Genomic DNA, 492187 nt, shown 5'->3' on the forward strand with positions numbered 1-492187 from the left:
TGGTGATACACCTCTGAAGATGCCAGTCACACCTGCTGGCGAAACGTCAGGAACTACAATGCCAAGACCACGGCTATACAGCCCAGAAAATCCACAATGACCATAGTTCTCCGGCCATGAAAGCCTTTGACAATACAACAATACTTCAAGTTTTTACTGTGTCAATGTTCAAAAATGCATTTATCATGAAGTAAATATTAAATATTTCAAATATATAGCTTAACAACATTCCTATTACAAAGGACAACTCTCTCCCATTCTGTGTATTCAAAGGAAACAGGATATACTCTCCGAATCAATAAATCAGGTAAGTCCAATATTCAGTCCTTACAACCATATAACAGTTCACATGTCTTTTTCTTCTTTTTATGTCCACAGGTGATTCCAATCAGAGATCCTCCAACAAAAGTAGCCCAAGCTGGGGGCCGGCTGCAATGCCAGATTTCATCTCCCGACTTCCTCAGGGGCAAACAAAGGATCACCGTGTTAAGACCTGTTTCTTCCCATTTTTATTTTCATTCCTCAATATGTTCGGAGGTTGACGCAGGTCAGTCAGAGAGTTATCCTTTGTAATAGGAATATTGTTAAGCTATATATTTGAAATATTTAATATTTACTTCATGATAAATGCATAAGATTTTTGAACATTGACACAGTAAAAACTTGGAGTATTGTTCTTTGCCTTATCATTCCCGGGTGGTTTTCCACTTTTGTTCAGTCTCCAGGTGGTAGCTGGAGATCTCCCAGAATTACAACTGATCTCTAGGCAACAGAGATCAGCTCCCTACTATCTGGCCCTACTTTTCAAGGAGGAGGAACCTACTTTTTGTGGTGGTGGTGGCAGCGGGTATTTGCAGGTGCACCAAGCTGCAGCCACTGGCCTGGCCCTCATCAGAAATGGGGGCTGGATGGGCGAGGTGGGTGTTCGATCTGGACCTTCACTTCACCTTTGCTCGCCTCCCTAGGAGGGATGCCTGCTCTCTGATGGGGGGGGGGGGTGCCTATTGGCAGCAGCAGGGATCGCTGCCTCCCCATTGGCTGCGCTGCTGCTTGCGCCTTGCCTGGATGTTAAAGGAGGGGTGTGGCCATTGGCTGGTTTGATCGGGGTTGTCAGGGGAACAGTGAGTGGGTGGGTGCTCCTGGAAGCAGCCATACCTCAATTTCTCATGCTCAGGCACCGGCGGGACTCTCCTGCAGAAGTCCATAGGGAGTCATGTAGCGGTCCCCCATTTACGCCAACACATGAGCGCCGACGCTGTCTTGGGGGTTAGGATTGCGCTCTTAAACAAAACATAATCAAAAGCAGTAGTCTATTCTGATTCAAATGCACAAGATTAAAGCTAAACAAATCCTTAAAATTATACGAAAGGTAGAATTCTTCAATTAAACCTTTCTAAAGAAGCACATGGTAAAATACTTATGGGGAAAAATTAATCGTGTATTCCTATCTAATTGTCTAATCTTAAAAACTGCAGATTGATGATGGCTTGGAACAAAACTTTCTGTCAGTGAAAATTATAGCTCACTAGCTTGATACCTGTGCTTTGCTACAGTATTTAACTACTTTAAATCCAGTTATAATACTTATGGGTATGTAACATTTTTTGTTTTAGTTGGTGTTGTAGTATAATAGCATATTACCCAAGCTTCACAAAGGTGTTTGAATAAAGTGAAGCATGTTGAGGGGATGAGGTGTGCAATGTTGTGAGCCTCAATCAGTCCGCATATGCAAATGACCTTGAAAGGCTGGCCCAATCAAGGAAGAGTGGCTGAGCTGGCAGAGGGCGGGGATGCAAGCAGGCAGCAGCCTGTCAGCCACATAGGGAAGCTGTATCCCTTTGGGAAAACATGTTTTACTCCATTTTTCCCCCTTAGAGGGCAAATTTCTTAAAATCTCTTCTTAGTGGCTGTTTACATCATGAAAAGAATATTTTCCCCAAATCTCATGTTTCTAGGCCCGGGGGTTTGGGCTGGGCATTGATGATTCAGTCAGGAGGATACTTATATATATATACACACACTAGCTTTATGCCCATGCTTCGCTATGGTATTTAACTACTTTAAATCCAGTAATAATATTTATGGGTATGTAACATTTTTTGGTTTGTGGGCGGGGAAGGGTTGAGTTGGTTTTGTAGTATAATAGCATAGTACCCAAGCTTCACAAAAGTGTTTGAATAAAGCAAAGTGTGTCTATGCTGAAAACTGATGAAGTGAATTTCTAAATGTAACATTTATTGAAGAGATTTTAAAAGGAAAAGATTGTAGTGCAATAAATAAAGTGAAAAATACGTACAGCTTTTTTTTTCTACTGAAGCACCTCTTTGTAGACCTCATTGGTGGTTCCCCTCAGCTTTCGAGCCCCCACTTTGAGGAGAAGCTTGTGGGCTGGGAAGCCAGGAGGGTTGAGCATGGCCGATTCCAGATGGGCATAAATAGAGCGAGTGCTTTCGCTTTTTCAGCGACCTCACTCGTAAAAACCCGCAATTTCCCGTCCCGGCTTACCTGCAGTCCATGGCGCTCGGTTGCGCTCTATAAGCAGACGGTGTGAACGCGGTATTGCAGGTTTGCACACTTCTGGACGCTTCGTTGCCGCGGAGAGGCCCTCCCCTTTCCCTTCTTTTTTTGCCGGCCGGCCGGCAACAATATTCCCTTAATTTTTTTTTTAAAACCGGGCGCCATTTGCACAGTTGCACATTTGTGCACATCAAACTGTGCAAATGTGCACAAACGCACAAATGCACAAAAGCGCACAAACGTCGACGCTGCGTATTCGCGTACCTGCACGTTTGCGCATTTGCGCAAAACACGTAAAAAAATTTTTTAAAAGAAACCCCGAAATGCGAACCAATGAAGGCCCCCGACGTCAACCGTGACGGGGAGGAAACAACCAATCCCGGGTACCTCAGTTGGCCGTGCGAACATCCGGAAGCGGGACGGCATGGCATGCTGCGAGACAAAGCGGATGGAGACGAAAGTGAACGCGTGGCCAGTAAGCAATTATTTCCGCAGAAAAACCGCAATTTCTGGCCATCTGGAATCGGCCCATGTTGAGGAACTCCACAGGGTAGCGTACCACATCATCCATTTGCACCACTGAGTCCACAGATCTGTATTTGATTTCTGCCCCTTCAAGGGAGTTGTGTTTCATTAATGATGGCAGCCTTGTTGTTCTTGGGGGTCAGAATGGCCCGCTTGCACAGCCAGTCCATAGACTTCTCTGTGATAGTGAGGATATCAGGGAATGTCATGGCTGTTAGGTCTGCTACGGTCATCACTACTGTGCCCAGGCCTGTAGGGATGGTCACGTTTCACTTGGACTCGAGACTTGCTGGTACTTGGCCACTGCTGCTCAGTGCACCACAGGAGTACGATGTGTATATTTCTTTGCTGCATCTCAAAGTTGCTTCCTCCTTTTAGCATCGGTATATCTTACACAACGTTCGCCAGGAGGCTTCTTGGGGGCAGTAAGAGGTGATGGCTGCAAGAAGTGTGAGGCAGAGTTGGACTGAGAGAAGGGTGGTTTGGTAGGCACATCAGCAGGTTCATGTGAGAGGTTCACATTGAAATGGCCCCTAGAAAGGTCATGCACCATCTCCCCGTGAACATTTAAAAACTCAGCTGCCATACTGACTTTCATATAAAATCCCTTTTCAGGGAGTCATTGAATGTGTCCGGAGGTACTGCATGTGTCCTACATACTGTTTAGAATGTTGGGATGATGACCAATCAGGGCCGCATATGCAAATGATCTCAGGGAGGCTGAGTTGGCAGTTGGGGGGGGAGCAGCCTGCCAGCCACACGGAGAAGCAGTATCCCTATGGGGAAACATATTTTACCCCTTTTTACCCCCTTAGTGGGTGAATTTCTTAAAACCCATTCTTAGTGAGCCTCTACATCACAAAAGGAACGTTCTCCCCAAATTTCACGTGTCTAGGTCCAGGGGTTTGGGCTGGGCATTGATGAGTCAGTCAGCACACTTGTCTTTTTATCGATGAGTCAGTCAGCACACTTGTCTTTATATACCCCTCCACTGTACCCCATGCTATTCCCACAGGGTTTCTTCACAGAAGGTTTCCTGGAGATGCAGGAAGCTGTAGTATGAAAAGAAAGTAACCAAGATCCATTCCACAAGTGGAAATTTTTTTGATCTAACCCAATGTTATTTTAATTGTGCATTAAATTAAAATACACTACAGGATTTATCACACAGATAACTTCCCCATATGCCCACTCAGTTCTGTGGATTAATAATCTATAATTAATCATAAAACTACCCAATGCACAGAAGAGTGTGCAAATCCTTTATGGTCCTCCAAAGTCTAATTCTCATTTGATTGGTTGAGAGAGAACAAAAGTGGTAAATTAATTGGTAAAGAAATTACACAAAAGACTATCATTTCAAGGTGCTGCTGTATTGTATAATATTCAGCATAATAAGGGAACAATTTTTCGTATAAGAAGGCCATAGCAAAAAAAATAAAATAAAGATGAAGTGTGTTAAATTCTGATAAAAACTTTCCGGCTATTGAATTAAAATATCACTTTTAAAATAAACAGTTCTATTTAGAACAGGAGGATTTAAGTTCAGTTGCACCTTAGAGACCAACAACATTTTCAGGATATAAGCTTTTGAAGAGTCAAAGCCTTCTTCAGATACCTAGAAGAGCATTCAATGTAGCACTGCTAGTGCTGACCTAAAACAAAGAACTGTCAAAAAATATCAAGAAGATTCATTGGAAATTACAAAAGATTTATATTCGACATAAAGCAAAGGTTAACCGCACTGATCAAGTACCATTTATCTTAATATCCATGCAAGCTGTATCGATTAACAAATCTGGCCTATGAGCCTTCTATGAAAATCCCTAGCTGATGCAATATTTGAACATTTAAAACAAAGATACATGGATGAAATGTTACAGGCAGATTGTGGCAGAAAGGACAAGTGGGACAAAAGATAAAATATATCATCTAGGATAGATTTGAATCTTCAGAAGGAGACTCTTTTTTTCTGAAGCTGCAGAGGCTTTGAACTCTCTTAATTCTCAGGAATTTAATTTCTCAGCTGGGCTTAAAATGCAGCTGTAGCTTCATCTATGCATTTACATAGCATCACACAGGATATAGTCCTAAACAGCGAATTCACCCAGATACTTTTTTTGTATATTTCTTTTCAGTTGTTTTGATTGGAAATCTTTAGAAGCATAACATATTTCACACTGACTGATGGCAACCTGCTAATCTGTTTTGAGGGTGTGTTTGTCTTTTTCCAAATGGTTAGAGGCTGACTGAGAGGAATACAGCTCAACGATCAAAGAATGGCAGCAGGGGCGGAGGGCGGGGCGGAGGAGGAACTCTTCCTAGAATCAATAAGGATAGTGGCCCAGTTCAGAGGCTTAGCTGGATCTGTGTGGGACTACCATGGGATCAGAACATGGAGTTGTAGCTTGCATTATGCAGAGCCTCCAAATCAGTTAGTGTTGTGCACATGGTCACCACAACTTATTCAATCATTTTTCAAGTTGCCATTATTATGCAAATCATGCTGTGGGATCCTGGTTGAGTTGTGACAGTCCTATACAGTCTCAAAGGCAATTTGCACATGGGCTGCTGAGAGTCTGAACAAGGCTACATGGATTAGCAGCTGGAGACAGGTAAAATGCTGCTCTGTGATGCACAGTATACAGCGGCAGCATTTCTTGTTTGCTTGCTCTGGTTGTACTTCATCCTACTAGCATTTTATAGGGGCCTAGGCTTGGAAGAATCTAGAGACGACGATGTTGTGCTAGTTCAATTGAGACACAACTTTAATGCTACTGCAATTCTAATTTGAAGTACAAAATAATTTTACTTTCTGATATTATAAATAAGGCTGTGTTTGGCTTAAAGTTCTCCAATAATCAAAAGGATGAATTCTATCTAAATCAGAACTTCATGATAGGTGCACAATTTTACTCAAATAGATTAATATGAGCTCTGGTATTTTTTAAAAAGCCTATTTTAAGTGATATACTTTACTGTATCTGTCTATACTATACTATAGCAATATATTTGTCTACATTTTCAGCTGCAATAAATTATATATAATATGTAGATTCTATTTCATATTAACTTCGCATAGGTGATAAATCTGTTAGAAATATAAACTAGGATCCATTTATATAGGACATATAACAACTATGTAGGAAAAATTACTAAATCATTCCATGTTTATAGTATGTGTTAAGAATTCTAAGGAAAAAATCAATTGAAACAAGTGCTTGCTACAAAACATATACATGGCCTTTGCTATTTTTTTTATTTAAAAAAGTTACCTTCATGATCCCAAGTGTCTAATCACTTGTATTTTTAAAAATGGAACCAGCTTCATATTTAATTACAAAACATTTACCTGCTTCTCTCTCTCTTTTTGGGGTGGGGGGTGGGATTTGGACAAAAATACATCCAGGAAATAAAGGAAGTGCTACCATCCAATTATTATGAAATGTTCAAAAATTAAGCAATGCTTAACATAGCTGCAGTCTAATAATGCTGCAAGTTATAGCAAGGGAAAGGGTCCATGCCCTTACCAAGTTAAGTTTCCAAGAGAGCCTCATGTGCATAGATCCAGCTTGTCACCTAGGGACCATATTCTTAGCTAGATGAGGAATGGCACCTGCAGATGGGCACTTCCTACATGGTTCCCTCACTGATCCAGTTGAAAGAACTGTGCGTACAGGGCTCTCATACAGCTTCAGATATTCTGTGCTGAATGCACACGACTGTTGGATTTGGGGCTGTTTTAAATATCCATTTTCTCAGGAAAAGATAAAATATGAAGAAACAGACAACTGATCAAGTTGCATAAAACTTGCAATGTGATTGTGAAAATATTCAGTATCAGTGGCCATCAGTACCAACATACATTAGCTTCACATTTATTACATGAGCAAATGAATCCTTTCTCATAGTCACCATTGTTTCATAGGATGTAATTTTAATTTTAAACATTTGAGAATTTCATAGAGACAGACTTCTAATTGTCAACAAATGGGAAGTCTGTAGCTCAGCAGTACAGCATCTGCTTGGCATAAGGAAGGTCCGAGGTTCAATCCCCAGCATTTCTGGTTAAAAGGACCAGATAGGTGATGTGAAAGACCTCTGCCCAAGATTCTGGAGAGCCACTGCCAGACTGAGTAGACAGGACTGACATTGATGGATCAACGGTCTGATTCAGTATAAAGCAGCTTCATGTTTTCCTGAGTTTAGAAATGGTTTGATACCCTTTGCACAGACCGCAGAGCTTTGTTTAGGAGAAGTTCTGACTTCTTGGTTATTGTTGGATAGAAGACTTATCTCAATATGTTCCTCCCAAACTATTAATTACTTCTAAAAATAAGACTTGTTTGCTGCTTCAGATACATCGGATACTATCGCTATTGTTTGTGGAATTCTATTTTTTAATCCATTATTTGCATTCTGTAAAAGCTAACTAATGTGAAATAATAACACAATTGTGTAACTTAATATTTAGCTAATGACGGTCTGGAAATAAAACAAAGCAAAATTAGTAACAGAATTCTATAGCTTGTTAGTTCCACATTTCTTTGAAAAGAGTTATCCAGGCATTTTTTCTATGATACATTTTTTTCTGTGCATAGTATAGATACTAAATTCCCGTTCAAGAAATATTTTTATGTTTTTCATTGCAAACATTAAACTTCAGTAGTCTCTTAACTTTGTGTAACTGAAGTCACGAGAGAGAGAGAGAGAGAGAGAGAGAGAGAGAGAGAGAGAGAGAGAGAGAGAGCTGGAAGGAGTGAGGTCAAGGGAGATGAAGCACAGGAGAAAGAGCAAGCCTGGAGGAGGCAAGGAGGGCGGAGGCTTTGGAAAGCTGGAAGTAAAAGGAGGCAGCCAGGACTCTGTCAGGTTGAGCAGGCCTGAGACTGGACTGAGAGGGAGTGAGGGTGATGTATACCACCCCTCCTTCCACAGAGCGAGAACCTGCACGGTCCCTGACTGATTCCCAGAATTGAGGTCAGGCCTGCTGGTGCCCGATATAGCTACGCCCAGGGCAGAACCTGACAGCAGTAATTTTTAATCAAGTAGGGTGGGAAGGTTCTGAGGAGGTTTAAAGAAAGAACTTTACTTTTTGTTATGAAGATTTTCCAGATACTTTTTTTCATTCAAAGGGAAAAGAGAACTTGGGAGAACATGAAGGTGACTTCATTGAAAAAGACCAGAAATTGCTGACAGGGAGAGACAGAGAAGGACCATTACTATTCTGTTTGTATGCACCCTCATGTAACCAGAAATCATTTGCTTATTTAAATACTTCACTATATTACATATCATTACAAACAGAAAAATTAAAAATTAAATCCAACTTCTTATTACACAAGGGAGCATTACAACCTTGTATTTTATACCCAAAGTAATGTGGGCCATACTCCTGGAAGCTCTACCATATTAAAGTAGAAGATGTGAACAGATTCTAACATTTTGACTATCTAAGAACAGTACGTCAGAATCAGAAGGGCAGTCAATATGTTCCCATATAATACAAACAATTCTATATGCACTCCGAAAAGAAGTCCAGGATGAACTAAATTATGGGAATTTATGTACAAAATATTAATTAGGAATATGCATGTCAATGCATTATGCATTATTTCTAAATTAGGTCATTTTCTCTAAAAGATTATATAATCACTCTTTCCAAAAATTTAATATGGTAGTAAACACTGAACACAATGCATCTCATGCTGTAAGCTTCCATTTTGTCTACAGGTACTTTTTACCAAATCCTATCAAAATGTAGATATTCTAAAATTTTAATTTTATGAACAATTTAAATAATGTTGCAGTTGTATAGCCTGATTTTCAGTGAAATATCAACACTGTTCATTAATTTTAAATACCCAGAGACCAACGTACACACAACATTTCTGTTTCAAGATCTTATACATTTGATCGTAGTTAAACCTCCTTATACCAATTAGTTTGTCTTGTTTCATTCCAATTAAGTAAATATAGCTTATTTTAATTTCCTTTCACTGCCCAGATAGAGAAGATCTCATTCTGTTTTGTCATTGTGCCACCATACTTGACTTTCTCTGCACTTTGCCGCTAAAGATTTGCAAACCAGAAATTATCTACACATTTAGTACCATTGTCATTTCCTAGTGCAGAGAATAATACTGTAAAGTGTGCTATTGTGCATATTTAAAGCAGGCTGTAAACTTTAAGGAATGAAAAAAAATTGAGGAATGTGTACACAGGCCACTGTTGCATAGGAAATAATATTCAGGTGAAGCCTGTTTTGAAGATTTTTCTTCTTCAATCATATTTAAGTCATGTCGCCCATGGTTTACATATATATTCTCCATGGTCTTTACAAAAGCATTCTTACACCTCATTGTGAGTAGAATGGATCCTTTCCTGAAAAAAAATATGATACCGACAGTCATGGAAAATTTCCTGGAGCCTGGCTCGCAACTCAGTTAAGCAGGAGCATTTGCATCTAAATGATTTATCTGCTAAACCATAAATTAAGCTTCAATGGCAACTTGCTAGTAATAAGACAGTGCCACAAACTTGCTTATTACTGAGAAAAGCTGTGCAAAGTTGTGGTAGGAAAGGCCACATTCAGAAGGGGCCTCCCATTTCCTGGCCCAATTAAGTGCTTTGCAAGGCAGACAGAAAAGGGGCAAGGGCACCGGAACAGCAGCACCAAAGGCAAATGATGCAGTGGCTCTTTGGCTGCGATGCTCCCCCCAAAGGACTCTTTCCCATTCAGCAGTGCAAGAACCTGTGCTGCATGAATTTCCGGGTCCCCACCTCTGTGCAGCAAAAAAGGGGAAAGGCTGCTGCTTCCATGTTGCTCTCTCTCTCAACCTAGGCCTGGATCAGAATTTATGCCTGTCCTCCAAGAAGAGACAGTTGATATAAAAGAATTGTACAGTAGCATGAAGTCTCAGCAGAAAATCTGTGCATTGGATTTTTACTTTATATTTTGGCAATCCTAGTTTATATAAAACAAATATAGCAAGAGTATTCTCAGAAGCATGGTATCCTCCTTTGAGAAAAGCACAGTGTTTCATTAAAACAAAAAGATTGCAAAGACTGGAGTGGCTTCCTTGGGTGGTTCATTAACAGCCACCTGTGGCATCCCAAACAAGTTCTTCATTCTATGTTTCTGTATTTGGTGAACAGATTGTACAGCACTCTCAAGGTCGACTTCAAATCACAATTTACGATGTCTATAGGAGACAGAAAGAAAAGAGAGCTCTTAAATTATATACAATGAGCAAAGAGCCAAAATGTGGAAGGAGCAACAGCAAACCTTTACGTAAAATGGCATAATTTACAGCACAATCCTATGCAGTTACACTCTTTTAAGCTCACTGACTTGGGAGTAACTACATTTAGGATTGCGCTGCCAAATGCATTTGACTTAAGTGGTATCTGAATAGAACTGCTTAGGATTCTTCTCTGAGACCATGTTGGTGTATGCTTATCAAGAGCATACATCCTTCTGCTTGGGAAGAAACCTTATTGCCTGATGGCAACTGGACAGCATAGAATAGGTCTTCTTGACACAATGCTGGCCCTGGGCCTTTGACACTGTACAACCATAGGAAAATGCATTAATCCTAGGAATTATTAGGAGTTTTATGTAAGTGAAAATTTCAGGCACAAGAATATACAGAAGTCTCTCAGTAGCTTCCAGGTCAGTAGTCCTCTTTCTCTTTTTTCAAATTTGAAACTCAGCAACAGTAACCTGAAATATGAGTCCCAGTTTTAACTCTTTTCTCTACACAATCATTTCTAGGCTTCTGTCTCCCCACTCCACTTTTTCACTCTGTTCTCCCTTCCTTATCCTTCTCCAAAAAAAAAAAACCTAAACAAAATGAAATAGCCACAATCACGGGCTACTTTTCTGTGGTAAATGCTATGGTGATGCTTTTCTCTTGGATTTCATGAACAACATTCCCAGAATATGATGCACACTCTAAAGCTGTGAAAGGGAAAATTTTGGTTTCCTAGCAAGAACAGAACCTGACTGCCATTTCTAGAGAATTGCAGATATCCTATTTAATGTTTCTTTTACATTGCTCAATACTATTATATGACTAGATAACCATTTTAAAAATTCATTCATCAAAACTCCAGTCATAGCAAGTACAGAATTTGAAAGCTATTTTGCAAGTCACATTTATATATCCAAGAGCCTTTTTAGTCTCTCATGTTTGGTGGAAATTTTAACCATGGGCATTTTGCCTGATGTAACAACATATAAAACAGATGTGTTTTTTCCCATTCATGGTGAACAGGAAGTTTCATATTAAGCTTTTCAATAATTGCACATGAAATGTCTTATACATACAAACACATAAATGAATGCTGAAATGTCTGTGTGATTTATGATTCATGCTGGGAAAAAGATGGCCATCTCTTTGAGTAATAAATTCCTGAAAAACTAAAATGCCATAATAATATTAACTATCCACAAGGGATGTGGGATCACAGGAATACTACATTTCCATTTTGGCTCAACTTTTCCTTTTCTATCTCCATTCCCCACTCACTTTGTTTGAGGCCATGTGCTAATCTACCTTAGCAGGGTGATATAGAACAGTTCCTTCCAACCAGCATTGTCAATCTGTGCTTCAAATATATCTCAGTACACTCACAATATTTTCAGTTTAAAAGAATCCCATTATATCTGCCCTTGAAAATGTCTGTCTGTCAACATGTGTGTTTCTAGGAAAGTATATGTAATGCTCAGATCAGTTCCTGTGAAACTAGAGATTCTTGCTTAATGTTAGTAGCTGTGTTTAATCCTAATTTTGATTAGTTTGTTAGCAATTCTATCACATGAAAGATGTATCAGGATACCTTCTGGCCTTGGTTTTGGTTTTTCCAACCCTCCATCTTGCATTAGCTCAAATGCAAAGGACACATTAAGAACCTGGTGATTTAATTAAGAGAAAGTAATCATTCACATTTTTATGCTACTGTATAGACCCTATAGTGATGCTCATTATTAGCCAAGGATATTTTTTACAGAAATTACTGGTTTGTATAAACTGTAAAAATTGCATATACGTTTGCATAAATATATAGCTAAAGAACACCCATGTGTAACATTTAACTCGAACACAAACATTTATAAGTAGTTACGGTAAACATACATATTATCACAATAGACAAGTGAGTTTTCTCCCTTATCAAAGGAGTTACAGTAAGAAAATTTAAGTTAACTGCTAAATTGTATTTTATGCAAATGAACTTATAGAAGTTATAGGATTTTCCATGTAGCATTAGGAGATATTTTATCTAGAAGTTTATTGTAAGTGGATTCTTTATTGTTATAGCTAGTTTCCCTATCAGGTAAACAAGTAAATCGTTTGTTAATATAATCGTTTAATTTTTTTAATCATCCATGAGTTAAATTAATATGAAGTTTTACAAACTAGGAACTCAGATGACAAACAGTGACTGACAGTACAATCCTAAGAAGAGTTACTCCAGTTACTCTAAGCCTATTGAAATCAATGGCTTAGACTGGAGAAACTCTTCTTAGCACTGCACTTTAAGTAAATCATATATGAGAGTAAGGCTATGAGCTCTGTCTGATGATCTGCTTACAGTACACTACACTGGCTATCTGCTTGAAATGACACTCACTCTAAACTTCTCACAGTACCACACTTGTTTACACAGCTGCTTTAATTAGGGACATAGCTGAAGCTTTGAAAGGAAATTTCTGCTGAGGGTGTTTTTTTTTTCCTGAGGGGTTACCTCAGACAGGGCTATATTAACCCACGGCCGGTCCCTAGGCTTTCAGGTATTTCAAGCCCCCTCCAGCACTTCAGTCTTTCACTCCACTATAGCTGACAGCCTGACAGCCTGGCACAGTAGGTACTAGACTGCAGTACATAGCCCTATATCCATTTTGAGGGTCTCCTGAAGAATTCTATTCACAATTTAAAAAATATTTTTATGTTGCAAGAAGAACTCCTCAGGAAAGCACATTTTAGGGGTGTAATTGTTCAATACTGTAGTATTTTGAAGTGAATAAAATTTTTATTTTTTATTAAAATATATAATTTATGGATAATTGCTTTAATATAAGATAATTTGTTTCACTTCAATAAGAAAACAGTTAATTATCTTGTTAATAGAAGTTAGATAAAAGACTCAATTAATTGTAATTTATGTGGGGGTGTGCCTCAGCAAAAAAAATTGACGGACCCCTAGTCCTTGTGGAGGCCCGAGGCTTCAGCCTAGTCAGCCTTATGAATAATACAGCCCTGACCTCAGAACAAATACATTCTTATGTATAAGAACATTCAGAGTTCTTAACTCAGAGTTTGCAGAAAAATTCTTTTAGGTCCTATCGGACTCAAACCTTGTTCATCTACCGTAGACCAAAATGTCTACTTACCAGAAAAAATCAGTAAGTTAAAAAATTATTAGGAGGGGGAAGAACCCTAATACATTAAAAGTGAGCTCTGTGTATATTCAGACACTGTAAGGAAAACTCTGTTAGCATAGTCCAACTCTGTTAGCATTTTAAGTTGTTGCGGCAAACCAAATTGACACTGAATAATGGTGTCAGCCAATAGTACCACAAGAAGAAGGAAAGGGTAGGGAGATAACAAGGAAGGAAAAGAGAGATGGAGACAGTGGACAGAAGGGAGTGGAAATTGAGCAAGCAACAGCAGTAATATAGGAGAGGGGAAACAGGGATAGAGAGGGGGTGCAGGGCCAGTGCGGAGGTAGAATTTTCCTTTCCTAAGAGTAGACATGGGCACAAACCAGAAAAAAAAGCCGAACCATGTGGTTCGTGGTTCATTCAGTTTCACGGAACATGAACCACGAACTTTGCCAAACTTGAGCCGGTTTACGAACTGGTTTGAGGGAGCCCAGAACGGTCCCCTTCATGCTCACAGCCAAACAAAATGAGACGAATTATAAGAGATCATATGAGTGTCTAGAATCATGTCTGTTCCTTTCTGCCCATGTCCATTTTACTCCTGATGAACACGTGTCCTTTAGCTCCAGTCCGTGCACAAGTTGGGTAACTGGTGTAGTCGCGGTTGCAAGTGTCTAGTCATAATCAGTGAGTCGCCATTGCAGAGCGTCGATTTTGAGCAGTTTCTGCTTCCCTCTCCCCTCTTTCTGCCCTTAGATCCAGCTTATACTCAAACAGTTTTGCCTTTAATTTGGATAGGTGTGACATTTTGCAAGAAAAATCTACCAAATTTGCAGGGGACCTAGTCCTCACTGTCCTCTAAAGACCTGCCCCCAAGTTTCAAAGAGATTGAACCCCAGGAAAGGCATGATCCATGGGTCCCCCCTTCCTGTCATTTTCTCTTCACAGTAGTAAAAACTGGAGTGTCTGCCGGCAGCTACTTTGAGGGGCTACAAACTGACCTTCCCAATGTTCAAAACCCACCAAATTTGCAGGGGAGCTAGTTCTCACTGTCCTCTAAAGACCCCCCAAGTTTCAGAGAGATTGACCCCCGGAAAGGCATGATCCATGGGTCCCCCCTTCCTGTCATTTTCTCTTCACAGTAGTAAAAACTGGAGTATCTGCTGGCAACTACTTTGAGGGGCTGGCCCTTTTCCTGGCTGGATGGGCCAGAATGGGAGCTCTCTAGTTGGCAGCAACAGCTGCCAATCAAGCGTGGAGGCCTCACCAATAGAAACTATATACTCCCATCCAACAGCTCAAATTAGAATTAACAGAGCTATTTCTAATAGAATCTCTATTCAAAGAGGCACAAGACAGGGGTGTCCATTATCCCCTATTTTATTTGCCCTCTCTATTGATCCTCTAGCAGAAAAAATTAGAGACAATATTGATATTAAAGGAATAACAACAGCCCTAAATAATTTCAAATTAAGTCTATTTGCTGATGACCTGCTTATTTACCTAACAGACCCAATCAATTCATTAAAACCACTCCAAAAACATTAGAAGAATTTAGCCAGATTTCAGGTTTAACAGTTAATTATACCAAATCTCAGCTACTACCATTATATATGCAAACCAATACATCTAATTGGATCAAAAAGAACTGTAAGTATCAATGGTCGTCTGACCACATAACTTACCTAGGTATCAATATCCCCACTAATCTGAAACATTTGCTGAAATTCAATCATACTGTTGCTTTTAATAAAATCAAAGAAAACAGACAAATGGAACAAACTTAACCCCTCATGGTTTGAAAGATACAATATTATTAAAACTTCTGTACTACCTAAACTACTGGTTTTTTTCGTGCAATCCCATTATTGATCCCTCAAAAAATAATTAAAAATTGGCAGAGTATATGGGAAGATAACCTAGGATAACCTTTAATAGCCTCAGATTAAAATATACGAACGGGGGATTCAATTATCCAGATTTGAATACTTATCAAATCTCAATTAGGTTATTAAATATTGTACAAATTTTAAAATTTGCATACTCCTCAAATTGGATTAAATCTATAAACCCCAACAAAGAATTACCAATAATTCAAAGCTCAATTTGGAATGGTAAAGAAAATCAATTATCAGAAGTCATAACTAATCCTTTCTATTCTGCCATGCTGACAATCTGGAATCAATATAAGAAAAAGATTTTGCCCAACATCTCAAGATACTCTTTTTTTCTAGGTCAAAATTGGTTCCTGCCTGGGCAATCCAAATCTTTTGCAAAAATTTGGCTACAAAATGATTTGACCCGGCTAATTGATATTTCCTCTACTAAAGGTATACTAGACAAGTCGGAATTAGAACAAAAGCTACAGCACAAACTACAATGGTTTACATATTTTCAATTAGCACACATGATGACTCAAATTAAAATAACACAAATTATCAATACGCCTCAGACAGATTTTGAAATTATTTTGAGCCAAACCAATTTTAATCAAAAAGGACTAATATCTAAACTGTATAAAGTTCTCCTGAATACATTTGAAATTAAACCTTTAAAATGCCAGCAGAACTGGCAGTTGGACTGCAATACTGAAATTACTGTAGATCAATGGAAAACAATTTGGTCTTCCAATATATTGCAATCCCATATTATTCCAGTTAAAATTCAATCCTACAAAATTCTCCACCGTTGTTATTTAACCCCCAAAAAACTTTCATTAATTTATCCAAAGCGTTCTCCACTTCGTTGGAAAGGGTGTGGTGGAATTGGTACCTTTGCACACTGCTGGTGGGCCTGCCCTTACGTCGAGAAATTTTGGAAGGGAATTCTTCAAAGTATACAAGAGATCACAGGATATTTAACTCCTCTAGATCCAAAATTAATTTTTTTAAATCAATGGGAGACCACAAACATCCCTAATATAAGGAAAGAGTTAATCTGCAATTTTTTGATGGCAGCCAAGTCATTATTAGCATCCCACTGGAATTCTCCTAAAATTCGCACTGTTGATAATTGGTTAGTTAAATTATGGGACTATTACACTCAGGACAAGATCTCAGAACTTATTAGTCAAACACAACTTTGCCCAAAAGAAACTAACTTTGTAACTAAATGGTTCCCATTTTTTGAATTCTTAATTGTTAACGACATACTTCCTCCTAAACATTTGTCATCTTTTTTTTACTAATTACCCTAAATAATGTAAAGTTACTTAGCAATATAAGTTAAGTAACTATTCAGTACTATTGATACTATATCACATTTCAGTTCCTATGTGAAAGGTGTTTTATGTTTGTATGTTGACCTGTTACATGTTGTTGTACTGAACTGTTAATTAAAATAAAGTTTGTTAAAAAATTTTTTTTTAAAAAAAGCGTGGAGGCCTCAGATTGGGGGCAACAAAAAGACTGCCACCGTTGCTTGGACGATGGATTGAACAGTGCCAAAGTGTCTAGCTTCCCGAACTGGCAACAGAACGGTAGGAAAAAGTAGTTTGTTTTGTAAAAACGCGGCCCCACAGAACGTGTGTTTCTTTGACTATGAACCAGCCGTTCCGTCCAGAATTTTGTTCCGTGGTTCATTTCATGCCCATCTCTACCTAAGAGTCCTCATGGCTTGTTATATATAATGTGTCTCTACTATATGCATTAAGAATAGCAGTATGGATTCCAGGTACAGAATTACCTTTTGTTCAAAACTATCGGGAGTCAAGAAAAAGCTGTGTAGAGGCACAAAATAACCTTCAAGAAGACCCATCAGGAGCACCAGGTACACTCCATCTGCAAACTTTAACATAAGATAATTGTCTCAGAATAGTCTTGCAAATGATATCTCATTGTTCTCTCCTAAGATCAAATTCTGAACAAACAATACTAGGCTGTGGCATACATATAGAGAGCCAGAATGGGATAGTGGTTAGAGTGTTGGATTAGGATCTGCAAGCCAACTTCTGCCATGGAAGCTTGCTGGATGACCTTGGGCCAGTCACTCATGCTCAGTCCAACCTATCTCACAAGGTTGTTGTGAGGATAAAATGGAGAAGACAGTGATGTAAGACTCTCACTGGAGAGAAAGGTAGGATATAAAGTAAGTAAATAATCCACTAACAGTAGCAAAGTTTGAAGTGCAAATAAATATGTTTACAGCTGAGGTTTCCAAACAAAGAATAATAATGACTGAATTTATACAACGTAGGATTCTGTTTTGTGTTCACAACTTACTATCACCTTTGTAACCACCCTAGAAAGAGTTGGAAGCCATCATATACCTGGAGATTAAACTGATTGACCATTTGCAAGATATATTAATAGGCCATAACAATTATTGGGTTGGATCCAGAAGTCTGTCAATGGAAGATGCTGAAGGTTGCAGATCTTCCCATATTCCCCTCCCCCTAGAAGTCCTTTCCAACCCTGGGAAAGTTTATTTCACTGACAGAAGAGGGAGGCAAGACCAATTTCATTCCCTTCTCCTTTTCCACTGCAGCCTTACAACTCATATGGCTATGACTGCATGTGAGTCCTCTGACTCCTGGAGTCCTGGTATAAACTTTCCAGAGTATATTTTGAGGGTTGGGATTTCCAAGTACATCTCAAGCCAGAATTCTTTAATCAGGAAAACAAAACCAGCCGCACAAAGAAATACTTCATGGGGTAATCCTTCTCAATATCTTATTTCCTTCTTCTAAACTCACACAAAAGACTTGATATTCCCAGAACGGGAACTCTGTACCTGTTGAGGCTTTTCTCCTACCCCTACAAAGACCAGCCTTTGTGACTTGTTACATGGTGCCAGCAGTGATGTTTTGTTTAAGTAACAGTTTAACAGAAAGATTAAATGGGTTTATAAATGCAGTGGGGCTAGTATACTGCGCACCCTGCCCAGTTTCCAATGTTTAAGGACCTAACTAGATGAGATGGAGGAAGTGGGTATACCACTTCCTTTTTTTAAAACACAGCAGAGGGGTTGGAAAATTACTGGAGTGTTTCAAAGACAGTCTCAGAACTTCTGTTGGCACCATGATGAAGAGATAAAGATGCCTCCCTTCCCTCTGCACTATCTTCCCCCTGAGGCTAATCATGGAACTGTCACTCATCAATCTGGCCCTTAAAGAAAAAACTATGCTGTTCCCATTTCTGTTATCCCTCTACATAGTCCTACCTGGGTTTCCAGCTCTGTAACTTCCAAATTCAGCTTGTTCAGGTGTTTATTCACAAAAGTTATGAGGGTCTGAAAAATAAAAACATGGCTTTTTAAATCAAAACATTTAAACTTAAAAAAAAAGAACATATGAAAAGTACACACACTAACCATATTTCAACATTTTAAAAATGTGTTAAAATAGTCTATTTGCTGTCTTACCAAAGAGGAAAATCCTGTAAAATATATTACAAACATTAAACAAATAATAAACACACTGCTGAGAAATGGTCACTATAAAAAATCTGAATTGTTATTGCTGCGGCAATATAATTAATAAAATAGCATAGATAAAATGATGGAGATATAAATTAATATAGGCTGATTGATATTTGAGGGAGGCTGTATGGCAAAAAAAAAAAACTTCTTTGTGTCCAGGGCTGAAGAAGAGATAATGCTGAAGAAAACAACATTCATATTGCTAGGGGAAAATATTTTATAATTTATAATCTGATATATAAGCACCAACAGTATGTGAAAGAGACAAGTGCTCCTCTCTCTCTCTCTCTCTCTCTCTCTCTCTCTCTCTTCCTCGTCCTTATGGTAAATATTCTCCTTTCCCCCCTAAAGATTCTAGTTAGCTGAAGGGAAGGTTTGCTGCTGTGACATGCGTTCCCACAGCATGTACTGTTCTAACTGCTTTAAGGAAGATAAATTCTTGCACTAGATGCAATGCATTTACCACATGCTTTGTACAAATAACAGGAACTTCCTAAGCCTTTCCTTGTCTTATTAATGCACATATTATTCAAAGAATACATAATTCTGTTTTTAGTTACTTAAACTTTACTGATAAAACCTACAAGGCTCCTAGGCTGCTGTTCTGACCCCTCAGCACTCTGATATGGAGCTGTGTTTCCAACACTTTGTACAAGTCAGATAAAATCTTTGCTGTTGTTGCTGCCTCTGTTGGATCGGAGAGGTGTTATAAAATCTGGCTCCTGCAGTGACCAGTTGGGTGGTGTGGGGGTTCTCAGTATCAAGATGGAACATGGAATATAAACCACTGAAATTAAGATAGTTTGATCTGTTTCCAGTCTAGATTTTAAAATCTATACTTATGAGCCAACAATAAATACACATTAGGCAAGATCATAAACACCAGCATTGATCCATGTGAAATTCCTTTGCAACTTCACAGTTTTTGTTTTAGCTGTTCTTTAGTGTAATTTTATGTTATTTAAATGTAGTACTTCAGAAACAAAAATCAGTCCAACCTTTTTCACAACATTGAGTTTATCCGGAGCATGATCGAATAAGGTGTCAAATGCGTCCCGTTCTGAAACAAAATGGATAAAACCTGTTGGATAATGTAAGTACTAAGAGCAGTCCTACAATACTGACATTGTTCATTGCACATTATTTTAATTTAGACAACATTTCTGCTGCCCTCCAGGAACCTGCCTGAGGTGGCTTACAAAATGAAACATGATAAAAACAAACCATTAAAAGATATTAATTAAAACCTGGCATTAGGGGAAAAAAACCCAGCCCAGCATAAAAAACATACACAATAAAAACAGATAACAGACAGCTTAAAATAAATGTTCAGACTAAAATAGCATTACCAAAATCAAGCCCCTAATTAAGGAGTCTCGGTGAACAGAAATGCTTTTGCTTGTTACCTAAAAGAAAGCAACGTAGCCTTCAGGTGACCCTCAAGGGGTAGTGCATTCCACAAACAAGGTGCCATTCCCAACAAAGCCCTGTCTCTGGTTGCCACCTGCCTCACCTCCAAAGCTGGAGGCACAGAGAGCAGGGCAGTTCTTAACCGGTGGAACGGACAATACGGGAGGAGGAGGTTTTTCAAGTACTCTGGCTCCCAGCCATTAAGTGTGTTAAAGTTAAAAACCAGCACTTCAAACAAATGGGCAGACTCAGCACTGCTCTCTCAGCACAGGGGCGATATGATTCCTGTATTCTGCCCCTGACAATAGCCTGGGTGCTCCATCTTGGATGAGCTGAAGTGCTGGAGTTTCTGGATCACTTTCAAAGGCAGCCCTATGTAAAACACACCACAGTAATCTCACCTGGATGTAATCAGAGCACGGATCACCAGGGCCAGATTGTGCTTTTTGAGGCAAAGCTGACAAAAGGCATTAAGTGCCACAGAGATCTGGGCCTTTAACTTGCCAGGATCCAGCAGTACTCCCAAGCTATGAACTTGTTAATTCAGAGGGAGTGCAATTCCCTGTAGTTCAGATTGATTGAGTAGCTTTGTCCCTGACCAGCAGCACCTTAGTCTGGATTAAGCTTCAGTTTATTGCCCCTCATTCACCCTTACTGTCTCCAGGCACCAGTTTAGGATTTCCACAGACCCACCTGACACAGCTGTTAAGGTGAAGTATAGCTGGGTGTCATCTGCATATTGGTGGCACATTATTTCTAATTTGCTGATAATCTCTTCTAGCAGATTTTAAACAGCGTGGAGGATAAGATAAAACCTTGAGGGACCCCAAGGGCCAAGCAGCAGCTCCCCAGTGTCATCTTCCGGAATCTGCCAGTCAAGTAAGAGCGGAAGCATGGCATCCCTCTCCCAACACAACCAGCATCTCCAGAAGAATATCATGGTCAATGGTACTGAACACCACAAACAGGTCCAGGAGAATCAACAGGGACACACTCCCTCTGACACTCTCTGAGCAATGTTCATCTGGCAAAGTGATGAAACATGTAATGATTCTTTCAGTTGCGCACTATAGTGCTTGTTCCCTATTACTGCACTGTGGCCATGAACAGCCAACATTTATTGAAGTGCACTGTAAGGACTGTGATTCAGATTCTGAAGAGTTCGCTATATACTACAACAGCTAGCAATACCACAATAGATAAAAATCCAATATAACTGAAGCAAGATTCTGCAAGCAGTGGCCATTTCATATGAAGGTCTCCATCTAAATCATCAGGTATCTTTTGGCAATTAAATCAGCCTATATGTTTGCCAATAGTAGGCCCCTCATATATGTTGGACCAAAAAGTAAGAACTGCAGGGCATTGTGCTTTTCATTGGCTTTGGAGAACACACAGGAGATCCACTTCACAGAGCTTTCCACTTCATTGAATGGAACACGGCAGCTATACATGCAAGGAGATTAATGAATGGGAGGCAGATGTGCAAAGTTTTAGCAAGTGGACCATATATTCAAGAAAAAAGCACAAGCATAGATGGATGGAAAGCTCTTTCTTTGGATCACAAACTTTAGCACTAATGTTTACATGTTAAACAAGACAACTATGAATCGGAATTAAGCTCAAGGGAGCAACTACAGCAGAATTAAATGAGATATACTTTGGAAACCTCTGGAAACCGCTCTGAATCAAAAGAGACTTACCATGCCGTCCTGACAATGCCCTGTAGAAAAAGAAATAATGCAATTATCTGTATATAAACTTGCACAGTAATTTAATATATTTCTTCATGTGTGGATACAAAACCATATGTATACATATATAAATAATATAAATGTGCATAAATATGCACAAACATGCACATAGTTATTATATATGCACAGAGTCATTATATATGCTTTATGTTCATACCAGCTGAACACCCTTACATAGCATTATCTCTATGTAAGCATTAAACTAACTGTGACTGTAAGATCAAAATTTCCCTCTGCCAAGCCCAATTAAGAAGAAAAGGCAAGGATTCAAATATTCCTGCTTTCATTTTTTTTTCTAAAACAAAAAATGTTTGGAAATAAGATAATATATTTCTCAGATATTTTAGTTTGAGATTATTTTTCAAATTGAAATGTACTAAAAGCTGACATTTGGGCTGTGAAAAAGGTGCCCTGAAAATCAAAATGATAAACCTGAATATACATTTTCTGATCAAATATAGAAATTCTGTTTATGACACCCTTCGCCTGCTCTGGGTTCATATAACTTTTAGCGAAGCATATTTGGAGTTCTTTTATCAGCCTGCTCTTAGAATACCAAATAATGAAGACTTAATGCTGGCAAACACTTGGATTTTGAAGATACAACAGAGAAGCTGACAACATACTCAGTGTTACCAGTAATTTCCTCTTGTATTTGTCGGGACTGGAGGATCCCATCACGTTTCTGGAAAAGAGATATTTATTTATTCATAGTTTCATCTTTTTAAGCTGATATGGCTGCTTGTAGCCTGAAGAATGTTTTATGAATAATATTTTAGGCTGTTCAATGTTTGTTGTATGCTATGTTTAATGCTCTGGCTTGTGTTTAATTACTTGACCGGTTTTGTTGCTCTGTTTTTACTTGTTAGATGACCCAGCCTAGCTTGAGCTCTTCAGATCTTGAAAGCTAAGCTGGGTTGACCCCAGTTAGTACTTGGATGGGATATCACCAAGGAAATCCAGAATTGCTACACCAAGGCAAGCAATGACAAACCACCTCTGTTAATCTCTTGCCTTGAAAACATTTGGAGTTGTGTCAAGAAATTCACTTTGTTTCTTGTTTAAATAAATTATTTTGAATTAAGCCCTTTGGCTGTTACACACTTAAGTTTATAGCCTCTACTTTTATGACCCCCTTTTTGATATCAGAGGAACAAAGACTAAAGCCAAAAGGCACCTTTTAAAGATACACTGACCCACAGTGAGTCAGAACAAATTAGCCAATCAAAGGTCTGAGCTGCGAGGCCAGTTCTGCACTTTCTAGGCTCAGAGATGCAAGGAAGAAACTCATTTTTTAATCACAAGAAAATGCCAGAGTGCCAGAGCTGAACTCCCCAAGGCCCCAGCTTTGAGAACTTCACACTTTCAGAGACAAGCTCCTATCTTATCAGTCTGAAAGCCAACAGTACCATCTGGCCTCAGTCTTCAAAACACCACTAAGAAGCAGAAATGTCCTTTTGGGGAATCCTGGCAGGAGCAGCCCTCCCTTCTTCTACCAGTTGCCATGTTGGCTGTGACTTAATGGCACTTTAGTTATGCACACATTTGAGGCTGTTTAATGTTTGTTCTATGCTGTGTGTAATGTTTATTTTTAATAGTTTTTTTTTGGTTTTGTTGCATTGTTTTATTTGTTAGCTGCCTCAAGCAGATCCTAGGGGAGGAGACATACACATTTTCTAAATAAATAAATTATATATTTCAAATTATGAAAATTAACTCCAAAAGTAATTACATAAGAAACATGAACACAAAAAGATTTTTGGAAAGAATTGTATAGTTTCTACTTCTGGATAATCAAAAAGGCTTTGCCTAAACACCTCTCCAGTGTAATAAGATTGGCATGAAATGTAGCATGACAATACAATGGTTATGGAGCCTGTTGCCCTGTGACCTGTATCTGCAAACCATGACAGAAAAAAAGTCTAAACTGATCTATGTTGAATGAAACACACTGGCATATCTTTAAAATAATTTGATGATTATGTCTGACATGAAAAAATAACTCGGGTAGAGGATATGCATTGCCTGAAACCTACATTGTATCTTTTCAGTCCCCACCCCATTTATCCTAAGTTAATTCATTCCAAGATGGCAGCCCTCTTAGAATACAAGTCCAATTCAATCTATATTCAATAGGTGTTGGATCAGTTTCTTAATACAAAGTATTCCTTTCACATATATGTTAATGCTCTATAGAAGGTGAGCTGATTAAGGTGGCAAATAGAAATGGCAACAGAGAGTGCCGGAAAAGACAAGGTAGAAAAAGGAATTTAGACATCATCTTAAATTGGGCTCTAAAGGTGGAATAGTCTGGAGGCCATCAAGGCATGGATTACAGCAGCAAACAGTTTCCATGTGTTTCTAGTGTTGTTCAAACTATGTTGTTCTACTGGTAGTTCAATCTCATATTCGGTAACTACTCAAAAAGACAATCAAATCCACCTCTGTAGAAGTGTTGTTTGAATATGGAATGCACAAATGGAATTTTAAGTGGTTACAAATGGGTACTTTTCCTTAGTACTTGAATGCCACATTCTTATGTTGCAATTCTGTTAGTGTTCAATTTAGAGATAAGCTTGTACTTCTCATGTATTTATAGCACTGATGGGAGAAAACCAAAATGTTTGGCTTATGGTACTCAGTGCAGAATCATTCTAGATTTTTAATGCAATCTTAATAGCCTGGAAGTTAAATATTTGATTTAAAGGACATCTACCCAAAGTTTCCTTGTCATTATATCTTAGCAACATATTTCCACTCATGCATAGTTCAAAGAAGCTGAAAAAGTTGTATTTAAGTTAGGCAGTATAGCACAGGGCCACCAAATAACTACTAAACAATGAAGGGCTCAAAAATATAGGCAGGAGAAAGAGAGAAGGAAGCTGGGAGGAAAGGAAAGATAAACAGGACACAAACAATGTGAAACTCAGCAAGAATCAAAATAAAAAGAATAAAGGTCAAAAGTTTAGGGAACCACCTCAACAGCGTAGAATGACTGGCAAATATTTCCCAAACTTATGGAAGAGTCTAAATTTAGGATCAGATTAGATTACAATGTAAAACTGAAAAGCATGTTTACTGAACTTGTGTTCAATGAACAATATTTATTTATTCAGCATAAAGCATAGTCTGAATATTTCAAACTGGAAGAGGCGGTACAGGAAGAACACCAGAAATGTGAACAAGATTAACTTTACATTTACAATCCAAGCTAAAATAGCATTTGATATTAAGTGTTAATATCACCATCTAGCTGCTATGACATCAGTAATGTGCCTAGCATCAAGGAAAATTTGGTTCCCTTGACTGATTGCAGAAAAGTTAGTCAGAACATGTGCATACATGTTAACTGGGTAACTTTTCATGTAGGTGGGGTTTCAGAGAGCACCCCATCTTACTAGATATTGGGAAATGGTTGTCACAGGGAAGGCAGTTGTCTCCTCTCAGTCAAGTCCACTGCAAACAACAGCCTGCTTATGAGTAAAAGCCTGCTCACAACCAAGGTAATGAAGGCCGAGACAGAACATGGCTGGAGACCATATATTAACAGGTAAGATGAAGGCTGAGGAGGAATACAGCTTTCCCTGAAGAAAGGGGGAGATAGAGTGTGTCTCCCAGGAGTCTTGACAGATGAGGGAGAACAGTGGGAATCACCCCATTCCCTCTAATTGAGGCTAAATGGCCCAAACCCTCCCCTCCCCCGCGTCCATTTCTGTCAGTGTTTCTATTTCAAAAAATGCACAGAAATTCCAACAAGTCATGGATTTCATCTTTCATACCTGGACCACAACAACTTGAATGGACACATGATCCGGCAGTCTGATCGGGGCACGGAAATATTGTGATAAAGCAACCAAAAGATGCAGTATTGCAACTAGACTTTTAGCATGGACAGCTGAAACAAATTGAGAACTCAAGTTACATAACTAAAACCAATATTTATTTTTGCATGTAGTGTCCCCATCCTTGGCTATGCAAGATATTTTATTCTTTGCTGTTCCTAGAGACTGCTGAAAGAGTACGCATTTTCCTTTAAATGTCTGTCCTTCCTGATATAATTCAACTGGTGCTACGAAAGCAGCTCAATCAACAATATTCCTCAGGTTAGGTTTTGCTGCTTGTTTGGATTCCATTGGCTTGAAGATGGAAATCTAAGATTGATGCAAAAGGCATATTTTATTATGCAGTGCTATTAAGTGCAGTCTGTTCTCCCTCTGTGCTATTCTATTATCCTCTCTATTCTAGTGTCGATTTATGAACTATCAGAAGGATATTTTTGTATTCATAACATGCACTTAATTCATTTTTAAGTGTCACAATGTCTACAGGAAGACGAATGAGCCCATTTAGCCTGTACCCTTGAGCAATAACTTACTAAACTGAGTGACTCAAACATTCCTCATGAACTTGTTAAGCGTTCTTGTTGCTGTAAGCTTATTCACAGCAGGTTTCCAATGCTTAGTTAATGCTAACAAGACTGCAAAGTATCAAAAAACTTACTGTAGGAAATCTTTAATCCAGTATCAAGTTCCTAGCTTCAAAAGAAAAAAAATGCATCTGCATCTAGTTTTTTTCTTATTCTAATTCTTATTCTGATGGCTGTGACCACTGAATTTAGACATTGTTTAAATCATTAACATTAATTTTTCATGTTTTTATTTCAGTTTTTTCAAAGTCTATGTATTGTTACACTACCAAAGCGTAGGACTGCCAGCTCTCTGGAGCATTGTGGGGAGCAGAAACATCTAGGGGAGTCACTTCCTGTTTTGGAACAGAAAATAATATTCACAACACTTTAGGAATTTTCAGAACTCTACAGTAGGGACCAGAGATTTTTCAAAGTCCTAGGGCATCATGACATCACTTCCTATTTTGAAACAGGAAGTGAAATCATGATGCTCTAGGAATTTCAAAAATTTCTCCCATAGAGATTTGAAAATTCCTAGAGCATCATGATTTCACTTCCTGTTCAGGAAATGACATCTAGGCATCAACACGATTTCTTCCTGCCATTTCCTCCTGTCACTCCATTGAGTAGGGGCAAGGATGGGAAGCATTGTCGGGAGGTCCCCCACTAGAACCAGATAGGTTGCAACCCTATCAAAGCAGCAAAAGAACCAAGGAGATATCCTTTTCCTGCTGTAACAAATTTTTATGTAGAGGTCCCTCTGCAATCCATAAATATGCAACAATTCTGCTTTAAAAAAATTTCCATACTATATCTATTTGCATAAATGCTTAATTCAAATCATATAACAGGACGGTACATTACATACACGTAATCTAGCAAGCTTTGGTCTCATTAACTGCGCATTCATTTCAACTGAATGGTATCTCAGTGAAATATAGTGGGCTAGAGAGTTGGACTTGGACCAAAGAGCCCTAGGCTCCAACCTCTTCTCAGTCAACAGTTACCTTTGAGGCTCTGGGCAAATCTCAGCCTAATATTGCAATACTAAATATTCACTTCAGCAGGCTTAGAAGGATTTAGGAGGGTTTAGGATGGCACTGTATATCATTTTGCAGCATTATTGTAGCCAGAAAATTGAGTATCTCTAAATACATTGCCCTCAGCTCTCTGGACCTTTTTCTTATCCATAGTTCCTCTAAGGTCAAATCCACATTCACCCATTACCCGCATGTTTATCGGATATCTTCTGTTTGCCTCCAATCCGCGATTTTTCCCTCTTTGTTCACATTCCTGCTTCCAATCCGTCTTTCTCGCGCGTCCCTCCGGTCACACGGCCGCTTGAAAACTGCTTTTTTGGGTGGGACCTTTTTTTCCCGCCCATTTTTTTTTATTTTTTTGAGCGCACTTTTCCGTTATTTCGATCTTGCCTTATAAAGAAACATCATTGAAGATAATGATGCCTCTCTTTCCCCCACTGACAGCACTGATGGCTCTCTCCCGTTTCTTTTTTGGAAATTTGGAAGCATGTGGGAAGCTTTCGTGGGCATTTCCTATGCAGGACAGTTCAGTGCCTGAATTTTACTGAAGTTTCACTTGCTTGGAGTGTCATTATTTCAATATTTCGTAATTTCGATATTACAGTAATATAAAATTAAATAAATAAAAAACAGTTAAAAAGGAAGTTTCGCGAGTCCGTTCTGAGGATGGATTCACCCCAAAATGATTTTTCAAACTACCAGATTTGATTCAGAAACAGCATAATCAATAAATCCAATGCTATGAAGTCAAAAACAGTCTTTTGCAGACTACGGAGCACTTGCAAGTTGAATCAGCCAATAGGAACTCTCGGAACGGCCGGAGAGACAGGAAGGGGGGTGGTTTTTAAAAAAACTGCGTAAATTGTGCATTGGCCCGTTCACGGCCACTGTCAAACTCCCGTTGAAAACCTGTGACCACATATTCGGGAGAAATGCGAATGAAATGCATCTGTTTAATGAGGTAATGTGACCGGCACTCGGGATTGTGTGGGGAATGCGGGGAACATGCGACTTAGAATGAGTAATGTGAATTTGCCTTAAGTCTCATTAGGAGCAGCAACACATTACATCTGAGTGGAAAATTCTTAGCATGTGCATAAAAGCCTTTGTAAAATATTATGTATACAACAGAAACTTAAACATTCAGCTTTAAAAAAAAATTAGTATATTATAGTATATACATAGACAATAGCAGTGACTGCTAACTGTAATATTTGCAGGATTATAATTTGGCACAAACAAACTTCTTGTTGTATACTGGAATGCACACCTAAGCTAACATGAAGTATTTGTGAAATCTTCTTCAACTAATTTACATTCAGTATTTTACATAATGTAATAGATTTACTACAATAAGATAACTTTTAATATCATCTGTTAGATTTCCATTATAAAATACACAACTCACAGTCAACATTCCACTTGATGCTCCTTGGAGGAAGTTTAAGGGTTTCATTGATCTTTTCAAGTACTGTCTGCAGTTTCTGTTTCTGAGCTATTTCTGACTGCGTGACTTCAGCAACATTGAGTTTCTCACTCTCAAGCTTCTCTGAAGTGATAATGGAAGAAAAAAAATGACTACACAACTCCACATACCAAGTGCAATGTGAAGACATTCTGTTCCACATACCATAATGGATTTTTTTACATATAACTAGTCTAAAGTTTCATATTAACTATTGACAATTTTTCCGGTAGGCTTAGGTACAGCCATTTATTTTTCCATGACAAATCTGTATTCTCATAGGTAAACACAAGGATAGCAAATAAGCTTTTCTATTTAGTTCACCAAAAAGGATGCAAAGTATAATAAAACAACAATAACCCCACGTTATACCATCTAGAGTACATCAGTTATGCAAAGACTATAGTTTCCAGAACGAACATCTTAAATCCAGATATCCTCAATAAAAATGCATTACAATATAAAATAGTCAGCTTCATAAACCTTTAAAAAACTTAGCATGCATAAATAGGAGTGCAATACAAACATGGGAAAAGCTGTTGCAAGAATTTTTGTGATATCATAAAAAATAAGGCATCTACAAGTATATTGGTAAAAGTGGAGGTTTTGGAATCTCACATTTATTTCTTTACTACTATGTGCCTGTATTAAATGAATAGTTGAGACCGTGGAGTTGAACAATACTACTGAGAGGAGTCCCATGGATAAAAGAAGCAAAACAACAGTGTATGGGATGAACAGATAATGGGAAAGATTTGTCCAGCTAGGAGCTGTGTACGTGTGCTTTTCCCCTTACCAAAGAGTTTCTGCAGTACTTGACCATCATACAAGTCCTCAGCCAGGTCTTTCACAATGATGCGTTCTCCTACCAATACATCATTAATCCAATCAATTAACACCTGTGTGAGAGACACAGATTTAGCAATACTGCACAGATTTAGCAATATTGCAGTTGTACAATTATAATCACAAAGGCTACTGGAAACAATAGTAAATTCTCAGAAAAACAGATCACCAAAAGAGCAATGAATCAAAAAGCTATAGATACAAATTAAACTAAATTAGAGAAAGCATACAAACCACAGGGATTAAGATGTAAGAATGAGATCTTGTGTACATATTACAGAAGAGCAAATTAGTTCTACCTACGGGCAGTTGCTATTCACTTCCACATTATACTAGAGGCATTCCTCTCTTGCTTACTTAATGAATGCTACTCGCAACCAATTTAAAAAAGGCTTGCAGCTACCTAGAAGCAAATATGCCAGTTACATGCAGAAATGAAGGAGTAAAATGTAATAACTGTAATCCAGAGCACAGCTAAAAACACTTAATTCTCACTGAACTCAGTAGAGCTTAAGTGCAAATTAATTGTGAGCTGAATCAAAGGCTTAACTGATACTATACAGAGGTGCTTTGAAATGTACCTTATACATGATCTTAGTGAATGTTAATTTTTGAATGACATGCATGTTTACAAACATACTGGAAATCAGGAAGCTATGCACACGACCATTTTTTGTGACTAGCCTTCAGAAAAGACCATAGTAGGAAATGACACGACCATTTTTTGTGAATAGCCTTCAGAAAAAACCATAGTAGGAAATGACCTTGGCAAGTGACAAGATTGCTCCTAGGCGTCCTCTCTCAGGTCTAAGAAGTTTATTGAGAGGTTTACTTGGTTTACTGAGGGACTTCAGACAATGAAAAGAAAGGGAGATGGCTAGAATGACAGTGGAGAAGGATTCGGGAAGAATACAACACAGCATGGGATAGAACTTATTTTAAAGCCTACTCCATGGGACCAAAAAAACCCCAGTATTCTCCACCAGCACTGCATCTGCACAGTGTAGACCTGTGGAATTTTTCTTGGTGGTAAGGGACCTAGTGGGTTCTGGCCTATAGGAGGAAGTAGACTGCAGCCTGCTGCTATTGTTTTGCTTAACAACAATAAAATCTCTCACATACGTTCCAATTTGGACTCTACAGGATTGGATGGTCCCAGGGTGCAAACTTGTCCAGTTGTATGGCATAACATTCAGCTTGTTCAGTCTGAGGGTGTGGATAAGATTCTTGAAATTCTAAGACCCACCACCTGCTTGTATGACCCTTGTTCCTCCTGACTGCTTAAATCTGCTGGCAAACTGGGACTGAGAGATTGTAAATGCTTCCCTGAAAGATGGGATGATCACCCCTGCCTTGAAGTGGGCAGTGGTGCATCCACTCCTAAAGATACTTACTCTGGACCCAGGAGAATTGAATAACTACTGCTCAGTCTCAAATGTACCATTCTTGGGCAAGGTAATTAAAGGAGTGGTGGCTGGGTAAGTTCAGGGATTCCTGAATGGATTGTTTGGTTTCAAGCCTGGTTATGGGACTGAAATGGCCTTGGTCACCCTAGTGGATGACCTGTGCCAGGAGATGGATAGGGAAAGTGTTATCCTGTTAATTCTCCTGGACTACTCAATGGCTTTCAATACCATCAGTCATAATATCCTTCTAGACCATCTTTCAGGATTGGGACTGGGAGGCACCATTTTGTGGTACTTTTAGTCCTACCTTGAAAATAGGTATCAGAGCGTGGTGCCAAGGGACTGTATTGCATCTCCTTGACTACTGGGGTTTTGCAAGGTTTCATCTTATCCCCCATGCATTTTAACAACTATGTGACACTGCTGGAAGAGGTCATCTGGAGATTTGGACTGAGGTAACACCAATATGTAGACACTTAGCTGTGTTTCACACTTCCAGCAGATTCCAGGGAGACTGTAGAAACCTTGAAATAGTGCATGGAGGCAGTTTTGGGATGGATGAGGGCTAAACCTGAAGCTTAATCCCAGCAAAATGGACATGCTACTTGTGGGAGAAAAGTCTGATCTAGGAACTGGGATATCTCCTTTTATGGATGAGGTTGCACTCCCCTTAAAGGAATATGTTTGTAGGTTAGGGAGGGTGCTATTGGATTTGAGCCTCCTGTTTGATGAACAGATGGCAGTGATGGTCAAAGCCCCTTTTACCAGCTTCACCTGGTGAGCTAGCTGTGGTTATTCTTGTGTAGGAAAGATCTTGCCATTGTAATGTATGCCCTGGTAAAATCTAGATTAGATTGCTGCAGTGTGCTCTATGTGGGGCTGCCCCTGAAGACAATCTGAACGCTACAGTTGGTACAGAATACTCTGGCCAGAACTCTTGACTGGATGGATGGTAGGGACCATATCAGTACAGTCTTATTCCATTTACACTGGCTCCCATTTGCTTCTGGGCTAATTCAAGGTGCTGATATTGACCTTATGTGGCTTGCAGCCAGCATTTGTGAAGGACTGCCTATTCCCATATGAACCCACCCAACTACTCCAGTCATCTTTAGAAGCCTTGCTTTGGATGAGGCTACACAGGTGGGAACCTGAGAAACAACCTTCTTGGTTGAGGCATTGAAACTCAAACTCCTTCTCCAGAGAGATTCACCTTTTCCCTCTAGCACTGTCTTCTACCTGCAGATGAGGACTTTTTTGTTTTTCTTTGGCATTTCCTTACTGTTACTAGCCTTGCTGTCTGTTTTTTAAAAATATTCATATTTTGTGTTTATATTATGTTTTATTTAATTGTTTTGCACACACACACACATATGTATGCGTATGTGTATGTACGTACGTATTTTAAATGTTTTTTAATGTTTGAAATGTTTTATTGTTTTAATGCTCACCACCTTGGGGACCATCAATTGGGTGGAAAAGCAGCATAGAAATGTTTTAAATAAATAAATAGTTCTTTTGGGGATTAGAATTTATCTAATTTAATAATATTGTTGGCAGAATAATTAAATTAAGGAGAAAAAACCTATTATTTCCACAAGACTAGTATTATCTAATTTTTCTTTATATTTCAAAAGGTATTAACAGTAGATTCATTCAAACTGATACAAACCCATACATACCCTAGAAATTTTATCCCAGCATGCAAGCTTTCTTCCCACCAATACTGACTATAGTGAACATCTATAGCGGTTAGGCCTATAACTTGATTAGAAGACTATCTTATATAGCCTGATATAGCAAAAGCAAAATGCCGCAACACAAACACTGAAGTGTCCTTAATCATGTGAGGAAGTGGAACAGATAAAATTACCCCCCTCCCTCTGTCAAATCTTGAAGAATATGCAACCCAGCTTGGAATAAAGGTGGATGAGAATTTGGCAGGGCTTACTCAAATTTCAGCAAATTCCTTACAAATGAGCCAATGATGCATAGGTTAAGAGGTTTCCAAAGAGATAAGCTTTTTGGGGAGGGGGGGAGTCTTCTTTGAGGAAGTTAGGAAGGAGTCTGAATTAGAGGTGAGCACGAACAGCAATACGAACAAAAAAAAAAGCCATGAACAGCCCAATCTGCTGTTTGCGAGCAAACTGTTTGTGAGGCCTTGTTCCGGGCGAACATGTGTTCGTTCCAAGCCCTCTTCATGCCGTTCATCAGCCGTTCATCAAGCCAGACAGTCTGGTGCCTTTCAATTAATTCCCTTGGCAACATAGGCATGGACTGTCTGAACTCTGTCTGAACTTCTTCTGGCTTTCCTTCTGGCTTGTAACCCCTCACAGTAGCTTCCAGCAGACAGTCCAGTTTTTACCACTGTGAAGAGAACATGACATGAAAGGGGGAGACCCATGGATCATGCCTTTCCAGGGGTGCAATCTCTCTGAAACTTGGGGGGGTCTTCAAAGGACAGTGAGGACTATGTCCCCTGTAAATTTGGTGGGTGTTGGACATTGGGAAGTTTAGTTTGTAACCCCTCAAATTAGCTTCCAGCAGACAGACCAGTTTTTGCCACTTTGAAGAGAAAATAACATGACTCTCCTTTCCCTGGCTCAAGTTCAGCTAAGTCCCAAGGAGGCCGTTCTGGCTCCCACGAACTTCCAACTATGAACATGTTCATGAACCTGTCATATCCTTCAATGTGCATGAATCACTGTTCATGGACGGCAACGAACAACGAACATCGTGTTTGGGTTTTTCCCCCTGTTTGTGCCCATCTCTAGTCTGAATCCTGTCCATTGGCCTTATACTGCTTGCTCCTTCCCCTTGTCCCTAAAGGTCAAACCTGAAGTAGCACAAGGAAAACATTGCATTTATTATATTTTATTACAAAAAAGTTTGAAGTCCTTTTATAATTACCTTCATCAGCTCCTGTAGTTTTGGATCATTTCTGGAATTGGGATCAATCATTGTTCGCACTTCATTTTCCTCTTTAGAAAATGTTGGAAAAAACAAGAGAAATGCATATTACCAAAAATATGTATCTGGTGTATTATTTTACTTCAACAATCTAGGTTAAGGCAAAAATATTCCCCTTACCTAGCATAGTATCTTCAGGATCTAGTTCAAAAGGAATTGGGCTTAGCGGTAAGTTAATGGCATTTATTCCTTCTTCTTGTAGCTCAGACACTAAGAGGGGGAAAAAAAGATGAGTTTAGCAAAATTATATCTTCAATTGGAAATAATAATGTACATTTAAAGCTTTACTTCTGCCTTTAATCTCAGCTGCAAAATAATATAATCAAGCGTGAAAAATATATGCCGATTATAGATTGCAGCTCATGTGTAATGCAACTCTGGATGTCCTTGGTGAGCATAGCACCTGGGTTGTGCACTTATTCATAAGCTGACAAAGGTCCTTCAAAATTTTGTTATGGTGTTCACCACTGGCAAAAACACATGTAATTGCTGCTAGTTCTGCCATCCCAGTTTGTGCACTCTTCAAGACTACTAGACTAAGGAGGTTCCTGGTTTGGCTCCCTTTCTTTCCAGGTATGAGAGAAGAGAGTACATCAGCTCTCAAGAAGATGGCCTATGAAACATACTTTCAAACCCATTTTCTCTGTCACAGATGGAACAGTGCAATGCATTACAACTAGGGTTCTTGAGTCTAGTCAACACACAGCTGGAGACCATGGCTTCTGTGCCCAGCCTACAGGCCTTCAGGTGCATCTGGTTAGCCAGTGCATCAAACAGGATGCTAGACAAAATGGACTATAGGTCTGATCCAACAGAGCTGCTCCTATAGTTTTATCTATTACAATTTTTTAAAAATGTAAACCTCTCATGTTTTCCAAATCTATACTCAAAGAGTGGATAAAGTAAGATTATAAGCATTTATAGCAATAATTCATGTTTTTCTAAATATGAGCACTAAGAAAAAGTGGCGTGACTAGACACATCATGATACACATTCTCTTTGAAACACCACCAAGTATTTAAGGCACGTCCATCCATAGCAAATGTTTATGAGGCAGCTTACAATAATCGATACAGCAGAACACGAATGAAATCTGCAGCCTGGTTCTGTATGTAGCCTATTTAATTGTCTTGTTTGTATAAACATAAACCTTTAGTACAGGCTGGAATTGTGAAACGTGTGAGTGTCAAAATGTATAAATCTACAGAAGAAATTCCAAAGAGTTCTGTGCAGAAATCGCTACTTTAAAAAAACCTGAAACCATCACAGAAGACATAACATAATGTATAATTTTGGTATTTCTAGAGCTTCTTTTGGAGCAAAAGGCAATGTCCCCTGCTTACTTAGGATGGGGACTTTGCAATTATATGTCGCTAGCACAGATTATATGCAAAGTATATATTTGGGGATGGGGGTGGTCCAATAACTACTAATCTACTTGGATTTGGCATGTTCTGCATCCAAGAGGGGGCTACCATTCTGTCCAATACTGACAATAGGTCACAACTGCTGCAACTGAGGTCTCTTTTAAAGAGTGACCAGGTATCATCATTCTCAGGAGGGATATCTGGACACAGCCTAAACAGAAAACTGAGAAGCGGAACATGAGTGTTTCACTGCTAATCTAACTGGATTGTAATCTATTTATTTGTTTGAATTTATATTCTATGTGGACTACATGGTATATTAAAACCTATCGTAAGAGAAGAGAAAACAGCCTTCTATCCAAGGGTTATTACCAAAAAGAAATGAACTGCCCAGGGATAACAATGCAATAATTACTACAAAATCAATATATGTCTTTAAAGTGCAAACATGCTGAAAGTGCCAAGCTTATAAAATGTAGTAATGTAATACAATCAGATTCGTCCTATATCCTCTATAAAGTAAAACACTCAATCAATCAGTATCCATACATAAATATCACTGAACAATCATTAAATACATATCACTAAATAAATATCACCGGACCAATCAACAAACGTCCTATGAGGTTAACACATCCAACCAGTGAAAGTTCATTCAATATGGGGCATGTTTCCTTTAAAAGACAGAGAAGTGAAGAAGGTAAGTATGCCTGGATGACTTTTCTGTTTTTTCTATTTCTATAGGTGTGCGCCCTCCAGATGAACGGCTCTTCACCTGAAGAAGTCACAAGGATTTAATGTCAGATCGTCACCCATTAAACCAATGCGGTGGTGAGACTGTAACTGCTTATTGGGCTTGATCATTCATTGAATAATATATTAGCATTTGAAGAAGTTTGGTTCGAAATGGGAAAGTACCAATATGCTGGCAAAACTCATTGGCTTTTTGTTACTATGAATTCCGGCTTTTCATTACATTGAATCCTGTGACTTCTCCGGATGAAGATCCATTCATTCTCTATAGAAATAGAGAAAACAAAATAAGTCATCCAGGCATTTACTGCAACATGAAATATACTTACCTTCTTCACTTTTCTGTCTCTTAACGGAAACATGTCCCATGTCCCACTTTTGCTGATTGGTCCTGTGATATTTATTCAGTGATATGTATTTACTTGAGCGTTCAGTGATATTTACTTATTGATCAAGTGTTGTACTTTATAGAGGATATAGGACGAATCTGATTGTATTACATTACTACATCTTATAAGCTTGGCACTTTCAACATGTTTGCACTTTAAAGAAATATATTGATTTTGTAGTAATTATTGCATTGTTCTTACTATCTCTGGGCAGTTTGTTCCTTTTTGATAATAGCCATGTAGTGGAGCCCCTTTTGTGTTCTGTATAGTTCTATCCAAGGGTAACATGCTCCCCAATTCATCATATAATTAAATTAATCATTCAAAAGTACCTCTCATGAATTATATTTGATAACACCGACTCAAAGGCAGAAAAATTATATATATATAATTTTATATATATAAACACGTGAAGAACATGTGTCAAATCTATACGATAGGATATAGTGGGCAACATACTGTACTTTAATAATAATACATACAGCTCCACTATGAGTCTCTCTACATGAGATGCTAGGGTGAGTGTCCTTTAAGTGTCAGGAGATGCAATGTTGGCCGGGATGTGTAGTTTTGAAAGACAGAGCTGGTGGAAATCGCTCTGGAAGGGACGGATTCTATCACAGCCCTCTGCTGCCTCTGGCGTGCCAGACTGTCTCCTCCTCCAGGGCTTTTACCCTGCTGTTCTTGCTGCTTAAAACTTTGAATTAACCAAGCCTTGATAGGGCAAAGGCTCTGGAAGGGGAGAAGCCAGAGGCAGTGGCGGGCTGTGAGAGAATCCATCCCCTACAGAGCAACCTCTGCTGGCTCTGTCATTTAAAATTACACTTCCTGGCTAACATTGCTTCATTTAACACATGAAGAACATGTGTCAAAAGTATTATATAGAGCGACTATAAGACACTAGAAACTGATGAGTAAGCCTGGAGACACAAATACCCACAAGATTAAAATTGGCTTAATTCCTTTAATATATACAAACCAGAAGCTTCATCCTACAATTTCTAGACTTTTTCTTTTTGTATTTATATTTCCCAAGATCAGTGTTTTAATTTTTTTTTAACACGGAGGAATCAAAACTAATTTCCTCGATAAGTAGTTATTGCACTTTCAATTTTTTCATGTTTGGTAAAAAAAAAACACTGTAGGTCTGCCATGGAGCCCTTGTATATTTCAGAGGATATGGGGCAGAATATACATTCTGTAGCACACACTTCCCATAATGCACTAGTGAGACCTATCTGGTTTCTCGCTCCCTGGATCCCTCTAGAAACTCTAGCTTTATAATACTCTAGAATTTGGAGAAAGCCATGTTAAGACACCTCCCACTTTATTTTTAGACCCAGATAAGAGGTGCCAAAAGACTAGGGGGTGAAGCAGTCTTGATCAGACTCAGTCTCAAAAAAATAAATGTGAACTAAAATTGACAGAATGCAAATCAAAGTTTTCAGGTACTCTTCACAGGAAGGGTCATCTTAAAGTCAAACATTCTAACTAGCTAAAGACATTTCAGGTTATGGCCACATAAAGAATGGCCAGTGTTGTAAGAGAGGAAAACAAATATTACAGAAGTCACATCAAAGACAGAAATCTAGTCTCCTTGAGTTAATCATGATAGCTAAACTCACCTGAGGCATATCACATCTGTAAGAAAAATCCAGTCACTATTGTTTGAGTTAATCATAATATTAGGACTATGTCACAGTCAGCTTTTGATGCCCAAGTAGCTCCTGCAGGTGCCAGGCTGCACATGGTTGAAATCAACAGCAGCCCGTACGTGGGCTTTCTCTGTGGTGGCCCCTATCCTGTGGAATGACCTGCCTGAGAAGGTCAGAAGAGCTCCCACTCTCCTGGCTTTCCACAAACGATGCAAAACCGAACTATTCAAAAAGGCTTTTAACTCAAATTGGAGGGCTGTATTATAGGGATGGGGTCTCAGATGCTTTGCTAATAAGTTAGGGACCGTAGACTTCATCACTCTATTGCCTTATATATGATCTGTTGCTTTAAATAGGTACTCATATGTACAACCTGTGCTCCATGTTGTCTAATGTCAGTCCAAGAAATGATTATGTTCTGTTTCAGTATTTTTTCTACACTATATTGGATTCTGGCTAATGCTATATCTTTTAAACTTGTGTCTGTTTACCCTATGGCATTGTTTGTGGAAATGTCCTTGATATTGTATTGAAATGTATGTGATACTGATTGTACTAATCTCATACTGTGTAATCTGCCTTGAGACTCAGGGCTAAGCTACACATGACGAATGACACTTGAACGGCAAGTGTATTTCTCCCTGTTCACTTGCCCTCCACTCAATCCACTTGCCGTTCAAGTGTCATTCGTCATGTGTAGCTTGGCCCTTAGTGAGAAAGGCGGACTTTAAATGACATAAATAAACAAACAAATAAATTTAATTGAAGCCTGAAACTAGCAGATAAGATCATTTACTTTGACCCCAAGAACTATTACAGGACGCATCCCACCCAAAGGCTGAAAATTAGATATATAAGATCTGAGATTTAAATGTATTAGATTTGTATTTATTTAAAACATTTCTGCCTTTTCACCCAAGTCTGGGTCCCTGAAGTGGCAAACAACAACAACAAAAATCAGCCATTAAAAAGCATTTTATATAAACACATAGAAACACACAAGCAAGTTATATTTTTCCATCCAAGCCCACCTCCAGCACTAAGGAAACAAAATGCACTCTTCAGGACTGGTAGGTATGATATGATTTCTCCCTTTTCTTAATCTCCACTTCTTTCTCTCACTATGGACCATATTCCTCACACTCTTCCCTCCCCACCCCCATTGCTTTAACATGGCTCCTGGTTCCTGCTATGGAGCCTCCCATTGTCTCTCTCAAGGCTCCACTCCAGAATCCCTGGTTCTCTGGCTCCTGCCAGCTCCCACCATTTCCTCATGTCTCCAGCATAACTCTCTTATATCCCCAAGCTTCCCCCTTGCAATGTTTCATTTTCTTTCCTTCTCTCATCTAGTCCTTCTTCCCATGTTCTTCAAAGATATGCACACGTCCACCCAACTCTTTCTTGGACTAGCTAGCCATGACATGAGATGTGACTGAGTATCTTAATTCTAAAATCAAAGAGTTTAATAACTGTGTGATTAGGACTTGTTGAAGTAGATATTTTAAGTATTTTAATTTGACTTGCCAAATACTTTGATTGCCAAGTACCCTTTACATTTCCTTTCTGAATTGTCTGAACGCTATCCATTTCTAGTTAATAAAAGTTAACCTTTTTTAGAACAATCATCTCATTATATTATAGAGAAGATGCCATATCAGTCTTCAATCCAAGTATACAAAGATCCAGATTCCCAAAGTCCCAGAGTTTGAGGTGCATGTGTGCATGGCCACATACGTGTTCCTTGGTAACAGGTTTATCATCTTGTAAAAATGCAACACATCATGATTTCATGTGGCCACATGCATCTGGAAAAGAACAAAAGAGGCCTTTAAAGAATGCTTCTCCCCAGTCACTGTTGCAGTCTGATTATGCTACACAGGCATCAGTGGCAGGTTCAAGACAAGACACGACACACCAAGCTTCAGTACAAATGGTGTATTATACAATTTACAGGTGGATACATTACAGATATATTACGTTGGCTGACAAAGTGCTCCGCCAGCAACCCGCAGAGCTGGAGCTCTTCACAATACAAGACTCTGCATCCTTATATATTACTTAGTAGCCTATCCCCACACAGTGCTGACTCACTGTGCCAGCCCAGGTGTCCTTGACATTTACAGAGAAGTACATCACCTGGCTGGTGTCGCATGATAGCTACCTGTCATCACTCTGTTACTACTGATGACACAGATCAGTCACTGCTAGCTGCCTCATCTCATTGTTTACTTTATTATCATGACAGTCACTGACTTTCTCACTTGAGGAACCCTTGAGGAAGTATGAAGAACCCAAGGGCTCCCCCAACACCACCACTGGAAAACTACTGGCTAGAAAAAGCATTTCAAATCTCATTTAATATGCAAAATGCTATGGAATTTTAATCCAAAACAGAACATTCTCATAGCAACACAATCTCTGAATTATCTATTCACTGAGTGCTGCCTCCGTATTTTGTCAAAAAAAGAAAAAAGCCTTATAGTCTTAAAGCCCGTCATGTTGTTCAAAGGATGCTTAAATCTTTCTAACTTGAAAAGAACTTAAGTCATCTGAGACTGAAATACACAATTCCATTAGAATGTCTGCATGCATGGAACATGTATGACTGCATCAGCATCTACATAAAATCTTGTTCCGCAGATGTTCTAAACTGGATAAACACAGTTCTTCAGGGCCATTCAAGCCCATAACATGATTTGGTGGGCAATGGAAACTCTAATACCCATTTAATTAACTAATGCCCAGTACTCTGGGGTCGAGGGAGGTATGGCAGTGGGACGTGGGGCTGGAAGGGAAGGCCACGGAGACATGATAGGGCTTGGTGTCCTTCCAACCTGCATCCCATCCCAAGGCATGCTGGTAGTGGGGCTAGAAGATACAGCCTCCCTCTGGCACTGGTGTTGGGCAATGCCAGGTCCATCAATAATAAGACCAAAACATTGCAGGATTTTATTGCAGTGGAGGGAGTTGACCTGGCATGTGTGACTGAGACCTGGGTTAGGGAAGGCGAAACAGTCGCTTGAAAGAACTGCCCCTCCCCCCAGGTTTCTCAGTCCTTCACCAGGCCCGGACGGATGGCCGGGGGGGAGGGATGGCAATACTTATTCGAAAGTCTTTCTCCTTCAGGACACTCCCCACTCCTAAGATCACTGGCATTGATTGTGTTGGTCTGGCGTGGGATGCTGCGGAGAGTTTGGCTATCTACTTGGTGTATTGGCCACCTAGCGCACCAGTAGCTACCCTGTCGAGCTTGTTAGAGGTGGTATCGGGTTGGGCGTTGGAGCATCCTAGGCTGTTGGCCTTGGGTGATTTCAATGTCCATGTCAATGATGCCACCTCTTCCCAGGCTGCAGACCGGGTGTCTTCCATGGCAGCACTGGGACTCTCCCAATTTGTTTCAGCTCGTACACATCAAGCGGGCCACATGCTGGATCTGATCTTTGGGGCGGGGATTCAGGTGGACCTGGATGCTATTAAAGCAGTGCCGTGGTTGGACCACCATGTCCTGAGGGCTTGTCTGGGTATGCCACCTCCTTCTTGCATATGCAGCAAGCTAATTTTTGCTTGCCCGTGGAGACTAATGGATCCAATTGGTTTCCAGAATGCTCTGCAGGAGCCGATGCCCCCTGGCAGTTTGTTAGATGAGCTGGTGGGGGATTGGCTGTCTCTCAAAAGCCGTCGACGAAATCGCTCCCTGTCACCCTCTCTGTCCCCGTGTCAGACTGGCTCCCTGGTACACGGAGGAGCTACGTCAGATGAAGCAGGAACTGAGACGGCTAGAGCGAGTGTGGCGGCAGAATTGGGGCGAAGAGGTCAGAACATCTTATAGAGCGTTTATGAAGGCCTATGAGGTGGCTGTGAAGGTGACGAAGAAGGAGTACTTCGCTGCCTCCATAGCATCTGCAAGCTCACGCCCGGCAAAATTGTTTCGTGTAGTTCGCTCCTTGGTCTCCCTTTCACAGGGGGACTGCCAAATTAGAAATTGGGCCATCAGCTGTGAGGCTTTGGGGAGCTTTTTTGCAGACAAAATCTTGTCTCTCCACTGTGCCACGATTGATACAGTAAGGGAACTGGAGACCCCTTGGCCATCTTCTGGTCCGACTTTGGATCACTTCAGCCTGGTCACCCAGGAGGAAGTGAACAGGATCCTGCGTCTGGTCAGGCCCACTACGTGCTCCCTGGACTCCTGCCCATCGTGGCTGGTGAAAGCCAGTGGCGACGCGTTGGGGGCCCAATTAGAGGATATTATGAATTCATCATTGAGCTCTGGGGTTTTCCCCAGTGCGTTGAAGGAAGCCGTAGTGAGGCCTCTTCTGAAAAAACCATCCTTGGACCCCACTGACCCATCCAGTTACCGCCCAGTATTGAACCACCCCATTTCTGAGAAAGGTGATTGAGCGGGCAGTAGTTGAACGGTTGCAGATTTTCCTGGAAGAGACCTCTGTCCTGGACCCATACCAGTCCGGTTTCTGTCCGGGCCATGGGACGGAGACAGTATTGGTCGCCCTCATGGATGACCTCCGTAGGCACCTAGATCATGGCAGGTCAGTGCTGCTGATTTTGTTAGACCTTTCAGCGCCTCGCTGACATGGGGATTCGAGGGACGGCCTTGCACTGGCTTGTTTCTTTTCTCCACGGTCAGGGACAGAAGGTGGTGCTGGGGGAGAAGTTGTCCACATGCCAGCCTTTGGTGTGTGGTGTCCTTCAGGGGGCAATACTCTCTCCCCTGTTGTTCAAACTTTATATGCGCCCCTCTTGCCCAGCTGGTGCAGAGGTTTGGACTGGGTTGTCATCAATATGCGGATGACACCCAGTTGTATCTGCTGATGGACGATCGACCTGACTCTGCCCCTGATGCCCTGTTGAGAGCTTTGGAGGCCATGTCTGAATGAGTGGCAGAGCAGGCTGAAGTTGAATCCCGTGAAGACGGAGGGCCTGTACTTGGGCTGTGGGCTGTCGGAGGAGGGGATCCATCTCCTAGCCTTTGGAGGGGGCACCACTTGTGTCTGTACCATTGGTCAGGAGTTTGGGCGTGATCCTGGATTCCTCCTTATCTATGGAAGCCCAGATTGCGATGGTTGCCCGGGCTGCTTTTTTCCATCTTTGGCAGGCCAGGTGGCTAGCCCCCTATCTCTCAGCCCAGGACCTAACAACAGTGATCCATGCAATGGTCACCTCCAGGTTGGATTACTGTAACTTGCTCTACGCAGGGCTGCCCTTGCAGAATGCTGCTGCACGTGTTTTGACGGGTGTTCCTTATAGGACACATATTACACCAATTCTGCAGCAGCTCCAGTGGCTCCCCATAGAATTCCGGATTCGGTTCAAGGTGCTGTTTTTTTACCTATAAAGCCCTAAACAGACTGGGATCAGCATACCTAAGGGATCGCCTCTCCCCATATGTGCCCCAGAGAATGCTCCAATCAGCTGGAAAACATCTGCTGGTGGTCCCTGGCCCCAGGGAGGCTCGGTTGGCCTCAACCAGGGTCAGGGCCTTTTCGGCCCTGGCCCCAACCTGGTGGAACTCTCTGTCTGAGGACACCCGAGCCCATCAGGATCTTCTATCATTTCAGCGGGCCACCAGGCACATGGTTGAGGCCAGCATGAGATCCTCACTGAGCCTCCCACCAGCCTCCCACTAAGTGTGGGGTTATACAGTGTCCACCAGCCAGCTGCCCAACATATGGGTACAGCACGGGGCTATGTAGTGCCCATTCATTAGCTGACCCATGTATGGGTTGCAGTGCATTATCTTTCTGCTTCCCTCCCCCTGTATGCTGATGGGCAGGAATTTGGAATTGACCCCATCTTGGGACAGTTATTATCTGTTTGTTGATTTTATGATGAACTGTTGTTTTATGAATTGTTTTTAATATTTGTATTATATTTTTATAACTGCTGTACCTCGCCCTGAGCCCACTTGTGGGAAGGGCGGGTTAGAAATGTAATAAATAACAACAACAACAACAACAACAACAACAACTCCTTCACACACTATGTTCAGCCAGAAGGCATTATGAGTTTTTCTTTTGCAATGTTTCAGTCCGAGCCAGTATGGCATAATGGTCACAGTGTCAGACTAGGATCTGTGAGACCCACATTCAAATCCCCACTCTGCCATGGAATTTTGTTGGGCAACTTTGGGTCTGTCACATACTCTCAGTCTAACCTGCCTCATAGGGTTGTTGTTAGGATAAAATGGAGAAGAGGGAAACAGTGACATCACTTCGGATTTCCAATTAGAAGAAAGGCAGGGTGTAAATAAAGTAAATAAATAAGTCTCATACATAATGAGCAGTTTTGCAATGGAGAATGAAAGAAAAAAGAATAATCCTTCCAGAGGTCCATGCCTTATTCCTCTGATTCCTCAGAATTGTCTTGAACGCAACTCTTTAGTGCTTATTTCTTTAAAACCACAAAGAATTGCATGATACCCCTCCCTACAATACAAAAGCCTTTTTGAATAATTCAGTTTCACATTATTTGTGGAAAGCTAGGAGAGTAGGGGCTCTCCTGACCTCCTCAGACAGGCTGTTCCACAGGGTAAGGGCCACCACAGAAAAAGACCCAACGCTGAGACACCAGGCTAAGATGCAGCCACCCCCTTCAGGAACCAATGGTCACATCAGCAGAAGGGAATTGACTGTTCTAATGGTGATGGGAGTGGAGGAATTCTTGAAGGCTAGCTATTGGGCAGCAGCAGTAGTTGAAGGTGACACTGGTGGAAGATCTTTCACAGACAATGGCAGTGTCACTTAAGCTAACCCTGGTTAGTACTGCACAGAAGGTGTCAATGGTAAATCACTTCTGCTAATCTCTTACCTTGAAAATCCTATGATGAGACAATCCAAAATGAAAGATGATATAGTGTTGGAAGACAGGATCCCCAGGTCAGATGGCACTCAATTGGCTACTGGAGAAGAGCCAAGGACAAGTACAAACAGCACTGTTATTAATGATGGGACTGGATTAAAGCTGAAAGGACATTGTGACAGATTGCACATTTTAAATAAACCTAGAAGGGCTGTACATACACAGCTGCAGGACTGTTAAGAGTTAATCCCTCACAGAATCAGATAGCTTTGATTGACAGGCTACCCCAAAGGACCTGATTGGGTAACATAACTGGAAAGAGGAGGGTCTGTTTTCAGTCCTACCAGAGAGGAATCGAATGTGAAGAGTTGAGAGATGGAATCCTAACGGAGAGCAGTTTTAACATCAGTAGGAGAACTGAGGAAAGTTGGCAAGGAGGTTTGACAAGTAGGTGCAGACTCTCAAGCGGGCCACAGAAGGGGGATAGAACTTCTAAGGAGAAGAGATTTTTCCCTACCTAGTCAAACAGGGAGGTAGCTCTGGAGAGTGAAGAGATCCCTGGTTGGGTGTGGTTGGAAACTGCCTGTGGAGGCCTTCAGATTCCTAACTCCAGAAGAGAAAGATAACACTAAGAGAAAGTATACTAGAGTGCTTGGGGAAAAAACAAGGGAACCAAAACATGGAAATATATGCATTTAATTATCTGTCAACAGTATAAGAACTGAAGTCTGCACATGTTCTGATTTTACCTCAGAGAGAGAGAATGTTGAATTACCTCAGAAATTTTCAAACCCTTGATTTCACCTGACTTTTCCCCTCTAAACTAGTTAGTTATTTGTGGAATTTTAAAAATGCCTCTGGCATCATTTCTGTTGTTTATGGACATGGGATCATCACAGACATCCAGTGGAATAGATGGAAAAGGAATGCCCAAAGCTGTGCAACACACATAATAGGAACATAGAAGATGAGAAGAATGAAGCCAGGTAAGCTAGAAATTGTAAAACAAGAAATGTTGCAATCTTGACTGTGAGTGAACTAATGTGGACCAATTCAGGACATTATCAGACAAAAAGCCACAAAGTGCTTTATTGCGGAAATGACAAACTCAAAAGAAACTGTGTTTTTCTAATAGTGGAGCAAGACATAGTATAAGCAGTCAAGATACAACACAAAGTTTGATCGATTAATATCAATCAGACTTCATGGAAGGCCTAACATCACCATCATTCAAGTTCATGCCCCAACTACAGAAGCTGAGAAGGAAGAAATCGAAAACTTGTACGGAAATGTCCAAGAAGAAATTGATCATATACCATGATGATAATCACAGGTGACTGGAATGCACAAGTGGGAGACAAAGAAGATTCTCTCTCTCTCTCTCTCTCTCTCTCTCTCTCTCTCTCTCTCTCTCTCTCTCTCTCTCTGACCTATAAGTCTTAAGTAGTGTTCTTCAAATATAACTAAAATTTGAGGAAGAAAGGAAGAATTCAGGCCATAGAAGGTTAGTATGTAAACTGAAAAAGGCTAATTTCTTATAGCTGCCTGAATTCTCATGGCCTGAACTAAAAATCTGGCTAAAATGAGTAAATTTTCCACTCTTGAGTCTGTTAGCAGTTTAGGAACGAAAATATCGAGCGTAGACTCTTAGTGTAATGTCAAGGGTTTGATCCATTTCTGTCTCTCCTTGTTGTACACAATGCAGAATCAAACACTGTTGGAAAATTTGGACTAGGATCCCAAATTAAACAGGAAAGTGACTCATAGAATGTTGTGAAGCCCACAACCTGTTCATTGATAACATGTGCTTCAGGCAATCAGAAAGACAACTGTTTGCCGGGCAGTGTCGGGGGGGGGGGAGTGGCAAGGGGGCAAGGTGACAGAACACATCAGATAACCATGGTGGGATTGAAAGAGGCCACAACATTATTAATTTTACAGCCTGTGGAGCACTGGTGCTCCATAGAGCACTGATCTTAGGATCTGATGACCTGCCTGCCAGGCGATAACCCCCTGCTCCCTCAGACCCCTGCTGAGGGTGGGGGGGGGAGACAATGGGATGACAGTTAGTGGGATACCATGTGTGGACAGACCTGACAGCCCCTGAGCTGGGCATGCACCTGCCATGCCTCACTCCCTAAGGGGATCCCTATAATAGGGAAACTGAAATTGCAGGCCCTGTTTCCCCAAAATGGATCCATGCCCAGTGCCCAAACTGCCATAAAAGCCACAAAACAGCTTCTGTCAAAGCTCCTGAATCTGCAACCAACCCAGTAAGCCATCCCCGGTGTTCTGCATCCAAATGGCCTGTCCCCAGCTGGATAGGTCACCCCATCAGGCTGAAACAAGGCCTCTACTCTGAAGGAAATGTCTGGCTGAGGAATCACCAAACCACCCTGAGCCTCAACGAACTGTCGCACAGTCTTGGCCACCTTCTTCCTGGTCCAGTTGATGGAGTCCCACATCACCATTGCCTTGGCCATCCCTATCAAGCTGGATGCCCACAGCCCCAATCAGCATGCCAGGAGCAGCACTGTTATCCACCAAAGAGTTTCAAAGTGCTCCTCTGAAGGAGATCCACTTGACGACGATCGTCCTAGTCCACCAAAGCACCCATCCAACTCTGTGTTAATACATGGAGGCCAGTCCAATGTTCACTACTCTGCCCATGGGCCAGGCCAGGTTTTCACCAAAAGATAAAATCAGGGAGAGCCTCAGCCCTGGTGAACACAAGACCCCCATGCTCCCCCTGTCCCACCTAAGGCCTGGAGGCTAGACCCACAGCAATGATAGCCGCCCCATTCCTAGCAAGCTGGCAAAATACTGCTGAGTGAGGGGGCATGAAGGGTCTCTGGGCCGGCCCCCATTGGCACACCGTGAACCTTCCTGAAGAAAAATTCCTTCCTGACCCCGAAGTGACCATTGGCATTACCCTAAGCACATAAGAAAGGACCATAAGAGCCTAGCCCCAGCTAAACTCCCACAGGGCCTCTTCCTTGTGGCTCAGGGCTTGCAAACCAGAAAAATGCATCAAAACCATAGCTGGATGTCTCATCAGAAGTGCACCAGAAGCCCCCAAACTTTATAGCCTGTTCTCCCGACTGCAGACCAAGATCCCAAGCCAAGACTGCTGTACAATCTGAAGCACACTTTCCTGGGAATAAGCCTTGCTGAATAGGCCCAAGAAGACCTCTGAGTGGTCTATCCCAGGCTTTGTTTCCAAATGTTGGTCCAGACTCCCAACCTGTAGGCAGGACAGCTTGCTGTTCCATCCAATTCCAATGAAAGAAGGAATTTTGGATTGACAGGAATTTCGAAATCCTCAAATAAGCAGCATCGAAAGGAAAGGCTGTTAGCCCAGCTCCCATAATTTAAGCCATGATTTACATATGAATGCCCCAAAATGAAATCGTATGCATGAAGTATCCCACTGGCCACAGGAGAAAAAGGGGGATGGATGCCCAATGCCCTGCATCTGAGCATCCAAAGCAGGCCATGTGACAATGTGGAGGGGTGGGGCTAGAGCTCCCTATTAAGTGCTGGCAATGGACCTGAGAGGGAACCTTGCCTCTCTGTTCTGATTGGCTGGCCTGGGATTTGAACTGAGGTGGCACAGAACAACCTGCAGGCTGCAGGGAACCTCACTGCCTGTCCCTGGGAACATGGTGGCCACCATGCTCCTTGCCTTCCTCTCCCCCCTGCAGCCCGCAACTGGCTTCCCCAGGTAAGTCTGGGGGTCAGTGTATAAGTGGAAATCACCAGGTGACCAATACAGGAACCAAGCAGATTACCTACACGCATGGAAGCAGAAGCTGGAGAAGCTCTATCCTCTCTGCTAAAAGAAGACCAGGAGATACAGATTGGGATACAGATCATGAGTTGCTAATATCAAAAATTAGAAAAAAGCTGAGGACAAACACTGAAAGAATCATAGTGCCAAAATACAATCTAAATAATATCCTGAAGAATTTAAACACCATGTAAAGAACAGATTTGCAATACAAAGTTTAACTGATTGTGAACCGGAAGAACTATGAGCTGAAACCAGAGATATTATCAAGGAAGAATGTGCAAAGACTGTTCCTGTAGCCAAAAGAAACGAGAAGTCTAAATGGATGACATAGGAAACTCTTAAAATTGCTAAAGACAGACGAGAAGCGAAAGTAAAAGGTGACAGAAATAGTCAGAATTCTAAATGCAGCTTTTCAGCAACTTGCACGCAGAGACAAAGAAATCTATTATAATAATCAGTGCAAAGAAATAGAAGAGAACAACAAAAAAAAGGAGGAACAAGAGATCTGCTCCACAAGATCTGGGTAATCAAAGGGAAATTCAAATCACAGCTCAGCATAGTGAAATATTAACACAGAAATTCAGTATCTGATCAGGGCAAAATAAAGATAGAAATAATACACTGAAGAACTATACAGAAAAGATGGAAGGATGACAAATACCTTCACAGAAGAATATTTTGACGAAGAACCAGAAATCTTAGAAAGTGAAGTAAAAACTGCACTCAAAGCAACTGGGAGAAACGAAGCACCTGGAGTAGATAGAATACGAATAGAGCTATTTCAAGCTACAGAAACTGAGTCCATCAAAATTTTTAACAAGAGTCTGTCAGCAAATATGAAAGACAAAACAATGGGCCACAGACTGGCCGCAAATGCTCAGTCTACATTCCAATTGCAAGAAAAGGGATGCCAAAGAGTGCAGCAACTATCAGATTATTGTGTTAATTTCCTATGCAAGCAAAGTGATGCTCAAAATTCTCTAGCAAAGACTCTTGCCATATATGGAATGAAAAATGTCAGATGTTCAAGCTGGATACAGAAAACAAAGAGGCACTAGAGATCATACTGCAAATTTACAATGGCTAATGGAACATACCATGGAATTTGAGAAGAAAATCAGCCTATATTTTATAGATTACGGCAAAACTTTTGACTGTGTGGATCATGAAAAGCTATGAATAGTGTTAAAAGAAAGGGGGGTGCCACAAGATCTGATGCACAACCTGTACTCTGGACAAGAGACTATGGTAAAGGCAGAATATGGAGAAACAGAATGGTTTCCAATTGGCAAATAAGTGAGTTCTAGATCAACTCAAGCCTTAATTTTCCATAGAAAGTAAAATGACAAAACTGAGGCTATCATACTTTCATCACATCATGAGAAGACAAGACTCTCTGGAAAAGTCAATAATGCTAGGAAAAGTGGAAGGCAGTAGGAAAAAAGGAAGACCTAAAACAAGATGGCTTGATTCAATAAAAGAAGCCACGGACTCCAGTTTGCAAGAGCTGAACAAGTCTGTTAACAATAGGACTTTGGGGTGGGGGGGTCATTCATGGGGTTATCTATAGATCAGAAGTAACTTGATGGCACATAGCACATACAAGCTTTTACTATGTAGCTGTGATATAAATCCATACGTGCATACACTAAGCCTTATTTCATTTATTACAGCTGCATTACTTAGGGTAATATCTCCTATCAATGCTTGACAGCGGCACCAAAACAATAGGCTCATGCACTGATGAGACACAAGTCTACATTTTGAGTCAAGCAATGAAGTGAGAAAGCTAACAGTTAAATGTTAAAATGTGTGATTTGATATTAAATATTGACTTCATCAAACCTCATAAACATATATTCGCAACTGAACAGATGGTATTTTATGGGGGAGGGGGGAAATCGGTGGAAGCAGTATCTTGAAAACATAAACCTTACATTGTTAAGTGATAACTATCCATTTGTTCTCAAAGACCTCATAAATGCCCAACAAAATAAAATAAAATTGAACAAGGATATGTTTACAATTGAAAATGTTTTTCAAGAAACCATCTGTAGCAGATCACCATCCCTCATCCATTAACTGCTGACTCCAAGCCAATCACTTGTAAAAGAGAATACACAAACATGCATCACTTCAATATTAATACATTAGTATACATTCTCCAGAAAGCTCCCATTTTCTTTGGCAGCCTCATTTGTTAAATAAAACATAACAGAAATAGGAAGAAGAGTGAAAATCACAATCTAATTGTCTTTTGCATAATACAAATTACAGGCCCAGTATTTTGAACTTCTGAACTGTCTAAAGTTTTTCAGTAGAGTTTATTCACTGGCATCTGGCTAACTCATCATCTTTCCTCACTTTTTGTTAAATAGAGCCAATAAATATTATGCCATTGATCAAAGAGGACAAGGACCAAATAATACGCACAGTATTCAGTAATTCTGTGGCAAGATTTCATAGGGACAAAGTCTCAGTCACCTGTTATAACAGTTTTTCTGCACCCGCTGTTCACTCTTGTTTAGATAAAAAAGCAGAAAGGATCCAAAATGACATGGACCATAACAACCTTACACCAATTACTGTATCCAATCCACAAAGTGCATTTAATGACAGGCAGGTGTGTCAGAATGTCAGTTCTCAAGACAAAGCTACGCCATGTTCTCCTGTTATAATCTGTAGTTATTTAGTTCTCTCCCTCCAGGCCCAGGTGCTGCCCAGGCCGCCTATATCCATAAGAATTCTTATCAGCCCGGCCGACCTTGATGTCCTCGCCTTCCCAGGCCTTCTAGACAGGACTAAGGGGGGAGGCTGAGAAGGGGTGTTTGAAGTGTTGTTACTTTCATTTTATGTGTCATCCTTGGATCATGGACCCCTGTATCCTGAGCATAATCCTCCAATAAACCTTTTGAAACTAACAGACCGTGTGCTTCTTGCAGAAGGGGGGAGACGAACTCTAGATAACTGGGATTCCATAGTCTGACAAGATGGATCTTCTGATGTGCTCAACAAAATGGAGATTCACAGGTTGGACATGGACATCAGAATATCTAAAAAAATCATCAATGGACAGAAACTACTAATTGTAAAGGTGATTGCTGTTATAAGCTAAGCATCCCTTTTGTAAAATACAAGCTACGTTGGCAGATTTTAAACAGACAGTTGTTAGCAGTGACAACATAAAATTTCAAACACTAAAAGGGCATGAAAAAAGTGTAGTGATTGAGATTGGATGGCAAAAATACATACACCAAATGGAGTGCCCTTCACTAGGAACAAAGAGGCCTTTCCCCTGGTTAAGTCCTTTTCTATGAAATTGTGGAAACTGCTTACTATAAAGATGATTGAAGGCATCTATAGAACTTGCTCTTGAGGGAAATCCATTGAATTTTCATTCTTAGCTTCTTTAGAAGAACAGTAAAACCTTTTTTCTGCCAAGTATTTTAAGCTATCGGTTTTCTGTTTATTGTGTTACTGATTATTGTTTAATTTTTTTTATCATGCCATTTTAAGAACTGCAAATCCCAGGTATAAAAATTGAAATAATAAATATTTGAATTAATTGAAATAATAAATAAATTGTTGTGTAATTATTAGTGGCTTGCATACATCTTAAAAACAAACAAATGAGATGGTGGAGAGGAGGTAATTAGCAGCTTCAATGAATCTTCTGTCTCCATGGAATAATTCCAGAGAATAAGAATAGCATCTGAAGATATTTTGACTAAAATAGATATTTTGATTAAAAGAATTACGTTACTTAGTTGAAATTTCCTAAAATTCTTAATACTTCACTGACTTTTCTATAAAGGGGTGTGTGTGCAAGCAAGCATTTTCATGTAAGAGAGATACTAATCTTACTTGTAAAAAGTCCACTGTGTCCAAGACATTAATTCACAACTTTCTGAAGAAGATGGCCCAGTTTTATTAGTCTAACTATCTTGGGTAGAATTCCACAGCAGATGGTCATACAAGAGAAACAGGAGCAGGTTTTGTTTGTTTTGCACATGCAGCTAACCACTTTTTCAAGGAGACAACATGGAAACAGAGTCCTGACCTCTTTTCTCCTCTGCTCTTTTTCTTGCTGAAAAAGCTCCTTGTAACCCGACTGGAGTGGGGCAGGGAAAGGTTCCCATATATTTTTCCTCAATAGGTGTAAAAGCAATTGAAAGCAAAAGTTTCAGAAGAGAAAAATGCAAGGGCAAGAAAGCCCCCTCTCACTCACTTAGACACACACAGCAGCAAAGCCTGGAGGACTTGCCGTGTGGGTGAGAAATTTTGGATTTCCTCCAACCCACCCACATGAAAGTCATTTTACCTGCCCCATCCCCAGGGCAACCATTTTGGCGTGCCATGGGAGGAAGGCTTTGGGGTGTTTTAAAAAAAATCAGCTATATTGGTATAATGTTATAACTATGTGTCTATGAGTTTCTCTGAATTCCCAGCTTTCATATTTTAAAAAGTCTTCAGCCCAATGTTTCCCAACTAGGGCTCAATGGAACTCTAGGGTTCCACAGGACATTGTTAGGGGTTCCATGAGAAATAAGCAAACCTTAATGTCACAGTGAAAGTAAACCTTATATTGACTTTGGACATAAAGTTCATTTTGATGTTTAAGTACATTTTGATTTGATATTTTGTTATTTGAGGCGGAAAAAAGGGCAGGAAAAATGCTTCACTTTTTTTTATAATGTAAGCTGGGGTGTGTGTGTGTGTTTGTATGTATGTATATACAGCAGTGCTTTACAAATAAATTTTCTTTACAGTAATTTAGCAGTAACTGAATTGCACTTTCTATCATCAACTTTTGTGGTCTATAAATATTTTTATACATAGGAGCTGCTTGGCATTTGAAAAATTAATTCAGGGGTTCCTCCATGGAAAAAAGGTTGGGAAACAGTGCTAGAGACATTTTTTGAAAAAATGAAAGCTGGGAATTCAGAGAACCTGATTCACATATTGTTCAAACATTATAATAATATTTAACTGTTAGAAGCAGGGCTCATTTCGAGGGGGAACGCACAGGAACACAGTTCCAGCAGTTCTCCAAAGAGGTCTCATGTCAGGTGGCCCCGCCCACCTGACTTCCAGCCATTGTGGGCCCGTTTCGGCCTGGATTGGGGCCGAAACAGCCTGGATTATATCAGTGCTGGGCGGGTGGACCCTCCCCTGCCTAGCACTGACCCAATCCGGGCCATTTCAGCCCCAAACCAGGCCCCAAAGGGCCCCAAATGGCCACTTTCAGTCATTTAGGGCCCCTTTTTGCCATTTTGAGCCCAATTTCGGCCCTGAATGGCCAGGATTGGGTCCAAAACAGCCAGGATAGGTGATGTCAGGGGGTGTGGCATATGCAAATCAGTTATGCTAATGACATACTTCTGGCAATGTCAAGGGGCGGGGCATATGCTAATGAGTTCCTCTAGCTCTTTTTCTATGAAATGACCCCTGGTTAAAAGAAATGAAAAGGCTCTGGTAGCATGTGGGACAGCCACTGCCAGGAGACCAGGGTAGTGAAAATGTGGGGAAACCTGCCATGAGGAAGCCCTGTTGTCATTGCACTGTATTAGCAACTGCAGCAACAATGCAGAAACTGGTCCTGTGTGTAAAACACCTCTGAGTCTCTGAATTAAAGAGTTTACTTCACTGGGCTGAATATCTGTTTTTATCTGTATTTTATCTGTTTTTATAACTGATTTTAAGCTGCATTTTAAACAATGTTGTACCTCGCCCTGAGCCCGCTTGTGGGAAGGGCGAGTTAAAAATAAAATAATAAATAATAATAAATAATAAATAATAATAATGTTTTGTCGTCTTTGTTCTCTGAATTTCTTACCAACCAAAAACACATTTACAGTATTTTCTAGGGGGGGGGGCTAAAAATTGGTACTTAGAATTATTCAGAATCCCCATGTGAATTTCTCTTTTAAATGTAACCCCCCAAACTTGAAATAGTGACACGATACCAAATCTCGTTTCTTCTTCTTTAAAAAAAAACTTCTACCCTATTGTATTTCTTCCTTTCTTTCTTTCTTTCAGGACATAAACACAATGTTATCCCCAAAGTCAGCCTGCTATCATTGACCTATGTTGCACAAGGACTGGAAATATCTTGTTCCAAATTCCTACTTTGGGAATGTTCCCCAGATGACCTTGGGCCAGTCTCTGTCTTTCAGCCTAAATTAACCTACAGTGTTATTGCAAAGATAACAGGGAAGAAGGAAAAACCATATATGCAGCCCTCTTCTATTTGGAGGAATGGCAGAAAAAGAATGTGACAGATATTTTCTTTTTCTTGGGAGCCATAGTTTCTGAGCCCCGTCCCTCCCCATTGTATTATATACAACAGAATGAGCATTGGAAAGAGAGCTCGGCATTATTTATTCCATTAAAATCAAAAGGTGTAAGCATAGCTAATCCCATTCTGGTCTGGACTAGGTCTTAACATGTACTTCAACATTTAGTTTTAAAGAAATTCAAAGAAATCAAGGGTATTAGTTAGAACTGTCTTGGTAAAAAATCTCATGCGCACCATAAGTGACAAATTCATAGTAACAATATCAAGGAGGTCCCCTATTTTAAATGCCTAGTGGTTTAGGTTTGATCAAAGATCAACTTGGTCAATGCAAGTTGTTCATGTTAAAAGACTGGCTACATCAACAGCAAATATTTGTCACCTCTTTTTATTTATCTGAGGCTCAATATATTCCAGCAGCCATTAAAGTCTTCAATACCAAGGTAGCCACACAAAGTTTATGGGGCGGGTACTTGGACTGATATAATAGGGGAATTCTTTGATTCAATTCTCCTTAAATCCCTACATTCCATCTCTAGAATTCTGAATTGTGAGGTGGGGCTGCCCCTCTGATCTGAACTGGGACAATCATCTTTTGAAACTCAGGCTTGGATGAATACTTTCCCCCTTACAGTTAAAATCATACACTCTAACATCCAAGAGGGCTACCTTAGCTTGATTAGAGAGGACTTTTTTGTTTCCCTTTGGGATAAACTTGTAGAGTTACAACATCAGCTTCTTCATCTTTCCTTAGACTTCTTCCCTTCAGACACCAGACAGGAAGTTATGAGTAAGATTAAGAACCGTTTATTTAGGTATGATTATAACAGCATGTTTTGTAGAGCACTATGTGTTTGCTCTACTCAATTTCTTGATATTCTTCCATCAGGTTAGCTTCCTGACTATTGTTCCTCGATATGTTCCTTTATGTTGGCATATCTAAATACCTAACCAGCTAGAGTTTTGCAAGGGAGGTATCATAGGGTCCCATACTCTGACAGAGTATGCCATTGCGGTGTAGGTAGTGTAGACACTTTATATCATGTGACTTTTGAAAGCAGCTATTTTTCTGAGGCTAGAACTCTTAATATTTCCTTTGCTCCAAAATACAGATTACATGGAGGCATTAACTCTTTTATTAGAAGATAATAGTAGTTCCATCACTCTTCAGTTGCAAAATTTTACGCACTTATGATTGATTTTCGCAGCTATTTAAATGTGGACTAGTTTTTATATTTTAGCAGTCAGCTTAAAACTAATAAGCTAAGAAGCAGTATGAGGCACAGAAAGAGAACAGAACTGTCTCATGATTTTTAAACCACTAGGCAAAATATGAAGAAAATATCTCCCAATGCATGCATCATAAATGTTTTCCACCTTCTATTTATTATACAGAAATCATATTGTGTGTGGTGTATGTGCCATCCAGTCACAATCGACTTATGGGGACCCCAGCAAGAGACTGTTCAAGGCAAGTGTGAAACAGAGGCAGTTTGCTACTGCCTTCCCCTGCAGAGCCTTCTTTGGTTGTTGCCCATCCAAGTACTGATCTTGCTTAGCTTCCAAGATCTGACAAGACTGGGCTATACCATGCCACCTTCCCTCCCTTTTAGAAATCATGACACCGAAAAAGAAAGGTATTGTAAAAACTAGGCAGGATAAGTAGTTTAGGGAGAATACACATTCTTTTGCAAGGCTATAAAAGATTTATGGTTAAATATCTGCCTATTTTAAAGTCAATTCAATATTTGAAGTTCAGCCAGTCGCTCTTCCTCCCTGGAATGTGTTCAACCACCAGCTCTCTGGCTTCCCAACTCCTTTCTCCATTTGTTATGAGACCCCTTTTTCCAAGTTTCCCTTTGCTTCTGTTACCTCTCAGCCTTGTCCACTCCCACTCCCAATTCCCCCAACCCCCTGCATTCGACATGAAGCCTTCACTTCTGATTATTCTGAAGAGAGATGTTGCTTGCTGTTGTGATTTCTTCATCTATTCTGATCCCTGGAGCTTTTGACCCTGAGATACTCTACTTCTTTGTGCTTGGTTTCCACTTTCCCCAAATACCTGTCTCTTCCCCTCACCTCCCCTTTTTTGGGATAGGAACTCTTCCTTATGCCCAGAACCCCATGACACAGTCCATTTTAGTAACCAGTTCCTGCAAAGAAGCTACACTGACTGTCAGAATTCCATCAGCAGTTCAAAATTCATGAATTTACAGAAATTTAGGAAAAGGGGTAGGTGTGGTTCAAAAAAAAGGGGGTAGGTGTGGTTCAAAAAAAAAACAAACATCCTCAGACCTAACTAACACTTAAGCTACAATACTACTTCCATGTGTACAAGTCACTACTATTAGCTTCAGTGGAATTTAAGCTCATTTAACTGGATATTGAATGATAACCATAGTTCTTTAATGTGTTATGGTGTAGTACTTTTACTTTTCAATATCCACAATATTATGATATTGAATAAGTCCAATTTATAAATGTTTTCCATGTCCTCACACAGCAGGTAATATGTTACAAAAATACTTAAACCATTTCCAACTGAGGAGTGCTATTTTAACAAGTATCATAACTTAATGCTATGAATGCCAATGTTAAACGTCTGAAGAACACATGAAATAATTTATAATAAACACTTTTGAACACAATTAAATACTTTCTCCAGCACTCATATCTGGAAACCAATCAAACTTAAAAAAAAATTATTTAAAAAAAGCTATAACAATAGAAAGTGCTTAGGAACTTGTAGAGGCACCACATTTAAAGTTAGTTTAAACTAACAGAAAGATACATTCGAAGTATGTAACAGCACAGCTAAATTCTATAATAGCTCTCATTTCCTCTGCTTAATTGCATATACCAGACTTTAGTAGAAACCAATCAAACTTGTCCACAACACAGGGAAACAAAACAACTCATAATATTATCGAGGAAGGTTGTTTCAAGTCACTGATCAAGTAAAGATGTAAATTTCATACTACTAAAGAGAGTTTTTGCTGCAGAACAAATATATAATAGTTTTGACTAAAGACTTTTGGATAGGTTGTGGAAAGTCAGACTCAAATACAGTTTGTGTTATTTTTCAGTTCAATTATTGTTGATCTGAACTCACTAAAAATATTCAGTGAAAAAACAATCAAGCCTTTAGCACACTAGCTGAAGTTACTGATCTTAGCATTACCAATCATCACAACGCAACAGAGAAAAATGCAACTTAAAAACTATATTACCCATATGAAAACTAAAATATTAGCAAATAATCAGGAACATCATTACTGAAACACCAAAATGCAAAGGAGAGATGATTATGCAAGTGACATGAATCACAATTTAGCAAGGGCTGCAACAATTCCTTACCTTTGGGGCACAATGCTCCACATCCCATTGTATGCTGTCCAACCCCTCATTTTATCAGTACAGGGAGAACTGGCTAAAATATCCCAATTTTAAATCTGTGCTTTCTGCTGCTGACCTGTGCTGTATTAAGCTTTCAAGTCTGTTTCTCAACAGAATGCTCAATGCACATTGTAACTCTTAGCTCGATGCATCGTAGTGCAACTGACTGACTGCCTATATAATTTAATATGATGCCACATGAGACTCATAGACCATCTGCAAAACAAACTAAGTTTGCCATTCCCCATCATGGTAAATTTCATTCTGGAAAGCCTAATGTTTCTGAGATGCACATAGCAACCTTGCTTATCCAGTCGGCTTACAGAATTTGCATTTTATGATGGTCCAAAATAGTTGCTGCAGCAAGAATGGAGATGGGCCCAGACTCCTTGTAAAGTAGATACTGAGGAAGTGGTGAGGGGCAGTGGAACAAACTCCCCATTCCATTAAACTACCTTTTCACTGACAGATCAATATCTGACAAGAGTAGAACTACTACAGTACAGCAGTTACATCCCTCACTTCCTGATCTCCTACCCCCTCCTAAGTCCATTATTTTCTGTACAAACCAGGCACACCCAAATTCCTGTTTCTGGGTGCTGACCACAGCACACCAGACCCCCCTAGGCAGTAGGAAGGTGCCTGTTCATTTAATTTGTGAGACTTTCCAGTCTCCGGGTTCCCTTAAGCCTCCGGGAGCTTAAGGCTTGACTGGGCTGTTTGTTACATTTTACTTATTCCCATTTATTTTCTCTACCTCTTAGAACTTCACACTCATTCTGCTAATGTGGTCCCACATTTGAAAATATAAACCCTGAAAGCAAAATGCAGCAAATTTGCACTCAAGCTACTCGCATCACACTTGGAATCTTCTGTCTGTCCCTCCTCCTTGAAGGGTGGCTGCCACTGAAAAGCTCAGCTATGTAGGTGTCCTTATGGGAAGACAGAATCTAGCTTACTAATGGGTGTATGCAGGGTTGGAGATAAAATTTAAGAGGTGTTGCCTTGAAATGGCAACCTATAGGACAGGTTATTGCTTCTGTGTGTTACTCAAAGGTGGTTATTCAAAGCAGCAGTAGGGATTGATGCTGACCAACGTTACCAGGACATCCCACCAGCCCACCCCTTTTCTTCCAGTCCCAAATAAACCTTTGAAGTAGCTTACTAACAGGACACAAGAAGAGAAAGATGGAAGGGAATAACAAAGAGACAGTTCATCTCTCTAGTTCATGTTTCTCCACTTTTCCCATGCTCCCTTGGTGCAGGTAATGGATCTCAGGTCTTTACAAGGTTTTTATGTGAAAGTTTATGCTGTTTAGAGAATCTCATGGCTATCTAAAGCAGAACTGCCTACAGTATCCTGATATCTAAATAGGGAAAGATTGTGAGAAAAGAGCAGATGACAGTTATTTCCCATACCAAGCCTTCTTTGGGGGGTGGGGGCTGATAACTCTTATTTTGGAGAGTTGTGTAGCACTGTTCATCTATTGCAAAACAGAAATACTCTCCTGCAGTAGATCTTGGGTTGCTGTGGTCAAATGGCTGAAAGCAAATAAATTGAAACTGAACCCAGACAAGACATAAGTGATGCTCACTGAGAAGGCAAAGATCTTGAAGGACAATGTAGTCCCAACTTTTGTTAATGTTCATCTGACCTTTGCTGGCTTGGAACTGAGCCTAGGGGTCATGCTGGATCCAGCACTACTGCTGGAGAAGCAAATTATGGCAGCTGCAAAAAATGTTTTCTACAAACTTGGTGTAGCCTAGAAGATGGCCCTCTACCTCACCACAGCCAATCTGGCTACCTGGATCCATGCCATGATAACATCGAGACTTGACTAATGACACTGTACAAAGGTCTCCCCTCTAACTTACAGAGACTCCAGTTGTTGCACAATGCTTCAGTTGCACCTCTGTTATTATCAGGAACAAGCAGGAGCATGAGTATTACTCTCATTCTGTGATCACTCTATTGGCTGCCTACTAGCTACCAAGTTCAATTCAAGGTACTGCATACCATGTATAATGCTCTTCATGGCCTTGGTCCATCACATCTATGGGGCCACCTCTCTCCCCTCACAGCAGCTTTGCTCATCTGAACAGGACCTTCTACAGATGCAACCTTACACATGGGCAAAATCCACAGCTGTCTGTCCACATGCATTCTCTGTGGTGCCCCCCATCTTATGAAACAGCCTACTTGAACAGGTCAGGGAAGCTCCCACTTCCCTGACTTTCCACAAGCTATGCAAAACTGAACGATTCAAGAGGGCTTTTTACTGTAAGAAAGTGGATTCAAAGAGATGCATCAGTAAAGAGGTAGGGACTATAGACTTTACTAGTATGTCCTGTTGCTGTAAGTACAACGCTACTAGGTAGTTTCTATGTTGTTTAATATGTCAGTCTTAGAATTGCTTATGCTCTGTTTCAGCGTAGAAAGATGTGACTAAAGCATACAGGAATACTTCAACAATTGGAACTGCTATGGATTTTTTTTTTTTTAAAAAACACTGGCTTCAAGGTACTAATGAGGGAAAAGGGGGGGATATCAACTTAGAATTCTGAAGTCATACAAAGATTGTGCCCACTGAACAAATCAAACTGGAAATTTGATTAATTGTATATATTTATTTACCTTGACCTTGATGGCCCAGGCTAGCCCAATCTTGTCAGATAGTGGAAGCTAAGCAGGGTCAGCCGTGGTTAGTATGTGGATGGAAGACAAATGTCCAAGGTCACTACACAGAGACAGGCAATGACAAACCACCTCTGTTTGTCTCTTGCCTTGAAAATGAAAAGCCTGCAAGGTTCTTGTAAATTGGCTAAGGTTTGTTTGTTTGTTTATTATATTAGATTTTTAGTCCGCCCTCCCCACCGAGTGAGTTTGATAGCACCTTATGCTCACAGATGCATTTTAGATTATTTATACTCTGCATCTTCAGAACTTGCTCAGCAGCTAATAACAACAATAAAAATACAGATTTAAATATATAAATACATACACACCGTGTTGCTACAGGGCCACTGCTTGCTGGCTGCATTAAACTGGACAACTGGTCCTCTGCAATGATGACACCTTACTATGCCCCTAACTTATTTTCAAAATCAAGTTACTGCACTCTAAAATTCAGTTGTACAAAGTTCCAATTCCCTGTTGTATTTGGAATGTTATCCAGAATGAAGGGCAATTTACAGCATTGGGTTCATCATGCTAATAGAAAATAGAAACACTATTTTCATTTAAAATTCAGGTATAATTCTGCTACAATATACATGAAGAGCTATTACCTGCACCTTTACTTCAATATAAAAACAGAGGAGCTGTTATGTGTGCTCTGTGGTGCTAAGGAAATGGGCATTCAAAAATGAAAGCTTTTCACTGAAGTGTTTATGGAGCCAAGCAGATAAACATTTTTTTAAAAGCTACAAGAACTTACAATTTTGGTTGTCAAATTGTTGATTTACAATTTTAATTGTCAAATTGTTGATTTACAGTAGACTATCATATTCCTAACAGCAGCTTTCATCTCCAGTGCTGATTTCAGTGCTGTTAAGGTCTCCGTCAAAAGAGAAAATCATCTAGCCTTGCCCCCATATTAAAAGAGACAATGGAACCCCCATCTCAAAACCTCTCAAAATTAGGCCATGGCCAGTGTATGCATGGAAGGTCCTTCCCTTTCCGGCTTTCTCCACCTTCACTGCTGAATGTGGCATGGGCAGATATTTGCCAGGGCCCTGTTATGAAGTATATATGGTGCTTCTCTTTTTCCTGAGTTTCCTCAGTTTCCCCCTCCCATCAGCTGAAAAGTAGCCAGCATTTAAAAGGGGGAAACCGGAAGCACACACCCCTATTCTGCAGACCTTCTGCTGCCCCAGAAGGGACGTTTTCATGAACCGAATGAACTGGTTTGCAAACTGGGGCAAGTTTGTGGTCGCCAATCAGTCAGCCACTCAAAGGATTGCTTGCCCTTCTAGAAGTGTCTAGGGAATCAAAACCTTAAATTTATTCAGGAATTTGCCTATTCACAAAAGCACTTGCAAACAGCAGTGGCAGGGATGGTTTTCATTCTTGTTTTTTAAGGCAAAATAATGTACTGCCTTTATGAACTTTATAGCACTACCATTTGTGGCTTTTCTGTGTCTCAAAAGCACTTTTAAAATGCTGCAACTGTCTTTCTGAGTGCCCTTTCCCTCCAATTATCTCTTCAGCCAGAAAGGCTGAGGATGGATGATGAAGACAGTAAAGAAAAAGAAAGCAAAGCACTACTTAAAAAAAACATTTATTTGTTTAGAATATTTTATATGCCACTTTTCTCCTCACACATAGGACCTAAAGAGGCTTACAAACTTAGTCATAAACCATCTTAAACAATGTAATGTTTCAAAATCCAAATAAATCAAGTCATCCATTACTGATATCACTACTATTATAAACGTTCAATTGACATCACTTAATATCAAAAACTTGTTTCATCAATTGCAAACCAACCTCAAGAGCATCATTTGATTTTGGGGGAAGATACTGTATCCTCAAAATACACCTACTGAAAAGAATGAGAAAACTGGCAGCACTCTACAGGCCAAGGAGGTAGCAGCTTCTCCCTTCCAAGTGCCAGGTAGCAGGACTTTGTACCATCTTTAAGCACAGGATGGAGCTCTGCAGGTGAAGTTAGGAGCAGGCAATCTGCAATCAAAGTAGCAGCCTCTCCATTTCGCCCCTGCTTTGTGCTATGTAGCAGCTGAGATTTCTTTTTAAAAATTGAAGTCAGATTAGCTTCTTATTACTACACAAAAGCTTTTCCAAACCAAGCAGCCAAAGATTGTCAGTGATGTTCAGTCTGATTATATTCATACTTACTCAGAAGTCAGTCAGCTGAGTTGAATGGGGTTAGTCCCTTGTAACAGGACACAGGGCTACAGCCATGAACATACGAAACACACCACTGGTCCATCTTGCCCAACATAGTCGATTCTGACTGTCAGTGGACCTGAGGGTCTTGGACAGGCAGTACCTGAACACAGCATATGTACAGTAAGCTATACTCCCTCTCCTTATCTGAGAAAACTGTGTCTGAACAATTGGACTCTGCTCTATGAAGTTTTGCCACCAAAATGTGGTGTCAAACATTCAGTGGTCAGGAAAAAATCACAGCAGTGGAAAGGGATGCAGGTGAACTACACCTCCAGCATGTAAGAGTAGTAAAAGACTGCCCCGCATTTATAAGAAACTCAAAAACATGTACACGTGTGTACACTTTGTGGTACAAAGACCCACATATAAGAAGTTATGGATTGTCTCAAATTTATTAATGAGGAAAATATGTTGTATGATATCTGACCTTGTAAAATTATGTATTTGATTTTTTAAAAAAAAAACTTGTATCTAATTTCTGTTGGGGTGTTTTGGATTTGTGGCTGTTTTCCATCAGTTTCTCAGCTCTCCCCAACACTTCTGGCTCCTATATTAGTTTCCTGATGTTGCATTCTGTGCTGGGTACCCGTCTTTCTGCCTTATCTTTGAGAGATCATAGACTCCAGGTCTCAGGTGTATGGATGCAGAAGTGCTTTCTATCTCTATGGGACCCTCAGTTGTTCCCAGCACGTGCCTTTCTGTACTGTTGTAAGAATATAGAATATCCAGCCTCACTGGATTAGACTACTGGTCCATCAAACCTAACACCCTGTTTCACAAGGCAGCCAACAAGTTGTCCTGGAAAGCCAACAAGCAGGATGCAGAGGCCAAGGCATTTCGATGATGTTGCCTCCTACCACTAGTATCCACACCTCTGAATGATGAGGGTCCTTTCAATCCCCACAGCTAATTGCCACTGCTGGAACTATCTTCCATGCATCTGTATGATTCCTTTTAAAATCTGTCTAAGCTGGTTGCCATCACTACGTGTACTGGCAGAAAATTCCACAATTTAATTACTTGTTGAATAAAGAAGTGTATCTTTTTGTCCATCCTGAATCTATCAGCCATCAACTTCATTGGTTGTCCCCAAGTGCTAGTATTATGGGAGAGAGATAAAAAAAGTTCTCTCTGTCCATGCTTATGCATTTATCTCTCCCCCTCCCCGAGCCATCTTTTTCCTAAACTGAAAACCCCTATACTCAATGGCCTTTCCTCATAGGAAAGATGCTCCAACCCGTTAACCATGGGCTGCAACCTCCTTGCACTTTCTTCAGCTTGACAATAAATATCCTTTTTGAGATGCAATCACCAAAACCGCATACAATATTCAAAATTGGGCTGCAATGTAGATCTACACAGGAACATTACAATACTGCCCCGTTTTATTTTCAGTTCCTTTTCTAATCATCCCCAGAATGGAGTTTGCCTTTTTCCACTGCCACTCATTGCCAACATTTTAATTGGCTTTCCCAACCTCAATATCTCTTTCCCTGTCAGTCTCTGTCCAATCTGAATTTATTTAAAGTTAGGACTCTGCAAAACTGTAGAATGTGCTGCTTCAATAGCACTCTCATTATCTTTCCACACAAGAACATCCAATATCAAAAGTGGTGCAGGAAATTTGTGTCTCCTACCACTTTCAGTTATCCTCAGTCCAAATCCAATTATGATGGGCTGTGTAATAGATGTGCTACACCAAACAAAGTAATGATAATAGTGCAACATAGGTAGGAGAGCTATGTACTAACATGCAAAGAGAACAGTTAGATTGGGAATTTCAGATTTCACAAACTTATTCTGATCTATAACATGTGGGAGAATAGTTAGGTGGGTAGCCGTATTGGTCTGCAGTAGAACATAAGGATCTTAGTCCAATGGCACCACAGAGACTGACAAGATTTTCAGAGTTACTTTCGAGAGTTAGAGCTCTTTCAGACATGTGGGAGAATGTGGAGAAAATGAGATTCTGGAATGGAATGTACTATTTCAAACTGCAGGTTGGTGATTCCAATTTTAAACATCCTGCCATGTAAAACAGGATATTCTGCCTGGAAACAGAACAACTAAAACAGCAGAGAGAAGAGATCTAACCCATCAATATGGCTGTTATACTTGTTTTCTATTTGCAAGGCAGTTAAAATAAGGATGCATTCACAAAGAGAGATTCCTCTATTTGTAATCAGAAGCAGTACAGTGCACCCTGTCTCATTCTGCTGTGTGAGTAGCCTAAAATAAACACTATGAGATAGGAAGGGAAATTGTATAAACATATCCAAACTCATCAGTCTAGCCTTGCTTGTCACATAAAAATTTGCAAGGTAATATCTCTTTTTCTGATATGTAATATTATTCTGTTATTGTTTTCAGGTTAAAAGTTATCACACTACCTTTCTCCCAGCCCCCCCCCCCCACCAAAGTCCACAACATTACTTAAAGCCTTACGTTTTCATGTGTTATTAAGGGTTACTTTCTTACTGTACACTTTTCAGTTTAACAAAAAGTTTTGCAAAAAGTCATGGGAATTCTCTTTTTGGTGTTTTGTTTACCGGTTCAAGAAACAATTTACAGGCAACATCATACTAACAGTTTAATTTGTGAAAATGGAGAAATACCATATCTGCCACATAACACATTTACAGTGCCATCCTAAGCTGAGTGATACCCATCTAAGCCCACTGATGTCAAATGACTTAGAATAGTCCAAGTTTGCTTAGGACTGCCCAGTTAGTCACATAACAAATAAATACAGAAATAGCACTGGAATGGTTGGTTAAAAGGTTTTTGTTCACAGAAGAGGAAATTTAATTAGACTGTGTAATGCCAATTACTGTCATTTCTAATTATATTATGGCTTCCTAGAAATAATGCAGATGCAGTATTCTAAAGTTACCTGCATGTTTGATGCTAATAGGATAAAATTATCTAGGCCCTGAGAAAATCCAGACAATAGTAGAAGAAAATGTTTCTTAAAAAACAACAACACCTGGCTATGTGTGTCACCAATTTAATTACCAATAGATCTTCAGTGTGCAGTCATTACAAGAGAAATAACATGCTTACAATTGTATATATCATCATAACTTTATTTTTCAAAGTAGCAAGATTATTTTTGAAGCATGTGGGCAAATTTTGTCTTCATGGAAACCACCAGACCCAATCCAGATGTTCAATAATCTGTTCTACTAGTTTGGTTTCAGTAGCAAGAAGAAATTCAAGGGAAATCTCACCCACCACAATCACTTTTCCCCCTCTTACTTCTAAGGCTGCAGAAGTGTTGCTGATCACAATTAAAGGCAAATCACAATTAAAGAATAAACTAAGAGTATGGTGATAGTGCTATTCAAAAACCTGTTATAGAGAACAACTTATTTCTATTAGGCTAAACAAGCCATACCTAGAACTGAGACTTTGGCTCCTTTTTCTATTTAGCTACCACTAAGGATTCGTTTAATGAGGAGGAAATCCTAAACTAGTCTTTTCAGAAGTGTCACTTTATTCAATGGGGCTTACTCCTAGGAAGATGTCCTTAAGGACTGCAGTGCAAGTGTGCTAAAAGTTCTCTACAAGCCCTGTAGTTCTGGTACCCAAGTAACATGGACAAAAGTTTTTGAAAAGAGATGACCATGTTTGACTAGGCAGCAGTGTTAAATGTAACTTGCCTGGAAGCAGACTGTGCCCAACAAATGATTATAATGGATGAGGAAAAAAGTGTATTTTACAATATAATTTTAAAGAGAGAAACAAAGAGAAATGACTTGACTAGACAGACAGAAAGGAAGGAAGATGGGGTAGGAAGTAAAGTATATCTTCCGCAGGTACTTTTCTGTAGTACAACTTCTTATTACCAATATATCTAAATTCTCAACATAGCCCCATCATACTTAAATCTGGAGACACGGACCATGAACAAATAAGCCACATCTTTCTACAAACCTAAGAAAAGCCCCAGGTTTGCTGAAAATCACTATTTGATAGCAGCCACCACATGAAAGCTAGCGTAGTGCAGTAGAAACAGAGTCCGCCTAGGACAGGGTTACCCAATACTTCTTTTGGTGCTTGCCAAGCATTTGAAAAAGTGGGTGGGACCATTGTATGGCAAATCTTGTTATTGGCTGCCCTCATTCAAGTGAAAGGGTTGTCTATCGGAAGATCAGGAGGACTGGTAAGCACTTGAGCTTTCCTTAATCAGTATGTGGTTCTATTTCCCCTTCAGACTTCTTCCCAGGAAGTGCGAGGAGGGAGGTTTTTGTGGCATAATACAGGCAAGTAGACAACATCAGGCAGTATACTCAACAAGAGGTTTTATTCTTTTGTTACAGGCCCTGTTTCACTTTCTTCTCCATCTTTCTCCTTTCCTTCCTCCTCTCTCAGGTCTAGAGCGCCTAGTCTGCCTAGCAGCAGGCCATGGTCTCCCTAATAGGACAAGCTTCCTAATTTTAACAGTGTTAACTTGCAAAGCAGCTATTAAAACATAACAAAGGTATTCTGTTCAAGGTCTTCGTCCTGTGGCAGACATTTTGGGGTGACACTCACCAACCCTCTCAAAATTCCAAGAAGCTAAAAAAGGTGGGGACCCCTGGCCAAAATCTAGGACACCCGAATTCAAATCCCTACTCTGCTGTGATTGTGTAACCTTGGCCAGGCATTAACTCTCAGTATAACTTACCTCACAGGGATGTGATGAGGATAAAATGGAGGAATATAATCTGTTTTGGGTCCCCATGGAGAAGAAAGGCAGGGTATAAACAAATTAAATAATAAATAAGGCTGAAGACTAAGGGGGCCAGGAGGGTTAGTGAGTGGGAGAGAAGGTTGAGGCTGCCAGGAGAAAGGAAAGATGACATAACATAGGATAAAGGGTTCCCAGCTTGCAGTCATATTATTATTTCACAGAAAGGAACAAAAAAGAAAGAGCAATGCCATTCCACAGAAGATTAAATTGCAATCTGTGAGGCATTTTCAACCGGTAAATGGTAATCACTGGATTTATGTCTGCTTGGCCTAAAGGCCACATTTACATACCTTGCCAGATATCTAAAGTTAGATAAAACATTGTTCACCTAATTTCAGCATTTGGTGATGACATAGGTTTTTTATTTTAATTTATTAATAAAAATTGTACAATGTGGTGTCAACATTAATACTTGCTCAATACAAAAACTGACAATAACAACATAAGCAACCTGTACAGCCTACATGATGACAGAATACAAGCAACTCTACCACTTGCATTTATAAAAATTGTTACAAGGCTTTCAATAACATCTACTGAAGTCTCATCTTTATAGAAGGCTGCATTTCAGATTGCACATATTGTTGAGAGTCTGAAATACCATTTGGTTGGTGTTAGTTACTCAGTTAGCTTTTTACTGTAACTCTTTCTTTGTTGTCTTCTGCCTGTTCAGCAAAGAACCCCCCAAGTTTCAAGCAAATTGAACAAAGGGTGTTTGAATTCTATGGCCCCTGAAGAAACCCAGGCTTTCTACTTTCAGAGGAGAAAAACCCTCTCTCCACCCAACAGAGGGAATGAAAACAGCAGCTCTCTGCAGAAAGAAATGCCATTATCCAGAAAATCAGCAGAATCAAAGGGAACCAGGAACTCATGCTACATGTCTGGTAAGCACTGGAACTAGGGGTGTGTGTGGACTTTTCAGAGAGAGGTTTTTGTGATTCCCGAGCAGCCTAGATTAGTGTCACCATTACGGCATATTACACAGTATCCCTGAAAAGTGTTATTTTCGTGTTTTTTCTGGCTCGGGAATTTCATTATGCATACCCTATAAGACAGCATACAGTGCAGCAATCTTGCTTCAGTTTTGGCTGTATTTGCAATCTTACATGTAAAAAACTAAGGTATTTAAATTCCATAAATATGCCAATTAATAGAATTTTATAACTAGATACGTTATACATTATGCATTCATGTTGTCAAAGCAACAAATTAGGTTCAGGTTTGATAGAATTAGAGATATTTCAATTATTATATTTGTAATATAATGGGCATCTGTCTTTCCTAGTACATTCTTCAACTGTTTGGGGAAAAATATTTATAGAGGTGCAATCTGATTATGAAACCCATTTCTGTTTCATGAAAATTCTAGTAAGAGAGCTATATACATTCCATCTCTAGTGCAATTTTAAAGGAGGAGAAGAAAAAAACCTTATTTGATATATTTGATATATTGCATTTTTAATTTAAAAAGCCCATTTGTGCAATGCAGCAGGCTGTTTAATCTCATATTTATGACTGTTAAACCTTTTTTTAAATTGCATTTGTTACTTTTTTACAAAGTACTCTTCCATATAAGACACAAAAATGTTTTTTTTAAAAAACAGTACAATATAATAAAATAACTACTACATAATAAAACTTCAAAAGTTACCTTCCACCAACGCACAAAGGAGATTTTCTAATAGAAGAAAGCCTTCAAGTGCTGGCAGAAACTGGCAAGGGTAGGGGCCAGAGGAATACAAGAGACTTCCATAAAGTGGATACCATAACAAAAGTGGCTGCTTCTCACTCATAGAATGAAAAATGGCAGAGAGCAGCGCCTCTCCAGTAGCTCTAAAATGGACCTTAAAGGATATATAGGAAAAGGTGTTTCTTTAAGTATGAAAAGCCAAGACCATTTAGGACTCAGTAAAGTAAACCAATGACCCTCTGAATTGAACTCTGAAACTTAATAGCCGTCAGCATTACTGAGATAAAACTGATACAATGTACTTTGTTCTTTGTGTCTTCCGCTCTCACCCGGAAAAAGCAGTAATGGTGATAGTCTGATTGTGTCGCAGTAGTCCAAAGAAGGTTATCAGTGAATGAATGATTATTGCAAGAACACTTAAGTGGCTGGTTTGCAGCCATCTCTTCTAGAATCATGGTTAGAAAAATGGACTTCTTGGCCAGAACTATCACTGAATGGTTTCAGGAGGAAAACCATACTGATATGAAGGCAAAGTGTTGCTCAGGAGGAGACAGCTTGGCTTAGATTTAATAAACTAGGTGCAAGACCTTGGGCAATTGATGGACACTTCTTTTCTTGACATCAGCTACCCATCTACAAAATGGAAATAGTGACCTATTTCACAGTGGCATTGTAAGAGACACAAAAATTGCAAAGTACTATGTAAAACTGTAAGACAGTGTTATACAAATAATAAAGTAAAACCATTAATATGTAACTTCACACTGAAATGCTTGTAGATGTGTTTGGTTTGTCCTTGTCTCATTTTCTTCCCAAGGAAGTGGTTTTACAATAAATCCTTGGTCTATGGTTTATCCTGTTATCAATGTAGTTTCCATGCAAACAAGTATGTTCAGGTGAGTGGGAAGTTCACTGGACACTATTTTTAGCAGCTGAAGAAAGAGCATATAAAAACTAAGGTTTTTCACCTTTAGAAGCTTCAGCCACTCAATGGATTTATGATGTTGGCTTTCTACTCCCAGGATTTATACAAGTTGGAACAGCTGCACTCGGTGGCAGAAGCACCTGAATGCAAATGCAACCATGTCATCATTGAAACTACAAAAGAGAAGGAGCTGCCAGAAATAGATACAATACGACAGCAGCCACTACTAGGAGTAAGGAAATGAGGAACAGAAAGAAGAGTGATAGGAAACAATTACTTTTAAAGAATAAAACATGTAGCTTTTCACTTGCAGTTCTCCCTTGCCATGTAAAAAACTCTGTATTCGCAATCAAGATTTGACCCAACCCAAGAAACAACACATTTTAATTTAAACATGCCTTTGAAGATACAGCCCAAATTTAATAACATATGACTAAAAGCAAGCTACGTTCTAACCATAATTAATTTGGCACTATTCTAGCTTCTGATATTAATCAAAGCAATATTCAGAGTGAGTTTGTGCACTCTTGTTACACAGCACTTTTTTAAAAAAATCATAAATAACAACAATTTAATTATTGTTTGAAATTAATATACTTTCTTTTCCTACCTGTTTTAAAAGCCGGGGACCACAAATAGGCATGTTAAATAAATTACATGCTGTTTAATACTTGATTAGATGTATGTGTTAAATGTAGTGAAATGTAGTGTACAGTTAAATGTATTGAAATGAAATAAGAGTAGGATATTTGGTTTAAGAAAATCAGAGCTTTAGTTGCTCAGAGATTTCAAAGTAAATAGGTAACACGAGAGATTTCTCAGAATGCCGCCTCACATTTCTGTATTTGTTTTTATCTGTGGGATCAAGTGCGTTAGAGAGGGAGGCCTGGTAAGCATTGCCTCAGCCGTCATTCCTGGCTACGTACATCTGTGGTCAATTTTCCACACTTTCTTCCATAAAAGGAAAACGAGGCACAGTACTTGAAACAGGATAATCTAAACAATATGAACAATGTTACTGTTAAAGACCATCTGGCTCATCAAGAAGAGCTCTGGATTTTTAACTCTTTGAGGTAAAATATGAATATCAGGCAGTAGGCTTTTTGCTGCTTGAAATCTACTTTAAAACTACAGGTTCAGAGCACACAAGGAATGCTATTTCATTTTTATATTCCTTATGCGGTGCTTACTGTTATCAGAACTGGGGTTATCATAAACATACAGCATGTTCTGAAAATGGCCTCAAGGCTCCTTTACAGGAAGCCCCTGTCACTTTGATCTCCTACAGTTAGGTCATTGTGGGTTTTCAAAATATTTTGCACTGGCTTCTAATAAAGCTGTGGCCTTAATTCACACACACACCCTTAGTGACCAGAAAGCACTTCTACATACGTTCTACATACGTTCAAGCTCACCAATTAAAACCTAACAGCAGGCATTCTTCGTGCTGCAAAAAACCATTCCAGAGGTTCCTCCAGCTTCTGGGAGAGGCTTTTTCAAGAGACGCACTAGAAAGAGAAGAAAATCTCCTTGCTCAAGCATAGGCAGCCTAGTGCTACTCTGCATCCAAGTCTATAACAGTTTTACAGAGAAAGATTCTTAGATAATATGCAAGAATAAGTCCTGATGAAGAGGACTTCATTTGCATGGATCATTTGATGTATCAGAAGCTGTGAACATAAATCAGATATAAGGAACATGGATGTTGTCTAGCCACATGACATTGCTTTCAATGGGTGCATATTCTGGGATAGTTACTCATGTGTATAAGCTTGATTAGAGCTGGAGGCTGCACATTACTTATAAACATTTCAAGTGCTGGGCCATAAACATTCTCATTAGCAAGGTGGAGGAAGCCTTAAAGCCTTTTTAACACCATGGATTTCATATACTTATCTCTTTTCCAATGAAAACTCTGAGGCTTGCAGCCGAACTCTTAAAATTTGTACTCAAAAGAAAATCCTACTGACTTCAGAAAGACTTGTATTAAGTGTCTTTTAGGAGGGCTAAAAGTTCTTTATGTTTTACTTTATTAACCACATTTTTTCACACTCTTTCTCCAAGCAGCTCAGTGCAGCATACATCAGTCTCCTGGCCTCCATTTTACCTTCACAACTCTGTGAGATAAGTTAGGCTAGAGAATGTTAATAGTCCAAGATCATCCATAAGGCTTTGGGATATACGTAGCACAGGACTTTAACCCCTGGCACTGAGCTCCTGGTGCACAATATACAAATATAGTAAACAAAACCCAGACTTACTTACTTGTGGATCTTTTCGCTCCTGTCCAAATAGTGAAAGAACAAAGAACAATATAAACCGCTTTGAGCAACTTGCTAAATAAAGGAAAAGTTTGAGTGTCTTTTAGAAGCCTGTTCATCAGTTTCAAAAAAATTTGAACAGCTTCAAAAAGCTTTTGACAAGGCTCCTTATGATGTTCTGATGGGTAAACTGGTGAACTGCGGACTGGACTCTAGTATGGTTAGATGAATAGGGAGCTCTCTGGATAACCGCACCCAAAGAGTAGTTGTCAGTGGCATCACGTCTGATTGGAGGGAGGTGTCTAGTGGAGTGCCACAAGGCTCAATCCAGGACTGAATGCTTTTCAATATTTATATAAATGATCTGGACAAAGATGTGAAGGGATTACTCATTAAATTTGCAGATGACAGCAAACTTGAAAACAGGGATAAAATTCAACTAGATCTGAACACACTGGAAAAGTGGGCAGATTTGAATAAGATGCGAGTTAACATGGGTAAGTGTCAGGTTCTTCATCTAGGTAACAAAAATGCAAAGTGTGCCTACTGGATGAGGGATAAACTTCTGGGTAGCAATGTGTGTAAACAAGATCTTGGGACACAGGTGGACAGGAAGCTAAATATGAGCAGTCAGCGTGACACAGCAGCAAACAAGGCAAATACAATCTTGGAGTGTATTAACAAAAGTATAACATACACATCACAGGATGTTATTATCCCACTATATAACATGTTGGTCAGGCCCCACCTGGAGTACTGTATGCAGTTCTGGAGGCCTCACTTCAAAAAGGATGTGGACAAATTGGAACAGGTACGGAGGAGAGCAACCAGGATGATCAGGGGCCTGGAGACCAAGCCCTATGAGAAAAGACTGGGAATGTCCAGTTTGGAGAAAAGGAGGTTGAGGGGAGCCATGATTGCTCTCTTAAAGTATTTCAAAGGTTGTCAGAGGAGGGAAGGGAGCTGTTTCTGTTGGCAGAAACAGAGGACAAGACTTGAAACAATGAGCTTAAACTACAGGAGGGAAGATAACAGCTGGATGTTAGGAAAAACTTCACATTAAGAGTAATTGAGCAGCGGAATTGGTTGCCTAGGAATGTGGTGGGTTCCCTTTCATTGGCAATATTCAAGGAGCAGCTGGATGAATACTTGCTGGGGATGCTTTAGGCGGTTTCTGCATTGGGAAGGAAGTTGGACTAGATTGTCTGTAAGACCTCTCCCAACTCTATGATTCTATGTTTGGGTTGACTTTGAGGGCAGACAGAACCGCAGCAATAAAAAGGTAATATTTTAGTATCAGGCTGGTTTCTTGTGATAAGCTATAGGCCCTTACAAGGAAATTTAATCTTAAAATTAACTGTCTAATTCTAAGAGGATTTTGTGTTGGATCCTGTGCAATTGGAAAGCATTTCTGCTTGCACAGTGCATGGTTGTTAGATTTATGCACAATCTACCACTTAATATGCAGGTCCCCACATCCCATGTTATTCCAAAAGAACCATTGTTCTTTGAAAAGGTGGGCTGGAGAAGGGGGGAAGGAGATCTATTCCTCAAGTGGCTCTTTGATTTAGTGTAACATTAGTTTTGAATGTTCTGTCACAAGCTGCAAACCTTTGAGAAGGAACTGGTCTAAACAGTGGGCTTCAATGTTGTGTGCATATTTTTATTGCTGTGATGCTGTTTTTCTGTTTTGCTTGTTTCTTTGGTATTGTTCCATTCGCTTTGTGAATTGCCCTTAGTCCTTATAAAATCAGCATATATGTAACATAAATATTGTAATATTTTACAGATAGTTCTAAAATGCAGCACTTTTATAGAAGTATAAGTTAAAAACAAAAAAAACAGGAAGTTGAATAAATGATACTAATTCAGGAAGCAACATGACCATATAAACTGATTTGCTTTCAAATCACCTCACCTTACAGTAGCAACTTTTTGAGAGAGAAAGAGAAGGCACTTATAAAAACAAACATCCGCAATCTTCAAGGTATACACTTAACTTTAATATTGTAAGGAAAGAGTTAATATTATCTTCACAGCTGCAGCTGTGCAAACTTTGGCTGGCTAGCTTGATGAAGCAGCAGAATTTTTCTCTAAAGGTGCCCCCTTCACACAAAATTTATAATTACTTTGTTAAACAAAAAATATGAAGCCTACTTCAACAACTTCCGAGTTTTTCTTTTGTATTTCTTTCTAAAAGTAAATTTTCAGATGGAAATAAAGCAACAGTTAAACTGGAGTTCACATCTTCTTTAAACATAAGCAACAACAGCACAAAGGAGTTTTTCATATTCATTAGGTTGCTGACTTTAGTTCCCTTTTGCTACATTAAACAGAAACATTGCTGTATCTTATTTCCAAGGTAGAATACATATGCTACCATGCCCTCATCCAGCTCCATCTTTTCAGAAACCTGCAGTGCTAAACCTCTGATATTCTCTCCGGTTACAATAAATGTATTTTATTTTCTTTGAAATTATTCTGCACATAAGTTACCTAAAAACATATTGCTGAAAATGTACTACATTCTGGGGTTTTCCAAAAAAACTTGTTACAGACACACATGCAACTGGGAGTCTGTTTGGTGTAGTGGTTAAGAGTGCAGAACTCTAATCTGGAGACCTGGGTTTGATTCCCCGCTCCTCTGCTTGAAGCCAGTTGGGTGACCTTGGGTCAGTCACAGCTTCTAGGAGTTCTCTCAGCCCCACCCTCCACACAGGGTGTTTGTTGTGAGGATAAAAATAACATGTTTTGTAAACCCCTCTGAGTGGGAATTAAGTTGTTCAGAAGGGCGGTATATAAATCAAATGTTATTATTGTATTGTCGAAGGCTTTCACAGCTGGAGAACGATGGTTGTTGTGGATTTTCTGGGCTGTATAGCCGTGGTCTTGGCATTGTAGTTCCTGACGTTTCGCCAGCAGCTGTGACTGGCATCTTCAGAGGTGTAGCACCAAAAGACAGAGATCTCTCACTGTCACACTGTGACACTGAGACATACTGTGACACTGAGAGATCTCTGTCTTTTGGTGCTACACCTCTGAAGATGCCAGTCACAGCTGCTGGCGAAACGTCAGGAACTACAATGCCAAGACTACGGCTATACAGCCCGGAAAATTCACAATAACCAAATGTTGTTATTATTATTATTAACATTTCCTTCAATAGTTCCATTTAGTACATGTTAAATTATCAACAGGAGAAAAACATTATGACTTACATTAATAATATGCCAGATATAAGACGGCCAGAAAATTAATATTTGCATTTTGAATCTTAGGCTAATTTCATTGCAGCATCTAAATTATGGACCTATGCCAGAATTAAGATTTTGCAATATACTGTCAGTTTATGTTGCCCAGAAATTAGAATTTCATCTGGCAAGTCTTAAAGATTTCCTGTAATTAAGCTTTACTGCTAACAGAATGTAGCATCGTTGCACAATGTTTTTCTAATGCAGGGCCAGTTTACATGCATCAATTCCATTCAAAGATATTACTTGAATGCAGGGCTGCGAACGCCCAAAGGGACCTGGAGTTCTTCCAGAATTAAAAATGATCTCTGGACTACAGAGAATCAGTTCCCCTGGAGAAAATGGCAGCTTTGGAGATCAGACTCTATAGCATCATATTTCTGCTGAACTCCTCTCCCCAAGGATGACCCTAAATCTTCAGGAATTTCCTAGCCAGCAGTTGGCAACCACATGTAGGCCTACTCATATAATGCATAATGAGATCCAATGTGTAGTTATTAGCCTGTTGGCCTAGCATCTAGGCAACCAAAGTTCAAAAAGGTGGTACCAGCAAAGAACAGTGCAGAAACAGGGTGTCTAGATGCCAACTCCACACACTCCTCAGTTGTCGCTTTCACAGCAGACGTGGCTTTTCCCACCTCCATATGGAACTAGCCTATGTTGATTTTGTTTGGATTTTTTCCCTTTTTATTTTATTACAATTTTTGTAATAAGGAGAACACACACACACAATGCCCCAAGATCAAATCAAACCGAACAAGTTATTGTATTTCTACATTAACTGGATTACTAACAATGTAGATATTTCAGGGGCTTCCTAGGAGTCCACAGTGGAAAGTCCAGCAAGTCTTTCGTCGTTGAAGGACCACTTCTCTAAAATCCATCAGTCACATGGCACAGATTCATTACAAAACAAGCATGGAGGCTTACATTTTCAAAAAGCAGTAGAATAATCACAAAAATCTCATAAAACTTAGAGGCAGATCCTAGTTGAAACCTAAACTAACATTTCTAGAAGTAAACAAAGGGTTTGACTGCCTAAGTAAAATAAAATGTAAAATTCAGACAACTATCAGAGTAATAATAGCTGTCTTCCCTCTTCCCCTTCCCTGGAGGCAGATTTTCATCTATATACTTCCAACCATACTTCACAAATCAGTGCAAAGAGAATTCTTAACATCTATATTGTTTGTACTGACAAAGAACTTTAAAGTAACTTAAATTAAAATCAGCCCTCCAACTGTAGTTAAATCTGAACTGCTTGCACAAGGGGCTCCCCCCCCCCGAAGCTGGTGCTATGCATTTCTGTTGCTCTGTATTTTTAAAATTACATAAAAAGTCCTTCTGCACTTGACATGAAATAAATATGCTTGAAGAAGGAAGTGTGAAGGATTATCATCATTTCAGCAATGTGATTGCTTAAATTAATCCTATTCCTCAGTGGAGCCAAGTTCAAAAAAGGAGAATCAGGCTTTTAAGAAATGAAATCCCCTCAAAATGAAAACTACACATTTAAACTTACTCTCTTTGGCAAATGGCAATGAAATAATACATTGAATGGTTCCCTTTCGAAAGTGTACAGTCATCTGAGTTTCACACACCTAAAATCCAATGAAGTAAAGGGGAAGAAGGAATTATCCTTAAGTAGAGAATGAGTAGGGAAGGAGTGGGAAAAATGTTGCAAACTCTGTATCTGACTGGCTGCAGATTTTGGCATTCATTATTTAAGTTCAGTGCATATTATCCAACCTTGGAGCGTACTACTGACTCATCCTCTTTAATTTCCTATTTCCTGTAAAGGGATCCATTAGTTTTTGGCAAGATTCAAGCCATACAATACTGCTTCAAAAGGGCAATACTTAAACTTGATTTTTGCAATTATTCCCATGGCACAACTTTAATCGGGACAATATTTGTAGATACAGCTTATGTTCTTGGCTACCTCTACACACTGAAATTATCCAACGTACCAGAACTGAAGGTAGAATTTGTCTCAGCACTTCCTTGAACATTCTTCTCAATTTATACAAATCTACTAGAATTTCAGATGTGTAATTCAGAGCCCACAGTCAATTAATTTTCTCATTAGTTTTATTCTATTTTTGCTAATATTGGCCATTAGCCAATTAAAATCCACCCTCTGTACTGAAGCCAAATAAGGGTAAACATTGATTTTACAATGACAATGGCTGGAATTTACCTTATTTACTAGTTATTAACTGATATTATTATCATCAGTTATTATTAACTGATGTATGAAACCCATCTCTGGGTCCATGAATATATATTCCACCTCTTGGTCCACGAGCTAATCAAAGATCCATAGAATATTTCCAGCAGCACATGAACAAGGATAAAAGTTTGTTAACAAGTAGTACCCACTAGGCTTCAGGTTTCCAATTCTTCCTCAGAATTGTTCATTAGGGCATACTGATTAGTGTGTGCGTGCGTGCGTGCACGTACACACACGTGCAATTGAGACAGCCACAATGTAAACCGCAAGAAGTAATTCACAGGATGAAATGACACAAATAATGGCCAAGCTGGGTTAAAACTAGGTGCCAACATTAACCATCTCTCTTGTCTTTGGTACTGGGTTTGTTTGATTTTTTTAAGGCACTCTGCATCATATCCTGCACCAACCTTACAGTTTGCCCAGCAACCAAAACAATAGTTCCTTTGTATTACTGCGGCAACACATGAACATGTCTAGTGCAGTATCTGTCTTCTTTCATACACATCTGCAGAAACATAGGACTGCATAAGCTTAATACAAACTTCTCATGATTAGTGCATGAGAAAATATTAGAATCGTGTGCAGCTCCAACTGGAAGCACCTTTTCCATGTAATCATTTCCAGACAGGACAATCTTTAGATGCACCACAGTAGTACAGTATCCAATCCCTAAGGATGGTCTTATGCAACTAACCATTATCTATTTCTTTAAGAGTCTTGGGGATATGGTAGTGGTGGTAGGGAATCTAACACAAATATTAAAATCGGCAGATGCTTTGCCAAATAGGTAGTGCTTATTAGTTTCAGTGTTTTCATAGTTTTAGGTGGGATACTGATCTATGACTGGGTGGGGTTCTTCATCCATTTCTCCCTACTTGAGAATATAATAAGTTGGGAACATAATGGGTGGAATATTTCCACTGATGGAAGAAGGGTATAATTTAAACTGATTTCCCCTTCCTGTGGCAGACCTTTGACTTCTGCTTCATGCTATGGGAACACAGCATTTCAGGCTGCAACAAGAAGGAAGAGGCAAAAAAGTCACACTCCACTGATAGAATCCCTTCCATCAGTGGCAATTTCTGGTGGATTCTAGCCAATCTGCAGCCATGACTACAGGTTTATTTTTCAAGCAAGAGATAAAGGCAACTTATCTTGATAAAATCAACTTCTGCCTTCATTTTAGTCAACTGTAGGTTAGCCTAATTTGCTAGTGCCCTTGCTGTCTTTACATTCTGAAAAGTGTACCAATATTTAATCTGTAGCACTAGTTCCTTTGACAAAATGGCAGACTGTCTTTTTTTTCCTTGCAAACCTTCATACAAATATAAGACCATCCAGATGGAAGCTGACTAATTAAAATTAAGTTAACATTAAGTGCCAACTCCAACCCACAGTTTCTATTCGGCACTTCCAGATCTACTATTTGGTCAAAAGCCAATCCATTTTTATTACTTTTATTTTCTTCATTAATTATGAAAACAGCAAAATGTTTTTGAAGTCATATTTTAATGTTTCCCTACAACAAAATGTTAGCAAATACTAAGAAGGAAGACAAAGACCATATTTGGCAGATTCACTCCATGGCATCGCCATCAGTGGTTGGAGAGTATCATAACCAGCATGTATGCTGCAATGGTACACAAATTAGTTTTACTAATAAAAATAGAGCAAGTTGCTGTGTATTCTATCAAATCTAACTTCTTATATGACATGCAAGCTAAGGCAAGTGCCCAGAGTACAAGAAGTCTCAGGTACCAGGTCACTATGGGGCCTAGACATTTTATTGTGGTGCCTCTTATTTTCAGCATTGATTTTATTATACTGTCTCTCAGTGATCCCCAAGAGTAGTATACATTTATCTTTTCACATCAGAATACGCTTTGCTGTATGACACAGAAATACATGTGCATTAAGTTCTTGTTATTGCTTGTTTATATGTTAACTTTATACCATTCAGTGGTGGTAGTAGGGTTGCCAGGTCTCCCTAGCTCCCTAGCGGGAGATATGGGACCTGACTCCTACCTTTTACTTTTACCCGTCACATCCATGCACAGAGCATGTGTACTCCCAGCTTGTGCGATGATGCCACTTCCAAGAAGTGACACCATCGTGTGGGTCACAGGCCACCCTAGGAGCACTGCCATGCTCCCCAGAGGGCTGAATCAGGCCACTGTGGAGCGTAGCAGCACTCCTGTGCTATGAAGCAGCCTGATTTGGCCCAAAATGGGCCTGAATCTGGGCCGAACTGGGCCGCTGAGGCATGTAGGAGCATGCCATTCTGCCTGGGGGTGCACCCTGGGAGGCGCATTCCCCTTGCCAGCCGGGTAAGCGGGGGCAGGGGTGGAGGGTGGGAGCAGGGGATCCCCTGCCCCCAGTGGGGGACTGGCATCCCTAGGTGGTAAGTGAATTCATTTCTTAACCAGTTGCTTTCTAGACTGGCTCCAGTAAATATTCAATTAAATAGAACTTTTTAAAGCAATAATGATGAGAAACTAGGGAGAATTTAGGTTAGGGTTAGATGTTGTCATTTGTTGCAGTCATAATAAACATGGTTGCCCTATATTTATTTCTATACTTCAACAATTTTGTCATAGCATTAATAAAATTAAGAACAACTATGAAGAGTTTAGGATTAGGTTTTGTGATAAGCAACAATGAAAAAATATGGTAATTAAAATACAAACCCCTAAAAGGCTGGAAACTGAGTCTGACCCCTACATTTTTGGACTGCCTCTTACAAAGAAAATTTGTCACAATATTTTACATATTTTATGAATCATGAATGAATTTTCTCTTAAACTAAATGTTTTTTATTATAGAATTATATACTGTACAACACTTTATAAATTCATTCTAAGTTACTTAACTGCAAGAGGATTTTGTATGAACAGTTGTAAGGTTCAAATGCCTTCCTACGGCTTAATGTTTGCTCTTCTTTATAATTAACTTCCAAAACTGAGAAAACATTGAAACAAAATGCATATATAGTGAATTACAAAAACATCTGTAGAACATGGGGGGTCTACATGTTTTTTCATCAAGAAAGATGTTTTGCATTTCCAAAGATTTCCAAATAAAAAAGCATAACAATGTTTTTTTTTAAAAGTTATTCTCCAGTATGACAAATTTTTGGTCAGTTCCTATGAAGGCTGTTCTGCCTCCAGTTCACCCAATCTTTCATTATGTGCTGGTTACTAGAGCCACCTTGTGCTCTATGGAGCACCTGCAGTTTGTAAATTTTGAACTAGATAATCTGCCCCAGGACAGAACATATCAGCAGCCAAGATTGGACAAGTGTTTAGCTACCGTCAGAAACCTTAAATATTCTGAATAATAATAGCTTTAAGAAGTTATTAAAGGTTATTTAATTCAATCAGTGCTAGCAGGATTTTAAAAAATAATCTAAGCCATTATATGCCTTTTAAAAAAAAGATGTAGAGTAGGAAATTTCCATGAACTATGAGACTCGTGAAAACTGCAAGTACAATGGAGGGCAGATTCAACTAAAATGTGATCTTCATAAACTGACATACTAGAATAGAGGACCTGGTGGTATGACATCTCAAATCACGGCACCCAAAGCATGGAAATAAACCTTTCTAGCAATTATATGTATTGCCAATGACTAAGTATGGAAGGAATGACTTGTAATATTTTTAGAATATGAAGTTAATTGCTGCACTATGTGGTCAAGCAGTGGTTCTCCCATTATGTTATTCTCTTCTGCTTTGGATCATTACATCCTAAGATCTATGAGGTTCTTTTTCTTTCACTAGAATTTTCTAATGGGAGATCAAAGGAAAATCAAATAATCAATAATCCATGATCATTCAGGATTTGTGAGTATGTCACTGACCCTCCGCTGGATCAGATGTTTTAATCAGTGATTAGACTAATAGCATTAATCATATAACTGGTGCACTGATAGATATGGGGTATAGACACTGTGACCTAACAGCACCTAGCCTAATTCAGTTTATACTAGTTGAAAAGGCACATGATATTGAGTTTTGTCTTGCATTAGTGGATTTAAAAAACATTTCCATTGTAGATTTATGCAAGGAAAGCAGCATGGTTATTAGGGATGCCAGACCTCCGGCGGGGATGGGGGATCCCCTACCCCTCACACCCTGTCCCCACTTACCTGGCCAGCAGGGGGGTGCACCTTCTGTGCTTGTTCCCCTGCAGTGCTGCGCACTCCCATGAGCAGCAGCCGCTGTGGATCGGGCCCGTTTTGGGCAGCTGTGGAGCACAGGAGCACTCCTGCACTCCGCAGCGCCTCAAAATGGGCCCAATGCGCACCCAAACGGGGCCGTTTCAGGTGCTGCAGAGTGCAGGTGCATTCCTGCACGCCGCAGCGGTTCAAAACAGGCCCGATGTGTGCCCAAACAGACCTGTTTCAGACTCTGTGGAACACAAGAGCACTCCTGCACTCTGCAGCGGCTCAAAACAGGCCCGATCATTGCCCAAACAAGCTCGTTTCGGGTGCTACGGAACACAGGAGCACTTCTGCGCTCCACAGTGCCTCAAAACGGGCCCAATGCGTGCACAAACAGGCCTGTTTCAGGCACTGCAGAGTGCAGCAGCGCTCCGCAGCACCCAAAATGGGCACATTTGGGCATGGATGGGGCCTGTTTTGAGCAGCTGTGAAGCAGAACGGCCACGGGGTAATGTCACAAGTGATGTCATTGTGCTTGTGGGAGTGCGCACACGCGCTTTGCATGCACACACCTCCCATCCTCGCAGGTTAGTGTCAGGCCCCAATTCCCCCTGGGAGGTTGAGGGGGCCTGGCTACTCTAATGGTTATGAAGGTATAAATTTGCTGTGGGAGTAACTCCATCATTGCAGGGGGACAAACACGGATAAGAACATAAGAAAAGCCTGCTAGATGGACCATCAGACCATCTAGATCAGCATACTGTTTCACACAGTGGCCAATCAGCTGCCATGTTCACAGGAAAGGTGTTCCATCCCCCTAATCATTTGTACTCATTCCAGCTCTTCAATATCCTTTTTGAGATACAGAGTAAGTCAATGGGACTTACTTCTGAGTATACATATTTAGGATTGTACTGTGAATTACTAACAAGAAGACCTATCAGCAAGATTATTCCCCGCTTCAATACATGCTGATCAATATGTTCATAGGGATACAGACAGCACAATGTTCACTGACCAGGTGAACCTTTTCCCGAAGAGAGGCTTTTAAATGTAGTGTCCTCATTCCTTGCCTTTGGAATGAATTTCTGGCAGAATTTACACGAAGACACATTATGGCCTTCACCCAAACACAGCAAACTCAATTCATGCTTGTCTGTTCGTGTCATCTTCATATGGCACCTCACACATTTCTTAAATGATACCTTTTGAGACATCTACCTATAAAGATCACGAAACAAGCAAAGGAAAAAGACCAGAATTTTCACAGAACAGCTAGCCAACTCTCCTCTCTGTGAAGCAGCAAAGAGAAAATTGAGGGAGGGAGGGGTGCTCCATCTGCTGGTGGCGTGGCCACTGGGCGGGAAACAGTCATCCATGTGCTGGTGGAGGGGGAGCCCCCAGAGTTTAGAAGCTAGAGAATTCCTTTGAGCAGCAGGCCTGTGCATGTGCAGTCCCAATGTGGAATTGCACAGAAGAATGAAGATGAACATGTACTTGTTAGTAGATCAACATTTTCACATTTAAGTTCTTTAAGAACCCTCTGGGTACAGCCACCTGGATCTGCAGACTTGCACGTTTTCAGTTTGCCTATAGCTGCCCTAGAATGCTAACGCTTGTCTCCTCAATCTGACTCACTTCTTCAGACACCCTTCCTAAAAACAGCAGCTCTGGCATTGTTCTGTGTCCTACATTTTCCAGAGTAAAAACATATGCACAGAATGCATTTAATTTTTCTGCCATCTTCCTTAAGCAATCTTTCTATTCCTTTTTATTTATGTCATTTATTTATGTCATTTATATTCCCTTTCTTACTGAGACTCAAGGCGGATTACATAGTGTGAGATTAGTACAATCAGTTGCAAGGACAAGGGCAGGCATTTCCATAGGGTCAAGAACATTTCCATAAACAATGTCATAGGGTAAATGAATATAAGTTTACAAAGACATAGTATTAGCAAGGATCCAATATGGGGTTGAAGAACTGCTGAAACAAAACATAATCAATTCTAGGACTTACATTAAACAACATGAAGCACATGTAGCATATAGGAGTACATATTTAAAGCAACAGATAATATGTAAGGCAACATAATGGTGAAATCTATGGTTCCTAACTCATTAGCGAAACATCTGGGACCCCTTTCCTACAATATTGCCCTCTTAGCTGAGAAAAAGGCCTTTTTGAATAATTCCATTTTGCATTGTTTGCAGAAAGCCAGGAGGATGGGGGCTCTCCTGACCTCCTCAGGCATCCAAAGGCCCAACCATGTCCCCAGCCAGTTTCATACTCCTGATACATATGAAGAAATGCTTATTGTTTTCTTACTGTTTTTGGCTATCCACTTCTCAAATTCTCATTTTGCTCATCTTATTGTAAACTTCCATTTGTTTTGCTGAACCTCTGCTCCTTTCTTTTCACACTGATTGAGGGGAAAATACACTTTTTGAAAGAACCCTTTTTATCTTTTATGGCTTACTTGACTTGTTGTTAACCATGCAGGCATCCTTTTAGACTTGGTTGCCTTCTTCCAGATTTGAGGTATGCATTTTTATCTGGGCCTCAATAAGTGTAGTTTTAAATAGTTTGCATCCTGGAGAGATCTGACTCTCTTAATTCTCCTTTTTAACCTCCTCCTGAATAGTCTCCTCATTTTAGCAAAGATCCTTCTTTTGAACTCAAAAGTGATTGTTGTGGACTTCAGAGGAAACATTCTGTTGACATAAATGCTGAACTTAATAGCATTGTGGTCACAGTTCCCCACTAATACAACACCATTTATATCTTGCACCAGGTCTCAAGCCCTGTTAAAAACCCAGTTCAGAGTTCCTATGCCTCTAGTTGGCTCTGAAACCAACTGGTCCAGTGCACAGTCATTTATGTTTTTCTAGAAAGTTTGTTTCTACAGCATGACTTGAGCACATATTTGCCCAGTTAATGCATGTGTAGTTGAAATCACCTAGTATTACAATATTTTCCCATTTGGTCACTTCTATAATTTCCTTCTCTGTCTCAAGATCTGGTTTTGACTGGGGGCAATACTACACCCCCATTTATAAGCAACCCTTGGAGTCCAGTATCTCCGCATATAACAACTCCATAGAAGAGCTTCTTCCTCCATCTTTTTGCAGCTTGTTGGATATTTAGAGCAACACTGCCCTCAACACGTCTCTCTCTGTCCTGTAGAGTTTATATGGACTGATGTCACAACTGTTATGGAGAAGGAGTAGAACCTAACCAGTACGCTAACCTTCCCTACAGTCATGGCACAATGTTACCACCGACAGAGATCAATTAAAGCACTGACACCAAATTCAGTGGAAAGTCAATGCCACCCACAACCCCATTTTATCTACACAACCACAACAGAGCACAGATTTGTAGCAAATCACAGCATACCACCACAACCACCTAAATTCCAGATAGGAAATATACATCTCAAATAAGAGAAAATACAGCATTGTATGGGTTTTAAAAAACTTTTCTACAAGGAATGTGTCAGATATCAACTACACGTTATTGACATTATACCAGCATTAGCAGCTCCTATACACTAGGGTCACAGGATGGCTCTGTTCTTCACTCAACAGAAATGCAAAAATCAAAATAGTATGACTTCTTCTTTGTGCAGTAGATTTACTGGTGAAGATTACTGAGTAGGTGTCAAAAGTTGTAATACAATCATCCAACCCAGTAATTTTGTGGAACTTCAAAGTAAGTACAAAGATGGACTCTTGTTGGCTCAAAACCATATAATTCCATAAGAACCATACCTCTAGCTAATGTAACTACCTGATCAGCTGTTAATTAGCTACTCCTGTGCCTTTAAAATTTAAAGGGCTATTATTTTCTATGGGAATAGACCTGGAGGCCAGGTCTTCCCACAAAAAATAATGGTGGAACAAGACTGCCAATCAGCACTGGAGTCCATGACACTGCTCACTAAACTGTTTGACTCAGTTCTGCTAAACTACAGGGAAAGTAAGAGGATATCAAACAATCCTTATCAACATACAAAGAGCTGGTTTGACAAGGACTGTAGGAAGGCCAAAAACCAAGTTAAGCAGAACTATAAGCTCTTCAGACACAGCAATACAACTATCACAAGACATTCATTGATACGAGTCAGAAGGAAATATAAAACCATACTGAAGCAGAAAAAATGCCAGTCTACGAAATCTCAATGGGACAAGATAATCGCAGCTGCCGAAGGGAAAGTCAATGTATCTCTATAGCACCTAATTACACCAGTACTGAAGCCACGATGCAACACAGCAACCCCATACCATCAACTACTTGGGAGAAACATTTTAAAAATCTCTATAAGAAACATAACCTCAAACCAGAATTGGACTTTGAAATCAAACTCAAGCAAGTTCCAAAATGGGAACCTGTTACTTGTTGCAAGGTAGCTGAATTGATCAAACCTTTGAAAACAGGGAAGTCCCTGGCCTTGATGCATTCCCTGCCGAGCTTCTGAAGACAGCCTCCAAGTGGTGGGCTCAAGTGCTTGCTCCTCTATTCACATTGGTAAACTTGAATGGAATTATACCAGACACCTGGAAAACATCACTGATTACACCCATCTACAAAAAAGGTGATAAAACTGATCCAAGCAATTATCAACCGATCAGCCTCCTGGCAGTAATTGGCAAACTGTATGCATCTCTTTTACAAAAAAAAAATGCTGGATTGGATAAAGAGGAGGTACTGGGGGACGAACAAGCTGGCTTTAGAAAGGACCACTCTTGCATGGACCACTGCTTTACGCTTGCCTCACTGGTAAGTAAATATGCACTATACGCACCTGGTTCCCTATATACAGCATTTATTGACCTAAGGGCTGCCTTTGATTCCATGTCCCACACAAGACTATGGAACAAACTAAACGCTGCACATCTACCCAAGAGATTGTTAAAGTTCATAATGAACCTCTACTCCAAAAATGTATTACACATCGAACTAAATAAACTAGAATCTATATCAAGCTAAATACCTATCCAAAGAGGCATACACCAGGGCTGTGTTCTTGCACCTCATCTATTAAACCTATATTTAAATGACTTTGTTCCAAACTTGCAAGCCATCTCCATGCTTGGGCAATTACCCAGTGCCCACCTTACTATATGCTGATGACCTTGTCTTGCTCTCAAGAACCCAAGTTGGTCTGAAGCGAGCTATTAAAGCATTTATTGCCTATTGCAACAATGAACTCTTAGAGATAAATGAAGACAAATCCAAAATCATGGTGTTCTCAAAGTCAACAAAATGATTAAACAACAAATGGAAAATCGGTGCATACGAATTACAACAGGTCAACGAATTCAGATATCTAGGTGTCGTTTTCCAGTCGAATTTATCCTGGTCCAAGCATATTCAACATCTTACACAGAAAATCAGCTTAGCTCTATTGGCTTTAAGGAAATTCTTTTTTATTCAAGGAGCTCAATACTTACCAGCACATTTGAAGGCATACATGGCTCTCATAATACGACGCATACTATACGGTTCTCCGATCTATTTCCTGGGCCCTATAGAATAACTTGACAAGCTACAGTTAACCATCTTCCTGAAAATACTTGCTCTACCACCATGTATAATCTCCACAGTCATATGACAAACTGGGCCTTCCAAAAATCTCAACTCTAATCTGGAAGGCCATAGTTAATTTCAAATACAGACTGCAAAACTCCAAAGATCTTCCAGTCTTCAATAAATCAGCAGCCCAAGAGCGCTGTAGCTCAAGGTGAAACAAAACTGTGGACACGGAAATGACCAAATTAGGTTCATGAGAACCAAGAGGTTTAACTGGGAAAAGACAAGAACTACTTATAGAGAAGCTGCTAAAGCTGGATTGGGACTCCCTTCTAAAAGATGCGGCACAAAAATGCTCCCTGCTCTATGTGGGAATTAAATATTCTACCCAGTTCAACCAGCCTCATTACCTCAGTATGCTAGTAGTCCCAAAACTGAGGCGGTCATACATGTTTGCATGTTGCATTGCATTGCCAACAGCCCAGATGAAGCGCTGCTTCCTCAAGATACCATCAAATCAATGCTTCTGCAACTTCCCTTTGGCTGAAGTTGACGCGCTATCCCATATTTTCTTTCACTATCCAAAGCATGAACTAGCTAGAAAGAGATTCTTTAAATAATGGCTACTGAGGCATTCAAACATCTCTGACGCCTCACAATTAAGACTATTACTGAGTAGCCTTTGCAAAAACTGCATTGTAGATGTGGCAACCTTTTCTTTAACCATTATTTTTAATTCTTAAACTTTGTTAAGAAGGTATGGCCTATGGGCTGTTAAGCTGAATAAACTGAAACTGAACTGTACCTTTAGAATTTAAAGGGCTATTATTTTCTATGGAAATAGACCTGGAGGCCAGGTCTTTCCACAGAAAATAATGGCTCTTCAAATTTAAAGGGAGGGAGGGAGACTCCACCTGACTTCCTCTCTTCCCCACTTGGCTCCAAAACACTCCCCAACCCCAACACACTCCCCAAATTCCAGGAGATAAATTTTCATTACTCCTGGAATTTAGGAAATCCTAGAATTTGGGAAAACTCCAGATATCCCTGAGCTGACCCAAAAGAACTATTTTCCATTTTATTTTGGCTCGGGTATAACTGGGTGTACACTCCTAGTGAGAACTCTTATAGGAATATGTAAGGAGGAAGAGTGCACACTAGCAGAGCAGTCTAGTTGGCCCAGAGGAACATTTGACTCAGATCAAAGCAAGAAGAACAGTTTATGTTCTGGAAACAGCACCGATTGCCATTAGCCCTTGTGGTAGCAAAGACTCTCCTTTAAACAGAAGGCAAAATCCCTTCCCCCAACTTGTTGTGACTGAAGATAGTTTCTCTCTCCCTCCCCATCCCCATATGAATTATGAGGATTAAGCCAGAAGCATTGTGCCGGTTGACTATCCCCCCTCCTTACTTTACCACCAATAACCAATCATTGGTTTCAAATATTGTCCTTTATGTTTTTCTTTTCAAAAAAATCACTTGATAGGGAAGTCTTAGCCCTATTAGCTCACCCTGCTCATGAGCCTATTAACCTTGTCTTCCCTGTTTCCTACATCTCCACCTTCTACACAGTGAATAGTTTTCATTTCACCTCATGGAGAAAACGGCTTGAATACCCAAAGAAAGTTCTAAATTGCTTTGAAGTTTTTCCACAATATAGGTTCAAAGGCTCTCATCTTCCACACAAACATTGCAATACTTTCCCAGGCATCTTGATTAGAGTTGTCTGTCAAAGCAATAGGCAGCTTGTTGATCATACATAACCCTGCTTGTAGGTGAGTCTATGTACAGATTTTAAATTGAGATCATGCCATTTAGGGTTCAACAATCCTCAGCATGTTAACAGATGTGTTAAGTTTGCTGAGGTTCACACATAGCCCAATGAATTTAACACAGCCAAAGAAATTACAAGGCCTTGCAAAGCTTAGTATTAATGATGATAATGCCTGTGATTCTGATCACAAATGCCAGACTGTGTTCAGCGGATAAATAATAATTGCTGGCTTTGTGAAGCATTCAAGCTATGCTGCTCATTCATTAGTCTATCTGCCTAAAGTTTTTGTGACACTTCTCAGCTCTTATATGGGGTCTTTTTTGTGACTTTGAACCAACATTCTCTTCAGACATTGGACCTTTATATCAGCAAAAGTCTTCTTTTCTTCCAAAGGTTTTCTGAAACTGAAAGCACCATTTTCTTTCTCTACTATGAACACTACCAGGAGAAAAAAGTCCATATCATACATCTTTAATCAGGAAAACTAACTTCATATTGCTATGTGACAAGACTAGACATGGGCACGAATCAAAATATGAATCAAATTTCATGACGAATCAGGCCGATTCGTATATTGCGAAAACACATTTTGTGGGGCCACGTTTTTCACAAAATCCACGACTTTGGGGGCCGATTTGATTCATGAATGTTTCATGATGCCAGACAGGCTGGCACTGATCCATTGATTCCCTAGGCAACATAGACCCAGAATGTTTGCAGACCTTTTGTTGCCATGGAAACCTCAATCTTAGCTCACATAACCTTGATAGGCAGCTCTCCCTGCCAACCTGAGAGCTCCCACTCTGTTCTATGAGAGCAACAAACCGGGGGGATATGGGCCTTCTGTAGCCATGGGAACACCAATCTCATCCCTCCAAACCCTGTTAGGCAGGTCTGTCTGCCAACCAGAGAGCTCCTGTTCTGCTCTATGTGAGCGTTTCTTATATAAAGCACAGCTCTGTGCCTCCTGCTTTCAATTCCAGTAGAGGGAGGAGCTGTTGCTGGGATTTGGAGTGAGAGAGAGTGGATTTGGGAGCTTTTGGCTGGATTTGCTGCTGCTTCAAAAGAGACTCTTATTTTCTGCTCTTGTCCTTGCTGGGAAGGTTGTTGGGTAAAGGTGCCTTTGAAGTCTCCCTGCGAGTATGGCATCTCTGGGTATGAACGGGGCCGTTGTAGGGCCCCAGGATCTGACGAATCACAAACCTAACAAATTGTTTTGTGAAATGGGACAATTCCATGGAAGTTCGTGGAATGCAATGAACCACAAAACTCAGGATTCGTTTCTTCCCTATTTCGTGCCCAACTCTAAACAAGGCTCTTATAAGAATGATTGTGTAAAGCTGATTAAATTCATTGAATATATTCAAGAAACAATTAAATGATGCATCAGTGATGACATTGTATTAGAAAAGAAGTGGAGTCCTAGATTCAAATTTCTACTTGTTTCAGTTGGTAGCCTTGAACTAGTTACTCTCTCCGCCTAGCCTACTTCACAGGCTTGTTGGGAGGATTAAAAGTGTGAAGTAAATGAGAGTCATGTACGCTCCCTTAAACTTCAAGAAAGAAGTGTGGGACAAATAATTAACATAGGTTCGTTTTACTTTTGTGGCATGTTGAAATCCTGAAAGACGACCATCACCACCTTTCCTACCTCACCATTAAGAACAAAATGGAAAGGCATTTGGAAGATGCCCAGGATAAGTTAAGTTAGAACAAGTTAAGTTGGATAAATTAGAAATAGTACTACAGCCAGTCAGCTGGAAGGGCTCAAAAGTGAGACTGAAGAAGATGTGCAAGATTCAGCAGGTTCCATATTGGCCTTTCTCTACAAAGGGAACAAGCTCCAACTCAACAAATGCAACACAGGTGAGCTATGTAGCTCTTGGAGGACATTGTCACTGGCCTATCCATGCTAGTTATCTTAGGCATCTTATTAGGAAAGATTTAGAGTTACTTCCTTCACAATGGTCTGAACTGATGTGTGTGCCATGCTCCCTGTAACATGTTTTAATCCCAACTACTGGCGTTCTTCTACTTTTTCTCATTTTCCACAAGCAGTTATTTATAAGCTAGATTTTATTTTCTTTAATTTTTGAAAACTTTATTATAAAATTGTGCTGTGTGTTATTCTCATGACCAGTACACATATCTGCTGGTTGCAAAAGAAATTGTAGCCAGAACCATACAGCTAGAAGATATGGGATGCTCTGCCGACACCAGTGTAGTTTCTACTGATGGATTTTCATCACTGGAGTGCTTTCCTTTTACATGTGTAAGTGCTTTCGTGGCTGGGATAAATCGGAAACCAGATTCAGATCTCATCTCAGCCAAGAATATAAATGTCAGGTCCAATATATATCTTAACTATACTGACTCCATTTTCTAATGCTTTTAGTGTTTAAGTATTTTCTCCTCAGGTGCACCAGTTCCCAAGCAGCATTCCCACCAGAGGAGACTGTTTTGTCTAACACCGTTCCACCAGGCATTGGCCTTGAAGGAGAGCAGCTTCCCAGGACTGAAAGATGTTGTTTTGAGAACTGTGGGGGGAGGCTGTTCCAGATGGGTATTGTTACTCTGTATCCTATGCTTGCTCTTCATTGGTAACAATGATCATGTACCATCCTGAGTCTCCTATTCAGGACAGTGGACTATAATGGATCTTTTCTGCAATAAAGCTTCCTTTGCCAGACATTGGACTTATTCTTGCTTCTAAAGGGAATCTTGCAGAGAGTACCTTATTTAGCCACAGTCTGACATTTTGTTACCAATCATGCCTGAGTCGGGCCCAGCGGAATCCAAGGTTGTCCCGGACAGGGATCCTTTGTTTGATCCGTATGCGTCTCCCGACAATCAACCGGTGCAAACCCAAGACTCCCAGGAGCTGGGAGCAACCGGGAACGGAACCGGAGCCTCCATTTATACCCTGCCTCTCATCGACTTCAGTACTCGGAACGAGACCGACAGCAACCTCGGGGCAAGGCCGAAAGCAACCGCTCTCCCCTTGATCTCGGTACCCACCCCGTCGGAGTGGGGAGCCAGACCCCGAGAAACCAGAGAGCGCCGGGCAGGTGGACTCCATCCACGAGTCTCGATGGACGGGCGCCGAAGCCTAGAAACCGTCCCGGAACTAGATAGCAGCCAACCATGGCGATATTGGAACAGGACGTTTGAGCAGATGGAGGGGGACACGTCTCGCCGAGGCGCCCTGAGTTGGGATTATTCCGAACTTGCCCCGTGGAAGGAGCCAACGGAAGTCCCTGAACAAAGTTGGGAGCAGATACGAGGTCGCACCTATGCGGTAGATACCAGCATCTCGGCCGTGACGGGTATGGCCAAGGGAATTCTAGCCGCGAGGTCGCGAATAGTCCAAGGGGACCCTCCTCCGTGGGGCCCTTTCTCCCCGGTGAGTACAGCGAATGAAGGTTCCCTGAGCGAACAGCCAGGGCCAAGTCGTATACAACAATTAGAAGCTAAGCTGATGGATATGGAAGAAAGTTTGGCTCACGCCATTCATTTAATTTCCTCAATGGGGGCAGGGGAAAGACTGTCTCCCGAAGAGATGGCGATACAGATAGCTACCCTTCAAAGTGTCATCTCCTATCCGATGGAGGAAGTTCAGCAGCGGTCGTCGCCTACCGGCGAGGGGGGCACCTATCCTGGCGAATCGGGAGAACAACCCAAGGAACTTCCCACTCAGCGAGAAACTCCACCGAGAAGGGACCACCCGGTTGTGCCATCCGGTGAGACTCCCATCGAACCTCCTATCACGGGAGGGGATGTGCCGCCAGACGAGACCCCCGTTGAGAGGCCTACGGAAGGGGAGGAAAAGCCAAGTGATACACCGGTGATACCCCCCCATACTTCCCCTAAAACGGTCCGGCCGGACCAAGCGGGAGCACCCGTGGCTCCATCAGGGGAGGGAGCCCCTGGTCAACCGCGTGAAACTGTTCCCGTCGGGCAACCTCCGGGAGATGGTCTACCAGCGCCAAAAGGCCAGCCGACGCTTCCCAGAACAACAACGCATGGAGGGGCAAGCCCGCGCGGCCTTCCACCCATTCGGCCTTCGCCGCTGCGGCCCCTTCCGCTTCGACCACAACTAACCCCGCCGCTGCAGCCGATACGTTTGCCACTGGAACAGCCCGTAAGACCACCTCCGAACCAACCGATGGGGCCTACACCACTACGACCCCACCAACCCACCCCTCAGCGGCCGATTATTACTCCGCCGCACCGACCTCAACCGCTACGGCCAGCACCTCCGGCATTGCCACCAGCCCAGCCGAGAGCACCACCGCCAGCCCAGCCGAGAGCACCACCGCCAGCACAACCGGGTCCCCCCATACCTCAAGTGCCATTGATGCTTCCGGCGGACTTCTACCCAGCACCGGCTCCGAGGCAAGACCTCCCAATGGGTTGGGTGAAACTGGACGCCACTTTTGATGGGGATCCCTCCAAACTGGGCTTTTTTCTAGTGCAAGTCGTGCAATTCTTCAACCGGTGGGGACACCTCTTCGGCAGCGAGGCCAGCCAAATTGAACATCTCGGCTCCCGCTTACAAGGGAAAGCAGCGGACTGGTACGTAGGACTATATAATATCGGGGCCCCAGAACTCGATACTCTCCAGGGGTTGGTAGATGCTATTAGAGCACAATATGAAGACCCCTTAGAGGAAACCAGGGCCCGAACAGAATTGCAAGCCATTAAGCAGGGCAGCATGGCAGCGAGAGACTATATCACGAAATTCCGACAATTGGCTGCCAAGTGCCCCAGGTGTGAGGAGTCCACAAAAATTATTCTGTTCAAACAAGGACTTAATCCGAGACTTTTGGACAGAGCCCTCATGCAAGACAATCCCCCTACGCTGTTAGGTTGGATTCAACTTGTTTGCGAAGTGGAGAATCGCATTTTAGAAGTCCGTTTGGTTGAGCAACAACAACAAACGGGACAAAGAAAACCATTGACCTTACAGAAGGGAGCTCGGGGAGCTGGCTACGCCACCCGTGGAGCGAGAGATGCTAGATGGCAACAAGGGCTGTGTTTGCAATGCGGACAGGCTGGTCACTTTGCAGCACAATGCCCCTACCGGCCTGTGCAAAGACCTCCGCTCCAATTACGGCGTCCAACCCTTGCTCCGTTCCCTACGCTCCAACGCCCGACTCCAGCTCCACGAGCAAACAGAGGCCGCGGCGCTTCCCAAAGGCCAGCCTCAGAAAGAGGGCTGGAAGCGGAAGAAGTTATGGAATACGATCCCGCTTCCCCATCTGCAGAAGTCAATCCAGAAAGTCCCCAGTCGGGAAACGAGATGGATCTGTCGTAAAAGGGCCCAAACGACAGATCCGCCCCAAGCCCGTCCCTGCACGGAACCGGCCACCTGGGTCCATTTTATTCATGCCAGTGACTTTAATCAACCCAGAGAGAAAAATGCACATTCGGGTGCAAGCTCTTATTGACTCGGGTTGCTCAAGAGATATCATAGCCCCAGCTCTAGTCCATGGACTAGTCTTACCAACTCGGGAATTACAAAATCCAGTAATTTTTGAACAAATGGATGGTACCAACATGAATCCGGTCACAACTGAAACCATCCCGGTGATCACGGGCATGGGACAACATTGGGAAAAGAGGTCCTTTGTCATCAGCTCTACTGCCAAGTACCCGTTAATTCTAGGCAGCAAATGGCTATGTGATCACAATCCCTACATAGACTGGACTCAAGGATGTATTACCTTCAATCATGCCAACTGTAAACTTCACCGTTGGAATCAAAACTGGGGCGAGGACCCAACTTACAAAGAAAAGGCCCTCCTCACCCAAGAAGAAGTCAACCAAATACCCGAACCGTACTGGCCTTTCCTAAATGCTTTCTCGGAGGAGGAAGCTGATACTCTACCCCCGCACCGACGAACGGACTGTGCGGTGGAAATTTTACCCGGAGCCTCATTGCCTAAAGGACGACTCTATCCCATGAGTCTCCATGAACGTGAAGAGCTCCGGAAATTCATCGACACCAACCTCCAACGAGGGTTCATCCGCCCAGCCTCTAGCTCCCACGCCGCTCCAGTTCTCTTCGTGAAAAAGAAGGACGGGGGACTCAGACTGTGCACGGATTTCCGAGGACTAAATGCAGTGTCCACCAACAACGCCTATCCTATACCGCTCATCCGAGACCTTCTCAACGTCGTGGCCCAAGGTAAGATCTTTACGAAATTAGATCTAAAAGATGCTTACTTCCACGTTCGTATCAAGGCAGGGGATGAGTGGAAAACCGCGTTTAATACGCCCCTCGGACAATATGAATACTTAGTTATGCCTTTTGGATTGACGGGAGCCCCGTCTGTATTCATGTCCATGATAAACGAAGTTTTACATGAATTTTTGTACAAAGGGGTGGTGGTGTACCTTGATGATGTTTTAATTTATTCTGATACCGAGGAAGAGCATGTTCAAATGGTACAAAAGGTCCTGGCCACCTTGATGAAGAATAAACTGCCCATCAAATTGTCCAAATGTGAATTCCATAAAACCGAACTCACTTACCTTGGGTATTGTATCTCACAAGAGGGGTTGAAAATGGATCCAGCCAAAATACAGGCGATCCAGGATTGGCAAACACCCACCACCCGCAAAGAACTGCAATCCTTCCTGGGTTTTGCCAACTTCTATAGAGACTTCATAGCAAATTTCGCCCAAATCACACTCCCCTTAACAGAATTGCTGAAAACCAAAGATAAAGGGGACCAAGCCAAAAAGCCCTCTGCTAAACTACAATGGACCCCCGATTGCCAAACGGCCTTCGAATGCCTTAAAAAGCAATTTGTAACGGAACCCATCCTCTCCCACCCCAACGAACAGTCCCCCTTCATAGTACAGGTCGACGCCAGCGATACGGCGATAGGGGGGGTTTTGCTGCAGAAGGGGGAGGATGGGAAATTGCGGCCTTGTGCATTCTTGTCTAGAAAGTTCTCAGAGGCAGAAAGGAATTGGAATGTGTGGGAGAAGGAGGCCTTTGCAGTGAAAGCAGCTCTCACAAACTGGAGGCATTGGCTGGAGGGGGCGAGATACCCTTTTGAGGTCTGGACAGATCATAAGAATTTGGAGGCCCTCCGAAGCCCACGCAGACTGAATGCCAAGCAATTGCGGTGGGCGGAATTCTTTTCCAAGTTCAACTTCACCCTCAATTATCTCCCGGGCAAAACTAACTTTTTAGCGGACGCCCTGTCGCGCATGCCCCAGCATAAGAGCAAACGGGCGGAGACTATCGACACGGTCTTCTCACCTAAGCAACTTGGGGGCGTGGTGACTACTCGCAGCCGTGCTAAGCAGCCCCTCCCGGCCGACCAAGAATGGAAATCGAAACTTAAAACTGAAGTGGAGAAGGAGGGGGATAAAGCTCCGCGAAACAAACTAACCCAATCCCCACAGGGGGATTGGCTAGCTGGGAGCAAGTTTTATGTCCCGGACAGCCTTAAGCTGGAAGTCTTGCGGCGCTGTCATGATGCTCCCACTGCTGGACATTATGGGTATCTGAAAACTTTACACCTAGTTCAAAGACAATTCTGGTGGCCGGGCATGCGCAAAGACATTTCCCAATACGTTAGTTCCTGCCCTGTTTGCCTCAGCGCAAAGACCAGGAAAGGGAAACCTCCGGGTCTCCTGCAACCATTAGAAACGCCGAACCGGCCCTGGGAAGTAATCTCCATGGACTTTATCACTGATCTACCTCTTTCAAAAGGACATAATTGTATTTTAGTTGTGGTAGATCTGTTCTCCAAACAAGCCCATTTTATCCCCTGTACTGCTATACCCTCCGCTCGAAAACTAGCGGATCTGTTTCTAAAACACATCGTAAAATTACATTCTTTTCCGTCCAAGGTGATCTCGGATCGCGGCGGACAGTTCGTTGCCAACTTCTGGCGGGAGCTTTTGAAAATGTTGAATATTGAACAAGGTATCAGTTCAAGCCACCACCCACAAACCGACGGGCAATCCGAAAAAACAAACCAAATATTAGAACAGTTCCTTCGTTGCTACATCAATTTCCAACAAGATAACTGGGTGGACCTTCTCCCTCTAGCCGAATTCTCCTATAACAACAGTGTACACGCTTCAACGGGAGAAGCCCCCTTCAAAATTGTATATGGGACTCACTTCAATCCCTTCCCATTGGACGCACCCCCTCTCCATTCCTCCAAATTACCAGATGTATCCTCATGGTGGAGGGAGGCGGTGCAGCAATGGACTATCATTAAGAGACACCTCGAAAAAGCCAAACTGGATTACAAAAAGTACGCAGATCGCCATCGTGTGGCCGAATGGGAATTACAACCAGGAGACCATGTGTATATTTCCACAAAGAACCTAAAGCTAGCTCAGACAAGCCGCAAACTCGCTCTGAAATTCTTAGGACCTTTTCCTGTGCGCAAAGTAATAAACAAAGTGACTGTTGCTGTAACATTGCCCAAGAACCTTCGCCATGTGCATGATACGTTCCATGTCAGCCTTTTGAAGAAAGCTCCCACCGACAACAAATGGCATATCAAAGCTCCACCCATTCCAACTTTAATTGACGACCAAATACACTATGAGGTACAACAAATTTTGGACTCTAAAATCAAGAGAAATCAGCTTTTTTACCTCATTAGATGGAAGGACTTTGATTCTGGTTACGATGAATGGGTGAACTCTGCACATGTTCATGCTCCTAGATTAACCAAAGCTTTTCATACTCGCTACCCATATAAACCAGGGGGGGATCTATTTTAAGGGGGGCAGAAATGTCAGGTCCAATATATATCTTAACTATACTGACTCCATTTTCTAATGCTTTTAGTGTTTAAGTATTTTCTCCTCAGGTGCACCAGTTCCCAAGCAGCATTCCCACCAGAGGAGACTGTTTTGTCTAACACCGTTCCACCAGGCATTGGCCTTGAAGGAGAGCAGCTTCCCAGGACTGAAAGATGTTGTTTTGAGAACTGTGGGGGGAGGCTGTTCCAGATGGGTATTGTTACTCTGTATCCTATGCTTGCTCTTCATTGGTAACAATGATCATGTACCATCCTGAGTCTCCTATTCAGGACAGTGGACTATAATGGATCTTTTCTGCAATAAAGCTTCCTTTGCCAGACATTGGACTTATTCTTGCTTCTAAAGGGAATCTTGCAGAGAGTACCTTATTTAGCCACAGTCTGACAATAATTTGGTAAGCTTAGATAACCTGCTACTTTTATTCAAAATATAATCGACTAGCAACACAGGTATCTTACTTTCTTTGTAGAATACTAAAGCTAGAGAGTTTGCGATACAAGCTTTGGAGGGTCTTTCTTCAAAATTTAAATATAATTTTAAAAAATGATATTAATTTAGGCAGCAGAGTACTCTTTATGCGCAATATTGAGAGCCAGCATGACACAGTGGTTAGAGAGTTGGAATAGGATCTGGGAGACCCAGGTTCGAATCACTACACTGCCGCTGAAGCTTGCTAGGTGATCCTTGGCCAGTCACTTTCTCTCAGACTAACCTAGTTCACAGAGTTATTGCAAGAATAAAAGGGAGGAGGGGGAAATGATAATGTAAGCCACTTGCTTTGAGTCACCACTGGGGAGAAAAGCTATACACGGATACACATACACATCTCCTTCAGTTTGTTCTATACTTTTCTAGTGAACTTTAAAGAATCAATATTGCATGTTAAATGAGCATGACAAAATAATTTCTTTCTTAAAAGAGAAAGACCATGTTTTTTACATCAGGCACTTAGCCCATTTAATCCGTAACTAAATTATGAAACTCAGTTCTAAGGAAAGTTTACCAACTAATCCTTAAGCAGGTTTTTCTTCTTAAAAAAAGAATATGAACAAAATAGTTCAAGCAACAAACTCCCACAAATAAACATTATTGAGACATTAAGAGGGATTAAACGCAGTCTCACTCAAAAACTGATCAGTCTATGCCAAAGACTGGGAATCAAAAGCTAGGCAAAGAAATATATGCTACAATTTTACTGCCTATAAAGGAAGCTTATGCATCTCCCAAGCATCTTAATCTTGGAGGCAGTATATTTGTGTCTGTCAGATTCAATAAACCTCCCCTTCAAAGCAAACCTACTCCCGTGCCCGGTAACTATCACTCCGCAGCCAATATTGGCAAGACAGGCAAAGAGGACAAAGGGATATTTCTCAAGGGAGCCCTTTAGGGCAGTCAGAAAAAAAGGTAGATTTGCATAGCCGTTTTTTCCAGCTACAAGGCAATTGTGTTTATTATCCATTGTGCGAATTACATCGAAGCAGACCTTTTGACAGAAGCATGCCTCTGTAGAGCCCAGCACCTACTAGAACCCATAAAATGTCATTTCACAATGAACAAATCACGGATGAGAGGAAATTAGCAGAAATCTAACATAGGTACAGTCTACAGATCTTGCATCTACATCAAGGAATTCTTGAAGATCAGTGAATTATACTGGGCAAAAAAAGTAGTTAAAGAATGATTATTTTTCTTAGAGCAGCAAACTTCCTTCCAGGGAAGGACCTACAAGTTCCTAAAGGAGGCATCTCATTTCCCCCTCCCCTAGTATTTCCTCTTTTCTTTTCCTGAAAGCCCCCATAGCCTTTGCCAATTTCCTGCTTCCTTCTCTCCTTCCCATCCACCTCCAATCTAACCTTTATCTACTCCCCCAACCACCCACATCCAATTTTCCTTTATTCTATCACCCTAGCAGCCTGACCCAAGAAAATTCTTTCTGGTTAATACCGTGCCAGCTGCCAGCTTGCAATGTAACTGGACTGTTACATAGTGACAGCCAGGTTGGATCCAGTTGTACAGTGGCAAACCGCGAGGACTGGCAGGGGACACTTCATTTTCCCCTGTACCCTCTATTCACTCTATCTCCTCTTTCCTTGCTCCTGGCTGCCCCCACATTCCGGTGTATCATATATGGTGTAGTGGTTAAGAACGGCGGGATTCTAATCCGGAGAACTGGGTTTGATTCCCCACTCCTCCACTTGAAGCCAGCTGGGCAACCTTGGGTCAGTCACAGCTTCTGGGAGCTCTCTCAGCCCCACCCACCTCACAGGGTGATTATTGTTGTGGGGATAATAACAACATACTTTGTAAACCACTCTAAGTGGGCATTAAATTGTCCTGAAGGGTGGTATATAAATCGAATGTTGTTGTTGTCGTCCCCCCAGAGTGAGCTTCCAGGGGACTTGAATCTGATTTTCCCAGAGTTTAATCTGAAACTCTAACCACTGCACCACATTGGCTATTACAGGGTGGCTGCTGTTGAACAGCAGTAAGCAGCTGTGCCTGGGCAAATCAGGTAAGTGACACAGTTGCAGCCACCCCTGGCCCCATTGACGCCTCCCTCAATGGCCAAAGAGCCCTGGAAAGGGTCCTGATCCCTTCCCCTGCCTTTTACTAACAGAAATCATGCCCAGAATACTGGCTGAACTGTTATGGTTGCCTAGCAACAGTCACTGAGGTCACCTGGTTAAAGCTACAGGTGTTCCTTTTATCATTTTTGGGTTTTTATTTAATCCTTAAAGTATTTTTTTTAGATTTCAGATTTTTCTGCAAACCTGGAGGAGTTTTCAAGTTTGTAGGATGATCTGTCTTGCCCATTTATGGCTCGTGTCCAGATTTAGATATCTACAGTTATGGCCACTTGACTATCAGTATATAAGATTAAATAGATATATTATTATATGCTAATAGTGTATCTTCTCCTACCTCTTCTTCTCTTTCTGGCAACACTACAAGTAGCATAAGTAAGCCAAGATAGAGAGTATGTTTACTTGCTTAAGAACTACCCCCTTGGTACGAGAAAGATGGTAAATTGTAGCAAGCAGTGAAATAAGCATAGATTCAACACACACACACACCGCACATTATTCACCATTGCTATAACAGCAACCACCACCCCCTTTCAACAGCTGCTGTTTAGGAAATTTGATCAAGCCATTCAAAAATATAAACACCACTATAAATTGTAGCAAGCTCTTGCCATGGCTGATACTGACGCAAAGCTCTCCCTTAACCATGTATTCTGGGATGACTCATTTGCCCTTGACTTATTACAATCTAGCTTCAAGTCTGCATTTAAAACTCAAACAGCACTGGTTGCTGTGATCATTCCCTGAAGATGGATAGTGGCAATGCCCCTCTGTGAACTCTGCTGGACTTGTCAGCTGCATTTGACCCTGAGGACCATCAAATATTATCAGGACATCTTGAAAAGGAAGTGTGAGTTACAGGGAGACTGCAATGAAGAAATCAGAAGACTGAGACTTGGAAAAGCAGCTCAGAGGGAGCTAGAAAAGATCCTTAAAGATAAAAATGTCTCTCTGGGGACCAAGATCAAGATAATCCACACTATGGTATTCCCTATGTATAGATGTGAAAATTGTACAGTGATAAAGCAGACAGGAAGAAAATTGATTCATTTGAAATGTGGTGCTGGAGGAGTTTTGCAGACACCATGAATGGCCAAAAAGACAAACAAGTGGGTATTTGATCAAATCAAGCCTGAATTCACCCTAGAAGGTAAAATGACAGAACTGAGGCTATCGTACTTTGGTCACTTCATGAGAAGACAAGATTCTCTGGAAAAGCCAATTATGCTAGGAAAAGTGGAAGGCAGTAGGAAAAGAGGAAGACCTAAAATGGGATGGCCTGGCTCAATAAAAGATGCCATGTTCTCCAGCTGGCAGAATCTGAACAAGTCTGTTAATGATAGGGCGTTTTGGAGATATTTCATTCACAGGGTAGCCATTGGTCGGAGGCGACTTGATGGCACATAAGACACACAGCCATACCAATTCATGATTTCATAATTTATTTATAGTCTGCTTTTCTTACCAAAACTCATGGCAGATTCACAATATAACCTTTAGACTAGATTACAATTTAGAAACCTTAATTGGCATACAAACACAGAGGGCTATCCACAGATACTAAAACTCATATGGCAATATTAACAGTGTGCTTAGAGCGGTGAACAAAGTCAGTGTTATTATCATCCCCACAACGAAGCTGGAGGAGCTGAGAGGAGTGGCTTACCCAGGGCCACCTGATGAGCTTATGGCAGTAGTTTCAAACCACTGGTTTGAGTGCTGGCTCATGACTCAACCACTATGCTACAGCAGCTACTATGCTTACTAATATGCTTCTCACGGGCAGACTGGGAAGTTAAAATGGTCCAGGAGCAAGCCAAGATTGGTGGATCCTGCAGCAAAACAAGTCAGTACTGCAGAGTCACACAGCAGTGCCAACACTGGACATCACCTTACCCACTGCCCCTTCCTACAAAATGTCAGTGGTATGGAAGGCGCCAATTGACCTGACATTAATCATCATTGCCTCTGAAGGTACAATACAAATGGTTCCTGAGGCAATGGCTGATGTACTGGGTCTTGACTCTGTTCTCTCCTAGCCATCACTTGCCTTCTAGGGAAACAGCCCACTGTGAACTTTTCCACAAGTTAAACACAGTCCACCTAGTGCTTCGGGCTCAATTCAAGGCACTGGTGCACCTCTAAAGATCTTCATGACATGAAATCTGTGCATACGGATTACCCATATGAATCTTACTTTGTCCCAACAATTTGTTCTCATATTGTCATCACTGAACTTTGACATGTATCACAGCTGCCTGCTCAATGCTTTACCGTTATGTCTGTCCTCAGAAATAGGTTTCCAGAAGGTCCTCCTCGGGCTTTTTGGAGGGTGTATAAAGCTGCATTATTCAAAAGAGCCATTTGTTGAGGGTTGGTTTTTAATTATTTGAAAGCTGTAAGGTCCATGTACATTCTGTCGAATATTTGAAAGACTGTATGGCAAACTACACACAAGCCTGGTTTTATGTACTGCAAAGTTGCCTGGGTGACAATGGAAGAATGAGACAGAGTTCTTAAGTAAATCAGTAAATAAATGGTTACGGGCAGGATTGTGCACATCCTATCCAGAGCAAATTGTCTTAATCACAGTTAAGGAATATACTGGCATCAGTAAAAGCTAACCAGATTCCTTATTACATTTCTTTGTTAAACTTCAAACTTAGTTTCAAGTTGTGGGTAAGCAGGCAACATGATTATCCTTAAGAACAGTTTACGTTCATGGCACTGAATAACGGGATGGGGAGGGGGATGTTGCAGCAAGGGAGGGAATGCTCCTTAGGCTAGCTCCTGATTTTTTAATACTGCTGATCGCTTAGCCATGATTTCAAGCAGGAAGTGACTATTTATACAGATGAGGTCTATTTGCACTCTCAACCTGTAGTACCTATCCCAAAATGTGTAGTTAAACTGCATATTCCAAACAACCACATTATTTTGAACTGGATCAAGTGAGCAGAGTGCCATGCTGAATTGTATGATGAATTGTGTGACACCAAACTATACTTAATAAAACTTGCCCTAGAAATACAAAATCTCTCTGTAAAGGCATGCAGCTGCCTGCTTTTGATTTATATAGTTGCAGACATGCCAAATACTATCCACAAATTAAATGAAAATAACAAAGAGAGAAGTAACTCCAATAAATTGGTGGGGGACCACTATAAATAAATATACAGATAGCACCAACAGTATCTTTTCCTTGTAGTTTAGACTTTCCATAGATCTTCCCCAACTAGGTATTCTGAACTGTTACCTAAGCTTGCAGGTGTGATTAAAAAGATCCAAAAAGCAATCAACAGCATCTTGTGTTCCAAATTGGAACTTTCAATCCTGATTCTATTTACTTTGAAGAAAATCCTATTCATTTCAATCAATTTAGTTCCAAGCAAGCATGAATGAGGCCTTGGCATGCACCATAACCTCCAAATGATAGAAAACACTGAACATGAAATTTTAAGTCTTATTTCGGCCAAATATGGAATTCATTCAAACAATAAGACTTTCATCTATATTCACAATAACAGAATAATGAATTGTACTTAAATAATTTAAGCAACATGTTCCTTATAATGGACTGACATGACCAAGTCCTTGTATAATAATGCTGCATATTATTATGAAAGCCAATGCAGTGGCCAATGTCTTGGACTAGAATCTAGGAAACCCTGGTTCAAATCCCTTCTCTGCTATGGAAGCTTGCTTGGGTGACTTCGGGCAAGTCACAAAACACATTCAGCCTAACCTACCTCACAGGGTTGTTGTGAGGATAAAATGGAGTTGAGCAGAACTATATAAGGTTCTTTGTGTCCCCATTGAGGAGAAAGGCAAGGTAGAAACTAATAATAATAATTAGTTATAAAATAATTAAGTCTAATTCTAGAGTGGTACAATTCTAATTCTAGAGTGGTACATTCAGTGAACAAGCCTAAGTTGCTGATTTTATCATTCTCCCTGATAACACTGACAGCTACATCAAATAAGAAACCCTATTTATTTAGCCTCCTGATTATCTGATATTTTTACAATCTACAAGCCATTTAAGCACAGCATCATATTATCTAGCAAAACTAGGTTCACTTCTTGGTTCCATCGAGCTTTTTCGAATGACAGTGACAAGATAACACAAGACTTTTAAAAATAAGAAAAACTTGAGTCACAAAAGCAAGAGCAAGATTTATTCTTCTGTGCACCATCAAAACCAAATAAGCCAAGAAGAAGAGTGGCTAAATTACTTAAATTGAAGTCATATCAATTGGGAAACTGACCGAGACATACACTGTACCATAATTGCACTCCATCAAATTCATGGGTCCAGACTGTCTGTTTTCTATCTGCTCCTACACCAATTTAAGCAATTTTGAACTTTGCTCTCCCTTGGTGAGGGTTTCAGAGATTTATTAGAATGTCAGGGTCCAATTGTTAAGATTCTGTAAGACAGGTTATTACAAGGTGTGGATTTTTGATGTTCATCACTCAATAACAGGAACACTGAATAAGCACAATCACTGGGGCTTTACTCACCCTGGAAACCCATAATATAAGATAATGAGACTCTCCAGTAAGAGAGAAGGGGCAGCAGGGTTTGTTCATGTTTCCCACTGCTTAAAAATGTCTCACAGAAAATGGTTCTAATCGCTTTGCTTTTAAAACACTGTATTTCTAACTATGAGAAATCACCATTGTTAATATCATAGACTTTGTATCCCTCTAGAAAAAGAAGACTGAACATCAGATGAACTGACTCAATAAAGGAAACCAGTCTTTCGTTTGCAAGATATGTGCAAGGCTGTCAATAATAGGATGTTTTGGAAGTCATAGGGTCTCCATCATTTGTAAGCGACTTGGCACGTAACACATTAAAACATTACCTGTGCTAATATCATATGATGAATGAGTAATGAAACCTTTTTATACTTCTCACTCCAGTCACACTGGCACTATTGCCCTAGAATATAAAGATGTTCATATAAAAATATTTCGGGGATGATCAGTAGGCTTTTGAGCTGGTTTAATTATCTTCTACTGTTTTAGACAAATGAACGCTGATAACATAAGTCATTCTTAAGTTTAGCAGAACATGCCAACTTTTGAAAATATTCAGCTAAGACACACAAATGTGCTGTACTGAGCACCAGCTGAATACCAGCTATGGAACATGAAGCAGCTGGCAGCCAAAGCATCAACAGCTTTAGTGTAAAGCACAGCCCATATCAGACTGTGTTTCTGGTACTACCCAATTTAAGCATCACTCCAAAAGCAAGTAGAAATGCCCAGAAAAAAATATTGTGGGAGCAATGCTAAGTAGGTCTAGCCAGAAGAAAGTCTCATTTTATTCAATGAGGCTTACTCCCAGGAATGTATTCTTAGGATTGCAAGCTGTGTGGCACTCAATGGCAGCTGGCACAGCACCTTTCAGAAACTCTCCAGTTTTCAAACTGTGTCACAAGGCATACTATATACTGGTCTTATTGCAAATTAAAACAGTTTTGTGCAGTTCCAGACAGTTCAAGAACGATTAACTGAGATATAGTCAGTTATGGGATTATTTTGCAATGGAAAAATTGTCTGATCATATCACCCAGTCTGAATCTGACTACTATAAATCACAATTTATAGAACAATGATTTCTATCAGATAATGACTCAATGATACCTGCAATCCCAAATAGGGAATATTATTATTTATTATCATCCTATTAATGAGACACTAAAAATAAAATTTATTGACTCCAAATCTCATGTTGCAGTAAACTTGTACAAAATATGTGAGATATGTAAAGACTTTTCAATTCACTTGCTTAAATGTAATCTCCCACATCACTTCAGATACAAATTTTGTTACTATGAATGTGTTGGTTCATTGTTAAACTGCTTAAGAGTTGTATTTGTAATTTAAAAATATTGAATAAAAATTATAAATTTGAAGAATGATTAAATAGGGAGAGTTTAGGTTTTATCAGACCTCATTTTTTAAATTAAATATCAAGTAAATACAGTGTTGATAATAGCTTACTTTCAGCTGCATCTTGAGCAAATTGTCTTTCCTCTTAAGACTCTTTTGATCCATGCTTCAGTAACTTCAAGACTAGACTATTGTAATGTACTCTACTTTGGGCACCCCTTGAAGAATATCCAGAAGCTAAAAGTGGCACAAATACAGCGGCTCCTTTTCCAACTACAGCCTGGAGGTGTGATTATGTTACTACAATTTTAGGACTCTTCTACTAGTTACCTATATGCTTACAGATCCAATTCCTATTCGAAATTGAAAGCTTTAAATAATCCGGGGATCCCTTAACTGAAGGAATACGTCTCCCTGTACGAACCTCATATTCTCAAAGATCTCCCTCTGTTGTCCTCCATCAGGTTTATTATACCAGCCACAGCCCATGAGTAATTTTTGGCACTGATTCCAGCCCTTTAGAATGACTTTCCCAAAAAGGCAACAATATTTTCACGTATATTGTAACAATTTTTCTTTCACACTAAGTATGCATTTATTCAGCTCATACAGATACATTTGCATTATAGGTACAGCACAAACAGGCCAGAAAGATAAAGTTCACAGATATCATCATAAAAAGGGCTGAATCCTACAACAAATGTTTAAGTTCCAACAAGCATCCTGTTTTTTGGTGCATGGCCAAGATACCTTGCAATTTTCCAGCCCCAATAACGCAATTGCTAAATAAGCAAGTGTTTTGAATGTTCTAAGTAACTTCATAGAACGTCTCAACATTTTAAGTGCCTTTACAGTTGATCAATTTAACCTTTTGAGATATCTTCCACTCTTCAAGACAAAACATGTTTTCCCAGCATCCCAACCAGCCAGTTTACTCAAGGGAGAGCAGCTTTTTAAAAATGGTGTGACAAACGTCTTCCGAGAAACAAACTGGTTCCACTGCAGGGAAAAAAGTTAGTTCCCCGTATAACATCTTATCCCTTACAAGTTGCCAAAAGATATTTAAAAAGGTCGCTAAAGTCTGACACCGACCTAGCCACTGCTATGCATAAACACAGACGCTTCCCAAGAGAATGTTGTACTCTGGCCAAAAACACTACCCATCCCTCTTCTCCGCCCTCATTTTAGAGAGCACGCTCAAACACTGGATTTCCATTCTGGGAACAAACTCCTTCCCGGCAGGCAATGCACCAGAGGCCACTTACAAGAAGGCCCCCCGAAGAAAACCTGGAGCGTTGCCAGCCAGCCAGCCCCCGCTCAGAAGGGCCTGCAGAGCAGGCGAGACCGAACACGGCCGGGGGGGAGGGGGGACACTTCCTGCCGCGATCAGTCGAAAGAGCCCAGCCCCGCTCGGAATCTGCTCCGGGCTACAACATTTTTCCCCAGCAACGCGTTCCTCGGAACAGGGCGGCCAGCCAGCCGGGACACACCCAGCCCAAGGGGTCTGGCAGGCCGGATCGCCCGAGGCCATCTCGGTCCCCTCCTGCGCCAAGGGAAAGGGCAGCGAACGGCGCCATCGCCACCCCCTCTCATGCCCCTCCCCTCCCTTTTAAAGGCGCCGCGCAAGAACAAGGGTGGCGACTCTACGCCCTTTTCTTCCTTCTTTCTTTCGCCACCTTTTTACCTTCTTTCGCTTTCTTCCTCCTGGCCAGAGTGCCTCCGAGCTTGCCCAAGAAGGAGTCGTCTTTCTTTCGGGAGGGGGGCGACTTCGGGGTTGGAGACTTGGGAGCAGAAGGCGACTTCTGAGGAGAGGTGGCCATGCTGATGGTCCCACAAGGTGCCTGGGCGTAAGCGAGGAGACGGCTTCAGGGAGCCCGCTCTAGTCGGTCAGAGGCGGCCGGTCCTAGTTCTCGACGGAAGCGGAATTATCCCAAGCATTCGTGGCTGTTCTCCCTCACCCTCTCCCCGCTTCCTTCCTCCTTCCCGCCCTCTCCGGTACACCCGAAGAAGGGTTTTCTCTCCCTCGCACACACGTAGTCGGAGCAGCGGCTGCAGTTGCTGTACTGCGCTCTTCCCCTTTCCGCCCTCGCCAATCCAGGCCCGAAATAGTCACTTCGGTTGCAAAAGTATGGAACTGTCAACTCGTGCAGTCTGAGCCTAGGCGTGCCTACTCGGAAGGAAATCTCACAGTGTTCAATGATGCTTACACCTCAGTAAAAATCCGTGCTTATTCAGTCAAAAGGAAGAGCTCAGGGGTCTGTCTGATTTTGCAGAAGGACCCTGCTGAACCCCCTCAGACTTATTTCGGAGTGAATGTGCATTAGATCAAATGGTAGGGCGACTGCAAGAAAAAGACTTGCGGTGTTCTTGGAATTCAATAAAAGGTTCCAGACTTGACAGCACGTTGGAGAGAGACTGGTTTTTTCAACTGATGGATTATAGAAACAGGCAGTTCTCAAATAACTTACATTACAGAAACCACGGAAGAGGTTTTTGGGGGTGGGTGGGGAAAATGCTCCACTTGGAAGCCACAGCATATGAGTAGTCTACATAGATGCATACAGCACGGGAAAATTCCCTTTTGCAGCCTGTACAGTTGCAGCAGAATGGAATGAGACTTGGATTTTAATCTGGCAGATCATTACTTGACCTTGCAAAGGCCTTCATTTTTTCTTTGCCTTTTGTCCATCTCCTGCCACCACAGCTGCAGATCATTTTTAAAATTACTCCTTACAAATCACAATCAGTTTTTTATTCCTTGTCAATAAAGATCAATACATCTTAAATAATATTCTATACCAAGCTTTAGAGACGAACCAAGCAATATGGATTAAATTTCATTCCATAAAATAAGCAGAAATAAAGTCACTGTTTCAATATAAAAATCATATATATTCATGAGGATCCGTTTAAAATCATCTGGATCCAACTTTTACCCATTCCCAATAGAATACTTAAACTACTTAAATTATAGTGTTATATTTAATATATTCATTACTGTCATCTGAAAATGTATGGGACCATACGAGGCATGATAGCACTGCAACAGATCCCCAGGTATAAACAAATCATACAAAAAAGGGTGCATTTTTAAACTGCAAAAGAGGCATAGTAAGGCAATAGTAAGGATTTTTATAGTCTCTCCCGCTTACCTGCTTTTCCTCAATAAAGCTCTGAAAGTGCTTTAAAGAGCCAGCTGAAGAGAAAGCAAGTGCTGCTATGTTTCTGCCTGCTGGGGACTAGTGCAATATATACTTGATTTATTACGTTATTCACAACAAAGGGACTGGGGCAATATTTGCTAGATTAATTATTTATTGTACAATATATTTATGAATTGGGGGATAAATGGCAATAAGCACTAGCACTTTATCGGTATGATACTACATAGGTTATATATGCTATAGGCAATAATACAATAATGATTGTATTATTGATTAATGTGGTTTGCTGGTCGCCATATTCTAGTATGACATATATGACATATACAAGATAGAGAATCTTTGCTTTGATATATAAATATCAAATATCAGTGGTGACGGTAGCTAGTGCTCCGCCCTATATTGCGCGTTTTCAGAGGCATGTGAACTTATGATAGCACCACATAGACGAAAAAGTCAAGCAATTTGAGTGGGAATGTGAACGCCGCCTAGTAATAGCAGGATCATTGTGTGAAAAAACAGTAAAGTAAGCGCATCTGGGAATGGCCTAGGCTGGTACAGGCTAAGGCCAGGTACCACCTTGCTGCTGTTCCTCCTTGCATGATAAAGCCAAGTGCCATTGTACCCATTCTTCTCCTTGCTGGCCAAACTGAGCCCAAGCTGGCACAGGGAAAGCTGGGTACTGCTATGTTCTTCACAGATCACACCATGTAGAAGCTGGCTGAAGAGAGCCTAGTAATGCTGTGGTCAGTCTCCTTGTAGGGTGAAGCTGGTTGTTACCTTGTCCGTACTCTTTCTTGCTGGTCAAGCTGCACACAGAATGAAGCTGAGCATTGTTATGCTGGTGTTCATCCTTGCAGGCCAAGTTATATGCTGCTGTGGCCATACCATTTCTCACAGGGCAAAGCTAGATGCCATCGTGGTCATCATCTTCTTTGCTAGCTGCTCCAGACTTAGGCTGGTGCAGGGTGAAGCTGGGTACTGCCTTGCCTCAGCTCCTCTTTGAAAGATGAAGCTGGGCATCTCAGCACTGTTCCTCTTACTGACCACACCAAGGCCAGACTGGCACAGGTCTAAGCTCAGCACCATAGTGCTCCTCAGGACTTTTTTTGAGCCAGAACGCCCTGGAAAGGTGTTCCGGCAGCTCTTTAAAATGTCACGTATTTTGGGCCCGGATTGGGGCCAAAACAGCTTGGATCGTGCCACTGCTGGGTGGGGGATGGTTGCCCCCAGGGCTTTTTTTCAGTGGGAACGTGGTGGAACGGAGTTCCGACACCTCTTGAAAATGGTCACATGGCCGGTGGCCCCATCCCCTGATCTCCAGACAGAGGGGAGTTTAGATTGCCCTCCATGCTGCTGAGTGGCGCAGAGTGCAATCTAAACTCCCCTCTGTCTGGAGATCAGGGGGCGGGGCCACTAGCCAAGTAACCTTTTTCGCTGAGGGCAATTTAAACTTTAAAAAACTCCCCCCTTGTTCCAGCTGACCCAAAGTGATGTCATTGTGTGGTCCTGAGTTCCACCACCTCTTTTCCCAGAAAAAAAGCCCTGGCTCCCCCACCCGGTACCGTCCCAATCCTGACAGTTTTGGCCCCAATTCAGGCTGTTTGGGGCCCTAAATAGGCCCAAAATGGCCAAAATGGTGCTGAAACAGCCTGGATTGGGGCTGAAATGGCCAGGGTGAGGCCAGTGCCAGGCCGGGGAGGGTTCCTCTGCCAAGCAGTGACCCGAACCAGGCCTTTTCGGCCTCAGTGTGGTCTATTTTGGCGCCATTTTGGCCGTTTGGGGCCCATTTGGGGTCGAGCTAGATTGGGCCGGGTAGGGGAGGGTACAGTCCTGATCCTGGCCAGTTCGGTGTCTTGCCCATTTCGGGCCCATTTAGGGCCCCAAATGGCCAGGATCAGGGCCAAAATGGCCTGGATTGGGGCTGAAACTGCCAGGATCAGGCTGGTGCTGGGCGGGGGATCAGGCCAGCATTGGGCCCCATTCTAGGCTGATCCAGGCCACTTTTGGCCCATTTTGGCCCAATTTGGGCCTAGAACAGCCTGGATATGGCCCTAAACGGCCAGGTTTGGGCTACTGCCCTGTGGGGGAGTGCTCTCCCGTGTGGCAACAGCCTGTTCCAGGCTGATCCGGGCCATTTTGGGCCCATTTCGTCCAGTGGCAGAGCAGTCTATTCTGGGCTGAATCAGACCCCCTCATGGAGCACAGGAGCGCTCCCAGGGCGGCCATGCCTGTTTGATGACATCACTTCCTAGAAGTGATCGTCACGCATGTGAGGTGCACCACCTCCTCTCAGGAGTTGCCCTGGGTGAGAGTTCCCCCACCTCTTTCCCCAGAAAAAAAGCCCTGGTGCTCCTCACACTATGCATTGTGCTCTTTGCTGAACCCACCATTGCAGTGGGCTGGATTCAGGAGCAGCTCAATGGGATTTTCCCAGTAAACTAAATGGCCTATCTGTGCTTTGGCTGTAAAAAACCCAACACTTTCCCACCATGCCATGTTCTATGTAATTGGGGACGAGTCATATTAAAACCTGAATTTGCAAACATCACATCTAGGTGGTGAACTTCAGGATTCATACAATCAAACAATTGCAAAGTAGGGCATGGAAAATGTCCTTGCATCTATGGTGCCCCCCTCCTTTTGACTTAAACAACTTAAATGGCACTAGAGGCATTTTAAATTCAAAAATAACAAAATATTTTATTTAACATAGATGGGAAAGATCAGGTGAAATCAGGGTTTAAAAACGCTGAGGTAACTCAATGTAGATAACTCTGAGGTAAAATCAGTATATGCACAGTCGTAAGGTCTAATGTTTCAGTCTAATGAGAGTTTCTTAAGCTCTTCATAGTTACTTAAATCATTATGTTGAGAGGCTTTTGTTCCAGTTTTCCAAATCACTCTAGTACACTTTCTTTGAGTAGTCTCTTACTCTTCTTTGGTTTTCAGAAGACTGGTACCTCCTTTCCAGTACATAAACCCCCTTCTCTTGAAACATGAATACTCGTCTTGAGTTTTTAACTAACCCTTAAGAGGTCCTAAGGCAGTTTCTAACCACACCAGACCAAGGGTCTCTTCATTTTTCAAAGCTAACTCCATGTTTGGGTATGGAAATTCTCCTCTCACTAGATGTGCTATCCCCTTTCCTTGGCCCAAATGGTAATCTGCACCTACTTTCCAAATTTCCTTGCCAAATTTCCCCCAGTTCTCCTGGCTGTGTTAAACTGCTCTCAGTCTGGGCTGAATCTCAAACCTGTCAGTACTCAGAGAACGGAAATGGCGCGGCGTGGTCAGGTCTGCTGAGTGAGAGTGCCGGGCCTTGATTTCTGCCTCTTTTTTGAGGCTCAGTGATCTGAGTCTCTAAGCCCCCCCCTGGAGAGGGGAGCGAAGGTGGAGCGCAGCAGGGGGCTACTGGTTGAAACGGCGGTTTTGACTGGCAACCCCCCCCAGCCAGCTCGTTTGGCAAAGAAGAGGCAAGAGAGCCTTCTGGCTCGTTTAGCTGGGAACTTCAAACAGCAACAACAGCGCAAAGTGAAACTGACAAGCACCAAAAGAGCAGAGACCTGCGGCAGCGATTCTATTTGATGTGTTTCCCTCTGATGGGTGACATCGAACTATTTTCCAAACTGATTAAAGCGGCTTCTAGCTTGTAGGAAATTTAAACCTCCCCCTCTTCCCCTCTCTTTCCTCTTTCGACCTCTACATGGCTGAAGACGGGGGAGGGAGGAAACTAACATTTGAAGACCCAAACTTCCATAAAGGACACCCTTCCTAGTAAATTTCACAGGTGGTGAGAAAGAAAGATTGGGTTTATATTAATCTAATTATGTGATTGATTTTTATGACTTTACCTTAAAAAAAAGCGGTTTGATTTATAAAAGAGAGAGACTGCTGGATTATTGGAATACTGAAATTGGCTAAGGGTTTTTTCCCCCTTTTTGTTTTTTGGATTTTTGGGATTTACCCTGTCTCCTGACACCTTTCCTCCCATGGCTTAGTTTCATATCCTGGTTTTTATTTTAAGACCTTTTTCCTGTACTGGAATATTTTTGTTTTTTGTTTTCCTTTTTCTATCTCCCTTTAATTTTTAAAGTTTTCTGGCTTTAACATTGAAGTGCCCTGGATGGAATATAGAGCTGAAAACTGAGAAGTGGTCCCAGCCTCTTAGTAGAATACAAATTGCTTGCTTGGTTTTTGAATTCTTCAAAATGGAATACAATGTGATTTGAACTGCGTAGTGGCTTTGTCTCCTTCTACAGTAATAAGAAGAGGAAGATTTTCAAGGCAACAACTTCCGGTCGGCTGAATGGAAGAATGTTATTCTTTTGGCCCATAAGAATATGTAAACAGTGGGTGGATTGTTGAGGATAGCTGGGCAGGAAAGTTTTGAAAATAATTTGTAAATATTTGGGAACATTGTGGTTGATTGATATAAAATAATCTGCTGATGGTTTAAGTTGGTAGAATAAAAGGAGGACGACAGGCTGGTTTTTGAAGACTAGGGTGACTGAGCTCTGAAGGGGGGAAAAACAGATAGGTGAAAATACTTGCTCAAAATACTTGTTCAAAATGGGTCCAACACCTTCCCCTGGGGCCTCTAAAACTGTGACATCAGCTATAGCCTCGACCTCTATACCTCCACAGCCATCAACCCAAACAATACAAACAAGCCTGGCCCAAATACTGGAACAAATAAAGACACTGAATGAGAAATCTGAGGGGTTCCAGGCGGAGATGAGAGAAGCAAAGAAAGAAACAACTGAACTAACTAGTAGGGTACAAAAAATAGAGGAAAAGACCCTGCAAACCAAAGATAAGGTTGAGAATGTAACAAAAAGCCAAAGAGATGGAAGCCAAATTAATAAATCTACAGATGGAGAAGGCAGCCTTGATACTCCGATTACAGAATGTGCAAGATGAAGGAGAAAATACATTAATCTTCATAATTGAACTACTTGCCGTAGTATTAAATACCCAGCCAGAAGAATTGGAATCAGAGATTGACATAGCATATAGGGTAAATTCAGCATATGAGAAGAAAAATAAAAATACCCAGGGAAATCCATGTAAAATTTGTGAGACGCCGAGTTAGAGATGAAGTTCTTAAAGCAACATGAGAAAATCCACTGAAATACCAAGAAGAAGAGGTGACTGTGCTAAGAGACACTCTATGGGAAGTGAGAATGAAAAGACAAGAATATAGATTCCTGGCAGATCTGCTACGCAAAAATGATATACAATATAGATGGTTGATACCAGAGGGAGTCCTCTTTTACTTTAATGGCCAAGGGTTCAACATTAACTCGATACATAAGGCACAAGCATTTCTCCAAAAAAAGTTACTGATGGGACAGGAGTTGGAAGAAAATAATGAAGAAGAAAAAGATGCAGATTCATTGGCAGAATCAGAAAAAGAAGATGGAGAAAAAGGAGGAGTGAAGACCAGAAAGCAAACGAAGGAAGAAAAGAAACAAAGCAGTAAGAGAGACAAACAATAACAGCCAGTAAATCTTCGGAAATATTCTCAGCGAATGTTAATGGATTGAATCCCCTCCAGAAAAGAAGAAAAACATTTGCATATTTAGGAAAATTCAAGGCAGAGATATGTCTTCAAGAAACACATATTAGAGATAAAGAAAGAAGACTATTGAACTGTAAGAAATTGGGATCCCCATTTATTGCAGCAGATAAAGTAAAAAAAAAGAGGACTAGTAACATATATACAGGAAAGATTGAACCCAAAACTAGTATATGCTTGTGATCAAGGAAGAATATTAATTCATGCTCATGAAAATATTAAAGCAAAATTGAAGATAAAAATACTCCAACATAAACTTAATTTGATGCTGACGGAAGAGATGGAGAAAAAAATTAAATATGCAAAATTAAACTATTTTGAAAATGCAAACAAACCTACAAGATGGCTGGCCTACAAATTAAGAAGAGAAAATCTCAAAAGGCATATAATGTTCCTGAGAGATGAAAAAGGAGAAGAGAAGATGCTTCAGGAAGAAACAGAGGAATACAAAAAGAAGATTAAGGAACTCCTGGACCCCTCCACCTACAAAAAACTAAAACAAGATCCCACCTGCAAAAACACCAGGCTAACAAATGCGCTGATCAAGAATTCCTCACTACATCCCGACACACACAGAAAACTATGCAAGACAGAAGCACAGCCACCTAGACTATATGGACTCCCTAAAATACATAAGGATTCAGTCCCACTCCGACCCATTGTGAGTGCCATTGGTTCACCGACATATGAATTAGCTAGACATCTGGCCAATCTCCTGCAGGATCACATCGGGAAAATCTCGTCTTACATCAAAGATTCAGCAGATTTCATCAACAAAATCACTTCTCTGAAACTCAATCCACAAGACATACTTGTCAGTTTTGATGTTGTATCCCTGTTTACCAAGGTTCCAGTAAAAGACACTATTGCACTGATTAATCAGATTTTCCCAGAGGATGTAACAGCCTTATTCCATCATTGTCTGACAACCAGTTACTTCCAATGGGATAACGAATTCTATGAACAGATGGATGGGGTGGCCATGGGGAGCCCTCTCAGCCCAGTTATAGCAAACTTCTACGTGGAACATTTTGAAAAAACAGCTCTAGAATCAGCACCCCACAAACCTAGTGTATGGTTTCGGTTTGTGGATGATACATTTATCATTTGGAGCCATGGGGAGGAAGAATTGATGGGGTTTTTGAATCATCTCAACAACATCCACCTGAACATACAATTCACAATGGAGAAAGAAATCAAGGGAAAACTCCCATTCCTGGATACCTTGGTCATCCGCAAAGCAAACTTTCAGTTAGGTCACAAGGTCTACAGGAAACCAACTCACACTGATTGGTACTTACACAAAAACTCCAATCACCACCCCCGACAGAAAAGAGGCATAACGAAAACATTAGTGGATCGTGCAAGACGGATATGTGAGCCGCACTTTCTCAATGAGGAAATTAATCATCTAAACCACGCACTTCAGGCAAATGGCTACTCCAGAAATGAAATCCAAAGAGCAATCAAACCCAGGATGAATCAAACAACCAAGGAAAAACAGTCTCCTACAGGAAAAGTGTTGCCATATATCAAAGGAATTACTGATCAGATGGGAAAGCTTATGAAAAAGCATAACCTTCAAGCAGTATTCAGACCCACCCGAGAAATACAACAGATGCTACGATCAGCAAAAGACAGTAGAGACCCCCTCACCTCTGCAGGAGTATACCATATACCCTGCAGCTGTGGACAAGTGTACATCGGGACCACAAAGCGTAGCATCCAGACAAGAATAAAAGAACATGAAAGACACTGCAGACTTGGACAACCTGAAAAATCAGCAGTGGCTGAACATAGCCTAACACAAACAGGGCACAGTATCTTATTCCAGGACACCAAAATACTGGACAACACTTCCAACTACTTTGTCAGACTGCACAGGGAAGCCATTGAAATTCACAAGCATAAGCAAAACTTCAACAGGAAAGAAGAAACCTTAAGAATGAACAGAGCATGGTTTCCAGTTCTGAAAAACACCAGGCTAACAAAACACTCTACACCCGACAATAGCCCTGCAGAGAAGATTAGCACATCAAGCACCAATCCATATGCAAAAGAACCTCCTCAGGATACAGTGAAGCCTCCCGCCATTAGCATTCCACACCCTGGGAAACTCTTACAGGATGACTCAGCTCAACCCCACCCCTCCTGAGTAGACATAAATGACCTGCCAACACCTTTTCCACACTGTGACACTGAGAGATCTCTGTCTTTTGGTGCTACACCTCTGAAGATGCCAGCCACAGCTGCTGGCGAAACGTCAGGAACTACAATGCCAAGACCATGGCAATACAGCCCGGAAAACCCACAACAACCTTCGTTCTCCGGCCGTGAAAGCCTTCTACAATACAAAGTAGTGGAACTTTTCTATAAGAGGCTTTATGCGAAAATGAATGTACAACCAGAACAACAAGAAAGCTATTTGAAAAAAAATGGAACTCAAGAAACTTGATGAAGAGCAGAGGAAAATATTAAATGATCCAAGTACCATGAATGAAATATCACAGGCATTTAAAAAGCAAAATAAGGGGAAATCACCAGGACCAGATGGTATTCCAGCCGAATATTATCAATGCTTTGAACAGATTTTAGCGCTCCCATTTAAATGCTTGATAGAAAAAATATGGGATACAGAATCCTTACCAGAAACTTGGAAAGAAGCTACGATCTCAATACCAAAAGACAGAGCGGATTTGAAAGAAATTAAAAACTATAGACCAATCTCATTGTTGAATGTGGATTACAAAATTTTTGCTTCCATACTTTCATGGAGAATAAGAAAAATTATGGACCAGAGGATTCATCATGACCAAGCTGGTTTTTTAATGGGAAGACAGACTATTCATAATATAAGGAAAATATTAAACATTTTGGAATACTATGAGGCACATCCTGAAAAACAATTAGCTCCAATGTTCCTAGATGCGGAGAAAGCTTTCAATAATCTCAATTGGCAGTTCATGTTTAAACAACTTGGAGAGATGCAATGTGGGGAAAATTTCCTCAAAATAATTCAAAAAGTCTATGATAAGCAGAAAACTAGAATATTAGTAAATGGGCAATTAACAGAGCCAATAGAAATTGAGAAAGGAACCAGACAAGGCTGCCCATTATCCCCTCTTTTGTTCATATTAACACTGGAAGTACTTATGGAAAAGATCCGAAACACAGATGAAATCAGAGGAGCCAAAATTAGGAAGCAAGAATATAAAGTGCAAGCATTTGCCAATGACTTAGTATTTATTCTAGAGGATCCTTTAACATCAATACAGAAGCTCCTGCAAGAAATTGAGGAATATGGTGCCGTGGCTGGGTTAAAAATAAATATTCAAAAGACAAAGCTGATTACAAAAAACATTCAAAAGCAACAAATGGAAGAACTAGCTCAAAAATCACAAATTGCGACCAACAAGAAGATAAAATATTTAGGAAACTGGATGACTAATAGATGTAGCTCTCTCTATGAAGACAATTATATGGTCTTAATGAAAGCAATTAAAAAAGATTTGGAAAGATGGAAGGACTTACAGATATTATTTTTGCGAAGAATTGCAGCGGTAAAGATGAATATCCTTCTAAGAGTCCTATTTTTGTTTCAATCTATACCAATAGGGGTTCCTCAAGTATTTTTTAAAGGACTGAATCAGACAGTACAATCCTTTATATGGCAGAATAAAAGACCACAAATCAAACTGAAAGCTTTACAAGATACAAAGGAAAGAGCTGGCCTTTCCTTACCAGACTGGTCGTTATATTACAAAGCTTGAGCAATGACTTGGTTGAGAGAATGGATCACCTCGGAAAATGAAAGACTTTTAAATTTGGAAGGACATGACTTAATGATGGGCTGGCATGGATTTTTGTGGTACAAAAAATGGGAACATCATAAATACTTTCAAAATCATTGGATAAGGAAAGCATTAGTGTCTGTCTGGGAAAGAATAAGATATACCTTTTATGAGAAAATTCCATTATGAGTATCCCGAGTTGAAGCATTTACACAACCTACTTTGAAAAAAGTGGGGAAGATGCCCATTTAGAAGATGTTACTGAAATCAGGTGGTCTATTAAAAAATAAAAAAGGAATGGCAGATCTAGATATAGAATTGGGCTGGTGGGACCAGGCACAATTGGAATCTAGATAGAAAAAAGATAAGACAATGGGTTTCTATGAAACAGAAGAGAACACTGATATGTTAATGTGTGGTACCAATGTTAAAATGATAAAGAAAATATATGGTGAGTTGTTAAATGTAAAACTACAGGGGGAAGAAGTCAAAGACAATATGATACAATGGGCAGAAAATGTGGGGCATACAATTGATTTGAAGCAATGGTCGCAAATGTGGAAAGAAAATTTAAGGATGACAAAATCTGCTTCTTTAAAAGAAAATATTTACAAAATGTTTTATAGATGGCACTTGACTCCTATTAAGATAGCTAAAATGTCTCTAAATATGCCAAACAAATGTTGGAAATGTGAAACTAAGGTCGGTACATATTATCATATGTGGTGGACATGTAAAAAAGCAGTGAAGTTCTGGAAGATGACTCATAGAATGATCCAGCAGATTCTCAAAATTCCTATACCACTGAACCCTTTTTCTATTAAATCATATAACAGCTCTGGTGAATAAAAAAAACATTTTATTCTGAATATAATTACAACAGCCAGAATTTTATATGCGAGACTTTGGAAAACGACAGATATCCCAAAACAAGAAAATCTGATTGAAAGAATACTCGACACAGCAGAAATTGATAAATTATCCAGTTTATTTAAAGATATAGTATGATACATGATGATATTTGGGACCCTTTTATGATTGGATGCAAAAGAACTTAATTCCGAGTTAAGCCGAAGACCTTTACGGACAGTGCTAAAAATGAATGGAAAAATTGCAATAATAAGCTGACCTATGGATTACAAAAAGATAATAAGAAAATATATCTGACTGAACGGTGCAATGTATTTGAATTATGTAACTTGTATTTCCTTCCCCCATCTTATTCTGTATTTCCCTAGCCATTAATAATAAAATAAAATAAAATTTTAAAAAACCTGTCAGTACTCGACTTCTCTCAGCTAGGGCTGAAATCAGACTCTTTTCTCCTCAGCATTTCTCTGTTCATCTCATGCTACCCAATCAGCTGCAGCCAGGGTTTTTGGTGCCCGCAGCCAGCCAGCCAGCCGCCCCCCGCGCACGCATGCACACGCACCAGCCTGCATGATGACATCACGTGTGATGTCATCACGTGTGCGCACGTGCTGCTGGCCCAATCGCTGTGGCGGGCGGCTGGGACGGTGCGCGGGTGGCCTCCAAGCTCTCCCGCTCGGTTGCCCTGCACCGCTGCAGATGCCTGCCCGCGGCTGCTGCACCCGGCCGGGGGCGTGTGCTGGTGGTGACATGGGGCAGGAGGGCTAGGAGGCTGCAGCTCCGTGGCGCGCATTCCTGCCCCCAGCGCCTCCTCCAGCGCTCCCTCCAGCACCCCACGCCCTGAGGTAACCGCCTACCTGGCCTCAATGGGCGCACCGGCCCTGTGTAACCCAATCAGATTCTTTGGAGTAGTCTGTCACTCAAGGCTCTTTGTTTCTGTGAAGAATTAACTCTTCACAGTCCTTCAGCTATTTCTACAGCACTTTTAAGCTTTTAAAAAGATCAGTCTGTCACAGCTTCGAAGAGTCTTTAAAAAAAACTTGAGATGATTGATTTAATATTGTTAACCTATTAATATCAATCAATCTGATAGTTTCCATTGGTGTCAGTGGTAACACATTGCCAACTATAATTTTTTTTTGGTTTTATCCAAGTAATACCAAATTCTTAATGTTCAGACCTTCACACAAAGGATCCTTTCAACCAAATTTCAAACAGGTAGGTGAAAGCATCTTCATTTTACATCCAACTCAAATTCTCCTTTGCAAAATAGTCACAAAGAAACATGAGGATACTGGTATGTGCCCTTCTTTTCCAAAGCAATAGAAGGGTGTCTGGGTTTTTTTTTTTAAAGCATGAACATGGGTGTAGGAAAATAAATTTTGACTGCATCCCTATACTTTTCACTGCTTTTAGCACTTATCTCCCAGCCTAGCTTGTTAGCAGTCAGACCCTCTCCCCACTCTGCATAGGGCAGTTTATAAATATGGAGTATCGTAAACTCCTTGCAATGAATCCTAGACACTGCATGGCCCCAGGCAGAGAAGATGCCAGCTGGCCTGGAGACTGGAAAGTTACCAAGCCATAAGTCATAGGGGGAATGACTGACTGATGGCCCCCACACCCTGGAGAGCAGCAGAGATAACAAGGCTTCCTGAGAGACATCTCCCTGCCTAATCACATCAACACCTTCCTCCACCTTTCCTCTCTCACTTATCTAATCAAGGCTATTCAACACATCTGATAGCCTTCCTGTCCCATACCTACCAAGTCATCAAGCAATATTTTTACCCATAGAGCCTATAGTATAGTGGAGACCATCCCAGATAGACACATCAGGCTTTTCCCACATTATTGTCCTACCTACAGACAAGCATTAAGCCATTGTTTTGGGACAAAGACATCAGTTTTACCGCAAGGTATGTTTACTCTATAACTGGGCTGCCCAGCCATGACCTCAGCGTGTGTGTTCTGGGATCCATCCATGCACCCTCAAGTTCACTTGAGCCTTCTCCTCATGAAACACTGGTTGTTTTGCTGCTGCTCCCATGGACCCTCCTCTTCAGGAATGGTAATTATTGATCACCCTGTCCCAACTTATTCTCTCCCATTTTCCTCACTGTTTCCTTAGCTAGCTCTCTGTGTATGCTGTGCATGTTTTCTGTATGCTTGCCTTTTATTTCTCTGTTAAGAAAAAAACCTTTTCTGTTGAACATCTGCCTGATTTATTTGAGAGTTCTCTAAGGGAACAATCCCAGTATACCTAGGTAGCAATTCCTAGTTACCTACTTTTGCTGGATCTCCTTTAACGCTAATTCCCCAAACAAAGTAAGGAGACCTCCTATTTGGATAACAAGCTGATTTCTATTCTGAGAGCATTGTAGAGAGAACAAGTCCAAATAAGGTACATAAGAGTATAGGAAGTGGCTCCTCTCCCACATGCTACAGCTTTGTTTAAAGGTTTACATCTCAACAAATGATGAACTAAGTACAAATTATACCATTTAGTGTGCAATGCACATTGGGTAGATAACACTGGTTGTGAGGCCTGCTCTTAACAAAAGTAGTGGAAATGGGATCCTCACTTGGCAATAAAAGATAAGTACAATAAAGCATTCATCATATCACTGTAAACCTACAGACCTTAATTCATTCTAAAGGTTGAAAACCAAAAACAAATAAGATGGGAAGATAAAAGTCTATTTTTAAAATGCTGCAGTAGAATGTTTGTAAAACCAATGCTTGTCCTTCATACTACATGTTCAAAAGCAATAGAGAATAAAAGAGAACATATGGAATGATATCAAGAGCAATCCATAAAGGAGCTCTCATATGAAGAGGTATCTCTATCTTTTTATCATTAAAAAGATGTACATAAGAGGAGCCATTGGAAACTATATAAGGAGGCATAATATAAAAAGGATTTTTTTATAACTGAAAGGTAAGCAGATGTTCAACAAAACTGAAAAAGGAGCAAATTGAAAACATTGCATGTTGAAACAAAATATATCATAAATTTAGCAAAATAAAGGTAATCTAGAATATAAATATGGTTATAAATCTTGCACATAACTCTTTGTGAAATAGAACATATTCTATCATTATTCTCTAACTCTGAAATCCAGTTATATGATTTGCTATTGTCTATTCCATTGTTCTTTAATTTATGTAGCCCAGTTTTATTATGCATTGTTCATTAATATAGTATACGTTTTGTATTTTATAACTCTGCAGTCCATTGTTTATCTGTGGGAAAGGTGGACAAAAACGAAATAAATAAATTCTAGTGTTTTAGGAAGAATAGATTTTTTTGAAGTAGTTTCTTTCCAAATAGGAAATCTTAAGGAATATTCTCTAACTAAATCCAGTAAGATTTGAATCCAGTGGCACGTCAGAGACTAACAAGATTTTCAGGATATAAGCTTCTGAAAGTCAGAGCTCCCTTTTTATGATACATAAGAATATGGGTTCTGACGAGCAGGGGTGTCAAACTCATTTGTTATGAGAGCCGGATCTGACCGGATTTGCCAGGCTGGGCCATGTGTACCATAAAATTTAAAGCCAGGTACCGGAGATATAAACTTTATAAAGGACACAGGCAAACCCAATTAATGACATTAGTTTTTACTCAAAATACAAACATGATTAAAAATTAACACTCTTACAGTATTTCCTTTATTTAACAGTTGTTGATAACTGGCACCTCTTGCTCTGAAGTACTTCATCAAAATCTGGAATTAAAGTCTGAGCTGTAGCAATTTTGAATATGCTGTTCAGATGTGACTCTGTAAGCTAAGAACGTACTTTTGATTTACTGACATTCATTACAAAAAAGAGCTGTTCAGAGACATATGTTGTCCCAAACATAGACACAATTTTAGAAGCAAAAGCCTTAAGTTGGGGGAAATTTTGACTCAAAAATTGTTAAATTTGCTAATGCCAACTTCAGAAAGATTATCCTTGAACACAGCATTACTCCAGAGATCAATTCTATCTGGAAGCCATTCATTATCTTTTAATTCAGGGACAGCCTTCCCTTTCTTATCCATAAATACCTATATTTCACTTTGTAGTTCACAGAAGCATTTCAGTACAGCTCCATTACTTAACCATTGCACTTCAGTATGATATAGTACTACACGTCTGATCATGCTTTCCTCTAGAAGACTGTTAAATTGCCAATAGTTGAGACCTCTGGCTCAAATAAAAATTAAGTTTTTATGACCATGCTCATCACATTATCCATCTTCAGTGTTTTACTGCACAGAGTTTCCTAGTGCAAAATGCAATAAAAATTGAAAAACTGATGATGTTGGTTTGCAGCAACCAATTTCCCCCTGAATTTTGTATCAACTCCAGCTTTTCTCATCACCATCCATGGTCCTCCATCTGTGGCCAGATTCACCACTTTTGCCCATTTAGCATCTATTTTATCTAAAGCTCCTACCATGATGTTGAAGATGTCATCATCACCTGTGGTGGTGTGGCCCTTTTCACACAGTTTAAACCTCAAGTTATGAGGTTTTGCCCCAATCGCAATGGCTTCAGCATTGTGTCTGTAGGAACGCATTAGCATAACTCATTAGCATATGCCACATCCCTTGCCATCACCAGAAGTGTGTCATTGGCATAACTGATTTGCATATGCCAAACCCCCTGATATCACTGGGGGGAGGCTTTATCTCCCTCCAGAGTTCCCTTTTTCTCCCTCCGGAGGAATACAGATATGTACTCCTAGGGCCCTTCTGGAAGATGACAATCAACAGATAACCATCAAAAGATATCAGTAACAATCAAAAGAGGACAATCAAAAAATAACCTCAGTGGAAAAAAGACACTAGACAGTGTAGTACACACTAAAGAACAACCCTGTCCTTGCAGTGGCAAAGATCAAACTGAGGGAGATGTCCCTTCAATGGGCTTAGACTGCAGTAACTCTTTTTAAAATTGCACTGTAAGTCACTTAACTATATAATCCTCTCTAAGTGGCCACCTTGTACACTTGCTAGGCCAGCACAGAGCTTTCTAACACTGTTCAGACCATCTCCTGGGCAACTCAAGAAGGAAAATGGCATGCTAGGCAGATAACTGAAGCAGTAGAGCTGAGCCTCAGATGAAATGAATTCGAGATGTGTGGATATTTGTTTTCATGACCTGTGGATTGATTTTTCTCTCTCTCTCTCTACCACCCCCACTCTCTCTCCCCCTCCAGTCCACATACACACACTCTCTCTCTCTCTCTCTCTCTCTCTCTCTCCCACCCCACTCATTCTCTCTCTCCCTCCAGTCCACACACACCCTCTGTCTCTCTTTACCACCCCCACTCTCTCTCTCTCTCTCTCTCTCTCTCTCTCTCTCTTTCTCCCTCCAGTTCACACACTCTCTCTCTCTCACTCAGGAGTCACGAATGAAAATAAAGCAAACGAATCAAAGCAGCTTACCCTCCTTTAGAAATCCAGCCCCAGCAGGCCGGCTTGCACTCACTCACTCTCTCTCTCTCTCTCTCTCTCTCTCTCTCTCTCTCTCTCTCTCTCTCCGGTCACGAATGAAAATAAAGCAAATGAAATCAAAGCAGCTTACCCTCCTTTGGAGAGCCAGAGCCAGAGCCAGCCTCAGCCCCAGCAGCCTAGCTGCTGCCTCCGCTGCCCAGGGGCAGCAAGACACATGTCCTGACTGACTCATCAACTCCCAGCCCAAACCCCTGGACCTAGAAACGTGAAATTTGGGGAGAACGTTCCTTTTGTGATATAGAGACTCACTAAGAAGAGATTTGAAGAAATTCGCTGCCTAAGGGAGTAAAAAGTGGTAAAATGTGTTTTCCCATAGGGATACAGCTTCCCTGTGCGGCTGGCCCGCTTCTCCTCCCGCCATCCCCGGCCAACTACCAACTCAGCCACTCTTCCCTGAGGTCATTTGCATATGTGGCCTGATTGGTCATCACCCCAACATTCTAAGGAGCACACAGTTGCTGTTGGGAGTCACTGAATGTGTCCTGAGGTAAAAATACACCTCCCAGTCTTCCCCTCTAGGGTTGCCAATCTCCCTGTGGGGCCTGGCTTTCCTGTGTGGATGGGAGGCTGATGTGTCAGCTGCGGAACTCTGTGTTGTTAGGTAAAAATCAGGTAAGGGAAACTGCAGACAGTTGAAGAAAGACAGTACAAGACTCCTGAAAAGGGATTTTATATAAAAGTCAGTATGGCAACTGAGTTTTTAAATGTTCATGAGGGCATGGTGCACGACCTTTCTAGGGGCCATTTCAATGCCAACTTCTCACATGAACCTGCCAAAGTGTGTTTTCTCATAAGGATGAATATTTGTCAGAGATGCTTTAGGCTGATCCTGCACTGGGCAGGGGGTTGGACTAGATGGTCTGTATGGCCCCTTCCAACTCTATGATTCTATGATTCTATGAAGTGCCCACCACACCACCCCTCCCTCAGTCCAACACCTCACACCTCTTGCAGCCATCACCTCTTACTGCCCCCAAGAAGCCTCCTGGTAGACATTGTGCAAGATATACTGATGCTAAAAGGAAGAAGCAACTTAGAGATGCGGCAAAGAAATATGCACATCGTACTCCTGCGGTGCACTGAGCAGCAGTGGCCAAATACCAGCAAGTCCCGAATCCAAGGGAAAGGTGACCATCACTGCAGGTCCGGACACAGTGATGACCTTAGCAGACCTAACAGCCACAATATACCCTGATATCGCCACTATCATGGAGAAGTCCATGGACTGGCTGTGCAAGCATGCCATTCTGACCCCCAAGAACGACAAGGTTGCCATCATTAATGAAACACAACTTAACTCCCTTGAATGGGCAGAAATGGAGTACAGATCTGTGGACTAAGTGGTGCAAATGGATGATGCAGTCCACTACCCCATGGAGTTCCTCAACATGCTCAACCCTCCTGGCTTCCTAGCCCACAAGCTTCTCCTAACAGTGTAGGCTCCAGTAATGCAGCTCCGGAACCTCAACCCACCCAAACTCTGCAATGGCACCAGACTGCGAGTGAAAGCCCTCCACAGGAACGTTATCGATGCAATATTGTTCACCGGCAATGCTCGGGGGAAGTAGGTGTTCATACCATGTATATCACTCATACCATCAGAGAACTCCTTCGAATTCAAAAGACTGCAGTTCCCCCTCAAGGCCTGCTTTGCTATAACAATCAACACGTTCCAGGGCCAGACACTGAAGGTGGCAGGAATTGACTTGAGGGAGGACTGCTTCTCACATGGGCAGTTCTATGTGGCCTGCTGCAGAGTGGATCACCCAGCAGCCTGGTGATCTTAGCACCTGAGGAAAAACCACCAATGTGGTCTACAAAGAGGTCCTTCAGTAGAAAAAAAAAGGTTGTACGTATTTTTCACTTTTTCTTGCACTACAATCTTTCCTTTTAAAATCTTTTCAATAAATGTTACATTTCAAAATTCACTTCATCAGTTTTCAGCATCAACACTCTTTGCTTTATTCAAACATCTTTGTGAAGCTCAGGTACTATGCTATTATACTACAAAACCAACTTTAAAAAAACGCACAAACCAAAAAATGTTACATACCCATAAGTATTACAACTGGATTTAAAGTAGTTAAATACCGTAGCAAAGCATAGGCATCAAGCTAGTGTGTGTATGTGTGTGAATGATTGAATTGTTGCTCTGTTGAGTATTTGCTTTTGAACACATTAAACCCTGCCACAAGCACTGGCAATGTACTCAAATCCCACCTATTTCTTTGGTCTTCTTAAGAACCGCAACAATTTTGAAATGCCACATCATAATGCTGCAACGTTACTGTCCTTCATTAAACCCAAAGAAAAGAAATGATGGAAACAGCAGTCAGGGAGCTGAGGAGGATGGGTGTGGTTATTTCCACATTGATCAATCAGCTCCCACAGAAAAGGAGAGGGAGGGAGAAGAGAGGAGTATAAAGTTTACACTGACATTAATTGCACCAGCCATGATTCGGCAGCGGCTTCAAAATAACATTGCGTTATGTCCACAAGGGGAAAAATCGGGGATACCACGAGCAAATATCAGTTCTGCATCCCATGAACTACCTTGGAAGTGTGAAACTCCAGGAAACAGGAGAAGCAGAACGGATACTGAAACACTTTAAAGTCTCAGTGTGAAGAGGACCTGTCTTTCATTGGAACTGTTTCTACAAATTCTTCTGTAACATGCATCTTTTCTTCAACTCCATAGCTAAATCAGTAACGTCTCTGCTTTCATCTCTTGCAACTGAAAATGCAATAAAGGACTTAGTTCCCTGTTAAAATTCTCAGATAAATCACAAATTCTCATTGCAACTGTGTTTCTTGAAAGACTTGTATTTGCAAAAGCCCGCTGCTGATCTGGGCATCAGATCAGTACCTGGCATATACCCTGCTTGACATTTACATGGCAGCCTGTGGTATCCTGAATAACTACTCAGATAACACAGTGACAGTAGGAAGACTGACATTTTTGTGCGGCAGTATGCTTGTGCTGTTTTTTTAAAAAATTATTTTTTAATAAATTTTTATTGGGTGAGTTAGTACATAAGTCATTTCATACATAATCTATTATCCCCCATATTCTAATTTCCCCACCCACTCCTCCCCCTTTTTCTTTGTAGACTTCCAACAGTTTTCCAGCCCCTTATCTAATTATATCTACTATATACTATTATATTATTTAAAGTAAAATGTTATTTCTTAATACCATTCTCTTATCTTAAACTCACAAATATATATTCCCTCCGTAAAGATCACTTTACCCCCCCCTTTAAAAATTCTCCAGTATACATAATTTCCCTTTGACATCCCACTTCTTTTCCAAATACAATTTAAATTTCCCCCAGTTAATAAAGAATTATTCAGACTCTTGCTCTCTCATTTTCTTTGTCAGCTTGTCCATCTCAGTCATATACAGCAATTTTTGGATCCAATTTTCTATTGTCGGTATTTCTTGAGTCTTCCATAATTGTGCATATACCATCCTTGCCACCGCTAAATATTTTCCAGGCTTGTTGGCTCCTTCAAAAGTCTTTTGTCTTAATCTTTTCAACTCCCATTCCAGCTCTTTGTTTTCCATTGCTTTTATTTGTTCTTGTAAAATTTTTATCTCCTGTTGCAGTTTCTTTTTCCCTGGTCTTTTCCTTAATTGTTGTTCTTTTTGATTTATCTTTTCTTGTATCTCCTTTAATTTCAGTTCTTTATTTTTCTTATCTCTAATATTTAAGTCAATCAATACTCCCCGGATAACTGCTTTGTATGCATCCCATACCTTCTGGATTGGCACACCTTGGTCCACGTTAAACTGAATAAAATATTTGGTCTCTTTTTGAAGAACATCCAGATTAATTCTGTTTTGAAGAAGTATGCTTGTGCTGTTTGCAGTATTTATATTCACAATGTTCCAGAAAGATTAGCATATGTTTCATAAGTGTTTTTTTGCTTTAGTGGGCTTTTATTTCGTTTCCCAAGCTGGTAATGCAAATGGAAAATCTAGATAAAAACATACATTTCATTTGAAATGTTTATCTTACACTGATTCTGAAGTGTGATTGAAAGTGCTGAGTGCTAATTTTTAAAACACCGTAACTTGTCACTTTTGCTTGTTGCAATCATGTTAAATGTCTCCTGTCCAAAGATCTCTTCAACACCTACTGCATATGCTGTACTGAACCAGCAAGGCCCCTGGTCAAAGAATTTACTTCTAATGTACTTGTAGCCACTTATATTTCCTAAGGTTATTATAACTAATTAATTAAGATGTATCTCCCCTGAAAGATTTAATCTGCACCTTAATATGTCCTTTACTTCTGCTGTCCACCTTGCCCACATACTGATTAGTGCTTGAGTAGGATCCAAATTGCACCCAGCCTTTGTATTTTCTATGCGAGAATAGCTATTGTGTCTTCATCCCAGCAACCTTTGAGCTACCTCAGATTTTTTTTGCACCATGAACAGCTTAATATAATTAAGCCTGCATAGCATTTCCTCTGGTCTATCTGCATACTTCAGCAACCTACAGAGAGGCTTTTCTCTCCCCAACCTCTTCTGTTTAACATCCAGCCTAAGGAAGAATTCTGGAGATCCTGAAAACTCACACACTTGCTAATATGTGATATTGTGAGTTTATCCTAATAAGAAGGTATCAGGCTTGTGTAACTCTGCAGAACCCTGGCTACATAGATCCCTCTCCTAGCTCTTGTAGGGCACAGTCTTTGGACTGTTGGGCTGTGTGATTTGGGGTGATCCAAAGATTGTTTTGGGGTGCAGAGGGCTTGTATCTATCCCAGTTCCTTATTCATAGCTATTCTCAATACAAGCTTCTGGGAGGCAGCCCAAATAGGAGGTCTTAGCTCCAGAACCAGTGTTTGGATCGACGCCAGCGCATGTCTTCTTGTAGAGGTACAGTCTCTCGACTGCTGGGCTGTGTGATTTGGGGTGATCCAAAGTTTTTTTTTCTGGTGCAGCTACACCCCCTTTCTACTTATTGATTTGTTCTAGGGGCACCGTACTTTGAAGCTGTTATCTATAAGAGGACCCAGTATAGGTCCACTTAGAGGGCAGAGTCCACTGAATATGGAGGTATATAATATGTGTTCCTACAGTCTTTATTCTGAAGTGCAGAGCTTTTCAATTTCCCCCAAATATATGTTTGGCTTTGCAAATAAGGAACTAGGAACTGTGACTAAGGAACTGGGAACGTACTTTACCTTCGTTCCAACTGGAGAATTGCCTGGGGGGGCGGGTTCAAGTCAATAAATGCCAGCACCGCGTGGCTTGGCAAGTAATCATGAAATTGATTTAAAAAGAGAACACTTAAAATATGATAAGTGTTCAAATTAACAAACATTTATCATAACATTCGATTTTGATTTATATACCACCCTTCAGGGAAACATAACACAGAGTGGTTTACAAAGCATGTTATTATTATTCCCACAACAATCACCGTGTGAGGTGGGTGGGAGAGCTCCTAGAAGTTGTGACTGACCCAAGGTCACCCAGCTGGCTTCAAGTGGAGGAGTGGGGAATCAACCCCGGTTCTCTAGATTAGAGTCCTGCTGTTCTTAACCACTACACCAAACTCGCATAAACCCAACAACTTTACAACTAAGTATAATTTACAATTGATATGAACATAACATTTGCCGACACAGGATCTTCAGTGGCCTTGAAAAAGGGCACTCTGAACAAAGACAAGCCCTAACACATGTTGACCAGATACAAAGGGAATGGCAAGTCCAAAATGTTCACTTATAGAAGTACAGGGCTGCTTCCTCTCCTTCCTCTTCAATGTTTCTTGCTCTTGAGGCTTCCTGTGTCTGGCTTAAACCTGCAAAGAAATCAGCAGTTCCCTCAGTCAAGCTCTAGGCCTTCCCTTGCCTGCTGCATGCCAGACTGACTCTGAGGGAAAGAGTTTTAAACAACATCTAACAGTTTGATAAAGCCCTTATTTATAATATCTCCTAAAAGGGAAATTTTAAAATTTAATTTCTCCCTTGGTTGGGCCCATCATATACCTGCAAAGAAATCAGCAGTTCCCTCAATCAAGCTCTAGGCCAGTGATGGCGAACCTTTTTGAGCCCGAGTGCCCAAACTGCAACACAAAACCAACTTATTTATTTGAAAGTGCCAACACTGCAATTAAACCTGAATACTGAGGTTTTAGTTAAGAAAAAACAACTTATACAGTTGTCCAAACTAATTAACATCTCTCTCTTTCTCTCTCTCTCTCTCACTCACTCAGGAATCACGAATGAAAATAAAGCAAGTGAAATCAAAGCAGCTTGCCCTCCTTTACACCAGCACCCCGGCTTGCAGGCAGGCAGTCTCTCACTCACTCACTCAGGAGCTATGAATGAAAATAAAGCACGTGAAATCAAAGCAGTTTGCCCTTCTTTACACCAGTAGCCCAGCTTGCAGTCAGTCAGTCAGACAGTCAGTCTGTCTCTCACTCACTCACTCACTCGTCATAAATGAAAGTAAAGCAAGTTAAATTAAAGCAGTTTGCCCTTCTTTACACCAGCAGCCCGGCTTGTAAGCACTTTCTGTCACTCTCACTCTCACTCACTCAGGAGCCATGAATGAAAATAAAGCAAGTGAAATCAAAGCAGTTTGCCCTTCTTTACACCAGCAGCCTGGCTTGCAGTCAGTCAGTCAGTCAGTGTCTCTCACTCATTCACTCAGGAGTCACGAATGAAAGTAAAGCAAGTTAAATCAAAGCAGCTTGCTCTCCTTTAGAAAGCCAGCCCCAGCAGCCCGGCTGCTGCCTCCGCTTCCTGCTGCTAAAGAGACGGGCAGCAGGGAGGCAGCGTTGAGGAAAAGGAATCACGTGGGCAGGGCCAAAACCCATGTGATCTCTGTTCAGAACTACCGGGACACCATTCCAGGCATTCCCCCTCCAAATGAGCCCTGGACCTAGCGATCCAGCGACTTGGTTCACGTGCCCACAGAGAGGGCTCTGGGTGCCAGCTGTGGCACGCATGTCATAGGTTCACCATCGCTGCTCTAGGCCTTCCCTAGCCTGCATCAGGCCAGACTGACTGAGGGGGTGGAGCTCTTGCAGCCAGTAATACAGGGGCAACATTACCAACTGCCCATACTCTGTGACCTTTTACTCTCTAGGCTCTAATTCTAACCTTTTAATAAAAATTTTAAAAATTAAGAGAAAATGGTACGGTTTACAGAAGCATTTGAGAACGGTGTCTTTAAAGGATTAATCAACCATCAAAACAACAACAGAAAAGCGTCCCCTTTCTTCTCTTTCTCTCTCTTTCTCACCAATGCTTCTTTCATGCCTGTGAAAGTTCGTTGGGACAGGGGTGGAGGAGAGCTGCCTAGTAAGTGTTCCAGAGGAGGGCTAGCTGACTGACTGACACTGGAGGTGGTAGACAAAGCAAGACAGAACTATATCGCTTTATTTCAAAAGGCAGAACTCCCCGAAGCCCCACTTGGGAGGCTTGGATGCATGTGGGCTCGGAGTAGAGCTCTCCAGACAGTACAGAGAACTTGAGGCTAGCTTTCACAGGAGATGTGTGGTGCACTCAAAGTTGTTGCTTGATGCTTCTTCCCGTTGAACTTTTGCTCAGGTGCTGCAAGATGCATGGCCAACTAAGTCATGCTGAAGACTTGAGCTGCCACTGGTGAAATATGTTGGAATATAGGTTGCAAGGTCTGACATTCAGTCATTATGGGGTTAATGTTTTTACCCAGTGTGCTATTGTTTGCATTGACCTGGAAGGGAAATCTGGCAGAGAGCCAATAGCCTAATCTAACTCAAAGCCCAGGAAACTAAGATGTGTTTATTGGTCATTTGATCAGGTGACTTTCTTTTCTAGGATCAAGAAGAAGGTAGCCATAACTGACGTGGTATCTCAGTCAAAGTTTGTGCTTTGTAGTGTCAAGATGTAGCTGATAAATTTCTTTGTTTTGTAGCAACCCCGTGCACCTTTTTTCTTTAGAAGTAAACTTTTCTTAAAAGCATATAAAGTGTCTAACTCTCTATAGATTCAAGATCCATTGCAACTAAGGTTGCCAGCTCCAAGTTGGAAAATTCCTGGAGATTTGGGGGGTGAAGCCTGGAGAAAGTGGGGTTTGGGGAGGGAAAAGATCTTGGCATGGCATAATTCCATAGAATCCCCCCCCCAAAAGTAGCCATTTTCTCCAGGTGAACTGATCTCTGTGGCCTGGAGACCAGTTGTAATTCCTGGAGATCTCCAGCTACTACCTGGAGGCTGGCAACTCTAACTGCAACTCTGAATTTAAACTATTTTAACCCTTTCCCCAACAGAATAAACCTCTCTGCTATTGTTAATGGAGCCCAGTGGTTCTTCCTTCTTCTGCTGCCCCTGGACAGGCTAGCAAAGGAGTCCCCACAGCCGGGAGTGGCTGGCTGACTGTGCAGGGGATAGCTGCCTGGAGGTGGTTGCTGCGAGTGAGGCTGCAGAGGCGAGGCCCAGCTACCTTTTCCCTTCTCTTCAGTGCTCTGTGCTGGGCTGGAGATGGCGCTCTCTTCCTCTTTTTCCTGCACATGGCAGTGTTTTCTTGGAACACTTTTTCAGAGCTGGGGAGCCAGGAGCCTCGGCCAGCAAGCTCTGAGCTGGTGTGCCCTACTCACACCCCAGAGTAGCTTCCAGTGTCCTGCTTTTTTTGCCAGTTGCTGGATGAGAGCCCTGGACATGTTGGCTGTGGCCCGCAGGCTATATGTTTGACATCCTTACTCTATAGTGTTCTATAGAGTGCTCTGATTTGTGAAAACTCATATCCTGAAAACCTTTAAGGTGCCACTGGACTAAAATCCTGCTGTTCTACCCATGTAGAAATCTAGCCATGTTAGTCTGCAGTAGAAAAATAGCAAAGAGTCCAGTAGCACCTTTAAGACTAACCAACTTTGTTGTAGTATAAGCTTTCGAGAGCCATGGCTCTCTTTGTCAGATGCATCTAACGAAGAGAGCTGTGGCTCTCAAAAGCTTATGCTACAATAAAGTTGGTTAGTCTTAAAGGTGCTATTGGACTCTTTACTATAAATCCAGAGAGTTAGCCATGCCTAAATTCATTTGAAATCATTTTCCTGGATCCAGGAATCCACACAACCAGTTCCATATGCCCAATGGAATCTTGTTTCTCAAAAGCTGCCCGTTAGTATATCTAATATCTTTTGAAACTGAAGTAAGTGTCGAAACCAGTTTGAAATATGAATAGAGGACTGATGTTCAAAGAGATGGGAAAGCAGAGCTAGAGCGTGCCTAAGTAGCTCATTGGATGCTGGACCCTGCTTGGAACTATCTCATCCCATTGATTTCAGTAAGACTTGGGAGCAGTTAACTGCAGCCAATGGACCCATTACTTCCTTAGGCAAAGTCTGAGGACTGTAAGTTTCTAAATAGAAATTTCTCTATGCTAAAGTTTCCTAGCCTTCCAATAGTGCCGTCAAGTTGCAGTTGACTAATGGGTGACCCCATAGGGTTTTCAAGGTAAGAAACATTCAGAAGTTGTTTGCCATTGCTTGGTCTGTGTAGCACCTCTGGTCTTCCTTGGTGATCTCTCATCCAAGTACGAACCAGGGCAGCCCCTGCTTAGCTTCCTAGATCTGATGAGATTGGGCCAGCCTGGGCCTTCTTAGCCCTCACCAGGACTAGCATTCTCAGGGTATTTTGGAGGTCCAGTGTACTGGATCCAGTAAACATCTAATATTAGGAGGAGGATTTTAAGATGATTTTATCCCTGTGTGTGCATTCTGGGGTTCTTTAACATGAGTATGTATACTGATCAGAACTTTAAAAGTGAACTAATATTTATTCTTCAAAAAATCCCTTCACATAGTATTGGTTTTAGAATAGTTAAGATACAAAGATTAGATTCCATAACATTGTTTCATTGCATAATAATTGTATCAAATAGAGAAGAGATTCTCATGAAGTTAAGCTCATTCACAGACTGGCACATGGATTGTGTGTGTTAACACACTCAAGTGTGTTAACATACCAGAATGGTTAAATACGCACACTGGGTGAAATAACTCATTTTCCATAATGTTTCAATTATTTATTAAAATTACATTCCAGCTAAAATAATTGATTCTGAAACCTGAGCACAGCGGTGATATTATACAAGGCCAAGGCTGTGCAATGTCAACCATTTACTAGGGTTCCAAATGTTTCTTTGTTCCATTCAGAGAAAAGCAGAGACAGGGGAGGGGAGGACTTAGAAACAGCAAGTGGAAAAATGATTGAGCACTCCAACATTTCTCAGTTCCAAATCCCACTACCCTCCCCTTCAGAAGCCACTTTTTGAGTCTGTTACCCACATTTGCTTGTAATGTATGAAGCCCAAAATATATATTTTTTAAATTCCTAGAAGGTCTGGCATTTATACAGAAGCCCAACTGTGTACTTGGAGCATCATGTGTGCAAGGAATGCTCTGTTTGCTGCCAGAGCACACCCCTTCCCCCCAAAAAGAGCGCCTGGTGCATTGGACATCCATGGAATTTCAGTTTATGGCTGCAGTATTTACTGTATCAGTTAATCTAACCTTTTCATCTAGCATTCTGAAGGAACAATAAGCATCTTCTGTGAATTGAAAGCAAATTCCATCACCACCAACGGTTAATACAATCTGAACAGACTACATTTAGGAAAATGAAGTACAAAATAATTCTTAGAAACACCTACCTGCGGATGCTGACTACCCAATGCTGGGGACCTGGAGGCTATACAGCTTGAGGGAACACCACTGAAAGGGTAGTGAGGACGTGAGTTTGGGTGGTTTGGGGGCCTGAATAAAGGCTGAAAGATCTGACTCCTTTATGATCAAACTCCTTTATGAAGGAGTTTGGGTGGTTTGGGGGCCTGAATAAGGCTGAAAGATCTGAGCAGATCAAATGCTCCCGAGTCTGCCCAAGTGAGTGGCTCTCACAGGGGCTGCTGAATATCAAAGGCCTACTTATGTGGGCTGAGTAATCAGTTGCAATTACAATCTGGGATGACCTGAATGACTTCAAGAGATGCTGGATACCATTGGTGGCCACTAGAGGCCACTGGAGTCATTTGGAGTTAATTAGAACCTCCAGAGGTTATCAGGATTGGTCGGGACTCTGCCCTCAGCAGACTCTGCTAAGGGCAGAGGATTGATGCAGTTGCCAGGATTAGCTGGACTGTATGTCATCTAAAGAAGACCTGGTGCCAGGCAGCCGTCTCTCCCAGATTGTTATGGACCTTGAACGTATATAGGGTCATTGTGGATCTATATGTATCCTGATTAATATTTATAGTTGTCTCTGTGTTGCTTATTCATTATAGCTACACTAGTGGCCAAAATTGTGGAAACCTTTTGGGAAAAGTGTATTTTTGAGGTTTGATGGCTCATAACACCACTTTTTCTTGGAGTAATACCATAAAATTATATATCAATGGAAAGATAATTTAATCAAGAATGTAATGCAATAACTTTTATGAAGGAAATTTTTTTAGAACAGTAGTTATAAAGAAGAAAATTGAAACACATAGAAAAAATGAGTTATACAACAATTCTCACCATGTCAGTTAATACTTAGTTGGGTAACCTTTTGCTTTAATTACGGCCTTACAATGCCTTCCCATGGAGTGAACCAAGTTTTTTAGTTCTGCAGCTGTTATAATGTGAAACCACGATTGAGTTATTGCTTCTATTAATTGCAGTTTATTGCTGGGTTGCTTCTCACTAACCAGTTTCTTTAGTCGGCCCCATAGATTTTCGATGGAGTTAAGGTCTGGGCTATTCCCAGGCCATTCCAACAGTGGAATATGATTATCTCGAAACCACTTTTTGCACACAGCAGCAACATGACATGGAGCTGAATCTTGTTGAAATATAAATGCTTCATTATCTTGGAAAAGATCATGTGTGGAAGGCTTCAGTTTGGGCTCAAGTATTTCATTTATGTATTTTTGGGCATTTATATTGCCATTTATCACACAAATTCTGCTCACACCTTTTGATGTCATACAACCCCATATCATAACACTAACTGGTTGTTTCACGGTAGGTGTAATGCAATCAGGATGCAAATCTTCTCCAATTCTTCTTCTCACATGTTTTATGCCATCACTACCAAACAGGGAGATTTTGGTCTCATCATTCCAAATAACACTGTCCCATTGTTCCGCTGTCCAGTTAACATGGGTTTTAGCCCAGTTTAATCTTTTCAACCTTTATTTGAGAGATAACAATGGTTTTTTTTGTGGAATTCTAGCATTAAGACCAAATTCCTCTAGTCTGCGCCGAACAGTCCCTGCACTCAACTTCACATTGAATTGCGCCATTTCGTTCTGTGTGATTTTCGTTCTGTATGATTGCGCCATTTCGTTCTGTATGATTTTCTTCTGTCACCTAGGCTCAGTCTCTCAATTCTTCTATCATCCCTTGCTTGTGTGCACCTTTTCCTGCCTCTACCAGTCCGGTTTTGTAGTGACTGAGTTGCCTTATACCTCTTCAAAAATTTAGAAATGCCACCTTTGATTAAGTTTCCACCAATTTTTCATCTAATTTCTTCATAACTGTAGCCTTCTTCACTTAATAGTACTATTTTACATCGCTTTCTGGGTGACTAGTCAACTCTTTGTGCCATTTCTTTAATTTTATTATGTTTTACAAGCTCACTAAATTAAAGAACACAAAACAAACCTACCAACTTGATAGCAATCACATAACACACTGACAAATGACCTCCTCTCAGCTCCAATACATGACATCAATAGCTGAATCCTACTGTGACCTGATTGGCTCTTTGCCAAAACAAGATGACACCTGATTGGCTCTCTAAAGACTCATGCTCATTGGCTACATTCAAATGAAGGAAAGCTACTTCATATCAACCTAAGCAAGTTGTGCTTCCTTTTCCTGGCTATTTGGCTATAACATTTGATAGAATACAGATAATTGAACAAACTTTGTTGCATTACATTTTTGATTAAATTATCTTTCCATTGATATATAATTGTATGGTATTACTCCCCAAAAAGTGGTGTTATGAGCCATCAAACCTCAAAAATGCACTTTTCCCAAAAGGTGTCCACAATTTTGGCCGCTAGTGTACCTATTGTTATTCCTATGTACTGGACTGGACTGTGCCCCTGCCTTTATTATATGTTTCGTATTTGATCAATGGGATGGTCATCTGTCCTATGGGGAGTGACCATTGATTGTCCACTGATTAGCTGGTTACTAGTGGCACAGATTAGGTTGGATTTCCCAGAGCCGTATAATGCTCTGAGTTATTGTTGGGTTGTGCATTGTTAGTTTTCTTATTGGAGCTTGCAGCAATGTTCTGGGGGACAGGCAGAGCAGAATGCAGTGGCCACTGGCAGAGGGGCCAAAATGGAGTCAGGGATCCCAGTGTTCTGGGGACATGGGAGGTATGATGGTGGGGCACGATATTATAAAGGAAGGACATGGAGTGCAGTGAATAATATGGACCTGGTATGCGTGACCAAGACCTGGGTGGGGGAGGGTGAGACAGTTGCCCTGAAGGAACTGACCCCCCTCAGGTTTTTCATTAGCCCCGGTGGCCAGGAGGAAGGAGTAGCAATACTTATCCAAGAGTCTTTTCTCTTTCAGGTTGCTCCCTGCTCCAAAGATTGCTGGCCTTGATTGTGTGGACCTGACATAGGGTGCTGAAGAGAGTCTGGCTATCTGTCTGGTGTACTGCCTGCCTAGCACACAAGCAGCTACCCTGTTGCACCCATTGGAAGCAGTAACTGAAAAGCCTTGGAATTCTCCAGGCTCTTGGTCTTGGGGGACTTCAATGTCCATGTTGATGATGTCGCCTCAGTACAGGCTGCGGACCTGGTGTCATCCATGGCAGCATTGGGACTCTCTAAGTTTGTATTGGCCCTCATGCATCAAGCCACATGTTGGTTCTAATCTTTGTGATGGGGGCTTATGTGGACCTAGACATGATTGAAGCAATGCCGTGGTTGGACCACTTTGCCTGGGTATACCATACCTCCCCCACCCCCTGCATAGGCAGCAAGCTGATTTATGTTGGCCCATGGAGATTAATGCATCCAATTGGTTTCTAGATTGTTCTGTGGGATCCAATACCCCTGGTGGATCGTTGGATGAGCTGGTAGAGGACTGACATGTCCATCTCTCTAAAGCCATTGACGAAATGGCCCCCACCTCAGTCGCCCACTGCATTCCTGCACACCAGCCTGGCTCCCTGGTATACAGGGGATGGATGAAGCGGGAACTAAGATAGCTAAAGTGAGTGTGGCAATCAGTTCAAGACCAAGTGACAGGAACATCTTATAGGATGCTTATTAAAGTCTATGAGATGGTGGTGAAAGTGACTTGGGCTTGGGAGTTAGCCATTCTTTGAAACCTATAACTGCTTCCATTGCATCTGCAAGCTCATGCCTGGCACAATTATTTCGAACAGTTCGGTCCTTGGTCTCTCACAGAGAGAGCATCAAATTGTTAATTTGGCTATTAGTTATGAGGCTTTTGGGAGCTGTTTTGCAGGTAAAGTCTTGTCCCTTCACCGTGACCTGCGGCCCACATTGACACAGTAAAGGAACTGGAGACCTTTTGGCTGTCTTCTCGGCCTGTTTTAGATCAGTTGACTCACCCAGGATGAGGTTGACAAGGTCTTGTAGGCGGTGAGGCCCATCATTTGTTTTTGGGCCTCACCGACTTGTCCAACTACTACCCAGTATTGAACTTCCCGTTCCTGGGTAAGGTGATTGAGAAGGTGGTGGCAGAATAACTACAGATATTCCTGGAAGACGCCTCAATCCTGAATCCATTCCAGTCCGGTGTCAGGTGTCTAGTGCCACCTGTCATGTTCAGACTGAGTCCTGCCTGTGACTGTGATTGTGGTTTAAAGATTCCCGTGCTTCATGTTATGACTCAGTTGCTTGAACTGTCAAAAGCTGTTAACCTTGCTTTGAGGACCTGTGATGGGAAAGTATGCGAGGAGAGTGTTTACTCTTGGTGTTCTGTCTACTTCTTTGAACCTCTCGCCGTAGCCTGGGAGAGGCTGTGGCTTGACTTTGAGAACCCCACCCATCCTTCCTGTTCTTTGCCTGCCTGCCTGTGTTCCCAATGCCTGCTAGATGACATTAGATTCAGGGGCAGGGGCTTGGGAGTTAGCCATTCTTTGAAACCTATAACTGCTTGATGTTTTCATATAACCATTATTCCTGACAAAGATGGCATAAGTGCATGATACTGGCAACTTATCAATAAAAAACTTTTACTCCGGCAGTGAAGTTACTTGAGAGTTGCTTGGCAGATCCTTACATCTGGCTTCCAACCAGGCCATGAGATGGAGATGGCACTGGTTACCCTGACAGATGACCTCCATAGGCACTTGGATCGGGGCAGGTCAGCGCTGCTGTTGTTAATAGATCTTACAGCAGTGTTCAACACAGTTGACTAGGAGTTGTTGACCCACCACCTCGCCGATGGGGGGATATGTGGGTCTGTCTTGCAGTGGCTGATCTCTTCTCCATGGTTTGGGACAGAGGGTGGCACTGGGGGGGCAGACATTACCACACTACTCATTGGTATGCAGCATCCCTGAGGGGGCGATACTCTCCCCTAAGCTATTTCACATTTATATGCGCCCTCTCGCCCAACTGGCTCAGAGTTGTAGTTTGGAATGTCATCAATATGCAGATGACACCCAGTTATATCTACTGTTAGATGGTCAACCGGATGCTACCCCAGACATTTTGGCCAAGACCTGGGAGCTGTGACTGAAGCTGAATCCCATAAAGACAGAGGTCCTGTATTTGGGCTGTGGGCCAATGAGTTTGGGAATTCAGCTCCCATTCTTGGATGGGGCACCATTGGCACCTATGCTGATAGTGAGGAGCATGGGCGCGGTCCTGGGCGCGGCCCTTTCAATGGAAACCCAGGTCAGGGCAGTAGCCAGATCAGCATTTTTCTATTTTTGCCAGACCAAGCACCTTATTCCCTATCTCGCATCCCATGATTTAGCTACAGAGATTCAGGCAACGGTCATCTCTAGATTAGATTACTGCAGCTTGCTGTATGCAGAGCCGCCCTTGAGACTGATCCAGAAAGTACAACTGGTCCAGAATGCAGCGGCACAGACCCTCACCGGAACTTGGGTTAGGCTGCATATAAGACCTATTCTGTGTCCACTGCTCTGGCTTCCAGTCAAGTTCTGGGTCAAGTTCAAGGTGCTGATTATGATGTTTAAAGCCCTTAGCGGACTGGGACCAACATACCCGCAGGACCATCTCTTGCCATGTTCCCCAGAGGGCACTTTGTTCTGCTGACAAACACCTTCTGGTGGTCCCTGGCCCCAGGGACATTCTCCTAGCCTTGAAGATGGAGCTCAGCCTGATGGAACTCGCTTTCCGTTGAAACTAGAGCCCAGCAGAACTCATTACAGTTCTTTAGGGTATGTAAGACGGAGATGTTCCACCAGGCTTATGGCTGTGACTGAAGCTTGGCAAAATGACTGCCCCGCTCCCCGGCTGTGATCTGTGGTACACCTGTTATTAACATCACATATCATCTGCCTGCCCTACCCCATAACATCTCATGTGATGGGATATATTGTGAACACTGATAGCCATCTTGGGTAACCTGTTTTAACTTGATAATGTGACTGTTTTTACTTCTATGTATTGTATTTTAAATTGTGTTATTGTTACTGTAGTGTTGTAATGAGCCCTGAGCCCGCTTGCAGGGAGGATGGTTAAAAAAATAAAATAAATTAAATTAAAAATTAAAATTAAACTATAGACTCAGATCCCTTCCTATGGGTTGTACTGATGACTTTGAACCCCTACCACCCACATGTAACAGCAAGAAATGAACAGGAACTCCCTTTTTTCTTCTTTGAGTGGTAATAGATGGTAAAGTCTGAGCAATTTGGATTTTTGCTGCCTCTTGTCCTTTCAGTAGTCACATTATGGTGTAAATGTGACCAAATTCTTTCGGCAAACTTACAAGTATTTCAGAGTGCTATCCCCCCCCCCTGAATAATACTAAGAACTCATTCATGCTGTGTGTGGCACAATACACACAGAGAAAAAATGGATCTTTAAATACAAATGAAGAACTCATATACAGTATATCTCACTTTTTAAATTTATAATATGATCACGTTTTATATATGCTAAAGCAGTTTTCTGTAAACATTAATTATAAATCTTCAGTTAATAACCAAGGCAGAAAAGTATATTTGAAGGAAAATATATGCTTATAAGTTGCCATTCCATGTAAATAATACACAATAATACATATATAAATACCGTAAAATGGAATACAGTGTTTTCCCTCTTCCCGTTCAGGAGCATTTCCATATACCATGACAGCAGAAATTAATAATGGCACTTAAGTAAACATGCTATTAGCTTTATCTGTATTTTACAAAGGTAGGCTATGCATTATTTGTAAAAGAGTCCTGCTTTTTCTCCTGTTTTTCAGTCAGGCATTGGGGTATTAACAGGCAGAAACAGCATTTAAGCAACATTCACTGTTAATTGTTAAATCTCTCAATTAAACAGAAATAATCCCTCTTGTTTTTTGAGTCCCTTGCTGTGAACTTTAGTCCAACAATCATCTACAATAAGCAATGAACTATCAAATTAAGCATAGTTCATAAGCAATGAACTATGCAATTTGGGAATTAGTTCTTGCATCAAGCTACAATCTTGCAAACAGGCTAGTCTAAAATATCAGTGGTTTCAATGGGAGATTATAATGCATTAGCGTTCAAGAAAGCAGCCCTGGTGTAGCTGTGTAAAAGTATTAATATAGAACATATTTGTGCATTTTCTTTTAACAGTATATGGTTTAGTTATGTCTTGCTAGCAAATACTGATGTTGTATAAAAATTTGGCTAATTGTGCTGTGGTTTATGCCACGGTTCTGGTTTATACATAAAACTGACAGTTACATGGTGTGAGATATGAGAATACATCCTAAAAAGATACATTAGTCCATGTTTTTCTCTGCATATTTTGCAGAAGGTTCACCTGATCCCTGTAGATTTTGTTAAGGATAATCTTTTTAATATTACATTACAGTTCAACAAGTTGCCAGTATTTCCACTACATTAAATTTTCAATCTATATGTACAATGCCCTCAACCTTGTAAACACACCTGGTAAATTACTTCTGCTTTACACTGCACTGACACATCTTCCACAGTTTATTTACAAATGGATATATATCACAAACCCGTTTTTTCCACTATGAGAACTAGCGTTGAAAGTTAACTCATTGATATACTGAAGATATTTATTGTAAAAATCTGAATACATGGACTTGTATGAATACATGGATCTTAAAAAAATAAAAAATATACATGACACATTCACAAATATATAAAGATGGATAGGAAATGCTGTGATATAAAGAAGAACTAAAGCATGTAGGGTTTTTTTGAGAACTTTCACAATTAAAATTCCAGAAGGGAGGGACACAATTAACATTTCCAGTGTAATTTCCATAGTATATCAGATAAGCACAAACAGAACTCTCTCTCTCTCTCTCTCTCTAAGAGTATCCCAACTTTTATAACTCTTAATGGGAACACTACTCTTTCCTCTTACAATTGCAGTATATCATTCCTTGCAAATACAGCACATATCTACAATAAGATTCTAAACATAATCTTGCATTGTTGATGTTCACAATGTTGAAAGAGCAAGGATTTGTCTAGAATTACTTCTTGTCTGGCTGAATTGGCATCCTATGGACAACACAGACTTTTCTAAGTGCTGGTCTTCATCATCTTCCACTATTCTCTGTTCCTCTAAGGAAGATATAAGCTTATCTCTTTCTTCAGCCACTTTCATCATCTCATCAAATGTTTCATACTCATCACTCAGATCCTTTTCAATATTTGAACTATCTGTCACATATTTAAAAGAAAAATTATGCAAGTTAGTCTTCTAATTTCAGTAAATGATGATGGCATATAGTACAGGAGTCCATTTTTTAAAATAAAAAATGAAGTGGGTGGTTAAAACAACCTCCACCTTCTTACTACAGTTTTCCTCTTTGTATCCTCTGCCCTAAAGCACTTTGTCTCCCAGGTAAGCCATTTATGTTACAGAGCCTTGGAAAAACACAGAGACAGATTGCACAGAGGTAAATCATGGGTGAGAAAAAGGTTTAGTCCTTCCCTCTCACAAACCCTGTATGCTCGATAAATAGGACTCCCAACCCTACTTTACTTTGGAAAGATCTGGTTTAAAAACACACAGATCTGCTGCTATTTCTAATTCAGTCCTCTGCCAAACAAAAGCAGGGGTCCAGCACATCCCAAAGCCTTGATATTTGCAAGGAAATATACCTCTGCCCCTAATAACTGTACCAAACTCCTGTACATAGTTCCATTAGCTTAAAATTTTGGTTTTCAGGAGCAGGAAGGGGGATAGGGAGAGAGGCATGTAGACAGCTGTGCCATTCTTTGAATTTGGCCAGACTAAATAGCAGCATGTTAAGAATATATATCACAGCACTGATTCGACAAGGAAATTAATCATCTGTCATTCACCTCATGTTTCAGTATATATAGTTGCAGTAAAGTCACAGCTGACTTATGCCAAACCTATGGGGTTTTCAAGGCAAGAGATGTTCACAGGGGGTTTGCCATTTTCTGCCTCTGTGTAACGACCCCTAGGCTTCCTTGGTGTATTTCCAAGTACTAGCCAAGTCATATAGTGAAAATATCTACACATGGCTATGTTTGCCTTAATAGCCATTAATCTCTACATTACTATTTGAACATTAATCTTGTTAAGAAGAGATTTGTGGTATATTCATTTCCATTCATTTCATTACTTTTTAATAGAGAAAACAGCACAAGCTAGTCCCAAAAGCTCCATCTTCTGGCTATTCAGAAGAAATTAACACTGGCAGTTTTGGATTTTGAATTTGGGAGGGACTACTTCTCTCGTTCAAGACCGTTGTTGTAATCCCCCGGCCAAGGTACCACCCAATCCTCCAGTGAAGTTGGTTAGTTTGACACCTTTCCATGTTCATCCCTCCAACTCATATTCCCAAACTGTTCTAAAATCCACCCAAATATGTAAAAGATAGTGACTAAGTAAAATGACCGTACATGTACTAATTTTATTCTTTTTTTTAATCGTTTTTTTTTTAGTGTGAGTATACTTGCTTGGATTGGTTTTTGATTCTGTGTTTCTCTTGTTAATGAAAAACACATTTCTGCCAGTAATTTCTGTTTTTCACTTAATCAGGATAAAATTCTCAGGGGCTATATGCCCCCTGCCAAATTTAGGCAGATAGGGGAAAGTCTGCTTTTGCTGAGAACTAATGTTCTTGCTTGAATGACAGGCACAGAGAAGCATAAATTGGCATGAATGAGTTTTTCTTCTTTCCCAAGATCGGGTGGGGGGAGACACACACAAGAACGGAGCACGTAAAAATGGTAAGTGGAACTTTTTCTCCTTTGCTGTCCTTCCCACGGCTCAGAGAACTGAAACCAAACAATGTGCCAGAATAACAATAAGATCTGAACATTTCCATTGTTAACAAGTGTTGGAAATTACTGTAGCAGGATTAGTTATATCAACTATATTAATAAGTGAGTATAGTTCGAGTCACATCTTGATTAACTTTCACCAAGCTTTCATCAATTGCTTTGTAAACCAGAGGGAATATAAAAACGCTTGTATCCTAATACTCTGCTCTGCAAAGTTTGAAGCTTTTGCTCCTACCTAAGGAACCTTCCTCCAACTTATGGCTCTTACCCTGAAGACTGGAAAAGCCACTTAAATCAGAGGAAGGCTGTTTAGGCTGAAGGAAGGCTTCAGATTTTGCTGAGTGAAATGGTAGGACGCAGACCAGTATTTGGATCCTCTAGTGAATATGGGATTGCACATGGCAGTATTCTCTTGTATCTCTTATATCCAATTGACTTGCATACACAACTATATGTCCATCACAGAATATAACTCAATTAATTCAATATTTACTTACCATTACTGGCCATTTTTTCTCTCAGTTTCTGTTTGAGTCGGCTTTGGTGATCCTCTAATTCCAGCTCTTTGGCTCTGGGAATAAGAATAATAAAGGCGATGACAACCAACTAATCCTCTATAGTTCTACTAAACATATAAAAGTGGCAAGCTTAAGACTCTTGCCCTTTTCCAGAGAGATTAATGGTTAGGCAAATTAAGACCAAGTCTAATTAATTCCTCTGTTTCTACAATAAAAGAATAACAATATTTGATTTTGTAGGACTTCAGAAAAGGTGATAGTATATACAAATAACTACCTATCACTGAAAAGAAGAGATGCTTTGCATGTTGTGTGTTGACAGAACCAATGTACTGCAGTATATGCAGCACTTAACACAGACAAAGCTCAGTCTCTGAAACTTATTTGGTGGTTAGTTATCCTATCCTATCACACAGGATTGTTGTGAAGATAAAGTGAGTTATCTTTATATATGCTGGACTTTTATATATATAATATATAAAAGCAAACACAAGCACAAAGTTGTATTCAACATGTACACACAACAGTGATCCAACAACCTTGATCCATTTATGATAATATAATGTGCATCTTAAATGTAATATGTGAAGCAATCCACAGAAATAACAAAATGTTATTCTTTTTTTTCTTTTTTTTCTTTTTTTATTTTTTAATTACTAGAACTACAAAACTACAAAAAGGAAAAAGTGGGAACAGGGAGAAGGGGAAGAAACAACACATAACAACACAAACACTACATCTACAAGTAATGCATTCCCTTCATACTAGAATTATTTAACATTAGAACTTTGTAAAATGCTGTTAGATTGGTAGATCTTATAAAATACAAACTACAATCAGGGTTAGGTCTTCTTCCCCCCTCTGGGTCTCAGTTGCAATTCTCTCTGAACAGCTACAGTCACTGTGCTCGTTCCCTCCTCCCCTCCCCCTTCAGGCTTGAAATCCTCTTCTTCTTGCTGAAAATCTTGGTGTTTACACACAAAGTCCCTTAGCTGATCTTCTGATGTTATCTTGTGAGCTTGATCTTTATAGCTAAACCAAATACCTTCCGGAAATAACCATTTGTACTTTATTTCACGTTTCCTCAGAAGAGCTGCAAACCTTTTATATTTAAATCTTCTTTTCCGAGCTAAAAATGGAACGTCCTTCAATATCTTGACTTTATTGCCCAGAAAGTCCAAGTCCGCATTGTATGAATTATATAGGATGGTGTCCTGGATCTTCTTAGATGAAAAGTCAATAATAATCTCGCGAGGCAGCTGACGCTTCATTGCATATTTTGAAGAAGCCCGGCGGACTTCCAAAGTGGCGCTTTTTAACTCTTCTTTAGTTGCCTTCGCGGGTATCGCCAAAAGTTCCGACACCAGATCCTTTAAATTCCCATTTTCCTCCTCCTTCACATTCTGGAGACGCAATATTGTCTGAGCACAATCCACTTGCAACCCAATCAGTTGGTTCTCCAACAGCTTTAGGTCTTTGTTTGTTGCCCTCATGAGTGCTGAGTTTTCCTGAGCAGACTTTCCTGCCCCCCCCCCGCTGCTTCCTTAATGGTTTTCACTTCACTCTCAATTAAGCCAACCCTTTGATCAGTTTCGTTTAACTTGTCAACAAAGGGCTTTATGGCTTCGACGACCGACCGCTTTACTAGCTCCTCCAGAGACTCTCCTTTCCCTTGCAAAGCAGCCGAGATAGATTTGCCCATAGCGGGGCTCTGCTTATTAGTCGCCATCTTAGGAGGGGGAATCTGCCAGCCAAGTTTCGATACTCAGTGAGGGGGAAGAAATCCGAGCCTTCTTAGCTTCAAATCCCACCAATCCTTTGCATACGCTTGTAGTAACAGAAGGGATTTGCTACTTACAGGTTTTCACCTTAGATCTGCTTTTTGCCGTTCTCCATGGCCCGGCAGCACGCGAAGTGCTGCGCAAGTCTGCCAGCCTCCATAGGAGCAAACGGGCAATTTACCCCCCCGCATCGATTTCGGGGGGTTCTTCCCATCGCACTCCAGACCCTGACACCCTCACTGGGAGTCTTGGGGGCTAACCTTTGCAGGTCAGCCGCCCGGTCAGGCTGCTCGGGCGCTTCCTCCCGGACCTGCGGAGAGGAGCGTCTGACATGGCCGAGAAAACGAAACCGAATCCAACAAAATGTTATTCTTGATGCTGTCCAAATTATCTGCCTTGTCTCCTTTTAAAAATTCCCGATTCTCTGGAGTGAGACAGCACTTTATTAGTGAACACAGTTTAGCACCTGAACATTTGAGTTTGGCAACAAAACACTTCCTACTTTCTACATCATTCCTGTTCTGCTGCTTTGGGGGCCTCCTGATGATATATACAACATGTGTACATTAAATGCATGATTAGAAATAGTAGGGCAGTTGCATCAATGGCAAAACTTCACTGATTAGAGAAAAGACATTAGTTACATTTTTGACTGAATGGAAACCATTTATAGACTTTTTATGTGAAATACATAATAAGGACTTGATGACATCCAGATTTATGGAGTAAGCATCATGATAGAAAAAAGACGGCTTAGAATAAGTGAGACTTTTAAAATGATGTATATTTGTTGCGGAGAAAATCGGAACTCAATTTGTAGTTTAGTTTTAGGTTTTTTTTCTTTTACTTGTTTATGTATTTGTTAGTGTGTCTTTTTTTAGAATGTTGTGTTTTTTATCTTCTATGTTTATTGTCTATAGCTTTTATTTTATTGTTTATAGTCTAAATAAAGAAAAATTCTTCTTATTTAAAAAAAGAAATAGTAGGACAAAATAAGCAAACCAATAATTTTTATGGTCCAACTTTTGTTGTGAAGAGCGTACTCTTTCATTCTGAGGTTTTTTCTTCTGAAGATCAAACACTACTCTTTTCACAAATAAACATAATTTATGATCCCATGATTGAAAAGAAATACTTCATAATCTCTATGCAAGAAATTGCTAACAACTTAATGAAATAAGTTTCAGGTAAGTATCCATGTAGGTCTGTGATAAAACAGCAGAATTTGAGTCCAGTTTAATTATTACATTAACTTACTGCTTTTCCTCCAAAGAGCTGAAAGCAACATATAGAAGGCTCTCTGGTGGATACTCGTTCAAGTGTTTATGAACTCATTGCACTAGTCAACAAGTGAAATGTTCTCTATGCCAGCTCCAAATCTATAGAACTAGTTCTTTAAAGACCTTGCAATGAAGCTGAAGTATACATATTTACAGACCTTTTACCTCCACCTTTTTACATCTGTACATATTCCTATCTCCTCATTTTGAAACAAATTCCAAATGGTTTGTTTGGGTATATATGTAGAGGAGATCTGTTTTTTAATAAGATGCTCATCTGGCACTTTTACCAATTTGTCTTCCTGTGAATTAAGTGTCTAAAAATTTATTAGGATTTATCACAAGAGAATATATATATCATATGAATTACAGTGCTCATAATAACCTTAGATCACCAGAAAAGTATGTTCAAAACAGATTGCTGCTTTTGGGTGCATTTATTGTAAAACATCTTCCAGCTACAAATGACAATAAGATAAGAAAAAGCAGCTCTTGCGCTATCTGTGCTAATGGTGATATGCTATGCAAGGCATAATGCAGCAATTTAGTTCAATAATGATATCTGCATGCATCAGGAAAAAAAGTTCTCCGGATGGATCAGGAGAATATTCTGCCCGTCTCTAACGTTTTCCATCACTAATGGCAAACTGTGAGTTCTTACTTACCTGATCAAGAGTTCAAATTCATTGCGCATTAATTTATTCTTCTCCAATACCAGCTCAAACCATTCATGCAACAGCTGAGTTTCATCTTGTGTGCCTGAATCTGTTTAAGGTATCAAAACACAAATTTACAAGATTGGGTTTTCAGGATAACAGTGAAATATCTACAAAGTGGTATTATATGGAGCCTGAAGGGTTTGTGTGTAATGGGGTTGCTTATGTAGGTGGCAAACACTACTATTAAAGTAGCTGGATTGTAGTAATCAAAAATATATATATTAAAAAGTTAAGGTCTGTGTTTCATAAACAGCCACTATCAGGTTTCCTTATTTCTTTTAAAGGATATAGAGCATTGGACTATAAACCTGCTTCCTAATTTCAAGGATCCTCAGGCACTCCTCTAAGCCAGCACCTTAAACTAGAGATGCTTAAGATCAGATCTGTGTGCATACTTTCCAAGCTACACATCTTATATTCTCCTGCCGTAAATCAGGAGAGAAATGCAGAAGAAGTTGAACATAATGTTGTACTATGTTCACATAGTGGACATTTGTAGCTGTTTAGTGCTAATCTGGATCTCAGAGTGCAAGAGAAGCAGTGTCAATCAATCCTTTTGTTAATCCTCCTGCTGCAGCAGGTAACACAAGCACAGGGACAGATTTCCAGAAGTCCATTCTTTCCATGGTGAGAAAATTAGCACTACATCCTATGGCCTTTATCCTTGAATCACTTTGTTACTTCATTATTAGTCTGTGGGTCAAATTTTGACTTCCATAAGTATTCAATGACTAGTAACCTTACAGCATAAGAAAGTTAGAGGTCTACCAGGAACCTTTGCTTAAGAGATGAAAACAAGGTCCCATTTGTTACAGCATCTTGTTTCCAAAAATGGCCCAACCAAATGTGTCTCTAGTTGCTTCTGACTCATTTATCATATAGTATCAGCACAGGTAATGTGTTATATACCAAGTTGCTTTTGACTTATTGAGACCCTATGAATTAATCACCCCTAAAATGTTCCGCTATTGACAGCCTTGCCTATGTCTGGCAAATTCATCTCATGTTGGAAATGTTTAAACATTGTAATCCTGGGTGTGAGTGAACTAAAAGAGAGTGGATTAGGACATTTTCAGTCAGAAAATTACAAAGTGTTTTACTCTGGAAATGTGTCATAGATCCAGAGGAGTTAGCCATGTTAGTCTGTAGTAGCAAAGTCCAGTAACACCTTTAAGACTAACCAACTTTACTGTAGCATAAGCTTTCGAGAATCACAGTTCTCTTCAATCTGATGAGAACTTGTGTTACAAGAAGCCTTGATGGATAACTGATGAAACTCTTAAAATTGCTAAAGATATACGAGAAGCCAATGCAAAAGATAACAGAAACAGTAAAGTTGGTTAGTCTTAAAGGTGCTACTGGACTTTTTTCGACTCTGGAAATGACAAACTCAGAAGAAACAGGGCTGCTCAAGACATGAAGCAAAACATAGCACAAGTAATCAGGGACTGTGATACAAAATTTGACTAATATCAATCAGACTTCATGGAAAACCTACCAACAAAAATATCATTCAGATTTACGCCCGAGCTACAGATGCTGAAGAAGAAGAAATTGAGAGCCTTTACACAAGTATCCAGGAAGAAACTGATCACACATCTCAAACAAGATGTGCTAATAATCATAGGTGACTGGAATGCTGAAGTAGGAAACAAAGCAAATTCAAATATTGTCAGAAAATTTGGACTAGGATTATAAAATAAAATAGAGTGACTTAGAGAATTTTGTGCAACCATAAGCTTTAGGCAAACACATGCTTCAGTCAACTGAATAGATTATTATATATGTGGACATCACTAGATGGCCAATACAGAAATCAAAAAGATTATATAATTGGAAGCAGAAGACAGAGAAGGTCTATTCTGTCTGCTAAAACAAGACCACAAGCTGATTGTGGTACAGGCCATGAATTGTTAATATCAAAAATTAGAATAAAGCTGAAGAAAAACACACAAACAATTATAGCATCAAAATATAATCTTAATCACATTTCTGAATATTGTAAAGACCATGTAAAGAAGAAGTATGCATTACTAAGTTCAACTGAACATGAACAGAAAGAACTGTGGGTTGAAACTAGAGATATTACTAAGGAACAGTGCACAAAGACTATTCTTGTAGCCTTGAAGGATAACTGATGAAACTCTTAAAATTGCTAAAGATATACGAGAAGCCAATGCAAAAGATAACAGAAACAGAATAAGAATTCTTAATGCATTTTTTCAGTAACTTGTAGAGTCCAGGAGAACTATTATAGCCAGAGCAAAGAAAGAGAAGAGAACAAGAAAAAAAAGGGAAGAACAAGAGATCTATTCCACAAGATCCAGGAAATTAAAGGGATGCTGAAATATTAACATGTTAATGTTAATATTAACATTAAATATTAACATAAAAATACATTATCTGATCAGGACAAAATAAAGATGGAAACAATATACTGAAGAACGATACACAAAAGCTGAAAGGATGACAGATTCCCTCAAACAAGAATCTTTTGACGAAGAACCTACAATTTTAGGAGGTGAAATCTGCACTCAAAGCAATTGGAAGAAACAGGAGTAGATGGGATATCAACTTATCTATTTCAAGCTTTGAAACTGAGTCCATCAAAATCTTAACAAGAATACACCAACGAATATGGAAAACAAAACAATGGCCCACAGACTGGAAGTGCTCAATCTACATTTCAATTCTGAAAAAAAGGGATGTCAAAGAGTGCAGCAACTAGTGGACCATCACGTTAATTTCCCATGAAGCAAAAAGATGCTCGAAATTCTACAACAAAGGCTTTTACCATATATGGAATGAGAAATGCCAGATGTTCATGCTAGATTCAGAAAAAGAAGAGGCATGAGAGATCACATTGCAAATTTACAATGGCTAATGGAGCGTACCAGGGAACATCTGATTGTTTTGATGTACAACGTGTACTCTGAACAAGAGGCTACTGTCAGGACAGAATATGTGAAAACAGAATGGTTTCCAATTGGTAAAATTGTCAGACAAGGATGTATAGTCTCTCCCTATCTGATCAATCTATATGCAGAACATATCATAAAGAAAGCTGAATCAGATTTAGAAGGAAATGGAATGAAAATTGGTGGCAGGAACATTTACAATTTGAGATATGCAGATGACACCACGTTACTGACAGAAAACAGTGAAGAATTACTGATGAAGGATAAAAGGAAAAGTGCCACAGCAGGATTGCATCTGAACATCAAGGAGGCAAAAGGAATGACTACTGAGGAATTACACAATTTTAAAGTTGACAATGAAAAATTTGAAATTGTTCAAAATTTTCTATTCCTTAGCTCAATCATCAACCAAAAGGGAGACTGCAACCAAGGAATCAGAAGAATATTGAGACTTGGAAGAATAGCCATGGGGGAACTAGAAAAGATCCTTAAGGATAAGGATGTCTTTCTGAGGACCAACATCAAGATAATCCACACTATGGTATTCCCTATTACTTTATATGGTTGTGAAAGTTGGACAGTGAAGAAAGCTGACTGGAAGAAAATTGATTCATTTGAAATGTGGTGCTGGAGGAGAGTTTTGTGGATACCATGGATAGCCCGAAGACAAGTGAGTGATTTCTAGATCAAATTAAGCCTGAATTTTCCCTAGAAGCTAGAAATGACAAAACTGAGGCTATCATACTTTGGTTACATCATGAGAAGACAAGACTCCTTGGAAAATGAATAATTCTAGGAAAAGTTGAAGGCAGTAGGACAAGAGGAAGACCAAAATGACATGACTGAACTCAGTAAAGGAACCACATCCTCTGGTTTGCAAGATCGGAGCAAGTCTGTTAATGATAGCATGTTCTGGAGGTCTTTCATTCATAGAGTCACCATAAGTTGGAAGTGACTTGACGGCACATAATATACAAATGATTCCTCTACCCCCATCACCATTCAAACCATCAATTCTTTTCTGCTCATGTTGATTCCTGAAGGGGATGGACGCGTCTCAGTCTGGAGTCTCAGCTTTGACCACTCCACCCTGAGTGACTCTGCTAAGTGATCAGACTCTCAACAGAGTCTAAGCTCCTGATGGAATTGCTTTAAGCTTCATTGACATACTCAAATTCCCTCATCATGTTAAGGTGTGCACCCAAAAGCAGGATATAAAGTCAACAGCTCTCCCCGCTCTGGTTGTCCCCAGTAGCTGGTCTTCAGGTATCTGCTGCCTCTGACCTTGGAGAATCCATTAAGACACACAGCATGTATGCAGACTGTAATAGCATTTTACTTGTTATACGCATAAACACCCAGCTGTACTAGCTTGCCAGTTGAGTGCTCACTAATTGTCCTCTGCTGCCATGCCCAAATGTAGAAGGTATTAGATATGTGGGTTCTGCAATAAGGTGACATAGCATTGGAAGCAGTACTTCTTTTTATTAGGCAGACATCTTGCAGCTTGCAGACATGTTGCAACCCTCTAGAGGTTTAACATGTAACAAACATAACAGAAGAGATGAAGAAACATACGGTGAGGGCCACTATTACACTTCCTTTGGAATTCTCAGTTGCTCCATTAGGAACCTATGGATTACAAAATATTACAAAGGACCAAAGAATGAGCTGGGAACACCTAACGTTGCAACACTGTTGAAGGGGTAATGAGTGTGGCCCTAATCACTGCCCAAGTAAAGGACCACTGGAGTCCCACCTAAGCTGCTTAGTACAAGAAATTAAATAGTTTAACATGAGTATAATATATAAAGCAAACATTCCCGAAATAAAAGATTAAATACCTAGCCAGTAATCATGCTCAGCCTGGTCTGTTCTTTAATAATAGCCACCATTATTCACAGGACTGAGATTATTTCTGATTCTTCTAATGCATAAATCGTTGTTGTTCCACTTGCAAGATCATCAAAGCCTCATTTGCTTGTCTGCCTTTGTAGCACTTTGTTTCACCCCCACATATGTTCTCTTTTTATTCAGTAGCTACTGGACTGAATAGCTCCCACTAACAAAAGACCCTTTCATTCTGCATTCACACAATTATTAGAGGGGAGTTGCATTAATGTCACTGAAGACTAGTGCTTGCAAGCCTGCCTCTAAATTTGGTTATTCACAACCTTTGCAGCTCGATATTATTGCTTAACTGTGATGTTTTTCTAATTACCTTAATAATACCTATTAAATCACTTGAACTCCATAAGCACAACCCTACTTAAATACAGCTTAACATAATGAGAAATGGTAATTCATTAAGTAATAATGCACATTTTTCAAAAAGGATGAATGAATTAGAATGGTATCAGCAGGAATTCTGCATTAACAACATTAATATTGTTATAAGCACCCCCCCCCCAAATTAATAGTTTTCATGAGTGGTTTGCAGAGCTGGAAAAGGATTTTGCATGTGACACTTATGGTGGAGGAGAAATCAGAACACCTTTCAGAACACCTGCATCTATAGCTGGCCAGCAATCAATCAAAAGACAAGAAAAATTTAACCTTATAAGATAAATTACACTACTAAGGATAGTAGGGAGAAAGGAGCTTCTCTCCTTCAAGATGCAGCAAACAGGTAAATGGATAACAATTTGGTAGGTTTTATTTGAAATTCATACCAGATATTCTGTTGGCAAAACAGATTATGTTGGATCCCAGCAATTTCAGGCAGAGGTCTACCCATGCAACTGATCTTTCTTAGCTCCTGCTTTCTGCTACAACCTCCTGTTTCTGCTGGAAAACTACTCTCAAGAGTCAAACAACACTCAGAATTGTACAGATTTGTATGGGATGCTGCAGCCCAAGGAAGACATCCATGAAAATCATGCATCCTGCTCTCAAGTGTCTTCTTGCATACAGGGGAGGTAGGTAGGGTTTTTTTAAAGTCCTCTGAATTTTGGATGCCTAAGGCCAATTTAGACATACTACATTAAACATGCAACACTTTCAGCCCTCATCCTCGTTGACTTTCCATGTGGCAAGCATATTATAATCCTAGCGCTCCACCCCCTATACGTAAGAAGCAATGCAAAATCTAGGAACCACTTTCTGGAATCAGCAGCTTGGAATGGAACCATCATAACATGTTGTTCCCAATTTTCAACCTGTATGGAAGGGTAGTATAATAATTGGTACTGAATGCACTCAGAACTCTAGGAGAAGCAACAGGATCACTGTTTCTTGCATAAATCATCCAGCAGAGCAACCAAGGCAGTTTCAGTTCCAAAGCCAGGAAGGAAACCAGACCTATCAGGATAATCTCTACTTTATCCTCAAATATCTGGAGATAGGCAGTCTCCTACTTGAGAGTGTTCGCCAAGAAGGGGAGATTTGTGAACATCTGATACCTGGAAATATAATTTGGTCAAGAGAGAATGTTTTAAGGAGAGTTGTAAACCACCTAAATCTCATATGCTGCTGGCCTTCCTGCTGTGGCCTGTTTGGCCTGCCCTGCTCTGCTGCTTCAATCTTGTCCTGCCTTGTCATATCCCACGACATTTGGGTTTCGGAGTGTACTGTTTGTAAAACTACGAATGCCACATCTTGGATACTATGGTTTTAAATTTTGTATTGTGGTTGCTTCTATTTTATCCCTATTTGTTGTGCATTTTTATGCTATATCTTTTATTGTGCTATTGCTGATGTTGTTGTAATCCACGCTGAGCCTGCTTGCAGGGAGAGTAGGCAGTAAGTCCAATAAATTAAACTAAATTAATATTTTCTAGTATGCCAACTACAGTCTTCAGGTTGCCACTGTTTTCCTTCTGTTTAAGCTATCTTGCCTGGTTCCACCAGACTCTGTGCATTTTCTATCGTAGTTTGCATCCCAAGAAAGGGGTTCTGTGAAGAGGGGAGCAGGATGCTGTGTTTCAAAATGTTAAGGAGGCACTGGAAGCCTAAGTTAATTGCTAGGGCTTTTCATGGGTGTATTGCAGCAAACATGGGGGGGGGGGGCTATTTTTACTGTATTTTAACTGTTTTAGATTTCTAACCAGCGTTGAGCCATGGCTAAAGGTGGGCTATAAATATTTTAACAAATGATAAAAAAGGTGACCAGAGCCGCTTCCCCTTTCAAATATTAGTCCCTCCCAGCCTCCCTCATCTTCTTGACAGGTTGTTATTAGCCATGACAGACAAGGGAGTAAGAAGTTCTGTAGTTGTACTACAGATAATGTGGCATTCAAATCAAAGTCAAGCAGAGAGTCATAGTGCATTAATAGAGCATGTTCTTTGTATGCAGAAGTCCCAGATCCAATTCTTGGCATCTCTTATTAAAGGATCTTCAGTAGAAGATGTTGGGAAATACCTTTATCTTCCTGAGATACTGAGGATCCACATGAACTTTACGGTGAGGGCCAATTCACAAAAGAAAATCTGTGCTGGCATAGAATCAATTTAAAGGCAGAATAATAACTTAAGGATCTTTCTCTGTTTATGTTTTGAATGCATGATAATTATTGGGTACTTTTTACTATACCTACTTACCTGCTGAAATTTAGTCTGGCCAGTCTGAAGTGATTAAAAAACACATTTAGGTCAAAGTGCATCAGCCATTTTGATCTGCACTATGCCTTCGAGGAAGCGAAAAGGGCCTTCTAAGGGCAAGCAGCCTACCAAGAGGCCCACTGCTAAGTGGGTGGCACCCACCTTCTCACCTGCAGATGATGATGAGGCTGCCCTCAGCTGGCAGGAAATTTTAGATCTTCTGGCTGCCTTGGAGCAGGCCAGGGGTGCCCGTCTGGCCACAAGGCCGGGGCTAAGAAACAGAGGTCAGCTAGTCTGATCTCTAATTTAGTGTTCCAGCAGGAAGTATTAACCCGTCTTTCTGCTCTCAAGGGGCCATCTGGCCCTGCAGGGGGCAAAGGGAGCAGTGGATTTCCACCAGCAGAAGGTGTGGCTGTGGAAGCGGATCCTTTAGTGGCAGACCAGAGTTGGTCATTGAAAACTGGGCTGGTTGAGTTGGCCGTGCATCCAGTCGCGTCTGACCCAGTTGAGGGAGTTGGTAAGTCCAGCATGCCACAACATGAGGCAAGGCCTTGCATGACCTTGGGGACCTTGTGCTCAGCCGACTGCCCCTGTCCCCACAAGCCAAGTACAATCACTCTACATGCGTGCAGGCCCATCCCAGGCTCTGGCCACAACACCAGCAAGATTCTCCTGGGGTCAGCCGGCCTGGTTTGGGCAATATGGAGGGCAGGCTTGTGCGCTACCCACACAGGCAGCAGCAGGCCCATTCACTTGGTATGGTGGGGAAGGGTAGCCCTTCATCAGACAGACCACTCCATCTATAGTTATCCTGGTTCCTCTTGGAACCTCAGCAGGGACCAATTGCTTATGGCTCAATACCTTTCATGGCCTTGCCATTTGGGGACTTGGCATCCCTTAGGGGACCATTTGACCCCAGCCACTAGGGACAAGAGTCTGCAGAGGGAGTATGTCAGCATCTTCACCTTGTCTTCAGGGAACTGGAGAAGGAGTAGGAAGACCTCGATGATAGGTAAAAGGAGAGGCTAAAGCACAGGAAAGCTGATTGGCTGATTGGCTGCCAGGAATGCTGATCTACACTGGGGTGTTGGGTTGTGCACAGCCGTGGCGGGCAGCCATGGTGGGCAGCCCTGCTTTTTCAATATATTGATATAATCTATAAGGGTTACACTGGCTTCACCGGTGCTGCATGGTTGCAGTACAACAAAGAGTTCCGTATGAAGGCTGCTCTTAATCCAAGCCTGCCCTGGGACCAGATTCACCAGCAGCTTTGGCTGCAGGTGATGTCCCCATGTGAAACTTAACCCATGTGATCATTTGGACAGCAGTCACCTGGTTCAACGGCTTCCATCCATTTCTGGTACCTGCACCCCCGCAGGGCAATTGGTTCAACCCTGTCTGCTTTGCTGGGAGTTCAGCTCTCAGGGGGTCTGTTCCAGAAAGATGTGCAGGTTTAAGCATGAATGCCCAATCTGTGGTGGCCCCGGGTAGCCAAAGGGGAATGGTAAGCATAGGGGTGGGGGAGCCTCCCAGCAGCCTGCTTATAATGGGACCCAGACCCATAAGGCTGAAGGTACATATGCATATGCTGCTAGTGTCATATATGCTTCCTGCATATCTGCCATGAATGTATGTTATATCTGACTCTGGTCTCTGAGAGTATGGGAAGTTCTTTATTGCTATAATACCAGTAGGTTATCTTGCAAGTGTTTATTTTCTCTTTCTTGCTCCACTGAGCCAGTGTCCTTGACTGCCAGTTGAAACTGGCTCAGGATGTAGCCTTCTTGAGAACTAAAGATTAGTTCATCTTTCTCACTGTCTAGTCTAAAACAATGTCTCACATCCTCTCGCCCCCCCCCCCCGGGCTAATGGTTCTTTTCCCAATGGCGGGAATATTACCTATAGCTAACACTGCTGACCCTATCTATGTCACTTCTGCCAATTTCACTGTCTGAGCACCTTGTACTGAATGGATCTCTAATAAAGTTACTTCAACTGGAACACCTGTGTGTTAACTGTGGAGAACTTGGGGATCTAACTGCCAGGGACTGCCAGGTAGCTTACCCCAGGTGTCATGATGCCTTGTTTTTGTTGGAAAGTTTTCAATTTGGGTTTAGAATTCTGTTCCAGGGCCCCGAGGCCCCCTTCGTATCTGCAAACTTGCATTCAGTCATCGGCATGGAAGGGGCAGTTCAGGACAAGATAGGCAAGGAATGTGCTGAAGGTAGGGTGTTGGGCCCCTTTGCTGCCCCTCCAGTGCCCTGTTTGTGTGTCTTGCCTTTGGGAGTGGAGCTAAAAAGGCAGCAGGTGAATTCTATCTTATTCACCACCTTTCTAACCCAAGGGGCAGGAGTTCAGTAAATGATGCCATTCCCAAGCACATGTGCTCTGTGCACTATATGTCCTTTGACCAGGCTGTCAAGGTCGTGAGGCACTGTGGAGTCAGCACTGAAATGGGCAAATGTTATCTCAAGTCAGCATTTTGCCATCTCCCTGTTCATCCTGAGGATTTTAAGCTGCTCGGTTTTTCATTCGAGGGCCAATTCTACATGGACAGGGTGCTCCCAATGGGGTGCTCAGTTTCATGTGCAGCCTCAGAGCATTCCAGCTCTCCTCGAGTGGGCCTTGCAGTACCAGCTTCACTGACTGGACACAGTCCACTATTTGGATAACTTTCTTTTTGTGGAACCTGTAGGTTTGGGCCAATGAACCCTTCTTCTGACCTAAGCAGAGGCTTGGCCCTGGCAATGGCAGGATGGACTTGGGAAAAATGAATGGGCCATTAGGGGGGATTAGGGTCTGTCAGGGTTATCTGGTATGCTTCATGGCTACCACCTGTGAGGGTAGACTGCCAGCTGGGATCCCCTGTACAAGTCCTTCACTCAGGTTCCATGGCTTGTGGTAATTGGAGCTTTAATGGGGGAACAATTTGCCTGGCCAGCCGGGTCCCAGCCCTGTGCATGGATGACTTGCACCCAGGGCCATCCAGGTGTGTCTGCCTCTTTATTTCGATTGGGGAGGGGGAAATTATTGGTTTCTTTTTACTGTATCTAATTACCTGCTGAAAGTTAGTCTGGCCAGTCTGAAGCAATTAAATAATACATTTGCTGTGTTACAGCTCAACGAAACTTCAAATTTGTGCACACCAGCTTCTAGAAGAATAATTTCTTCCACTCAACTGCCCATAACACTTAACACATTTTAATTATACAATTAGGTTCTGTGGAATTTTTTTAAATGAAGCAATTTCCTAATTTCTAGTTTCTTCAGGAAAACAGAAATCTTCCTATGAAGAAACATGAAATAATGTCCTATGTCTTATTTACCTGATTCGCCTCGCAGTTCTCTCTCTAGCTGAATGCCAAACACTTCCAGGGCTCGTTGCTTCTCCTCTACTTCCTCCAGTTGCCGCTGGATAGCCTGACAAATACCAAAATACTTAATTTTTTTCTGTGCAAAAAGGAGTTCCTATGGACATATGAAGCTGCCACATAATAAATCAGACCAATGGTCTACCTAGGTACTGTTTACTCTGACAGACAGCAGCTCTCCAAGGTCACATGCCTTTTCCTCAGACCTGCTACCAAAAATACATTTAACTGTAGACATTGGAAATTTAATCTGGGATTTAGCTCAGTGGTAAATTGCAACCTTAACATGCACTAAGACCATGATCATCTATCAAATTTCATGGTGGCATAGAGATTTAAACATTGGGGTTGAGGGGTTTCTCAGATCTTGGTCCAACACTAAACACTGTCCAACACTAGCTCTCATGGTTGTTTTTAGTTCCATTAAACTATAACATTTCCAGTAGCCAAAAGAATTGTCTGAAAATGTTCTGAGTGACATAGACTAAAAATTAAAATATATGACTGTACAGAGGAACACAAAGAGAGACGAGAACCATTGGGTTTTTTATGGGCTCTAGGCAGCAATCTCTCCTCTTCCTATAAGGAGCAGCTACTAACTACCTTCTACAAAGCCAACTGTTTCATAAGAACTATCACTTGAGTACCTGTGCTTTATGGAGTCTTTTTAGCTGTTCTTGTTTAAAAAGTTGCTTTGTTTTCTTTTCCAACTTTCTGTTTCTTTTTAGTGGCTTTTTTGCCTATAACAAAGACAAAGCAAAAAAGGTAATCAATACTTTGTACTTAGCCACAGATGTTCATAGACTTTTCTTTTAATGTGGATGTTAAGTAGTTTTATGACTGAGTTGGTAAGGCACATTCTAAGCCATTTGCCCTCATCAATAGAGACCTCGCTAGGCATTAGCAGTTAGTCAATGAAAGCAACAACAATGTTCAATCAATGAGGATGAAACCACACATCTATAAACCTAAAGCAAACTATCTTGGTGATTAAAAAGTCCACATCATAATGATTGTCACTCATGTCTTGACCTACTTATTGAATCTGCCAAAATGCTAAAACTATCCCTTGTGGCTGATTAGAAATAATGTATTTTGATGATAAACACAGCTAGAGTTGGAATTTTTCATTTTGATCTAGAGTTACGGGAGATATCTCACCATGCATGGAACACTTCACCCAGAAGAAGATACAGACTGACCAGGTGCCCAGAAAAAAGACAGGTGCTTAAAGAGGGGGGGGGGAGTAGCTAGAATATGAATGTTCTAATCAGTATCTCATAGTATGTGTTCTGAAATTACTATGCATTGTGAAGAAAGGAATGAAAAAAAACCGGATGAAGCATGAAGATCTTCTGAGCTGGAAGTTGAAGTTTATTTACACTGGAAAAGCTAGATTCCTTAACACTCCATAGTGTTTCCCAAAACACTATGGGGGACCTCTTTAAACATCTTCCATATACAGCTGCACAATATCATGTCTTATATACTATACCACAGGAGACTAATTTCCAAATACATAAAAATATAAGGGAAAGATTAAATCAAAGCCTTAAATAAATATGAAGTAGGAGTAGTACTGCTCTTTGTAGGGAAATAGTTCCCAAACTTGTTCAGATTCAAGGCCCTTTTAGAATTTTGAGAAATGGATGCCACCACAAAATGGGGGCTCTCTGCTATTTGCTTTTCTTTGGGGGTGTGGATAATCTACCATTTAAATATATTTGAGTTTATATTGGTGGAAAGATGTGTTGAATTTTCCCCACTTTCCTCCCCATACCTATTTTTAAAATAAAGTTCAATTAAATGAAATTGGGGAGGGGGTGTTGAAATTTGTAAATTTTTAACCCTCCCAAGGAAAAAAACCTAACTAAACTAACTTGCAATTGGGGTCAAAAATACCCAAACCTCCAGAAAAAGGAATGGAAACCTGATAGCTCTCTCAATCATGACATTAACTACTAAAAAAATCAGGCCTCAAGAATAACTTTCTTCAGCAATGCAGGACAAAGAAGAGTAAAACTTGAAATCAGGGGGGTCAAAAATACCTCCCATTGAAAACATCAAATCCTCACAGAAATGTAAATGGGGTAAAATTGACCCCCACCACTTTTAAAGCACAAGGCACAGTTTATTTTAAAGAAAGCAATCATTTTAACTGTTATAATACTGAAACTGCCACCATGTGTGAGTCACCCGCCATCTGGTGACAGCTGCTGCCTCCATGTGTGAGTTGCCCTCATGGGACAAACTCAAAGGGTTGGTATTGGAGATCAGTTATCCTTAGTGTGGGAATTATCATAAACTTATCCCCCATGTAATTCAACCTTTATGTCAAGCTTTAGGAAAACTCATTTGTAGCCATGGGAATTGGATGCCATCAATATGCAGATGACACCCAACTCTGTATCTTGTTATCCAAATCCCCTGGTGATGCAGTGGAGATACTGAGTTGCCGCTTGACAGCTGTTGTTAATAGGCTGAAAGCAAACAATTTGAAATTAAACCCAAACAAGATGGAAGTGATGCAGGTTGGTAAAGCAGAGATCTTGAAGGACAATTTCCACACTAAGGATAGCTGGTCTTCAATAGCAACCCTTTGATGTCATCCCATGAGGAACAATTGGACTAGTTTATAGTCCAAGGCACATTCCCTGATACCTACTTGTGCCTCCAAATGCCCCAGCAGGACAGCATAGTCTATTGTGTCTTCCTGGTGCTTCCAATCTTTGATGGAGTTCAGTTGACCCTGGCTGATTCAGTTAAGAGCCTAAGGGTTATTCTAAACCAGCACCACTGCTAGAGAAGCAAGTAAATGCAGCTACAAAAAAAGGCCTTCTCACAACTCAGACTAACCTGGAACATGGCCCCCTACCTTGACATGGCCAATATGGCCACTTGGATTCATGTCAAAGTAACATGAAGGTTAGACTACTGTGATGCACTCTACATAGGTCTCCCCTCAAAGTCCACTTGGAGACTCCAGCTGGTGCAGAAAGTCTCAGGAGCTAGATGGGAGCATAAATATCACTTCCATGTTTCAATCACTCCATTGGTTTCCTATCAGTTACCGGGCTCAATTCAAGGTCATGACTATCACATTCAAACACTTTATGGTGCTTTTTGCAAACTTTGCAAAAATGAAATTATTCAGGAGGGCTTTCTACCCAGATTATAGGACTGTCGTAAGAAGTAGCTTGTAAGAAGTGGCTCAGAGAGATGCATTGGTAGGCGCAGGGACTATATGCTACTCTGTTGGGCGCTATCTGCTGCACCATCTGGGGAGTTTCCACGTTGCTAAACATGGTATGTAAATTAGTTATGCATTGTTTTAGAACAATTACATCTCTGTGTTTAGCATTATGCTTTTTTTCAAACTTTTCTCCTTCCATACCCTATTATATCTCCTACACTGGATGTCTGAACTGCTGTTCATTATTATACTTTGCTCAATGAATGTCCTAGCTGTTGATTATATTGTATTTTCACTTGCACTGCATAATCAGCCTTGGATCTCAGTGAGAAAGGCAGACTATAAATATTATTGTTAATAAAAACAACCACAACAGCCTTAATGAATACAATCACAGTCCTTTAGATAATACATACATACAATAAATATACGACATCCCCCTTCTTTGGTGTGGTTGATACAACCCAAATACTACAAAAATGTAGAGTCAGATGTTGCTAGCACTTGATTCACCATTGGGGTTCACCTTTACCGCTAATCCATCACATAGTCCTTAAATCTGGCAGGCAACCTGACCACACACCTGCTCTTTGTTTCTACATCCTCAGCCAGGTAGGGGGAGTCAACAGGCGCTGGGAACACGTTTGAAGTGCTATGATCCTCTTCTCCAAGCAGGTCTAGAACATCAACCAAGATTTGTTATGTGCTGGTATGATCAGGCACAGCAGCAGAGTCTGGAGATGCAGAGGAACAAGCTTTTCTCAAATGTCTCTTATTCCTCTGATACACATTTCCATTTGGTGTTTCAACAGTATAAGAATGTGGTTCAGTCCTCTTTCTTGTAACTGATGCTGGTGTCCATCTCATATGTGTCCGCATCTGCACACTCTCCCCTTCTTGCAGGGGTGGAAGGGATATGGCCCATTTGTCATAGTAGGCCTTTTGTCAACACTGAATTGCCTCCAACTTCTGCAGAACTGCTGACAGCAGTCTGGGTGTTAAAGCTGCTGATGTAGCCAGTAGAATGCCACGCAAAAGCTTTCCCATAAGGAGCTGCGGGGGAGGGGGGTACTCTAGATATGAAAAAGGCATGTTCCTCAAGCTGAGTAAGACCACATGAAGATTGGACCCATCTAATAAAGCTTTTTTGAACATGTGTTTGATGGTTTAAACCATGCATTCAGCCTGACCTGGGGATAGCCAGGACTGGAAAGAGTAACAGAGATACCCCATTCAGATGCAAATTGTTTCACCACTGAATTGGCAAATGAGACATGGTCACAAATGAGCTCTTTAGGACTATCATGACGAATGAACAATGCTTTCATCTTGGCCACAAACATGTCAGCTGTCTGGTCAGGAAGCAGTAGAACCTTGGGGAATTTGGAATAATAATCAATAACTACAAGGGTAGTATTGGCCATTGAGGTAAAAAAATTCCTGATATGGTGCAAAATGTTCAATCTGTTGCTCTATGTGAGCATTCATGTTAGGCCAATACAGAATTTGACGAGCACAAGCATTCGAACTCTGCATACCTTGATGGGGAGAGTGAAGCAGAGCCAGCTTGTGAGACCGTGCACCTTGGAGGAATCAATATTTTAGGGCCAATCATGAGTAAGTCATTTTTTATCCTGATTTGATCCCTAAGAGGCCAATAAGTTCTAAGATCTGATTTAACTTTTTTTCACCTACATGGCTGTCAGTGAAGATGCAGGGCTCTGAGAACCTGTAATTCGTGGTCAATCCTTGTGTGATCTTGCATCTTTAGCAAGGAATCACTAAGTGGTTCACTACCTGCCAAACTGAAAATTACTTTGTCCTCATAAATGGGATCAGGTGTAGAGTGCAGAGGGAGTGTAGTAGCTCTGGAAAGGGTGTCTGCCACCAACATGTCTTCACCCTTGGTGTAAGCAATATGGATGTCATATTTTTGGAGCTGTATCAGCATCCTTTGTAGCTGAGCAGGAGCCTTTCCAATAGGCTTGGCAAAAATTGCTTCTAGGGGTGTGTGGTCTGACTGGACTATCTCTTGGGTGTGAAATACATACTGGTGGAATTTAGTCATGGCACAAAGAATGACTAGAAATTCCTTTTCAATTGCGCGTTTCGCTCAGCCTGTGCCAGTGCTCTTGAAGCATAAGCAATAGGTTGCTTCTGTTGAAATAGGCATGTTCCCAAACCATCTTTAGACGCATCTGCTTGTACCTCCAATTGTTCTTTTGGATCAAAGTATCGGAGTACTGGGGCAGTCTTCATGATAGCTTGTTTGAAACTGTTTAAGGCTTCCTGCTGTTCAGGTCCGCATAGTTTCTCAGCAGGGCTCGCGGAGGTGCAGTCAGACTTGATTCATTTGGTATATGTTGGACCAGGTATTGTATAGTACCTAAGAGTCTCTGAAGGCCTTTCTTGTCCACGGGGGGGGGGGGGGGCAATTTGTTGATAGCTTCCATTTTGTCGTCATCTAGTCGGATGCCATCTTTGGAAAACACATGGCCATATACTTGACCTCTTCTACCAGCAACTGTATCTTATCCTTGCTGAACTTTATACCCTTTTGTTGTGCTCTCTGAATGTCATGCTTCAAAATGGTGTCTATCATACCTGTTCAGTTTGAGAAGTGGCTTTCCAATCTCATCTAATACTTTCTTTCCGACCAGTTATGCTAGTAAAAATCTTAGGCACATATTATATCAGTGGTAGGGGATAGGAATATGGAGATGACACAGGGGTTGCAAAGTTAACTTGGGCCTTTCAGTCCTAAGTCAACCCTGATCAGCACCATAGTGGCCAAGTTTGCAGACGACACAAAATTATCCAGGATAGTAAAAACCAAAGCTGACTTATGATGAGCTCCAGGAGGATCTCCATAAATTGAGTGATTGGGCAACAATGTGGCAAATGAAGTTCACTGTAGGTAAATGTAAGGTGATGCATACCGGAACAAAAATGCCAACTTCAAGTATATGCTAATGGCATGTGAACTTGCTGGAAATGAGAGGGAAAGAAACCATGGGGTTGAAGTAGATAGATGAATGAAAGTTCAACCCACTGTGCTGCAGCAGTGACAAAGGCAAACTCTATGCTGGGAATTATTGGGAAAGGGATTGAAAAGAAAACCACCAAAATAATAATGCCTCTGTATAGAGTTATGCTACAGCCTCATTCGGAACAGTGTATGTAGTTCTGGTCACCATCTCAAAAAGGACATTGCAGAGCTAGAATAAGTACAGAAGAGGGCAACCAAGATGATGATTAAGGTATTGGAGCACCTTTCCTATGAGACTGAAGAGTCGTTTCAGTTTAAAAAAGAGACAACTAGGGTGTGGGGTGTATAACAGAGTTTTATAAAATTATGCACAGGGTGCAGAGAGTAGACAGAGAACTTTTTCACTTCCAAATACTAGAACCCAAGGGCATCCCAGTGAAGCGGATGGGCAATAGATTCAGGGCAGACAAAAGAAAATACTTCTTTATACAACAAGTAATTAAAATGTGGAATTTGCTGTCAGAAGATGTGACAGCCTCAGGCATAGACAGCTTTAAGGAGGGATTAGCCAGATTCATGGAGGACAGGTCTATCAGTGGCTACTAGCCATGGAGACTAAATGGAATCTCCATACTTAGAACCAGTAAACCTCTGAATACCAATGACAGGAGGTAATGCCAGGGGAAAGGTGTATGTTTATCATCTAGTTCCCTATAACAACAACATTCCATTTAAATATCACCCTTCAGAACAACTTAAAGTGCCGATGTTACAGCTGACTCACAGTGATTCCATGGGATTTTCAAGGCAAGAGATGGACAAAAGGGGTTTTGTGATTGCCTACTTCGGCACAGGGCTGCTGAGAGAGGGGGACTGTCGGGAAAAAATTCTAGAGTCAGCCTGAGAACCCTGAGCTGGGCTCTCTGACAGCCAACACAGCACAATTTAGCTTCCCTGCAGTGCCTCTGTTCTCCTCTGCCCTTTGTACTGCTGCTGGAGCACCATGATTACACATACACAAGTGGGAGGCAGATGTGGGGGGTGGGTTGGCCCCCATCTTGTGCCTGCATAGCCAGCCAGCCTCATGGACTGAGCTGCATGCTGGGAAGGCAGCATGTGCCCCACAGACGCCTTCTCCCTCATACGACGATCAGCTGGTTGTTGTCATCCTCCTTGCATCTGTCTTACGAAAAGCTCACGTTTTGCTGCTTCTTCCCTACTCCATTTCTTCATCTGTGTTGAGAGGCTTCTCTACCCCCAAAATGGGATTGTCATTTGGTGAATGAGCTCCTAACTGGAGGAAGTGGAGGAGGTGGGTGGCCCCACAGAAGAATATGAATGATGCAGGGGGATGGGCTGTGAAACCTTATAAAAAAGTTCCCAGGTCGTTGCTCAGAATGAGCATCAGGACTCAGGTAATACAGACTGGTGTTTTAAAAGCAGTGGGAGTTCCAAATAGGATTGCATGCCAACTGACCTGGCAAGAGGCTTGGTTTGCTCCTCTGCCTTTAATGGAAACATGAACTATAGAAATCAGCAACTGGAACAGAGCAGATGCTGCTTACCAGCTCATTCCTGCAATTCAAGCTGTTGCAAAAGGTACAGTAGAAGCCAAAGAGAAAAAAAGTTGATAACTCCTAGCTTTAGGTCAGGATAATTGCAAAAGGTTTTGGAAGGAAAAGCTGGTGCTGGTTAAAGTAGCTAGAAAGCTACTTTAGTTACTGCTGGTTGTAGGTGCAGGAGGACAGCACCATCTGGGGACTCTGATCACTTGTCTCTTCCCCATGGAGGATAAAGTGGACTTTTTACATGTTCCCTATTTTCTTTCCCCGTTAAGCACTTTTACATCTTGTGTCTCACTATATTCAATGGGGCCTATTGCCAGTGGTAACTTGTGTCTTATGTACATTTAATTTATAGTGCATGACAGTGTTCTAGCTAGATCCATTGTTTGGGGAGTCTTACTGATTCTGATTGCTTATTGTTTTCTGTGAGTACACACTGTAATTTCTTCTGTTGTTCAGCTAGGTCAGTAGGCACCAAGGAACCACCTGCTGGGTGGGAAATGCCAGGACTCACTCTCTGTTTTAGAGAAGAGATGCTTTTGGAGAAGAAAGTGGTTGCTAAACAACACATCTGTGGGTACCATGATGCCCATGGGTTCCACTTGAAAAAACCAATATACCCATTAGCTCTAATAAACTTCTCCCTTCTTTTCCTAAGCAAGACAGTGAGATAAAGAGAGTGAGAGTCTGCAAAACAGATTGAGAGAAAGTAAGAAAGAATAGGGCTCAAAAGAATGGATCACTAGCACCAGCACCTTATTGCAGAGTGTCCTGTTTAAATAAATTAAGTAAAACCTGTTCTTTAATAATCCTATCCCTTTTTCTTTAATGTTCCTTACCTAATAAACAATTATTATTCTATTCATGGTAACAGCTAGCCAATGATACTTGGTTTTGATCAGGGTCATATGGGGGGGGGGGTCTGATGGAATCTTTGCCTGAGGGCCTGTGGTGGATCTTGGCAACCGTCCCTCTGCATAGCAACCCTGGACTACCTTAGTGGTCTTCTATCCAAGTACTAACCAGGTCCAACCCTACTTAATATCTGACATTTGATGAGATCAGGCTATCCTGGGCCATCCAGTTGTAGGGAACTGGACCGTACAACTACAGTTATGTTCCATTTTGTTCCTAATACTCTACTTGAAAATATATCAGTAATAGGAATTAGATACTTGTTTGGATAGACACAAAACAAAACTAGCAAGGGTGGGGGGGGAATCAGTATTTCTCAAACAAATAATTTTGTTTTCTTATTAGTTTTGTCAGTGGGAGATAGATGGCAATAACTGTGAGCCAGCAGACATTAGTCACAGATAAAGACTTGAATACAGCCTGCTGAGACAAGTGCATTCATTACTGAACTCAAACATTTTAGACTTCGCTTTCATTCATGTAACATTCATGTGCATTGTACATTATGCATGCCATTTCCCCCAAAACATTAAAATTATAATCAGTTAGAAAACTGTCAATCAATAAGTGCCGTACCTTCATATTTTGGCTTCTGCTTTATGCACAGAAAAATTTCTATAATCATTAGATTGCCTAACATGCAGCAAGGTTTTTTAAAACGACAGTATTTGTGTTCCAGTCCTAAACATACTTATATAGTATGCTGGTCAGTGATGACCTACCCTCTAGTTTTACTCATAAGCAGGAATTCATAAGATTTAATTATAAACATATGCCAAGATTCTGTGGTATTGTTGGCCTTGGTAGCAAATAAAGATTCAGCTTCCCAAGACTACCTGTGTTTATTCTATTTTTTATAAAAGGAGCATTTGCGGCATTAGCAGCTCTGGATATGCTTGCTTTAGCCCCTTCTATCAGATGAGGCATGGGGCTGGACAAGTTTGGAGCCAGGGTGGATTTGCTCAATAAAGGCAGCCATGGTACACTGCCTAACACAACCCTCCCATTTAAATATGTTAGCATATTTTAATAAATTACAAAGTAGATCAGCCATTTAAAATAAACTGGTTAAATCTGCACTGTCTCATGTCCTTATTTGGGGGGTGACTGGGAAAGCAACTTCTAAGCCTTTATTATAATGAAGATATCTTTGAAAAGAAGACAGGTAACGCCTTGTGAAATATTAGAAGCCATAGGGGGGCTGAACAAGATTTGACGTAGGACTCGAGTGTCCTTCTAAAAACAAGACATTGTACGAGACAGAAAAAAATGACAAAATAAACTATACAAATTGAAACAGGTTATGGGATACAGCTGGGTGGAAGATTGGAAGGATTTGAAAGTATAATTCCCATACTGCATACTACAGATATAAAAAGTGTAAAGCAGAAAGGTCCTGGGACAATGAGGAGTAATCTCTAAAATGCTTGCCCTCTTCCTGGAAAAAAGTCAGCTAATGCACAACCACCTAAAAGTTAATATTAGAGGTGTGCAATTTGGTATTCCTGAGCTGAATATATCCCCCCCAAATACCTAGTATTATTGGATATATCTGGATACATGCATCTTATTTGGATGTATTCAGACAAACCAGTAATTACATTCCAAAATAATCCAGATATATTCAGGAATATCTGGGAATCTCATTTTAAAGGTTGCAGCACCTTCTTCCCCCTGCCCCCCACCCTTTGCAAGCTTACCAGGCAACAAGAGGAGGAGGGAGGGAGGCAGCATTACTGTGTGTCTGTGTCAGTGTTGCTTGCTTGCCATTTGCCATTGCCAACGTCTGGCTGCTGCTTTGGTATTACTGGCTTGCTAGGATGGATACTGGGAGACTTTGACATTGGTTCTGTTGGGCTTGCATTGGCCCTGGGCTCTGTCAGGCATCTGTGAATGACATTGGTTCTCTTGGGCTTCTAACAGTGCTCCATGCTTCTGTTTGGTTCTGCTGAATTTCTCTGGTTTAACACTGGTTCTGTTGGGCTTTGTTGGTTCTGTTGCCTTGGGAATCTTTTGATCGGTGGCTGCTACTGTGTGTTTGGCTAATGCTTCCTGTATCCTGGAGAAAGCTTTGGATTTTTTCCCCACATAGGAAACAATGGAGAGTTGCTGAGTGCAGCTTGTTCAGGGGCCTGTAGAACTGGACCTTTTGGTCCAACTCACAAAACTTGGGAGGGTCTTTAGTGGACAGGAAAAACTAGGTTTCCTGCAATCTTGGAATGGCCTTTCGAGTCTCTCTGAAAAATTTTCCTATCGGGAATAATGGAGCAGAATATATTTGGAATTCCAAATAAAACCTGAATCTGAATATTATATTGGTATTTTTAACCCAAATATTGGGAATACCGAATATATATGCTATATATGTATTCCAGATTCCCACATCTAAAAAATATGGATTTTTTAAAGCATCCAGTTCTAGTTAATATGCATTAACTAACAGTGCTGATATGAATTTCTTGATGCTGCATATTTGTCATGTTTCAGCTTGCTATGCCGATATCCCTAAATCTGGTGAGCATAAATTTCATACTTATGCTTACACTTATTGTGCAAGTTGAGCACACTGCTAATATGTTCCATAAAAAAGTAGGGAAGTGAGACAGGAAAGATCTTACCTGGTGATTTTCTCAAGTCTGGAAAGAGTGGCATTATTAATGCATTATTTCCATCAACAGGATTATATATTGCTACTGCACTGAAGAGTACGGTGTTCCATTCTACCTGCATTTTGCCCATTAGTACTTTTTCTTCCTTCCTTCCTTCCTTTTTTAAGGAAAAGGAGTTTCTCTATAGAGAAAGAACTTCATAATTGTTTAGAGATATACTTAGGTGCCAGAATTTTTGTTGATAAAAGAAGGCAGAAACCTTAAATACCAACCATTTCAAAAATATTTCTTTTTTTGAAAATTTACACTACTTCGCTGTATTTTCAAATACTTTTCCTCCTCCTCGCTAATCTTTTTGCTTTCATTTTGCTTTGGGAAAGAACAAGGGAACTTAAGGTGCTTCAGACAGCAAAGAGGGGAAAAGGTGGATTGAACATTTGAGAGTTAGAGAAAACAAATACTGAAGTGAAAAAGTAAAAGTGGGGGCAAAAAACTTTCTACCAAAAAAGTTTCTAGCAAGGAAATGACAGTAACTACAAAAAGATGAAACTGTTCTCATGGACAACTTGTACCAAGCAATCCTAAACTAGACCCTTATAAGCCCACTGACTTAATTTCTTTAGAAGGGTGTGACTTGTTTAGAATTACACTGTTGAAGCTTTGCTTTGTATGCTAGTAGATCAGAAAAAATAGTTTGCTGATGCTATATTGCATGCTAGAGAATCTATAACTTAATCTGCTGAACCTCTACATTTCCTCAAAGACAGAGGAGCCACACTAGTAAAAAAGCTGGTAATCCTAGGAGGTGATTGGTGGAGTGAGACATATATGTCACAACTCCCCCCCACACACACACACACACTTTTTTCCCTCTGCTCTCCTCGCTAGCTATAGTTCTTCAGTTAGGACACACTGGTGAGGGGTCTGAAGGAAATATGTGATCATTAGTACTTGTTCAGTAGAAGATCAAGCTATCAGAAATACTCTACTTAAAACTTATTAATAGATTGCAGGAAAATATACTTGTTAGTTTAAGACCAAAACATCAAACTCATAAAATGTAGCCCAAATCCAAAGCATTTTGAGATATTAAAAAGGTTACCTTGCATGGTAATGAGGGCTTGTGTTCTAATTCGCTATCAGAGGATGAAGAATGACAGCCGGTTACTTGTTTTCTGACAGGAAGACAGTCAGAGCCTAAAATGGAAACAAAAAGCTCAATGAGGCAGACCTTATTTTCTCTGGTGCTTTGATCTTCCCCATAGGCCTTTACGCTGCACCTGCCCTTGGCTTTCCAGGACTATATCTAACAACTGGCTGATCACATTAATTAAATCCTTGGCCACTGTTCAAGCCAATTCTCTGACTACCCCCACATTGCAAACATATCAAGTTTTAGGTACAGATCAGTTAATTCCTGTTTCCTATTCATGATGCCTCGGCTTGCTATCAAAACTCAAATCTGTTACTAAAATTCATATCTGAAGTTTGCTGTGTTATCTAAATGGTTGTCTAAGGCTCACCATGCAGCATAATTGAATGCATGAAGTCTGAGATATCTCTTAAACAAATTACCCTTATGAGTCTTGTAGCATCTGGCACCCATTTTTACATTGTGACATCTGCTCAGTGTAAAAAAACTGGCGTCAGAATGTCTGGTCATATATATATAAAAATCACAAATATAATCAAAAGCAAATGGCCTTTCTGAAGTTTTTATCACACAGCTTCATGCAGCATAAATATTTCATTAATTAGGTCTAAACCAACATCATATATTTTGCTCTCTCTCAGGATTATCACACCATGGAAGAGTAAATGTGCGTGCACACGCTCTCTCTCAATATCCAGCCTCTGATGCATTCTTCCACTCACTCTCTCTGAAATTTAAACAAGGTCTATGGGAGAAATTGTAAGCAAGAGTCTTGTTCTGGCACCCCAAAGGTTAATAAAATTTTATTCAAGCATACGTTTTCATGGACTAGCCACGTCCTCAGATGCAATGAATGAATCTTTAAGGATCTTTCTTAGTCTTTAAGGTCCCACACAAAACTCCTATTTTTGGTACATCACACCAACAGATATCCCTCTCAGAGAAGTGGTCCTTCAGAAATTCAAGCTGATTTGTTTTTATTTTTAGAATTTGGGGGGCAGTTTGTCAAACATATGTTTTTAAAAGTCATTAAACATCTGTGCTTGTTCTCCTCAATTTGTTTGCCTCATTTGTCTTCTCTCTAAGACAACAGAACAGAATAGGGAGATCTGCAGAGATACTTGACTTGCTGCAGGATTGATGATGAACATCCAGACTGGGCTGTGCTCAGGCAGTGAGTGGCATGTACATAAAATGGTCAAGAATTTCATGCTTTAGGAGCTAGTCACTTGTTTTGCCTAACCATGGTGTGAATACAAAATTTTACTGGGGACAATCATAACATCACATTCAACAAGTATATTTCTCTCCCTGGACCCCCTCCAAATTTATATTTTTTTATATGCTTTGAGACACAAGGACCAGAAGATGATACTGGCTAGTGTCTGTTCATTCTACCAGGCAGCATTTATGCAGAGGGGAGATTGAAAAGCATTTGAACTAGACATGGGCACGATTGGAATTATGGACTGAAAATTGCCCCGATTTTGGCGTTTGTGCCATCAGGACCGGGCTGATCGGTTCCGTCCACGGCTCCAGGTTCAGCGCTTGGGTGGGGTGCTCTATCGGGTCTCAATCGGATCGATCGGTTTACGTTCGGGATTGCAGTCTGCAGACAGTCTGGCACCAGCCATCTGTTCCTGAGGGAACAGAGCCCCATGGAAACGGAGCCTGGGGAATGCCGGAGCTGTTTGCCCTCCTTCTGTCACCCTGGAAACACGAATGGAAGCCCAGCTTTCCTTGATCAGCAGGGCTTCCTTCCAACCACGAAGCAGCCAGAAAAGCGCGTGCCCATCTCGTCCATTTGGGAGAAGAGAGGGGAGGGCAGGGGAAGGGGGTGTTCTTCTGTAGCCATGGGCACTCGAATCTCATCACTGCAAAGCCTGAGAGGCAGCTCTTACGGCCAAACACAGCCCTCCTGCGTAGCAGACCCAGGCTTTATAAATTGCCATGTGCTGTGCAACAAAGTTTCACTTTCCGCTCGCGGGTGGAGTGGGACAGAGGCGAGCTCTCGCTTGCCGCTTTTGGAGAGAGAAAGCGCAAGAGAGAGAGAGAGGGAGCTTTAGCTTTGCGCTTCAGCGGATAGGGAATTAGGGAATAGGGAGCTATCTCCTCTGGTTCCCCCCCCCCATGACAGTACCGGCACACTCCTGTGGGGACAGACCCCCCCGCCCCCTGAGGGGAGGTGGCTCGTCGCTGCCTCCACGGGCCTGCAGGGCCCGGCGGCCACCATCCTCCTCACCCACTATTCCTTTAGTGCTGGAAACCGCGGGGCGCCCTCCTGCGTCGGCCTTCCCGATTCCCGATTCTGTATCGGAAACGGGACTTGAGCAGTGAGGTTCAGGTACCTGGGTTCGGCGCCGCCGCAAAATCACGATCAGCTAAATTGGGATTATTTTTTGGATCGTGCCCATGTCTAATTTGAACAGCTTAGTTGGGAACTACAGATGGAATGGTCATACAAACTCTGATCTGCCCAGGATTCCATATTAGAAAATATAATTGTTCATCCAGACTTACAGACAATAGGAAATACTAAGGTGCACCAAGTTTTAAAGGGTTTGTGGGACACTTTTTGCCAACCCATTATGCCCACAATTCAGTAGGAAGGAGTATGTGTATCCAGGAGGAAGGATACACATAAATTTTCTTCAGATTTTAGTAATATAAGATTCTGCTCAGATTTTTATATCACATCATGTGTTCAGAGTCATTTAAAAACTGATAATAATTTTCATTGATTTGAATAGGAAAAATATCTTCATCTATAACTTGCACAGCATCCACTTGCAGTTAAATAATCAGAGACTGTATCCCTCTCTCAAGAAAGCATCTATCCCAAACTATGGGCAGAAACAGACAACAGAAGGCACAATATATTTCCAGTTCTCATTCCACCCCCCCCCCATCTAGTTGTATTGAACTTTTCGGGGAGTGTGGGCCTCACCTAATGAATCATCCCTGCCAAACTACCAACAGATAATTTACAGGACATTAAAATTGTCTTTCGTAAGTGGAGATGTAGGGACAAATATTTTCCCAATCATTTACTTTCATTACCCGGATTCTGATGGAAGTGCAGAGCAGAGGGATCCATTTTTAAAAGAGAAAGTACAAGAGGTGTTAAATCCTAAATACGTACATGAACTCTGCTGGCATTAGATTCTCTCATGGCAGCATGTTTTTCTTGGATTGGCTACTTTCAAAGAACATACTTCCTGTAACCAAGCCTATGCTTATGCTACAGTAAAGATGGTTAGTCTTAAAGGTGCTACTAGACTCTTTGCCATTATCCCCATATTTGGCTCTCTATTTTAGAGAGAACATATTTTCTCTCTTAAAAAAAAAAGCTGACAATTATTATTTTTTTTGTAGCCACTTTGGTGTAGTGGTTAAGAGCAGCGGGACTCTAATCTGGAGAACCAGGTTTGATTCCCTACTCCTCCGCTTGAAGCCAGCTGGGTGACCTTGGGTCAGTCACAGCTCTCTTTGAGCTCTCTCAGCCCCACCCACCTCACAGGGTGTTTGTTGTGGGGATAATAGTAACATACTTTGTAAACCACTCTGAGTGGATGTTAAGTCATCCTGAAGGGCGCTATATAAATCGAATGTTGTTGTTACTATTATTATAAATTGTTTGCTGAGTCTGAGAGGCCATTGTTGAAGTATCAGATTAAACCCATTATGTGGCCCTACTCATAAACATGATTGACATCTCTGAAGCTGCAAAATTGTGAACGATATGTGTTCTTGCTATAGAGGGCTGATGGTGACATTTGGAGGAGTCTACAAGGCTCCTGCTTTTGCCAGCCTTGCACATAGTGCAGTAGGCCCCGCGCTTGCCTGCTCTCTAAATATTAGATCAAAAAGTGTTTTTAGATCATGCAACCACAAATAGAGGATAGCCATCTCTGTCTCTCTCACACACATTCCAACCCATGAGCCTACTGGGCTGACTTCAAGGTCAGCCAGACTCAGTTGTTCAAGTGTGCAGTGCTCTCATACTGCCAGTGAAGCTAAGCTACAAACTACATAACCAAGAATGTCCATTTTTGTAACTGAGAGAAACCAGCTTGGACAACCCCTTTGTGATGCATTGCTGATCCAAGACTGCTGGGAATCCCACATGTACCAAGTGCTGTAGAGCTAGACCAGACGATGTACAGACAACTGTGAGGCTTACTGCCATCACTCAGTTCCCACTGGATATTTCTGTGGCCAGCTGGCTATACAAGTCAGTAGCACTGCTGCAATTGTGAACAGGTGAATAATGAATGTCTTCTTGTTATGAGCTACAACACAATAGATATGAGAAATTCCAAACCAAATTCTGTTTTGTAAAAAAAACAGATAAATTTGCATATTACAACTTTTTGAAATTTGTCATAACCAACTTCACTTTTATTCCTTTAAAAATAGGTATTTGAATTGGGTATGCAAATATTTATTGGTGATCAACAAAACCAAAAAAGCATATTTAAAGAGCTACTTACTTCCAATAGTATCCTAATAGGAATGTCAGCAAAATCAGAATCCTCTTTCCTCTAGACAGAACAATGGCCCTCAAACTTAATTTATTTATTTATTTATATTATTTATCGTCTTTCTCACTGAGACTCAAGGTGGATTACACAGTATAAGTCAATAAAATCATTGACTGGGACGTTCAATAAACCGTACAACCAATTTGGAAATAAGCAGGAAACTAGTACAGAGTTGGAAATGTTGAAATAAATTTGTATGACATAGATTGGTATGGCAAATTAACAACATGCCAGTATAGTGTAATGGTAACAACTTTCTGAAGTGGGACCTGCTTCTGAACTTGCTGTACTTTGGGGCCGTGTGCAAAACAGCCACTTTCCCCTGGCCAACAGAAAACACAGTAATCTCACATCAATTAACACTGAACACGTTCATATTTTATTTTCTCTATTTCGTATTTATGAACATACTATTACAGAGAAGCAGGCCGTATTTCATGCCTGTCCTGCACCTCATGCAGAAGCAAACCTGAATTTGCCATCAGGCTTTGCATAGCCTCCTCTTCCCCCAGTTTCTTGCAAAGAAACTGAAGCTGTGAGAGAAAGGCTAATGAGCTTCATGAGGGAGGTCCTAGTCTAACACTTTAACTACTATACTACACAGGCACCACCTAATAGTAGCAGTCTAGTCCATCATAGCTCTGTCCACACCTTGTGTTACATTGTGCTGCTGCCATGAGGATTAAAAGGACGAGTTGGAGGACAGTGCCCTAGTATTGTAACTATTTATTGCAGCTTCTTGCAGCACCAGTGAGCAAATGCGTGTAGAACTATGTTAGCATTTTAGACCTTGATTAGACAATAGACGCCTACCTTAACTTGGCAGAAATGTGGAGCACGGAGGACAGGAGCACACAATACAGTTGTGATGGATGGGGATGTCACTGTAAATGGCTTCTTGGTGAGTTATTCTTAATTGTGATACGCAAAGCTGCATGGACCTTTGCTATTGCATCAGAGTCTGTATCCTTCTACTGTTTAACCAACAGGAATAGTAAGCAGTGGTCTCATGCTGCTGTGTGGGAACACTGCCAGGGCAGTTTAATATGTGCAGTTACTGTGGTTCTACATAATCATCTCCTTTTTACCACTTGCCTAAGTTATTTATTTAGAAAATTTATATGTTGTCTCTCCAAAGACTTTTCGCTACTGATAATCTCTGAACGTATACGTAAAGTTATCCTTAAGAATCAAGTACCACCTCTGCTGAATCTCTGCAAAAGTACCTGCATAAGCCCTTTTAAGGAATGTGGAGGTGGTGGTGGTTCTCCTTGAACATCTATATGTCAGGAGAAATGCAACGTATTTACCCTTCAGAGCTTCACCTGTTGAGTTTATTCTTATCAATCAACTTTTAAAGATGGAAAAACTCAGCAGAAACCTAATGTCATTTCAAGATGCAACAATTCTCAGGGCCTAACTGTATCTATGCATATTATAAGGGATATACAGTCATACCAAGCTACTAGAAGTAATCTCAGAAATTTCTTTAGAGGAATAGATTTGAACAATTGATTTAATTCTTTTTATTTATATTTTCTACCTATTGTTATCCAAAAGGGGCAGGGGGGTACTTCATGAAAACAATCAATGAACCATATTAATAACTATGTTGCAATGAACGAACAAGGAAAAATACCATATTGTTTGCTCCTCTCTTTTCCTCTCAAAACTTTTTACTACCTATGTTTAAGTCTCCAAGGGAAAACACACTAGAATGATCAGCTGTTACAAAGGCTTCAGATGACTGAAGAAATTAATCCTAAGAGAGATACAAGACTGTACAAGACCTGAGTCAAAACAAATTTCTTCATGATTTAAAAAAAAGATGAAAGCAACAATCCTAGAAACTTGTTTCTTAAATGAAATATATCACAAACAGGAAAAAGAGCAGGGTTTTTTTTAAAAGGAGTTGTCTTTCCTTTGATTTACAGTCATATAGCAGTGCTGAGGAAACCTTAATACATGTCTTACTATGCTGCTATATTTTTCTTTGCAACTCAGTTGTCTATGAACAGCAGTGGAAATATATTTTGGAAAACGAGTTCAGACATACAAACAAGACCTCTATCCTGTATTCTCTCCACCCACCTGTGCACCTGCCCCAGTGTAGTGCCATGGCTGTGGCATAACCCAGAAGCCCCTTTTTTATACACAAAACATCTTGCTGTATTTTACATTGTTGACATTTTATTCTGCACAATGGAGGGAATTTTAATATTTATTGATACTTTGTTGTGTTAGATTTTATTCCCATTTTTATAAGTCACTTGGGGTTCTTGTAAATTAAGTAAATGTTTTTAGTACACCTCTGCCTGAGGTTCAAGTTGAAGCCTATACACATTTCTGCCTTCAATACTCTTATGAATCAGAAATCATACCTCCAGGATTCCTAGTAGTCTTGTAGGCCTCAGGCATTTAATTTACCTAGGAAGTTCGATTAGGACTAATTTAGGAAGAAAAAGCAAGAAGAGCTTGTGATCTTGCTTGTTTCCTGCTTTGCTAATGAATACATAGCATACTAAAGTTGCTCACGAAGCAGACAAACAGATGTTGAGGGTATGAAAACCCACATGGGTAAGACTTTCATCATCACAGTTAAGACATGCCACAGTTACCTTGTAGAAGGCAGGATATATCTAATAGTTTGGAAATAACATCCAGTGCAAATGATTGTGGATTTAGGCCAAACCAGCTAAATTTTAAGGAAAGAAATGCCAAAGCACATAGCAAGTATTGCATTTGGGTTGAATCCAGGAAGATTTCCACAGACAAAGTGAGGGTGATTTTCATCCATTCACACACACCCCAACAGAACACTTCAGACACTCCCCCCCCCCATTGGTGCTCCTGGGGAACACCAGAAGCAGTATTTCAGTGGGCATTTTGGGCAACAAGAGACAAGGGAATTGGACTGCACAGATAGAAATTGCTTCCATCTGCTGAAATCCTCTATGGGACCCAACCCATAATCTCGTTTCTAAACACCCATAACAAGTTTGAATAGATAAAAGTCAATACATTTCAAAATGGCACTACAATAGCTTCTAAAAAGTTCATTTTGCTTACCTACATATCCTCCACCGCAAGGATGATTTATTATTTCCTCAGTACTGGAATGCAGAGGGGACCTTAACAAAGGATTTTTATCTTCATCACCCCTCATTTTACTAAAGAGGTTCAAGAGATTGTTCCTCTGTACAGCACTATCTAAAATAGTATCAGAACTTTTGTTCTTGAGTTTCAGAGATGAATGAAGTTTGTTCTTTTGGTTACGGTGACTTAAGTCATCCCTGGTAGACTTCCAGAGATTCTCTTTAAGAGTAAATCTCTGTAAAAGTTTCGGCACATCATCTATGTCAGTATGGGAAGAATATTCAAATGTACCAAGATTTTCACTTGGGCTGGTATGCACACTGTAAACAGGAAAAGATGTGTCATCATACGAATATTCTTCTTTTGGACTTCTGGAAAAATCAGAACTATTTGAACTACCAATTTCAAGTGCTTTTCCTGGAGCATGCAACTCACTGGGCTCTTGCATCTGGGTTTCATGTCCCCCTTGATTTTGGTCATTTCTTATAGTATAAGGGAAGCTGAAAAATATGTTTTCTGAAGGAAATTTGGCATTTTTCTCTTGGCTCCTTTTCAGTCCTTCTGAGGGAGATCTAAGAGGTTCTATGATGGATCTCTTTATGGCGCTTGCAATTATCCTCAATGGTGATTTAGACTGGCTAGTGATATGTCCTTTGGGACACTTATCAGCATTCTTTGCAAGTTTGTATTCTGGTGACATAGTTGGCAAATAGGTCTCTGAGAGTCTGGGATGTCTGTAACAACTGGATGGTATTGGATTCTCTTCTAGAATTCCTTGGCCTTGCTGTTCTGTTTTTCTTCCATCATTCAAACCATGTAGTCTGGACTGTTGTTCCATCGAAAATGTGAGTTTCCTCATTATTTTGTTTTTAGCTTTGTTTAAATGCTGGTCTTTAGAGGATATTGAAGCTGTTTTATCTAGTTTTTCAAGATTTACAGAAGAAGTATCTGAGCATTTCACAAACAATCCCAAGGTCCTACTATCTCTGTACATTGTCTGGTTTTTTAAACATTGGTCCCCTATATTGCAACTCTCGGCTTCATGCATCTTGTTAATGGGTACTGATGTCTTGAGGCCATGATGGAAAGATTTACTACGTGCCAGTGGGCTGCTCTTAGTGCTGTTGTGAAATGAATGATGAAGAACATAGACAGGGATTTCTTCAGCTACCTCTGTGGCTTTTCCTTTTCTTTGAAATACTCGGCTGTGGAGTTTGAAATGTCCTGTTGTAAATTCTGGAATTTTGCTGGAAGATATAAGCTATAAGGAATGCATAAATGATTATTTTGGGAGAAAAAAGGGTAGTTAGTCGTAATACTTTTATTTAGAGAACATTTTCAAACAAACAAAAGAGAAAATAGACGTTCTCATGTCAGTGTCAAGATAATCATGGAGCTTGAGAAAGAGTCCAATAAAAATGTAAAAAGTAACAACTGTCACTTTCTGCATTTATGCAAATGCTCCTGGGAGACAGCCAAGATATTTGGATATTCAAATACCTGTGAAAAGCATTACAGGGGCTTGGTAGACACACAGCTGGACATTCCACATCAAATATCAAATAATGAAGTTCTATTGCTCAGCTCCATTGGAAGCACCACTGGCATTCTATTTTCAGAGCTTTCTTTACATTACATTTTGTACTTTGCTACAGATATCCTCTCACTGCTTTGCCTTTTACAATTATGCAAATAGAGGTCTAGAGAAAACTGCTATTCTGTTGTGTTCACTTTTTATAACAAAATGCTATGGCTCCAGTCCAGATGTGCAAGTGTTAAGCTGAGGACTATAAGTGGAATCAAGGCTACAGTAGGTCTCCATTTCTTCTTCCAAACAACTGATAGACTCTACCTCTGATTAACTTAAAGGGCTACTGCACATGCAACCCTGTAGCTGCATCAGTGAACTATCTACATGCATATAATACAAAGATACATGTGACGTGTACCTTATTCAAGCAGAGATGCACTCCTAGATGCGTCTGCTAATGGGCTTAAGTTTATGCTGTATGCATATACGTTCCTTTTGAGTATGTGCAATTATGTCAATGTCTGAATGCACATTCACCCCAAGGTTGTACTGTGGGACTAGTACCCCGAAAAATCCAGGCTCCCAATAGCATGCACACATACTGAATGAACATGTATATAGTTGTGATAATGGCTCAATATGCAAAAAGCTATGGAAGTACAACAAACATGAACCAAGGGTATGTATATTTGAATATATGAAAGGAGTTTGGTCTTCCAGTAATGCCTAACCAAGGCAGAGATGTAATGTGTCATGACCAAGTGCAGTTGTTTTCTGGCTCCATGCCATTTCATTGGCTGCTGCCAGTAGAAATGTGATGACATGTCACAGATCAGCTCCAACTATGTTATTGGGAGATGCAGGGAAGACAGGAGGATTGATGGTGAGCTGCTGCACATTTAACCTCAGTATCAATAGACTGAACATTTCATGAACAGAGAAAGCACATAAGAGCATAGGAGGTAGTGGTGGTGGTGGATTTCTATGGATTTATGAAGTGAAGGATTTTCACTGTTATCATATCCTTTTTACAGAATACATGTGTTACTCCTGGATAAAGGACTCAGATATGGGAAGCAAAAAGAAAAAGAACAGGAAGTACAGAGTCCACTAATAGGCATGGGAAAGAAAGGGCCTTCCAGAACAGCAAATTTACCACAGTAATTTTCATGCTAGACTGAGGTACATGAGACTGGAAATCCTTGAGACGGAGGATCCACTAGAAATCTGTTCTGATTTGCAATCAATGGATCAGTTGCTTGAAAAGTTAAAGCAGCACAATTCATTAACAAACATACAGTAACCAATCAGAGAACTGCATTAGCTCAAAATGGGTTGCTTCTTACTTCTGGGAGGAAGGGATCATCCTCAGAATCTCTTTTCATTCTGGAAGGGCTGTTCTTCGAAGACGGGCCATTTTTCTTTGAGTACAACAGAGGAAAATCTATCACAGGAAGAGCATATTAAAAGTATAATTTTTTTCCACTGAAAAATCTTACAAATGTTATTATGCTGCCCATATTAGCAGCATATACAAATGGCCACACAACCACGAATCAAAATGCTGAGAAGCAGCTGGTGATTCCAAGTGCTTCAAAAACTCCCCTCCTTAAAAAAAAAACAGAATTTACAAAGAACTTGGTGTTAAATATAAAGCCCACAAGTTGAGATGCTTAGAAGGAGAAACCATGTATTCCACAAATAGTACAATGTGCCAAGTTGAAGTATGGAAAGTATTTTCATAGCTGAAGTGTAGATTATAGAAAATAGTTATGATAGAACATAAATACTGGTTCCAAATTAAACGACAGCAATAATAGATCAAGATGGGTAGCTGTGTTAATCTGTCTGCAGCAGCAGAAAAGAGCAAGAGTCCAGTAGCACCTATAAGACTAACAAAATGTGTGGTAGGGTATGAGTTTTCATGAGCCGCAGCTCACTTCTTCAGATACAGCTAGAATGTGAGTCCATCTGTCCTTATATCTTGGAGAGTGAAGTGATTACAGAAAGACAATAGACAGTGAATGACAATAGCAGGCATGATTGGATAGGTGGGGTGTGCAGAGGGATGATGGGTATGGAGAAATCAGCATTGGTAATGCTTGAGACCTAGACTTCCTGTCTCATTACCAATGCTGATTTCTCCACACCCACCACCCTTTGCATAACACACCCTATCCAATTATGCCTGCTATTGTCATTCACAGGCTATTGTCATTCGGCATCTGAAATCACTCCACTCTCCAAGATATAAGGACAGGTGGACTCACATTCTAGCTGTACTTGAAGAAGTGAGCTGTGACTCACAAAAGTTCATACCCTACCACAAATTTTGTTAGTCTTATAGATGCTACTGGACTCTTGGTCTTTTCTGCTATAGCAATAATAGTTTCCAATGTCCAAATCCAATAAGAGTAATTGCAAAAACTGTGGAGGATGGGGGAGAGACAAAGACATATAGTCTAATCAATACAGTGTAACCTGCTAAATACTAATGTTAAGCCAGAAAAAAGGATCAAATTTCTTGTTATGAGGGGGACATTGATTGAGTAGAGCAGTTGTACTGATGGAAGAATAATTTTCTCTGCTTACTTTCCCCAATCTGAGTAAGTACTTCTTCAAACTGTTATTTGCCTCATGGTTTGGACGGACACACAAATACCTAAATCTCTACCTCACGGAGGGGAAATGATATACTTTGTATTTGTTCCACATAGGACCTATGTGATAAATACAGAACTGCCCCCCCCCCATAAAGCTGCCTGAAAATTGAAACAAGAACAATGGAAGATCTAATCCTAGTGTGTAGCAATTCTGGGGAAGAACAGAAGCTTACTGGTAGAATGCCTGTACTGAATACAACATACTGTATAAAAAGTTATTTTATATACAACTCAGTATGCAGTATTATTGAACACCACAAGATGACCACAAATTTATTGCTACCTTTGGACTACAATCTTCTCATGGAGGTGGACTTCCTAATGCTGAGGAAAGCCAGCCTACAAGCAAATAATATTGACTGACTACAATAAACAGAGGTAGGCAGATCATTAGTTATCTGGTTTCCTAATCTAACCTTCAGTATTTTCACTGCTCTGTTCTTTCTCAACAACCTCTGCACAATGGAATCTAAGGCCAGCCTCTTCTCTCCATTGACTGAATGGTGGAGCTCTGCTCCTTGTGGTGCCAATTAAGCTCAGCAGGAGAGAAGAACAGCAGCCATCAATGACCTTTTATTTCAAGCATAACAGAGGAAATGCTTTTGTTCCCTGGGACACAGGAGATAATGCTTATTTCAATATGGATTCTTAGATCCCATAGCTTAATACTGAATTTGTATTTTTATCAACAGAAGTAAGTGCTGGAAATATTTATACACTTTAGGATAAAACAGATTTACTAATATACATGTGATTACAGTCCAAGGCAGCAAAGGCAAGAAAAGTTACTCTAACTGGATGTCTGTGTCTTTGATAAACACAGTAAAGGTAAAGGTAGTCCCCCAGTGCAAGCAACGAGTCATTACTGATCCATGGGGGGATGTTGCATCACAACGTTTTCTTGACAGACTGTTTATGGGGTGGTTTGCTTTCCCCAGTTTGCCTTCCCCAGTTATCTACACTTTACCCCCAGAAAACTAGGTACTCATTTTACCGACCTCGGAAAGATGGAAGGCTGAGTCAACTTTGAGCCGACTACCTGAACCCGGCTTCCACCAGGATTGAACTCAGGTCATGAGCAGAGCTTGTACCGCAGTACTGTGGCTTACCAGTCTGCACCACGGAGCTCTGAAATCTTGACTGAGGGAGAGGGGGAGCTATTCCCAGCTGTACAATTCTATATTAAATTTGCCATTGGTGTCTATTGAAACAATCATTTTCCATACATTTAAAGAGCAGCAGGGATATGTTCCATGTTCAAAAGACTTTGTAGTTCTGCAGAAAAGTCATGCCTTATGAGATGATCTCTGAAGTGAAAACTGAATTCGTTGTGGAAAAAAATTATTTAGGTTGAAGGGTGGGGGAGCATCTCAGAGTTACACATCTTGTGAGGAACTGAAACTCTTTTGAGTACCAATACTGGGGATGGTTACTGAAAGTGCACGTATACAAGCAGCCTTCAGAAGCAACTACCCATTTCTCAACTTTTCAGCCCTGGTTTGATTGATACTCCCTCAGCACATCCCATGTGCTGTATTCTAGAATTCTACTATTTCCAAGGAGCTGAAAAGGTTCAGGAGGCTGAACACAGTGAGCTTGCTTAAGTGCTGGGAGCAATGCTATTCTTCTGCTTGGTTGTTACACCATCCAGAGATTCCTTTCCCCACTACTATATTATTAGTTTACTCTTAGTATCTCAGAATCCAATGGCTGGAAAGAATAAACATGCAAGCTTGTCCCTATCCAATCATATCAGACCTTCTTCACCTATAATTTTCCTTTTCTTCCATGTGAGTCTATGCCATACCCATTAAAACAGATTAAAAGCAGGAGATGGATTTGATAACAGCTCGTCAGTATCTAAAAGGGTACAATTATAAATATGTGGAGGTGAGATACGATGTGATGGGGATTCAGAGCACATCACAGTTTGCTTCATTCAGCATACCAGTTTTGGCCTGCTCAAAAAACCCACCCTGCCTCCTTCCCATAGGCTTGTAGCTCCCTCTGGAGACTCCCCAAGAGAGAGACATGGAAATTATCATAAAATGAAATCAATGTCTCAATGCTTGTAAAGACACACTTGGTGAAACCTGCATTCAATGTGAATCCCTCTTTTGAGCTGAGCTTCGACTGTTAACAGGTGGAATGTTATTCCCATGTTGCTTATTACGAAGGCTCACAAAAAGTGTTGCCTTGATATCTTGGCTCTTTCTTCCAAGCTAGCACAATCCGATGGTCAAATGAATGGTGCTGCTGCTGAGTAGATAGCAATGCAGGTTTCACTTCAGAATAAAAGCAAATGTTAACTGTGTTCTCGTTTCATGTAATAAAAATACTTGTAAATTTTTTAAAAAAAATAAAAAATAAAATTAAATCAAAATTGTTAACTAAGTGTTTCATTAAGTAGGATCTACACTTCCCACAAATAAGCTGAAAATGAGACATCATTCAGGCTGCCCATTTCCAACCTGCTGTGCCATAGCTTTTTTTTTTTTAATTGGAGAAAATCATTGCAACTGTTAGGTTAAACAATATCCAAAGCAACATACAAAAATTCTAAGAACAGATATACTGAAAACCAATACAGAAATGCTGAAGTAAAAACAAATTAAAAGAAACGATTTAAAACAATAATATAAATTGAAAGCTGTGAAGGAGGGGAGCGGGCCCACAAGAGCCGCACGTAGGCCCTGTGGAACCGCTGTCCCAGATGAGCTTAAAAGCAGCATGGGCACTGGTGCAGCAGCTTTCCTTTCCCCAGTCTGATAAAAAAGTAGTCCCCACTGGGAGAGCAGAGGACAGACTGCAAAGGAAGGGCAAGCGGAGGAAGACTTTCTTGCAGGCAGCTTGCTCAAGGGAAGAGCAGAGACACTTCTAAAGGAAGGGACTGGAAGGAGAGGGCCAAGCAGCAGAGAGCAATGCTGGCCACAGCTGCTCCCTAAGAGGGGTGGGGCCACCAAGCAGGCTCCAAAACCCAGGGAAGGGACTGCACATGCTAATTAAGGGTTGTGTGGGAAAGGGCATAAATAAAGGGCTCATGGCAGCTGATGATGAGGACTGACAAAATGGGGAAACTCTGTATGATAGGTGCCCCCTGCCCCCTGAGACACCAATGAACCCAGGTATGAAAAGTGAAAAACAAAAAGCTAAAAACAGCAATCTATCTTAAAGCTAAAGTCGTTTTAAAAAAATTCAAAGCAAAAAAGCCAGAAAAATGCCCAAACAGAAACTGTAATTTCCCCTTCTGGCTGTGGATTTCTAGGTTAGAGTATTCACTCAGGCACTCATTCTCAGGTCCATTCAGCAGAGAGAAGCCAGCTCAAAACAAGAGCAGTTTATTTGCACTCCAACAACTAACAACTTTAGCCAGGGCTTTTTTTCTGGGAAAAGAGGTGGTGGAACTCAAGACTGCACACAATGACGTCACTTTGGGTCAGCTGGAACAGGGGGGGGAGGAGTTTTTTAAAGTTTAAATTGCCCTCAGTGAAAATGGTCACATGGCCAGGGCTACTGGCCATGTGACCATTTTTAAGAGGTGCCGGAACTCCGTTCCACTGCATTCCCGCTGAAAAAAAGCCCTGAGAGGTAACATAGAAACTTCAAAGTGAAAACAAGAGCTCCAAGCAATTGAACAAAACTAAATCTCACAGATATCAGGGGAGTGGCAGACTGTTCCATTACATATAAACACATATACAATAAATATACCACAGAAACAATCACCATTAGCAATAAAAATCAGAACCAGTAAGCTTAAACCATTTTTAAAAGTCTTCTTAAAACTTTTGGTTTACAAGCCTTTAGTAGAGGACACTTGATGCATCTTTTGAGGAAAGAAACTCCACTGTGTAGAGTTGAAAGCTGAAAAGACTCTATCTTGTCTAATGTTCCCTTTAGGGTTGCCAGCCTCCAAGTGGTGGTTGGAGATCTCCTGGAATTACAACAGATCTCCAGACAACATAAATCAGTTCGCCCGGAGAAAATGGCTGCTTTGGAAGGTGAACTCTATGGCATTATATCCCACCGAGGCCTTTCCCCTCCCCCAAACCCTGACTTCTCCAGGCTCCACCTCCAAAATCTCCAGGAATTTCTCTACCTGGACCTAGTTCCCCTCCTGTTGGCTAAACCAGGCACATATAGAAGGGCTTGAGATACTGATTTTAAGAGCATGGGTAGGTTCACGTAGGAGGAGGCATACCTTAAAGTCTGCTGGCCCTAAGCCATTTAAGGGCATTTAAGGCCAAAACTAGTACTTTGAATTGGGCCCAGAAACTAATTGGCACCCAATGCAACTGGACCACAACATGTATTACGTGGTCCTTGCCAACTGAAGTTGGACCAATTAAAGTTTATAGACAGTCTTCAAAGGGAGTCCCACATAGAGTATGTTACAGCAATCTAATATATGCAATTGCAGCTAGGTTAGCCTTCTTCAGAAATGTCTGCAGTTAGTAAATCAGCCGGAGCTGGTAAAAAACACACTGTTGGCCACCTTCACCACATGATCATCTCAAGCTACAGAGCTAGATCCAAGGAGTACTCCTGAACTGAAAATCTGGCCCTTAAGTCAAGTACTACCCCATCTAGAATAGGCTGTAGACCTAAACCTGGATCAGCTTTATCATCATTCACACACACCAAGAACCTTTCTAGTCAAGTCGTCTAGAGTGGAATATGCATCCTGTAAACTCAAGGCTGAACAGTCTTTTGTGTTACTAATATAAAAAGAATGGGTAAAAGGATGGCTCTCTAGTCCCAGAGAAAGTAAGAAGTCACAGACTTCAAAAGACCCACAAGTGCTCCCAATTTAGGAGCAGAATAGCATTGGTGGAGGGAACAGCAGCAGCCAAGAGGCCTCTGAAGCCAGGCCCAGAGCAGGCAGAACTGTGAAGCCAGCTATAAACTACTTCCCTGCTCAAAATTGTCCCATTTCTTAAAAAATTATCAAGAAAACAAAATCACCTTTCAACAATGCCAGGGCTCTAGTGTGTATTTTTGTGGAGTGCATTTCCAGTGCCACCCTAAGCAGAGTTACACATTGCTCAGTCTATTGAAGTCAATGGGCATAAAAGGTATAAACTCTGCTTAGGTTTGCATTGTCAGTCCCTCAACTGAAAAGTTCCTCTTACAGAAACTGGAGGTACTGAGGCCAAGAACAAAAATTTAACTTGAACAAAACAGGTGCTTAGCAAGGACAGCAACAAAATGAATATAGTACATCTTACTTGATTGAATTTTTTTCTTCCAACTTTGGGATTTTTTCAGTGCTGAAGTTTCCCGAAGACTACTGGCTCGTTGCAGAGCTAAAGAGAGAGGGAGGTGACAATTCAAAGAAGTAATATGATTACAGAAAATGGTCAACTAGAAAAGATCACCTTGTGTCCCTTTTGGAGTCCATCTTTCAATTCTATTATCCACCTGCAATTCAGTTCTCCGCCTGCAACTAAAATACCCAGGCCTGGCAGCTAGGCAAGGCCACTCATAAAGCTTCTGTAATACACTAGTGATAGCCAACCCATGACCAATGAATTCTTGAGACACAAAAGAGTTACATGATCACATGACATCGCCTGTAATGTTAAAACAGATCTACATTACCAAAAATGTACACTTGATTTAAAAATTCCCATTCTCCATTACAGATATTCACATAAAGAGGATGCTACCTGCCCCAAAAGCATGTTTTAATGTCATGTGTGGAAATGTCTTCACTCTAAGAAATAAGAATGCATATCTACAATTTTGTCATAGTAACACGGCTCTAGAACTGGCAATTTAAGATTTGTCCTTGAGATGTGCATGCAGATTCATGTTTAAATATTCATTCACCACTAGAGGGCAACATTCATCAACCGTTCTTTCACAGAGCTTCTACCAACTACTTAAAAGATTTCTATTTCACTTTAGCAGAATTTTACATCACAAGAGTTCATTTGTGCGCTACCATTTCTATAGCTCTTATTGTTTCTTGGGCATGTGAGTTTTCACATGTACACAAAAAGAAGAAAATTATCATTGGTCCTTTTTTGGGAAGGTTATTTATCTCCCCAAGCATTCCCATGGGAAATACACAGAATACAATAAACTTAATTCTCACAAGTTGCTTCAAGAAAAACCTAAGTCACATTGCTCAGCCTCATAAACAACACGGTCATAAAAGTCTATGCGGTGATAGGGATAGGCAGGCACAGATATAAGGCAACTAAGTAGGGCAATCGAGACTGGAAAAAGGGAGAACACATGATCTATCATGTGACTTGCTGAGAAGAAGAGTTTTGAAATAAGAGACCTGAAAGCTGATGGGAACAGCCTTTGCAATCAAGTTGAGATTTGAAAAGAAAGTTACGTTTACCGACAAAGGTTTGGACAAAACAAAGACGAAGAAAAAAAATCAACTGCTATTATTTCAGATGGACATCCATCTTCTTCAACTGGACATCCCTTTGGGTTCATTTGTGACATTTGAGCTACAGCCTCAGGCACTTTTAGTTGCATGTGTGCAAATTCCCCAATGTTACTGTAAGATATTTACAGTAACTGCGCATTTACAGTTTTTTTCTTGGGCAACATAGCCTTACTGTAGAACTTCAGTTGGCCAAAGTGAAACAGAATCTTGAAGCAAAACAAATGAAATCTCTTCTGAATTCTGGTAATATTATTTTGTTTAATATTTAACACGAAAGTGATATGTAGGTTCAGTCACAATTGTTTTAAGGTAGACTCTTTGATGCTGTTACGCACCACAAATCCCTCTACCTCCAAAGTAACCATCCAATAATCACTTAGGGCATCTTTATGCAAGAGAGACTAAAGTGAATGATATGCCCAGGGCAGCTCTAGCCAATGGAAACTCAGAGCAATCCAGGGCGACAAGCCCAGAGAGAAAAGACACCATCACAAGAAACCAAGCCGGTTTCTGTGTTTTCAATCTACAGTAGGATTAAAATTAAGAGTGACCATGGGTACTAATCACCCCTGAGAAGACCAGATGTGCTCCTTGCCTGTGAAGTGCCCAGTTGGCCTTTCGAGTTGGTACCCTTCATTGCTGTTGAATGTTTCTGTTAATATAGAGTGTTTTGTATGTTTTTACTGAATTATTTGCTGTTACTCTTGTAAATGTACTACTGTGCTAATAAACTGGTTTTATTTGTATATATCTAACCTGGCACATGGACCTATTCTCTTTAGAGTTAAAAAAGAACCTGCGTACCCAGCAAAGTTGAACTACGTGCAAAAGGATATGTTGAATGTTTAGTATCTTTCGTAAGAACAAACACACAAATTCTCTTACCATTTGCCAGTTTGGTCTTTTCATGGCATTCTTCTTTCTGGACTAAACTTGCATTCACAGACAGAGCCCTCAGGGAAGATGAGGTGTAGCTCCTGGGCTCAGGCAATGGCAGTCCCCTTTTGTTAACCTCAGAACTGGACAAATCACCATATAAATCGGATTCTAGTTCTGAGCTGCAAAGCAAAGAATGAACAACTCACCAAAGGAAATAAGCAAGACCAGCAAATTTGTCTAATGATATTTCCAGCTGCAGTTGTTTGGACTGATATGCATTAACATCTTGTGTGGGCTGGTGGCTGCAATTTAAATATGCCTCATAATTTAATAATACTAGGTATTATTACACTAAATTGTTCTTGGAAGCCTGGAATGTCTGTATTTTGCATTAAATCTGGGGTTATTCAAAATAAAAATTATCTCAGAAGGGGTTTTCCATCAGCATGCTTTCCCCACCTTTCTGTACTAGTACATTATAGTTATACCAATGCTAGATACATAATTTTGCATCAACTATTTTTGGGGGAAAGCAAAAAATGTCTTATTGGAAATAACAGCTGCTGCTTTCTGTCAGACTATGGATGACAGGATACAGCAGATAGATCTCTGGACCATTGCAGCAAGACACAAGTTCTTGGTCAAATGGCTTTTATTCAGAAATCAGATCATTTCCATATACAGGTTCATAGGACTACTTAGAAGCAAGGTAGTCATCTAAGCAGCAAGCGTAGAAGTTGATAGGAATGACATCATGTGAGAGAAACTTCTCTTTTAACATTCGAGTTTGCTCCTTTCCTCCCTACAACCCTAAACAAAGCTTTGGCGCTCTCCTGGTGTGAGAACGTTCTACATATTTGTGATATCAACTTGAGCTACTAGGAAACAAGACATAGCAAAGTCTGGGAAGGAACACTAGGTCATACACACTGGAAGCTGTTACAGTCCGAAAGATAAACATCTGTGAAAGCCTGAGAAAGAAATAGTTATGACACAAGCAAAGTGATATTGAGTTACAGCAGGATACATTTTGTTCAGCGCAACAGAATCAAAATTGGCATGGATGGGGCTCAGACATGACATTCTGCACCCCTAAAGATGGCCCCTCTCCCTAAGGGCCAGGTTTGTCAGGATAGTGTTTATGGAAGTTTGAAATCAGTCTGGGTGCATTCATATGGGATTGCTCCACCCATTCTCTGTACGATTCATCAAAGTCCTTCCACCTGACCAGGTAAAAGAGTTTGTTGTGCCTAATCTTAGAGTCCAGGATTTCTTCCACTTCATAGTGAACATGTCCATCCACTAGCATTGGATGTGGGGTCCCCTTTCAGGATGCCACTAATCAGGTAGGCGAGCCCTTTTTAGAAGACTAAAGTGGAACGCTGGGTGGATTTGTTTTAAGTTCTTTGGAAGTTCAATTTCTACAGTCACATCATTGATTAACTGCTTTACAGGAAAAGGGCCCAGATATCTCCATCCGAGCTTTTTACTAGGTTGCTCCCCTTTTATGTTTTTGGTGGAGATGCATACAAAATCTCCTGGTTTTAGTTCCCATTGCTCTGAGTGCTTTTTGTCAGCAATTTTTTTGTAATCCTCTTTGGCTTTGTCCAAAGTTTTTTGAATGATTCCCCATTGGGAAGCTAAATTAGTTCACCATTCCTTCAGGTCTCCTCCCTGTGAGGAGTCAGGGGTTGTAGAGAACGGTAAGACATTTCCTTCATATCCATGTACTATTTTAAATGCCGTGGCCCCTATTGAGGAATGTATTGAGTTGTTATACACATATTTGGTGAAATCAAGAAAATCCAATCAATCCTCCTGTTGGTAGTTAATGTAGCATCTTAGAAACTGTTCAAGCACTTGATTTGTGCATTTGGATTGTCCATCGCTTTGGGCATGATAGGCGGAGCTAATTCCTTGTTCAAGCCCTGCTAGTTTAAGGAGCTCCTGCCAGAAGTTGGCAACGAACTGTGGACCTCGGTTGGATATTACCTTATTAGGAAATGAGTGTAGTTTATGCTTCAGGAACAGGCTGGCTAGTTTTTTAGCTGTAGGAATTGTAGTACAAGGAATAAAATGAGTCTGTTTTGAAAAGAGATCCACCACTATTAAAATGACTGTCTGTCCTTTTGAGGGGGGGAAGATCAGTAATAAAGTCCATTGAAATCACAGCCCATGGTCTAGGAGGAGTTTCCTATGGTTGTAACAGTCCAGGGAGTTTCCCCTTCCTTGATTTTTCCATTATACACACTGGGCAGGAGGATACATATTGAGACACATCTTTTCTCATTGCTGGCCACCAAAATTGTATTTGTACTAAGTGTAAGGTTAGTACAACCTTACACTTAAGATATCCAAAATGTCCAGCAGTTTTTGCATCATGACATCGGTGCAAGATTTCCTTTCTTAAGTTGGTTGGGATATAAAGTTTGCTTCCCTTGTACCAGTGGCCAACCCCCTCCTGTTTCAGTTCAGCTTTGGGCACATTTCCCCCCTCCTTTTCAGTTTCCGCTTTTACTCTCTCTCCCCATTCTGAGAGATCAGGTTTTGGGCTGCTCTGCACTTTTGCAGCTTGGCTACGTGTTGTCACCGCTCCTCCCAATTGAGCTGGTGAGAAAACTGTATCAATTATCTCCTCCCTCTGGCTGTCATGTTGGGGCATGTGTGAAATGGCATCCGCTAGGAAATTCGATTGCCCAGGGAGGCATTTCAACGTAAAGTTGAATTTAGAGAAAAATTCCACCCACCTTAATTGTTTGGCATTCAGTCTCCAAGGGGTGTGTAGTACCTCTAAGTTTTTATGATCAGTCCATACTTCAAAAGGGACTTTAGCCCCCTCTAGCCAATGCCGCCAGGTTTCAAGGGCTAGTTTTACTGCAAATGATTCTTTCTCCCATACGCTCCAATTGCGTTCAGTCTCAGAGAATTTTTTAGAAATGTATGCACAGGGGTGCAGCTCCCCCTTATCATTTAGTTGTAAGAACATGCCCCCCACGGCCATGTTGCTCGCATCTACTTGGACCACGAATTTTCGGTTCTCATCAGGGTGCTGTAGAACTGGTTCTGAAATAAACAGCTTTTTTAGGTTCTCAAAAGCCTCTTGGCACTCTGCCGTCCAATTCAATTTGGCACTGGGTTTTTTCCCTTGTAGCCCTTTCCCCTTCATTTTTAACAAGTCTGTTAAGGGGAGGGCAATTTGAGCAAAGTTCTTTATCCAGGGTCTGTAAAAGTTAGCAAACCCCATGAACAACTGCAATTGTCTCCTTGTTTTGGGGGCCTCCCACCCCACTATGGCTTGGATTTTTGCAGGGTCAATTTTCAGTCCTTGGTGAGAGACTCGGTACCCCAAAAAATCCAGCTCCTCTTTATGAAATTCACATTTAGACAATTTCACTGGCAGTTTGTATTTCTTTAGAGTGGTCAGTACCTTTCTGACCAATTCCACATGGGAGTCTTTATCAGCAGAATAAATCAACACGTCATCTAGCTAAACAACTACACCTTTGTACAGGTAGTCATGCTGTACCTCGTTGATTAGATTCATGAACACACCAGGTGTCCTCTGTAGGCCAAAAGGCATTACGAGGTACTCAAACTGGCCTAGAGGAGTATTGAATGCAGTTTTCCACTCATCCCCCTCCCTTATCCTCAGTCGGAAATAAGCATCTTTTAAGTCCAGTTTTGAAAAGATTTTGCCTTGTGCCACCACACTGAGCAAGTCTCTAATCAAGGGAATGGGTTATGCATTTGACATAGATACAGCATTTATTCCTTGGTAATCAGTACACAGTCTCAGCCCCCCATCCTTTTTTTTCTGAAACAACACAGGCGCCACATGGGTGGAGCTAGCAGGGCAGATGAATCCCTGCTCCAAGTTTTTATCAATGAACTCCTTCAGTTCTTTTCTTTCGGCTGGACTCAGTGAATACAATTTCCCCTTGGGTAATTTTTTCCCTGGAATAAGTTCAATAGCATAGTCTGTGCCCCTATGAGGGGGTTGTTCATTTGCTTCTTTTTCATCAAACACTTGTTTTAAGTCTTGATTTTCGGAGGGAATGGCTTCTTCATCCTCAGTGGTTAATAACACAGTCTCTATTGGAGAGGGGGCCTCCTTGCCTCACACTTTAGTCCATGCATATTTTGCAGAATGGTCCCCCTTAAAGACCACCATCCCGGTGGACCATTTAATGTATGGGTCATGGGCCCATAGCCAATGACTTCCTTGTACCAAGGGGTATTTGGCTACATCACTAACTATATATGTCCGATTCTCCCAAAGGTGCTGTTTTATGCTGTGTGGGGTACATATTAGACCCATCCATTTGTTCAAATACTATAGAGTCTTCAAGTTTATTTCTAAGCCCAGTCCATTAACTAAAGGTGGTGATATTAAGTCCCAAGAGTACCCAGAATCTATCAAAGCTTGCACTCGCACATGAGTTCCCTTTTTCAGTTTAATAACATCACTGTCATAAACAGTATGGCCCCTCTTTCTCTCACCTTTGGGGGGTTGATTTCTTTAGAGACCTGCCGTCAGGACCCTTTTACGGCAGGTTTGCCTCATTTGCCGCCGGTGGGGCGAGACTGTCTTCGGCTTCCTTTGGTGTGGGCGTTTCAGTAACTTTGGGATTCTCCTTGGCATCCAAACCGGTCTCCAGCTTCCCACATTTAGGGCCTAATTTCCAACCCGACGATTTAGGGGGCCCTGTGGGTTTGGGTACGCTTTGGCTCTTTCTCCCCTGTACTGGCCTTATGGGGCATTGTGCAGCAAAATGTCCCCTGCCCCCACAGTTGAGGCATAGTTCTTGCCTCCATCGCGTTTCTCTCCCAGTTGTGGAGATAGGAGCTTTTGGGCCCAGTGCAGTATGGCCCCTGTCTGCAGTGGTCGGTCTCCTTGCCCCAGCATGCTGCTGCATTCTAACAAGTTTTATCACTTGAGTTCAATTTTCAACCTCACATGCCAATTGGATCCAACCTAGTAGGGTTTGTGGGTCATCCTGCATTAATGCTCTATCTAGCAAGTCAGCATTTAATCCATTACGAAAAAGTTCAATTTTTACTTCCTCATGGTAGCCAGGTATTTTTGGTGGCTAGTTGTCTAAATTCGGCAGCATATTCTCTTTCGGTTCTAGACCCCTACTTGATGGTTCTGAACTTTGTTCTGGCTCTCTCTCCTTCTAGTGGGTCATCAAATTGAGCTTTGAGCGCATGTGCAAATGCGTTTAAATCATGTAGCTCATGTAAATCAAGTCCCGCTCTCGGTAAGTCAATCTCGGCTACCTTGAAGGGAGAGTCGCTCGAAGAGTTGGTGCGCAGGGCGGTGGTGGAAGCTATAAAACCCTTTGTTGACAAGCTGAACGAAACTGATCAAAGGGTGGGCTTAATTGAAAGCGAAGTGAAAACCATTAAGGAAGTAGCGGGGGGGGGCAGAGAAGTCTGCTCTGGAAAGTGCGTCACTTGTGAAGGCTACAAAAAAGGAGCTGAAGTTGGTTGAGAACCAGCTGATCGGGCTACAGATGGAACGAACGCAGACAATTTTGCGTCTCCAAAACGTGAAAGAGGAGGAAAATGAGGATCTGTGGGAGGTGGTCTCGGAACTATTGGCGATACCCGCGAGGACGACTAAAGAAGAGGTTAAAAGCGCCATTTTGGAGGTCCGTCGGGCTTCTTCAAAATATGCAACAAAGCGACAGTTGCCTTGTGAGATCATTATTGACTTTTCATTTAAAAAGATTCGGGACACCATCCTATATAACTCATACAATGCGGATTTGGACTTTATGGGTTTGAAAGTCAAGATTTTGAAGGACGTTCCATTTCTAGTCCGGAAAAGGCGTTTTAAGTATAAAAAGTTTGCAGCTCTTCTGAGGGACCATGGAATAAAGTGCAAATGGTTATTCCCGGAAGGAATATGGTTTAGATATAAAGATCAGGCCTATAAGATACTATCAGAAGATCAACTAAAGGATTTTGAGGATAAAAACCCGGAATTCTGCTGCACCGAGAACGAAGAAAAGGAGAAGCCGGGGGGGGGGGGAGGAGAGCACCGCAACAGCGGTTGCACAGAGAGAATTGCGTCCGGGACCTAGAAGGGGGAGGAAAGTTTAATCAGAATTTGAAATGCTTATTCTCTGTATGATTAACCACTCCATCATTATCCTATGGAGCTATTTTTGTATTATGACAGTATGAAGGGAAAACATTGAAGTGTAGTGTTTAGTGTTTGTAGGTCATCCCCCCCCTCTTCTTTTTCCATCCCCCTTTGTCCCTTCCCTTTCCCCTTTCCTTGTGATAGTCTTGTGTAGTGCTGTGTAGTGTTTTGTAGTTTGAAAAATAAAAAATTTATAAAAAAAATAAATAAATCATGTAGGGTTACGTACTACTCGGTTGCTGCCCCTACCATTCTAGATCCCAGGTGACTCACCCGACTGTGTTCTGAAGGAAATAAATGTCCCCAATCATGGAAAAACTCCTTGGCTTGTACTAGGAAGAATCCTAGGTTTCTGGGGTTCCCATCAAACATGGCTTCCAATTTGAACCATCTTTGCAGCAATCCTGGTGTGAGAGCTCCTGCTCCCTGGTATCCCCCTGCCTGGTGGATCGGGGCCACTCCAAAGGGAGGTGGTTGCAAGTGTCCTTGTACCGCATAAGGTATCTGGTAGGCTCCATTTGTTCCGAAGTCCATTGGAGCAGCTTGCTCCTTCCATACTGTGGTTGGAAAACTTGTGCTTGGATTCCCTGTGGGATATTTACTGGGTGACCCCCCCTTGCATGTGTCCGATTTGGCCTCCTGTCCCCACTGGGATAATTCTGGCAGTTCCTTGTGGTTGGCCTGGTTGGGGCACCCTCATCCCACTGTGCTTTCTTGACCTTGAGCGGGTAGGTTCCTTGACACTCTCATCCCCATTGTGGTACTGGGCACCCCTGCACCTCTCATGATTGGAGGTATGGTCAAAGGCTGTGGGGTCCCTCTTGCCTGGGTCCCCCCTTGTTGAATCCTCATCCCCCCTGAGGTGGTAACGTGGAGATTATCGGTATAGGTAGGGGAGGTTGACTTTGTGAGTTCATTGGCACTCCCATCCCCATTGTGGTAGTTGGCGCCCCTGCACCGGTCCCAATTGGGGGAATGGACAATGATTGTGCACTCCCATACATACCCATCCCTACTTCCTGGGATGGTATATCTGGTGCAGTCACTAGGGGGGAAGGTGGCACAATACCTCTTCCCTCTATTCCTGTTGTTGCTACCGGAACCTGTGTACTTAAAGGAATAATTTGGTCATTCACAAACCACACTAGAATCATTAAACCACTCTTCCCCTTTCCAGCGGTACAATCCCTGCAAAGTCTATTGGTTCTTGCCCAATTTGCGAGACTCTCCCTCGCTGTGGCAGGAGAGGGGGCCTCTCTGACTCCTCGCTAATCCTTGTTATTGTCCTCACCAGTACCACCACTGCACTTAGATTCCCTTGTTCTATGAGGAGGTTTATTTCCCATTCTTGTTGTATCCTCTAGGCATGGGCAAATTCATCCGGCGAAAATTGCATCCCGCCTCTCAGGTTTTGCGGCGTCTGGCCCCTGATGAAGATTTCTGCCCCAGCCGCAACCTTTGATTCACTTGATCTCGTGGAGTCGGTTTTATCCTGAACAGTATAATCCACCAAAATGGGGGTTTTACCTGGGGTTAATCCATGATCTCTCCTCATTTGAACATCCCACACCGATTGTGTTGCCTCAGCCTGCAGTGTGGGTAGTCGTGGCATCTGGCCCCAATCCTGGTTATTTGGCCCGGCCACGGCTTCCAACTCACAGCTGTCCAAAGAGTCAATTACGGACAATTTCCCAATATTCCACAGTGTTAGTAGGGGGTAATCCAGGGTCCCCAAGTCTCTGTAATCTGTTCAACATTCTTTGGAAACAAGTGTCTCCATATCCAACATATATACTCTCCATATGCTCTTTTAGTTCTTCTTCATGGGTCACCTCCTCCATGTTGATCATACAATCTTTAGGCTCAAAAATGTTCATTCTTTTCTGTGCCTCAGGTACCCCTTCACTAGGAGTCCCTTGGTTGTTATCCCCGATACTTGCTCTGGAATGGAGATCAACGGCGGTTCCATCGAGATGTTAGGTACTCCTGTCTCACGCGAGCAGTGACCAAACAGCGCTCTTCTCCACCTCTCTTCCTCCTCCGGATTCTGGGGTTCCCAATGTCTGGGAGTTGGTAAAGTAGATCATGTAAGATGGGTGACCCCTCTCCTAGGGATTGCCCCCAGTTCTGTAGGAGTGCTTGCAGCATCTGCACCTGATTCCAGATGCAGGACTGGGTGGGAAGTAGGGTCTCCTGGCGCTGTTAATCCTGGGACTGGTTACAACGGCTGGAATCAGGTAGACATTCTCCAGAGGTTACAGGTACGGAAGAAAATGAGGATTCTTATCAAAATGTCAACGATGGATAACAGCAGGGCTCATTTGCAGCCGGAGCGCACTGGAACGGCGTTCCGGTAGGTCTAAAAAGAGGTCACATGGGTTTTGGCCCTGCCCACGTGATTTCCTCTGAGTGCAGGCCGAGTGGTGCTGAGCTCCAAAGGAACGCAAGCTGCTTGAATTCGTTCTGCCCTGCTCTTTTACTTTCATTTGTGATGGGTGGGGGAAGAGAGAGACAGAGAATGCCGAGTGGTGCTGGGCTCCAAAGGAAGGCAAGCTGCTTGGATTCATTCTGCTCTGCTCTTTTACTTTCATTTGTGATGGGTGGGGGAAGAGAGAGACAGAGAGAATGCCGAGTGGTGCTGGGCTCCAAAGGAAGGCAAGCTGCTTGGATTCATTCTGCCTTGCTCTTTTACTTTCATTTGTGACGGGTGGGGGAAGAGAGAGAGAGAGAATGCTGAGTGGTGCTGGGCTCCAAAGGAAGGCAAGCTGCTTGGATTCATTCTGCTCTGCTCTTTTACTTTCATTTGTGATGGGTGGGGGAAGAGAGAGAGAGAGAGAATGCCGAGTGGTGCTGGGCTCCAAAGGAATGCAAGCTGCTTGGATTCATTCTGCCCTGCTCTTTTACTTTTATTTGTGACTGGGGGGGAGAGAGAATGCTGAGTGGTGCTGGGCTCCAAGGGCAGGCAAGCTGCTTGGATTCATTCTGCTCTGCTCTTTTACTTTTATTTGTGACTGGGGGGGAGAGAGAATGCCGAGTGGTGCTGGGCTCCAAATGAACGCAAGCTGCTTGGATTCATTCTGCTTTGCTCTTTTACTTTTATTTGTGACTGGGGGGGGAGAGAGAATGCCGAGTGGTGCTGGGCTCCAAAGGAACGCAAGCTGCTTGGATTCATTCTGCTTTGCTCTTTTACTTTTATTTGTGACTGGGGGGGGGAGAGAGAATGCCGAGTGGTGCTGGCCTCCAAAGGAACGCAAGCTGCTTGGATTCATTCTGCTCTGCTCTTTTACTTTTATTTGTGACTGGGGGGGGAGAGAGAATGCCGAGTGGTGCTGGGCTCCAAAGGAAGGCAAGCTGCTTGGATTCATTCTGCTTTGCTCTTTTACTTTTATTTGTGACTGGGGGGGGAGAGAGAATGCCGAGTGGTGCTGGCCTCCAAAGGAACGCAAGCTGCTTGGATTCATTCTGCTCTGCTCTTTTACTTTTATTTGTGACTGGGGGGGAGAGAGAATGCCGAGTGGTGCTGGGCTCCAAAGGAACGCAAGCTGCTTGGATTCATTCTGCTTTGCTCTTTTACTTTTATTTGTGACTGGGGGGGAGAGAGAATGCCGAGTGGTGCTGGGCTCCAAAGGAAGGCAAGCTGCTTGGATTCATTCTGCTTTGCTCTTTTACTTTTATTTGTGACTGGGGGGGGAGAGAGAATGCCGAGTGGTGCTGGGCTCCAAAGGAAGGCAAGCTGCTTGGATTCATTCTGCTCTGCTCTTTTACTTTTATTTGTGACTGGGGGGGGAGAGAGAATGCCGAGTGGTGCTGGGCTCCAAAGGAACGCAAGCTGCTTGGATTCATTCTGCTTTGCTCTTTTACTTTTATTTGTGACTGGGGGGGAGAGAGAATGCCGAGTGGTGCTGGGCTCCAAAGGAAGGCAAGCTGCTTGGATTCATTCTGCTTTGCTCTTTTACTTTTATTTGTGACTGGGAGCGAGAGAGAGAGAATGCCGAGTGGTGCTGGGCTCCAAAGGAACGCAAGCTGCTTGGATTCATTCTGCTTTGCTCTTTTACTTTTATTTGTGACTGGGGGGGAGAGAGAATGCCGAGTGGTGCTGGGCTCCAAAGGAAGGCAAGCTGCTTGGATTCATTCTACTCTGCTCTTTTACTTTTATTTGTGACTGGGGGGGAGAGAGAATGCCGAGTGGTGCTGGGCTCCAAAGGAACGCAAGCTGCTTGGATTCATTCTGCTTTGCTCTTTTACTTTTATTTGTGACTGGGGGGGAGAGAGAATGCCGAGTGGTGCTGGGCTCCAAAGGAACGCAAGCTGCTTGGATTCATTCTGCTCTGCTCTTTTACTTTTATTTGTGACTGGGGGGGGAGAGAGAATGCCGAGTGGTGCTGGCCTCCAAAGGAACGCAAGCTGCTTGGATTCATTCTGCTCTGCTCTTTTACTTTTATTTGTGACTGGGGGGGGAGAGAGAATGCCGAGTGGTGCTGGGCTCCAAAGGAACGCAAGCTGCTTGGATTCATTCTGCTCTGCTCTTTTACTTTTATTTGTGACTGGGGGGGAGAGAGAATGCCGAGTGGTGCTGGGCTCCAAATGAACGCAAGCTGCTTGGATTCATTCTGCTTTGCTCTTTTACTTTTATTTGTGACTGGGGGGGGAGAGAGAATGCCGAGTGGTGCTGGCCTCCAAAGGAACGCAAGCTGCTTGGATTCATTCTGCTCTGCTCTTTTACTTTTATTTGTGACTGGGGGGGGGAGAGAGAATGCCGAGTGGTGCTGGGCTCCAAAGGAACGCAAGCTGCTTGGATTCATTCTGCTCTGCTCTTTTACTTTTATTTGTGACTGGGGGGGAGACAGAATGCCGAGTGGTGCTGGGCTCCAAATGAACGCAAGCTGCTTGGATTCATTCTGCTTTGCTCTTTTACTTTTATTTGTGACTGGGGGGGGAGAGAGAATGCCGAGTGGTGCTGGCCTCCAAAGGAACGCAAGCTGCTTGGATTCATTCTGCTCTGCTCTTTTACTTTTATTTGTGACTGGGGGGGGGGGAGAGAGAATGCCGAGTGGTGCTGGGCTCCAAAGGAACGCAAGCTGCTTGGATTCATTCTGCTTTGCTCTTTTACTTTTATTTGTGACTGGGGGGAGAGAGAATGCCGAGTGGTGCTGGCCTCCAAAGGAAGGCAAGCTGCTTGGATTCATTCTGCTTTGCTCTTTTACTTTTATTTGTGACTGGGGGGGGAGAGAGAATGCCGAGTGGTGCTGGCCTCCAAAGGAACGCAAGCTGCTTGGATTCATTCTGCTTTGCTCTTTTACTTTTATTTGTGACTGGGGGGGAGAGAGAATGCCGAGTGGTGCTGGGCTCCAAAGGAAGGCAAGCTGCTTGGATTCATTCTGCTTTGCTCTTTTACTTTTATTTGTGACTGGGAGCGAGAGAGAGAGAATGCCGAGTGGTGCTGGGCTCCAAAGGAACGCAAGCTGCTTGGATTCATTCTGCTCTGCTCTTTTACTTTTATTTGTGACTGGGGGGGGAGAGAGAATGCCGAGTGGTGCTGGGCTCCAAATGAACGCAAGCTGCTTGGATTCATTCTGCTTTGCTCTTTTACTTTTATTTGTGACTGGGGGGGGAGAGAGAATGCCGAGTGGTGCTGGCCTCCAAAGGAACGCAAGCTGCTTGGATTCATTCTGCTCTGCTCTTTTACTTTTATTTGTGACTGGGGGGGGGGGAGAGAGAATGCCGAGTGGTGCTGGGCTCCAAATGAACGCAAGCTGCTTGGATTCATTCTGCTTTGCTCTTTTACTTTTATTTGTGACTGGGGGGGGGGAGAGAGAATGCCGAGTGGTGCTGGCCTCCAAAGGAACGCAAGCTGCTTGGATTCATTCTGCTCTGCTCTTTTACTTTTATTTGTGACTGGGGGGGGAGAGAGAATGCCGAGTGGTGCTGGGCTCCAAAGGAACGCAAGCTGCTTGGATTCATTCTGCTTTGCTCTTTTACTTTTATTTGTGACTGGGGGGGAGAGAGAATGCCGAGTGGTGCTGGGCTCCAAAGGAAGGCAAGCTGCTTGGATTCATTCTGCTTTGCTCTTTTACTTTTATTTGTGACTGGGGGGGGAGAGAGAATGCCGAGTGGTGCTGGCCTCCAAAGGAACGCAAGCTGCTTGGATTCATTCTGCTCTGCTCTTTTACTTTTATTTGTGACTGGGGGGGGGAGAGAGAATGCCGAGTGGTGCTGGGCTCCAAAGGAACGCAAGCTGCTTGGATTCATTCTGCTTTGCTCTTTTACTTTTATTTGTGACTGGGGGGGGAGAGAGAATGCCGAGTGGTGCTGGCCTCCAAAGGAACGCAAGCTGCTTGGATTCATTCTGCTCTGCTCTTTTACTTTTATTTGTGACTGGGGGGGGAGAGAGAATGCCGAGTGGTGCTGGGCTCCAAATGAACGCAAGCTGCTTGGATTCATTCTGCTCTGCTCTTTTACTTTTATTTGTGACTGGGGGGGAGAGAAAATGCCGAGTGGTGCTGGCCTCCAAAGGAACGCAAGCTGCTTGGATTCATTCTGCTCTGCTCTTTTACTTTTATTTGTGACTGGGGGGGGAGAGAGAATGCCGAGTGGTGCTGGCCTCCAAAGGAACGCAAGCTGCTTGGATTCATTCTGCTCTGCTCTTTTACTTTTATTTGTGACTGGGGGGGGAGAGAGAATGCCGAGTGGTGCTGGCCTCCAAAGGAACGCAAGCTGCTTGGATTCATTCTGCTCTGCTCTTTTACTTTTATTTGTGACTGGGGGGGAGAGAGAATGCCGAGTGGTGCTGGGCTCCAAAGGAACGCAAGCTGCTTGGATTCATTCTGCTCTGCTCTTTTACTTTTATTTGTGACTGGGGGGGGAGAGAGAATGCCGAGTGGTGCTGGGCTCCAAAGGAACGCAAGCTGCTTGGATTCATTCTGCTTTGCTCTTTTACTTTTATTTGTGACTGGGGGGGAGAGAGAATGCCGAGTGGTGCTGGGCTCCAAAGGAAGGCAAGCTGCTTGGATTCATTCTGCTTTGCTCTTTTACTTTTATTTGTGACTGGGGGGGGGAGAGAGAATGCCGAGTGGTGCTGGCCTCCAAAGGAACGCAAGCTGCTTGGATTCATTCTGCTCTGCTCTTTTACTTTTATTTGTGACTGGGGGGGAGAGAGAATGCCGAGTGGTGCTGGGCTCCAAAGGAACGCAAGCTGCTTGGATTCATTCTGCTTTGCTCTTTTACTTTTATTTGTGACTGGGGAGGAGAGAGAATGCCGAGTGGTGCTGGGCTCCAAAGGAAGGCAAGCTGCTTGGATTCATTCTGCTTTGCTCTTTTACTTTTATTTGTGACTGGGAGCGAGAGAGAGAGAATGCCGAGTGGTGCTGGGCTCCAAAGGAACGCAAGCTGCTTGGATTCATTCTGCTCTGCTCTTTTACTTTTATTTGTGACTGGGGGGGAGAGAGAATGCCGAGTTGTGCTGGGCTCCAAATGAACGCAAGCTGCTTGGATTCATTCTGCTTTGCTCTTTTACTTTTATTTGTGACTGGGAGCGAGAGAGAGAGAATGCCGAGTGGTGCTGGGCTCCAAAGGAACGCAAGCTGCTTGGATTCATTCTGCTTTGCTCTTTTACTTTTATTTGTGACTGGGGGGGAGAGAGAATGCCGAGTGGTGCTGGGCTCCAAAGGAAGGCAAGCTGCTTGGATTCATTCTACTCTGCTCTTTTACTTTCATTTGTGATGGAGGGGGAGAAGAGAGAGAGAGAGAGAGAGAGAGAGAGAATGCCGAGTGGTGCTGGGCTCCAAAGGAATGCAAGCTGCTTGGATTCATTCTGCTCTGCTCTTTTACTTTCATTTGTGCCAGGGGGGGGAGAGAGAGAGAATGCCGAGTGGTGCTGGGCTCCAAAGGAAGGCAAGCTGCTTGGATTCATTCTGCTCTGCTCCTTAACTTTCATTTGTGACTGGGAGTGAGAGAGAGAGAATGACGAGTGGTGGTGGGCTCCAAAGGAACGCAAGCTGCTTGGATTCATTCTGCTTTGCTCTTTTACTTTTATTTGTGACTGGGGGGGAGAGAGAATGCCGAGTGGTGCTGGGCTCCAAAGGAAGGCAAGCTGCTTGGATTCATTCTACTCTGCTCTTTTACTTTCATTTGTGATGGAGGGGGAGAAGAGAGAGAGAGAGAGAGAGAGAGAGAGAGAGAGAGAGAGAGAGAATGCCGAGTGGTGCTGGGCTCCAAAGGAATGCAAGCTGCTTGGATTCATTCTGCTCTGCTCTTTTACTTTCATTTGTGACAGGGGGGGGAGAGAGAGAGAATGCCGAGTGGTGCTGGGCTCCAAAGGAAGGCAAGCTGCTTGGATTCATTCTGCTCTGCTCCTTTACTTTCATTTGTGACTGGGAGTGAGAGAGAGAGAATGACGAGTGGTGCTGGGCTCCAAAGGAACGCAAGCTGCTTGGATTCATTCTGCTCTGCTCTTTTACTTTTATTTGTGACTGGGGGGGGAGAGAGAATGCCGAGTGGTGCTGGGCTCCAAAGGAAGGCAAGCTGCTTGGATTCATTCTACTCTGCTCTTTTACTTTCATTTGTGATGGAGGGGGAGAAGAGAGAGAGAGAGAGAGAGAGAGAGAGAGAATGCCGAGTGGTGCTGGGCTCCAAAGGAAGGCAAGCTGCTTGGATTCATTCTGCTCTGCTCCTTTACTTTCATTTGTGACTGTTGGGGCGGGCAAGAAAATGAGTGAGTGAGTGCAAGCCGAGTGGTGCTGAGCTACAAGGAAACACAAGCTGCTTGGAATTCATGCTGCTTTATTTTCATTTGTAACTTGAGAGAGTGAGTGAGTGGGTGCAAGCAGGGCTGGCTCTCCAGAGGAGGGTAAGCTGCTTTGAGTTCATTCTGCTTTAAGGAAATACCTGGAGACTTTCGCAGAAAGGGGCCTGAGGGGTGGATGTTGCCTTCTGACACACTTCCGGTGATGTCAGGGTGTGTGGCATATGCTAATGAGTTATGGTAATGAGTTCCTGTAGTTCTTTTTATAGGAAATGACCCCTGGATAACAGGATACAGCAGATAGATCCCCAGACCATTGTAGCAAGACACAAGTGCTTGGTCAAATGGCTTTTATTCAGAAATCAGATCATTTCCATATACAGGTCCATAGGACTACTTAGAAACAAGGTAGCCATCTAAGCAGCAAGAGTAGAAGTTGATAGGAATGACATCATATGAGAGAAACTTCTCTTTTAACATTCGAGTTTGCTCCTTTCCTCCCTCCAACCCTAAACAAAGCTTTGGTGCTCTCCTGGTGTGAGAACATTCTACATATTTGTGATATCAACTTGATCTACTAGGAAACAAGACATAGCAAAGTCTGGGAAGGAACACAAGGTCATAAACACTGGAAGCTGTTACAGTCCAATAGATAAACACCTGTGAAAGCCTGAGAAAGAAATAGTTATGGCACTAGCAAAGTGATATTGAGTTACAGCAGGATACATTTTGTTCAGCACAACAGAATCAAAATTGGCATAGATGGGGCTCAGGCATGACACTTTCATGCCTTTTCGTCCCTGCTTCTAGGATGAAAGTACAAAGAGTGGTTATAGAAATTCACTGCATTTCTGGAAGTGGAAGTTTCACATGGCCTCAAAGACCATCCTTAAAATGCATTACCACCATTAAAAATGTTCACCCCACGACCACTGGAACATTTTGGCCCATTTTATCTACTGGTCACCCTCTCCTTTGTCACAACTTTGCTACCTAACTCCCCTTTGCAGTGTGACATAATTTACAAATGGTTCCTCAAACCAGAAGGCTACTATAAATAGAATGGGGAAGGGGATGTAAAATCTCTTTTTCCCGTTGAAAAAGTCAAAAAAATATCCTGTACAGCCAACATTTATGATGGTGAAGCTCACAATAGGCAATGTGCTTTTTATTCAAAAAATTCCAACAGTCTTTATTTAAATACTGCTAATTTTACAAGGATAACATTTTACTGTATAGCCAACATTGGTTCAATTAATTTTTTTACTCCTCTGACTCAGGTCATTGTTGGGTGTGTGTGTGTAAAGATTGCCTGCAAGTGAGTCATAGGCCTATGCAAGGTGTATGGCAGCTGTAAAGATTAACGTACTTGGCTCATCATCCTTCCTTCCCCCATGCTACCTCTTGTGTTTAGCTTATTTAGTTGTAAACTTGTTGGCTACCTTCAGACACCAAACTACAAGAATTCCAAAATACCTGCTTCCATCACTGGTTACCATAACCCGGACAGCCAGAAGATTGTGTTCAGTCATCTCTTCTTCTGGAATAACTCTTACAGAGGCCCATTCTGAAGACACAAAGGAGTGTTTGCCTTTAAAATCAGTGTCAAGGACTTCCTTGCACCTCATTGGATAAATTGGTTCATCTATTGTATTATAGTAGCCATCTAGAGAAAGGAAATGAAAACAAGCCTGTCTTTATCATAGTATAATAATGTTGTGTAACTCATTCCAGGATGCTTCAAAAGTTGCACAAAAACTGGGGAAGAGCATGCATGAGTTGCTGGTGCTTCTTCTTTCTGTACTTCCTGTGTCACCTATCAATATTAATCTGCCTCTTTGGAATGAAAATGTAATTTTCTATGTGATATGGATGTCAAATGTTTTCAAAGGTGGTGAATTAAAAAAAAGTTTGCAGGTATCTCGAATCAGGTTAGTGCTGCTCAAAAGAGTCTGTGGAGTGCAGATTTGGTAACATGAGAATTCTGAACTGTAACCTGGGTTCATAAAGTCTGATACTAATCTACTTTAGGTAATGGGAAGAATGTTTGCTATGTACTTGGTGCTGTGTTTCCAATCGTGTGCTTTTCTTTAACAAGCATCTATTTATGGTGCACAGTCAGTTTAAAAAGCTACGCGTGTATGTGGTAATTACTCTAAAAAAACTGCCTGAGACTTTAGGATACTGGTTTTAGCTTACTCAAAGTTCTACTCCACTTTAATATTTGGAGCAAAGAGTTTTTTTTCCTGACAGGGTAGACACAAAACATGGTCACACTTTCACAAGGCCAAAGCAAAATTCTGAGAAGAATGCTGAAATTATTATATGCCTAAGCAGGTTCCCTGATCATTCAAAATGCAAACCAAATATGAACCTGACAAGGACTTTGATGTGTTGGTCTTCAGAATGCTGCAACACCTTTTCTGTTTTTATTTACCCAAAGATTTTTAACAAGTGGATTATATTAGGATGTGGCTAAAAACAATTTGATTATACATTGATGGAGTCCCAAGACCAACTGAGTATGTCGGAATCCAGTGGAAATAGCAAGTGTGTTAAAAGGAGAACAACTTTTAGGTACAGTTTAATGCCTTCAACACACTGCAGAGGTTCATATGAGAAGTAGTGGTATTAATTATCATGCCATTGTTACATGGAAGATAAACATAACCAGGGACTAGGAAGCATAAAGTGTAAGGCAAAAGGCTGCACATCAGAGATTATGACACAGCTTGAATGCTTGCCTGTGGGATAGTATTGAGCAGCTGTTCCATGCCTATAATTATCACAGCTTTCCCTTGCATTCTCAAACTGCTATCCTATGCAGTCTGTACACAAAAGACAGGCTCCAAAAAAGCTCTCCAACTGGCAATGGAAACATAGCACAAGGCCATGTATGTAGCCATCATCAAAGTCTAAACTGGAACTCTGACAATGGTTTTTCCTTCAATCATTCTTTCCACCTCTTGCTACCAGTTTTCATTAAATGATGGGGTGTGATCACAACAAGCTGTGGTATGGTTACCCTGTCCTTAATTCCAATGACCTCACACAGCCTCTTTGTTACAAACACAGAATGTCTCAGCAGGCCCCAGACAGGAAAAAAAAAACACCTCTGAGGATTTTGATGCCTTCTTCCCCTGCCCCAAAAGAGAAGAAAGGGTTCATTTTGTTCACTTTTCAAAAACAAGTTACAACTGAAGGAAGACAAAAATCAATTCTCAGTGGCAAAAATAATTTTCAAGAAAACTATAATCTTTTGTTACAACCCAATTAAGCAGTCTCACTCACAGGCTCAGAGCAATAAGGAAACATAGTTCAGTCCAGAAACAGTAAGATGCCCTGTAATCAATGGGATTCATGGTTCACCTATGCATTCCTATTGATTTCTTAGGCCTGTGTGCATAGGCCACAAACAATACAGGATTATGCCTCTGAACTCCAAACCTATGTACTACTACAAGGCTCCAGAGAGTTCAGTAAGGTTAGTGCTAGCAGAGCACTATACACTAGGGATGTGCGATTGGGTATATCCGGTTTAAAAATATACCCCCCAATACTTTTTTTTATATCACTTGGGTCTATCCAAATATGCCTGTCTTATATGGGTATATTTGGATAAACTGGTATTTACATTTCTGAATAATCAGGATCTATTTGGGAATATTCAGGAACTGCATTTTAAAGATTGCAGCAGCTTGCTCCCCCCCCACTCTTTTAGGTTTCTCAGGCAACAGGAAGGTGGTGTGGGAGAGCAGCGTTATTATGTGTGAGCATGTCAGTATTGCTTGCTTGCCATAAGCCTTGGTACTACCAGCTTGCCAGGTTGGATACTGGTATTCTCTGGTTTGACACTGGTTCTGTTGTGGTTGCATTGGCCTTGGGTTCTGTCTGGCATCTGTGAGTGACACCGGTTCTGTTGGGCTTATAACAGTATCTCTTGCTTCAGTTTGGTTCTGTTGGGATTCTCTGATTTGGTGTTGGTTCTGTTTGTATTGGGAGGCTTTTGGTCAGTGGCTGCTCTTGTATGTTTGGCTTCCTGTGTTCTAGAGAAAGCCTTGGATATTTTCCCCATAGGAAAATTGTGAATGACTGAGGGCAATTGTTCAAGGCACCTAAAATCTTGGGGGGGGGGTGTCTTTTGTGAACAGGAAAGAGTAAGTTCCCTACAATTTTTGTAGTTTTCTTGAAAAACAGCCTCTCTAGCTCCCTGGAAAGATTCCCCCATAGCAAATAATGGAGCCTATCATCATCATCCCCCCACCTTCCTTACTGAAACAACAGAGTGGATTACAAAGTGCAAGTCAATATTTTCAACAGCTAGGACGTTCAATGAACAAAAAATAAAACACAAACTCATAGACTATACCAGTACTTTTGGTCCCAAATATTGGGAATATGGAATAGATATGGTATTCTGGATACATGAATCTGAGAAATGCTAGTTTTCTTTGTACATATCCCTACCACAGAGACATCTGGATTTGAAAATATCTGTACCAAGAACTTTTAAAGACAACATCAAACCTTTAACATTAAAACAAATTATACCTAAGAGAATCTCTTAGGTATAATTAGGGTAATTGAGTATGGACACATGCAGCAATGAATAGCCTCTTTCCCCCAACTACTAGGACTTCAGAGACTTCTTGTGATTTATTTGGCTATATGCAAAGTAGGAAAGTATTTGTTTCATTTTCTTAAAGAAAACTGGAAGATACTCTGCTATCAGCAGTTCATGGTCAATATGGTGGTGTGGGAAGGAACCCATACAAGAGCCAAGATTGGGCTGGATCCAATGAGTCCAATGAAGAATCTTCATTTAGAGGAAGAAAGTCATTGGGTTCTGTCTGGTCCTACAGTCTGCTAACCTCTAGAGACGCACTTTCTGGACCTTCTCATAGGCCTAGAGCCTGTAGCCTGACTCCGCAAGGCACATTCAGCCTTTGAACATTACTGGCTCAGCAGGAGACAATTAGAGATATGAGATTGTCAGCAACTGCTGACATGCTAGCACGAATCAGCAGGGTAGTTGCCTGAAAGCTTCTGAGTTGATTCACAACAGAGCAGAAAATAGCAATCTGGAAATTTCAGCAGTAACATCTTTAAAACTACACTATCCTTTTTGACAAAAACAACATTTTATCAACATTCCTTACATGGCTTATTCACTCTAGGGGGTAACTCCTCTCTCACACACATATACACACAAGTGAGAAAGATGAATGGCCTTGTTGAATTTGTGCAGCCTTGAGGAACATTTGGGATCCCATCATTCCTAGGTACAGGACTGCTTGTGACCGCTGCTCTACTCCAGACTTGAAACTGGACTTTTATTGCCTCAGCCATCAAGGTTTTCAGAACATGATAAAGACTATCCCGGCAGAGATGGCATCAACATAGCCTCAAACACCTGGTTGACAGCAGGAGAGAAGCTGGGTTTCTAAGGAGCTCTTGTTAATTACTTTACAAAGAACAGTGTGATAGAGTAAATTACATACAAAGCTCCCTGGGAAAAGATTAAATTAGATCACAAACCAGCTTAGAATGTCTCAGAGTCCATCATGAACAGAGATCAGAAGAGAACCAGGATGTACTAATTGTACTTGTAGACTACTCAACATTAAGGCACCCGTAGCCGTGACAATAACCAAAAATATGTATGTAAGAGACTGCAAGCCTCTCCAGAAATATTTTTTAAAAAGGAAGATAAGCCTCCAGGCATGCCCTGAAAGCAACATGTGCTGATAAGAGGAATAGTGATGTAGCAGGATGCAACTGGGAATGTGGTATGGGGAATAGAATGCGAAGGAAACCAAGCAGCTGAATGGAGGAAGCCTTTAACAAGGGAAGAGATTCTGCACATGCAGCTGGGGAACCAGCCACATGACCGAGCCACCGCTTCAGGGAGCACTATGCTGCCCCATTTCTGCTTTTCTGTATTTTCAAGAAAGTCAGTCAGTCCCTTTGTTGGCATAAATTCAAGAAATTCTCATGCTCTTGCTTCTTGAACATAGCCCTTGACAGGTACATCTCTTCAGACAATGGGGGAACAAAGAAAACTTCATGTGATGGCCTGGAAAAGGTGGAGTGATCAGCCTGAGCCAGACCTCCCTATGGACATGATGCAGATTTTAAAATCACTAGCAATCTAATGTGTATGTGATGTTAATATTGGTTCTTTTGCGTTAGATCATGGACATGTGTTAATAGAGGATTGGCATTAGCAAACATACAAAAATATGCTTCAGGATCAGAAAAGATTTTACTTCACTATTGAGACAAAAGGCACCTACACTTTTGGTATGTTAGCAACCAACACAAAGTATTTCTAAAGGGCTTGCTGGAGTCCTCAGTATTTTAATGTTGCTAATACACAAACTTTGTTTGCATCCACTAATAATTAATCACAGGAAAATGTTACTATGTCTGGACTGAATCAAAGAAGAACAGGCAGAAACGTGTTGCTAAATGGCTAGATAAAGTAATATTTTACTGTGTTGGAGGGCATTTCAGTTGGATGAACTGACCCTTCAACAGGCATCCACACATGGTTGAAAAAATGCAGATCTGCCATAACAGCAGAGGAAGATTATCATTGTTAACTCAAAGGTTATCACATAGGATTACTTAATTTCTAAAATATTATTACTGAAGTATGTCAGGTAGCCATGCTTCCTGAGGGTCAATGTTATGGAGTAATTGTATTTTTGTTCATATGGCTGCCCTGTCCATATATGAAGTAGGTGTGTGTGTGTTTTAGAAAAAGAAAAGTTTGTGGGTAACTACAGCCAAGTTCCGTCTTCTTTTCATTTTACCTCCCCCGCCCCCACACCTTTCTTTATCACCACAAGTGAAATATATAAACAAGCAAACATCTTGATTGGCTTTTAATTCCGTGGGTAGAGATAGCATATTTTTCTTTCATGATTTTGGGAAAACACTCTAAATATGCTTGTGAGCAGTTTTCCTTATTTCACTTATTCTACAATTCAGCCATGGTTTAGAAAAGGTCTGGAGCGGAGCCTTTGCACAAAAGAAAACACATAAAAGAGTTGAAAGAAATATTGTCTACAGAGGAAAAAAACCTGTTTTGTTTCAAAATACAAGTCCAGGAGATAAGTAAAATTTTCTTGAGGTATAAGCTTTTGTGAGTCAAAGCTCACTTCTTCAGGTATCTGGAAAAGCAGGCTTTAATTCAGAAAAGCATATACTGCGAAAAACCCCAGTCCTGGGCTTACCAGGGGCCCTGGTTTGAGTGCCCACAGTGTTGGGGGCTTGGCACAAGGGAGCCATCAAAGGGGTTTTTTTTCCTTAGGCCCCCTTTGAAGCAGTGCAGGGCCCCTCTGGGTTGGCTACCTGGTCAGCCAATCAGCACAAGGCTGGCCAGGCTGAGGAGCAGGGCCCTGCAGGTAGACCTGGAGGAGGAAGGTTTCCCTCTGGTCTGCTGGGGGGAATAAATTAAGGGGCCAGCTGTGCTGCTGGCATTCAGTCGGCTCCAGCTTCTTGACTTTGAGTCTACTGCTCTCATTTTTTCCTACTACTAAAGACTAACATGGCAACCCACTTGAAATGGTTTTGTTTAAAAGATTCGAGAACTTAATCAGAGTTTTCTTAACTGTGATTCTTGTCAAGAGGGCACTGCACAAATGTCTTTCCTCCTTTCACAGACAGGCAATATTGTCATGTATACCTGACTAAAGATGAACAGTATAGGTCAGAATGGCAATGTAAAAGAAAGAAAAGAATTATGTGAACAAATATTGTTCAATTGATTGATTCCCTCCTCCCCACTGAACAGGTTTTACTGAAGAGAGCAATTTAAAATTCAGACCTAAGTCCAGGCCCTATATGGTTTAAACATCTGGAGAAGGTTGAGACTGTCTTCTCCTTCCACCTTAAAGATCAACTTAGTTCTTTTTATGTTTAGCCCAATGTAATCCAAGAATATTGTATAGAGACAAAGTCATCAGGATGCTCAGACAAGACATTTGAGCAATACAGCAGGCAAAGGAAACATGGGGTTGGATCCAGCCAGCTTTTTCACTCAATTACTGTCCTCATCCCCCATGTCTTTTGTCTATGCAGATGACCCCCAGTATAGCATTTTGGTGGCCAAAGAGAACCCCTTCCTACCCACATCAGCCCCAGAAAATATGGTTGTATTCAACGCACTGAGTTCTCATGAAGTTGAAACTGCAAGAACATAAACAGAGCGAAAAGCATTTTCTGGGTTGCTGTCAACACTGTAACCTGGCCAACTCAAACAAAAGGCTGGATCATGCAAAGACTGGAATCCTTGTATTAATAGTTATCTATATTTTCACAGCCATGCAAATAAGCCAAATTAGCTGTTGACCTGGCCACTGGGCACTAGCTTTCAGTCTAACTTTTGAAAAGAATTGAATATTTACAAGAAAAAAAGCCATTACCTTTTATGGTAAAGTTTCAGAATAGCTTGGGCACTACTTTTTTTTAGCCAGAAGCAATCCAATCATAAATCATTTTACCTTCTGGAACCCCCAAGACAATCCACACTGACTTTGTCACCTGTTCAGACACTGAGTATCAAGAAAAGGAGAGCAGCAAGATGACACAACCTATAGGAGGGAAGAGATGCCCTTTATAGGAATCTTTCAGCCTACCCTGCCAAGCAATCTTAACTCAAGCTTTGGCTTTATTCTAATGAATAGAACTATAGTTTGTCACTCTTCAGTGAAAACATACCTGGATGAAAGGTGCTTAAAATTTGCCGCTGTGAGGTGTGTGTGCGTGCTCTCTTTGCTATTGTTCCACATGCTTTTGGTTATGGCCAAGATAGCTAAAGTGGAAATGCAACCTTTCTTTTGCTAAAAAGAAAAGTGAGCTTTTCGCCAGAGCCTTGCATCCCTACCTCCCCAGAGGTTGCAGTCCTCTCTCAATGGATGAACAGAGAAATATCTATCTCAGCAGCTTTAACTATAAAAGAAACTCACAGACTCACCACAAGCTGAGTTGCAGATGAGGGCAGGCTGGGCGCAAGGCAAAGGGCATTGGCTGTGGAAGAGGAGGAGCCATGAGGGGATCATTTCTCCTCAGACCAATGCATGGTCGCTGCCATTCCAAGATGACAGTGGATGAAGCAGGACTATTTCCTACCTTCCTACCCTCTGCAGCAGGGGAAAGGGGGGGCTGTCACAACTTTAGGTGATTTGGTGGTTTCAAGGCCTTGGGCTGCTCACCCCACTGGGGTGAGCAGTGCAGAATGAATGGCCCATCCACCTGTCAAGAGGGTGGCAAGGGCCATCTAGCAGCTGTTGGCAGCAGAACATCACTTGCCATCCCATGGTGGCCAGGAGGCTTGGTGTCATGGCCCAGTCTGGGCTCAGTGAGAGTGGGGACTCCTCAGGAGGAGGAGAGCCTCATGTAGTCATCCATGACTCCTCAGGAGAAGAGGAGCTCCATGTAGCCAGCCCTAGCCCTGACTCAGCAGAAGCCAGGGGGCTGGAACCACAGCTGCTGGCGAATCAGAATTCACAGCCAGCAGCTGAGACAGGGCCACCAGCACTCTCCAGCCCCAATATCACTGGGGAAGCTCAACCAGAGACTTCTAACACCACTGGGGAAGCCCAGCCAGGGGCTTCCACCCCCCAGGTTCACCCATGCCTAAAGAGCGTGGCATACATAAACAGATGTTAGAGCTGCAGGAGAGATGGTGCAGTGCTTGCCTTCTAAGCTGACACCAGCTGCTGGAAAGCAAGGATGAGTAGCATCAGGAGTGAGCCCCAGCAGCTGGCTGCAAACCACACCTGGCTATAAAAGCTAGTCTGGAGGACCTGCCAGGTGTGGAAGCAACATGTTGAATGCCTGCAACCATTTCCATGAACCTTGTACCCTTCCCGCACCTAGACTTGATGCTATCGGAAACTGACCGCGAACTGGACTTGACTTAGCTTTTTGGATTCTGGAGACACACCTGGGATTGCATTCATGCTCTGATTTTAGACTGGGCTGGGCTTTTGGATTCTGAACTCTCCCCTGTCTTTGAACTAGTGCATTTACTGTGGACTGGACTTGGACTACTCTGCTTGGGCTAGCCTAGCCCATGACACTTGCTGGGGAACAACACATCAAACAGTGAGGGGCCTTTCGATTCCATGGATCCACTGCCCTATGCCTTGCCAGTGCTCCAAGGGCAGTAATCAATAAAGTTGTGGCCATTTCTATCAAACATGCTGTGTCTGTGCATCATTCGACGGGGCCCCCAGCCACACATTGCCCATGGGTTGCAAGCAGATCTATTGGCCAGGTGAATGTTGAAGGAGATACGGTGTCAACTGTTTAGGCATTCAGCAAATGATAGAATATCTTAGGACCCACAGGACCAGATTGCAAATTACAACATATATGAGTCCTGCACAAGGACTAGCAGCCATACCACAGCTGTGAGTTTCTGGGGGCAATACCAATATCCCCATTAGAAATGTAATGGGGGTATTGGCATGAAGGCATTATTTGCCCTGTTGAGGGGCTCCATGTGCATTAAATACTTGCACATGCAGCTCACTGATAGGGGGAAACACTCCGTGGCATGATTTCAGATTCTGTCTCCTACTCCAGTGTCCCAAAACAAACTGGAGTTTAAATGGAGTTCCCAAGTGGGACCTCAACAGCTATATAGCTGAGCCCCAATGGAATATATACTGAAATGCGTAGATTGGCCCACAGGTTTATCTGAAGAAGAGATAGGAGCTGGCGTTTCACCAATAACCTTCATTATTTCTCAGCCTAACTTACTTTGCATGAAGACAGAATGGGACAAAATGAACTGTGGTATAATGATTACAGAGTCAAATCTTGGGAAACCTGGGTTTGAATCCCACTCTGGAAGGAAAGTCACTGTGCGACCATGGGCTAGTCATCCTTTCTCAACCTAGCTGATCTTACAATGTTGTGATAATAAAATGGAAGAGACATTCTTGTATACTGCTCTGAGCTCCTTGGAAGAAGGGTGTGATAAAAATGTACTTATTTATATATTCATACTCCACTTTTCTCCCAGTGGGAACCCAAAGCAGCCTACATTCAATGTCAAGTAGGTTAGGCTGAGAGAGGGTGCGATAGGCCCATGGTCAGCCTGCAAACTTCCAGATGGTTGGCCAGCACTCTAACCACTACACCATGGCGGGCCTTGAACGCTCCCTTAAGCTCCTTGAAGGAAGGGCAATTGTTATAGAGAAATTAAGGATTAAATCTTTTCCACAATGATTTTGGCAGAAACAGGGACTAAACTTTATTACTTGTGCTGAAATATTTTCATTGAACTAGTTGGTTTTTTATTTTTTTAAAAAGCGACACAATGGATCTGTATGCTGGTATCAATTGTCAATAGATACAGCACAATAAAAACAAACATTTGTCTCTGCTGGGTATGGTTACTTTTACAATATCATGTACCCACTGAGGAGCTTACTCACATGCAGCAAAAGTAATTATGAATTTCCTTTTATTTTATGGTTCCTTGGGCTAATGAACATTATGAGGATACAGGATGGATACGAGTTTATACTAAACTCTTGCCAGAAATGTTTAATTTACCCTGGAGGATGCAGGCATGCAGTGAAGTTAGAAGGCGCTAATCCTTGAGTGGTCCTTCACAAGCCAAAGCTGTCCTTTAATCAATGTCAGGGTGTATGCCAATTTGCCAGATGGCATATTCCAAAAATATCCAGAGCAGCAGCCAATTGGAACTAAACATTTGAAATGTACTAGTCCAGTAACACTTTGCCTTATTTCACAACAGCTTAGTGAAAGGAACTAATCAATTTGCTCAATAGTCCTTCTGGCCATCTAGCATTTTCATTTATGCTGGAAACCAAGAACATTGGCCATTAAAGCAAAACACGAGGCACATATTAGAAGAATAAGAGTCTAACAGTCTATATTCTACCAGTGCCCAATATCTCTCCTTAGTAGTAGTGTATATTTTCAATGATAGATTGTTAAGACTATTGAACAGATGGCTAATCCATTAACCACATTTACTTTCCTGTAGTTCCTACTTTTCTGGAAAGCATGTAATAGTAATCTAAATGACAACCCAGAAAACATCAATATGACTAAAACAGTAACACCTGCCCTGGAAAAGAAGTCATCAACTATACTATGCACAGAGAAGAAACAGCTTGTATATTATCACCAATTTTAAAAAGCATCAGTACAAATCAGGTGTGAGAATTTAAACCATGGCACAGGAGGCAGGAGAAGGAAGGGAAGATTTTCCTCTGCCTCTGTGTTCAGGCTTCTCAAAGTGAATTTTAGGCATTTCTTCTGAGAGGAAGTGCTTGAATTTATTATTTCTTTAGAAGAGATATATATATTCAAGGTAGCTCACAAAATTTAAAAAAAAAACAATGCAATTATAAGTATCATCAATATCAAAAAATCAATGAATAAACCATAAAAGCAAGCCATAAAAAGCTAACAGCATCATAAAAATAGAATGGCTAAAAGAAAAAAAGAAAAAATGCTGCATCGGCCACTCGCTTTGACTGGGATGGGGGAGCAAGGTCTGCTGGTAACTTGTGAATGGGAGGTACATAAGTGTCCAGCGTCAGAAGGGTGGACTAGCAATGGCTATTTGAACCGCCTCCCTTTCGATCAGCTGGAAGAAAAAGTGTTTTTAGAAGGTGATTGGGGAATGGGGTTCAGCTCCCATGTACTGATAGGCGATATCTATTGCATCCACTCCTTGGTTTATGTTAGTAGGATCTGCTAGCATCACTTCTAGTTGCCCTTTTGATATGTGAAGCTGCTCCCAGCTAGTTAGAAAGAGAAGCATCTGATTTCCTTACTGTGATTCAGAAGGAGCACTTGTGGTTTGTAACTTTAGAGATGTTTACGCAGGTGCATGTGTAGAAAATTGGTAAGAAGATACTCTAAAATCTGGCTCTGCTACACAATTAGTTCATTCACAGTCTAATCTATAAAAATCGCCAAGGGAGGGGTACCATTATTTTCAGCTTTTGGGTTTTTTTTAAATGCCATCATGAAATTCTGCAGCTGGAACATTTTAGACTTTGATGCTAAGCCATGTTTGTAATGGAGTATAGTCAAATCTCTCATGCAATGGACATTTATATGTTTGTTTCTAAAAAGTCCCAGTTGAAATAATGTCAGGTAATTCAAAAGTCAGAAAAAATGTAACTGCTTTCCTTTCTTTTACAAACCAGCCTGTTCTTCCTCTGCATTTCAAGGGATTTCTATAGAGCTAGGAATGGTGGTCATTTACACAATAGACTCCATCTTGTAATAGAACCTTCTGCCATTGAGATGTGTTCCCAACATCACATACAAATATATCTCTCTCTTACACAGAAGACTGACCTTAAAAAAAATAAGTCTTATAACTTGAATTGCTTCGTGGCCTATAATTTGCCCAAGGCTACTAGTTGACCATCCCCTCTTGTAGAGGGAATTTCTCCTAAAAGCTATTTCTAATTTTGCATTAAATGAACTGTTTTATTAGGATGATAGAACTAGTTTCTTTTTGATATATGTTCCCTAAAAGGATTCAACAACTGAGTCTCTCATGCTACCAAACGATTTCACTATTTATTGAAATTCCAGTTTGTGAGAAAGCTTGCAGTATGTTTCTCCATCAGGTTTTGGAGGATGAAATCATTGGTCATACTACTGATTGGCAAAGGACATTACAAGATCAGAAGCTGGCTTGTATTCACTACAATCAAAAGACAAAATGTTTTAAATAATTTTGCTATTATGAGTGTATGAGGTATAGGTTATCAAGCCAGTTGCAGTTCAGGAAGTCCAAATACAAAGCATCTCCAACAAACGGCAAACCTCTACTTATGGACCTTATGTGAGGGAGTCCATGTCCTGCAAATTCATTAATGTTTTATTAATATTTATTAATATTTTATTTATTCTTCACATTATTGATGTTTTTCTTCAGAGAAGAAAAACTTGTTATATCAAGACATTTTGATTTGCTCATGACCAAGTAATTCATAAATAATTAACACACTAGAAATTTTATGTAAGAATTTATAGTCTTGTAGTTCTAGAATGGTGAATTCCAACATTTTTGATGACAGCTACAACATTCAAATAAGTTTTCTTAAAACATTTTTTCACGTTTTCTCAGAAGATACATTACTCTTCCTGCTAGAATTACATTCAACTAAGTTTAATGTGGCAAATAGGACAATCTTTTTTGACAGCATTGCTTCCCCCCGACAACTGAGGGCATTTCTTTCATCCATCAGTGATAAAATTTTCACAGAAACTGACCCTGCTCAAACATCCTAACAACATACCACAAATAATTTTTTACTGGGTATGTTATTAGCACAAGTGAAATCCCCCAGTAGGGAAAGAGCAATTGCTTGATTCTTTTATTATTTGCTTTTCATGCTGTAAAGAAGCCAAAGTCTCCTAAAGTTGCACAAGAACTTCTCACTTTGTGGAAAATGGCTCTTCAAAGGGGATGTTTTTGGAAAGCTTTTATTTAGTGATTTTTCTATGGAGTTTAAAGTGCTGAAAGGTTCAAGCTTCACAATACTATTGGGCCACCACAACAATATTGGGCCATCCCTAAGGCAAGGTTTTGTTGAAAGGACAGAGTATAAATCTTGAAATAAACTTTAAAAATTATATCATTGACACCACTGAACTGTGGAACAAGAATTGGGGAGGAGGGCGGGATTCCATCCACAAAACACAGGTCATAGTAACAAATAGACATGGGCAAAACCCAAAAAAATTTAACGAATCTGCAGTTCGTGGTTCAGTGCTGCCGACGATCCCAAGGTCACGAACATTTTCTGTTGCCGAACTGGTTCGTGGTTCGTGGGGCTCAGAATGGCTCCCGTTGCACTTAGAGAGCCCGTATTCACGGGGAGTGTTTTGCAGGCTCTCCTACAGCCATCACCCAAGTTTGTACAAGATTGCAAAAGGGATCTTGGAGTTATACCCTCTCCAATCCAAGGCCCCCAGGAAACTCCCACTCGATACAATTAGAGCCACCGGTTGACGTTGGCCCAGTGTACAGAAGGTGGGTGCTGATGGCAGCTTCCGGGCCTGGCGGCCACGGGGAGGCAACAACGAGCCACCTCCCTTTAGGGGGCGGGGGTCTGGCTGCTTGCTGGTGGCACCCCCCATGTGCCCGCCCGTCAGGCCAAAGAGGAGCACATTGGTATTCCCGGCGCAGGCTGGAAGGTGGGTAATGCCAGCAGCCACTGGGCCTGGCAAGCATAGGGAGACGGCGATGAGTGACCTCCCCTTTAGGGGGTGGGGGGGTCTGGTTGCTCACCGGCGGCACCCCCCATGTGCCTGCCCACCAGGCCAAAGAGGAGCGCACTGGTATTCCCGGAGCAGGCTGGAAGGTGGGTACTGCCAGCGGCCGCTGGGCCTGGCGGGCAAGGGAGGTGGTGATGAGCCACCTCCTCTTTAGGGGGTGGGGGGTCTGGCCGCTCGCTGGCGGCACCCCCATGTGCCCGCCCGCCAGGCCAAAGAGGAGCGTGCTGGTATTCCCGGCGCAGGCTGGAAGGTGGGTACTGCCGGTGGCCACCGGGCCTGGTGGGCATGGGGAGGTGGCGACAAGCCACCTCCCCTTTAGGGGGCAGGGGTATGGCTGCTCACCGGCAGCACCCCCCATGTGCCCGCCCAATAGGCCAAAGAGAAGCACACTGGTATTCCCGGCATGGGAGGGAGAGGACATGTCATTTGGATGGGGGCCTGGTCCCCCAGCAACCGCGGGTCCTCACCCGAGGGTCCCACTGAGGAACAGTGCGGCACAGCTGACAGTATCCACCTTCCTGTCTTGCCAGAAAGGATGAGAGGGAGAGGAACTGTCATCATGAGGAGGGGGAGGGAGAAGATCCCCCAGCAACCACGGGTCCTCACCCGAGGGTCCCACTGAGGAACAGTGCAGCAGCAGCGGACAGTACCTACCTTCCTGCCTTGCTTGGAAGGATGGGAGGGAGAGAACATGTCATGTGGGGGGTAAATGGGAAGATCCTCCTGCAACCACCTGGCCTCACAGGAGCACGCATTTATTCCCGGCGAGGGCCAGAGGGCAGGTGATGTCCTCTCTCTTTCTATTTCTATCTTACCGTTTTCTACATACAATTCTCCCAATATACACCATTCTCTCACTGTTAACAGACATTCTTTAAAGTGTGCACATACCTTCGAGGGTATTGTTCATTCTACTTATACATTCTGTAATGTTTGTATCTTTCTCTGTTTCTGATTTTCAATCCTTTTATCCATGGATGCATTGTGTTCACGTCATTTGGAGGGGAAGTGGCAAGATCCCCCAGAAACGATGGGGCCTCACCCGAGTGTCCCCCTGAGGATTTCTCTGGTGGCAGCCAGCACTACCCACCTTCCTGCCTTGACAGAAAGGACAGGAGTTGCGGGACACATTCCCACCCAGCTGAAAGGTGTCCCGTCAGTCCCGTTGACAGGGGAGCCACCATGCTGTGCAACCAACTGTATCCATATATGATACAATCGGCTGCATGATTGCAGCCAAGCTGTCCCTCGTGACCAAGAAGGGAGCAGCAGCAGGACAGTCCCTCATGAAGTGGGGGCTGACATGACTCGCTGTCCTGCCTTTGCAGAAAGTAGGGGATGGGCAGGACAGGAGACATTGCTTGGATAGGTCAGAGTGGTTCCTGACGGGGGAGACAGAAATGGGACAGCAGCAGCTGACATCGGCCACCTTCCTGCCTTTGCGGAAAGGACATGAGTCGAGGGACCCATTCCCCCCTGCTCAGAGGGATCAGCATTTGCGATGGATAGGGGCACCGTGCAGCTCAACTATATGTGCAACAGCTCCTGAGCTGTTGTGCAAGCGCCCAAAGGAGGCTGCCTCCAGCATCACCCACTTTCCTGCCTTTGCAGAAAGGAGGTATCATGATGATCTGGCTGTGCCAGGAAGGCCTATCAAGGTCTCAGAAGCCTGTTAGCAGTGGGACTGGACCTGGCTAAACCTGACCCAAACGTGCCAACTCTCATTTGAGATACCCACAGGACTTGATGGGCAAGGGTGCATGGCGACGGCATGGAGAACCAAGGGGCGAAATGTTTTAGTAGCCTGCGGAAGCCCACACACTCCACGATGGATGGGGCAAGCTATGTAGGGCAATCATCTCTGCCAAGATGTGATGGCCTGCATCCTGAGCCATCAGCCTCGAGGTTCTAAGCAGCGCTGTCCTAGACCCCAAGGGGACAACTTCCGCGAACACGGCCTGCCGGAGCACTCTGCTCCCACCAGAGTCAGCCCCAGGGCAAAGTGACCCTCTCACTGACCCCCGCTCAGAAGAGCTGGTGGCCCCCTTTCTCCCCCCAATGGATGTTTCACTGGGTGAGGAGGGAGACAGGCTCAGGTGGTGCTTCTTCAGGTGCTGAGTCAGGGCTGTTGAAGACAGGTGCTTTGGGTTTTTGCCCCTGTGCACCAGGACATCACAGGCACAGCACTGCACCACACGGGGGTCATCAGGAAGGGCATGAAAGTGCCTCCATATGGAGGCATTGAAATGTGGACTGCTAACTGTCACAGGGGAAGGAGGATGAATGGTTACAGGCTGCGCTGCGGAGCTGGCCACGGATGACCGAGTGAGGGGTGGACTGCAGGCGGGGACATCACCAAGAGTTTGGGATGGGGACGGGAGGGATATTTCATAACATACAAACCATTCCTCCAGGGATCCATTGCCCACCCTCTCCTCAAAATGTTGAGATTCTCTCCCCCTTGCAGAAAGACCTCTTTGGCCTCCTCCACAGCTGCCACAGGTGAATTGGGGGGAGAGGGAGGACTCTCTGCTGCCTCGAGTCACACCCAATACTACTTTCCACAAGTAAACCAGGATGACTGGCATCGCACTTCACCCCACAACCACCCTTGGTGGCCAACACAACAGGAAGACTCATTGTGCCACCAAACTAGAATTAAGGAGGACAGGAAAGGAGATGACTCTCTGTGCCCTCTGCCGTGGTGCCCACTGAGCTTGGCCCCAGGTCCTGGCAGCAGCCCTGGAACCAGAGGCTGTGGCTAGAGCCCTAGTCCAGCACACCAAGATGCCTGACCACCAGATCAGGCACTGGAAATAATACTGTGAGCCCTCAGCCCAGGTGTCCACTGAGCTTGGCCCCAGAGCCAGGCAGCAGCCCTGGCACCAGAGGGAGGGAGGGACTAGAACCCTAGCCCACCACTCCCACAGACCTGACCAGATCAGGCACTAATAATACTGTGTGAGCCCTCAGCTGAGGTGCCCACTGAGCTTGGCCCCAGGGCCTGGCAGCAGCCCTGGCACCAGAGGGAGGGAGAGACTAGAGCCCTAGCCCACTACTCCCAGAGGCCTGACCAGATCAGGCACTAGTAATAATACTGTGAGCCCTCAGCCGAGGTGCCCACTGAGCTTGGCCCCAGAGCCAGGCAGCAGCCCTGGAACCAGAGGAGATAGATGCCTATCCCAAAAATCCTAGCTCAATTATACTCTCTCTGTCTCTCCCCAAAGGCTAGCAAGAGCTCCGTCCCACACCACTGCTCGCTGAAAGTGAAACCAGAACTGTGATCGCAGTGCTTTTTATAAGCTGAGGTCCCATAGAGCAATGCAGGAGGTCTGTGGTTGGACATCAGCGCTGTTTATTAGGGTTTGTGGGGATGAGATTGGAGTGCCCGTGGCTACAGAACACCCCTCCCCCTCCCTCCCCGAGTGTCTTCTCCCAACTTGTAACCACTTTGCAGCTCCATGGTTGGAAGAAAGACCTGCCGATCAAGGTAAGCTAGGCTTTGATTTGGGTTTCCAGGGCGACAGAAGGAGGGCAGACAGAGTTCAGGCATTCCCCGGCTCCATTGCCAGGGGAATTGATTGATGGCACCTGACTGTCTGGCTTCCCAAACCACTGCCAAATGCGCTGAACCAGGCTTCTTCCAAACTCTGGTTCGTTGGCTGCAGGCAATCACGAACTGCTGAATTGTGATCACATGATCGCCAGTTTTGTGGGTTTTTGAAGTTCGTAATGCGGTTCGTGCCCATGTCTAGTCACAAAGCAGTTCCGATTCTCTTAAAGCAGATGAGAGGTTAAAGCAGAAAACTGAAATAGCGCTAACGCAGCAGCAATTTGTTAAACTGTTATTAGAAGTGGGGTTGAAGAGGACAGGAATTGCATATTTAATGTACTGCTGCTTTCAGTGAAAGACAGCCATTACATAGATGCATTGGAGCAATCTGTGTTAGTTGGATACATTAATACCTGTAGTCACAACATAATCATCATGGTACTGCAATGTTCAAGGTCATTACATTCAATGCTTATGAAAGAAGCGAACGAAGAACACAATAAATCATTACTGAACTAAGAAATATCAGCTCAGCCAACAATGTTAGCTAAAGCAAGTAACTAATGTGCCAGAGATCTTGAACTGAGGTCTCTGGCAATAGGAGACAGCTGATAATACAACTGGGCCTTCGACACACCATTTTTCAGAAAGAATATTTACATACAGCTTTAACTAAACTTAGTGTATAAAATATTAGAGAGATGGTATGTGTCTCTCTATTAGTTCCCCAGCATCAGGCACGAGGAATTCCTAGTGAAAGCTCTGCTATGGAAAAGGTGCTACATCATAGTGAACAAGTTGACTCTTGAAGTCACATTGGGACAACTTGTGTTTCAGCTACTGTTTTAGTTCATTGCACCACTTGCTTTCTTAAGAGCTTTGCATTGTAACATTAACAGAAGTAGATCCAGCATAAAAAGCTATAGCCTTGTTGATCTGAGCCAATTCACAATTATGGTTTAATGCTAGTGTTCCATACAAGGAACAAATACAATATGAAGAAGAGGTGCTTCTCTTCACATTCAAGGACATGTGGTGGTCACATCAGGGAGCTACAGTTGCCCATGCCGCTCTGGCACATGTTTACTCTGCACCTGGACATGTGCATCTCTGCAGGTTTCTAGTGTAACTACAGCAAACATTCTATGCTGTAAAATTTCAACAGGTATATTTATAGAAATGTATACATGTGAGTTTTATACACTTATAGAGCTTTATGTTGGTCAGATCAATAAAAATCTCTATCTGCCAAAATCAACTAAAGCCTTTTCTGTTACAGGATTATTTTATCAGCCAAATTTTGTCAAAGTTGTATTTATGGCAATCTCATCTCAAAAATAACACTGAAGATCTAGAAAATGTGTAGAAAAAAGCAACCAAAATAGCCAAGGATAGGAGACACATTCTAGACAAAGCAAGGCTAAAGTGTTGGGCTTTTAAAAAGATGACTATGAGGGCTACATGGTTAATTAAGTTATAGACAAAATAGATAAGCAACTTTCCCCATGCTCAGGTATAATACTGAAACTCAGAGGCACCCAATAACAGTGATTTATAGCAGAAAAGCATATTAAGTTCTTTTTTTCATTTTTCCCCATAACCAGCATTGGGAGGCTATGAGAAGAGACTGAGCAGGCACTCTTTTTGTAAACTCTGGAGCTATCTTGTACTACTGGATATTTCAGCATTGTATTTATTTATTTAGAAGATTTATATGCTCTCTGGAGACCTGCTCAAGAGCTTACAAAGTAAAAGGCAAGGCACTTATTTTGATTAGAACTCAGATTTTAAATTATCAACAACACCACTTTGATCCAAGAGAGAATGTTAGTCTTGAACATAGGAGAACATAGTCCAAATGCTACCTGTATAATAGAACCAAAGGGCAGTCTTTGGCAAGTCTTCAACCTCCATTCCTTCTGGGCCCAATATAAAAAAAAAACCATTCCACGTTTGTTTGCTACCTCCCCCATGCACTACTTGCATCTGTCCAGACGTGCCAGCATCAACTTCCACCAGCTCCCTTCCATGGGATGCCAGCAAACACTGCCACCTTCTTCTCACCCTTCATAGGGGAGTGAACTAAATATTATTCACATAATAGTTTGTTTAGAGAACTTGCTAAATGTTGTAAAATACTTTCAAAATTAAAACTGGCTAATAATATGCTCACCAATGGGAAGTATACTTGGCACTCTTCTGATCTAACTCTATTGTAAAGGAAATCTTCTGCATACCACACATATTAGCAATGCAGGAGGCAGCAGATATAGGAACTAATCTGACAGAGAACACGGGATGTAAATATTTTAATGAAATATCTTGCAAACAAATAAGAAACCTCTGAAATTTGTGGAACCTCAAATAAAGACCAAAAAACCCCTCAATACAATTTGTTGTAAAAAGATACAGCATTTTGCCAAATTATTGAAGCATAAAATTCAAAGCCTAAGCAACAAAAAAAATAGCTTGAGTAAGCAAAATTCCAAAATTATCCTTTTTGGAGAGAGAGTCAAGAGTGGAAAAAACTACCTGGGATTTACAGGAGAGAACACATATGAAAGAAGCAAGTATTTGGAACAATGAATAATATCGACATTAAAGTAAACATTGTCTGTGGGTTGAGGAGGACACAAACTTGTGAAATTTTATGCAGATTTCATTTTCAATCTATGAGAAGCAACTCATGATACACAGCATGCAGTTGAATCATTTATCTTTCTGCTATTCAAGGGGGATAGACACTGCTGTGTTTCAAAAACCAAAAGTTTAGAGTGAAGATCCAAAGTTTTCTGGTGACTGGGGGAGGTGGGAAGAAAAGAGTTATGGAAAGGAGTGCAAGGCAAACAACAGATATCTTCTCCTGTACTGTGTGATCTAGTCATATGAACACTATGCTCTCTGAAACATAGCTTATGATTTATGTTTCACTAAAGTCATCCAGATATTGAGCAACTACATCTTGTTCTAGGATAGTTGATTCCAATCTCAGGAGTTTGGACTTGGTTTATGGAAGCTTTGATGACAGCAGTTGTTAACAAGAAGGGAAAATTAGTTACAGAAGCCCTTAGTAAAACAGCTGGGAACTAGAGATGGGCACGAACCAAAATACAAACCGAAGTTCATTATGAACCAGGCTGGTTCGTGGTTTGCGAACTAGCATTCGTCAGAGCCCATTTCTGATGAACTGCCACGAAACTTAGGCTGGTTCATTTGGTTCATTTTTTGGTTTGTCACTGCAGACAGTCTGGCACTGATCAATCAGTTTCCTAGGCAATAGGGGATGGACTTCCTGCAGACCTTCTCCTGATCCAGAAGTGGCTTTCTGCTGGCCCAGAAGTGACCTTCTGCTGACCTGGATGTAATGATTTGCTGACCTGGATGTGACGTCTTCATGAACCAAACAACCCGGTTCGTGAACTGGGGCAGGTTCGTGAAAGTTCGTGGTTTGTAAAATGTGACAAACCACAAACCGCACTGTTAGTTTTTTTTCTGGTTCGTGCCCATCTCTACTGGGAACCATTGCTTTAGCAGAATAAATGAATAAAGAATATCAGGGGGAAGGAAAAGGGATGAAGGACTTTACTTCAGAGCCCAACATACCAGGTAATTTCTCTGAGAGCAATCCCACATTTCTCTTGTTGGATTGCTTCAGAGAAAAAGAAACACTCACCCATTCACCTTCACTCTGTTCAAGAAGTTACCAGAGAAAGAGAAACATACCACAAGGTACCATTTCTTTGATGCCATAGGAGCCACTAAAAATTCATTAGTGAGACAATGGACAGCAAGTGTTAGGCCCCTTTTTTCTCCTTGAGATCCCACAACATGCAAAATTTATACCTATATTGAATTTGAGGTAAGAGTGGTCTTCCTGATGTCAATGTATTTTTCTCCAAAGATAAGGAGAGTCTACCAGGAATATCCATGGCAGCAGAGGGCAGTGCTCAGTGGAGTCTGCTAATGCAGATGTTTTGGTGGCTGGAAGGGGAAGAAGTAGCCTAACACTTCCTCTTTTGTGGACAAGCATTTATTATTATTATTATTTATTATATTTATATCTTGCCCTCCCCGCAAGCGGGCTCAGGGCAGGTCACAACAATAAATAAAATATACAGAGATAAAATCACAATAATTTAACACAGCCTTCTAATAAAACCTGCTCACCATATAAAAACCATATAGCATCTGATGGAGGTGGAGGTGCAGCTTAATCATGCATGGTCGCTCATATATGGGGGGTAGATGGTCAATAATACCCCCCTTACAGACATAGGGGAGACCGGGAGAGAGGCATATTTGATGGAATCCCTGATGGCCTCAACCATACGCCTGGTGGAACATCTCCATCTTACAGGCCCGCCTGAAGGTGACAAGATCTTGACAGGCCTGAGTGTCCTCAGACAGAGAGTTCCACCAGGTCAGGACCAGGACCAAAAAGGCCCTGGCCCTAGTTGAGGCCAATTGAGCCTCCCTGAGGCCAGGGACCACCAGTAGGTGCTTACCAGCTGATCTCAGCACCCTCCGGGGAGTATATGGGAAGAGACGGTCCTAGTCCATTTAGGGCTTTATAGGTTAATACCAAAACCTTGAACCTGATCTGGAACTCCATGGGAAGCCAGTGTAGCTGCTGCAGCACTGGAGTTACAAGTGTCCAGAAAGGCACACCCATCAGGATATGGGCAGCAGCATTCTGGACCCACTGTAATTTCCGGGTCAGACTCAAGGGAAGCTCTGCGAAGAGTGAGTTACAGTAATCCAATCTGGAGATGACCGTTGCATGGATCACTGTTTCCAGGTCATAGGTTGAGAGATAGGGAGCAAGCTGCCTGGCCTGCCAAAGATGGAAAAAAGCAGATTGGGCAACTGCCTCAACCTGGGCCTCCGATAAAGAGGAGTCCAGCATCACACCAAGACTTCTGACCAGCCAAACGGGCATAAGTGGTGCCCCATCGAAAGCTGGAAGCTGGGTCCCCCCCCCCTCCAATGTCTCATGACCCAAGTATAGGACCTCCGTCTTCATGGGATTCAACTTCAGTCTGCTCTGCTTCACCCAACCAGACACGGCATCCAAAGCTCTAATCAGGGCTTCTGGAGCCAAGCCAGGCCAGCCGTCTAATAGATACAACTGGGTGTCATCAGCGTAGTGGTGACAGCCCAGTCCGAAACTCTGTACTAGCTGGGCAAGGGGCACATATACAGATTGAACAACAATGGGGAGAGAATCGCCCCCTGGGAGATGCCACACACCAATGGTTGGTGTGCAGACACCCTCTCCCCTAGTGCCACCCTCTGTCCCCGACCATGGAGAAAAGAGACAAGCCACTTTAAGGTAGTCCAACATATCCCCACATTGGCAAGGCAGTGGGTCAACAATTCATAGTCAACTGTGTTGAACGCTGCCAAAGGATCCAGTAACACCAGCAGCGCCAACCCGCCTCAATCTAGATGCCTACAGAGATCGTCTGTGAGGGTGACCAACACTGTCTCAGTCCCATGGCCCAGGTGGAAGCCAGACTGGAATGGGTCCAGGACCGATGCATCTTCCAGGAAAGCCTACAGCTGCTCCGCCACCACCTGTTCAATCACCTTACCCAGAAACGGGAGGTTCGAGACTGGGCAGTAACTGGATGGGTCGGTGGAGCCCAAAGTTGTTTTTTTTAGGAGAGGCTTCACCACGGCTTCCTTTAATGCCCCAGGAAAAACCCCAGAGCTCAATGATAAGTTGATAATGGCCTCCAGCAAAGCCCTCTTCCCATCCACGCTGGCTTTCACCAGCCACGAAGGGCAGGGGTCCAAGGAGCATGTAGTGGGCCTCACCCGCTGCAGGATCCTGTCAACATCTTTCTGGGACACCAGACCGAAGTGATCTAAGATCGGCCCAGAGGACAGCCAAGGGGTCTCCAGTTCCCTTACTATATCAACTGTGGCAGGCAGGTCGCGGTGGAGAGACAAGACTTTATCTGCAAAAATGCTCCCAAAAACCTCACAGCTAATAAGCGAATTATCAATTTGACGGTCTCCCTCTGAGAGGGAGACCAGGGACCAAACTACTTGAAACAATTTTGCCGGGTGTGAGCTTGCAGATGCTATGGAAGTGGCACAGTAATCCTTCTTTGCTACCTTTGCAGCCACCTCATAGGCTTTCATAAACACTCTATAAGATGATCTTGCTTCTTCGACACAGCTTCACCACTACCCTTGCTCAAGCCGTATCAGCTCCCGCTTCATCCATCATAGCTCCTCCGTATTTCAAGGGGCTAATCTGGTGCAGGGGCAGAAAGGGCGACGGGGAGTGATTTTGTCGATGGCTTCAGAGAGACGGCCATGCCAGTCCTCTACCAGCTCATCTAATGAACCGCCAGGGGGCATTGGATCCTGCAGAGCATTCTGGAACCCGATTGGTTCTATTAATCTCCGTGGGTGAGCATAAATTTGCTCGCCACCTATGCAGGGGGGAGCTGGTATTCCCAGACGAGCATTCACAACAGAGTGGTCTGACCACGGCACTGCTTTTATAGCATCAAGGTCCACATGAATCCCGATTTCAAAGATCAAATCCAGCGTGTGGCCCGCATTATGCGTGGGAGCTGAAACAAATTGGGAAAGTCCCAGTGCTGCCATGGAAGACACTAGGTCCGCAGCTTGAGAGGAGGTGGCATCATCAACATGGATGTTGAAGTCACCAACAGCCTAGGGTGCTCAAAGGCCAATCCCGCCACCGCCTCCAATAAGCTTGGCAGGGTAGCTGCTGGAGCGCTAGGCAGTCGGTACACCATGCAGATAGCCAAACTTTCCTCAGCTTCCCACATCAGTTCAACGCAATCAATGCCAGTGATCTTTGGTGCAGGGAGTGGCCTGAAGGAGAAAGACTCTCTAATGAGAATAGCCACCCCGGCCATCTATCCGGGACTGATGAAGGATCGAGAAACCTGAGGAGCTAGCTCTTTCAAGGTGACTGTTTCGCCATCCCTCACCCAGGTCTCAGTCACACACACCAGGTCCACATTTTCTGCCGCAAAAAAATCCTGCAGCATTTTTGTCGTTATTAACGGACCTGGCATTACACAACAGCAGTGCCGGAGGGAAGTGATTTATTTTCCTAGCTCCACAACCAGCATGCCTCAGGATGGGATGCAGGTTGGAAGGACACTGAGCCCTACCATGTCTCTGTGGCCTTCTGTTCCTGGCCAGCATTCCACCGCCAGTCCTCCCCCGCCCCCAGAGCACTGGGATCCCCAGCTCCCCTCCTGTCTCCTCCCTCGCATCCCCTTCACAATCTCTACCTCATATCATTGCCCACAACAATACAACACAACTGACCCAGCTGCCCTTAGATAATCTCAGTATAAAATTTCAATTCAATCATAACACAACTGTTGGAATCTGTGCAAGTGTCCTACGCTCAGTTGTGAAAGAGTTAAATTGTCGTTCTGTTTGTTTAGTCAGATAGCTAGTTAGCATAGGACCACTTAGGCCTCAAGAGAAGTTCCCGCCAGAGAAAGTGGGAGTCTTTAGTCTTAATGAGGGAATCCAGGATTGTCTATTGGATGAGCAAGTTTATTGGGGGGCAATTAGCTAGCAACATATACTAAGGTTTTAATTGCTTTTTGTTCAGTCTGCAACAACACTTCTACTACTTCAGTAGACCATGCAGTCTAAGCTTTTCTCTCTCTAGTACCTAGTTCAGACTATCAAGATGTAGTCAGAAACTGTTTGTTGTTTTTCCTATCAAATGTACCCTTTTTACCCTATTATGTAGTATTTTTATAGAGCTAGAATCACAGAAGTCTGTCTTATTTCCACTGTGCTATTATCAAAGTCTGCTACTCTGCAAACTTATCATCATCATCATCATCATCATCATCATCATCATCATCATATCTCATTGCTGCTGCAACTACCAATAAGGTTATGGGCCCAGATGTTTAAGAGGCATGACTCTGTGAGTTCTCAGCTTGAAAAATCAAGATATTTTTAAGGAGAAACTTTTCCAAGATTTTTCCCTGGACTTGCAAACTAGAGGACCTTTTCTGATTTGAGCTACCCCTGAGGAGACAACCAGAAGAACTGAAAGAAAGCTTGTGCCAGGAGGAAATAAGAAACAAGAAGCAAATCAGCACATCAAAGAAATTCAAACAGCTTGTAGAAAGCAGAAGCAATGAATGGAAATGGAGCTGTGGGTGAGAGAAATCCAATTTCTTCCTTTATGCACATCCCTAAACTGAATGATAATATTTTTTTAGTATGGAAGAAAAGAATTGTATGTGCCCTAGATGTTAATGATGTGAAACACTTAATCTCAGAGGACCCACCTGAAAATCAGGCTGAGAGGCAAAAGTTCATGAAACTAGATTCTCAAGACAGAATTATTATTCTGAGTGCAATTGGAGATGATGAATCCCCTTTAATAATAAGTGCCAGCACGGGCAAACAGTTGTGGAATCAGATTGAGCAAAAATATTCCCAGAGTTCTGACAAGAGAATCCAACTCTTAAGAATGAGACTTTATTGCATGAGGCTTTCTGAGCATGATGATATTCAGGCCCACTTAAAGGAAATCATGCAGATCGTTGGGCAGATTCAAACGTCTGGAACAGAAATCAGCAATTCTGAAATTAATGCTGTGATCTTAAACAGTCTTCCTAAATCATATTCAAGTGTACAACCTGTCTTGGAATCACGAGACAAAATAAACATTAATTATACTTTGAATTTTTTAAGGGACGAATCCATAAAAAGATCTCTTGAGCAGTCAGAAATAAAAATGAGTGTATTAAAGGTAACTGAAAGACCCAGAGAGATCAAATGCAGCATCTGCCAAAAGGCTGGTCATTTGACCCAATACTGTAGACAAAGGGAAAGACAATGAGGTCGTTTTGAATATCAAAGCAGAAGGGGACATTCCAGTCCTCACGATAATAGAAGCACACCAAAAGGCTTTACTTGCAAGATATCAAACAATGATTTTAACATGAAAGACTTATTCCTTCTAGATAGTGGCAGCTGTGAACATATTTGCTCAAATTTACTCTTTCCTAAGTTTCAATGGAGAAAGCAGAAAGAATCTTTTCCTAGCCAATGGGGATCCTATAGAGATCAAAGGATCTGGCGATCTTAAGCTGAAAGTTGTTGATTCAAAAGGAGATGCTGTGAAGTTGATTCTAAAAGACTGTGTTTATTCTCCACAAATAAATCAAAATATTCTGTCAGCTGGTAAACTTCTTGATGATGGGCACAAAATAACAATGGATAAAGATAATTGTAGCATTTATATTTCTGGATCGAATGTTGAAATTAAGGCTCTAAAATTGGCAAGAGCTTTTACTTAAGAAGTGCTGATTCTGTGATGGGACAGCAAAGCTAGGTGAAAAGTGATACCTGTGAATATGCATATCAAAGGGACGGCTCTCTCAGCCACAGAGCTGAGGAATTCTCTTTTACTGATCTGGCAAGACCCCTACCTGCTGACTGGGTTGCCAACCTGCAGGGAGAAAAGCAAGCAGTTCCCCTGCCAGAAAGGGCAGCAGAAAACCAGGGTTCAGAAGGGGCAGGAATGGGTGAGTCAGAAGAAACTAATGTGAGTCAGTCTCAGCAATTAACCCAGGCACCAAACTTAAAGCTATGTGCAAGTGAGCAACCTAACTTTGAAGCTGCTAAAATACCCATCTCTAAGCAAGTTGCAATGAGAGCTATGCTCAGTGTAGCAAACTACAAGGAAATGCATGTTGAATACTTTAAAATCAAAGCTGGATTTTCCAGAGAGAAACTGACTATGCTGTTAAGAAGGATGTACTTCCAACCAGGAAGGGCAGAGCCAAGCCTGTTTGCAAAATTAAAGAATGGACAGTTTCAATACCTGCTAATCTTGGGTGAGAATTTGATTTTGTGTTGTGCAAACAGAAAAGATGCAATGGAAATTTCTAAATACCTGAGTAGGGACATGGACTTAATATCTCTCACAAAACTAAGTGAATGTCTTGGATTACAAATTGATAAACTAACAGATGAAAATTTTCTCCTAAGCCAGAAAGATGAAATCTTCAACCTTCTACAATCTCTAGGAATGCAGAATGCCACAAGAAAAGACACACCAATGGAACAAGCTTACCTCAACCTCACTGAGGGAAAGCAACTTGAAAACATCCAAGGCAGCTGGACAAGCCAAAGGCAACATCTAGTGACCAAGCCTACCACTGAAGCACAAGCCTGCAATGAGCTGGAATTCATCCTCCATCTACTCAAAGACTTTGGCATAGACAAACTAAACCAATTTTTATATTTTGCAGGTACCCTCATCAAACCACCTAAGAAGGAGAAGCTGGAACAGCTACACAAGAAGAAGAACCTTCATGACCTGAGCTTCAGGACTTGAGAAGGGGTTGTTGGAATCTGTGCAAGTGTCCTACGCTCAGTTGTGAAAGAGTTAAATTGTCGTTCTGTTTGTTTAGTCAGATAGCTAGTTAGCATAGGACCACTTAGGCCTCGAGAGAAGTTCCCGCCAGAGAAAGTGGGAGTCTTTAGTCTTAATGAGGGAATCCAGGATTGTCTATTGGATGAGCAAGTTTATTGGGGGACAATTAGCTAGCAACATATACTAAGGTTTTAATTGCTCTTTGTTCAGTCTGCAACAACACTTCTACTACTTCAGTAGACCATGCAGTCTAAGCTTTTCTCTCTCTAGTACCTAGTTCAGACTATCAAGATGTAGTCAGAAACTGTTTGTTGTTTTTCCTATCAAATGTACCATTTTTACCCTATTATGTAGTAAAATATTTTTATAGAGCTAGAATCACAGAAGTCTGTCTTATTTCCGCTGTGCTATTATCAAAGTCTGCTACTCTGCAAACTTATTATTATTATTATCATCATTATTATTATATCTCGTTGCTGCTGCAACTACCAATAACAACCCTCACCCCCTCAATAATAAAAACTCAAGACCAGCTGGAGGAGTTTTCCAGTCTTACCTTGCATTCTTCTTCCTGATTTGCAATACAATGCCTGTACGACAATACGTAACTAAAGAAAACAGTAAATTCATCCTACAAACCTCTTACATTAATTTTTCTGAGATTCATTTTGAAATCATTCTGTTTTCTGGTACTTAGTTGAAACACAAAGAATGATAATCAGAGAATCTTGGATGGCTTAAGAACTTAACCACGCCATACATACTTTAAAAAATGACAGCAAATAGAAAGCATACTTTTTACAATTATGCTTAGACTGGAATCACAGTAAGAATCCAAGTGAAGACATCCAGGAAGTTTCCCATTACCTCAACCTGTTGCCTCAACAAAGTCATTTTTGTTAATATGGAAGTTAATGCTAAGTTTTTCAAATAGAATGTTAGGAATGCCACATGACAAGGAACTTATGGATTATTCGGGATGGTGAAAACCAGGGTCGATTGTAAAGAGCTACAGGAGAATCTCTCTAAATTGGGTCAATGGGCAACCATGTGGCAAATGAAGTTCAGAGTGGGTAAATACAAAGCAATGCGTATCGGGGGGAAATCTGATTTTAAATGCATGCTGATAGGGTCTGAACTGGGGAAAGATCTTGGGATTGTTGTGAAATGCTCAATAAAAATGTATTGCAGCAATGAAAAAGGCAAATTCTGTGCTGTGTATTATTAGGAAAGGAATTGAAAATAAAACATCCAATATATTGTAATTGCCCTACATAGATCTATAGAGAAGCTTCAATCGGAATATTGTGTGCAGTTCTAGTTTCCATATCTCAAAAAGGACATTGCAGAACAGGAAAATGTATAAAGGATGGCAACCAAGATGCTTAAGGGTTTGGAGTACTTTCCCTGATGAAAGTCTGAAGAGTCTTGAACTTTTCAGTTTAGAATAAAGATGGCTGAGAGAAAACATGATAGAGGTTTACAAAATAATGCATGGGGTAGTGGAGAGGGAACTTTTTCCTCCCTCTCCCATAATACTTGAACTTGGGATATACAATGAAATTATTGGGAAATTGGTTCAGAACAGTCAAAAGGAAACACTTCTTTACTCAATGAGTTCCTTACCCAGTGAGTAATGAAACTCTGAAATTCACTGCTGGGGCCAGGAAGGAGTACAGACAGCTTTAAAAAGCTGGATTCATGGAGAAGTCCATCAATGGCTACTAGCCATGGTGACTGAAAAGAGCCTCTATATCCAAGGGGAGCAGATTTCTGAATACCAATGCTGGGAAACAGCAATAGGGGAGGGCCCTCCAGGACAACAGATTGGTTGCTATGTGAAACAGCAGCGCTGGACTAGCTGGGCCACTGGTCTGATCCAGCAGGCTCTTCTTACATTCTTGTGACCAAGACTAAACTCTCAGGCCAGGTTCAACTTCCTTCGTTTTGTACCCAAGTATTCTCTACAGAAGACTGGGGATAGTGAAGCCACCCTTCCTCTTCCTGTGCAAGTCAAAATGTTCTAAGAAAAAAAGGAATGGCTGAAGCTGGAGTATGGGACCTTCATATGCCCTGCTTTTCTACTTTGCTCTTAAGTAATGCTGGACCATTACTGAGTTTGATGTATGTATAGAATGGGGCGTCAATTGTGATTAGGTGTTCAAGATATGAGCTCAGTATTTCTCCAAGATTCCTGGTTCACCTCATCCTCACCATCTCCTGCATCTTTGGGGTGGTGCACACAATACTGTAGTTCACTTGACTATTATTAACAGATTTGCAGCAAAATGTCATTGTACACTGCAGCCTTCTAGCTCCTCCATTCTGGACTGCAAATTTCCTTCATGCTTAATCTTAAATTAAGCATTATATTGTTACCTATTGTTAAGGATAACCAGATTGTCTCAGCCATGTTTTCTGTATCAATTAAAATAGCACTCATTTTTTAAATACTGGTTCTACAGTCTGGAGTAAATTCTTACCTGATTTGACAGAATGCAGAGAAGTGGATCTGCAACTTTTTCATCTTAGGATATTGTTTTGTCACCCACGTTAGAAAAACACACCCAAAGTACAGCCACTTACAGCTTTCTTTCTGTACACAGCTAAGTGTCTATAGTATAAAACAAACCTCAGAAAGATGTTTTTGACTTTAGGGGTACTTTTTTAACCCAGTCCACTAAATGTGTTCAGAGTAAAAAACAAAAAAAATCCCCATGAGTTTTTCTTTCTAGAAAGCTCTACTCTGAGAAAGTATTTTCAGTGCTCTGAAGATGGGCATGAACCGGGAAAAAACCAAACAGTGTGGTTAGTCGCATCATGAACCACAAACTTTCAAGAACCTGCCCTAGTTCACGAACCAGTTCATTTGGTTCATGGAAACGGCATATCCGTGTCAGCAAAACATCACTTCCAGGTCAGCAGAAGGTCACATCTGGGCTAGCAGGCCATTTCAGGGTCAGCAAAAGGTCTGCAGGAAGTCCATCCCCTGTTGCCTAGGAAACTGATTGATTGGCACCAGGCTGTCTGCAGTGATGAACCAAAAAACAAACCAAATGAACCAGCCTAAAGTTTGTGGCAGTTCATCAGAAATGGGCTCTGACAAACCAACAGTTTGCAAACCACAAACTGGCCCGTTTCGTGCCGAACTTTGGTTTGTATTTTGCTTCGTGCCCATCTGTACTCTAGAAAGATACAGCTTCTTTTCATAAAACTGGTAAATATCTACCTCACCACAAGTAGAGACATTCTTGGAGCAGAAAAATACTCCAGAGCAATAACAAAATGTATAACTTTTTATATTAATGAAATTATTTTCTCTCATGTGAAAATTTGTTATATAATATCAAAATACCAGGAGCCTGAAAACAATGTTTTCTGCTGCCACACACCACACACACACATGCACAAAACTGGGGGGCCTTTTATACCTCAAAATACATCAAAATTTGGTGTGGGGAAGAAATATATCTCAGAATATAATTAAGTGTAAGCTTTCTTAGAGAGCTGACAAAGTGCTAAAAACATTTTTGCACTTATTTTTTTCTTTTAAAATGTGTATTTATAAAAAGAACCAAGTGATATGTGCTTAAGACCCAGACTATAGGGAAGGTTACGTCAAATAAAGATGAAAAAGCAAAAGCTTTTCAGAATATGTTTACACCAAAATTCTATCCTGCTTTAACTATATGCAACCCTGACAATTTTGTCAGCAAAGTTCTAAAATGTTACTAACAACATTTTAAAATGAATGAGTCACAGATTAAGAAAAAGTGAATATAATCAACACGTCATGAGAACCCAACCAATAGAAAAGTTTGAAACTGTGTTTCATCAGAACACAGTTTCTGGTTTAAAAGGAAGAAAGGATGCAATGTTGATAGAGAACTAGATTTATTTGTTTACAGCCAAATGAGAAAGTTAAACATCACTGTGTACAAAATATAAATTTTCATGTGACATTCTTATACTTTAAAAAACTACTAATAAAAATTCTCAAGTTTTGTTAAGAAGCAAACATTAAAATTGAAATGATTGAGGAGAGAGAGAAAGAATCCTTGCTGGCATTGTTTAAGAGATGAAGAACCTGCAACAGAAATGAATAAAGTATAGCCGAGATCTTTGCTTCAAAAGTCCAATCCCAATTAAACATGCAGAGCATTTAGTCACTCACAGCAAATGAAAACCTCTGTGTTAGAAAAGCCTAAACCCTTTCTAACCTTTCTTTTTTGGCAGCAAGTTTGAATAAGGTTTTAGAATGTAATTAATATTGCTACATGTTGCTTTCTTGAATGAGATTTTCAGTGTTCCCAATAATTCAAAAATCTGCAGAGTATTTAAAAGCATAATCTGCAAAGTAATCAGGGCTTTTTTTTCAGCAGGAATGCGATGGAACAGAGTTCCAGCACCTCTTGAAAATGGTCACACAGCCGGTGGCCCCACCCCCTGATCTCCAGACAGAGGGGAGTTTAGATCAGGGGGCGGGGCCACCGGCCATCTGACCATTTTTGCCAAGGGCGATTTAAACTTTAAAAAACTCCCCCCTTGTTCCAGCTGACCCAAAGTGACATCATTGTGTGGTCCTGAGTTCCACCACCTCTTTTCCCAGAAAAAAAGCCTTGGAAGTGATGCATAAGAGGTTGATAAGAAATTTCTGAACAGTTTCTTTCTTTTAAGCCTACATGCAAACTTGGTCTGTTCATGCAAGAGTAAGTTGTGATTACTGAGCAAAGGATCATTTTCTAGCAGTAAAACAAACTATTTTGCTTTACTTATGAAAAAAAAAAGCCTCACGCACTGCTGGTGTGCATTCCAGTGCAGAAAGCAAAGAGGGTTCTCTTTAAGGAAATCAGAGCATTGGGGCAATAGCACTAGAAGTTCCATTTTTTGAAGAAATGCATGTATGCTTATAAGTAGCTAAACATTTGTCCTATCTCAAACTTCTGGAACAAGATAGGGGAATGGTGATTGCATTGCTCATCACTGGTGATAATCACTGTAATTGCTTGGAATGTGTTTGTGCCAACAGCACAACAATGGGGTCCATCAGAATTCAGCATCATTGGCTGCACTTCTGAAGTCTGGTGGTTAGCTCAGCACTTTGAAGTGTTGCTAAAACATTGTTGCATGGCAATCACCGTCATACCTATGCCACACAATTTGAACAGTGGCAAGTGTGCTTCTGTATTCTAGGAAATGCATCAATTATATGAGCTCTAGATACAAATAGTGCTTTTACAGCAGAAGTTTGTAATGGCCAATTGTCCAAATGAATAAAATTAACTCATTGTCATAGCAGAAATGTTTTGATTATCATAATCTTATGTCCTGTTTCTATGCGCTAGCACAGCATTTTATAGGACTGGGTGCTGGCTGATGTCGTCACTCTTACATTTTGATATATCTAGCATGGATATATCAACCAAGCTGATGAGGCAGGGGTTTTCCCCATCTTCTTGCTTAGCACTCTATGGGTGCTTGAACCTTACAGAAGTTGCAGCAACTAATATAGTCCTTGTGCCAAATAAGCTGAGGACCAGAGCATGGCAGGGAAACATAGCTTGGTAGGCTCTGTCTATTTGCCAAGCCTTTTTTTTTAATTTCTGGCTAATAATGAGCACTTTGGGGCAAAAAAATTGACCAGACTTCCTGATCAAAGTCACTGGAATGTTTTGCTTCTCTTGAAATCTAATCATAGTATATATGACGTTAGCACGTTAAGTGCTTGGGACAAGATATTTCTACATATAAGCTAATGTAACACTGTAGGATATTATGCTGATATATACCAGCATCCCATGCAAATAGATCAAAACTTATTACAGCATCAGTATGACAGTTATCAATGGATCAGAGCTTTTCTGTTACCTTAAGATTATCCAGTGCTTACAGTTTAATCTTAATCTTTTACCAGAATGACTTTTTTTCTTTTAAAAGTCATTTGTGTCAAGTGAATGCATACATATAACCTAAAGTATTCTCCAGAGATCTTGCCAAGACAGAAAAACCACTAAATTTAGTTAATCTGTATTTACTGATCTGTAGTTTCGAATGATCTAGATCAGTGATTCCCAAGTTTTTTTGGGCCATCCTCCTTGGATCCATAAATTCATCCTCAGTGCCCCCTACCCTACAAAAAGCATTATTCAGAATAGCTGTTTGCACAACCCACTAAGGAAGCTAATGATAAAATACAAAAATGCCAATACTTCCAACCAGATTTCAGCACCATGCAGAGGCAGAAACCTGAAGTGAGGAAAGAGTTTTGCTGTAGGCTCTAGCCTGTTCAATTGTAAATAAGCAAGCAATGCACTCAAAGGGGCCCGCCTCCAGCACCCCCTGCCTTGCCTCTTAGTGCCCCCCAGGTAATCCTACTGCCCCCCCCCAGGTGTGGTACTATCCACTTTAGGAACCACTGATCTTGATGAACTCACTCAGACCATAAAACCATTACAAATAGAACAGGAAAAAAAGACTAGCCAACATCTGTTAATAAGATCTAAGGTTATAAATAACTTGAAACACATGCAAGGGGTAAGAGAAATCATGAATCCTTTTCTGAGAAATAAGCCACATTGTATACTACAAGGCAGGTTAAGATGATAGTGCAAACTCTTATCTTTTTTAGCATCTCAGGCACACACACGCAAAATGGTTGTTAAAGTCATCATACGTAAAACTGGTAGAGAAATTAGGTGCAATGCTCAGAAAATGCTAGTAAACCGAGCAATCGTCTTACAGCAGGAAATGTTCAGCCAATGAGTGGGCGTAGCACTGGAATGTTGAAAGGAACTAAAGGCAACATAGAAGATTGGAAGGAAATTATAAAGAGCTTACTAGACACAAACTGACATTAAAGATGAAATAAAGCAATCTTCCTTCACTGTAAAACAAGGATGTTCACTACATCAGCTAAATTCAAGTCAAATTTCAATAACAAATATGTAGCTATTACAGTAGAACTTTTGTTATTTGAGAATCCATTATCCAAACTGCATATATTTGAACCATCAAGTTGCTATGGCCCTGGGTCAAAGTAAACAATACTTCCTTTTATTTCAGGATAACTGTGTACCTGTATCAATTTCAGGTAGAACCATATTTTTGGAGGGACAAATGTATCACCAAATTGTGCTTTTGGGACCATCTTTAAATGTAGTGTGCTGCTGAAAAAAACAGCTCAATTGATATATACAGTACCACAATTTAACAATTTTACACACACAGGCATCAAAAAGCATTGTGTTACAAAAAAACCACCCTGTGGTTTCCTAAAGACGTGAAATTCTGATTCAGCTGATGTGGGTGCACTCTCTCTCCTCTCCAAGATTTGAATAAATAAAGGTAGTCATCCCAAGCATACTGACACATTTTGCCAGTAAACATTACCAGTTGTATCATAGCTTTTATAACGTTTACATTTGCAAAAAGTTATTTGGTACATGCATAGCAGGCAGCTGTTTCTATTAGGTTGTTCAACAGGCACTCCTTTCTGCACTTCTGAGCAACCCATTAACATGAAAATCGTGGCATATAGTTTCTTATTAGTTAATAATGGTTGTGTACCACTGTGAATAACATGTGACTTTTCTATTGATATTTCTGTAACTTGGCAAGCCTGTTTTTGGAGGGGGGGGGGAGAAACTATTACTAGTTAGCACTAGCAGTAGTCAGCAGTTTGTTTTATACTCAGTTAATAAACAAGCTTATATAAACTTGAGTATAAACTATAGACAAATAAAATTTTGTGACCTGATTTTGTAAATTTGAAAAAGTACTGGCGCTGGTTTTGGACAAGGTTTTGACATTTGAAATCCAGGGTAAACAGGAAGTACTTGTGCTTCCTGTTATTTTCTCATTTGACACAATTGAAACATCTATCAGGGTGAGTCACATAAACATTCAGTGTGCAGTAGCCAATTCAAAATCTTGATTCTTTTTCCCTGAGCAGTTGCTTGATGTGCAAAAAACTGAATGCAGTATACAAACTGAATGTGCCAAGCGGACTATGAAATGGGTCATACAGAAGTTTAACTTAAAACGAGAAGAAACAGATGACATTAAATTAAAAAAACATTGCATATAACCTGTTGTCCCCCAACGTATCAGGTCTATTAAAACATTCTTACATGTAAACAAGTCCTAATTGAGATACAATACTTTAGAAGACCCACTACAACCTAAACAATCAGGTTAATTAAATAGAACTTACTTTCAAGTGTGCAAAGCTAGTATCAGAACTTCAAGTTCCAAAGAAATGTGTGGGACCTCATACCAAGTAAGTGTGTTTAGGATTAAAGTACAAGATGAAATGACATATCATAGTTGATTAACAACCCAATGTATCAAAGGATGACTGGGGACAATAGTTTTAAAGTATAAACTGAAGGAGATACTTGCTTCTTCTTGGCCATCATCAGTGGCCTTTTTTACCAAGACATATGTATTCTGTTCAATGGAAAACAAGTGTCTGAAGGTGTTTTTTTTTCACAATGTGAATAAAACTCAGACAAATGAAAATTCAGATGCAAACTCTAATGGACCATGCACCAACACTTAATTTTTCGATGGTTGTTGTGGGTTTTCCGGGCTGTATTGCCGTGGTCTTGGCATTGTAGTTCCTGACATTTCGCCAGCAGCTGTGGCTAGCATCTTCAGAGGTGTAGCACCAAAAGACAGAGATCTCTCAGTGTCACAGTGTGGAAAAGATGTAGGTCATTTGTATCTACTCAGGAGGGGTGGGGTTGAGCTGAGTCATCCTGTAAGAGTTTCCCAGGGTGTGGAATGCTAATGGCGGGAGGCTTCACTGTATCCTGAGGAGGTTCTTTTGCATATGGATTGGTACTTGATGTGCTAATCTTCTCTGCAGGGCTATTGTCGGGGATAGAATGTTTTGTTAGCCTGGTGTTTTTCAGAACTGGAAACCATGCTCTGTTCATTCTTAAGGTTTCTTCTTTCCTGTTGAAGTTTTGCTTATGCTTGTGAATTTCAATAGCTTCCCTGTGCAGTCTGACAAAGTAGTTGGAAGTGTTGTCCAGTATTTTGGTATCCTGGAATAAGATACTGTGCCCTGTTTGCGTTAGGCTATGTTCAGCCACTGCTGATTTTTCAGGTTGTCCAAGTCTGCAGTGTCTTTCATGTTCTTTTATTCTTGTCTGGATGCTACGCTTTGTGGTCCCAATGTAAACTTGTCCACAGCTGCAGGGTATACGGTATACTCCTGCAGAGGTGAGGGGGTCTCTACTGTCTTTTGCTGATCGTAGCATCTGTTGTATTTTTCGGGTGGGTCTGAATACTGCTTGAAGGTTATGCTTTTTCATAAGCTTTCCCATCTGATCAGTAATTCCTTTGATATATGGCAAACACACTTTTCCTGTGGGAGACTGTTTTTCTTTGGTTGTTTGCTTCATCCTGGGTTTGATTGCTCTTCGGATTTCATTTCTGGAGTAGCCATTTGCCTGAAGTGCGTGGTTTAGATGATTAATTTCCTCATTGAGAAAGTGCGGCTCACATATCCGTCTTGCACGATCCACTAATGTTTTCATTATGCCTCTTTTTTGTCGGGGGTGGTGATTGGAGTTTTTGTGTAAGTACCGATCAGTGTGAGTTGGTTTCCTGTAGACCTTGTGACCTAACTGAAAGTTTGCTTTGCGGATGACCAAGGTATCCAGGAATGGGAGTTTTCCCTCGATTTCTTTCTCCATTGTGAATTGTATGCTCAGGTGGATGTTGTTGAGATGCTTCAAAAACCCCATCAGTTCTACCTCCACATGGCTCCAAATGATAAACGTATCATCCACAAACCGGAACCATACACTAGGTTTGTGGGGTGCTGATTCTAGAGCTGTTTTTTCAAAATGTTCCATGTAGAAGTTTGCTATAACTTGGCTGAGTGGGCTCCCCATGGCCACCCCATCCATCTGTTCATAGACGGATATGTGAGCCGCACTTTCTCAATGAGGAAATTAATCATCTAAACCACGCACTTCAGGCAAATTGCTACTCCAGAAATGAAATCCGAAGAGCAATCAAACCCAGGATGAATCAAACAACCAAGGAAAAACAGTCTCCTACAGGAAAAGTGTTTTTGCCATATATCAAAGGAATTACTGATCAGATGGGAAAGCTTATGAAAAAGCATAACCTTCAAGCAGTATTCAGACCCACCCGAAAAATACAACAGATGCTACGATCAGCAAAAGACAGTAGAGACCCCCTCACCTCTGCAGGAGTATACCGTATACCCTGCAGCTGTGGACAAGTGTACATTGGGACCACAAAGCGTAGCATCCAGACAAGAATAAAAGAACATGAAAGACACTGCAGACTTGGACAACCTGAAAAATCAGCAGTGGCTGAACATAGCCTAACGCAAACAGGGCACAGTATCTTATTCCAGGACACCAAAATACTGGACAACACTTCCAACTACTTTGTCAGACTGCACAGGGAAGCCATTGAAATTCACAAGCATAAGCAAAACTTCAACAGGAAAGAAGAAACCTTAAGAATGAACAGAGCATGGTTTCCAGTGCTGAAAAACACCAGGCTAACAAAACACTCTATCCCCGACAATAGCCCTGCAGAGAAGATTAGCACATCAAGTACCAATCCATATGCAAAAGAACCTCCTCAGGATACAGTGAAGCCTCCCGCCATTAGCATTCCACACCCTGGGAAACTCTTACAGGATGACTCAGCTCAACCCCACCCCTCCTGAGTAGATACAAATGACCTACATCTTTTCCACACTGTGACACTGAGAGATCTCTGTCTTTTGGTACCACACCTCTGAAGATGCCAGCCACAGCTGCTGGCGAAACGTCAGGAACTACAATGCCAAGACCACGGCAATACAGCCCGGAAAACCCACAACAACCATCGTTCTCCGGCCGTGAAAGCCTTCGACAATACTTACTTTTTCATTAACCAAATGCAAAAGTTAACATCTGGGACACTTTGGGAACCTCTTAAAGTCTGTACAACCACTTGAAAATTGCCCTGTGGAATTTTTCATATCTCTGAAAATTATGAGTTGCAGCAGGGCTTTTTTTCAGGGGGAATGTGGAGGAACGGAGTTCCAGAACCTCTTGAAAATGATCACATGGCTGGTGGCCCCGCCCCCTGATCTCCAGACAGAGGGGAGTTTAGATTGACCTCCGCGCCGAGCGGCATGGAGGTCAATCTAAACTCCCCTCTGTCTGGAGATCAGGGGGCGGGGCCACTAGCCATGTGACCATTTTCTCTGAGGGCAACCTACTGAGTTCCACCACCTCTTTTCCCAGAAAAAAAGCCCTGAGTTGCAGTAACAGCCTATCAAGAGGCACAAGAGGGCTGCTCATCAGAAAGTGTTGGAAGCCCCACTGTGTGCATCTTCACCATACTATCTTCATTTTAAGTAAGCCTCTTACTTAGAATGAAATGCTGCAATGTGTACAATTTATTTATGCACAGTCTCTCTAAAACTGCTAAAATGTTAGATGGAATGAAATTCTGGTTCTAAAAGACCTCAGATTTTCAAGGAGCCTAACTTTAATACTGGCCAAGAAATTACTCCTGAATTAGAACTACTGAACTGTTTTCTATTTAGTAATATCCCACAGGCTTCTGGAAAAAAATTTAAATGCTATGCTTTTAGGTATTTCTAATTAAAGTTAAATATGGCTTTTAAAAACACCTTGTAAAATATTACAATCTCTATTAAAAATGTCAAACAAGTGTCAATGCTCAGTGTTATCTGTCAGGTCCACAACCCCAAATCTACAGTCTTCACCAGTGCCTAAAGTTACTTTGTAAATGAACTGCCAAGTCAGTTCCAAAACATCTCTCTTGCAATTAATTTTATATATTAATTATTTCAGTATAACATTTTCTAAAAGAGGATCTAGGGATCATAGGACTTTAAAATTTAATCATGGAAGTAGGTCTCATAAATATTAGCTGTATGCAGTCTACTAGTGTAACTGATGGAACTGCCCTGTGAGTTGGAAAAAATAAATATAGGCTATTTAGCAAACATTTCTTTAACCTACCTACTTTGATTAACTATCAACTCAACTAAGATTTGCTGTTTGATTTTATTCATAAATATGACAATGTAGGCCCCTGTGTTGACAAAGGATATCTCAAAGAAGAATAAAAAAGGCATCATTAGAAATATTTTTTCATTTTAAAAAACTATGCAAATAAGCATATTTTGAAGCCCCACAGCACAGATAAAGCAAAGGAGGAAGGGGAAAATAAAGAATGTGCCTTATTCAGATTTCAAAAACCAGTCTTGCTGCTGATTCTGAAATGTATGAAAGAACTTTCTTTCACAGTCTAACACAAGATAAAATGTAAACAAACAAATATAAAAATCTGATTATAATAGAAAATACAAGTAGAAAAAAACCTACAAAAATAATCCTTCATGTAGTCTCCATGTTCTAGAAATGTATCTGGACAATGACCTTCATGATATAACACTAGTTTGAAATGATCTAAAAACTGTATCATATTTATCAAATGGAACTCTTGGCTCATTTTAAAAAACCTACTGAATTGTAATGTACAAGTATAATCAGAAGGCTGTTTGTTTTGGAAATCTGAAAGGCACAACAAAGCTTCAGAAAAAATTTCAAATCCTAAAGAACTTTTTCACCAAGTCAAGAATGTTTTCACATGATAGCTCCACATCCTGGTAAATATCGGCAAGTAATTCTTGAAGTGCACACAGGAATGGCACACTGAAGCTTAGGAGTTCATACAAGTAGGTATAGTTGTATGCATTGTCCCTGAAATGAAGACTGGTAGAGTGCAGAAAACCATGCATCCAGTTAGAGAGGCTTCTTGGAAGGTCAAGCAGATCCCTTGTCACCTTAAGAGGCCAGCTTAGAGTTTTCTTAAAGAATGAAGTCAGGATACCTGGTGGTTGGGCCTCTGGGTTGCTTTTGGCAACAAAAGCACATTCTGTAGTGGTTTCTGCAGACATGGGTTCTTCTTCCCTCCACAATTCCACTTCCGCCTTTAAAGGGAAAAAGTTAATCATCATACCTAGCACCGTAAGCTAAGGACATTTCTTTAGAAGACAAATGGGAAGTCTCATGGCTGTATTATGCCATTCTGTACTGTTTTCTGTCATTTTATCTTAGTACGAACTTTATGCCCAGCTGCTGTCTTTGCTCAGTGTTACAGAGGCAGCAGGGCAGAGATGGGTCCCCAAACTCTCTTCCTCCACCCAACATCATGTGCAGGGGACAGCTTGTCCAGCTGTCCAGCTTCTTCCTTATGCTGACTGAGGAAAAGCTCGCCCCATCCTCCCACCTTGGCCAATGGAGGGGGTTCTGGAACAGCAATATACCATTTTATGCACATTACAGTGGAGTTTTTATGCTGCCCGAGTTGTTTTTTAGTGGCTTATATTCAACCACTCCATTCAGAAGATGGAAGGACATTTCTATCTTGAGAAGGGAGTGGGCAATTTTTGCTCATCCCCCCCTCCTGCTGTAGATCCCCACTTGGCCTCCTATGATGCTCACAAAGGCCCACTGATCCCTAGGAACAATATTTCAGGGGGGCAGGGATGGGGATGTAGAGGGAGAGGCAAGTGGAAAGTCCTGCTCTACAAAGGCTGTTCTGCAAGCAGATTTTGTTGGATACAAGTCACTGTCATTGTGTATAGCACAAGCAAAGTTTTAGAAAGTGTAACAGATAAATATATTAAATAATTTTAAAAAACAACTTGTTAATTTTACACAATTGTTTCACTCCTATATGACTTTGCCTGACAATTAAGACATACATCTTGCTTGTGAGGAGCCATTGTGGACAAGACATTTTCTATTGTGTCTTATTCATTCAATGTTTGCCATGTAACTAAATCTAGTTAAACATTCACTTTTTGTCCAAGTTTGTTTACTGTTAACAGTTGTTGGTTCATATTTATTTCTGATTATAACCAATATCTGCTGTTACTTACATATTTTAAACATCCTAACAATTATCTGTTAGTTTTTTAGTTCAGTTTTAGGCTGCCATTTCATTTATGTTTCTTGTAATAGGTTTTATTGAACTTTTAACTTTAATTAATTTTATTTCATATTTTCAATTTAATCATGTATATTTTGAAAACTGCACAAATATCTTTTGTAGAGAGTTTGGTCTAAGGGTATAGTCATGTGATACTGCATTATACTGGGTCAGACCATTGGTTTATCAAGGTCCATCTGAATGGCAGCAGTTCTCCAAGTTGCTGAGGATGTCAGATGGGTATCTTCCACATCACCAGCTACCTTTTACCCAGAGATACCAAGGATTGAACCTGTGACCTTCTGGATGAAAAGCAGATGCCAGCATAGAAAAGACAGGAAACTCCATATCATCCTTAAGTTTCATCCTCAGGGGACTGATGTGTCTGATCTGACATATGGTGGCTGCTGATTAGCTTCTGTGTACAATGCGAAGTGTTTGTTATAACCCATTAATCCCTTAAAAGTTTGGGAGCACAGTATTTAAAGGACCACCATTTCTCAAACAAATCTTCCTGCCAGCTATGAAATACCATAGAGATATGCTATAGAGTTATCCCCTCCCTACTGTTATTTTACTGTAGTGGCATTCTGTACCTACACTGGTTCCAGGGCTTTTTTCCTGGGAAAAGAGGTGGTGGAACTCAGTGGGTTGCCCTCGGAGAAAATGGTCACATGGCTGGTGGCCCCGCCCCCTGATCTCCAGACAGAGGGAAGTTTAGATTGCCCTCCACACTGCTCAGTGGCGCAGAGGGCAATCTAAACACCTCTCTGTCTGGAGATCAGGGGGCGGGGCCACCGGCCATGTGACCATTTTCAAGAGGTTCCGGAACTCTGTTCCACCACGTTCCAGCTGAAAAAAAGCCCCGACTGGTTCTGAAGCACTGGAGAAATATTTCTTTTCCCCCAGGCTTTGTGTTGATTTTGTGAATTGAGGTAGAGGGGGATTCCTTTTCCTATTTATGCTTGGCTTAGCTTTTATGAGCCCTTGGTGTTACCTCTTCTATTTTTCTTTGTGCTGGTTTTAGTTTCTATAGCCATTTAATTATGTGTTGTTTTTTATTGTTATTCTTTTAATTTTTTTTGAGTTGCTGGTACTTGCATTATGATGATGACCATGTAGAGATGTCTCATCATCATCATAAAATATTTATATCCATATACACACTTAAACTTCTCCTTTGTGGATCCATAAGTGCTGCATGCTTTAGTTCTTGCAAGATTCTTTTGTGACATTAAAGAAAGGATAACAGAAGGCTGTCTATGTGGACAAGATATTGGAAAATAAAGTTTACCTATGTACTGAAAAAGTGATAAACCCATCAGAATGTCATCTTTACTTTGTAGATTCAAGAGTAGCAATCAAAGTATTATTTTATAGCTAGCAATTCATGTTATATAGACATAGAGTACACCATAAATGGTACCTTTTATGGTTGTAAAAAGATCATAAAGCAGTAGGTTAAAGGTTTTAAGTAAATGCCCATTATGGGCTGGATGAGAGCACTCAATGGATTTTCAGTTCCATGGGGTTGGGGCTAGTCACATCATTCCTTGGGTTTAGTAACATTCATAAGTCAACAGGATTTATACACATCACTTCCAAGGATCTGCCATTAATGAAAATGGTTGGAAAAGGTTAAGTAAATACTTAACCTTTTCCAACCATTTTCAGCTTCTGTATATCAATGGAATTCGCATGCTTTGTAGACATACCTTTTCATGAGTCTTTAATATAGCTCTCTGCTTTCTGTGCTTATTATTTGTTTTACATTGTGCAAAGTGAAGCTTGCAGTAAAATTTATCTGAAAAACAAGAACAATCGCATTCATACTTTTTTTCAAAATGAAGTCAAAGCAAACTAACTGCCTGGGAAAAAACCTGGGTCTTGCAAATGTGGTGGTGGAATCCAAAAAGTACTGTTGGACACTGAATGCCACCCAATGTATTCTTCAGTAATGTATTTTTAAAAGTCAATTTCTTATGTACTACAAAGGAAAGTATACTTCCCTATCTTCCAACTGCTTTCTTGTGTTACCATTAAGAGTCTAACTAGACATGAAGCAGAATATCTATGATTAGGTTCTTCACTGGCTTAGGGGGGGGGGGGAGATCAAAGCAGCTGCAGGAGGTCCAAATTCAGCTGGGACTATGATGCAGGAGAAAAGGAAGGCTTCTCTCTCTTCCCATAATATTTTTCTAAGTTAAGCTCCCCATGCCAAGCTATTTGATTTCACAAGAAAGAAATACAAGTTCCCATTTGGTACCTGAATGTTTTCTCTGTAATAGATGTTTGGGGGCAGAGTATGAATTAAATCAGGGAAGTTATTAAACACTCACACTGCGCCATTTTCTGGATGCAGATTGCTTTTCCTTCCCCACTGCTGCTTTGATGTAAAAAGAAAAAAACCCTTAAAACCTACAGAAGATCATCATGGATGTCCTGTGCCCTGACTCTCTTGGCCATATGTTACAACAAAACTTATTTCCTTTTCTCCATTGTCATTTTCCCCTTAAATAATTAATCAAGAATAGCAGATTAATCCTGTTAATTTGAAATACAGGGTACATTCATGCTACACAAAATGCAAAATTGCTGCATTGAAGTTTTTTTCTTGGTTCTCATACTTCCTGGGGCCACCAGTTTACACAGTGAAGCAGTGTGACAACCTGGTTCATGTGACTGCTCCCCCTCCTCTTTTTTGGGTTGTTTGACAGGAGAAATATGCAAGCTAGACACATATGGCTTGACATATGGGACAGCAGGAGAGGGAGAGATACAGGTCCTTTTCATGCTGGGACTTTAAAACATTTCAGTACCTGTTCTGCTTCCCATGTTTGCAGGAGTTTCACACTTGTAAGGTAGTCATGGGACACAGTACCAATGTTTGTCCACAGTATCCCCAATTTTCTCCCCTGTGGACATACTGCAATGGTATTTTGAAGCCGCTGCCGAGTGGCATCTGGCCCAATTAATGTCAGTGCAAACTCTATATTCCTCTTCTGCTTCTCTTCTCCCCCATCTCCTTTTCTCTGGGAGCTGATTGGTCTGTGTGGAATTAACCACTCCCATCCAACTCATCTCTCTGAAGTCCCTTTCTGCCATTTTTATCAGTGAAGCGATGTAAAGGTCATAAGGCCGCTTCTCCATTGGTTTCCTTCCTCCTGGATATGCAAGCACTCTTACTTTTTTTTCAAAGCTAGGAGCGATTCCTAACATTGCTGCTTATTCTCTGCTGGCTTTAAAAGCCAGGAAAGGGTTAAATGGCTGCTATTCCCTTCCTCCCTTGGGGTATGCACACACACTTTTTTTTCCCAAAGGCAAGAATGCGTTGTAACATTGTAACACTGTAATGCTATAACACTGTAATGTTACTGCACATTCCTCCTAGGTTTAAAAGCCAGGAAAGGATTGAATGGCTGCTTTTCCTCCCTCCCAGGCATGTTTTGTGCTTTGCCAAAGAGCAAAAAACCTCAAGTGTTTTGCACAGCCATTTGGAAACAAAGCGGCAGGGAAATGGGGAGGGCATGAAGCAGTAGCATTTTCACCCTTTCCTTGCTTGGCTTCAAAAAAATAAATGAGAGTGGAACAAGCATGAAAAGTACACGTTTTCCTCAGAAACCCATCACCAATTGCCTCTCCAGTGGGCAAGGGACAGCCCAATCAGCAAATACAGGGTGGGGGAATTGTTTCAACATTGCAACGTTACTACACCTGCTCAAGGTTTTTTTTTTAAAGTGTGACATGAATTGCAAAGCCAGAAACTGCACTGAGGCTTCAAAGTCCATCTAAAACGAAAAACAAGACACCAAATCGAAACTGCCTTGGACAGTGTGGAATGTGGGGGCGCCGAATGCTCATAAATGGCAGTTTAAACCGTAAGTGTGAAAAGGGCCAAACTTCACATTATATACTCCTGTACAAAGGAAAGTACTACACACTAGTTCACCATGCAAACCAAGCACTGTGTCTAGGTGAAGTATGAACAGACAATTGTATATAGAGAGAGAATCAAAACAGTTTTATCAATTTTATCATTTATGAAGGTTTGCAATTTAAATCAACTTTTAAGTTCTATCTGTCCCACTTGACTTCAGTGGAACTATTCTGGCTGAAACACTCCAAAATATTATTATTTCTAAAATGCTGGATTTGTTGGTCCCCCAATTTCAAGTCAGAACTGCTTTTACTTCTTTTAAATTATAATGATGTACAGACAGAAGTTGCAATGCATTATGAGTTCTACTTATCTCAATGATCAGAATATGCTTTCCTCTACGGTCAGCAATATATTTCTAAATGTCAAGTTTCATTACCTTCTTCTGCATCAAAGGCATACATTGCTAGACGGAGAGTAGAAGCACATACAGCACACTTGAAACATTCTCTGTGGAAAAAGTGGCCTTCTGCACTCAGCCGCTCCATGACATATACTCTTTTCTTGCAGAAACAGCAAATGTCACTCCCACCCACTGACCGGGGAAATTCTTTTTTCAGCGAACTCTGTGAATAAAATTTACATGCATGTGATGTTCTTAAACTACAGCATATGCTAAACACTCCACTATTTTTGTAAAAAAGAGATTTACTTACAAGGTGGCCATTTCTAGGCCAGTCAGTGTAATATTAGGGTTACATAAAAGATTGCACAGTCCTACACCATGCTGAATGTTAATATAATACAGGCCTTCACAGCCAAGCTAAGAGCTGCTCTCCAGGGACAGGGCAAATACTCTTCCTTCAGTTCTTGCTTGGAACTGCAAAAGGAAGGGTGAAAAGTATCTGGCACACCTTAGTACTTGGCAAGCAGTCTACATATGATGTCTTAAAAGATGCACAGGCCTGCAGCATCATGAGTCATGTTTTGATGCTGGATGCCTAGGAAGCTCCGGCCTCTGATAAATTGTTCCCTCTCAGCCTAGCTTACTTCATAGGAATGTAAACAAGAAAAGTCCTTAACATCCATAGAAATTAGTACCAACACAGTAAACATCAAATGAAATTGCTTTATGAATCATACATTTTTTAAAAATCTGGCCACTGCAATGAGTGTCCTGAAATGCCTACTTGTCTCCTGTAATCTGCTTTATATGAGGGCCAGCCCCTGAATGTCTAGAAGACATTCTAGACATTTTTACAATGTGGGCCCAAAATACTTGATGGAGCGTCTTCTCACATATGAATCTTTTCACCCTATGAGCTACATACAGATAATCCTCGGTTATATTTTTGATCAAGTCAGTTGCTACTATGGAGAGTTTTTTCTTGGTGTACCCTAACTGTGGAACCAATTGTCTATTGAGATTCACCAGATGTGGAACCTTTCAATAACTACTTATTAACCCCCCCCCTTTTGCTTATCATATCCTTCAGATAGCTTTGATATTTTAAGGTTGTGTGTGTTACGGAAGGGGAGATCCACTTCTATGTGTACCTTGTGCTTATGGTTTGTAGAATCAATCCAACTGTGTTAGTCCTATTCATACAAGACCAATAAAAAAAAGTCCTATTGATTTTAATAGGTCTGGAATTTTACACTGTGGTTTTTATATTTCATATAAACAATGACAAAATTTGCCTTCTAACATTTAACCACACATTACATTCCCTGCCAATCTCACTATGCTCTCACCCATCCAAGCTCATTTATGACCATACAAAGTACACGACATTTTCAATGATTGCAAACACATATACTTTTTAAAGAGCATAAAGATTAAACAAATGTCTTTTTAATTAACAAAGAAGCATCTGTGACCTATTACAACAAAACCTAAGCAAACAGTGAAGAAAAAATATGCAAGTGAAAAGAAACATTTGACCAAGTAATGCACTGACAGAAATTGGTGAGATGATTTTTATTTAACACATTTTTATGCTGTCTTTCCAGTCAAATAGGGCAGTCAACATGAAAAAAATGTTTGAACATTAGAACATCTAAGAAGCAGCTGTCCGAAACTACAATAATTGCAATATTGAGATTTATTCCACAACTCATTCTTTTAGGTAATCGATGTCCTTTCAAACTTTATGATTAAAAGTATAAGCTAACAGCAACCTATACATATAAAACTCAAGTGGACACAAAATCAAGCCCACTAACACCCATGTATGTTTCAAAGAATTAATGAACTGTTAAAACTGCAGAGCATACAAAGGGCTCTGGAACCTTGTGTGTCCAACGATGATTTTTAAGGTCAGTAACACAGTAATTTAGATGCTAGTTTATTGGTGCTGTGTTTATAAGTACTTTTATTTTTTCATCCTTGTTCATGTATTTTAAAATATGGTGTAAACTTCTTTGAAAACCATGGCTTAAATGCAGAAACAGTATTTTAAATTTTAAAAGTTTCAATTGATAAATACTTTAGAGGACTATAGCATATTTCAGATATACCAGCAGAGCAGCATGGGTTGGTGGTTAGAGTGCCAGAGTAGGATCTAGAGACATGTATTTGAATTCCCATTCTCCCACAGAATCTTGCTGGGTGATTCTGGACTAACTCTCTCAGCATAATCTACTTTTCAAGACAGTGGTTGTGACAATAAAATGGAGGAGGGGAGTATTATGTAAGCGTCTTTGGGTCCCCATTGAGAAAAAGGTGGGATATACATACTTAAATTTAAAAATTGTAATAATTATATGGTCTCCTTACACGATGTGTGAAATGAGAATTGGGTTGGAGATTCCCCCAATCTGACTTGCATTTCACGTATGCCCAAGGACTCACTTTAAACACAGTGTGTGTTCAGGGCCATACTGGAAGTGAGTCATGGCACAGCAGCATAAGGGTCATCAGCTTCCCCCACTTCCACCCCATGCTGCTTTCATCAGAAAAGAGTCACAGGTTGGGGGCTGTCCTACTCCCTGTTCTGTGTGTCTGTCCACATGTCCTAGGCAGATATGTGGAACCAACAGTGATACAAAGTGACCACCCATATCCATTTTTTCCCAGCAAAAGCAGTGTAGCATGGAAGAGAGAGAAGGCTCTACAGCCAATTTGGCCACCACTCACAATCTTTGGGTCAGCTGTAAAATGCAAGCCCGTTTGGGGGAACACCCAAACACACTTGCATTTCATGTATCATGTACAGAGATGCACAATAGGTTGTTATTTTTATGTATTTCTACATTACATCATTTTCCATAACCAGTCCATTTATTGTAATACAGTGCACACCATTTAGTAATTATAAACAAGAACCCAGAATAAAATGTCCTGCCATGGTGATCACAGACCACCCCAACATCTTTCTACTTGAGATTTTATACCTGACAGCTCTGAGCAATGGAAGGAAAAACTTGAGAAGTAGAGGAAGAATCAGGAAAAGAGGCAGCAGCCACAGCAGCTTCATCCACTGGTTGGTTCTGAAGTCAACACAACATTAACAGGATTAAAAGGACTTTATTCCAATGAAATGCTCAATGAAATTGCACAACTGCCTTTGTAAAGTACACACATACTAGACAGGGATGTGCACCCGAAAAGATGTTTTTTCAGATTCATATTTTGGGGAAAGCAGGGCTCTTTTCAAGGGGGAATGCGCAGGAACTCAGTTCCGGCAGTTCCCCAAAGAGGTCACATGTCAGGTGGCCCCACCCACCTGACTCTCGGCCATTTGGGGCCTGTTTCAGCCCGGATTGGGGCCGAAATGGCCCAGATTGGGCCTCTGATGGGTGGTAGATCACTCTCCCACTTAGCAGTGGCCCGATTTTGACCATTTTGGGCCCCTTTTCGGCCATTTTCAGCCCTCCTTTGCCATTTTGGGCCCAATTTCAGCCCTGAATGGCCAGGATTGGGTCCAAAACAGCCAGGACAGGTGATGTCAGGGGGTGTGGCATATGCAAATCACTTATGCAAATGACACACTTCCTGTGATGTCAAGGGGTGTGGCATATGCTAATGGATTATGCTAATGAGTTATGCTAATGAGTCCCTCCAGCTTTTTTTCTACAAAATGACCCCTGGGGAAAGGTATAAATACCAGTACTCAGTGGTATTTGGGTCTCCCAGGACTGGTTTCTGGATTCAGGTTTGGGTTTTTCCAGGATTCCAAAATTATCTGAGTTCCTTTTTTCTTTATGGAGGGACATTTTCCAAGTGTGAGCTTGAGCGGCCTTTTCAACTAATTGACACCAAAATTGTGAAGGAACTAGTGCTGCCTGTCCTCTAAAGACCCCACCCACCAAGTTTCTCTGAATCTGACCAATGGGTCCAATTCTAGCAACGCAATTGGGAGGAAAAAATGGCTCTACCTGGCAAAGAAGGAAGGGGAGGAGGAGGAGCTGGCCAGAGTCACAGCTGTGTTGGACCTTGTACCTGGATTGCATCAGCTGGGAATTGCCCTCCTTGTGCCAGGTGAGACTCTTGCTGGCAAGGAGCCACCTTTCCCAGACAGAGTAATGCATGCCCAGCTGGAAAAGAGAAGTCCCACTGCCTGGGAAATTTGTTTTTTTATTCAGTTCTCTAAGATGCCCACTGCTGGTGCCGGTAAGCACCTGAATATGAAAAGCTATGCAGATTTTTCAAGGAAGGGGTTGTTTTTCGTAATACCTAAGAATCCCAGATTTATGTAACCGTTCTGGAAAATTATGGTAAATACCTGAAACAACCATTTTCATATATATTTTCAGCTCAGGAATTATAGAATGCATAGCCCTAATACTGATATTATTATTATTAGAATAAACCCAACTATATTATTTAATTTTTAGTTAAAAGTATTTCTAGTATTTAAATATTTCACTATTTGTTAACTAAAAGATTTGACATTATTTATTTGAGATTTTTAAATTTAAGATTTTTTAATATATTGAGTTTGGTGACTCATTCTTGGTGGTAAATTCAATAAATTGCATCAATTTTTCATAAAACCCTGTGTTTTTTGGAAATTCTGTTGCTTGTTGGAGTTCATCTGTAATTTTTTCTATAATTAGGTGGTCCTAAATTTTTGTAAACCATTGTTCGATTGTGGGTGCTGTTTGTGCCTTTCATTTTATTATTATCATTGTTTTTGCAGCTTCTGAGAGGCTAGAAATAAGATCTTGTCTAATCACTGGTAGGCTTATGTCTTGCCAGAGATCAAGAAAAAAACAATTTGGGTTGAAATTATATTTTGTAGTTAGTTATAAGGTATATTTGGTCCAATACTTCCTTTCAGAATGTGGTTATTTTTTCACACTCCACCAACAGTGGGCATACATGCTAATTTCTCTGCATTTTCTCCAGCAAAGGTGGGATACTGACGAGTATTCAGGAAGGTACTTGATATGTTTTGTTTGGGCTTCAACATGCTTTTTCTTCTGTATAGCAATCCCTATTTGCCCAGCACTGCAAGCTGATTTTTAAAATATACGTATCTTCACAAGTGTTCTAAACACAACCAAAATCAGGCGTATTCAAACTCTTAATCTCGTACACTTTAAAAACTACAGCAGAATTCTTCAAATTGCTGCTCTTAAATTTAGTGAATTTATTCTATTAATTGTGGTTTAAACCTTACCATTTGTAAAGAGACAGACAGTGGCTTGGGCCTGTGATCATTCATGTACAGATTGACAAGAACTTCTGCCATAGCACCTATTCCATGTGAAACCTTCCCTACAGTCATCTGACCAGCAAAGAAAAAGAAAGACAGTTGGGGGAAAGAATGAGAACATGAATGAAGAAAAAGGAGCAAGACAAGACAGTAATCTCAAAACACCATGTAATAAAACTGTGACAAGTTAGAAAGGCAGAAATGTATTTAGGAGAGTAGTATGCTGTTTCATGCATTGAAAAGCCCAAGTCCCCATGCTTCTAACAACCTCCCGTTTTGCTTTGAAATCAAAATATTTAATAAAGTATATTTTGCAAAGTGAAGGCATACAATACAATCCCTTATATACCTTTAGCAAAAACGCAAAAATAAATGTAAGCTTGTATGAATATAATGATGAGCAGGAAGGGAGTGAGAAAATTAACTAGTCACAGCCATTTCTATTCCACAGCAGTTTCACAGTCACTATTCTTCTAAAAAAAATTGCATGTTGCTGTCAGAGTATACAATAGTGCACTGATTACTTCTAAACTGGCCTATTCCACTGAATCATTTGGACACATCATTTGGTTTGCCAGTGCCCTTTTCTGGAGAAGCACATAACTTCCATGGTATACGGCACTGCATTTCCTTAGAATAATGATAGACACTCAGTGGCTCAAGAGCCACATTAATTCTTTGACATGCCACCTGTGGCTCTTTTGAGCACTCTTCCCCAAAATGCAACTTAACCTCGACTTTCAGGGGTTTCAGTGGGCAAGACTCTTGATCATCAGGGCTTGTGGTTGACAGCTGGTTCCCACCTACTGCCAGAATAGTAGGTAAGCTGTGAGACTCTCTGAGGTACAGGCATCACACCAGAGATGGAGGTAAATGTGGCTCTTCTGGTTAATGACAATTGCAAAAGTGGCTCTCTGTGAACTGGGGAGTTCCACTGTCTTAAGTGGTCAACTCTAATTCATCTCCATACCAGTGACTTTGAAAAAAGGTTGGAAAATGAACAGCAGCATTCTGACACACACATCCTATGAAGTTTCCCCATTACATTCTAGAGTCACAGGGTTGGTAGGGATCTCTAGGATCATCTAGTCCAACACCCTCAAAATACAGGAAATTCACAACTACCACGCCGACTTCCCAAGTGACCCCTGCTTCATGCCCAGATGGCGGCAAAACACCTCCAGGACCCCTAGCCAAAACACCTCCAGGATCCCTAGTGGAAAATTGCTACCTGACCCCCAAGGTGGCGATTGGCATTACCCTGGGCTTGTAAGAAGGCCATGAAAACTAAACACTGATGTAACCCATTCTGCCCTTCCCCTCATGATCTGTCCCGGTTCACAGAATCAGTATTGCTGTCATATGGCCATCTAGCCTCTGCTTAAAAACCTCTAAAGAAAGACAGCCCACCGCCTCTCGAAGAAGCCTGTTCCACTGAGGGACCACTCTAACAACCAGGAAGTTTTTCCTGATGTTTAGCTGAAAGCTCTTTTGATTTAATTTCAAGCCGTAGATTCTGGTCTAACCTTCTGGGGCAGCGGAAAACAACTCTGTGCCATCCTCTATTTGACAGCCTTTCAAGTACTTGAAGATGGTTATCATATCACCTCTCAGTTGTCTCCTTTCCAGACTAAACATACCGAGCTTCTTCAACCTTTCCTCATAGGACTTAGTCTCCACCATCTTTATTGCCCTCCTCTGGACATGTTCCAGCTTGTCTATATCCTTCTTAAACTGTGGTGCCCAAAACTGAACACAATACTCTAGGTGAGATCTAACCAGAGCAGAGTAGAGTGATACCATCACTTTGCGTCATCTGGACACTATGCTTCTGTTGACACAGCCTAATACTGCATTTGCCTTTTTAGCTACCATATCACACTGCTGACTCATGTTCAGTCTATTCTAGATGCTCTCAAGTGCCTAGAAATATCTTGGGACTTGAGTTTACAAGCAGTATAGGTTCCTGGCCATGCCCTCCTAATCACTTTGGCCCTGAGATGCTGTCCATGTAGCCTTAGGGCCAAGCTACAAGAGACGAGTGACACTTGCCTGGCAAGTGAACAGACTCATGTGTATTCCTCCCTGTTCACTAGCCATTCACTTGATCAAGTGGAGAGCAAGTGAATGGCAAGTGAACAGGGAGGAATACACGTGAGTCTGTTCACTTGCTAGGCAAGTGTCATTCGTCACTTGTAGCATGGCCCTATGAGGGAGAGGAAGGGGGGTAGGTTCCTCCTCATCTCTCTGGCTTCCCTTCCATACAGCCTGGAGCTGGTAGCCAGAGAACTCTTCACTGGCCTTTTCCCAGGCTCTTTTAAATGCAGTGCTGTTCTTTACTCCTTGCTGTTCCTCACTTTTTGAGAGGAAAGGAACTTCTCTAGCAAAGGGCCATTTTGTTTGCTGATGCCTCCAGGACTCACCCCTCTGAGCCCCACCAAAGCCACAGAGAGGATCTTTAAATGAACATTGTGGAAGCTGTTCTCAGCCAGGAGGGAAATATCTCTACTTCCTGACACTGTGATACATCAGAAGTTTTCTGGGCAGTTTTATGAATACCATGGTCCTCATCTGTCTTTTCTGCTGGGAGTTAGCATTTGACCCCATAGGGGCAGATAATAGGGTAATAGGGTTGTGGCTGCACAGCATATCACCTGCAGGCCATATGTTCTACACCCCAGCCTGAAGTAACTCCTCCTCTCTTATGTTCTGCTAGGAATGGGTTAAAAAAGGAATGTGTCTCATAAGAAATATCACAAGTTGGGAGGGCCAATTTAAGTGGGGGGAAAAGAGCAAGAGCACAATCATCTAACAAATGACAGCATCAGGAGGTCCATATGGAACGGATACATGTGGGGCACTAACCACAATTTAAGGTGAATATGTCCAGCAACTCTTAGATGTCAGGAATAATATTTGTCTTGTATGGAGTAGCCCTAACACTATCATGACTTCCTACAGTTATAGACAACTTGCTTAAATTTAAATTTAATTTTAGGCAGAATGGTTCCTTCCCACAATTAATGTTCTACAATGCCTAATGCATTATATTCTGCAAACTAAAGCAGAGCCAGAACATCCATTATAGTTCCAACAGGAATTTTTCAGACATCTCAAGAAATGAGCTAATTTGGCACACATTATCTCTCTATACAACTTGTACCATACTCTACAGTGAATGATGAGGTCAAGAAATGGCATGATCTTTCAGCTGAATAAGTTTAAGCAAGTATTTAAAAACTAAGGACATGCATGACTTGGTAAATAAAGGATGGGCAACTCACTACTTTAGCCAGATTCTAACCTTTGATGTCAAGTAGCCTTTGGCACACTGCCTCACCCACTAGAACAATCAATGTCAACTTTTAATCAATCATGGCAGCTGCCAGCATACCTATGCTTACTAAGCAAATAAAAACTGGGACAAAAGTGGGACCAAAAGTGTCATATTTCTTGTTGAATGTTTTAACACAGCTGTTATGTGATAAACCAAGAATTCAACAGTCTTTATTGGGGAAGGAGATTTTGTTTAAAATTTTTCCAGTGGCGTGCCAAACTATTGTTTAAAAAATGCAACAAGTTAGGAATACTTCATAAACACGATGGGGTGAAAAATCCCATATGATGGGTAAAAAACCCCTCCCATGCCATTTCAGCTAGGGGAAATGGTGACAGGGAAAAGCATACCTCCCACCACTACAGTCCTGAGCTGAATCAGGCCCCTATGATCCTATAAAAAGCAGTTCCTGAGAACTAAAAAACACATTCATTCAGAATGTAATATGGAGTTCTGAAATGAAATGATGCTGAAAGCCAGTTTGGTGTAGAGGTTATGAGCACGGGACTCTAATCTGGAGAGCCAGGTTTGATTCCCCACTCCTCCACTTGAAGCCAGCTGGGTGATCTTGGGCTAGTCACAGTTCTCTGGGGCTCTCTCAGCCCCACCCACCTCACAGGGTATTTTGTTGTGGGGATAATAATGGCATGCTTTGTAAACTGCTCTGAGTGGGCATTAAGTTGTCACGAAGGGCGGTATATAAATCAAATGTTGTTGTTGTTTGTTTATTATTGTTATTGTTGTTGTTGTTATTTTGCCTGGGGCTTCTTAAGTTACAACCATTTATTCAGAATATAAGCTTTATTTACATGTATACCTCCAGTGAAGAAATTTGATTTTAAAAACTAGTAAAGTGGCAGAGAAGAAGAATTATTAAGAGGGCAGAATGAACCACTGGTTTATGACTCAAGGCAATATAAAATATATATAAATCCTACTACATGGAAAGCACAAGTTCTGGTTTTTCAAATGTTATTTGATTCTTCCACTATCAGCTGGGAGCAAAGTTGTATCTATGAGATATATTCAAATCATGCTGTACAAGTTACCATTATTATAGATAGTAATATCTGTGGCATACTAATAAGGTTTCAGGTTTTGACACAACCATGGAGAAGTCTCCCTTTGATTTTCATTCACTGTGGGCAATACTAATGTATTCTTCTTCTTCTTCTCTTTCTTCCCTATAATGTAAGCCATTCATTTCAGCAAGAATATCAAAATGGTTTCAGGAACAATTGGACTTTTGCGCAAATGACTTTGACAACAGAAAGTCTTACTCTCATTGCTTCAGTTATATCTCTGAACTTTGATGCATTCTTGGAATTGCTTCACAACTGAAGGGGTCCCTGCTCTTTAATGGCTATTGTCAAACACACTTCCATATGTCTAGGGTTCATCCCTAAAATATGAGCAGAAGAGTCACTATTACCACCACTGAGTAGTACCCATCCTTCTAACATAACAAATTAAAGAGCAAGAATTCCAGCCCAGCTGAGTTCCAGCAATTCTTTTATAAAGTTAACTAGTATGAAAAATCTTGTTCTTATTTTAACTCTTCATATTTTTAATTGGATGAGAAGCAAACCACATATTCACTGCTCTAGCTAAGCAGAGAGGTAAGACAAGGTTTGCTTGGAAAGTTAAAATAAATGTGGAGATGGCCTTGAAGTCAGAGGTAGGTATAGTCAAGGGACAGGGCTTTGAATGTATAGGCATTAGCCCTCTTAGATGTTATACGCCTGCATTCATTAGGCTATCTAGACAGCAACAGATACCACCACCTACACCCAGTTCTGCAGTTTATCATACTATTTCTTTGAATTTTTTATATAGTGAAACGTTAGCTTATTTAACGTGGTGACTAGGGGTGTGCAGTTCGGGAATCCGAATCCTGAAAAAATCCCGAATCGATTCGGGGAATCCCGAATCGATTCGGGGCGATTCGGGAAAGCTTTTTCAATGGGAAAAAGCCTCCCCAGGCTTCTCTGAAGCCTGGGGGAGGCATTTTCCCACTGAATCAACCCAAAATTGGTGGGGACCTTCCTCTAACTCCCCTCTAACAACCCCTCAAGTTTCAGACAGATTGGACTTTGGGGGGCCATGTTATGGCCCCCCAAACCAGGTCCCCCTATCCTCGCCTATAAAAGGACATAGCTTTAGGTTGCTGCTGCTAATCTCCTATTTTGTGCTTGCTGCTGCTGATCTCCATTATTTCCTATGGGGAAAAAATGAAGAGGCAGGCTTCCTTTGCCAGGGGTGGCATTTTGCATGCAAAATGCCCCCCAACCCTCAGGGGCCCTTCTCCCACCTTTCCTCCCACCCCCACCAAGGCTCAGCCAGCTCCCACTTGGGGGGGCATTTCATGGCCTCCCCAAGTAGGTGCTCTCAGCCCCAAAGTCCACCCCCTACAGCCCCACACAAACCCAATTCCCCCCCAGCTGCCACACACAGACCCAAATCCCCACATTAGCCCCTCACAGACCTAAATCCACCCCCAGCAGCCCTACACCCATAACCCCAGGAACAGGCTGGCCAGCCCTCCCCCATTGTTCCCTAGGCTGGGAACTTCTAAACTCTCTTTCCCAGGGCAATTCCACACAGCCCAGGGGTGCCACAATGGTGGGCAAACTTCTGAGTGCCAACTTGTCCCTGGGAAAGAGCACCTGACCTGACACACAGACAACCACCCCCTGACACCCCCACCACCTACAGAGATGGCTGGCCAGCCTCCCCATTGTTCCCTATGATGGGAACCAACTGCACAACAAAGAATAAAACAGGAACAACACAAAATACAGTTTTTTAAAAAATATTTTCTCCCTTTCAAAGTACAAGTAAGCAAAGCTTTATGACACATTACACCAGCAGTCCCCCACACAGAAAAATAACACAACTCAAACTTAACATCAGAGAATCACAAAAACACAATTCCTGTCAAAAACACTTTATTTCTTTAACTGCTTTAGGTTACACAGTAGGAGGGCATAACAGGGCATGATAGCAGTGTACTACACAAAATAATACAACCCACTTCACCGTTTTTGACAGCAATTGTGTTTGGGTGATTCTCTGATGTGAAGTGAGTTGGTATTTTTGTGTAGTACACTGCTTTCATGCCCTGTTGTGCCTTCCTACTGTGTAACCTAAAGCAGTTAAAGAAATAAAATGCTTTTGACAGCAATTTTTGGGGTGATTCTTTAATGTGAAGTGAGTTGTGTTATTTTTGTGTAAGATACTGCTGCCATGCCCTTTGGTGTGCCCCCCTGCTGTGTAACCTAAAGCTGTTCAAGAAATAAAGTGTTTTTGACAGGAATTGTGTTTTTGTGATTCTCTGATGTTAAGTGAGTTGTGTTAATTTTTCTGTGTGGGGGACTGCTGGTGTAATGTGTCATAATGCTTTGCCTACTTGTACTTTGAAAGGGAGAAAATAATTTTTTAAAAACTTTATTTTGTGTTGTTCGCGTTTTATTCTTTGTTGTGCAGTTGGTTCCCATCATAGGGAACAATGGGGCTGGCTGGCCAGCCATCTCTGTAGGTGGTGGTGGAATTTGAGGGAGGGTGTCTGTGGTTCAGGTGCTCTTTCCGAGGGACAAGCTGGCACTCAGAAGTGTGCCCACCATTGTGGCACCCCTGGGCTGTGCAGAATTGCCCTGGGAAAGAGAGTTTAGAAGTTCCCAGCATAGGGAACAAAGGGAGAGGGCTGGCCAGCCTGTTCCTGGGGTTATGGGTGTAGGGCTACTGGGGGTGGATTTGGGTCTGTGAGGAGCTAATGTGGGAATTTGGGTCTGTGTGGCAGCTGGGGGGGTATTGGGTATGTGTGGGGCTGTAGGGGGTGGACTTTGGGGGCTGAGAGCACCTACTTTGGGAGGCCATGAAATGCCCCCCCCCAAGTGGGAGCAGGCTGAGCCTTGGTGGGGGGTGGGAGGAAAGGTGGGAGAAGGGCCCCTGAGGGTAGGGGTGCATTTTGCATGCAAAATGCCACCCCTGGCAAAGGAAGCCTGCCTCTTCATTTTTCCCCATAGGAAATAATGGAGATCAGCAGCAGCAAGCACAAAATAGGAGATTAGCAGCAGCAACCTAAAGCTATGTCCTTTTATAGGCGAGGATAGGGGGACCTGGTTTGGGGGGCCATAACATGGCCCCCCAAAGTCCAATTGGTCTGAAACTTGGGGGGTTGTTAGAGGGGAGTTAGAGGAAGGCCCCCACCAATTTTGGGTTGATTCGGTGGGAAAATGCCTCCCCCAGGCTTCAGAGAAGCCTGGGGAGGCTTTTTCCCATTGAAAAAGCTTTCCCGAATCACCCCGAATCTTTCCGAATCACCCCGAATCGCCATTCCCGAATCGGCTTTCCAATTCGGGAATAGCCTATTCCTGAATCGGCTTCTCGATTCAGGTATACCCGAATCGGGAAAGCCGAACCTAGGTGCCTTTGCACACCCCTAGTGGTGACTTATTTTAATAAAAAACAGAAACAGTCATAGTTCTGATTGTACTTCATAAAATAGAAAAGGTACTAACTCCTCGGTGGTCACAAATTACTTTCACTTCTTTCATTGTTGCTAGCATGCAAATTACCAAGCTCACTTTTTCAAGTGAAATGCAGCACAAACCCACATGCACCTTCTGCGCAGAGTTAAGTCTGGAGTCAAAGCCAACATGGGGCAGGTTTTTTTAAAGTGACAATCTGACATGGAAATCTGTTAACAGAATACCTTTTTAGAATGAACAGCAGGGGAAGCAGAGTCAATAGATGATGAAGAGGAAGCAGCTGAGTCATAAGATGAAAAGCAAGAGGGAGGTGGGGGCTGAGAATGGGAGAGACCTTTAGTAGGAAGTTTATTCTGTACAGAGCAGAAAGAGGAAAATTATCCCAGATGAGTTTCAGATTAATGAGTGTTAAAAAATGCTATTGCGCAACCATGCACTAAATTTTTTAAAAAATGTCAAAAGCCACAAACTAAAGAGCTAACTGGACTTTAGCTCACTGATTTCAGTAAGCGTGAATAACACTTATGCTAGTGTGGCCTAATTTACAATTATGTCCTTAATTTTCTATTCAGAGATTAATGAAATATTTATTAGTCATGAATAAGCGCTTTTATTATTTCAGATGAAAATGGATGAACTATTTTTCCCTACTTATTTTTCTGTAGTCACCTTTGGGATGTCGACATATCCAAACAATGATGCAAGATGAGCCGCTTTTTCTTTAATGTTCTTTTTATGAAACTCCCTATTTGCTATGGATTGAGCTCTCTTCTGCAGCAATAGGTAAAAGAAAAGGTCAGAGAACAAAGATTTCAGTTACTGAGAAAAGGCAGAGAGTACAATTGTGAAGAAAAAAAATTCAGTATCGTGAAGAGTACATCAGCACAGAAAACAAACCAGTGGCAGAAAAGAGTAAGAGTTGTCAGATTTCATGCATGAATATTCTGTAACTGTATGGGTAAAGCCAGATATAATATTTAATTAGAAGTCACAGCAGGGTCTTCACTTGCCGCATGAGTCCAGCTTCCTTCCTGCTATGCAGTACACATGACAGATGTACGTTCCATTAAGTCAAATCCTGGGTTAGCCAGCAGGCTTATCCCCTGTCTGTGCTTCAGAAAGCTACCCATATTACGGTTCTTATTTTTAAAATAAGCAACTGTATATCTTATATGTTCATCCTTCACTACTTTTTAAAGAATGCAAAAATTTAAAAACTAACATAATTGCTCCGAGGATGGGGCAAGTATGTCCTGATGTCACAGGTACATTTCTATAGCAATTTTACAGTTTTAAAAATAATTGCTGTTTCTTTAAAGAGAGAAGCATATACAATTAACTCATCTAGTTATGACATTATAAAAATAATCAGCAATTTTCATAACTAGTTTTTTGATGAAAACTTCTGTTATCCCTCCCAACCCAAGCTCACCCCTAGAGATAGCTTGTACTTAACACAACGAGAAATCTTCTGAACCAGCCTTACTGTTCTACCCATACCACAACTATCTTCACCCTACATAAAATGTGTACATTTTTGTGGACAAAAATGTGCCAATGGGAAGGTATGTATGATAGGAACCAAAATGTACACCTTGCCATATCATGAACAGGACCTGCTCTGGGATGGCTTTGGTAAAAGGAATGTGCCGTTAACAGAACAGAAAAAGTCGAAACGAAATAGAGGAAGAGAATGTCACCTGGTTAATTTTTTCCTCCACATGTTGAAGGCGTTGAAGCACACCAGATAGTGCAAATGCAGCAGGACAGGAAGATGCAAGTGATTCAGAAAAATCGGACTCCAAAACTGTCTGTTCTGTACATCTTGAATACCTGGGCGTTGGCTGAGCACCAGACAAAGACTGTGTAGAATCCCTGACTGTATGGTCAGCCCTAGCTACTGCCTGAAACTGGGAAACACTTAAATTAAAAAAAAAGTTCTCTATTCCATCAAAGCATATGATATATCAAAATATGCTGGAATGCGCCATTATAAAGTGCATTTGTATAGAGAGGCATTGTCATGCTCAGGTGTAGTCCTCTCTACAGGATGTAAAGAATTTTTAAAAGTTACTAGGCAGTATTGTATACAACTCATGCAGATAATGGAACTTAGAAAATGACAACATGCAAGTATATACTACTTGGGAATTCAGTTGCCATTATCACAGCTGATGAGCTATGAATCAGTAAATCACTGATTAAAATCTCACTGCAACCATTACTGTACTGGGTGGGTGATGCTATGGAAGCCCCTCAATTCAACTTTTTCTTCCCCTCCTCCCCCATCTACCATGCAGGTATTCTAATACAGATATGCCACACAAAGCTGTAGAAAGGATTGTTGAGCTGGCATATAAGAAATGCTTTGGCCGCAAAAGTTTACTATTATTATATATTATTGGCAGCCTCAAAATGTTGTGTACTTTATATGAAAAGAAGAGGCTTTACACATAGTTTAGGGCCTGCTGTATATCTATATACTGCCATAAGAAACATGCAAAAATACTCCATTTGTGATATTTCCATATACAGCTTTTCAAGAAAAAGCTAAAATCTGTTAGAAATACTTTAGATTCCAAAGGGTAACCTGCCGTACAACAAGGCAACTATGGATTTCTTTCTCGTTCCAAGGCTCAAAAAGATTCTCTGTGTACAGAATTATAAGCACAACTGCAGCTATTTCTAGGATTGTTCAACTAATCTGTCCCCTTTTCTCATATATAAATGGAACATCTGGAAGTTAAGCTCACTTTTTCTAGCTGGCTATCTTGGCTTATGTGGCATGCTAAGAAAAAAGTATAATTCAAAGCAGGTGGGTGAAATGCATGCAAAACTATTTGAAATGTAGGCAAATCGGTTATAATAAGGAGTTTATCAGGTGAATCACCCACCATGCTTCATAGCAATATAGATCACAGTGCACTTTGTCCATAAGACTGTACTCTCCTATGAATTCATACCTGCCTTTTTGGCGGAGGTGGATGGCTACAAGATGGATCCTTAGGTTTAGCAAAGCGAGGATTTACAGGAGGATCAGAAGAAAGGCACAAAGCTGGTTTATCTACCAAGTCCTTTAACAGGAAAATAGTTTGAGGAGTCCAAAGGAGGAAGAGGAAGATCAGGAACAGGATCACAAAGTATTATTTGTCAGGAAAAAAAGAGAAAATACTTTCAAAAGGCAATTGTAGAGTTTTGCCAGAGCTTTTATGTGATTGATCTGGGGATTACAAAACAAATGCAAGTTGTATATTTTATCTTATAAATAGGGATTTGTTTCTCCTTACTCCCACAGGTACTCAAAATCCCGGTAGAGCAGCTGGGTATGCCCGATGAGATGTCAGCTATAATCCTGTTTCATGCCCTTTCTCAAGGACATCATAAAGTGCCATGAACCCCACCAATCATTGCCTTTCTTCACACTGTATAGGAATTATTTCCATGGTCTTAGGGTTTTGTAAACTTGAAGAGTATGGATTTATTTCATGCCATCCAAATTACATGGGTAGGAGGGCTACTAAATAATTTTACTGGCTAGAAAATTCTGCAAACTTTATTTGCAGGACAAGTTTAAATCCTATGGAAATAACTAGATAATAAATATGACTATATAGCCCAAACCTTACAATATAGTGTCTCTGAATGCTAAAAAGGGTTTAAATAAATCTAGAATATAGACTGCTGAATGGGCAACAAGACTGGACCAAATCAAATGCTGTGGCTTCCACAATGAACCTGCTTCCTTGGGGAACTGTAATGTTTAAAAGATGATTACTGTGTAGAATGGGCTAACTGCATGCCATGTGCAGCTTATACATGTTACAGGCCCTGAATGGCAGCATGGTTGTAACAGCAATTCACATGTACTTACATCCAGAATATTACTTGAAACCATTCTTACTAATTTATTTTCATTCAGTGCAAGATCTCCAAACCTCTACAGAGAACTTCTAGTACAGCTCAGAATGTTAAAGGCAATTTTTAAGGCTGACATAAAAATACTGTCTTTTCTCTCAGGTCATCATAGACTGCTTCTCATAATACATACCCGTTTGAGAGAACAGATATGGTAACTATGCCAGAATACATACCCGCTTGAGAGAACAGATATGGTAACTATGCCAGAACTTTTAAAAGTCTTGCTCTGCTTATACAGGAGTCTTCTCAAGTCACAACAAGAACTATACATATTGTTATGACACTGAAAGACATATGAACATATGTTCATATGTTTTCTTCCCAAATGCAGGCACGAGGAAACACACACACACACACACACACTCTTCTGAAGCGCAACATAAGAAACTGACCCAAGATCTTTCAACAGTCATAATTTGACACTAAATAAACCAGATCCATGGCTGTTGTAGTAACAAATTTGTTTGTAGTCAGTTTTAGCTAATGAACTTTCAAATTTTATTTTTCTCATAAGTGGTGTTATTTTTTCAAAGGTGATAGCTTATATGCAATATTTATCTTACATAGAGATCAGATATTGATCAATACACAGAAATGTCAATGAGCAAACATCACTTTGTCCTCTCTAAATAATTTGTAAGGGGCCAGTCTGGAGGTTCATAGTGGTGTACCAAACAGTTTTCACCTGCCCAGAAGATTCCTGAATTTTTCATTAATAGCAGCACCAAGGCTGTATTGCAATCTCCTTTTGATATTCTCTTGATAGAAAAGCCCCTCACTATGAATTGCAGGAACCTTGCTGAATGACCCAAAAAAGGTCAATGCTGCTAAACATTGTAGAATTAGATATACACTTCCCTGAATTGTGCCCATGGAAAGATAGCAAATTTATGTCAAGATTTGGTATCCATGAGATAAAAATGTTACAATATATGCTATGTAAGTTGTTTCATAATTTACTGCACAGCAAAATAAAACCCCATTAATAAGATGCTATGTAGCTGCTAGATCCTGGCTTTAAAAAATCCATGTAAATGCTGTCAAATTTGTTACATGCATTCGCTACAGCTGCATAAACCCTAAATTATTTATGAAAAAGAAAAAGTTATGCTGCAATTGCACTGCTACAACATTGCCTAGAAAAAGCTACTTGTAAGAAGCCATTAAAACATGTAACAGAACTTTTATTGACTTATAAATAATTGAATTTACCCTTGTAGGCAGTATGCTAGTAACAAACTACTATACAATTATATTATTAAACTAAGTCAGATACAAAGTCAAGCTAACAGCTATGGATCATACACTGCAGACTTTTCCAGTAACATGGAAGGGAGCAAAAGCATCTCACACTTTGTGGCATGTCAGATAGCAACACAGTTTACTCCAGCAAAGATCAGTTTCAGATGTGTAGACTCAAGCATCTTCCTTGGAGTGAAATATTACACAAGGACAACAGAAATCACAAGCTGTTTGCACTTCCTCTCTTCTTGCGTGTTGTAATGACACAGACTTTCATTCTGGCCAAGATCCAGCAATTTTCTATGCATGTAACTCCCACAAAATACCCTTGCTGCAAGAGCCGTTCTATGCAAGACTCAATACATATGAACATACCTTGAATTGCTTGGTTGTAAGCCATGTGCATCTGGAGCATCCAAAAGCCATGTAAATATAATATATGCAAGGAATTCAAAGAAACTCAGCTAGCCGTTTTCAATGGAACCATTTCTGGCACTGGTTCCCAGGCTCTCTGATTTACATGGCAATACAAAGGTAAACTTTATAATTTTTTACTCACCTGTCTCCGTAGAGATACATTGGGAGCATTTTCCTCAAACTTGGCTAAGAGCTGAGTTGCCATGGATTTCACTTTGTTTCGATTAATTACTTCTTTCACATCTCCCAATTGGTTCCCAGGACTTGTTCCCCGATTCAAAAAAGACTTTAATCCAAAAGGAAAAAAAGATCAGGTGTTTATATTCTAAACAACAAGTAGGATCTATCAGGGTATCTTGACTAATAAATCAGTACCAGTTATTTTTTATGTTTTAAAGCCAGAGAACCCCCATGCAGCATAAATACTGTGCCAGTACTATCAGGGAATCACCTTTTATTCCTACTGCTTTTTTAAAGCTATTGTTCAATATGTACCTGAGCCAGTACTAGTGACAGAAGGGCCATTGAATCTATGGGAGTAAAACCAAACTTTAAAAAATGTATCATGTATTGTTACCTGCCCTTAGTCTGAAACTGAGTGATCTATGTATTTGAAATTAAACACGAATTCATGCAGGGGCCACAAGTGTTTTCAGGAAGGAATATAAAAAGAGAACAGAAAACAGTGAATCAGTGAAAAAAAGAGGATCTTCTCACATACTATCAATCAACAGGTACATTTCACCTTTTGGGCTGAACAAAAGGAAATAGGCCAGGGAACATATAGAAGGTCACACCTTCTTCTTAAAGAAGTCTGGTTTCAGTTTAGAACTTGGGTATAGCCTGATTTCTTTATATGGCAAAAGGCAGTCTGCCCCGCTCTTTTCATAAGGTTGCAATCCTATGCACACTTACCTGGGAGTAAAACTCATTAAACACAATGAGGCTTACTTTTGAGTAAATATGCATTAGATTGTACTATAAGAACTCTTTGGCATGATAGACAATTTAATCCAATCTTACAAGATGTGGGTTCCGTTCAAACTAAAATTTAAAGACGACAACCGTTTACATTTAAATATACAATTCAGTATATTTTATGAATTTACTTTGCTCCATTCAGAGATAGTAGGAACTAGAGATGGGCACAATCCAAAAAAAAATGCCGATCCAGCTGATTGTGGATCGGTGCCGGTGACGATCCCAACTAAACGATCCACACTGATCAACTCCCGTTCCTGATCCGTGGATTGTGGAGGCCAAAGCGGGGCGCGCTGCTATTCCCAGCTATGTGGGAAGGTGGATGTTGGCAGCAGCCACCGGGCCCGGCGGGCACGGGGAGATGGCGATGAGCCGCCTCCCCTTGGGGGCAGGGGGTCTGGCCACTTGCCGGCAGCACCCCCCATGTGCCCACCCACCAGGCCAAAAAGGAGCGCGCTGGCGAGAAAAGAATGGTGGGAGTGCCTATGGCTACAGAACACCGCCTTCCCCCTCCCTCCCCTGGGTGTCTTCTCTCAACTGGTGACTGCTTTGCTGCTCCGTGGTTGGAAGGAAGCCCTGCTGATCAAGGAAAGCTGGGCTTCCATTCGGGTTTCCAGGGCGACAGAAGGAGGGGAAACACAGCTCAGGCATTCCCCTGGCTCCGTTGCCCCGGGAATAGATTACTGGCGCCTGAGTGTCTGGCTTCCCGATCCGAGCACGATCCAGCCCCGATCCAGCCCCCTCCCGATCGCTGGATCGTTGGCCGTGGCCGATCACGATCCGCTGAGTCACGATTGTGCAATCGCCATTATCGTGGGTTTTTTTGGATCGTAATGCGGATCGTGCCCATCTCTAGTAGGAACCAATGTGACTTGGACAAACAGAAGTCAATTGGCTATGAATGGCCAAAAAATAAGAACAGCAAACAATCTAGAGGAGTTGCAAGAAGTGAGTGTTGCTTTAGTTTTTATGAAAACTAGTCTTGAACCCAAAAAAAAGTTATGCCACTTAGAGCTTTCCTTTCAATTAAACATAAATTTCCACAAGGAAGACTACATGCATAAGAGCACAGGAATGTTTGCACAGTTGATTGCTCAAGAGCCGGAATGTGGACTCTTTCATTCTCAACCCTCCTTCCTTTACGCAAAGGACAAGGAGGGAAGAAACATCAGAAGAAAAAATTCAGTACCTACCTCTTCAAAGTTTATGAGACTTTTACGCCTCTTTTTATTCATTTCATTTTCTTCTGCATTTCTTTCAGCCTAGAAAGAATGATATCAAGTAAATATATATTTCATCCACAATTGCATATACATCCAAAAGTTTTTGTACATATTAAATGAACTGCAAATATGAAGACACTTCTAGTTCTCATTTTTCAATTTGTCTTCAGTTCAGTGAATATCTTTAATGATCTATCAGGGGAATTTAATTCCACAAAAACTTGCTATAATTTATCATTTCAGTTCTGGTAAATTGTAATTTGCTTAAGGCAGGTTCTTATCGTCTATGGTGGACTTCTTCTTGTGGAGTAGTTTATTGGGGTAAAGTAGCTAAAACTATAAATGCCAGTCTAAATATACCTACGTTTCTTGAGATATTTTTGCTAAATGATCTTTCTTATGTTGAGAAACAATTTCAAGATATTATTTTGCATGTTATCACAGCTGCTAAAATGATATTTGCAAGATATCGGAAGAAGGACCTTTTTACAAAGAGGAAAGAATAAACAAACTATTCTTTTTGGATAACTCATATTGAACTGTATGTTTGAAGTATGTTATTTTGTAAATTTTGGTTAGTTTCTTACCTTATAATTTGTCCTGAATTGTATTAACTAATAATAAAATAAAACTATTTTTAAATGAATACATTCTATGCCACCTAAGCCAACTTATCAGTAAGAAAGACCAACCAACTGGATGAAAGACACACAGATGACAGACATACAGGAATGGAGATTCTGTTCAGAATGGATTATGGTAAAGGTGGTGTTTTAATTACACAACTAACCAATCCTATAAATGTTTCCACTGCCAAGCCTCTGTAGTGTTCTCTGAGGAACACATTCAGTCACAATTAAAATTAGTTGCACCCTTTTTGCAAAAGCAAAAAAGGAGGGGAAAGCTAGTTTTAGTAGATTGTTACGCCTCAAGTTATGCATGCTGGGAGTAGACACATTTATTTATTCATGTATAGGAGGGTAGATATCTGATTATCATGCTAAAAGGAACACACAGATAAAGGCAGCTAAACCTCTGTTGAATTTTATTTGTAAGCTTCTTCTGCAGCTTTTACTTGCTTTTAGGATCGTTGCTTTGTACTATTTCTATTGTTGTCACCCGTCATGAGTCTCTCACGTCTGGGGAAAAGCTGAGGTTATAAATGTTTTATTTGATAAACAAATAAGCAAACTTTGGACAAAGGCTATGATGTTGGGGCAGTGAATTAACCCTTTGCTCAATACCATCTCTCTTTTTTCTCTAGTAAGACTTAAAACAGCCCAATATTGCAAATTTCTTCTGAGGAAACTACACAGAAGAAAGTCTTGTTATAAATATTTGATCTTATTAATATGTATAATATTTTAAAAAATAAACTCAACTATCTCCCATAAGCTGGTGATTCAGGTTCCCTCTATTGGATATAGTATCATTCTGAATGTTACTTTTATGATGTCCGAGAGTGCTGTTTAAAAAAAAGCAATGGGGTTGCTGTTAACCCAAGATAATCACTCTATATTTTAGAGAACTTGATAGTCTAAGAGCAAGCGATATATTCTATTTTAAAATTAGAAGGAAAGGAAGCTGAGAAGGATCAACTGTCCAAAGAGCAAGATTCAGGTCCAGTAGCACCTTAAAGACCAACCAGATTTCCAGGATATGAGCTTTCAAAAGTCAGAGCTCCCTTCATCCGACAAGGGGATCTGATAAAAGGAGTTCTGACTCTCAAAAGCTGTTACCCAGGAAATCTTGTTGGTGTTTAAGGTGCTATTGGACCTGAATCTTGCTCTTCTACTACAGACCAACATGGCTACCCATGTGAAACCTGTCCGGGGTCTACAGCCCAGCCCCAGACTTACCTGGAGAAGAGGACAGAAGACCCCTGGGAGACAGTGGCCCAGCTGCCTCAGCAGACAGCCAGACCCAGCACTAGCTGGCCACAGGGGGAAGGGAAGAGACACCCAAGCCTCAGAGGGTTAGAAGGGGCAGTTGGAGGCCAGCTAGCCCCACCCTCCAGTGGGAGTCCAGGGGGCCAGGTAGGGAGAATGGGGGCAACCCAGAGGGGGCTAGAGCAGACAGAGAGGGTCAAGACAGTGGGGACAGGCAGCCAGCAGCGGGCCAAGCTGAAGCCTTACCAGCCAGGGAGGAGAAGCAGCCTCAGCAGCTCAGAGCCACGTCCCAGCCTGCAGCCCAGCTGGAAAGCCATCACCTAGCCCAGGGGATGCTAGGAGCTAAGCAGCTCCAGGTGGAGCTGCCTGAGGCATTCTGTGAGAGAAGATGGACAGCCAGCCAAGGAGGCTCAGCTGTGCCTGCCTTCAGCCATCAGCCCAGCCAGGGAGGCTAGACAGCCAGCCAATGAGGCGCAGGTGGACCAGCCCAGTGCTTCCAGCCAAATGAGTACAGGTGCAACTGCCTAGGCCAGCTAGGGCCATGGTTAGAAGGCAGCAGGAGGGCATGGTTGGCAGGTGGAGCATGGCTAGGCTGAAGGGATAAAATGGAAGCCCACCCACAGGGCATGGTGGGTTGAGTAGGAATGATGGAGTGGAGTTGGAGCGGAGCAGAGCAACAGCGTGATAGGAGGCGAGGAGGAAAGTCGATGGAGGAGGAGATGGCAGAGATCAAAGGGGATGTGGAGCAGGTTTAGCAGGCCAGCGAGTAGACTGAGAGGGAGTCTGGGTGAGGTATACTGCCCCTCCTGCAGCCTCCCTACCACCCCTTTGACGTCAGGGCTGGACAGACTGGTGTCCTGCCCAGCGGCAGCCGCCGCAAGCCCTGACAAAACCAACTGTCCAAAACCACTCTGAGGACTCAAAACTGAGCAAGGTCCAAACCCAAGACTTCTAAGTCCCAGGCTTCTCCCACTGGATCATTATGAAATCATTAATGCGTTCAAAATAATTTATGCTTTTAAAAGTCCAAGCTCTTCAGCTTTCTAAAGTTATGACATCTGGGAAAGTTCTTGATTCCATAAAATCATGAGGCACACAAACCTTCAAGCACAGTTTATTTTAAGTGCAGTCATTTAGTTCAGAAGACTACACCACTGCAAAAATTAGGGCTATCATAAACCACCAGGTTCAATTTAAGAACTGGGGATATGAGAAATAATCTTCTCTACCAATTAGTAACAACAATAACAACTGTGGTTGTATACCACTCTTCTAGACAGATTAGTGCCCCATTCAGCTGTGAACAAAGTCAGGGTGTCATATCTCCGTAGTACAGCTGGGGAGCTGGGGCTTAGAGGAGTGGCTTACCTAAGGCCGCCTACTGAGCTCATGCCAGTAATAGGATTCAACCAGCACAGTGCTGATTCATAGTCCAACCACTTAACCACTATGTTACAGCAACCATTAATAACTCATTGTTGAGTCTGATTCAGTTTACCTTAAATGAAAGATATTTTTAGTTTTTTTCCCTGGAAAATACCAACTTGTGTGTTTCTTGCTTTTTGCTATCAAGATCAGCCATAGATTATTGTAATTTGCAGTGCCAGCAATAACAACAGAGACCAAGAACAAAGAAACTGGCTTCCATTTTATATTTTCACTGCTTATAACAACTCACCACAGAAGGTACAGGAATCACCCAACCCTGACTTCAAAACCCTGATCTCAAAAGAAATAGATGACAATATGTTAAATTCTAAGTCTTCCAAGCATCAGATATAATTAACATAGCATCCTGTCCTTTATAAGCATTACTCTGCCTAGGAAGACTAAACACTGTGGTTGTACAATATGTTCTGATGGAGTTTGGACATTTCCTGCTCACAGGACAACAGAATGAAACAATTCAAACTCTTACGTAACAGTAATTTTGATGAATAAATGCTTTCCCCTCTTCAAATACAAAGACACCAGCCACATATATTACTTTTGATTTCCAAGCATAAAATGCATTTTCTTAACTTTATAAAACACCCTCAATGACCAGTCAATTTGCAGTGCAGGAAGCCTCTATTCCTGAGGAACAGAAACAGCAATCTACCTTCCCCCCTTTTCAATTATTAACTTTCCATTATGAACAGTGGCCCAAAGTACACAAGATACTGAGGATCCACCATGAACCCCTAAGATATGTATTTCCACCTCACAATTTCATCTACAAGGGACCTGATTTGGATTGAAGGCACCAGCACAGGGGCTGGGGTAACTTCTCCCCAGCATGCCTTTTTCAGATTAGAGAAATCCCTTCTCTATGTTTAACCACAAAGGAAGGGGGGATAGAAGTATCCATATTGTCAGCCCCCCTCCCCCATACCCACTTTTTGCAGCTGAAACGCACATCAGTTGATATTTCAAGATCTTTAGCATCGCATGAAGTTTGGCTCAAAGGCTGAAACCAAAATAGATGTTGGAGATCTGATCACAGATCTCCCAGCTTTAAATGCTAAAACGAATAGCAGCTGTGGGGTAATGAACTGGATGATGCCCCTGATCCATTTTTTCACCTGGTGCCTACTCTACTTTCCTTCTCTGTTTATTTTCCTTATCAGGGCAAAGAAAAGGATTTGTGGAGTATCTGTGAAAATAGTGTGAGGGGGATAAGATTAACTCCCCTTCTACAACATCACAGTCCCAATCAGGGTTCTTATTGTTGGGAGTTGGCAAGATCTAAATTCTGGTTAGTATGGAGTTAACATATTTGTTTTGATCCTGAGATACCTTAACCCAGAAGTATAATCTGTTTTAGAGTTAATCCTGTTTAGAAACCATAAAAGGGTTAATTATCAGCAAGCAGGCAGAGATGCTGTTCGCAGGTGCAGTGTAAGCATGCAGCCTTGCTACTTTAGAGCTTTGTTACTTTCATTATCTAATAGCTAGCTACTTGTTGTATGTATGATTTCACTTAGTTGTTTATTGATATGTTGACCTACCTAATTTTGCAGTTATAGATAAAGACTATATTTTCCCAACAAACGGCTCCTCTTTCCATGCCCCTTCCTTGTATCCCACACTTATACAGTAGCTTTTACATTTATAAAAAAGGGGAGATCCAGACATGGTCTTAAGAAAACACATTTCTGTTTAAGTATTCTAAAAGCTAAACACTGCAACTGCATCTGTTTAATGACAGTGATAGCTGTAATGGGCCCAAGGATTAAACACTAAGGTTTTCATTTTCCGTGGATCAATCTAGATCAAAAAACGCCTGGGCAAATTTTTGCATATTTTCAATAATTTGGTATGTGCCTAGTTCTAAGTGGCACTTGAACTAATAAATACTACACTACAACTAGCAGTAGGAATTACATTACTACTAGCATTAGCATTTTGCTTATCCGATTTGGCATGAGAAAAACTGGGATGAGAAGCCTACTGGAGCTGGCCCAGAGACGGAGGTGAACTGGTTAGTAGGCCGCTGTGACTGTTTTGCTCAACACTTTGCAGATAAAATCTCTCTCATCCATACACAGATCTGGGCTCTACATTAACCATGATAGAGCCAGATGGTGCCAGATTGCTGAACTGTTGCACTGTTTGGCATATTTTTCAGTTTATTCAGTCTGAGTATATGGATAGGATCCTTGAAGGATTGAGGCTTACCACCTACTTGTATGTCCCTTGCCCTTTGTGGATATTTAAATCTTTGAGGGAGGGACTGGCAGGGATCCAGGAGGCAGTTACTACCTCCTTGAGAGAGGGTGGGTTGACTGCCCCAGCTTTGAAACAGACTGTGGTGCATTCACTGCTAAAGCAGCATACCCAGGGCGCAGGAAATTTCAGTAATTGACCAGTCTTAAAAGCTCCATTCTTGAGCAGGGTGATTGAATGGGTGGTGGCTAGAAAACTTCAAGTATTCCGGGATGAAGCAAATTGTTTGGATCCTTTCCAATCTGGTTTCAGGCTTGTTTATGGGACTGAAACAGAGTTGGTCACACTGTGCTGGGATATGGACAGACTCTCCTGGATTTTAGTGGCTTTCAATACCATTGATCATGGCATCCTTCTGGTTTGTCTTTTCAGTCTGAGACTGGAAGGCACTGTTTGTGGTAGTTCTAGTCCTTCCTGGTGGGTTTCAGAAGGCTGAGCTCGGGGACTGCTGCTCAGTCCCCTTGGCCATTGGCATTCTGCAAGGCTCCATCTTGGCCGATTCCTGACGGCCCTCTGCATTCCGAAATGTCGCGCATCATCGTGCGTCGTCGCGCGAAAAAAGCGAAATATCGCGTTTTCTCGCGCAAAACTCGTGCGAGAAAACGCAATATTTCGCGTTTTCCGCGTGACGACGCGCAACGTTTCGGAATGCAGAGGGCCGTCTGGAATCGGCCCTTGTTCCCTATGCTTGCTATGACCAATATGCTGATGATACTGTACTTCTAGACAATCCCAGGGAGTTGTAGAAACCCTGAGCTGATTCTTGGAAGTAGTTTTGGAGGGGGTGCTGGTTTATTAACTGAAGTTTAATTCCTATATGATGGAACTGATACTGGTGAGCAGAAGGTCTGACCCAGGACTTAAAGAATCACGTGTTCTGGATGTGTTTGCATTCCCCTTGAAGAAACAGGTCCACAGTTTGGGGGTGCTCTTGCACCCAGGCCTACTGCTGGATAAGCAAGTGGCTGCTGTGGCCAGTGGTGCTTTTTACTAGTTTCAACTGATGAGCAAGCTGCAGCCTTTCCTGGGCACAAAAGGACTGGCCCCTGTGGTGCATGCCTTGATTATATCTAGACTGGATTAGTGCAATTCACTCTACATGGGTTTGCCCATGAAAAGTGTTCAGAAACTTCAACAGGTGCAGAATGCAACAGCCAGGATGTTGTCTAAAGAGAGTCATACGGACCATATACAGGGACCACTCTAGTTTTGGCACATCTACACTGATTCCAAATTTGTTTCTGAGTGCACTTTAATTTGCAGGTGTTGACCAGTACATCTGAAGAATCTACGCAACAGCTACAGTCATCTTCCAAGGCTCTACTTTGAATTCCCGTCTTCTGAAATTAGGCAGTTGGCAACCTGGGAGAGAGCTTTCTTGGTTGTGGCACCAACCCTGTGGAACTCTCTTCTGGTACAGTCTTGCCTGTCCCATTCTGTTTCTTTCTTCCACCTACCAGTAAAGACCTTTGTTTCATCTGGCATTCTCTCAGCGACCCTTCTTTCCTTCTGTGTGTTTTAATTGTTGTTGTTTTTTGTATGTGTATTTTAGCTTGGTTTTAATTATTTTAATTGTGTTCTGTTTGGCAGTTTTTGAAGACATTTTTATTATGTATATTTTTGATCTGTTAGCCACCTTGTTGGCCCTGATGAAGGCAGAAAGGTTGGGTATAAATTTTGTAAATAATTAAAAAAGAGAAAATTGAGAAAACAAGTTCAAGATGCTATTTTAATTAAAGTGTAACATGTAATACAAACAGAGTGTTCTGGTTTATGAAGTACTCAGCTTTGTAACAATTGATTCAAAATATATTGAGAGCAACTGAATACTGATGTTCACGCCATGAATAAAAGTTACAAGAGCCACCTGAAACTCTTTCATGTTTTTATCAATCTAGTTTGCCAGAAGATTGCTTTAGGACGCAATTCCTTTAGGAAGGATTAGTCAAAGGGTTTTTTTTTGTTTTGGTCAGATTTTTGACAGTCAGACTTCTGTTGAATATGTGTGCCAGTTCTGTTTCGTTTGCATAGCTGAGTGAAGAAATGTTGTTTCCTAAAAAGGGCATCAGGTTACTGGTTGGTTGCGGAGCATTCATATGATTTGAAAATGTTATTTATAGAATGAGCAACATAGGAATGTGTAGTGATCTTATACTTGATGCTAGGAGGGGTTTCTTAAAACTTTACTACAATCATGTTTCTGAAAATACATGGTTGATGCTAAAACATGATTTCATGGCTCTTATATTCTAGCTTCCAGTGATGGCCAAACATATTTTCCATCTTTGCTGCTTGACTGTGATCTATTTAATGTATACTTTTTCTATCATAGCTTTTATTTTATGATTCAGTGAGTCAGGAAACTATCTTCTGCAACTTTTTATTGATACAGTAAGAAATAAAGTCTAAACATTGATTTAAACTAACTAAAGTATAAAATCATTTGAAATACAAATACAATAGATTCCCCAATAAATGAAAACGTTGTTTTTTCCACCAAATGTATCTGTGGGAAGTTTCAAAATTAGCCCAGAAAAATGGTTACATTATGGCGTCTGGTAAATATTAATGATGGCTAAATTAGGTTCTCTTTACCCTGCAGAGGTAGAACTAGCTGTTTTGAGATGGCCCAAACAAGTCAGTTTTATTAAAATAGCCACAAGGAACCCTACTGGTGTTAAATAAAGAAACATGTAACCCGTAAATGGGGTCAGAAGCTAAAACTCTATTTACTTTTGCACCATTAATACTAAGCTGACCAAAATATGTTTTATTACTTCAAAATTCAGTAAACTAAATTCAGGAAAGAACAGAACTTAAAAAACAAAACTCTTAACAAAGGGTGTCATGCAAACATTAAAACAGCCCTGTATTATTGTAAATTTGTTTGCAGATGAAAAATTATTAGGATTTTACCAAAATATTGGTAGTGGGTAATATTTTAACTATGACTGACCCACATTTGATGGTTACCCTGATATAGTGGAATTGATGTTGTTCAAATCTATTGACCATCATTCTTATTTGGTTCTGTGTGCACATGCATGCACAAATGCATTCACATATGTATTGTCTGATGTCTTCCTATACCTGTTATCAAAACTCATTAATGTATTGTTGAAATATGTGCCACAGTAAGAAGCACAAGAGACAAATTATGTTACTAGTTGAAAGTTCCTCTCTTTCAACTGACCTTAGAGCATGTCACTAATGGTCACTAAACATGAGAGAGACTCTTTTCTAAATATCAGCAACAATAACTTTGGTGAATTCATCTACTTTGGCACTGGCCAATCACAATCTTAAGACAGTTCATTGCAAGGCATAATGGAGACAATCACTCCTTGTTTACCATCAGCATCTGATAACCTACTGTATTAGATCTAACAAACCATGAATTGATCTTTATTAGCTTCCCTTTCTGCTGTATTCCCCAAAAAGCTGCTTCTGAGGTCAAGTAATCTTGAGAGTGACATGGAACATGACATGGAAAATTGCAGCATGAGGGGATAATTCCACATAGATAAAATATTCCTTTACATATGCCTTCTATTCACACTTTTGGGTTCAAGCCACTGTCAAATTTTAACAAGGACTCTTGGTCTCAATGTTCTGCAAATAATTCCAATGGTTATCAATTAAGTCTGAGATTTATAAAACGTTACTACAAAATTAACGGTTTTGCACTTACAACACCCCACTAAATTGTGTTAAAATATTAAGCAGGATTCTTACTTTAGGAATTCTCTTCCTTGGAAATGTTAAATTGTTGTAATTATTAGAGGTGAACTTTGATGATTTTGCTGAACAACGGTCACTTTTCTCTCCATTTTGTTTGTCAACAGCATCTGTTCAAAAACACAATAAATAACTGTAATGAAGGATACAGCACTTGCAACTCTTTCATGTTTAAGTAAAAGTTGTCCTGCCATGCTTGATGGAGCTTATTATCAGGTCACTGTACATAAGGCTTCATAGTGGTACAATCCACTATTACAAAATTTTCACCTCTGGCCTCAGTTGATCTTGCCTGTTTACAAGGCTGCACCTGCAGAAGCTCCTAAACAGATGAGCAGAGCAGTCTTATTAGAACATGGGGAGAGAGGCATTTCTGCAGATATGAGGGTCTAAGGGCAGGGCTTTGTACATGACGGTCAGTAACTTGAATTGAACCCAGTAGTGGATGAGCAGCCAGTGGAGTGACTGCAGAATGGATGTAATGTCCATGCCCTGTCTAGACTCTGGTAAGAACTTAACTGCAACATACTGTACCAGCTGGAGTCTCAAGGTACATTTCCAGGGCACACCCATGTAAAGTGCACTATAATAATCTAATGTTACTGTGGCATGGATTAAGGCAGCTAGATCAGATGAGGCAAGGTAAGGGAATATCTACCAGCTGCATTAACTTGCTTCTTTAGCAGTAATGCTAGATCCCGTATAACTCCAGGGCTCTTAACTGAGGGCCAAACTACAAGTGACGAATGACACAGGTCAGCTTCCCTCAAGTTTTGATGGGAAATGTAGGCATCCTGGTCTTGCAGCTTGGCTCTCCAACTGCTGTCCAATGGACTTTTCAACTGTCACTTGTCCAACATTCCTCCAAGCTGCCTACATTTCCCATCAAAACTTGAGGGAAGCTGACAAGTGTCCAACCTGTGTAATTCGTCACTTGCAGTTTGGCCCTGAGTCAGCAAGGGTCAGCTGAATTCCATCAAAGTTGGCCTCAGCCTTCCCAACTAGTTTTACTTTCATCTTATCAGGATTCAGGTTCAATTTGTTCTCTCTCTGCCATTTAACCACTGCAGTCAGGTAGTGATTCAAGACCTCTACTGCTTCCCCCAGGGATAACTAGCTGGGTGTCATCAGCATTTTAGTGACATCCAATTCCAAAGCAATGAAGGATTTCTCCTATGGGCTTTACACAGGGTTTGAATAGGTGGAGGGGGGTGGGAAGAGACTACGTTCTGTAGAACTTCACAGGGCAAGTCCCAAACTGAGAGCTGGTCTCCAACAGCAGCGCTTTGGGCATGATCCATAAGGAACTATTTAAACCAATCCAAACCACATTCCTTAATACCTACTTCTGCGTCCAAACATTTCAACAAGATAGCATGGTCTTCTGTATCAACAACAGCAAATAAATCCAGTAGGAACAATGAAGAAGCATGGCTTTCATCTACATTCAGATAGACATCATCAGCTTAGGCTACCAGAGCCCTCCCCATGCCATGTCCTGGATTGTAGCCAGACTGAAAAGGATCTAGAGGAGATGAGTTATCCGAAAAGACCTGAAGTTGGTCTGCCACTGCTCCCTTAAAACCCTGACCAAGGACAAATCCCTTAGCTAGCTCATCTGTGCGTTCTAGCTGCAATTCTATGCCTATGTACTAGTGAATAAGCCCCACTGAACACTGAGACTTTCTCCTGAGTAGACATACAGAGGATTGCACTTCTGCGACAGATGCTCCACAAACCCTCCCCCCCTTTTTTTTGCCAAAATCTAAGACTAAGCACCATTTGAAGCATATGTATATATGCTGTCTACATAAGTTGCTTTTTTGTTTGGGTTTGTATTTTCCTTTATGTCAAAAAAAATGAGCACTTTGATAGAAGGGAGTTAAATGCAAAGATAAAAGAAATAACCAAGTGTAAAGTAGACAACAATAAAATCACAATGTCGTCTTGTTCTCTACAAACATGTAAGGAAACGTAACCCATGAGCAACATTATTTCCCCATTTCCTTTTTAAGTCTACAGTGCACAGCTTAATACAGTTAAGCATTCCAGAGTAGTTACACAGCAGCTTCAAGAAAGACTTCGGCTTAACTGCAGCTGCAATCAGGAAATCTGTAAAAAAAAAATTCTTCTAAAAGCAAGAAAATTTTAGGATAGCTTACCAACTGTTCTCAAAGGTGTTCCCCTAAATAGCTCATAGAATTTTGAGAGGTACATGACCATGCTAAGTTTATCAGGTTCTCCAGCCAATACCATTTCTTTTGCAGTGGTCACAGGAGGAATTCCAAACTCCCGTTCAGCAATGTCAAATGCTAGCTGATTGTTTTTGACAGCATCTTCTTCATTCAGAGAATCAAAGTCACTGGGGATTAAAGCAAACAAAAACAAGCCATGTTAATGGAGAAAAGCTCCTTTCTGGCAATTTAGCAACACTGCCCTCTCAATTTCTTTTCCTCCTTTTGAAACATTGTTTTAATAAACCTTGGAAAGGTCTGTTGTGATTCTATAGAACAACGGTTCCCAAACCTTTTTTGTTGTGGTGACGCACAAGTCCAACTTTACTTTGTATAGTGACCCATCCAGGGCTGGTTCAAGAGACTGAGAAGGAGCTGGAGGGGGGCACCAGGTTGAGGAGATGTGGGGAAATGGCAGAGGGTATAGAGGTGGGTGACAAGTAGCTCAGTGCAATACATCTCTCAGGCAGGCAGAGGGCAGGGAGGCACTGCAGGGGACTGGGCAAGAGGTTGGGATGCTGAAGGAGTAGCACCAAGACAAGAGTCTACACTCGCACACACCTCTTTCCCATGCACCGAACAGCTCATACCTACTCTCCAGCCTTTCCCCCACTTCTTCCAGCTACTCTTCCAGTTACTAGATGCCAGACAGCTTTCTTTCCCTCATTATTATCACAAAGGAAGAGGGCAAGGCAAGAATGAGAGGAGCTAGCAAGGAAGAAGAGAAGAGAAAGAGAAGGGTGCAAAGGGCAGGAGCCGCCATTAAGGATGGTTGGCCTGCAACCCACTTTCAGAGGTTTCATGACCCATTTTTGGGACCTGACCCATAGGTTGGGAAATGCTGGTGTAGAAAGTTTTGCTTAAAAAGAAAATTACCTCAAACACAACCAAACATACAATACAACCAGCTTATTTCACAATCTATTTCAAGTGTGTTGGCAAAAATGTGAATGTTAAAACTGGAAAAGCTGGCTACGTTGAACCAGCAGAGTGCTGTCCTTGGCCCCGAGTTCAAGTTCGAGTCGCCGTCCCCCTACCAGGTCCCAACTTCTGCCAGTTTAGCCAAAATACGGGTTGCCGTGCACGTTCCTGGGAGCTGCTGATGTCCCCGCAAGGGACGGTTCCTCTGGAGTAGAGGGCTCAGCCGAGGGCGAGCCCCCAGCTGTTATGCACAAACTTTGTGCTTCTGTGGTATCTTTTCCCCCTTTGACCAACCACAATAAAAAAAACAAATAATCCTGGAGTCCTGTTTGAATTGAAGCAAAATGGATTGTTTAACTAAACTAACCCTTTTTACACAGAAGTAGATGGTCTCCTTGTGTGCAAAGCTCATCAAAGCTACAATAGGAGTGCAAAGCAATAAGTACCCTCAGGTTAATTATAATAATATTACAATATTCTAATATTTGTTATCTTATTGGCTCGTAAGGTGTCTAGGCTCAGTTCTGATTTGAAGACGCAATTCTGGGTCGGCCCCCTACTTGGGGGAATTCCAAATGTTGCAGCCCCTTTATCTTGTCTCCCCTTGGAAGGCCATCTTCTATCGCTATGCCCACTCCCTTTTGCTACTGTTACCTTCGATGGCTCCAGGGAGTCTCAATCTGGCAGCCTTGGGGCCTTCAGATAACTGAAGTCCGTGGGCAGAAAGAAATGTTTCCCCCATTTCTGCACTCTCCCTCCTTTTTGCAGCCTTGAGGGAGATAATGCCGGGTAGCCGACCCAGCTTGCTGCATAAATCAGTTTCTACAAAAGGCTCTCTGGTATTGATTCCCATTGGAATCTTATAGAATAATATAACATATGTGTAATCTTTTTATAAGTGCATCTCTACAAGCAGTATATTTTTTAGTCAGCATACATTCTTCTCTGTTCTTCTTGTTTCAAGTGTCATATTCTTACAGGTTGCATTACAAATACTACATTGGCTCCTGAGCATAGAAAAAGTGCAAGGCATGTAATATTGAAAGGCACAGAAGTAGTATATAAAAGTAGTATATAAAATCCCTTTCTTCAAATCTATATCCATCAGAAGCATAGATCTGTCCCATTCACATCAAAGGTCTGCCACATATCACAGAATTTTGATGAGCAAAATCCAAGTATGTAAGAAATAATGCTCCTCCCATTTTGTAGCAGTTTGTGAAGACCACAAAGGGGAATTTTATGAAGTCCCATGTATGCGTACTTCCACAACCCTGAGGATCAGGATGCTGTGAAATGTGCACCTATATGCTGGAAGATTAAAAACCCACAACAAAGACCTTCCAAAATTACCTCTTTGGTTGCAAAAGGGTTTTTTTTTAAAGAACAGAGGCTAATTTTGAAAAGCTTTTTTAAAAATCTGTTTTTATTTTGCAGAACACAACTGTACACTTCTGAAACATGGGGTGCGGGGAGAAACCTCTTTAAAATTAGAACTTTCTTTTCTGGAAAAGTTTTAGCCCTAATAGTTTTGTGCTGCCTTGAAATCAAGTCGATAATAGCTACTGTTAAACTATTTTAATAAATATGAAGCACCATACCTAAAACATGGCACAGATGTAAAGAATTTTTCAATCCACCACAATGTTGAGTTAAAAAACATTCAACTAAGTGTATTTAGTCTGGAGCTTTTTTTGCACAGGGTGTCAGATTGTCCAAACAGGGCTTTTTGCATGGTTGTTCCAACAAAAAATTATACAGACAATTCTAGAATTCCAGATTATCATCTGTATTTTCCTATCCCTCCCTTCCTCTAAGGAGTTCAGGAAGTATGTCTGATTCAACCTTCCTACATTTTTATCATTGCAATAACTATGTGAAGCATGCTGAGCTAATAGAAAGCATATGGCCCAAGGCCACACACAGGGAGCTTCATGGTTTGCATCTACCTGATCCTAAATGAACATTATAAGGACTATAGTACCCTGGATGCATCCCCAATGTGACAATTTCTTCAAATACATAAGAAATGTTAAAAAATGATAGTGAACCTGCACACTTTAAAATCAAGAAGCTCTGGAGCTCCTTCTGATATTTTCTGTTTCTAGCTATAATCCTAATGATACAACATAATTGATGCAACTTTAAATTTAATAGTCATGGCAACTAGCATTTTTCTTATTAATGTTAAAGGAAGTAACTGGAGACAGAACAGAACATTTGCAGTCAGACACAAGAATTCTTCCAAAACTCAGTGTGTTTTGGCTACCAGAAGAACACTAATTTGCACCATGATGGCAGAAGTAATGCTTTCTCCACAATTCTTATGCATTTTGAAGATGAAAACTGGGAGTCCATTCTTTTCACTACTCTGGAAATCCAATATAAAAATTTAAACATGTCTCTTTAAGAGGCATAACAGATTGAACAAACAGTTTGCATAAAAGATCTGACAGATCAACTATATGGAAACAAAGCAGATTGCTTTGATTGCTCTCTCAAAATGGAGCGTGTGCACTTTTGAAATGGAAGTGAATAGCACTAAATTGCCAAGATCAAACATTAATTCCAGAATTTACATTGCAAATATTATGCAAGTTGTGTATTGCAATGAAAGCTTCCGGAAGAGAAATATTCAAGCTATAATAATATTGTCCTACAAACACGCTCTCTCCATGTTTATTTTCAAGGCCTTATAGTTTCTGTCATAAAAAAGAAAACTTGCCAACCAACTTGGACTTCGACTAAAGTAAGCACAAATTATACTGTTAAAATCGCAAGTAGTCTTTGAAACTGTATATCTTACATTTTCAATTCTGGGCCAAGGATGTCTAAGGGGAAAAAACTGAGCAAAGACATGCATATAGTTGCAAAACAGTTGTTAAAAAGGGAAACAAACCCATCTTACCAAAGTCTATACTTTTATGATCAACCTGGCAAAGCCTACAATTAGCAAGCATTACACACATATGAAAACTTACATGAGGTCAGGTCTGAAGCGATGCATAATTGCACACAAGGCAAGGCCACTCCTCCATGAAGTTGTAAGATCTGTAACACCAACATTCCTGTATCCTTCCGTTTGTTTCTGACACCAAGTTAAAAGCTTGTTCGGCCTGATGTCAGATTCTGAAATTACAGGTTAAAAGAAGTTTAGCCACCAGTTCTTAACTCCAAGCTCCCTCCCATTATAAAATGCAAAAGTTACGTCAAACAGAGCATGCTTCATACCATGTCGTGAAAGGCCAACTGATCTTCTAATGGAACTCACTCTTTCAAGAGGGCACTGCTGCAGTTCATTTGTAATATATAAGTGCTTCACCTAAGGAAGAAATACACAATGCAATAATAAATAATCAGTGTAGTCCAACTCACTATTCAAACCTAAATTCTCAATCTCCAAATTACTCATAATGGCTATAAAAATCCCATAACAACAACATTCAATTTATATACCACCTTTCAGGATACCTTAACACCCACTCAGAGCAGTTTACAAAGTATGTTATTATTATCTCCAAAACAATCACCCTGTGAGGTGGGTGGGGCTGAGAAAGTTCTGAAAGAGCTGTGACTGACCCAAGCTCACCCAGCTGGCTTCAAGTGGGGGAGTGGGGAATCATACCCGATTTTCCAGATTAGAGTCCCGCCGCTCTTAACCACTACACCAAACTGACCCCATCAGGGGGCCAATGTAGCCTCATCAAGGTAGCACAAGGACTTATTCAAGACCACTCAAGATAGGGAGACAGACTGCATTTTCCTTAATAGTCAGCTTGACTGTATCTCCAATTTTCACTGGAGTGTAGACGCAGTGAGAGAATCAACAAGTTAGGATTTGCCCAGTACAGTACCCCAGGATTCCATTCTGCTACTCGTTTGTATGAGATCACTGAATAAGATTCTTTAGAGCTTTGTGGCTGAATGTCATTAAAATGCAGGTGACCCTCAACTCCATATATCATTAGTGAAGCTTTCACATGAATCCATTTCATCTCTGAAACATTACTTTAAGGCTACGGTCAAGTGGCATAGGAGAACAAGCTGAAGTTGAATCCATGCAAGAAAGAGGTAATATTGGTTGGGAAGGCTGATATTCTAGAGGAACCAGGCCAATTTGTGGTGGTGGAAGGAGTTGGCATTTGATCTTGGGAATATTCATGGACCCTGCCTTGCTGTTTGAAAAAACAGTTTGGTGTAGCAGCCAAGAGGGCCTTCTATCAGTTATGTTTGGTTCATCACCACTCCTTTCTTAGACTCAGCCATCCTGGCCATGCTAATCCACGCTCACAGTTGAATTAACACACACATTGGGCTGCCTTTGAAGAAAACCCAGAAACTACCACTTGTTCCCAATGTGGCAGGGCCAGCTAATGGTCTGAAGCTTTCACTCTTGAAAGTTCACACTCTGAAAATCTTGTTGGTCTCTAAGGTGCCATTGGACTCAAATCCTGCGGTTCTACTGCAGATCAAAATGGCTACCCATCCCCCAAGTTAATGGGAGTAAATTTTGCCTAGTCTGAAACATTTAAATTGTCTGAGTTCAGTGATTTAATTAAAAGTGCCTTCATGACATGCATATAAAAGAACCATATCTTCCTACGTGTATCTGTATGCAAACTATGCTCTTCAGGCTACCAGCTATTGGTTGTTCCTTCATTTTAAGCAACCCTCCTGAAATCAATTAGAGCTCATGTCTTTTCTATTCATAGTTTCCATTCTTTGGAATGCATTCCCTGAGGTGAGCCAGAGCTCACCTCCTCAGGGGAATTTTTAGAGGGCACTGCAAGGCTATTTTATAGGCAAGGCAATTTAATGGCTTTTGTGATTAGTAAGCCAACTTCAGCCACAAGGAAAGAGAAGTAATAAGTATTTTGACACTTTTTTCCTGGGGATTCAACGTTGTAACTAAGAGTCTCTCTACATGAGCTATTTAACATGAGGATGCTCAAGGGTAGGGAGACAAAATGTTAGCTGGAAAGGGTAGTTTAAAAAGACAGAGCCAGCAGAGATCACTCCTCAGAGGGTTTGTTAATTTCATCTTTGCCTCCCCAAAGGGGAGGTGAAATTGACAGAGCCTTCACGGAGATGAAGATGAAATTAACAAACCCTCCAAGAAATGATCTCAGCCAGCTCTGTCTTTTTAAACTACCCTCATGTAGAGAGGTGAAATTGACTCTGTCTTATTCTCTGTCTGTCTACACTTCCCAGCTAACATTGTTTGTGTTTGTTATCCGCCCTGAGCCTGCGAAAGCGGGGAGGGTGGAATATAAATGTAATAAATTAAATTAAAATTAAATTGTGCCTCCTTACACTTGAGCGTCCCTGTATACAATGTTTCATGTAGAGAGACTCTTGAAAAAGAGGAACATCTATGAGCCAACAGACCTTTCCCCCAGCATTTCTCAGTGTGCACTTTACAGTTCCCATCTCCTGCTTACCTGATGAGACCGAACACAGCTTGAATTCAAGTTTGGATAACGTGTTGCAGGATCAATGGTGTACTGATCAAAGTTCTTAGTGAGATTTTCTGGAGTTGTCTGGGGTAGGAGTCTATAAATGCTTTCTCTGAAAGGAACAAATAAAGGGTTGTTTTCAAGAGGTAAAGATTTTTTAACACCTATTATGCTTCTAGCTATATTTAGAAGCTGGGCAATCCTGAATATATTTGTCTGAGCATGAGAAATGTTTAGGGTGGAGAAAACAGACAGACATAAGTATGTCTTCCTGAGGCAGAAAAATAGCTAGGAGGAAACAAGGTTACCTCATCAAAATCATCTGGCTTTCATTTTTCCTTCATACAAGAACCAGCTCCTCCTCTAACCACAAGACAGCAGCTGACAGAGTCACCCAGCCACCATTAGTCAGTTTGTCCTCCCATCTGCAGTGATACTTGGTTTATGTCATCCTCAAACATGTGCTTTCTCAGCCCTTATACAACCTTTTTCCAACCCCACTCTTGGTTTCCTCACTATCACAGCCAATACCATTCCCAAATAAATCAACAGCTTTATCCCTCTCTGTGGAATGGGGGGTAAAGATCACAGGCAAGGCAGGATTAAGACATACTGAGATCTTAAACTATGTCAAGTTTAAGAGGCCCCACAGCTTTATCAAAAACAATAATTTAATAATTTTAGTTAAAGTATTTTTAGTGGTCCCTTCATATCCAAGGCCTTAAACTGTGTCTCACTTAGCTTTTATATAAATCCAGCTCTGATCTCAGATTAAGCAGGAATAGGAAAGAAAGGAACAAATCTGATTAAACTTGAAAACAGAGATAGGGGCAGATATTGGGAGGAAAGGAATGGGAAAATGGTATCCATACATGGTGCTCAAGTAGAGTGAAGGGAGAGTACAGCAGAAGGGATACTGGGCAGGAGGTTTGTAACTTTCAGCCTTTGGCAATATTAATCACAAACTAACATGCAGGAATGACATTGCCAGTGAGAACAAGCAAACATCAACTCCACCCTCTAGGCCCACTGAAGGTTAGGAAGAGACAGACCGAGATCATTACCAAAATCAATATAGTTTCATTAAAACTTCCTACACTCAAAAACCAGTGGAAGAACATTTTAATCTTCCAGGACATTCCACTGCTGACCTAAAAGTTGCTGTTCTCAAACACAGAAGCTTCAAGATCAGATTACAAAGTTAGATTGAACTTGAGTTCATTTACACGTTCAGAACAATGGGACCCACTCCTAAAGCTGAATAGAGACATAAGATTTATATCTCACTATAGATGCTAATTTCTGTTCTAATCAAGCTGCATTGTACTTCTACATCCTGACTCTCTTCTTTATTTCACCCCTCCCACCTCCTGACTGGGATATAAAGGCTAAGGGAACTCCACTCCTCCCTGTATCTGAAGCTTTGACTCTTGAAAGCTCATATCCTGAAAATCTTGTTGGTCTCTAAGGTGCTAAGCTCAGATTCTGCGGCTCTAGTATATAAATTGCATAAAAGTCTGCTGTTCTAGTTTGGTCAAATAAAACAGTATACATAGAACCTACATTCTCATTCCAAATGAACCCCAATGAACACAACTAAAACAGTTTCCAAATACATGCAGCAGATGGAGATACAACAGTCTCTCTCTCTCTCTAAGTAACTGTTGTATAAAGTGTTGCACATTTTATAGATTTCTCTACACAGGTGTAAGAAAACAATTATTCGTGAAGCATTTTAATGGGCTGCTTCATAAATTATGTAAGACCTATGTAAAGAAACTCCCACTAGGACCCTTTCCCCCTCATTTCCAGTTCCTTTTATTTTAAAAAGACCTAATTTGGTTTAATTATGTTAGTTATTAAAATTATTAGTTGTGGTTTTCAATAGGGGTGTGCGCTTCGGGTATCCGATTTGGGCAAAATACCCAAATCTGGCCCGATTTGGAAAGCTTCGTTATTTCCGAATTGGGGCCAAAACAAATACTGAGACAAAGCTTCCCGAAGCATTTGAAATGCTTTGGGAGCCCCGGGGGTTAAGTTTAAAGGGCCCTGTTGCAAGTGGCAGGGCCCTTTAAATTTTTCCATTCCCTCCTCCACTTACCTGGCACCAGCTGGAGGAACAGGCCCTCCTGTCTCCCCACTAGCCTCTGGTGGCGGCGGCCCTCTCTGCTGGCCAGCTGCGCCGGCGCAGTGCCAGTGCAGGGAAGGCTCTATCTGCCGGGTAGCCACGCCAGCCACAGCGGCAGCAGGGAAGGCCCTCTCTGCCGGCCAGCTGTGCTGGCCGCAGCGGCAGCAGGGATAGCCCTCTCTGCCAGCCAGCCATGCCAGCATGGTGTCAGTGGCAGGGAAGGCCCTCTCTGCCAGCCAGCCACACTGGCAGTGGTGGTGGCAGGGAAGGCCCTCTCTGCTGGCCAGCTGCGATGGCCACAGCAGCGGCAGGGAAGGCCCTGTCTGCCGGCCAGCCGCGCCTGCCATGGCAGCGGCAGGGAAGGCCTTCTCTGCTGGCCAGCGCGGCATTGGTGGCTGGAGTCTGACCAGGTAAGTGGGGTGGGGGGACGGGGTTAAAGGGTGAGGGTGGGAGTTTAAGGGTGGGGGTGGCCTCCCTCCTCCCCCATCACTTCAGTATGCTCCGAATCTTTACAGAGCATACTGAAGCACCTCAGAAACCCAAATCTGAAGCGGCATGCCACTTTGGATTTCAGGTTTTTTTCCAAAGCTTTTTCCCACTTCGGGAAACCTGAATATTTTTCAGGTGCACACCCCTAGTTTTCAATTTGTTTTTATTTCTATTGGCTTCAACAAAAAGCACATTTCTGGCTGTAAACCCTTTTCCATCTTATAGTAATGGAAGCTCTTGCGTTTCATTCTCTCCCAACAAGGGATCCAGTCTACCAAATTGCATACAGGGAGAAGAAAGGAAAAGTGCCCATTTCATAGGCAAAGAAGGAAAGAGAGATGCTTGGCATGCCATTTCAAGAAAACAGGCACCCGTTGCAGAAAAGACATATAGGCTTCCACTAGGCAACTCAAGAAAACAGGCAGTGTGGCAGAATCGATACAAACAAGCAGGGAACTCACAATGACTTGCGGAGATCATCTCATTTCCCCCTCCTTCACTATTTTCTTTTTCCTTTTCCTTAAAGCCCAGATCGCTTCTCTTCTTTCCCTGCTTCCTTCTCTTCTTCCCACCCACCAGCCAACCTACTTCTACCTGCCCCCACATTCTCCTTTCCCTCCTTCCTATCCACTGAAAGCCACTCAAGAAAAGTCTGACTGAAACGTGTGGTACCAGTCCAGCTGCTAGGCTGAGCCCAGCTGCATGGTGGGGAAACCTGCAAGCACTGGCAGGGAGCACTTCAGTTTCCCCCATATTCTCTTCCCCATACTATTTCTCTCCTCCTGGCAGTACTCATATCCTCAACTTTCCCAGTTTACTTCCTACTCACTGACCAATTTACCATTTGTCTACCCCCACCCCTTCAGCTACATTACTTCCTTCATTTATACCCCACCTTTCTCCTCAACGGGGCTCCAAAGCAGCTCACATCATTTTCCTGTTCTCCATTTTGTCCTCATATCAACCCTGTGATGTAGGTTATGCTGAGAGTCCATGACTGGCCAAAGGTCACTCAGTGAATTTCTATGGCAGAGTGAGGATTCAAACCTAGATCTCCCAGATTCTGTTCTGAAGCTCTAACCACTCTACATGACTGGATTCATTGGGTGGATACTATTGAACTTACCAAACAGTAATGCAAGGTTGAGTTATGCAAGTCATATGGCTGTAAATTGTCCAGGGCTGCTGCCAAGAACAACCAGGCCAGAACAAGCCTGGAATGGGCCTTGCCCTTCCCTTTGGTTTTTATTGACAGAAGACTGGTGACAGTGTTTATTTATTGATTTATTTATCATGTTAATACCAGGCCTTCCCTGTGAATGGGGTCAGGGTGGTTGACAACAAGGAACCATTAAAATCATCAACAATGATCTAAACCCATATTTAAAATCAATACAATACAGTGCAGATACTAGATTGGCGCCATACACGAACAGGCTACACTGAATTGGCTAAAAAGCTTGGATACAGTTGTGATATAAGCTGTATACCCATCGCAGGGCAGCCTGCAATGGAATATGAGGGGGAGGGAAGACAGGCAGGGGACCATTCGCAGGCTCTCAACTAAAGGCCTGGTGGAACATCTCTGTTTTGCAAGCCCTGCAGAACTGTAACAAGTCCCTTAGGGTCTGGATCTCGATGGACAGTGCATTCCACCAGGCTGGGGCCGAAAAGGTCCTGGTGCTGGTCGAGACCAGACAAATGTCCTGTGGGCCAGGGACCACCAGAAGCTCTTTATCCACAGAGCGCAAGGCCCTGCGGGGGACATAGTGGAAGAGGTGGTCCCACAGGTATGCAGGTCCCAGTCTGTAAAGGGCTGATCTCTCAGTGTGAGAGATCTCTGTCTTTTGGTGCTACACCTCTCAGTGTGAGAGATCTCTGTCTTTTGGTGCTGCACCTCTGGAGATGCCAGTCGCAGCTGCTGGCGGGGTGTCAGGAACTGCAGTGCCGGGACCACGGCTATACAGCCCGGAAAATCCACAACAACCATCATTCTCTGGCCGTGAAAGCCTTTGACAATACTTCCCAAGAATGGTTCCTGCCAAAAGTATAATTGCTGGTGGGAGGGGGGAGAGGAGTGATTGTCTTTAAGTAGAATGGTTCTCTGTTATATTGTTATTCCTGTCAAATTGATCCTTACTGCTTAGTAGCTTACCTTGCTTCTGAGTAACCCTATGGACATATCTGTGAAAATGATTTGATTTCTGAAGAAAACCATTTAACCAAGTGCTTGGATTCTTGCAGCAATGGTACAGGGGTCTATCTGCCATACCCTGTCATCCATGGCCTGACATCTGACAACCAAATTGTATGAAAGCTAGAATTTACAGTTTGTTGAGTAGATTCAATTCATGGCAATATCTTGGAATAGAAAGAGAGTCCTAGTCTAAAGAGTCACTTTTTCCTATAAATACCATGGCCAGATAGTCTAGCAGCAAGGGTACAATTGGGTTGGTGGATGAGGTCTTCAGGGCAGGAGCTCTGAGAAATACATCCTTTACCTTTGGAAGGCCATGAAGCAAAAAGAAGAAATCTCCCAAGACACACAGACACAGAGGAAGAATCAAGAAGCGTTCCCACCTTAAACAAAGAGAAGCACCTTACTATCAAGAGAGTTAAACATGCAGTGCACCCCAGTGTCCAGTGCATAGTGAGTTGCCTATACCATTATTGGGAAGGTGGTCCTCCATAATCTGTTACTTTGAGAGCTTCACATTCACCTCCTGCAGTGAGTGAGCTTGCTACTCTTCCAATATGGGACTGCACAGAAGCCATGATGATGAAGGTTGCACTTGTTTTTAATGAACATGAATTTTTAATTGTATTTTAATATGTTGTTATCCGCCCAGAGCCCGCTCGCGGGGAGGGCGGAATACAAATTTGAAATGAATTTGAAATGAATAAAAGCAACACTTTGAACCGAATCCGGACATGAGTGGTTGTGCCTAGCAACACTACTGATGGCATTTGTTTTTTAAAGCTAACGGTTAACCCCCCCCCTTTTTTTTTAGATTTAATTTATTTTTGCAAACCTGAGCTTTTCTTAGGTTTCCAGAAATACGTACCTGGTCTATCCATGCCTCCAGTATCTAGACTTAAGTATGCACAGAAGGGGCCATTTTCAGAATTAGATACATGGATGATTATATATAAATGTATGTTCATCAGACAGTCTAATGACTAAGGGAAGGTACATACATTTAAAATAAATTATAAAATACCATAGGTGAGACATCACATTTGGCAGGGACATGGAATGAAGAAGGCATGTAAGGAGATTGTCAGGGACCAGCTTGCACAGCCACATCTAATGTATCCCCCATATCTGTCACTGATGTGAATTTTTCTTCTGTCTCTAAGTGTTGATTTCTCTGATCCTAACCATGATTTTTCTTTTTTAAAATGAAGACGACCATCTATTTTGGGGTGCTGTAGTCTCTGTATATTGCTCATCACACATATTGCAAAAAGTGCTTGGGGGGAGGGGAGAAAGGGCAAGAGTAATACTTGCTGCCAAGTACATGAAATCAAAATATGTACATGGAATCACTGAGATATCTCATCCCCCAACTTGCAGCCCTGCCTATTTGCAAGGGTGTTCAAGCAAAACGTTTGCCTCTACGCCTAACAGATGTAACACCAGAGAACAGAATACCTTGTGCAAACAGAAGCTAGTGCTTATAAAAAATCAAAGCCTTCCCCAAACCAGTGAGCTAGCAACAGAGGGTGGAAAACAGACTAATCAGTAGAATTCTTACAATTCTCTTTGAAAGCAACTTTGCTCATTGACTGACATGCTTAACTGACATGCCTAACTCCCCTTCTCTCTAACATCCATAAACTCTGAACTTTGACAACCAGGCAGCAGAATAACACCACGTTTACACAAAAGGAAGACAATCCTGAATAACTGATGTAAACCCCCTGCACAAAACATTGTACGCATTTTTTATTATAGTACATAATTGCAATTTGTATGCAAGCATATGATGATGCCATCTTTATCTCCGTGGCACACCTGGAAAAAAATCCTAGTTTTCCTTTTGGGTAAAAATAGCAGCCACTTTCAAAAGACTTCATTATACCAGTTATTCTGATTTGAAAAAAATAATAGAAATTTACAGATAATACTTCAAATAAACATACTAATTTCTGTGAATCATATAAATATTAATTCAGCATGTAGATTGTCACATGCAATGTGAACAAATAGATACTTTGTTTTGTGTACATATGTAAATGCAATATACTCTACAACACTTGAACAGAGTAAAAAAATCTGTGCTGGCTATCATCAGATAATATAGACGGCTCTGAGTGATTCTCAAAGTTGTGCACATTGGCATGATGGTCCCTGTGTCCCTGATCCCCAAAGCACCCTACCAATCTTGCCATTCCTTCTCCCCAGTGGAAAAAAAGATGCTTCAGAAGACCCAAGGAGCAATCCCGTGCTCCCATGGTAGCCATTTTGTGGCAGCGACCCCTACTACCTATCTTCAAAACTTCAGTAGTTCACATAGGGTCAACCAGTATGAGAACCCTTGGATTTCAGGAAAGGTTCCTATTCTATCCTGAATAGAAGAATGGAAATTTTATAGCATGAAGTTTATAGTCTCACATTGTGTAATCTACCTTGAGCTTCATTGAGAGAGGCAGACTATAAATAATGTAAATAAATAAATAAAAGTAAATAAAGACAAACATCAAGATATACTTTCACCTTGCCAAGAATCCCATCTGTACCACTTACCCCTGGACAATTTCACTCACATGCAGTTCTTAAATCTGCGATCAGAAACTTACCTGTCTACTTTGGGGACACACAATCATTGTCTGTAGCATTAAGCAGACTGGTCTTTAAGTAGTACAAAATCATTCGCAGCTACTCTAATGTGGTCCAGGACTTGCTGTGACCACATTGCATAATTAAGATGGTGGCCAAAATGGATTGTGCACTTCAGATTAATTTTGAATTTAGAAAAGTACAGTTTGAGAAATTTCATTTGAAGACAAGAAGGGAGGGGGAAATAATGCCTACCTTTCTGCAAGAATGTCAAGCGGGAGCTTTCCTTGTGCCCAGCTTTTCACCATCCATGCTGTGTCAAATGCAGCCAGGAACCCTCTTGCACAACCAGTGCCCATTGGCCAGAACGGCTGTTAAATAATATTTACATTTTAGATATTTAGTTCCATTACCATGTCAGAACTAAAGAAACTTGCTCCCTTCTTTCACAGTGGCAGATAACTTGCTTATATACTGGATAATACGTATTATTTCCCTAATTTTGTTGGTTGCATGTATTATACAACTCTCATTGCACTATTTTTAATTAGTTCCAGAGGAGTTAGCCGTGTTAGTCAATAGTTGCAAAATAGTAAAGAGTCCTGCAGGATCTTTAAGACTAACCAAGTTTATTGTAGCATAAGCTTTCGAGAACCATAGCTCTCTTCACCAGATGCATCTCACTTGGTTAGACTTAAGGTGCTACAGGATTCTTTACTATTTTTAATTAGGAGAAAGTAATCCAGAGTTCTTTTGTGTTGGCCATCAACTTCAGACAGTAAAGTTCCTAACTTTGAATTAAAAAGCAACTTTCCAGTCCTCATGGTTGTAGAGGTTAGCTTTGAATATGTGATGATTAAAAATTCCTGACATCAAACGAGTTGCCCAATTAAGTTTTGGAAAATATACATACACACACACTACCTCTAGTAAACTATCTCCGACAAGAGCAACCAACAGCTGATGTCTGTGCCTCTCTCGTATTAATGCAGCATTTTCAGAGGCATACATGGAAGTAAAATCAAACATTGCCACATCTGGTTGTCCATAATGATTAATTGCAAAATCCAAGGCAGGCAGTTGGTAATCTGTTGCAAAGTCAGCAGCTTCTCTTGCATAGGACAGTAGATTATCTTGGTTTACATTTTCCCCAGAAAGAAGCATTTCAGTATCAATGTAATCCTAAATGGAAAAGAAGAGCATGTTATAAAATTCACTAGATCTGTCTATGATTTTTACTTAAAACCAGACCATACTGTTCTACATAAGCAGCACTACAGCTTGGGGTTAGAACCTCTACATTTTTGCATCTCCATTTTTGTATGCAATATGACTCTCTTTACAGCACAAGTATCTATTATATCACACAATGTGAATGCAATACTTATCTATAATATTTCATATACATCCCAGAGGAAGCCAGGGCAAAGATTACCATGTATATGTAGTCCAAACAAATGCAGACCCTTTCACATATTACAGGAGTATACCAATATACTATTGTTATGCACTCTACCCTTCCACAAGTATTGAGAAGTTCTAGGGGTAATGTTCATCTGGATTTGTTCCCTTTGGAGAAGAAAGCACACTGGAAACTTATGGAGTTTTTGCAGTATTTGTTTTGTTCACAAACGTGCATGTGGAGCATAGAGAGAAGTAAAGAAGCGCTCCTACAAGGTACTCTACATCATATGCCAAGAATGATCCTTTCATTCAGACTTCAACTGAATGGAACAGTAGGATACAAACCACTGGAACAAAGAGTGATGTGCTAATATCTTATATTTTCTAAGCTATATTACATTTCCAGGATTTACCAAATGAGAGTTTTAAAAAATGATCAGCAACTCTGAAAATCTCCATTACACAACATATAGAAAGAGTTTGTTTTGTATGCAATGAAAATTCAGTGGCAAAGTCTGGCCACATCACACATTTTGCTCTTATATTTAGTGGTCTTGTTTTTTCAAAGATTAAGTATGATGCCGACTCTGAGAAATCATAATCAACCTTGAAATCATCATTTGTTTGTTTTTTAAAAAATACACTGTTCCATCTCTTAAGAAGCCTTAAGATCAACTCTCACAAAAAATATAGCGGTAACTTCAAGTGAATTCTCATTGAATGCAATGAAAGTTGCATCAAAGATAAATTGTCATGACAGACACTGTTGGGTGTCTAAACTGTCATGTTATATCAAAGAGAACACTTAACCAGTTTTGGGGTTGAGCAGAATTGGTTTATACTATTAAAGTCACTGATGATAACCGTTTATAGAATACATGGTTTATGCAAACCAATAGAGGCTGTACAAAAGAAATCTAACACTAAAAATAACTATTTATATCGTAGTCAAATATTTCATTGCTTTTACACATTTTGAATAAGACTTTGTCCCAAGTCCAGGTACGTACGGTAATAATTACTCCCTTTTCAAGAAGGCTCTGTTTTTTTGCAGTCATCACAAAATAATGAGTGCTGTCTTTGTAGTAGACAATATTCTCCAGATCAATTCCTAGGGAAGAAATAAAAAGACATGGGGCAAGGGAGAAGAGCACAAAAAGACATATCAACATAAATAATTCTTTTATCTGTTTGATTAATGCCCTGTACTTTTAGTTGTAGTCTTTGAAACAGTGACATTTGGAAATTTAACTTTTATAACAGGAAGCATTCCTGATGTTTATGCTTCAAATTATGCCCCCTAAAGGAATTAATGACAAGTTAAACATGTCTGCTTGCCTTTAATTTAATGAGAAGCCCTGGCCCCTTTCGCACTTACAGTTTAAAGTGCCATTTCTGAGCAGTTGCGGCGATCATAATGGCATCAGCTTGGCACCTGCTCTTTTTACACTGTCCCTGGCAGTTTCAATTTGGCATCTTGTGATTCATTTCAGACCCATTTAGAAGCCTCTGTTCAGTTTCGGGCTTTCAGGGCTTTGCAGTGCACATCATCATGTTTTTTTAAAAACTTTGAGCATGTGTAGTAACGTTGTGACGTTACTACATTGTCTGTCTGACAAGATCCCGCCCCTCTCACCAGGACTGAAAGTATACTGCCCAAAATGCAACCATTTCAGCATTGCTTCTTCTCCACACAAAAAAGGGGTTAAATGGTTCAATTGTTGAATGTTTTTGCCCTTAACCTCCTCCTTGAAGATTGGAATGGGATATATAGGAATATATATACATATATAGTGAATGAACCTTGCGGGGGAAGCTACCACCCTGCTGTCCACTCAATGAAAGGGGGGTGAGTGCCCTGCTTACCGCTGTGCTGGGGACCTGCTGCCTGTCTAATATGCCCAGGGAAAATGGGGGGAGGGAGCTAATGCTTGTGACACCCACTGAGGGAAGGGGCCAATTGTATATTGACATTTAACGTTGCAGTGCGGCAACATTACTGTTCTTTAGAAAAACAAAAAAATGGTGTAAAAAGCAGTGGAGGAGCTGTGGAGGGTGAGCGTGGTTAGATCCACACAGATCAATCAGCTCCCAAGGAAAAGGAGAAGGGGGGGAAGGAAACAAAAAGAGGGCAAAAATGTTCACACTGGCATTAATCGGGCCAACTGTGTGTGGGCAGCAGCTTAAAAATAAAATCATGGTATGTCTGCAGGAAGAAAAATCCGGGGACAACCACAGATAAAAAGCGGCACTGCAACCCATGACTAGCTAGCAAGTGTGAAACCCCTGCAAATATGGGACGCAAAATAGGTACGGAAATGCTTTGAAGTCTGAGTGTAAAAAGTATCCCTGTTTCTTTATATACAGGATTTTGCTGGTCTCAGGGATCTTTGTCTAAACAATTGGTATTAGTATCACATGTATCATTATTCTTATTTTAAAGTATATCTCAAACCATGTGACTTCTTGCGTGCAAAATTCTTAGGTGCCTGACACTTTAATTGGACTAGGCTGGGGAAGCAGCCAAATCAGGTTACAACTATATATAGCTCATTCAATAGTTGCTCCTACAATAAATTCATTTTCTCCTCTGACCTCAGCAGCAGTATTGAAGTTGGTTATAGGTTTGGAACTTTCACTAGAGACTAGATTTAAATGAATAATAAAGTCTGAAATACTGTTTTGTTAACCAGATGATACTTATCAATAGGAAGGTTAAACCAATCCTGATAACTTCATTACTAGGATTATTTCCCTAATATCATTTTAGTAAGCCAGATATCTGTTTCATACCAGGTACACCCAGTGCACAAAGCAGTGTGCTTATTTTAATTTCAGATCCTGGATGGAGATTTAGTATCTCCCACTACCAAGATCTTATTTCAGATTTTTCACATACTTAATAAGCTTTTTACATATACCTGAAGATTCAAAATGAGCTAATTATCTGTATTCTTGTTATGGTGTTTTAAATTTCTTTTACTATTATTTTATTTTTGTACTACATGCTTATACATCCTTTGGTCATTTTCTTTTTGGCTTTGGACTGAAGATGGGGAATAGGGGGAAGTAACCCATTCTTTCACAAGTGCAGTTCCACTGACATGAGGACAATTCTCTTTATTTTTAAAATGCCATCAAGGGTTTTGGGGAAACTATACAGGGCATTCTTGGGTATTCAACACCAGTAGACAAAGGACCTTCAAATTATTAACATACATACTTGGTGAAAAATGATTACATTGGCAAGAATTTTGATGACAAACTGGAAATGATCTATGGAAACTGGAAACAATCTATGCCACCATTCTAGATGTAGTGGAAAATTTCTAATGTAATGTGCTTGCATAAGATAATATTTAATAAGCATCACTGGGAGGGAGTGAATAAGGAGCCATTTGAAACACAATGGTTGCCTTTTTCAATATTCTAGAACACCATTGTGTTGGTAGAAAATGTATAGTATGAGATTTAAATAATAGTAAGAACTGTCTTTTGAAAAAAAATCCCTCTTTTGATATTTAGGAATGATTTGTGATCCTAGTAGTTTTCCCTCTACATAGAGCAGATACTTAATTATAAGTTAGAGGGAAAACTACTAGGATCACGAATCATTTCTAAATATCAAAAGAGGGATTTTTTAATTTTTTTCTTAACATTTTGTCTTTACGATAATTGAAAAAAAAACCCTATTTCCAAAGCATGGGTAAAGTTTGACTTGAAATCAATAGCATATGTTAAAAAAAAATCATTAAACTGAACTAGCTTGGTTTGAAATCACGCAATGTGTAAAGTTTCTATAGTTTGACTGACAGCAGAATAAAGCAAACGAATAGAAGATGACTGTAGGAACCAAAAAAAAAATCTGATTGCTGTCTAAAATATTTTTACAAGTTTAAAAAATAACTTGCAGTGCAAACATCCATGCTAAAAGGACAGCTGACGTAGATTAAATTGATCTCTTTCCACTTGACTGGTCAGCATATTTCCATCACCTAACTGGACCTCATGAACAGCTATCACAGGATCATGTTCAGGGATTTGCAGTGCTTAAAAGGAGAACAGGTGACCCACCTGTTTCTTCTTTCAGATCTTGGAAGAATTTTTGATTGAAGATGAAAGCAACCCCACTGATCTCTTCCACCTTGGCTTCTGCAGTTGTATTTCTGTTTATAAAGTTGGCAGTAATAGCAATAGCCAGTTTACCACGAAACTCTTTCCTCCTAAAACCTAGCACAGAAAAGAAAAAGCATATCAGGACTGTCTGATAGTCAATGGGAAAAAAAGATTCTTCTTGATAAATTTCAAGCTTAAAAGAAAAAGTTAGCCTTCCTCATTCCTTATTTTAGTTGATTTTTACCTTTACATATTTGAAATAGCAATCGCCTAGAGATTTCAAAATATTTACTAAGATCTCTCTCTGATGGATTGCTTTAAGAAGGACAAATTGATTTCAAAAGTACTTGTTCAGGGAAAAGATTTGAGTGAATAAAAGCTGAAAGGAAAGAAAGTTCTTGTAACAGTTGCAAAATAATAATTAAGCTAATAATTAAGCTAATAATTAATAATTAAGCTTCCAATTCCTTCCTAAATTAGCTCTTTTCAGTGCTAGCTAAGCACATTTGCTGCTAACTATATTTTCCCCATTGTTTTTCATTAGGTCCCTCATCAAAAAGTATACAGCCACTTGCATGAGTATTGCAGAACCACACCCTCACAAATGAATCTGGTGAAATAGAATGGAGAAAGTATGTGCTTTCTCATTGAAAATCCTTATGTTAAGTATTATTTTGTTATAAACAGTGTCTACTTATGCTTGGCAATGAAGATCTTTTTAAAATCAGTAGCAAAATGACTTCAGAAGCTCTAACTCAACATATTTTCTTCATGGCTTGAAAACTATAATTTTAAAAAGCTTTCATTATCCACTCTAACAGCCATTATAATTTAAGAAATAAATAGACCTTTTGCTATCAGGTCTCCTGCCAAGTTGGTTTTAGTATCTCATATAACACACCTTCCAAAGTGTTTCTGCGGCCATCAGCACCAATGATAACATCAAATTCAAATTCAGACAAAGGATGATCCATTGGGAGAAATTCAGCTCGCCAACCTATTTCTGAAAGGAATAAACCTGTCAGCTAACATAAACTTGACAACAATAAGTAGTAATTACAGTCTGGATTAAACAAACAAATTTGAAGTCTAAAAGTTGCAGCAGTTATGTCTGAGCAACACATCAAGGAAGTTCATGGGAAGTTTTTATTCAAAGGCTGTCTTGGGCCCAGGGACTGCTCTTGGCCGTGATCACATTCATCACACTCAATACTGTGGTCACTAATATTAACAATATTAACAATCAAGAACAAACCAAATTATTTCATGCTGACCAAAACTTTAACTTCCAAGTGCCCTTTTTGTTAAATACTGATATAATAGAGTCTGAGAATTCACAAACATAATTTTATCTGGTAAAATATATGCAGACCCTTCTTTAGAACTTGAACAAACCAGGGTAAAACAAAAATGTTGAGATATATTTAGAAAAAAACAAAAATATTATTATAATCAATACATTGCATTAGTATTGGTTTTGTGATTAGCACTGATGTGTCAGGTTGCAAACTTGCAACTCATAAAGTAAAGAATCAGTAAACTTAACCAAGATCACATAATTATTTGGTCTGGGTCTACAGAAGTTTCACTACTTGAAAGCAAATATGCAATATAGCTGAATCATACTAAACCCACTCTTTTAACAGAAAAGGAAACTTGGGTGATGTTGCAGTCCTCAGAGATGAGGGATGCTTTGTCCAATATATTTTGAACATTTCCATCAGAGGAACTAAATGCACAGGTCAAACAAATGAATTACCTGGTTGACAACTGTTAGCATAAGCAGAAAAAGCAGGTTAGGGCTCACTGTCAATGTAAGTGAGGTCTGATTCCAGTTTATATTCCAGGAACAAAGTACGTTTTAGGAAGCTGAATTTTTAACTACATAGGTTTTATATTCAACTTTCAAAATTTGAAGCTTGTAATATTCAAGATGGCTACAATATTAATATATTACAGACCATGTTTCAATAGCTGCACAGAGATTAGGAAAGGAATACACATGAAGCTGCCTTATATCAAATCATACTACTGGTCCATCAAGGTTAGTATTGCCTGCTCAGACTGGCAGCAATTCGACAGGGTCTCAGATGGAGGTCTTTCACATCATCTACTACCTGATCCTTTTAACTGGAGATGCCTGGGATTGAACTTGGGTTCTTCTGCATGCCAAGCAGATACTCTATCACTGAGCTGTGACACATTCCCTAATGGGTTATTTTAGAAGAGACAAAACTGTACTTGTGAGAAATGTACATCCCGGGGTGGAGGAGACAGGTCACTGCTTGCAATATTGCTTCCCTGACAGATATTAAAGCACAATTACAGCACTTGGCTGTCCCATGCGGAGAGTCAGAACTACTGAAGTTTCCTAGGGCATATGCCCCTTAAATCTTTCTTTCTATTAAATTATTGCCTGATCTCTATCAATTAGTAATTTTTCTTACATGAATAAAGCAAAACAAGGTGTAGTGGTTAGAGTGTCAGATTACCATCTGGGAGACCAAGATTCAAATCCCCACTCTGCCACGGAAGCATGCTGGGTGACCTTGGGCCAGTCACCCTTCCAGCCTAAGCTACCTCACAGGGGTTGTTCTTGTGGAATTAAACTGAGGAGCGGAGCGTGATGTAAGCCTAGAGTTGCCAGTCTCCAGGTGGGGCCTAGAGATCTCCCAGAATTACAGCTGACCTCTGGACTACAGAGATCAGTACCCCCTGGAGAAAATGGCTGCTTTGGAGGGTAGACTCTATGGCATTATACCCTCCCCTTTCTAAACCCTACCTTCCCCAGGCTCCTCCCCCCAAGTCTCCAAGAACTTTCCAACTCAGTGTTGGCAACCAACCCTATGTAAGCCATTTTGGGTTCCCACAGAGGAGAAAAGTAGGGTATAAATAACTAAATTAATAACAACAACAACAACAACAACATTCGATTTATATACCGCCCTTCAGGACAACTTAATGCCCTCTCAGAGCGGTTTACAAAGTGTTATTATTACCCCACAACAATCACCCTGTGAGGTGGGTGGGGCTGAGAGAGCTCCAGAGAACTGTGACTCGCCCAAGGTCACCCAGCTGGCTTCATGGAGGAGTAGGGAATCAAACCCGGCTCTCTAGATTAGAGTCCCATGCTCTTAACCACTACACCAAACTGGCTCTCACTGTTGCAAGTGATAATTAGCACTTTTATTACTGCTCTGAAGAAAACAGCCAACTGGGAAAGAACAAATAGTAAATTACAGGGCTAAAAATAAAAAGACAACAAAAATGTAAGGAGAGGAGCTCTGCTGAAGGTCAACAGAATCTTGCCCTTATGAGCTGATACTTGTCAAGCGCCTTGTAGAGATACATTTTCAGTACCTCTTTTGAAGAAGATCAGTCTTTTAAGAGTATAAGCTCGAACGCCCGACTTACCGGGCGTGATGTTTGCTGCCGATGGGGGGAAAGGAGGGCTGGCGCGGCTGCTGCCCCGGGGCTGGCCGGCCCAGCATGCAACGGGCCGGCCAGCAGCCAATAGTTTCAAAACCCAGGCGGCCAATCAGGGGCCGCCTGGGGGGGCGGGGCCCCTGCCGGACCTGGGGGAGGTAGTCTTCCCTCAGGTCCGGCAGTGCAGCATAAATACCGGCCGCCGGCCCCTCGTCCCCGCATTCAGGCTCGGCGGCGACATCCCCCCCTCCACGCCCCTCTTTTTTGGGCATATGTTTTCTCTATGTTTGTCTCAACGGTTTGGCGGTGGTCATGGGATCGGATTCCTTTTCGGGGATCAGGGCACGCCCTGGTCCCCTGGTAGGGGATCCCCTTATGGGATCTTGGGAGTGAGGACGGAGGTGCATGCCCGGCTCGGGGGCTGTCAGGGCGGACTCACTCCCAGGTGGCAGGGGGATCATGCAGGGGTGTACACCCAGATGATCTCCCCTCCAAATGCCACTCCTGGTCCCCCCCCTTCAGCACGGGTCTGAAGGGGGAAGGGGTCATCGGCTGGCAGGCGGGCCAGCCGATGCTTTTGCGGGATCCGATCCTCATGACTGCCAATGCTCCTGTTTGCGGTTTTTTCTGTCAATAAAGTTTGGCCATTTTCCTCCATGTGCGCTGTGTCTGGGGTTGTTCTTGCCGCGCCGCTGCACTCCTGAACCCTTAGCAATAGGCAGCAAAGCAACTCTTTGTGATTTTGAAACCAAATTTTCTTGCAGTAATCCAAAAGGGTTAAATTTCCCTCACAAAAGATATGTAGTTCCAGCCCACCCTTCCTGTCATTTGTGTACTCTTAGTATATCATTTAGTTTAAATTCATTAGTTTCAGTTCAGTTTATTAGTTTTGGTCATCACAAAGTAGTAACAAGTAACATAAATTACATGAAACCAGTCACTAAACATATACTGCAGGACCCAAAAATACATATAACAATATTTCAGGTCTTGTATAAATAGTATGTAGTTGCCCTAATCCAAACTGTAATTTAGAACATGAAAGTGAAAATAATCATGTTACTGCTTTACAGCTGCTGGAATTAAGAGCCATGATTCAGGTGATTCTCTTGTTTGCTTTCGTTTCAATAAAAAGAAATCTTTTCTGCAGGTATGACCAATGCCGAAAATTATTAAGCAACTATAAAAATATGTTCTGTGCATTCTGAGTTTTTCTATTTTTATCTATTTATTAAAGTGTTTATATGCCACCTTTCCCACAAATTATAGTAATTTAAGGAAGATTACCAAAACAACAACAACAACAACCCTCACCTGCAGGTTACATATAAATACAATAAAAAAATACAAGACTCCCCCCCAAAGGTAACATCCACATTATAAAGTTAACTGCAAAATGCCCACTTAACACAGCCTTACATTTCTTACGGAAGTTGGATAGAACAGGGACCCTTATAGACCAACTCCAATACTGGAGCCATCACCAAAACAGAGTTGACCCATTTTATGTCCAAATGTCAAGTCCTGGAAAGAGCTAAGAACAGACTCATAACAGGAGGGATAGTCCTTCAAGTAAGCTGGATACATACTGCAAAGGGCTTTAAAAGTCAAAAGCAGAACCTTGTATTTGACTCAGAAGCATATTGGTAATCTAAGTAGCTGTTCCAAAATGACTGTTACATGATTCTACCTGCAAACTCTAACCAATAGGTAAGCCACCTTATTCTGCACCAATTGTAGCTCCTGCATATTTATTTTTATTTATTTTATTCATTTCAAATTTGTATTCCGCCCTCCCCGCGAGCGGGCTCTGGGCGGATAACAACATATTAAAATACAATTAAAAATTCATGTTCATTAAAAACAAGTGCAACCTTCATCATCATGGCTTCTGTGCAGTCCCATATTGGAAGAGTAGCAAGCTCACTCACTGCAGGAGGTGAATGTGAAGCTCTCAAAGTAACAGATTATGGAGGACCACCTTCCCAATAATGGTATAGGCAACTCACTATGCACTGGACACTGGGGTGCACTGCATGTTTAACTCTCTTGATAGTAAGGTGCTTCTCTTTGTTTAAGGTGGGAACGCTTCTTGATTCTTCCTCTGTGTCTGTGTGTCTTGGGAGATTTCTTCTTTTTGCTTCATGGCCTTCCAAAGGTAAAGGATGTATTTCTCAAAGCTCCTGCCCTGAAGACCTCATCCACCAACCCAATTGTACCCTTGCTGCTAGACTATCTGGCCATGGTATTTATAGGAAAAAGTGACTCTTTAGACTAGGACTCTCTTTCTATTCCAAGATATTGCCATGAATTGAATCTACTCAACAAACTGTAAATTCTAGCTTTCATACAATTTGGTTGTCAGATGTCAGGCCATGGATGACAGGGTATGGCAGATAGACCCCTGTACCATTGCTGCAAGAATCCAAGCACTTGGTTAAATGGTTTTCTTCAGAAATCAAATCATTTTCACAGATATGTCCATAGGGTTACTCAGAAGCAAGGTAAGCTACTAAGCAGTAAGGATCAATTTGACAGGAATAACAATATAACAGAGAACCATTCTACTTAAAGACAATCACTCCTCTCCCCCCTCCCACCAGCAATTATACTTTTGGCAGGAACCATTCTTGGGAAGTATTGTCAAAGGCTTTCACGGCCAGAGAATGATGGTTGTTGTGGATTTTCCGGGCTGTATAGCCGTGGTCTTGGCATTGTAGTTCCTGACATTTCGCCAGCAGCTGTGACTGGCATCTTCAGAGGTGTAGCACCAAAAGACAGAGATCTCTCACACTAAGAGGTGTAGCACCAAAAGACAGAGATCTCTCACACTGAGAGATCTCTGTCTTTTGGTGCTACACCTCTGAAGATGCCAGTCACAGCTGCTGACGAAACGACAGGAACTACAATGCCAAGACTATGGCTATACAGCCCGGAAAATCCACAACAACCATCATTCTTGGGAACTTCTTGCATATTTCAATTATCAAGTCCAGACAATGAGAAAGCAGGAGATCAAAGCTGAGACATAGTATTCATGGGAGTGAGTAGTGTACAAGGTCAGATGCTCTGAGAGCTCCTTTGATAAGGTATTTGCAACTGCTGTGAAAGTCTGTGAAAGCAAAGCAAGTCTGTGAAAGCAAAGCAGTTATGGCATGGTAATATGACATCAAGTTATGGCATGAAACAAAGGTTCAGTAATACAGGTCAGCATCAAATAATGGCATGGATGGGCGGACATGACATTTCTGCCCCCCTCCAATGGTCCCCCCTCTTCTACAGTCCAGGTTTGATAGGATAACGTTTGTGGAAGTTTGAAATAAGTCTAGGGGCGTTCATATGGGATTGTTCCACCCATTCCCTATACGATTCATCAAAATCTTTCCACCTGACAAGATAAAAAAAAGTATATTGTGTTTTATTTTAGAGTCTAAGATCTCGTCCACTTCATAGTGAATTTGTCCCTCTATTAGCATGGGATGAGGGGAGCCTTTTTTAGAAGGCTGAAGTGGAAAACAGGATGGATTTGCCTCAAGTTCTTTGGGAGCTCTATTTCAACAGTTGACTTCACTGATTAGTTTTTAAATAGAAAATGGCCTGAGGTATTTCCATCCTAGTTTCTTGCTTGGTTGCTCTCCTTTTATATTTTTGGTGGAAATGTACACAAAATGTCCTGGTTGTAGTGTCCATTGTTCAGAACGTTTTTTGTCTGCAAATTTTTTATAGTTCTCCTCTGCTTTGTCCAAATTCTTTTGTATGATTCCCCATTGGGAGGTTAAATTAGTCCACCATTCACTCAAGTCTCCTGATTGTTGGGATCCAGGGTTTGTAGCGAAAGGCAAGGCATTCCCTTCATATCCATATACTATTTTGAAAGGAGTAGCTCTGGTAGAGCTGTGTATTGAGTTGTTATAGGCATATTCGGAAAAATCAAGAAAATCAATCCAGTCATCCTGTTGATAGTTAATGTAGCATCTTAAAAACTGTCCTAGTACTTGATTTGTGCATTCTGATTGTCCGTCACTCTTGGGATGGTAGGTGGAGCTAAATCCTTGTTCAATTCCTGTGAGTTTGAGAAGCTCCTGCCAGAAGCTGGCAATGAGCTGTGGACCTCTGACAGATATTACCTTATTAGGAAAAGAGTGCAGTTTGACTACATGCTTTATGAACAGGCTGGCCAGTTTCTTAGCTGTAGGAATTGTAGTACATGGAATAAAGTGAACTTGTTTTGAAAATAAATCCACCACTACTAAAATGACTGTATATCCTTTTGAGGGAGGGAGATCTGTGATAAAGTCCATTGAGTTTATGGCCCAAGGTCTAGGAAGGTTTCCAAAGGTTTTAAAAGTCCAATTTCCCCTCCTAGATTTTCCCATTATGCACACTGGGCATGAACTTACGTATTGAGAAACATCTTTTCTCATAGTGGGCCACCAAGACTGTCCTTGTATTAAGTGTAGGGTTTTGAGATACCCAAAATGTCCAGCAGTTTTAGCATCATGGAATTGTTGTAAAATTTCTTTTCTTAGGCTGGCTGGGATGTATAATTTGCCCATTCTGTACCTGTGGCCATCTTCTTCCTGCTTCAAATAAGCTTTGGGCACATTTTCCCCCTCCTTCTTCATCTCGGCTTTTATCTTCTCTCCCCATTCTGAGAGCTCAGGTTTCGTGCTGCTTTTTGATTTCGCAGCCTGGCTGCGCGTCATCACTGCTCCTCCTAGTTGAGCAGGCAAGAAGACAGTGTCAATTATTTCCTCCTTCTGGCTGTCGTGTTGGGGCTAGGGGTGTGCATGCTGAAAATATTTGGATTTTCTGCTTTGGGTTTACCCAAAGCAGGAAAAACATTCGGAAATACCCAAAACCCGAAGCAGCAAGCTGCTTCAAATTCGGGTATTTTAATTGCTTCTGAAAGATCTGTAAAGATTCGGAGCATTCCAAAGTGATTCGGAGGCTGGGTTTTCTCCCAGCAACCCCCCCACTCCCAGCAACCCCCCACTTAGTCCCCCCTCCCTGTCAGCTGGCAGGTGGGATTCCCCCCTGCCACCTGCCAGCTGACAGTTTAAAGGGCCCTGTCCTGCCACTTGCAGCAAGGACCTTTAAAAACCCCACAACACCCAGCCCCCAGCCCTCCCTCACTTACCTTTGCTCTGCTGAGGTGCAGACTTATACCTGCATCTCTGCTGCCTCTTTCACCCACCGCTGACAGGGCTGAAGAGTTCCTCGGCCCCGACATTGGCGGGTGAACGGAGTGCCCGGCGGAGCACCTGGCAGGGAGATGCAGGCTTACGCCTGCATCCCCACTGCCTCCTTCACCTGCTGGTGTTGGGGCCAAGGAGTTCCGGAGCGCCCGGCGAAGCACTTAGTGGGGAGATGCAGGCTTATGCCTACATCTCCACCGCCTCCTTCACCCGCCGGTGTCTCTGACATCAGGGAGAAAAAGCCTGGTGGCACAGACTTTCCTGGTGCAAATGGGAGGGGAGATTTTCCCCCTCTCTCCTACTGGGAGAGCGAGCACGCTGGGCTGTTTCTCCTTGGTGTCAAAGAGACAGGGAAAATCTCCCTGTCTCTTTGACATCGGAAAGAAAAAGCCTGGCAGCGCAGACTTTCCCGGTGCGAAAGGGATGGGAGATTTCCCCCCACTCTCCCACCAGGAGAGCTAGCACACTGGGCTGTTTTCCCCACGTCCAGTGGGGAGGTGCAGGCTTATGCCTGCTTCTTCTCCGCCCCTTTCACTCGCCGCTGACAGGATCAGGGATTTCCCCAGCCCCGTCAGCGGTGGGTGAACGTAGCGCCTGGCTGGGACTTGCAGTCTTATGCCTGCTTCCTCACTGCCCCTTTCACCTGCCACTGACTGAGCCAGGGATTTCCCTGGCCCCATCTGTGGAGGGTGAATGGAGCGCCTGGCTGGGACTTGCAGGCATAAGCCTGCATCCCCGCCGCCCCTGTCACCCACTGCTGACAGGACCAGGGAAATCCCTGGCCCTGTCAGCGCTGGGTGAACAGAGCACCCAGTGGGGAGGTGCAGGCTGATGCCTGCTTCCTTGCCACCCCTTTCACCTGCCGTTGATGGGACCGGGGAAAACCCCGGGCCCCGTCAGCGGTGGGTGAACGGAGGGCTGGCGGGGAGGTGCAGGCTTATGCCTGCTTCCTCGCTGCCCCTTTTACCTGCTGCCCGGGGAAATCCCTGGCCCTGTCAGCAGTGGGTGAACGGAGCGCCCAACAGGAAGGTGCAGGCTTAAGCGTACTTCCCCGGTGTTCTCTTCCCTTGATACAAGAGGAGCGGGGAGAATTTCCCCGTCCCTCTTGCATCGGGAGGGGCCGCCGGGCTGCTGCACCTGGTGCAAGAGGGGTGGGGAGATTCCCTCGCCCCTCTTGCACCAGGCAGCAGCTGGAAAAGAGGCATTTTAACCCTGCAGTCCGGCACTCAGCCGGTCCCATCTGGGGAAGTCCCCAACGAGCAGCTTATTTAGGGGTTTATATGCCGAATCTTTGCAAATCGGGTCCGATTTGGAAACCCGATCCGCAGATCCCTAGTTGGAGCATGTACGAAAGTACGTCTGCTAGGAAATATGATTGGCCATGGAGGTAGTTCAACGTGAAGTTGAACTTGGAAAAGAATTCCACCCACCTTAACTGTTTGGCGTTCAGTTTGTGGGGTGTCCGTAATGCTTCTAAGTTTTTATGACCAGTCCATACTTCAAAAGGCAGTTTAGCTCCTTCTAACCAGTGCTGCCAGGTGGTAAGGGCAAATTTTACCACAAAAGCCTCTTTCTCCCATACGCTCCAATTGTGTTCAGATTCAGAGAATTTTTTAGAAATGTATGCACAGGGATACAGTTTTCCCTCTTTATTGAGTTGTAGCAGCACGCCCCCACCCCCCAACGGCAGTGTTGCTTGCATCAACCTGGACCACAATTTTCCGGTTCTCATCAGGATGCTGTAGAACCAGTTCAAAAATAAACAGCTTTTTTAGCTTCTCGAAAGCCTCCTGGCATTCTGTAGACCAATTTAACTTAGCACTGGGGGGTTTTCCTTGTAGTCTCCTCCCTTTTGTTTTTAGTAAGTCCGTTAAAGGGAGAGAGATTTGAGCAAAGTTTTTTTATGAAGGGCCGGTAAAAGTTAGCGAACCCTAGGAACGACTGTAGCTGTCTTCATGTTTTGGGGGGTTCCCACCCCACTACTGCTTGGATTTTTGCTGGGTACATTTTTAGTCCTTGATGAGAGACTTGGTACTGCAAAAAATCCAGTTCCTCTTTATGGAACTCACATTTAGACAATTTTACTGGCAGCTTGTGCTTTTTTAAAGTGGTCAGCACCTTTCTGACCAATTCCACATGGGATTCTTTGTCAGCCGAATAAATCAACACGTCATCTAGATAAACAACCACACCTTTCTACAGGTATTCATGTAGCACTTCATTAATCATATTCATAAATACACCTGGGGCTCCCTGCAAGCCAAAAGGCATTATGAGGTATTTGAACTGCCCCAGGGGGGTATTAAAGGCAGTTTTCCATTCATCCCCCTCCCGTATTCTTACTCGGAAGTAAGCACCTTTTAAGTCCAGTTTTGAGAAGATTTTCCCTTGCGCCGCTACACTGAGGAAGTCTCTGATCAAAGGGGGGGGGACACATTTGACATAGACAGCATTTATTCCACAATAGTCCGTACAAAATCTCAGGCCCCCGTCCTTCTTTTTGCAGAATAGTTCAGGCGCAGCATGAGGGGAGCTGGCAGGGCGGATAAATCCTTGCACCAGGTTTTTATCAATGAACTCCCTTAGCTCCTTTCTTTCTGCTGGGCGCATAGAGTACAGTTTTCCTTTAGGTAACTTCTCCCCTGGAATTAATTCAATAGCACAGTCCATGTCCCTATGAGGGGAAAGTTCATCAGCTTCTTTTTCATCAAACACTTGTTTTAAATCCCGGTATTCGAGGGGAATGGACTGTTAATAATACAGTTTCTAATGGGGAGGGTGCTTCCCAGCCCCACACTTTAGTCCATACATGTCTTGCACAACGATCTCCATTGAAAATTATATATTTTTTAACGTATTGGGGGCACAGTTTTACCTGGAAACTAATGTTTTCAAAGACAGTTTTCAAAGATAGATTCATGCAAGATTGCTGGATGAGAGGAACTTTGTAATTGTTTTCTTGCAATCTCAATGGAGAGATGTACTACCAGCTCTTCCCCTCCACACCACTCCCCTGCAAAGTTCCTTTCCCGCAGCAATTCCACATGGATCTGTCTTTGAAAACTACAGTAACCAGGTAAAATTACATCCTAACACATTAAAAAACATGTGACTGGTATCCCTTGTATTTTAGCTCTAAGTAACTCTGCTACCAAATGAAATATAACTATTTCTAATACCCAGCAGATGCTTAGTACCTCATAGACATTCACCCAGAGGTGCTTCTAAGGATGCCGAAGCTCTCTAAAAGCGTCCCAGACAATGTACAAGCAGGAATGCAGCAAGGAAAAAACCAGCACTCTGGTGGTGGGAGAGCACTCTGGTGGGGAGAGCCAAACTAGGTAAAGGATATTGAACAGTCATGCACTCAAGGAAGAGTGTGATAGCCTCCACCAATTCACAGAGGAAGGATGTTGTAAGGATTCTGCCTGGTCTCTCTTGGAGACTGAATCACTTTGGAATGCTCTGAATCTTTATAGAGCATTCCAAAGCTATTCAAATACCTGAATGCAAAGCGGCTTGCCAATGTTTTTCGGGTTGCACACCCCTAATAAAAACAGATCACCTTGCCAGTGGATTACAAGGGCATCCCCCAAGGAGCAAACAAAAGGGCACGCCATGGGCCATCACAGTGTGTTGCAAGGCCCATACCTCCAATCAGAGTATCTAGGAGTTGCCACCAGTTAGTTGAGGAAACATAATTGCAATGCATTGTAATGACATGGAACAATTGCAGTAAAACAAAGGACAACGAAAGGTAATGTATGTTTAGTACTCTTGGTGAAAGTAGTAGTATGACTAACAGTGCAATCCTATGGAGAGTTACTCCAGTCTAACCCCATTGAAGTCAATGGCCTTAGACTGGAGTAACTCTCCATAGGATTGCACTGAAAGTCATTTTGCAGAAGACCAGGAGCCACCTGGAGGCTCCTGGAGGCATACCCTCAAAATAGAGCTCCCACATCACAGGTGCAGCCCCTGAGATGGCACTAAATCTTGTCTCAGCATCACAGGAGCGCCCAGAAAGAACAGAGCACCGAAAGAATAACAATGGTGCGTTTTCTTCTAGAAAAGAAGAAAACAAGTTTGGGTATCCCATGAAGTATGAAATTTAAATTGAAGACTACATTCTCCCAAGGTGGCACATACAGGTATATAAAAACCCAGAACTGCATTGTGAAAGTGAAAACACTGAACAATCTTAGAAAAATATGGATTGACTAAGACTGAAAAGGCAAAAGAAATTCTATTACCATCTCAAGTGGCGTTTTATAAACTGCCTAGTTGTTGTGTATTTTATAAACAGCCAAGGTGTTGGAAATCTGCCAATAGCAGCCTACAGCAGACTCTCTGAAGGAAGGGTAGAGATATATGTGAATAAGACAACCAAGCACAACTGTAAAGACTACAATACACAAAATTAGATGACCTAGACCTAAAATAGGCTTTCCCATCTGTCCTCCTTAATAAATAAGGAGCATTTGAAAATAATATCCTTTTTCAGCTTCAGGGGAATACTGAATTGAATAATTCAATTAATGGAAGGACAGGCAACCTCCCCTGAGAGGAAAGATGGGGAAGACCTTGGGTGTTTTGAGCTTTTAAAGCAACACATGTGTTGTATGAAAACTCAGTGGTGGAGAAGGCAGCAAACCACTGAATTTATACTTTCTCTTATAGAGTAAACCATCAATAAGGATATACAAATGAATTTAAAGGATTTGCTAGTATGTAGGGGTGTGCGCGTCAGGTATCCGATTCGGGTTAAAAACCCGAATTGGCCCTGATTCGGAAAAACCGAAGTGAAGCTTTCTGAATCGATTTGGAAAGATTCAGAAAGCTTCGGAGCAGCCAGCGGCAGCCATTTGCTGGCTGTTTGAACAAACAACCAGCAAAGTTCTGCAAGAAGCTAAAGCTCCCCACCCTTTCTTAGAAGAGGGGAGGGGGAGAGAAGGAGTGAGTGACTCACCACCTCCTCCTCACCCCTCCCGTCTAGCAAAAAAAGGCAGGAATCTTTGCTTTGCTGGCTGTTTGCATTGCATTGCAATGCAATGCAAGCAGCCAGCAAAGACAGAGATTCCCGCCTAATTTACAGGTTGAGAGGAGTGAGTGACCAAGTAGGAGTACAAGGGGTAGGAGGGAGGGGGATCAGGGAACAGGGGGGAGTTAGGAATGTCCAATCCCACTGCTGCATTCTCCTTCCAGCCAATGGAATCTCTGGAAGGAGATGCAGCTGGGGATTTAAATTAGAGGCTGGCCTTTGGGTCAGCTTCCATTGTGTTTCTGCCGGCCTAGAGAGAGACTTTGATAGAGAGCTTGCCATGGTCATAGATGCAGAGGAGTTAGCCGTGTTAGTCTGTGGTAGCAAAATCAAAAAGAGTCCAGTAGCACCTTTAAGACTGACCAATTTTATTGTAGCATAAGCTTTCGAGAATCAAGTTCTCTTCGTCAGATGCATGATACAGAGACTGGTCAAATATAGAAGAGGAGGGAGGAGAAGGGGAGGAGAGAGAAGAGGCAATTAGGGGGAGAGGGGGAGGGTGCAACCAAAACATTCCTTTGCTAGTATATGTAAACATCTCCTTTTGGTGTGTGGATCAGTTGGCTTCAAAGGAGTTTGCCCTGTTAGTTTGTAGCAGCCAAACATCTAGACCATCCAATTCCAATGCAGTATGAGCCTTCGATAACCACAGCTCTCCTTGCCAGATGCATCTGACCAAGAGATCTGTGGTCCCCGAAAGCCCACGCCAGGTGCCACTGAGCTCCCCCAGAACCCGCCTCTGTAAAGGAAATCTGTTACCTGTGATAATGTGATAACCATTCATAGTCCCTATTCAGTGCCAGCTTGACAGAGTCAAATTTGCATATGAATTCCAGTTCAGCAGCCTCCCATTGGATTTTGTTTTTGAAAGGTTTCTGTTGAACCACAGCGACCTTTAAGTCTTTGATGGAATGTCCTGGTAGATTGAAGTGTTCTCCCACTGGTTTCTGGACGTTTCCATTTCTAATGTCAGATTTGTGTCCATTTATTCTTTTGCGTAGAGGTTGGCTGGTTTGTCCAATGTACAGAGCAGAAGGACATTGTTGGCACATGAGGGCATATATCACATTGGAGGATGAGCAGCAGTAAGAGCCAGAGACAGTGTAGTTGATGCCATTGGGTCCTGTAATTGTATTCCCTGGGTAGATATAGGGGCAGAGCTGGCATCTGGGTCTGTTGCAGGGCCTGGTACCTGTGCTGGTGACTCTGCTGGCCGATTCATGGTTGTGAGTGAGAAGTCATTTAAGGTTGGGGGGCTGTCTGTAGGCAAGGAAAGGTCTTCCACCCAGGGCTTCTGAGAGAGAGGTATCATTTTCCAGGATGGGTTGTAGCTCACTGATGATACGTTGGATGGGTTTGAGCTGGGAGCTATAGGTGACAACCAGTGGTGTTCTGTTGTTAGTTCCTTTAGGTTTGTCCTGGAGCAGACTGTTTCTGGGTACTAGTCTGGCCCTGTTGATTTGTTTCTTCACTTCATTTGGTGGGTACTGTAGTCCCAAAAATGCTTGTTGTAAATCTCTTAATCACTCACAACCATGAATCGGCCAGCAGAGTCACCAGCACAGGTACCAGGCCCTGCAACAGACCCAGATGCCAGCTCTGCCCCTATATCTACCCAGGGAATACTAACAGGGCAAACTCCTTTGAAGCCAACTGATCCACACACCAAAAGGAGATGTTTACATATACTAGCAAAGGAATGTTTTGGTTGCACCCTCCCCCTCCCCCCTAATTGCCTCTTCTCTCTCCTCCCCTTCTCCTCCCTCCTCTTCTATATTTGACCAGTCTCTGTATCATGCATCTGACGAAGAGAACTTGATTCTCGAAAGCTTATGCTACAATAAAATTGGTTAGTCTTAAAGGTGCTACTGGACTCTTTTTGATAGAGAGCTTGTTTCTCACTGTCTCTGTGTTGGCCTGCCCTGCCCGGACTTCTGCTGTGCCTGTGAGGAGGATCATCTGACTGACTCAGCGCTGGACTTCAGGAGACTGGTAGGAGAGCTTTTCTAAGGGAAGGGAATTTAATTTGAAGCTTTTTTACTTTTAATTACTTTATTTTTTTGTGGGGGTGGATTCTTGTGTGTGTGTGTGTGTGTGTGTGTGTGTGTGTGTGTGTGTGTGTGTGTGTGTGTGTGTGTGTGTGTGTGTGTGTGTGTGTGTGTGTGTGTGGTAGTCTTTTTTTTGCTTTGAGTGGCTGCTGGCTGGGGCATTTGTTTTTTGTTTTAAGGGTTTGTAGTTGTGGCTTTTATTTTCCCATTGCTGTTGTGTGGGCCTGGGCCTTAAAGGTTTAAAGGGTTAGGGGCTTGTTTTTTTCCAGTTGTTGGGGAAGGGGTTAAAGGTTAACAGTATTTGGATTACTATGACTAACCAGCTTCCATTCTTTTCCTGGCCTAGAGAGACTAGAGAGACTCTCGCTGCTGCTGCGGCTTGTAGAGGCTCTCTGTCTCCAGTCTGGCTCCAGCCTGCCACTGAGGAGGAGAGGACTTCACCTGGGGGATTCCTGCCTGCCTGCCTGCCCATCACTGGACTGCAGGACTGGTGAGAGAGTCAGTCACTGACTCACTGGGATTTCTATTGGGGGGGGTGAGGTGGTGGGCTTTTGCTTGTCTGGGTGGGGAAAAGGGAAGGGAATTTAAAGTTACTGTTGGGGCTTAATTTCAATTGTGGCCAGGGGAGTTAAGTGTTACACTTAGTGCTGTTAGTTTAGCTGTGTTTGGTTCTTCTACTTTGGATTTCCCAGAATAGTTTAAATAGTGTTTTTAGAAGGTAGGCTAGATGTAGGCCACTAAGCCTTCACTGAATATTTGCCCTCTGAACTAAATTGATAGGGAACCAAGGGTAGTTTTGCCCACTAAATAGGCTTCTGTAGGAAAAGAATTAGTTACTGACTTACTGCACACTGGTGGCAACCCGAAGACCTTCAAGGTGGGGTGAGGTGTCCAGAGTTAGGCAGGGAAGGATGAGAGATCGCCAGGCCAGCTACTGCAAGGCCTTGCTCCAAGGCGGAGAACATCACGGCCACCTTGAGGAGGGAGTTGGATGGCTGGATAGGCAAGAGAACCGTCACCATGGGATGCATGGTGACAGATGGTGGCCAGAACATGAGGGCAGCGGTGCGGCAGTTGAACCACAAGTGCATTTACTGTGCAGCTCACAAACTTCACCTAGTGGTGAAAGCGGCACTTGGGGTGGGCTCCTCCCTGGAACCCCAGGACCCCGTGACTCGTGACTTCCAGTATCTCCTGCAGAAATGTTGGAGGCTCACGAGTCACTTCTCGCACAGTGTGAAATCCACTCACAAACTGCACCAGAAGCAGCCCAGGGCAGGCGTGCTGGAGCATGTCCTGATCTCTGATATAGTCACTTGCTGGAACTCCACCTGTGCCATGCTGGAGCGCTTGGTGGAGCAACAGGCCACCCTCGAGGTGTGGCTCTCAGAGAGCGATGCAGCGAGTCAGGTGGGTGAGTTCAGCCAGGAGGATTGCTCACCATATCCCAGACAGTGGAGGTCCTGAAGCCCTTCAAGGACTTCACTGTAGCAGTCTCATCTGACACAGTGACCCTGGGTCTGGTCATTCCTCTGGTGCACACGCTCCAGAGTTCATTGGCCTTCTTTGTGGACCCAGACGCACCACATGCAGACAGTGTTCCAGCAGTGCACGCGCTCATGAGAAGGCTGCAGCAGGGCATAGCTGCCAGGCTAACGCCTCTCACACAGAAAGAGTCATACATGTCGGCGACCATGTGCAACCCGTGCATTAAGGGCACTTTCACGGAGTGGGATGGGAACCTCACCCAAGCCAGAGACGCCCTCTGTGTGCGGGTGAGGCGCAGGCAGGCCAAGAGGGGACACCTGTTATCAGAGGGAATGGCTGAGGGGCCCAGCCCTGTGGGTCCCTCTCATGCCTCTTCTGAGCAGGCTCCCCCTGCGGCCACCGCCAGAATGCTCATGCTCTGGTGGGCCCTCAGCCCCTCTGGGATCGTGAGTCGCATGAGAGAGGATTCAGTGGAGGCAGTGGTCATGGATTACCTTGTGGAGCCCTGCGAGTTGCTGTCCACCAATCCGCTGAGCTACTGGGCCAAGAAGAAGGCGGTCTGGCTGGACCTCTCCCTCGAGGCACAGCGGCTCCTCTCATGCCCTCCGACAAGTGTGCAGAGCAAGCGTGTCTTTTCCTATGAGGCCGACATTGCTCTTGCCTTCTCCCATGGAGAGTTGAGCAGTTGGTCTTCCTGAAGGTCAACTCTTGGCTCTTCAGTTTCTCAGGAATAGACTTCCAGAGAGAATGAGGTTAGCCCTCCTTGTGGCCTGCATCCTCTGACAGTCTAGGACCTGGGGAATCACGCTCTTCCCTACAGTAAAGAAGTAGAAATCCAGGAGGAGGAGGGTGGGTCTCAGTGGCAAAAGGAATGCACCCTGAAATTTGGCCTCCCCCCCGCCACAACAGGAAAAAACCCTGAAACTACTGTCACAGACCCTGTGGGCTCAAATTTATTCTGATCATTGACAACAGTCCCCAGAAATGTGGATTGCCACTGAAGGGAGAGACAGGTTAGATATGGACTGGTTAGGTTAGGGACTCCCAGCAAGAAACTCAGAGCTGCCAAACTTAGCTATGCTGCAGTGCTGAGGGAGAATGTGGTTAACTGTTCTTTAATGTTGTTTACAGTTGTTTTTGTTAAAGTTAAAAAATGTTCATGTTGAAGGGGTGGGGGAGGAGTGGGGCAAGTAGGAGTGGTGTGGGTGGGGGCCACTGCCAGCTGCTGCTGAAGGCTACATCCCAACACTGCCTCACAGGTGTTTTCCAGTTCAGCCTGAAGCTGGGGGGGGGGACCTCTACAACCATGCTCCACAAATGCCATTGTGTTGTGCTTGTGGCTAGGTACTGTTCTGCTCTGTGGTGTTTCCCTACTGGCTGAACTGAGAGCCCAGCTGCAGGAAATGACAATGGTTCTGCTGGACTAAGTTGCAAGACTTTCCCCCAGTTCAGTTTGGTTTGGGTGGAATGGATGTGTGACACTATGGTTTGGTTCCCTTGGAGTCACTATGGTTATGTTGGGGGGGCAGCGTTATAAATGTTGTGCTGCTGTAGTTGTATGCTGTCTCCCACCCTCAGCCCAGGAACTCCAAGAAATAAATTGTTTTTGCAAGCAATTGTGTGTATGTTTGATTCTCTGGTGTGAGGATAGTTGTGGTACTACTGTCTAGGAGACTGCTGTGATATGTTGTGATGTGCCTTCCATGCTGTGTAATTTAAAGCCAAGAAATAAAATGATTTTGCAAGTAATTCAATGAGTTTTTTGTGATTCTCTAGTGTGAGGATAGTTGTGGTACTACTGTCTAGGAGACAGCTGTGATAGGATGTGCCTTTAATGCTGTAACTGAAAGCTAAAAAATAAATTTTTTGAACTTGATTCAATGTGTGTTTGTGTATTATTCCCTGGTGTTAAGGTTGGCTTCCATCATAGGGAACAATGGGGAGTGGCTGGCCAGCCCGCTCTGGGGGGGGGGATCTTGGGGGGTGAATGTCTGCAGTTCAGGTGCACTTTCCCAGGGACGAGCTTGCACTCAGGAGTGTGCCCGCCACTGTGGCACCCCTGGCCCATGCATAATTGCCCTGGGAAAGACAGTTTAAAAGTTCTCATCATAGGGAACAATGGGGAGTGGCTGGCCAGCCTGCTCTGGGGGTGGTGGGGAACTTGGGGGTGCATGTCTTTGGGTCAGTGGGGCTGCTGGGGGGGGGAGTAGACTGAAAGGGGGATTATGCTTGTGGCCATGGATGTCACATTCCATTGGTTCTTGCGGTGGGAGTCTGGATATTCCCACCAAAGGAACCAATGGAGAGTGGTTGGACAGTTACTACACGGGTAGTTAGTTTGGGGGGGAGTTTGGTTCTGAGGGGCTGTGTAGCCATATTGTGACTGTGGCCATTTTTAGCCACAATCCATGTGTTTCTGCTGTGTGGGAAATAAAATGGGGAAATAAAATGGTGTGGTGGGAGAATCACCTTTGGGGGGCCATAACATGGCCTTCCAAAGTGCTATCTCCCTGAAAGTTGGGGAGGGCATGGTAGGACACGTAGGAGCAGGTCCCCTGAACATTGGGTTCATTTTGCTTGCAAAATGCCACCCCAAGCCATGTAGAAAGCCTCTTTGTTTTTCACCATAGGGAATAGTGAGAGTGGAGGAGGATGGGGGCACACCTTCTTTGGGAGTCCATAACATGGCCCTCCAAAGCGCAATCTCCCTGAAACTTGGGGGAGGGTGTAATAAGAGGTAGGAGCAGGTCCCCTGAAAATTGGGTGCATTTTGCTTGCAAAATGCCACCCCAAGCCACCTAGAAACCTCTTTTGTTTTCCCCATAGGGAATAATGGAAATGGGAATACCTTCTTTGGGGGGCCATAACATGCCCCCCCCCAAAGTTCAATCGTTCTGAAACTTGGGGGGTTGCTAGAGGAGAGTTAGGAGAAGGTCCCCACCAAGTTTGGTTTGCTTCTGAAAGAAAATGGCCCCCCAGGGTCTGGAAAGCCAGGAGCATGTTCCCCATTGAAAACAAGGGCCGAATCTTTACGAAGCAAACCCAAATCTTTCCGAATCGGGTATTCCAAAGCAGCTTGCTGCTTTGGAATTCCCTTTATTCCGAATTTTTTCTCAATTTGGGTAAACCGAATAGGGAAACCCAAATCACTCTGGCCCTGCACACCCCTACTAGCAAGCCTGCTGCTCTCCATAGAGTGTTTTCTATCTGGACTTAAGAATTCAGATTCTCTGTGTGAAATCATAGTAACAGCCACTATGAACTAAGGCAGTCTGGCTCCAGATTAAAGGGATAGATGTGGCACATACACTACAATTATAGGCTGTGAAACACACAGGTATCTGAATGAGTAAACTGGACTCACAAAAACTCAAAGCAAAAAAATGTTAGTCCTTAGGGAGCCACTGGGCTTTTATCTTATACAAAGAGGCAATCTGCTATTGGGTATGTTCAAGGGCCTCAATTTATAACACTTTGGCCAGTACACTTTATGCCCCAGGATGGGGTAAAACATTTTCATGTTCCCTTCAACAGGGACGGTAAAAGGATCATAATGACCTGTTCATTAGAAGCAGGCCATCAACATCACTGGGATGAAGTATAGATTTGCTAAAGGATTTCCGCAGGGGCTCTGACAACATCCAGTTAAATGAAAAATTGTGTGTCAAGGACTTCTTGCCCTGGGGCACTCTTAAAAAGCTGGGTGTGGAGTTTATCTAAACCCCACTTTTCAGCTCCAGTGGGGACTCAGTGGCTATAAGATTTTGTACCTTTCCATTCCATCCACACGACAACGCAGGTCAGGACAAGAGAATGTGATGGGCCTACGGCTACAGGCAAGCCTTTCAGGTAGAATTGCATTAGAATCTAAACTTTCCAGATCCTTGCCCAATGCTGTAACCACTATACCAAACTCGTTCTTGTTAGAAATGGTGTTATACAGGAATGACCCCCAGAGACAGGATAAACACAAGAACTCTCTCCTAGCAGTGGCAATTGTAATGCTATGGAGTCTGTTTCATGTTAGTCACAGGATACTAAAATCTTCAGCAGTACCATCTAGGTTTTACTCATTCCTGTGTAAACTGGCTGAAGGACTGCTAGGGAAGACCTGAGCTAGGCCTTGTGCTCTTTCTTTGTTCCTGTTGAATAAAGTTACTCTGTGCTGACTGAAATAGACCCACTGCACATTCCTAAATGACGACGGAATCTTATAGCAATGAGACTGAAAACCCTGGGGAGAGCCAGAACCATTCTCTGGCAGGAAAAGGGAGCGTGGACACGCATGGAACAGATAGAGAAAAAAAACTGCCTTTGTGAAGGAATGCTCTTTAAAGAAGGTTTCCTAAATGCAGTACTCAGAGAGCTGGAAGGAGTTAAAATTACCTGGAACAAGAGCTTGATAGACAGGCTGCTCCTTTCTCTCTGATTGGCCAATCAGAACCAGTTTTAAGGTGACAGTTTGTTGCTGACAGGATTTTAAGTAGAGTGTGTGACTGATTCTGACAGAGAAGGTCAGACAGATTCCTCTCTGGGGCGATGGAAAAGAAATCTTTTGCCCTGACTGTAACAACATTGTCTTGAGGAGAAAATTCTAGTTAGGAATTCTAAGTATAAAAGCCAGCATAAGCTGAAACTTGTTTACACAGCCACAATAGAACTGGGAGTGAGGTTTTAGCAAAGAGTGATTGGGTAGTGAGACTCCCATTTAAGCCAAGCAAAGAAGGGTTAATTCTTCTTAGGTGAAGAAGATCAATTCCTGTCCAGTAGTCTAAAGGGGATTTGGCTCCAAGGAAGACTCTGGGTCTATTGTAAAAGGAAAACAGTTTTGAACTAACATATGGAAACCTGAGTTCTAAAAAGGAACTCTGAGAGGAAATGTTGTTGTAAACAAAGTATTTAAACAAAAACACCTCTCACTGTCAGGGATTAAGAACATAGAAACAAAGCTTCAAAAAGACTATGTTGCCTGTTATTTAAAGAGTATTATGTTCTACCAATACATTTTACCTCAGCTCTTTCATTCTTTGACTGCCCTTATTCCATCCCTGCCTTTTCAATAAAATTGTTTCTTTTGAACGTTATACAGTCTTCTGTGACATTTCCAACACAGAGGAAAAGGGCTCCTGCTCCCCGCACCCCCATCAAGTTTCTCAGCTGGGCTAAAAAGCCAAAATTATAACTGCTTATCAGGTGGAACACAAAAGACACAATCCGGCTGGCACGAAGCCACAGCTTTGGATAAGAGCCTTTGTGAGGAAGCTCTGAGGGTAATCAAGGGTGCCAGGGAGCGAGCAGGTGCCTTTTATTAGGCTGATGTATTCCAGCATCTTGAAGAGGCCCCTCTTGAGCCACAACAGTGAAGGGAAACATAGAAACTTGTCTTCTTTAAATGTGGTTGTATTCTTCACTAGAATGTCAATTGAAGGTTAAAAACTTTTAAAAGAAATAGTTCTCCTCAGCCTCAGGAATGAGGTGAAGGAAAAGCAGAGAACAACAATGGAGATCCTCTCTCTGCGGCAGCAAAAAGAGGACTGATCTAATAGTGTTTTCGGCAGGAAAGCACCAAAGGGAGGAGGGGTGCTCTTAATCTTCTAGAACATTCTGCAAATCTTCTCTGTGGCTGGCCTGCGTGTGTTCAGTCCCAATGTAGGAATGCAATGTGTGGCTGCAAAGAAGCCACAACAACAAAGTGCTTTAACTCTTAGAAATACCATATAATTTGATCCCAAGTTTTAATATGGCAGGTATTTGCTTCTTTAAGGTGGAAAAAATGAAGAAGCTGTTCCAGTAACCTTTAAGCCTGACTTTGGCATTTATCTTAATTTAAAGCCAAAAGCTTAAAAGAAGTAAAATCTCTTCCATTGAAAACATTTCAGTTCCAGTTCTCACCATTATAAAGAAGTTATTTTAATACATTGCTTTGTTAAAAAAATCAATCTGCCTTGGTAAAGCCTTCCTATTTCAATGCTGTATAGGGTATATATATGTAATACCATTTCTATGATTCGCAAAACAGAAGCTACTTGGTTACCCCAATGAGTATACAAAATATATGCCAAACTTTAACTTAATCTGCCCTGTTGCTCATGATATACAATACAATAGTAATCCCAAATGGCAATACGTTTTGATCCCACCATTAAACAGCACTGACATTTAGCGACTTTATAACCAATCAAAACCACTTTGGGCATGTTATTGCTTACATTGAGAGGTTTTTTAAAGGAAAGATGGCCTAAGACAGTCAACACCTGGTCATAAGATAGAAAACTTTTTCAGTCTCTGCCTATCAGCTGAAATATTAGTAAAATGATGCCTGATGAATATACACAATTGGCTAGAAGTATCTACATACAGGAAAAATCCTGTATTATCTTACAAACAAATTTGATAGGATTATGTCATACTTTGATTTTCTTGATCTTCAGGAGGTTCCAAAACTTTCACAAATTCTAAATTCACATGAATTTCTACTCCCAACATCAGCGCAACTTTGAAGAGAATAAGCTGAAGCTGTCTAATACCTATGAAACAGAAATAATATGCCTGTGAATTCAGGATGCACATTACCAAATATTATTCTAGCACAGTATTCTAAACAGGAGACAGAGGCGGGCACGGTTTGGAAAATGGACCAAAAGTTTGCACGGTCCAGCCTGGTTCGTGGTTCATGAACACACCGTTCCTGGGACATCCTGGCACCGATCTATCAGTTCCCTAGGCAATGGAGAGGACATCCACAGACCTTTTGCAGTCCTTCAAAACTTAATAGGCAGCTCTGCCTGCTGAGCAAAGAGCTCTCATTCTGCAAGGGAAGGTGGATGTTCTGTAGCCAATCATAGCCCTCAAAACCTTGATAGGCAGCACTGCCTGCCAACCAGAGAGCTCTCATTCTGCAAGGGAGTGGTGGACATTCTGCAGCCCATCTTAGCCCTCAGAACCTTGATAGATTCTGCTAGCCAATGCAAGTCAATTGGTATTCACGACTCCAGTTATCTACTGGAAGTTTCCTGGGGGTGGCCACTTTGGAGGTCTGTAACTCGGACATTTGAAATGCAATCTTGACCAAACTTGGAGGGTGGCTGGAGGAGAGGCTGCTGCAAGTTTGGGCTCTCTGCGAGTTTGGGCTCTCTGGGTGTGAAGGGGGCAGAGACAGGGCTCCCGGAAGTGACGGACCACAGACCAATGAACTGGTCCATGAACGGAGCTCGTCTGTGGAAAGTTCGTGGTCTGTGAAAATCGACGGACCACAGGCCAGTGGGCCATGGGGTTTTCCCAGTCCGTGCCCACCTCTAGAGATAAGACTTGTTTTATGCATATGTATAAAAATAAAAGTTAGAGCTTTAATTATGGCGAAAATCTGAAAGAATATTTCATCATCTAACTTGCACAATAATTAAACTAAACAGAAGAGACAGACCACAGGGGATTGATATATAGATATTCAATGAACTACTTCCTTCTTCCAGAAAGTACTTGGCATGGGCTGTTTTCTGTTTTTATTTTGATATAGGTGCGATATACTGGCATTCTGTGTCAGGTAAACAGGAGCAATTGTGAACAAGCTCAACAGGATTAAACAGAACTTGCTAGCATATTACTTGGCAATTAATTACACTAACTATATTTGTCAAGAAGACACACAAAACATTTAACATGAGTCTGTGCAGAAAAAACATCTTTTATCAAACACAAAAACCTGCTGTCATTTTTCATCATCAGTATACTTACTAATATGGTCTATGGATCCTGCGCAAAACTTCCCATAAAACTTTTTAGCTCCCAGACTTCGAAGGTCATGAATAGTAAAAGGCCATAGATGAAGTACATTGTTTCTTGAAAAGGTGTCCCGCTTCTCCACAACAACAACTTTGACTCCCAGGAAGGCAAGTTCTATGGCAGTCCTCAAACCACAGGGGCCACCTCCAACAATTAAGCACTGAGGGAAAGAAAAAAAATTATTACATTGGGCCCTTTGGAAGTAGGCTTTAAAATAGATGACAAATATCTTCTGAACTATTCAGTTAAACCTTTTTCTTGGTCTCCTTTTTTAAAATTTGTGATCCTCCCTCTCCCAAATCATACTATAATGTGATCCCACCAAAATTTCCTCATAAATTAGCCTACCAGATCCAGACATCAAGGAAGCTAAGAGAGGTATTCTTGTTGCAGCATCCTCTATATATCAGAATTGTCCCCCCATGAGGACAAGTGCAAGCCTGATAACCTTCTGGGAACATTAAAAGCCTTCTCAATTTGAGCTGGCCTTTATGGTTCAAGGTTGTCAATGAAGTGAAGAATTGAAATTTCCATCTGTGACAGAGCAGGAATGTAGCCCTGAGCCCCAACATTCACTCCCAAGTGACAGTAGTACTGATTTTATTGAAGTTGTTATGATGTTTCCTCCTCTCTTTCCCTCTTCAGAAGGAAACAGTAAACATCAAAATTGGCACCAGAGGTGTTTTTAAAATTCAAAAACAACTATTTTATTTATTTTAGAGAGGAAAGGTCAGGTGAAATAAGGGGTTGGAAATTTCTGAGGTAATTTAACAGAAATCTTTGAGGTAAAATCAGTTCCTGCACAGATATTAGTTCTTATACTCTTCACAGATACTTAGATTCTAATATTTTGAGGCTTTTGTTCCTGTGTTTTCCGCAAACAGTCTAGTACACTTACATTTAGTATTCTCTGTCTCGTTTGGGTTTAAGAATGCTGGTATCCACTTTCTAGTACCCCAATCTGCTTCTCTTCAAAGACCAGTGCTTTCCTTCAGGTTTTGACTGAATCTTAAAGTCTCCAAAAAGCAACTTCCAGCCACACCCAACCAGGGATCTCGTCTCTCTCCAGAGCTAACCTTCCTGTTTTAACTGGGTAAGGAAAGACTCCTCTCCTTAGAAGATCTCTCTCATTTCTTCGGCCCAAATCCCTCTCTGTGTTTGTGAGGGATTAACCCTTAACAGTTCTTCAGCTGTTTGTACAGCACATCTAGGCTTTTAAAAATTGCAGTCCATCACAGTTGTTCCTAGCATTTGGCTACTAGCCTGCACTTCTAATAGTTTGCCTGACCAACATACCCCAAATCAGAGGCAGGTCATCATGAAAAAGTACCTTATCACCTCCTCTTTTAAGAATGTTTAGTAGTAACCCCTTGTGTTTGTAATGGTTCCATTTCTCTACCCTAATAGCTAGCTCTTGAACATATATAAGCTCCCCACCCCAGCACTGAATTTGCTTCCCATTTTCTCATCAAACCTGACGCCCATTTCCAGCACTCCAACCAGGCCTTTAGGTGTGTTACAGCTTTAGATTGGCATGACAACTCAGAGGGTTTCTGTATATACTAAGAAAAACAGGAATAAGTTGCAGTTGATCCGCTAAAATCTGAATCGCATTCAGCACACAGGTTCTGCTTGGCTTCTCTCCCGCCACATTTCTCCAGTTGCTATGTTAGTTTATTTTCTAGCATATGTGCCTTTTGAAAAATCCTGATTTTGGAGGAAAAGGTCCATTACAGTGCTAACCCCCCTTTCTTCTTTTTTTTGCGCCTTTGCTATCTAGATATATCAACATATTGCTAGAAGAGAGGCTAGGCATGTGCATCTGCATATTTTCCCTGTGGAAAAAAGAGTTGCCTACAAACTTGTCTATGCGGGGAGGGGGGGAGATGGGGGTCAGGGCATATCAAGAGAGCCAAGCACAAAGGCAAAGAGTGAAGGCTAAGTGGCCAGAAAGAGAAACGAGTGCACCTGTGCCAACTGAAAGTTCAGGGAACCACCAAATGACTGCAGTAAAAAAAAATCACTACAAACAGAAAGGCACCAATTGTTACAAGCATGTGGGGAAAGTAATGATCATTCTGTGCCTTCTTATAGTGACTCTTCATGGTTCTGATTCACAGCTGAGCAAGTGTGCACAACAAGGCTGCATTCAACAAATGCACACCACAAACAATTCATTTTGGACCCTCTAGCCAAGAAGAATCCATGTATATAACCATGCCAATTATAAACGTGACTCATTCAAAATAATAATAATAACAGCACTTATATACCGCTCTTCTAGGCAGATTAGTGCCCCACTCAAAGCAGTGAACAAAGTCATTGTTATTATCCCCACAATACATCAGTAGAGCTGGGGCTGAGAGGAGTGGCTTACTTGAGGCCACTTACCAAGTTCATGGCAGTAGGGGTAGTTGAACCAGCAGACAGCTGATTCACAGCCCAACCACTTAACCACTATGCTACTGCAGTTCTCCATACACCTTTAGAAGAGGAAAAAACCTCCATTTTTCTGTGAAATGCCTAGTCCCTACATTCTGCAAAGATAAACGGCTTAAAAGCTAAAACAGATACAAGGTTACTCTCTATCAACATAGGTATTTTTTCCTCAGTTATTTGGTTTACTATGAAATGTTTATCGAAGTACTGTTTGCACATTACACCAGGCTATCCGTAATGAAATATTCTGCAGACAAAACACTGTACCAAAACTGAATTCGGTAGTATTTAGGTTTTGATCTTTATTAAGTCATGAACAAGACAGAACAATGCTGGGAATAAAAATAAGCCAGGCTTTCTGCTTTTGAAATTATACAAGAAGTATAAATACTACAAATTATACTGTTCTGGCCTTCAGTCTAAGCCAAAAGTTCTAGGAAATCCTGGCTGACTGTGATTCTACTCATAAGAAAGTGTGGCATGGGGACACATTACCAAAACAAACTTCCTGGCAGTTATTTAGAAGGACCCTGAATCACAACTACCAGGTATGAGTGTGGAGTTCCTAGGCCCTAAGTCTTTGGACAGAGAATGTTGGGTAGGGTGGCTTAGACTTCTGGGATGAATTGCAACTCCAGATCACCTTACTGGCTTCTGCTTTCCAAGTTAGAATTTGGGGGAGTGGCTTTTTTTTTTTAATTTAAAGTTAAACCACCTACTGTTTTTGACATTTTGAAATTCAGACTTAAACCTTAGTCTACTGAGACAGCATAATTGGCTGGTCAAAATCAGTTTGATCAGCATGTTAATTAATTGTCCAGTGTGTGGGATAGCAAGAAATAACTTTGAAAAGATGAAAGTTTTTTCAGTGCTCCCTCAAATTTTGTTAGTTTTTTTCATGCTGTTAATTTTGAATGAATGAAATGCGCTGTAAGACGGGTGTTTCCACGCAAGTTATTTGCCCTAAGTTCAGTGCTGCGGTGCTTTCCCCCCTGCTTCCCCATAGCATCATGCTGCACTTGTGCACCTCCGAGGATTTCCCAGGTTTTTCTCACATCTTTCTCAACCTTGCTTTATGCCAAAGTTTAGGCAAAGGACAAAGCATGGGAAGCTGCCATGTAGGTGGAAATGCTTGGATTTTCCTGGTCCTGGTACCACTGATCCATTACCTCTGTCAGCAAACTTAAGACAGTGCAGAGAAAGACAACTGGTGAGCAGACAGTAATCAGTAAGTTAAAAGGCCAGTCTTCTCCTCATTTTACACTCTACTGAGACCTATTAGTTAGCTGCAAGATATTCCTCTCAAGAAACAGATTTCCTAAGAAAGCAACTTTGAAGACTACAATTGGTTCATTGCAGTCACTCTATATATTTAACTGCTGTAAAGCAAATATTGACTTAATATCTTGTGCATAAATACAGATGTAGGCAATATGAACAATGGAAAAAAACAGACTTACATATATGACTTCCCACATGGCAGGCTCTGCCCTTTCCAAGCAAAATACACACTGACATGTTTTGATATCGAAAGGATATCAAAAGGATTCCAAAGTATATATAAATATAGTATAAATACATTAAAATAAGTATAAATACATTGCAGACATGAGCAGCTATCTCTGACCACACCTCGCTGATAAAAACATACATAGGAGTGATCCTGTGATGAAGTTATTTATAAATATTAATTTTAGCCCCCTGTTCCCACAGACATGAGGGTTGATTCTACGCAGGGTTTCCCTGACCTTGTTGCTGAGATCTTAAAGGCATCTGCAGTAGCAATGGACATTCCACATGGGGGGGTCCCTCCCATATCTTCCCTTTAACCTGCCATTCTTTCCCCTCTAGCTTTTCTGTTATTTTCAGTATTATTGGTAGTTGTAATATCTCTATAGTGTTAACACTCTTTAACAATATTACAACTGATTATGGTTTTTAAAAACAGCAAAAACTGCTGAAATGGGGAGGAAATGTTAACAGATGTGGGGGGGGGGAGGTGTGGTTTCATTCACACTTTCCCTAAACCAATTGGGGAAATCACAATGGAGTCAGGGAAAACTCAGAAAGTGAGGGAAGCATGACAATGTCATGTGACTGCCAAAATAAAAACCTCTGTGATTGGAGATGGTGGTGGAGCAAAAACTTAGCATAGAAGCAGCCACAGAAATGTTTTAATTTACTACTTTAAAAAAATCTACAGCCTGTCATCTCATGGCCATTATGCCCTTAAAGTAACTGTTTAATATCTTAGACTTTTGATTCTAAATACTCAACAGTTTTGAGAAGTTTTATTTGGACTAACAGAAGTTCTTACTAATGTGCTACTGTCTGTGGAGCTGTAAGGAGTAGAGATGGGCATGAACAGAAAAAAAACAAACATGATGTTCATTGTTCATGAGGGCCAGCAGGCTCTCCTCCAGCCATCATCCAAGTCAAGATCCCTACTGTACCACTCCCAGAAACCTGACCTGAGCAGGCACCAGGAAAAGTACCAATAACAAATAATAGCTTGGTCCCAGAGCCTGGCAGCAGCCCTAGAACTTGAAGGGGTAGATCCCTATCCCACCACACACAAAGAAAATTCAAACTCCAATGCACTTTCCCTGTCTCTCTCTCAAAATGCCAACGGCAACTCTCTCTCCCTCGCTGTCTGCAAAACCAGAGCTGGGAGCCCCCCTCCCCCCTGCTCTTTGCTTCCTTGTAACAAATTTGGAGCTCCACACTTGAAAGGAAGACCTGCCTATCAAGCTAAATTGGGCTTAGATTGGGGTTTCCAGAGCAATAACAGGAGTTCAGACAATCCCTGTTTAAGTTGCCAAGGGAACTGATTGCAGGTGCCAGACTGTCTGGCTTGATGAACAGCAACGAACAGCAATGAACGAGGCTTGCAACAGCCACCTGTTCATTTAGAATAGGGCCTCATGAACAGCTTGTTCGCAAACAGCAGATTGGGCTGTTCATGGCTTTTTTTTGTTCGTATTGCTGTTCGTGCCCATCTCTAGTAAGGAGTCCCTATATAGGCATAAGCCTATATATAACTATATATAACTAGATAGATAAATAACAGCCATTTTCTTATGCACAACAGCCTGAAGCAAAAAACTAAGTCTGTTTCCCACTAATCTCTTTCACTAACCTAAATCACCAGTCCAAAACCTTTTCTGGACTAGCAACCAATTTGTGTCACTGACATTAATTATATGACACATTTTAAAAACTATATCACAGCAGAAGTCGTTAACAACTGCCTTTTATAATTTGGCCTTGGATATATTAAGGATATGCCTTTAAGTCTTGATGAGAATATTGTCAACCCACCGCTTATCTCTAAAATTTGAATTGACTAGTAACTATTTTAAATATCCAGTTCTTTTCCTGTGCTTTCTACCCCCCGTTCTAAAGAGTCCCGTGGGGCAGAGTGGTAAGCTGCAGTACTACAGCCCAAGCTTTACTCACAACCTGAGTTCAATTCCTGGTGGTAGCCGGTTCAAGGTTGACTCAGCCTTCCATCCTTCCGAGGTCGGTAAAATGAGTACCCAGTTTCCTGGGGGTAAAGTGTAGATGACTGGGGAAGGCAATGGCAAACCACCCTGTAAAAAGTCTGCCAAGAAACCGTCGTGATGCAACGTCACCCCATGGGTCAGTAATGACTCGAGGCTTGCTTGCATAAATTTAATACAAATATTTTCTGGATAGACATATACTTTAAAACAACAATACAGGACAGCCATCATAAAAAGCAGTTATTTCAGGGGTTAATCAGACATTATTTCTGCAGAGTTTAATCCAAAAAGCAGCAGCTGTTAATAGTATCTAAATGCAAACAGATAAACAGAGTTTCACTGAGAATGCATTTAATGTGCTATGTAATAAATAGTTTTGACAAAAGAGATAGATACTCTCTAAAGTAAGTAAAGGGATTCAATTCACTTTTACTGGCTACCTCCTCAGCTGAAGCCTCTTTCAGTCATAAACCAATTATAAATGTCAACTGAGAAATGATCCCATGACAACAACTCCCTCCAAACACCCAACCATTAATTTTTTTTAAAATTGTAATGTAAATGATCCAGTTTTACTTTTAAATTTATTTAGTTGTATTACATTTTTTTTACTGTATTTATAGTTCACCTTTCTCACTGGAACTCAAGGTGGTTTATACAAAGTCAATACAATCAACAGGACGAACATCCAACAGACCATGTAATTGGATTTGTCTTACTTAAATCTGGAAACAACTACAAATCTAAACAGAACTGAAGCAAAATGTAAGTATTGATGTATGTCAAAAAATGCAAAAATTACATCATAGAATATTACTTATGACAGTATGATTTATGCACTGTGATAGAGACCATAGTCCCTCGTTCATTACTCAAGTATCTTTCTGAACCATTTTGATTCAGTACATCCTTACCATCTGTGCATAGAGAAGCCCTCTTTAATAATTCAGTTTTTCATAGTTTGTGGAACATCAGAAGAACGGGCTCTTTCCTGACTTCATCAGGTGAGCCATTCCATAAGATGGGAGCCACAATGGAGAATGCATGCGCATAACCATTTGTTGATTTTGCCCATTTGCAGGTTGGCACTTGCAGAAGGCCCTGCTTCAATAAACGAAACTGTTGTGGCAGAGCATGGGAAGGTGATCCCGTAGATATGAGGAGCCAAGGCCATGAAGGGCCTTGTATGTGACAGCCAACACCTTAAATTGAGCCCAGTAACCGATGGACGTCTAATTGAGTGACTGCTGAATGGGATGCATATAGACCACTTTAACTGGGGACCCTTTTCAGCAGGTGTTGGGTCCACTTTCACCTTTGCCTTGAGTAGATAGTGGTCAGACCATGCTTCAGGTTGTATCTTTAATCCAGAAACCAAACCATCCATTCAAAGGCTCAGTACAAAAGATTAAATCCAAGATGTTACCTCTTTCAAATGGTGGGCCTATCACAATTTGAGAGGCTCAAGACAGTCAAAGAAGCTATAAAATCCTTGGCCAGACTCAGCAAAGTATCCTCCACATGAATGCTGAGGCTCTAAAGGATCATTAGTCTAGGTGTCTCCAACAGCACATCTGATAGCACTGCCAACTCACAGAGGGTATCCACTGGGGAACTCAGCAGCCAGTAAACAATAATAATAATAACAACATTCAATTTATATATCGCCCTTCAGGACACCTTAATGCCCACTCAGAGTGGTTTACAAAGTATGTCATTATTATCCCCACAACAAAACACCCTGTGAGGTGGGTGGGGCTAAGAGAGCTCCAGAGAGCCATGACTATCCCAAGGTCACCCAGCTGGCTTCAAGTGGAGGAGGAAACCTGGCTCTCCAGATTAGAGTCCCGCACTCTTAACCACTGCACCAAACTGGCAAAAAGCTTAATCTATCCCTAGTCCCTAATGTAAGGAGCATATAGTTAAAGCCAGTGGAACTTTGCACTGGAAGCCCGCTGAAGTTAAAGGGCTCACAGAGAATAATAGCCACACCTCCTCTGGCTATTTATGCAGGATTAGTAGAGAACTACTGTGACGGACTGCATTTTTAAAAGCCTGGATGTGCTGTACAAACAGCTGAAGGACTGTTAAGGGTTAATCCCTCGCAGACACAGAGAACTTTGAGTGACAGGCTATTCCAAGGAATCTGATTGGGTAGTATGACCTGGAAAGAGGAGGGTCTGTTTTCAGCCCTAGCTGAGAGGAATGGAGTGTGAAGAGTTGGGAGACAAAGTCCTAACTGAGAGCAGTTTAACACCAACAGGAGAACTGGGGAAAAGTTGGCAAGAGAATTTCGAAAGTAGGTGCAGACTCCCATTTGGGCCAAAGGAATGAGATAGATCTTCTAAGGAGAGGAGTCTTTCCTTAACCAGGGAAAAGTAGCTCTGGAGAGTGAAGAGATCCCTGATCAGGTGTGGTTGTAAACTGCCTTTTGGAGACCTTAAGATTTAGTCAAAAACTGAAGAAAAGCACTGGTGTTTGAAAAGAAGGGGATCATCTGACCTTTCCTCTCTAAAATAAATAAAATAGTTGTTTTTGAATTTTATAAACAACCCTGCTGTCATTTCTGCTGTTTACAATCGAAGAAGAAGGACAAAGGAGGATGGAACATCATAACTACATACCTAGGGAGCTTTAATTGGGACAGACATACCATGTCATATCCTTTCAGTTGTATCTATGTTATGCAGGTTAAGTCAAGTTCCTCTTTTGTAACATCTCATAGAGGTGTGCAGATTTGTGTTTCACTGATCTGTTACTGCACAGTATTAGTGTAGTGGCGGGGAGAGGGGGGAGAAGAGGTGCCCTTGCATTGTCAATTCTCAAAGTGCTACAGAGATTAGACAGGCAATGAGCATCCTTGCCAGATATTGGCCATCTTTGAGTAATTTCACCTTTAAACCTACCAGCTCCCACCAGCACTGAAATCGTGCATTCATCAAATATCCTGCTTCAAGTAAAGATTGTTTAATAACCCCTACACACACACACAGCCCACAAAAAACATTCTAGTGTCCACAAAGATGCCATACAGCATGAGGGGGTACGGTTATGATGGGCTGAATGTTAGTGTTGTCCAACAGGTCTTGTTTAATGTCAATACTGCTCCTGGTTTCCAAGTATGTAACTGGTGTCACTCTCCCCCTCTGATGGGGCTTCTTCAACTCATCATGTACAATGGTTGGCCCCAGCTCTGCCCCCAGGTGAAGAGCAGATAGCCAACAACCCTCGCACTCCAACCCTTCAGGTATCACTAGGTGGTTGGCCTCTCTGAAGCAGGCCTCTCCTTATATGCTTATCTGTGAGCAATAAGGGAAGAGACCCAGTGGGGAGGAGGGAGGTTGCCATCCAGCTGTTGGCTATTTCCAGAAACAAGACAAAACCTCCATAAATTCCATAAACCCCAAATAAAACCATCTAGGCATAACAACTGATAACAGTGTTTGAGAACTCATTATGGAACTGGATAATAAAGCATTAAATACATAATCTCTTTGAAAATCAGTGACATTATTCATGCAAATTCAGCTCTTTGTATTTAAAAATTTGTTGGAGAGAAGGACAAACAAGCCTATATTTAACATCATTGGCACCTGAATGTTTCAGCAAAGTTTATGTCTGACCCTGGCATCACAGAATAACACACAGGACTACCATATGTTTTAGGCTTATATTGTAGCCATTTTATGACACAAGTGATCTGATCCATCAAGCAACAACTGACAATGCCACACTATCGAAACTGAAATCACCATGTAACAGTAAACACAACCCAGCTCACACTCATCTGTAAGAGCAGAACTTCAAATTACTGCTCAGCTACTTCACAGTTTAAGTATCCAAAAATATCAAAGCAGATAATTAAATTTACACTGAGACTAACTGTATAAGTAGTAGTATCCATGTGACAGCATAAGTAGAATTGGACTTACAGAACTGGGTTTCCTCAGTACCTTCTATACCAGAGATTTCATTCAGGCTTCCTTCCAACTTTCAGACGGGTAGGAGAAAAACTCTCCTTTTCATAGGTGATTAAATTCTCACTTGCAGACTAGTCAGGGAGGAAAATATGCTACAAACAGTAACACATTCTTCGGTGAGCAAGATGGGGGAAACAGCATTTGCCGGAGCTGCTTTTTTCATAAGAGCAGGCAGATTTGAAGCTAAAGCAGATGGTCATTTTTTTGTATGCGATTTACACAAAGTTTGATTGAATAGAATACATACATTTGGGAACTAATATTCATCCTTCCTAAAAAGGAAGTTAACAGTTTCTATGGGTCTCTGCAAGCTCCCCTGATCTTCAGATTTTCTAGTGGAACCCCCCCCCCCCAAATTAATATATAACAAATCAAAGAGTAGAAATACATTAATAGTAAATAAGAATGCAGAAGAATAGTAAATAAGAATCTCCTAATGCAGAGCACTTAAACTATTCCAGACCCAGGATCATCTGAAATGCAAGCACATAATCTGATTACCACATAACAGGATGAGAGGAAGTAGGAGTTATTACTTCACTGGTATCAAGACTAACAGCATGGGCAGCAGAATAAGAAAGCCAGGGACAGGAAACAAGCCGAGCAACAAGAGGTATAACATAGTGAGAAATAGGCCAAGGATCAGAGCCATGGAGGAATCTTCTCTACCACTAAGTGACCTCAACCTAAGTGCCTCCCAGTATACATGCAAAAAGGGTGGCACTCTCTGTATCAATGCATGAGCACCAGAACCAGGTCCTTCCAAAAGGCAGCAAAAATGGCCCAATAGGACTCATGACCTAAGAGATGGGAGGCCTGTAATCCACTTAAAGGTCCCAGCACCAGATGGTCCTATCTCATGAGCTGAAGATAAGCATTCTAATGCCTCAGTAATGCAAATCAGACAGGCTTTAATCAGAGAACTCTGACACTCCCACTAATGGAAACGTTCTTTGACTCCAGAAAAAGGTATCCAATTACCTCTTACTAAGGGTTGCCAGGTCCCCTTGCCCTCCTGGTAGGGGGTGGAGGGAGACTTGACACTCAGCTTACTCTTCTTCTTCATGCAAGGGCACTCTCAGGAGGCCTGTTCCCCCAGCTTTCCTCCACTGCCAGCTAGGTGAGTGGTGGCAGGGGCAGAAGGTGGGAGTGGGGGATTCCCCACCACCACTGGGGGAATGGCAACCCTACCTCCAACTTAAGGAGTGACTTCCTAATTTTTTAATTAAATCATTCTTCATATTAGCACGCATTGGAATATAACCACTTCCACGCAGTGGAAGATAGCCACAAACTAGCACAATCTATAAAAGAAAAGTGTGAACAAGATAGAAAACCATTAAATAGCACAATCTATAAAAAAAAGTGTGAACAAGATGGGCATAATCATAATCTTTCTGATTATGATTATGCTAGTGAAGTAATCCACATACACTCGAGAAATCTTTATTTCCACTGATGATGCTGGTTGGTAGGCACATTCCAGCCAGGCATTTCTCAGAAGTCACATCTGTACCAGTTATACTGAGATAAGAAGATGAATGATACATCAGTAGCAGAAAGTTCTTAAACTACATATGAGAAGGAAAGATTTAATGGACTAAGGGGAACCAAAAAGCTTATTGTTTTTCTCTGTAATTTGTGAATTTGTATTGGGAGAAAGTGTTTTGGCCAGACTGGTTAAAATAAAACTGCATAGAATAAGGTTGAAGCAATGTCCTTGAAACTCAATACTGGAATGTAAACAAAGTTGATAGTAAACAACACTATCTATAAAAAACCTTCACAGATTATTCATAGAGAAACAGAACCATCTAGTAGAAAATGTCTCAAGGTACAAGAAAATGATCTACTTCCATAGACACTCTTACATTCACAGATGTGATGCAAAAACTCTTTGATCAACTAGGTGATAAATTAGATTCATTTGAAAAGAATGGAAGACAATTTTAAGAAATTTAAAACAGATTCAACCAAGCAAGTTAAAAATATTGAAGGTGCTGTTAAAAAAACCTCTGCAGAGATTAAAAAATTGAACAAGCAAGTGGAGATCCTGGACAGCAGTGTTTGATAGAGAGTTGGAGAAACATCAAGATAACTTAGCTTTATTGAAACTAAGGGGGAAAGAATGTGATCTGAGACTACAAGGAGTTAGGGAGACACAAGATGAAGATATTCGACATAGGGTGGTAGAGGCCTTGGCAGAATGTCTCCAGTGGGACATCCCAAGAGTTGATATGGAATTGGATAAAGTATAAGAGTCTCTACCAGTTATGCGACAAAGAATACGCTACCGAAAGATATCATAGTGCATTTTGTCAAAAAGTCAGTAAGAGATCAAGTTCTACAACAACATTATAAGAAGAAATTGAGAATACAGGAAGCTGGAGTTATTATTTTAAAGGAGATATCACTCAGAATCTTGAGGAAACAAAGAGACTATAACTGAAAAACTGAAACAGAAGAAAATCCCATTTAGATGGGACAAGTTGAAAGGAGTGATTTTTACTTTCAAACAACAGAGATTCAGTGGTTGTTGTGGGTTTTCCGGGCTGTATTGCCGTGGTCTTGGCATTGTAGTTCCTGACGTTTCGCCAGCAGCTGTGGCTGGCATCTTCAGAGGTGTAGCACCAAAAGACAGAGATCTCTCAGTGTCACAGTGTGGAAAAGATGTTGGCAGGTCATTTATATCTACTTGAGAAAAGATGGAATTGTTTTCATGTCCCTGCAGCGTAGGAGAAAGGTTAAAGAAAAGAGTAGATATGCTTTCTTGTTCTGAAGTGTTTCCAATCTCCGGGTCTGTTGAAATATTTCCTCCCCATAGAGGTGTTCAATATATTGTCAAAGGCTTTCATGGCCGGAGAACGATGGTTGTTGCGGATTTTCCAGGCTGTATAGCTGTGGTCTTGGCATTGTAGTTCCTGATGTTTCGCCAGCAGCTGTGGCATCTTCACATGAAAACAATTCCATCTTTTCTCAAGTAGATATAAATGACCTGCCAACATCTATTCAACACTGTGATACTGAGAGATCTCTGTCTTTTGGTGCTACACCTCTGAAGACCCAGAGATTGGACTGCTGGTGAAACGTCAGGAACTACAATGCCAAGACCACGGCAATACAGCCCGGAAAACCCACAACAACCATCATTCTCCGGCCGTGAAAGCCTTCGACAATACATCGAACAGAGATTTAGGTTGAATTCAGTTCCAAAAGCAAGAGATTTTTTGAAAGATACAAGAAAGACTTAGAAGAGTTTTCAGAAGATTCATAACAGCCCTCATTGGAACAGATAGATGAGGAAGAACAAGAAGATGTGGGCTCTGATAATACTTAAAACCCAAGTATGGATTACATATAATGTGGAATATAAATGGGGCAAACACTCCTCAAAAAACGACGGAAAATATTTCATTATTTGAAAAACCTGAGAGCTGACATTTTTTGCTTACAAGAAACTCATATCAGAAAAAAAGACATCAAATATTTGGATTACAAATTTTTGGGGGGGGGGGATTTGTCTCTTCAGATCATAAAAAGAAAAATGAGGTGGTATTGTATCTAAAACCAGAACTTACAATATCTGTCAATCATAGTAAAAGTTGGGCATAGAAAAACCATTGACATTTATAACCTTTAGTTATTAAAATCTTCCCTTGTCATCAACTTACTATCTCCTTGTGAGAATTCTAGTAAGCCTCCATAAGTCATTTCACCTCTATAAAATGCTTCCTGTGTTAAAGTCCAAAGTGGTGTCTTCTGTGATAATCTCAATTTGTATTTATTCCAGATTCTCAATATGGCTCTCCTATAAATGATGAATTTTAAATACATCTACAAAATTATACCTTTTACATCTTTTCCAGCCTGCTTTCAGTATTCTTGGTGATTGGGAGGGGCAGCGGTGTAGCATGGTTGTGGGGCTCCCGGGGCAGGAGGTGGTGACTATTATCCCATGTGCACGCGCTCTACGTGCATGCGCTCCAGCCCTGCGCGATGACATCAACTGTGACGTCAGTGCACAAGAACATCCCCCTCACCTGAGGTGGGCAGCAGCAGCGAAGGGGCAGGGAGGCAGCCCGCTTCCCCGCTCGCCTCCCTGCTCACTGCCATGCCACCTGGGCGCCCAGCTTGCCGGGAGCCGAGCTGAGGCAGGTGGCAGCGGCGAAGGGGCGGAGAGGCGAGCGGTGATATGGCCCACTTCCCTGCTCACCTCCCTGCTCGCTGCCGCGCCGCTGGGGTGGGAGCTGAGGCGGGCAGCAGCGGGAAAGGGGTGGAGAGGCGAGCGGGGACGCGGCCCGCTTCCCTGCTCACCTCCCCGCTCGCTGCCGTGCCGCAGGGGCGGGAGCTGAGGTGGGCGGCAGTGGGAAAGGGGTGGAGAGGTGAGCGGGGACGCGGCCCACTTCAGGGTCAGGAGGGTTGTCGGGGGCCAGCATGGCGCCTCCTTCAGAGTGCTGCCGGCACTGCCTCCATGGACGTGCCAGGCCTGATTCCAAGAGTTAAATAATTTGTTTTCTGTGCAGGTAATTCTGTCTCCTTTGTATCATTTCATCACCAAGTCTTGCTAAAACAACTGCTTTAAACCCCACCCCTCTAAACTTAAAAGCCAAACCACACAAACCAATCTATATGCAGAATTACTCTGCTGTAACTCCGGCAAACATTTTTGCTTAATGGCCCTTATATGGACCAACTGTCAAAAGGAAACAAAGACAGAACAAAGGAAATACCTAGATGATCTCAATACCCCAATCATAAGTTTAGAAACCTAATAGCAAAATCTCCCACACAAATTTAGTTTCCTGTCAGGTATGATTACCTAGGATTGCAAACCTCCAGGGGGTGGCTGAAGATTTCCTGGAATTATAACTGATCTCCAGGCCACAGAGATCAGTCTCCCTGGAGAAAATGGCTGCTTTGGAGAATGGGATGTATGGCATTATACCCCACTGAAGTTCCTTCCCTTCCCAAACCTCACCCTCCTAGGGTTTCCAGGAGCCCGCCAGTGGCGGGCAGACTCCAGGGAATTTGCTCCCTTGTCCGTCGATCACCCAGCACAGGGCCCAGGATCCTGGCCAGAGCCCAGCACAGCCTCCTGAGCTCCAACATTTGCCAGCAGATGCAGATGAGCCAGATTAGCTCTCAGCCTATTTAGGCTGAGGCAGCTGCATTACTGAATCAACCAATCTACTAGGTGCAAGCCCTATGCTCCAGCCTACAGCTTCTAGCCCTAGCCCCCTACTTCTCTGCACTTCTGATGCCAGCCAAGCTACTGCCTGCCTCCTAAGGAATCCAGCCCAACAGAGCACAGGACAATCTCCAGGAATGTCTCAACCTGGAGCTTGTAACCCTACACCAAATAGCTTTACTGCTAAGTGTACCATCAAAAATATTTTATTTATTTTATTTATTTTATCGTATTTATATTCCGCCCTCCCCGCCAGCAGGCTCAGGGTGGATAACAACATTAAAACATTTAAAACATTGCATATAAAACATTTAAAAACATTATACAAAAATTTTAAAAATAACAGCACTCTTTTCTTGATGGCGGCAATACCATTGATTACAAAAAGCGTGACAGTGCAGTTGAGCATAGCAGCAGCTTAAGAACAGTGGTGGGCAGCTCTCATAGGGAGGGGAGTAGATGTTGTATCCTCCAGCCAGTGGAGGCCCAGCCTTAGCCATAAGCCTGGCGGAACAACTCTGTCTTACAGGCCCGGTGGAAAGATAGTAGATCCTGCCGGGCCCTGGTCTTGGTAGACAGAGTGTTCCACCAGGTAGGAGCTAGGACTGAGAAAGCTCTTGCTCTAGTTGAGGCCAGGCGGGGCTCCTTGGAGCCAGGGACTGATAACAATTTCTTTTCTCCTGATTGGAGGGTCCTCTGGGGAATCTACGGGGAGAGATGGTCCCTCAGGTACGCTGGCCCGAGTCCGCACAGGGCCTTATAGGTCAATACCAAGACCTTGAACCTGATCCGATACTCCACTGGCAACCAATGCAGCTCGCGCAATATTGGTGTAATATGCACCCTATTTGGTGCTTTCATAATGATGCATGCCGCTGCATTTTGCACCAGCTGTAATCTTCGGGTAGGCCTGCGTAGAGCGAGTTACAGTAATCTAACCTAGAGATGACCATTGCCTGGATCACTGTAGTTAAGTCACAGGTAGACAGGTAAGGGACAAGTTGTCTGGTCTGCCGCAGGTGGAAAAAAGAAGACCTGACAACCGCTGTGACCTGTGCCTCCATTTTCAGGGAGACATCTAGGATCACCCCCAGGCTCTTAACCCTTGGAACAGGCACAAGCTGTGTCCCATCGAGGGTCGGGAGCCGGAGTCCCAAATCCAGTCCCCCATGGCTCAAGTATAGGACCTCCGTCTTTGTTGGGTTCAGTTTCAGTTGACTCTGTTTCAACCAGTCAGTCACGGCTGCAAATGCATGTTCCAGGACGCCTGGGGTTGAGCCGGGCTGGCCGTCCATCATCAGATACAGCTGGGTGTCATCTGCATATTGATGGCACCCAAGCCCAAAACTTCACACCAGCTGGGCAAGGGGGCGCATATAGATGTTAAACAGTAAAGGGGAGAGTATTGCCCCCTGTGGGACCCCACACACCAATGGGTGACGGGGTGACAATTTCTCCCCAAGCGCCACTCTCTGTCCCCAACTGTGGAGAAAAGAGACAAGCCACTGTAAGGCAGTCCCTCATATCCCCACATTGGCGAGGCGGTGAGTCAGAAGATCGTAATTGACTGTGTCAAAGTGCCTGGCAGGTGCATCATATATGTAGAAAATGGGCAGAACGGTGCAGACTACTTAAATACAACACACACACATTTCCATGCAGTTCCAGGATCAACAATATCAATCATTGCAGACTACATCTGCCTTGTTATGGTGAAAGCTTTATACAGTATAGCTCTCAGCCAATTGTACACAGATGGAAAGCAGACCTACCAGGCTAGATGAAGCCATGTTACTATTCCTAAATAGTAAATATAAGGGGTTTGTAGCATAGCTAGTATATTTTAAGCAGTTGCCTCTAATTCATCATTCTGCTGAGAACAGCTTTTTTCCTGAGTACCAGCTACCAGGTCTTCTATTACATTTACATCCCATCTTTCCTCCATTCAGACTGTGTGCACTGGTTTTTAAGAGGTCACCTGTCTAAGCAGTGACCAGATTCAGACCTCCTTCTCAGCTTCAGCAGCCTTGCTATGTCTCCTGCCCTACACCATATGCTGGGACCAAGAATTCAAATACAGATTCACATGTCTAAGGGGTGAATCAATGAATTTCATTCACCACGTTTATTATTACAATCTGTATCTGACAGTTTGGTGGTGATGAGCAATAGTGGCTAAACTTTTACATCTCCTGACCATAGCGCAATTGAACCATTTGAATTTGGCAAAAGTTACTGAAGCCTGGGGACATTCCACTCCTATTTCCTCCAGTCAGGTTTGGTCAAATGAAGAGTCAAGAAGTCCTCAACCAACGTATCCCTTAGCTAGCCAGGGACTGTCTCTGCCAAATCATTTTAGTCCAGGGCACTCACTTGTTATACAGGAGTTGCTGTCCAATGCTTCATTTTGGCTGTTTTAGAGCTACTGTATTCTGCTTTGGTATAGCAGCAATATTAGCTGGATGCAGAGTAAGAGAGGCATGCCTACATAAATTCCTAGTTAGATGCTGACATCAGATGACTTAAAAATAGCAGATAAGACAAGGCAAACCAAAAGGAACAAGCAGTGATCTAGGACCAGTTTAACGTCATAAGCTTTCAAGATAAACAGCAAGCTAGTGAGTTTTATTCTCAGAACTTCTAGCTCAGCTTCATACTCAAATACTCAGTGTTGTTTTAGACAAGCTGAGTTGACATTATAAAGCCTGCTAGTCAACGTTATCAGATGCCAACTTCACAGGAAATGTACAGTTAAGCCATTGCTTTGTCCTAGTCAGACACTCAAAAATAGGGTCACCTCTAATGCAGAAACAAATAATGGCCTAATATCAAATGGTAGAAGTCTGCAATAGCACTACCAAGTCCAGATACCTTTTAATACCTAGTCAAGCCTTTCATTCACCTTGATTAAAAAAGCATCCATGATGATTATGAAAAAATATCTACTGCAACAATAAATATTAAATGTATCTAGTCATCATAAATTAGAAGAGCACTAGTAAATGTGGAAGCTTACTCACTACTTTGTATGCTTTGGCTGATGAAAATAAAGATATTACCCTATAGTTTCTCATTTTGTCTTGATGAGGCATTTGATGAACACATTAAGCTTGCTAAGCATGGATGTTATCATAGGAAAAGCTCTCATTACCAACGTTTCCACAACATGCCCAACCACCCTATCCCACTGACCAAGCATCATACCAGACTAGCATTTCTTGATCATTAAGAGGTTCATTATGCCCCTATCCAAGCACCTGGAAAGGCATATGACAAACTGCACTTGAAAGCAGGTTTCCTAAGCGCAGCCAACAGAGAGCTGGGAGGGAAACAGTTAACTCTTTCTTGGAATGGAGAGCTTGAATGACAGGCTACTCCCTGCTCTCTGATTGGTCAGATAGTGCCAAGCTGTAAGGCTTATATAGTTGGTTTCTAACAGGATTGTTCAGAGAGAGAGAACAAGAGAGAGGGGGGGAGGAGGGAGGAGGGAGGAGGGAGGAGGGAGGAGGGAGGAGGGAGGAGGGAGGGAGGGGCGGGGGGCTGGTTTTTGGTGAGTGAGTCTGACAGGGAAAGTCAGTCAGGTTCCCCTCTGGAGTGAGGAAAGAGAAATCTTTTGCCTTAACTGTAACACCCACTATCCTGAAGAAGAATTCTATTTAAGAATTCTTACAAGGGTCAGCATAAGCTGAAGCCTGCTTGACTCAGACACCATAGAACTGGGAGTATGTTTTGGCAAAAGTGATTGGGTAGTAGGTAGAGACTTCATTTAAAGCCAAAGAAGGATTATAGCTTCGTAGGAGAAGAAGATTAATTCCTGCCCAGTTTCTAAAGTGGGTTTGGCTCTGAGGAGGATCCCAGATCTGTTGTGAAGGGAAAAGAGTTTTAAACTAACTCTAGGAAACCTGAGTTGTCATAGGAACCTCAGTGAAGTAACACCATTGCTGTAACTAAAGTATTAAATATAAAACACCTCTCACTGCTAAGAACCAAGAATATAAGAAACTAAGTTTCAAGGAAACTATTTTGCCTGTTACTCAAAGTTTATTCTATACTACCAACAACGTTTTACCTCAGCACTTTTGTTCCCAGACTACATTTATTCAATCCCTGCCTGGTAAATGTTCTTATTTCCTTTTGAACGTTATACAGTCTCCAGTGCCATTTCCCACAAAAAGGAAGAGAGCTCCTGCTTCTCCCCATCAAGTTCCCAGGCTGAGCTAAAAAGCCAGCATTATATCTGACTGTCAGGGTGGGACAAACAAACTTTCAAACTACAAAGATTAATATGTTGTTTGGAGTTGCTCAACCAAAGCAGGCAAAATGAATTTTGGCAGGAAAATCTGCCTCACAGTGGAGGAGTGAAGGGGGATCCATCATAGTATAGAACAATCAAGTCGCTATATGACAACTCAAAGCATTAAAAACCCTCATTGTGTTTTAGAGATCATGGCCCAATAGGGCTGCCAATCCCCCGCCCGGTGCGGGGATCCCCTGTTCCCACCTCCTCCTCCCCAACCCAACTTACCTGGCTAGCAGGGGGTGTGCCTCCAGGGTGCTCCCCCAGTGGCGCAGTGCAGCACGGCACCCCTGGGTGGCGCAGCGCACCCCACTCCCCATAACGAGCCCATTTCGGGCCGAATCGGGCCCACAGGGGGCGATTCAGCCCTTTGGTGAGCGCAGGAGTGCATGCCGGGCCGCCCTTTCATCCATGTGATGACATCACTTTCCAGAAGTGATGTCATCACACATGGCAGGAGTGTGTGCGTGCAGAGTGCGCACAAGAAAAGGGTCACCGAAGACCGCGGAGGGTGAGTGCCAGGTTCCCAGTCCCCCACAGGGGGACTCAAGGGACCTGACAACCCTATGGCCCAACTACTTAAAGATTATATTAATTATATGAAGGTATTAACTTACTTAGAGTTAGCTAAAATGAAATAACATAGGACAATTGTAATTATTTCTCTCTAGGGCAGCACTTCTATTTGTTTAGTGCTACAAACCTGAGAGTAATACTTAAGGAGACAAAACAATGTTATGAAATCAGCACAGATGTACTCCACAGACATGAGTAAGTTTCACATTCTGTTTGCCACCTAGTTTGCATACTTCTACAACAAAGCGTGTTTTTGCCACATGAATATTACTCACACAGCAGTGTAGGAGACACATTACTGATGGTTGCCAGTGTCCAAGATATGAATCACTCAAAAGAGCTTGATCTTGCAAAAAACAATTAGAATAAAAGCTAACATGGAGAGAAATCCAGATCAAAACTCAGCATTTCTGTTTTTTCTCTTAAAAGCACATCTGCAGAGTCCTGATAGATCAGGTCATTATCAGGGTAGCATAAACACAATCAAAAGCACACCAACTGTTTTAAAATCATAATTGTTTAAAAAAACGATATTAGTCTCTAGACGTCTAACTTAAGACAGAAACCTAAAATCTAGAAGGTTAGCAAATTTGGTGGTAAGTGGTGGGATAGGGGAATGGAATTCCACAAATGAATATACAAAGATTACAGGAACTACTTCTCTCTTAAGTGTCCAATTAGGTAATTTTATTTCTTATTACATTTATCACTCTTCTTGAAGTCAGTTTTTAGCTACACAACTACTTTTGTTTTATTTTCAATAGTTAAACATTTTCTACACCAAATTCCCCCACTTTGGGTGAGGGATCCCCAGCTCTCACCCTCTTCCTCCAGCCCTCGCTTACTTGGCCTGTGGGGGAAAAGATGGGGGAACACGCTTCTCTGGGTGCACTCCTGGGTGGTGCAGCACACTCCCACGCTCCACAGCGGACCAATTTTGGGCCATTTGTGGCTGAATTGGGCCTGTTTGGGGCCAAAATCAGCCAGCTGTGAAGCACGGGAGCACTCCAGGACCCTACATAATGATGTTGCACGCCCCAGCAATGCTCCCACACTCTGAAGCACAAAACCTGCACGATGACATAACTTCCCGGAAGTGATGTCATCACACAGCCCCAGGAGTGCTGCCGGGGCTTCCACTCTAAAGGTGAGTGGCAGGTCACCCACCTCCTGCTGGGAGGGTAAGGAGACTTGGCAACCCTAGTTTAAATGAATCTAATACAATCTAAGATCACCCACTGAGCTTCATGGCTGCTCAAGGATTTGGACATGGCTTTCCCACAGTCTCTGGCTCTTGTATTTTCTAAATGCTTCCCTTTCCCACTGCATCCCAAAGCACAAGTTTTCTGGGAACTGAACTCAGGAGCTCAAAATCATCCCCTGCCCAAAGCACAAGTTTTCTTCCTTTTGGTTCTGGAAGTCCAGCAGCTTCCCTGCACTGGCTATATGCTGTACATATAACTCTGTGGAACTATTAAGGTGTTAGATAAGAAATTAGTACATTCTACCTCCCAGTACCAGCATGACCTCAAAAGTAGAGCTTGTTCTTGTCTAGATGTGCTTCCTATCATTCATGTTTCATAGTTATATTTTTACAGTAGACAATGAATCATAAGTAAGGAATGCTTCAGAGATAGCCACAGTAAGCCTGCAGTCCAGAGGCAATGTTTTCATTTGCATTTTCCAGATTAAGTATTTTCTCACAGGAAGGTTGCTTACATCAACAGCAGTAAAGCCAGCTTTGGTCCTTTACGAGATACTTAAAAGAGTAGATAAATCTAGTAAATCAGAAAATGTACTTTACTTATTCTGCAGTATATCCAAAAACTCTCTATAGACCCTGTTTTAAAATCAATATTTGGCCTTTCTTTGTGAGGTGGAATGGAATAATCCTACACACACTGTCCTGAATTCCTGAGGGACACAATACAATAACTACATTTCCTTAAACAAGGACCCTTGAAATGCTCTTGAGGGGAAAGAAAATCTTCAGTTTTATAAGGCTAAAGATATATTCCATGTTTTAACTTGTATATTTCAAACATAACACCAGTAATAATGTTTGCATGCAAAGATCAAGTCATTTCCCCCTCTTACCAGCCTTTAGACAAGACATTTCTTTTCCTTTTAGGCACTGATCATTTCCCATCAATTTCTTACAAATCAGAAACATTTTTTCACATTCCTTCCTTCCCAGCCTTTGATTCATTTTAATGATGCTATACTGATAACTTTTACCAAAAAAAAAGGTGAGGCAACAGCTGGCAGACTGATAAATCCATTTTAATGCATGAAAAGTTAACATTTAAAAGATCTCATGGCTGAAGCTTTCTCCAATACATGAAAATACTTGAGCTGAAATATAAATTTATGATGACAGAGGACTAAGTCATGCAAATATGAATTACTATTAAATGTGGATTATTATTTAAAGAGTAAGTACTAGAAAGTGCTACATAGATTTCTGATTTGCTATCTACAAGGGGTGGGCGGGGAGAAGATACACTATGAAGAACTAGAAAACCAGGGGGGTTTTCAGCAGGAAAGGTAATTATGAGAGGATGGCTGGCAAGCTTGAGAGACCTAAGCTGTTTTTTCTCTCCTCCTGAAAAGCATTTATAAGCTGGACATGAATAGAAGGGCAAGAGCCTAAAGACTCTCAGCCTACAGATTACAGCAGTAATCCCCAGTGTGGCCCCATGAGCCCAATGAGCCCTCTCCTGGTGTCCACCAAGTGTTTTTAGAAAGTGGGCAGGGCCAGGTGGGGCTTTTGCCTAATGGAGCTCCTGACTAGTATTTGGAGATCTGATTGGCTATGCAGTCTAAATATATATATATATATTGCTTTAGTAGTAGCTGCCACCATAGCACAAGGATCTTTACTGTGTGACTGAATATAAGCTATGTGTATGCAAGAAAATATTTTGAAACAATATTTTAATCTTAAAAGGCATCCTGTTAAACAGAGTTTCTGCCTGAAATACTGAAGCGTTACTATAAGAGTTATGCATAACCCCCTGCGGCATCCATTTTGTGGTTGCACTTACAACCCTGTGTCAGAATTGCAAAGGTGCTCAGAGGCTCAAGAAGGTTGGAGGCCTACGCCAGGATTACAGTTTTTTGCCCTGGCCAGATGGATTAACCCAGGACATTAACCCGGGATGTCTTACTTTGTTATTTTTCTGTTCATTATATTGTTTTATATGAATTGAATTGATTTAAAAATCTATTTTTTCTAAGCTGTTTTGGGTCCCCATTTAAGAGAAAAGCTGGATAAGAATACAATAAATAAAACCAAAGAAGACAGTAGCAACCCATTATACCATCAAAAGTATGAAAACAATGTGTAGCGTACTATTTGTGAGTCACTTGAGATATTTGTTCCAGTAGATAAATTCACTGAATGTTGCATTACTTATTGATCATCAATTGCCAGTTATCAGTCATACAGGAAGACAACTCACACAGGTTATTTTAGGAAAGAACAGGAAGGAAGGATCTAAATTTTGAAGTAATATATAAGAATCTTTTTGCCTTACCTTACTGCCTATACAAGATTTCCCACGCTTATATTCTTTATGATTTGCTCTTTTATCCAGTTTGTTCCATAAAGCTTTGGCCTTCCAACTGGTCACTTTTGATTTAAGTTTTGTATAAAAATTCCTGCTGTCCAAAAGATCTAGCTCAAGTTGACGAGTGAGGATATTAAAGGCCTGTATGGTACCTTTGCACGTTGAGGCTTGCACAAAGTTTTCAAATATTTGGCTAGATTGACTACATTTGTCATCATCCTTTTCCCCCATCTTCCAAGAAGAGACAGTGGGATGTTCTAATGTCATACTTGTAGTTGGTGGTTCATTTGAAAGATGCTATCAGGTTCTCCCAAGCATGCTACATCTAGGGGGAAAAAAGATAAGTCAAGTTAGAGCCATGTTAAGACAATAAAATTCAAAGGTTCACACACTGCAAATTAAGAAGCCATCTGGATGCAAACTGCAGACGTGAGATATAGCCACATGAAGGCAGGATGGAACACACTTGAAGCCCTCAGGAGTATCTTGGTCTAGAGCATCATCTGGTCTAGAGCATCAGTTTCCCAAACAGTATTCTATAAAATACAATTTTCAAATAAAATTTTGGTTCTCCATAAGTAGTCTAACACATCTACTGTTGCAAGGCTACCATGGGGGAAGGGTGTGTGTGTGTGGGGTCAACCTTTTCCAGTCATAACATTATTTTACTCTTCTTATCTACAATGTGGATTTTAATATGTAGATGGTTCAAATTATTGATATTTTTAATATTCTGTTAGTCGCCTTGATCCAAAAGGAAGGAAGGAATTTTTTAAATGTATTTTGGTTAAAATTCAATCACATTTCCAATAGTTTTCTCCTCACAAGGGTTGTCAGCATCCCAGCTATAAATCATAAAAGATGGGATTGTCAATATTACATCAATCATCCAAATGGATTCCACAGAATATATGTTAAACTTCCCAGCATTCTGGGCCAGTATTGGTATTCCACAAGGCTGCTGAGACCCAGGCTGCAGGCAGAAACCACCACCCACAAGCCCTCCCAGCTGCACACTCTGCCCAGCAATTCTGGGGGAAGGGTGTACTACTGGTGCATGGTGGCAGTGCTCTCAGCGGCATGCAGGTAGCGTGTGGGGAAGGTTGCATGGGTGGATGGTGAAGAAGGGGCTTATGAGTGAGAAGGCCTGACCTCACTATCTACTGCCATCCAAAACCTGAACCTGGCCATACCAGATCTTTGCATCAGCCATCTCCAACTAGGGCTCAAATTATACTTGATGAGAATTTGTGCCATTATTTCTCCCAATATTTTCAATTTTTAAGTACAAAGCCACCTTAAAGGCTTCAAGTCAAAGGCAAAAAGCAGTACTGTAAGAGAGTAAGTAACTTTCCCCTTCCTGATGATTATTGCCCCCTCCCCCCTCAGATGATGTCCCACAAAACCTAAAGATCGCCTGATACCCAAAAAATATGTTGCCATCACCCAGATAGATGTCATCAAGAAACATCACAAACACAAACTTTATATTCACCTTTCACTAAGCAGTAATTACGAAGTTTGCTGCTCCCTTTTTCACCAAACCAGTGAGTGTTCTATGACAGCTGAGTACTGAAACTCACAGTTTAATAAAATATTGTTCAAATAAGGGCAAAGTACAGTTTGAGTCACACCAGACAGACATTTACTCACAGCTTATGTATTTTCCTTGGTGTATCAAAGGTCAACTACTTATGCTTTACAAAGTCTGCCACATATAACATCAAGTTTACAGACGACGTGACTCTACGGATCAGGCTGACAGCCAGCTCAGCAGGGCCTTTTCTGGCACACAGACAGACAAAAAACAGTTCTTATAATGGCATTTTTTGGGATACACACCATTGTCTCAAATGCCACCTACTTAAAGTAGATTTTTAAAAGTATCCTTTTAAAATTACATTTCTGCAGAATACTTTTTGATTGAAGTAACTCTGAACACTTTAAAATATGTAAGCAAACATGGGTAATAGCATCTAAGTCAGGTGCAAATCAGTCTCTAACGCTTGTTTAAATGAAATTGATAGTTCCTTGCTGCTGAATGTCTTGATCTGAAATGTATTTCACCACTCAGCATGGTAGATCCAATATTGCTAATTTCTTATTTTAGAAGAGCCTGACAGTACAATAGAAGACTTCTGGATAAATGAGGAAGGGGTTAAAAGGCCCTGCCCCATGATTCCAGTGATTTAGAACAGCATTAGATCTCATTTATATCCATAATTTATACCCCACTTGTCTCCCCAGTGGGGGCCCAAAGTGCATTACATCATTCTCCTCTCCTCCATCTGAACCTCATAACAGTCATGGAAGGCTAAGAGTGTGTGACTGACCCAAGGTCACCAGCAAGGTGTGACTAAACCAGCAAGCTTCCATGGAAGGATGGGAGTTCACACCCCAATCTCTTACAGCCTAGTCCACTACACCACATTGGCTATCATCACTGGTAGGGTTGCCGGGTTTTTTTAATAATTAAAGATTTAATACAAGAAATGATAAAACCATAAAATACAAACAAGAAAAGAATTAAAATTAAACCATAAAAGAAATTATCAAAACAACTCTTGGCAAATTGATAAAAACCCAAGAATTACAATAAACAAGCATTTAAACTTTGTTGCATTGAGGGGATTACATCTTTGGCATTTAAAACATCTAAAACTGGTTTCCATATTTCATCATATTCAAATAAAGGGACTACTATATGCAAGTTCCCAAAAAAGGGATTAGGCATAATCCTACCCATCAAATATTGCTCCCAGATTTCCTGATACCATTTTTTTTAGCAATAGGCCTATGAGGGGTTTCCAATTCCTAGCAATGACCAGACGAGCAGAGGCAACCAACATCAAAACAAGTACGGTTGCCAGTTACAGGTCTTCCACATAGGGTTGCCAGGTACCCCTCACCTCCCGTCAGGAGGGTGGAGTACCTGGCACTTACCTTGTGCAGAGCACACGTGCCCCAGAGCCAGTGTGATGATGTCACTTCTGGAAGTGACGTCACCATGTCGGCCGCGCAAGCACTCCTGCTCTCTGCACAGAGCCGATTTGGCCTGTTTGGAGCCCAAATTGGCCCCAAACAAAGTACAGAAATGCTCCCATGGGTGGCGTAATGAAGTGCAGAAATGGCTGCCATGGATGGCACTTCCAGAAGTGACGTTGCCGCACAGGTTGAGAGCATGTACTCTTGAGGTGCCTGCCGGTGGCAGGTAATCTCCAGGAGTGTGTCCCCTCCCACCAATCACTGGTCGATTAGCAGACAAGGGGGCAAATCTCTGGGAGTTTGCTGGCCACCGGTGCGCACCTGGGAAGCCTACTTCCACAGCTCTGTTACCCAAGCCTCATCTTAACCAGAGATGTCAGAGGCTGGATCTGCAATCTTAAACCTAAACAGCACATACACTGCCATGGAATTAAGATTTTTTTTCCCCAAAGGAATTTCTACTCACACACTTTAGAAGTTTTCAGAATTGACACAGCTAGTTCTAAACTCCATGTACAAATTTTCAGTATGGGAACTGGATTCCTGCTATATCAGGAATCACCCACTGAAAAAAAATGCAGAAGAACTGCATATTGGATGCAACATCACACCATTATACTGGAGAATATTTATAGAACTCTTCAGGAACCTATCAGCAAAGATTCAGATTTTTTTTCCTAATAGACCACATGAACTTTTAAAATGTGTGTGAAAATAGAGAGAAGATGGCAAGGGCAAAGTAGAAGAGGTACATTTCAACCTGAAATTACTTCTTTTCCAGTTAGCAATAGGTTATAAAAATCACTGAAGCCGCTAGAAAGCATTTTTCAAGGGATCACTTATAATTAAAAAAAGAATTAACTTCCTTTTCAAGTACAAAAGAGACAATGTCTCCCTGCATAACTGTTTTAAATTGCACAGTAGTTGGCTTTGCCATTCTTTCTTTTTTTGTGTTTGGTGCACCCCTCCCTTTCTTCACTGCTTGAAAATACTGAATATATGTAATATTGTGGATTTAATGCTATCATCAGTTTTTTACATACATAGATGAATTCTAGTGGAATTGTCTGGCTAAGTTTCCCAGCCCTGGGGGTGGTCATGGTGGTTTTATCATGTTGGTCCATACTGAAACGAAGTTCCTACTCTATTTTTAGGACAGCCACAGCTACTACCACATCAAGAATGCTTTGTACTTTATCCTGTCATGTTTGAAATTTAAGGATCAGGGCTTCCCCAGTGGCCCTGTTCTAGGTCTTTCATTCATACGGTCATCTCTGACCTATGGAGACCCTAAAAATGAAAGACCTGCAAATGTCCTATCAATTCTGAAGAATGGAAGTATGAAATACCAAGAATGTGTGTCACACAATGAAAAAATGCAATGGAACGCAGGCTCCATCACAGGTAGCACCACAATTCTCACAAAGCTGTTTATGTGCTACTTTGACCAGGAGGAGGACTGAGACCATATCTGCTATGCAGATTGAAAGATTCAAAGCTGAAGGGCAGAAGGGGTCCCATCTCTTTCCCCCCTTTCCACAATTACTGATGTCCCTTGAGATCTCGCAATATCGGAGATCTTTTACCCTTGTAGGCTTCAACACTTTACCTTCAGCCCTCCTGGAAGGCAGATATCATCGTGTTCCACTCCCTCAGCAACTCTGCTCATGCCAGACAGGGAAAGTAGAGTCCATCAAACATGTTCTGCTACACTGCTCATTTTACAATGACATCTGATATCACTACACAGCTCCAGTCTTAACTTTACCAAGAATATCTGAAAAACATTATGTCTCCCTCCTTCTTGCAGACTCTTCCCAAGAGATAACTAACAAAGTTGCCAAATTTTGCCTTCGGGTGTGTGGGATATGCTAGCAGTTGACTGAGCCTCAATAACTTATTTTTGTCGGAGGAAGGTACCATCTGTCAGGCTATGGATGACAGTCTATGGCAGATAGATCCCTGTACCATTGCAACCAGAAATCCAGGCTCTTGGTTAAATGGCTTTATTCAGAAATCAAATCATTTCCACAGATATGTCGATAGGATTACTCAGAAGCAAGGTAAGCATCTAAGCAGTAAGAGCAAGATTGACAGGAATAGTAACATGTGGGAAAATCCTTCCTCTAAACATACATGTTTGCTCCTTCCCCCCTCCCAACAGTAAACAGAACTTTTGGCGTGAACTTGTCCTGAGAATGTCTTGCATATTTGTACTATTAAGTCGGGACACTGAGAAAGCAAGAGATCAAAGTCGATACATAACAGTGCATGCGAGTGAGCAGTATACAAGGTCAGAAGCACTGAAAGTTTCTACAGTCCGTTAGATAAAGCACCTGCAATAAGCCTGTGAAAGAAACAGCTATGGCACTGGCAATATGACATCAAGTTATAGCATGAAACATTGATTCAGAACAACAGGTCAGCATTAGCCTTTCTGACAACAGCATCAGCACTGGCATGGATGGGGCTCAGACATGACACCATCTCTCTGTATCCTCCACAACTTGTGCCCACTGTTCTGTGCTTGTGGCCTATTCTTATTTTATTGGTTTTTATTCTATTATTTTATTTTTTTACTTTATTATTGCTTAATCTCCAGAGCTGATTCTGTATTGAAATAAATTGATGATGATGATGATGATGATGTCCAAACACTTTTGAGTTGTTGGCAATAGATAACTGAAACAATCATCAGGCAGCTGAAACCTAAAGCAGCTACGCACGCAGACTGCACTTGTGCAAACAATCCCATCAAGGCAACAAGGACAATGGGAGTCTGCAAGTGAAGCCACAAGTATCACAGCAAACCCCAAAGTTTTAATTAACTATGGAGTGTAGAAAGTCATGTTTGGGCTTTTTGGAAGACTCAGTCCAAAGTTGCCACGTCTCTCAAATAATGCAGAATTCCCCTTCTATGCTTCATCAAGTCACTTGTCAAAGAAGAACTTCAGTAACTCCTGTTTGCGGGCCATGGTTTCCAGCAGGCAAGGAAAGATTGCTATCAGTCTGCAGTCAGGGCAGAAAAAGAAGAGAGTTATAGCTCTGGATGAGTTCAGTGAATCTTGTCTTGGATAAACCCAGCTGAATCCACCTGGTCCACATATCAATGCTGTTTAAACATCTCCTAAGGTAGTGAGTTTTTCCCCAGTGTCTTCCTCCCAAATTTCCCAACTTTTCCACTAGAAATCTGAGGAGTTTCACATGCTGTATATTTTGGGTGTGAAAAATCATGCTTTAAGAAGTGTTTCACTCACTGTTAAAAAAAATTTTCATACTAAGTGGTTTTTCTCTCCACTTGAAAAAAAATGGAAACACCCTTACCCCTGAATGTTTCTGGGTTTTTCCCTTGGATTTCATGTCTCTAAATATAGCCAACAGGCTGAAGAAGGACCATTGCCCAGAAAGCACAGAACCACCCCTGAATCATAACTCAGCTATACTACAGTTATAGGGAAGATAAATGCCCAGTGATATGGGAGTTGGCACATTTCTATTTTTAAGCATAAAATATATAGAGGGGGAAAATGCCCTTGATCAGAAGTTTGTGAAACATTGCCTTAAAACATTTTGTTAAACATCATATTCCAGTGGTTAAACCTACAATATTCTGTACTAAACAGTACTTCTAGATCACCACATATTTTTATCACCATTCAAACTAAACTTCTAACTGAATTCTGGACTTAACACTTTTTCCAAGTTATATTTTTGGGATGCAGCAGAAGTGAAGTTCCTGTACAGAGCTCTGGTTTCTTTTTATTACAAAAGCTAAGCATTCACTGTGCCTTTATTCCCTCTTTCTGCTTTATGCCTTATCCAAAACTTACAGTAATGTCACTAATGTTACCTGTAAAGCTACAGTAATCTTTTAAAAAAAGTTTAAAATAACTTTCTTCAAATAATGAACCAAATTTGTCTGACAATATTATAGTCCATATGGCAAGTTCTTTCAAGATTCTTATTAACTGATTACAAAGTTCACTCTAAAAATCTTCACATTAGAAGAGTAACAACTGTTGAAGTAAAACAATGTTGGGACACTAAAAGGCAGAGGGTTGGCACCTATGTTTTCTTTTCCTTACGAAAGTAGGACTTGTACTCTTGCAAATTGTTGTCAATTTCCCCTACCACTGCAGAGTTTCCCACCCGCACCTGTTCCCAAAGTTCCACCACCTTGCAGGACAAAGATTTTGGCAGCCACTGTAAGCTGCTGTGGAATGGAGGTGGTAAAATTCCTTTACAAGAGTATTGCATAGAATCCACCCCCCCCCCCAAATATCTAATAGCTAAAAAAACTTAGCTTAAAAGTGTGCGAATATTCGTTCTCCTTTGATGACAAGTCAGATGAAGAGACCATCCTCATATACTCTGAAGTACAAATTAACAGCCATGCAATTGTCATTTTCTTCTCTGCAGGCATTATGCTATTGTTCTGTTCTCATGAAGCAGGAGCCCACCAACCACACATTTGGAGAGCACAATATGCACGATTGCAATTTAATGCAAATTGGGTGACATAGATTCTCCAGGTGTACAGCATTCATTCACATGGAGTAGAACAGTCTCTTCCCATATGTTTCCAAATTCACAACAATGGTCTTCAGCCTGCCACCTGCTGGCTGTTCCCATACTTAAGGTAGCCCACTTGGCATTAACCAAACATGCCTTTTCCACTCTAGTTCCCACTTTGTAGAATGGGCTCTCTGAGGAAGTGAGGAGATTCTGCAAGAACATTTTATTTGCCAGGGCTTTTAATGGGAGATATACTGCAAACATCTTCAGAGAGGCAGGAGAAACTTTACGGATTTTTATGCTGCATATTTTAAATTTTAAGATTTGAATCCAGTTGCACCTTAGAGACCAGCTATATTTCCAGGGTATGAGCTTTGACTCTCCAAAGCTCATACCCTGGAAATCATAGCTTAAAGCATTACAGTTTAAAACGGGGAGCCATGTTGGTCTTCTAATGCAGGCCAACACAGCTACCCATTTTAAATTGTGCTGCTTTAAAATGTGATTTGTACGCTGCCTTGTGTCATAAAGAGAGGCAGGATATAATTTAATAAATAAAAACCTGATTTTCCAGAGTTGTGGAAGATCCTCATGTTGCCTAGTTCACACAATAAGGCAATCATGCATGTTTCTCAAACTCATGGTTGATGGGCTCCCTCTTCTCATGAATGGAAAAGCAGTGTAACATCTGCAGAGGGCATCTGTTTCTTTAAAACACAGCAAGGCTTCCGTTTAGCCAAACACACATGTATGTATGCAGAGGATTTGGCTAATCCAAAATTTCTAGTTGGATAGAAGAGCAATCACTGAGGTGCCCAAAGAATATATAAGCGTACATGCTAGGAGTTACATTTATTAGTAATTTCTATTCAAACGAAAGGCTAAGAAATAAAACAATGACTAAATTAGTTATATATCTTTATGGAATGTGATTTTAAAATGGGAGAAAATAAACACATGCGGTTTAAAGTGCATAGCAGTTGCCAGTAATAATTGTCCACACTGCACTCAGTGATGCCCACCCTAATCAGGAAAAGAAAACTGACTGCATTTGCTGTTAAAAAGTAAGTCAGTGTGGTTGTACAGGTCAATATGCCAGACATGGTGCTGGGAGACCCAGATTCAGATACCCACACTGCCATGGAAATTCACAGCTGACTTTTGTTCTTGACCAACTTCTCCCACAAGGCTGTTGTGAGGATAAAATGGAGGACAGGAAGGTAATGTTGATGGCGTCTACACAGCTCATCTGCCCCCCAAGTTCAATGGCTTTGGAAAGTGGGTTTTTCCTGCTTTTCCACAGCAGTGTGGTGGATTCACCTGGCTTTTCTCCAATCTTTCTCAAACCTGCTTTGTTCTGAAGTTTTGGAAAAGATAATAATAAAGCCTGGATGGCTGCTGTGTGGGTGGGAAAATTTGGGTTTTAAGGCCCACATGGCACCCATTTTCCTGACTTTCCATGACTTCACAGGTATAGCAAGGAAAAGGCCATATCTTCATAAGGGAAGGGGTTAGAGACTTACTTGTTTAAAAAATGAAAGTTGAGAATTCAGAATCTGCTACACCTATTGTTGCAATGGTATATTGATATAACAACATTCTACTCTCGTTTTTTTTTTTAATTGAGAAAGCCCTCATGGCCCAGAGGAAGAGGCTTGGCCACTTCTGGGGGGATGGGGCAGGGAAACTGTGGGAAAACCTGCCATGTAGAAGCCACATTATTGTTGTGTTTCATCTGCACTAATAATGAAGAAACTGCAAAATCCTATTCCCACATGGATAGATCAAGATGGATAGCCGTGTTAGTCTGTCTGTAACAGCGGATTCCCTTATGGAAGACAATCATTCACTGCTTCAGGTCCCAACTATTGAGAAAAGTGGGAAATAAACAAACAAACAAACAAACAAACAAATAAATAAATAAATGATGCCCCAAAGAACAACGTCTGTCAATGAGAACTGTATTTGAAAAAGACTATCCATTGAGGTAAAAATTTGCATGGGAAGAATGAGGAAGTTAGAATCTGAGTTAGTGATATCTGCAACAACCTGAAATATTCAGACTTGCTCACAATCCTTTATTTAGGAAATCCATGCATCCATGTCTACAAAACGTAACTCACAGACAAAGACTCCACACTGAAATATCTGATATGCTGGTGAAGGCAATGAAAGTGACTTGCCTCAATGGATTATTATCCCCTCTCCTTTTTCATGTTTCACAAGTACATTTCTAATGTGACAAGTTATACCTCCTTTGAAGTGACGTTAACCATTGTTCATTTGCAAAGCAGTCATTCAATCACTTGTTGAAACTAGGGTTTAGCGGCGTGACTACCAGAAGTTTATTATACCAACTTGACAGGCTAAATATTATACACTTTCTGCTCCTTGTCCCCAGATTCAAGTTTATATTTAACTCTATGATTATCAAAAAACCTAGTTCTATGATATCAAAAATCTAGCTGTTGCATCAAGAACAGCTAGAGCTAAGCTACTAACAGTTCTTAGACACAGCCACTAAAAAAGAAAGGATTTGTAGTGCTCAATTGAAGGAACAGAGCAATGGATTAAGTCTTTATCTAAGAACTGTTGTGTGCATGCATAACAAATTTCTATTCAATATTTACCAGTAATATAACCTTAGGACAGCTCTAACCATGTGCTTAGCACAACCAAGTCTATGGACAACGTTCTCCAGTATGATGCTTGCTTGCTTCTTCCTCAAACCAGAAAGTCAGTCCTGGCTTTCCTCCCCTTCACTGGAGTAGGAGGTGCTTCAGAAATGCTCAGGAACCCTTTGTGTGCACAGGAAGCATCACTTGGAAACAACTTCCTTTATCATAGCAGGATGCCCGGCTTGGAACTTCCTAACTTGCTGTGGAACCATACAACATTTTGTGCTTGGTCCCACCTCCTTCCATTGCAGCCATTTTGTTGTGGTGCCTAGTTAATATCCTCAGCATTCCAAAAGTGCTTAGCAACATTGGGCCCACAGCTATTGTGCATATGGGATATCTGCTGAGAAGTATGCAGCCAAACGTGAGTTCAAAACAATCAACCTTTTTCAGAAGGTCATCACCAAAAAGGAATCTTATGGCTACATTCGGATGTCATTTTAAGCCATCACTTTAATGTGTCTACCAATAAAAATTAGTTCCTTTGCACTAGAAGGAAGGAGTGGGATACAGTGAGGCATGAACACAGTAATAATCTAGGTTCCTGCATGTCCTTGAGTCTCTCTACATGAAACATCTGACATGTGAAGAACATGTGTTGGGAGATGCAATAGTAGCCAAGACAGGTAGTTTAAAAAGACAGAGCCAGCAGCAAGGCAAAGGCTTTTGTCATACACTGGAGCTGCGTGAAAGGGCTGTGAAATGGCAGAAGGGAAACTTCAGCCCATTAACCTCTCCAAATCCAAGCCTGGCTCTGGAAGGCAGGTCCAGCCCATTTCCATTCCTTGTTGCCCTCTGGTTGCAAACCCACACAGTTTTAGACTGGAGAGGTGAAACTGACAGAGTCTTCTGGGAGGCAAAGATAAACTTAACGAACCCTGGGAGGAGCGATCTCCTTTGGCTCTGTCTTTTTAAACTACCCTTCCTGGCTAACATTGCATCTCTCTACACTTGATGAATACGTACCAAGGTGTCTCGTGTAGAGAGACTACTAGTTTAGTGGTGGCTGAAATTGACCACTGAATTAGCCCATGCCATCCTAAGCCGTTCAGCAAGCACAGCAAAGATTTTAACTTCGGTTTCTTGAATCCAAACCCCAATGGTCAAGCCACTACACACTACACCACTGACCTATCATATCCTTATGGATTGGATTGTAGGATCGATATTTTGTAGTTTACCCATCTCCTTCTGGATAAATAGGGGAAGAGTCTAATACATGTGTTCTTTCTAGGCCACAATTTTAGAAGACAACTTAAGTAGTTTTAAAAAATAAATAAATGAAAAGCTCACACCCATACTGGTTTCGTAACTACACTCCGTTTTTCTGAATGAGTTATTTGCATTCACCTCTTAAGCAATTATTGCCTCTCTGAGTAGCCAGGCACATCTTACTCCCTTCTTTCTTTAAGTTGAAGTAGTTTACACCATTTAATTTCTATTCTTTGAGATAGGCTGTCTATAAGAACGTCTTTGTATTTTGTCATTCCAATAGAAAAAATTATATTACTTTGTTGTTTCTCCACCAGGCAAGTTCTTGCTTATGAACTCCCAACATTACAGAAGCAAAACAAATTGGACAATATTAAGTATAAAGGTGACATGTTTTACAAGAAGAATGAAAAAGAAAATTACAAAGCCCCAGCACCATAGGGGAAGGGAAGGAAAGAAAAGAAAGAGTAACAGATTTTCCCCACAAATAGACATCTGGGCTCCATATGAAGTGATGCCCACCACAGCTCCGTTCCTGACTTTGTTGTTTAGGGGAAAGAGGAAGCATGACTTACTCGCACTTCCTGTTTCATTGCATCTTATAACATCCAAAGCATTTTTCCCAGTTACTATTTCAGTAAGGATCAAACACCTACTTTAAAACCACAATTAGCAGCTGTCCATTTCAACATTTATTCACTCCAGATCCACCCTGCCAGCATGTGGGGGTTGTGCATCAGCAGATACTGGGTGCATTCCTTTTTAACATCATAATGATCAAAAGTTATGGCCAGTTGGCAAACCTGTTCCAAACACACTAGTTATGTTACAACAGTAATTGTAATAAAACAATGCTAAGTTCAGACAGCTAACAAAGCTTAAGTGATCTAAAATGTAGACAGTAATTTTTATGGGACTGTGAAAGGAAGGAAATACATTTAAACTGGTATGGATCACACTTGGAAATTATTTCCCATCTTGGCCACAAGATGTGCTCAATTTCCCTCTTCACATTTCTACTAATTAATGGGTTTCTCTGAACTGTTTGATACTTGATGCTACACTGAACAAGCAACTACATCTTATTCTGCATGTGTTGCATTGCCTTGTTTCAGTTATCAAGTACCTATTACAAACACTAGAAACTTCTGAGACAGAAGCCAATTGTGGAGCAAGAACACAAGTTTTCTATTTTCCTGTGATTAACAGCAGTTTACAATGAGTTCATTATTTTATGCTACAACAAAAGATTCAAAGTATTTGCTATAAAACTTTGAATAAGATTGTGGAGGAGGAAACCAGAACTCCATACTATAGCCATTTCTCTGGTTACTCAACACAGATTAGTGTGAAGCCATCAGCCTTGAACATATTAACAAATTACAAACAGAATACACAAAACAAAATTAGAGCAAATAAAATTATTTTCACATACAGAATAAGGTAATATATTCAGTTATAAAATTACTCTGATCAATAATAATTATAATCATACTTAGAGCTGCTGTTTTCCCGACAGATCTTGTGCCTTTAGCAATTGGGCAAGCAGTGCAGCTTTCAAGGAGAAAAACTTAGTAATAGGACTCATTCATATCAGCTGCTACTTCAGTTTATTAAGCACTTAACCTGCTTTCACTCTTCACTGAGGCAGATTCACATGCTCCTTCCATGTTTTTTCCAAACTGGGCTGATACTGTACACAAAACCAAACTAAGCAGCAGCTGAGCACATCAACACACAGTCTGTGGTTGGCAATGTCTATCTGTCAGCAGCAACCTTTGATAAGCCAGCAAGTCCATGATGGACAATACTAGCCATCTTGGTGCATGGCCAACCCTGTTTATAAAACCACACACTTTATAAATTGAAATCTGGTTCACACAAACACACACAAAATAGAATCTATCTGGTCTCATATAGAGTGTTGTGAATTTGCAAAACAGGCAGTTAATGTGGCCATGGGCAGATAAAAAGAAAACAATACTCTTTCCCTATTCATTCCAGCATGCTTCTGTACAACACAGTACATGTCCCACTATTTAGAATACAGAGTAGGATAATTCCCAGTTAGACATGGATAATAAATTCTGTAAACAGCATGTGAGGCTTCAGAGTAATTCCTACAGAATGTCCTAATGCTGTTTGTCCATACAAAGGAAGCTCGCTGACTCACCAGTGGGCAAGGTTGAGGCTGGGGGGAGGCTGGGGGGGAGGCAAATGAACAGTGGCAGGGGGTGCAGAGGAGGGAGCTCAGACAGGGCCAGGTTCCTCTCCTGTGGCTCCCACGGTTGCCACCATTCTTGGAACAGCAGGGTGCCAGAAGCATCAAGGGGTGGCTTAACACAACTTAGGCAGTTTTGAGGCATTGGGCTGGATCTGCTGGGGTAAGTGATGTGCACTGAGCTGGGATCTGGGGCAAAGCTGAAGGGTGCAGACTGGGCAGGGTTCTGGGGCAAAGCCGAAGGGTATGCGCGCAGGTGGGGGGTCATTGCAGGCTTTGCCCTGGGTGGTAGGGGCCATCTGACAATGCCAGGGTGGTAAGTACATCACCTGCCATCCCGTGGCAACTGCAGGCAGGTTGAAGAAGTAACCATCGAACAACAAGGGGCCATTTGATAAGGCAGATCTATGCCTTGCCAATGCTCTAATGGCTGTAATCAATAAAGTTGTGGCCCATTTCATCCAATAAGCTATGTGCTGTGTATTCCTTGCTGGGGCACTAACCTCACCATCACCCATATGGATGCAAACACAGCCTCACTGCTGCATGTTGAACATTAGTCATGGCAGGTTAAAAGGCTGGATCTGATGGACTCATAAGTGCATTAATGAGAATGCCTCAGAGGCAAGGCTGTTATCTAAACCAGGTCATTGTCTAATTATGACTTGAACAGTGGCTAAGTAAGTAAGAGCTATTTAAGCAAGCTATCAAGGAAATTCAGTGTATTAACATTTTCTGCCCTTGTAAATAGTATAGACTAGAGCAACCATCATGTATGCAATTAGACAAACTGTGTCAGATAACTAATGATCTGCTGCATGAGAGCAACATGCTAAGCTAGCATGGTGGAATGAACATGTTAAATTGTCCAAATGGAGACTGGGACTATTAAAAATATTGCATTGCATCAAGATACCTGTTTCACACAGGACAGTCTCCAGTTCCTCCAATTTATCCCTCAATTCATCCTAGATTCTCCAAACTGTCAAATGAGAATTGGTGCTCATCATCTCACACGGTTAGTATTCTCACTCACAGAATTCAGCGGGTGAATTTTGAGACTTAGAGTCAAGCTACAAGAAATGAATTACACAAGGAGGAGCACATGAAGGGAGTCACAATGTTAGTTGGGAAGCTGAGTTTTAAAAGAGATCGGAAGGCTTTGTTAATTTCCCCTCTCTATAGAGCCAGGGAGATGGCTTCTCAAAAGGTTTGTTTATTTCTTCTTTGCCTCTTAAAAGGGGAAGTGAAGCTGACAGAGCCTTCAGGAGCCATGCTGCAGAGACCAACCCTTGGATTATGCAATGTATTCAGGTTTTCTTACTTCCTGCATTTGCCTTGCTAACATTAGGTTTATCACTCTCATTAAGTACAAATTCACGATACTGCAAAAAAGCATTTAACAGAAGATAGACTGAAAACAGGAAAAACATGTTTCCCAATGACAGGAGGTAGTAAGCATAGGAACTTATGAACTGGAGACTGACATCCTGATATGTCTCATATAAATGAATGTTGAGAACAGAACACTTAATACAGGTTACCACATAGGTTTGACATACTTGTAGGTTTACACTATGCTGCTGAAAAAACACATACAGCACAACAAGGTAAGCATGAACTAATTCTACTGGCACAAATGCCACTCTAATTATATAGCTAAGCAAAAGTAGATTCCCCCTTCTGGAAGTGATTTGAATAGTCTAGCTCCTTCTAGAATATTATTAAAACATTCTCACTAAAAGCATCACTGATTGCTCTTATTGCTTTAGTTACAAAATGCTCCCACGGAATTCTGACCATGCAGTTAAAGGACAGAAATCTTTTCCCTTGCAACAAATTCCATATCTAGCTTCAGAAGCATGAGTTTTATGGAATGTTTTAAGCTAACAGAATCGCAACGCATACCACCATTAAAAGGAAAATGGTCTATTAAGAAAGATATTTTGTACTGCTGTTATATAAAAGCCTTTGACCCTTTTTAACAACCATATCAGCTGCTACTTATATAAGGATACATTATATACCTTGTATTTTTTTTTTAAAAGTCTTGACAAATTAAGAAGTGTCAGCTTCCTTTTTGCTCTTTTAGCACACATATCTACTGTCCAAACTTGCACCATGTTACTGTGGAAGTTAATCTGCAAAACAACAACATCTCTGCTGTTCAGACTATCATGTGTACTACGTCAGAAATGATTGCTCGATTAAAATTTGACTGTCGGAACAGATTTGTGCATTTTATTCCATCCTCCATTGTATCTGGAAATAAAATCAGGAAATGGAGAAGGTAATGTTGGGTGGACTGAAATAATGTCTTCAACAAGTCGAACAATCGTACCAGATTAACACAAATTACTTACAGCACAAATGGTGACAGACTGATGGGGACTCCATTATTTTATAGTTTTCCAGATGCCAAGAGACCACATGCTACTTCTGATCCACAAAGCTATTATGTCTACTCCCTGCAGTTACTAAAGGAACTTTTATAAAATATGCTCAGTTTCTTCTGTAAGAAAAATAAACCTGTTTAAGAACCATTAACAAATATTAATATCCCAAATGATAGCTCCTAGTGATTTTATAATATAGCCTGACATATTTAAAAAATGAAATGGCCTCAGAGAACTTAGCAGCTGTCCTGTCTTGTTCTAACATATCTAACAGATGTCAAGGCAAATTTCCTTTATACAGAATAACAACCTACTTAGAGCCAAGCTACAAGTGACACCTGACACAGGTTGGACACTTGTCAGCTTCCCTCAAGTTTTGATGGGAAATGTAGGCATCCTGGTCTTGCAGCTGTAATGGAGAGCCAAGCTGTAAAACCAGGATGCCTACATTTCCCATCAAAACTTGAGGTAAGCTGACAAATGTCCAACCTGTGTAAGGCATCACTTGTAGCTTGGCTCTTAGTCCTTCTATCCTACCTAGCTTACTAAGACTTCTCATGGTTCAGCCAAGCTCACTAGAGAATAACCCTAACAGAATGTTTCCTCAAAATCCATTCTATGGTAGAGTCTCTACAAGCCCAGAAAAGGTTTGATACAGCCCTTGAATCAAGGTACACATTTTTGTTATACCCTTTCAAAGTATAAACCCAGGAAAAGAAGTTGAAGCAACTTCCTAAAAAAATATCCTTTTGCTCACTAAAAGCATCTAGCAAAGAACTCTTCTTTCCTACTACCCCCAGTAACTAATTCGAACTCAGAAGAATTCAAAACAAGCAAATAATCTTAACTTCATTTGTGTGACTTCAACATTCAGCCACAACAATGAAAATATTGGGTGATATGCTTCCTTATTGCCAACAAGCTGAGAAGGCTTGTTTGGAATGCCAGGATTCCTTGACATTTACCATATATACACAAGACAATGGCTGTGCCAACATGGCTTGGGTTTTCTCTGCAAACCTTCCAACATAAAAATCCCATTTTCCTACTACAATCAAGTGAGATAATACAAGAAAACTAGAGCAGAATTTTCCCTTCTGCTATTACAACACCCTGGCAATCATTAGGCTCTCCAGATCCAGTTGCAGAACCTGTTCAGATAGCCAACAGTTGTATAGTACATCTTGTAGCACAGGCTTCACTGGCTCCTAAGAAAAAAGGTCACAATACCTCAATGGTCACAGGACCAGCAACCAATCAGTTCACAAATGATAATGACAGTGTGAAAAGCGTGTCCACTTTTCACTCCATCCAACCCCTCCCAAGAAGCCAGTCACAGCGGAAGAAAATCCAGCCATCTGTTATCATATTCTTTCTTAAGGTGCTAAAACCTGTCCCTTACCTAGCTACCCCACCCATACAACTCTAAATTCTTCTCTTGCTTCTTCCAGCACACCCACCCTTCATATTAAAGAGTTTAATACTAATTGAACCCTGCTTATTATGCTGTGCATTTTTAGTACAGAAGGTTTGTCGCCTCCATGCCTTCTTTAGTGTCTTTTGGAACACCCATTTGTAAAATTAAGGCAATTAGCCTTAGTAGACAGGCAGCCCAGCACTTAAAATGCTGTTTCAGAACAAGTCCAACGAAGTGATTGATGCTTTAGCCACTACAGCAAAATAGGATAGGTGGGACACAAGGTTGCCAACAGGCCTGGAGAAAAGTGACCTGTCCCTTTAACAGAAGTTTAATGTATGAAAATGGACAGCTGAAACTTTTTATTACATAGTAATAAATAACATCCTATTAAACCTTTAGTGACAACACTTTTTCTTCTGGCAGTTGGCAACCCTAGCAGCACACAGACAAACAAAGTACGGAAGTAACTGGGTAAACTACATTTAGTACTTAAAATGGGATGTCCATGAAAGCTTGTCCACAGGTGAAATAAATCAGTATTAGAAATTCTACTGAATCTAATGTTCTCAGTTAAGAAATGATGCAAAGAAAAATCTTCATGGCTATGCTTGGATAAATTTAAGGCCACTATCTTGCAACTCTTCAGGGGTTCCCATCCCTTTTTCTCAGAAAATGCAAGGCCCATCACTACAAGATTCAAGACAGAGGATGTTTGTCAACTTCAAGCAAGTTATTTTTGGAAAGACAGTTTTACTGAGACATCTGTTTCTCTACCCCAACTGCAGAGAATTTTTTTTTTGTTCCTTAGGATTTAAAACTTCTCAAAACTCTTTAGAGAAGTTTAAATTGAGCACGTCCGGAGGTCTTGAATTTTTGTTCCCTGAAAAGTATGATCAAACTAATCTTGCTTGTATTCAGAGCAGATTTTATATAAGCTACAGTTTTAATGATTTTTACTTAACACAATTTGAAAGTCTTGACAGAAGGAAGAGATTTAACCTTCTACCCACAATCCATTTTTACTACAGAAAACAGCAGCCCAAAAGCTGTTTTACTCCTCTCAGAGAAAACTTAATAAGCCCTTTCCACCTCCACTTTGTCTGTCTCCTGTTTCAAAGCAGAGTTTCAGTGTATATATTTTTTACAAAAAGAAAAAAATCGTTAAAAGAATAGTCTGATCTTCAGACTGGGTGTCAGCCATTGAACTGGCTTACCCACTTAAGTTTACACACAGTACACAGAACGTCAAAACCAGGGGAAAAAATCAATCATTTCTCTCTTCTTTGAGACTGCTCCTAGTCCTGTCTGTACTTTGTCCCCAAACAAGGTTTACAGATACACCTAGCACTGACTGATTGTACAAGTTCAGTCCATAGCAATTATCAAAGATAAGCAAAACGTCCTGGCAAAGAACAACATGGAATGCTTCTTTGCTTCCTTTCACAATATCTCACACTCCAGCTCTACAGGATCTCACTGACACTTAAGATAATAGTGCAGGATAAAGATTAAGGAGATGACCTCATCAGCCAATCAAGACTGTTTAGTCATCTGTCATTGTTATATTCTGTGTCTTGTTTTCATCCCTGTCCTCACACATCTGTTCTGCCTTATGTGCATGCATAGTGGGGACAGTAGTGTTGGTGCTGAGGGGACAAGTTACTCTCCTAACAGATGGACTTGCTCAGACATTAATCAGGATTATCGAGGTATCTCAATTGGTTATATGCAAATGAAGCGTCTCATTCAACCTATCTAGATATTTCCAAGAGAACAACAGAAGTATTTTTCATTCCCTGCTTTTACACTGGAAATATGTAAACATTCCCAGTGGAACCATTTCAAGGGCTTATTTCAGAATTCTGTGTTTGACTGCTTAATCATAACTAAACCTCTTCTGAAGTCATGGGTGTGGGAAGAGAATGTGCACAGAACGTGCAAAATGTGCTATCATTCAAAAATGTATGTTTTGGTTAAGAAAATGTAGACCTGAATGGATCAAATATTAAGTTGAAAACACCCCTTCCTCAAAAAAAATAAGTTTCAGAAGAAGCTCACAAGGGTCCTTTTTTCCATGGACGCACATATTAGATGTGCTACAAACAAACAAGTATTTGGAGTCAACTAAACAAATCTCCTTTAAATGTTACACCAGCACAGCCTAGCTATAATCTGTAGGCTTAAGGATGTCTGAGTAGGTTTTATCTTTAAACAGTAAATCCAAAGAATTTGCTTTTCTCTCATACTCATATCCATAACTTGATAAAATATTTGAAGTATTAGACACATATTAAGCTTTTGTTTTCATACTGATTTCATAGCCCTATAATTCAGCTTTAGTGTTCCTCTTCATTTCTTTCAGCACACAACATCAAGCACCAAGATGTATATGGATGCAACAGCTCATGTTCAACATTGTTTTATGAGAAAAAATATTCTTAAAATTGAAAACTCAGCCTTCACAAGATTAGATCTTCAAAAACCAGTCTCTGTTGGAGAGTATTGAGAACACCTTGTAGAAGATCCTCTGGGTACCTTGGGGGCATAGTTCCAATTCATGGCCAAAGGTAGGATCACAGCCTAATCTAGTAAAGTGCTATCTCTGGCATCTTGCATGGAGCTCAACTGCCTAAGCATGTAGATGTTCTGGCACACTGTCATTTCCTGGCTCTCACCCATAAATCTTAATTTCAAAGATTAGGTTTATTTAAGCCTATCTGGAAGCCAGACCCGTTATAGTTTTCTCCTTAGACTAAGAGCCAGGCTACAAGTGATGCCTTACACAGGCTGGACACTTGTCAGCTTACCTCAAGTTTTGATGGGAAATGTAGGCATCCTGGTTTTACAGCTTGGCTCTCCATTACAGCTGCAAGACCAGGATGCCTACATTTCCCATCAAAACTTGAGGGAAGCTGACTTCCGGTTTGGGATCCATGGAGGTCTAACGCAGCTCAGGGAGCTGAGCTGTCTGAGTCGCTGTTTGTAGGGCTGGAGGGGTGCAATCTACCCACAGCCCCCTGTTTTCAGGCGGAGAACAGGCAAGTACGCTCAAGACCTTGAGGGCGCGTTGATCTCGGGTGTGAGGGGGGTTCTACATAACGAGCCCCCATCCACCCTTGAGGTCCCACCCGAAGAGAGGTTGCTGAGATCTCTGCAGCGACTTTGGAGTCAAATTTTGGCATAAGACCTACATGCCCAAGCTTCAGCAAACCAAGAAGGGAACCTGAATCGATTGGATAATCGAAGCAGCGATTACAACCCAAGAGAAACATTTAAGAAGGTAAAGATTGCTCTCTCTCATTACGGGACTGATTATAATAAGAAATATAGTGACAAAGAGATCTAGAAAACTGCAAAAGATTTGATATATAACTGAGAAAACTCTGGCAAATAAATTATTAAAAAGTGACATTGAAAAGAAAAGTTAGAGCGGAAAAACGATTATTGTTTACATACCTGCGGCTAGAGAGAGATAGTGGACTGTGAGAAACTTTTAACATCGCGAGAACTGCTGTGAAACGGAGAGGAACAGGAAGTGCGTCAGAACCATAAAGAGCTTGGCGAGAAGCGGCTTGTAAGCAGCGGAAGTGGAATATCGCCATTTTTGAAGAGGGCAAAGCTACGGCTTCAAGGGAAACGGAAGTAGGCCATCTTAGACAAGGGTAAGGGTGGTTGCCTCAAAACAAAACCATAGAGAAAAGACGCCCGACATTTTGGACCGCGTAACTATCAGTTTTTACAAAAATAACCTAAACTTTTTTAAAAATAAAGGAAAATAATAAAATCGCGCCACGGAGCTAAGGAAAAGAGCAGACTCGTGGGAGCAAAGTAGAGCTAGCCCCACGATGTCGAAGAAGGAATGGCAAATGGCGCTGGAAAACCTAGATAAAAAAGTTTCGGAAGGGAATAAAGAGCTTAAAGATATGATGCAAGAGATGGCGAAAAACTTGAAAGACTTTAAAGAGGCACTTAAATCGGAGATGGCAGAACTAGCAAAGAATATGGATCAGGTTCAAAAAGAAATGCAAGTTACACAGCAGAGAGTTAACGCAGTAGAAAAGGCGGCTGATACCTTGGCAGATGTGCAGAGAATGGAGATGAGAGGCGTGAAGGGAAGAATGGCCGTAGCTGAATGTAAACAAATGGAGAGACAAGTGAGATTTCGTGGAATCCCGGAAGTTTTGGAAAAAACAGCCCAAGAGCAGATTACAGACATTTTGGCGGCATACCTGGGAAAAGAAGAAGAGGAGATTGCAGCGCTTCTGGACGTGGCATACAGAATTAACTCAAAATTTGCAGCTCAAAGGAAGTTACCAAGAGATATGATTGTGCAATTTACAACTAGAAAGACAAGAGAGTCAATTGTGAGTAAACAATTTCAGGACCCATTAGAGGTTGATGGGAAAGTGGTGAGAATCATGAAAGAACTGCCCAGATCGGTGTTGTTGGAGAGGAAGAAGTATAGAGAGCTGGTCCAGATGTTAAAAGACATGAAAATCAGATACAGATGGGAAATACCTGAAGGACTGGCTTTCGAATTTGGTGGTGTAAGGAAAATCATCAGATCTGGCCAGGAGATGGAAAGGTTTATCAGGGACAATGAAAAAGACTTACCAAAAGGAGCTAAAATTTGATCATGGAGTGTAAAATCATATCTTGGAATGTAAATGGACTAAATTCACCTTTTAAACGTAAGACTATTTTCCACTGGCTTTTAAAACAAAAATGTAATATAGTGTGTTTGCAAGAGACACATATCAAAAAACAGGATGTGAAATATTTGAAACTTGCAAAACTTGGAAATGAATTTGTAGCAGCTTCCAAAAAGAAAAAGAGAGGAGTTGTATTATATATAAAGGAGGAGCTACAGCCAAAACTGGTTCTAAGTGATACAGAAGCTAGATATATTGCAGTGGAAATAACTTGGAATTCTAAGAAGATTTTGGTGATTGGAATCTATGCGCCCAATGGGGCAAACGAAAATTTCTTCAAGGACTTACAGGAACAATTAGATGAATTGACTTATGATCAAACAATTTTGGCAGGCGACTTCAATCGAGTTACAAATTTGGAAGAAGATAAGAAATCTAAAAGTGCAAAGAAAAAGAGAGGACTTTTGCCAAAATCATGTTTTGCGATTAAGGAACAAGAAAGTCTGGAAGATGTGTGGAGGAGACAAAATCCGAAAAATAGACAATATACATTTTACTCTGCAAGACATTTTACACTATCAAGAATTGACATGATCTGGGCCTCCAAAGAACTGGTGGTATGGACTAGAGATGTGGAAATAATGCCTAAGGTAGGCTCAGATCACAATCCAGTTATGTGGAGATTTGGGAAAAAGAAAAAGAAAAGAGAATGGAGGATAAATGAAGACTTGCTGCAAACGGAAGATAATATGGCGTTGTGACGAAAGGAGACCAAATTTTTTATACAGTGCAATTTGAATAAGGATGTCCAACTAACAAGGTATGGGACACATATAAAGCCGTTATTAGAGGAACGCTAATGGATCTGAATGCAAGAGCTAGGAGGACTAGGGAAGAAAAGAGACTTGAAATTATGGAAAAAATTAAAGCCAAAGAGATACAACTTAAAAAAAGACCAGGAAAAAAGAAAATATTTCAGGATATGAAAATCCTGCAGGAACAATTGATGGCAATGAATAATAGAGAATTGGAGTGGAATTTTAAAAAAATGAAACAGAAGTCGTTTGAAGGTGCAAATAAGCCTGGGAAATATTTAGCGTGGCAATTAAAAAAAAAGGGAGAAGAAAATCATAACTAAGATTCGAGAGGAAGATAAAACATTGACAGATCAATCAGCCATTAGTAGAGCCTTTTTTAAATTTTATGCAAAGCTGTACCAAAAGAAAGAGGTGAACAGAGATTCAATAGCGGAATATTTGGAGAAAGTGAAGCTTCCACTAATTTCAGAGGAATGGAAAGAGAAGTTAAACAGGGAAGTGACAGAGGAAGAAATAAAAGAAGCTATACAATCAACAAAATTAGGGAAAGCACCGGGACCAGAGGGAATAACAGCAGTTTTATAGAATGATGGCCAATGAGCTGACACCATTTCTAAGTGAGGTAATGAATGGAATATTACAAGGCCAAAAGATTCCTGATTCATGGAATGAAGCTAATATATCGTTGATCCCGAAAGATGGACAGGATTTGACCAATGTTAAGAATTATCGGCCAATTTCGTTGCTGAATAATGACTATAAAATATTTGCGAAAATTATGGCGGAAAGATTAAAGGGATGGATGTCGGAATTTATTGCAGAAGAACAAGCTGGATTCCTACCCAATAGACAAATTAAGGACAATTTAAGGACAGTGATAAACGCTATTGAATATTACGATAAGCACTGTGATAGGGAAGTTGGTTTCTTTTTTGTAGACGCGGAAAAAGTATTTGACAATTTGAACTAGGATTTTATGTTTGCCACTATGGAAAAGCTGCAAATGGGAGAAAAGTTCATACAAGCAGTTAAAGGAATTTACAAAGACCAGTGTGCAGCGATTGTAATTAATGATGATTTGACTAAAAAATTGAAAATAGGGAAAGGTACAAGACAAGGTTGCCCATTGTCTCCATTGTTGTTCATTTTGATTTTGGAAATTTTGCTGATTCAAATTCGAGAGGACGACACAATTCGTGGCATAAAAATAAAGGAATTTTCCTACAAAGTCAGGGCATTTACGGATGATGTAATGTTGATAGTGGAAGACCCAATAGACAATATGCCAAAAATAATGGATAAAATAAAGGAATTTGGTGATTTGGCAGGATTTGGCAGGATTTTATGTGAACAAAAAGAAGTCGAAGATATTGTGTAAGAACATGACGAAGCAAAAACAGCAAGAATTAATGGATATAACGGACTGTGAGGTAACTAATAAAGTGAAATATTTAGGAATTGAGTTGATTGCAAAAAATATAATTTATTTAAAAATAATTATGAGAAACTGTGGCAACAAATAGAAAGAGATTTGATAAAATGGAATAAATTAAATTTGTCATGGTTGGGAAGAATAGCAGCAGTGAAGATGAATGTGCTACCACGCGTGATGTTTTTGCTGCAAACTATTCCAATTATCCGAGACTTCAAACAATTTGACAAATGGCAAAGAAAAATTTCAGACTTTGTGTGGGCACGCAGGAAACCCCGCGTGAAAATGAAAGTATTACAAGATTCGAAAGAAAGAGGGGGGCTGCAACTGCCAAACATAAGATTATATTATGAAGCAATTTGTCTGACATGGTTAAAAGATTGGATAACGTTAAAAAACCGTAAACTGCTGACTCTGGAGGGACATAAAAAGTTGTTTGGATGGCATGCCTATTTGTGGTATGATAAAGTTAAAGCGGACTCCATGTTTTTGCATCACTATATCAGAAGAAGCCTTTTCACAATCTGGAAGAAATATAAGAATTACATGGAAAATGGTATCCCTTCATGGGTGGTACCATATGAAGTAATAGATCCGAGAACTGTTTATAATGAACAACAATGTTTAACTTATAAAGAGATAATGTCGATAGAACATAGAATACCAAAAATAAAGACACAAGAAGAGTTATCTCCTCACTATGGATGGTTTCAATATAGGCAAATTAGGGATCTTTACAACTCGGACTGTCTAAAGGGAGGAATAAGACTAAAAAACTCGGAGTTAGAAGAAGTGATTTTACAAGAAGGCAAAAAGACATTTCGAAAATATACAAAATACTTTTAAAATGGTATACGGAAGACAAGACAGTCAAAGTCCAGATGGTGAAATGGGCAATAAACTTTCATAAAGAAATAAAAATGGAATCATGGGAATACTTATGGAAAAATACCTTGAAGATTTCAACTTGTACCAACATTAAAGAGAATGTATACAAAATGATGTATAGGTGGTATTTAACGCCTAAGAAGATTGCGCATGGAAATGCAAATATGTCAGATAAATGCTGGAAATGTAAAAAGCATGAAGGATCATTTTATCATATGTGGTGGACTTGTGAGGTAGCTAAGCAATACTGGGGAGATATAATAGAAATAATTAATGAGGTTTTGCAAACCCAAATAAATAAGAACCCAGAGTTGTTGCTACTGAACTTGGGAATGGAAGAAGTTCCAAGGCAGCACAGAACACTGTTATTTTACATGACTACAGGAAGCAAGACTTTTGTATGCGCAAAAATGGTAAGTGCAAGAAATACCAACTATAGAAGATTGGATTTACAAATTGCTGTATATGGCTGAGAGGACAAAATGGCTGAGGACAAAATGACAAGGAGAATACATTGCAGACTGGGAGAAATTGAAACAATATTTAGAAAAAAATGGTATGTGAAAGGAGGATTGTGGCAGTTTGAGAATTATTAATATGTGACTTTATAAAGGGGAGAGAGAAGTAACTTTACCATTAATGGGGAAACTTAGTTATTAATTAATCTAAGCTAACATTAGTAATAAGGAGATTGTATTAAAAAAATAGATAGTTTAAACAGTGAAATGTAGATTGATATATTAGAAAATTGGAGATATAGAAGAATTTGAACATGCTTAGAATAAGTGATATTACATATATAGGATTTAGAAAAATTATGGTTAAGAGTAATTTGAGTAATAAGAGGGGTTTGGGGTTGGAAAGCTGCTGGAAGTCAGTAAGGAGGGGGGAAAGGGGGGCTGATATAATTTAGATAAGATGGGGAATTTGTGTATTGAATAATATTGAATGTTCTCACCAATAAAATTTAAAAAAAAAAAAACTTGAGGGAAGCTGACAAGTGTCCAACCTGTGTCAGGCGTCACTTGTAGCTTGGCGATGAGTTTTTTCATAAAATATATCCTGCCTTTTCATTTAAAGATCACCAAGGCAGCTAACAGCATTCATGAAACCACAGCACAAATGAAAACAAATTTAATTAAACACAAGAAAAAGCTAAACAAATGCAGTAAGATTGATCAGAATAATTCTAACAATGATGAGAACACCATTATAAATTAAAACAGTCAAAGCACCCCCAAAGACTCCAGAATCAAACTGCCTTAGGTTGGTGTGTATACATTAGTTGGGAAGGAGCAAAACAGACTTTCTTTTCCACAATCTTGATGCCATCATAGAGAAAAGGCACTCTTCACACACTACTTCCCCTCTTAAACAGGAAGCAAAGAGCTTTTGTGTGTGGCTAGAATGCCATTGACTAATACCAAGAAAAACTGACTGTTTCCCCAAATATAGTTGCTACGAATACATTCCGTACAATCTGATGGCTAATACTAACTAGAGAGACCACATAGCATTCATCATTTTCCTTTTAAAGTGAGTGAAGATCACACAAGAACATTCCTCGATTCAGTTAGCAATGTAAGATCTTGGAGAGCCAAGCATGTCTGTCTCACAACATTTGTGAATTTCAGGGGCTATTACTCATAAGTTCCATAGAGCTTTTGCTACAAGAGAACTGATAGTCACAAGTACCAGCATGGCACAGTGCATAAAATGTTAGACTAGTAACTGGGAGACCCAGTGGAGACTGGGGGAGGCACACGTACACACACAGGATTTCTGAGAGGAAAAAAAGGAGGAGACAACAAGGGAAGCTGCTTTGGGTCTCCACTGAGGAGAAAGGTAGGGCATAAGTGAAGTAAATAAATAAAACTAAATAACTGAACAACCTACAAGGCCAACCTACAACCTACAAGGCCAAATTAAGACTGGGTGGCAGCCCTTCATAATACAATACTTTCCCCTGCTTGTCATCATAAAGAGACCAGCCTCAACCTGGATCCACGAATCCATACCTGCACTTTTTCTGCCTTGCAACAAGTACCTTAAAGCTATGTTCAAGAAATATCTGAAACAAACTTAAACAACAACAAAAAAGATTATGCCAAGACTTGGAAAGGAAAACATATAAACATTAGAGAAAAATGTACAGCAGAATCAGTGAAGGGAAGGGCTAGGTGTAATACAAAATAAGTTAAGGATACAAAGTTTGCATGCCCTTATTTATTTAGTGCGGAGTACTCATAGTTCTGATTAAGGGAAACCAGTCACAAGAAAAAAGAAGCCTATGTACACAATCCTTTGTTTTCAAAGATACAGCTTGCATATTTCCAACCTGTTCTTTATAAGAATGAGGGCATGAAACTTGTACTCTTACAAAAGCAAACCTAGTAACTGTCACATGCTTTTACGATAATCATGCATACAAGGAAAATGACTGGCATTAAGGATTTGATTATTTATGCCGATATAATCTATATAATCAATATAATGTATAATGTTGAAAGGGAATTAAGTTTGTCCAGTCTAAAGTAATTTGACTGTTTAATTATGAGAACAGCACAATCAATCCAAAATATCCCCAAACTTACTTTCTTTTCTATTACTGTTCATTTGACCCAGTGTTCTTGAACAGCCTCTAAGAGTTTATGTTTAGGCAATGGGAAACTATCCACATTATCATGCTTTCCTCATGGCCAATTTCTGGCGATTCTGATTCCATTCTGCTACACTCAATCTCCAGCTTTCCACACAAGAGGGCGATTCTGATTCCATTCTGCTTCTCTCGATCTCCAGTTTTCCACACAAGGAAAGGAGGCGTGAGATGCAGAACCGACCTTTCCCTGGCTTTCCCCAGAGTTTTTCAATGTATACATACAGTGGCCTTTTTTCTGAAGCCACTGTTGAATGCCGCTGCTGCATCCTGTGTGTGTGTGTGTAAGTCCAAGTCCCTAACTGCATCTCTTCCCTCCTTTTCCTTTCCGTGGGTGCTGATTGGTTGGCCACCTGGTGGAAACCACTCCCTCCTCGGCTGTGCACGCACTTTCATTTATTTTTGTTTCCTGTAGCAAGGGATGGTTTGTACCACTGCGCTCAGAAAGGGCTGCTGCAAATCGATCCCTCCCCAGCAATGCACACACATCACCAGCCCTCACAAAAGGTGCCTTCACACAAACATCTCAAGAAAGCAGACACCAAATCGCTTTGAGGTCGTGCAGTGCAGGGAGGAGCCAAACAGATTCAGTGCCAATCAACATGAGTGCACAGCAGTGCCAGCTTTAAAGTGTGCCGTGCAGAATTACTCTATGATAAGGTTTATGCAATTGCTTTAGAATGTTTCCGTATTTCTACAATGGCAGCCAAAAATTTAGCAACCCTAACAGCACAATCCTAAACAGAGTTACTCCAGTCTAAGCCCATTGGTTTCAAGCCCATTGGTTTCAATGGGCTTAGACTGGAGTAACTGTTCTTAGGATTGCACTGTAAATATCCCCAAAGAGAGTAATCTTGAAAACAGAACACAATGGAGGCACTACTAGATGTGTTCCAAAATACAGGAAGCTACTACTTCACTAAAAATTTGGATTTTTTTCTTCAAGATGTACCATGACGTATGTTCAACCTGCAGACTGCTAACAGCTACTTTGAGAAGCATACTATCGTTAATCACACCATTATTTCTGCCTAAAATCAACACCACATTATTTGCTGTGTGTCTATTAAAAGAGACAAGAGAGAACCAAAGTTAAGATCAAGTAAACAGACTACTTAAATAAAGCTTTCTGCTTCACTCCACTTTACTCCAATTGTAATAGACAATTATTTTATTGTAATCAGAGTTGAAAAGCTGTGTGGTAGTATCTTCCTTTCCCTATCCTACAAGGAACTTCACTTCAGTAGGACTACACCAAGAAACAAGGAGGCAAAATATAGCCATACATATCGATCTGATTTGTGGCCTGAATTGACAAGTGCGCTGAACTCAGTCTATGTAGCAGGGTTTTTCATTCTTTCTCTTTCCCATATTTTATGACAGGCTTATGAGACTTGTGAAAGATCAGAAGCATCCTTTAATGTGGCTGTTCCTCATGTAAGTTTAAAATTGCCATCCACAAGAATAGCGAGTAGTACAGTATATTCACACAATATATATCTAACCTTTCATCTGTAAACAGTAACACAAAGCATGTTTAAAGTAACAAAATTCTACTTTTGACACATTTCTGCATTGCCAACAAGATATCTAAATACAGTTTGTTCTCACTTGTTTATCTGTTTAACAATTTATGCTAACCTGTTAACACATTCCAAGCCAAAAATACAGCAGCAACAATGAAAGCCTGAGATAGCTTGTAGCTCCACAAAGTCCTACATTTTTAAAAGGTATCAAAACTTGATTTAAAAACATACAAAACTTTACAGTTTTCTTTCCCCCAAATGGACATAAGTAAGTCTTCCTTGTGAAGAATTCCATACTGTCAGTGCTGCCACAGAAAATACTGTTTTGTATCACACTGACTGCCAATCTAACCCTAAGCAGGGTGCCATACAGAGTTCTTAATGACATATGGTCTTGCTTTGTTTCCTTCTAATTTTTAGCATTCCTCAGCAGAAAACTTAGCACAGTGAACAACATCACCTACAAAAAAAAAGATAAATTAAAAAAGCAGCTTATGATGATCACCAATATAAGTAATCATCTAGCAAGATTTTTAAAAACCAAAGTTAATTCATAAACAAGGAGAGAGAACAGAAAGAAAAAGAAAACCAACCTAAGCAAATGTGATTGGACACATACGCAAAAAAATTAAATGCCTGGGTGAATGGGGATATTTTAACCAGATACCTAAGGAAGCTAAGTGCCAAGCAGATATTTGAGGGGAAGAAATTCTGTTTCTTTTCTGTCAGGTCTCATGACAGAAAAGACATTATCTCTAATAAACAGCTATATCACCTCTGACGGCAAATGTAAAGTAGAGAGTCAGTTGAAGACATGAACTGATCAGGAAGTCCTCATATGAGCAAGAAGTTCTTTAAGAACACAAGTCAGCCATTGATGGGCAGCCAGTCCCCATCAGCAATCTCACTTCGTTGTTTTTAGATTAACTCCTGAAACTTCAAAGACAGTCCCATATAGAATCCATTGCAGTAATGCAGTCTGGTATCAATAAATTCAACAAAAGCTGGAACAATTGTGGCCAGATCCTGCTTATCCAGGAAGAGGTGCAGCTGTTATACTGAATGAAGTTGGGTAAAGCCAGTGTGCTGCAGAGGAGAGCTCATCTTCTTTCTACAAGCATAGATCTAATACAGTAACCTCAAGTTGTAAATTTGCTTGTTCATGTAAAGTGCAACTTCAACACAGGCCAACTCTTCCATTCTTGGTTAGCAGTATTGCTATCAACAGCACTTTACTGACTGAGCTTCAGTTTATTAACTCTCATCCACTTGCATATTCAAGACATCTGCTGTTTCATTTGTCTCAGCTGAAAAGGAGAAGAGCCAAGCATCCTCTCACTGAATGGATAATTTGCAGATATTAAACAGAAGGGAGGGAAGAAGGAAACTTACAGGACCCCATAGCACAAATACTAGAGGTCCAAGCAGAAGCCCCCCAATTCTATCATCAGCTACCCAAGACAGAACCACTAGAGTACAGTGCCATTGATTCTCATCCCAGTCAACCAAATCAAAAGGATAATACTATTTTTAGGCATATTCATCAGGCCTATGGTGGTTGAGATGAGCACCTTCCTCAATCACCCTCCCCTCCTCAATCAGCCTCCCACCAGGGGGGATATGATCCCCCTGGTCTGCTGAACATCAACAGTTTGCCACCTGCCCCCAGGGGTTTCATGTACATAGCAAGGCTGTGCAATAAGAATGCTGCGATATTTTTATTGAATGTGTTTTAATTATTGTGCTACTGTTTTGTTCCTTTTTTGTGATTTCAGGAAGAGCAGAATATAAGTCCAATAAAATAAAAATACCACTTTCCATATGGGAAAAAAAATAAGAACCAAGTCAGACTGGTTAAGAAGCCAGACTTGTGCAAGATACACAGCAAACTGTTAGAAAACGGAGCAGAAACATGCCTTCCCTCCATGATTCCTGTTTTAGAACATGCTGTTTCTTTAACATATGGAATATGAAAGAACTGGAATAAATAGCAAACAGGAAAGTTTCTACTCCCATGAACATGTTTCAACTCTGACCTGGTGTGACCATTTCTAGTGGTGAGAACGTCATTCGGATTCCATGCTCAAATTGCCTCTTGGCTGTGATTATCAGTCTGGGTGCCAATTGTAAAAAGAGTTTGTTCGGGTCTCTAACTCACTGCACCAGCATGTATGTGGTTCATGAGCATAATGACAGCTATAGCAGCACTATGCAAAGAACTAACCAAAATTCTATGATGTTATTCTGGCATTATAGACAAAGCTGCTGCAGACATCATGATCAATGATACACTTCTGAACACAAATTTCAAGTGCCAGTCCATCTTCCTGCCTAGTAAGTGCATTTAGGATTTAGAGATTGAAGGACATTTTGCACAATTGCCACCAAGCACATATATAGGAGGAAACCCTATCCAGTCATGCCTCTCCAGTAACAGTACTTATTGCATTTACACTTTATATTAACCTATAGTTAACAGAATTTTTAATCTTAAAAACCATAATCCAGATATATTAGAGTTACGCTTCTACTGAAAGCAAATGGAGCCAAGCCTACCCAACTTTAGCAGGATTGGGTCCATTTTGGCAATGCAGCCCTAAGATTTTCAGGTGGCTTTTCATAGGTCATTAGAAAATCAAGAGCCCTCATGGCAAACTCATCACACAGCTTAATGAAACTGAAGTTATGGGAGAAACACATCCTCCTATAAATTCAATCAAGAACAATGGGGATTACACCTACCTGCATACCTTTAGGATTAGTGTCCCTATCCTAAATACACTTGCTTGCAAGTAAATCCTATCAATTTAGAAAGGCCTTATTACCAAACATGTCTGAGATTAAACCTAAAATTACATGGTAAGTATCATTAAGGAAGGATTTCAGAGTTAAATCTTTATGCTGCAGTTTTAGGTATTGTTAATACTGTTTTAAATTGCATCTTTTTTCTCTTTCAATGCTGTTGATTGCCTTGACAGATGAAAGTGCAGCTGTTTAATAACTAAATAATTCAAACAAGCATCATCCCACTGAATATTACATATTAGTGATAGCATCATATTATGCTCCCTTCCACCCACAAAATATTTATAAGCCTAAACTTGGGCAACCATTATGGCAGATTTAGTACTGCTTACTCAGTAAGTCTTTCTAGTGTTGAGGAAGAAAGGTGGAATACTAATGTGCTGTGTACACATTAAAAAATTTAAGGATCTAAAAAAATTAAGGCTTATTTTTAAAATAAACACCACTTTTTCTCCAGAAGCCACAGAAATTGATGGGTTTGCCTACATTAAAAAGGTGTCATCTACTCAAGCACCTGCTATTCACTTTGTTCATTTGGTGGGAAAAAAACAGTCAGCAGATCTTTCTTAAGTAACTAGGATGCATAAAGAAAATATCAGTTGCTGCAACGTTTTGTCTCAGAACTTTAATCGCTTTCTTTAAAAGTATAGGTAAATGGCAGTGGTGATGTGTAAAGCCAGAGTCTATTAAAATGGCCTGATACTGATATTTTTCAAATGATGTAACAGTATTACAGACTATATTACAATACGAGAAATGAACAAAGGTTATTAATTTGGGCTATGTACCTGCTGTCCACCACCACAACCCATTTTACACTGAGTTGGAAGAGAGGCCCCTATACAAGCCCTGGTGTCAGAAAGCAGAAGCAGTGCCGCGAAAGCAGAATGCGGCATGACACAATTTTTGCCAACAGCTCTCATACAAGGTATATAAAAATAAACCTGCTGCCAATCCCTACTGTCAGACTCCCCATCCTTTCAGTGACAGAGGACAGGAGCATCAGGAATTCAGACAGGCTTGAAGAACTCATCCATTCCCCCTCCCTCTAATAAAACCAGCCAGGCAGAAACATCCTTAAATAGACATACCATTTCATACTATGTGGAGTGTGTGGATAGAAAGGACTAACAAAGAATACTTCAGCACATGCCGTAAGTCATGGTACTCATGTTTCATTCCAAGTGCTAGTGTTTTAAGCTTGCGGGCCACTATTTTATCTATTAGAAAATTAGTACAAATTACAAATTGTGGCACATGCTTGGTGCAGAACAAGTATTACCCCATCAACATGCCTTGGTATAAGCTTTATTGTAGGGATATGCTGCTTTCATAGTTTACAATGCAGTCTTAAGCAGATTCAAACCCTTCTAAAGCCATTGATTTAGTGGATTTAGAAGGGGGTAACTCTTCTTAGGATTACACTACTAGCATACTATACAAGCTCCACTCTATCACTTGTAATAAGGGAGCAGCATGCTCACAACTGCCAGTAAACAACCTCTGACTTCCCCTCCACACCCAGATAGCTTCTATCTGCATTCTTCATCTACCACACCTCATTTTCCCTTTACATTTTTACCAGTGACCAGCCTCTCTTTACTATAAGCAACAGTAAAACTTCATGAGTATTCTTCAGAAAAGACAGCATCACTTTCAGGATACTAACATTTTAAGAAACAACTCATGAAACAAAAAAAAGACAGCCATTCCTGTGCTTCTCTCCTTAATTGTGGCTTAAGAGAACAGAATCTTGTACAGATGCAGGAGGAAAAAGAAATCAGATCCACCTGCCATTAGATATTGCATTATAGCCATCGTTCTCTTTCCATCCATAATCATTCACCTCCTAGATTTTTCTGTTTGAACTGGAAACTCCAGAAAGAGAACGATTATGATAGTGTAAATGCACAATGATGTGTGGATCCTTACAAAAACACCTCCCCCTACCCCCCCCCCCACATTTTCTAACAAGAACCCAGAAAAGTGTAGGCTGTGCAAAGAGCTACCTGGGAAATCCACCTGTTTTGACTAGACGAACTGGGGGGAACACTCCATTGGGGGAGAGGGAGAAACAGTTACAGAAGTGCTGCCTTTTCTCTTGCGCATATGAATAGCAAACTCGGCTGCCCCCCCCACCCCCCGTTTCCGCCTCTGTCCTGGATGTGGCTTTGGGTTTGCGGCTGTATCACGTCCTGTTGCTTTTCAAAACCCCTCCTGTCCAGGCTTGTGCTGCCAGACAGTGTCGGGCGGATAGTTCAGAGCCATCCCCGACTTGAAACTTCAAGGATCCCCACCTGCGTGAGAGCAGGTCTCTCAGTCAAGGGGAACGATTGGGCAGAGCTTCCCAACCGCCTCCCGGCTAAACGTCACCTGCGTCGCCACGACCAGCGACCGGGTCAGAAATGCCGAGCTGTCTCAGGACGCGCCAGCAGCTACAAGGACGTTACACAAAAGTCCCCAGGCGCCCGCCCTTTCCTGGGGTGCCCCGACCACAGCGCTCTCAGAGAGGGGAGAAACAAACCCGAAGCGGTGACTTACAGAGGGCGCCGCACGACGAGGTTGGGGGAACTGGCAACCCCATAAAGGAGACGAGAGGAGAGCGGAGTGGGAAAGCGGCGCTGCGGAATTCTTCTTTTTCCTGTTTCTTCGGGACTCCGCCAATCCGCCCGCGCGCGACGTTGCGCGAGGCGGCAGCGGCTCTGGCGGCAGAAGCTGCCGGGCTGAGCCAAGGGCTGCGGGACTGGGCGTGGTTCTGGTTGAACTCTGTCCGCCAATCGGGCGCAGGCAGAACGGAGCCCTGTCACAGCGAGCGTGCACGTGGGAGCTCGGGAGAGAGCGCTGCTGAGGCGGTCTTCTTTTCCTCGCCTGGGAAGCAAATGGACTCCCGTGGACCGTAGGCTTGAGGGGCGATGTAGTTGCACTGCGCGCAGTTCCCTTTCCCTCGAGTTGAGTGGGAGCTGCGGTGAGTCTACGCGTCTAACAGAATCAGGGTGGGAAACTTTCCGTGGAGTGGACCACGTTGGGCTGCAAGTGGGAGAACTGAATGCTCCCCGGCGCTGCTGCGGCTTAATGGCTGAGAGAATGCGTTGTGCTCTTGGAGGGAGCCAGCCGGCTCAAATCTTGGCCCTGCCACGAACTCTTTAGGTGGCCTTACGCAAGCCGGTCATGTGCTGGGTTTAGAAGTAGTAATTTGGCATACATTAGAAAGCTGTTGCAAAAAGTTCCATGTAGCAGCGTTGGGGCAAAACTAAATCCATCTAAAATACAAAGATTGTGGCCTGAAACACCTTTTTACAAATTTAACATCTAAGCTGATGAAGAAATCTAGAGAACTTGAAAACTATGACCCACTGAAACACCACCACACACCATATCAGTTACAATTTGCCACCTGTCTAGTCTCTATTTACTAGGTGGAGAACTCTGATCCTCCTACACACAGGGCCTCCTCTCTCCTTTTACCAGAGACTCCACCAGACAAGGGTAAACAAACAGTTCCTAAATTCTCTACCCCTCATCCAGCTAAATGCCCAGGGCTGTTGAAGTAAGAGAACTCAGTATTTATTTCCCATATATGCTGCCACCCTTTAGTTCCTCAGATACCTTGGTCATGACCCAGAGGGACTGGTGTTTGCGTGATTGTTGTTTCCCTACACAAACAACTTCCAGCCAGGGTTGGCAAAGTTAACAGAGAAAAAGTAAAAAATTATTTACATGTTTAACATAACAGGAGTGTGTGAGTCAGACACCCGGATCCATTGTTCCTAAAGTGTGAACTTCTGTTTCCTACAGATCAATGAGTAAGATCACCTTTCACCCTCAGGTTTCAATTAAGTGGAGAAAATCTGAATTGATGCCATTGGGAGACTAAGTCATGGAGTGTATTTGCTAATGGACATTTTTGATGGTACATAACTTGGAATATTGATTGCTGATATATCCGTGAATTCGGAGAGACAGGCAATTTTAAACCTGTCACTATGAGGTAAAGTAAATACACTCAAAATGAATATTATACCTAAAATTATATATGTTTTACATGTAATTCTTTTTTGTATATCTTATAAATATATTTATAACATTAATACTTTATTTTGGAAATTTATGTGGGTCTCCTTACTGTCTTAGATTTCTGTAAAGAGGATGCAAGTGCCCCCTCAGTTTTTCAATCAGTCTACCATTGGATCATTAAGTGGGAATAAATTAAAGGGGAATTGGAATCAGTTATTTATCATCATGGTTGGAATACAAACATGTACATTTTGAGCTATTACTGGTTTACTCAAGTAGCCATTATAAAGTTAATTAAAAAGGGGCTTTGCTGGTTAAACTATTAGCAATTCTGAAGATGTTCCATGAAAGCTGACAGGAGTACATGGAAGTGCAGTGACAGGATAAACATAATCGCAATTATGTATGTATGAATTCAGTCAAATACGTGCACATTTAAAACAGCAGATTGAATAACATTAAAATGGAGCTAATTTGTTACATAACTAATTCTAAAAGTAGGTCTTATCATAACTAGCTCAGAGCAACATCAGATTAGTTTGGGTGTGTATAACAGAGATGAAATGAATCTGACAAATCTCATCAGATTTGAAACAGCAGTATTTTAATGCCACAAGCATTTACCAAGAAAATTATATTCATCAGTCTCAAAATCTTAAACTTAAAATCCAGGTTCTGAAATATTTCCATCAGTTGCGAACTTGCCATTTCTTTGTGAGCAGAGTTTTGCCTCCTGTCAAATTCCTAGACTTCGCCACTCAAAAAAAGAGTTTTTAGTATTTGGTGTTATATGACCATCTACAGCTGCATTATCCCAAATCCTTTGTTTCGTACTTTTGATGTGATGTCTTCCTGTTTTTACCATATAATAACATGACAAAACACTGGGTAGGTTAGGCTTCTGTGCTTATACGCCCATTCAAATACATTCAGAAGTTCACAGGACCTCCAGAAGTAAAGATTAAAAGTGTTATTTGCTTGGATTAACATTTAGTTCATCAGTTTTTGTTTGAGGAAATCGTTCACATTTTAATAGTTTATTCAGATTATTTTTAACTCACATACATATGATAAAATGTATGTAAAATGCAGACCAACCTGGCCTGCAGGTTCCACAGCTGTTGATGCATTTACAAGTAGGTTTGGCAACTCTGGGTAGGGAAATTTCTGGAGATTTGGGGTGGAGCCTTGGGAGGGCAGAATTTGGGGAGGAGAGAATGCTCAGGAGGGATGTAATGCCACAGAGTCTACCCTGTAAAGCTGTCATTTTCTCCAGGGAAATTGACCTCTATATTAGATCAGTCATGATTCTGAGAGAACTCCAGACCCCATCTTATTTACAAGTATTAAGCTACAATCACTTACATACTTATTTAAAGTTTCACTGAAATCAATAGAACCTGCTTCTGCATGAGCACATTCAGAATTAATTGGACTTTGATGCTTAGAAATATAACCTTAAGCAGTCCGTGGGTAGTGGCCTAGGGCACCCTAATTGTTTTTTCCTTACTAAAATAAGCTGGCCAAACAAATTCACATTCATTAGTCATACATCATGGCAGCCTTCCATATACTGATGCTAGCAATATTATTCTAGTACATTTTTATCCTGCCATTCTACTACAGATTTCAGGGTGGTACGCTTTCTTCTCCATTCACCATTTCATGAGCACAACAACCCTATAAGGTAGGCTAAATTGAGAACATGCAAGCTTTCAGGGCAAAGTGGAAATCTGAACCTTGGTCTACCAGATCCAAATCTGGCTCCACTACACTACACTACCAGAACATACCAATCATATTGTCCTTATTTTGTGGCTTTTTTTCTGTTAGAGGCACAAACAATGGGTGGATAACGTCCGGGGTGGGAGGGATGACAAAATAAAACAGTATCAATGCCATCCTAAGCAGACTTACATCATTCTAAGACCATTTGCTTCAGTGGACTTAGAAGGGCATAACTTTGCTTAGGATGGCATTGTACAAGAGTGGGCAATGTTTTATGGGCCTATGTGCAAGACAGGTGGCATGGAAAGGGAGGGAGCAGAGAAATCTTGTGATGCCACGAACATCACAAGATAGCTTATCAAGCCAAATTAATATGAACTAATTTGGCACATATTAATAAATACATTGTTTGCATGTTCCTGATAATTACTAATCTATAAGCTGTATGAGTCAAAAGAGGAAATAGAATTCAAGCTTTAATTTAACTGGATATTAAAGTAACTATTTTAAATCCTGTATTCTCATACCTGGAAGGCCCACATACCATTTCTCTATGACCAGTGCCTACCAGCTTGTAACATGGATTCTGTATCCCAGGTCCTTTCCAATATATATGATCTAATAAATCGTAAAATAAAACAAATCTACTTTTATGTCTGAAAGGCCATAAAGGCTTACTGCTCAGACCAGCCCTCCACCCTTGAACCTCTGCGCTCCAGTAGAGTATACTCATGCCGCCGCCACCCCCCCCCCCCCAAATTCTTGGGCTCTCCTTGTTCGTATTGCTTTAGGGTTTTTTTCAAGGCACAACCTTACCAAGTGAGGGCCTGCCTGGAGACAGACTGTTTCCCACAAGGCAGAGCTGTTACCACATGCTCTACCTCCCCTCACCCCCGCTCCCTACTCTGTAGATTAGCATGTTGATGGCAGGTAGATTTGTTATTTGGTAACATTTTTTTTCTGGAATTGGTGTTTTCAAGGGGGTGACATTGTAAGCTGCTTTGAGTCAACACTGAATGGAGAAGAGCACCAAAATAAACTTTCACCATCAGTTCTGGTAAAAATAACTTATCTGACATTCTTAAATCTCTCATCCTCAAGCTGTTATGAAAATCTTTGCTAAACTTTTCAAGAGAAATGCTCCTTATTCATAATAATTCCTTATTCTTTCTTGAGAAGGTGTACTTAAAGAAAATATATAGAAATTTATAATGCCATTGAGGAGAAAAGATCCACAACAGACCCTTTTTCAGAATTTGAGACATGTTTCTGATCCAGAGGAATATATTTACGTGTACCATGAGTTAGTTACAGTTACAGCTGATTTCTTCTTTATTTTGCTTTGGAGTGCTTGGGTTTTGTAAACTACATGAAAGCTATGTACATTATTTCTGTTCAGTAACTTTAACTGAAACAAAGTTGTTTATTGTGACTATCCATATCATGCTTTCATTGGGACAATGCTGAGAAACAGGTGATAAAATTACCCAAGCATCCATGGAATGCTTCATATTATCTCTTCCTAGAAATAGATTAGACACATTAGTATTCAAGACAGAGCACTTTCAAATAACCATTTGCGTGCACAAGAATCAAGGATACCTTTCTTAGATTAGTTATATTTAGCAAACAGCAAACTCTAATATTCGTTTTTATCACCACCAATTTACAAGGGAGCATTAACAACAGTTTACACATTCACACTGTCATGTTATTTAACTGCAATTAGAAAATAAGCATGGCATTTACTTTCATGATTTTAGGCCTGTAATATATTGTAGGATCAAAACCCCTTCATTTTAAGAGGAGATGCACAGCATAATCTAGTCACTGAATGATGTACAGTGCACTCCCAAACAGAGTTATACCCTTCTAAGCCTATTCACTTCAATGGGCTTAGAAGAGTATAACTCTGTTTAGAATTGCATTATTAGAATGGCAACTAACCCTGATGCTGGCATAACTCTGAGATACATTAAATTATCTGAAGATATGCTGGTATAAAAATGGGCAACATCAGGAGCATGCTGGGGAAGGAGTGGGGCCCACAGCCCCAGCACTGTAGTGTTGCCAGCTCCAGGTTGAGAAATTCCTGGAGATTTGGGGGCTGTAGCCTAAAGAAAGTGGGGAAGGGAGGGACCTCAGCAGAGTATAAGGCCATAGAGACCACCCTCCAAAGCAGCCATTTTTTCCAGGGGAACTGATCTCTGTAGCCTGGAGATCAGTTGTAATTCCAGGAGCTCTCCAGCCACCACCTATAGGTTGACAACCCTATCCAGCTGTGTCAGCAACAACCCTGTATAATTTTAAATACTCCCATAAAGCTCATGGAGAATGACAAAAGCACTCTCCAGCTTCCCCACCACAGTTTCAAACCATAACTATGCCTGCAGCTAATTATAGCTTTGCCAAGCATCCAGACACCTCTGTCTCAGATGAGAAGGGGTGTAGCATGGAGATGTTTCTTTCTGGTCTCATGGAGGGGACTTTGATGAAAGGGCAATTTGTACAAACAGCTAAGGAAGAAAGCAGATGTTGTAGTATATTTCTAACACTGTTCTGCTCAGAACTCTTACAAATAGTCCGCCTGAGAACACAAAACAAAACTGAAGCCTCCATTTCTCTAGCTAGGGATACAAAGACTTGATTCAGTATTCCTAATAATTTTCATTAAGTGTGGGATTTGTTTCATAGCTGTGTCTCTGTTTGACTGTGTTTTGGAAGATCAGTTCCCACCCTCATTCCTAAATGACTCCATCTGTCTTGAACACCTGTCTCACAGTGGGAGGGGGCTCCAATATCTGCACAGTTGTGATGTCAAAAGGAGGGGGGCGAGGGTCCTAAATGTGGGTTTTAGTCTTGTTTCTTCCTTCTGTTTTGCTGCTGGTTGGACTACGGCTGACCAAACAGTGAGCTTTGCATTCTTGCAAAATGCAATCCCATGCCCTTGTTTACTTACATGGGTGCTTTTTTCTCAGTGAGCTATGGGGAAGATGACAGGAAAGCATTCTGTGAATGTACAATTGTATGCTGTCTTCTTGCTGCCCAGTTTCTGAATTCCCCTTGCTTGGCTGGTGCCCCTTAGCCCTCTCTGGTGTGAATCTCTGTGGAGTATAGGTCTTGGGAATTCTAGCAGTGTTGCAGTTGCATATGGGTAAGGGGGTTGGAATGCTTTGGTTTCTTTTCTGGATGTCCACCTGGCAAAAAGAACATGGTTGCTGGAAGAGAAGCAAATTGGCATCTGGAAAGCTCTCTGTAGAGTGTTCATTCCAGGGCTATGACTTGTCATACAACAATCTAACGTACAGTGGGAGAAGTGTGTCCCATTTCTTATGCTCTGCATGTGGATAGCAGGAGTATAACTTCAGGTGGGAGTGCCCACATTGTAACATGCTGCTTAACTACTTCCATCTCTGGTGATCATGGGAGAGTTGTTGGCATGGTGCTCCATGACTGGGGGGAAGAGGGTTGCTATGATGCAATTGCCATATACTCTCATCTATATAGAGATTTATTTTTTTTTTCTGCTTTACTGGGGAAGCATAAGATTCTGCTGGTGCTGCTCTGGCATCTGTAGCTTAGGTCTGATCTGCCTCGGGTGCGCTCTTCACATACCCTGGAAATTGTAAAAGTGCCCTCTTTAGCTTCTGGGCCATGAAATCAGTACACATCATATAGTCTCCCATTTTGTGCTTACTTGCAGTGTAGGTTCCATGCATCCAAACTTTTAATTTGGACAATCGACCACTTACAAAACTTATATTAAGACACAGAGTGCAATTCTATATATGCACGTTGTGACATGAAAGAATCCTGTTCAGGAGTACCAGGTTCTATGGCACTAGAAAGAGAATTTATGTAGCACGATTCTAGCTGCCTTTGATCCTCCTAATGTACGTTCTAGTTCTCTCTTCAGATGTTATATTTGAAAATATGACAAATACCCATGTCATACTCACATATCTTTATGTTGGCTCATCTTTTATTGTCTGAGCTTAAAATAGGGTGCACTTCAGTTTGTCTTAAAGGATGTGGTGGGACATATGGGTGAATACATCTCTTGCATGTGCTGGATCCATGACTACTGCATTCTCTAATAAAGAATCTCCTATATTCATGATTTCAAGCAGGAAAATATATTCTGAAAGACTACGTACTTGATCATGTTTATTACTCTTGACTAAAAAATAGCAAATGTGCCTGGATTCTTACTTAGTACAATCAATAAGCATAAACGCTTAAGAGATGCCCTGCTGGTCAAACTACTTGTCCGTCTAGTTCAGCATTCTGTATTACTCAGTAGCCAACCATCCTCAAGACACAAAAGCCATGGCTTCTGTGAGGCTGTCTCCTGCTCTGGCCCTGCCTTAGCTGGTTCAGACATAGAGTCGTTAACTGGGTTCCCGCCAGTTATTTCAGGTCCCCGCCAGCGTCGCAAATGCCGCGATCTGACTCGACACAGGTCTGACAACTGTGGAGGCCAGATTATGGATTGTAGCAATATTACACTGGTTAGAGCTAATTTTCTTTCCCAAAGGCCTTATCAGTTTACTGTTAACTGACTCTAGTACTCCAACTTAGGCCAGAATGCTAGATAGGAAATTAGCCTCTTACGATCTATTGCAACAATTATTGCTTAGTATGGGCTATGATCATGCAAAAAGACTTATTAAGCAGAGAATACTCGAGGTTGAGAGGCAACATGACATAAACAGAATCAAAAAGTTCCATTTTGATTCAGATACCATAAACAGACTAACATCTATGCCTTATCTTTACAACTTGGCAAATCAGGAACTCAGGAGAGCCTTTACGTTAATGCGATGGGATGCTTTGCCCTCCGTTGTACTTGAAGGCAGATACAAAAGAATTCCCATAATAAAACGCCTGTGCCCCTGTGCTGATGGGAAAATAGAATCCTTAGAACATGTTATTTTTGAGTGTAAAATGTACAATCAGATCAGAGAAGTCTATATAATGCCTATACTTGTAGTGTACCCAGGAAGACAAAGAGCTCTTCTTCTTTCGAAAATGCTATTGGATAAGAAACAGGATGTAACATACGAGGATGCTAAATTCGAATGGTTGGCAATGAAGAGCAGGAGATATTATATTACTAACTAAAGGTTTTCTTAATTCTGTATTTATGCTGGATTAGGTTTTACACTGTATTGGGTTTTAAAATAATTTTAATGTGTTATTTTACTATAATGGTTTATTGACCTGCTGTTTTATTTACCCATAGGTTTTACTATGCCTTGTATCTCGCTTGCTGGTCTATGACCGTAATAATAAATTTGAATTCAGGCCAGGTGGGCTTGGGAGGTCAGGGTCTCAGACAGTCCTGAACCAGTTAAACCAGGCTGTCTCTACATGGCCGACTGGGGGTTAGCCTGTTCTGGGGTCCTTTGTCGGGCCTTCCTGAGGGGGCCTACTTTGCTTTCAGCTGCCAAGTGGTTCTCCAGCAACATAGTGGCTCCTTTAAGTTCAACCAGCTTGTTGCATGCAACCCAGTGGCGAGTCCAGGGAAGAAAGAAGTTGCTCCAGAATCACCTGGGCTCTTACCCACTTTTCTCCATCACTTGTGGGCCTCAGCCACCTGTAAGTGGCGTCCTGAAGAACTGCGACCCAGTGCTTCAGGGCCAGGTCCCCTCTCGATACATCAGGGTCTAAAATTTCTGGTGGTAGGTCTCTTGTGTTATCTTGTACCTTTCTAGGATGACCTTCAGCTTCTTATAATCAGGCCCATCTTCCCTGGGTAGTGCCCATAAGGCTGCCTGGGCCTCTCCCATTAGGAAAGGTCCAAGGATGAAGGCCCACTGGTCAGGTACCCAACAGGCTGCTGCTGCAGTTTGTTCAAATGCCTCTAGGTAGGCATCCACTTCATCATTGGGCCCCAGTTTGGCCAGATGAAACCAGGGAGGTTGGCTCATCCCTGGGTCACCTCCTGCAGGTCCTGCCTGTCAGCCATGGCCCTGCCTGGGTAGGCCTCCCACGCCTGCCATAGGTCTCTTACCAGGGCAGCCTGAGAGTCTTGCTGCTGCTGTGCATGGGCTGCTTGAGGATCACGTTGCTGCTGGGCCACTTCCCTCACCTACCACTCTTGATGTCTGGCCAACCACTGGCTGAACTGGGTCAAGTCAATGTCAGAGAGATGCAACCTCCTGCAGGATGGCTGCCCATATTCTCCACCACAATGTGAGGCTCTCCCCTGCTCTGATCCTGCCTTAGATGGTTCAGCTGTAGCATTGTCAACTGGGTGGGTCCTGGCAAGGTGACCCAGGTCTCAAGAAAAGAGCATGGGGTGGGCTAACATTGCCCAGGAGTCTCACTGCTCTCTTGGATAGGCTCTGGTCTCTCTCTCTGTGCTCTCCTCAAAACCCCTCCCCCCCCAGCTTGTGGGTGGACTTCCCTTTTATCATTTCACCATTCCCAGTCTCCACCTCCTAGTCCCAACAACCTAGCCACTGCCCTGGCTGCCTTAGGTAGCCACACCTGTGGTCGCTCTGCTGCCAGCCTCTCCTGGCTATTTCCAACCTCCTCTAGCTTGCCTGTTGGTTTCCTGTGCTGTCATTCTTCCTCCACCTGCCTCTGTGCTGGGGTGTGGCCTGGCTCTGCCTTTGCTGCCATTGGCCTGCTGCTTGCATTGGTGCTGGCTCTGCCTTTGCTGCCATCGGCCTGCTGCTTGCATTGGTGCTGTCCGGTTGTCCCTGCCTCCTACCCCATCACCCTCTGGCTGGGCTGTTGAGCCCTGGAACACATCTCCAGGATTAGAAATAAGGTGCTGGAGGCACCTTTAACAGAACATTTTTTAGAGACACATCACACTACAGAAATTAAGGTAGCTGTATTATTTGTGGCACAGTCAACCTCTTCTCGTAGTATCAACAGAGAGTTACTGAGATGCAAAACTGAATGGATTTTCATATTAAACACCTTAAAACCTCAGGAGTTAAACAGTGATATTTCTTTCCAGTGTTTTCTGTGTTAAAATAGGAAAACCTTTCTGATGTTACTGCACCTTTAAATCAACATGGTTTTCTTAAGTGTTAAGAGGCAGAAGCCTATATATACAGATTATTAACACCTAGAGAGACACGCAGACTTGGGTTTCTGCATCACTCTTTGGGTTTTCTTGAATGAGTCAGCTTTCAGGGTAAGTTACCCATGGAGGGTTCCCAAATCTGTCCTGGGTGCCAGAAAGCCTCCTCCTTGATATTGCCTACTAGCACTGATATTTGGAAGTATGCTGCCTCTGGACATGGAAACCCCCTTTCATCAACATGACTAGTAACCAATCATGACCATCTATTCCATAATCCCAGGTAGCTTTCTTTTTTCTCTTCTCTTAGACAGTGTGGTAGATATCTTCCAGGCTTATTTGCACATTCAAAATGTTTTTGCTTTAAATATTTTAACTTTTTCTGTATTTCTTCTACTTCAAACAGATCCAATTGATTCTTTGTTTTAATTCCTGGTGTCTGTTGGAATAATACGTAAAATCTCTTTCATTGGGGTGAAGTGTTCACCAAACATCTTCCCGTTCTAAAATTCCCATATATCTAAATACATTTTTTGGGGTATTTTCCTCCAACATTCTTAGATCTGTCTCCTTTGGAGTCTAAAACCTCATTCAAATCTCCAAAAATTATAACCTCTCCTTGAAAGTCTAATAATGTTATGAACATCTCTATGAATCTGCTCAGTCCCCTTTCAAACCTCTCTGTGCTAGTGGTAACCACTACAGCGGTTACATGAACATAACATAATAATAACAGAGAATGTAACAAAAAGTGCCCCTGTCCCGAGGCACTTACAAAATGAAATTATAAAAGTTGTGGAGAAAAAATTAATGGTTCATATTTTTAAGCTTCATTTTAGTCTGGCTAGAAACTATAAGAATAAAAAAATATACTGAGTGTGAGATGGTAATGAGAATCTCCAAGGTGAAATATCAAAGAGATACGAGATTGTATGAAAGGGGAAAGACATGAGGTAGTAATGCCCACCTGTAGCAAAGCCACAAGATATGGTAAAAGTCATATTGTGTCGTATGAGTGACAATGTGGAGAGAGATTATTGCAGAACTCAGAACAGAATTTGAGTAATCCCAAAGAAGGGAGATGGCCAAGGATGAGTTTCCCACCACTGAGCAACTGATCCAGCAAGGAGGAGAATAACCCTTGAGAAACCCATTAGCCATAGAAACCTAGAGCATGTGAGTTTGAGGTAACATAGTCAAAGAGGAGGGATAGAGGACTGTAAGAAGAGTGGCAAAAGGAGGAGTTTTGGCAGCATGAAGATTCATCAGTAGTTTTACTGATAACATTTTCAGAGTAGGTGGAGTGGTCAAGAGGTCAAGTCAAGACTACATGCATACTCCAGAACTTAGGAGGTATAAAAGAGGCATGAAAAGAACATGATGATGATCCCTTCAGAGATGGGAACAGAAGGAAGGATTTATAACAGAAGAACTAATTCCTGGACAAGCACCTGGTACATATGCTTTCAAATATACAGGAAATTATCTCTGATTACTTTTGTTCTAAACGAACTTCTACCTTAGACTACAAAACTATTCTAACTATAGAGTTGTTATGTCTGGAAACAATAAGTCCAGAGATGCCTTCTGCCCTTCACGCCCATAAAAATAAAACGTAGCCAAAAATAGACTCAGAAAATCTACTTGCATTGGATCTCTACAGACAACTGTTTACCACTTGTCATATGATGTGTGTATGTGGGTGGGTGCATATAGTCATATGACAAGACTTAGTATCTGTTAGTATCTGGCTACAGGTGAGGCAATTTTTACCACATTCCTAAAGTTTCTGATCACAACTGAGAATAAATGGTAAAAATAACCTTAATATATGGCCAAATACTACAGATGAGAAAATTCCACAAAGTTTCCATGCAATGTAGAAAATAATCTTGCTCATTCTTGCAAGCAAATGATATAAGAATTCTCTTTAGGGGTGGCAATACATTGCAAACAGCTGTCTGCAGGAATCAGCACATTTAAAGCAATGCTTTCTGTCAATCGAGAGGTATATATACATTTAGAGTACAAACGAGAAATGTTTCATTTGCCCGAATGTATAAGCTTAGTTTGTTGGGTATGTAGATAAGTTTGCGAACTGCAACTTTGGAAATTGCTGGAGATTTGGGATGCAATGTCTGGGGAGAACAGTTTGGGGAGGGAGCTCAGTGGGGTATATGATGCCATAGAGCCCACCCTCTGAAGTTGCCTTTTCCTCCAGGGGAACTGATTTATGTAGTCTGAAGATCAGTTGTAACTCCAGGAGAACTCCAGGCTCCTTGAGGATTGTAATTCTATATGTAGGAACTGCAGGCCAGGAGACACATGGTTCTTTGAAGTACTTTAAATCCTCATTCAAATGTGATGCTGGTGAGGCAAAAAAAAACCTTACAAGAGCTTAGCATAATTGAAGTTCTATTGCAACCCATGCAAAGCAGGTATGTGTACTTAGTTTGCACACCAGAGAACTGTAGTCTTTGCAGATCTTGTGCTGATGTGATAACTACATGTAGCTACTTTGCATGAGCTGCAGCACAGTTTGAACAAAAGCCTTTTGCCATACTGACAACACACTTGAATGGAGCTAATGGTTGTGGGTGTGGATGTAGCTGTTCCATGGCGTAGTAAGGTTTGATTAGAAACAGTAGACAATTGGGTTATTCTTTGAATAAGCTCCTTGGAAAATACCCACTTGCTATCATGGGGTGGGCCTATGAATTTTTTTTTTTTGCTTTCCCATAAAACTAGTTTATCCTGTAATCAGATTATTACAGTGACATATTTCTACTCCCCCTTTCCTCCCAAAGAAAACTGGCTCATAAAGGTTCCCCTGAATTCTCCACACTTGGAGAATGGTAAACACAAACTATTATCACCTCAGTTTTGAAGGAAGTGGCATTAAAACTGTATGGACATGATAAATTCAGCAGTGCAATGAAGGTTTGTCTCTTACGTAGAACGAAAAATACTTCCTAATTATCATTGCTACTCTTCATTACAATTTAATACAAATTTGTTTCTCTAGATCCAAATTTTTAATCTTTCATTGAACAACAACATTGTATAACAACAGGATATTAGTTTGCTGAATTACATCACTGTATTATTTATACTCCTGGAATCTACTAAACATGTCTTTCAGGGTTTATGTCATACTTAGATTTTAGCCATTAGTATAATTTAAGGCTGTGTGCTTGGAAATTAATCAAAATTTGACCTGAACATCATAAATATTATAAATTTGACCAGAATTATTTCTAACTCCAAAGAGCTGCTGGAAACCATCTGATTTGAACCTTATTCTGCTGCCTTGCTGTCTAATTTCATTTTCTCTGGTGGCCGAAAGTAGGAGGAGTAATGAATGGAAAGAGTGACTCTGCTGATATTTGCTTGACAGGAACATCATCCAACCAAATAAGATTGTCCTACTTGCTGTTCCTTGCACAGTATTCCTGCATTCTGCCAGTCACTCACACTGTGACAGTGGAGAGGGGGAAATAAAGGCTTGTCTTCAGGCTATATAATCTCTTACAAACCCCAGTACTGAGACTCTCACCAACAGCAGAGGAAAGAGATCAATCTCACTTACATGCTTCTTTCTGTCAGTTCTGCAAGTGAAAAATTTAATAGAATGTAGAACAAAAGTACTTTTTACTATCTGCCTGAAGTTTGGGGTTGAAGTTATCTTTGGTAAGAGGTGCAGTTCCTAGATGGGAAGGTGAGATATCCCTGGACAATTGGAATATGCATATATTTAAATAAAATGTACATGGAAGGGTGGGTCAGAATTTTTTCCCCTCCAAGATAGGTGGCAGCTCCTCTTACAAGAGGCTCTCAATTAATAGTGCATTTATTTTTACAAGCAAAATTACTGCAGTTTTAAGTATATCTCATATAGGGTGCTAATAGAAGAAGACAGGCAAACACAGGACTTTTCAGAGTCTTGCATTGCACTCACCCTCTGTAAACTTGTCAACAGGGTGACTGGCATATCTTTTTCATTCTTGTTCTTGCTAAATTGCCATCTCAGATTTCAATAAGTAAGGGCTGAGAATCCCTTCCCCCGCAAAAGGGCTACCAAGCTACTTCGAACCTTCTAGGATGGAATTAATGGTGGTCAGAGCAGAAAACCAAGAATGTACACAAGTGTAAGGATTTTGTTAACAGCTAAAATTATCTAGCAACAGTCCCATTACTACATTCCCAGAGGAAATCCTTCTGAGTAGGAACTTAGGATATTAGTTTGCTGAATTACATCACTGTATTATTTACACTCCTGGAATCTACTAAACATGTCTTTCAGGGCTTATGTCATACTTAGCTTTATAACTGACCTGCTAAACTTTATGCTCTTAATGACCTGAACTTGCTCCTTTCCTCATCTGCAGCTTAAGCTAGTTATACACAGGGAATTTTTAACTTACATTAGGTTCTATAGCTAACTTTCAGCTGAAATACTTGTATGATTTCCATGTAGAAAATGTTATTTAAACAGTGTTATTGAGGCTGAAGTCCTAAGCATGCTGAACTTTGGCAAAAGCTCCACTGACATAAGCCCAAGAAAACACGGTTGTGACTGAGCTATCAACCTTGCTTAAAAGAGCATAGATTACACTTGTGGGGGACGATTACTGGATATGAGACAAAGCTTTTTTAAGGTGATGACAGTGATTACCCCAATGACCTATCTAATTTCTTGAGTTTTGTTTGCCTGAGCTGGGTGATATGCTAAGAAATGATGAAGTGACAAAGGGTTAGTATATAAACTTGCACGAGAGTTTGAGGGACTTGAGTAAAGTTCTTTAGGTTCCCAATTCTTAAGACATGCATCCCTGAAAAGCTGTACCATCTGGTGCATTTCTTTGCTACTTTTGAGGAATTTTATGAAAAGCAAGTAGTTAAGTCTATTTGCCTCTGTTTTGATAGCAAGCATAATGATGTGTTTCCAATATTTATGATGATATAGTTTGATATGGAAATTGGGTCTACTCATATGGCTCATCGATATTACAAATTGAGCACCCTTATGCTCTAGAATTTCTTCTCCAGTTTGGAATATTAAAAGAGATCAAGCTATATGGAAATCAGTAGACATAGTCAGTAGAGTAAGTCAGCTTACTCTTGATTAAATTCTTGTTGATGGTGCGATCTACATGTCCCATCCCACTAAGCAGCCTTTAAAAAAATATCTTCTCTTGATTTTGTTAAATTCTCTTTTTTGTTTCTTACAAATTTTTATATAGTAGTAGTCCTTCATCCTCTTTTGTATTAGGCTGTTGAATTTGAAGCAGCTATTCATCCCAGCTGGTCTTTTAGGGTGGGTTCAGTTGTTGAACCCAACTACTATGTGTAATACAATATTGTACTTTCATGTAGTCTTTCAGCAATCATGAGCCAACATTAGAAGCCAGGAGACAACTTTTAGAGCTTTTCAGTAATGTCAATTGAGAAAACTCGAAAATACTGAGCTTTCCATGTCAAGATGGGAGCAGTTATCCCACTGATAACCATTCAAAGGTTTCACGAGCTACAAAGTGTTCATTCAAGGTTTCTATCTATGCTGTAAAACAACCTTGAGCACTAAATATAATGGTGAGGAGGTATAATTTAATTTAATTTATTAAATCTCTAACCTCCTTGTGAACGGGCTCAGGCAGGTAACATTATTAAATAACAACAATAAATACAGCATAAATACGAGTATAAAACTCAGTTTAAAAACCATAAAAATATATCCAATAGCAACAAAAATGTTAAGACTATACACCTCTTCAGCAATCAGAGAAGGCAGGCAGGTCCTAGATATTTAGATAGCAATGGACAATGGACCAAGGCTACAGCAGAAAGGCAGACCAGGTAGCCCGCTAGGGTTGCCAGCCTCCAGGTAGTAGCTAGAGATCTCCTGGAATTACAACTTGTCTCCAGGCCACAGAGATCAGTCCATCTGGAGAAAATGGCTACTTTGGGGGGCGGACTCTATGGAATTATGCCATGCCAAGGTCCTTTCCCTCCCTAAACCCCACTTTCTCCAGGTTTCTCCAGGTTTCACCCCCCAGATCTCCAGGAATTTCCCAACTTGGAGCTGGCAACCCTATAGCCCACACAGACCTCAACCACTGCCATAGGCCTGGTGGAACATCTCTGTCTTACAGGGCCCCAGAACTGTAATAAGTCCTGCAGGGCCCTGGTCCTGACAAAGAGAGAGTTCCGCCAGGCCAGTGCCAGGGCTGAAAAGGCCCTGGTCCTGAAAAGGCCCTGGTCCCAAAAAGGTTAAACAAATAACTAAAAATAGAATGTTACCCTAGATGAAAATTATGTCTGGTTTTTCAAAGCTTCAAAGCAGAAAGCAAGAACACAGCCCCTGCAATTTCTAGTTAATGTGTTCTGATGTGGAGAAAAAAGTTTTGTTTCCTATAGCAGCCTGGGGACAAGAGTAGACAAAGGCATAGATGAAATTATGGGGCATAAGATGGGACCACTGCATATGCTCTCAAGCTTCAAAAGGAATAGGCATTATAGATAGCAATTGAAATACATAGTAGGAGTCGGTTACTGAGGCCATAAAACCCTTTGTTGACAAGCTGAATGAAACAGATCAAAGGGTGGGCTTAATTGAGAGCGATGTGAAAGCCATTAAGGAAGTAGTGGGGGGGGCAGAGAAGTCTGCTCGGGAAAATGCGTCACTTACGAGAGCAACGAACAAGGAGCTAAAGTTGGTGGAAAATCAGCTGATTGGGCTGCAAGTGGAACGAACACAGACCATTTTGCGTCTCCAGAATGTTAAAGAGGAGGAAAACGAGGATTTGTGGGATCTTGCCTCGGAACTTTTAGCGTCACCCGCGAGAGCAACTAAAGAAGAAGTAAGAAGCGCCATTTTGGGAGTCCGTTGGGCATCTTCAAAATATGCAATGAAGCGGCAGCTGCCTCGCGAAATCGTTATTGAGTTCTCATCCAGGAGGGTCCGGGACAATATCCTATATAACTCATATAATGCGGAGTTGGACTTTCTGGGAAATAAAGTCAAGATACTGAAGGACGTTCCATTTTTAGTTCGGAAGAGAAGATTTAAATATAAAAAGCTGGCCGCTCTTTTGAGGGAACGTGACATAAAGTACAAATGGCTATTTCCGGAAGGAATCGGGTTTAGTTACAAAGATCAAGCTTACAAGATTAATTCGGAAGATCAGCTAAGGGATTTTGTGGACAAAAATCCAGAATTTGGGCCAGACATCAAGCAAAAAGAAGAAGATTCGAAGCCTGAAGGGAGGGGGGAGGAAACGAGCGCTGTGGCTGTAGCTGCTCAGAGAGAACCGCGTCCGAGGCCCAGAGGGGGGAAAAAGATTTAATTTGAATTGTAATTTGTATTTTGTAAGATCAACCATTCCATCATTACTTTATTAAGCTATTTTTTTTAATTATGGCAGTATGAAGGGAAAGCATTGAAATGTAGGGTTTAGTGTTTGTAAGTTGCCTTCCCCTTTTTTCCACCCCCCCTTTCCCCCCTTCTTATTCTCCCTTCTTTCCCTTCCCTTGTACTATTGTAGTTTTTTGTAGTTTATTGTTTTTAGATGTTAAAAAGAATAAAAATATATATATATAAAAAAGAATTACATAGTAGGAGCGTGTCATGTTTTTTCTCTGAGGTAATCATTGCCTAAACCAACTGTTGCTCCTTGTCCATTTCACTACAACCTATAGCACTGTAAATACTTTTAAACTAATAATTGAAAAGAGCTGTTTTTCTCTCCAAGTCTTCAAGTATCATCTCATGGTCAACATTCATCCCGTGTACCCACCTTTATTCTGGATCAAGGATGGAACTAGTCTTCTTCATATCTTCCAGTGTGAGAACCACTTCAATATAGTACAATCTATTGTGGCACAGATACACATGTACATAACACAAAACACCTGGGTGGCACTGATATGTAGGTCTTTCCTACATAATAGGCATCAGTTTTTCCAGTAGGCTGCTGATTCCATGGGGAAGACTCACATAATGAAGAATGCACATGTTCACATTTTTCAGCCAGGGCCCACTGCTCCTGCTCCACATTGTAGGGCATATATGTGAAGAAAGGAGGACTTAGGAATGTGTAAAATTTCTTATACATCTGTTATCTCTATTATATTGACTAATAATATAATCTTTTTACCCTGATTGTCTAAAATTTAAATAAAACCAAATAGTGACGCACTAAAATTTTCAATTACAACTACTTTTATTTTTTTTAATCTTACAAACTCTCTGTTTTGTTGTGTGTGTGAGGTGCCATCAAGTGAAAGCTGACTCATAACAACCCCACAGGGATTTCAAGGCTAGAGAAGAACAGAGATAGTTTGCCATTGCCTGCCTCTGGTGATCATCCAAGTACTAAACAAGGCTTACCCTGCTGAGCTTCTGAGATCTGTTGAGATCATGTTAGCCTGGGCAATCCAGGTCAGGGATCTGTTTTGTTGATGCTTCCTTATTTAATTACTTATTAAAGAAGCTTGCGCTGTTTCTTCATGCTTTTACGAGCTACTTAGTTTAGTTACGTCAGAGACACACTGGAATTTGTTCAACATACAGTAATAATATTTTGAGCCAATGTGTACTTTAGGAGATAATGTTTATGTAGAGTAAGCCAATTATTTGGAAAGCAACATTTCTTTTTAATTTATTTTAACTGTTTGCACACATCATCCAAAATGTTGATCTAAACCAAATGAATGTCTGTGCCATCAAGTACAAAAAAGCAGGTTTGTGTGTATTTCTGTGATTCTGTGATCATGCATTGCAGTCAGAGAATTACATTTGAGCACAAAATTCAACATTATGAGATTATCAGTTTTTCATTTATTCCAAAAAGCAAGTTTCCTGCCCCGAAGATAGCATGGGCATGGTAGACTAGACAAGAGAAAGAGCTATGATTTACAAACTCCACCCCCCACCCCCAAATCTCTTCTACCAAGAAGTTAGAATTTACCAAGTGTCCTCAGGCAAGCCACTCTCTTCCATCTATCATTTGTAAATACTATCCACCTGAAAATGCTATAGGTGATATCTTGGCCCTGGGTTAGTACTTGGATGGGATACTACCAAAGAAGACTGGGGTTGTTATGCAGAGACAGGCAATGGCAAGTTATCTCTATTAATCTCTTGCTTAAAACACCCCAGCAGTGGTTGCCATAAGTCAGCTGTAACTTGTTGGAACTTTACACACACCCCATCGCGATTCATCATAGGAAGGTATTCACAGTTATTCCCAGATCCTTCCCACATTCCCATCTCCACAGGATGGGAATGAAAGCATGAAAATTTAGGGACTATATTGAAAAGAGGAAAGACGATGGGATAGCCCTCTTGCACCAGTGGAGCTGGAGCTTGCAAAAGAGGAAAGAGAGGGAGATTTCATCCCCTTACCTACCTCCCTACAGCCCCCAAACCACTGGTCTATTAGTCGCATGGGTGCTGCTGTCCCAGAAGACAACTTCCCATGATCAGAAGAGACTGATGGGGTTGATATAGGATGTATTCTTTATGTTTGCACCCAACATAACAACAAGTTTGCACCCAAGAGGGTCCAACTTCATATTTCCAGTGCTCTTTCATCCAAAGGAAATTAGACATACTTATGTTGCCCTGGAACTTCTTACCGAACAGAGATGGGCCAAGGCAATAACTATATCATTATTTTAAGCACTTTCATCCTAATTTTATTCAGAAATGAATACTCCAAAAAAAGAGTTTTTGCACATAGAAATACTTAATTGAGCTGAAGATGGTTGGCGTTTCACATTTCTGTCCAAAGCTTATATGACATTATTTATTTAGAACAATAACAAAACTAATTCCCAGTAAAAAGGATGGGCTATCTTAGAGTGTTAACAGCAATATTAGTTTTAGAAAACACAGATTTCAGACTTCTTAGCATAACTTATAGGGACTGGTCTGTCATGAATAGAGATGGGCACGATCGGCATTACGATAGAAAAATACCCACGATAATGGCGTTCACGCGATCGGGACCCAGCGGATCGGTGCCGTCCACGGCGACCGATCCAGCGGTCGGGGGGGGGGGGCTTGATCGGGGCTTGATCGGGGTGATCGGTATCTGATCGGGGATCCAGTCACTCAGGCGCCAGCAAACTATTCCCCTGGCAACGGAGCCAGGGGCTTGCCTGAGCTGTGTTTGCCCTCCTTCTGTTGCCCTGGAAACCCGAATCGAAGCCCAGTTTTCCTTGATCAGCAAGGCTTCCTTCCAACCATGGAGCAGCAAAGCACTCACCAGTTGGGAGAAGACAGCCAGGGGAGGGAGGGGGAAGGGGGTGTTCTGTAGCCATGGACACTCCAAACGTTTTTTGCTTTTTTAAAAAATGGGGCTTTATAGGAGAAATGGCTGTTTTTCTGTCTGTCACTCTCTGTTTTTAACCTGCTTTTAAAACATTGTATTTTGTGGGAAAACCTCATTCACGGCTCTGTGTGTGTGTTTAAAATATGCTTTTGGAAGACTGGCTGCTTGCTTTTAAAATCGGGTGGGGAGGAATGGAGGATTCTGTCCCTGCTTTTTTAAAAAAGCTGGCTGAAAAAGCTGCTCTAAGTGTGTGTGAACGCCCCCTCCCTGAGGGAAGGTGGCTTGTCGCTGTCTCCCCGTGCCTGCCGGGCCCGGCAGCCACATCCACCACCCACCTTCCCACATAGCTGGGAATAGCAGCGTTCCCCACTTTGGCCTCCATGATCCATGATCCCTGATCCACAGATTGGAAACGGGAGATGATCGGTGTGGATCGCTAATTTGGGATCATCGCCAGTGCAGATCCCAGATCAGCTTGATTGGTAATTTTTTTTGGATCGTGCCCCCCTCTAGTCGTGAATCAGTCTTGGCCCGACACCTTATCACTCACCATGGGGTCCTCCTCGGAGGACAAGGAACTGGAAGAAGATGCTGAGCAGAGCTTAGCGTGAAAGCAACTTTGTTTGCCACTCCCTGCAACCAGCAGCTCTGCGCCTGGAAGCTTGTGATCCCACCTTGTACCTTGCCCTGCCTTGGAATGAACTCTCGGACTCAATTTTCATTTCTTTAAAAATAAAATCAAGTAGAGCAATTGTATACATGGTCCTTCGCATGTTTGCTTAAAAGAATTACCACTATATTCAATAGGATTTACTCCCATGCACATATGATTAAGCCTAAGCCTCCTATTTGTGGAGACAATGGGGGGGTTACATTTCCTGTGTAAAACCAGATGCTATGGAGTCTCAGCAGGGCCAAATCAGCCCCAAGCATATTGAAAACACTGTGTTAGAGACAGATTTGCCCCCCTCCCAAAGATCCTGTCACTTCTGGTTTTACACTGGAAGTGACATTTTTGGGTTCTCTGGAGCGTGCACATGTAAGAATCTTGAATTGGGGCTGTCCATGGTATTAGCAAAACTCTCCTTCAGCACCACATTTCAAATGAATCAATTTTCTTCCTGTCAGCTTTCTTCATTGTCCAACTTTCACATCCATACATAGTAATGGAGAATACCATAGTTTGGATTATCTTGATCTTAGTCTTCAGAGAGACATCTTCATCTTTAAGGATCTTTTCTAGTTCCCTCACTTCTCTGCTCTTCTAAGTCTCAATCTTCTGATTTCTTGGTTGCAGTCTCCCTTTTGGTTGATGATTGAGGCAAGGAACATAAAATCTTGAACAATTTCAATTTCCTCATCACCAGCTTTAAAATGGTGTGATATCTTGGTGGTCATTACTTTTCTTGATGTTCAGCTGGAATCCTGCAGCAAATGGCTGGAGCACACCACCCTTGACAAACAGACTGACCATTGATTCTTGCCAAGGTGAGTTAGCTTCACTGCTTTGCTTGGTGACCTACTCCTCCCTTTCTGGTACCAGCCACCCCTAGCTGTGCTGCCTAATAGCCTTTAAAGCCAACTCTAACCATGGGCCACACCCATGATTTCTTCCACCTTTCTGATGTCTCCAGCAAAGAGGCATATCCTCACTGGCCACAGCTGTATCTGTGAATGCTGTCATGATGTTGGGGTCCCAGGAAACATCAGTCTGGCTGACAGCTCCAGAGCTGTTCCAGTCTTCCAATGCTCCTCGAAGTGTGCCCAGGCAGGTTTCCTGTGTGCCTGGACAGCTGTCACAGGACCTCTCCTACCCTGGGACAGACTTCCCTGGGACCACTCACACATGCTTGCCAGAAAAGGTGCTGGTGAACACCATGGAACCTCTGGGCACCGTACTGGTGATCCTCAATTACAGCAATGCTACCAAATACTGTTGACACTAACCAATCACAGCACAATAATGCTAATAATGTTCCCATATTAGACATGCACTGAAGGAGCCAGTTCCTGCATAACAACACTAAAATCCCCCCATTATGTCAAATAGACTAAAAAAGAAACTTTCTTCATCGTGAATCACTGTGGTTCAGCCAGTAGCAGCCCTGTAACTGAAATAGTCCATAGACATATCGTTAGGGGATCATTCCCCTGCTCATCTTCCAGAACTATATATGCCAAGCTATTAGCTGAGATATCTATCATCTATTATTGTCATTATGTTCTACTTGTATATATTTATTATATTTTCAGCCAAAAATTATCTTCTAAAAAATGATTCACGTGATCCAAAATCACAACTAACAGAGTAGTGTCAGGGGGAGGTTTAGTAGGTTTTGGAGAACCCTGGTAAAGTTAGAAACAGTAATGTTTTTTCTAAATTTGTTCTAAAATATCAGTTCTGACTTGAGACATTTCTGGAAATTGAGGGTTGCCAGATACAGTCAGAGACAATGTGAACTGTAGAGCTGTTGTGATTTCCTTACGTTTAATGCAATGGTGCTATTAGAAAACAAAGTATAGTATTTTAAAAACGAAATGCATAGCTATCCTATCTGTCATTAGTAAACTATGTTATTTCTCCATGGAAATCAGTGGGAATGTGGCCATTGAGGTATGTTATAGGTGTTCTTGTCCTTTTGTGTCTTTAGAGACAAAGTCTTAGGGAATTTAGCATATTTTAGGGTAGAGAATGGCATTTATTGTCTGCACCAGTACTGTTATACTTGGTCTTACTGGAACAAGGTTGCAGGGCATCTAAAAATATTCTTTAATTACATAGGGTTATTGCCAACTCCATCCAAAGTTCTCTGAGCTGATTTCATATTTTTAGTAATTTACATTCACAGAATGAATCAAACAATGATCACAAGCTAATTTTGTATGTGTGCGCACATATGCACATAGTGGGGAGTTTCTTTTCTTGCTAATACATATTCTTACAACTAAGAAATGCAAATATCATGTGCATGTCTAATCACTTCTAAGCCTACCCTATTCCTATCCTCACAAATTGTCAAAATTCTTACCAACCAATATACTTATCGCTATATTTTTAAAAACTGAAAAATGCCTCTTCTTCAGATATTCGAAATAAAACCAAAATTGCAAGTATCCTTTTGACATTTCTATTAGAAAACTGTTGGATATTTCAGTTGGATAGATTAGAAAGCTTTTGATTGTCCATGAGCAGATAACTGGAACCTGTAAAGATAGCAAGGTTTCATTGAATGTGCAAATGTACCTTAAGGGTACTTCTATGGGAGTGAAATGTAAGGGTTTGATCCTTCTTAGGTTCAGTCAGTGAGTAAACCTCCAATGAAGACCAAGGTTGCAGATGCAGGCAATGGCAAACCACTTCTGTTAGTCTCTTACCATGAAAACCCCACCAGGAGTCGCCATAAGTCAGCTATGACTTGAGGGTACTCTCTACTACTATATGTGTGCATATTTTTGTAAACAATTTCAGTCCTCTGGTTTTCATGTTTATTTTGCAAATTAGTTAACATGGTGCACACATGTTGTATAGTTTATTACACAGTGTATATGTGTATACATATATGTATATTATTTATTTATTTATTCATCTTATATATCACCTCTCCACCACGACTGGTACTTGAGGCTGTTTACAACATACATATAAAATACAAGCAGTAAAATATGTGTGTGTGTTTGTGTGTATACATACAATGTACATCATTTATACCTATGCATAAGTACATACACATATACATTTATACCTTGTTCCACCAATCCTGCTGGTTGTTTTATGCTCTTTTATGCCCCTGGATTACATTACATATTGCATTAATCTTGAATCATCCTTAATTGGTATGGTTTTGGAAGCAACCTTGAGCAGTTCTTTGGTGAGGAATAGGGTTCCCAGCTCCAGGTTGAGAAATTATTAGAGATTTGGGGGGTGGAGCCTGAAGAGGGCATGGTTTGAGGAGGGGAGAGACCTCAGCGGGGTATAATGCCATACAGTTTACCCTCCAAAGCAGCCTTTTTCTCCAAGGAAACTGATCTCTGTGGCCTAGAGATCAGTTATAAGCCCACCATCTAGACGTTGGCAACCCTAGGAGGCATGTACATTTTCTGAGTAAATGAATAATAAATAAACCCCAGTTGAGATAAGAAATTATGGGGCCTGGGCTGGTTAATGAAAGGAGAGGGGTGAGGGGAGAAAATAGCAGTGCTTTCAGTGCACCAACTTCCATATCTCATGACCAGTGGGAATTATTAACAATATATCCACACATACCAAAAAACACAGATCCTCTTGGTTAACATTTATACTTCACAAACAGTGCTTAAAATAGAATATCTCAGGGGTGGGGGTGGGTGGGCTTTACTTGGTCACTGTTCTGTTCGTGGCGAACAACTCTCCTTAAACATTAATCTTCTCCATTTCTCCTCAGAACTCTCTCTTCACTTCTTTTCCTCACAAATCTCTCTCCTTTTCTTTTTCTTAGTTATTTCCTACAGCACTCCTAAAAGGACAAAAACATGTTCCATGACAAACTCCAGAACAGGGCCAAGCCCAAAGGGTTATATTTAGTGGCATGTATCCAACCACATACTTCCTCCAACAGAAATACATTTCTGTTTATAGAAGAGGTGGTGTAGTAGTGTCCCCCATGGCAGACACCCAGCTTTGTTCCCTGTGCTGTTTCTGAGGATGTGCTGAACTTCAGGAACAAAATTTCATGGACATAAATGAGCTTCAACTGGAGACAAATTATTTTGAAAACGTTATATATTTTATGGGGGGAAATCAAAGTGAGGAAACAGAAAATGGTGCAAATATAAGGAGTCACATGCTTGATTTGCATAAGTGAGAAGCAAAACGTATATTGTATATTGATAAGAATCAGAATTTTGGATATTGTGTAAAAAAAAAAGGATGGGCTTCAAAAGTATCTTCTAGAATTCTAAATGTAGGAGGGGAAAGAGAGACAGATCAGTTATCAGAGTAATTTATCTTAAAATCTAGCATTCATTACAGTGTTCCAGGAAGTTCATAGACTTAATAAACTGAAAGGAACCCTTCCTCTTTTTTTTCCTCAGAGAAATTCTGATCTGTTTTGCCAGTCATTATCTGTTTTTTAAAAACTGTCCTTTCTGAATACCAATAAAAATTCGTTGTCTTGAAAGAAACTCATTATCAAAACATGTGTTATAGTAGTCTCTATTCCTTAAGCTGTTTGCAATATGTTTCCTGTTCAGACATAATCTAGTATCTCAGCTGGTGATACCAGTCCCTGTTCTCTCCAAAAAGGATGATGCCGAAGTAATTATACTAAGGCAGTTGGATTTGGAAGATGGCCTGCACTAAATGTTTTATGTTCCACACAAACACATTTGACTATTTTAGTTATACGCTTGAATGTGGAGGGTGGAGCTGAACAAGAAAATCATGTTTGCTTCCAGATTTGCAAACCAAAACAGTTTACAGTATTTTCTTGTCTGCTACATTCCTCTTTACTACATTTATTGTATTGTTTTGTACCATATACCCTAGCTCATCACTGCATGGCTCTTGGGTATAGTTTTTTTTCTTTTTGTACTAATTCCGATATAATTGAGATTCAGTTTGGCTACCATGTAATTTTAATTTTGTTTGCCACACACACACACACACACTTGAGTAAATTTACTTGAGGTGAACAGTGTCATGTTACTGCATCTGCTCTCACACAATGCACTTCATATTAGGCATAGCAATAGGTGGTTTTAAGTGGCCCAGTGCAAAACCCACTCTTATGTACTGAGGAAAAACTAAGGCAGAACACTGCATAAAGGACAGAGGACAGTATCTTCTCAGCTGTGTAAGGATAATATAGACATTAGAGGCAGTTGAAAGACCCTTCCTGAAGAAGACATTCCCTGTTGTTGAACTATTTGAACTCTTGGCTTAAACATATGGCAGATCCAGGCTTTCTTAACGAAGGTGAATATTTTAAGATCCATTTCACTATGGCTTGGTTTAATACTGAGCAAATTAAGTAAAATAAGTAAAAACGGGGTGGGAGGGGTGTCCGATGTTCTGGATCTTAAAGTATTTTCAACTACTCTCCTTGCCTCATCGTGTGGAATCGATGTATATAGTGAATGCACATCAAGTGTCAGGAGATAGGCATCAGCCGGGATGTGAAGATTCTCAATAAATCTAATAAAGGTAGTTGTATCCTTGATGTAAGTGGTCAGTTTAGTGACGAATGGTTGCAGAATATGGTCCAGGCATATGGCCCGCGGTTCCAAGATCGAATTCGTACTGGATACTATCGGCCTCCCTGGGGGGGGGGGGGCAGAGTACCTTTATGTATTTTTGGCAGACAGTAGAAAACTGGCGTGCGTGGGTCACTTTTAATTAAGGTCTGATGCAATTGTTGTGAAATCTCATTCAGACCCAATGCCTCATCCAGCACAATCTTAATGACCCTACTAATGTCCCTCAGTGGATCGTGATCTATAGGTTTATAAGCTGCCGTATCTGCCAACTGTCTGTTTACCTCCTGTATGTAGTCTGAGGCATTTAAAACCACAATACCTCCACCTTTATCTGCCGGTTTTATTACAATGGACTCATCATTACATAAGTCCCTTAATGCTATACGTTCTTGAGTGGTCATATTTTGCCATGTTCTGCATTCCATCTGTTCCAGTCTAGTCACATCGCTTACCACTACCTTCTCAAAGGATTCAATGAGACTGTCACTGATGTTGGGAGTAAAAGTGGTTCTTGTTTTAATGCCATAATTTTGTCTTAAAGGAGTCGTCACATTTCCAAAAATTTTTTTTAGTTTTAGCATGTGAAACAATTTGAAGAGATCTATTCTCGTATGAAATGCATTATACTTGGGAGAAGGAACAAATCCTAAACCTTTATTGAGTAAATTTGTTTCTGTATCTGTTAGTATCCTATCCGACAAGTTAAAGACTAAGTTTTGAATCTCGCGCGTTTGGCCCGACGTCCCTGATCTAAAAAACGAGGTGGTAATCTCGGGACTGTTCTATTGCGCAAAGTACGAGACCCCTGCTCGTCTCCAGACTGATCTGTATCCGAGGGATCAGTGGTTTCATAATCCGATCCCTCAGTTGGCAATTTAGCCCAAGTGACTCTCGGCTCTATTCTCCTTCCAATCATATATATTACCTAAGTTGTAGTCCCTTTTGTCTCTGTTAATCTTTTTCAATTTTAATTCCTTTAACTTGTTTTCACATTCCTTAGTCAGCCTATCCAATTCGCCAATTCTACTTTCAAAGACTTCACTAGTGTGTGTGCTTTTCAATTGTTCCTTTAGTTGGTCTATTTCTACATTTACCTCATCTTTCTCTTTAACTATCCTCTCTATCAACAGCAACATTAAGTCAAACGAGCATTTGTTAAGGATGGAAGCCCAGCGCTTTTTAAAGGTCTCATCCTCCTTATACATCCCTGGGGGTTTATTCATTCTCAATCCACGAGGAATGATATGCTCTTTGCAATACTCAGTTAGGGACGCCGCATGTAATCGCAACTTAGTTTCCTTAGTCATATGCTCCAACAGTGAGTCCCAATCTTTGGTCGGGGCCGTGCCCCGACTCTCCGAAATAGTAGGAACAATGGACAATATTTTTTCTCGTTCCTCCGAAGAGAAAGCAAACATGTCTGTATAATCCGACATAATTCCGCTATACTTAACAATTAAGCTAACACAAGAGCGGAGGGGTTCAGTTCTAACCAACCTACACAAGAGAAATCCCAGAACCCGAACAAAACACACTACAAGGTGTACAAAATAATATCTCTATATGCCGTTCAGTAAATGTATACAATACATGCAATAAATATATATATCTTCATCAATGTTAATTTGCAGTCCGTTATATTTCTTCAGTCCATAAGTTTGTTACAGTCCTCTTCCTACCGTCCAGTAACTTGTGAGAACTATATTTTCTGAGAACTATATTTTCTGAAAGCCCAATGGCATCTGTGGCACTCAGTCAGCAGGCCAATTCATAGCTTCCTCCTGACTGCAAATAAATCCAATGTGCAATGCTGTCTCCGGCTGAAACTCACCCCGCATTCGGCCAACAAGTTGGCCGGGAGATTGGCAATGAGCCTGCCAGCTTCTTAATATGCTCGTTTCAGCAATGCTTCTTCACAGCCAGTATCTAGTCCAGCCACAATATTCATGTTATTAGTCCATGTCCGATATAGCACCTGCCACTTGCAAGTGCTACTGCTGTTTAGCTGTTTAAGATCCATTTCACTATGGCTTGGTTTAATACTGAAACAGCATTAGTTATCTTGAATTATGACCTCACCAGTAGAGTGAGAAAAAGATTGCAACCCTATTGATGCAGTGGGTGGGGGGGGGGCATTCTCAGCAGTTTTCAATACCATCAAGTATGGTATCCTTCTGGACTAGCTGATGTAAAGCCTTTGGAGAACTCCCTTGTAGCTTTGGAATTGGCTGCCATGAATATGTAGATGACACCCAGGTCTATATCTCATTATCCAAATCCCCTGGTGATGTAGTGGAGTTACTGAGTCACAGCTTGACAGCTGTTGTCAACTAGCTGAAAACAAACAAATTGAAATTGAACCCAGACAAGGCAGAAATGCTGAGTAGAAAAGCAGAGATCTTGAAGGACATTGTGCTTCCAACCTATGATGGGGTTCTGTTGACCTGGATGACTCAGTTAAGAGCCATGGGGTTAGACTAGATCCAGCACTGCAGCCAGAGAAGCAAGTAAATACAACTGCAAAAAAAGGACTTCTCACAACTCAGACTAGCCTAAAAGATGGCTCCTACTTTGACACAGCCGATATGGCCACCTGGATTAATGGCACAGTGACATCGAGACTAGACTACTGTAATGCTCTCTACATAGGTCTCCCCTTAAAGTTGACTCGGAGACTCCAGATGGTGCATAATGTTGCAGCTTTGCTCTCAGGAGCTAAACGGAACATGCTTATCACTCCAATTCTGCAGTTACTCCATTGGCTTCCCATCAGCTACCGGGCTCAATTCAAGGTCATTCAAAGCCCTTCATGGCCTTGCCCCCCCATATCCGTGCAACCTCCTCTCCTCCTGTGTTCTGCCATGGCAGTTTTACTCATCTGAACAGGACCTTATGCAGATACCACCTTGCAGTTGACCAAAATCAACAGCTGCCTGCTCACATGCTTTCTCTATGGTAGCCCCCACCTTATGGAATAGACTGCCTGAGGAGGTCAGGAAAGCTCCCACTCTCCTGGCTTTCTGCAAACTATGCAAAACTGAATTATTCTGGAGGGTTTTCTACTTAGATTTTGGTCTGTATCATAAGAAGTTGCTCAGAGAGATAGCTTGGTAGGGACAGGGATTATACTCTATTGGGTACTGTCTGCTGATGTAGACATGTGCCTTCTAGATTGTTTTCACACTGTTAAGCATTTCATGTAAATTAAGTATGCTTTGTTTCAGAAAGATTTAATCTTTCTCCTCAGCTTTATACTTGTTTTTCAAATTTCTACCACCATATACTATTATATCTTATATCCTATGGCATTTTAATTGAAATATCCTTGATATTGACTGTACTAATTTCACACTGTGTAATCTACCTTGTGTCTCAGTGAGAAAGGTGGACTATAAATGACCTAAATAAATAGATAGATAAGTAGATATATAAATAATGTGTAGACTGGAGAATTGCATTCCATTGGTTCTGTTCTCCTCTGGTATATTGGTAGCAGAAGGTGGTATTGGGGAATAGTGCTTGATACCCTTGGCACTTGTACTTGTCTTTCAGGATTTTCTTGGTATTTAATATTTACATGAATCAACTGGGAAAGTCATATGTAGACCTGGAATTAAATACCATAAAGTTTCTGATGACATATAACTCTATTCAGTAGACTCAAGTGAAACAGTGGATATTCCGAATAAGAGCATTTCCGCACAAGGCTTTTTTGTCGGTTCTGGTACCATACAGCTTTGATTTATCCCAAGTTCCACATGCATGGCAAAAATACCTCAGTTAAGTCTTCAAATTGCTTTCAATATTGTGCACAGTGAAAGGCTGCATCTGCTGAAGAATTGATTTTTTTCCTGGGTTTTCTGAGTTTTTTCTCCATAAGCGCATACCCCAATTTTTTTTTACAGTGAAGTTAAAAGATTGCTTTTTTGAAGTGCAGAATGTTTTCTTTGGCATAAGCCCTGCCTTTCATCATCTCCTTTATCCCCCTGCATCCTGATGGGCTGAACAATAATGTGTAGCCACACCCTCCTCCCCTTCCTGTACCACTCTTGAGACCTCATCTTAAAAAAAAAAGTCATCATTTTTTGTTATGAGTTGTGTATGCACGCGATCCTGTCTGGAGTTGTAATGTGATGGATGAGGGCTAATCACCTGAAATTCAATGAAGACAAGGTAGAGGTGCTGTTGTTTGATAGTATATCTAATCAGAGAATGAGAAGTCACCCTGTCCTAGATAACTAGATCTGGAATTTCTGAGTGCTGTTTGAGCCATACCCTTGGCTCTGCAGTCCTTCTTTGAGTTACATGATCTGGTGACAGTTATCCAAACTCTGATCTCATCCAGATGAGATGAAACAATGTATTTTACATGGGGCTGCCTTTGAAAAATGTTAGGAAACTGCAGTTGGTTCTAAGCATGGCAGATTTCTGGATAGCATAAACTACAGAAAAACAGTTTTGACAAAACAACACTGCTGGCCAGCTAGTTTCTAAGCATAATTCAAAATGCTGGTTCTTTGATTCAGAGTCCTCAAGTTTCTGGAACCAGTTTGTTTAAAGCCTTAGAGAATATGCCTGTTCTGCAGTTAAGATCTTTTGTAGAGTCCCTGGGTTTCCCCACTTCAGAGATGAGGTGGAGAACTACTGAAGACATAGCATTTTTTATTGTGGCACCTCAACTCTGGAACATCCTGTCACACAACCCCTGATCCAGGCCTTTCACTCTTTATATGTCATCTAACCACCCTAAAACAAGTTCCTCAGGTTGGAGGATTATGAGCCACCTCACCCTCTTTTTCTGCTAAAAGTTCCATCTTCAGCTTCAGGAGTGTGAGGCAAAGTGGTTTTTAAAAATTATTTTTCTTTACACTGAATCATTTAATCTTAAAACAGAGAGCACAACCGATACTGATCAGGAACCTTCCCCCCTGGATCCTATAGAGTTTGCTGTCTGTTATATGGGTTGATAAGAACAGAAATGTCATCAAGGGTAATGGACACTTAAGTTTATTATTTAAGTTGTAAGCCAGACAGGGCTTTTCTGCACACTCAACTTATTCCTGATTTTTTAAAGCAGTCAATCTACAAGTATTGGAATTGTTTTGGATGTGGTTTTTCTACACATCTGCCCTCTGCATTTTTACAGTTGTGGGGTCAGTTTATTTTCTTCCTCACCTGCCTAAAATAATCATGATTTTCAAGTGAGGGTGCTGTCATCATCATTGGTATTGTAGCATCCTCCCTTTTTATTTTTGACATATCAATATAAGGGCTCATTTTTTTAAAAAAAAGACCAAAAATGAATACACTGCCTGAGATATGCCTTCTTCCTTTTACCTCCCCAAGGGACTTGGGGAGATTTGCTGTTTTAAGAATGAAAGCTGAGAATTTGGAGAACCTGTTGTATCTATTATTACAAAGGTATATTGATACAGTCATATGAAAGTGATGATTTTTAAAGAATTGTCTAGGATGTTTGAACTCAAGGATGATGCCCCTGAGCTCCATCAGTGGCAAGGTGCCAACAATGCACCCTGGAGAGTGGCCCCTCAGCCAAAGAGAGATAAAAAGGGAACTATGGCAGCAACTGCTAATGCCCTTGGACCCCCAGCCCCACCAAGCACTGGCACAGAAGCAGGGAAAGCCCCCTTCACCCACATGGCACTCACCCAGGGCAGAGGAGGAGGTGCAAAGGCCAGCAGCAGTGGTGGGCATGGTTGGCGTGGGGTGGTGTGCTGTGAGCAGTCAGAGACAGACTTGCCTTCCTTGCTGGGCAAAGCAGAGACCAGCAACATGGGGTCAATGTCAGCATGGATGGAATGTTCCCCAGCCACACAAACTACAGGGCCCCATCCAGCCTGGTCAGGTTGAGCACACATCCCAAAGGGCTGTCTGGGAGGCCCTAGGCTGGCGACAGGCCCATAGAGGCCAGAAGATGGCAGCAACACCAAGCCCAACAGCCGGGGCAGGTTGGAGGAGAGCAGGAGCAAGGTAGATGGGCAGACTCCAAGCCAATCAGCTGAACCACTCCACCCAGTTCAAGAGAGGAGGGATGAGAAGGAAGGGTGAGGGTTGTCTGTGAAGGGTCATCATTGGAATATTGTGCTATAAACAGGCCAAACAGGCCGAGGAGGAAAACTTGGAACAGCTGAGGAGCGCTGGCAGCCACTACCCAGAAGTAAGAGGAGGAACTCGGTGTAGCAGCCCTCCCTCACCCATTCTGAGTCCATGAGAAGTCCTCCTCGTAAATCCAACAGGATGGCCATAAAATAACAGGAGGGTGCCCAGGCAGTGGCAGCTTACAAAAAGACAGAAAATGAAATCAGGAACATGGGATAAAGGAAGGTGGAGGGAGGAAGAATGGTTTGATGATGACAAATATCCAATTGTCAAAAAGTGGGTTAGATGTGGTGGGAGTGGGTGTGAGAAAAAACAACTAAAGGAAACATTATGCATGAGAAATAAAGGCAACTCAGAATCTGTTTCAAAAAAAGATTGAGGTAAAAGTGGTCTCAAAATAAGTGGGAGGAAATGGGAAAAAACAAAAAAAAATAGCAAAAACTAAAGGCAAAAAAGTGTGCAGAAATCAGGGCATAACCATAAACAGTATGGGGCCAGAAGTGATGAAAAAACCCTTGTAGAATACCCCTTAATTCTTCCACTCTAGTATGACAGATGTCAGAAGTTACTAGAGCTAGGTGATCTATGCTTAGTGGTTACAAAGTATGTTTTCTGAGAGCCAAGCTACAAGTGACGCCTTACACAGGTTGGACACTTGTCAGTTTACCTCAGGTTTTGATGGGAAATGTAGGCGTCCTGGTTTTACAGCTTGGCTCTCCATTACAGCTGCAAGACCAGGACGCCTACATTTCCCATCAAAATTTGAGGGAAGCTGACAAGTGTCCAACCTGTGTCAGGCGTCACTTGTAGCTTGGCTCTGAGAGGCTCAAACTGGGAAACAATTACCAGACAAGCAGTAACACATGAGTGTTTTTATAGTAAAAGCACCCAAACCCTGCCGGTCTAAACAATCCTCTAAAGTCCTTATTGGACTCCCTTCCTATTCGAAAATACCTCCTACCCCTTCTCCCTCCAAAACCTAGCTCCCCTCTTTTTCAGTTGGCTATTGAGTGTTAAACTGCATCAGAACTTCCCCCCTCTCCAGTATTCCGTTCAGCATTTGAAATCTGACTGTTCGAGCTAATTGGGAAAGAATAATGGTCAAAACCTTCTCAAGTCCATCTCACATTCTTCCCACATGTATTCACTTGATGCTAAGCTTGATGAGATTTAAGCACTATATAAAAACTTTTTAAAAAATTATCAGGTTTTTGTTGATTCTTCCCACTCTTTTCTTTTTATCGCTGATCAGATTTATACTGCTATTTTATGATATTATTTTAATGCCATTGTAGATTCAGAATTAAGGATAGAGGTAACCTCAGTTTCCCTTTGTCTGCCACTATCTGCATGATTCTCCACATACTTTGTCAATGGGCCAGGTTACAAGTGACAAATGACACAGGTTGGACACTTGTCAGCTTCCATCAAGTTTTGATGGGAAATGTAGGCATCCTGCTCTTGCAGCTTGGCTCTCCGACTGCTGTCCAATGAACTTTTCAACTGTCACTTGACCAACATTCCACCAAGCTGCCTACATTTCCCATTAAAACTTGAGTGAAGCTGACAAGTGTCCAACCTGTGTCATTTGTCACTTGTAGCCTGGCCGTTTGTTTCATAAGAAAAAAGTATTTTCTTTTTGAAGGAGCAGATGGAACAGAGTCAAATCATATTGGCTGGGCAACATCAAGCAAGGTGATAGATCTTTCATTACCTGATCAGGATGAACCCGGAAGAGCCCCTGTAATGTTTTGCCTTGGAAAGAAGTTTTTGTGTTTTATGTCTGTGTATTAATGGGGGGGGGAGTGAATATTTGTTCCTGTGGGTTTAAGTGCTGGCCTCTGATGTGAGAAAAAGGGGGGCTGGGTGTAGCGTTGCCAGGTACCCTTACCCTCCTGGTGGGAGGGGGGACCCAGCACTCACCTTTGGAATGCCCTCACGCATGTGAAAGCATACACACACTCCCGGTATGGCTCAGTGACATCACTTCCGGGAGTGACATCATCATGCAGTTCCTGGGAGTTATCCCATGCTTCACATTTCATTTGGGGCCCAAATTGGCCCGGCACAAAGTGTGGGAACACTCCTGTAGCCTATGCGATGACATCATTCCTGGGAGCGATGTTGTCATGCAGCACCAGGAGTGCACCCTGGGAGGTCTGTTCCTACATTTTACCCCCCCCCCCCCTGACCAGCAGCCAGGTGATTGGTGTGGGGGGGAGAAGCTGGGGGACCAGCAACCCTAGCTGGATCAGTGAGTAAGGTGTGCTGTGATTGGACAGTAGATGTATCCTAAGGGGTGGAGTGAACTGCAGTATTTATTCTGTTCTGGAGGGGAAGTTTTTGTCACTCTGTATCTCAGATATTATTTTATCTAGTTCAGTGATTCTATCTATTTCAGTCAATCTGTACAGAAGTCTGAGTATTCTATGTTGTGGGTGAAAAGAGCCTAAGTGGCAACAAAGGGAAAATCTAGTTTAGTCAGGCAATCTCTGTGGAAGCCTGAGTCAGTCTGTGTTGGTGTAGGTGAGGGAAGAGAATTATTCTGTAAGTAAAGAACTATGTAAAATACCTTTAATAACATATAGCTACAAGGGGGTGACAAAATCATAATAGGGAGTGAGGCCCCTCCCTATTAGCTGGTCTTGCTTTGCCTACCTTCTTGCAGGCTTCTGGGTTGTGGCTCCTAAGGGGTGCTAAGTTGGCTCAATGCCATCTCACTTGGGTGTGGAGTGGCTGGCTGCTGCTGCACCTGGACATGGGCAGCTAGCTATTGCTGCACCTGAAGCTGGAGTGGTTTGCTGCCTCCTCACTAAGGCCTGAGGTGTCTTACTGCTGCCATGTCCTGGCCTCTGTTACTCTGTTCACTCAGGTGTTTTGAGAGGGATTTAAACCTCCCCATTTCCTCCTTCAGGTTTCAGATTTTTCTGCAACCCTTGGGGTCCCCCTATGGTTGCTGAAACATATGTTTTGTTTCCAGGCAGCTCTGATCCGTGGATTTACATAGCTGCAATTTAGGGCCATTTGGCTATTAGTATCTAAGATTTTGAAACTAGCAAACTTATGAACCTATTCCAAAACCAATACACTTATCAGTACCCTGCAAACATCATGCATATATACTTCTAAATGAATTCTACTTCTGGTTAAGCAAAACACCTGTTCCATTTGGAAAATAGGATCCTTTTTCACCTTGCCTCCACCCCCAGGCACTGATCGATCTGTCATACTACTATCTATAAATAAGCCTTCTTATAATACCATTTAGACTGAAGAGATCTAAGGTGAAAACCTGTGGTAGCAGTGAAAATGTTTTGAAAATGCTGAGGAAGTCAGGGAGGCAGCAATATATAGGTCACATAACACCACAACTGGTGTTAGCATTAGCGGTGTAATAAAAACCCCAGTGGGAAGGTGTTCTTGAGGTAAAAAAACCCAAGTAAAGTAGAGAATACCTGAAGCTCTGGGGGGAGGGGAACTGTTGCTTGTGACCAGGGCCCTCTTGAGGTGGACGTTTAAGGTAAGAAGAGGTGTAATAAAGATCTAAGGCAGGTTAAATAGAAACACTACAGCCCCACTTATATGTAACTTTAAGCACTGTGGTTGCTTCCACAATGGATAATATCTAAATATTTTAATTATGTGGTTAGTGCAGATTGTGTGGTTATGTAACAGCGCAGTAACACAGGCAACCAGTGCAACAGACATTACTAAGGTCAAGGAAACCACCACACAATGTTCCTTAATAATGTGTGTGGAAGCTGGAGATTCAGCATGGAAAGTTATGGTGACAAACATACCATTCCAGGCCACATATTAAAAAGGTATTTTTGGTATACTTTAACATATATGTTCCAACCCTCATCATAGTTTGATAACGTGTACATAAGAATGTATCGTCCTAGTATTGGTGCTGTAGTGCCATGGCAAAGTATCTAGGGGCAAAGCTGTGACTTAAAGCCCGTTGATATTTTATATGAAAGGTATCACACATTCCTAATCCATGAGGACTCAGGTTTCAGAAACACCCAGGTGAATCCATTTATAAGTTACAGTGCCTGCAAAATGAAGTGTAACATGTGTAATAGGTATTGTAATCAAAACAGGGCTGAGATCACTGAAATGGGTTGCAAAGGAGTTCATGATATGAAACTTTGGCTAAACTAAGAATATTTTATTTATTTCAAAGATTTTTATCCCATTGTTTCTCCCTGGTGTCAAGGCACTGAACAATGCAGCAACCAACTTGCAAGGACAAAACAGAAATTAATTTAACAAAATTAAAACAGATTGAAATACACAAATTACCAATCTAATTTTAAAATGTACAAGAATTAAAACATACAGTATCTACAAATCTGCTGGGAAAATTCACTGTCTACCAAATACTGTCTAAAATATATCTTCCTAAACATATCTTCCTTACATATCTTCCTAACCGTAGCATGTGGAGGTGTCCTCCTTTTCTACTTTGGAAGGCCATTCCCAAGGGCTGAGCCAACTACAGAAAAGGCCTGTGATCTCGTTGTAGCTGTATGGATAGTCCCAGGGGAGGACGCCTTAAGCTATTATCTGGTACATGGTTGTAGACTGGGTTTTGGTTAATCAAACTGTAGTTTGATTATATACCTCAAGTCTTCTGAAACTTAATTAGAACCATTAGTCCTGAAGAATCCCATCACCAGATACAAATTGATGTGTGGTTGGTTTGGAACTGAAACTGTCTTGGTTTCCTTCTCTCCTTTGCAAGGAAAGAAGGAAAAAAGGGATTTTTTTATCTTGTCAAGAAGTTATATTTAGAAGTTACCTCATGGCTATTGCTTTCTTTGTTGGTATGCACCATCCTTGCCATAAGTAGGAAGGTGTAAATCATTAATGCTAAAATCATTTGCAGACTAAGAGCATGGTCAGCAGAGGGTATTTTGGTAGTGCAGCATTTAGATCAACTTCTGTCTATTTATATATACAGTCTCAATCAGACCATACTTTTCATGTATAAGGACTAGTATCCCCCATCACCATGAGTTGAGCAGACTAATTAGTGGGGAAAGCATTTGAATCCTGGAAGCCATTTCATCAAATCACCCCACCTCCTACAACTCAAATAAGTGGTTAAACTTCCATTTTTAATTTAGATAGCACTCTCATTGTTCTAGGCCGTTGGCTTGATTCACCTGTTGGTAAATTAAAGCTTAGTGAATCAAGCCAACAGCCTAGAACAAGGCTATACACTGTACTATTTGAAGGGCTGTCTCTTTATATGAAATGCCATTAAAGCCGCATGACACTCAGGTGCAAACAAGAACTGGAATTGAAGGAGCAGAGTTAGCCTCTGTGCTTGAATATACCTTTTTATTTATTGTTATTTGTTCTATTTACAAGATTTTTACTCTGTCTTTCTGTTTTCATAGGTAGCTAATGAATTAACACAAATGAAAATCGGCACACAAATACATAATTAAAGCAATTTAAAACCAGAGGTTAAAATGAATACAAAAGATAAACACAACAGTTAAAACACTGGGGAGGGAGGAGGGATCATTGAGGAAATGCCAGGTGAAACAAATCTTTGCCTGCTGGCAAAAGATGGCAACAGAAGGAGACAGGCAAATCTCACTGGAGAGAGAGTTCAAGAGCCTTGGTGCCACTACTGAGAGGGGTCTCACCTGGGTTGCCACCATCTAGTCTTGAAGGTTTGGAACACATCAAGCACAGCCTCCAAAGATGACCTCACTGGTTGGATGGGTTCGTAAAGGAGTAGGCGGTCCTTTTACCTACTCCCTTATAAGTGAATGATTAGGCAAAAGTACTTCATGTGGTGGCAAGAAGGAGGAATGGGTGATTCAGCCTTCTCAACCCCATGTGCACATTTTGGTGTATAAGGTGAGCTACTACCAGTTTGAGATATGAACAGGGAACCCACTCAAAGAAGTTGAACAAACGTGGCTACTTCTGTCACATGTAGTTTTCTCAAGATCAAATTCCGATTCTAAGCTGAAAACTAGACTAGATTTCTTCTAAAGCCCTTTATGACGGAATATCCCTTCTGAGGCCAGAGAGCAGAAAAGTGATTCCAAATTACAGTCAGCTTTGAAGAGATAGCACAAGACTGATAAATGCTCACTATGATGTGTTGCGAGATGACCATTGACCTACAACTGATTAACAGATATTAGTGTTCCTTCTAGTTAGACTGGAGACTTTTTGTGTTTTTGTAATATTTATTTTATTTACAAATATACAAGTAGTACTCAGATACACACAAAGAGACATTTCTGTAGGGCAGAAGATCCATTATCCGACATTAGATCCACAGAGTATGACAGATCCATCAGTATACAATTTTAGTGCTTAGGGAGATTACCATTTAGGGGGTCATAAGCATCAGTTCTAATTCACTTAGGCTAAACTCATTCATACTGATCAGCAGGACTCATTTCGAGGGGGAACACACAGGAACACAGTTCCGGTAGTTCCCCAAAGAGGTCACATGTCAGGTAGCCCCGCCCACTGGACTCTCGGCCATTTTGTGTCCGTTTCAGCCTGGATTGGGGCCAAAACGGCCTGGATCGAGCCTCTGACGGGTGGTGCATCACTCTCCCACTCAGCAGTGGCCCAGTCCTGACCATTTTGGGCCCCCTTTCAGCCATTTTCACCCCCTTTTTGCCATTTTGGGCCCAATTTCGGCCCTGAATGGCCAGGATTGGGTCCAAAACAGCCAGGATAGGTGATGTCAGGGGGTGTGGCATATGCAAATCAGTTATGCTAATGACACACTTCTGGTGATGTCAAGGGACGTGGCATATGCAAATCAGTTATGCTAATGAGTTATGCTAATGAGTTCCTCCAGCTCTTTTTCTGCGAAATGACCCCTGCTGATCAGACAGCAACTACATCATCTACATGGCACCCATTTTACTTACATATTAATACACAGAGGTGTGGCTCCTACCATTCAACTGAGCAAAGTTTGAACCTTCCTCCAACCTAAGCACCCTTCCTCCAACAGAAGTGCCACTAAATTGGAGGAAGGCTCCTTAGGTTGGAGGAACTTCCTCTACCCTAAGACTGGATCCATTAGTCTACATTGAATGGTAGACTAATGCTCTTATTTTCCAGGCATGCTCTTATTTTCCAGGCATGCATGGATAGGGTTGTTGGATCAAGTGTGTGTTAAGAGATGGTGGCGTGTGCACATGCACACACACACACAGAGATTGTGGACACTAATCCAATCTGGAGATTCCATCCCCCACCCTTTGCAACTCTTATTGTATGAGTCTTATGAGAAAGATAAAACGTTTCAACAACACTACAGCTTCATTATGTGAATGATACTGGAAAAATAGTAACTATAGCCCAGTAGTTTAAGACATCTGTATTTATTTTATTTTTATTTAAAATATACTTTTATATTAGAATTAGAAAAGTGACTCCAGAAACAAGCAAAAGAAAGAAAGAGGACTGAAGAAGACTTAACATTTTAAAAATGTAATAAATAAACACAAGGTGGAATAATTGAAAATGCTGGACAAACCTTCACTTATTTAAACTGTGTTAGAAAATAAGTATTTGTATAGGTATGTGAGCTAATCACATGGTAATTAAACCATTCAACAATGTCCTTTTTTGTTCAGCATGCAAGCTCAAAGCCAGGGTGTAGGGCTGGGAGGGGACAGATTGCATGACAGGGGAGGGGGAACTGTGTTAAATGTAGAAGTTCAAGCACTTTTTTCAGCTTTAAGGCCCAGTTTTGTGGATTAGCACTCTAAAGCAATGTTTCCAAACCTGTGAGTCCTGAATCCAAAAGTGGGTTGAGAAGCCTGTAAAAGTGGATCCCAAGCTTTGCAATTTTATTGATTACCTGTTTTTCAAGTGGTTCTTAAGGCTGAGAACTACTGTTCTAGAAAACATAGGAACTAAAAAAAATGGGCCTATCACTGAAAATCTCAGTGCAGTTCTATTCAGAATTACACCCTTCTAAACCCACTAAAGTCAATGGGCTTAAAATGGTCTTACTCTGTTTAGGACTGCTCTTCCATTCTCTCACACTACGGCATAGGGTTACCAGCCAATAACTGACAACCAGTTGAAGGCTGGGGTGCTGTCAGTGTGCTGGTGTTATCTCACTTCCAGGGAAAATTCAGAAGAGATGTTATGCCTCTCTAGGAATTGTCAGAAGCTCGATGGTACCATAGAGTTTCTGATAATTTATAGAGATGCCAGACATCATGGTATTTGAGGTTTTCTCTGGAAATAACACAATGTCAATAGGCCAACAGTGATTTTTTTCTTCAGTTTTCTCCTCCCAGCTGACTTAGTGGTGGCTGGGTAACTGGCAGGAAGTTTCCTGTCATAGCAACCGTACTAATAGTCTCTTTACATGAGATGAACAACATGAGGATGCTCAAGTGAAGGGAGATGCAATGTTGGCTGGGAAGTCAAATTTTAAAAGACAGATCGGAAGGCTTTGTCAATTTTCCTCTCTACAGAGCTGACAAAGATAGCTGCTCAGAAGAGGAAATAAACAAACCCTCTGAGCAGCTATCTTTGCCAGCTCTGTAGAGAGGGGAAATTGACAAAGCCTTCTGATCTGTTTTTTAAAACTCAGCTTTCTGGTTAACATTGTGTTTCCCTTCACTGGAGCATCCTCTTCAATTTACCTCATGCAGAGAGACTCTTACACAGGGACGCTCAAGTGAAAGATCTTATGCTTGTTCTCCTATTGTGGATACACATGCAGTGCTAGGGAAACAGAGTACACTTGAATATGAGACCTCACAGAAAGTAAGTCACTTGAGTGTCCCCGTGTAAGATGTCTTGTGTAAAGACATGATATAATTAGGGTCCAGCAGTATGTGTCACAGGTCTTCTTTTGCAAAGAACATTGCACTACTACCATGCATGCAACCCTGTGAGAATTGTTGTCCATAGAATCATAAAGCACTCATACAAATGTGTATCGACCATTTATTTTCTTTTTAAGTGCATCTCAACCATTTCAGATTATTTGATATTATTTATCAAGATTCCATCATGGTCCAGTAGGAAATAAGCTTTCCTTTATGAATCAAAATATTGTCAGTGGCAATACTGACAATGGGTATGTAAAAAGCTCCTACCTTGTATGCACATTGCTGTATATGTAGAGCTTCTCAAGTTGGCACTACCAGACTTGACAGAAACTTGGGATCTGAGCTAGTTGAGTAAATTCCAGAAGAAGGTCCTTAAGGGGCCCATTTTGCCATTTTTCTCTCAACACTGGCATGAACACACGCCCGAACACTGAATTTGCAGGGCCATCCTAAGCAGAGTTACTTACTTCTAAGTCTAGTGACTTAATTGCACTTAGAAGAGTGTAACTGAGTTCAGGACAGCACTATTAGAGTGCTTTATTCCACATGTTATTTTGTGTATGTGAAAGGCCATTCTAGAATATAGTTGCAACATGAATACCATTTCATACAGATTTTAACATATTCACAACTTCAAAGTACTACCAAATATTTACTGCTGATATTATTTACAAACATGATTTGTAATACATTTTGTTTTGGGTAGTCATTTTGGAAGGAACTACAGTGTACCATCTTGATAAAACTGAAGGTTATGTCTAGCGTAAAAATATTTCAAAGTGGAAAATGTGAAGTCCAGAATTGTTCAACAAAAGACCAAAAAATGCTGCAATGTTTGAAATATGGCTCTCAAAAGACAGACCAAAATAATGCTCTGGTTTTGAACAAGGCAGGGCATAAGTAATTGCAGCAGTAGTCCAAATAAATGAAGAATAAAAATCAGTAAATTTAGCGTGATTATATTTAGCAGTCTTAGTGAAGCCAGTACATTCCTCTCCCATAATGAACAATAGCCAAGACTCTGCCATCTGTAGACATATACAATCAAAACAGGCTATTTGTTGCTAATAAGAAACCATCACAAAGAGATTCCCCCCATTATGTATAAAATCATTCATTATTATGAAGGTTAACAGATTATTTTCATGAGGATGTTGATAGGAAGGGATTCTAAAGTGGATTTCTCTAGATGGACGAAGTTAAGTATTGCTATTTCTGATGGTCAGCATTATGCTTACCTCATACTGTCCGCTCTAATGATACAGAAATTGATCAAGGCAAACAAAAGGGGAAATGCTACCTGTACTTTTTTTATATTTCAGATTCTAGTGGGGCTTTCTGAAGTCATCCATCATCTCATGCCCATCACACTGCTTGTTCCCAAGGACTGGTGCCTCTGTGCTGTTTTTCTGTTTCATTATATGATACTACTGCCTACTTCGGCTATTTCTTTCCCTTAAACTCTCACAATTCATTCTGGCTTAAAGTTATGCTATACCCCTGAAGTGTTAACTGTTGTTTTTTCTTCATTGCATTGGACTCTAACAGTGCTCTGCTTCTTGTGGCTGTAGGGTAGGAAAGACAGACCAGTGACTAGTATGAGTGTGCATTATACATGTCCTCCAAGGGGCAGTCTTACCTGTGGGCAACCTGGGCAATTACCTAGGGCCCATGCTGGAGGAACCCTAATGGCAGGTGAAGGTGATAGGAAAATGGTGCTGGAAAAAATTGAATAAAATCAAAATGCATACTGTTGTGCATATGGAAGGAATGTGCATTGTGGCAATTGAGTGCTTTATTCTTATTCAGAGAGGATTGGGTAGAAATAAAGAGGGTGTTAGGGGGCATTCTTGCCTCTTACCCAGGGCCCCAGAATCACTACAGCCACTCCTATGTGCATTGGGCATTTTTAAAGCACTGCTGATCAGTTGGTAGATATTAAGCACAAGTTGGAATCCCCATGAAGAATCACTGAAGAATGACATGTTGTAGTCCATTCAGTATTCCGTCTCCTCATTACTGCTTCATTCTACTGTATGTACATGTACACTACACCTAAGACTGGCAGGGCCTTTTCAGTGGTAGTGCCCTCATTATAGAACTCCCCTTTGAGAAAGGAGCAGAAATTCTGTGCTGTACTGGTTTCTGGGAGATGAACTGAAAAATATTTTAACTATTTGGTTAGAGAGCTTTAAATTGGATTATGGATTGCCAAAGATCTCCCTTATTTTCTGTGTTACTGTTTTCTTAGTTGGGGGAAGGAGCCATTTTTAGTGGTTTATTTTTAATTAATGTTTTGATATTGTTAGCTGCTCTCAGGGGTCTTTTGAGTGATACTGTTGGGGGTAAATATTTGAAAATTAAATCAAAATAAAATAAATATTATCTACCACATTCAAAAAGAAGAAATGTTTTATTTTACATTTAGGTACTTTTATTTGCATTGTGGCATTTGGAATCATTTACATAAAACCAGAGAAGATGTAGGAACAAATGATTCACATAATTGGCCTTTTGGAAGATATATAGACTCTGATAAGCAACTTCTTAATTGCTTGTATTATTCATGACAGGTAAATTAATCATAATATGTAAAGTTATTGAGTCAGTCAAATGGAGAAAACACAAAGCCTTTGAAGAATATTGGCAACTATGACTAGGTTTTACTTTGACAAAAAGATTAATTGAAACAAAGGGAAAGGGTTAGTGTAATTTTTGGTGTAAATTAGCATAGCACAACTGATTTATTATATAAATAATCATGTAATTTCACTGGTCTACCTGATGTCAATCAAATTACTCAGCCAGCTCTCATGAATATATCTTATTACTCTTTCTGCAGGCTAGAAGTTCTAGCAAGTGCTTCCACCAGAAATTTCCACCAGAAATTTGTGGTGGGACTTCTAAGAGCAATGGAGCCAAAATATATTGACCTGTTGATCTCTGACAAGCAAATAACCTTCAACCATTCACATATATTGCTAAAGATATCATACTACAAGTAACTTTGAATCAATGTAGTATAGTGGTTAAAGTGTTGGACTAGGATCTGGAAGACTCATGTTTGAATCACCACTCTCATGACCTTAGGTGACCTTTGGCCAGTCACTAGTACCTCTCAGCCTTATTCCTAAAATGAAGGAGCAGAGAATGATTTGATAAACTGCACTGGGTCCCCAGTGGGGAGAAAAATAGGATATATCTAGCTAAAAATAAAATGATTTTGCCTCTATTCCCCCATAGCTCTACAGCTGCCAACTATGAGAGGAAGGCCTGACATCTACTAACTACTTCCATATAGACCCAATTGGAATGGGTGGATTAGCAACAGGCCTGATTCAAGTGCCAGCAATGCAGCCTATGCCAGCATGAATCTTATGATGCTCCTGGATGGCCCAAGCCAGTAGAGATATTGCGGCAAGCTTAGCTTAGGGACATCTTTGCCACATGGACTGAACTTTCTGTTCCCCATCTACAGACTTCTAGATGTTAGTAGCTGTAGGTGTACAGACCTTGCCCCACCCTTCTTAATCAAGGAAAAAATTCATTTTTTTCTAAAGAAAAGAAATACCAAGAGCATGTCCAATTGTAAGGAGCAGGCCCTGTTCCACCAAATACAGAATAAAACTTTGGTTCAGGCTTCATGTCCTGTAAGAAATCTTACCAAGCCTGTTTGCTGAGACAGGCACAGCCTCTGTTGATTAATCGCACCTGGGCTACTTTCTTGCTTTGAGAGTGAGACCTTGGAGAGGCTTGGAGCCTAGCGCTGATCTCAGCCCTAGCCTATACTCCCTAAACTTTCACACTGAGGTAATGTCCAATTAAGTAATGAGCCCTGACTGGTTCCTGTCAGTGGGTTGATGCCCCCTCCACTTTGAAGAAGCCTTTCTGTTTCTAGGCAGTTTACCATTCCATTCCATCCCACCATTCTATACCATGACCTTGCTACCTTATAACCACTACCAGCTACCAGCTATGCAAGATGGGAGCTTCTAGCTCCATGCCATCTCCAGGAGTAAGCTGGCATGGATGGACTTTGGTAAGAGCAACCAGCTTTGGAACCAACTCAGAGAATGTTTAGTCAGTCAGCAAGTAGTATTTTAGCCAGTTAGGAGTCATAGATCAGCAAGATGGTATTTGTTTTTGCCTTGCCTAAATGCTTTCATGAGTGGTTTCTGCCTAGCCCACCCTTCTATGTTCTTTCTAATAAATTCCTAATACATTTTTACCGGCCTGTGTCCAGTGTTGCTTGCTAAGGAGGTACATACACTCATAAAGAATCCAGGAAGCAGGGGTGCTTGAAACAAATGACCAGAGCACTTAGAGCAGCGATGGTGAACCTATGGCATGCGTGCCACAGCTGGCATGCACAGCCCTCTCTGTGGGCACGCGAGCCAAGTCGCGATCGCTAGGTCCAGGGCTCATTTGGAGAGGGAACGCCTGGAATGGCATTCCAGTAGCTCTGAGCAGAGATCACATGGGTTTTGGCCCTGCCCACATGATTCCTTTTCCTCAAGGCTGTCTCCCTGCTGCCTGTCTCTTTAGCAGCAGGAAGCGGGGGTAGCAGCCGGGCTGCTGGGGCTGGCTTACTAAAGAAGAGTAAGCTGCTTTGATTTAACTTGCTTTACTTTCAGGCGTGGCTCTTGAGTGTGTGTGTGTGTGTGTGTGTGTGAGAGAGAGAGAGAGAGAGAGAGAGAGAGAGAGAGAGAGAGATGTTAATTAGTTCGGACAACTGTATGAGTTGTTTTTTCTTAACTAAAACCTCAGTATTCAGGTTTAATTGCAGTGTTGGCACTTTGAAATAAATAAGTTGGTTTTGTGTTGCAGTTTGGGCACTCGGGCTCAAAAAGGTTTGCCATCACTGACTTAGAGGCTCCTAGGGGTGCTGTTCAGTCAGGAGAACTGCCAGAGACGGGGGATGAGAGCCTCTGGGTTGATAAACCAATGCAAATCACATGAGGATGGGAATGGGATATGACCCAACAGTTGAAGATCAATGGCATAGAGCTCTTCATACTGAAGCTTGGATCATCTAGGGCCTTTCATATACTCAGTGAATAAATGGGAGTGAGGCCGGACAAGGACAATACTGCAGTGGCAGACCCTGCCTCTGTACATTCAGTGACCTGTGGAGACAGACTACAAGCAGCATTCAGATTGATTATGCATACACTTATCTGCCTTTTATAGGGTTCCTGTTTTCAGATACAGATCATACTGTTTGTGCAGACATAGAATCTATTTAGATAGAGCAGAGGTCTCCAACTTGGTGCCCATGGGTGCCGTGGCATCCACTGACACTTTTCCTGGTGCCCACCAAGTGTTTTCAGAAAGTGGGCAGGATCAAGCAGAGCTTTGGCCTAGTAGGGCTTCTGATTGACTGTGCAGATTTTTAAAAAGTTGCTTTGGAAGCAGCTGCCACAATAGCACAAGAATTTCTACTGCATGACTAAAGGTAAGCTGTGTTTATGCAAGAAAATATTTTTAAACATGTTCATTTTAAAAGACATCCTGTTAAACAGAGCTTCTACTTGAAATGCTGAAGAGATATTTTTAAAAATGTGCGTGACCTCACTCCTTAATATTCTGTGGTTGGCTCTGCCTCATGTGGTAGCCATTTTGTGGTTGACTCTACCTCCTGAAGCAGCCATTTTGTAGTTGCATCTACCATCCTGTGTCAAAATTCCAAAGGTGCCCATAGGATCAGACATAGACTACTGAACTTATATAGAGCGAGGACTGCCATGGCGATACTGCTGAAAAGCCTACACATGTATATGCCTCTTTACTTGGCATTGGGTGTATGAAGAGTTCCAATACCCTCTGATTGGGAGTGGTTCTATGTGCAGGGATTATTTGCATGCATGTTTCTCTCTCTTTGTGTGAATGTGTATATCTCTTTTGCTGGAGGGCACAAGGATGTGGGTTGGGAATAAAAACTTCTGTGTGGCTGTTTCTAATGCAGATACCTAATAATTCTGCTACTTACAACATAGTCATTTGAAACAGATGACAATAAAATATTTACAAGGTCTCACACTTCACAGGTAAACCTGTGTGTCTCTCTACTGCTAAAAATACATTATTAACTTATAAACACAGTGGAAGCTACTGGAGCCTTTATAGACCATTACAGGTATACTTGTGCAAAGAGTATGTAAAGGAAGTTTATGACTTACTGGCAAGCTGGGTTGGCAATGGGTGCAGAAGACAGTGGAGGCAGGATCACTTGGAGGAGGAGGAGCATCCATCCAGCACTGGTCCAGCCGCGTGGTCAGCGCTAACAGGGTGAGTGGGCCTTCGGGACTGCTCACCCCGACGGATCTGGAAGCAAGGGTCACCAGGCAGGGCCGGCAATGGAACAACATGTGCCGAGGTGCCAGTGGGAGGCTGGTGGCTGATGAATCAGTCGGCAGCCAGGCCTCCGGTGCCAACGGTGATCCATGCCCAGATGCCAGGCCAATGCTCCATCCAGCTGTAATCAATAATGTTGTGGCCATTTCTAACTCAAACAAGTGTCTGGCGTGGTCCATTAGCCACAATGCAGTCTGACATAGCACATAGGTGACAAAACAATAACACTGTCTGTCTCACAATACTAGATATTCTGGAGAAAGAGTCCATTTCAGTTGCTCATAAAACAGAAACTTCCTTTGTTGCTACAGGCTGGTAGATCAAGATGGGTAGCCATGTTAGTCTGTCTGTATCGGTAGAAAAGAGCAAGCACCTATAAGACTAACAAAATTTGTGGTAGGGTATGAGCTTTCGTGAGTCACAGCTCACAAAGAAGCAGTAAGCTGTGAGACTCACGAAAGCTCATACCCTGCCACAAATTTCATTAGTCTTATAGGTGCTACTGGACTCTTGATCTTTTCTACTGAAACAGGCTAATTCAATAATTCCTTTGCATTGAAGATATTACCTCAAGAGGGCTGTGGTGACAGCCAGCCCACTTTTTAATTCCAACCATACAGAGCTTCAGATGTTCTCTACTTTACCCCAGCTTTTACCTCAAAAACACCTTCCCTTTTGTGTTTGTGTGACCAGTATATATTGCTACCTTCCTGACTCTCTCAAAAGGTTTTCGCTGCTACCCAAGGCTGTTGCCCTAGACCTCCATGGTTTAACTTGTAATATTGGAAGGCTTGTTATAGATGGTAGTTTGGCAGAATGTTCAGCACATGAGCGTGTTTGTGAAGGGGGAAAGGGATATTTTTTCTTGACCAGAAGTAAAACGTTTATAAGAAAGTAAGCATAATGGTGGCAGAGTTTTGATAGGCATATGGTTTTCAAAATAGTTCTTAAACTTGTTGGTTTTCCAAGACAGTTATCTGTTCATAAACCCAGTCACACAGACTTATTTTCATCACAGATCTTTGCTAACAGAATAAACTTTAATCCGCACAGACATAGATTCACTCAGGTCTTTCCACACATCTTGTCTGAACTAGATAAATTAATCTCTCACTCTGATATACACAGACTCTCTCTCTCAGGGGTACATACAGTTTGCCTGACTTAACCACAAGGTTCCCTAGGAAGGGTAGTCTTACAAAGAACAGCCGCTCGATGAGATTCTCCTCTAGGGAATATCTCTCTCTCTCTCTCTCTCTCTCTCTGTGTGCTCAGGTTTGCCTCCAGGAGTTTGTGGGCGGGGCATAACAGGAGGCAGGAAAAAAGCCAAAGCTTTTTTGCAAGAAAGAGAGAGAGAGAAAATCCCTCCCATTGCAATTCTCACTTCTTTGCAATTGTCTATCTAGCCACTCCGTCTCTCCTCCTTTCCGTCTCTCCTCCTTTCCATCTCTCCTCCAATCCCCTCTTTCCTCTTTTTGTTTAATGTTATATGTCCATCACAGGATAGATGAATTGCTGGTTTGAAAGCACCAAGAGAAAGCTCTCTTTTTATTCTTTTTGCAGAGAGCCCATGCAACTGAAATTGACTGACCACCAATTTCATCTCCTAGCTAAGTAGAAGAGGCTGATCAGTTTCACCCTCCTAGCTAGGAGGTGAAATTGATGATCTGTCAATTTCACTTTCACAGGTCTCTCTGCAAAAAGAATAAAAAGGGAACTTCCCTGTCAAGGGCTGGGACAGCCCAAGCAGAATAGGACAAGTCCGGTCCAAAGTCTGAGCATGAGTCCAAAGCCAGCAGTGAGTCTGAAAGCCAAGTCAGGAGATCAGTAGGTCCATCACCAGTCAGTTTGAGGGCTACACAGAAACACAGTCAAGATGCAGTCCAGAAGTCACAGAGCAGGGCAGGGCAAGGCAAGGTTCAGTGGCGTGGTCGCAGCAGGAACAGGATTCTGACATGTTGCTTCCACGCTTCCTGGTTTTCTGTGGCTGGGTTTTGTAGATAGGCTGGGCTTGCAGCCAGCTGCTTGGGAGCTATCCTGTGGTCACTCCTCATTGCTCTCAACAAGCAGCTGGTGTCTGGCCAGGAGGTGTGCATTTTGCCACCTCTTCTGCAGCTCCACACATTGCCTTTGTCTGCGGCACTCTCTGGGTGAAGCTGGAGGTTTGTATGTCCTTGGCTGTACTTCACCAGTGTTATGAGAGCTGGAGGGTGTTGGTGCCTCTGGCTCAGCTGCTAGCTGAGGACTGTAGTCAACTAGTGGCTGAGCTTTACTGGTGGTGTTGGAGTTGGAGGGCATTGGTGCCTCTAGCTCAGCTGCTGGCTGTGGACTCTGATCCTCCAGCAGCTGTTCCTCCTGATCACTAGCTTCTGCTGAGTCAGGGCTGGCTAGGCTGGCTACATGAGGCTCCTCTCCTCCGGAGGAGTCCTCACTATCACTGAGCCCCATGGCACTCCCCTTGGTGCTTTCAAACCTGCAATTCATTGAGCAGCTGTTCTTTGTAAGACTACACTTCCCAGGGAACCTTGCAGGACCTGACATGCATCCATGCATATTTTGTAGTTTCCCTCTTAGAGATACAAAGGGTGATTAAAAAAATTTCCCTCAGCACTGACTAAAAACTGCAGTTCACTCTGTCCCCTAGGACTCAGCTTCTTTCTAATCAGATTACAGTCCACTAACCATTCCAGCCTCTACTCCTTTCCTTAGAGGCATATACTTAAACTCACAGCAACAAGTATTAGAAAAACCACATCAGCAAGGAGAATAAAATCCATATTAAATACATTACAGACAATACATTGTGTCCAAGGGCCGGTCCCGATGGCCCTCGGCCTGTCTGGCCTGTGCCCCTTCCCCCCCTTGGTGGCCGGGCGCCGGAGGGCTTACCTATGCAGGCGGCGGCCGGTGATGGATCTGGAGGCGTAGCGGGTGTGGCGGGTGGCTCGATGGTGCAGCCATCACTCACCGCGGCAGCCTCTGTGGCCTCCTGGCAGATGCCCAGGGCCGGGGAAGGCAGAGATGCGGCGGCGCGGCAGCGCCCGGCGAGTTGAGGCGGCCCACGGCAGGAGGCTGCGGCCTCGGGAAAGGCCAGGTGGGCGAGGCCGGGGAGGCAGCGGCCCGGCCAGATGCTGGCGCAGGCGCCTCGAGGCCAGCCTGGCCCGGCCGGGCTGCAGGCATGGCAGGGGGCAGAGCAGGTGGGCGAGCCAGGCATGAGGGAAGGGGCGGGCCCAGCCTTGCCAGGGAAAGGCAGGCTTGCCTGCCCGTCAGGAAAGGGGCAGGGCCGGGAGAACCTAGGGGGCGGGAGTCAGGCCAGAAGGGCCAATCCCCGGAGGGTAGCTGGGTTAGGAAGGTGTGGCCACCCCTGGCCCAGGTGGCAAGCGTGGCCATGGGGGCCGGTTCAGGGGAAAGAGGGTGGAGCTGGCTTTAGTGGGGAGGCTATTTAGGGTGGGCTCCAAACCTCGGCCGGGGAGGAAGAGCACTGAGTCTATCCCTGCTGTGAAAGGGACGACTGGCGAGGGGAAGCTGAGTGCAAGGGAGTCAAACCCAAGCAAGCACCTAAGCACCCCATTCTGAGGCCTGAGGAGGAGCCCCGGGGGGGGGGCGTTGGGTGCATTCAGGCTCTAACCCACCGAGCCACCCGTCGTGGAACCCAGGACGGACACGCCGCCGCTGCTATCACTGGGCCCAGACCCACCAGCACCGCTAGGGGGTGCCAGGGGGCTTGACAATGTGGTGGAGAATGCAGACACTGACCCCGCTGTGAAACACCCGCTCTCCTGCCTGCTGACACCGCCGGGTTGGATAAGTCCGCAGCCCTTCCCATGCCCTGCCACCTTTAGGCCCGCTTCGCCAGACCCGACCCAATGGCCGTCTCCTCCACCTACAATGGATCAGGCCGCGTCCCCAGCAGCCGGCCCCACCGTCCAGGGCACCGCTACCGCCCCCGCGGTGGACTTGAGCCAGCTAGGCCATTGGATGGCCGAGCAGCAGGTGCGCCTCCTCCGAGACCTTACGGCCCAACAGCAGGAGACCCAGGCCATGCTTCTCCAAGGCCTGGCCCAAGCCTTAAGAGGTAACCTGGCAAATCCTGGTGGAGGGCTGAATCCCGGGCCCTTACAAGGGACCCTGTTTCAGCTGACGAAGTTGGGGGAAGCTGATGAGATCGATGCTTACCTGGAGGCCTTCAAGAGGACGGCAGAGGCAGTCCGATGGCCACAGGACCAGTGGGCAGTTATACTGGGGCCCTACCTCACAGGGGAGGCCCAGGCCGCCCTGAGGGCCCTGCCCTGGGAGGAAAGTGCTGAGTACTGCCTCCTGAAGGCAGGCATCCTGGACCAGTACGAGGTGACCCCCGACACCTACCGGCAGAAGTTCCGGGCCATTGTCTACCGGAGAGTCAAGTGGCCCAGGGCCTTGATTAACACTCTACGGGATGCCGCCTACTGTTGGCTGCAGCGTACAACCGAGGAAGGGAAGAAGATAGTGGACCAGGTGGTCCTGGAGCAATTGCTCAACATTCTCCCCCCCCCAGGCCCGATACTGGGTGGTCTGTAGCCGGCCCGTGAGCCTGAAAGAAGCCACAGCCTTACTGGAAAACTTCACGGTGGCTGCCGAACCCTGTGAGCCTGCCCGCGAGACCAGCTTGGGGGGACGCCCCGGAGAACCGACGCCGCACCCTACAGAGGGACCGAAGCCAGGGAGAGCCCACCAAGGACAACGAAGTGGGCCCAACCCCCAACTGCTGGGGCCCTGGGGGCTGGCACCCGCGCCGTCACGGGAAGGTGCCTGGGGAAGACCCCCACCATCACCCAGCCATGACCCTGGTGATAGGACCGGCCGGCAGGCCGAGGACCATGGCCCCTGCTTCAGGTGTGGTCAGCGGGGCCACTTCGTCCACGATTGCCCGCTGATGGAGGGTGACACCGGATGGGAGGAGATGCTCCCCGTGATGTCCCGCCCCTGTTGGTGATGGTGGAGGTCACCAGGCTGTGCCTGTCAGCTCTCCTGGACAGTGGCAGCTCAGTGTCCATGATTCGCACTCAGCTGTTACCCCTGGACCTCCCTGTCATTCGCTCGGCCATGGTGGCCTGTTTCCACGGGCACTCCGAATCCTACCTGGTCATCAAGGTCCCCCTGCGATGCCAGGGGCAGACCTGGGAGGTGGAGCTAGCCCGGGTCAATGCACTCCCCTACCCTGTCCTCTTGGGAAGGTACGGTCCATGCTTCCAGCACCACCTTCAGGCCACCCAAGCTCTGGTGGCGGTGCTGCCCATAGAAGTTCAGGACGCGGGCCCCTCTTCATCTGCCGCACCACCCACCGACCTACCCGACTGGCTGACGGACCCAGAGTTCATGGCGCAGCAGAACTTGGACCCCACGCTGGGAGGACTTCGCGACGCCGTGGCGGTGAGTGAGGGGACCGTAAGGGATGAGAGGAGGGCCAGGAGGACACCCCGGGTGATCCAGGAAGGGGGCGTGTGGTATCGAGTCACGTCCGTGAGGGGGAAGGAGGCCCGACAGCTCCTGGTCCCACAAGGCTACCGGGGAAAGGTCCTCACCTACGCCCACGACCACAGCTGGGCTGGGCCCCAGGGCCCCAACAACACTCTGGCCCGGGTGTTGGCTGCCGCACCTGTGGGACCTGTCAGCGGACTGCGGGTTGGCCGCCCCTGCAGGCCCCGCTGGCGCCTCTACCCATAATCCACACGCCGTTTGAGAGGGTGGCCATGGATTTCATGGGACCGCTGCCCAGGACTGCTCGAGGCTGTCGGTTCCTGCTCGTCCTCATGGACTACACCTCCCGCTACCCGGAAGCCATACTTCTGCGGACCATGAGGCCCCCAGGGTGACGTGGGCTCTCGTCAGGTTCTTCGCGCAGGTGGGGCTTCCCTGGGAGATAGTCACCAACTGCGGGAGTCCTTTCACAGCTGCTGTGACCCGACACCTGTGCCGCACCCTGGGGATCCGCCAAATATTCACGTCCATCTACCACCCCCAGACTGACGGGCTGGTCGAACGGTTTAACCAGACCTTGAAGCAGATGCTGCGGAGGTTAGCCCACGACCACACAACCCAATGGGATCTATTTGTTGACCCGCTGCTCTTCGCAGTACACGAGACCCTGCAGGTGTCCACTGGCTTCACCCCATTCGAATTGATCTATGGACGCAACCCCTGGGGGATCCTCGAGATAGTGGAAGGACAGCGGGCCCCCCAGCAACCCCCGCCTGGGCAACCAGCCCCCAAGTATGTCTGAGGCCTCTGGGAGCGGTTGGAGGAGGCCTGGACCCTGGCCAGACAAAACGTCGCCCCTGCCCAGGTGGCCCAGAAGACCCACTATGACCGAGGGACCCAGCGATGGACCTTCCAGGTTGGCAACTCTGTCCTGGTCAACCGTCGAGTCTTCGGACCCGCAAGGCAAGGAGACCCTTGGCAGGGCCCCTTCTGGGTGTGGCGGGTCTTGGGGACCCACTCCTACGAAGTCCAGTGTGGGGACGCCCCCAGGCAAGTCAAGCGCCTGCACATCAATGACCTGAAGGAGTGGTGGGAGCGACTGATGGCAGGCTGCCAGCTGGCCGATGACCCCTTAGAACCCACGGCAGGGGACCTCCCCTGGATGGCCCAATGCTTGGAAGAGGAGACCCCCAGAATCGATGAGGCATTGAATGACCATCAGCAGGGGCAGCTATAGACCCTGCTGCACACCCTGCCCAGCTGCTTCTCCACTCACCCCGGCCATACTACCCTAACCGAACATGCCATTCCTACGGCTCCCGGCCTGGTGGCAGCGCGGCCACGGCGGCAGCGCCCAGCAAGTTGAGGCGGCCCATGGCAGGAGGCCACAGCCTCAGGAAAGGCCAGCCGGGTGAGGCCGGGGAGGCAGCGGCAAAGCCAGACGCTTGCGCAGGTGCTTCAAGGCCAGCCCGGCCCAGCTGGGCTGCAGGCACGCCAGGGGGCAGAGCAGGCGGGCGGGCCAGGCGCGAGGGAAGGGGCGGGCCCAGCCTCGCCAGGGAAAGGCAGGCTTGCCTGCCCGTCAGGAAAGGGGCAGGGCCGGGAGAGCTAGGGGGCGGGAGTCAGGCCAGAAGGGCCAATCCCTGGAGGGTAGCTGGGTTAGGAAGGTGTGGCCACCCCTGGCCCAGGTGGCAAGCATGGCCATGGGGGCCGGTTCAGGGGAAAGAGGGTGGAGCTGGCCTTAGTGAGGAGGCTATTTAGGGCGGGCTCCAAACCTTGGCCAGGGAGGAAGAGCACTGAGTCTATCCCTGCTGTGAAAGGGACGACTGGTGAGGGGAAGCTGAGCGCAAGGGAGTCAAACCCAAGTGAGCACCTAAGCACCCCATTCTGAGGCCTGAGGAGGAGTCCCGGGGGGGGGCATTGGGTGCGTTCTGCATCTAACCCACCAAGCCACCCGTCGTGGAACCCAGGACGGACCCGCCACCGCCACCATCACCGGGCCCAGACCTGCCAGCACCGCTAGGGGGCGCCAGGGGGCTTGACACGTTACGACATGGATTTAGTATTTCTCAAAAAAGTATCTTTTAAAAGTGTAGATAAATTTTCTGCATGTGTACAAGTATTCACCCACTGCATCCCTGATTTATTTACTGAACTAACATTGCCTGCTTTCAGTCTGCCTCCATTGGGACCTGGTAGTTGCTGAGCTCTTGCATCATTCAGTAACTCCCAATACAGAGATATTGTAGAATTATTTGCCCCCAAAGGAGTACAGTTTAGAACAGTAACTCATTCAGAAATATGGGGGGAGGGGCTTGCAATATTCATGCCCCTGTTCATTTTAAAATTAAAGTGTTTGGGGGGTGTAAGGGTGAAGTGTGCTTCTCATTTTAACTTTAAATACAGATAACCATATTTCTTTTCTACCAGGCCAAAAAGCAGTTTGGATGGAGGCTCTAAGTCAGGAAATTGTATGGGGAAGTAGGATTAATGTATCTTTTTTCTAGCACTGCTGGAATTCAGTTCAGGGGAATTATAAGCTACCCTGCTTATAATTCAAAGTATTAGGATATATAGTATATTTCTCACGTAATATGATCTTTGACCCTGCAATGGTAGAGTATATTGTCACAGATTTAAATCTCATCTGAAGTCTGCAACAACGAACAGATGGTATTTTCAAATATACACTAATACAAATCTTCTGAGTTTATAAACACCTGTTGCAAAATAAATCTTATTTTATTGCTTTCATGCATAAGCACCTCTGTCCACTCCCTTTAAACAAAAAAATATAAATCCTAGTGATATGAAATGCAGCTCTTGTGACTTAATAACTATTCAAAAACCTCTATTTTTCTGAAATACTTGCAAAAGTGTCAAACAGTAAATTAAGAAAAAAACAAAACAAAACAAAAACAGAGAAAAAAGCCCCTGGGAAGACTAAAATGTAATATAAACTAAGTCAGTCTGATGTTAAGCCCCCCCCCCCCCCGCCCAATTTCTGGTCAGATAAGTACCATGTTTTCAAAAACTCATTTTACAGATACTCATCTATGCTCATGTGCAACTCTAATTAGTATTATGTAGTTAGTAGCCAAAGTGCTTTCTGGTACACTGGGTCCCCAGACTAAAATGCAGAGCTGAAATTTTACAGCAGTGCATGTGTCAGACCCATCTCATGCTGAGTCAGGAGGGCTTAGAAGGATGGGGGCAGAGTTGTATGTGTCAACAAGCAGCTGAGTTTGTCTGTTGCTCAGAACAAGGAAAGACTCGCTTGGAAGTTTTTATAAGAAACAGGCCTTGTCACGTGAAGTTCTCTATCCCATGGAATGATTATGGGAGTTCACTTCTTTGGCTATAGTTGAGGGCCTGTCTAGATATAATAGGCATCCTTGAGTTCACCCTGGGGATGTTCCACCATTTTAAAAAGCAAGTTTCTAGCCAAGAACTCCTTTAAACTTTGCCACGGCTGGGGACTCATTTCTGGTTGGGACAACCATGGCACGGGGTGGGGGGGGGGGATCCTACATCCTCCCTGCACTGATTTTCCTTTTATTATTTTTTAAAAGTTTTTTTTCAGTTGTTCCTGTAATTGAACAATTTTAAAATCTGAATCATTGGGAGTGTTGGCGTTGGTATGTTATACAGAAAAAAAATGTTCAAAAGTAAGAGGACAATTAGCTTGTTGCTTTTTCAGAAGGAAAATCCTCAAAGAGCAAAAATAGGAACGTGTTACCTGTAGTGAGGTTTCTAAAACTCACTTTATGCCTTTAAAATTTACAAGCACAAGGACAGTACATAATATGCTACTGTACAATATATTCCAGCAAACTTAGAATATAGACTAAAAGAAATCAATATTTAAATTAAGACCATTTGCTGCTATGACAGACTGCACTTTTTAAAAGCTTAGAAGTGCTGTACAAACAGCAGAAGGACAATGAAGGGTTCGTTCTTCACAGAAACAAAGAGACTCGAGTGACAGGTTACTCCAAGGAATCTGATTGGGTAGCAGGAACTGAACAGAGAAAGACTTCTGAACTGGATGCTGGGGAGAAAGGAGTCTGGGGATGCTGGGGAGAAAGGAGACCCTAGCTGAGAGGAGTCAAGTACTGACAGTTTTGAGATTCAGCCCTGACTGGGAGCAGTTTAACACGGATAGGAGACGGGCGGGTGGGGGGGTGGAGTTGGCAAGGGAGTTTGGGAAGTTGTTGCAGTCTCCCATTGGGGCCAAAGAAAGGGGATAGATCTTCTAGTGAGAGGAGAATTTCCCTACCCCAATCAAACAGGGAGTTAGCTCTGAAGAATGAAAGGATCCCTGGTCTGGTGTGGTTAGAAACTGCCTTTGCAGACCTTAAGGGTCAGTTAAAAACTCAGGACAAGTACTGGTGTTTCAAGAGAGGGGGTTTGAGTACTAGAAAGAGGGTACTAGCTTTCTGGAAACCAAAAAGAGTAAGAGAATACTCAAAGAAAGTGTACTAGAGTGTTTGAAAAGCCTCTCAATATAAAGATTTAAGTAACTGCGAAGAGCTTAAGAAACACTAATTAGTCTTAGATCCAGAGGTACCCTCTTTCTAGTACTCAAACCCCCTCTCTTGAAACACCAGTACTTGTCCTGAGTTTTTAACTGACCCTTAAGGTCTGAAACATAAGAACTAAAGTCTGTGCATATACTGATTTTACATTCTGCATTTTGCATATCTCAGAGTTATCTATATTGAGTTACCTCAGAAATTTCCAACCCCTGATTTCACCTGACCCTCTCTTTGTTAAATAAAATATTTTATTTTTGAATTTAAAAATGCCTCTAGAGCCATTTACGTTGTTCAAGTCAAAGGGGTGGCATCATAGCTGCATCATATAAGATCTACAAAAATGGGATGTTATAATTAATTCCCCCAAATTCTATCAACTGCAAAGACAACTCATAAAGTTGCATAACAGTGTAAAACTTTTTTCTAGGCAGCAGTGATGTGGTGCTTGTAAACCTGAGGTTGTGAAATGTATGCTATTTCACAGCTGCAAGCGCCTGCTACTGGAAAGTCGCTTCAGCAGCAAATTCCCGTCTAAAAATGTCATTGGGATTTCTATATATTGATTTCACTGCTGCTACATAAGCAAGCCTCTCACTTGTCACAGAGTATCTGTTTAAGCCAAAGTTGGCTTCATGCTATTCCTTGTGGGAAAAAATTCAACTGGTATTGATAAACCAAGGCTAAGGTTTATTCTGCATTATTTTAGTGAAGTGTAACAGGAAAACATTTTACTGTGAAGTTTGTATTGAACTCCTCTCTTGATTGTCAGGTTCCGTACAACTCACTTACTATGTATGGAAGAACAGCTGCTTAGGTAAAAAAAAAAATTAAATCACCATTTGCCACTGATGTCAGTCTTAAAAATGCAGTTGCTGAGCTGTTGATTATCTAATGTGGAATAACCAGATGTGCACATTTTCAATGTGAAATCTTGTACAGTCTTACAAGTAACATCTTACATTGATTAGCCAGCACACTCTTAAGTATTGCTTAAAATACAGAGTGTATTATACCTAATTTAAACACGACACAGAGCATGAAAACAAACATACGTATGTGGGGTTATATACGGTCGGCATTCTGTTTAAATCGGTTCCTTCCAACTCATTCAGTGTCACCGCAACGGGCATCTAACCTTGCATTCCTGACGTACTGCTGACTCTGCACATGTGGGACTGACACAACCCAAGTGAAATGTGACGTAATCCACATATATTTATGTTTTCTAAACTTTAATTCAATGGCATTTGGAATAAACGCTTTCAAGCTAGACACAAGTGCAGAGATCCCCACAACCAGCATGCTACCAGTCAGTTAAGAAACACTGTATTGTCCCTGTCATGCTGATTGTTACACAATTCTTTCAATGTATTTACCACATTCAACCTTTGCCCAGGTGCCTAACAAGTCAAGCTAGCTGGTTTACCTGATGATTAACAACAACCAGCTTGCCTGCAATAACCTGTAAGACCAAAATCACACCCTGTTATTAAGCACAGGACGACTGAAATGCAATTGTGAACCAATCTTCCACAAAACCATCAGTCAGTTCAAAAACCCTGTATAAGCACACTTAAAACACACAAGTACACTGCCTTTCTGTTATTCATCATCATCATCATCACATGTCAGAAACCTGATACCAATTTAGAATGGTTGGTTTTCCCAAACATGCATGCTAATTGTGCCTTCTTCATCTGGTCACATTATTTGGGGAACTAGGAGACCAGTAGGGTCTAAACTAAATACTCAAGTATTAAATGTTTTGAGGGTTTCATATATATTTGAGGAGACATTAAACGTGGTTTGTCAGGAGTGCATCACACACCTCTTTCTGTATCAGTGTCTGCAATCATTGTGATTGCCTCCTGCTCTGGGTAGGATGCAACTTTACATAACTGTAAACAGAAGTCACCAGGGAAATCACAAAAAGTGAATATGAACGTCCATAAAAGGTGAATGCAGATATTACTTCTCCAGGTGGTAACTTACTATAGTCTGCATATTAACATTTGATAAACTTATTTGATAAACTTATTTTTTCTACAAAATAGTGAGTGGGATATTAATACTTCCCCGTTGCTCAAAACTTCTGATCTGGCATATAAGCATCACTTGTTAGGATGATACAGAAGACTGCCTTTCCAAATGGTTATACGACTACGTTTCCACTTCACAAATCTACATCCATTTTCACCTATAAATGGTATCTATAGAACAGTACTAGTTTTGTAGCAGTTTCTTTATTGGTATTTTCTGAGCATTTCTTATTGATGTTTCTGTTAAACAGCCCCAAGATGAAAAATGAATCAGGCAGTAGACTGCTGGGGTGAGACAAGAGAGAAGGGAAGGAACCTGATCATGTGAAAATTTTATTGAGTTAAACGACTCACTTGGTATCTTTAAAGTGATCTAAATAAGCATGTTTGATCAGCTATCAAGCATCCCTTAGCTTGTGAATGTTCCAGTACTCTCCTACCAGTGCCTGGAAAAGAAAAGAAACATGCCCATCTTTGGGAGGGGAAGGGGTACAGTAAGTCCTAAGTAAAGTAACCTGGGTCTTTGTGCCCCTCTTCCTTCTTGAAAGAGGCAAGAGACCAGCTGCAAAAATGTCATTTGGCCAGGAAGATTCTTAGGTGGAAAAGTCTTGTGATGACATCTATTTGGTCCTTGTCTATGGAGAGACAGCTTTTAGAGGGACTAACTGCAATACCACAGAATAAGCAAGTTCAAGACCACAGTATAAGCAAGTTTGCAGCAGTAGTGACAATAATCAATTGGTTCTTCTGCAAACTATTTGCATCGAGTGGAACTGCTTCCCTGGGAAAAGGAGAGAATGGATCTCCTCCTGTCCCATTCACTTTACTTACTTTAGAGATAGTTTCAGATGGGTAGCCATATTGGTCTGTAGAAGAAGAACAAAATTCAGGTTCAGTAGCACCTTAGAGACCAACTAGATTTCCAGGGCGAAGAGGGCTTTGACTCTAGTTGGTCTCTAAGTTGCTACTGGATCTGAATCTTGCACTTTTCTTACTGTGATATATATCAGAACTTTACTTGTAATTTACCGAACATTCCCAAGTATTAATATATTCCGAAGTTCTAGAGTAATACATAATTATTAAGCAGAGGAGTTAGCCGTGTTAGTCTGTAGTAGCAAAACCAAAAAGAGTCCAGTAGCACCTTTAAGACTAACCAACTTTATTGTAGCATAAGCTTTCGAGAATCACAGTTCTCACAACATCTGACGAAGAGAACTGTGATTCTCGAAAGCTTATGCTACAATAAAGTTGGTTAGTCTTAAAGGTGCTACTGGACTCTTTTTGATTTTACATAATTATTAAGGTTTCTGCTAATCAAAACTCTAATCAAAGTTGCTATTTTGCTAAGCACAATATGTCATAGTGAAGCATAATCCCTGTGATGGCCTTCTGTTTCTAAGACAGGATATTCTTGACATTTGCATGTTTATGTTGCATGGTCAACTTAACATGAGTGTCAGTCTTTGCTCACTAATGTTAGCCCATTAATCTTTGCATATCTCTCTCACTCAAGTTGCAAAGTTCAAAGAAATCATGACTTATTTTGATGCTCCACCCTAGACTTTGCATCTGTTGTTTTTGTTTTGCTATGCTGCAAACAGGTAGTCTCACTGTTCCACTTAACCTGTTTTTATCGCAGCAAAGGGCAAGTATTGCACAACTTACAATGCAATGTAATCATACTGTGGAAAACATGAAGTCAGTGGCAGGCCACTCACCAGGAGATGGAACTGAAATGACCTTTATAAAATTATTGCACCTGTGATCAAGCACCATTTGAAAGACAGAACACATTTATAGAGCCAAAGTTGATCTCCTGTGGAGACAGACAGTCCTTGACAGCAGTTAGAAGTTTGTCCTCTGCAAGCCACACAAAAACTATTGCTGTGAGTGAGTATGGAAAAAATAGGAAAGGTTCTCTTGCTCTGATCTATATAATCAAGTATTAAAAGATTTTTTTTAAAAATTAGAAATAATATCCAGCCAGGCTGTAAACAGTACACTGATGCACTGAACGTAATATGCATTGATTGAACACTGACTGGAGGATGTATAACACTGCACTTTTCGCTCTTCCCTTTTTTCTCATTCTTCAAATAAGAACAGACAGATCTTCTTTCAAAATGAATAGCAGACCTTAGCAGAAATTAAAGCTGTAAAATGACTATTCACCAGCTCTGATAAAGAGTCAAAGTCCCAGGTAGCATATTAGATTGTGGAGTGCTGGATATAATTGCCAGATACAATCTAGCCGAGAAACACCCAAGAATGCCAAGTATGCATGTGAATATTTTTGCAGTTCCATGAAAACATGGCAAACAACAACAAAATCTCAAGAATGAAAGAAACTGCCTTGCTGGATAAGAGCCATAGTCCAGCAGCCAGCCAGATACTTCTGGCTGCTTTAGGCATCAAAAAACAGACATCCCGAGTTATTCCTCCTCAGCGTCTAGTATTTAGAGGTTTAATGTCCTTGATTATGGAGGTTCTTTTGAGCTGCATGGCTCATAGCCTTACAGTACAATCCTAAACAGAGCTACTCCAGTCTAGACTGGAGTAACTCTGCTTAGGTCTGCGCTGTTAGATATCCTAAACTATCACATCTCATGGTCGTGAATGGAAGAATATGTCACATGAATCCATTTCTTTTTCTAGCATTTATAGCCAATCATCTTTATTGAGGTCCTGCCTACAAGAGGGAGAAAATGTCTCTTTTCACTCCATTTTTAAATGTGTATATCTCAGGGTACTCTTTAGTTATTTTTTCTAAGTTAAGAAGCCTCTAAAAGGATCAGCCTCAATTGTATAAAACTCAAATAATATTCTCACAAGATTGTTGAGAAGACAAGCCAGATGAAAACTGTACTCTACGTTTAACAGATAACAGTCTTACAGCAACAACTTTATTTCACACTTTAAGTACTATTCAAATACCAGTTGTTGGCTGTTCTTCATATAAAATGTAAACATGAGAAAAAGGCATTGCAAACCCTAACTTGCTACATCCATCAAGTAAAAATTGGTAAATGATTGCAAGGAGAAAAACAATGCTTAGCTCCACCTTTGCACCTATTTCAAAGACACACAACAATGTCATTTTCCACTTGCTATTTAGCACCACCCACTGGATACTCTGAGAATTAATGTCTAGAATTTTGCTATTTAAAACTTGGCATGTAAGCAAAGGGTCCATCTCATGTTTTACAGAGCAGTATGTTGGTATCCTATGGAGTTAGTGTTGAAGTGTCAGCTGTAAACACTGAGAAAGCAGTGTATATAGTCAGATTACTTACCCGCAGGTTATTCATTATGCTCAATTCTATAGTTGACTGAAGTCTTGGAAATTGTTGAGGAGATTACTGCTACATATCTTCTTTTTTGCCTTATTGAACATCAGGTTTCTTTGTAAGTTCTAGTGACACACAGAGTATTTCCTCTGTTTGTTGGCCATAAGATATGTATGTCAGCATGCTCAGTGGGATCACAGAAGATCACAGCACTCTAGAAACTGGACTGGTTTTCTGACTGAAAATTGAAACAACTCAGCTACAGAATTACATAGGGCTCCCAGTTTACAGTCCTTGGGGTGCGGGATGCAGTGCATGGTAGCCACATTAATTTGGGTGGCCTAGCTGCTCCCAGTGGCCTCCATAGGCTGCTTGGCTGACCTGTCAATTCAAATTAGTGACTAGCCAGTCAGCAGCACGCTGGTCAGGCTCGCTGTGGTCTCGCTCCAGCCAGCAAACCTAGGAAGCCCAGTCTCCTCTCTGTTCTGCCACTTGGGTATAATTGCAGGAGCTAGCTGGGCCCTTAGACAGTCTGCTTTCAGCCAGCTTGGAAGCAGAAGAGTGAAGGAAATGAGCAGAGAGGAGCCGACCTGAACTGAGCAGAGTGGCATGGAAAAGGGCGGCAGTGGCAGCACAGAGGCAAACTGACCTGATGCCCTGGAGTCAGCGGTCAGGCTACATGACACATCGTGGGCCCCTTCTGTTGCTCACCTCTTCTGAACCTGCGAGTTTCACCTTTGGGAGTGGTTCCTAAAAAAGCCCCAGGCAAGTACCACCTAATTCACCAACTATCATACCCCCAGGAATCATCTGTCAATGAAGCCATCCTCCCCACTCGAGTTCTGTTCTGTCCTATCAAATATGCCTCCTTTGACCTGGCTGTCTGGCTCATCTGGCCCTGCAGCACGGGGACCCTTATGGCCAAGTGCAAGTCCCTTGGCTTTCTGGCTGTTACTGGTGCACCCCAATGATTTCTGCCTGTTGGGTTTTAAATTTAATGGTTGGGGGTATGTTGACAGGGCCATGCATTTGGGATCCTCTCTTGCTGCACAATCTTGGAATGGGCTGCTAAGAACTACCCTTGTGTCACACAATCTAGCCAAAAACACCCAAGAATGCCAAGTATGTATGTGCATATTTTTGCAGTTCCATGAAAACATGGCAAACAACAACAAAATCTCAAGAATGAAAGAAACTGGCTTTCTGGATAAGAGCCATAGTCCAGCAGCCAGCCAGATACTTCTGGGTGCTTTAGGCATCAAAAACAAACAAACAAACATACATACAAACAAACAAACAAAACAAAACCAGCCATCCTTAGTTATTCCTCCCCAGCATCTAGTATTTAGAAGTTTGATGTCCTTGATTATGGAGGTTCTTTTGAGCTGCATGGCTCATAACTTTACAGTACAATCCTACAGAGTTACTCTAGACTGGAATGGGCTGCTAAGAACTGCCCTTGTGTCGCACACTATCTAGATGACTTTTTGATTGTGGCTCCTGCAGGCAGCATGGCCTGCACCAACCTTTTAGGCACTTTCTAGACCATGGCTAATGAGCTGGGTGTCCCACTCATGCAAGAAAAAACCAAGGGTCCAGCCATCTGGCTAATCTACTCAGTACTGGGATGTTCGTGCCTCCCCCGACAAACTTGCAGACCCTGCAAGGACTTATCCATTGGGCCCTGTCCATTCAAAAGTGCACTCTCAAGAACCTGCCGTTCCTTATCGGGAACCTTAACTTCACATGCAGGCTGGTTTATCCAAGTACGGTCTTCTGTGCACGCTTTGCCAGGGTTACTACTGGGCATCACCTCTCACCACGAAATCCATTTAGCTTGGGGCATGCAGCAGGACCTCAGGGTCTGGCTTTCCTTCCTCACTAATTTTTACAGGATCTCCCTCAGGCAGGATTGGTGGGACCTAAGTTCCAATTTACAGGTGAAGTCCAACACTGTGGGCACCATGGGCTTTGGGATCTATTTCCAGGGTCGCTGGTGCTCTCAGCAGTGGTCATACTACTGGGCAGGTCAGACACCCTGCACAATCTCACCTTTCTGGAGCTATTCCCAATCCTGGTGGCAGTGATCATTTGGCAGGATCAGCTTAGGTACAAATGGGTCAGGTTTTGATGAGACAATTAGGCTGTGGTCTGGGTCCTGAACAGGCAGTAATCATACTCTGAGCAGGACATGCATCTTGCATGCAGATTTGTGCTATTCTGTTGGTCTGCTAATGTCTTGTTCTCAGCTGCTATGTAGCAAATACCAATAACAGCATTGCAGATGCCTTGCCTCGCTTCCAGATGGCGAGGTTCTTCTACCTGGCTGATACTGTGAGTCACACCCTGGACCCATTTCCAGAGGAGCTGTGGGATCTTAGGAGCACTCCATAATGCATGGAGTTGCCCCTTCCACCTTGCAGGCCTACTTGGCTGCCTTTAGCTTCTTGACCTTCTCAGCCAGCTCAGGGGGTCTATCCTCCTGGCTGGTGCCCAGGACCATGGTTTTGCGTTACTGGGCCTGCCTGAGGGAGAGAGGCTCCCCCCAACCATAAACAGTCATCCAGCAGCCATTTTTATGCTTTTTAGCATAAAAAATGCTAAAAAGCATTTTTATGCTTTTTAGCATGGCTTTCCTGACCCTTGCAACTCTTTTGCCACCTGTAGGGTGATTGATAGCTGAAAAGAATAACATCGAGCTCACAGGCCCATCATGTTTCCCATTATGCTCAAACTTATTCCACAGTTTCCAAGCACCTGCCTGTTCATCTTTGAGGCTCAGTTGTTCGAGATAACATTCATGCCAGCCTTCTTTGGGGCCTTCAGGATCAGCGAGGTGCAAGCCAACTCCCACTGGGGTGTTTCTGGGGGAGTCCTGGGGTTTCAGGACATTTCTATATCTGGCTCTAAAGTCTGTCTTATCTTAAGGAGATCCAAGACCAATCAGAAGTGGCAGGTAGAGTGCATCTGCCTCAAGTCAGAAGCTTGCCCCAGTGATATAGCGTGGGGGGGGGGGGCGCTGCCCTGGTCACAAAATTTTGAGGGGGTGCCACATTCATGGCCCCCTGGAAGTGCTCCCGGCCCACCTCCAAGCCCTCACTTGCCTCCCCACTCAGCTCCCTGCCCCTTCACTGCAGTTGCCCATGTCGCTGCCACCAGCTGAGCACCCTGTGAGCCAGGTGCCCTGGCAGCGTGGCAGGTGGCCCACTTCCCCGCTCATCTCCCTGCCCCTCCCTGGTCCCACGGTTCAGGCCACTCGCCTCCCCCGCCCCTTACCTCTTCGCCACAGCCACCCGCACCGCTGCTGTCAGCTTGGTGCCCAGCGGTGGCATGGGCAGCTACAGTGAAATGGTAAGGGGCAGTGAGTGGCCTGAACTGTGGGAATGCTCCTGGGGGGTGGAGGGCACCCCTGTGTGATGACATCACTTCCCGGAAGTGACATCATCATGCAGGACTGGAGCGTGTGCAATGTGCATGCATGCACAGGGCCAGGGGTGCCACCTCCTGCCCTGGGTGCCCCTAGCCCATGCTATGCTGCTGGCTGGCCCCCTTTTGAGCTCAGTTCAGGACTATCTCACCATTCACCCCCCAGCACGCTGGCCCTTTCTTCATTCATGCTGACTGCTCCTCACGCACCAGGTTTTAATTTACTTGCATACTCAGGTCCTGCTCAGCCACTGCTGTCCTCCCCACCAGTGAGTTTGGGGCCCACTTTTTCAGGATTAGGGCAGCCATTGTTGCCACAGATCTCAGCCTCCTCCCTGCCTGCATCTGGGCCATAGGCATGTGGTGATTGGAATCATACAGATCTTATACTTGTCTAGAGCTGGGACTTCCCACTGATTCTTCCCTTTTGTAATCTCTGCAGGTCAATGCAAATTGGTCTGGATCTGTGGACGCAGCATTGTGCACTGGGCCAGTCTCTGTGTCATCGTCAGAATCACTTGGATCAGGGTCAGAGGGATGCTATGGGACTCTTTGCTGCTAACAGTGCTTCATCCTGCCAGAGAATTGGGGGGCCCAGATGCCTAATCTGGGCAGCTATCTGGGCTTGGACTTGACATGGACTATTTGGGGATCCCTTCTTGGACATTTTCCTGGAATGCAATTTTTTTGGTTAGACTTGCTTGGAAGATGTTCTTGGTGTGGGGCTGCATCTCTGGACAGGGTTGACATGAACAGGAAAAGGTGGCAAGGGCTGTGGGCGCTTTGTGGAAGCATTGGGTGTCTGCCACGTGGATATTTCCTTTAGGCTGGAAGCACTATATTGGCTTGATGGAGTGCACCTGTTGAGCTGAGGCCAAGACATCTGGCTACAAGGTATTTGGGATGGAGTCTGGGGTTGGTTGCTGCTTTAGGAGCTTTGTGGGAGCCAGGCAAGGCATCGTCTGCTTCTTGTGGCAGTTTTGGCATTTGGCACAGATTTTTGTGGGGGGAACACATCCTGTGAGCCCAGTTTCCCCATAATTGGGAATCCCTTTAAGGGATCTTGGGGATGATGGACAGCAGGGACAAGCCCAGCTTGGTAGTTGTTGGAGCATGCTCACTAGCAATCACAACGAGGGGAACAGTCTCCAAATTGAGAAAGGAACAAAAAGTGAAGCCACACAGACCGTTGTGCTGCAAAATATAGTCTTTTTATACGTATGAACTGTCAGGGCTTGTCGCTGCCACCGCTGGGCGGGGCCCCAGCTGGGCCGGCCCTGACGTCAGAGGGGCGCCAGGGATACTGCAGGACCCTGCTCTGTGGAAGGAGGGGTGGTATACATCACCCAGACTCCCTCTCAGTCCACTCGCTGGCCTGCTCAACCTGGCCTGCTTACCCTCTGCATCCTCCATCATCTCCTTCTCCCAGAACTCTCCTCCAAGCCTCCACTCTCGCACTGCTCTCACTCCACACCATCACTCCTTACTCACACCCACCACCTCAGAGCTCTTCCTAGCCACCTTATATAGGATTTCCTTTCCCCGGCCTGCCCTCCTTCTAGGCTTGTTCCCTCTCCTGACTTGGCCCAGCTGTGCCTTCCCTCAGGCGTTTCCCTCCTACCACTAATCCCTTCTTGGCTTCCTTGCTTTGCTGGCAGGGTGGGGTTGAATGCGAGCCATCCCCAGCTGAGGTTTCCTTGGCCTTGCTCATGAGGAGCTGCCCCAGCCGGCTTCTGTGCTGCTGAGCATGCCTGGCCTTGCTTGCAAGAAGCTGCCCTGGCCAGCTTCTGGGCTGCCTGCTCATTGATGCCGGGCAGGGCTACCCATCTCCTCCCCCAGAATGCCTGTGGCAGCTCCACCTGGAGGGGCTTGGCTCCTAGCACCTCCTGAGCCAGGCTGCTGTCCTCTAGCCAGGGTGTGGCTCTGGGCTGTAGTGGCTGCTTCTCGTCCTTGGCAGGTAAGGGCTCTGTTGGGGCTGTTGCTGGGTCCCTGTTCCCCCTGCCTTGGCCCTTTTCCTCTGTCCTGCTTAGCCCCCTCTCTTCCCCCTGGAGGGTGGCACTGGCTGGTCTCCCCCTGCTCCCCCCAGCCCTCTGAGGCTTGGGCCTTTCGCCTCTTCCCCCTGGAGTGGGCAGGTTCTGGACCTGGTTGCTGGCTGGGGTGGTAGGGCCACTGCCTCCCGGTTGCCTCCCACTGCTCCCTCCTGGCAAGTCTGGGGGCTGGGACCCAGACCCCGGACGTGAACTTGATAGCTCTTTTTCTTTTACAGGCACAATCACATAAGGCCACAGTTGTGAAACATGCTGAAACCAATTACATCATCAAGGAGCGCCCAAACAGTTTGGGACTTCTCCCAACGGGAGAATAGCAACGGGTTTGCCCGGCTAGGTTGATACCCCGTTTCACAACGCTTCCTCAAGCCTTCACAAGTTAACCTGAAAACATATATGCATACAATAAGTTAAACAAATCCATTTACACCATTTTTCTGGAATAAATTGAAAAAGATTGAAACTTAACACCATTGGCTGCTATCGTTATTTCAATATTTACCATTAAATTGTAATATCCAACCGCTGAACAGGAACAAAATAAATCACTTCTTTCATTCAAAGGATACATACACTTCAATACTATATAACAGTTCCTCCTGTTTGCAGTTCCTACATATGGGCGTCGTTTAAATATAAAGCCAATTACAAAGTGCGAGTGTGCTTAAAGTGACGTGCATATAATCAGGAAACATACATATACAATTCATGTTGAACATTGAAAACAATTCACGGAACGATCCTTTGCAGTTAAACAATTCATCTTGGAAGCTGAGTCACGGAACTATCTGGACATACTCAGTATCTGATAGTTGGGACATAAGGGATATACATGAATCATCCCCAAAACAGTGTGAAATCTACCTCCTGATTAAGCCCACCTGGAATCAGGGTTTTAAGCTTGAATATCCACTCCGTTTCTAATCGTAATAAAGCTCTTCGAACGTTCAGTCCTCCCCTATTGCTCAACACCTTGAGAACTGTAAATTGTAATTCCTGTTCATTTCTATGATGGGTAATGAAATGATGAGTTAGAGGTGCTTCTAGGGCTTTGTTTCTAATTTTTGACATGTGTTCCTGAATATGGAGCTTCACTGATCGAACTGTGCTCCCTATGTATAGTAAACCACATGTACATTTGATGACATAAATCACACCTGGTGTGCTACACGTAGAAAAATCCTTGGTGTACAGGTTTTTCTTAGTTACTGGATTCACAATAACATCTGTGTTAACCGATAGGGAACAAACATTGCAGTGGCCACATGGAAAGTGGCCGACTGGTGTAGTTCTAACTGCTTGTTCCCTTCCAAAATCGGAATGCACCACCATAACTTTGATGTTCTTAGATCTCCTAAAGCCCACTAAAGGGGGGTTGGCACACCCGGTGATGCTATTCACCACGTGCCAATTTCGTCTGATAATGTTTGCAATTGGCATAGCTAGGGGGGAAAGTCAATCGACCATGCAATCCTATCCTGCTTCTCTTTCACAGATGGAAGTAATAGGGAGCTCCTGGGTACTGCATTGCCTCGTGTCCTTGCCTCCTCTACTACTCTTTGGGGATACCCTCTCTCAACGCATTGCTTAATTTCAGAGATTCTCTATTGTAATCTTCAAATTCAGTTGAATTGCATTTTATCCTCAGGATGGTCTTCCATCTAAGTTAACTAGGAGGCTCCAATTAGTGCAAAACACTGCAGCTTGACTGTTACCGGGAGTGTGCAGGAGCATGAACATCACTCCCATTCTACAGTCACTCCATTGGCTTCCCATCAGTCACCATGCTCACTTTAAGGTATTGGTTATTACATACAAAGTTCTTCACAGCTTTGGTCTGGCAAACCTATTGGACTGCCTCCCTCCCTATGTTCCTCCACAACAGGGTCTCCTGTAGGTGCCAGGCTGCACACGGATGATCTTATGTATGGGTACAACAGTTCAAGTGATTTCCAATAACTTTTTTATTAACAGGAACATCACCACTCAAAGCACAATCATCAAAACATCAGCTATAGAACACTCAACTCCCCTCCAGAACACACCCACACTTAAACTCTACCAATAGCAAACACCTGGTATTCGCTAGTTCATTAGTCTGTAGGGGAATCCTGATTGGCCGGCTCAGCAACATGGCCAATCGGAATGCAGCTGTATGGAACCTTGCTATGAAAGCCTTTTTGCTTGAAGCTCCCAGAACACTACAGGTGAAGTCAACAGCAGCCCGTACACGGGCTTTCTCTGTGGTGGCCCCTATCCTGTGGAATGACCTGTCTGAGGAAGTCAGGAGAGCCCCCACTCTCCAGGCTTTCTGTAAACAATGCAAAACCAAACTATTCAAAAAGGCTTTTTACTCAAATGGGAGGGCTGTATTGTAGGGATGGGGTCTCAGATGCTTTGGTAACGAGTTAGGGACCGTAGACTTCATCACTATATTGCCTTACATATCTGTTGCTTTAAATATGTACTCCTGTGTACCACCTGTGCTCCATGTTGTCTAATATCAGTTCTAGAAATGATTATGTTCTGTTTCAGTATTTTTTCTACTCTGTATTGGATTCTTGCTAATACTATGTCTTTTAAACTTGTATCTATTTACCTTATGGCATTGTTTATGGAAAAACCACCTTACCTGAGCAGGCAGCAGGAAAGGTACCAATAATAAATAATAGCTTGGCCCAGAGCCTGGCAGCAGCCCTGGAGCTTTAAGGGGTAGATCCCTATCCCACCACACACAAAGAAAATTCAAGCTCCAATGCATTCTCTCTATCAAAATACCAACAGCAACTGTCTCTCCTTCTCCACTGTCTGCAAACTAAGTCAGAGCTGGGAGCCCCCCTCCCCCCTGCTCTTTGCTCCCTTGTAACAAATTTGGAGCTCCATACTTGAAAGGAAGACCTGCCTATCAAGCTAAATTGGGCTTAGATTGGGGTTTCCAGGGCAACAGCAGGAGTTCAGACAGAGTTCAGACAATCCCTGCCTAAGTTGCCAAGGGAATTGATTGTAGGTGCCAGACTGTCTGGCTTGATGAACAGCAACGAACAAGGCCTGCAATGACCACCTGTTCATTTAGAATGGTGTCTCACAAACAGCTTGTTCACGAATAGCAGATTGGGCTGTTCGTGGCTTTTTTTTGGTTCGTATTGCTGTTCGTGCCCATCTCTATTCGTGATATGACTTCAGGATTCAACAGATGTTTGTGGAACAATTTTTAGAAAACATATTGCTCAAATCTGGCAGGAAGGTTCAAAAAGCAACAATGGATGTACATTAGCTCATATCTCCTAGAAATGTCTCTTCTTGGAGCTTTGGATTCCCTTTTATTACACTACTTGCAATTCATCAATATGTAGTCAGTGGATAAGAGTAAATGGGAAAATATGTATCTTGAACAGACTGTATTTGGTTCTCTTTCCTTTATCTCAACATTATACCTTTATGAATTTTGCTACATTTGTGGATTCAGGTAACAAAACTTATTCCCAAAGGAAAACATTTACAGCCATGAGAAATAGTTATTCTATCACCTCTCTCAGTAATTGAAATGGCTGGAATTTGGCTGTTTGCTGAATGCTAGCTTGGGGGGAGGGGGGCATGTTTTTTTCATTGTCAGCATTCTCTCAAGCATTGGAAACTGTGAGCCCAAGAAATAAGACAAGAAAATAGATGTCAAACTTAATTTAAAAACCAGAAGGTCAATCAAAGTGGCAGACTGAAAACCTTGTAGTGACACTAGACATTAGAACAGCACTCTGCTCCTTCAGGCAGCTCTACTACAGATAAATTTGGCCAGTATATGACAGGACTCAAAATAATGTAATTACCAAGAACATTTTTGAAGTCCCTGAATTGTGACAATCACACAGGTCAGTACAGCTAGGTTTTTCTGCAGTAAGGATCAAGTAGTAGAGCAGCAAACATTTGGCACAAGAACGAAAGTTGCCTTGTGTTAATTCTGACCACTAGCCCATTAGTTAGGGTTGCCAGCTCCAGGCTGGGAAATTCCTGGAGATTTAGGTGGAGCCTGGAGAGGGTGGGGTTTGGGGAGGGGAGGGACCTCAGCTGGGTATAATGCCTTAAAGTCTATCTTCCAAGACAGCCATTTTCTCCAGGGGAACTGCGCTCTGTTGCCTGGAGATGAGTTGTAATTCTGGGAGATTTCCAGCCACCACCTGGAGCCTGGCAACCCCACCGCTAGTATCTTCTCCAACAGGCATCAGCTTTCTAGGGCTTCAGGCAAGAGTCTTTCCCAGCCCTGCTAACTTAAGATTCCAGTAATGGTGCTTGAGACTTGCTGTATGTAAAGCATCTGCTCTGAGCTTCCCTATCTGTCAGTCTCTTAACTGTCTTTCAGTCTGACTCACACATGCCAAACTCTTGTTTTTAGACTTCAGAGTTCTCTCATTGATGATGGAAAGTCCTATTCACTCATACTTAGAAGGCCATTAAGGAGAAGGCAGAAAACTACCAATTTAGAATATCCACCAAAAATAACTTTTAAAAGCCTTCCTATTGGGAATGATCCCCACCATAAATTGAATGATTACAAGTGTTTATCATGGTATTGTCATTTCCCCATTGGACTACCAGGATGTTCCAGAAGGGCTGTGGTAAGTACTTCTAAATGTTTTAGCTGAAGGTAGAAATCATTCATCATGGAACAGGAATAATAAGGGACTTTGTATACTGAAATAATAGTTGTATACTGATTAATGGCTGTAATATTGAACAAAATTCATATTCTACCAATGTGCTCTTCGAAACCCTGTTCCTGGTCAATGTGCAACAACAACAATCTATAAAATACATTGCAGTTTTACTTCATTAAGTATAACATTTCTGGCACATGTGCGAATGTGTGCTAGATATGTGTTCTCTTATCACTGTATTGTTCAAGATGTATTTGGATTATGGACTAATCCATACATGGAAATCCTCAAGAACTTTCTTTCATTCATCAAAACCTACCAAACAAGGTCAGACCTGAAATCAAAACACCATTTGAGCCATTATGATAACAGGAATATAGGTACATATTTCCCACAATCTGATTAAAAATGGCCGTATCAATGGACACATTTTATTGAAGAGGGAGAAAGTCATAAGTTATTAACTGAGTATTAATGAATGCTGCAAATGCCTAGTACTTCCTACTACATTTTCTCTATTTAACCAATAATCTTCTGTCTCATCTTCCCTTAAAATCAACAATATTGTGAACTTGGTGAACAGGAAGTTAGCGTTAAAGTTTGAGATATTAAAATCTATTACATATCTATTCCACCAGATGGCACTGCAGACAAAATGCAGCCCTAAATTGACAAAAAAAGCAATTTATTTTATTTCCTATTATAGTGTAAACTATAAAACTGGTATCTTTGTGGTGGCACAGGCTGACCTTTGTCTTAGAGTGTATGTGATGGACAGCAACGACCATTCCTCTATGGAAACTTTAATTTAATCTTTTTCAATATTTTCCCATTGTCAGACAGGGAAAAGTGAAATTTAACAACTTCTCTGAACTTGTATGCTGCTCAAGACTACTTGGAAAAAACACAACTGTTTTTTGTATTAAACAACTTTTGTTTTGGTAATTTGTCTGTGGGCCATGGCCACCTGCATTATTTATCTATTTTGGGCAAGGGTGAATTTAGTCATGAAAGAGAATTATACTTCAGTGGTGGACTGACCTTCAAATGAGACTTTGCTTATGGGCACTCATTAATGTTATGCTATTTGGACTCTTTATAAAATGAGATGCCTTATGTTAATCTTCAGTTTGATTAATATAAGGACTACAACCTGCTTTTTATTGCTCTCTACCTTACAAGGGATCTGTGAGTCTCATCAATCAATTTATTAATACGGTCAGGGACCAACACAACACATCCAAAACAGTACCGTCAGACTGAATGGATCTGTGAGTCTCATGTAGTGCCAGAAAGGCATTTGACCAATTGCTGTCTCCTATAATGACAACGGAAGGATGTCAGTGGTTTCTCTCATTTGTCCCAGCAGCCTGAAAACCTGTTGACCATCTAAACCATTAGAGTCTTGTCTGCAGCATGTCCTGCATCACATCTGAGACTACAACTGCAGATTTTGGGCTTTGCCTCCAGACCCTGAAGTAAATTAATTTTAATTTTAATTTATTTATGGTGTTTATGGTCCACCTTCCTCACTCAAGACAGATTACACAGTGTGAGAGTAGTACAGTCAAGGACAATTTCATAAACAATGTCATAGGGTAAATAAACGCAAGTTTACAAAGACAACATTAGCAAGAATCCAATACAGAGTTGAATAGATGTTGAAACAGAACATAAGCAATTCTAGGGCTAACATAGGAGCACATATTTGAAGCAACAGATAGTATGTAAGGCAACATAGTGGTGAAGTCTATGGGTGAAATCTATGGTCCCTAACGGAGCATCTCATACCCCTCCCTATAATACAAAAGCCTTTTTGAGTAATTCGATTTTGCATCATTTGCAGTAAGCTGGGGGGGGGGGGCTCTCCTGACCTCCTCAGGCAGGCCGTTCCACAGGGTAGGGGCCATCACAGAGAAAGCCCATGTGTGGGCTGCTGTTGATTTTGCCCATGTGCAGGGTGGCAACTGCAGGAGACCCTGTTCAGATTAGTGAGGTTGCCATGGAGGGACATAGGGAGGGAGGCGGCCCCGTAGGTATGTCGGGCCAAGGCCATGAAGAGCTTTGATTGTTATAACCAATATCTTGAATTGAGCACGGTAACTGATAGGTAGCCAGTGGAGTAACTGCAGAATGGGGGTGATGTTCATGCCTGCTCGCTCCTGATAACAGTCATGCCACAGTGTTTTGCACCAATTGGAGTTTTCTAGTTAACTTGGATGGGAAACCTATATATAGTGCATTACAGTAGTCAAGTCTTGATGTTACCATAGCATGCATCCAGGTGGCCAGATTGGCCATGTTGAGGTAAGAAGCCATCTTCCAGGCTAGAGTGAAGTTGTAGAAAGCATATTTTGTGACTGCCTTAACTTGTTTTTTCAGTAGTAGCATTGGATTCAGTATAACCCCTAGGCTCTTATTATTTTATCTCCCACTTTTCTTTGTATTTTGTACTGAACAAGAAGCCTGATTAAGAGTTCTAGAGAACTGAACAGCTTGTACACTGTGATGTACAGTATGCAGTTTAGTGATAATTTTATCTCTTCCTCTCTCTGCCTTTTGTACACTGACTTTTACAGCTAATGGCAAAGCCTTCCTTCACATCCACCTCTCTGGAGAGCTGCCATTCCTCTTTTGTCAAGATTAGGAAATGTTAGATCTGAGAGCTCTTTATTCAGAAAACAAAGGAAGATTCGTTTTTATTTTAGAAACCAATTATTTTATAATAAAAACATTCCTTACAATAAATAAAACAATTATGAACACTCTCTCCCTAACAAGTCTACAAATGGACGTTTTCAGCACTTCATGCTAAAGCAATAAGTAGGGCTGTAGCCATACAGTGAGTATTGCCCATCTTGAAATCACTGCCACTGCGAAGGCATTCACTTTGGCAATAGAACACCCACATGGGAATTTTATATGCACATTTCCCCATCAGCCATCAATTTCCCTGCCATTCCCCCCCTTCTGAACCACCTGATGTTTTTTGACAAAATCCAGTGATTCGTCTAGTGCTATTATGTTATATTATAGCTATTACCATATTTTTTAAAAAATAGACTTCGAGTAAGTTAGTGGAGGAAATGGCAGCTGCATGGAGCTGCAAGAAGGAAAATGGGGCTGATGTGAGTAGAACTTCTGAAAATGCAAACTTTCCTTTCAAGATGGCAGGCTAACACAGTAGGTAGGCAGGGAGTGGATTTTCCTTGTGGAGGTGCCTTGGTAATGGAACGGAATCTCACTCATTTGCTAATGAAGGCAGAGCGTTTCGGTCCCAATCCTAAGCATAATTAGGTGCATTGGCTTTGACTGATATACAATAATTTATATAACCAGCTTCTCATTTGTGTCATTCCTTTTCTTGATATCAGTTTTGTACTAGCATAATCTTTCCAGTTTTTGACAGCAACTGTGATGATAGGAAGGACCACCTGTGAAGGCTGGTGTCAAAGAAGACAGAGAGAGCTATCTGGAATGAATGGGGTTTGAACAATTGTCAAAAACGATTCCCATGTTGCCAAAGTGCTTTCCATTAGAATGACTTGGTCGAAATTCTAAAAAAATTACTTTAACAAGGCAATATTGGGCAATCTACTCGGAGTACTACCAAGATCAATAGTGCTTATTCCTGAGGAAGTGTGCTTAGGATTGCCTCTCTGTTGCATTAAAGGATAAAGTTCAGTAGAGGCAACTTTTCCATTACATTGCTAATGGGAAGCAAGTAGATAATGAATGCTCCCCTCAACCATGCCCAGGATTAAAAAAAAAAACTAATGGGAAAATTGGAAATTTGGAGAAGCACTAGGGGAAAAAAACTATGAAATATTTTCTCTTTTAGAATGCATGAAATACTTTTTAAGACATGGTTTTACTGGCTCAGTATGGTGTAACATGAAGATTCAATGCAAGACAATACAGAGCATTAGAGAATGATAATTCCTGTGTATACTATAGACAGCATTCCTAAACCCAAGGTGGTGGCTTCTGGATCAGTTGTGAGGCAGAAAGAAGGAGACAGCCCAGAAAGGAGGTAGCACTCCATCACCCAGCAGGATGTAGAAGAAGGAAGCCAAGCACTTCTCCTCAAATCTAGGTGAGGGATTAAAGGGGAGCTGGTCTTCCTCATGCTGTGCCTAATTTGCTGTAGGAGAGAAGGAAAGAAACCGCAGAGAGGGAGTAAAGCACAACAGTTTATCTCTCTTTTTCTCTTTCCAAAAGTCAAACAGGTGGAGACAAAAACAAGTCAAATGTTTCTCTGTTTTTCTACCTCCTGCTGCACCAGGGTGATTTCTGGGAGGGAGAAAGGGATGATAGGACAGGGAGTAAAATGCTACACTTTTACTCCCTTCCCCCTTGACTTGCTTCTGGGTATATTTCATTCCTGCCCTCTAGCCTGCTTTCTGTGAGTATATTATTCCTCTTTCCTCTGATGTGTATATGCATGTGTGTGCTTGGCTCTACCTCCTGCAAAAACTATTTTTTGTGGAGGTACCTCCAACCTCTTTCAAAATTCCAGTGGTGTCCTCAGGCTCAAAACATATAGGTTCAATAGCACCTTAAAGGCCAACTAGATTTCCAAGGTATGAGCTTTCGAATCAAAACTCCGTTCATCAGATACAAGGAGTGGGAAAAGGATGGTGTATTTATAATCCAGGCAGAGGGCTGAGTAGATGTAAATTAATGTCGGGAAGCTAGCTATTATATATATTGTAATTAGCTAGACAGAACAGGGGTGTGAAATGCAGAAAATTAGCACCTATAATGCGAGAAAAATCCTATGTCCTGATTCAACCTAGGGGGCTCCATTGTTGCAAATTTGCAAATAAACTCAGTTTCAGCAATTTCACATTGTAATTTTCCTTTCACGTTTCTCTGCTTGAGAACTGCTACTCTTAAATTAGCCCTGGGAGTTTAAAATGTTGTCGCACTGGTTTTTGAATGTTGTGATTTTTTTCTATCAGATTTATGTCCATTCATTCTTTTGCGAAGGGACTGCCCTGTTTGTCCAATCTAGAGAGCTGAAGAGCATTGCTGTCATTTGATGGCATATATAACACTGGAAGATGAACAAGTAAATGAACCAGAGATGGTATAATTGGTTTTATTTGGTCCAGTAATTATGTAGTTGGAGGGAATATGGGGACAGAGATGGCATCGTGGTTTATTGCAAGACGGAGAGCAGGTAGATCTTAGTTCTCCTTACCCATGCACTGTTTTCGCTGTTTTAAGGTATAAGCCTCCATTTTACGGGTAAATAGATGAATATGTGGATGAATGCAGGGTTGTCCTCCCCATGGAACGACATAACTTGATTAACTATATCCAAAATCTTCCATTTTCTTTAGAAAATATTAGAAAAGGCCTTGCTGCAAATACAGAAATGGACCCGTGCTAACGCATCCCCCTGAGGTATAAATGAGAAGGCTCCTTATATCTGAGAAATTGTCAGAATTCAAAGCATATTCCTTTGGAACCAATTGTTCAAATTAATCTGGGGAATGCAAATCCTGGTTCTTACGGCTTGCAGTTTACTCCACTGGAGTCTGTAGTATCATCTAAATGCCTGGCTCTGACTTCTGGAATAAAAATCTTATCTTGGAATCATGAAATCATAGAATCATAGCGTTGGAAAGGGCCTTACAGACCATCTAGTCCAACCTCCTGCCCAATGCAGGAACAGCCTAAAGCATCCCCACCAAGTATTGCCCAGCCACTCCTTGAAGACTGCCAATGAAGGGGAACCCACTACATCCCTAAGCAGCCAATTCCATTGCTGGATTACTCTTAACATGAAGAAGTTTTTCCCGATGCCCAGCCAGTACCTTCCCTCCTGTAGTTTAAACCCATTGATTCAAGTCCTATCCTCTGTTGCCAACAGGAACAGTTCCCTTCCCTCCTCTAAATGACAGCCTTTTAAATACTTATAGAGAGCAATCATGTCTCCCTGCAATGTCCTCTTCTCCAAACTGAACATTCCCAGGTCCCTCAGTCTTTCCTAGTAGGGCTTGGTCTCCAGGTCCCTGATAATCTTTCTCACTCTCCTCTGCACCCATTCCAATTTGTCCACATCTTCTACTAGTGAGGCCTCCAGAAATGCACACAGTACTTCAGGTACAGGTTGGAATATTAGATGAAGGGATCGTATCTTGTAGAATTTCAGATTATTTTGATCCATGAAGCTTGGGTCAGGGAAACTATCCGTTGCCCAGTTTTAATTTCTTGTATAGTAGATGCCCACTGTGGATCTTCTAAGGGTCATTTGAAGTCTGTTTTGGCATGCATGGCTGACAGCATGTATCCAATTATGTTCAGATGCTTCTTCACAAATTATACTTGCTGTGTTGCTCCAATTCCCATTATTTATCTTTTTAATCTTCCTCATTAACATCATGCAAGGATATCAGGGCATATCAGAATAGATAGGGGGCCTTTCTGGATAAAGCCACTGTACAACATCCCAGGGCACTGCTATCTTTAGTCAATGAGTTTAACACCTGTATTGCCTAAGCTTGAAAGCCAACTGATTTTTTTGAACGCGCTGTCATATGAAAGCCTATTCAAAGATTGCAAGATTAATTCTGTTAGTAAACAGTAATTTTATAAAATCATGGCTTAGTGGTTTTAAATGAGCATAGAGAAGTAGACCCATTCAAACAATTCTTGTGTGACTGAAGAAGGTGCTATCTTAATAGATTATTTGCTGGTTTCAATGGATTTGCTCCACCAGATCTATGATTTTAGGGTGGGTGGCTGTTATGTTCCAATCTGCGATTGAACTCGCAGATTTACTGAAAGGAGAAAAACCGTAAAGCCACTCAGATGGTCACCAAAGTTAATTCCTGTGGCAGTTAATATTATATATTCTAGGACTGTAGACTCCTGATCATTGGATTTTTGAGACACAGGAATGCTTTGTACCCAACAGAAATATTCTCTACTATACTGGAACAATATAAGCCAGTATGCATACCTGATAATGACTTCATGGCCTGTAAGACAAAACACTTGGTTTGATGGTGAGCATAGAAAATATATCAGAAAAATTAGAGCTAAACTTTGTTTTTTAAAATGTACCAACTTGCATGCTATTTTGCAGAATTTTTAGACTTTTGATAAAGCACAAAAAGTAGTTTGCATTATGGAAAGGGTAGAAACTTCTCATCTCTGCTATTAATAACAATGAGACATACTTTTTGGAATCTGGTTAATAATAGACTTTCATCAGTGTCTAACTTATCATCATGCATTGTATTGGGTTCTGGGAACAACATTTCACCTCTATTTTTGGAAAAGCCCCTTGACTGGATTTAGTCAAAGTTCTGACAGAACCCCCTGAAACTGATTCATGACACACAGAGACAGAAGGCTTTTTAATTAAGCAAATGAGATCAGGTTAAGTCTCCAAACTTAATACCAACTGATTTTATGAAACTCAATTTGTTAATAGTGGAGTAAGTTGCTGGCTGGCCTCTTTTTACTCAGTACCTCAGGCACCATTCCTCTGATTTTGCAACATGCAAAAATAATCCCTATGTAATAAAAAGGGGCCCATGACCAACCCTGTAAATTATTGGTCTTTTGTTGCTCACAATAGGAAAGGTATGTGCAGCCTTTCTTTATTCCAAGTTTATGAACTGGATGGTGATGGAATCCATAGCATTATTTCAGCCCTTGGGCACTGTCTTGTACTACATTATCTAGCTGATATTTTTCTCCACCAAGTGACTGTTTTTATACAGCATTTATGGATCTTCAGGCAGCATTTGATTCAGTACCAAGGTGTCATCTCTGGGCTAAACTGACTAAAACCTCAATAGATAAAAGGCTCCTCTGGTTAATTTTTATGAGAATCCAACTGCACAAATTCATGGCAGTCTAGATCAGCTAACTGATTCCATTCCTCTTTTGAAAGGTATCAGATAAAGATGTCTTTTAGCCCCCTGTTGTTTTGCAATAAATGGATTGAACTTTCTTTGGATTATGCCTTTCTTGACCAAATATCAGCTTCCTGCTGTATCCTGGGTAATCTCTTTTCTGCTGACAGATACCCATGCTGTAAATCTTGATCTACTGCCGGCTTTGTGGCAATAGGTGCTATCAAGTTGAGTTTTAATTTGTTAATGTTTTCTGTGAAAATTTTCTATGAGTATTGTAATATTTTTTTCTGTCATGTATTTTATTGTATTGATATTTATGCTTAAGACCTCTGGTCAAAGAGCTTACTAATAAAAGGAAAGAAACAGATCCTCTGAACTCCAGGAAACTCTCAGAGCGGAACTACAAGTGACAAAAGGCACAGGTTGGACACTTGTCAGCTTCCCTCAAGTTTTGATAGGAAATGTAGGCATCCTAGTCTTGCAGCTTGGCTCTCTGACTGCTGTCCAATGGACTTTTCAACTGTCACTTGTCCAACATTCCGCCAAGCTGCCTACATTTCCCATCAAAACTTGAGGGAAGCTGACAAGTGTCCATCCTGGGCCTTTTGTCACTTGTAGTTCCGCTCTCAGGAAGTGTTTGAGCATGATTTCCCAGCATGCTTGTTCTGAAGGTTTCTGTTGTTTATGAACAGCTATCAATCTACTGAATACAAAATGAACTGGAAAAAGAAACCCTGCTCAGTGTATACAGACTAGAAAATAAACAAAGGAAGTTGTGAGAATGGTAGTAGGTAAATAGTAGTTATAGGAGACCCTATGCAAACAACTCTGTTTATCATAATATTCCCTTTGGGAAGCACATTGTTGGATTCGCATATAATGGAATAAAACTAGCACAAAGTACTGGGACTTTTACTGGTAAAGTTATTGCAACAGGAGCAATGGCTGGACCAGCAAAATGATATGGACCTAGAAGTTTGTATGTGTACACATACATACAATATCATCATATAATAATTCCCAAGTGGATCCTCTTTACGGAGCCTTAAACCTGAGGATCAGGGCCACTTGCACTAAAGTAAGCTTTTCCTGCAAACTTGGGGAATCCCCAGGCTTGCAGAAAAATCATTAAACTATATTAGGGGCAGGGGGAGGTGGATCTCAAACAGATTGCAGGTCTCAGAACATTCACAGAGTTGCACAAAATTGCATTTTTATATCTTGCTACTTTGGCTGAGTTGCAGAGAGCACCCCACCTAGGATGATGCACCTTGGTATTCTAATGTTTAAATCCACAATACAGCAGGTTTCCAATCCTTAGACAAACAGGTAATGTAGGAAGGGGGATGTCAATAGTAGATCCACCTTCCTGGGAGCAGGGCAATCCACCCTACCTGTAGATTTCTCTGGGCAAGGGGGAGACCATGAAGGCATGAATGGAGCAGTCAGAGTGATGTGGATGAATTTAATGGAGTAGAGTATTTTAATAACACTATGTCTTTAATAACACTATGCAATTTTATGAGTGATATGTAGCTAAAGCAAGGTAGAAGCACTAATTATAAGCACAATATTCTTAGAGCACTGCTACTTGAAACTGGTAGTCTTAAGATGTACCTGCAAAATTGCAAGAAGGAAAGCAGCCTTAAAGAAGGATAGACATGTCTATTATGTAAGCTTGCTATAAAGAAGAATGCAATTGCAATATACACATAATCATGTACATGCTATGCTTGAAAACCAAAGAAAATACTCCCCTTAAGGGAGAAAAACATATATATATATATATATATATATATATACACACACACACACACACACAAAAGATGGAGTTAGAAAACTAATCAAAAGGGTAAACAATTGGGTGCAACAAGAGAAAGGTGCAAATGTGGAGTAAAAAGGAAATGGAGAAGAGGTTGGGAGAAGAAATTCTCTAGCTACCCCACCCCACAAAGTATCTGCCGAAGCACAGATATTTTTCTCTCATTGTGCCTTGATTTTTTATTTTTATTTATTTTATTTTTAACCTGCCCTCCCTGCAAGCGGGCTCAGGGCAAGGTACAACATTGGTTGTACCTCAACAAAATCAATTTAAAAACAGATAAAATACTGTACCCCTTTTGGGGCGACCAGAGCGAGTGGACTCTCCATACCCCTTTTAGAGGGAGATGGGTGGAAGGCTTGGCAATGATGGGCTAAAAATTAGCCTCCACCATATGCCTGGTGGAACATCTCTGTCTTACAGGCCCGCCTAAATGATACAAGATCCTGGCGGGGCCTTGAGCCTCTGACATGTTCCAGCATAGAGTTTAATAGGAAAGCCATGCTCAGAGGTCCCGTCCCTGGGTAGCCTTCGGTAAGTCCTTGTTTTTAAGAATGCAAAAGGATCTTCCTGAATCACAGCAAAAATCCATCCAGCATTGTTCCTCCAAGGAGCAGCTAGGCAGAAGCTGCTAGGATGTTCACAAACAATATGTTTTAATTTGTCAGGCATCTTGGTGGTCCTTAAAGACCAACAAGATATCCAAGGTATAAAGTTTTGAGAGTCAATGTGCCCTTCTGTATGGGTGGTGGAGATGGGCTTCTGGATGAAGTGATCATAAATAGGCTGAGAATTCTGATATTATTCAAGCCAGTCCTGCCTCTCCTCACCAGCCTCTGTTTAGAGGGAGAGTGACAGCAATGCCGGCAGACAGGATCCAAGTAAGTGATGGTAGGGGATGGGGGGGGGGAGAGAAAGAGAATAAGGGGGTGGGGTAGATAAAGAGAAAGAAAGAATGATGAGGGTGGAGGAGGGGGAGGGATAAAGAGAGGAGGAGTGGCAATAGGCATAGGGGAAATAGAAAGTGTGTGAAAGAAAAAGTGACACTAGGTGTGGGTGGAGGGAGAAAGAGAAAGACTGAGAGAAGGGGTGGTAGGATAGGGGAAATAAGCAAAGGTGTGGGAATGAAATAGCCACTTCTGCAAGTTCCTTGTGGGCCCCTGCTTGTCATCTTATATACTAATAGCCAAGTGGCACTGATCTGAGGATACTTAAATCCAGAGATTGGAGCCATGAACAGACAGGATAGATCTTCCTACACACCTGATAAATGCTCCATGTATGCAGAGAAATCTGAAGTCTAAATATATATATATATATACATTTTGGGGTTTAAAAAAAATCTCAAAATGGTAAAAGGAGCACCTATAGCTTTAACCAGATGCTCTCAGTGGCTGTTGCTAGGCAACCATAACAGTTTAGCCAGTATTCCAGGCTTGGTTTATGTCAGTAAAAGGCGGGGGAAGGGCAGGGCCATTTCCTGGGCTGTTTTGGCATTTGAGGGAGGACTGAAGCCAGGCCCTGAAGCAACCACCAGCTGACTTGATACCACAAGACTTGCATGACTCATTCAGGCCTGGCTGTTTGCTACTATTCAACAGCTGCCCTCCACCTCAGTGTAAACCTGTATATTGCAGTGGTTAGTATTTTAGAGCAGGATGTAGAAGACCCAGATTCGAATCACCACTCTGCTGTAGAAGTTCACTGGGTGATTTTGAGCCAGTCACACACCCTCAGCCTAACATACCTGAATGATATAAGCTGCTTTGGTTCCAGATTGCAGAGAAAGGCAGTAAGTAAATGAAGTAAATTTAGGTGATAATTAGGGGCAGATAGAAGGTAAGTTGTTTAGTGGGTTTGAAAGAGAAAAGGATGTAGGGAAATGTGAATATATGGAAACTGCCAGGAGGAGGGAAAGAGGAAATAGAGTGGAGAAGGAGATATAGGGAAAAGTGAAGTACCCCCTGCAAGTCCTTAAAGGTTTCTGTTGTAAAGTGTAGAAACATCCTCTAGGGAACAGCTTTCTGCTTCACATGTTTTTCAGTCTTAGTACTTCAGGGTTCCTGTATCAAATTGGTGGCAACTGAGGCTTGGCTGAGAGACTGACTAGAAATGCAGGCTGAGCCAGAGTGATAGCTGAATAAAAACCTGTGTATAAAGCTGGTATGTTATAGTTTTCAAGATACAAAAGTTTCCCACCATACAACTGGGCCCAGCTCAGCCAGTGCCGTGTCACCATGAATGGAACCATAAATGGACCAGATAGATCTTTCTGCAAACCTGAGAAATGCCCCTCAAGTTTGCAGAAAAATCTTTAATCCAAAAAAAAAAATACATGGGGGGGGGGTTAAAAACCCAAAATGATAAAAGGAGAGCCTGTAGCTTTATGAAATGGGTGCTCTCAGTAGCTGTTGCTAGGCAACCACTCAGCTTGCTAGGCTACCTCTCACCTGACAGGCAGGGGGAGGAAAGGGGCAGGAACACAGTGGCAAGAGCGAAGCATGATCCCATGTGCTCCGGAGAGACCCATGTGCTTCTGCGTCACACCATGAATGACACTATTCCTGCCGCATTGTGGAAGTAATAGGTCATGCCAGGGCCGATTGAGTGAAAATGTAATGTTTGGAGCCAATTTCCACTCAGTCAGCACCAGGCATGACCCATTACTTCTGCATCGTACCAGGAATGACTTCATTCCTGGTGCAATGTGGGGTGCTCAGGACGGAGTACCCTCTAAGACTCCCCCACACAATTCCCCCTCCAAAGCCCCATTTTTCACTCTACAGACCTGGCAACCCTAGCCTAACCTACATCATAAGGTAGTTGAGAGAATAAAATGGAGGAGAGGAGAATGATGTAAGCTGCTTTTGATCTCCATTGTGGATAAAGGTAAGGGCAGATAAAAGATATGCTCAGTGGTGGAAGAGGACAGAAGGAAACGGGAAAGTGAAGATATGGAAGTTGCCAGGAGGAGGGAAAGAGGAAATCGTGTGGAAAGGTGGATATACGAGTAACTGAGGTGCCCCCCCCCCAAGTGCTTGTGGTTTGCCCACTGTGCAACTTGGACCTGCCTGACAGCAGACTCCCCACAACTGGGCCACAGTTTTCTCGGGTAGACTTTGCCAGGAGAGGGAAGGAGAAAAAGCTATAGACAGGGGAGTAGATAAGAGTCAGAAGCAACAAAAGTAGAGAGACTATTTGGGCTTTCAAGGAAGCAAAACAAAAAAAGAGCAGGGAATAGTTAAATGGCACATTACTAGCAAGTTGTTATGGATCCCTTGCTTGTTATAAAATAACATATCTTTCTGTGACACCTATTAAATGGTGCTGGTGATGTGAGACATCATAAGTTTTTCCCCTATACTATTTTGAACAAATCTCACCCTGCATCTGTTTTTTTAAAAAACCACTTTTTCTTTAGATACTTTGTTTTTAGCTCTTTGTTTCTTATCACTCTCTGCAGTGTTCAATACATAATTCCATTTTAAAAAAAAACAGTTTCCCAACTACAGCAAAGCTGGCTGCAAAAGATAACTTTACCAACTTCCAAAACATACATTTCTCTCCACTAGTCTCTATATAAGCCTTTGGAAGGGGGAACTGGAATTGAAAAACATGTAACTCAAAACATGCATCTTCATTCCACGATACCATATCATTTTGTACTTTGCGCCTTTTTGTGATGTACTGTCCATTTACATGCAAGCACAGGCGTACTGATCACCACCTGGATACTATCAATAACAAGCAATTACTTCTTACGGCACTTTTTTTTTTTGGCAAAGCACTAAAAAACTGAAGGATTATGTTTCAAAAAGACAATTCTTAAAATGAAACTACTAAACAGAAAATAATTGTCATTTCTTTTAGACTATCTATAAGGATTGCCCTCTTAGGTGTTCATTTTAGGGGTTGTATGTTCTGGACTACAGCGTAATCTATAAACAATGTTCATTTCTAATTTTAACTTCAAAGATACCAGACAAAAGAAATGAGATGCCTGGCATAGTCAGTTTTCCACTACCTCTGTAATGAAAAGAGATTAACATTGATGTTGGCAGAGCAGCCTTGCTTGACCTACTGAATCCTTTTCTGATATTCATGCCAGTGCCACTGCTTGAGTGTCATATTTCCTACTTGTTTAGATGGCAGTAATTTAGGGAAATTAAGGCTGGATTTAGAAGTAGTACTGTCATTCCCACCCTATTCTTCCAGGGTGTAATAAAAGGAAACAAAGGCTTTGTGAGTGTCACAATGTGCTTTCTGACTTTCCCAAGGTGTACATAACCACTTACCACTAAACTCTGCATGTTTGTTCTCACCCATAACTACTTCAGGTTTGGTGAGAACCTATACCTCCAGATAAGTGGCACAGCATGGGCACCCGCATGGCTCCTCAGTATGCCCACATTTTCTTGGCAGACCTAGAATAGCGTTTTCTGAATGCCTACTCATTGGCACCTCTCCTTTACTTGAGATTTATTGATGACATCTTTGTTGTCTGGACCCATGGCAAAGAAGCCCTCGAGAGATTTCAACAGGCTTTCCACAACTTCCACCCCACCATCAATCTAACTATGAATCACTCTATACAAGAAATAAACTTCCTGGACACCACAGTATGGATACACGAGGGACACATATAGACCACATTATACCGGAAACCAACAGATTGGCAAACATATCTACATGCCTCGAGTCACCACCCCAGCCACATCAAGCAATCCATTTTGTATAGCCAAACCCTATGCTAGAGTCACATCTGCTCCAGCCCTTAGACAGAGATAGTCACTTGAAGGATCTGCAAAAGACATTTTTGCAACTACAGTATCCCCCTGACATAATGAGAAAGATGATTGGAAAGGCCAGAATGACATCCAGGGACAGCTTGCTACAAGACAAGCCCAAAGAAAATAACAACAGAACACCGTTGGTCTCCTACAGCCCACAACTCAAGCCAGTCCAACGCATTATCAATGATCTACAACCCATGTCGGATTGTGAAACGTTCCTCACACAAGCACTGGGGCTGCTGACCTTTTCTTGCTTACAAATAGCCTGCTAACCTGAAACAACTACTCACCCACAATGATAAACTACTTAATGCTAACATGGACTTAGGTACCAAGGCCTGCAGCAAACCAAGATGCCAACTTTGCTCTCATATCAATCCGAGCAACACCATCAGTGGATCCAGCAACATCAGCCATACCATCTGGGGTTCATACTCTTGCTCATCCTCCAATGTGATTTATGCCTTAGTGTGTCAGCGATGCCCCTCCACTCTCTACATTGGACAAACTGGCCAGTCCCTTCAACGAAGAAATAATGGACATAAGTCTGACATCAGAAACAACAACATTCAAAGACCAGTGGGGGAACATTTTAACCTTCCAGGATATTCAGTTGCTGATCTAAAAGTAGCAGTTATCCTGAAGAGGAACTTCAAAGGGAGAATAGAAAGAGAGACTACTGACTTGCAACTAGTAACGAAGCTCAAGACAATGCATCCACCTGGACTGAATCGAGACAAAGACTTCTTGTCTCATTACCAAAGCTAATTTCTCCACATCACTACTCCTCTGCATACCCCACCCTATTCAATCACACCTGCCTTTGTCATTCACTGGCTATTATCACTCAGCTTCTGTAATCACTTCGCTCTCCAAGATATAAGGACAGATAGACTCACATTCTAGCTGTATCTGAAGAAGTAACCTATGGCTCATGAAAGCTCATACCCTACCACTAATTTTGTTAGTCTTACAAGTGCGATACAACTGGGGAAAGGTCTGCAATATACACTATCCAAAGGGAGACAATTCAGTCCAAACAGACCATAAAGACTTGTAATAATAGTTTATGTGCTTTGAAAACATCAACAGGCACAATTTAGTCAATGTACAATAAAAGAATCCCCGCCTTCCAAGCCTCGTTTCTTTTCCAGGCTTCTATACAGGCACAGGGACAAATGAACCGCAAACCTTGCGTGCAGTGAAGACTATCTCATCCTGCCATGCTGCCCCGAAGGGAGCTCCCGGCGGGAGATTGGCAACGGGTATGCCGGCTTCGTAATTTTCCCATTTCGCTATAACCCGCTTTTTCACAGCCTTTATGACGTCCCTGGGGAATAAAATAAATTACTTGTTTCAGTACCTGTGTGCATTATTATTAAGAATTATACAACTTTAACATATATACAGTTATTCTGACGTACATACACTTGTACAGCATACATAACCACCTCCAACTATCCTTTACAACAAAATAGTAATATGAACTGCATCTTGGACAAAACTACTTACTTTTGCGTATTTTACTTCTCAATTCTGGCTTAATTCACCCTTTCGAGGAACACTCTACTGTTTCCAATTTATATCAAACACTGGGTAATTAAGTAACCCAATCTCATTTAACACTCCTCTTAAAGGGGACCCTGTACACTTCACAAAAAAGGAGAAAAGTTCATTTCCTGATTTAACCCGTTGGGGGTCATGGTATTCAATCTGTAAATCCATTCTGTTTCCAACCTCAAAAGCACTTTGTGGGCATTTGGCACACATCTACTGTCCACTACTTTTAACACAGAGAACCTCATCTCCCGTTCATTTGGATGGCGCTCCATGAAGTGTTGTGTAAGAGGCGCCTCCATTGTCCTGGTTCTAATTTTAGATAGATGTTCTTGTATCCGAAGTTTGACCGGACGCACTGTGCTCCCCACATATAACAGGTCTCAAGGACACTTAATTATATAGATCACAAAAGGGGTAACACAAGTGGAGAAATCTCTTGTGAATAAATTCTTTTTAGTAGTTGGATGCTTCAAGTTGTGTGTATTAACTGACAAGGGGCACACATTACAGTGCCCGCAGGGAAAATGACCCAAGGTCATGTGTGTCTCCAGGCGTGATCCTCTAAAATCTGAGTGTATCACCATGTCTTTAATGTTTTTAGTCCTTCTGAACCCTACCACCAGGGGATTCTCACACCCCGCTATACTGTTAAGTATATGCCAGTTCCATTTGATTATATTGGCAATACGCGGGGCTAAGGGAGAATACCCAATGGACCAAATTATCCCTTTTGATTTCTCCTTGTTATGTGAGACTAAGAGAGAGTCCCTAGACACTCCCGCAGTTTGAAGTTTAGCCCGCTTAATTACCTCTGGTGCCTGTCCCATGCGTTCTATTTAGCATTAAAGGCTAACACGAGGACTATTAATATGAACGTGGAAGCAAATTGGCAGCCTATATATAAATTTTACATATTGCCTGTTATCAGTCACACTGCTGCATTCTTATCCAACTAAAATTGTGTTGCCTTCAAGGGCAAATCCATAACGAGCCCTGCAGAACAATAGTCTAAAGTTAAGGTCACTACAGCATGGCAAAATGGACCAATGTGGCCAAGCCAGCTCTTCTGCTAAAAAAGTACAAATTTAAAACAGTACTTTTCACCATTGAATTCACCTGCTTTTCCAGCAGGTCAGCAAGTTTAATGAGACTGCAATCCTAAGCAGAGTTACACCCTCCTAAGCCCATTGAAGTAAATAGGCTTGGATGGATATAGCTGTGCTTAGCGTTGCACTGTTAAGCTCTAAATTGTGTTTGCTAACGACAAGGTGATACCATCTAAGTCAGGTAGCAAAACTGATTCCAGGACCTCCAATTTCCCAACCAGAAGTCTACTTTTTCAGGTTTAAGGTTCAGCATGTTATCCCTTAATCTCTAGATCACAGATTCTAATCACTGCCCTAACACAGGGAACAGAACAAAATTCTAATGGGTTAGGGGCATGATTGCAGAAGGATAAGTATGTAAGGATTTTTGGCCTGAAGACGACAAAAATAACATTTTAGTATTTTGTCTTTAATTGTGAGGTTTTCCTTTTTGGAGGGTCTTCTTTCTCTATCTATTAGTTCAATCTATTTTCTTCTTTTGGGATCAGTTGACATACTTACCAAATAGATGCTAGTTATTTCTTAACCATGGGAAAAATGAGTTTTCAGGACAATAGCACCTTTAAGACTAACCAACATTATTGTAGCATAAGCTTTCGAGAGCCACAGCTCTCTTCATCAGATTCATGTGTCTGATGAAGAGATCTGTGGCTCTCGAAAGCTTATGCTACAATAAAGTTGGTTAGTCTTAAAGGTGCTACTGGATTCTTTACTATTTTGCTACTACAGACTAACATGGCTAACTCCTCTGGATTCAGGACAATACAATCTTTCAGTCTTTCACTTGAATCTGCCATAACCTGGATTATTTTATGTATATGAACAATTGTCCATTGATACATTTGGTGGGGACTTTTTGGTTAAATATGTGCCTTTTTATAATTTCATTGCTACCCATATCCATTTTTGTGTACTATCTGAGAATCTCTCTACATGAGACATCTGACATGTGAAGAACACGTCTAGAGATGCAATTTTAGCTGGGAAGGATAGTTTTAAAAGATAGCTGGCAGCAGGGCAAAGGCTTTGCTATACACTGGAGCTGTGTGAAGAGGCTATGAAATGCCTGAAGGGAAACTTCAGCCCATTATAACCTCTCCAGGTCCAAACCTGTCTCTGGAAGGCAGCTCCAGCCCAATTCCATTCCATTACTGCCCTCTGGTACAGTTTTAGACTGGAGAAGTAAAATTGACAGAGCCTTTTGGAGGTGAAGATGAAATGTACAAACCCTCTAAGGAGTGATCTCCTTTGGCTCTGTGTTTTTAAACTATGCCTCCCAGCTAACATTGCGTCTCCCTACACTTGACGAACATGCTCCAAGGTGTCTCGTGTAGAGAGACTCTATGTTTTGGGTTCATGGCCAGATTAGGCAAGTTAATATATCTCAGATATATTGCAGATTGAAGTGAGGACCATAAAGAGGAATAAGAGTGTACATTGGTGGTTGTTGTGGGTTTTCCAGGCTGTATTGCCGTGGTCTTGGCATTGTAGTTCCTGACATTTCGCCAGCAGCTGTGGCTGGCATCTTCAGAGGTGTAGCACCAAAAGACAGAGATCTCTTAGTGTCACTGTGACACTAAGAGATCTCTGTCTTTTGGTGCTACACCTCTGAAGATGCCAGCCACAGCTGCTGGCGAAACGTCAGGAACTACAATGCCAAGACCACGGCAATACAGCCCGGAAAACCCACAACAACCATCGTTCTCCGGCCGTGAAAGCCTTCGACAATACAAGAGTGTACATTATTTGGGTTAGTCTTCTATTTTACAACCACTACATTACGCTGAGTCAGGCACCTCAGTATCTTTCCCTGTCCTGCTTAGATGCTGAAAGAAACATCAATTATCTGAGTTATACTACTGTGTGCACACAACAATTTCTTATCATTAGTATCAACTTTTATTTAGTTCATGCAATGATAAATGCAAACTTACTGTTATTGGGGCTAGAGAAGCAATAGTTTGTTTATTTATAACATGATCCCCATCTTGATCCACAAACAGCAATACAGCCTCAAAGAAATGATTCTGCCAGTACCAATTGAGCTTTATGCAGTACAGCACAATCCTGAGCTCATTTACTTAGAACTATCAAGGCTTTTAAAAAATGTTATACCAGTGCTGTGTTTCTCATTTTCCCATTTAAAGGCTTGTACAGTTAAATGGGTAAAACCAGTCACATCAAAACTCTCCCCTCCCATCTCAGGCAATGATTTTGTGATTCCACTTGCTATCAGGCTGTATGTCTTTATATGTCACAGCAGTGCAACAGAATGGATTGATGGAAAAGAGATTCTCATGGTGCTGCTGTAAGTAAAAAAAATGAGCCTCCCTATAAAACAAGTATATGACTGCAGATGTAAATGAAAGTAAGAATTTCCAAGGGCTATGTAATACAGAGTACTGTTTTCAGTAGCAGAGGCCTCTGGAATTTCACAAGCAGGGTAAGGTTGCTTTTTCAGTATGGTATAGTGGTTACAACAGTTAGACTTAGGTGACAAGAAATGCCTGGGTTAAATTCCAGTTTAGAAATGAACTCATTGATGGCTTTATTTTCCTTTTACATTAATTTTTCACTAATGCTAATCTCAAAGTGGTTGATTTCATTTTGTTTCTCACTGTGACATTTACAGCTTGGTCCTGGATGCCGGTCCATTGTCATAGTCTTATGCTCTTTCAGTACAGAAAAAGAATTCCAAAACCTTCCCCCACCCCCTAATTTCAAGGAGTTTAGAACACAGCAACTACACTGGAGACTGCAGAGATGATGCCCACGCTCACCTATAATGGAGCAGCATCTCAACACTGTCATGTCACATGGCAGCACCATTACATGACAATGGCAACGTGCCTCCTTGACATCACCCTGGCCTCCCTCTTTGTACACATAATACTAATATTTTCCTGGAAGCTCTATAGGTGGAGCTTTCAATTCCATCCTGCAAACACCTCCCCTTTTGACAGGTGGACATACCGGGAAGGAAGCATGAAAATTCCAACCATATCACTCAGATACCTTGTTACCAGAATTGGTCTCCTTGTGAATAAGAGAATTTGTGGGGGAATTAGCAAGCAAGGAAGACAGCTATGCGAGAGGCCAGTAACTAAGGGATCTTGTGCGCCAATGTCTATGAGGACCCATTCCTCTAGAGAACACTTTCAATAAGCAGGCAGATATTCACTCAAAGAGGGGTTTTTATTTAAAATATTACAGATCAATTGCACAAAAAACACACAGCACACACACACAGAGCTAACTAGGAAAAAACTGGGAGGAAAGTTGGAGAGAGTTGCAAGGTTGGTTTTATAGTTACCAGGTCCAGAAGACTGAGAGTGTCCAAGGGAGAGCAGCTTCAGTGACCAGTACTTCATGGCAAGAGGGGGTTCAGACATGCCATCTAAGGGCGTGTGGAGGATCCAGAACACACACACACACACTGAGCACATGGCAAGACAGTCATATATACTGTGTAACATGCCCTGAGGCAGGACTGAGAGTCTCTGCCCTAAAACAATGCCTTAATGGTTCTTCCCAGGGTGGGACAAAGGACTGGGAAACTGTCTCCAGGGTGAGACAATAAGGCTGGTGAACTGTCTCCAAGGTGGGACAATGAACTAGGAAGGTTTGATTAGGTCTTCCTGAGAGGAACTATAGGTGTAAAAAGATTATTTTGATGACCCACGATGGCTGGATGGGCGAGGTACAACAGGAGAGTGGGTAACGGGTAAAACTGGCAGGGTGTGTGAATGGATTCATCCAAGTACCTCTGGAGACCTCCATTGTTCTATGGTTATGCACAAACTCCAGGGTGTGGGGTTAAGTTAGTCTTACTTTACTTCTCACATTCCAGTACTTTTCCATCTCCTGTCTAGCCAGGCAGCTTGTCTGTGTTTTAAACACATGAGCAGAGGGGCTTATGATATTGCCATATCCATAAGCCTTAATATCATGAGGGCAAGTATGACCACTTACAACCTCATTTGGCAGAAGAAACATCTAAGCAAGGTTTCAGGTCCATGTGGAGAATGCACCAAGGAGAGCTTTTTGTAAAGCTAGGTAGAAACAGACACTTGAAGTGCAATCCTAAGAACACTTTCCTGGAATTAAGACCCACTAAATCCATGTCTTGCCTGTGGAGACTTATGGATCCAATTGGCTTCCAGAATGCCCTGTGGGATCCAATGCCCCCTGGCGGTTTATTGGATGAGCTGGTGGGAGATTGGCATGGCCGTCTCTCAAAAGCCGTCGACGAAATCGCTCCCCATCGTCCTCTCCATCCCCGCATCAGACTGGCTCCCTGGTATACAGAGGAGCTGTGTCTGATGAAGTGGGAACTGAGATGGCTAGAGCGAGTGTGGCAGCGGAATCAAGGCAAAGAGGCGAGAACATCTTATAGAGCGTTTATGAAAGTCTATGAGGGGGCTGTGAAGGCGACAAAGAAGGAATACTTTGCCGCCTCCATAGCATCTGCAAGCTCACGCCTGGCAAAAGTGTTCCAGGTAGTCCAGTCCTTGGTTTCCCTGTTGCAGGGAGACCGTCAAATTGGAAATTCGGCTATAAGCTGTGAAGCTTTTGGGAACTTTTTTGCAGATAAAATCTCATCCCTCACTTGCGATCTGCCGGCCATGATTGATACAGTAAGGGAACTGGAGGACCCTTGGCCGTCTTCTGGCCCATTTTTGGATCACTTCAGCCTGGGCTCCTGGGAGGAGGCGGACAGGATCTTGCGGCTGGTAAGGCCCACTACGTGATCCCTGGACCCCTGCTTGTCGTGGCTGGTGAAAGCCAGTGCCGATGGGTTGGGGGCCAAATTGGAGGTCATTATTAATACATCATTGAGCTCCGGAGTTTTTCCCGGGGCACTAAAGGAAGCCGTAGTGAGGCCTCTTTTGAAAAAAAACCATCTTTGGACTCCACTGATCCGTCCAGTTATCACCCGGTATCGAACCTCCTGTTCTTGGGAAAGGTGATTGAGCGGGCAGTAGTGGATCAGCTACAGGTGTTCCTGGAAGAGACCTCTGTCCTGGACCCATACCAGTTCGGGTTCCGTTTGGGTCATAGGACGGACACAGTGTTGGTTGCCCTCACGGAAGAGCTCCGTAGGCACCTGGATCGGGGCGGGGCAGCACTGCTCATCTTATTAGATCTTTCAGCAGCGTTTGACATGGTCGACTATGAGTTGTTGGCCCACCACCTCACCGATGTGGGGATTTGTGGGATGGCCTTGCAGTGGCTTGTCTCTTTTCTCCATGGTCAGGGACAGAGGGTGGCACTGGGGGAGAGACTGTCCGCACGCCAACCTTTGGAGTGCGGTGTCCCACAGGGGGAGATACTCTTTCTCCTGTTGTTCCATCTCTATATGTGCATCCTCGCCTAGTTGGTGCGGAGTTTCGGACTGGGTTGTCATCAATATGCAGATGACACCCAGTTGTATCTGTTGATTGGCGGCCGACCTGACTCTTCCCCTGACACCCTGTTGAGAGCTCTGGAGGCTGTGTCTGGGTGGGTAGAACAGAGCAGGCTGAAGCTGAATCCTGCAAAGACGGAGGTCCTGTTCTTGGGCCATGGGCTGTCAGAGGCAGGGATCCTTCTCCCGACCACTTGTGTCCATATCATCGGTTAGGAGTTTGGGCGTGATTCTGGATTCCTCCTTGTCTATGGAGGGCCAGATCGCGGCTGTGGCTTGGGCAGCCTTTTTCCACCTTCAGCAGGCCTGGCAACTGGCACCCTACCTCTCGGCCCAGGACCTAACGACAGTGATCCATGCAACGGTCACCTCCAGGTTAGACTACTGTAACTTGCTCTACGCAGGGCTGCCCTTGGGCTTGATCTGGAGACTTCAACGGGTCCAGAATGCTGCTGCACATGTCCTAACTGGAGCTTCATGTAGGACACACATTATGCCTATCTTGCAGCAGCTTCACTGGCTCCCAGTAGAATTCTGGATCCAGTTCAAGGTGTTGGTTTTGACCTGTAAAGCCCTAAACGGACTGGGACCAGCATACCTAAGGGACCGTCTCTCCCTGTATGTGCCCCAGAGAGCACTTCGTTCAACCAGAAAACATCTACTGGTGGTCCCTGGCCCTAGGGAGGCTCGGCTGGCCTCCACCAGGGCCAGGGCCTTTTCAGTCCTGGCCCCAACCTGGTGGAACTCTCTGTCTGAGGACACTTGGGCCGGCCAGGATCTTGTATCATTTAGGTGGGCCTGTAAGATGGAGATGTTCCGCCAGGCATATGGTGGAGGCTAATTTTAGTGCATCATTGCCGAGCCTTCCACCAGTCTCCCTCTACAAGGGGTATGGAGAGTCCACTCATGCTGGCTGCCCCAAAAGGGGTACAGTATTTTATCTGTTGCTGTTTTTATGACTGATTTTAAGTTGTATTTTAATTAATGTTGTACCTTGCTTGTGGGGAGGGCGGGTTAAAAATAAATAAATAATAAATAAATAAATAGACCGGGGTCATATACTGAGTGGATTGCTCTGTAGGACAGCAATAAGAGGATGCCCAGCAGATCATTCCCAGAAGGTATTCTGGTGATCCCACCTAGAGCTCTCTGGGGGAAGAAATCATGTGAGAAAGAAGATGTTTGAATCACACCAAAGGGAAAATACAATAAGACAAACATCATCTTTTGACCAGCAGCAAAATAGGAAGTAGGACTAGAACCCATACTTCACACACAACAGACCATTTTTCTAACTACACACTCAAATGGACATACAGAGAAAATACACATCAGCCCTGGTGTTGAAACTATCCATATATACTATGGCAGGAGAGCTTGCAGAGAAAGGCATACTGCTGTGGAACAGCACAGATGTAGCATGCATGAGTTCCCCTGGTCCAAGCCTGGCATGGAGCTTCCTTCTGGACAGCCCTGGAAAGACTGCAAAGAACAACTGAGAGTTTGAACTATCAGATCCAATTGCTTGGGTTAGGCTGGTAATGCTGATTGTCTACTCCAGACCCCAGAAATTTTACTTAGTGCCTTTCCACATAGTCATCCCTTTGCTGAATTCATGAGGGTCATTACTGGGGCTTATTACCATTAACCTCTGCCCATCTCCTCATCATGTAGCTTGTGGAGTTTATCACCTAACAGTAGTGATTAATGATATTGTGAACCCAAAGGAGCCTGCCTCTTTCCCTTGTTACAGCACACCTGTGTAGAACAGCATCCCCAAACTTTTTGAGCCTGTGAGAACCTTTGGTATTTCAACAGAGGGTGATAGATGCAATCACAAGATGGCTGCTGAAAGAGGTGGGGCCAATAAAAAAAGTTTGGGAGTGAGGTAATGCTTAACTCTGATAGTAACTCTTCAACATTTCAAGCAGAAGTTCTGCTTAACTGGATGCCTTTTAAAATGAACATATTGTTTAAAAATATTTTCTTGCTTACAAACAGCCCCCTTTCAGTTATACAGGGAAGACCCTTGTGCTGTGGTGGCAGCTGCTATCAAAGCAAAATGTGTTTTGAATCTGCAGTCAGTCAGATCTCCAATGGCCAATCAGAAGTCCTGCTGGACAAAAGCCCCATCGGTCACTGCCCACTTTCCACAAACATTGGGCAGGCACCAGGAAAGGTGTCAGCAGGCACCATGGTGCCATGTTGCAGATCCCTGGTGTAGATGATGGAAGACTCTTTCAGCCCCCCTTATCAGTGTGAGTCCCATCTTAAAATAGCTGAAGCTAATAATGAGTAGAGAATGGGCATAGAACCCTATGTAACAAATACTGTTAAATCAGATACCCATCTGTAAAACAATTTAAACATTGACTTAATAGCATCAGAAATGGACTTCTGAAAGCAATGGGTTTGCCATCTCTCTAGTTCTAGCTTGGTCCTGTGCTTTTGCAAGATGCATTGAAAGACTACTGAATGTAAGCAAGGCTGCCCCTGTCAATCCATGCCCTGTAGGTCCAGCTGTGCTGGTGAAACAACTGTCAGTCACATAGCAATAGTGCATGAGTCAGGCTGAAACAAGGGACTTAGCAATCCCCACACAGAGCAGCTAGATGCACACTGATCACTGCAGCTATTGGTTGCATTGATGGGCAGCACTGCACTGTGAATAGAGCCCATGCTTACATCTGCTCTTGTTGGAGGGTTTGTCTGTAAAAGGCCAAAAGAGACAAGATAGTAATGAGTAATATTCAGCAGCAGCAACAAAGAACATGCACATATGGTGTGAGTTACAGATTTGAGAAAGCAGAACTACCTGGATGCTTTTCTAGTTGCTATTCTTCTCCCTGTCCCCATTGAGGTGCCTACACTTGCCAATTCAGCTGTTGGACACATACAGTGCAATCTTAAGCACAGATACATCTTTCTAAGTCCACTGATTACAATGGTTTAGAAGGGTGTAACTCTGCTTAGGATGGCACTGATAGTGTAGTCATTGGGTTAACACCCGTACCCGATAGGGAAACTGAACTGGAATTGTCTTAGTTTCTCTTTGGACTCTGATCCTACGTGGCAGAAATACTTGTCCAGCAGTAGCAGCAGTTGGCATGGTAGACAGTCATGTGGAAATGTGAGTGCACTTATATCCATCACTAGCATGTTGGGTTATACCAACATGGCATTGTATTGATATTGTGATGATCTGTCAGCATATCTCCAAGGGGGCCTCCCTCCCTTTACATACTGTGCATACTTATCTTGTATTGCCCATGGAAGACACTGCTAACACTACTGGGGTGAGGGCGGGAGGGGGAGGGGGAGAAGAGACATTTGCAGCAAAACTCCCTCTCACTTGCTTACCTGTAAAGGGTGATTAATTGATATTCCAAGATGCCATATAACCTAATGTATACTATTTCATGCATGTTATAGTATCTTTGTGAGGATGCTAGAGTCAGTGCCTCAGCCTCTTCTTGTATGATCTGCCTCATACACTGCCATGAAGATGAAGAGATTGTTAGCAAATAGTACTCTGTGCACCAAAATACACCACAGAGGCTGATCATAATAATAAATTTGACTGTCATACTTACAGTTTAGTCTGCATGAGCTGTTTTAAACTAAAATGATAAAGTTAATTATTTAAAAGCTATAAAAATGGATTGTTTTATAACTCTTTTAGTGGCTCAAAACCTGTCAGTGTCAAATTTCTCCATATCCAAAAAATCACATATAGAGAGAACTGTTTTCTTATGTTCAGACTTGAATTGCCAGATTTCCATGGTCTGGCAGACAGAAAATGATTCAGCGGTTTAATGTTTCCTTCCAGTTAGCCACATAGTTCTTGCAGTCTATAATAGGTGACTCACTACTCTGTTTTTTGCCATTTTGCTTTTATGCTCACCAGAAAAAAGGATTATTATTTTTTAAGCGAAGCCAGGAAAGTTCAGGAATCTTACAGAAAGCTATGGGTCTAGGAATAGTAAGAGAATGTAATTCTTCCAGTTCAACTGAAGCATTCATTTTTCCAGTCGCCTAACAGGTACTTCTTACTAAATCTTGAGGACAAGGATGGGACACATTGCATTTATGGCACCGCATATCTTCTGCTTCAGTCACAATCTATAGTAATACCACTATGATTTTAAATTTGATGTTAACTTATTTCATCTGAATTTGAAAAAGCTGTGTCAGTGTATAAAGACCTAGCCCAGTTAATACCAAATATCTTTAAAGTGCAAAAAAATCCTCTTTTGAAAAAGAATCTGCCAATTATTGGTGTAAACCTAAATATAATTATTTGGATTTAAATCCCACTGAAATCAGTGGGTTAAGGCAAAGATGAGGAAGTAACCCTGCCTTTGGCTATAATCAAATCTTTGGTATCAACAGAATTTTAACATAGGAACTGAGAGCAGCCTGCATTTTGAAAGTCAGCTACAGTAACCTTTGTCTGTTCATAAAGACAACTCCAGAGCACACTTGACTTCACTGGACTAGTCTTTGCTGTATAGATGCTAATTGGCAAGATGGATTTTTATGGTCAAATATGATTGATTATGAAATGATGCCCTGAAGCAGTGCTGATTTTGCTGTAGTCTGCTGAGAACACATTCTTCCTCGGTTTTAGTAATACTTGCCTCCTACTGATATGTATTGTTTGCTGAACTTCTCTCATCTTAAACTAGGGAGTAATTTATTATTCTTAGGTAGTTTAGCTGCTTGGTGATGATTTATTTGTCTCAGAGTTCTTCAGGTCCCAGGAAAAACCTTAAAAATCCATTTTCAATACATTTTTGAGTCTTAAAAGATGTTTTTCGAAGATTATCTAAACATATATCTTCTACAGATACGTGCAAAATATTTTACGGTTACCCCTAAAATACAAGTATGCCAGCAATTGTTTTTGACCATGTGTTCAGATGCCCGCTGGAAAGCAGTACAAGGCCAGAACTGTGAAGCTGCTCGGACTGGCAGTGGATCTCTGCTATGTATGTATCTGTGTGAAGCATACTTTTGCATAATGGCAAAGAGTCCAGTAGCACCTTAAATACTAACCAACTTTATTGTAGCATAAGCTTTCGAGAATCAGTTATCTTCATCAGATGATTCTTGAAAGCTTATGCTACAATC

The 492187-nt window shown here is 41.8% G+C and overlaps 2 protein-coding genes and 1 long non-coding RNA gene across 11 annotated transcripts; 1 reads left to right on the forward strand and 2 right to left on the reverse strand.

Annotated features, from left to right (window-relative positions):
* Positions 1 to 4394: 4394 nt before the first annotated feature.
* PARVA (parvin alpha) lies at positions 4395 to 109540 on the reverse strand. Of its 2 annotated transcripts, none has more exons than XM_054970760.1 (13): positions 109066 to 109540; positions 34264 to 34353; positions 34084 to 34154; positions 29718 to 29820; positions 28865 to 29005; positions 25788 to 25903; positions 22635 to 22693; positions 21958 to 21977; positions 19843 to 19904; positions 18587 to 18655; positions 17111 to 17212; positions 11884 to 11956; positions 4395 to 10244 (listed from the first exon to the last, which is right to left on the reverse strand). In XM_054970760.1, exons 1-13 carry the CDS (start codon positions 109199 to 109201, stop codon positions 10168 to 10170), a joined length of 1119 nt encoding a protein of 372 aa, XP_054826735.1. In that variant the 5' UTR covers positions 109202 to 109540; the 3' UTR covers positions 4395 to 10167. The 2 variants fall into 2 exon arrangements, with proteins under 2 accessions (XP_054826735.1, XP_054826736.1); XM_054970761.1 differs by lacking the exon at positions 109066 to 109540 and adding an exon at positions 108647 to 108803.
* A 33867-nt stretch (positions 109541 to 143407) lies between these two features.
* On the reverse strand, positions 143408 to 391062 carry MICAL2 (microtubule associated monooxygenase, calponin and LIM domain containing 2). Of its 8 annotated transcripts, none has more exons than XM_054972921.1 (36): positions 390900 to 391062; positions 356122 to 356479; positions 332549 to 332756; positions 331225 to 331341; positions 308515 to 308616; positions 307572 to 307727; positions 304508 to 304608; positions 303018 to 303275; positions 302349 to 302464; positions 294679 to 294805; positions 292469 to 292559; positions 292219 to 292366; positions 288245 to 288444; positions 286080 to 286192; positions 276718 to 276786; positions 274686 to 274829; positions 271930 to 272040; positions 270667 to 270876; positions 269636 to 269737; positions 269191 to 269319; positions 261104 to 261211; positions 258873 to 258968; positions 255916 to 256102; positions 253315 to 253403; positions 250496 to 250595; positions 209799 to 209889; positions 193438 to 193610; positions 191372 to 191449; positions 184827 to 184924; positions 181923 to 183210; positions 174259 to 174353; positions 162533 to 162625; positions 161841 to 161934; positions 151004 to 151103; positions 147257 to 147330; positions 143408 to 145160 (listed from the first exon to the last, which is right to left on the reverse strand). In XM_054972921.1, exons 2-36 carry the CDS (start codon positions 356419 to 356421, stop codon positions 144937 to 144939), a joined length of 5790 nt encoding a protein of 1929 aa, XP_054828896.1. In that variant the 5' UTR covers positions 356422 to 356479; positions 390900 to 391062; the 3' UTR covers positions 143408 to 144936. The 8 variants fall into 8 exon arrangements, with proteins under 8 accessions (XP_054828896.1, XP_054828894.1, XP_054828897.1 ...); XM_054972919.1 differs by having other exon boundaries at positions 209799 to 209988; XM_054972922.1 differs by lacking the exon at positions 269191 to 269319 and having other exon boundaries at positions 209799 to 209988.
* A 108-nt stretch (positions 391063 to 391170) lies between these two features.
* Positions 391171 to 434087, forward strand: LOC129323789 (uncharacterized). Its single transcript, XR_008596486.1, has 3 exons — positions 391171 to 391323; positions 392154 to 392346; positions 434011 to 434087. It is a non-coding gene; the product is annotated as an uncharacterized LOC129323789 (long non-coding RNA).
* Positions 434088 to 492187: the final 58100 nt, after the last annotated feature.

This window comes from Eublepharis macularius, chromosome 2 (genome assembly GCF_028583425.1).
Source record: "Eublepharis macularius isolate TG4126 chromosome 2, MPM_Emac_v1.0, whole genome shotgun sequence".
Taxonomy (NCBI): domain Eukaryota; kingdom Metazoa; phylum Chordata; class Lepidosauria; order Squamata; family Eublepharidae; genus Eublepharis; species Eublepharis macularius.

Excerpts from the sequence above, each read along its gene's own strand:
- PARVA (XM_054970760.1), bottom strand. The coding sequence starts at position 109,201 with ATGGCCACCTCTCCTCAGAAGTCGCCTTCTGCTCCCAAGTCTCCAACC. Across the intron at positions 22,694-25,787 it reads TTCAAGTTGTTGTGGTCCAG|AAACGTGATGGGATCCTCCA; the intron begins GTATGAAAGATG and ends TCTCTTTTCCAG. Across the intron at positions 19,905-21,957 it reads GGCATTGTCAGGACGGCATG|AACGGGACGCATTTGACACC; the intron begins GTAAGTCTCTTT and ends ATTTTGTTTCAG.
- MICAL2 (XM_054972919.1), bottom strand. The coding sequence starts at position 356,421 with ATGACATTAGAACATCCCACTGTCTCTTCTTGGAAGATGGGGGAAAAG. Across the intron at positions 308,617-331,224 it reads TGAAGATCAAGAAAATCAAA|AAATAGGTTGGCGAGCTGAA; the intron begins GTATGACATAAT and ends TATTCCTTTCAG. Across the intron at positions 162,626-174,258 it reads AGCCCTCATTACCATGCAAG|GCAAAAAAGCCACTAAAAAG; the intron begins GTAACCTTTTTA and ends TCTTTGTTATAG.